Genomic DNA, 504,632 nt, shown 5'->3' with positions numbered 1-504,632 from the left:
AGACTACAGTTGTGAGTTCAGGTGCCTTTAAAATTGTATGTAGGTATTGTACTTGAGTAAATGTACTTGATTACTTCTCACCACTGACTCTTGCCATCTCATCTTTATGAAGTGAGTTTTCTCCAAACATTCTCCTTAAGAAATTAATTTGACGTTGTTCTTGAATCAAGTGTAATTTTTCTGACGCTAACATTAAGATAGTTTCTCTTGCTTTCAGGAAATTCTCTTGGTTTGTTCTTGTAGGAGAAACCACATCCTTTCTGTTTCCACTTTGAAATGAAAAAAAAAAATTACTTGAGACTAAAAAAACTTGCAAAGATGCTGTGGATACACATGAACACACAGACACTCTCACATCATTAGGACAAAACAAAAAATCCTGCATGTTTGTGCCCACTGCTTATGTTTGTGCTGGACCACGTTTGCATGTTTGCAAGTGTATACATTTGTGTACTGCTTCTCACAAAGTGGAATAACTGACTCTCACTGTGTCTGCGAGTGTGTGTGTGTGTGTCAGGGGTAGTCTCTCAAGAGCACCTCTCCACAACAATCAGAGGGACGATGAGATGAAAGACAGCAAAGCCAGAGAGACGCGGTGTGTTTACAGGAGAGAAACTTGAATAACAGGTTGCGGCGGTCAGTGGCTGTAACTCTAGCTGCTTGTGTGGATGCGTATGCAGTGTTATGCTGTGCTCTGTAATGCAGGAGGGTTACAGGCTTTGTTATCCCACAGTGACACCACATATTTTGACCAGCAATCAAATAAACTCTGTCTCGGGTTCCTGGGGGGCCTTTGAAGCGAGAGTGCCGCAGGTTTTGAGTTAGAAGGCATTTGAGAGGGGATACACATGAGTACTGTACATAAGAGTATAAACACTCCAAAAAAAAAAAAATAAATGACACGAGTGAGAGCTGTGAGGTGGAAGGTTTCCTCTGCGGCCAACAGGGAGCAGTAGAGGCCTGGTAAAGCCTGTGGATCTAACTGCATGAGTCCAGCTGTTCTACTTTAATACTGACCCAACGCTCCACATAAAAACTCGCTCCTCACCTCCACTTGCCGTAACTTTTTGGCCCCTACTCTCTCACACTGCCTCCCCAGCACCCTCCAATCAGGCGGCGGTATGTTGAGAGGGAGAAAAGGCTGCTGTGAAACGTCTCTCAACAAGGTTGCATATACAGTTCCGGCTTGAAACAAATGTGACTGATGGACATTTGTGTTTGTGTGTGTGTGTGTGTGTGTAAGACAGAGAAAGTGAGTGACAGTGAGCATGTCTGAATCTATCTGCATGCATGTTGTTTTTCTGTTGTTTTTCCATGTGAACTGTGTCTGGTGGCCTTGTGGCCGCCGCAGACATCCCTCCAAATGACAGTCTAATCAGAATACATGTCCATGTAAAACAGCACCAGTCATTACTCTGCTAAGTATAGGATCGCTGCTCAACTCCGCCAAACGTTTTATGATAACCAGTGTGTGTTAAAGTGTGTCCGGTGGGGATTTATCTGCAGAAGGAGTGAGCGTGAGTAGATGTCACGGTGGCCTGCTCAGCATGCCAAAGTTTCAGAGATAGTCCTGACCTTAGATTTAAATTTTGAGACATATATTAGAATAAAAGACTTAAAAGAGTTTGAATCCAGAATAATAAGAGATAATCTGATACTATCATTTTGAACTCATTAGAGTTGTGCAGTATTGTGTTGGTTACTTGTGTTCAAACTATTATTTAAGTTATGTTAGAACATTCATTGACAAAAAATTAATTATCATTTTTAATTATTAATCCATCAATTGATAGTGTCAGACCTTGTTGCAGCTTTTCTGTTTATAGCGATGTGATTGGTATTGTTGGATAATATTTTGACTTTTTTTAAACTGTAAAAAAAGTTTAATTCAAAAAATGCAATTATAAATTCATTAGTCATTAAAACATTCACAGTTTGAGCTGCTCATATTGTCTCACTGTTTCCCCCAAAAAATCACTTGTTGAGTTAATGTCTCCAAGTAAACTATGATTAGAAATGAAAGATAAATAGCTGAAGTCTTTGTTTAACAGTAGGAAAAAGTTCATATCACTTATGATGAACTTATTTTTTATGTTATTTTGCATATGTGTTCCTTGCTGTGACATGATATACATATTGATATCGGTGAACTATTCCTTTTTGTATCATGATTTTGATGTTAATCATACAGCACAGCCGTAGCTTGTGAGTGAAATCCTCTTCACCTCAGACACTGTGTGTGGTGCTGTTGGGATGGGCAGGCTGCCAGTTGGAGTAGGAAGTTTATGCTCTAGAGAGAAAAACTGTCTGTGTACCTGTAAGTTGACTGAAAGCAGCATTTTGAATTCTTACTCCTATGGCCCACGTTGCGCTGCCCTCACCTTTGGTTTGTCTGTCTTACCCTGCTACTCTCCACACCTCTCACACCATCCTGTCCGGCTGGATGTTGCTCCATCAGCTCTGTCTGTGCAGTGACCAGCGGAATTTTGTTCCCAGGCTTTAGTCTGACAGGCTCCGGTCACTGTGTCCTGCAAGTTGAGGCCCAGACTATCCTGGGCAGGGCTTGAGGCTGTGGTCAAGATGATGAAGGCGGGTGCAGGAACCAGAGCTGACCCACATAGGCGCCTTCAGTCCGGGCCAATCGAGGGCCTTTTCTGGCCCACTGCAGCCCACGGATCGTAAACACACTGGACAACACAGAGAGAGAGCAAGAGAGAGGGGGAATAACTACAGCGCCACTTGGCATCTACTCACACCCAGACAGAAATGAGCTGCGAGCGTCCACCACTACACGAGAACACACCAAACACCAATGTGCTGTGAAAACCTCACAGCTTCAACCTTGATAATTTCATATTTTAACTTCAGTCTTCTCTGAGCTGAGAAAAATTCCCCAGCCACTTGTAAAAACTCTAAAACAGATGGATGTCACACTGCGAACGGTTTTATTTCTAGTTCCTCAAAAGCTGATACTCACACAGTTCACAGTTTGAACTTATCATTGCTTCCCAGTACAAACACATAAACAGTAGTATTAGTAGTACTATCATTTAATCATGCAGCACGAGAGGACAATCAGACAGCACTAATCAGTTACTTTTAATAAATCAGTTATTTAATCTGCCAAAATTTCCTCCACTTAAAAGGCAAAATAATTATCTATGGCAGTGTTTCCCAACCTTTTTGAGCCACGGCAGAGCTGCAGCGTTGTCTCACTTGTAGCATGACTATGTAATTTCGTATTTAGCGAGATACTGCCTCTAGTGGGAGAGCATGTAATTGTTCTGCCTGTCACTACACGCCGCTCGCTTAGAGTACCAATCAGGTGAAACTGGATAATCTTCCACGCCACACCTGATGATTTCTCATGGCACACTTTTGTGCTGCGGCACACTGGTTGGGAAAGACTGCTCTATGGTACCAAAGAAGCAGGATTTAAAGGCAGTGCTCACCAAAATCAGAAGACATTATCGACGCAGACCTAAATCTTAGTGGCCATATCAAGACTATCAGCACCACAAACTCAGGCTATAGTAACTTAAATGATTTATGTCTAAGCAACAAAGTGAGTGACTCCAGTTCTTAATTCACTGTTGGCTGCTTCTGTGTCAGTGGATCAATTTTTTATTGCTTACTAGAACTATTACTATTACCAGCCATAACTCATCTCTGATTTGCTTCTGTATTATGAAATGCCTCAGGTGGAAATTTAAAATATTTGATGGTTTGTTCCCTGTTGTAAGGGCTACACTAACTTAAATGTCTGCCACCGCTTTTTAAAAATTAAGTCTGGGGCTATAAAATTAATTTCTTGATCAGTTGTTCTATTATGTTTATTTTCATTCAGTGTTTTAAATGGACAGTGTGAAGCACTTTGAGTTGCTTTATATTTAAAATCATAATCTTGCCTTCTATAATAAAGGAGTCATTGAAAGATCTGCAGTAAAAAGTAGCTATAAAGGTATATAATCTTTAGTCAAAATTTGAGTTAGGTCAGTTATGTTTGCAGATGTTATTTGCTGAATCTGCACTGATTTCCATCCATCTCTCATTTCTAATGAATAACTGTCGATCAGGGGAAAAAGCAGCTAATGATGGACATTCATAATCATCTATTGGTTTTCTACATTTTAAATGAATATGAATTAAATAATAGTGATTAATGCATTCACTTTGAATTTGACTTTTGATCACTGATGCTTGTCATTAATTCATGCAGATCCTGAGCCATTTATTTACTATGGTTATTTAAATACTGTATGTTCTTTGTAAAATATACATACAGGCATTAATAGACGCATTAGAGGTTCCTTCATTCCTTTTGAAATCGCTCACTCAGTCACTGGAGTTATTGACATGCTCTCCTCTCTCTGGTACAATAGCAAACATCAAAAGGGAGCTCATTTTCTTTATTAGATACCTGTAAAATTGACAGTACAGTGATAATGTGGCAAGAAAAGTTAGCATGCTGCCCATCTACAGATCAAAGAGCTGAGTGGATCTTACCCAAACCCCACTTTATGAAAATTATACGAATAAGGTGAGAGTGTTTTAGAAAATTCATCAGACGCGCAGATTTTTTTTCCATGAGAGCTCAAACATTGAAGTCAGTGGTTGATTAATGTAAATATTGATTGGGGGATTGGGGAATTCAGAGTTTGTGCTCACTTTCAATCAGGTTTTTTCTAAATAAAATACATTTTAAACTGCGGCCACAGGTAACCCTAGGTCGCATCAGGTCAGAGCATAGCGTGAGAATCAGTCCCTTTATTATATCTGTAACCACCAAATTCTCCATAAAGACGACCCCCATAAAATACCCATAAAATACCTCCTCATCTCTATCATTACCCACTGCCTGAAAACAATAACGCTGTAAAACACTTTCATTTTTTTTACTGGAGTTATAAAAAAGTGCCTGCTGTACTGCTGAACATGTATTTCATTTTAATGGAGATGCTGCTTTATAGAGGGTGGTCACATGAGAGCCATCAATAGGATGAAGGCGAGAGTTCACGGGGAATGGATGAGCAAACACGCACACACGCACACACGCACACACACACAGCATGCACATCATTGAGGATTGATGCGGGGGGGGGCGGTGCACACAGAGAACAGACCTCTGTGTTTGGAGCATGACCCAATAGATTCAAATTGCCTTTGCTAGCTGCTTAACCTGCTGCAATTAGCAGACAGGAAAAGGTCTGGTCACTGAAAATGTAATCACAAAATTAGCTGTGTGATACATCAACCGAACATACGTCTATTAAGTCCAGGTTATGATTCCAGCATTTGTTCATATCAGTGCTGAGGATGGCAGATAATTTGGCGCGCTAATCCAGTAATGCTTACAAATGGTCAAATTACATTGAGCAGTGTTGATTAAGGTGCAGTGTTGGACATTAGGGGCACACATGCACAGCGATGCATGCAATCAGACACATATGCACACACACACAAATTCACCAACATTTGTGTCACACCCTCAGGGGTCAAAGTGTGGGTTTGGTTACACACTGCATTGACAAGTGACACCACTCATAAAACAGCGCTGTCATTAACTACAACGTCGTTTGCCAATACATCACACTCGACTGTCATAAAAACATGGAAAACACATTGCCGCAGTGGTTATTATGCGCTTTAAACCTTGACCAGCCTATAAAAATGGATGAAATTACAAGAAGAGTATCAGCCCGGTAATTTTTTTATGAGATTTTTTTTTTAACCAGCCTCCACTAATAAAATTGACAAATCTCTGCTGACTACAGGTTCTTCTAAACAAGTCCAATTCAGCTGTAAATGTTGTAATCACACTTGTGGATGTTGCTGGTGTAGAGATATAATTGTATGGTTATTTTCATTATCAGTTAATCATTTCATCTAAGAAATGAAAAAAATTGCCATTCAGAATCTCTTAGAGCCCATGCTGATGTCTTCACTTTGCCTTTTTTTTTTTTTTTGGCTGACCAATAGTCTGAAGCCTTATTAAATTCAATTGATTGTTAATCTGAAGAAGGAAAAACATCCAGTCCTCACATATGACAAGCTGAAACCAAAGAATGTTTTGCATTTTTGCTTGGAAAATGACTTGGATGATAAATTGATCATCAGAATAGCATTTTAATTTTATGTTGATCAACAAATCAAATAACCACCTTATATTGGTCCTAAAACTAAAAGTGAGCCTCCAGGTTTTTCTCTTTTGTGCTATTAAATATTTTAATGTTTTTGTCTTATCACTGCTTTTACAAGGTATTGCTGCTTATTTTATCTCACTGCCCAAAAAAAATACATATACATTACATAAATCAGATTGACTGTATGTATGAATATATCTCAGAGTGCATTTATTGTAAAAATGCCTCCACTTCTGCCTCCTGCACTGCATCAACCACACTGTGCTTTTAATAAGTATCCACACACACAACACACTGCAACACACCAGTCTAATAAAACATGACAGATCAATTTATGACTGAATACGAAATGTCTCATGCACATGACCTTATGGCTGCCTAGTTAACCTAATATAACTAATATGAGCCCCATATATCACTTATTACTGATATGGAATCAATACTGGATTCAATTAGCTAATGATGCTGAAAGGTACTTCCTGGATCCATTCGGATTACAGAGCTTTGTTGGTTGACTCACCTTTGATTGAATGTTACTTTGAGTGTTTTTACTCTAATCCCATTTATTTTTTTCTTATTATTATTCACTTTTTATTTGACACAAGCTTATTTTCAAGCTCGGAGCCACAACCGAGTCACAACCTTTCCTTTGTCAGGTTCTCGCCAAATTTAGTCTTGATGTCATCCATTACATGGATGTACAAACTCAGAGTATTATCCTGCTAATAGACATATGCAATAGCGTTGCTGCGGTTGTTGGTGTTACACAATAATCAGGCACACACTGATTACATGACTTGCATCCCTGGCCCCACTGTTTTTCATTATAGACACCTTTTTTATTTATAGACATAGAACACATTAGATTCATTTTCACATATCAGCAGTAATGCCAATGTTAATTTTAAAAAAAAGACAACAATTGTCATATTATAACAATACTAGTTATCAATACTTAGCCTGACGTTACAATTAGAGAAGTGTCTCCTCTGTGCTTTAGCAATGCAGAGTCACATCACAAAATAGGAGAGTCTGAACATGTGACATGAAGAGTGTTAACCAACAAGTTGATGATAGAGGATTTAGTGTCAAAGCAAAAAGCAAAAGTGCCTATGTGGCTATATTTTGGATTCCAACTTGGTGCCTCATTAGTCACAAACTTTGAGGCAGCTTTGTCTGAGGAAGGTGGCAACATCTGGAAGCAACACTAATCGGATACGGAGTGGACACGTCTTGTAAAATATCTGGTGTAATTGGTAACACAGGTGTTGTCACGACCTTATTACCCAGTGGGACAGTTTTCTCACCATAGCATCTGTAATATGCACATGAAAACAGGTGGATGGAAAGGCACACACTGTACAATAACACTAGTGCATTAATTGAGACACTGTTATAGGTATCCAGTTATCCTGCCTGCTTACTAAAAGTTAATTCACACCAGCCAATCTGAAATCTTGGTGGTGATGGTATAAATGATTTTACACCACAGTGTCCTGACTGCCATGCATTATACTCTATTTAGTAATACCTTCTACTCGGTCATAATAAGTAGAAGAGTCATCCACTCTAGCACACAGTGTGTGATGCCCTCAAACTGCTTGTTCGCATGACGTTTGCAGAGCTGAGGCTTTTGACTAAAACCTCTCAGACACAAGCATTAGAAGCAGTTGGTGGAAGGTTTTCATTCGATCGTGGCCAAAAGTCTGGATATCATCAGGCCTGCTACATGCTCTGTAAACAGAGTGGGCATTGAATACATTATTCCCTGCATCGATTTGAACCCTTCCTTCCAAACACTGTTTCTGTTTCTGTTTCTCAATTCAACTTCCCCCTTTTTTCCTCCTTTTTCCTTTTTGATCCTCTCCTGTTTTTCTCCCACTGTCAATCATTCTCACTCCTTTTCACTTCTTCCCTTTAAGCATTTGAAGTATTGTATATGTATATGCTACACTGCTTGCTGCATGACTTTAACTGCCAGTTCGTGGGAAGCAAATTTAAGTTAATTTAATCAAAAGAAGATATGTGTGTGAGATGAGCTCACCTTCATGTAAGGAGGAGCTCCCACCTGGGGAGCTATTTGATGGTGTCCTTGCTGACTGCATGCATGGCCTAATTGCAGTAATCTTTGTATGAGTAGTGCAAATGGGCAGAATATTAACACTCACATGTTCGTGCTATGAGTGTGCAATGACAATCTGATGAGAGTCAACCAACATCTAATGTTTCTTTTTCTCTTGGTATTTTCATATCACCAAAGGCAAAAAAAAAAAAAAGATTTAAAAAGACACAGATGAAGAACAAGAACTGCAAATGGACAAAACAACACTGCAGCCTAAATCAGCACTGTGGATTTGCTACTGAAGCTGCAACAGTTTCTGATTCACACACTCTCACCTTGTTTACAGGCTGTTCTTGAGGTACCACATTATTTGGTTCTTAGGAAATCGATGTGTCTTTGTTCTTAGTTTATTGAAGAAAATATCCTCTGGTCTCCACCCAACTATTATCTCCAGACATGGAGCCAGCAGCTCGAGAAGAGTCATGTAACTTGAAACAAAAACCCAAGACAGATTGGAGGTCTGTTCATTTATTTATGTATTACTGTAAAGCTGTGTTGATTTGTTACCGGGGCTCAGCTTGTGTGTTTATGTGTGTGTGTGTTTTTCATATTTACCCTATGTGAGGGTCTGTCAATTTATGTGACAATTTAAGTGCCTGAGTGAGTGTGTGTGTGTGTGTGTGTGTGTGTGTGTGTGTGTGGATGGGGGGCGGGCAGGGCCAGGCCAGTGGCTGGTTGTTGTCTGGCAGGCCGTCCTGTCGCCTCAGCTCTGGTCTGATCAGTACCAACAGACCCGGTTAGCGCTGAGCTGAGAGTGCAAAAGCATGTCAAGCAACACACAGCTGTTTACACACCAGGCCGCAAACACTCCACACTGACATGCCTCGCTCCTGATGAATAATACACACACCACCAGACGGCCACTGGTGCATGCATCTGTGTGTGTGTGTGTGTGTGTGTTTATAATGGCAGTTTTGTTGGGAAATATGAGACATGGGACAGTTTTTTACTTGTTTATGTTTGATATATTCTAGTTTCAAGTCTGAGTTATTGTAGAATTGATTGAAAAGTTTGCCCCAGATCAGTGGTTCCCAACATTGGGTGCAAAATAAAATCTGAGTGGTCATATCCATAATAGGATGGATAATCTGAAAATATATATTTTTGCCACACAAATAAGTTTCATATTTTGAGACTTTTTAAAAAAAAACGTTTACCCTTTTTAGTTTTAAAAATTTACAATTTTTAGTTTTGAAACATCATAGAGATGCCTGTAACCTGTGACAAAGGGATGTAGGGGTGTGTTGCTTTGTTTGAGAGGTATAGTTTGAAATTTTGATGAATACCCCTATTTGTCTTCTTGCTATGAGTTGGATGAGAAGATTGATATGTCCATATATCTGTCTGTTAAATATGAAGCTAGAGCCAGGAGAAAGTTAATGTAGCTTAGCAATAGAGACTGGAAACAGGGAAAAACAGCCTAGCTAACTCCACCTAGCAACACCACTAAAGCTCACTAATTAACACGTGTTGTTTGTTAAATTATTTCATATTTAATAGGCAGATATGAGAGTGGCATTGATCTTCTATTTTTAATCCCTGCAAAAGCGAGTAAGCATATTTCCCAAAATGTTTAACTATTCCTTTAAGGGTGGCATAAGGAAAACACCTTTAGTTTGAATGATCAACAATAAGACAACAGTGATTTTCAGGACTGACCCAAAAAAGCGTTGAAGCTTCTCCTATTGTCATGGTAATTGATGTACAAATAAAAAAATAAAAATAAATCTTACATATGCAACACCACAAAAATCCCAAATACCCCATGAAATAAGAAACCGAAATCCAACATTATTCATCATTTACACCACCAGTACTGACACTTAGGTGGTGACATGTGACCATGTGACAGGCTACAGGTTACAGCTATGCCAAGAAGAGGTTCAAAAAGTCAAGCGTCTGGAATAACTCCCATATTTAAGAGGATGATCCCCAAAAAGTGCCAGATATGACAAAGGAAACTGAAAGTAACAGCTAAGCCATTGAGCCACAGTGACCGCCCACCCTGAGTCCGGTTCTGCTCGAGGTTTCTGCCTCTTAAAATGAAGTTTTTCCTTGCCACAGTCACCTTGTGCTGCTCATGGTGGGAACTGTTGGGTCTCTCTCTGTAAATTAAAAGATAAAGAGTATGGTCTAGACCTGCTCTATATGTACAGTGCCTCGAGATAACTTCTGTTGTGAATTGGTGCTATATAAATAAAATTGACTTGTAGGACATATTTTTAGAATTTTGATCTAATTATTGATCTGTCCCAAAAATAGCTTAAAGGTAAAAATAGATCAGACTTCACTATTACATAATTTGTTCAACATGTCCTGTTTTATTATATTTAAATGTATAAGTCTTCAAAACAGCATTGGTCTGCGATAAAACTAACCCACCAGCTGAGCCAAGGCATCTGGACAAGAGCAGCGCGGCAGCACAGAAGGAGTTAAAATGCAGTGAGGGGGAAGGAAAGGTCTGCTCAGTAAAAAAAAATGCTGCGATTTCCTTTATTGTTGAGTTTAATTAAATTTTCAGCTCTAATTACAATTAAGCCACTTAGTATGTATAATAATGTTTGCATCACAGAGCAGCACAGATGCAGTCCATCAACGCAATTAAATATTAAAATGGCTGTGGCTGTATTAATAGCAACATGGTGTGCTAGCTGTGCGTATGTGTGTGTGTTTGTGTGTCTGTGTGTATATGTGTATATACAGAAGCCAAGCCAGTGCAGAGGGTACTCCCTTGGTACTGGTGCTGTCGCCAGGAGACCTGCAGCACCATCCTTAGTGCCACCAGTGAGCCCACTGCGTATATGACCTATATTCACCGTGGCGCTCTCAGTGCCAGGAAAGCATCACTAAATGAGAAAAAAAAACACAAAAATCCCCACGAGTGTATGAATATTTCTGAGCTGCCGAATCAGCGTACTGTAAGTCTAATGCAAAATTAGTGTTTTGGTGCAAAATTATTCATGACTGCACATAATGAGTGTGTTTTTAAGTCAAAGTGATGATTTGCTTGATTCACCTCTGCTCACTCTCACCCCTCCCTCTGATTTTCTGGTTTTTTTCTCTTTGCTCAGTTTTTATCTTCATCTTGCCATGCACATGTAAACCTGGATTTGGATGCACACACACACACACACATATGCATATGGAAGCATACATACATGTGACCACCTGCACATTCAGAGAAACTTTCACACAAATGCAGAAAAAATGCACACATACACGCGCGCGCGCGCACACACACACACACACACACACACACACACACACACACACACACAGTTAGTCCCTCACTTCTCTCTCATCCTGCATTATTTAGGGAATCAGCGCCTGCAAACATGATAAACAAGAGTGTGTTGGGTTGTGTGAAGCGATAATGGGGCAGGGCACAGAAGCTGTGCAGTAACACAGGTGCTCTTTAGCAACCAAAACTGCTTTAAAGTCCTTTTCCTCAACTGTCATGAGATCAAAAATCGGTTAGATGCACACATATTTTCATTCTGATTGAGGATTTGGATTGTTTACATGGGGTGTGATTTTAAACAGTCCGGTGTTTACATGCACAGACGCATTAGAATCCAAAGTGTGTGTGACATGCAAAAGTGATCAGTATGACCATATGTATATGGATATGTATATGTACATGGATAATAGGTGTCTTCAGAGTTTTCCAGCAGTTTTTACTTTGTTCAGCACTTTGCTCTATCCCAGCTTTGTTAATTCTTTTGTGGACTTGTCCAAATAGGTTGTTATTTCTTATTTTCCTGCTGTCTAGGTGTCCACTAATATTCAGTTCTTTAAGAGTTTACATTAAGAACAAACTCTCTGCTGACGTTTTTGGAAAGAACGTTTAACCTGAAGTAATCGGGTTAAATTGTTTACCTGGCACAATTTTTCTTTTTATCGGATTATGAGCAGGTTTAAACTGCCCCTCTGCAACTGATTGAAATGTCATTGTAGATGCAAAACAACCACAAAGACACAGTTACTAAAAAGAGATGCAAAATGCCCTTGAACACACACAAGACAACTAAAAAGCAACACAAAACAATTACAAAGAGACATAAAACAACTAAATAGGAATGCAAAATGACAACTAAGAGACACAAAACAACTAAAAAGAGGCACAAAATGACTAAATACAGACAACAAAGAATCTGGAAACTAGCAGGACTGGTAGCCTTTTACATATCTGTGCTCTGGGGCTCACTCTCCATCCATGATCACAACATGAGAAAATTCTTCCTTTATATAGCATCTAAACTTTAGCTGAGTAAATGCACAGTGATATCAGCAGGACTCATGTGATGTTAGTCAACCATCTAGATGAGTAATACCTGTCCATGAGTTAAACATTAGTGATTTATTGTTTATTCTTTACAAGAAGCATCCAGTGATTTGGTCAGATTTCCACCACAAACTGCTACAAAGGGATTTTTGTAGCAGCAGTTATACTTTTTATTGAGCAGGTGAAAGATCGATGATCTAATGTTGACTCTTTATGATTCTATACGCACCCAAGGATGTTGTGTTTGTATTGAAGATGACTGGACAGACGGCAGTGTCTTATGTTAAAGCCTCTGTGATTGCTAGTTTTTTGTCATGTGGAAAATTTTATCCCTCATTTCTGATGTTTCCAGTAAAATGTGCTGTTAATAGAATGCAGTGTTTTGAATTAGTTCAGTGATGTTTGTATAGAGGTCAGCAAAGCATACTCATTATGTGCATCATTATGTGTAATGGACCACTCGGACTGAAAAGTCCAGATAGTGTGATATCAAACTATATTATAGTACTACTTGATCCTTTTTAAGTGGTTTTGTCTTTATTATACATTATCACATTATCAGTGTTCAATTTGTTGAGTGTAACATCATATTCACGTTCTCACAAAATGAAATACTTGAACTCCTCAAAACTGGCCTTGAATAAAGCTACGAATAATTTTCCACATGCACCAATGACACAAACTCTGACTTGTGGAATTGGTGTTCATCTTCAGGCCAGTTTTAGACATGTATCGTGATGGCTGTTGGAATGTGTGGCGAAAAGCTCAGCAGTAAAGTGGAGCGACTGGGCCTGCGTCTGGCCCTGGCTAGGCATGCGCTGATAAATATAGATGCCGCTGAGGCAAGTCTAAATACAAGGCTCTTCTTTGCTGTAATAGATGGGTGTCGCTAACCTATGGTGCAATCACGCTAGATTCCACAGAAATATTTCTGCACAGTGGCAAACAAACAAAGCAAAAAAACAAAAGCATGGAGCAGGCAATGCTAATCATGAGGCATGGCTAGGCGTCTGTGGCCAGGGCGGTGAAGATGTGTGTGTGTGTGTGTGTGTGTGTGTTTGTGTTTGTGCACAGCAATGACTGTGACAACCACCACTGACCCTTATGGACCACAGGACCTCTCCACAGTAGGACAAAAACCAATGATTGTGTGTGTGCACTTACTTTATAGTGTACTAGTCCATGGCTGTGTGTACGTGCAGAGTGAATTGGGTGATATTTATGACCAGGGATTATCCTGAGGACACTCTGCGGAGTCCAAAGGTCACTCTGCTGTCTGTCTCTCTGTGTTTCTGGGCACATCATTAACCAACATTTAACTGCTGGCTTATGAGTACAATTTAACAACCTGAGCTGTCCACTGGTGTATAAGTCACACAACACACCCATCCAATACTGTCGCTTCCCTCCAATATCCGGACTGTTAAACCTTTTATTTATCAACCAATGAAATGGCAATAATCCTCCAATAAAAGTGCACTTGGTCACCTTTGTCACATAAAACGCATGTGCGTCACATGAATCCATTCACCTTTGTTAAAATGTGGATGTGCTTATGGAGGCTCCTGTTTTCTCTGTCACACACACATACACCCACGCACACACAAACACACACTCACAAGTCATCAGCTGCCACAGTCTGTGGTGATTTGCAGGGCAGCTGTTGTAATAGAGTGGGTTGATGTGAAACAGTTTACACACACAATTACTATTAATACCAAAGACACATGCGCCTCCGCTATTTATCCAGCTCACACCGTGTGCCATCTTTTGGACGTGAAGCGCGACTGATTAGGCTGTCTGTGTGTGTGTGGTGTGTGTGTACGAGTGTGGAGCGTGTGTTTGTGTATGTTTGAACGAGAGAGAGGGGAAGATGGAGCTGAGAGGCAGGAGGCAGTGTAGCGTGAGGGACACACCTGTTAGGGACACACAGAAGAACAGGCGTAAGACTCCAACATCTCAAAATCTGAGCAGCTCGCAGGCAAGGTTATCACACAGTATTTAGTAACCCTGCAAGTTGAGTGTGAGTGTGCAGTGGTGATAAAAATGATTAAAGGGTCAGTGTTGCTTTGATTTAGTCTCTGTGTGAATAAAACAAACCAGTGAGACAAGTCTGTTAACTATGGGAGCCCATTTCCATCACTGTGATGTTAAAAAAAAAAGATCCTGTAAGTCATCATGATGTGAAACTGTTGAAATAATGACTAAGTATCTCAGCTTAGCAGTACCAAGTCATTATTTAAAGAAAGTTTCTCATTATAGTGACTTAAGGGATCTTTTTTTAATCATGTTGGCAGAAATAGGCTTCCATGGTTATCAGAGTTGTCAAGTCTGTTTTTGATTTGTATTGATCTATATACAGATGAGAGACAAATTAAAGGAAAAACCTGAAAAATGAGTGGAGAAACAAGATTACAGTAGGTCACTGAATGGTTTGATGAGCCTTTGTTGGGCCTTCACAGTCACCAGTTCTCGCCTATGTCCATGGGAGAGTTCGGACTGATGTGTTAAATGGTGCTTTCCACCACCATCATCAAGCACCATATCAGCATAAGCATGAAAAACTTTAGGGGCGCAATGAAAATGTATCAAATGTGTTTTCCCTTAATAAAAGAATACAATAAAACTTACAAGCAAAATGATTTAATTGTTTACAAAAAGGTGTGAATACAAAAAGTACACTAGGTTTTTGATTATTTCTGATTCAACTGTATTCATTTAATAATTATGTAATTAATGATCACACTGGCACAGTGGTGCAGTGGTTACCACTGTCACCTCACAGCAAGAAGGTTCCGAGTTCGGCTTCTTCCTACAGTCCAAAGACATGCCCGTGATAAAGTAGGTTGTAGTTGTAGATGCCAAAAAAAGTCTGCTCAGTCCATGTCCATTTAGACACAAAGGATATGACTGGTCCAGCAGCTTTTGTAAGCAGGTCGTCTGGCCCACTCTGAGCTCAACCAGTGGTCCACAGCAGGACTGGGATCAAAGTAAAGAAAAGGTGGTGTCTAGTGGGCCCTAGTGGATCATGTGATTTTTTTTCAATGGACAGCATTGGTTCAGCACAGTGACCATGTCATCCTCGTTGTTGTGTTATCAACCTTTTTTCAGCTGAATGTTGTAATCCTTTTTATTTGCACACATTGTCCTAAATACATTTTACAGTTTGCACACATCTATTTTTATTCACAAATACGAGTGAAATGCTCGCACTGTTGAGCCCTGTTTTCACAACACTACATTTGGACTCCCCGACAGATACAGACATTTAGCTTGCTTGAAATCTTTCAGGCATCATTCTCGGATCGAGTCTTTGAACAGTTTATAAACACTGATCAAGCACCTTAACTCCACAGGTCACAAATACATTAATACTGAATACAGCAGTAAAATGTATTTGTTTCCCACCAAAATACCCCCCTATAGTGACAACAGCATTATTAAACTGTTTTAAGATTATGTTCACACTCTCACAGGTCTTGGTTAATGCTAGTGATGTAGCACTTCATTCATTAAAAAAATAGTCTCTGAACATAAACCAGCCAGCAGGTGTTTCAGACCCTGTGCAGCAATGAAAGCACATAAAACTGATGCAAAGAATCAGATTATAAAAGTCACATCAGTCCAGGAATCTGTCACTTCTGTTCATTTGACCACGTTTTCTCTACAGCAAAGTGTCTTCTTCATTCTTTGTCTCCCTCCTTTCTTTCTCTACAGCATCAGCCCTTCCTGTCCTTTTTCTAGTTGTCCCCATCCTCTTCTCTTGTTGTGCCATTTCCTCTCACTTTTGTCCTTCATCTTTCTCTAATTTTCTCCTTCTGCTCCTGTCTCTTCCTTCTTCCTTTCTATTCCCTTGTTCCCTGGATTCCAGAGTGGACCAGATGCCAGTTCAGGGGACCCTCAGTCCCCCCCTCCCCCATTACTCCAGACACACACACGCACACACATACACTGTAACATATTGGTTCATAATTAATGAAATTAGCGGCTTTATCTGCTATGAAGAGCCCTGCGTCTGTCTCTGGCTGAGTGGAGAGAGACAGATAGGGTGGGGAGACGACAGGGGGGAAGGGGATGGGGGGTTGAAACAGAGAGAAGGAGGGAGAGATTGATGGGAAAGACACAACTGATTAACAGGAGTGGCAGTAATGAGTGGAGAGAGTGCATACGCACATGTGATGCTATAACTGAGTGACAAAGAAAATGAGTGGTGAAAAGTTGAAAAACTGATACTGGGTGAACTGAAAAAATGTGTATCTTTCAATGTTAAAACACAAAATGCTCAAGTAGACGTGTTTCAGTTAGCTCCTTTGATCATCTGTCAACTTGACGGTCGTGTTAGTGGTTTGTTAATAAGTCTTCAAAAGTGCAGATCAATGGCTTAACAGTGCAAAAACAGTTGCACAGCCTCTGTGGCTGTTAGTGAGAATAGGGTTGTGGATATTTGATTAGCCTCCATTAGCATGAGCAGTGTTTGCCCCCCGAGGAGCCTTTGTGACGACAGCAAATGTCTGATGGGTGTCCATCACCGAGTAATGTCGAAAAGCTTCATTCTTTACAGGCTTTACAGTCTTTTCCATAAATGAGGTTAGCAGATATTTGCTGTTTCAGCTCCGTAATAATCAGTGCGTAGTATTAATCTCTATCTTCAACACACTTAGGAATATTTACACCAGCTCTGCTACCAGTCCTCTGGGTGTCTTTAGTCAGCCTGCGTGGTTCCTGTCCCACCCAGCCTCTGTGTTAACACACACACACACACACACACGTACACACATATCAACTGCGGTTTAGACTAGGTGAGTAAATTGTTTTTTATTCTTGAGGTATTTATCAACCGTGGTGCCGCCCGTTGAACCAGTGGCTTCCGTAATGGATCTGATTAATGGCAGCTTATTAACAAAAGCACTGTTGTTCAGGCCCTGAGGGTTCTGTGTAATTCTAGAGCTCAGTGCTGATATAATGGCCTATTTTAGGAGCTCCGTGATTAAGCACCATTAAGCGGCAAGCAAAGCCAGGCTTTGGACAACTTCAATGGCAGCAAACGTAAACGCAACTGTGTCCCCAGAGTCCCTCCATCCCTCTCTGTCTGTCTCCCTCCGTCTCTCTCTCTGTCTGTCTGCCTCTGTTATTGAAATCGAGAGCTGTATTTATATTGAGTTGGGGAAGGATCCTCTGGGGGGCAAAATTTATCTAAATTTTGTTCAAACAGTAAAGACGTATCACGTCACTAGCCATTGGCAAAATTGGAAATTCATGTTGTGTAGGGAGTATCGGAAAGCTTGCTCCCCACTCTGTGAAATTATGAGACCAAATTAATCTGCCCATGCATCTGTGAGTTTGTGCAGTGTACGTCATTATGTACAGTACATGTTAGTATGAAGAAGGGGAGTTAGGAGCGAGTCTGGCACCAGGCCAAACTGCATCCCCAGACAGAGATTGCAATATCTGAGGTCCCTGCCATCAGCGTGCTAATGGCTAACCTGGTTCCATTTTCTCCTTACCTGCATGCTAATCTGGTTAGCCTGAGTTCAGACCACACAATCAACTCCAACAGATGAAGGCATTTTGTCAAGAAGACAGCAACTGAATGTTTGTTAAGACACATCCACCTTAGCCCCTGCTGATCCTGAATAACGTATATGCAGATTAGCGCCAAGTCAGACTTCTCATCCGTCACTAACAGATTTTAGCCGTGGCAACTAGCTACCTGAATAAGCTAATGTTAGCTCAGTAAATCAGTTGAAAATGCCGTCTCTGGCTGGCTTGTTTCAAGTTTCAGTATACCTCATTTTAAAAATGAGAACCATTAAGTCCTCTCTGCAGCAGCTGTTTTGGGCCTGTTTCCACCTGACTGTACATAGTGTACGTACTGTAAAATGCTAAAAGGAGAAAACAAACCCTGCAACTTGCATCATAGTCCATTCATGTCCATAAGGAAATGACAGTAAGTTTGGCTCTGTGTGTGACTTGCGTAGACAAGCGTCATAATGACGTTTCTTTGTCAAAGAAAAAAATGCACACTGATGTTTTCACATTTTTGTGAATCTGCTTTCATTCTTCCCATGTTTGTCTCCTGGTCTGTCTGTTTTTCTCAACAGGAAGACTCTTCACCCTTCCTGCTGTTTTCACTGTCCACCCTCCTCCCTCTCTTCCCTCCCTTCTATCCCACCCTTCATCTCTCCCCAGACCCTGGCGTTCTCCCCTGGCTCCTCTGGGGAGGGCGGTAATAATTATTATGTAAATAAATACGCCTGCTGTAATCACATTCGTGCCACTGATCCAATTAGAGAGCTGATAGCAGGCGGCTGATTGCATGGACTGGCGGCTGATGGTCAGGGCCTGTGTGTCTGTCTGACTGAATGGCCGGCCAAGGTAGCTGGGGGAACAAGCATTAGCAGGCCAGCAGACTGGCGTAATGAAAGCTGTTTGGTGCCGTGCTTGCATGCAGTCATGTACTCTAAATAATGCTCTTTGACCAGGACCCTGCATGTCTGCCAGCCTCGCAGTCTGCTCGCTGGGTTGTCTGTCACTGAGGTGTACTGTGTTTGTGTGTGTGTGTGTCTGTGTGTGCGTGTTTCTGCTATCATGATCCCTGGATCACTTTCACCATGCATCAGCTTATCACCAATTACTGCCTTGTTGTGATTCTCATCAGCTTAATGATGTTCCTCTGAGACCATCATCGTCAGGGCTCTATCAGCCTCACCCTTCACCCTCCATCTATACTCGGCTCACTGTCCGCTTGTCTGCTTAGGATTGTTATTTTTTTAGTGGGTGCGTAAATTATTTTTGTTTTCTTTTATTTATCATACATGAGTGGCATATAAAAACCATTGTTGTTCTTTGGGATGCAGAGGGGTCCAGTATTTGTCATTGTTCCAATTATTGATATCGTTGTTTTGTCTCATCTGAGTGTTGATCAAATTGATAAATTAAAAATGTGCTCCTTGGCTCTGATGCAGCTGCCTCCCTTGAAAAGGTTATTGCTTGTAGTCTGGCTCACTGGTCCTACCTGTAGTATTATCAGATTGGTAGTACGACTCAGATGAACAGCCAGTCAACACCGTACTCATGGGCGGATGTTACTTATGTTTGAGTGTAGCATTTTAGCAGGAAAAAAGAGACACTGGTGAGCGATCTTTCAAGAACCTACAGCCCTAATGCAGCTGGAAATAGCTGGCATTTGTATTACTGTAACAGTTAGTATTTAACAGAGTACTTGATTACTTGTGTCTCAGATACTTCAGTTAATACACTTACATGTGTAGCACACAGGGGGAGCCTGTGGCTCAGGAGGTTGCCTACCAACCAGAAGGTTGGTGGTTTGATCCCCGGCTCCTCCAGTCCGCATGTCGGTTCGATCCCCGGCTCCTCCAGTCCGCATGTCGAAGGGCAAGATACTTAACCCTAAATTGCCCCCGCTGTGTGTATGAATGTGACACGTGAAGTGCTTTGAGTGGTCGATATGACTAGAAAAGCGCTATATAAGTACAGTCCATTTACTTACATGTAGTGCACTGTGTACACAGTACACTCAACTGGGGTAGTGTCCGAATTTCAACAGGGTAATGATGTCTCAAATGAAACACTGCAGTTGTGACCATCACAACCTGTGACTGCAGTTGTCACATGCTAAAATATCTGCTGGCCGCTTCACTCACTTGATTTAAAAATGAACATTTGATTTTTTTTTTTTGTGTGCCCCTTTTCATGTGACATGTAAATTATGCTGCCTTCAGCACCTCCTTCCTTGGCTGCTATTTTCACAAGTTTAAAAACACATTGTTGGTCCCTTGTACTGATGGGTTTTTGGGGACAGAGACTTGGACAGAAAGATTTTTTTAACACTGTTTATACAATTTTACAGGAAAACCCCCTCAGAGAACTATTTAGTCAATTATCTTTATCAAATTAAAATTTCACACACGATATCAAAATCTCACGATACAATAATACCTTGATAACAAGTCCATGATATTTATTGCAATATTGTAAAAAAGAAAGGCAAATGAACACTTGGAAAAAAATTTCTGTTTATTGAACAATGGACAAGGCATTAATTTTAAAGTGCAAATAAGAGTCAGTCGTATCCTCTGACGTGTAGGTAACCGCAGTCTGGCAGTGTCTGCATATAATCCAGCCAGCTTCGCCATAGATTTGAAGAGGGGGTGAGCGGAGGATAATGGGTACGCATGGGACGATTGTCTCTGTAGTTCTCATTTCCCTTTGCTCTGCACCAACGTGGCTGTAACAAAACTATAACTTTGCCCAGAAGACCTGTTGTTTGTTATCGTCCAGGACCACGACGGTATTGAGACAATTTAGTTATTGTGATATCATGAAATTGATGATACCGTTACATCCCTAGTTTATGCAAAATGCTTAGGTTGTTTAAATGATTCTGTTTTCTAGGATTTAAGTAGACATACTGTATGTTTAAAGGCATTTAAAGGAAGATAGTGTTTGAGTTTGCGTTACTGTTAATTTTGAATGAACAATTTTCATTTTTACTGCATATGCATATCAGCTCCAAATAGCAGTTATTGGTCTCCTTGATTATCACCCTGAAAAATCTGTATATATCTGTATATAACCTATTGCAGAGGTTACATTTTCCCATTCCTATCAACGATATGAGTAAGTTTCCATTGTGGAGAGTGTTCACTCCACACAATACACTGTAGAGTACAGAAGATAACATTTTCTCATTTGACAGGCCAGGCTTTACTGCATATTTCTAATTTTGGATTTGCCTCAAGAGCCTTTTCAAATCATCTCTTCAGTGTTTTTCTTTTTCGGGCAAAGGCAGGAACTCTTAACTGGGGAAAGGTTGAATCTGGGCCAGAAAAATGGTCTGAATATGATAGCTCTTTACATTAATGGATACCATAATCCGGGAGTGTCTATGTGAAATATGTCACTTTTGTGGCAGTGTCATTGCGCTGCCAACTGTAGCCCATACTTTCCAAGGGTGTGGGCATGGGCACGTGGTTAAAAGTGTGTGTGTGTGTGGGGGGGGGGGGCATTAGTTCTAACCTCTCCATTTGCCCAGGGGCCATACTCCCACCACCATGTGTCGGCTGAGTAGACTACTGTTAATGTTGGGAAGTAATGTATGGGTCCCAGTGCTAACTCCCTGCCTTTTACATCTCAATCAGGTCACTCTAGTTTATTTATATATTGTCAAGGGGCAGGGGGAGGGAGCATGGGGGCTAAGAGATGAATGTGGCAGTTTTTTTCTCTCCCTCTCTCTCTCTATTTAGTTAGCAAAAAGCTTTTATAATGAATTTGAAAGGCGGCACAGATCCAAGCATTTGAAATTCCCAGAGCACTGCTAAGTGAAAGAAGGGGGGGGGGAGAAAGAGGGAGAGAGAAGCTGAGAAAATAAAATGCATTAACTCACAAAATGTGGAATGGATTAAAAAAAACAAAAAAAATCTAAATTAATACATCTTCATTTTTTCCCATGCTGTTTTCTTTCCTCATTTCTTCATTAGTATTTTCCTTTTCTGCCCCCCCCCCCACCCCCCTCCGCTACCCTCTACATTTTGCTCTTACCCAGTTGGTCGCACGCTATTAAACAAACAGTCCTAATATTTTGAGCTGGCTGGCAGTTTGAATTTCATCTCGCCGACGCATCTTGTTTCTCTCAAGCTCTGACTGTTTTGACATGCGCCCCGATTAAATTATAAACAAGCAGGCCTCCTGATGGTGATGCTGGAGCCACTAATTTCCCTAATTGTTTGCAGTTGTCTGGGAGGCGAGGCTAGGAGGCCCGGGCCTGATCCCACTCACTGGCACGGCCCAGTTAAAGGAAAGAGAGGGAGGGAAGGAGAAAAGCAGGGAGAGGGGAGGGAGGAGAGGAAAACAGAGAAGAAGCAAGGAGACAGAGGGCAGGTAAAGCAGAGAGGCGTGAGGGAAAAGAAAAGAAGGAAGGTAAGAAATAAGACTGTAGGTCTAATTGGGAATTTCTTGGTTGGTTTACTCACCAGCCCTCAAATACACCTATTAGTGACCAAACAGCTGACCTACAGTGACCTGGTGAACACTAGAATAGTAAAAGTACTTGTTCTGGAGAAAAACTAAATAATATTATAATACTGGGCTGTTAATACTGCGTTGCTGTTGTAGTGGGTGGAGGCATAACAAGTTTTAAACCTGCACTGACTATGTTTTTTGGCCACCTGGGGGCAGCGGAAACAAGTTGTGAGCACCTTTTCAGTTGAGATATAGTGAACTTGTTTGCAAATAGTTGCTTATTTCCACATTCAGTAGTTTCAGAGCAGCATTATCATTCATTCGCAGTCTTGTTTGTGTCCACCTGATGTTCAGTATTCCCTCTCTTTTAGCTCTGTTTTTGGTCTCCACCACCTCCTTGGGAAAATATCTGGCTCTTCAGCTGCTGAATGCTCCCCTATGTTCACGAGCCAATCTCTGACTGTGTCTACACATATTTAAATTCATTTTTGCTTTCTACTACGACTACAGCTGTCAGAAACAGCTGGTGAGGTGGTGCTCCTGGTGGGGTGTGTGTTAGCATATAATGCAGCCAGGAAAAATTAGGACATAATGGAAATGTAGCACTCCTGTTTCTCTTTCCCAGTCCTCATTTCTTTTTCCGTCTTTGCCCTTCTCACCTTTAGCTCATATCCAGTGTCACATGTGGCTGAGTTCCAGCAGTCACCGATCACAACACGCAACTCCAGCCTGTGATATCATCTGTCTTTCCAGTTGGCAGTGTTTCCTAGATCTTCAGTGGGGCAGCCCACTCAAACAAGTCTTCTATGTGACACAGTGACTCATTCACATACTGTACGCATGCTGCTAAAACTAAAAAAACAAAAACAGAATATGCAGCATTTGGAAGCCTCTCAGTTCTCTCTATGAAACTGTACTGGTATGCTTTTCTTGGGTTTATTCCTGGGCCTGTATCACCTCAGTCATGAGATAAAGGTTAACACTGGAGAACATACAAACAAAGTGAGAGGAAATCTGTGGATTGTGTGTTTGTTTGTATGTGTCCTGTTCCAGATGGGAGTGGATGAAAGACTCCTGAGCGGAGCTGTGAATGTTATCCACGCTGGCATCAACAGACAGGCATCGTTACCTGGCAGACAGAAGTGCAGTCATATCGCCGCTGTCATCACCCAATCACTGGTATCGTCTGTGTGTGTGTGTGTGTGTGTGTGTGTGTGTGTGGTGTGTGTGTGTGTGTGTGTGTACACATTTATGTGTGTACGTGCCCAATGAAGGCTAATTTAGCGTGACAGTGGAGATGGCTGGCATTGTTGCTGAGCAGGTGAGCTAATACACCTTTTTCATGCAGAGGTGAGACCTGAGGTGGAACACGTACACAGAACCAAACTCCAGCTTCTACTGTTGATACAAAGTGTAGCAGGAATCGGCAAAGTGGTGTTTTTTGAGTTTATTTTAGCCATGCTAGCAGAATGGATCCAGAGATGATAATAGTCGTCTACAAGTCATTTGGTCTAGACTGAAATAACTCAACAACTATTAATGGATTTACATGGCGTTTTGTGTTCATGGAGGCAGTAGGGTGCTGAGGGGACAGCAGCACACCCTAAAATCAGGCATTACGTACAGTAAATCATCAGTTAATAAAAAGGTTTAAAACTATGCTCTCTGCTGGGAAATGCAGTATATGTGCAGCACAGATTTTTTAAAAATATTAGTTTATTTATAATACTTAAAAAACACAGGAACGTTGCACAGCATTTAGTTTGAGGTCATTATATAGACGTTTGCACCCTCACTGACTTCCAGCGTCCCTGCAGACGTTCATGGCCCCCAGAGGATAAATCCTACTCACACTGGTAAAACCCTGAATTTCCTCTAGTATCACAATGAGGTTGTGGCTCAGGGATAAATATCTTGACAACTTTTGGATGGAGTCACATCAAATTTGCTACAGATATTCACACTCCTTAGAAGAAGAACTCTAATGAATTTGATTATCCTCTTTTGCACTAGTGCCACCAACAGGTCAAAGTTTACTTATTCAGTGAAGTATCTCAACAATACTTGATGAATGGGTAGCAGGTATTTGTGCAGGTATTCTTGGTTCCTACACACTGGATCCTAATGACCTTGGTTTTCCTCTGCCTTTCATTTCTTATTTAAATATCTCAACAACCATTTGATAGATTATCTTGACATTTGGATAGATTGCTTTGACATTCCCAGCAGTCGCAGCTGTACTTTATGTTTAGTGCTAAGTAGCACGTGTTAGCATGCTAACAGCAGCTGGCATGACTGTAGACTCTTAGTCTTGTTTATTCAGGACATGCTCCTTCTCTCCTGTTTTCTTCTCTTCACTTGTATCTTGGTCTTTTCTCATTTTGTCATTTACCCCATTTCAGAGGAATTGTTTATCTGTGTGTGTGTGTGTGTGTGTGTGTGTGTGTGTGTGTGTGTGTATGTGTATGCACTGCTCTGTCAGCTGTTTAACTATTTCAATGGAAAGAGCCCATTATGTGACAGCTTGTGGTGATGAATATTGAATACACTGTGAGGCCATGCTAATGTCTGCAAGTGTGTGTGTGTATGTGTTTGTGTGTCGCTTCTGTAAAAGTACATGATAAGATGTGAATGATAATTTCTCAGGGAGGAAGATGCGTGCAATGTAGAAGCTGCGTGCTCATCTCGATTTTAGTTCATTAACAAGTACACAAACAGACAAATGCGCACACACACATTCAATACACTCTCTCACACACAGCTACATTAATGCACACACTGTGTTCATTACTTATTTTCACAGTAGTAAATATTTGAATGATTCTTGTTTATCTTTGTTCTGAATGAATAGCTGAAAAGCCAGAGGTGGACGGACACTGACGCTTTGCCAATCGACAGAATGATCGTTTGGGTGTATTAAGATAAACAGACGGAGAGAATAAGTGACAGATGTCCATTCAACCAGGACATGCTGCTCAATAGGCTACTGATGCAGTTAATGCCTAATGAGACCCCACCTACATTCACACATGCTGAAGAGGCCAGTTACTCACTGACAGCATGCTGCTGCCTATCATGTTCTGGGCACTTAATGTAAAGACATGAAATTATGAGATGTGTCTATGAGGTTTCTCAAAATATACAACATTAAGATCATTAACAGTAATGTCTACTGAGCATAAATCTGAGTCATGACACTTATGTTGCAGAGTGAAAAGCACAAGTGTTAATAATAAGGATGTAATTTACATTGAGTATGTGGAGACATGTCTCCCTCACTTTTAGTGTTTCAGTTAGATTTACTCACTTTAATCTCTCTTAACAATAACTTCTTACTGTCCAGCTGTCAGAATCCAGATGAGAGAAAAAAAGGTGATAAAAACGTTGATATAACTGAGTTGCCTTTAGTTATCACAGTGCACTCACACTGATAAACTTTGAGGACTTACTTTTGTCCTGGGTTTTGCCTCTCAGGCCGCAAACAGGCTAAAGCTCTGCAGAGTTGAGGGAAACTGCAGAGTCAGGTGATAATTCCCTGTGGATTCAGCTCAGTGCATCGGAGCAGAACCATTGCTCCTTTGCGTTGAAAGGTTCGCCCCCTCTTTCTGGTAGCTGCTTAGGATGCCTCTGGGCTGCCTTGCATTGTGGGTCTTCCAAGCATGTCAAACTGTTAGGGGACCCCAGGGTAGACCCAGAACATGCTGGACAGAGAGTATATTTCACCTGGCCTGGGAACAGCTTTGGAGCTGGAAAACGTTGCTGGGGAGAGGGACGTCTGGTCTACCATGCTTAATATGCTGCCACTGCGATCTGACCCCGGATGAGTCAACTGCCACCTGTGACATGCGAGTAGCCATGGCACAACTGCATGTACACTCACCAGCTAATGTAGTAGATGTACCTTTGGTTATTTTGTCATACTACTGTAGGCATGTTAAGAATGAACTTTCACACCCAGTTAGTACTAGTCTTATTACTGTTTGTGTTTACTGCAAACACACATTTACAGTATTATTGTCAGGTGACATTACAGTTACCACAATACTATAAACAAATTGCTATCCTATCAAATCTGGGAACTGACTTGACTTTGAGGTCTGTTCATTAGCAGCAGTCTCTGCTCACCAGGTCTGCTTTGCTATTCTCATCACTGCCTCATTCCAGCAGTTGCTCCAGCTTCTCTGTCAGGAAGCATCAGTGCCGGGTAAGGCAGAGGCTGGCACCCAGGGATGGCCCCAGGCTGCTCCATCCTAAACACACCTGCCCTCCCTCTGCTCACCCAGCACGTCAGACCCTCCACCCACCCGCCATCCCTGCCTGAGGTAGAATGTGCCCAGGACAGAGGTGAAGGGTGACAGGAAACTGAAGACTGATCTCAGGGCCTTTGATGTTTCCCGTTCGATCCTCCACCTGAACAGAACAGCCAGTTCTGGTCCCTGCTGCGTTACACCTCCCATCATCCCACCTCCCATAAATGACGCAGGCACACCAAGAGCAATCAGCAACAAGATGCATTTTTCTTCGACGTTTCATCAAAATCAGATCAGCAATGCAGCCTTTATGACCTTCTAATGGTGTTTGTTTTACCTTAATTAAATAATCCTCATTATGGCAGAGCATAGTTGCTCCAAGTGCCATTTGATCAACTAGAGCTGCAATGGTTAGCCAATCAGTTGATCGACAGAAATTTTAAAATGGCAACAACTCATTTTTAAAGCAAAAATTTCCAATGTTTGCTGTTTATATCTTCTTAAATGTGAGGACTTAATTCTTTTCTTTGTCACACATGATGATAAACTGAATATCTTTGGATTTTGGGCTGTTGGTCTGAAAAAAGAAGAAATTTTATAGATGCCACCTTGGACTCTAGGAAATTATAACAAGCATTTTTAAATATTTGGCATTTTATAAAGACAATGGTTAATCAACAGATTAAATGATTACAAAAATAATCATCAGTAGCAGCTCGATGACCAACACAGACCAATCATTAGCTGTTTCTGTCAGGGTCTTTCAAGAGTTTAGGAAACCAAGATGTCTGCTTTTGGTTTAATAAATGAAAACTGTAGTTTAGCACCACAATACAACATCATAAATGTGATCCACTTTGATAGGTTTATTAAAGCTGTTCAGGAGCTAACAGCCGCAGACAAACACCGAGTGACTTCTTCCCCAGATGACTCCTTAAACTAATATTATCTCCATCATTGCTTGGATGCTGCAGTGGTGGAACAATCCTCTCTCTCAGTGTGTATCCAAGACAAGACTTTGGTTTAAAGTGTTTAAGTAAATCCTTTGATGGATGAAATCATTACATTTGCACTCATGTATATTTCATGTCCCAGTCCAGATTAGTTATTCCAGGGTTTAGAGAAATCCTGAGTGCGATTTATTTTTAATCACAGCAGCTGTTTGCCTTCTCGTATTGAAGATCTTGCCTGACAAAGACCCAGATTGGATGAGACAAATCTGACCCTGTGTGACCCATGCCATTTTTAATTCACAAACTGTTCAACATTTTACAGATGAAACTGTTTCAGTTTTCAGTAGACTCAGGCTGTGCTTCATACCAAATTAATTCACTCTCTCAAACACACATGTCCAATCAAACAAACACAACTGCGGTTTCCAGTCGTACTCGCTCCGTCTCCCAAAGCAACATCTGAAAGTATTCTGATCGACTCAAAATGTCACAAGCCATATTCGCAGAGGATTCGATGAAAGGCTTAGTCCTGACAAGCAATTGTTAATCTCACCGTAACATTTGGCTAATTGAATGTCTGCTGTTGTTTACTGTTTGTTTCCATGTTGCCCCTCGAGTGACTACCACTGCTGCCTTCTGTTTCTTCAGTGCATTAGCGTTGACGTACAGCGTCGCCATGCCACAAGCCCACCAGCTGCCCCATCGCTCTGTGGCTCCATGGCAAAGCTCCCATGGGAGATTGCTTTATGAAAAGTCACATCTCTCCCCTTTAGTGTCCTCACATCTGCACGTCTTGCCTCTGTCACTTGTTCCAGCTAACAGGACATTATTAGGTTATCTGCAGTGAACTCTGATGTGGATTAAATGCATCACGACAAAACATTTTAATGGGGAACATGAGCGGAAATAAGAATATTAACACAAGAAAATCCTTGCCTGTGATTGTGTGGTCTGTCATAGTTTTTCTATACATGTGTTTTCTTGCTTTGCTCCTCTGCTTGAACATCAGGTAATATGTATGTTCTTGACCCACACAGACTGACAGTGTATCTTCTCTCCTGAATACAGCAGGAGGCCACAGGTGTGTGAGCCCACTCCACAGAGAGCCTTCCCCTCTGATGCTGCATTGTGGGTAATAATAGTTAGCAGCAACAGCTGTGCCCCCTCTCCCCCCTTCACCTCTAATGTTCTCTAATCATCCCTCTATCAGGCCTAATACCCTGCAGTGGTGCCCTCACAGCTGTCTGAGGGGCCCTGGGTATCGAGACACCTGTCAATCTCTCTCACACAAACAAACAGAAGCACAGGCCAGAAAAATTCTGAAAGTATGTTTGTAGAGAAGAGACACACAATTCAAACATCACACTTTCACATGGCATCAAGCTGAGACCGTCCTCCCAAGAAAAACATGACATCTGTTCACTGTGTTAGATCTTTCCATCACTGCCTCTTATGGTCACTATTTCTCTGATTCCTCGTTGAGTTTTTTTTACACAAAAATGTGTTAAATTGTTAAATGAAGAATAATCTGATAAAACTTGCAGCACCCAATTGGGAAACCTTTATCTCACCAACAGACTTTCAACATTGTTTTCTTTTTCCAACTTTAGCCATGGATGTATTAAGGAGAACAGGATAATGTGTTTAAAGATGGTGATGCATTCCCACAGGTTTCTGCAGGGTGCCCCATGCTCACACTGGAATAGACATTTTCAGTCATTTCTGGTGATTTATTGATGAATCAATAGATTGATTAATTGGGAAAATAATCTGCTGATTAATGGATAATGAAAATCACTTACTTGCAGACCCACATGAGTTGTTCTTGTAGTGACAACAACTGTGTACTTTAATTTTGAAGACATTTTGTACCAGTTACTGTAAGATTCACTATGGATTTACCTCTTTAAGATTTGTCCCAATCAGTCCCAAAAAACAGTAAAGCTCCATTTCACATATAGAAATATGTGTAAAATAAGTTAGGATGGCTTTGCTGTCTGCTGCTTATCCTTCATCAGTACCATCAGGAAGGTGTCTGATCAGTCCCAGATTAATTCTGCAGCAGGACGACAAGTCCAAACACACAGTCAGCATCATAAAGAACTAAATCAGAAATATTGTTCTGATTTAGGTTTCTTCTGTTACACTTTGCATGAGGTTAATTGGTGAATATAAATTAATCATGGGATTATATTTGACAGCATCCTCACTTTACCATTGGGCCCTGAAAAATTTGTATAGAGCTGTAGATGAGAAATAAATAAGCTTTATTTGCCTTCACAATTAAAAAAAAAAAAAAAAAGAAAAAAAATCCTTTCAAATTAGCGTCCCTGGTTTCCCCAGGGACTTCCCAGAAGCCATCACCCAGGCGGATGCTCAGCGTGTGCAGATGCAGCTAGCATCTTTGACAACCACAGACCTCTGGGTGGTCTTGCCGCGTGCATTACTGTCTGTCTGTCTGCATGTCTGTCCTAACCAAGCAGACCTGACTCCCATCCAACTTCTGACGGACCCGCTGTTTAACGCTGGGAGGCTGATATGTGTTTAACTGCAGCGACACCCCGCAGGCTCTCCAGGCGCTTTATGACACTGCATATAAGTGTGTGTGTGAGAGAGAGAGTTTGGGCCTGCTACCCCCTGCTCTGCTCCGTCACAAACCCTGTCTGCTAATGACTACCAGCTCTATAGGACCCGAGGCAGGAGGGGTTAAAGCCCACCAATTGAGCGAATAATGAGTTGAATTAGGAGATTTAGGGATGAGGTGGAAGGAAAAGGGGATGGGTGGTACTGAATGAAAACCAGAGGTGCTTACCACAAAGCTGCGGAGCAGAGAGGCTGTGTATTGGAGTGTAATTGGGGGAGAGGGGGGGTGCAGTAGGGTGGTGGTGAGAAAAGCCGGGTGAAAGTAGTGCCATAGTGAGAGAAAGCACTCTGATATTCCCGTAATGCTCTCACAAACATATTTATACATGTAATATGCATTTTAGTAACCGTCATGAGAGGGAGCCCAGAGACAGAAGAAGCAGCGACTGGCCCACAAATATTATTACTGGAACAAATGTCATCACTGTGAGGAAATAACGTCTTCATCAGAACATTCAGTTCTGTTTGCATTATGTGGGTGAGAAAAGCATTTCCATTCAGATTAAGTTGTTGTCGCATAATATTTGTTGCTGGGTTTTAGACTGATGAGTTTGGACCATTAAGAGGAAAGTGTTTATCAGTTTTGTGGAGGCCAGGCGACAGTCTGATGAAGTTTATTTTTTAATTTCCTGGAACATCCATGGAGGCCTCCTTAGTAATACAATTTCAGGTCCAGTTTGCTTGCAGTAGAATTGGCAGATTTGAATAACATCATCATTCAGATTGAATTGTTGGCCACTTATTAGCTTTATCTTGCATAATATTCTCCTTTACTAAGTTTGAGGTTGATTAGTTTGGGCCGTTAAAATGAAAACTCAGCAGATTGACTGTTGCAAGTTGGCCAGGCAATGCCTTGTCAAAGTTTATTTTTTAATTTCCTGGAACATCCATTGCACCCTTCTTTAGTAATAGTGCTTTTAAAAGCGTATTCTTTTACTATATAAACACAGGAAGCTGCATTGTCATCCACAATTTCCAGTAAATTCCACCCAAAGCAGCCTCTTGGGTAGTATTTTTTCCATTCCTGGTTTTCTTTGATTGCATACATGTACAAATGAAGCAATATTTGGTTCCTGTGGCCACGTAGTTGACTCGGCCCAGCCTGCTCCCCCCCTGCTCCTTCAAGCCAAGCCCTGTTCAAGTTTATACACAATGCACAACATTGTTCAAAAGACAAGGCGCTCTGAAATAGTCTGGAAGCCTTTGAACATCATGAAACAAGTCATTCCAAGGTTAACTTGGACGGCTAAACATAAACTCTCAGAGAAGAATGATTCATGCTGAGAAGAAATAGATGACAGGTTTCTATTTGCTGGATAATGAAAATATCCACTGTAAAAGTGAAATTAGTGGTAAAGACAAATTGAACACCTGCTTCATCTCAAGATGTGCCGATAAATTATTTTCATTTTTCTTCTGGTGGCTTGGTCAGCTTAGTTCTAGCCTTGTTAGTCTCCACAGGAGTACAGCACAGAGACAGGCAGACAGGCTATTCTGGGGGAAGGCATGGAGAAACATTGGTGTATCTCAGCAGGGATAATTATCCCACAGTAGCAGAGACACAGCGTGAGCTGATTGTCCTCAGGCAGGGAAGACAAGCTGAGTGGAAAGTGCTTCTGCAGGAAGACCTTGACCCTCCAGCTCATCACCAACACTTAGGCTCTATTGTTTACTGAAGGAGTCCAACAGACTCACACACACACACACACTCACACAAAATTCTTGACCCAACCCCTAGTGGCAGGTTAAACACCAAGATTGTTCTGCCCTGCCACACCTCATCAGAATTGAAACTCATTACAGAGGTATTTGAAGTAAGTGTGTCTGTGTGTGTGTGTGTGTGTGTGTGTGTGTGCGTGCGCGCACTGCTTGTGTAGCTGATTGTCCTGAGGTGGCCTGTCAGATGAGCTATTTTATCTTACCCGTTAACTCAACTTGATTTTAGGGATGCTGTGTGGTTCCTGATTGACAAGCCAATCTCAGGTCCTCTTTTTCTGTCTGCTTAGAATTTGAGATGTGGCTTGTCGCGATTTAGTTGTGTCTGTACTTTCTTAAAGTCACTAATTAAAAGAAAAGCCTTTTGTTTTAAAACCTAAGTTGCAGCAGATAAGCCACATTTCCTCTGGAGCCAAAGATGCTGTATGCTGAGTGGGCCCATGAACAGTTCAGGGGGCTGTATGTATTGGTGGGAGCATGATGTTTAAGGACCAGTGAGACATGAAATACAATACCGGGTGTCCATTTGGAGTGGCAGACTTACATGAGTAAAGCTTTATCAGATGCCAAAACACTGCACAATGGGTTGTAATACTCACAGACAGGATTTTACAGCTGTGGAAAGTTATCACAGCAGCGATTATTTTATCTTTTGTTGCAACAGTCATGAGGTAAACAGTCGAAATATAGCCCTCACATTACAAAGTAATCCACTAGGAATGTGTGCGTGCATATAGAGTATTTTTTGGATGACATCACGTTGTTTTGCTAGCAAAAAGTTGAGCTTGGCCTTGGCGTTTTCTGGAGCCCATTGGCACAGCACTGTTCAAGTGAACGACAGGGCTGTGTTTTTTCATGTGCAAGTCAGGTGTGAAAGCAGCCAAAGGCCAGTCACAGGTTTGCTTCTCAATATGAGTTAGATAGACTCATAAAAATATACTGGCTTTGGATTTTCTGCCTAATATTATTGTAATTCCTGGGCATCTCTGAACCAAGAGTTGTGTAATGACAACAAATAAAACTTGCTGCCAGCTGAAGGAAAAGAGTGTGGTGGAGGGGAAATAAATGTGCTGCATCAGGCTGTGGTCGGTTGGTTGAAAAGAGTTATTATTTACCCAGAATACACTGCAAATTAGTGTTAAGTGATAGTCAGACTCTGTCTTTATGGAATCACACTGGGGGGCTAGTTTCACAAAATCCAATATGTTAGACTAGAGTCAGGCCTTTGTTCGTTCTGTTGTTTACGACTGCTTAGTCATGGTTAAACCCAAACAGTTAGTCACCATACTCCTTGGTCTTTCTCTGAGCTTATAGCTGTGTTTCATTAATCAATGACTAATGATGACAAAAGATCTGGGGGAAAGCCACAAGAAGACAGTTTTGTCACAGGACTTGAGCAACCCTGTGAATTTTCTTTACTGCTAATTCTTCACTTGTCATAGAAGCTGAACTTTTTTGATTCCGGCTGCTTGAAGTCAAAGCTCCATTTGTCATATTTTTAGGACAGCTCCAGTGATAGTTTGTTGTTTTTTTGTTTTCCACAAACACAATGAAAAGACCAAACTGTGTCCATTGTCATCCAGAAAATGTTAAAACCCATAATTGAGCCACACCTTTTTAGTGACCTGGTTTTATTAATTTCCATAATAGAGCTCTCCTGTTCTCCTGAAACTTTTAAAAACATACGAAAAGCTGCACAGCTGCACCATGAACATAAACAGTGTAGTTTATCACGAGTTGATGTCACATACTCCATCCTGCTCACTGCTGCACTAAATCCCCAACAAATACACAGTTTATTCCTGTTTGAGTAACTACTTTGCTCATTAACCAATATGTCTGTGAGCCGTTTAAATTTCCAGTAGGAACCAGGCCTACAAGCTGAGCGCCACAGACAGGGTAGTGAGAGTATTGAGAAATGCACAAAGACCTTGTTGTTTTTGTCTTTTCATGAGATTTATTGACAGTAACAAAAATAAAGAATATCATCAGCATTTTTGTTTGGGCAAATGTAACTAAGAATAGTTACTCCACTGCTTTGCTTTAGTACAATTTTGAGCTACTTTATGTAAGTATTTGCATTTTTTATTACTTCTACTTCATTACATTTCAGATGGATGTTGTGTATTGTACTTTGTACTTTTTTGGACTACATTACATTCATTTGACTGATACAGTTACCAACTACTTTGCAGATTAAGATTTTACTTTAAAAAACAATTACCCAGTAGCTCCCAACCATTTTGGTTCGTGACCCCTTATTTAAAAAAAAGCATGCAGCAGCATCTGGTTGGAGGACCCTTTTCACTTTTCACAGACATTTCCCCTCTAAACTCTTCAGATGGGTTTCAATCAAATAACCGTTGGAGGTCTAAAGAGGTCAAGTTCTATGATATTTCACCAAAAAAAGCAAATGTTAACAAGAGGTAAAAAATACAAACATGCAAACTTTCTGCTTAAAAAACTTATTAATCATTTCTCAACCGCTCAGGTTGATCTAGTGACTCTTTGGAGGGGCCTAACCTCTAGGTTGGGAACCACTGGCATACACTACCTAACAGCATAAGGTAGTTAAAACTAGCTCCACCTTGAACAGCTACAACAGTGAGATGCTGAACACACAGAAGCAATTCTGTGCAATATGTCTGTTTCAGATAAAGGAATAGTTCTTACACCACTGCCACTGTTCATTAGGGTCATTTTCTACATTGTGTTTTCATGTACTGTCATCTGAAACAATGAAGAAAGTAAACAGTAGCAGCAGTGGGGCTGGTTCTCAGGACATGCTCATTGTCTTTCCCTGGGACTCTGCAGCTTCCAGTAGCTCTAATCTTGTGGGACAGGAGAGAGAGAGAGACAGAGCACTGGCTATGTTAGTGTGTGAATTACTGTCACTCCCCCACGCACTTATTAGAAACCCCAGCCCCTGTGGCTTTGCACAGATCTTTAATGGATTGGCTTGGAGGACGACTTGGCCCTGCTACAAAACATGCGTATGTGTTTGTGTGTGTGTGTGTGTGTGTGTACGAGTGAGGAGCCATAAACGTCAAGTAAAAATAAAAACAGACAATTTCTGAATTCACAAATTTTAATTCACTTCAACACTGGATGAATTAAGATTTCATTGGAACTGCATTTGTGTCTAACCCTGATTCCTGTCATACAGAAAAAAGCACAATGTTATCATACGGAGTGATTGGAGTCATTACTAAAAGGCAAGTCATCTGTTTTGAGTGTAGCAGCCGATCAGGATAGTCAAACAACATGCTATCCATTCTCAGATATTGTTTTGAACAGACTGTATACTTATACACAACTGCACCAGACATCCAACAGGGAAAAAAAACAGTTTGAATTTCTCTTAAATACTCTTGTGATTTAATTTGCCTGGCACAATGAAATGAACTGATTTCACTGAGTTGTCTAAAGGAAGAAAAAAAGAAAACAGCACTCTTCTGGCACTCCAAAACTGGCTCAAACACTTAAAGTTACTCAGCAAAATTAAAAAATAAAAGCATACCAATAATATTTAATCCCATGTTGGGTATTTACAGACATTAAAAGTGAGGAACAGAGTCAAACCTGCCACATTTTTTTTCTTTAATGGCTCAAAAAAGTAGATTGTCATCAACTGCAGCGAAAAAAAGCACAGTTTCGCTTTTTTGTTTAACTGTTTCTCTTTTCAACAAGTCTTATTTACTATGTTTGGGAAACAGAACTATAAAAATTGGCATAATACAACATGACAGGACTTTTTTTACCCAATAACACTCAGTAACTGCTTCTTTTTTATTTTCTTTAACTCCCCGCTCCTTTTCGTCCTCTTCTCTCAGGGCAGAGTGAGCCGCTTAATGTCTCTTGTTACCCAAACAACCGCCCAGTTCTGAAAACCAATATTTAAAACCATGGAAATAAAAACTAAAAATAGCACACGATGACAGCAATTCTAACCATAATAACAACAATAATAACAATAATGATAATAATAATCATGGATAAAGATAGCAATAAATAGGGTTGGTGAAGTTTAAGTGCGGGTAGGTGTGGTGAAACACAAGACTGTGGGCACCAATTAGAGAGAGGAAAAGGAGGAGAGAGTGAGATGGAGAGAGGAGAGAGTGGAAGGGGTGGACTACCGCACATAAAGTGACTGATTGTTTGGTTGCTGAATCTCCGCTCTGTCCTTCCTTTCTTGACATTTTTTTCTTGCCGCACGAATGCGGGTGGTGCCAGGAAGGGTTTAAGAGTCGTGGCTACACAGGCCCGAGTGTCCCTCCACGCCACATCCTCTTGATGTCCTTCCACTGTCCTCCTGCCAGACTGTCCGCCGCTCCTCTCTTGAGTCATTTTTAAAACCTCACAGTTTTTGCGAGCCTCGAGAGGAGAGACGGACGGACGAACGGCGGTGGGGGGGGGCGGGGGGGAGAGGTGTCACATCCATTAAACGTCAGTGTCTTTGTGAACAGTTAAGTGCTAGATAGGACTGGTAGTGATTCTGGAGTGTGATGGTGAGGCAAGGATGGGACGCCAGGTGGTCATTTTCCTTTTTCCACTATAAGATGACACTCATAGATGAGCAGCAAGTCCTGTCTATCCACGTTCTCAGGCAGGCAACAGCATTGGCAACATCAGTGTGTGTCCTGAGGATTTATAGGATTGTAGAGGTCTCAGAGGGCCCCAGGATCAAGTCTATAATTGTCAATCAGCAGGGTAAATTCAACCCAGCATATTGGGACTATGTCCTGTTGGAGTGTGCTCAGACTTTTGAGAGGAGGCGCAGGGACAGTTTCTGGCCAAAGCTGATGAAATCCTGCCTCTCTGGAGTGTCTTTTCTGGTGATCGGCTGATAAGGAGAAAGTCCTGGAGATTTTGTTTTGTGTCTGTTAGTAGGTCGGAGGCCTGAGCAGCAACAGTCTTACCTGCTAATGTAAAAGTCTGGAGTGAATTATTTAAAGATTTCTGGGAAAACTGTTTCACAGTTACATAACCACGGCCGTGTCACAGCGTACTGCAAACCTGCTGTCTTTTGCTGAGGTAATTTCACTCCACAAATCAGGTTTTCACAGATGTCTGTCTGAGATTGTCACTACAAAGAGTCTGTCTGGTCGTTTCAGGGATGTACAGTATTTCAGTCTAATGGTTTCTTGGTTAATCTGTGCCTACATAGACATTTATGTCTCATACAGTTTCTGTGCAGCCATATACCATCAATTCAATTTCCAGTTCCTCATTTCTTTATCGTAGACCCTTTCTTTTTCTTGTTTCTTCTCCTTCTCTTTTTTTCTCTGTCCTCTCTCTGTTTGTCAGTCTCTACCTCTGGTAGTCAGCCTGCTCTCTAGGACTGGATGAGGAGCTCCCGGGGGCCATGTTGCCTCCAGGTCGGCCATGCCCCTTGTCCTTGCCCTCCTCCTGAGCCACATTGGTTCCTGAGGATGACTGGCTGGAGCTGGAGCTGGAAGAGGCCGGAGGCTGGTTCAGCCCCCCTGTGCTCCCACCGCTCCCCTCTGTGGACTGGTAGATCTCCTCAGCTCCATCCTCGCTGGACTCTGGGTCCTCTGAGCCTGAAAGCAGCTCTTCTTCTCTGTATTCGCTCACGTCCACACCTCCGCTGGCAGCAGCCCCCTCACCCAACTCTTTGAGGCGACCATGGTGCTTGACATGGTAGCGCTGGTTCTGGAAGAACTTGATGATGGTGTGTTTGGGCAGGTCAAGCTGTGCTGACAAGGTGTGGATGGCCTCCTGGTCTGGGTACAAGCCAACGTCCTGGATGAAGCTCTGCAGGATACCCAGGGCTTCCAGGGAAATCTAAAATGCACAGACGGTATTCAGGAAGGGTTGAATTAAAACCAACTAAACCATATGTTGAAATGCATAGTAATCACTTCATGGGTCTTGAGCAGAGACTACAGACTCTACCTTAGTTCGCGATCGTGGCTTCTTGTTACTCCCGGCGCTGCCTACAGCTGCCAGGTGTACATCCGCCTGCAGCTCCTGCTCCCGCATTCTGAGACACCTCCTCATTCCCAGGGGCAGATAATGGTTCCTCGCGCATCGGAGATAGGCGGTGCTCCTTCATTGGGGCCGGTGGTGGCCTGTGAAGTGCCTGACGAGAAAGACAAAAGAGCTGATTAATGGGGCACAGTGACCCCTGATCAAGTCTCCAGCCAGGAATTAATTTCAAGCAACATAATGAAACAAATAACATCCAAACCTGCAAAATTTGTGTTTTATCTTGTCATATATGTTTGCTATTTTACATAAAGTCCTTGTAATTTCAACATCTGGGATGTTTTGTAATATATCACAAAAAAGCTTAGTTTATAGTTAGTCCAGTGCATACCATACTTTTTTTCTACCCAAAATGAAACATTTTAAGTATAATCTGTAGCTGACAGTAACCTTGTATGATGCAACATGTATTATAAAACAACCAGTAACCTATTCCAGCCTCCAGCACACAGTAGCCAGGGCTTCAGGGTGAGAACAAGTGTTTCACAGCTCACACAGTCACGGTCTATTAACCAGCTCCAAGGCTGGCATTCAGACTGCTATGTGTCAAGTATACCTTTGACCTAATGTGTGTAAGATTAGCTCTAGTAAAACGCCAACCACCTGTCTGCCAGGAAGTCTCTTATTGACAAACTTCATCACCCCATCACTATTTAACCAGCCCATTCAATACCTTAGAGAGACAGAGTGTAGAGGGGGCAGAGAGGACAAAGACATGCAGTCATTTTGGATAAGTACTTAGATTAAGTCAGTGACAACGGCTCTACTTTATTCTGTTGAATCTACTGAATTGACACAGGTGCATATACAAAGACAGTAAGTTTATTAGTATGTGCACCTCTCAAAAACAAAATGTCAATTTGAGATGTCTCACAAATTAATTCAAACAACAGCTACAAAGCAATGAAAATGAGAAATATGATTTAGGAAGTAGAATAAATTGAATTGATATAGTTACTGTACAGTTGATGAAAAACTCCCAGTTTGATAAAAATCAGTAGCAGAAAGGTTTCTAGCTCAAGTATTCAATTTCCTCCAGATATGTGGTGCATTGAAACAAAAAAAAAAAACCTGTTTTTGTGGCGCTGTGTTTAAAGCCACAAAACAGTGTACAAGCCATCAGTCTCGGATAATAATATAACACATAACATAACACAGAAGCAGATCAGAACCACTCAGTGCTCTGTAAACAAGAAATGAAATGTCAGAGTCAGTCCTTTGACACAACCAAAAAACCACCGAAACAATAATTTTTGTTTTATTTTTTAACTCTATAAAATTCAGGCAAATCAAATCAGTAATTTCCTCAGTTTTTCTTTAGCAGATTTTTAGGACTGTAGTCACTTGATAACACAGCAATGTAAAGTTGATTATTGTCTGTGCAGTGACTAATTTGAGCTGCTGGGAACATGTGGAATGAACAGAAAAAGTTCAAGAATTGATCCCTAGGGAACTCTACTTTTTGTTTGGTTAGACTTGTAGCAGTAACAAGTGGTCTCTTTGTTGTGAGGCAGTTGTCTTTACTATTTTTCCACAGTGGCGGGACACAGTCAGCAGGAGAGCCACTGTGACACTGTGATTTGAGATGGTGTTTCAAGTTACTTTGCTTGAAACCAGAGTGAGTTGGGTTGCATAAACAATTTATATGTTCCTATACCCCTTTATTTTATTGATTTCTTTTATTCTGACCACCTGCAGTCTTTGTGTCTCTCCATGTGGTTTGTGACCATTTTAATTATGTGCATATTATATGCACATTTGGTCTGAAAAACAACTCTCATAGACCTGATTCAAATATTTTTTTGAATTGCCAAAGCTCAGAGAGCTGCCTTTGTCCTTTAATGACTTTGCTCTTGCTTATGTTCAGTTTTAGTAGTATTATTTTTAGGTGGATTTTATACATTCCCACTTGTAAACAAAATTGTTGGCATGCTTTAAATGCTTAACTTATTAATCATATATGATTATTGGTGCTTTTTACGCACCAGGTGCTAGTGAAGCTTTCTGAGTCGCTGACTGGTCAGATAGGTGGTTAAGTTTAATTGAAGAAGGCACAGCCTGAGAAACTGAACTCAGGGCAAAAAATTCCCCAAACTGCTGCTCCCACAGTGGAAGATAAAAGTGGACATTTACACTGGAGAAGGATGAACCTAAGATGAATGTATCTGTATTTTTATTGACTCAGATTACTCAGTCATTCAGATGATCACAGATTCCTCCACGGGACCTTAAAACAGTTCATGTGAGAAGGAATAGGAAGGTGTAAAGAGAGACAGAGGGGGAAAAGAGATTCTAAATAGAGACAGTGAGGGTAGGTGTAGAAATATGCTTGTTGTTCTGATGGGTGGGGCTCTCAGAGACAAAGAGGGATCCTCTGGCTGTCAGGACCAGGCGTGAGGGCTATTTGACAGCAATGGGGAGGGCAGGGGGAAGTGTTGGGAGGGAAATTGGGGACTTTGGTTGTTTGTCAGAAGGTAGTGGACTGTTGTGAGAGGGTTGCGGTCGTGTCCCGCCCGCTTGCTTTAAGAGCAGGGAGGGGCCTCCCCACTGGAATGCCCAGCTATAAATCTGTGGCGCATTAAAATTAAAGGACCCACATAAAGATAATAGTCATTCGCTTTTCTCTCCCTCTCTTCAATAATAACAGGGTATTACTTAAATAATATTGAGGGCAGGCCAGACCATGAAATTGCTCCGATTTCATTCGCAGGGGCTTTATTTTCAGGGGTGGTGGGGGTGACCAGTTTACAGGAATTCAGTAGGTTTTTCCTTTTTTGTCATTTTTCTCTCTCCCTCCCTTCAAATCTTCTGTTTCTTTCACACAAAGTGACGGTTTTAGATATTGAGAAAAGAAGGTAAGAATGCAGGAAAACCAACAGCAGAGAGAGAGAGAGAGAGAGAAAAGATATCTATCCCTGCCCTAATGAGGACCACACAGCCACAAACATCCCCCATACAAACTTACTGAGACACTTAATAACTAAATTGAGGGTAAATCATGGAGGGGATTGCAAAACCTCACGTCTCCCCCACCTCCACCCACCTACCCCCCTCCTCCCCATTCACAGACCTTCATCATTTCTACTCTTATTTGGGCTGACAGCAAGGACTCTTGGATCAATCGCCACACACACATGCGTGCATCGACAGCAGGGTCTGGTCTCCCTCATGTACTAATGATGATGTTAGAGAGCAGAGCCAAACACACAGGGCTGGTTGGCTTCCTCAGAGTTTATCTCCAAAGACTCCTCGTCTCCTGTCTCCTCCCTCATCCTCTCTCCTCTGCGCTCACACTCTTCTTTCATACCTTAACTTTTTCTCATTTTCCTTCCTTTTTCTTTTTCCTACTTTCTCTTTTCCTCCACCTCCCTCCCTCTCTCTCTGCTCAGGTCTAATGCATCAGGACACTAATGAAGTGGGCCTCTGCCAAGCCAACATGACTCCACATCCAAATCAGGCCCCTGAACTGGTGGATGCCAGCAGCCCCTCACGCCCTCCACCTCCCTCTGTCCTCCACCTCCCTCCATCCTACTCCTCCTCACTGCTGTCCCTCCCATTATAACTCCCCACCTCTTACACCTTCAGACTTCTCCACCTCCTGTGTGCCTTTGCTTTGTGATTTCTGACCTTTGTATTTCTTGAAGATTTTTTAATTTTAATCCCATTTTGGAGATTCTAACTGGTGCATGACTCCTCGTGGTGATCGGTGTCTTTTTACAGCAGGCAGTGCAACTACTCTAGGGTGTGTGGGAGCTTAAAATCCAGGTGAAAATCATTAAACTGAGTCTTAGTCATATGTCGCAGAGAAAAGGCTCACAACCCTAGAAATTTAACCAAGGATGGGGCCAGGATGACTGGCAACAAGTCCTCCATACTAAATGACAAATAGTGGTCATTTGTCATTGCCTTTAAAAATGACCCATACAGCCATTTTCTGACCCTGTGCCCCTGTTGCCAGGACAACATCATTTCTTACGCCCTTTCACAGTGAATATGGCCGTCAGAGAGTGAATCATACTGACTGTTTTCTGAACTGGCACCTCTATGGTTAAGGTTTGGTTACATGTGGGGACTTGGTCGAGGTTAACGGAAAGATCGTGGTTTGGGTTAAAGAACCACTTGGTGAAGGGCAGTAAAGATCAAGCTAAAAAAAAAAACTACAGTATTCAGTTATGGTTAGGGAAAGATCGTGGTCATGGTTTAAAGAAAACATTCATTTGTTCATCAGTGGTGGAAGGTAACTAAATACATTTACTCCAGAAATGTGCTGAAGTACATTTTCTAAATTTTTACTTGAGTATTATTATTTTCTTGTACTTAATACTTCTACTCTGCTGCATTTCAGACAGAAATATTACTGCACTATCTTTATTTTAAGAGTTATTTACTTCTTACATCACAGATAAGATTTTACAAACAAAACAAATATGATAAGCTTATAAAATCCACTGTTCTGAGATTCAACCAGTGGTTCTCAACCTGTTTATACAAAGTCACTGGGACCCTTCAGATGGCTATAAGTTGTGATCAGTTCTGCTAAAGAGACATTTCCACTCTAAACTTCTCACATGGTCTCATTTCAGTAACTGTTCAAATGACCCAAAATTTTACATGGACCAAAAATTGAGAAAAAGAGTTCAAAAACTGAAAACAGATCAGAGAATCAGAATCAGAATTTTGTTCCCCCTCCTTCCTGTCCCAATTATCATCACATGACCCCTCAGATTTATCTGGTGACCCTTTAGAGTGGCCCAACCCATAGGCTGGAAACCACAGCATTAAACTCATTGGAGCAGTATAACAGAAAACATTTATGCTTCAGTATTGATCATCTAATAAAGTCACATGTTTTGTAATAATATCTCAGTCAGGGTCATATACTGTGGGATACTTTAGGAGAATTTACATCACTTTTACTCAAGCACATTTTTGAGGTGTTTGTATCTCCTTTTATTACTCTTTACTCAGATCCACTACATTTACCTTTAATAGCTGTAGTTACCAGTTACTTTGCTGTTTAAGACATAACATACCAAAAACATAATGAGCTTGTGAGCTTATGATGCATATTAAACATTAAACTAACTGCAAGTGGTAAGATTCTGCTATTGATTTAATATATCAGTAATAATAATACAGTAACACCCAAGCTGTTGTTATGTAGGAGTACTTTTTCTTTTGATACTTTGAACTATAAGTAGCTGGACTTTTAATGAAGGATTTTAACTTGAGGAGCATTTTGTAAATAGTGCTGCTGCTTTTACCTAGGTTAAGTAACTGTATACTTATTTCACCCCCGCATAACACTGTGGAGTTTAAAGTGACCTCATCCTCATTTTTTTCTTTTTATTTCACATCAAATCTACTTTTTCAGAGTCGGACAAGTTCTTGTGTTGACAGAAACTTGAGTGTAATTTATCTTCTGAACAAGTCAAGTAGCTAATGTAAATAAAAACTTAAGAGTGTATTTGGCCCTTTTCTCCTTCATCCTTCCCTCACTGCCTTTCACTCCTCCCATCTCTGACCATTACACTTTTTTGGAAGAGACTACATGTCACTTCAGAGCAACACAATACAGCCCTGCTCTCCCAAAACCACAAGCGCTGGAGCCCCACGGCCAGACCAGCTCTTCTCATGGCATGATTCAATATTCCTGAAAAACTTCTGCTCTTTTTTTTCCCCCCACTTCTTTCCGTCTCACTCTTTCCCCTCTTTCTCTCTCTCTCTCTCTCTCTCTCTCTCTCCTGGCAACGCTGTGAGTACACTGCAGTAAAATGAAAAAGTTTTCTTTTAAACGTAAATCAAGGCAAATTACGACGCAGAACTATGAAAGAATTATAGAACATGAAATATTCATCTTCTCCTTAATGAGCTCGGGTCCTCCAGGGCCCCTAACTCTCTCTCTCTCTCTTTTACTTTCTGTGTGTGTGTGTGTGTGTTTTGGTGGGGGAGGAGGTGTGTGTGTGTGACCACCAGAGACACCATTAACACAGAGATAAATATGTAATGAAGGAAAAATCACTTTTCTGTTAGTTTTGTGCATGACTTCACCTTTCCTGTTAATCAGTGTGTATTTTTTTTTATTTTCTCCTTCTTTCTCCGTCAGTCGCTCTTTCACTCACTCTTGTATTTGAATAAGTGTGTGTGGTTGCGATTCATGACGACTGGATACAGGCTAAAGGAGTAGATGAGTCACTGCACATTTCCTTTTTTTTGTAAAATAATGTTTCTTTGATGAAAAACCATATACACGTAATGTTATTGAGGCTAGCTGGGACTGCAGCTGAGTGTCATGCGTGTGTATTTGCGTGCATGCGTTTGCATCGTTGCATGTTTTCTTCATTCGAACTGCGTGTGGTATTCATTCCATTTATCTGCAATTAAACAATTAACTTAATTGTGGTTTGCCAAAGAGCCCAAACTCCACCCTGCAACAGTGAATAAGAGGCCACCGGGATGCACTGAAGAAACAGAGAGAGAGAGAGAGAGAGAGAGAGAGAGAGAGAAAGAGGCAGCAGCTACTTCCTCTCAGAGTGAATGAATGATTGAATGTTTTTAAAAAAAAAAAGAAAACAGCTAGATTTTGGGGCAAAACAGCTGCAAATAGTCACAATGAATTGTAACTGGTTATGAACTGTTGTTTCCATAACATTTTACATTAACTCCCCTTTTTAACATTTAAAGACAGAATATAAAGGTCTGATCAATTAGCAGATATAAGTGTTTATTGGTGCATTTGTCAACAGCTTTAATTTGTGTTGGCTGGTGTATAAACAGATAATGACTGACAATATAATAAAACACAGCTGCAATGATAGAAATACTACGCATTAATAAACACTTAAAATGTCCTCACAGCTACTTTCAAAATAGATGCCAATTCATTTTCTGTCAGTCATCTCATCAATTTTTCTTTGCACCCCCTGTAGCATTAGCATGAGTATGAGCACCAGTATTTAGTTTTACATTTTTAGTGGATTACCTTTAGAATCAATATTTTTCACATTGTCAACAAATCCAAACAAAAGCTTCCCCAGTCTGTCTGTGGCACGGAGCTCCGTGACGGTGATCTTGTATGAACAATAGCAGGACCCTGAAACTGAAGCAGCTAAATGGAGCTCAACCATCATGAATTTTACTATCTACACCAGTATATATATAATTTTTTTCTGTTGTTACTTGTCAAAATATCTCCTGGGAATATATTTTGGATTTCAGTTTTCTGGGATTTTTAGACACTGATTTCACATAACAAGATCAGTTTTACTCATCGTGGGAAGGACTGCTGAGCTGGTGAAAACGGTTGTGTAATGGCTCTGGAGGGAGGTTTTCTAAACTCTGAGAAAATAATGCCCATATGATGTCATCGGGGCCGTCTTGGACTGGGCTCGGACACTTTTTAACAGAAAAGCTTGCGTTACAAAATTAGGGTGCGGCATTTAAAAGACGAGGGCGTTTACCTGGCTGGGGTTGTTTAATGAAAAGGCATAATAGAGTTGCATTATGGGAAGCTTTGGATCCAGCGTTTTTTGCACTTGACCCATACAAGGGACTAAAGGTCATAAACATCCTGACTGAGCATTCGTACATGAGCCCTCCAGCCCTAACTGATAATCTCCTGAAAGGGAGATGTGAGTTTCTCAGTGCTTTGACAGGAGCCATTTGTTGCTGCTTTGGCAGGAAGCACCTCCTGTACGTGATGCCAGCAAAGCACCTTTCAACTGAAGTGAGACACAAAGAGAGGAGGAAGGACACAGTGGTTGTTACTTCTTGTTCTAGTCCACCACTCCTGGGGTCTCAGCCACAGTGAGCGGTCACACACACGCACACACTCACACACACACACACACACACAAACACCCCTAGACTTGCAGCAGAAATCAATTTAGCAAAAACAATAAAGAAATTATTTATAAGGGCAGACTCTGCCAAATTAGCTGTGGGACGCACTTAACTGCTAAAGCCGTATGAATAAGAGCTGTGGAGCGAGAACCAGGACCATGTCAGTCATGAAGAAATGTGATGCTGCTGACATGAACACACACTCACACAGCACCTGCAGATTTAATAGACACAGTCAGAGATCTGCCAGAGCCCTTGACATGTAGAAGTGGCTCACGCTACTGTACATACAGTCCAGTCCAAACACACAGACACACACACACACACACACACATCACTGGTGTGTGGAATTACTGTACAGCTTTGGGCTCCGAGGGCAGCGCCACATTCATTTTTCATGTGGTTGGTTGTTACAGTTTTAGAGACCCTCTTATTGTCCAAACACAAAAGAGTGCTCACATTACCAGCTATCAGTGAGAGATTTTTGTGTATGTGTGGCAGATGGGACACATGTGTGGTCTGTGGTGGCAGGCTGGCTGGAGCCTGAGGTTGGTTGGGGCTTCATCTGGGACAGAGAGTGGGTGGGGGGGTGGGGGGTCTGAAGATGGCAACATGAACACACACATATAAATACACACACACCTCATTTCCCATTAATAAATCACCAGTGTTTCGCCACAGTTCATCTCCCTGTGTCTCTCTCGGTGGGTGGGTGGTTGTGAGGGGGCGGGGGGGTTGCAACATAGGCATTATGAGTGTAAACTTTATTTTTAGTCTTTTGCGGAGTGTGAGAGGAGCAGAGGAATGTGTTAATGGTGCCACCACAGCTTCCTCCCCGTCTTCCCATCGGCCTTTAATACAGAGCTCCGAACGAGAAGAGAGAAAAATTGCTCGGTTGGTGGTGGAGCGGAGGTGGGTGGAGCCTCAAAACAACCGTTACGGTTCATGTTGAGATGCAAAATGGGAAGTTTCAGCATTGGCCTGTTTTTGATTTATAACATATGGTATATACTATATGTGGTATATAATAGCTTTGCACTGGGGGGGCAGGGTGGGCTGGTGGTTAGAGAGACTGTCTCTCAACCAGAGGACCTGGGCTCAAACCCACCAGGCTTAAATGTATTTGAGCAAACAGTGAATTCAGCTTGTCTGTCTCACCCTGACCTTTGACCTTTTCACAGTGCAGTAAGTTAGGTGTAAGACAGTAACACCTTCTCTGTTGCCTTGGACTTCAGCACATTGGATTTAAAGGAAGCCCAGTATCAGTTCAAAATAGCTCAATATTTTGTAAAATGCATTTGTTTGCTTTCTTATTCGCAAATAATGAGAAGATGATATCGCTCTCAAATCTGTCCATTAGCCAGTTAGCTTAGCTTAGCGTGAAGACTGGGGGAAACCACTAGCCTGGCTCTGTTTAAAAGACAACTAATTCACCTTCCAGCACTAAAGCTCATTAATAAACTTGTTACACCTGGTTTATTTAGTCTGTACAAAAACCAAGGGAGGTTCACTTCAAGGTCAATTTACATGCTGTCCTGGAGCTCTTCATCATATCATATGGTGATCATCAGCAGATAGAGTCAGTGAGTTCTCATGCGATTGTAGATTTACATTTTTTTGAGCATTACAAGAATTCCTAGACCATGTTAGTTTAAAAGTTAAAGTTAAAAGTTAAAAGATAAAAGTAAGTAAGTAAGTGCTCAGATGAAGGTCATGGGATAAAAATTGATTGAAAGCTCCAGAATTCCCTGAAGTGCTTAATGCACAATAACTGGACAAATGATTTGATATGATCAAACTTTGAACCTTAGGTGAATATGAAGTTGCCAATTTTGCATCTTTAAGGGTATTTTAAGATGTCCACGACTGTATTGGGTGAACAGTGTTAGACTTGCAGCCCTTTTTCAAAGCAGATTTTCATGGCCAAAGTGTTTTTGGAGTGACCAAATCAATCACCTGATGTCACAGATACTTTACAGACCAGATTTAAGGCAAAAACTCATGAGACAAGCCAACAGTAAAGACTCTACAGTACAGATGTGGCAGAAAACACCAGGAGCATTTTCTGTCTGTCAGTTGCAGATTTCAGCCTCTGACTGTGAAGGATTTACTGTGACGCTTTATTTTTCCAGGGTCATAAATTCTGATTAGCTTTCCAATAATTTCCTGGGAACTTTCCTGAAATGAACCTCATGACTTGGTCATAATTATAGATAAAAAAAGGTTATTAGTGATTAGTTGGTCCACTAATTGTCTTTAAATGTTAAGCTAGCTGAGTGCATCCTTGACACTTTAGTCAGAGAATGGCACACAAGTTTAACCTGAAAAATGTGAAATTAGTATAAAAACAAAAAAGAATTCTGCATAATTTCTCTGAAAGTTCCCTTGTTAATTGTACCAAACTATGTTGTTCCTTCCAAGAAACTTTAAAGAAGATGTTTAGGAAATAACAAATTAACCTATAAAATAAAGCATTGCTGCATTTACAGCCAAATATTGAGTATGATATTTGTTTTTATTCACTCAGCTTGATTTGGTCCCTACAGCTGGGGGCTGTGCATGTTTACATCCTCAAATGAAAACTGAACAGTACTAATCAGTACTTTAACCTCCAATAATCTAATGTACAGGAGTACAGAGACAAAACTGTGACTGTGGAGTGCGAAGAAATATTTATATTTCTCTGATATCTGCTGCTTAAATCGGTAGCAGATAAGATATTGTCTATACAGCTTAAAGGCTTAATAAATAGTCAGAGAGACAGACAGGTCAGATAGACAGGGTGGGTGCAGTGTGGACAGTTAATGAAAGGGGCCAACACATCAGTGAGTTTCCTGGATCGATCTCCCCTTCTTCCCTCCAGCCCTTCTTCAGCCTCTGCCTCCCTCCTCAGAAACTAATGGGGCATTTCCTCCAGTGCCACACCACCCAGCAACACTGTTTACACTTCGTTCCACTGGGGCACGCACAGACACACAAACACATGTGCACACACAACGAGATCAAACAGCTCTACGCATACTTACGCGAAATGAATATAATGAGTAAATAATAATGACAGGTGTGGTCTCTGAGGGTGGAGAGATACAGTTTTGTGCTTCTTTGACTCAGTCAGTGGATTTATAGCACAGTTGGATGCATGGCTGTATGTCTGCACTTGTACATGCAGTGTGTGGGTGGCGAATGCTCTCATCGTACTGAACCTGGGTATACCTGACATAACACGTGTGTGGTTACCCTCAGCAACTGTGGAGATGATCACGAGACATATTTTACAAAAATATGACGAAAGTAAACCGTGATTTCAAATGTTTGTGGACTATATCAGTACAGAAGTTGCTTTTGTGCCTAAAAACAGAGGTCAGGATGATCTGGTGATATCAGGCAGTGGTGGGTGAAGTATTCAGATCTGTTACTTAAGTAAATACTGATTATATACTATTGTATACTTATATTATTCGATAATCTATTTTTTTTACTTTAATGTGTGAGCTGCATTTTACTGTTGTAGTTGAATTAGATGGAGCTAATATTTAACTATTGATTATTTTCTTAATTGATTGATCATTTGGTCGGACACCTTTACATCTGCTTGTTGTCTTCAACCAATCATCCAAACTTCAACATTTTATAGATAAATACAAAGTGAATTCTAATTATTGGAGAGAAAAGCAGTAAATCTTTACGTTTTAGAAACTGGAACAATAACATTTTTGTTATTTTGCATACATTTGTTAAAGATTATTATCCAAGTAGTTAAATCAAGTAATCAGTTACATGACTGATCTTTTCAGCTCTACTTGTATTTACTGTCGAGTACTTTAATTTATGCTAAAACATTACATTTTATTTGAACCTGTAAAGTAAATATTAACTAAAACTGCCAGATAAAAAGTATGTTTGCAGTATGAATTGCAGTGGAGTAGAAGTGTAAAATGAGAAGAGAATTCTCAAGTAAAGTACAAGTACGTTAAATGTACAATACTTGGGGAAATATACTAAGGCAGATTTTCAGGAAAAAACAGGGTATTTACTGTCAGTTTCAACAGATGTAAATATTATTAGTTGAGGTGACATGTGTGGTGAATCTGTTTTCCATGTGTTTACCAGAGATGGTTTTTAATTCCAGATGTTAATACAGTCCAGTCACATCTGGACACAGAGATATGAGGTGCATGTTAACAGCAGCTGTAAACACACTCTGGTTCTTACCTGTGTGTCCTGTGGCAGGTGGAGGACTGTGTGCAGCCTCTCGGTGTGATGGTGTCTTGACTCCTCCTCGTACGCCAGGTCCCTCTCGGCCTGCGGCAGGGTCAGAAACCTCCGGATGGTGCAGAGGTTCTCCCACAGTGTGCGGTTCTCCGGGCTGGGGTTCTCCTTCCACCGAAGCAGCTCACACAGCCACCCCTGGAGCAGAGACACGAGGGCAGAAGGTGGGGTTAAAGAGAGAGAGAGAGGCAGATGTTAAAGGAATACTTCCATATTTTGGGGGAATGTGTTTTGTTGAGAGTTAGATTAGAAGTTTGATACCAGTCTAGTGCTAGCCTGGCTCTGTCCAAAGGTTAAAAAATCAACATAACAGCACACCTAAGTTTACTAATTCACATGTATCTCGACTCGTTGAATCTGTCCAAAAACCCAATGAAAGTGGTATCAATCTTCTCAGCTAACTCTCTGCAGGAAAGTTCTTGTCTCTCCCAAATGGCATTTTTAAGCCTATCCTGGTTTCATAACTATTAATGGAGGAATCTCTGTCTGTCTGATTATTTTCTTGATAACTGCTCATCCGATCGACTTCGGTGTCAACTGTGATTGATTTTTACATGTTATTTGATGTGAATTAAAATTTGGAACTACACTACGAGGGGCAGTGCAGCACCCGGACAATTTACAGTGCGCACATGTCAAGGCTTTTAAGAATGCGACAGCACTTTCTACACTGTCACCCAAACACTATGGGTGCAGAGCAGCCAAGTCCAGCAGTAAGAACCTGCTAGTTGGACACATTTTGAATGGGCACTGCACTAGTATAAATATATTTTCAGGGAAAGAGATTCTGCTTCCTTTTGAAAGAATATTGCCGTGGGTCCATCCTTGTATTTTCAGTTTTTGGGAACCATTTTATGGTTTCAGCTGTGGTCAACACCTTCACCTACCAGAACCTGGCAAGAAGAAGAATAATATAGACCATGAGAGAATAAGGAAAAGATAAAGAATGAAGGAAGAAAAAAAACAGACACAGACAAATAAAAATGTGAACTACTGGGAGATAAAGCAGTGAGAGCAGAATTAAATTTGCCAAAAAAAAAGTTGGAAATGCGTGAGGTAAATGTAGGAGAGGAAGATGGGGGGAGAAAGGAGAGATGGAGAAGATTCAATTATATCTGCTAGACTGGTTCAGTTTGTGACACCAGCTGTTGTGTTCAACCAGCCACCTCGGGCAGCATGCACCGCTAATAGCCTGATCATCTCTCTCTCCCTCTTTCTCTGTCCTTGTGGCCAGCTGCAGCAGATGGGTGCACTGAGCCGTGACCCTCAGCCACCCCCAGACCCACCAACCTGGGGGACCTCGCAAACTGCACGCACATACTGTACACACGATGCACACATCTCTACATACGGTGTTTTCTCACGCTTACTCCTGGTAACTCGGCCACATGCTACTGTCCTGAAACACTATATCTGTGAATGAAGGGATTCAGCTCCTCTACCACCTCCTGCTGTGATTTGTTCTATTTTAAAAAAAGATTTAATAGTAAGGGTTCTGTTATATCTCTAATTTAGTCCTTGGTCTCTGCCCTGAGGAGGGAAACAAGCATCTTCCCAGCTCATGTTTAGAGAGAGGGTGAAGCTGAGTTTATATCATAGTCAGATTTATTCACTTAAAATCCTATAAACAGGATCTTTGTATTCTGAAGCTGCCAAAAACCCAGAGGAGAGAAGACAAAAATACTGATATCCAAACTTTTTTTGTTGCCCTATGATTCTACTCTACCCTCTGATTGGTGGTAAAAACACTTCAGAACATCTCTACACTTTTTTCAGGAAAAATGATACTTCAGTGTTGGTTATTATTTATAGTGAGTATTAGTCAGATATAAGACAGTAATGAATAGAGCTGTTTGTAGTAAAGAAGTAACTGTAGTATTTATCTGATTGAAATGATCGGGTCTTTATTAATGAAAACTCTTAAGTGGTTTTAGTGTTTTAATAATCCCGCTACATCCTTGTACAAGCACCACATGAGTGAATCTGCATGGTTGGAAATGGGCACTGTTCATGTCCTTATTATCCTCCTCCTTCACCTGCTGATACAGCAGTGACAACACCGATTCTGGTCTGACTCGCGCACCATTTTTAAGGTTTGCTAGCTCTGGGGATGTGGTATTCTGCATTGCTGGCTCACTGGCATGACTTACTGGGACACTTGAATGGAGCTATTATATTACATGTAATATTATTAATTATACCAGTGTTTTTCCTGCTGTGACAAATCAGAAATGTCTCTTGTGCCTGTTTGAAAAGTCCACTGATAGATGGAGGGAAACTTTGAACAATGTAAAATTTGAACAATGAGAAAAATGAACTGATTGATTGATTTAGATTTATTAAATTTAGATTTATTAAATTAAATTCTGCACATGAAATAATTAGCTAAGCATTAAAATATACTATATCTAGCATCACAGCATTGTGTTACCAGAGCTCTGGTGTTCATCATGAGCTGAGTGACAGGTGATACAGCTGATGACCATTGTGTTTACAGTAGTGGTGTATTGTTTTTGCTCTGGGCCCCTGAGACTCGCCCAAGTTTTGTGACTTAATGAGCTTTTCCAAGTTGTTTTGGTTTACATATTTATCCAGCAGTAAATATCTTATTGTCTTGACTTGTTCTGGCGATTAAAAAGGCCCCATTGGTTCAAAACTGAGTGAATGCTGATCTAAGATTTGACATTTTCTGGCTTCTGTTTTCCCAGCGACTCACTCACCTGGCTCTTGTTGGCGGCCACCTTTGCAAACAGAGCTTGGGACACCTTGGCTCTCTTCATCTCCTGCTGAATTTCATCATAGATGCCTGACGTAATGTTGACCAGCGACTCCAGCTTCAGTGGGAGGTCGGGGGCTGGGCCTGACGGCTTGGGCTGTGACAGAGAAGACACAGTAAGTACAAATTTTGAATGGTTAATGTTTTAAGAGGACCGGCTATCAGATAAGCTTGGATAACAGGAAATATCATAAAGGCACTTAAGGCTTCTGCTACATTGCTAAAGGACTCGAATATATGTTCTAAAGCTACTAAGAGATTTAACCACAAAAGCAAATCTTGTGTATACATATAAGTGAAGGTTATCAGCTGATGATCAGGCCAAGTTGCTCTGAGAACAGACATGCAGTGTTCCCTGTATGAGCATCAGCTGCACATCTGCAGCACACGTCCCCACATGAATTTTGTTTACAGATCAAAGTCATTAAGTCCTTCTCTTTTGTCATTCTTTGTTGTTTCTGTTTGAATGAACATGTATTGGCTCTCAGAAAGCTTGTATACACAGTGTTTGAAGTCGTCCACAAGACATGTACAGACCAGCTAGCTTACATTCCCTCAGTGTAAACGATGCTGAGATAATTTTACATAGACATAATAAGAATAGCGCGCACATTCGCCCAGAGCCATGAATGGGCATTTGCCCTGACATCAGAGGGAACTTCTTATCACTGACATTGCTAAATTGTTATGTGCACATGGAAGGAAATTTCCAAATACTGTATAATGTCCTTTATGTTTACAGTATGCTGCTATGATAGCTTTGAAGCTGTTTTTCCATTATAAATGGAATTTGTTTAAGATAAAACATTCATATCCCCAGCAAAGGCTTCAAGACAAAGTACATGACGTGCTGCAGTCTACTTTGTGAGGGCAAGTTAAAGATTGTAGATAACTCACAGAGTTGGAGATCTTAGTCTTGTTCTTCCAGATGGAGGCCCAGGTATCAGGGGTTATCTGGTCTTCTAAGCCCCTCTCCCACACTTTCTATGCACACACACAGAAGACACATGTCATGTTACAATTAAACGAATCATAAAAATCCCAGTTTTCTTCCTTGCTGTGGCACTATGCCTCTCATACAAGAAACTATTTTGAGAATCCTATTGCACGTCTAATGCTGAGTGGGAAAAGACACAGCAGGCGTCGACTGACTGTGAGGTACACTAACCTGTGAGAGGCGTGGAGTTCCAGGGTTGGAGGAGTTGGAGGCAGGAAGGCCGACAGAAGGGTTCATAGTGCGCTCTCTCTCCTCCTGGTAGATTCGGTCTCTCTCACTCTCAGGCAGATTGAGGAAGTTCTGCATTGCTTTCAGATTCACCAGCAGGGACTGTGAGGCTGTGCGAGGGTCCTCCTCCTTCCTCAGGATCTCTGACAGCAAACCCTGAGCAACACAAACACTCACATTAGTGCTTTGAACTTCACAAGAAGGATAAATTATTCCTTTACGAGCACTAACGGCAAACGCCTAATCCTTCGGTGAATTGAATTATCCTGATGCGTGTTTTCATGTTTTCTGAAATGAGGAATGATTGAGCATTTGCTATTGCACGACATTGGAAATATATTGGCAACTGTTTTTATTTTTTATCATGGTTGTTAAAAAAATCCTAATCCTAATCTTTCCCCATAGTTTTGTCTTTGTTTCCCACCATTTGATCTGTTTTCTGAGCTGTCATTGCTCATTTTTTATATTTATTAAAATCACTGAAAGGAAAAATCAGAAATTCCTCACATTTGAGAAGCTGGAGCAATGAAAGTTTTGGCATTTTCGCATGAAAAATGGCTTAGAGGATTATGCCAATTCATTGTTTTTCAATCGAAAAATCAGTCAATCCAGTAATTGTTTCATTGAACTTAAATACTGTTAGTAGGGTAGTGTAATTGACAGTTTAATTAACGGTGCATTGAGTTTAACCTGTAAAGTAACTTGCAACTTAAGTGATCAAATAATTGAAGTAAAAAGTACAATATTTCTCTCTGGACTAAGTAGAAGTTGCATGAAGGACAATACAATGCTCAAAATGCCATTTTGACTTTTCAGTAGAAAGCATGCTATTGTGTGGTTAAAGTCTGTACAAAGCAAAAACGAAGAACTTTTAGATAAACAGTATGATTCTCACACCGAACCCACTACGAAACACCTGGCCTCTATACCATGAGGTCTATGAGCCAACAACTCTCATCACATTGATCTAATGGGGCATATGGTAACCAGTTTAGCATAGAGTGAATGCAATCAGGTGTCTGTGCTGCTGTGAGGGCGGGGGAGGAGACTCAATGACCCAGCGAGCTACCCTGCCACGCTTCCACTAATCCCACTGAAAATACCACGAGGTGGGTGACCACAAAATTAGTCCAACCCTGTGTGAAAAATTATAGTCTTATCAATGACGTCAATCACTATTTATTTCCATCAAATAAGAAAAAAAAACCTCTCACCTGATGCGTTGCAAGGAATAGGAACTATGATTAGTTTGAAAGTTTAATCTGTGTAAATGTAGCTCAGTAAGCAGTAAGGGGATATCTTGATTCTGCCACCACAGGATGCAATACATTAATTCTCTGATTTTCCATCCTTGGCTAATTCTTTATTCCACCTGAGACTATCCTCTCCTATCCTTGATGCATCACCTTGCTCCTTCTCTCCCTCTGATCATTTCATCACCACACCTCCCCAGCAGTCTCCTAACCTTCTTGACCACAGTCTGTCCTGTTGTCCTACCTGTGTGCGGTTGAAAGCCACACGGGCGAACACGGCCTGGGAGACACTAGCTCTCTTCAGCTCGTCTCTGACCTGCTGGTAGATTTCAGAGGAGACCTCGGCGGCCGAGGGGTTGCTCCCAGGATGGTCCCCGCCAGCTTTGGATGAACCCCGAGGGATGGGCGGGTGGTTGAGGAACTGCTGGTTGAGGGCCTGGGGGTGCTGGTGGGCCAGCAGGCGGCTAACGGCTAGTTGCTGGTTGATGAGGTGGGCCATGGCGAGCTGTTGACGTACCAGCTGTGGGGAGAGCTGAGGGGAGAGCAGCCCACCTGGACCCAGCAGGGGCTGCAGGGCACCAGGCGGGGGTGGAGGGGGCGGAGGAGGCACCTGGCCTGTACGCAGAGGAGGGCTGTGGTGGAGGGGGCCATGGGGTGAGGGCTGCTGCTGGGGAGGTGGAGGCTGCTGGGGTGGCTGGGAGGGTGCCTGTGGATCTCCAGATCCAGCTTTGAGGAGCGGACTACTGGCTCCCAGGTGACTGAGCTGGGCCAGGCCGGCCAAGTGAGGAGGTGGTCTCTGGCCCAGCACACAGAAGTCTGCCATGTTGTCTCTCTCTACTGGAGAGGAGATGGAAATTAATGTAAAAGTACTCAAGTAAAAGTTCAGGAGTATTATCAGCAAAATGTACTTAAAGTATAAAAGTAAAAGACCTCATTCTGCGATAAAATGACCACTGTGAGTGGTAATATTATTATGTGCAAATCCCTCCAAAGGGTCACAAGATAAATCAGGAAGAAAATAAACAATGACTTTAAAGTGTTTAGTTACTTTCCACCACCATGTGTTCACACAAACATCTCTACATTAGCACAGACACAGAGAGATTGATTCAGATTTCTTACTTTTAATGTCAGCAGCTTCTCGTCCAGACCACATCTTCTCCAGATAGTCAACTGCTCAATAAAAGACATGTAGAAAATCAGTCAGAGGGGATGGCTCCTGGTGATGTTGATATAAAGACATGACAACATGAGCCAGTGACAAATTAACTGTATAGCTCAGCTTTTAAATGTACCTTTAATCTCATGACTAAAATAGATTTTCATGAAGGGGTCCTGCAGTCTGCCTTTATCCCTCTTCTAAGGAGCTCCTGGCAATGACTGGCATGTGTAGCAGCCAATCAGACAGCAGTGAGCCCTTTGTGTGTGTTGACATCTGGAACAGAGCCGTGTGCAGGCTCTGCTGCCAGCTGAAGAGCAGAACTAATGCTGGAAATGCAGAGTGTAACCTAACACTCCTCCCTCTGTCAGCAGCAGGCTCCACCATCACCTCATCCTCTCTCACTTTCTCTCAGCACATGTCCCTCTCTCTGTCCACGCTTTGCTTTTAATGTGAAGATTATAGTGTAGCTTCCAAGGAGGTGATGGTGGAGTGGGACAGGCAGATGTGGTTGACGGGCTGATCTGGACTGTTTGATCTGGACTGTTCGACTGTCTCGACAGTCATAGGGACCGTTGTCCATCTATAGCAGCGTCTGCTAACCTTTTATACAAAGCCATGCTTACTTCTGCCCTTTATGACAGTTTGCATGTCTGAAGCTGGATTTATACTTGATGCAGGAGATTAAAAGGGGCCCCGACATATAGTAGATACTGGCAGCAGGTTTCGATTTTGTAGTGTGGTCTTTCACCCATTGAATGCACCACAGCAGCTCCAGATGAATTAACCATACCATGCTTCAATTGTCTTTCCCACAGTTAACTGTGTTTACAGTTGTTATTTATTTTATAATACAGAGCAACGGTGAGCTGCGTTCCTTTGCCTTAAGTGCCTCTCTTCATTAAATAAACAGGACTACTGCCATGCTATCACCAGGATTATGTTCATTCATTCACAGTGAGAGAGAGAGAGTATAGACGGTTTACAGTGTAGATGGCTTTGAGAAAAGTGGAGGCATTGGAAAGGGTTGAATTAGAAAACACTTGCATCTCAAGGGGAGCCACATGTTATCTCAGTACCTCTGATATGTAGTTCAGTTTTTGAGGAAATTCAAAGAGACATCTTTGTGGTTGTTTTTGTATCATTTTGCAGTCATTTCTTCTTTTTGTGTCTGTGCAGTGGTTTTGTGTTTCTTTGTATTGATTTGAGTCACTTCTCAAAAACAAATGCAAACATTCACTTCAAACAGAGGCTCGGACCCAGGGCCCCAGCAGAGCAGGCGGCCCTTTTACAGGTCTTGGGTCACTACTGTTGAGTACTATTGCAATGCTGTATGTGAAAAAAAGTTACTTAAAGTGTTTTGAGGGCGCTGTGTGATGTCTAAGAAGTGAAGGTTGGGACTGAAAAACAAAAGTTTTAAGGAGAAAAGATCTGGGGTGTGGAGTTAGAAAGACGTGAACATTAACCTCTCCTAACACACCTGTAGGTTGTAAGTTGCATTGTGGGTAATGTAGGCATGTATGCATTTGAGTGAAAAAGATGATGTCTCCGGTTCTGTGCATCAAATTAGATCCTTTTTCAAACAGTCCGTCATGAGTCTGACAGTGTCATAGCAGAGCAGTGCTGAATTGGTGAAGTACTTCTGTAACACAGCTACAAATCTAGCTTAGGAGTTCTTGTGACCCCTTGTTGAGGTCCTGACTCTAGGTTGGGAAGCACTGATCAACTTTAAGAGCATTTGGGGAAGCTGGACCATTATCTACTGCACTGCTCACCTTTGATTTTCTTATACTTCTTGTACCAGCGACCAAACTCTTGGCATTTGGCAGTGGAGACGTTGGCATAGTAGGAACTATTCACTATGGAGGAAATCATACTCTGAGAGAGAAAAGAGAAGGGAGAGATAATTAACAACCAACATAATATGAAATGCTTACACTCACGCAACAACCACATGGCATGCACACACACACACACACACACAGACACACAATAGAAGTAGACAAACATTAATCATGATTGGAAGCCACCCATGGAAACTCGAGCCAGTACAGTGCAGAGAGGGAATCTCCAGCCACACACACATATGCTTGCAATTGATGCTGCGATCAACACCCCCACCAGAGCTCCACTTAAACACTGTATGCACGCACACACACATACATGCACAACACACAAGTGATTATGAGACTGAGATAGGAAGGCTAAACATGCAGCTGGGGAGTTCAACACAATTGAGGAGACAGTGCTGAATTTTGTGTAGGGAGTGGACTTTAAGTCCTTAGCCTGTGAGACTATGATAGTGTCAGGTAAGGGCAGATATCACAGAGAGTCATTGCTGCGTGTTGTTGTGTAGCCAGTTGTTACCTGTGACAGAGGACACTCTTTGGCCAGAGTGCTTTGGTTCATTTCCTTCAGCAGCTCTTTGAGAGCGTTTCTGACAGTTGCGTGGTTCCACTGTTCACAGGGCAGGTCCTCCAGCTTTGAAAAACTACAACAAGCCAAAAACCACACACAGAGTCAGTCAAAGCGAAATTAACAACTGGACAAAGCAGGCAATTGGTTTACTTCTGAAAAAATCATACATTTGTTAGAACTTTGTACCACTAAAGCACAACATCATCAACTATGTCAGGTCCTCCATCCTCCCTCATGAAGCCTTGTCATGTAGGGGATCTCGCGAATAATATTTTGCTTATTTTTTGTACAGTTGTGTTCCATCAAATTGCTCCTATTATTTCTGTGTGCCAAGTAATTAACACAGAGGAAACTTTGGGAAAGTTAGTATTATTTCATCATAAGAGAACTCTCATAATCAATACCTTTGACAATTATTTTCTTTAATAACTGATTGTTTAGTTTTTAAAATGGCAGGAAAATAGTAACAGTGAATAAAAACTCATCAGTATTCCAAGAAATCCAGGTTTCTTACAGACACAGATGTCATATTTTGTCTGACAGTCAAAAGCCCTGTCATAGAAAACTAGCAAATATTCACATCACAGAAGCTGGTACCAGTCTTTTTTTTTTTTTTTTTTTTTTTTCACTCAATCCGTTGTCAAAATTGTTGCCAATTTATTATTTTCTTAATTATATTATGACTATATTATAATTTAAGTGAAAGGCTATAAACGGGAAACAGCCTGGCTTTGTACAAAGGAAACAAAGTTTTGTTACCTTTGGCCTAAGGTAAAAACACTAGGCTGGCTGTTTGATCCTGTGTCCTGTCTTTATCCTAAGCTAAGCTAGCTGTGTGGTGGCAGCATCTTATGTTTATTGTGGTGTGATATGACTGCTGCTAACTTTGTCATTCTGCTACGCTACCCAGCAGTTGTCTATAGCTTCACATTTACTGACATGAGAGTGGTATCAATCATCTGTCTGTGCAACTTGTATACTTTCCAGAAATGTCAAACTTTAACCCTAAATTAACTCCCATGATCAACATCCCTTATAGACCTATGTTCCTACAATCTTCCTGTTTTTATGTCATTTTAACCTCAAATAAATCAGTCCGACAAAATGAATAGAAAGTGTGCCAAAGCTCTGCCGTTGCCATGGATACACACATAAACATGTAAACAAACCTGGCTGGTATTTGCCAAGACAATAACAATAATAACCCTCTCATCTGGAGTTTATCTGTTTTTTATCTGTCCATCAAGATCCTGCCTCACTTATTCTAGGGAACTAGGAGTTCCTGGCACACGGACTCTCCCTGACGGAGACAGATAATAGATAAATCCCCACCGGGTTGTTTAACTGAAGCTTTAGTGTTTCAGTATTGCTGCTTTCAGATTTGATGGATATGGTAAATTCTTGACTTGCAATCAGCGGCAATGACATCAGCCGCCCAGTGGACCAAGTGTCTGATTCACTGTAACCGCATGCAGTGTATGGATTGAAAGCCTTACTGTGTCCATAAAATACGGATATGCAGTCTTTCCAATGTTGTTTTCATATTCAAGGGAGGAGTGTTGTTGAGTGGAAACTCAGTGATTTATGATGTAAACATTTCTGCTTTCTCACACATGACTTCCCATGAACATCTAACAAATTGATTTTTAAAATGCGATCTGACCTTTGTAGTTGAATACGTAGTGTGACCATGTGGTAGACCTCCATCAACATGTCAGCAACTGTAGCCTCTGGAGCGTCAGTCAGGAAGTGGATGGGCAGAGGGTTCCACCTTCCCACCTTGATGATGCCTGGACACAGACATGAAAGATTTCGGCAGCTTAACTTTTTATTGCATTTTGACATTATACATATACAAACAGTATAAATGTAACATAGTGAACATAAAGAAGGGACCCCACAATTCCTTCGTGTTCTGTTAAATAGTGACCTGTGCCCTCTCTAAGATGTTGCATCTTATATATGTATGTCAGAAAATTATGTCTGTCACACCTGTCTTTGGACTGTGGGAGGAAGGTGGAGAACCCAGAGTGAACCCACGCAGGCACAGGGAGAACATGCAAACTCCACACAGAAAAACCCTGAACCATGTTACTTTATTTTGGTCAGAGTCATAATTCATTCAAAGGGGTTGCTAAGTAGTGGCCAGTGGTGAGATTAGTGAAACCAGTTAAACAGTGATGGTGGTCGGAAAACTGAGCGGGCCTGGCTCTCAGTTCAAGTTGCATATCAAGACAGTTGAGTATCTGCTCTTTGCTTGGATAATGATAAAAGTGCACTAGGTCAGAGAGTCGACAATTTTTCTGAATTTACTAGTAACTACTAGTAAGACTAGTGGAGCTAGATACATAGGGATGATGGCGGGACTCCTGAGTGGGCCATGGCATTCACATGAAGCTGTCTGTCAAACCAGGGGGAAGTAAGTTCCTTCCCTTCACTGAGACAATGTTCTGGTTACTCAGAGGAACTACAGACCACTGTTTTAGTTTTCATTGGGACTATTACACAACTGAATCCTGCTACCTTTGGATTGGCTTGAATTATATTTTAGCTGTATAATTTTAGGTGGATATTAGTTTTATTCTAATTCAGTTTCTTTAAGAATAAGGGCTAAGAAAAGCAGGCAAGCACAAGACAATACATACATGTACACTTCACCTACTCTTTCATCCACCACAACACAGACACACACAGACTCAAACATACACAGACACACACTCACATAGGTTTTTCATGGGGACTGGCTGGAGCTGTGAAAACTAAACAAAGCTAATCGCATTACTATCCTCTAAATGAGATCCAGACGGGTCCTGAGAAGTCTCCCTTCTCTCTCTTTTTCTCTTTCTGTCCCCTTGTTCCTCTCTCTCTCCCTCCCTCCTCCCATCTCCCCTTCCCCCGTATCTTCCTCTCTCCTTTTCCTCCTCCTTTCTTCTTCTTCTTCTTCTCTTCTCCCCAAACCGCTCTGATGTTCCCCTCTCTTTCTTCCTTCCACTGTGTTTATAGCTCAGTTATATCTTTGAATCCAGTCAGGCTGTGTCGGGCTGTGTTCTTAATTATCTGGTCATAGGGGGAGCATCATTTAATCCTCTACGAACAGAAAAGACCAGACCCCTCAGGGCAGGGAAGAACCCCAGAGGAACCTAAGACCACCATGGAGACATTTAAGAACCCAAGCAGAACCAGCTATAGCTATATTAGAGCAGTAGTGGTCACTTAAAGTAGTCACATTAAAAAAATAATCTTTCAAGAATTTAGTACACAGGAAGCACATTTTTTAAACATATAATAACATGTGAAATGAATTATTACACATGTAATAACATTAATTTTCACATGCAAAAGATTTTGGTTTGTGTCAGGTTTTTTGTAAGGGAAGATTTAATGAAAAACATTTTAAAGAGGTGGAATAAAATATTCAGAATATTTTACAACAGAAGGATAAACACTGAGCCCATCCTCCTCTCCTCTCTTTTCTTCTCACCCACAAACACGCAGACACACACACAAAAATAGTTTCTACTGTCTATCGTCAGCGTGCAGCATCCAGAGCATCTGAAAATCAGCCATAACAATTCCGCTAATGCCAAGTTGGGTGGAAGTGAACGCGTGAATAAGCAGACAAACACAAACTCACAGCGGACACATGACAGCGCACAGAGACGTGGACACGGACATGTACCAGCTTGCATGCAAGCACACACCCACCCACACACACACTCACACGCTCGCAGTGTGATGGTAAATGCATTAATAATTGATCCATCATTTTTGGTCGGCTGTTCAATGGGTTCTGCTTCTTGTCCACATTTAAAAGTAGAAATCATTGTTCCCATTTCCACATTAAAATTCCACCTCCCAGAGACATGCTTTTATGTGGCCGGCTGGTGGCTTGGCTCATGTCTGAGTGTGCCCATCCGCACAAACGCAAATCCGTACACAAACACCCACTGATGTCTCCAACTCCTCTCATCAGTGCTTGCGCGGGCCTGCGTGCACACACTCACACTCACACTGATTCAGTAATCCCATTGTCCCATGCTAGAACAAGTCTTAATGGTCGCAGCAGCCTGCACACGCATGCAGGGCTTCTTCCAAACTGGTTCCAGGTTCCACCTCAGGCACACACTGAGGGAAACCTCATACGCCTGACTCACCCCTGTTGTCCTCCATTGCACCCTGAGGAGCTCCGCTTGATGAAAATCTGTCATGCTGTCATTTTTGGGAGTGTTCCTCTCCACTGAAATGCTTCTGAAACACTCATCTCTAAAACAATGTGCAAGAGGTTCGAACTCTCCGCTAAAGAACAACAGCTTAGCAAATGTCAGCAATGAGTCTGAGGTCTATAATAAGTCATGGTACTACTCACTCGATCCAAAATACTTAAAAACAGATTTGTAACTTTCTAATAAAGCATTCTTTATGAAGGGTTTGTAAGTTAACTGTTAATTAGACATTTTGTAAAGCTTTGTTGAGTAGCATTGAGCCATAAATAAGAATAGATTTTGAAAGTAACACTTGACTCTAAGTCCTTTTTGTTTAGCTTTTATGAGCAGTTCAGTATATATACATTTAATGAAAACCTACTATAATGTAGCTGTCAACAGATATTAGTGTTTATTAATGTATGTCTTAACAACTAACTCCTGCAGGCTGCAATATAAAAATGTCTTTAACTGAGAAATTATAATTGCTGACAGATACTATACATTAATATACACTTTTAAAACATCCTTATTATTATCTACAACTACATGGCTACTTTAAAATGCTAAATAAGAGGACTTAAAGTAAAGCGTACCATTTAATAACTTAACATTTACTGACTTGGTGAATTATGTTCATAGAATAATGTTTTATTGTTGAATTCCTGACATTCATAACTGTATTTGTTTTAAAATAGGGAACTCATAACCCGTCGCTGAGATCTGAGAACATGGAGACGTCACTACAGCAAAGTCTGATGTGGAAAATAACACATGCAGTCAGAGAATCAGGCAGGTTGTAAACAAGCCAGCAAATGATCTATACCACTTTACTTTGGGGTACACCCACAATGTCGGCATTAATCCCTCACTGCACAACAACAACAAGTAAGTCATTGCTGAACCAAGAGGGAGAGTGTAGTGTGTAAACTATGATGGATGTGCACAAAGGATAGTTTATGGAATAATTTCACCGTTGGGTTTTATTTTCTCTTCTAAAGCTTGCCTGGTTTTTCAACATGAAGTTCAGTTGACTCATCATGGGGAATACTTCTCATTCCAAATAGAGAACTGTGTCACAAACTGATGGCAGGAGATTGAATGATATGAGAGACCCTGAACTTCAGACATCTAGGGATCAGTTGCAGTTACAGTTAAAGGATTCAGCATCTTTGCTTTTTGACCTACAGGTCAGTCAAGATATCTCCACCTCTGCAGCATCTGCACTCATAATTATTGTTTATCCCACCAACTCCTTTGTGGCCTGTTAGCAGTGCTAATTTTTTGGATTAAAACCTTTAAAAACATTTATGATTCTCTGGCAGCTTGTGTAAATCTTCACTGTTACTTCTTTTTAGTGTAGACACCACGTTCTCAGATCTCAGCAAATAACCTGGTGAGTACAACATTATTATTGAGAGGAATAATGGCAAAAAATGTCTATGAACATAGTTAGACCCAAACAGGCCCAGTGCTCCCAGTTGCCAGTTCAGGTATCAAAAGTGTTAGAAATGCTAAATGAAATGGGTAAATCAAGGTGAGACAGCACAGGACATCATCTGCCACTCACTGTACACCTGTCAGGTGGATGCACCTCCAGTTATTCAGAGGTACCAGAGCTTAATGGCGATCAACAGAAGTCCAGTAGAGCTCTGAGAAAATGCCAAAGTGCACAAAAATTATATTATATACTGTGTGAGTATTTAGCCTTAATTATGACAGAGCATTCATCTGAGCCCTGAAACTAAAGACAACATTTGGCTGTTTTAAACTTTTTTTTTTTTAGGCAGGTTTTCTGTATAGTGATAAAACTAAACAGTACATTATTGGCATGGATTGCTGTGACTTTGGCCTGAGCTGACTTTACCTGCCTGAATTGTTATCCCTGTGTGAACCCAGACCCAATTTTTGATAAACCAGAATAATCCTTTAAGATAAATTAGAGCAACCTAAAAAGCTAAACAGAACAAAAGCGGGTTAGGCATAAGGATGATTTACACCAGCTGAACCTGGAAACCCAAAACACTGATAAGCCATTTATTGACAGTTAATTCATTTAGGAGATAAGAACGCCTCATGAGAAGACGGTACTCAAACACAAAAGGTCTGTGCCAGAACTAAGACTACAATTTACAATCAGCCTAACCTCAGATGTCCAGTAAACTGCTGACATGTTCTGCAGCAGTGACCCTTTGTGGCCTGTTAGACGTGGCACTGCAACAATGCTCTCCCTCTCTCTGGGTGACCACTGTTAACTGTTCACTGACTAAAGCCGTAAAGTACAGGTCTGCTCCCATCCATTCTATAAAAGCCTTCAGACCCTTATAATTGAAATAAACAATATCTCCCAGTTAATTACTGGGCTAAAGCTAATTAAAGAAAGGCCGTGGTCCTCGGCGGGCACTTTAAATACACCGCTGGGACACAAGAATGCAGGACACAATTCAAACAGGGAGAAAATAGCTGGGACTCTGTGTAATTTTGGTTGTGGACCGCAGGGGAAAAAATGTATAATTTAAGCCAGAAATTATTCATTTAACATAAACGCTTGTTTTAAAAAACAAAAAGTATTCATTTGAGAGAAGCTGAGGGGGGTGGGGGACATGTGTGGTGTGTTTTGTCTGTGATACCGCACGGTACTCTACGCCGAGTGTGCGTGAACTTTAGTGTGAGCGTGTATAAATGCACCCTCACATGGGTTAAACAGAGTTTACAAGTGTGTGCACACGCCTGCGAGTGAACAGTGCTAGAGTCGATTCTCAGAGTTTTGTTTGTGTCGAGTTGTGATGTCCCGTTTAGTCTTGCCTTTGAAGCCCCTGGTGTGGTGTTTTTCTAGAGGAGTGCATTGATGTGGACGGGGGACCAGTGCGGCTCGCTGTTTTCCATACACACTGATGAGACAGACAGAGAGAGAGAGAGAGAGACCTCCCCTGATACTTGGCAAAAACATTTGAGGCTAAAAGTGCTACTAATAGCATTCATCTGCGAACCGTAGCAAACACTCGCCATACAGTTTTAGTGGGCTATTTCAGGGCATTGCTGTAGGATGATGTGCATCTGTGTGTTGTTTATTTTTTTAACTCACTTTAACAGACTGTCGATTGCAGTTCTGAATTTTACAACCAAAAGAAAAGAAAAAAATTGCAACACAACAAGTTCACATGTATGAGTTAATAACTGGTTTTTGTTTTTACTGGAAGTACAGAGAGACCAGTAATAATGAAACAGAGTGCATTTGCATAACATCTGAGTTTATCAGATTCAACTAAACTGTGTGGTGCGGTTTCCCTGGAAAACATGACCATGGTAAATGGCTTATTACTAGATATTTGTACCATTATTATCCTATAAAAAACCTTTTTGTGGCAGTTGAAGTGACAATAGATAACTTATTTCATCATACTTACTTCTATCATTATGAGGTGAATGTTGATTGCACAATGTAATTACTGTATTATAGTGACACCATCGTAGTTAATATTGGTTCCCTTTAAGCCTCATTTTCACGATGCAGTTGTTTTGTTTTGGAGAGAAGCCAGGCTGACTGTGGCAGCCATGTTGCTAACACTAATGCTAGCAGCCAGAAACAAAGAGATGACTCACTGTCCATTGCCAATTTAAATATTCTTTAGTTTCACAGGTATTAATCTCAGTTTGAGCAAACTGTCAGTTTATTTGGAGGCAAAGCAGGAAATAATTCCTAACTGCATACACAGCTAAAGCAAGTACAGTAAATCAACACTGGAAAAAAGTCATGCTGTGACCTCTGATCGATGTTTAAATACAACAGAGGAAGCAGCTGTTGTTGTAGCACAAACCAAAGTTTTTGCTACGTTTGACAGATGGAGGGATGAATGCAGGAAAAATCAAACTTCATCCTGATGACAAGTGAATGAGACATCAGCAGAATGTGATTAACATTTTTGTATTTAAGAATTATTATTAACGTGTTTTTAATTAGATGTGGCATTATCGTATGTCAGTTAATTACATCTGGGATGCAGCATTTAAACAACATGACACATACACACAGACAAAAAAAAACATTCACTGATAAATTCATCCATTAAATGCAATGATGGTTATGATTCATGCACACCGTGGGCACCTGGAATTTTGGACTGCAGCTTCTCAGTTGAGGGAAAGTATTGGAAACCTTCCTGGAAAACAGTTAGCTGTCTAAAAAGTTTTTATATGTGAAACAACATTATGATTAGTGGCAATATGTGCTGCCAGTGCCGGCAAGAGTGATTTTCTGATTCCTCTCCACATTCCCTACATAAAATAATAGTTATTTTTGTTTTGTTCAGGGGTGATGCAAAAGTGACCTTTTTTAGACTAACTTTACAGCCCCTGAAAATCTGATGGGGTTGACTAAAAATGAATAAAGGATTCTTCTTTACTGATACTTTTGTGAGTTTGATACATACGCCTGTTCATGGTGTCTCGAGTCGCTCAGTGTTACAAACCCATATACTCAATTCAACTGCTCTCATACATATTCGCTGATCCCGACACACCCTGCACAGGCTGAACTGCCAAAGAGTACCAGAGAGAGACTGTCTGGGGGTTTCGAGGCCGCTCGTAGTGATGACCCTACAGAGAATCAGCTGAATCTGCAGCTCCCCTCTACTTTACAGAACTTTATAGGTTTAGGCTTTTATAGGTTTCACTTCATTGTTTCTCTGTCTGGACGATAACTTTACTGTTTTGGTTCAGTCTCACAGCTCTCATCGCATCTTAGAAAAAGCTGTAATAACCCACTGTCCACTGCCTGACAAACAGCAGACAGACACAGTTAGAGAGCAGCTGGTGAACATGGTGGAGCATTTTAGCAGCTAAAGAGCCAGATAAGTCCTTTAGGAGGCGGTGGAGACCAAAAACAGCTAAAAGAGAGGGAATGCTGGACACAAACACAACTCCAAATGACTGATTATGCTGCTCAGTTATCACAGTTTTAATACTTGTCATATCAGAGCGACTGAACTCAGACTTGAGGTTAATTTTATTTATTTTAATCTTTACTTAATCAGATAGCCTCACTTTTTCTTTTGAGCAAGAAATCTTTCACAGACAAACTCACAATCTGCGAACAGACATAGCACAACTAAGACACAACTAATAAAAGCAACTGCAAGAGTCATAAAAAACATCAGATGATAAAGTTTTTGAACCTCAGAAGGGTACGAAGGACTCTAGTTTGAGGGCAGTTTACAGTTCATTCCACTTAAAAGGTGCGGAGAGAAGGGACATCTAAGATTAAGTAGTTACAGGATCATCTGCTGTAATTCTAAAACTGAAATATTAAAATAGTTCAGGATGTCTTGACGCACGTATCATGTTACTCTTCACTTCCATGAAACATTTATTCATCCAGTAGAAATCCTTAATGATATATTGTTGTTAAGCTGTTAAAGCTCTACAGATAGAAACATGACAGCACAGCACACTGCTCTGCTAGATGTGAGTTGGGACTATTAAGGGAAAACAGAGGTGGAGGTCGAGAGTACACGGCCTGCTACAGGTGGTGCTGGAGGCCTGATAAGAGCTGCTGGCCTTGAGGCAGTAAAGGGATTACCTGTGGCAGTGTGTTCATACGATTGTAAGAACACACTCACACACACATACAAACTCCTGCACTTCATACTTGTGGGTCTGCAGACTTCATTGGAATGAGATTTGACGGGGGATGACACACACAAACACTTGTGTGGGATTTCAAACAGATGGGGATCTCCCACCATTTTCACTCTATTGCAATAGCCATGTTGCTCACTGTCGCTCTGTTGTTACCATTTTATATCGATGTGAGGCAACATCCCCAGATGGAATATTCTGCATGCTTGAGAAAAGACAGCAGTAAATGACACTGTCCTGTTGCAGATGACTACCATGTGTGCAACAATAAATTACAGAGTTTTTCTTTTCCTCTGCTTCATAAACATTCTCACACATATTATACACTCACTTGCACACACACAATGTATTTTTGTCCTGCGGAGACATTCCTGTCCAGCTCTTTGTTGTGTCTTTAATGAGTTTTACAGGCTCTGTCTGTGTCTTAGTTGTGTTTTTGAAACATTCTTGTGCTTACTGCCACTGTTAACAGTACAGTGTTTGCTCTAAATAGACAACCTCACATCCAGTTTTCTTCCCAGGCCTCTGATTAGAAGGAAGAGTCTCCTTTCAAGGATCATTCTCGTCTTGACCCCTAAGCTGCAGGGTATTTAATTCTGAGTCAGTCGTACCGTAGTTTACACAGTGAGAGACACTTGGTGGTTGGAAAATCATGACTATTAATAATGGCCTTGATGAAAACTCTCATCAGACTAACAAAAAGAGGCAGCTTGACCTCAGATATTTTGCTTTTTAAGTCATAGTATAGTAACAGGAATTAAAGAATACTGTTATCCTGTATTTCTCTGCCAAGCCAGAAAAGTTTCAAGCTGTAAGACTATGTTTTATTGATTTTGGCAGCATCGCTGTCGCTAAAGGCTCATTTTTGTGGTGTCACAAACAGTTGTGTCCACTACTGTGATGTAGCCTCTCTGTCTGAAGTTTGACTTTGTAGTTGGTGTGGGAGGTTTTCTTTGTTCAGCTACAACGACTGTCTCTACTATCATCTCCACTCCAGCTAGCTATCTGTGTCTTCTTCTAAAGTCTTTCGTCTGTGTTCATGGGGTGGGTTCATGGTAAATGTTACAGATTTTTATTAATGACAAAGCCAAAACACACAAAAACTAATTTAATAGGTAATCAGTCCTGCAAGACCCAAGTGTCGAAGGACAGATTTAATGGAAAATTTTGACACTTGAGAAATATAGTCATTCATTTTGTTAATGAGAGTTAGATGAGAATATCAATTTCACTCTGGTGTCTGTATGGTAAATACACAGGTGGAGCCAGAAGCTGATTAGCTTGTCATTTTTATATTTCAGTTTTTGTATAAATTAGACAAACCAGGTATAACTTAATTAATTACTGAGCTTAAGAGGTGCTGGTAGGTGGATTTTGTTGCCTTTAGAAAGAGCCAGGCTAGCTGTTTCCTTCTGTTTCTGGCTTCTGACTATAGCTTCATGTTTACAGTACAGTCAAGAGTCTTGTAGTCAAACGCTTGGTGAGAAAGCTAATAAGCTTATTTCTCAAAATGTTGAACTTTTCCTTTAAGAATGCAGGGATAGCTTTATAAGCATGAAATAACATGCTACTTAAGAGTACATGGGCCAAGCCAGGCCTGTAGCTTCCTAAAATTCATGGAGCCAACTCCTGTTGTGGAGTTAAACCTCAAAAATGACTCAGTTGTGTGCATGTTGATCTCTGTCCTTGCCCAACACGCTAAATTCTTGATTCACAGATAAATTTCAGCTCTGTATCTTTTGAACTGACCTTGTGTTTTATCAGTTGGTGGTGAGAACATAGTAATAGCATTAGCATGGTAAACATGTACATAAAGGAATTTCTGTCTATACTTTTTACACTATATGTGTAGAATAATGATCTGTGGCAGTACTGGCGTAACAGTGTTTGCAGTGTCTCTGACTGACCGTTAGCTTGTGCGGCCGAGCTGTGGGAGTAGCCGAGGGCCAGCAGAGCCGTCTCCACCAGCTGAGAGAAGAGAATATCCTTCCTGACCAGGACAAACTCTGCATGCTCCTCTCTTCCCTCACATCCTGAGTCTGTCTGAATCCCTCCGTCCGACTGCTCCACCACACAGAAGACAGGAATCATCAGACCTGTTGAGGAGGACGAGAAGGAAAATGAGAAAACAACAGGAAGATTCTTTTAATGTCTGGCTTCTATTGTGTGTGATCAGAACGCAGTTTATCCCTCACAGACAGCAAACATGTGGATTGTATTTGTCGTGGGTCAGGCCTGTAATCACTTCATCCTTTTTGTTTTTAGCTGTTGAATATTGCAACACCTGAAATTCTCAATGTGCTACAATCACTCAAGGATGTAAAACAAATGGTATACATTCCCAAATCGACCGTAATGGTGTTGTTCACTGTCCACTGGACATTTCCAGGCATTTTACCTAACAGTCTATTAGATAGGCTCTCCTTACAGATATGCAAAATCTATACAAATATACAAAAGACCCACACAGAGAACAACTGCTCCTTTCATTAGGGTATTAATAACAGTCAACTATAAATGGCGGATTTAATGCATGTTAATACATGGGTAAAACAAACCTCCTTAATTTACATGATACTGTTAGTCTTTGTCCAGTATGTAAAACCAGTGTTCCCAACACACCCACATACACACACACACATACACACACATACACACATACATTATACAATGGAAAAAGCCTTGATATCTCCAAAGGCTTTCAGAAATTCTTTGAACCACATCACAGCCACAAATGGAAGTTTTGAATAATTATATTAGTATTGTATCAGTGGAGACAAATTCAAGTAAATCCAGTGAAAATGTGAACTTCATGTGGCTCATTACTGTGCTTCATCAGACTGGGACTTCACATGTGGGCCTTTCAGGTCTCAAATTGTCCTCTAACCTATGCTAGAGAGTAACTAGTTCATGTTTTTATTGTTGTTCTGGGGATACCTAGCTATAAATGGAGGAACTGCTCATCTGATTAACTCCAAATTTGGGGAGTGTTGCGGAGGAACTAAGGAAGTGCCATGTCAACTGTGAAGTTTTTTGAATGAGCTTCAAACCTTGCTTTTCTACAAGTTATTTTATGTGAAGCAAAAGGTGGAACTACACTACGATGGCAGTGTGAAGTTGTTTGGATGATGCTCTCAAGAAAGCTGCCCCCACTTCACAGTCTCTCCTGGTTGACATTCATAGTGTTGCATTCATTTGTTCACAATGAAAGCGGCAGATATAGTTGTGAGACGAGGAAAACAGGAGAGCTAAAGAGAGAAGTTCAAACCCCGGCTCTTGTCTTACCTCCGCTGACCTGACTGAGAAGCTGCTTCTCTGCTTTACATGTCAGCATTCTTACTTTCTTGTATCAAGACACCTTGATGCACATTATTGTTTATTTTTGTTTTTGATTCCCCTTTAGCTCTATGCTTGTAAGACATTTAAATGGAGACAAGCACTTGTTCGTTCTCAGTGTCTTTTTAAAGTCTCCAATTCCAACACTTCCGTCCTTTTGGCTCCCTGCACTAATATCAATCCTTCCTTTCCAATATCAGCCTTTTTCCTAAAAGGCTTTTGGTTTTGGGCCACCTGTCAACTGGCAATTAATTAAAGCTCTCTGAAGAAATGATGGACTGTGAGCATTAGGCAGCGTCCCAGCACTAATAATACAGGGCACGGCAATGTGTTTTACCGCATGCCACACAATACCAAGTACACACACACACACATATGCCTCCTTTTCCCGGCACGCACACACGTGCTCCCCATACAAACACCCCCAACATACACACACACACACACACACACACACACACACACACACAGATCCATCCCACCCGTTGTTTTAATCAGTCAATTCCTATATTTCTATTTCCTCCTCATTAATCACTCTGCTCCCAGTCCTCCAGGCTCTCATGGAGTGAATTACACACTGGAGCACGGTGCCAATTCAAGTAAGTGAATTTCCCCCAACAGGGAAATATAACTGTCAACACAGAGCAGCTCCCTCCGACCAGCACTCCTCTCTCTCTCTCTCTCTCTCTCTCTCTCTCTCTCTCTCTCTCTCTCTCTCTCTCTCTCTCTCTCTCTCTCTCTCTCTCTCTCTCTGGCTCTATCTCACTCTATCCTCTGTCTCCACCTCAGTCTGTCTTCTCTTATATCCAGTGTCCTGTGATTTTGCCCGCTGACTGTATGATCTGGTTTGGATGATGTGATGTTGCCTCAAACCTCTAATCCCTCTAATATGTATGGGGATGAGTGAACGGGGATATTAAAATAAGATATGTGTGTGTATGTGTTGAGTGTGTGTGTATGGAGTGTAAGTGGGTGTGTGTTTTGGCAGCATTTCTTGGGTGTGAGTGGCACAGTGTAGACATTTGTGAGTGTGGACATATGGTGTGTGTGAGTATGTAAATCGGTGTGTTTGCATGCTGCTCTTTGTGTGTGTGTGTGTGTGTGTGTGTGTGGCCCCCTCCTCGTGGCAGCAGTGTGGTTTGGAGGAGACACGTCGAGTTTCCTGTCTTCAAAGACAACCCGTCATTATTACAGGCCAACCATCCGTTCAGCACAGGAAACCCCTTCCTCCGTCCTCCTTCCTCTCTTCTCTCTGTCCCTCCCTCGATGCCTCGTCACTTTTCTCACACAGAAATGTTTTCTTTTCCCTCTTTTTCTTTTCATTCATTCTCTCACATCAACACATTGATTCTTCGTCTCCTCTTGCTGTGGTCAAATCTGAGCTCCTTGTCGATTTGTTAACCTCCTCAGCTCTTCCAAAACCACACACGAGTCCATCTTTACAAACTCAAACTGTGCAGCTGAGCACTTTTCAAACCCACAGAGATGTATTTTTCTTATTCTAGCGAATGTCCCAGAGTTCTGCAGAAATATTCAAGGATCAATTTAGGGAAAATTTGCACAAAATCATCCACGATATCTAATATTCAAGTTTTTCCATAATTTAATAAAAATTAAAGGAAAAATTGAAGTGAAAATCAAGAAATTCCTGCAAACTTATGGCAACACAAAACACCAAGACACAGAGAGGATCAATGCATACACACATACACATAAACAAGAAACAACTTTCACAATGAATGCAGGGATCAATAACCCAGAGTGAGTTGTATAAATCTTGTTTATATGGAGCAATCTCCTTTATTTGGTAAGCCTGTATTATACAGTTCCCCCCAGACTTATAGATTAACAGTGTAGAAACAGCTCGGGGGTTCTCCCTGCAGCACTGCCACACAACTATAACACAGCGCTCCGAGCCAGACTCAACTCATGGCCAGGATGTGGCTCGTTAACACGGCCAAAAGCTGTCTCTGGGTTTGGTTCGTAAGAGTTCCAAAACCTCTATCACCTGGGAGAAATGGCAATAGCTGTTTTAAAAAAAATCCAAGAATCCAATGATGTGTGCAGTTTGAAATATAGTTATTACCATGTTGATTTCTCAGTTCTAAGACATTTTCTTCATTTTACTCATGTTTTAAGAGAAGGCCTACCAGCCTTCCAGCTACCAGCCTTCATTTAGCTTTTCATCCAAATTTAGGAGAATAGAAAATAGAACAATAGAAAATGCTAATTAATGTGCCTCTCCATCTGCTGCTGTTATGTGCATCATCATAAATAGTTTATGGCACTAATTCTCCAGTCCAGTGCCATTGACAAATATGACATTTATGTTTGTTTCATGTGTTCATTTGAGGAAGGTTACAGTTTCATCATCACTCTACACAGATCTGATTTTTTTCTACACATCAATATATTTTTTCAAACACTTTTTTTTTTTGCCATGTACTTTCATACACAACGTGAATTTTATGTGATGAAAAAGTGAAGTTTTTTTTTTTTTTTCAGAAGTTTTTTTTCTGAGCTTTCGCATTGTGGATAAAAGTGTCAGCCAATAACATAGATGCAAGAGGTTGCTCTTAGTCCCCTGCCTAGTTTCTCCCCTGCCTCCTCAGATACAGCTCTAGCATCCCTAGCAGGACGTCAAACTGTCCCACCCACATCCTTTGGCACTGACCATGTCTCTGCTTCATGTATGTCTTGCTCAACTCAAAAGCAAGTTTTTGCTTTTGCTTCTGTCTGTACTCTCCCACCTTGGCCTCTGGTTTTTTATGTACTAACTGGATGAATGTTGATGGAAAAGCACTTAAAGAGATTCTGCCACATTAAAACAAATCTCTTCATACAGTAAATAACATAAAAATTAGGAATTTTTACTCCCCTGATACACAGTCCACGTATGAAATCTGGGTGCTTACCTCCCAGGGGTCTTGGTGGGGCTCCATTGTGGCGTATGCGTGGCCCGGTGGGGCTCCCGTTGAGCTCCGAGCCGGCCCTTCTTCCCTGGTGGCGGGAGGCCGCTGAGGTCTGGGCTGCCTCCCCCCCTTCGCTCAGGACTGTCTTGGGTGATGGGACTCTCCCCTCCTCGCTCCATCCTCCTCCAGACCCCCAGAGGAGTTCCAGCCAGAGAGAACGAGTCTGGAGAGGTGAAATGAGACAAACCTTAGCTTATTCCTCTCAGTGAGCCACAGTGTTGCACAGGGTGATGTGTTCCTTACAGTGAACATGGATACTTTAGTTATTTTGAGTCAATTCAAGATTAACTGTTCAACTGCTGTTAATGCTCACTGGAGCACCAAATGTGTACTAATCCACAGCTGAAAATAGTCCCCAAAAATGCAGTGTACTCCTAAGTAATATTTGCCATAAACTACAGTGACCAGTTGTTTATGGACATGATTTAAAAATAAAAACGATGTATCTATGTCTTTGATAAGCAACAGGCTTGAGGCCGAGAACCAAAGACAGGGAAGTAAAGTCTTGGGAAAAATTGAGCTGGTTTTGGTCTTTTCATGGAGTTTGTTGACAGTAAAAAATATATAGAATAGCCTCAGCCTTACCCTTTCTGTGGAAGAACAGGGAAAGAAGTGGCAGGGTTTAAATAAAGAGAGGGACAAATGACAAAGAGAGACAGTCCTTTATCAGTGTTTGCAGGGACTGTAAACTAGGCAGTGACAATGTAGGATCACTTGTGTGTGTTTAATATGTACAAGTACATATACATCATCACACGCATGCCCCCACCCCCACCCACACTTTCATGAGAGCGTGAGCCTCGTGGGTTGGTGTCCCCTGATAAGGCAGCATCAGCCAAACGTCTAATACGGGGTAATGCCATTAGAAACGCTGGCAAACCAGACAGGGGACACGCGCCAAAGTATCAAAGAGCAGCCAAGCTCGCTCAGGCCAAATGGACTGCTTTTATTTACATACGAGCCCCTGGACAATATCTGCCAGCATGTGTGACCCTGACTGAAGAGAGAGAGATTAGAAACTGTCCATGGAAAAATGGTGCGATAGAAGAGAGTAAGCATGGGAGGTTTTTTCTATTAGAGTATGGAAATCAAGTTAGTGACCAGATTTGGGAGTGGAAAAACACAGAGGGTCTCTGCACAGAGTGACATTGGCCAGCAATTCAGCAGAACAAATGAGGGAGAATCCGTGGTTATTGTTTGAGTGTGGCATATTCCACAGCGCTTGATTAGAAACTGCCCCGCAACCCCCCCCCTTTTTAATATTTCTGCAGCTTTTACTGCTCCAGCTGTCGTAACTCTGAACAAAAGACAATGTTTTGTGCGGTGGTGTCTTCCTCCTCCTCCCCCCTCCTCTTTCTTTCTTTCCCTCTTTCCTTCTCGCCTTTTCTCTACCTTCTATACCAACTCTCATTCTTACACAACAACACAGCTGAAAAACACCATCCACCACAAACTGAAAAAAAAAAAAAAACTCAATCTGAGAAGTATTAAGAGCTTGGGCAAAATTTCAAAATGAATAATAAATTAAAAACATTAGCTTTGCCGTGATTAAAAAGTGTGGGAGGCAAAGGCCAAAAAATGCAAGTGGCAGAGTTTAATAAAAGTGGCTTAAAAAAAGAAAACAAGTTCAAAGAGTTACACTGAGTGGAAAGCAATGGGTTTAAATGTGAGTACAGTGGTAGCTATAATTCACAATGTGAGGCTTGCAGAGAAAAAGGGAGGCTTTGCATATAAATCTAACCACTAACAATGTCGTAGCTACAATAAAGAGTAACTGAATATAATAGAACACTGAAAGAAATTCACTGGCTGTTGTCAGCTGCAGTTTTACGGCCCGTACTGCTCTTCAGTGCCATGATAAGTATCTCTACCTGCCTTGTTAAACTGTGACTACAAGACCGTATAGTAGGTGAAGCCAAATCTGAGACAATTTAATTTTGCATTTTAAAAATAATCCTCCATCCAGAGAATCTGTCTTTATCACCAACAAGTCCTGTCCTGTTGTAGACCCCCCTTCCCCACCCGGCCTGCCCCCCGATACTGACGATCCCTATCGAGACCTGCCCTCGCCGACATCTCACCATCTAACCTGGGACACACACACACACACACCACAACAGATACTCACAGTTTCCCAGCATCATCTAATCTCCCAACACATCCTGCTTCAATTACATTTCATTTGGTATTTAACCCAAGAGATAAAGATTGTTGTTGTGCTATGCATTTTCTTTTTTTCTTTTTTTTTTTGCTCACTTGGTGCCATCACAGAGATAAGATGTCCCACCTCAGCAATAGCAAATATTACCAGGTCATGTGCAGTCAGATGAAGCATGTTTTTTTTTTCTCATGACTGAATGAAGAAAGAGTGTACCTCTGCTTTTAAAAAGTTGCTAACACTTTAAGTCACACTATTTAGCATTTCTGAGCAGCACAGAAGCATGTGATAAATGGTTAAGTGTTTAGCTGCTGTGGGGGCATCACCAGGCAGTTCATTTACTCACATAAAAAACTTAAAATACAAATATGACATGTGATCTGTCAATAGCTGGTGAACAACATCCAACAACACTAAGGCTTAAACTGTGCCAAAAAATGCCAAAAGCAAAAGTGCATTAATCAGTTTATGCACAGTGAACTTGGTTCACAAGTCTAATGGCTTCTGGAATAAAAAACAAACCATCTACTCTTTGTTTTACTCACAGACAATCTGCAACACTCAGTATTAAACTGTAACAGGGATGTTCCTATTTTTGTTTGCAACTACATTATATTGTATTATTAACACTTTATTAAATGTTTTATACTGCTTACAAATGCTAAATTACAAAAGGGGAACCTTAAGGGAAGTGTTTAAGTTTTAGTGAGTGTATTCAAGTAATTAATCAGAGAAGGAGGCAGTATTCCTGAGGGCAGCTTTTTGGTAGAATTGTCCTAAATCTACATTTTATTTTAGCCTTTCTTTGCAGTACAGTTACATAAAGAGTTAGATCAAAAACTTGTGCTGTGGTTACTAAAGGTAAAACTTTGCCATAGAGGAGAACAGTTCTGTCTCTGCCTCAGGGTTCTCAGTACATTGGTGGTGCATGTTGTGGGGAGGGTGCAGTGGTGGAAAGTAATTAAGTGCATTTACTCAAACGCTCTGCGTGATTGCAGTTTTGTGGTTCATGTACTTTATTTGAGAATTTAATGCTACTCTATACTTCACTACACATGAGAGAGGAATATTGTTCTCTCTCCACTATTTGTCTCACAGCGTTAATTACTTGTTAAATTAAGATTAAGATTTAATATCAAGAATAAAAACATATTGGTGAGTTTATAAAATACAACACATCACACTCACACAAAGATTAAAGCAGTGGTTCTCATTTTTTGTTTTGTAACTCCCTACAAAATATTAGTTTGACATTTTTATCTATGAGATGTTCGACAAAAGATGAAAAGATGAAAATACTTCATTAATCATGACCCGTCAGATTCATCACATGACCCTCTGGAGGGGCCCGACCCATAGGTTGGGAACCACTGTACTAAACTACCCAACTGTATTTAAAGCTCAGCCTTTTACATGTAGTAAAATGCTACATGTGCACTGATGCATCATCATCAATTTATGATTTAAAACTCAAACGTCAATTAATCGATGATCAGAAATTTAACCAGTGACTATTTTGATAATCGATCAGTCAAGGACTTTCTATTGGTCGCACAAACTGAGACATTTGAAGATTTCAGTGTAGGAAATTGTGATGGAAGTATTTGATTATTTTACAGACAGAAAAATGATTGATCAAGAAGATGAATTGATTAAAGTATAAATGATATAGACAGTACTTTTACCTTTTATACTTTAAGTGCATTTTGCTGAAATAGGATTTAAACTTGTACTGGAGTATTTTTAGACTGTGCTATTGGTGCTTTAGCTTAAATAAAGGAGGAATTTGTCTTACACTGGTGGTTTGTTGCAGATTTGTTTTCTGGTCAAGAGGAGGGTGGCAAAATGAACATATTAAGAAAATGAATCATACTGTAGTCGTTAAATGTGAGGAAGTGATTGATTAACTGATTGATTCATTGACAGTTTCTCTCTCCCGGTTTCTTTTGCCAAGTTTTTTTCTCCTTTCATTGTAAAAATCTAAAACAGTGCAGAATAACATAGATGTAAATAAAAACTCGAGTGTGGACTTGCGTATCTGGATGTCACAATGCCACAGAAACATCCACAATCACAAACTGATAAATGCTAATCTATTTTATGCAATTATTATGGGTGTGTTGAGCAATAACCTTTTGTTGTACAGACCGTCTTTAAACAGATGCACGGTCTGACTTGATAACTGTAGGATGGTATACGGTGCATCTCATGTTATTGGCTCTGACTGCCACTAAAATCATAGGTTTGGCAACACAGATATCGGTCTTCAAACAATGAGATTGTTATCGCCTACATCTTAAATTCATCTGCATTGCATTGTTTGATAAGGCATGTGATAGTTAAAGCAGTTAATAAAGAAATGATAAGAGAAGCTGTTGCATATCTGCTATGGAAACAGGTACCAAACGTAATGTCTTTTGATAAGCAGAAAGTCATGACACGTTTCCCAATTTATTGCTTCTCTGGGCAACTGGCACACCTCTCAGAGAAACTATACAGTCAACTATTCTGGATTTTCTTCTAAAATCTCCTAATGTTTTAAAAATCCTGTCAATGAAGATATCAATACAGATGAAAATAAGCAAATATATTGTGCATCTTTTTAATAAAAATGTTCCACCTTTGACTATTTATGCCCTGAGAGTGTCAGATACAAAAGGTTAAAAAGCATTCTGCTGTGTTTATCCTGCATAATGTTTGATTCTGGGGACGAGTTTGTGTTTTGATGATAAGCCACTATCAAATTCCACATTATTACATGTTCTAGACATAACAAATACATACTGAGGGCCAAAGACAAGATTGCAGAGCAAAAACGCAGACACACCCAAAGAAATAGAAGAGTAGGACACAACAACAAACACACCTATAAACAATATGTCCAGCTCAAAGACGTAAACACACACAAACAGAGGCTAACATGTAATTCAAAGCCAGTCTAAACTCTACAAATCAGACGGCTGACAAACACTGATTGTTAGTCCCCATCTGTTTGAAAGACATATGGTATAATGACTGGTGTAAAGAAGTGTAAAGTGGAACCATGAAAGCCGCTCTCCACTTTTTAATTCCTTTCTTTTTTTTAAGTTTATTTTCTATCCCAGCCACTCTCTCTTGTGGCTTTGTTTTCATCTCACCTGGACTGAGGTTTGGGGAAAAAAAACACTTTAGGCTGGATCCAGCTGTTTTAATGTCAGGCCTCTGATGTAACACGAAATGTAAAAAACGGTAATGTAAAAATGTAAAAAAAAAATTTTTTAAATCATCTTCCCGTGTTTTTAAGATGAAGAAACCTGTTTTTATTTTGCCTCCTGCCTCCCAACTCCCCTCCCCAACAACCTCACCCACGCTCACACTACTCCACTGTAACTTCATTGTATAAGTTCTACACGAAACAGAGAGGAGACACAACACCACAGCTTTGAAACTCACACACCGACACACTGAGATTTTAAAACAAGACAGAAGTGCTAATGTAACAGGGATAGCAGCAGGATAAGACGTTCAGTCTTTGCATGTATGAAACCAGTGGATCTGAAAGTGTTAGTAAGAAACACGACTGACCTCGAACGCGGCAGAGTTGACGAGGGAAAAACTTACATCGCCTCTGAGTCCCTCCTGCTCTAACCGCCTCTCCAGTATCTCTTTTACCGTTATGATACGTGTCTGCTAATGAAGGGTTGTGCCTTTAACATGCAAACCAGACAGACAGACAGAGGGAGAGAGAGGCAGAGAGAGAGAGAGTGACCTATGAGGGCATTATTAGCACTGATAGCAAGGGAGAATGGGAGAGGCGTCACCTATAGGAAAATATCCAGAGATACGGCTGTTCTTCCCGTTCGAGATCCACTTTTATAGCAGGGGTTATCAAGCTATTGGTTAATGCTTGGCTCTGCAGCACAGATAAAAGAAGGGAGAAGGCAGGAGGGTGGGGGCATATTAAAAGCCCTGCTGTCAAACAAACACAGAATGTGTACATACAGTACATGTATGCACAGGGAGGGACAGTCTGGGATGTGCTGAAATGCCCAACTCCTCCATCACAACAGAATGAGCAGAAACAACACTCAGGGGGAAGTATGAAAATTACGATTCACAGAATTAGTTTTTTTAAAAGTCTGAAAACACAAATGGGGAACAACACGAGACTTTTTTATGTGGCTGTTTATGAGAAATGATTGCTGTTAGGGAAGGTTACATTATTGTGGAATTTGCTGTTTATGGCCATCAGATGTGTCAGTGAGAGTACAGAGAGTGTGATGTGATGTGATGTGGAGGAGCATTGGTGTGAGGGGAAGAGGGACCTTTGTGGCAAACACACAAACACACACGCACTCACAGCACAACTTATTTGTGGCTCTGTAGAGGATCTACAGTAAATGGACTCAAACACACACACACACACTCTAAGAGAGTGAGGAAAATAAGCAGGGGTGAGGGGGCGAGACAGAGGCCTTCTGGCAAACATGTTTGGCTCTCTCGTAAACATCTCATTTGATAATACGGGATGAGGAGTTGAGCATTTATAGCCTCGCCCTTCCAGCTAGAGGATGCTTAAACACACTCATCCATACACACACACACTCACACACAGACAGACACTAAGCCACACAAACCACAGCCAGCACGCTACACAGACTCTCTGCTTTAACACTTCCAGAGACCACACACTGACTCAGAATACAGTCACACACAGCAGGGACATACAGCACATACAGCACTCAGGGGAGGACAAAAAGAATAGTGTTACAACACGTTGTATCCCCGGACACTGACACAACTTTTGTGTTGATTCAATTGCATTATATCATGAGGTGTTTCTTTTATTTTGTCCACCTCCTGCGCATGCACGCACAAACACACACATGCACTGAGCAGCCTGGTGACAAGGTAAAACTGTAATGTAACTTTCATACACACTCTATACACACACACTGATGCCAAACCCATCCACCACAGCCCACACCAGCCTCACCACAATGGGAATAAAGTTGGGTTGGAGGTAGGAGGGGAGGAGGGGGGGAGGTAGGAGAGAAGGGGGTGGTTTACCAAGTTACATTTAGAAGACATGAATTTATCATGAACGGTCACCGTGGGCCGAGTCGGACGAGGCTGAATAATGTGAGTGTAGAGAGCAGCAGTGACGCCCACAGCAGGACAGAGGAGCATCATCACCACACAGCCTCTCCACTATCTAATCTGAGGTTTAATAGCACCGACGCACCCATACTAAGTCTGAACTGATCGCTGGGTTCACACAGGAAGGCAGACAGAGTGAGAGGGAGAATTACTGGAATACTGAAATTTAAAAATGGAGGATTTTTTTCTTGGATGGAAGGTTTGATTATTAATCTTGTGGGTTAACTCTTGATTATCAGACTATTAAGTGACACTGATTGTTTAAAAAAAGTTACATTGAATGATTAATATATGAATAATTAAATAAGATAATTAAATCTTTTAGCTGCTGCAAAAAACTACAAAGTCCTGATGTGCATGACAGAACAGACCATAAATAATTTGCACAGCACCATCAGTGCCCCACATCTCCTCCTCCACCACAGCTCAGCTAAAGCCAAAGAAAATCAGAGTTTCCCTCACTTTTTTGAAACTCTTTAAACAACACACCCCACCACCAGCCCTTCACCCCCTTTAACGTCCCGACAGACTTTGCGCGACCTCAACTTTTTTTCTTTTTAAACATGTGAGCAAACTTTAAACAGACAGGCAGAGGCCAGAAACCTGGAGAAAGTCTCCATCACACCGACTGAGACGAATTCGTTTTTCCTCGCGGTTAGCTCAAAAAAATTCCAGCGTTTTTTATTTTTTTAACTTAACTTTTTTATATATATAAAATGTGCGGGCTGTGATGGACGTGTGTTGGTTAATAACGCCTTGCTGTGCTGTCGTTACTTTTTATTAATTATTAGGCCTGTTTGAATCATAATAATGCCATCGTAAAAATAATAATTAGAATTATAATAAATGTTTTTCTGCTCGCTGCCACTCTTGACTTTACCTGCTCAGGTGAGAACTCCCCTCCAAAATAAAAAGACAATTCTGTGAACGGAAGCTGGTTTTTCACACGTGTTAAACTTTATGAGAAAAACACAGTAAACATAAACGCGGTTTGGATTCCTGGTGGTTTGAGGAGAGAAGAGGGAGCTGAGTCAGCCTGCTGTGTGTGTGTGTGTGTGTGTGTGTGTGTGTGTTGTTTTTTTAAAGGTCAGAGAGGACGAAAGGCTCCAGTCAGAGGCTGAAAGTGGCTGCTGTCAGTGTGATGAGGAGTCTCTACTTTCATGCGGAGAGCAGAAATAAAGGAATGAGAGACGTTTAAATACGAGGGGAAAAAACGCCTCACGTTGTTGCTGCAACTTATTGTGCATGAGGATTTCAAACTTTTATGTATTTATATTTGGTTGAAATTCACAGTTAATTCTAAAATGTTTGGAGGGTGTAAGCTGGCCAAAAAACTCTTTAGTGTTCAGTGCAGAACAAACTATTGCTCCTGACATGACGGTCTGCAGAGAGACTGTTTCCCATTTGAAGCCAAACGCATTTGGCTTCAGTTTCTTTTGATTGCACAGAGCAGAGCAGAGTGGAGGCCTTTCTGTTTTTTAAACTTCTCCACAGTCCCTGATCAAACCTGAGTTTTGTCATCTCCTGATATTCCGAACAACTTCCACCCACAGTGAAGATATCTTTACTGTGAAGCTGCTGCTGAGTCTCCGGAGTGTTTCCTGTCCCAAGTGTAGCAGAGGTTACAGGCCCCTGTAGCAGCCGAAAACACTCGGACCGTGTTCTGCACCTCCTCTCTTCCCTCGCTATGTTGTATTCATGGTTTTGTTCCGTTTAGTGGTGAATGTGCAGTTTGACGCTGTTATTTAAACTCTGCGTGTGTTAATTAGTAACATCAGGGACTAGCACCTCACCAAGTAACTGATCATTAATTATTATTTTTCTAAAGTTAAAAAGTCACAAAGCAGGCAGATTTGATGAAGTGATACTGTGACACATTTTAAGACGTTTTCTTGTTTTCTGAAAATAATTATTTTGACTCCCACACACACACACACACACACACACAACCTGCAGTGATGAAGTTTTGTTGTCAGTTATTCTGAATGTGTGGCTTCAAATCTTTTGCCAAAGCTCTAAAATATCATTAAATCATCATCATCATCATAACGAATGGTCAGTAAATCTAAATCATATTTAACTCACCATATTTTGAGGCAAGTTGAGTTTTTTTTTTTTACAATTTATATATGAGTCTGTTGACTTATTTCTACAATATTTAAAATACTTCGGATTCCATGTGATATTTCGTATAAAATATACTGCAAATAATAAAGGAAATATTTTACTTGACACAGCAGATCTTAATTATAGATGGGAACATTATGCGTCTGTTGTAAAAAACAAACAAACAAAAAAAAACAAACAAAAAACAAAAGAAAAACAAAAAAACTAACACAACTAATGACGTGTTGCAGAACCATATTTTTCAGTTTATTTTAATTCTAATAACCTGAAGTAAAGTAATAAATATATCGCTGGCCTTAGATATTTTTGTTAGACTCCCACTCTGCAATAATAATGTAAAGATCATGAATTAAACTGACTTACAGGGACGATCATTTTGGTCTAAAGTAAAAGCTTCCTGTCAGTTAGATAATCGATCAGTGTCCTTTATTAATCAATTCATTTTTATCGTATTGAACGGGGATTCACAGCGAGTTTAAATCACTATGGGGGCAGATGAGCATGCAGCCTGTGTGTGTCTGTGTGGTATGTGTGTGTGTGTGTGTGTGTGTGTGTGTACGTATACTCACTGTTTACGGCGTGTCTGTAGCGCTGCTGGCCGCTGAGGAGGCTCTGTCCATTGATCAGGAGTATTGAATCCAGGGCTGGGCTTTGGTTCGGCTCCTGGTCACGCTGGTACCGTGCTGAATCTGGACTCGGGAAGTCGTCGGATCCACAAAGGGAAAAAAGTTTCAAGTCAGTGGCGGTGACGAGTGTGTGTGTGTGTGTGTGTGTGTGTGTGAAGGAGGGAGGGAGGAGGAGGGGGGCGACGATAGCGCGCAAAGCAGCGGAGTGAATGTGGCGAGATGGACGGACACTGGAGGTGGACGGAGGATGCGCGTATGGGGAAGTAAGGGAGAGACAGAGAGAGAGAGAGAGAGAGGGAGAGTTTGACAACACCAGCGGTGGTTCTGTCCTGGAGCCTTGGACTGGAGCGCGCGTACAAACAATATTTTAACGCAATCTGGACTTTTTCTTCGTCCTCCCTTTTTGCTCAAAACGCGTCTTCAGGGCAGAAGTCCTCCCTCCTCTGAACTCATTGCTTCATCCTCGGAAAAGAAAGAGAGAGAGAGGCGCACAAATAGCGCGACACAGAGCCGGAGGAAGAGAAAAAAACAACCACCCCGCTCCAACAGACAGCAACAAAACACAAAACCTGACCGAGAAGCGAAAAGCACCGGCGTCTGAGTCACGGTAACAGCGGGGTTTAAACGGGCGCAGAGGACCGGTTTCTAATCAGACTGTGTCACTTTCAATCTTCCCTGTGCCAACGGGCGCACTGACTGATAGAGGGAGGAGAGAAGGGAGGAGAGACAAAGAGAGAGGGAGAGGGAGAGGGAGGGAGCAGAGGGGGCGTCAAAAAACTAATCTGACCCACGACAGCGTTTTGTGGGACGGACAAATAAAATGATATAGAAAAGTTTTTTACGCATAATCAGGCCTGTTAACAGATGCGATAACTTTTCCCCCCGATGCTTTAAAAATGTCTGTTTTGACTTCCCCCTGTTTCATAAACATTTGCATAATAATTTTCTAAAACATATCTCACTGGAATCTTCTCGGAGCCATAACGTGTAGCTGGGACTATCAGAGAGACTTTGACATTAGGAAGAGACAAGATTTCCTATGATTAGAATATTATATAACTCTCAGACATGTCAGTACCATCCCACAGATAATCCACACAAGTTGAAGTCCATGCGCTGATACATGTTAATAAGTAGCCTAATAATAAGTCAGTAAGTAATAACTCCACCCCCATCCCCTTCCGTCGTCGTTAGATGCCCTGGGTCAACACAGGCGCAGTGTTGTGGGATCCCTGTTAATGATAAACCATGCAGCTTGATAGACAGATGTCACCGCGCGGTGTCTATTAGATAAGGAAGCCACCGAGGGTCAAATCATTCTGACATTTGGAATGTTTTCTGAGCGCAAAAAAAGACATTTCTACCGATAATATCAAATTTGATGATTTTTTTCTTCAACAGTGAAAAAAGAGTGTTTTCTGTTTGTGTCTGTTGTTTTTATATTTAACCTGTACAGTGAGCAGAGGCTCCTCGGGTCTGTAATAAACTGAATCAGATCCAGGTCCAGCAAAACTGTTAATTATTATAACTCACCTTATAACTGATCTGTAGTCAGTTAACTCAGGAGTCAATATTGTTCGGTGTTAGAATGATTTTGCAGGAGTCACTGTTTCTAATTTCCCCCTCACCGAGGCTCAGATTTGCATGTACCGATGCAGCTGTGGCCTTTACGGTAAACTGCGACAATAGAGTTTGCATTCACATTTTAACGAGAGCATGCACAACCCAAGCGAATTGAGCAACACAAATGATGAAGCCACAGGTTTGCGACATCTGCAACACTGTTAGTTACTGTGCGTAAAATGCCTCCAAGTGTGTGTCTCTGTGTGCGTATGTGCGTGTGTGCGTGTACGTGTGCGTGCGTGCGTGTGAGTTGGCTGCAGTGTTCTCATGGAGCGTTGTGTTGGTATGAGCGGAACCGCGGCGGGCACCAGTGAGAAGGAGGGGGAACGGATGGATTACTGCTCGCCTCCTGGCCTCTGGATTTGGGGGAAGGCTACAGTGGGGTGCACTGCCAGAGCCGCGTGTGTGTGTGTGTGTGTGTGTGTGTGTGTGTGTGTGTGTGTGCGCGCGCGCGCACGTCGCCTGTCGTGCGCGTTTTAAGCTTTCCAGGAAAGACGCTCGAGCTGTGACTCGAGGCCTGCTTTTTGGAGTATTGTCCTCTTGTTCAGCAGCAGGTATATTTTTTATGCTCAGTGAGAATTAAAGCAAAACTAAACCTTCACCGGGACTACACGCAGCTCACCAGGTCTTAATTGGAACCTGCTTTGGAGAGAGAGACGCTCGAGCTCAGGGTCGTGAAGATTTATAAAGGCTGATTCCTCACCGCGTCATTTACAGCCAAGTTTAAGGCATTAGTCTCCCTGTACCAAAACCGTAAAAAAACAACCACTGCAAACACACCAACACGTCTTTTACTCACCTTTTGTGTGAAGCGTGGTTCTCGGCGTCAGGACACCTGGCAGCTCTGCAGCTCCCACACACGCGAGCTAAGAATTAACAGGGAACAGCCTGGGGCTCGGAGTCAGTGCCGCTCCTCGCTGCTCATTCGTCAATATTATATTAAATATGATAACGACGGTGATGATGATGTGGATGCGCACTGGTGAGACTGCTGGCAGCAGAGAGTGATGTCTGCTTTAGAGGAATAAACTCAGGCCTACTGAGCATGGTAGAGTGAAGTGTGTGTGGAGCGTATTGAAGAATTTCTGAATGTGTGCTAAAATGAACAGGTTGGGTTTCTATCTTAGCGACATTTACAAGTCTCTGTTTATTTTCATTTCATCGTAAAGGGCTCATTAGAGGCTGAAAATAAGAGCGTTAAAATCCAGTTCAAACTTCATTCTCTCACCACGCAGGCTGTTAAACCCAAAGAGTCTGCGGCTTTAGGGTGAGGAGATATTAAGCTCCGAACTTTTCAGAACACTCTTTAATCTTCAGGTTATTTTCATTTATAACAGACAATTATCTTTAAATTAACTGGACTCTCTGGGAACTTGATAAATATCTCCTGGTCTGTTCACATAAATATTTCGTTTTGTAGTTTCTGTACAGCGTCCTATAAATTTGTGATCATGCCCGTAGTCAATTTTTAATTGATTTCTGCTGAATCCAGTGTATTCAAGGAAAGATGATTTTGGATTAAATATTTTATAAAGATTGAGTCAAGGTCCTGACTGCGGATGAGAAGTTTGCTTGACGTGGACACAAGTCAACAATTAAAATATCAGGAAAACTAGAATAAATGAATTCAAACTCGTAGTTCTTTTCCAACAGTATTTGAATATTTTTCATATTTAGACTCATTCAGTCAGAGTTTTGTCTGCGTCCTGGAGAAAGAAAATGAAGACGCGGGGGAGCAGGGAGCGCTGCGAACATCACTGCTCTGTATTTATTCAGAGAAATGTTCTGTTAACTAACTGCATCATGTGCATTTCACCTCATCATGCAAAGACACTGGGCTGCAGCGGGCGCATCTGAATTATTGAAGCCCTGGCGGGGAATCGTTTGCCTGCAGATCCCCCTCCGCTGCATCACTTAAACAACTCACTGCCTCTGTCTATTTTCCATTTCTTGGGGAAGTGGAGGGGGAGTCCAGGAACGAGCCCAAACAAGCGTAAGAAGCTCCACAATGCCGCGAAGTAAGAATGAAATATTGATCCCTGAAATAGTCCCGATGGAGAACAAGTTCAGAGGACCGGGAGTGGCGGGGTGGGGGCTTATTGATGAGATTCTGTTGCGCCCCCCCTAAACCACACACACACACTTCCTAAAAGAAAAGAAAAAGAAAAGAATAACATGCTTTTATTTATCTCACATCCAAGGACCAGACCCATTTATAGAAGGTGATCCTGTGATTTGAAGCAGAGCAGACCTCCGGCACAAAACTCATTTCAAATTCAAGAAGTCAGCAGAATAATTTAGAGAAGAATGTGTCTGGTTTGGATCAAGCAAAAAACCTGAAACATTAATAAATAACTATAGTTAGCTTTAGCCTTGAATTTACATTATGGGCGCATAAAGGCGAGATAAAGCAGAAAATACATATTGATCAATTTAATTTATTCAAGAATTCACTTTTACAAATGTAACTATCTGACCTCACTGTTCTCTTATACTGCTGGTTGTTCAGTTCATCCTTCACTCTGCGGTTTATTGACCACTACACGGGCTGTGTCTCTGCCTGGATTTGGGACCGGGACGCGGTTTGTTTTATTCCGTGTGATTTCTCAGTCGCCTGTTGTCACCTTGTGAGTGTGGGACTGAGAAAACCAGAGGCAGGATTTGTGCAAACAGCGCGGCTGTGTGGTGAAGAGGAAAAGACAGAAAATAACAACAACATCAACGACAGAGAAAACAGGAAAGACGAGGCCGATGAAGCAGAGATTACTGTTTATTAATGAAATGACATGATCTGTGTTTCAGAGTGACTCTCAATGCACTGCTCTTTACAGCAGCAGACTGGAGATATTTGCAGCTCCTCTCGCAGTCACCTGAACAGTGACTGGATGCAAAATATCTGACTTAATTTAAAATGTTGCACTCAGAACCAATCAGATGTAAGATTTTCCTGAAGGATCCACACTTGGAATAACAGAGCCCCTCACATGAAGCAGGTCAGGAGGTTGAAACCTGCTCAGCTATGTTAATACAAATATAAACAGGTCTATACAAAGGGCACTTTTTTTGTTATTTTTGTTATTTGTAGGAAACAGTGGGGAGCTCTGTTTTTTTGATATAATTATGTAAACATGGTGTTTTTAAAGGTAAATTATTAGTGTTTTAATATGAGAATTGTTACCACGAAATACACACAAGCACAACAGGAAGCAGTGACTGAGTGACTGATGTTATATCAGATATTTCTTCATAAATCCATCTGTCTCTCAGTGCAGAAGAAAGAGCTTTATTCAGCCACTTCTCTCATACAGAGAAAACATGATTAATTCATGTGAGTGAGTTTCCTGCTGATTGTGTCTGAGCTCTGTGTTGTTACTGGTGTTGGGAGAAATCCCCTCAGATGATGAGTGAGACAAGTCGTTAGGAAAAAAAAAAAAAAAGTCTGCGAGGCCAAAATATGAGACAAAGTCACTCATGGCCAAAATACTTGAACTGACCGGAGGACGGAAATTTAGATTTACAATAAACCTAAAAATATGTCGTAAATTATAGAAATGTTAAGTAACACATTTGACATAATGATAATGTAGCTATTGTTGACTTAATAACATCGATTTAAAACAATAAAAACCAACCGAATTAATGAATTAGTGACTAGATATTAACAAGTGTTAATACTGCTCCTACCACTGATAACAGTAATGATGATAATTATAATAATGATAATTCGAAATTGTAAAGGGAATTTTGTTTATCTTACCCACATTATTATTATTATTATTATTATTATTATTATTATTATTATTATTATTATGACATCACTCTTTCTGCTGTGACGGAGCCAAACGTTTTTTAATCTCTTCGTTTTCCAGTTTTTCCGCTAAATTAAAGAGCCGTGGTCAGAATCACCTCTAATTGGAAACGAAAGTAACTAACGGATAACGAACAACAGACGTGTGACACGAAGCAGAATATTAAACAAAATCCCCGAGCATAAATAAATACCATATTTTGCAGAACACCTATTTCAGATTTTTGTCTGTGGTTCGCTTGATTCCAGCGAATCAAGGAAAGTTAACGTGTGAAGCTTTAAGGTTGTGAACCCACTTATTTCAGCTTTTTTGTTTTTATCCGTTAATACACAGATTTAAGAGGTCCTTTGACTTTTCTCTAACACTAAATGTGTGATGTTAGGCCTGTTATTCAGCCTGTGTGCAGCTCGAATATTCCCCCGCTTGGTCTTTAGGATTAAAGAGGAGCTGATGGGCCACAGCGGCCCAAATGGCTTGTTTTTAAAGGATGTATCTCGTTTCCGTCGAGGATTAATTTGTCTTTTACCGCACTTTCAACCCGTTTTCCAAATTGCTTCCATGCAGAGGTCACGACTCACGGGTCCATTATTGCTGCTTCACACCATTTTTCACTGAGTTCGCTCTTTTACTCTGCAGGTCCCGAGGAACCTGAAGATTAGACTGAATACTAGAAATAATACAAAGTTAGAGCTCATTCTACCGCTTTAAAGATTCAAAACGAAATAATAATAATAATAATAATAATAATAATAATAATAACAATGTGTCATTTCTTTCATTTTGTGAATGGGAATTAATAAGCCACAATTAACTCAATATTTAGCCGTATGATTAAAAAAAACAATTATTCAATTGTCAAATGTTGACATGGAATGTTAATGACTTTTTAAATTAAGCTACCACAATTTATAAAAGGGTTAAAAGTTGTAACTAAAGGCTTTATTATAAATTATTATTTATTATTTATTTATTAATAAAACTTTGGTTGCCAGGTTGTGAATCATCCCTGACTGATTGAGATCTACATGGTCGCTCATCTTGTGGCCCAAAATCCATCAACAACTTAATAAACATTTATTGATGGTTTTCAAACATGTATAATTGTATTATTCCTAAATGGAGCAGATAAACAGTGGCCAAAAGGATTTTTCACAACCTGGCAACCTGCAGATTTGTTCCTACTGACAGATCATAACTGATAAAAAAGTATAAAACATTGACATAAACACTTTATCATGGCTGCCTTGTTAGAATGTGGCACCATTTTTTGATTCTTTTTTCCACTGTTCATGTGAAACAGAAATTGATTAACAGGGCAGCAGAGGGAAAAAAAATCAGTTCCGAAGCTGATTTATGACACTTCACCAGTCACTTTTTAGAGACACAAATGTGCAGGAACTTAAATCAAAGGCTCTTAATAGACCTGGCAGTAACAGGCTGACCTTGACAATCTAAAATAAACTCCAGAAGTTTCATTTTCTGAGCAAATTGCGTCTCTCAGAGACAGCAGCTGTAATGTCCTTATGCCTATCTCAGCCTCTCAGCGTCTCTGAGCTCCGATATGCAACGAGCAGGATTGTTTTCCCTTTTGGTAAAATCCGTGGCCCTCACTGGCAGCCCCCACAGCCTTTTTTCTCTCTTTCCTCCCAATAAGTTCTTACCTGAAATCAAATCCGCCTGCTTAACGAGGAGGGAGCGAGCTGGAGAGAGCGAGAGGCGGTTGTGAGCGTCAGCACTCTGCACTATGTCATTGGGCACAAGTATTTGACAGTTGGAATTATCTGTAAATACTTCATTAAACTGTGTATGAGTTCCCCTCTTGTGCTCATGGTCCACTTCTGGTAAGATTTACAAATGATAACATAAACACGTTTAAAAAAAAAGAAAGAAATTCAATTCTCATTTGAGAAGAATTGGAGAAAGAGGGAGGGAAAAGGAGGGGGGAGAGAATGTGATTGGGGAGCAACAAAACAGCGGAGGTCTGTGTAATGAGGTTTGGAAAGTGTGTTCAGTGTTTGGGGGCCGTGGGTTTACTTGACCTGCCAGAGGGATTGTCTTCCAAATGGACGCTGTTGCCAGACGCTGAGCTGAGCTGTCCAGGCGTTCACTACCAACTACCTGTGTTGTATTAAATCTGTTAAGAAATGTGGAAATCTGAGTTTCTCGCAGTGCCCCAGACAAATGGGGTCAACTCATCAACAAAGGTGAGTCTAATTCATCTTGCAACTTGGCCCTTTAATATTCAGCCTCAGTGAAATAAAATCAAACTCTCTCTGCCAGTCAACTGTTTATAGCATGAAATTTTTCCTTGATGGATTCTCGTTTCTCTCTCCCTAAGAACTACAGAGTCTAAATTAAGCAGACTAACAGGCAAGACGGTCTTTTAGAGCTGCGCACACACACACTAAAAAAGGCTTGCCAGTAAAATAAAATGCTCTCTGGCTCTAAGATCATTTAGGCTACACTGACACAACATAAAGTCACTCCAAAATCAACTCCGTTCCACTTCTGCCGGTCACCTTCCTCTAAAGGCTGACACAATCACCCTGGCAAACACTCGCCATGTCAAGTTGTCTGTACTAATAACCAGGCAGCCAGCCTCTTATGCCTCATGTCAAGAGCAGGCCGATGTTTGGAGGAAATGGAAACTGATACGGTTTAAAAGTGTCTGCTCTGGTGGAGAGAGTATAGGAGGTGGACAGGGGGTGAAAATATTGGAGAAATGGGGGAGTGGTGGGGGAAGACGAGGGGGAGGGTGCAGAAAGAGACTGTGTGTTTTCATGAAGGGAGGTCACAGATGATGCTGTCACCAGCTGAAACAGGAAATAAGTACAAGAGCTTGTAGTCCACATTACAGTCTGAGAAGCAGGACGAGAGAGATTTACACCTATGGGCACACACACACACATATAAACATATGCAGAGATCCTACCATGAAGCATGCTGGTCTCCAAAGGTCCCTGAAAACGTGTCGTCTGTGATCGATGTCGGCGTCACAGATTTCCCAAACATCCCGTCCCCAGCTCCTTCTACTGCTGTAGGACGTAGACGAGTAAACGGCCTTGTGGGTAAACAAGGGTGCGGGATAGTGGATGGTTTCACTTTGCAGGTCCCCCCCTGGGTGGGCGGAGTTCATGCATTCAAAGTAAATGTCAATCATTTACTGTCAGACACCAATGAGGAAGCTTTTGTCTCCCAAAGTAAATCCCTTTGAATTCTCTAAAGGGAGTCAATGATTGAAAACATGCATTGAGGGACACCCATATTGGCCTGTCGAGCATTCAGTGTGTGTGTGTGTGTGTGTGTGTGTGTGTGTGTGTGTGTGTGTGTGTGTGTGTGTGTTGGCTGGTCTCTGAGTCGCTGTCAGAGCGATAATGATCTGGCCGGCTGCGTGGAGGCTGCGGGGTCAGAGGTGACCTCACTGCTGTGATCTTGTGTTTGTTATTGCTATGCTGCCCTTGGACGGGTTAACATAGCACACACTGCATCAGCTGGTCTGTGCACTTCCTCTGGCACACACACACACACACTCACAGACACTGCTCAGTCACCCGGCAGGTTAGAGGCGTCTGGGGGTCACTTCCACATGTGTTGATGGGCCCTGAGTGAACTAATCTAAACTGGTGAAATGTTATCCCTCCCATATACAGGGAGGACAGAAGCCCAAATGGCCCCTCTGCACTGCTGCTCTCTTTATCCCATAATGTGCAGGGGAACAACCATGCAGAGATCTAGATATGCATGTTACTGTGGAGCTCAGACCACTTAAAGCAATGGGAGCTCTAAGTGGCATTGATGTCTTTTATTTTCACACAGTACTCTGGTTTAAGGTTCTAAGCATTTTCTGGTAGCAAGTATATTAATTCATGATTGTCTTTAATGTTTCACAGAGGGTTTCCAGAGGAAAGTTTTTCAAAGCAGTCTCAACTTCAGCCAGAACACCACTGATTTTATACATCAGAGTCTGTTGACAGGTGTAAAGAAAAACTGTATGAAGCCTTTAGTGTCTCCAGAGGGAGCTGTGTGAAATCTGATATATGTCCTCAAGTGATGATTTTGTGTTATCATGTGATACTTTTACTTATGTAAAGGATCTGAATACTTCTACCTCTGAAAGTCACACAATAACACTAATTAACTAACAGATGGAGGCAGTGGTATTCCAGCAGCTCCTGCGGTAAAATTCTTGTTTTTATCAATGGAGTCTGGTAGTGATTTATAGTGATGTTTCTGGTTAAACAAAAAGGATCTTACTCTTAAATAAAAAGGTCTATCTCTGTAGGAATCCTATCTGTTATACTGTCAGAATAACAATCTGAGCCTGTCAGTGGCAAAAACAAGCACTTCAGTAGACATACTTTGAAGTGGACAGTTGCCCATTGGATTACATTGCAGCAGCTGTTCATGGTGGCCTGGTACACTGTACTTGCTCAATACTGCACTGATTCTAAAGATTTTTGCCTCTATCAATCATTTACACCCAGAAACACTGGGAAATAAAAATACAAGATATATCCTTTAATGCTCCCACCACAGAATGACACACAGACAATGGTTTCCATTTTAATTTCCCTTCAAGTAAGAACATTTTTTAACCTGGTTTGTAATAGAAGAAATTAATGTGATTTTACAGTGATTCTTTAAACTTAGAATAATTGAAATTAAAAGATCAATGTAATAAATGTAATAGTCAAATAAGCTTTGTTACAAAACTGTTCAATCTGCTGTCTATTATGTTTATGGAACTGGTTTGAGTTTATTCTGCTGTAAGTAGACACAAAAATAAACACATTAGACAGCATGAAAAACACAGACATCCAAATCACAGAGCAAGTGTTATGTAAATAACAAGAGAGAGCAATGCCCTTACAAATTTGACATGTTTATTCTATGTGATCTCTCGTGATAAAGTCATACATGGGATTTTATAGAGACATGGGATTTTCAGATAATTTATGTTGTGAAATGTAATCCATCACATTTATTTCACATGCACTATCACTTGTAACAGCTTCAATATGACCAATACAACTGCAATTTCATATGTTATGAATTCAGATATTTTTTTAAGGACATTTTACCCAGGAAAACATGTTTCACATGATTTTTTTTTTTTTTGTTAAGAAAAATAAAGTGAAATAAGTATGTGAAGTATAAATTTGAAGCATAGTATTCACAGTATTTGACTAGACTTTGGTAAATGGCTTATTTTGTTCTTACCTGTTGAATTAGATACAATTCTACCACTGATAACTGTGTCAAGTCCTTAAAGTGAGCCGCAGATCTTTCAGGATTTGATGTATTTTAATTGACAGGCCTTTACCCTCGAGATACTCTTGTGGTGTAGCCTCCATACAAATATAATAGCAGCCACATAAGAGGGTTGTGGAGGCAGTTATGCTGACTGTAGCAGTGCCAGCAGAGGTATGCTAATGGAGTCAGAGGATAGTTCTGTGTGCGTCACAGGTCTCCTCTGAGTATGGTGGTCGGCTGCCCACCCACCTCCTTAATTTTCATACTTCAAACACTCAACAAAAGACCCACTAATACAGAACATATTGGGGGGAATAGAGCGCTGGACATGGTAAGACAGACAAAGAGTGAGGGAGAGAGAAAGAAGAGGAGGCTATCCACTTAATCAGTCATTATTTATAGTCCAGGGAGGTTTAAAATCAACATGTTCAGGAACCAGGGCCAGGCCTTATGGCTTTATAACTGCTGTTCAAATAATCACAGCACAGATACCAGATATGGATCACTCCACCTCAGCTCCTGCCTCTCTCTCTCTCACATCCCTCCACGCTTTCCTCCATCTCAGTCCTCGGGTGTTTATGTCCAATTTTACTAATAAATCCCAGCATTTCATTTAATGTCAGCACCTGTTTGCTTCCCTCTGTCCTTTTCGTTGCTGCCTTTGCATCTGACAAAATTTTACTGCCTCACATAAATGGTCAGGAAAGGTGAAAGTAGACGTATGCGTCTTTGTATAAATGTTTGCATGCTTTGGTACACATGTGCATATGCAGATACTTGCCTGTGTGTGTGTGTGTGTGTGTGTGTGTGCGTGTGTGTGTGTGTGTGTGTGTGTGTGTGTGTGTGTGTGTGTGTGTGTGGTGTTTTGCTTCGAGATGAAAACAAATGGGAATCCTAAGCGAGGTGAACATGACTGATGGAGCTGCTTGGAGGGAACAGAAGCATTAGTGTGTATGGCGAGTGGTCTGGTTTGGCACATTGTGTGTGTGTGTGTTTGTGTGTGTGTGTGTGTGTGTGTGTGTGTGTGTGATGAAGGGTGGTAATAGAAGAATGGGAATGACAAGGCAGATGAGGGGAATGGTGGGATGGAGTCAGTGAAGGTCTGACATTGCCAGAACCTGCCATGTGTCATTGATTAACCGGGTAGAGTTGCAATGATTTAGTTGACAAAGCATCACATTAGTGCTGCGGATCCAAGTGTGTGTGTGTGTGTGTGTGTGCAGATTAATGATCCAGGGAAAAGCCAGATTCTTGTTGACATAAACTGAGGTGCCAAAGTGATATCATGGCATTGTTTTATTTCTCACGGTGCTATTTTTCTTTTATTACCAAGAGATTATTGAGTATGACTGCAATACTTTCTTGGAACTGGTACTTGCAAAAATGATTCATGCAAAACACTTTGCAGCAACAGTAAATATTAAAACAGAAGAAAAAAAACAGGACAGCAATTGTTTGGCTGTTGTTATAGAAATTATGGTTCAGTTCAGTTGAGTGGTCTCATGCTACAAATTAAATCTGAGTTCTAGTGTCAGGAATACAAACAAAAAATGCTCCACTGTCCGACCAACAGACATGTTTTTTTTGAAATTATACAATGGGTTTGGAATTGGTTTCACGGACCTTAAGTTCACGGAGCTTACTCAACTCATAAAAGAGCATAAAACCATTGAAATCAGGAGAAAACAGTGAAAAAGCACCAACAACGAGGATTTAAGTTGGCAGCAGAGATCAGAAATGTCTGTGGATCAAATGTGCTGGTTCAGCTGCAAAACAGAGCCGACTGTAAACAGTGTGAAACTACATCTACTATACTACTACTATTTACAGTATGTCTGCATATGGCTGTGTGTGAGAAATGACATGTGTGTCAGAGAGGGGAAAAGTGTGTGTAAGAGAGGTGAAAGGGCCAGGTAGACTAGACAAGAGGAGTGAGGGACGGGAACAGTCGACACTTTTCTTAAACTGTAGCCGGACCTGTTTTATCTCAGCGCGAGGAGAGAAACAGGGAAAGGGGTCTTTACAGGGACAAGGCCAAGCTCGGTGCTTGTGGCTGGGAGAAGGGGGGGGTAAGATGAGGCAGCTGTAGACCTGGGGGTCTGTCTGTCTGTCTGGGAGCTGTAGAAGGCCCGCTCTTGGGGCTAACTGATTAGGCCATAATTTGAGGGGTGTCTTGAAGGAGCAGCCCCCTTTTTTGCCCACCACCACCCATGGGAGTGCAGGAGTAGGTGCAATAGGACCCCGAGCGTATCAACACACACACACATACACATGCATGCTTATGAAATGATGGATAAGCAGACGTGGGGATTGAGAACAGGAAGTGATGATTTAAACAGAGCGCCAGAGACGCCAGCAACAGAGCTGCTTACCCTCCCTCTCTCACACACTCAAACTATATCCACACTGGAAGGAACAGGTAAGCTTTGAATTATGTTTCACATTCATGTCGCCAGTACAAAGTCATTTAATTTAAAGCGGCTGTAATCAATATTTCATCGGATCAACAATGGATCACATAGCTACTTGTATGTGAAAAGCTTTGCTAGTAGCGATGAACATACAGAGAATTATCGCCCGACTCTGCAGTTCCTCTCAGCTCTGAGGAGCGTTTTTTTTTTTTTTTTTCAGCATCTTTCAGGTCATTTTTTGAGTTTTTAGCCTCACAACTTCAGTGTTTTGGTTCGCTCTTACTGCTCTCATCAGTCTTGTTTTTACCCACAGCAGGCAGCTGTTTTCAGAGAAAAGGCTTTATAAACACACTGTCCACTACCTGCTCACCACAAAACAGACTATGATTTCATATTTGATTTTTCAATTAATGAATGAATGAACCCAAATAAATTAAGATAGCAACCCACTAGTCACTAGTCCAGTCTCCATGAACCCTTCATATTTTAAACAATACAGACAATATAATCTGTGTAATTAGGGCAGCATATAATATTTATTGCTGCTGGTTTTAAGCAGTGGAGCTGATATTTATCCAGTAATTACAGGTACTAAAGCTCAGCCCTGCTTTGTTTCCCTGTGTTGTTTGGCCATTGCCATGACACTGTGTTAGGCCTGCACTGTCAACAAGCAGCCTGCAATCTCCCATTAGATCAGATGCTATTAGGGCAGAGAGGAGTCACTGAGCAAACAGTATCCCTGCCTTTAAAACCAGGTTATCTAATCTAGTCAACAGGGATGAGCTGGACTTTGGAGTTCACAGGCAGACAGAGCAGTTTGTCCACAAGTATTGTTTGACACAGGAATAAAACGCCACTCAAGATCAGACGGGTCTTCATTGGTCGATTCCCATGACAGTCCTCATCTGGAATATAAGCTTTACAAGCAGGGGGATCAGATAAGAGTTTGTGGAGGGTCAGATAACGTCTGGTGCTGATGATTGGAGAAGGTGCTGTGATCTCTCTGCATTAGATACGCTTCAGTGGAGGGTTCATTTAAAGTTTGTGTTTTGTTGCATTAACCAACCAGCTGTTAGATTGATGTGTTTCCTCCTCATTGATTAAAGGATAGTTTCGTGCTTTTTCACATGCTCATATGCTCAATTAAAACATTTTTTTGTAGTTGTTCCTAATGTTGCAAGGTAATTGATGAAAGGTAATTTTTGTTGTGTAAGAATTTATTTTAAAAACTGTAACCAGAGCTGTAAAATTGTAAAATTCAGCCGAACTGCATATTTTGAAATTTGGAAACTGATTTCTTGGTCAGCTGCAGTGGAGTGAGATAATAGTGCAGAGAGGGAGTTTTACACTAAAAGCACTCTAACTTTAAAAGATACCAACTTGATTTGCTTAATTAAGAAGTTTCACTCACACCACAGCCTCACCATAGTCACTCATCATTCAACGATAGAATCATGTAGTCTACAGAAGGGATCTTGTCACGGCCTGTATGGACAGGAGCGACAGTTACAGCATCCACAGAGTGTTAGGATGGACATACAGTATGGGCATGTTTATTGTTTTAAGGCAGACAGAGTTTTCCTTTAAGCACGATGCTGCCTGAAGGTTGGCACAGAATTCCTAAAAGAAGACACCTGAGCTCTGTCTGAGAAACTTGGCCTTGTCCCAGTTATTTACCCTCTTCATACCTGTTCGACATTATAAAAAAGGGTCTACACACAGTGAACATTTTTCTTTCAGTATTCTTGTGTGTTTCGTCTCGTTTGTGTCCCCATGTTCTCCAACCTCTATCCATGAATAAATCTCCAGCTCTTCTCTCTCTCTCTGTGTCTCTTCTCCTTCATGGCTGAGTGCTTTGGTCCAGGCTTAGGAGGCAGAGGCGGCTGTGTATGCGGGCCCAGCCTGGCCCGGCCTGCCCAGCGTCAGGCTAAGTGCCTCTGACAGCCCACCGCACAGTTATTAACTGTGATCCGCCACCACAGGGCCTGGGCAACCCCGTGCCGAGGGGAGGGTCCACCAGAGGGCTCTGCTCTAAACACAAAGACCGCTTTCACCTCGCCCCCAGTCTCCTCTGTGCTCCACCATGTACCCTCCTGACCCCCCCCCCCAATACACACACACACACCCGCTAATACATATTTACATCATTTCATATACTGTGCATACAGTTTTTCTAATATGACCCCATTCATGTGGCCCTGGAGTTGCTGGGAAGCTGCTCTCTGAAGCTGCTCTGCCAAATGTCCAAGCCCCTGACACTGATGGGCTGAATCAAAATGCTTTCGTAAAGGACAAGGTGGGTTTTTTTTTTTTTTTAAATGTGAAGGATTACTGGAGGGCATGTACATATACAGACCACTGTAACATATAGCCGAGGCATGTACAGCGCAGCCTCGTCGGCCTTATGTTGCCTATGGAATGCTGTCCATAGACATTGTGGCTTTCATCCATATAGGTGGTCTGCAGCGCTGTTTGTCCTGCGCTCGCCCTCCAGCCACCCCTTCTCTTCCTCAGGATGTGGGAGACCGGAGAGCCATCGGCTCCTTCAAACAACAACACAACACGGGTCATTAGATGACAAAATTGGGAGAGAAATAAATAAATGTTAGTGAGAGGGAGGACAGAGAGAGAGAGACAGACAGAAAAGGAGAGAGAGAGAGTGAGATCCATAATGACAGTTGACTATGTTTAGCCTCCAGAAAAGCATTGGGATAAACAGCAGCTCGTCCTAGCTAACAGGAGGGCTTTAAGTCGCTGAACTGAAAACCCCCAAAGCCACTTTTTCCTGCCCACATTGGCCATAATGAGAGCCCCACCATTCAATTGTTGAATAGTTGAGGCTTTTCCCTTTGAGGTGACTGGCTTTAATATAGCAACACGACATACACAGTGGAGCAATGGACGTCCCCAGCAGTGTTCAAAGCTGTGGCGGGATAAGGATACGGCTGACATGCATTATTCCTTACAAAAGCTGCCCTTTGTTTGCTTTATGCTCAGATCCCACAAATTGTAGGCTTTGTCCGTCAACATTTTGTATTTCGGGCAGCGTCCTTTTTTTCCCTCCGCGCCCCCCTCTCCCTCTTGCTGTCCTCCCTGGCCCTGGCATGTGTTGGTGCTTCACGACATTGATAACTACACACACATTTGTTGTCTGTTGAATTCATCCTTGCCACTGCTCTGCAGGGGGTTTAAAGAGAAGGAGGTAACTTGTCAGTCTGTGCTCTGCCCGACTCAGTGGTGTAAAATTCAACCCAGATTTTTAAGAACTTCATGGTGGTGACATTTCCAATTTCCTGTCTCCCAATTAAAGGTCTCTGTTTCATTATAGGAGTGTATTCTCAGTGTAGAAGGTGATACAACATCAGCTGACTGAGCAAGATCCATTTGCACACACCTTGATGTGTAAGGAAAGGAAAATCTAATAATTTGTTTTTCTGTCCATGACGACATGGAAAGAGAGTGTAGTTTGCCAAAAGAAAATCATGGAATAAATACAACCAAGCAGGGTCAACAAAACATCATCCCTTTGTACCTCAATATTTAATTTCATACAGGGCTCAGGCTTTTAAATAATAAGTCACTTGAGCCTGACGTTCCTTTCAGAGCATAATTTGTACATAATATCTATACATGAAATGGGCTGTCATCATGTACATTTTGGAAAATGTGATTCAGTTCAATGGCACTTTGGATTTAGTCCTTCAGGTTTCAGCAGTTTGACATCAAACATAACAAAGACGTTAATGCTTAGATCTACTTTCATACTTCCCAGAACACATTAAGAATTTATATTTTATGTTTTGAAATGTTGTCAAGATTTGAATCGTGTTTTTGGGAAAAAACATTTTATTGTTCTGCACCGATTAACGGTCCGGTGTCGTTTTGGAACTGCACTCGTCACAAACCCTGCATCTGACAGGTCAGGCACCATTAACTAAGCACACTGCCGAGTCAGAGCAGGTCAAAATACCCATTGGCGCCACCACACAAACACACACACACACACACACACACAGATTGCCCAATTAGCCCTCCTTTAGCCTGTGCCTCTCTTAACCCTGCAGCTACGCTTACAAGTCATTACACTCAGGGTCAAGTGTGATCCCTGTGCTTATCTGCATCAGCAACTGGCAAGTGCAAGCTCTGACACACACCCACCCACACACACACACATTACACACATACATACAAACTACTCAGACCTCTGCTGAGGTCTGGGTAATAAAAAGTGATTTAGGGAGAGATGTGATTGAAGAGGCAATGCTGCCCTCATGTGCTCTTCAATTTGTAATTACAAGTGGTTAGAAGATATTATTTGTGGATCATTGGTAAATCCCCGACATAACTCACTCGATCAGCTCCTCTCAGAACCACCACGTTTCATAGAGAGGGTCATTGTCAAAGATAAAATCGGAAAGGTGGGATATAGCTCTTAAAATACTATCTTTTTTGTGTAAAAAGTAATAAATAAGAACAGGAGCAGACTGACACAGGCATGAAGGGATTACTGTGGAGACCTCTGTCTTTGTGGTGACAGGCATTAGACAGGCATTAAGAGACACAAACGGCTATTAAGAGTCAAGTCTCTTTCAGTTAGGGTGACTTGCTCTATATAGGAGCATGTCTGTGCCTGTGAGCCTGTTGCCTGTCTAATAATCCATCCATAAATATAGGTGTGGGTCTCTTGAGAGAACTGAGTGATCCAGCTGATTCACAGACTTTAGCTTTGTGTGCTGTGGTGGACTTAAAAGGTCTGAACCTCAGTGGTCCTATTAGGATGTAGTAGCTGGAGCATTGAACTGTGAGGTGAGACAGTGGGAGGTTTTATCTGAGCCGGATCACAAAGCTTCTCTTCTCCTCTCCAGAGCCTCTTCGGTCTGAAAATGACTAAGGGATGTGTGGTGGGCCACGGAGGAAACTCCCTTCACCACAGCCCTGCTATCTCTGTGGGAGTTCATTATACACACAGACTGGCCACACACATGAATGCACACACACACACACACACACACACACACACAAGCATAAACACAGAAATACACACACATACTCATTCATATGCACACATTGTATGCACACATGCAATTTCTACAGTGAGCGATTATTACAAAGACACACACACACAGTCTCACTGGTGGGCAGATGTGCACACCATTCACCACAGTATAAACTAACCATCATGAATATGTTTCTGTGGACATCCCGTGCCCCGCCCATGCAGCCAGACTCCCCAACAACCTTCCACCCACGGTCTTTCCACCCACAAGGTGTGGGTGTGTGTGTGTCGGGGTCAGGGATAGAGAGGCGTGCCTGATGTTTGTGACACTGAGCTACGTAACATTTAGTGTTCCGTAAAACAGGCAGAGAAGTTAAACCACTGAGGGGTCACAGGGTCAGGACATGTTGGGGATCTCACCTTCACTTGACTTAATGTTTTCTCTAGCCCCTGACCTAAAAGCTGCGCTAATCAATATTTTATGCTGCAGAATGCTGCCACTTTGCTCATTAGCTAGTCACTAACCTGTGTCTGCCTGCTGTTTGCGGAGAAGTTAGTGTACAGCAGTGGTGTAAGAAGTATTCAGATCCTTTAATTAAGTACCAATACATCAATGTAAAAATACTTGATTACGAGTAAAAATCCTGCATGAAAAATTCTACCTCAGTAAAAGTACATGAACATTATCAGTAAAATGTGGTTCAAGTATTAAAGTAAAAGTACTGTTGGTTCCTCTGACTGATATATTATTATGTGTAACATTTTTAGATGATTCATACTGAAGCATTAATGTGTCAGCAGCATGTTACTGTTACAGCTGCTGGAGGTGGAGCTAATTTCAAAACAACTTTATATACAGTTTTATTAACAGTGACACCAGATAAACCTGAGGGGTTGTGGGATCATTAATGGGAGAGGAAGGAAGAAAAAAACGTAATTATGATTTGATGATTTGGATGATATTTGACACAAATCTGAAAGTTGTTTTATGTCTCTTTGCAGTTGTTTCAGATCTTTTTGTTGTAAGTTTGCGCCTGTTAGTTTTGTTGTGCATCTTTTGTGTTGTTTTGAACCTCTGGTTATTTTCATTTGGTCCTTTTGTGTCTCTTTGTGGTCATTTGATTAACTTTTCAACAAAGACCATTAACTGACAACACAAAAACAGAGGCCTCCTCAGTATTCCCTTCATGTGTGCGTCAGTGTGCTCCTGTTCTGATTTGTCACACACACAAAAAAGAATGTGAGTAGCCCACATTCCCAATTTTATGTTTGACTGTAGTGTTAGAGGAGATCCAGGAATCTACTTAATATGTAAAGCTGTTTTTACCACATCAGGGCAGAGCAGCAAATATTATTAAACAAATTATTTTTTTTCCCAACAAATCCATAGCCTTTGTGAAGCCTGTCTTTAACAAATGACCACAACATATGGATTCATATGTTGGCTCATATGCAGACATAAAACAGTCCTCCTCCAAATGAAGGGATTTTTTTTGCTGTGAGTGTCATACCTCAGGCTACATGCTAACTAAGATGCCAATCAGATACTCAGTGAGTGCTACTTGACTGAATTGAATTTCATGGCCAAAATATCCCTTACCCTCCATCACTGCTGCTGCCTTATTACTTCTTGGAGGTCTATGTACAAAATTGCCATTTACTACACTCTGATGGCATCTACTGGTGAATTTCGGGTATGACACCTCACTAGAATTTGTAGAAATCTTTATTTTGTCAGTCAAAAGTACATTATCCCCTTGGACACTCAGTAAAAATGGCCAGGTAATTTCACATTTTAAGGCCATGACACTCATAAAACTGGGAGGCAGCTTTGCAGTCGACAGTAAAAACAGAGAGGAGGTGAATCCTATAACCACATTATAAACCAAACCAGCCAGCAAAACCCAACAGGGATGCTGATGTTTCGTCTGAAGGTTAGAGGTGTTCAGTCCAGACTAGTGGTGCTGCAGGAGGTGCGAACCACCCTTCCACAGAAATAATAAAACGTCACTGTTTATTTGAAGAGGTCAACTCTTGTCACAGTGAACCTGGGGGGCGGGGGCAGGGGGTGCAATGCAGACAGCTCCTGTCATAATGTGTTAAAATGTAAAACAGACTGTGGAGAGGCAACATAAATTAGGAAAACTAAAACACAATAAACAGGTGAGCTTTGTTCTTCCCTATTTACAAAGTATTATTGAACAGGAAACTGACCAGAGCAAAAAACCATTTTAAAGCTGTTACATTCATAAAACTAATTTAAAACAAAAAAATGGACCAAACGAAGCAACTTCTTGCACAGGTTGATAGTTGTTGAAAAGTTGGTAGTGGACTTTCTTCTTCTTCTTCAGTTGTCCAGTTTATCAGTAGCCTCAGCAGATGTAGTGGGAGAGTGAGTGTGAGAAAGGTGCAGCGGTCAACTCATTAGCAGACAGTGTTTGTTCGATTTAAACACTTCACTCAGGTAGAAACAGGTGATTTGTTTTTTTTTGTTTTTTTTTTTAAAAAAAAGAAACAGTAGGCCTTATTCCAATATAATGTAGGGACAAAAAAAAGTACAACAAAGAAATGGCATTATTTCCATTTATACATGTCAAATAAAACATCTGCAATTGTGCCACTGCTGACAAGATGTAGAACATTAAAAAGTAAAAAGTCAATTGGGTTCAAGCCATCCTGAGAACAATCTGAAAATAATAAATACACCCTGGCCAGAATTATGGAGCACACACCTGTTGACTAGAGATGTGTGATTGTGTGTGTATGTGTTTATGTGGCAGATAAACTCAGTCCAGGCTGTGTCTGTTGGTGTGTTAGTATCCTTGTAGTCCATTGTAAACCTTCTGTACAGAGCCCTGCTTCAGAAGACTCCGAAGACCTGATAGATAGAACAGATCAGAAAAATACAAACATTTTTAAATATCAGATAAGTTACCAAAATGTAACATAGTTTACTGGCTATTGATTTGACTATTTATCACAGATATTTTGTAGTATGATAAGAGTTCTCATGTATAGTATGAAATAGATTCCATTTAATCATAAGTATGTCACATTAGAAGAACCAGAAAACTTAAAAAATATATATTTTTAAGTTGGATTTTATTATATAAACCCTGAAGTATTTGTTTTATTTATGACATGTACTACATTAATGATTACTCTCATAATCAGTTCACAAATCTATTATCCTTTGACGAGTAAGTGCATTTGTCGAGAGAGAGTCGACTCACAAAATGTCAGTCGACTGAGCAGTACAGGGTCAACAGCATGGTAGGCTGTAAACTTTACAACCGAGTTTTGTCATATAATGACCACTAACCACATGAAAACTAACTGTAATGGAGGTAGAGACGTAATGAAGATGGAGGGCAGAGTGACACTGGACAGTGTGAGGCAGGGGAGAGCAACTCGTTTCTGTTGGCTGCTCGGATACTCTCAGCTCCGGTGTCTGAATGACAGGGCTGTCAGCAGCCCGGCAGGAGAGACGCTCCTCTGTGCAGTTGGATTTTATAACTGAGCTGTGACCAAGACACCAACTTTTACTCTGACTGTGACATTTTCAGTGTTAACATCAAAATTGATTTTCTGATACTCAGATAGTTTATATGAAAAAAAAGGAACAAATCGTCAAATCCTGATGTTAACACATTTGGCAGTGCAGTCCTCGATTGTACTTTAAAGATAAAAGACTAAATATACAGCATACAGCTACTAATGCAAGTTGACAACTTATCCTGATGTTTAGTTCCCAATACGGTTCAAGCTCCAGTATCACTGGACATTACGTGTAAGATGCTTTAATGCAACTTTGAGGCAAGTTACGAAGTGAAGTTACTCTGACCCTGTTAGGGCCAATGTCCCAGCACTTCCTTTAACACTTCCTTCACTCTCACCATCTTTCTGCTGTTCATCGAGCTGCGTCTGAGGAAACTCTACGTCAAAGGTGATGATGAGGGAACCTCGGATGTTGATGTTGTCAAAGTTTGGCAGGCCTTCTCCCTTTTTCCACATCCGAGCACCGGGTTTAGTGATCTTGTCTCTCACTATATGGACCTGGCAAGCAAAAAAAAAAATGTAAGCATTGAATTCAACTGGAAGATTCAATCACATGTTCCTCTTTGTTTTAATGGTATGAAACCTTAGATACAGCTTATTTATGAGTTCTGAAAAATGTCCCGTATCAAGATGGCTCTGTAAAAATAACAAGCAGAACCTTGTGTCCGTCCAAATGTATGATGTCCATCTCAAAGCCGACTAGCGCCTCCACCAGGGAGATGGTGACATTGGTGTACAGGTCATCTCCTCTGCGCTCAAACACGGGATGTCTGAAGAGATAAGCAGTCCCACATGACGTCAGTATCTCACTAATCTAATACTCAGCAAGTATTCAGATGTACACCACAGAGACAGTAAATAAAACTTGTTCATACTTCAACACTTTGATGCGGAAACGTAGATCTCCTGGCTCTCCATCAATGTGAGGTTCCCCTGTGGTCACATTTAAGAAATTTATACCAGGTGATATAAAATTATAACGATAATAATTTACATTAAGCTCTATGTAAGCTTACCTTCTCCAATGAAAGGGTACTCCATTTCATCTCGCACTCCTTGTTCAATTTCTACCTCCAGGGTTCTCTCTTCATTCACCAGCCTGTGGTTAAGAACACATAACGGAAAACGTGTTGTGATATAAAGTTTGTAAAAAAAACAAACCACCAAAACAAACAAAAACAAACAAACAAACAAAAAAAGGACTAACAACTTTTGCAGATTAGATTTCCTGGTCAAGTACAGAACTACACACCTACAACAAGCTAATGCTCCAGTGTGTCCTGACTAACGCTGTGAAGGACAATGGCTATAAAAATGCTTGTTTGTGGGGAAGAAGTGCAGTTTTACAGACTGTGTTGTATGGTTCTCCGACAAAACCAGAACAACTGTCACTACACACGACTGTTGTGCATGGCTGTGGCTATTTATAGCACCCATTCCACTAATTTATCACATGCTGGCTCACCTGGCCTGCATGTGTGAGGTGTACACATTTTTCTTTTATAAATAAAAGATTATGTGTGGGAAATGGACAGACTAAAGCAGATCTCAGGTTTTCACGTGTCAGATTAAGACTGAATGTAATTTGGACCCGACTTGCCTCGAGTCCTGGGTCAGGTCTCAGTTTCTGGGAACCAGAGGACCTTTGAAATCAAGTAATATCAATCTGTAAAATCAGTTGCCATAACTAAGTCTAGGGATGTAATCTAATTTTAGGTTGCATTATTTAAGAAGGTAATGACAACAGGAGTTTTACCACAAGCAATGACTTACTTTACATTGGGACATTCATCGCACACGGTCTCCTGAGTCATCTGGAAGCGTCCAGGTCCGAGCTGCGTCGTCCTCATCTCCTGTCTGCAGTTGCACTTCCTCTTGCCAGGGGCTTCTTTGGCTACAGGCTTGTTACGCACAACCTGTGTGACAAGAAAAAATAAGATTTAAAAAAGTAAACACATAAAACTTCAAAAATGGATAATGAGTGCATCTTGTTAATTTAGAGAACAGGATTGTCTTCTTACCTCCACAAAGTTCCCAGAGTACACCTCTTCAAGTGTGACCTCCAGGTCTAGTATTATGTCATTTCCTCTGGGGATGTTCCTGTCCTGTTGCTGTCTGTTGCCTCCAAACATGAACCCAAAGTCACCAAAGAAGCTACAGAGAGAGGAGAGAGTAACATCAGTAGACTTTTTTGATTTGATTAACCCAGTCTACATATATTCATAAAGACACTTTGCCACCAACAGCTGAATACCAGCACATTTAACACCCATGTTTTCGGTGCATGTCTGTGTATTGTAAATTTCACTGACTAATAAAGGATTATCTTATCTTATTGAGATCAATTTCACTAAAGGGTTGTTTCAGTCAGTTTTCTCTACCAGGCTCCAGCTTTATCTCCATCTAGTTTAAGTTTAATTTGCGCAGCTTTTGAGTAAAAATGTTTCATATTTCTCCACCAACCCAATAGAGCAGAAGAATTTAATTAAGTCTGTCTCCTTAAGAGTCTGAAAAATAATTTCATTTAAAATTCATTGTTCTCTCTCTAACTCTTTTTTGCTGTAAGTTTATTTTCTACAGACTGTTTTTATACATACACACACACACACACACACACACACACACACATATTATATATATATATAATATGTGTGTGTGTGTGTGTGTGTGTGTGTGTGTGTGTGTGTGCAGATGGGAGTAAGTATGTGAGTATATATGTGATTGGTGCGAGTAGGAATATACATTTATAATTTTTGGGTTTTTTTTTCATTCTTCTGGCTCAAAATGCCCAAAACAGGTAGTAATACTGAGTGACATGTACAAGTTTATCTTTTCTCAAAAACCAAACAAACAAAAAACCCTTCAATGTCATTATTTGTTTGTCACACTGTCAGTCTGACCCTCAATAATCACTCTGCCTTTCAATCCTGTAGAAAATCACCTGAGCTAACGAAACAAACCTGGAGAAGATGTCGTTGTGTGAGCTGTGGTGACCCTCTTTGAGTCCGTCCTCTCCATACGCGTCGTACTGTTTCCTCTTCTCCTCATCTGAGAGCACCTACAGGTAAATAACCAGTCAGTCACAAAAAAAATAAATTCTACGCTGTTTTTATGTCACATTTCAAGCAGCGTGCGTAACCAATAACACAAGCACCTAATGCAGTCCTATACACTAATATTACTCAACATCATCAACACCTTTTTTCACAGAAATTAACAGTAGACCATTAGAATATTCACAAAAGCAGAATTATTTTCATACTAATAAGCTGTGCAGTTGTATGCAAAATTGATACTTTTAAGATCTTTTAAATAGCACATTGAGCATGCATGAATATATTGATATTGGTATCACATTTTGCCAACACATCCCAGGTGTATATAACAATAATTCATTATAATAACATTTGTAATAACACTTAAAGTGCCTTTAGAACTGCTAACAAATACAATATAGTACGTTATAAACCATTTATTAAATGTTTACATTCTGCTAATAAATGTTACCCTGTCATCTTTAACATCTTATCTGAATCCACTCCCACTGATCCATGTCTGGCTTTACTGAATGCCAACTGTGCAGCATAACAGCCAATCAGATGCAGCCACACGGTCTAGTCAACCAATCACAGTGACCGTACCGTTTCCTACAACAACCAAATAGCCAGCGTACAAAAGACTTTTGTATCGGTGCTTCATCGGTTTCCATAGACAACCTTATACACGGTTTCCTGACTGTTATGTAAATACAACCATCTTTAAAATAAGCACCTTCCTCCACCAATCACAGACATTAAAACCACAACAACACCTACAGTATAGACTCACCTCATAAGCTGCACCAAGGTCTGCAAACTTGTCTTGAGCTTTTGGGTCGTCCGGGTTTCTGTCGGGGTGTAACTGGAGAGCCAGCTTTCTGTAGGCCTTCTTGATGTCCCTGACTGACGCACTCTTGCTCACCCCCAGGATCTTATAAAAATCTCGCCTACATGAAAGAGGGAGAATGCACATACGGCAAGATAAGCTGTAGCTAGATAACACTGCTGCTACTTTAAGGCAGCCATCTGTACTCTGTGGGCCACAACTTTAGCTCTGTTTTTTAAACTATATTTGTTTACATTTTGTCAAATTAAGCACGCCGAATTCACTATTAAGAGTTCCTGTTTGCTATGCACCATTGGATCTATAGACAGCTATCAATGTATTACTTTGATACTGAAAAAAACGTAGAAATGTGAGGATTCTCAGGCAAGTTGTGGATGTACTTAGGAGCATAGCTAGCTAGTACCGGTTTAGTTTCATTGGTACTAAAGCTAGCTTCTAGCAAGCAAAGCTAGCTAGTCATCCAAAAGATGTACTGACTGTAAACGTTAAGACAGACAACAACATAACATTAGGAGACAGTTATTAGCGAGTTAGCCCGGTGTATCCGTCTGCTCCAGTCCACTCCACACATGTAGAACTGGTTTAGACCAATCACAGTGAAACATGTGTACCAGCTGGCGATGCTGTTTCACCGCTGTGTCCGAGCTCAGATCACTTACCCCGCAAGCACCGCCGTGATAACGTAAAGCAGCAGGCAGCACACATTGCGGAGATTCATCCCTCTGGTAGCCATAAGTTAGATTCCCGTATTTTCTAAAGGAAGCAGCAAAAGAACAGCCGGCTTTTGAAGGTTGAATCCCGCTGCTAGTCACAAGCCTTCTTCCTCCTGTCAGGGAAAGCCCTCCCACTGGATGTCCACCTCTCGGTCAAAACCCCGCCCACCTTTAAAGAAACACCTCCTGTCTTTGAACGTAGCATCATACATACATACATCATACAGCCATACAATCGAAAACCACGAACAAGTGAGGATTATAACATTGATCACCATAGATTATATAAGTCTTAAATCTTTTATATAATGTTGCATTTAAAGTCTTCACTCATACGAACAGATGTGAGCGATTACGAGTCCAAAGAAAAACGTTTAAATGAAGTTGTAATAAGTTGAAATGGCATAGACGAGCTGATTTATTGGAACATAGTCTAAACTTTTTGTTGGTGGAAATCACATAAATAGTAAAATGTGAAAAAAGTAGCCCAGATTACCATAGCCCACCTAAAACTTTGTACTCAGACACTATAAAAACAAAAATTAAACAACAAGATAAGATAAAAATAAAATAGTAAAAGGTGACCCAAATGTGCGGAAAAGTGCCCAATCTGGTAATACCGACAATGGCTGACCACTTTACGTTAACGCCTCTTTATCCACTACAGTCTATGATCCACTATCAAAGATTAACACTCAGCTGTTTGAATAAGGGGTTTGATGTCCGTTCTTCCCATTCTGCTGATATTACATGAATGCAGCATAAAGCGCGCCCCCGCGAGCTGCGCGCAACAGATGTCACATCCAGGCGCCAAATAGGAAGAACTGCAGGTGTGAGCAGTATCCGCTTTCTCCGTCTAACCGTAACAAACTACATCTACGGCAGGGCCCGTCTTTACTTTCACTTATGTTCGTCTCGACTCGTCGATCCACCGCCTATCGAGACGGAGCTGCGCGCTGCCGGGACGAGGACAAAGGCTGAAAGTAAGAACAAACCAGCCGCACTCCTGCCTCCTCTGCCCCGGCTAACCTCGACAGCTAACGGTGGCTAGCTGGAGAGCTTATTGAGTTGAAGTTAACTTTGACAGAAAACAACCCTCCTCCTGCAGTCCCGTTGTCTTTTACAACTAAAAGCGAGATAGTGTTTCATTTACCATGGGAGTCGATGGGTTGCTCTCAGCTGAGAGTTAGCTCGGTAGTTATATTATGATGCCAAGTCAGGTGTTGAGGACATGAACAGCAGTTGTCATGGGAGCGTCAAAGCGTCAGGCAGCAACAGCAACACATCTAAAGAGCTTCAGACTGACCTGGAGCAATCTGGAGTGGTAGTTTAGGGTTAGTGCTAATGTTTGCAAACGCTTTGATAGATAAGCTACAGTCACTTTGTTTATAGACAACGAAATTAATCCCATTAGGAAAAGAACAAACTGCCAACAATAGAACGTGGTGGAGGTTCTATCATCACCCCTGCCTCTTGTACTGTAGATTACCAAGTCCTTTAAGAGTGAAATGGGATACCAAGTGTCAGAAAACCAGGTTTGAGGTGAAGGTTTTGGATCTTTTTTTAGCAGGACTACCACCCAAAACACAAGAATGGCCGTAAAGGAAAAGATTGACTGTTTTAAAATTGGGCAGCAGTGAGTCCTGGCATTTTGGAGAAAGCTAAAATCTGCAAACTTAACAGAGCTTGAAGGTGGAACAGTGGAAGAGTTGTAGAAACTACCAGCTGGCAGGTGTAAGAAACTTAGTTGCACAGCTGTAAGAAATATTTAGAGGCTGTCGTTGTTGCTTGGTTCTGCAACCAAATATTAGTGAAGAAATTAGTGAATAATTGTGTCCCCGGTATATTTTGTGTTTGTATTATTTCACTGTTATGTGAAGTTTTTTTTGTTCAGTAACCTTAGAACCTTAGAATATTCTGTATATACAAAATTGGTTTGTTTGCATTTATCTCTAGCATTTTATATATACTGGGTGTGCCAATAATTTTGACCACGGCTGCTGTATGTGTCAAGTCATTTTGTTTACTTTCTCTTTAGACATGGAGGCAGATACTGTGAGCATATGGCCCCGCATGGAGCCCTTCTTACTGGGTGCCCTGCAGGTGAATATACCTTTATTAACTCTTAACTATAATGATACAGTCTAGTGGATGTGAATGTTGTAAAATAATCAGTTAATGCTGTTGTAGGTGTCTCCCTCCTCCAAACTCAGCCTGCACTATCTTCGCAAGATGGCGACCTATGTCCGAACGCGAGACGGCTGCTTCCCTGCCCTGGGCTGGTCCATGTGGAGGCACATTGCCTGTGGGAAGCTACAGCTTCCAGAAGACCTTGCATGGCTATATTTTGAGACCTTTGACCTTCTGGTAGGCCACAAGCCAGAGGAGAGGCTGGAGCAGGCAGAGTGTTTATCCCAGTGCTCTTCTAAAAGTGAGCTGGACCAACAAAGGAACAAGGTGAAGAAATGACAGGGGGGTGGAGTTCAGAAAGATTACGTGTGCAAATGGTTCAGTTTACCCAAGAATGAAATCCCATCTCTTCGTCCCAGTTAACCTTTTTGTATCATATCTTACTTTTCCATGTGGGTGTGCTGCTGATTGTTTTGTGTTTAGCCCCAGGCAGAGGTTAATGCTGTTGAGTAGGAGCTACACATTGATATTTGACCCTTGTTCCCTTTTCTCCCTTTTACTCCAGTTGTCTGTGGACACTCTGCAGTTCCTCCTCTTCCTCTACATTCAGCAGCTGAACCGAGTGTCTCTTCGCACCTCCCTGATCGGCGAAGAATGGCCCAGTCCTCGCACTCGCTCCCCCTCTCCATCAGACCGAGAGGCCAAGACCAGTTCCCAGAACAAGGTCCTTGTTACAGTGCAGAACCAAAGACAGACAGATAACGTGTTTGAAAGTTTTCTGTAATTCTTCTTACGCTCAGTGGAAAGCATCTACATTTTCAGGTTTAAAGCCAAATGTTACTGTCCTCTCTCTGGTCTCTGTGATGTGCCACTCATAGTTCTTTGTGTTTGGTTCAGCAGAACTGGGACGATCAGGCCCACTTGTCATTTGTGCAGAGCCATCTAGCTGAGATTCTGGAGCTGCTGGTGGAGCCAGGACAGCTGTCACAGTCTGGACAGGCCCTGAGAGACTGCCAGGTGCGTGCACACATCCTACATTGCTTCACAACAGCAAACTTAAAGCTGCTATATTTTGTTTTCCATTTTAATTTAATTTTTAATTTCTATTTATGCACTTATTTTAAGTTCTATTTTAATACTATTGTATTGTTGCTGATGAGTGGAAGTGTGGTTGTTGTTTTTATGAATTACTGGACAGCTGAGTTTCCCTTCAGGGATGAATAAAGTTCTTTCTATCTGTTCTATCTATCTATATAGTTTTATAATACAGTATATCAAATGGCAATGTGAAAATGGTAACTTGCAGCGATGAAGCGAGAGTTTTATAGTGAGTTTCAGCTCATTGGGCATCTGTCCAGCCCACAGCTTTATTGAAATATTAATGGTTCCTAAATTTACACAAAGCTAGTGAGTGGAATATGCTCAGAATGTAGATGATAATCATTCATAACATTAGCCTACGTAACACTCATATTACATTCAAGTTTTCCACTTTTTAATACATTTGAAATGGTGAATGGTGATATGTTAAGTTTAGTTATAATTATGATTATATTTGCATATGATTATCTTTGGACAGTGGTGCATGATTGCCTGTCATACTTATATTTTTTGAATAAAAATATGAAACAAAGTATTCAATTTTTATGCATTGAGGCTGATTTTGAAGTCATCTTGTGCCAGATCTCCCTGGAGGCAGTGCGGAGTTTGGGCTTGCTCTTGGAAGGCTCAGTTTGCGGCAGCAAAGCCATTCAGCCCATCCACAGGCTGCTGGCCAAAGGTCCACTCCAGACACAAGCTGGGTACTCCACAGTCAGCCGCTCCTTCTCCCTCCACAAGCTCCTCTCGTGTCTTCAGCACAGCCTCACACTCAACCCCTTTGGGATAACCGCGTGCCTGCGCTCAGGCAAGAAACTGGCCTGGGCTCAACAAGGTATCTTCTCCAGTGGATTTAGGCTTTATGTTGCAGTTTGTCAAAAATCTGAGCAGCAATTGTGAGACAATGGGTCAGTATTGAAAATCAGGAATGTGGTGGTGAATGGGTATATATATATATTTATGTATGTTATGGTCATCCATACAGTTGTCACTCTTTCTCTACCTGCCCGTCCACACTTCTTTGACAGTCTCTGTTTGTGCATTCTAGTGGAGGGGGCCATTAAGAGAGCCAAAATAGCCAGGAACACACACACGGCTCCACCCGGCAGTAAGATGGTGCTGATGTCCCAAGTCCTCAAACAGACCCTGGCAAAAACCTCAGACAAGCTGACCGGTGCCAACATCAAAATCCACAGATGCTCAGATGCCTTCATTTACCTTCTCTCACCTCTCAGGTATGGTTAGCTTCCATTAACACAGGCTGTAAGGTGGACTTTGTGGGACACAGTTCAGCTGTCATGGTTTTTGTTGCTCCTTCAGATCAGTCAGCTTGGACAAATGCCGTGACAGCACAGTGGTTCTGGGTCCTGTTGAGACCAGCGTCCACATCCATAGCTGCCAGAACTTGCGGGTGGTGTGTGTGGCCGGCAGGATCGCCGTCGGAGCCTCTTCACGTTGCACCATCCATGCCTTGACTCCCACCCGCCCCTTGCTCCTACCTGGAAACACTGACATTATCCTGGGACCCTTCCACACCTTCTACCCATCCCTGGAGGATCATATGGCCAGCGTGGGGCTAGCTGTGGTCCCCAATGCCTGGGATCAACCCCTGCTTCTGGGGACTGAGGGCCTCGTCAACCCCTCACTCAACGCATCGTCCAATCCAGACCCTGCCTGCTATCGCCTGCTGGCCCCGGCTGAGTTTCACACACTGGTCGTGCCTTTCCAGATGGAGGGCGACACATGCGAAGTGCCAGGCGGTTTGCCTCCTCCATATCAGGCAGCTGTTGATGAAAAGCAGAAGAGAATACAGAACTGGCAGAAGACTGTGATGGAGGCCCGGCTGAACAAGTGAGTAGCAAATTATCAAAAAAAGTAAAATATAAAAATAATTTGGATTATTCCATTATCCAGTGAGCTCTTTTAATCAGTGGAAAGTTATAATGGAACAACCAATCCAAAAATCAATAAGAATGTGAGTTAGCCACTCAGCTGGTGAGATATTATGGAGTTCAGTGGTGGCATTAGTGTCAGAAAATTTGCTCGAGGGGCTCCACACTCTACCTGACCCTGTCAGTACAGGAGACAACGGGGATTGATTTCTGTATGACCATGTTTTAATACCAGTCTCTCCCGCACGCCACCTCGTTCCTGCTTTTTAGTTTACTTCTTTTGTTTTTCTGTAGTAACCTGATTTCTCATTTATGTCCTTAAGGCAGCAGAAGCAGCAGTTCCAGGAGTTGGTGGAAGTCAAGTTCCACGAGTGGCTTCTGGAAACAGGGAACAGGCAGGAACTTGACAGCCTTATCCCGCCCACAATAGCCTCTTTAAAGGAATCCAATGGGCCTGCGACAGACACGACCCGAGTTAATGATACCAAACATATTCGGAATGGACGGGCAGTGGGACAGTCACCTATGGCTTGTTGACTTCTTGGGTTACTCTTTTCTGGGTCTCATCCCGCAGGATAATCGTACCTGTAAAGCACAACAGTATGCACAGACAGGCTACATATAGTATTTATGCCGTTAGGAGCCCCTGTCTCACCAAACTGAGGAGTATGTTTACACCAAGTGTTATTGTACAGTATGTTTGTGGTTATTTACACCTCACTCTGACAAGTCTGGAGCTGTTAATCTAGCTTTTAGAGTGGAAAGCTAGTCTCGGCTGCTTTGCAGTTCCTTCTTAAGAAAAGGCAGCTACTAATTGTTCTTTGCGTGTCTAAGCCAAGCAGGGAGTGGATTGGCATGTTGTAAAACAACATCGCAGGCACCATTCTCTTAAGGGGAGGTGTACACTTAAAAAAACATGGGTACAGCATATGTTAAATCACCACTGGATTTTAAAGGGGCATTTAGAAAAAGATGAGATTTGGGTTTACTGCTTAATGGATACAGAAAATCAAAATTTGATTTTAAGAAAAGAAGTGGAGCGATTATACTTTATAAGGCAACCAGCATGACAGGCTGTCAGACACGCTCTAAAAGATGTTCTCTTGTAGCATTATAGTGCATATAGAGCATTAACATCATAATAATTCTCAGTTTGAAATTCACTTACAACCCAGTGTTCCTGTGTAGAAGTATTTGTGTGAACTCAATATAGTTAGAGATGTTTTGGAGTAACCATTTAGAGGATTGTAAACTTGCGGCACTGTGCCGTGGTGGTTGCTGCTTTAGGTGAAGCTGTGGCTCAATACGGCAAAGTTGCTGTCTGAAGTGACTGTCACCATTTCTTCCCAAACTGTGCCCACGTGTGTAAACTAACCTACATGCTATTTTCTGATTTTTTTTTTTTTTTTTAATCATTAATGGAAGTTAAAGGATAACTCCAATATTTTTTGAACCTGGCCTTATTTTCCCATGTATTTGGAGGTAAATGGGATGGGGCTAAAGATCTTTGGTTGTCCACGGTGGCTGGGTACGCTGTTCTTGCTCAATACTGCACCGATTCCAAAGATTTTTGCCCCTGTCATTCATTGAAACTGCAAAACATGTGAAATTAAGGTTCAAAGGTTCTGGGGTTTAACATAAAGATAGATACATTTAAAGATAGAGATTGTAGATGCTAAATGAATTCAGCACTTTGGGTATTAAGGACACGTTAGTGCACCTACAGTTACTAGCTCAGGACATAGTATTTTTCTGTGTTATTAGAATATAGAAAAAAAGAAATCAAGCGTTTCCTATAACGGGGGAAAAAAGAAGGAATATCAACATAATTTATTTTAGGTCTGACTTTAATTGCACCGTCCAAACGTAGAAGGTAAGTCCACAGTACCTATAGCCAGGCTGCTCTCCACGTGCTGAATCTTTTAAACGTTGTATTTTTTTGCCACACCCCAGTTATTGGTATCACAATAGGTGTTACCACCAGCTGTCAAAGGAAATATTTGTTCTGACATGAGTGACTGTGCTGTGGCCACAAGTACAACATGAAAACACAGCAGCAGTTTTTATCGCAGACTGAGGCTAAATTGAACAACTATGGTCAGTTTGCAGGATAGTTATCAGATGTGCTACAGATCCTAACTATGTTTATTTTTATATTAAATCACCTGTATAAATATGTATATTTTAGCATTATAGGAAGACTATTTTTCATAAATCTGCCCTTCTTCAAGGACCATTTATTTCCATTAAGACCCTCTTCACAGAATGGGACCAACATTAAATACAACAGAACTGCTACATGTGTCTTCAGGGCAGCACTTAAGCAAAGATAGACTTTCTAAAGAAGTGCTGTTAAAATGTTATATTACTGTAAAAAAAATCTAAATGCTGGGACATGTTTCTTCATTTTCAACATGAAAGTGGTTACACTGTAAAATGCCTTAACTGTTGTTGCTTACTTTGAAAACTCACCCTTTGAACACACACCTCTATGCAGCCCTTACTATACGAAGAGCACAAGATGGTTTCCATTGTTAAAAAGTAAAAATCAATAAAGGTTATGTCTAAAACTTCCTGCTGATTGATTTGGATGCTTTGAAGCAAACAAATAATGAAGTCCATCTGAGTTGTAAAGAAATACATTGAAATGCAGTCATACCTTCCATCTTAAGAAAAGAGTACAACACCACCTCTAACTACAATCTTAATAATAAACATGTAATTGAACAGACTCATTTCAGATAGACAGGACTGTTGTATTGGTTTGCATAGGTTTATACAGGTGCACCTAAAGTATAACAAGCTTATGAATTATGATGCATGATTATAAACAGCCGTTCAATATAAAAAATCATTTAAATCAGTTCCACAGTGGCCAATTACAATAGTAAAATGCTGCTCAAAATGGATACATCAGTAATAATTATCCAATATAAACATTAATATACACAATACATCAAACAGTATTACACATGAGCCTTTTCTTGCAAGGGTGCTAAATACTTGAAGTATATTCTGCTAGTAATACTTCATTTAGATTAACTTTATGGTGCAGTGTTGCTACTTTACTGAAGGATCTGAGTGCGTCTTCCGCTGCAGCTCAATCTGTAAATTAGAAATAAGTCATGAGTTGTCAAGTCCTCGCCAGGTGGGGGAAAGCTGCTGGGGCTGGCATGTGTAATGTGGTGCGAGAGCCAGGTTGGGGAAGGGAGGTTGTGGGGTCAATGGACGCTTACCATGCCCAGCCATTATGCTGTAATCCTTCCTCGCTTTTCTGGAAAAACTGAATAGCACTAGAATCACTGACTCAATTTTTGGATCTCATTTTCATGACAAAGCGATTGTTCCCCTTGTGCCTCCACTGTTGCTGTTTATAAATGTGGGAAAGTGGGGATATAAAAGGGACCGGTGAGGGACCAGTGCGACATCGAGACCTCAGGGGAAACCACCATCACTTAACATCACCAAGGCTGTCCCACATATTATATCCAAGATGGGCAGGGTGAGTTCAGACAAACTGGGACTGGCACTTACATGGAGTCAGGTAACACATGGATTAAGTAGCAAAGTCTGGTTTTAATTTTCCCTCTCTGCAGGGATTATTGGGATATTTTAATCTGGGTTACAGTGTTGTTGACTGGATTTGCCAGTTTTAGGTGTTGATGCCTTAATCTGGTGGCGTTTAAAGCTGCACTGTCCATTGGAGCTCTGAAAAACCACCTGTCACTGGATCTATCAAACACTGTAAAGTCTGGCTGTCAGCTAAAACAAATGTGTGTTGTTCCCAGATTGTCTTCTACGAGGACAAGAACTTCCAGGGCCGCCGCTATGAGTGCGACAGCGACTGCTCAGATTTCCACACCTACCTGAGCCGCTGCAACTCCATCCGGGTGGAGAGTGGGGCCTGGGTGGTGTCATGAGAGGCCCAACTACATGGGCTACCAGTATGTCCTGACCAGGGGGGAGTACCCGGAGTACCAGCGCTGGATGGGACTCAACGACCGCCTCAGCTCCTGCAAGATGATCCACTTTGTAAGTCAGCCATCGTCTGTAAACTGATCTGCTTCTGATGCTGAGACGTGTTGGACAGTCTGACATCTCGTATTGAATGAACTGAACATTGCTTGTAGATGTTTTAATTAACCACTGATAAGATTTGTCCTCAGCTGTGAGGCAGGAGAGCCTGACTCTGGTGAGAAATTAGGTGAACTGCTGAAAGCTTAGAGTGAGTGCACACCAGCTGATGGGCACATCGAAGAGTTCGTGCTGTAGCGTTGATGCTACCAGTGACTGCAGGGCTTTGTCAATGGAGACCAATACCTGGGTCAGCTTGTTTGTATGATCAGGCTTTGGTCCAACCGACCCACAGCCTGCGGGCAGATTCCGGGGCACCACTTTCATTAGAAGAGAAAAGAAAAATCTATGTAGTTAGTAGGAGCTGCATGTGTACAGTTTTTTACTAGAGTGCAAACAATGAGGGATGGTGTTTGATTAAAGTCAGTTATCTAATTGATGTGGTAAATCCTGCCAGACACATAATCTGTACAAAACCTAGTTTGCCCTGATGCTCAGATTATAGTGAAAACAAAAATGTTATGTCATAAAGTTTTTCTGTCGACGATGATAATTGTCAAATCATTCATTTTTTATGGTTTTAGGCAGATTTTTGCCCCATGAGTCAAAGTTGAAGAAACCAGACAGTTAATGGTGGTTGTTCTTTATGGTCAGAACATTTCACACATCTGAGGTAGAAAACCATTATAATGATAAAATCTAACCTAACTAATCTAAAACCCAACTTGCACGATGCTTACCTAACCTTACCTAGGCAGTTCTTTCCATGCTCTCTAAACATGGAAATTAATTATATTCAACATTTATCAACCATTTGTTTTATTTCTATCAAGGAAAATTACATCATTGTTTTATATATATGTATATGTATATATACATATACATATATATATATATATATATATATTTTTTTTATCATTTTATGCCAGACTAATATGCAGTGCTGCTAACAGTAACACTTCACATTCCCCCACCATTTATAAGCAGTATATGAACATTTAATAAATGCAGGCATTAATATTAATTTAATTAATGCACAGTATTCATCAACAGGTATAACTTGAGGGCAGATATTTTAGATTATTGCACCTGTGTTTTATAATGTCATTAACATATCTGTTTATACACCAGCCTCCACTTATAGGTGTCCACAGGATGAGGTTTAATTGTTAACAAATAAATTTTCCTTTTGTTAGATACATATCTCATCTCCCTATATATCCCCCCTTCCCCCTTTCACTCACCCCACATTCCATTCCCATTCTTCCCCAACCCCCTGCACTAACTACCACCTCCACCCTTCACCCACCACTCTCCACCTATGCTCTGTTTTAACCCCCCTACCACCTGCTCCCAAACCCCTGCTGTCTCCCTCTCTTCCTCCCATCACCTTCTAGACCAGTGGGACCCCGTACAAGATGCAGCTCTATGAGAAGGCAGACTTCGGGGGCCAGGCCTTCCAGGCCACAGAGGACTGTCCGTCCCTTCTGGAGAAGGTCCGCTGGAGGGAGGTCAACTCCTGTAAGGTCTTCGACGGCTGGTGGGTTTTCTACGAGCACCCCAACTACCGTGGGCGCCAGTACTTCCTGGAGAAGGGGGAATACCGTAAGCCTGGCGACTGGGGAGCTGTCAGTCCTATGGTCCAGTCCTTTAGGCGCCTCACTGAATGAGTTACCCTCCATCCAAAACATTAACAGGCTCACTTTGATCTATGGGCACTCTGAGTCAGAACATTGGACTATAATTTTCTGAGGTCTCACAAATAAAAACCTGTCCAGCAAGCAGACTGAAGGCATTCCTTTGGAGTTTAATGTTTTTTGAACATTATGTATCCTTGCATACTTAGACATCCACACTCTAGGAATCAATAACAACTGCACATCTTGGCAAAGTAACCTCTGTTCATACATTCCCAGATAATTCAAGTTTATCCTTTTCATCCTTCCAGACATCTCTGAAGGCTGGATGTCAGATTGCATAAACTGCTGAGTTAAAGTCATTGATCTGAGCATAGAAACGCTTCACCCCAGTACTGGTCTGAGGTCCACAGTGACAGGCTGAGGGTTGAAATGAGTCCCAAAGGAGAAACAGTTCCCTCCTCCACCTATCAGGAGCAGCTCTGGTTCTTCTGAGTCCGTCAGCTCAGAGCAGAAAGAGTGGAGCATCAGAGGCCAGGGCACTGAGGTCTACAGATGGCAGAACACACAGTGATTTATTATTCAGTATCACAACAGATCTATACATGATCAATGACAAATATAAAATACACCCAGGCCTTTACAACCTGAGATATGTGTCCATTATGTCCAATTTAAGTTAACTGACCGTGTCCAGACTGAGCTCCATGCTGCTCCGTGTGGTGAGGTTGATCACGACGACACACGGTACGCTGTCTGAATGCAGCCAAACTCCACCCACTACAACCAGCTTCTCACCAATCACATGAGCAGAATGAGAGTATCTATAACAAAGCACATCATGTCAGATCTCATTAAAGGTACTTCTTGAGTAGAAGCTTCAGGGCAGAGCCTGGATGGTGTGAAGTTTTTGTCAGTGGCTCTAAGAAACAACAGACCTGGGAATAGGGGGGGGCTGCACCGCTATTCTGTCCCACCAGAAGCCTCTGTCATTGGGCCTTAATATGACCGTGTCCCCCAGTGGGACCCCTCTTCTGTTCAGTCCTCCAAACACCACCATGCCTCCCTCATATGAACATGCTGAGTGGGAATGGAGGGCCTCTGGTGCTGCGCCCTCTACTGGGATCTGAAAATAACACACACACACACACACACACACACGCATTGGACCTCATGCAAGAACATCTTTTATATCTTCTCCTAAACTCCTCTTTCTTTTTTTCAGTGAGGTTTGATTGTTCCAAGGCAGATTCCGCTTCAACTCTCTGAACTGGACAAACCTGTGCAGCCTGAAGAAGACCACCTGTTCAAGAGGAGGTATGTATTCCTGAGACTTAACGCCCCTAAAAATGCCATATACAGCTGCTCTGTTTGTGGGCTCAGACTCATTAACAAATGTTACCAGAGCAAAAAGAAGAGTTTAACACAGCAGAGCTTCAGTCTTGCTGTCAGAGACAAAACAAATGTAGCAGCATCAGTAGACTGATATCACTCCTGACAGTGACTGACTGAATACACAGTGGTTTAACATGAAGTTAGATGCTAAAAAACATGTCCATGACTAAAATGAGAGGTGGCCTAGGAGGCATTACAGATATGGAGATACAGTATAAGATGGGACAGTAGGTGGTGATCTGTCGGGTGCAGCAGAGAATGATGCTGGACAGACACCTGCATAAACATCCTTTGTTTGTTTGCAGTGGATGAGGAAAATGCAAAACCTTGGTTTGAACCATGGACCTCTTTTGCCTGCATACATTAAATGGACTGTAGTTATATAGCGCTTTTCTAGTCTTTTCGACCACTCAAAGCGCTTCACACTACAGATCACATTCACCCCATTCACACACCACATGTATATACAAAGTGCTTTTTCTATACATTCACACACACCAATGCACACATATCGGAGGCAATTTGGGGTTCAGTATCTTGCCCACGGATACGGACAAACTACACATGTTCTAAAATAATAAGTTAAATGAATAAGTATAATTATTGCCCTTGATCCAGTAGATATTGGCACACTATCTACACATGACTGATACAACAGGTCTGGGCCACTTGTGAATTTATAGTTTGTACCTAAGAGAAATTTCTAACTTGGAAAAAAATCGGTGAATGTAAGGAAGTCACTTGTACATTGCAATTTAAGAATGAACCTGTTAGTACAAGGCTCAAAATGATTTCAAGAGGAGAGAGACAAGACAAGTGTGTAATATCTCTGCATGGCATTAAAAAGCCATTTATACAGAGAACATAGGAGGCAAACCTCAGTCCAGTGCTGCTGCTCAAGACACAGGAAGTGGCCGTCACCCAGAACAGCCTCTGATTCGTTCTTTCCACCAAACACAAACAGAAAGTTTTTGCCTACAGAGAAAAGAGAGAGGGTCTTACTGTACAATAAGTAAGTAAGGATGAAACTGAATGGCTGAGAGATGAAGAAAGAGGAAGAGAGAAATCACCTAAGACTTTCTTTTCTCACCTTTATGACTGACGATTGTAGCGGTGTGTCTCCATCTTGGCGGTGGATGATCACCTGTACAAACCATCTGCTCTACACAGAGTTTCACCGCACCTCGGTCATCTGAGTCCAGAGGACCAGGTGGACCACAGGGGCCTAGGTTTACTTTGAAAAGGCCTCCGATTGGGTTGAGAGGAGAGGAGCGACCTCCGTATACTACAGCACCTCCTCCAGGACAAGACGTGACGGTGTGGTAGAGTCGCACACCTGAGAGGAGGCAACACAACAACCGCATTTTATGTGCATAGTTTTGATCATGAGACTAAAAACAGAACCGGTGATGGTAACACACAGCATAGATGCCCTCATCAGTAAGAGCAAAAACTTCTACAGAGAGAAAACACACAAAGTCGTCTCACCCAGATCTACTGACGGCTCCACACTGATGGATCTCCAGCCTTCCTGACCTCTGAGAAGGACTCTAGCTACTGCCCCCCTACCTCCCCTGCTGGAGCCTCCTGTTAGCAGGACCTGCCCTGGGCTCACCAAGGTGGACGCCATCCCCAGCCCCTCCACACAAACTGGTATAGTCTTCACACTCAGGGCTGCAGGGCTCCAAGATGGGCTTTTGGACGGCAGTGGAGATACTGAAGAAGCACACCCATGTCACAACCTTAGTTAGGAAATGTATACATACAGGCGAGCAGATGAATCATTATAATGACTTAAGAGTAAAAGTGAAAGCTACCTGGAGGATGTGAGAGTAAAGCCTGAGCCATGAAAGAGCCTCGAGATGCAGTGAGGATGAAGTAGTGGGAACATTTTTGGTGCCACTCCTGAAGGTGGACAGATACACAGACTCATTCAGACTCATAATGATGAATAATTATGATCATGCAAAACACCACGTGTTTTAATATAGAATGGAAAGTTAACAAGTTTTGTTAACAAGAAAAATTAGAAAAAGTGAACACATTTCACCCAAGAGCTACTTGGAGCACATTTGTGATTGATAAATAGTTTACGATGTTATTACTTGATATGTTATAATGTTTGTTTACAACAGTTTCTGTATGAACAGCTGCTGCAGTGCAATCCAATGGGCAACTGTCCACATCAAAGTGCGTCCACTAAAATGCTTGTTTTTGCCACCGACAAGCTCAGATTGTGTTAAGTGTCTCACAACATTATGGATAGGACTCCTCTCTGAGCAGGCCTCTCTCTGTCAGAGCATGATGGGTGGAGTTTGGTCGTCAGGGAGATTCAGCCAGTCTTCCTCTCTCCTCTGCCACATCTTTGTTTGCTTTTGCTTCAGCCTTGTTTAGGTTTTACATTTTACAACACTCTCCAGCTCATTAATCAAAACACCCATCCATCTATCTGCTGACACACTGATAACACACCTCATAATGTTAGGTTTTTTGGTTATTATCTCAGTAAATAATAAACTTGTTTAAATGTCCTGTCTCTGCCATCATCAATCGAATGAATCATCTTGGTAAGGTGAAGTTTAGTTTAGATCACTATTCTAGTCCTTCTTGTGTCTGTATTAGGTGAAATGTAGTTTAAGGTGTCCATTTGGTTACTGAGATTTCTCCCATTAGGTTTTGGTAGCAGTCTAATCATGAGATTATTGCAACTTGATCTCTTGAAGTGGCAGTGAAAGTGGGGAGAGCTATACACCCACTGGTTTTCAGTGAATAAGGACCTCTGTTTATACCCACTATAATCTTGATTGTCTTCCTCTCTGTCTTAAAGATCCTGAGATACCAATGCTGTGGATGTCTGAAGGTGGACAAGCCAGAGGAACCTGTGGTATGGGTGGGGTTTAAATGTTTTCCCTGCCTCCTGGACTTGAGAGTACATTAGGTTTTCACAAGAAAGTCTGATTTAAAATCAAAACTAAGACACTTTGCAGACTAAGTTGTTCCAGTAACTTGGGCCATGGTGAAATGGTCTCCACATTTCAACGGCCTCACCTCATATTCATCAAAAGGCTCCAGGACCTCCACTCTGCACCTCTCCTCCTCAGGGACCAGCCCCAGGTAGAAGTCATTCATATCCAGACACACACACTGCTCCCAGCCCTGAAGACAAAATCACAGGTTTACAGGCAGATATTATTTGGTTTTACACTTGAACAGTTACAAGACACAGTGAGAAGTATGTACAATCTGCATACTAGCCTTGTCCAGGAACCTGCGTCTCTGTGCAGCAGTGTCTGGGTATTGTCGAACGGCGTGTAGAGTCGAATTTAGTTTCAGGAAATGATCCTGCATGATCCGACCAAAGGGATCATGTGGATGGATCTGCTCATACATCACAAAGAGCGACTGAGGCAGGAGCTTCGCCGCCCAACTAATAACAACATCTGACCTGGAAGACACACAACATACAACTGCCACTGACAAACACTCACATTAGTGCTGTGTGATTCCCAGTGAGATCACATTATACATGCACAGTGTTTACCATTGTGTTTCCATGTAGGTGAGCACCACCTCAGAGAGAATCAGAGTGGGGGCAGCCCAGTCCAACCCAGCTGCATCCAGAGCCTCTACCACCTGGGACTCCTCTCTAACATCCAGGCCTAACAGATGGTACTGACCACTGGACACATGCAGAGGTCCTGAACACACACACACACACACACACACACACACACACACACACACACACACACACAGAAACAAGCTTATGAAATCTAATGTTCTAATCTTAAATGATAAATGCATTCCAGAACAGTAGGGAAGTTGAATGACATACCAGACATACCAGGAGAAGGTAAATGGGCATCTAACATCCCCCTCAGTGTGATATTAGAATTGATCAGGGCAGTCTTACGCCGGGCAACATCTGGGAAATCCACCTCAAACACAACAGCCCTGATGAGCGCTTCATCTGCGTGTAGGCGAAAATATAAAGAGTCGAACCCTGCCCCCAAAGACAGAATCTAGAAAAAGGGAGAGACAGCAACAGAGGAGGGAAAGGTAAAAAATGAGACAGAGCAAACCCTCCCTGCTAAATATCATCTGGGGGGGTACAGTATCCTGTTAACTTACCTGTCTCTTAGGGCAGTTTTCAGTGACCTGGAAAAATCTCCTTATACAGTGGTCCACAGCTCTCCAGCGTACATAGTAGCCCCTAAAGCATATAACTCAACTGTAGAGTCTGATGTGTACAAACATATACTGTATTCCTTTTACTTTTCTCACATTTCTCACAGGAGAGAAAAGCATAGATAGACTAGTATTAAGGTCTCGACTGACCTGTTGATGAGCGGGGCTCTCCTCGCCACTTTGCACACAAAGTGCTGGAGAAAGATGTCGTGAAAGTATCCCTGTGCCGCAGCAGACACCTTGCTCACCACACTGCTGTCGTTGGTTCCCTGCACCTGGGGTCAAGCCACAGACAAACACGTATAAATGCCTGATGCCAGTAAGTAGTCAGATCCTTTACACAAGTAAAGTAAGTAAAGTAAGTAAAGTCCTCCTTTTTGTTCTGATCAAAGTATCAAAAGTAGAAGCTCTCAGTACAGAGAAATTGATTACTGGATGTATTAATGTATAAGTAGCATAGCACTTACTGTTGTTGTACAAAGTATTACAGACTGTTGGGTAGTTTAATCTATATCAGTGCTTCATATTTTCAGTGGTGGAAGAAGAACTCAGATCTTACTCTTAAAAGTACCAATACAACTAAAGAATACTTTGCAAGTCCTGCATTCAAAAGTGTTCTTAAGTAAAAGTAAAGAATTATTATTATTACAGCTAAATGTATTTAAAGTATCACAAGTAAAAGTACTCACTCTGTTGATAAATGTCCCTGTGTGACTGATCTGTCATTATACACTATCTATGAACTGTCAGATAATTGAAGTGGAGTAAAAGTTGAGTTGAGTTGAGTTCAATAATTCCCTGTGAAATGTAATGGAGTAGAAGCATAAATGGAAACAAGTAAATGTAGTACAGTAGTAGAACTTTCTACCACTGCACTGTACACTAATTCAGACTGTGACAGTAAATGTAGAGAAGTACAACATGTCCCTCTGAATTATACAGTACAGAAGTACAGAAGTATACAGTGGCCTGTAGTGGAAATACTCAAAGTACAAGTACCTCACGTAAAGTACTTGAGTAACTGTACTTAGTTACATCTCACCACTGATATACTGCTGAGCTAGTGAGTGGTTTCTCGTACCGCGGTGTCTCTCCCCTGCTTCTGCTTCTTTCTGTTGGTCGTTGGCATAATGTCAGTAAACTGTCACATCAGTTACAGTCCAGCACACGTGGTACAGATATTTAGATGATCGTTAACAGGAACGTTTGTGGTTTCAGTAAGAGACTGGGGTCTACGGATCAAAATAATTCAAACATCCTTCACGTGTGAAAGACTTCCGGGTACTTGCGCTCTTGCGCCCCATGCGGCCTGGAGGCGACAACAGAAAACACCTCCCTGTCAGTTACTGCCGTTCAAAATTCCGTTCAGATAATTGTACATTTAAGAGCAGGATTGTACTAGTCAAGATAATGGAGCTGAACACACAGAGCCCCAACACCGAGACCCTGGAAATGTTTATAAAGTCTAAAGTTTGTTTTTAGAGGTAATCTTGATTTTTTAAAAGATAAAATTCTTAGTATCACTGTTTATTATTGGTATGTATGATCAGCTGAAGGTCTGAAATAGGTTTGCAATAATACCACCAAGTAGTCTATCTTGTTATGCATTATAAGTGTTACAGGGTAACACTGCGGTCGTTTTGTACTCTCTGTACAGCTGTTTGTGGCACTTTTGTATATTTTATTAGTCATGTGCACAACTTTATCTTTAGCCACCCATAGCATGCTACTGCATAAATACGGGGTGGACAAAAAAGAAAGAAAAACAACCAACTGACTGGCTCTTAGGCCGTGATTGTGCTGCTTTATTCAGGCAAATGTGGCAACACTGCGTACACTTCCCGGTTATATCATTATCTCAGATGTCCATCGCAAAAAACCGTCCATAAACTCGCTTGGAAATCACAGAAAAAAGACGCTCCTTACAACCCCAGAACTGACTGAGAATCTTCACATTTTTACGTTTTTTCAGTATCTAAGTAATCCAGTCATGGTTTTCTGTACATCTAATGATACACTGCAAACAGGAACTTCTAATATAGCATTCGGCTTTCTTACTTTTCCGATTTCCGATATGTTTGGGCGGGTTCTGGCCCCTGATTGGGCTACTTTTTTGTGAAATCTGGCAACACTGACTTAAGAATGCGGCTCTTTCCAGGACTGACAATGCGGCACTGATTGCGCCTGCGCCAGTTTACAGGAAGTGTGCTAACATTTTCTTTTACCAGCTGATAGCCAAATTGTCAACAGTTAAGCCTGCGATAGCTGCGCCGCTGAAACGACGATATCCACGGTAAATATCTGAATGTTGTCCTCTCAGTAGGGTCACGTTATTCAGGTGGACGGGTAGTATCTATGTGTTTAATTGGGCGTCGAAATATAAAGCTTTGGTTCAGTTTTGTGTCGCGCGACCTGAGCGGTGTCCCGTTAGCACATAACGCAAGATAAAAGCTGGCGATCTGATAACATTTATTATGGCAGTAACCTCATGGTGAAAGAGTGCAGGAATGCCAGCTACCCTCTGTGCAGACACTTCACCATATGACGCTGAGGCTTGAGCGATGTTTCATATGACTAATTTGCTGCAGTGGTGGTGTTGAGCAGTGTGGTCTGTGAGGTGGATGACAGCAATCTGAGGCGCAGCATCCCTGTTTAAACTCTGCCCTCACCGCTGGGAATGGGACATTATTTTCAGACATAATTAACCGAAAACATCGGAGAGTCAAGGCTGGTGAATGCAGACTTGTATCTAGCTATTCATTTGTGTCATGTCAGGGAAATCTCCACCCTTCCTCCAAAAACCCTCATCTGTAGACTTTGTGGATCCACTGGAAGAGGATATTGTTGCCTTGGGAAAGAAAGGAAAGTGTGTGTGAGCTGAGGTTGAGGTAAGATTCAGGCACAGCTAACATTCAGGGGTAAGCAATTAATAGTTATTTTCAGCATCTTTTTTTAATTAGGGGGCTAACAGAGAGATGTAGCTCTATGTGTTGTCAGTAAATGTATTTATTTATTCAGAGGAAACTGGCTGTTTTATTATTGTATCTCAGGGCAGGTGCTATTTTTCCATGGGTACCTCCCTAAGCAGCTGATTTCAGTGTAAAAAATCATGACACATGTACACAAATGTATGTTTTGTGTTGAAGTACAGTTGTTATTATTGGGGCTGCACGTAACAGTTATTTTCACTATTAATTAATTTGTCCATCATGATCTTGATTCTAGTTTACCACAGCCCCAAGGAGCTTTACTTAAATGTCTTGTTTTATTTTACCTTCAGTCCCAACGCCAAAGATATTTACTTTAACACATACAGTGAAGAAAAGCATCACAGCCTCATGTCTGAGGACCTGGATCCAGCAAATATTTGGTGTTTTTACTTGAAGAATACCTGATAGTTGCCTGTTAATATGCTGTGAATCAACGCATCGATTAATCAATCCTGCTCTCATTGTAGCCAAAGAATATTTTTCTTTCATAATATTTATTAGACTGTTATTTGTTTGAGATATATTCATCATTTAGTTGCATTACAGAATCCTGTTTTTTTTTTTTTTTTTTTTTTTTTTTTTATTTTTTTTTTAAACATTGTTATCTGCAGTGAATTTGTGAAAACTGATGCAAAAATTTTCATGGCAGCTGACAGGGAAAACCTTTTCGGAGGCAAATATTATTATTGGAGCAGCCAGATTTGTCCCACAGGTCATTATTTTCCTACCACTGATGTGCAACAGTGCAGTTGCAATACAAACTTGTGTCCTCCTATCTCTTGAATTCATATCAGAGCTCCACCCTCCTCATAAAACCCTAATCTTCAGGCTTTTTGGATCCACTGGGAGAAGCTTTTGTTACCTTGACAGGGAAAGAAAAGTATATGTGAGACAAGGTATGATGTAATCTTGCACCAGAACAAAACACTTCCACTTCTTCACACAGATAAAACAAGGAGAGTAGAGAGGTCAAGACATCATCAGCCAGACCCGACTTCGGTCCATTTTAGAGGCAAGTGACTGACATCCCAGAAGCACCTGTCTCCACTCCAGGGAGGAGGCCCAGCCCCCCTGCCGTCTCCTACGCGGGTCGGTATGAGCTCCAGAGGGAGTGGAGGCCGCACCAACGGCACACTACCACAGACCAAGATATGCCAGTTCAAGCTGGTGCTGCTGGGTGACATGGCCGTGGGCAAGTCCAGCCTGGTGCTGCGTTTTGTCAAGGGACAGTTTGATGAGTTCCAGGAGACGACCATAGGAGGTGAGGATGAGAAGTGTGAACACTGTGAATGAATGTGGGGCAGGAAGGCTGGTTAAAATGGTGGAACATGTATTCAGAGCTTTTACTTATGTAAAAGTGACAATAGGCTACAACAGTGTAGAGATATTATGCTACAATGATATACATATATGCTCCTGCATCCCAAATTTTACTTAAGTAAAAGTACAAGATTATTAGTACCAAAAATACTAAGTAACAATTTCTACTACACTTGTGTGTTGCTGTATGTGTGTTGCTTGGTAACCATTCCACTAAACATAGCTGAAGGACTACATTGCTTGGCGGAAGAATTATTATTTGTTATCAATAAGTTATTAGTTGCTGTGTTTCTTTTATGAGAGCATATGAAGCAACCATTCTATCTACAGCTTATCACAGTAAACTGCAGTCTCTCTGGGCTTATTGTTTTAGCTCATTTCTACCACCACAAAAAACTGAGTGATGGTAGGTTTTAAGAAACACCTGCCTGGTAACCTGTCACTTGTCTGTTGTTTTGTCCAGCTGCATTCCTGGCCCAGTCAGTGTGTCTAGATGACACCACAGTGAAGTTTGAGATCTGGGACACCGCAGGACAAGAGCGATACCACAGCCTGGCTCCGATGTATTACCGCGGAGCTCAGGCTGCTATCGTCGTCTTTGACATCACCAAGCCGGTACGTATGGTATAAACATCAATCATACATTCATTAGTTCTGGATCATGTTGACGATACTGACATAGTCCAATTTAATATTAACTATTATTACACTGCCTGGCCAAAACAAAGTCACCACCTGGATTTAACTAAGCAAACAGCTAAGAGCCTCCTATTGGATAATTACTGCATGGGTCTTTATCTTTCAGCAGGCAGCAAGTTATTTAACCCCAACTGATGCAATGAGTAGCTTCTCATTTCTTAAACAACCATGTCGAAAGACACATCCAGTGGTTGTGGAAAAGATGTTTGGGTTAGGTTAGGGTTAGGGTTAGTCTGTTTGAGAAGTGTCATTGGCATGCATCAAGCAGAGAAAACGTCTAAGGAGATTACAGAAACTACTAAAATTGGGTTAAGAACTGTGCAACGCATTATTAAAAACTGGAAGGATAGTGGGGAACCTGTCTTCAAGGAAGAAATGTGGTTGGAAAAAAATCCTGATTGATAATGGTTGGTGATCACTTAAACATTTGGTGAAATCAAATCGCAGAAAAACAACAGTAGAACTCAGGGCTATGTTTAACAGTGAAAGTAAGAGCATTTCCACACGCACAATGCGAAGGGAACTCGAGGGATTGGGACTGAACAGCTGTGTAGCCTTAAGAAAACCACTAATCAGTGAGGCTGATTCAGAAAAAAAGGCTTCAGTTTGTTAGAGAGCATAAAGATTGGACTCTGGAGCAATGACAGAAGGTCATGTCCAGATTTACCCTGTTCCAGAGTGATGGGCGCATCAGGGTAAGAAGAGAGGCAGATGAAGTGATGCACCCATCATGCCTAGTGCCTACTGTACAAGCCTGTGGGGGCAGTGCTATGGTCTGGGGTTGCTGCAGTTGGTCAGGTCTAGGTTCAGCAACATCATGTGGCCAAAGAATGAGGTCAGCTGACTATTGAACTGACCAGATTATTCCATCAATCCTCCCTGATGGCACAGGCATATTCCAAGATGACAATGCCAGGATTAATCGGGCTCAAATTGTGTGAGTGATTCAGGGAGCATGAGACATCATTTTCACACATGGATCAGCCACCAGAGAGTCCAGACCTTAACCCCACTGACTGCACAGTGGTCCAACGTCTCCCATCATCAATACAAGATCTTGGTGAAAAATGAATGCAACACTGGACGGAAATAAATATTGTGACATTGCAGAAGCTTAGCGAAACAATGCCACAGCGAATGCGTGCCGTAATCAAAGCTATAGGCAGTTCAACGAAACATTAGAGTGTGTGACCTTTTTTTTGGTGGCGACTTTTTTTTTGGCCAGGCAGTGTATTATACGTGTTTTCCAGGCATTCATAGTTTCACACAGCTAAAACTGCCAAGTAAGTGAAGAACCTAAGGGTAGCACAGAACCAACATTACAATAATAGGTTAAAGTAATAACCCAGACCATCTGATGTTAATAGTAATATTAATATTAATATACCAGTATACTGCCCAGCATTATGCTTACAGTAGCTGAGGAGGTGAGCAGTCTGTGCCCTAATGGATGAATAAATTCCTATATTATCTTGTATGTATTATTCATGTACATCACCTCTGTCATTTCTGCCTGCTGTGTGTTTCTGCAGGAGACTTTTGAGCGAGCCAAGGCCTGGGTGAAGGAGCTGCAGAGACAGGCCAGTCCTAACATTGTTATTGCTCTGGCTGGGAACAAGGCTGACCTGGCAGAGAAGAGACTAGTAGAGTATGAGGTAACACATTCCCATCCAGCCATTTTCACGGGCTATAGCCTTAATTAAATCATAATGGATTACCTTTATGAAGTTGGATGGGTGTCACTACAGATGACAGGTAGCATATGTTTTATGAATGAGTCAGTTAATGTTTATTTATTCAGGAAATCTCAGTGAGATCCACATCTGCTCTGCCAGACAGACCTGAGAACAAATTACACAAACGCAAGGTCATAATGAGAAAAATCATTCAGTCAGAACAATCACACATGCATACACACACTCACTGCCCAGGGGCCCCAAAACCCAGATTTACTTCATTTGGGTCTACATAATTTGATTAATCACAAATTGTCAGAATTTCAGCACAGAACATGAAATATGATGAGTCCTCCATCCCTCAGCTCGTGGCCCTGGTCTTGAGGAGACGGACCCTGTATCAAAATCTGGTCATTATCTTAACTATTTTTGTTGATATTGTGGTTGTAAACTTGTGTTTTGTCACATTGCTTCCATTTTTCTCTCTGTGTCAAGTCATTAACACACAGATAACCTGGGGAACAGTAGTGTTATTCTACTATAGGAGGACCGTAAGGCTGCAGCCAATAATGATTTTCAATATCAATACAGCTGACTGTTGTTTTCTTTAATAATCAATTGATTGCTCAGTCTGGAAAATATCTGACAATAGTGACAGTGAGCAGCAATCCAAAACCCAAATATGTTGAGTTTATCAGAAAATAAAACTAAGAAAACTGGCAAATATTGTGTGTACTACTGATACTGTGGCTTGTTAATTTGACTCAAAAATGATTTAAACAATTTTCAATCCAATTAATCATTGTAGCTCTTAGATCACCGTGGGAGTGAAATCAGTCTTGTGCTTAACCATATCCTGGACATCACACACATTAGTTGCCACCTGACAATGTTGCATTCAAGTACCAGAAAATCTTGAATACAAAACATAAACCTTATCTGTTGCAGAGGCTGCACTTCACAGCTCAGAGATTTGTCTAGTGTTGTTGGAGGTCTGTGCTCAGCTGAGTGTTTTCTATTTGGAGATAAGAGACATTTTAGCTCTTTTCAGCTGCTGGCTGTTTTTAGTGTTTGTAGCTTTTCAAATGACTGCTGATGTTATATGAGTTGGTTTGTGTGCTGTTTGTTGCAGGAAGCCCAGACGTATGCTGAAGACACTGGCCTGCTCTTTATGGAGACGTCTGCCAAGACAGCCATGAACGTCAATGAGCTCTTTCTGGCCATTGGTGAGTGTCTGTTTCTGCTCTTACATCTGAACAGACAATTAGAATTTGATTTCAGAGAATGATTTAGGTCATAGGAGTCATTACTCTCACCTGTGTTTGGTCCACATTCACTGTGTTCAACATCTACACACGTCCTGTTGGAACACTTATTCTCTCTTATATTAATCCTAATAAAAGACCTGGTGAACACACGATGCACATGTCCTGATATTTCCCTTTTTCATACTGCAGCAAAAAAGATGCCAAAAACAGACACCCAGAACCCGACACATGCAGCGCGACATCGGGGAGTCAACCTCCAGGACCCAGATGCCCACTCCACCCGAGCCTGCTGCGGTGGGAACTAGACCTCCACAACTCCCACCAGTATTCCACCACCCACACCACCACAGCCCTTCAAGCATCCTGTCTCCTTCAACCAACTTACAGGGGAGAGTGGGTGGGCCTGATGCGGGGGGGACAACCCAGTATCTACTCACCCACTTCCCCTCCATTCATCCTCCTGTCTGAGCAGACAGAGATCCAAAGGAGAGAATAAGAGGAAAGAAAGAGCAAACAGATGGAGGAAGAAGACACAGTGCTTGTGTCTCTTGACCAACAACTGAGATTCTGCATTTGGAAATAACAAGTGGAGGTTATAGTGAAGACTGAGAGGAGCAAAATAAAGAATGTGGAAGACAGTGGCGAGCCTGTTGTAGTATTTAGCACTAATTGTGAATTTTCTTTCGTTTTCACTCTGCCTTGCATCATTTCAGTCACAGCCCTGTTTGATTACGTAAAAATGCACAAACTGAGCAGCACATGCCGGCGAGTGGCCAAGACAGGAAGGGAGGGAAAAAAATGGCTGAGGCATAAATAAAGAAGCTGAACAGTTAGGATGTGGCTGCTTTCCTCTTCTCTTTGTCAGAGCTTGCGCCTGCTTGCTTTGTCTCTTCCAAATCCTGCTGTGAATAATGCCACATATTGTAAACCTGGAATGATCCCATGATTTGTAATCCCCCCTCAGTCCTGCCTGACCTTCCCCCGGTGTCACTGACACTATCCAGGCCCACATCAGATAAGACCCATGGTACAGTCTGTCTGACATTATGCGTATTTATTGTCTGGTGTTTTGACGTATCTTGACTGCTGGTAGTGATGCCCCAGTGTCTCCGAGACACCAATTCTGCTCACTCTCCTTTTGTCCAGGTAGAAACTCAAACTCATGATGTGAGGCAAACAATTAAACGGAACAAAAGTTCTGATTTAACCTGATTGTTTGATTTATGATTTGACATTGTGTTTATCGTAGATACATTTGGCCTGGCAGACTTGTTTCATGAAAGATTGGTGAAGTTTGGTTTGGGTTTCAGTAGCTGACTTGGATGCTCATAAGGAAAAATGTTAAGCATCACAGGCTGTAGGTCTTCAGGGCAACAATACAGACTTGAAGTTGAGTGCATAAAGTCACAGGACTTTATTATTGCTGTGTATGAACAAAAACCATTAGAGGTAACTGATTACATGTCTGTAGCAGAGAAAGCATCCCTCAAACCTGAAGAAAGAAGTAATGCATCAAATATTTAATGAAGACCTTAATCTTATTTTTAAATTATTGCAGTGAGAACCCATCTGTAGCTCTACCCAGATTAAATTACTGGCATCAGATACAGAAAATATTTGCGGTCAGTGTCCTAGAAGAATTGTTAGGCAGGAGGATAAGAAAATAAGAGCTTTGTAATAAGCCTGTACTGTGCCCTGTAGGAGAAAACCTGCCCATCTTGTGTTTAATGTGTTCCTCATCTGTCCCTTGTCCTGAGGCTCAATTGTTGATGAAATCATAGTTATCTCAAATGGTTTAACTGATTCATTTAACTTAATATGATGCTCTTAAAAATAGAGTTGCGTGCTTGGTTGCTGCCCAAAGAGGAAAGAATTGATGAAGAAAAAAAAAACAGAAGTGCCTATTCCCAGTTTTCTCTCTTTGTGAATCATGTTTGAGGCTTTCTTTAAGTGTGTGCTTTGTAGGCAAAGTGCAGGAAAACCATTTCTGACATTGGCTTGTACCATAAACCAGTAACCTGGCACCCTGTCATTAGGCTTATACTGTATTGGCTCTTTGTATGGATGTAAAAAGATCTTGTTGAATACACTGTATGTTATATATTATTGTCTTAATTTTAATGAAAGTGTATGTTGACTTTAGCAGAGCAGTACTTTTGTGGACCTGGAATGGATTGTTAAGGGTTTAAAGGACTCTAATCAATGTTATAAATCTGTTTGATTTAAACAGCATCGGTGTTGAGGAAAATCTTTTGTTCTTTATTTTCACATTTTGATTAAAATATGGCAAGCTAATTAAGGCTCTCAGAATTGGACTGGCATACGAAGTAAAACACCATTTTCAGTAAGTGTTCAAAAGCTAAAATGATTTGCTCCCCCCACCCCACCAGGACACTAACAGCTCATCAGCTCGTTATATAAAATAAATTGCATTCATTTATTCATTCTTCAGTGATCACAAGTAGGTTCAGTGTTCTGTGCAATTAAGATGACAGGTCATTAAAACAAGACTTGATTTTTCATCAGCACCCACAGTATGTATAGTGTTCAATAAAGCTGTGAATGGCGCTTTGAGTGCAGAATGCTGATTACTTTTCTTTCACCTCAGATAAGTGTGACAAGATTAGTCCCTGTTTTTGCCAAGTGGCTGTACAATGGTGTATAATGGCATTTATTATTTTTTTAAAAAAAGGTTATTTCAATTTTCCAGCCTCTTTAATCAGCGCTATTGTCTTGAAGTGACATGTAAAAAAAAAAAAAAATTAACAGAACTCAAAAATCTGTTCTCTAAAATTTTCTTGGTTTGATTAAAATATATAAAAAAGGTGACCACATTTTAACAAAGAAAAATTCTCATGGCTGTAATTACCTTTCTGTAGAAACTGAATTGAGAAACTAACACTCCTTTGTCATGTACAGACTCTACCTTGTACAGCTCATGTTGGAAGCGATATAAAAAAGCATAAATTAATGGCAAGTTTTACAAATCAATATAAACTAATTGAGACTTGTACACCCTGTGACAAATGGCATGGAATGAGTCCTCACCATTTGCCTTATCTCACCCTGACCACTAATCCTCACACTCTTCATCCTCCACTGTTGTGTAGATAACCTGGTTCCTGCGTTTGATTCTGGGAGTCGTGCCTCTGCTGCCAGGATCCCCGGTCTCATCGCTGGTACGTTTTAAGATGCGTGTGGCTGAGGCATCCTCGTCCCCGCCCTCACAAAGTCCCTCCCTTTCTGCTCCAGAGAGAGAGGGCACTGCTGCTGCTGCTGGGGTGGAGTGGCATGGAGGTGGCAGGTTCATTAGGTGGGGCAGGTGAGTGGGTGAGACATCAGATTTGGGCTCTGGAAGAACCATACGGCTGGGGGTGTGGATTTCGCCTACGGGGAGCTTATCTCCTGTCACTGCTGCTTTTGACTCTTCTTCTTTTCCCTCCTCTTCCTCTTCCTCCCACTCATCCTCTATAGTGATCTCATCAGGATTAAACGAACTCGACAGTCCTGACGTGTCAGTTGGATACTCGCTGGGCTCATCCACACTTCCCACACTATTCCCATCTTCATCATCATCCTCCTCCCCTCCAGTGCTGCCCTGAACTCTCCCCAGCTCGTCACCTCCCTGCCCAGCCTGGGCATAGATGTCTGTCAGACCTAATGTGGCACAGAGCTCAGTTGTCTGAGGGTTGGTGTTGTAGCTGGGGGCGGCATGGGGCTGGGGCTTGTTGGGGTCAAAGGGTGGCACAGTCCGGCTAAAGTTGTCTGGAATGGCAAGTTCACCGCTGAGGTCCTCCACCACCTGCATCATAGCTGCTTCTGAAGCTCTGAAGTCCCACCTGATTGATAAAGACAGTCACATCATAGAAGACGGCATGAACTAAAACTGTAAGTCAAACAGCTCATTACATTACGTTACAACATTATGTTGAAGGAATTATCAGAAACTAGTCAATTTACTGACGATTCAATCCACAGTTTTTATGTTTCTTTAGCACCATTCCTGAACATCATCTGTTTCTAGCTAGTTTTGTCTCATAAGGTCGTAAACTGAAAATGAAAAAGAGAAAAAGCTTTAACCCTAAAAACTTTTTGGAAGAACTTTTTTTTAAACCACAACAATTATTAACTAGAATATAAAAATGTATCCGACCTCTCCAAGAGAGTACAGTGCACTTGTAACAGTATGATGCACGTATAAGATTCCCTCCTATGGGGTAACAATTCACTCACTGCATAAAGTTTCATTGAATATATTCAAACTCCAATGTATCTACCTGTAGTTTTACAGCTGTTTGCAAAACTTTGGGCACCCCTGGGCAAATTACATTTTTTGGTGATTTCTGAGGTGAAAACAAGTAAATATAACTGCTGCAGCAAACAGATGTTAAAAATTATACTTTCTTCAAAGGGGCACTGTTATTTTCAATGCAAATGTCAGGAGTCAGACAACAAAGTGAAACTGAAAAGAGGCTGGTTTCTACAACAGGACAATGATCCAAAGGAGACCTCAAAATCCACCACAAACTACTTCAAGAAACACAAGATGTGTGCAAGACAGCCTAAAAATATCTCAGAAGTTGAACTGACCTGCAGGAAGAGACAGTGAAAATTCCTAAATCAAAAATAGAAAGATTCTTAGCAGCTACAAAAACCCAGAGGGGGGGTCATTGAGCACTGACTTAGTAAGGCGCCCAAACTTTGCACATGATACAGTTACAATTTTCAAAACAGTGCTTAAAAGAAAGGCTCAAGAACAAAATATGCAGTCAGCCCAGAGGAGGCCAAACGTTTACATAAAACTGTAAATCTGATCATGTGTGTACCGTTCGTGCAGGCCATTATTCTCTGGGGGGTTCCAGGGGTGAGGGGTTGTCCTCTGTAGACTGTTTGTGGCCTTCAGAATAGCAAGCCACTCTGGATCATACTCCAGACCCTCAGATGAACCCAGTCTCTCTGGAACATCCACAATCTGCAACACAAATATATATAAATCATTGCTTAGAACTATCATCTCTGCCTTAGACTAGACTTGATCTCTGTATATCTGAACAGAAACATCCTCTCACCTGTAAGAATTCCCTATAGGGCAAACATTTATCCAGAGACAGGAATTTGGTTACACGTGGGGCAGCATTACCTTTAGGCTAAGGACAAGAGAATTCACTTAGTTGGTGTAGTGCATTAGAGGATTGATGCTCAGAATTATTAAAACTCTAAAATGTGCGGCAGAAAATCTGTCACTCTCACCGGATGCTGCATAATGGCAGCAAATTTCACATGAAGATGTGCAGAGAACCAGTAGCTGGGCTGGAGATGAGCCAGGAGCTCCTCAGCAGCAGGACTTCCCAGGGTGTTTGACTCCACCTCCTGACGCAGAAACTTCTTCTTTCGCAGCAGTTCCCCTGTACTTCCATAGTAGTAGATTCCACGAGGCCAGTCATGGCTCATGAAAATGTCTATGGGCATCTGGATCTTAATGGAAATAAAGGTTTATGAATCAAAATACACTGTTAGATAAATAAGAAGACATCTTTTGAGCTGTGTACAAGAGAACCAGCTGAACCTGTGATATTTACCTGTTTTAATTTGAACACCTCAATATTTCGGATGTGATATACACTTCGGAGAGTGTCAGGGTTGTATGGAGGGAATTCATGGTGACCTTAGGGAGAACATATTCCTTGTAAACACATTGCATAGTGTGCATTACCTCACAATCAATCTGACAGTCCAAAAACTCACCTTTTCTATAGTCACGTGATTTGAATATTCCAGATAAGCCACCAATTCTAATCCCTTTGTAGCGAATAACACCGGCATAACCTAAGGACACAGAGTAAAGTCAAGCCTGGGAATTATCAGACAGGCAGTCACACTGAATAATCACTTATTTATCTGCTAATCCCTACCCAGATAATAAATGTTCGGTGCCACCCAGCCTCCATAAGGAAGCTCCTGCAGGTGGTTGGAAGCCTCGTGGTTCCCTCCAATGAAGATGGTGAGGACTGGTGCTTTCTTCTCTCCAGAATAGTATCTGCAGCAGACAGTAAAGTTACAGTTTTAAATGCTGTTGCTCTTATCTTGCACTTGTTGAAAACATAGAAACTGACAAAGAACTGACTTGTAAAAGGTCTGCATCATCCTGTACTTGGCTGGTACTGCCATGCACTTCATGTCTCCTTCATTCCGCACTGCTTGGAAGTCTCCACAGCACAGAAGCAGGTCCACCTTCACCCCCTCCTTTTTCTCCAGATAGCTGATGGTCTCGTAGATCTTGTCCAGCTCCCCATGGCAACAGCCTTCTACTGCAATCTTCATGCTGCACAAACAGGTACGCTGCAGATCCCCAGAGAAAAATCACATACAGAGTGAGGGCTGGTGTGCATACTGTGTTCCCCTATGGGCTGTCAGCCGCCACACACACAGATGCTGTTTGGGATAATCTTTTAGTGATCAGTAGGGGAACAACCAAACAAATTTTATTTACTGGCGATGCCATTCTTTTCATTTCGTTCAGTATCAGTCGTGAATGAAATGTGGTAAATTACACTAAGAAACGAAACCGAACACAAGCTAACCTGGACAACACACACATTAAATATTCAGTGGTGCGGCTGATATTAGGTCGTTCTGGGTCTTTTGGCGGCTCTTGTTTACTTCCAGTTGCTTTGAAAACTTGCACAACAAAGTGCTACCAGAGTATTTTATTTCTCTGACACATGGGGCTGCTGCTACTTCGCTAATATATGTCAACAGGCCCTTTGCTGTATTAAGTCTATTCCGTGTGATCAGGTACAGACTATGTACAACTCATTCTTTGCAACTTAACTGCTAAAATCAGCAACAAAGCAAAACATGCGATAGCAAGCTAGGCTAATATATTAGACCACAACGTTACATCGTGTTACAACGACCCGAGAGCAAACACTAGAGCTTAAGTCTCTTAAAAACATAACACAACAAAACAGGCTAACAAACTAAACACTTACGGTGATGAATGGGGAACTGAGGAGCGTATCTGTCCGGTTTTATGCGCCGTAAACTTACAAGCTGTTTCTGAAAATCATGTTTATGTTGTAGGTTCGCACAGACACTGGAGAATGAATTTTCCCACCTCGCGTCTCTCGCCCACAGCGCATGCGCCGCACGTCACCAACCTAAGCAAAAGCATTTCTGACCATCGGCAGCAGATTCAAACCAAGTGTAATTAAATTAACTTTCATTTGCGTCTACGTATTGTGTAGTAAATGTATGATTAAAAGCTGCATCTGAAACATGCAGCGTGGTTTATTTCCCCACCCTATGATATGTTTCTGAGTTTCGTCCTTTCTCCTTCTCCTTCTTCTTCTTCTTCTTCTTATAATTATAAATATATTTCTGTATAGTATATATACAGTCTATGGTAAATTCACAGGATTAACAACTCAGTATAACATTGGTCCACGCAATCAATAAGAGTAACAACAGTGACAGTTAAAATATGTAATGGAAAAGCATATCAATACTACAATGCAAAGGGTGTAAAAAGACAGCTCGTATGAATGAAAATACTAAGGTGACAAAGGGGTATTATATGATATTGGGGGGTTTATCATTTATCCATGACATAAAGATATTATTTATTTTACGTTTATTTTTGTATCCGTTTACGTAGTTCGCAAGGGTCAAGTTATTGTGTCGAAACTAACTCAAGGAGAAGTCACCTACGTCACGTTTATAAACAAAATTTACCTCCTTGACAAATCTACGGTCTGTCAGACAGCTCGCCAAGTTAGCGCTGTTGTTTTTTGTTGTATATCTGCTGCTGGTGATTACAGCTCAGCCCGTGACGGAATATAGTCGCCTCTTTGTGTCATAGCACTAGCGAAGAGCTGCGTGACTGAGCCGCAGTTACTTTTTAAAAGCCGCTCACAGCTGCTCTGGGGGGCGGAGTGTCTGCAGAGTGCTGCGCCGATTGGGGCGCTCGATCGGGGGAAGAGAGATGGCGTGCTTGTTGGAGGCCCCTCTCCGCATCAGTGTGCTGTCTGTGAGTGTCACTTACAAAGTTTCAAGTCGCATTGTGAGATTAACAGGACGCTCACTCCAGCAGGGAGTGGTTAATATCACTTGGTCAGTCAAACTGTAAAGGTTTATGTCTTCTGTTAGCCTGCAAGCTAAGTTAAAGGCTTTGCAACATGTAGCACTGGAGCGGTGCGCCTACGTAGCTGTTGGTGAGAACGATTTTTATCCTGACTTTGCCCGGACGGGCGGGAACGTTCTGATCGTAGGAAGGGGTGAACGTGGCTAATGCCCGTTCGTCCCGTCGGTTTGTTAAGTAAACCAAATCAAACGAACGAAGTAGCTGTCAGTGTCACTTGGAATGAGTTAGCAGCTAACTGCTAAGTGGCAGTGCTGTCACCACTGTTCGTAGTGAAATAATCCAAACACATTCACAGAGAGCATAATGCAGAGTGGAAAATCAGTTGCAGGACTAAGCTTTTTATTCCAACCATCCGATGTTTCTTTCCCGTAATCGCTGTACCTGGCTAATTACAATGGGAAACTTAACGTTGTTAGCTAACGTTAGCTAACCACTAGCGTACGATTAAGCTAGCGAAGCTAACACTACTCACTGGTTGCCTACCTCTAGGAGTTTTCACATGGTAAAATCAGCTCTGTCAGCAGCCGAAAGTCTAGCAGATCGTTAGTAATGGTTGTGTAATGTGTTCTAGCAGGTGACAGTGGCTGCCAGGTGTATCTTGGCTAAAGTTAGCATTAAACTGACAGCGATAACGAGCTTACTCAGGATTGCAATAGTGAAACGCCCCCACGTTAGGTCCATGCAGAAAGAAGACTGTCACAGACCCTCTAAGATATTATTGTAGCTTAGGCCATTTTTACATTTTTGAACATGAGCAGCCTTGCTGTTGTTGGTATTGTGTTTGTCTGATAAACATCTAAGCTAAATATAACTTGTGCATATCAAAGTTGTTTTCTATACAGATTTGTAAAGGCAGGTTTATGCAGGTACAGAATGTGCTGAACACTTCGCCAGAACCATATTGGCACCCGAAGCCAGCAGTATCAGCGTGTTGTCAGCTGGGTGAGGGTTACTCCCCTGGGGTCATGTGGAAAGTTCTGGTCAAAGTTGTCAGTGATATAAACAAAGTTTCTGGTGTCACATGCAGCCATTGGGTGCCATATGTAACAGCTTTTAAAGAGTCCTGGTGCCATGGATGCTGTTGTATGTGTCCGTGTGTACAACTATGGGTCTATCAGTGTTGGGAAGCAATTTAAAGTTTTTAGTTAAAGTATCCAAAATCAGTGATTGGATTTGTATTTACTTGCTGTTTTCCTAATATTTGGAGAGCTTGATATTCCAGTGAGAAATAATCCTAATTATTAAAAGCATATAGTCTGTCATCGCTCAGCTTTTTAACTTAACTTTGCTGTTAAGGTGACCTTAAAATGTAAAAAGATGAAAATCTCATAAAGTATGCTAAAATCTGTACATTATATTTGTTATTTTCTGTTCTGTGTGTGTTTACGTGTGTGTGTGTGTGTATGCTAGAGAAACTGAGCAAGGTACATGTAGCCTTAGCTCCTTAGGAAAATGTCAGTTGATTTTGTTACTAATGTGTCTGTTATATTTGTATTCATGCAGGAAGTCACTGCCACTAGTCGCCATTATGTTGACAGACTGTTCGACCCCGACCCACAGAAAGTGCTGCAGGGAGTCATGTAAGTCCACCAGCATTTAATTTGTGTATGTTGTCTTCCTTGGCGCAGGAGGGGACACAGAGTTTGAACTAATTCCTTTGCTGTTCCTCTATAACCTGTCCTTTTGCTATTTCATCAACCAGCTTACTGGAAGAGTGTGGACTTTATTCAGCCAGTTTCTCGAGATTTCTTCTCTTTTTTTTTTTATGAACACTGATGAAGATTCTGTGGTGAAATGCACTGGTTGAATAAAGGACACACTCCCCCTGTAAATCAAGTAACTGTTTTTTTCCAAAATGTCTTTTACAGCTTTTGATTAAAAATTGCTAATAAAAATGCCTCTTTGAATATCGCACATATCGCACATTCCCAGTATTTATTACATGTCTTCGACTATTCCCAGTATTTATTGCATGCCTTCAACCTTTTATCTTAAGTCTGTCGATGCTGCTGGAACTGTGAATTTCCCGTTCAGATTAATAAAGTATCTATCTATCTATCTACATAGACCTTATGTAAACATTACTGATGGTGATGTCCCTTTAGCAGCATGACCTCTGTGGTCTATTTAAAAATGCATTTGACTGTCCACTGTGACTTCATATCTCTCTTTCTCCGCCTCTCTCACTCTCACTCTCTGTCTCGACTGCAGTGACCTGGACTCTGACTATTACATTGTTATTTTTAACTTCTGAGGAGACTAGCTCTGGTTACGGCTTGTACCACTCTGCTAGCCGAGCACCTGACTGACTTGACTGCCTGCTACAGCTGTACTTTTCCACTAGCCTCACTCACCTGCTATTTGATATCATCTGGGGCACTTGCAGAGCAGGGGAAAGGCTGCATGGAAAAATGCAGTGAACAGGCTCATTCTGTGACCCTACAAGAATATGTTGCACATCTGCTTGATGTAAATCATCTCTGTTCCCATTTAGAAATGTCGGTCAGACTGACCTCTTGTCTGTCTGGTCTCTTTATAATTTATTAGATGATCTAGCTCATGGCCTGTACAGTCTGATTACTAGTAGCTAAACTTTTGTCATCAAGAGACACCACTGGGTGAAATACAGCTTGAATGAAACTTAATATGCTTTAGAACAAAATTCTTTTCTGACCTGCTGGAAAAGGACATCAATATTAATGCTTTAGATTATAGGCCATAATGTACACTGTAATCCAGTCAGTCAGTACCACAACATACTGAAAGAAAACTTATTAAGCACTTTATTAGGAACACCTGTGCACCTGATTATTCATGCAGTCATTCAGTCAGCAAATCATTTGGCAGCAGTGCATGGAGCTTCAGTTAATATTCACATCAAACATCAGAACATGGACAAAATTTGATCTCCGTGGCATTGACCTTGGCATGATTACTGGAAAAGGCTTCTGATGACAGAGGTCAGAGGAGAACCAGACTGGTTGGAGCTGACAGAAAGGCTACAGTAACAACTGTGGTGAGCAGAGAAGCATCTCAGAAGGAACGACACGGCCAACCTTTAGGCTGACGGGCTACAACAGCAGAGGACCACATTGGGTTACACTCCTGTCAGCCAAGAACAGAAATCTGAGGCTGCAGCAGTTACAGGATCACTAAAACTAGACAGTTGAAGACTGGAAAAAACGTGGCCTGGTCAGACAAATATGGATGGAAGGGTCAGAATTTGGCATCAACGGCATGAATGCATGGGCGTAACCTGTCTTGTGTCAACAGTCCACTACTGGTGGTGGTGTAATGGTGTGGGGAATGTTTCTGGGCACAATTTGGGCCACTTAATACCAATCATGGTTTGAAAGCCACAGCCTATCTGAATATTGTCGCTGACCATGTTCATCCCACAGTTAACATCTTCTAATGGTCACTTCCAGCATGATAACACTCCATGTCACAAAGCAAAAGTTGTCTCAAGCCTCCCCAGTCACCAGATCTGAATCCAGTTGAACACCTTTGGGATGTGGTAGAACAGAAGACTGGCTGCATGAATATGTGAAGCTGACAAACCTGCAGAAATGCTGTGTTGCAATCATGTGAACATGGACCAGAGTCTCAAAGGAACAACATCTTGTGGAATCCATTCAATGAAGAACTGAGGATGCTCTGAGATCAAAGGAATTAACTAGCCAGTATTAGTATTCTGTTCCTAATAAAGTGCTGTGTGAATGTACACGGCTACACTGTGATTTTGAAAGAATTATGCTGTATGTTGTGGGCCTAAAACATTATAATATCAATTCTTAAAAGTTTGTTATGCTAGCAAAGTACATTTGTCGCCATTGCTTCAAATACATTACCTCTCATCTGTGTCCCCATGTCTGACTTCACAGTGACATGAAGAATGCCGTCATAGGTAACAACAAGCAGAAGGCTAATCTGATTGTCCTCGGAGCTGTACCGAGGTATGTCTCTGCACACCTTTCTACCTCTCACCACTTTGTCTCTCTTTCTATTCCACACACTCGTTTTCTGTTTCTATTTCTGTAAATATATTTTATCTTATTTTCAATTCAATTTCAATTCAATTCAGTTTTATTTATATAGCGCCATATCACAACAACAGTCATCTCAAGGCACTTTTCATATAGAGCAGGTCTAGACTGTACTCTTTAAAATAGGTGTTTACAGAGAGAGACCCAACAAATCCCACCATGAGCAGCACTAGGAGACAGTGGCAAGGAAAAACTTCCTTTATTCCTTTTATTTATTTTCAAAGTTTTTATCCCAAAAGATGGGAAGGGAAGAAGCAACACTTTTTTGCACTATTCAGTAGATATTTTATATATTTTACAGTGTGTATTGATGTCATTAATGAGCTCCTAATCTGAGATGTCAGTCATTTACGAGTTCAATACAATGATATGGTCAATGTGTGATTTTATGGGCTAGAATGAATGTTTTTTGCATGAAGCTCCTGATCTGTAGATAACAAATGGTTCTTAGATAAACCATAGATTTTGGACAACTGTTTGAAAGATGCAAATATGTTTTGTATGTATAGACTGTGGATTGGTTTAATCCCTTTATGAAACCATAAAGTAAATGTAGGGTCCGTGCAGAAGGGAATGAACATGTGATTTGATACACCTGGGCCCATATTCTTATTGAGTGATTAACTGTTAAATTAGAACTCAAATTATTTCTAAGAGGGGGTAAGGCAGTACAAATCACTCAGCCCAAGTGGTATTGACATGACAAGAGCTCTTACTGAACCCAGTCTGCCTTTCCTACAATTGGTTTGTCTCTGAATAAATCTGTTAATGTGGGAATGTTACAATAATAATAAAAAAAGAAATTAGGTAGTGTCTGACCTCCTGAACTCTTTGGTCTATGGAGATGGGTCTTGTTAATTTAACTAGATTTATTGTCCCATATGAAAAGAACAATGTTATTGTAAAGTGCTTTTAAAAGATATAGATTTTTTAATAAGGATGGGGATATTTTGGAAGAGATTCTATTACTGATGATAGAAAAGAAGAGGCCCAATGATTCATATCATGTTTATGCTTATTAAGAAGAGCAGTGACATTTTTTGTGTTGAAAGAGTGAGTGACCTCAAAGCCCTTTAGTATTTAAAACCATCTCAGACCATTTTAAACAGGAAAAGCTACAAGGAAGAGCATTTACTTCAGAATTTGAAGGTAAAGTTTGCTCCTCTGTAAATTTAATTTATATATAAATTAATATATATCTAGACTGCAGGGGAGTGATAAAGCCAGATTAGAGACATACAAAAGCAGCTCATCTGCGTAAGGAGAAACTTTAGTCTTAACTTGAAACCTTAAAAGTCCTTCCAGAGTTGCACTGTTATTGCTAGGGGCTCAGTAGATAGCGTAAGAGGGGAAAGTGGGCACCTCTGTCCTGTCCCCCTTCATTTGAGGAAGTAATCAGATTGAGTGTTACTGGAGATTACAGCTGCAATGGGGGATGAATAAAGCAATTTAACCCAGTGAATGCATTCGTGTTTAAAGACAAAAGTTTGGAGGGAGAACCCGATCAAAGGCCTTCTCAGCATGAAGTGAAATCACTGCCTCTGGGCATTTCAACTGGGCAGATTGAACAACACTGAATAATTTTCATAGATTTAAGTAAGAGCAACAGCCTTGAATAATTCCAGTTTGATTGGGCCAAAACAATATCTGTCATACTCTGAAAGAGATACAGCAAGATGATGAATGAAACAGTGACTCTTTATCCCTCTTTTCCAGCAGATAGATAGAGGCCTGTCTCAAAGTCATAGGAAGAGTGCCAGAGAGAACCTCTTTACACATTGCTTGAGGAATTGATGCTAACTGAAGGGAAAACTTTTTAGAAAACTCAGTCATAAAACCCATCAGGACAGATACTCCTCACTTTCTGACCTTTAAACCTTTTATTCAGGTGCACTTGAGATGGACATGCTTATGTAAAGTCAACAAGGCATATTGCTCCCCATGTTTTCTCACCATGCTCTGTCTCTAACAAGGACAAGTTGTCCCTCTTCATATCACTGCTTCCAGAATTGTTGACCTCCCAACCCCAAGCCTCTCAAATCTCAATAACAGAGCTCACTTCTATTGCAGTCTGGCATATGAGCCTGGTCACCCTTTTAACCCATTTTTACTCCATACCCATCTGAATGTTGGTACACTTATAGGAAAAGGGACGTTTGAGTAGAATTTTCTCCCCTTCTATCTCATTAAGCACTATTGTTTGTATTCTGTACAAATGTATCTTTGTTGTATGTAAAATATGTCTGTATTCTAAAGGCACACATAATACATACTAGAAATATGGATGAATAGAAACAAATTTTTATCCATCCATCCATGAAAATGTTATTGTCACAGCAACACAAACTTTTATTTAGCGACAGAATAAAAAAAATACTGTAAATGTTACAAGAATATAACTTACTACCAAGAACTTCTCAGCACAACCTATCAGCACCTTTACAGTGACCTTGCTTTTGTGTGTGTGTGTGTCCATTGGCTCCAGGTTACTATACCTGCTCCAGCAGAGCTCGTCCAGTCTGGAGCTTCGGACTGAGTGTGCTGTGGTGCTGGGCAGCCTCGCCATGGGCACTGAGAACAACATCAAGTCCCTGGTGGACTGTCACATCATCCCTGCCCTTCTTCAAGGTTGGGGCACAGACACATTCTCACGCATGCAAATAAACTTACCGCAGAGGACGACTGTCTTAGTGACATGCTTGAAGACACAGATCTCAACAGCAGTTCTGTTTTGTGCTCACAGGTCTCCTGTGTCCAGACCTGATCTTCATTGAAGCTTGTCTTCGATGCCTCAGAACTGTTTTCATCAGTCCAGTCACCCCTGTGCAGCTGCTCTATACTGTAAGTTGTCACTTACATGTTCTGCCTGCTGCACACACACTGTAGTTCAACATACATGTAACCTCTTGTGCACAAAACACAATGCCTGGACAAACTGAAATGTTTAGATTAAACTATGGAGTGTACAGTGTAACAATACAAATTTAAAGCTGCATCAGTTAATTTTTGGCCACTAGTTTGCTAAGACTCATTCATTAAACATGCAGGCTGTGAAACAAAAGCAGTGAGATAAAAGAGGAAACAAGTTTACATCTTAGATGGGCTACTACACACACAAATTGGTTTCAGTGATGATATCACAAATATTGATTAATGTGTGTGGGTTTTTTTTAAGGACCCCACTGTGATTCCCCATCTAATGTCTCTACTGAGTCGCTCACAGAGAACCCAGGAGTACATCACACAGATCTTCTCCCACTGTTGTAAGGTATTTGTTGGTATTTGGTCACACACAAACACAGTGGAGTCCAGCACACTTGTAGCCAGACCAGGAGTCATTATTGATTGGATGTTTATTGTCTGCAGACCCCAGAGCACCAAACGGTTCTTTTCAACCATGGCGCCATACAGAACATTGCCCCTCTGCTTATCTCACCCTCTTATAAGGTATATGGCTCGCCCTCCATGAGTGTATACATTGTATTTACCCCATTGGACCATATAAGGTTACCTCTTTTATCATTCTCTTCTTCCAAACTCATTGCCTCTCCAGGTCCGGATGCAGGCATTAAAGTGTTTCTCAGTCCTGGCCTATGAGAACACTCAGGTCTCCATGACACTGGTGAATGGTGAGGAAATCTCTTCTCTTCTCTTCTCTTCTCCTCTCTCTTTATATAAGCTTCATTTTTCAACCTATTTATCCACATTTTTTGTTTCCAGTGTTGGTGGATGGGGAGCTGCTTTCTCAGGTATTTGTCAGAATGATGCAAAGGGATCAACCCATTGAAATGCAGCTAACAGCAGCCAAATGGTGAGTGACCTAAGCCTATATTAACTATTATTCTTTAATAATATATTTATTCCCCATATACGTTTTCTACAAATGCGACCTCTTCTCCCTCTGTCCTAGTTTAACGTACATGTGTCGAGCTGGTGCCATCAGGACAGACGACAGCTGCATAGTCCTAAAGGTGAGGTTTCCTGAGACCTCTGCCTTCTGTTTATCATCATCATTATTATTATTGTGAAATTATATCAGTGGCACTTAACATACTTTCTATTTTTCTTCCAGACACTGCCGTGCCTGGTGCGGATGTGCAGTAAAGAGCATTTGCTTGAGGAAAGGGTAGAGGGTGCTGAGACGCTGGCCTACCTGATGGAGCCTGACGTCGAGCTGCAGAGAATCGCCAGCACCACTGACCACTTGGTGGCCATGCTGGCTGACTACTTTAAATACCCCAGCTCTGTGTCTGCCATCACTGACATCAAGAGGGTGAGTCTGTGGGCCTGGATGGGCCCTTTTCATTATTTTACAGAGGTAAAGGGGGGCAGGTGTTTACCGGAAGTTAAAAGTAAGTGTTGTGTAAGTGTAAGACTAACAAGCCATGCCAGCAGCATTACGAAGCTGTGTTTTGAGCACTAATATCAGCATGTTAACATGCTCACAGTGACAATGCTAACATGCTGATGTTTAATATGTTCAGTGTTTACCATCTTAGTTTGGTGTGTTAACAGGCTAACATTTGCTAATTAGCAATAAACACAAACTACAGCTGAAGCTGATGGGAACGTCACAGTGTCAGGAGCACGAGTATCGGACAAATTAAAAATTTGACTTGATGGTGATAGGCAAGTGATTACAGTTCATGCTGAGGTAGTCCTGAGTTTCTGTAGCAGATATCATGTTAATCCATCCAACATTTGTTGAGACATTTCTCTTAAATCACCTAGTCAACCTCAGCATGGCACCATGGAAAAAGTAAGAGGATTAGTCAGTAGGATTCATCCACAGGGGACCGTGAATTTCTGTACAAATTTTCAGTCTGGATCAGTGGTGGCCCAAACAACCAACATTTAAATCCCTAAAACTAAATATCACTTAGCTTGGACTTCCAGACGGCACTTTGGCCAGTCTAGTTAGCCTGCTACTATAATCAGCTATGACCCAGTAATCCTCAGTACTGCACGACACAGGCAGACAGCAGTAACTACAGAAAAGCTGAGAAAGTTTAGAAAAGGGTTTTTTATGTTCAGTTAGGTTGATCAGGTAAAATGTGTACATGTAGCTTTCCTATCTACCATGGATTAATGATAAACCTTGAAATCAATGTAATGAGTTTAATTAGAATTAAAAGTTTTGGTCTCACCAAAGTGTGTCACAAGCTGAGATAGCAGCTACAGCACTGTTGCTCTGCCATGCTAGGCTAGTTACCTCTTAGCAAGACTATAGTAGCTTTTTTATTGTCCATGACTACATTTAGCTACTACCTATATTAATGTTGTATAACAAACTAAATACCCAAGATAGTAGTTCGTTAACGTTCATATATTTCAATTACAGGAAGCAGATAAGGGGAAACAGTGAGTAATTTCAGCTTTAGCCAAGGCCAGCTATCTCACCATCTAGCTTTAACTGGATTTGGCTCTACTGCTTGGTGTAGTTTTTAGCTGTGTTTGCAGAATTGCTGCTTATATTTCCCAGCAACTAATAAGTGATGCCAGTGAGTATAATGATGAATGCATTGAATGTATAAAAATGTATTTGAGACTGAAAACTCAACCTCTAAAATGTGTGACTCTTTTTTTATGAACTTTGATAATTTTTTATTAACTGTTTCTCTTAAAGTTCAAAAAGTTCTGGCCCTTGTTGATCTTATGCACCACTTCTGTCATTTGCAGCTGGACCATGACCTGAAACATGCACATGAGTTGAGACAAGCTGCTTTCAAACTTTACGCCTCACTAGGCTCTAACGATGAGGACATCCGCAAAAAGGTGACCTTACCTTTGTTGTGTTTTTGTCTGCATATATAATTTTGCATATATAATTTTAAAGCTCCAGAGTTTTTCCTAACAGCACTTGAGCGTATGAATAATAGTATGTGGTTGACTTGTCACATGCCTATGTACTCTGTTTGTAAAATCTACAATGGCATTTGTTAAATGCTGCCACACTAGCTCAAGAAACATTTCCCTAAGCGGACAGTAAAGCATATTGCACTGCATACGTACTTCTTCTCTTACCCATCCCCCTTCCTCGTATCTTTTTTCCCTCAGATCACTGAGACAGAGAACATGATGGACAGGATAGTCAGTGGCCTATCTGAATCCAGCATTAAAGTTCGCTTGGCAGCTGTCAGGTACAGTGTGAAGCGAGTCTCTATGACCTTCGCTCCTCATCTTCCCACCCCAGTGATGACACACTGATGCTGATATGACTTGTCATTTCCCTTTAGTCCCTCTATATGTGAAAATTAAGTTACGTTCTACAAAATTTGATGAGCTTTGTATTTACATTTAACTTTTACTGTCTGAAATGCATCATAAAACTGGATGTATTTGTTTACAGTTTGTAACGAGAGGTCTAAATAGACTAGGATTTGGATTAAACTCTGCTCTCCTCTTTTTTTTTCTTTGTCCAGGTGTCTTCACAGTCTTTCACGATCGGTGCAGCAGCTGAGAACCAGCTTCCATGACCACGCAGTGTGGAAACCTCTCATGAAGGTCAGTGGAGTTTGAAGGAAGTTCAGTGATGACGTTTTACTGAGTGCTTGCAGCAAAGCACATCACTGCACATCCTTGTAGGGGAAGAAATTGTACTAGGATACTTGTCTCATTTTTTGTCAAGTACCATCAGGTTGTGTGAGGTCATGTGTGTGAATGTGAAAATAAATAATGAATATTGAATAACTTGGTGTGTTTCTGTTGTGTGTAGCTGTTGCAGAACGCCCCAGATGAAGTCCTGGTCATGGCCTCCTCTACACTATGCAATTTACTGCTGGAGTTCTCACCCAGCAAAGAGGTACATCCTCACATTTTCTCACACTTGGACATAATGAGATTTTGAGTGTATTTCTTTAAAGTGGCTGTAATCAGTGCTTTGATAATAACAATTTATCAAATGACAACAGTGTGACAAAGTGGAAGCAGTCACTTGAAGTCATGAATCACTTCATTCTGCAGCTCCCTTCAGCTTTACAGAGCTTTATACTGAGTTTCAGCTCATTGTTTATCTGTCCGGACCACAACTTTACTGTTCTGATTCACTCTCACTACTCTTATAGCTCTATTTTTGGCCATAGCAGGCAACTGTATTCAGAAAAATGCTGTAAAAAGCCACTGCCCACTACCTGCTCAGAAGCAAACAGCAGACAGACACAGTTAGAGAGCAGCTGGTGATCACAGTGGAACATTTAGCAGCTCAACAGCCAGATATTTCCCTCAGGACGTGATAAAGACCAAAAACAGACAGTGACACATATCTAATGAATGGAGCCAAATGCTCTGTAACTGATGAGTTTGTAAATAAACAACTGTTTGCTAACAAGTTCATCATATCAAGTCAAAAGATAATGGTTATGTCAGCGTTGTGTTCAAAATGTGTTTCCATTGCCCTCAAGTGGCCAAAAGAAATCAGTTATGGCAGGTTTAATATTGACTCCAGTTTGTTTGTCTGCAGCCCATCCTGGAGTCAGGGGTGATCGAATTACTATGCAGTCTGACTCAGAGTGACAGTCCTGCACTGAGGGTCAATGGGATCTGGGCCCTGATGGTAAGAAGAGGATTTTTAAGTCTCATCATGACAGCCTTCTTTTACACTTGAAAGCAGTATTTGACCAACAAATTGAATTGAATCACTTGTGACTTTGTTCCAAAGACTGTGAAAGTTAAGATAATAAATCACCTATGATCTAATGCTCACTATCCACTGCATCATGGTTAAAGTAGTGCATATAAAGCTGTGATAGCTCAGATAATCAATTCAATACAAAACTTCTGTGTGTTAAGAACATGGCATTCCAGGCTGATCAGAAGGTGAAGGTGGAGATTGTTCGGTGTTTGGGTACAGAGCAGTTGTTCCGTCTGCTGTCGGACCCCGACACCAATGTGCTGATGAAGACCCTTGGTTTGCTGCGTAATCTGCTTTCAACACGCCCGGTGAGACACAAACACAAGCATGATGAGAAACTTAGTGAAGTAAAAGCTTTTTTCCCTAGTTTACCATAATCTCTTTACACCTGTATTTACAGTGTATAACTATAGTCAGTGACAGGCCCAGTGGTATTGTCCAAATCCATCTCATGAAAAATGTTGTAGTGTGTGCACAGAAAACACCTACAGTAGAAGTAACACTACTGTTTCATTGCTATGACGTGTTCATACACTCACTGGCCTGCCTTTTAGGTACACCTGTACAGTCTCATGTAGGGATGCACCGATACCAATACCAGTATCAAGTATCGGGTCCAATACCCTGTTCCTGTACTCGTACTTGTAAAAGTGTTCCGATACCACTTTACGGCAGTGTGACGTTGGGCGGTCAGGTGCTAAGTGAGAGCATGGAGGAGCAATGTCGGCGGTGTGGAGGTATTTCACAGTGGATGATGGTGACTAAAGTAAAGCGGACTGCAAATTCTGCTCTGCAAAGCTGTCAAGAAGAGGGACGAAAGCAAGAACTTTCAACACAAGCAATCTGATCATGCATCTAAAAAACCAACACGATGCCGAGTTCAAAGCGTTTGCTAATAATGGCAAACAGCAACAATCAACTTCGCAGCAAACTCTGGAGAAGAGGGAGAAGATGTTAAGAGACAATCCATGCACAGTGAAAATAACAGAGGCTCTGACCCAGTACATTGCTCTTGATGACCAGCCATTGTCGGTTGTTGATAATATAGGATTTAGACATCTTCTCAGCGTACTGGAGCCGAGGTATGAGATCCCTACCCGACACCACATCACTGACACAGTGTTGCCAAAGCTACACGACTTTGTGAAGAGGCACATCCGCAGCCTGTTGCAAGACATTTCAGGCCCTCAGCTTCACCACTGATATTTGGAGGAGCAGCGTTAGCCCGGTGTCCCTCATCAGTTTAACTGCACAGCAGATTGATGAGGATTTTACTCCGCGAAGAGTCGTCCTGCATGCAAAACAATTTAGGGGTTCACACACCAGCCAAGCCGTTGCAGGTGTGTTTGATGACATGCTTCAGACATGGGGGCGTCCCTAAAAGTTCTGTTCATGTTGTGCTATGTGGTAATGCGAAAAACATGATCAAAGCCATGAGTGACGCTGGACTCCCGAGCCTGCCGTGTGTCACACACACCCTCCAGCTGGCTGTTAATGAGAGGCTTTTAGCACAGAGGAGCGTGGCTGATGCTGTGGCAGGAAAATAGTTGGACATTTTAAACATTCCGCCTTAGCCTACTCCTGCCTTGAAGATATTCTGTTTGTTAAAAAAAGATGCAGTTGAATGCTAAAATGTCAATAACAGTACTTTAACAGTACTTCTGTTTGAGTAAAAGAGAATGAAACAATATCTGATGAAAATAAAACACGTTTTCAAGTAAATGTACGAAGTGTAATGGCATTAACAAGTACTCGTATCGGTACTTGGTATGGGCAAGTACTCAGATCCAGGTATCGGTATCGTATCGGTGTGAAAAAAAGTGGTATCGGAGCATCCCTAGTCTCATGACATCCAGCAGAACAGCTGTTTTGTATGTTTTACAAAACTTTTTTGTCGACATTGCCAGAGAGGTGACGACTCTACATAGTGGTTGTACTGGACTGCATCCAGAGTTTATGCTAGACTTTTTTTGGCAGTTCAGAATTCAGGCTACATAGAACAACTATCATACGTACGTTTTAAACAAAACACAAATGTTATCCAACAAGCATATCTCAGTTAATAGTCAGCACGACTGAACACCTTGAGGGATGTCTGCTTTGACGTGTCCGAGTTGTGCTAAATGCTAATATACAGAGTTGAGCCCAGTCACATGACCAAACACTCAGTGGATCTCTCATCGTCAACAGCAGAGCCAAACTTCTGCACGATATTAGTTTATATTTAAAAAGGACATCTCTGGTATTTTTGAACCTGGAACTTATTTTCCCCATGTTTTTGGGTGCAAATGATAAATTAGGACAAAAATCATCCAGAGTGCTTGTGTCTGACAATGTTATGGATAGGATTCAGTTTGCCTTGCAGAACACAGGGGCTGTTGAAATAACACTGTCTCCCTTACTTACATAAACTCTCTGAATATTTCCTCCACCACTAAGTCACACAGTAACACAAAGTAACTGACTGAGGCAGTGGTATTCCAGCAGCTCCTGTGTTCAGTAAAATTACTGTTTTTGTCAGTGGAGTCTGGTAGTGATAATATAGCAGTGTTTCTGGTTAAACAAAAAATGATCCTATCCATAATGTTGTCAGAGACTTATAATAACAATCATTTGTTTACAGCAGCAGCTGTTTACGGTTGTCAGATGCACCATTCTTGCTCAAAACTGCACCAGTTCCAATGATTGTTGTCCCTATGAATCATTTTTCACCCAAGACCCAGGTTCAAAAATAGTGGAGTTATCCTTTGACTTGTCTTGGTATTTTACCAGTCACACAATGTTAGACCCTTTTTTGCATATTTTCCACTGGATGTTTGCCCAGTGCTGTTTTCATCCAGCAGACAACTGTAGTTATACTACCCAAAAGTTGGTATATGCTGGCGAACGTAAACTGCAATAACATAATACTGTAACGTGTTACTAATATTTTGTCCACTATCTTTACATAGATTAGGGATGTTAACATTAGAAAACCTTTCCAGTACAACCTTAATAATAAGGATGAAGTAGAAAGATTACCTGTCAATAAAAACTGAAAATGTATAATCATCATAAAAGCATAATTTATGGCAGAGCTGTTGGACTGGATTGCATTGGATTGTAGAGGTGTATCTAATAAAGTGGCCACAGAATATACGTAGACTTTCCTGGTTTGCAGGTTGCTTCTTGGACTGTTCTGTTCAGTACTGCGGTCACAGATTCCCCTGAGAGTTTTTATGACGTGTCAGAGTAAACGTGGAGTAACTCACCTTAGCACCAACCTTGAATGCCTCATACTTTCTTACCTTCTGTGTGGATATGAATACACTTGACCCAGCATGTGCTGAATTTGCATATGTTCCCCAGGAAATCTAAAATACAGCATGCATACTGATTCTCTCCTGCTTTCTCTCCACTCATGACTTGTCATATCATCAGCACATTGACCAGATCATGAGTTCTCATGGGAAGCAGATCATGCAGGCAGTGACCCTCATCCTGGAAGCAGAGCACAGTATAGAGGTCAAAGAACAGGTTGGCTCTCCCGTTGATTCATGCTTACAAATGGTTTTAAATCCACATTGCAGACTAGTTTTAACATTTCACAGACATAATGACAAAACATCTGCCTGAGATCAGTCTGTAATCAGTTGTACCAGTGGTATTTGTAGAACTGGAAGTACATTAGAGAGGCTTTTTTTCTGAATCACAAAGAACAAAATGTTCAAGTAACAGTGCTGATGTAACACAACTTTTCTTATCTGTCAGACGCTGTGCATCTTAGCCAACATAGCCGATGGCAACACAGCCAAGGAACTCATCATGACGAATGACGACATGCTTCAGAAAATCAAATACTACATGGTACTGTGTATAATATCATCATCTGAAGTTCACCCTTGTTCTGTTTATCAGATTAAATGTTTGATGTTTTTGCAGCAGTATGAAGACTACACTGTTGATTGTTCTCTTCTTGGTAGCCAGACATTTTATTGAGGCTGTGTTACCTATGTTTTTTTGTTCTGTTTTTCACTTACTTGTAATATTTCTGACTTTTGCTTCTTCCCACAGGGGCATTCGAATGTGAAACTGCAGCTTGCTGCCACCTTCTGCATCTCAAACCTAATCTGGAATGAGGAGGACGGTAAGTGACACACTAACTACACAAGTAAAAGGAGGAATTAGGAAAGGATCCAGGGTTCAGAGAGAAGAGGGAGAGGGATGTGAGAAAAGCTGACATTTTGTCATTTCTGCTGAGATGTAGCTCTGAAGGCGTATTCACATTACAGTGAAAACACTGGGCGATCCATGTTGCTCAGTGCAATGTTTTAGTGCTGCAAATAACAGATATTTTTACCATCAATCAATCTGCAGAATATATTTTCAATTAATTGTTTGGTCAGTGAAATGTCAAAAAATTGTGGGAAAAATGCCAATCACAACTTAACAAGGTTCAAATGTCCAAAACCCACAGTATTTATTTAGTATTATCTATGACAGAAGCAAAATATCTGCCATTTCAGAAGCTGGAATAAAAGAATCTGTAGCATTTATGTCACGGTTTTTGCTTGAAAAAGTAACTGACGATTAATTGATATCAGTTATATATAATATAGTATTATATAAATATATTGTTTTTCTGTAGATTAATTAATTTCACTAATCCTTTCAGCTCTACAGTATTTACCACTCCAGCTGAACTTCACGTCAACACATCACATATGCAATAGTTGCTGCAATTCTTCAATTAACCGGTTTACAGAGCAAGAGAGAGTGAGAGAGACAGAGACAGAAAAAGAGAGGGAGAGAGAGAGAGAGAAAACATTGAAAACTACTGCTCTTGCTGGTGTGATGTCAGCATGACCATCAACAGATCAGTGAGGTGGGGGGGGCGTGTGTCTGCCCTAACCTGTTAACATGGGCGGCAAAATGAAAACCAAGATGTTCCGTGTCCACAGAGGCCAGACAGGCAGTGTTGCCTGGTCTGTGAGCTCTTTTCTACAAAACACATGGATAATGTGATTGTGATTAAATGGCAAAGCCATTTCTGTCCTTTTGAGAGAGAGACTGACCTCCTGACCTTGTTCATTTCAATTAGCACACAGCTGAAATGGAATCGTAGATGTTGTAATGGATTAATTTCCCTCTCTGCTTTCTCATGTATTACCAGGTTCTCAGGAGCGTCAGGACAAGCTGAGGGAGATGGGCTTTGTGGACATCCTGCACAAACTCACCCAGGCCTCTGACCCCAACCTCAGTGACAGGTGGGCCAGAATAGCAAATCGTAAAACACAGAGCATCTTCATTGAACACCTACTAAAGCTGCTGAGCTGAGTGGACTAACTGTGTGTCTCTCTCAGGGCGAAGACGGCGATGCAGCAGTACCTAGCATGACCACAGAGGGGAGACATCTTCTACTGCCAGCCTAACTAACAATCGTCGGGAGGGACACCTGCCATTGGTTCTTTTGTTTCTTGTTTTGTTTAATCTTGAGGCTTGTTTTGTTGCACAAAGACACCTTTTTTTGGACCTGTGGCTGTCCTCCCTACACCCTCCCACCCACCTCCCAATACCACCACCTCAAATGTTTTGCTCACTCCAAACCTCAGCTTGGAGACTCTGAGACCGTGGCTGTTGGGAAATCAACGGTTGGGAGGGTTTCACCTGTTTTTCTTTTTTCCTCTTCTTCTTCCTTCAAGGACAAAGTGAAATTTTTCCTTTTTGGACTTTGTGATTCAAGATTTGCATATTTTTTTTTCCTCTTTCTTTGGAATTTCAGCAGCTGGACACCCGCGCCGCCACCTCTGTGCTTTTGGAGTCCTGATCGTGGAGATTCAGGTCTCAGAGAACCGGACTACGAGGTTTGACACAAGAGCACGGCTGTTGGACAGCAAAGGTTCCCTGTTTTATTTTTTTAATTTTTAACTAATGATATTACTATTAATATTAATGTTTCCTTGAGGCATCGCAAGTAAGGACACATTTGGAAAAAAACACAGACTGCCTATTTTGAAATTTTGGGTGTTTTCTTTTTTTGTGGATACATACCTCGTAAATATATAAATATATATAAATATAAACATAAATATATATTTTTGGATTTTTATTTTCCCTGACCCTCTGTTTGTTTTCATTCATCCTCTCTGAACCATGATTCTGAACACAGTACAGATGAATCCACCACAGTCTGATTCGAGGATGTATCTGACGTTGAACATGGTCTATAGAGGTGAATAAGGAAAAGAAATGTAATTCCTCTGATTTCCCTTTTTATTTTCACGGTTGTGGTGCACTGGAGCCTGTCACTTTTGTCCAAAATCCTTATAATCCCAATGGGAAATGTAGTTGATAGTGCTTACTCTGACCTGCCCAGTTACTAATTAACAGGCATGAGTACACAGAGCACCAGAGATTAGAGGATGCATGTATCCTCACATCTCTGCTAAAGACCTAATGCCTGTTGCTGTTTCTGCATTCTCAGCAGCCCCTCTTTTACGTGTGTTTGTCAAAAGGGATAAATGAAATTCCCAAGCCCCTGAGTTTCTTTCCTCTGACGTGCTTTGAGAAAAGAGTGAGGACAGAGTAGATGCAAGGAATAAAGTAGAAAGAATTCAAGAAGAGCCCCTGGAGGGTAAGAGCACGAAATGCATCCACAGCAGCAGAATCAAGTGCTACATTGTGTTTCATCCCTCGATCATATTATTTCTTCCCCCATCAGGATATTTCTTGAGTGTTGTTCCCTGACATTTCAAACCTTACTGAAGCTCTGATAGAATGAATGTTACCATTGAAAATATATGCAGACCTGAAGAAGGATTTCCTCTGTGTTGTGTCTTATTTCTGTGGACATGTAGTTAAAATAGGCATTTACAGTTACAGTTTTGTTTCACCTTAAAAACCAGTCTGTCTTCTAATTTGTGAGAAATGTTCACTGACTGAAAGTGTTTTACAGAGGTGTTGATTGTTGAGGATGAAGTTTGTGGTGTAGCTGAACTGAGGTGTTACTTAGCCCACCCTCACCGATGTAAATGGGATGGACAAAATTGAATCAACACCTCTCTAAAACAGTTCCAGCAAAAACTCAACAAAAATGTTTAGCAAAAACTATTTAGTTTGTATCACACATAGTTGTTGCTTAGCCCAAGTTTGTGCCTCTCATGTTCCACTGAGTTCCAGTCACAGAGGGTTTTTATTTCTCAGAACACTAAATACCCAGGGATATTTGAAAAACAACTGTAGAAGAAAACTCTTGTAACAATCGTTTTTTGCCGCACGACAGAAAAGATTTTAAACTTGTTTCCCACTGTTTCCTAATCAACCACACAAAGATGGTTGGTGGAAATTACATTCGTCTTTGCTTAATTTTATATGGTAAATGAAAAAAAAGTACTTATATTTGTGTATATTGCTAATTTCTATGTATTTAGTATTTTATAATAAATAATGCATTCATATTTTTGGATTTTATAAAAAGAGCAAAGGCAGGTCATTTCCAACTACCTGGATCAAGAAATTAGGACTGAAACCAACAATCTATCGATCGCTTTGTCTGTAAAATATTGTTTTGTCCAAACTCTAAAGATATTTAGTTTACAATCACATGAATAAGAAAGGCATCAAATCCTCTAATTTAAAAAGGCAGAAAACACAAATATTTGACATTTTTTGCTTAAAAAATGACTAAAACAATTATGAATATTCTGGCAATCATTGCAGCTCTACAGGAAATGCAGTGACAACTTGAGAATTTGGAGTCGTTTAACTGTAACGATTCTGAAAATATTGGCAGAACATCGGTAATGCTAATACTTGGGAGGCACAAGCTGGGACTAATGGTCTTTTAGCACAGGAGTCTGAGATCTTACAAAACAACACTTCTTTATTGTTGTACAGTATGTAATCCTGGTAAAGTTTTTATGTAACAGCAGTCTTTAATAAAATACATCTGAAACCCAACAGCCTCCAGCAGGGCAGGCAGTTTGTCAACTCCCGTCAGCCCTCGGCCCTCGACAGCTCAAAAGCAGGCACATTCCTCATGCAAAAAAAGCTGTGGCATGCATTTGATTTAAAACCCTTTAACGTACCCAATACCCCACCCCCCACCCCCAACCCCAAACCCCAAACCCCAGAGTAACCCATGGAATCAGAGCTCCACGGACATCGATGGGAGTTCTGCTCAGTAAATTGTATTTCAGCGTGTAAACAGTCCAGGTCGTCCCTCCCCCTGCTCCTGTTACAGAAAATAGAAACCAGAAATCTGACAGAAATCTATATTACAAGTTATGTGGCGCACAAAGCACGTCACCAAAGCAAAGAGAAAAAAAATGTCCAGGAGTCCTGAGACCTCCAGAGTGATGCAGCCTGGGTATTGTACTTTCACGGTTAGTTAGTCTTGTACCAGAGTAGCTCAGTGGTTGGCAAAGGGGTTGTAGATGATGATAATTATGCTTGTGTTCAAGATATGCTTTATGAGTGTGCTACATAAGAATTACGAAGGTTACACTTTAAATAGTAAACCTTCCTCCTCAGCCTGTTTCTGTTAAATCTCCCAGACGTGCAATATATTCTTCATCGCTTTCATCAACAAAAATAAATAAATACATGCCTGAATAAATAAATAAATTAGGTTCCATTTTAGATAAAAGGTGCGAGTGTTCTGTGTAGGTGACACTGATGGCTTTCGATGTAAATTTTGATCCAAATGCTTGCCTGTAATTAACAGGTGAAGAACTTAAGGGAGGTTTATGTCTTTACATGGAGAAGGCACGAATGGCTGGATGGCTAAAGCTCAGGAGTGATGTGGGAGTCTGCTATACAATCTGGTAGGCTGGTTGTAAACAGTCATGAAGGTGATGAACAGTGATATATTGGTGCTGTTTATGATGTCCCCCTGCCCCCCTCCCCACCACTTACTCCATAAATCTTGCTTTTGTCTTTGGCACACAACCCGACTGCTGAGACTGCGAACTTCAAACTTCTTTTATGGGGAAAGAAAATGTGGACATTTCTGTCAAGAGTTAAAACCAAATTAAAAAAAATCTTAGTTTTTCCTGGAATGGTGGGCACGTGATGATTTGATGTCACCAGCCCACAGGCAGATAACACATCCCTTTAAAAATGATCTTGTAGATGAAGCAGACTGGCTCAACAGGTGAGAGGACCTGATGTAACGAGACTGAGACTGAATGAAGACCTTACATTCCCAGTCCCAGTGCAGTGGCGTGGGATTATCTGGCTTGGGTAAAGACATGTCTCCCACTGAGATATGTGTGTTTGTACCTGCTCTTTGAAGAGGAGGAGACATCCATACTGGGTTTAAAAAGCAATATACGTAGCAGTGTACGTTCAGTCAGCTGGAAAAGAGCTATATTAGGCTCCTCAGGTTCAGTGGGACCTGGTTTAAAAGGTGTGCTCTGGTCCTATGAGTCCCAGAAGCTGCGTGAATTGACTGAAGCTACTGGAGGGTTGATACTGTAAGACAATTTGTGCTGTTGTAGTCTGTGGTTCATCAGTGTAGAAAAGTTCTCCTTCACACTGATGTGTTCACAGCTGGCATTGCGTCTCAGCGTCCAGGTGTGTTTCTGTGTACCTGTCTGTCCTTTGAGCATTTCCTGTGTGAAATGGACCAGCCGCCTGTTTCCCATTCCGTCATCTTGATGTCACTTTCCCTGATCTGGACTCTGTTGTACTGTTTTTTCCATCTCTTTCATTATCTGCTACTTTATTGTCATCTCTTGCTTCTGCTCAGTGTTAACCCGTTCATAACGCTGGCTCCTCCTCATCAATGAAGCTGATGTGCTCTGTGGAGGACTTCCCCTCCTCCACCTGCCATCCCCACTCCTGCATCTCCAGCTCCTGGGGATGAGTGACAGGTCTGGCCTCCTCGTGGTGTACCTGTGACTTAAACCAAGATGGAGTCTTGGTATCTCCCTGCCTTCCCCTTGCACTAACAAAGTCCAGAGACAAGGGCAGGGAGAGGGTGGAGGGATGGACCAAGACGGTGGGGGATACGAGAGGGACGGAGGGGGAGGGCCTCAGCCGATGGTCTCCAGGGGAGGATGTGAGCGATGGGGGAGCTGAGTAGTGGGAGGAGGGGGGAGGAGGGGTGTCCTGGGAAGGAGGCGGGGGAAGCAGGCCTCTGCTGGCACAGCTGCCAGGCCTGGATGGGTGGGGGCCTTGACAGGGGGAACGGGATGGTGAGGAGGAGAGAGACATGGAGAAGGAGAGAGAAGGTGAAGGAGTGTGAGAGGCCAGGGGAGGCTGGTCCTGCAGTGAGGGCAAAAAAATGCCATTACTGGAGGAAGCGTGGAGGCTTCGGGGGACTGGGGATTCCTCAGGACAACCATCTTCAGACGAGAGAAGGTCGGAGTTTACGGGTCCCTTGATTTTGCCCCCTGGGGATTTGGATGGGGGCTGTGGCGATGCTGAAGGAGATGAATTAGGCCTTTTTGGTGAATGAGGAGTTGGGAGAAGGCATCCTGGCAAATCCACACCCTCTATGTCTCCACTGTCCAACAGGGAATGAGTGTTTGGTCTCTGGAGGGAACAAGGTGTGGCTGGAGGGTGGCACCATTAGACAGGTGCTTGTTGACAGCTGGCTGGCACTGCTAGGAGGTGGGGTTAAATTTGGCATCATGGTCGTCAGGATTGGCTGCGGCGCTGTTTGGAGAAGGGGCTTGAGCAGGCGTGTCATTTCCTGCAGCTCCTGACTGAGCTTGGAGACTTGTTTGGAGAGACAGTTCATCTGTATGATGAAGAGATACACAGTGTAAACACACACCAGAAAACCAGAGGAAGGTCAATATATGCAAATGCTGAGATAAGTTTCTTATTGTCCAGGAGGATGATGGGATAGGCAGGCCACGTTTACATAATGCTGAAGATGCTGGGAGGTGCACACCTCCTATTCAGAGATAATAATTAGAGCCTGTGACAGATGTGTAAACATGTATCATCATCATCATTTATCCACAACATCGAGTCAGCACTCACCTCCTCAGTCAGTTTAGACACACTCTGCTTGATCTCAGAGTGCTCCTGGGTCCCTGCATCCAACACAAACACACATGAAGATTAATCCACCAGGAAAAACCTGTTCTATTCATCTGAGGCAGGGGTAAAACACTACTCTGTGTGTGGTTGTGTGTGGTTGTGTGTGTGTTACCTGGGTATGGCGAGGGTGGTGCTGCAGGTGACAGGCTGGGACTGAACTCAAACTTCTGTGATGAGGTGGAATTGGTCTCTGTCTCAATGCCATCCACAAATCTGTGCAGAGAGGAGGGATTAAAGGTAAGAGAGAGAGAGCACATGAGAGGAATGAGAATCAGAAGAGGAGGGAAAAAAAACTGAAAGAGCTCTAATTACAGTACAGTCTGTGTGTTGGCTGTGCAGTATTTTTACTCCTTTATCAGCAGCTTGTGTTCACACACCACTGCACAGCAGATCGGGTGTTATTAATCTTTGTGCACACATGGACACATTTACTTTCCATGCACATACATCATCTTACAGTGTGAAAACATATACACCCTCTGACAGCAGCCAGGCTCCATGTGATCCACCAGTAATGTAATGTAATGTGCTGGTTGCCATGGCAGCCAGACACCTATGCTGCAGCGTCAAACTGCATATTGTGCAGTGGTTCCTCTGATCTCCCTTGTCTTTTTGATTATTGCTCATACTCTGCTATTCTTTCCATTTCAGTGACGTGTGTGTGTGTGTGTGTGTGTGTGTGTGTGTGTGTGTGTGTGTGTGTGTGTGTGTGTGTGTGTGTGTTTGTGTGTGTGTGTGTGTGTGTGTGTTACCTGGGGCTGAGTTCAGGTGGTGCGCTGCTGAAGCTGACCACCGGTATCTGCAGGGTGGTGGGGCGCGAGTGCTCAGAGGGAGCGCGGAACGGCCTGGGCGGCAGGAGAGGAGAGCGCAGGGGGGAGTTGAGCCCCCTGCTGAGACGCAGCGGGGAGCGGGGGGCGTGGGACACCGAGCTCTGCTCCTCATCACCCTCCTCATCCTCACGGATTGATGGCAGCTTCTTCACCAAGCTGCCATTACTCTCCCAGTCCACCTGACAGACACAAAGAATGATCACAGTTTGAAGACATCCATACTGAAATGATATGAGCCGTCACACCTGATGTTAATAGGTTAGAAACTGTTTCGTAATGTTTCAGCACCATCTCTCAATGTTGGTAAATAGAGGGTCATGACATGGTTGTACCAGTGGGTGGCACACAAACACAAGCATTTGTACCTTTTCCATCAGTGAACGATAATGTTTGATGCACTGTACTCACATCCCATCAGTTCAACATTATCTCTCCTCTAACAGAGAGCGTGAGGAGACACATCTCTTGCTGACACTTAAACGTCCTTGATTAATTATCTACTTTATTTCATGAACATTTTTGAGCCCCATGAATTACTGATTAGATGTATAAAGATATGGTCTGTTTTTCAGACTTTGCTGTATCTCATGTTTTCTTTATCTTTTATTTGATTTGATTTGTGGTCTGGTGCTGCGATCTATCAACACAGAATGAAATATTACTTATCATAAATAAATGAGAGGGAGAGGGCAAAGTGAACACACTTAAACACACAAACTGTGTGCAGAGTGAAACATGCACCTTAGTCTGGACAACTTTGTTAGTTAGATTTTACAGATGTGACTTTACATTATTAGGTTAGCTAACATTACAAGCAACTACTCATGAGTGCTTCAAGTCTGAGCCAAATTTGTCCTGTCAGATGAGCAAATGTTAGCTGGAGAGGCTCATAGTACCTAGTTCAATTCCAATTATTTAATTTTTCATTTTGACTCAATATTGTTTTGCCTCTGTCTTTGCCAGACTGCAAAAAGAAGTCTGTCATGCTACATTTAATACAGACTGCTGCGTCTGACTTTTCCTCATCACTTTCTCCCGAGCACACGCACAGACGCACACACACACTCCCCTGGCAGTCACACTCTCCTCAGGTCCCCATCAGCCATGTCCCTGCTTATGAATTGAATAATTTAGGCTGTCTTCAGTGTTGATGCTGGGTTGCTAAAACTTCCAGAAATGACAAGCTAAACAAAACAGCACAAGCTACTGAGGAAAATAGAGCAGGAGAGAAAATATTAATTTATCATAATATATCATAATAGGATATAGACAGAAGAGACCACCGGTACAGTCCATCTCACAAATATATTTTTGATTACACACTAAAAAGGTCAGTGGTATTTTCTGATTATTATTTGAAATCATTTATTTTATTTGAAATTTTATTTTGAAATTTAATCATGTACCTGCTCATGAAAATAATTTTATTCATGTGACTGATTTTGTCTCTCTTTCACACTGCCAGGAATGTAATGAGCAACATGAACTCCTCAGTGGAAGCTTCAGCATTCAGGACTCAGTTGGTAATTTCTATGGATTTTCTTTCAATGATGAAGAGACTGTAGAACAGTAAGAGTGAGGAAGAGTCTCTGTGCTTTATAATGTATTAAAAAACAAAGATATTCAGTCTGACCACCACATTCAGACTAAATGCATCTACTTTATTTTGGTTTCAAAATATAAACATCACTCATGTCCTGATAAAGAATGACAGGTGCAGTGAGTAAAGGCTATATTTCATATCTCATCATGCAGACAAGCCAACGCCCCTCTGCTTTCCCCCTGCTCTCTGCCACTCCCTTCTCCCTCTCCTCCTCCTTTAATCAAGTCTCTCTCTTCTCCCTCCATCCCTGCCTGCTCAGCATTCTCTCTTTCTTCTCCTCCTCCCCTCACTGCCCTCCCCTCAGTCAGCCCCACCCCCACCCATCCTCCACCCCCTCATGTGGCACCGTAATGTATTTTTAGCTCCTCTTGTTCTAATCTTAGCTCCCAGCTCCAGAGAAAACCAAGGAACGCTCCGTGATGCAGGGGTGTGATAAGTGTGCACTTGCCATGTGTCTGTGTGCGCGAGCGTGTGGGTGTGCTGAAGTTTGCATTCGCATCATGTGTATGTGATAGAGTCTGGCTGTATGTGCAGGCACACATGTAAGTGGATATATGTAGGCTTAGTGCGTGCTTGCAAGGACAAGAAAGTGCTCTTTTTCTTGTTTCTTGTTGGTGCAGTGCAGCACATATGTGTGTGTGTATGAGCTTATCTCTCTATGTGCACGTATATGTGTTTGTACAGTATGTGCAGGTGCAGGCAATATGTTGTTCTCCCTGTCATGTTTCTTGTGCTAAGACTGAAAACAAGAACACAGGGTACAAAACATGCTGTAATATCCCCCTCTCTCTGCAGCACAGCTCAGTGCACTCTGTCGACTGGTTGCTCTTGCACATTGCATTGTTTTGCCCCTGGCTTCAGGGTCATGAGAGTCAGTCTGCAGCCTGTGAATTAGCAGGAAGGGATGGTCAAAATGCATCACTTTGATGATGGATCTTTTGACTTGTCATCTGTCCTGCTTCATAAACCTTTTCCACATTTGCTACCCCAATTTTTAATTCCTGCTTTTCTTCTTTCACCATATCATCCTTTCTTGTATTTTTGTGGAGTCTCTACCTGTCTCATTTTTGTCACTTTGAATATTATCATACATTCTTTGAGATTGTCTCCACCAGGCTTTTTTATTCTCAGCAGTCTTGTCTTACATACATATGCAAACATTCTCTCCTGGGCTGCTGGTACCAGAAGGGTGGACATCTGCACCCAAGACCTAAGATGTGGGCAGCAGCTTGTGCATCTGGAACTAGATACTGCTATGGACACACACTGATGTGAGCACACATTTGCACTCCACTCACACTCTGCAGTAAGTGTGCTTTGCCCTGGAGAAACAAACAGCACTGCAGCGGGAAAAGAGGGATATGAGGGAGAGCAAAAAAGAAAATGAGATAGCCTAAGACACCCCCCCCCCCCCCTTTCTCCTTGGCTGACTGGGCTATTTATATCGAGCAGGATCCAATCTTAGCAGCAGCTGCGGGGACACAGCCAGTCAGGGAGAACCCGTGCTTCCCCCCTGCTCTATTTTTAGCAATAGGACAGCTTCAAACAGCAGCACTGAGCTATTCCTGTCCTTGTGTTTTGCTTCCTCTGCTGCTGCTGCACCAGCTAAAAGCACAGGCTTGGTGTTTGTGTGTTTGATGTCAGTAGTTAGGAAAAAGCACTTCAAGGCTAGGCTTGTCAAATTGTGATGTGTGCACAGGTGTGTGTGCATGTTAAAGTAGTGATGGAGAGGTCGTGCATAGCTTTTATCCATGAGAACCCTCTTAAGCTGAGTGTCTCCTCAGGCTACACATTATCACCACTATGTGCAGCACATGGCTGCACATGGAGTAGTGTAGTGTGGCTGATGTGGTGGGTTGTATGATGCGGACTGTGTCTATGTGCATTTATAATTACACACCTACCTACAGTGCCTATGCGACCTGCATACCTTTCTTTGACAGCTTAGTGGATGATTTTGGTTGACACAGTTCCAGTCCCCATCCACATTAGCCTCAGTAGCCACAATAGACGACAACAATCATTGATAAAGTGACAAAACTCCTCATAGTCCTTCCTTGTCCACAGTATTGCATGATGTCAGGGCAGTATGTTGCTTCTTTCTTTAAATTTCCACTTGAGTTGCTCTGACACAAACTTTGAGAAAATCCAACAAACCCATTAGCCACTGGCAACCTGTCTGATGGTCACAAGGGGGCAGTCTATTCTGTTATGGATTGATTTAAATTCAAAATACCTTTACTGCATGTCATTCCCCCACTCTCCTTGTTTCCTGTCTCTCTCTCACTGTCCTATAATTAAAGGCAAAAAAATAAGCCCCCCCCCAAAAAAATACTGTATTGGTCCCTTAACAGGCAATTTGAGGGAACACACAAACTCACATCAGCCCCATGGCCCTCTCGCAGGTTGTACGTGAGGTCATGTTGTATCTCACTGATGAACTTCTGGGCGTACTCGGGGTAGAGTCGGAGGACCTCACGTAGACCCTTTAGGCTGATATACTGCAGGTCACAGTAGGTCAGGGCCTTGACGTTGGCGTTGGTCTTGATCACCTGCTCCTTCGTTAGGGAGTCTGAGCCAATCAGATCTCCTTTACCTGTAGAGGAGAACCAACATAGAAGTAGATGTAAGAGAAACATGCAGACGGGCACACAGACACATTTATATCTCAAAAGCAGTAATTTCAAATGAGTATATTTTCCCTAGCTGTCTCCATATGAGAGAAAGGGATCAGCAAATGAAGCTCGTTAAATCAATTAAACACAGACTGTCTGAGCTGCAGATCAAAGAGACACTGTTATAAATTGCTGTTAATTTACATATGTATGAACAGTATGATCCACAGTGGCTCTGAAGGTCAAAACACAACAACATTTGGTAAACATACAACATTTCAGAATACAGAACAACAACAGTTTCTGTTTGTGATTCAACAGAAATTCAGCTCGAGCTAAACTGGCAAACATTTAATAACTAGCACTCTCAAAGCCGACGTAACCTGTGTTCACAGTGTCTTTTCCTTTTTTCAGGATCCAGCACATTACTGGCCTGAAGTTTGTTGGAGGATTATTCCTGTTTGATATTCTGAATGAAGAGACAGTCTACATGTATTATTAGATTATCTGCCCTTCTAACAAAACACTGTCTGCCTTCTTTTCTTCTCAGATACATGTCTCCACCTCATCTCTACTGGAGAGACCAAAGCTCCATTTGGACAGGATTAACAGGAAGAAGTGGATGTTCTGGACCAGGTAAAGATACTGAATGAAATCAGAATTCTTTCTTTGAATTATTATCCAGTCATTCAGTTTTTAAGTGTCATTCAGGTTCAAAGTAATCCACAGGAACTGCTAATAGCAAATTGGCCAATTTTTAATGGAGCCACTTTGACAATATCATCCACAAATATGGGATGTGATTACAAATGCCCTAAAATACAGTCAAAATAATTCATTTACACACAATCTTTTCATTTTTGTACATATGTCTTTTTTTTATTCAAACCAAAATTTAGACCACTACTATAAAACTGTGACAGCTGAGTGTGAGTGATTTTGCTTCCTTCATAATTACATCACAGACAGTCCCAGACATACTATGAAAAGACATTGATTCGTATTAAAAGTACACTTAATGTGAATGTGTTGTGGTTTCATGTAGCTCAACCTGAGCTTTTTATTGAGGAAACTGTATGTGTTCTAACAAAGGTTTTGCAGGATTCATTCATATTTATTTATTTGTGTATTTATGGTAGTTTTGATTTTTTGATAAAAAACCAGCTGATGATTGATCCTCATGAGATTCAGCAAATTTCATGTCCAAAGTTGAAAGGCATAAAGAAATAGGAATCAAGTGTTTGAAGCCTGTCTGTAGGTGCAACCCTTATTAGATTTTGAATATTGAAGTGTGTGTATATATAACAAACAGGATTTGAACCACAATTTCTACAACTGGAGAGCTCGGCTTTATACCCAAACAAACTACCACGCCACCGAGGATCCACCCAGAACTGTGCGTTTCAGTCTTCACTTTAAATTAACAACCTCTGGTGGTTCGACCAATCAGAAGCGAAATAGGCGGAGCAGAATCAGCAAACGAATCAGCGTTTGCGACGTAGGGTGGCGTGCAACGTCACTCACCGTGACCATACAGTGACTGAGGCAAAGCAGAGAAGAGTAGGCGGAGGAACAACGTCGGAAAAGCAGTGAAAAATACGGAGTAAAATCAACTAATCGTTGTATTAGTCGTCGCTCCGGTTTGTTAGCACTGTGAGAAACATCGTTACTGAGAAAGTCTGCATGCTAAAACAAGCTCTGGACTGTTTTGTCGAACAGGAGTGTGGCTGGATGCTGAGTACACTGCCAAGGTAAGGCTAACGAGCTAGCTAATTAGCTGCGAACATTAGCATTAGCCTTCTCTTTCAACCATATCCTCTGGGCCTATTCCCGTTTTCACTCGTTTTTATTGCGTGCGTTGGAGTGTTTTTGTGTTTCTCTGTTTAAAGCGTCCCTGACATGATGTTAGCAAATCTCGGCGAACAATTTGCGTGTTTTTGTCGTTTTGTGTGGCATCCTGGTCACGTTTAAGTCCGTTTTGTCAGTCCAGCATGTCGTTGTGATCATTTTACATCTCATTATGTATCTCTCTCCTTTTTGTCCCTCTGTGGTCAGTTGTCAGGTTGTTGTCTTTTGCATGTTTGTGGTGGTTCTGCATCATTTTGCATCTCTACTTGGATGTTTTACATCTATTTTACTACCAGCTTTCCTCTATTGTGTCATATCAGTGATTAGAATTTTTTTGTGGCCACTTGATACTTGATTGAGCACAGTTTTGTGTTGTATACAGGCTTGAAAACGAGATTTTAACTCCCTCTCTTGTTAACTGTTAAAATTACTACACCTAAGAGCTTATTACAGTGATTCATTTGTGCAGATGATATTGATTTGTAGTTGAATGCACATCGTGTTATTACATCGTTTTAGAAGTCATCAGAGCTAAACCTAAGTTTAAAAGGTAGACTTTGTAAGTGAAAATTATGGTTTCAGAGTTTATTTTATTTAATATTTAATTGCTTTTCTCTCTGAGGTCAGCTCAAAACTCAAAATGTGATTGTCAAGGTTTTATTACTTACTATACAGTGTCGTGTTCTCCTCCACTGTTTAAGTTTTGGTGGTGAAACACTTGTATTACTAGACTTTATTAATTAATTTGTTCTTGAAGTGTTGTTCTTGTGTTTTCCAGGTCTTCTTGTTCAGCTGCTGCAGCCTGGATGGAAATACCAGCTCTCACCTCACAGACACAAACAGGTATGTGTCTTAAAGATTTACCCAGTCAGAGAGAATCCTTTCACTTCAGCCCAATTACTATTAATGTCAGTAACAATTTTCAGTCTTTTGATTCAGTGTTACTGTTTAAATCCAAGGTTAAACCATGGTATTTAATCAATTTAGTATTGGATATAATAATAATTTATATATCATGTCAGAAAACAGTGCCAGTTATAATTTCCCTGAGCTCAAGGTGACGTCTTCAGATGGCTTGTATTGTTCAATCAACAGTATTTCATTTATTGTCATATGACAAAGAAATTTGAGCAGCTCGACTTGAAGCAAATATCTGGTGTTTCTGGTTTTAAAACAAATTGTTAGTGATGTACTAGACACACTAGACTCCACTGTAGAAATCTATAGTAAAATATAGCGGTGAGGTATTTGTAGGTGTAGTAATTTTAAGTGTTTCTCAGAGTATGATTTTATATATTAATATATTTACAATATAATTAAGCTAGTTTTACACATTTTTTTTCCCACATGAGCTGCTGTTATATAGTTCTTTTAATTTACACAAGTAACTGCCATATAAAGAGATCACACCAAAATCAGTTTATCACACAATCCTATACCTAAATCAGTAAAATTTTTAATAGAATATTTCCTGTCATATGTGAACGGGCATATAGTACTCTGTACTGACATAGGTTTGGTGAGTTTCTAAAAGCTGTTTCAACATGACTGGCGCTGATCATCCAATTAAATGTATATTTTTTTTATTCATCAAAGTAAAATAACTACATATGAAGAGAAAGAAAATACTCTTACACCGTGTTGAAATTTCTGTAATGTCCTTCAGTGATTAGTTGATAGACAATTGAGATATGGAAAATTAATAATCATTTTTCTCAAATATTTAATATTAATAAATGACAGTAAACTGTCCATATTCTGAAACATCACTCTAATGGTTGGAACATTTTGTGGTTCAGCTCAGATGTTAACTATTTAGATATGTTTGTGGGTTAACTTGCTAATTGATAAAAGTGTATTGATAATTTCCTTTGTGTATTTCTCTTTTATTTCCTCCAGTTGTCATCTCTTTGTCCACAATTGCAGAATCCTCATCCCTTGTTCTTTGAGACCACGTCAGAGGTAACTGACATTAATTTTTATATGTTCCAGGGTGGCACGGTGGTGCAGTGGTTAGCACTGTCACAGCAAGAAGGTTCTGGGTTTTCCCGGGGTTTTTCTGTGTGGAGTTTTCATGATCTCCCTGTGCCTGTGTGAGTTCTCTCTGGGTAGTCCAACTTCCCCACAGTCCAAAGACATGCAGGTTAGGCTAACTGGCGACTCTGAATTTCCCAAAGGTGTGAATGTGAGTGTGACTGGTTGTCTGTCTCTATGTATTGGCCCTTCAATGGACTGGCGATCTGTACAGGGTTTACCCCACCTCTCACCCAATGTCAGGTGGGATAGGCTCTAGCCCCCCTGCAATCCTTAGCAGATCAGCGTTATGGGTCAGTAATTCAGTAATTGATCTTAAGTCTAAATAGTTTATCATTTATCAAAAACAGTAGTCTTAAGTCACTGATAAAGTTTATTTACATAGTTCATGTATGAACAGCTCAAAGAATATAATTTAAACATTGGCTAAAATCAGAGTACAATGTTACAAATAAATCTTTTTTTTTTTTTTTTCCCAGAATCAAAGGATAAGAATAATAAGTATCTGTCAAGTATAGGGAAGATAATGACCAATTATGCCTTGTTAGAAGTAGCTATTTTTAATTAATTATGTATATTTTAGAAAAAGCCTGATTTTAAATGAATTTTCTGTTCCAGGTGAATTCACAGAAACAACTGGATTCACTAAAGGTGAAGGTAGGAAAATATTTGTATTTCTTTTAAAAATAGATAGATTATTGTTTATAAACAATAATGTTATTAAAATGTAAAAGACAGTTGAACTATCTCTCAAATTTTACAGAGATTAAAAAACCATAATGGAAGGAATGATGACAGTAGTAGTGCTTATATAAATGTAATAATGGAAGTAATGTGTGAAGGTAGGAAAATATCTTTATTTCTTACAAAAACAGATCAGGGAACACAACAATCCTGAAACATAAACAAACATTTTACTCATTTACTAAAATGTAATTCTGAAAATGTACAGAAATAAACAAAACCATATGATAGAAGTAATATTGACCGTTGTGCTTTTTAGTTTAGTAAAAGACTACTTACTTTAAAGAGACTTTTAAGGCTAGACATTAATGTAATTTTTTTTTTAATTTGAGAGATAAATAGTCTTTACCTTTCCTTTATAATAAATTGTTTATATAAAGTTTCAGGACTATTTAAAGCTTCTGAGAGGGACACTGTTTAGAACAGGAAAATAGATGTATTAATGAGTTTCTCTGTTTAATATAACTTTCTTTGCAGGTGGGAGGAGAAGAAGAAGACAGCTGCTGAAGTCCTGGACCTGAAGTGGATGAAAGGAAACAACAGTTGATTAAATAGAAGACAGATAAACTTTTTATACACAGACTGAGAGAAGACGTCCACCATCTTGCTGCTGAAGCCTCTTCCTGCAGTGTTGTTAAAGTAGAGACAGTTTGTTTTACCTCCCAACTGCTTAATATCATAGCTATGAACACTTTTCCCAAAAACTAATGTGTCTCTATTAGCCATCTTTAAAAACATTTAACTGGTTATAATAATTATATCAGTTAAATGTTCTTAAAGATGCTTAATAGAGACATCTTAGTCTTTGGAAAATGTGCTCAGAGCTATATTATGAGTTGGGTGGAAGGATAAAACAAAGCGCCTCCTAGTGGTCAAATATCTGTCTTATTCTTTGCTGTGGTTTGTTAAACGTTGTCTGAAAAAAATCATCAAAAGTTTCTATATTTTCAAATTAATGTCATACAAATATTCTCTGCTTGCAGCTACAAAATTACATATGCATCATTTAAGAATATTTACCAGTTTATTTTCAATGTCACTAAAAGCAACACTCATTTTACTCACATATGTTCCCTACTACTGTCCATACATTGTTTATACGTTGTGTGGGTGTGTGTATACACACTTTATATTTTATTCTATTCTTTATTTTATTTAAGTGATATTTAATAGTCTTTTCTGTTTTTGGAGCTATGTCTGACACAAGCATTTTCATGAACAGTATGGCAAGATTAAAATCCTGCAGTGGTATAATATAACATACCATTTGATATATACATTTAAAAGGTTTTAAAAGTTTCTAGACTTATGTTCAGACTTTAAAAAAATATTGTAAACTTTTTTAGGCTTATTTTTTCAGCTACACTGGAAAAACAGCAATTCAAACTGTTACATTACAAAAGCTTTAATTTAGCGATGTTTGCTACAGACAACAGGTTAATAACAGGCAGACTGAAAATGATAATTATCACTGACCTTCTGGAAATCCTCATGTCTGTCTCTTTTTTTTTACGAGCAGAAGTATTTGCTGGTTCAAGTGTAAGTCCTGTGATGAAAAATCAGAAACAACTTTTACCACACAGTAGGAAGAAAACAAATGTCAGATATGTTAAATACCAGAACACGTTTTTTTTTCATTATTTCATTTTCATTAACACTCTGCAGCTGTATGTGGCTCATGGGTACCAGTTGATGATCACTGTTAGAAACTGTGGAATTTATGGCAGCATCCTATAAAGTCGTCACTGATTGTATGTGGTCAAGAATATTTCAACTTCCACTCAAACCACAACTGCTATTTGTATGTGTTTTTGTTCAGATTAAACGAAAAAGATATGTTACTCTGACATTTAGAGCCAGTTGGCAGGTGGATTTTATTTCCTTTAGACAGAGCCAGACTCAGTTTACAGTCTTTATGCTAAGCTAAACTAAGCTAAGCTAAGCACATCCTGACGGCAGCTTTGTACTTATCACACAGACATGAATCAATCTTCTGATCTCACCCTCAGAAAGAATAAATTACAAATTTGCATTTATACCATCAGAGATCAGGCCCAATATCCATTTAAGAATCACAGGAGCTGTTGCAAAAACAAACCAAGCAACATCTGAGCTGGTGAAGGATCGTACACTCTGCTACTGCTTCACTTGACCGATCAAAACCCTTAACTCCTCTATCACTGAGTATCAGCAGACGTGCCAGCATCTGTCATCATGCACAACACAACAAGACAAACATCTACATTTCATTAAATCACCACATATCTCTCTGGAAGGAAGGAATTAACTTTGTCTTTAAAAAAAAGCTCAAACCAGAAAACCAAAATGCTCTCCAGGATACGCCCTCAACAACACTCCCAAACAGCTTGAATGTACTTAAAACAAGAAATTAGACGCAGCTCAAATGAGAAAAGCAGCAGACAGCAAATGGAGAGTAGCTGGTGAACATAATGGAGCATTTAGAAGCTAAGATATTTCCCACAGGGAGTTGGTGGAGACCAAAAACAGAGCTAAAAGAGAGGGAATGGACTTACATTCATCAGGTGGACACAAACATGACTCCCATGTTGTGGGATGATGTTGCTCAATCAGGCCTGAGATGTGGTGGTGGTCTGCCAGCTTGTTTTGGTGCTTTCCTTTCCTCTAGTGGCCAAACTGATTAATGCACCTGTAAATCATGGACAGATTGAGAAAACTGAGTATAAATATGGGACAATGTTGGTGCAGCAAATGAAAAAACTGTTTCACCACAGGACTTTTACTTCTAATTTGGTATGTTTGTCCTGAGGTCATTTAAATAAAGAAGTTCCGTTAATTACATAGCCATCTGCTTATTAAATTTGGATGTTTCTTGTGTATAATGTGTTCCACAGGACATATTTTGTCCCACAACTAATAGTTATTAAGACACATTTGATCTGGATTAAAACATACTCACCCCCTGCAGTCCTGGAAGGCAGCTCTGTGAGGTTTTTCACTGGCTTCTTAGCAGAGAATGGCACCTGCAGCTTGGACAAATCTTTAGGTCAGGAAAACTGCATGTGGAACACCTACTGGGACACCCACATGGAACAGAACCATTGCTGATGGCGTTAATTACCCATGCTTTTCCTGCAATAACAAGACAACATGTCTGCTGTGAGAAACGCCTGACAACTGCAGTTAAATGGATTCTAACAGGGAGAGTCCGCATGAAAACAAAATATATCAAAACACCCGTAGAAACTCCTGCAGTGTAATCCACGTCTCAACGTGATCAACCAGAAAAGTTGTTTTTGTGCCCAAAACTGAATCGCAAAAATAATGAATGGAGGTGTTCATTAACACAAGAAAAAAACCTAGCTCCAGTGATCAGGTCAGAGCTCTGGATTTTATTAAGTCTGTGGATGGTTCTACACTGAAACTACAGGAATAAAGATTTAGCATCCAACAGCTCACACTCTAATTGTGTGTTTAAAGCTAATGAATAAATACTGTGGAGGCTCTGCGTTTGGTTTGTGTTTAGAGAATCGGTGACAGCTGATAGAGGACTGATGGTTTAGGATGGAAATTGTTTTACTTATAGTTTCCAGAAAGCAGGATCTTATGGTACTGTTACACCACTGCTCTTAACTTGAGCAGCAGGAACAGTATGAAAGTGTTGTTGATGTTTTTGGGGGTCACGTCATGTCACAGTAGATGTCCCTCTACCAGTGGAGGTAACTTAGAGAATCATGAGGCATTATCACTGTAGTTAGCTGCTGTTTCTCACTGGAATATGTGTCATGCTAAATGTCAGAGTTGCCAACAAATTCACCTCCAACAGTAATTTCTCATTTCTAGACAGTGAAAATGATAAGCTGTTACGACACAATGGAAATGTGTTTTCAGCCTCAATTCTGTATACAACGAACGGCATCATGGGATTGCTTGCGGGTGGCTAACAAGCCATGCTTAATCTTTAGCACGCAGTCCTTAAATAAAATAGAAAAACTGACATTGGTTTTCCCTCTCTTATTGTATCACTCCTGAAACACAGCTCTTAGCTATTACCAGTATCGGGGATCCGCTGATATGAGGATAAACTGCTACTTAGCTGCCAATGCTAGCTAATGTTAGCAGCCTACAGTTTCCCCAAATAATTAACTGGTTTTCAAAGTTCTGGACCTTTCACAAGAAAGTCATACAAAACACGCCATAACCTATTATAAGAATGACTGAAAAAGCCAACAAAGGGTCGCATCTGACTATCACCTGGCTAGCTTATTAACGTGGCAGACCAAGTTAGCTTGGTTAGCTAATGTAGCTATACTACATAAATCAGTGAAATCACTCGACCACAAAGTCAAAATAGATCTGCATCCTAGACATGTATATATTACACATATCACAAGGAATAATCTTGACATACCTTGGAACTATCCATCCAAAACGGCGATCTTCTTGTCGATGTATGGTTGAGCCCGACTGGAAAACACAGCAGGTGTGTGGGCATGTTCCGCTTGCCCCCCACCAACCCCCATTTTTAGGGCCGGAGCATGAAGTGTGCTAAGGCCCTATTGGAATTGCTTGGATTATTATTCCTGTTAAATAAAATGACCTTTTTGAGGGCCTAAACATGCTCGTGCATGGGCACTGCAGAATGGCTTTATAGCTGACAAGAAATAGAATTTATAGGAAAAAAAGTTCTTTTATTCACAATTTTCATTTGTCTTGATCAGGAACTCTCTGTCCAGGGTTAATATTAACCATAACCCTTCAGCATGGTTAACAACAGCTACAACACTGTCAGTTCAGTGATAATGTGGCTGTGTTCATTCTATAAATAAAAACCAGCCCACATAGAATCAGTGCAAGACGTCTGCCTACAATATGTGAGGTTTGTGTATGATGTAATGTACAATGTATGATGCTTACTGCTCAAAGCTGTAAATATAATTTAAAAGTGCTCCATTCTGCATTTTGTATTGATGGAAAATACATTTCTTATATTTAACTCATTATATGAAAAGCTGTAATAAGATGACCAAGCTAAGTGGGCTACTATTTTTGAGGACAAGATTAAATGGAAAATGGCCCTATTTCCACTTTTTAAAAGTTGCTACAAACATTGCTAATTAACGAAGGAACAGATTTTCATTTTCCTATTGTAGTTTCAGAATAGCAATCAATTGAGATCAAGGTACATGGATTAATTTTAATGTAGGAAAATCTGGCAGTCCCGGTTAATCCATAATCATTTCTCATTGCTGATCATAGTAAATATGTTCACATTATCACATCAACATTTCTATAGCATTTCTACAACAACAAGCTTTTACCTTTTTCACTTTAAGCTCTTTTTTATGTTGACTAACTATAATTTATCATTTACCAATCAGATAATTATTTACTTGATCTGGGATCTAGACGCTTCACATAGGTGATCTTCATGAAATTTGAAAAAAACTGTGACATGATTCAATTAGAGTAAAACTTGGGTCCCTTTTGTACTTAATCAAATTTTGCTTATTTGTTAGTTAAAAGATATCTCTGGTGTTTTTTAACCTAGGTTTTATCTTCTATCAGGATCTTTGGAATCGGTATAGTATTGAGCAAGACAAGACAAAGTACTTCCACTAAAGTTCTTGTTTTTACAACAGGTTCAGATTGTTATTGTAAGTGTATGACACATTATGGATATGATTCCTACAGAGACAGAGCTTTTTTATTAAAGAGTAAGATTCTTTTTGTTCAAGCAGAAACATCACTATATATCACTACAAGACTCACTACCACTGACTTTCAGTGGAGAAAAAACACCACACAGTCTCAGTTTTTCCTTCCAGCTTTGACTGTGGCCATTTGCAGCAACAATAAACACATTTGATTTCTGATGTGGAACAGAACTTTGAACAAAGCACTTCTTTTCTAGTATAATCCTGCCCGTAAAGTCTAGATATCTCAGCCTCTGCTGCTTGGAGGCAAAATACTAAATTGCTGAATATTCCCTTAATAGTATAGAAATGACTTGTGGCGCAACAATCATCCAGTTCTTGAGCTCTTTTATAGTGCAGCCCTGCTGTGAGAGTCTTCTGGCTTTCCTTCAGCAGGATCAGTGCAGATGATTATTTTTCAGCGCAAATTATAGCCACCATCCACTAACTGTTTTGAGGTAATCACATTTGAATGGATTAGTTTAAAGCCCTGACAAGGAGAGTCCTGTCAGTAGACACAGTGCAGAGAAGGTGTCTGTTGGCTTTTCACAGTAAAAATAAACCAGAACAAAGCTGAAGGTGTTATTCAAGAGAACAACAGTGCTGCTCAGGTTCAATTCAACAGTGTATAACCATACAGTAATATAGAGTATTATACAGTCTCTAGAAGAAAAGGGAAATGTACTACAGTCTATAAGACGCAACATTAATTTGTGAAGGCTTTTGACAGACAAAGACCCTGCAGTATTTGGAGAAAAGGGAAAAAGTCAAACAAAGACTGCTTCTGGGCTGCACAGCCACACAGCTGAGAGCAGAGAGACAAAGAGGGGGCTGGAGAAAAACGAGCAGAAAGGGAACAGAGGCAAGATGGAGGGAGGCAGGGCAGGGTAGGGCAGAGACGATCAAGGACCTAAAATGGGTGATGGAGTGTGCAGGAAGGCTGAAAAGAGGGAGGGTGCGAAGATGAAGGAAACAAGGGAAAGAAAGATGAGGAACTGGAGAGGGACACAGTGTGGGGGTGTCTGCAGACTGGCATAGGTTGAGTGAGGAGAAATGGATGGGCGGGGTGAGAGAGAGAGAAGGAAGGGGGAGAGGCAGGGTGAGGAAAGGCTTGGAGCATGCCGTGTGAGCAACAGCAGCTATTGGACACAGCCCTCTACCCCTCCTCTGAACCTCTAACCACCTCCACATCCTGCTGTCGCACTCAACACCATACTACAGTCCTCTGCACCCTTATTTCTTTACCACCACCCCGCACACCCCCCCAGCCCCATCTGTGCCTCTACCTAATTTGGCTCTTCACATGCTCAGTCTGTCTCCCTGTCTTTTTCACATCACTTGCATTTCTGTTCCTTCATTTTCTTTTTTTCCCCCCCAAAACCCACCACTACAGTTCAACTCGAATTATCATTTGTCACAGAGATGACGGGTGGCACTGGAGCAGAGAGCAACAGCGGCATCAGGGAAAGCTTTTTTCTTGTAATCACAGCAAAATGTTAAACTGAGCAGGAGATGAACACTTGAAAGTGACATTTACGAGTGTGTGTCTGTCTAGTCTTGTGCAAAGGTGAAAAAGACGATGGCAAGATGGATGGAAGACGCTTGTTTTGTTTGTCAGCTGTCCTTGAACTTTTCAAATGTAAAATTTCAATATGGGATGATCTTCACACTGTGGTACAGCCACTATACTATGCTACTAGGCCTTAACTTCTCAAACAGACACCAATGTTTTTCTTACCCAGCCATGCAAACAATTATTGAATAAAAGATTTTTTACTTACACACCATTAACTCAATTTAAAGTAATACATCCCTCCATACATTACACGGGTTTGGTGTGATGGCTGAAGTAAAGGTCGATTTAAGATCAAATGTGCAGGTTGATGAAAGTGTTACATCACCGGTTCTGTTTTAATGAAATCTGCAGGAAATTAGTCTCAGTGTTGATTAGCAGGTTTCTGCAACATGTTACATCTGTCATGGATCAATCCACATCTGTCTTTCATATATCCAGTGTACATGCTGCAGTCATTTGAATTTTTTTGATGTAAGAAAGAAAGAGCAGCATTACATTATCTGCAGCCAGAAAAAACTCTGCAGCTTATAGATAGCATCGAGTTGCACCTCTGCAGTGTTAACCAGTTTGTAATAGGTGGAAATGATCAGTTTTAGTCATTGAATCCTGACATTGCTGTTCCCTGGTTACGATCTGTGTAGGGGAGAAGTTGAGCTATGATAACATGGACTTCCACTAGTTTGAAATTATATTGCTGGTAATTTGTGTGTGTGAATGGCTGATTGAGTGTGTGTTCATGTTTCATAATGTGTAAACAATACATAAAATATCTCATTTACTCAAAGCTGCTAAGAGATGCGTTTGTGTTGAGCCAGACTGGCCGTCACTTTGAGATGAACCTTTTTAATACCAACATGGACACAGTCTAATTCCTGGAAGAACACAATAGATTCAGGTTCTTGGCAAAGGCCATGAGGGGCTGTACCATGGTGAAGAGCTTCCTGGGCTCTGCAGGGTTTTGCTCCGTCCACACTTCAGCATTAATAATCAAGCTGCTTTAATAATGTAAAATCTATTTATTATTAATACCAGCACAGCACTGCATTTCATCTATTGATGTGTATGTGTGTGCATGGGCGCGTCACGATCAAGATCAAATATGGGCTGGGGGCTTGGCATTTCAAGATAAATCCACTTCATCTCACACACACACACACAGAGAGAGAGAGAGAGAGAGAGAGAGAGAGGAGAGAGAGAGAGAGAGAGAGAGAGAGAGAGAGAAATGCAGGTACACAGGTACAAACCATTAATACAATACATCTTGACCTTTCAAGAAACTGACTTTTGAGACAGGTACATCTGTCCTTGCCACATAAACATGAAATCCTCCCCCTCTCTCCCTCATCTCTCTGTCTATCACTTTGTCTGTTACCCATTCACACAGGCACACCTCAGAAGAGCTCGCCCCATTTGCTGGATTAGTGTTGTAAAGGCTTTGAAGCACATCCAGAGGAAATTAGATTTCAGCCTGCGAGACAGCCAACTAAAGAAATTATTCTAAGCTGTTGTCACAGGTGCAACAATTTGTCTGACCACACAATTTCCAATTTTTTCAGTGTTGGAAGAGTACAACTGCCTTGAACACTCACCAATAAATGCTGGTTGATTCACATTTTTTGCTTTAATTGGTGTGTGTGTGTCTGTAAACAGAACTGCCTCACAAAAGAGTGAATCTCTGAAGCGATACAGGAATTAGCTTCTGATGTTACCAGGGGCAACCAAAATTCTGATGGGAACAGGAAGTTAGCTGCCGTTCATCTTACATTGTCAGTACAGTCAGTTCATCACAAACATATCTCCTGACCTACCATGCATATACACTCAGTTGGCAGTTTATCAGGTACACCCAGATAAAACTAATGCAGTCTAATAAAACACTCCTGCAATAAATAATTTTTTGGTCAATCTGTTTTAGAGAGGTGTGGTGATTTTGGAAGACATAGTTCATGGTGTGACTGTATTGATAACAAAACACATCAGTTAACAAATAATGCTCTGTGTATACAACAGTCAGCTGCATTACATTTGTCAAATGACATTAAGAGTATGACATGATAACTATCAATGAATTACTTGATACTGAAGAAAACTAAAATGTATGAATCTCAGTTCAGCATCATACCATTCTGAGCTTTAGTGCTCTGACTGACCATGAGAGAACCCAACAAAAGGACAACCATCTCAGCAGCACTGAATCAGGCAGGCCTTTCTGGTAGAGTGAATCCAAACATACTGTACACATGTACCGAATGTATGGATGTGTGGAAAGTTTGGGCTCACTTTGAGACTGATAGATGGTTTTAATGGCTAATGCATGAAAGGTGTGACACTATAGATGATAAAATAGTACATGTATGAAGGTACACAGAAGCAACCTGAAGTGCATCGTGAATGGGTGGATGGATGAATGGATGTTTCAACCTCATGTCCTTTGAAGTGCATCTATCAACTGTCCAGTCAGTCCCACAGCTCATCCTCCCTCCACCTGTCTGTCTGTTACCCATCCATAAGTAGAATAAAAGGAAAGAAAAAGGACCCCAGTGCCTCTTTAATTAATGAACATGAAGTAGTAAATGAAGTGTGAATTGTGTAAAGGTATAGAAATGACATGTAATGTGACACTGGTAGCTGTGATATTTGTGGCTGTGGTAAAAGCGGCCGTGCAGAGCATGACTCTCTGGTTTTTCCTCCCACACACTGTCTGCAAATCTGTCCTGTTTAATATTAGGCTTCACTGGAACACAACTCCGCCTTCACATCCCCAGAGACCGATGTGAGTGTGGACATATGATCACACCATTTCACAAATGCCAATGCACAAACATGCGCACACAGTAAAAAACCAAGGATAGCCCTCATACTCTCTCTCCCTGTTTTTCGGCTCCATGCAGCTCACTAATGTTTTCCTCACACGGTTACATACTTATGATGGAATTCAAAACTAATTCTCAGTGGTAGCTGAATAGACCACTGACAGAATCTCCCTAGCTGTGCTCATTAGGACACAGGCCTCTTCTACCACCTATCCTAACTAAAATCTGCACTTGCACCCCTCTCATGTGTTGTATTTATGTGATATTTTATTTACATTTTGTGCCCATTTCTTGTCTTTGGTCTTTTTCCTTATTTTATTGGCTTTGCTTATTTTATTTGGATTAGCAACTAGTCTATATATGGTGGGAGGGAGTGTAGAACTGGGCATTCACTGTATTGTTTTATTAACTTGTTGACTGCACTAACTCATACTACATGTTATAAAGGCCCTTTCTACACTGCTAAAGTGTACCACTTTTACGTTCACACTGTATGGATCTATTGACTGGGCACGACGTGGGCGCTCACACTAAAAGTAAAAACGAACCCCCCATCGGATGTGTCAATCCGTAATTGAAAAAAAGAACAAAGGTAGAGTTACTCAAGAATAAAGATCCACAGATGGCTGAACAAATGTGGACAGAAAGGTCAGAACTGCAGCAAAGTTCAGCTTTATATCACAACACAGTCTCAGCTGAGTCTGCAGTCTGAGCCACAACATGTAAAATACTATTCCTGTAATGTAACATAAGCTCACTATAGTTTATAATGACATGACTTTTGACAGCAGCTGCATCAGAAATTGTTGACCAAAAAATTGATTCTATGATATGACTGATTTAACTTTTCTTTACTGAGATTACTGCAGGAACTGATAATGAAAACAAAGTGAAAACACTGAGAACTGGTCACAGTATCAAACTGCAAGGTGGAAAAAAGCATCTTTGTTGGTAGAAACAGGAAGAAGGAGCCCAATTATGTTGAAGTTTAACATTTTTAATCAAACCTTATTGATATTTTACAGTTTTTACTCATTTAAGCACTGTCAGACTCTTATTTTGGTAATGACTGAAGTAAGATTTCATATTGTATATGAAACTGGTTACAAAACATAACTGCACGCCGCCAGCAGAACATCTACTTCACCCTGAATGGAGCACTAATTACAGCTGCCGACTGCCAGCGAAGACATCTAAGAAAAAATATTTTGAAAGCTTCTAACACCTCTGACAGCCCATATAACAACACCAGTCAGTTCTGCTGCACCTTCAAACCTTTTCCAAGACAGCTCATTGCTTTCCAGGACAAGTTATTTTGGTAAAATGCTCCTATGACCTAAAATGTGTGCAGGTTTTCTAGGATGTGGTGCGTTAACTCTTAAACATAAGTTGTTCTTGGGTAATGTTTGCTTACACAGGAACTTATAAAGCAGAGAGACAAAAGCATTTGAACATACTCTTGTGACTTATTTACAGTAAACTTACACATAATACTCAAGTGGTGACCAATATTTCTAAATTCAGCCTGTGCTGTGTGTGGTGATGGTGGATTCTGCTCAGCTGACTAAAAGCCAGGCCCAGCTGTATCAGGATGTGTTGTAAATGAGCTCTGTTTAAATGTTTTGACACTTGCTGATGAAAGCTGCTGATTTATTCTGGTCAGCTGATGGGACTTTGTGTAGTTATGAGAGGCCCACTGTTCTACAACAGTAACACCTGTGTCAGGTTGGACTTTTTAAAAAATATGTTTCTAATCCTATGTAGTCCTTTTATATTTCTATATTTAGATTTTTTTTTTTAGCAGTTTTTGGGACTTTGTACTCCACTTACGTGTGCTGAATAAAACTAAACAGATCGTCATCTCTATCTACTGAAAAGACAGAAATCTTTTCATCTTTTGGGTCCCTTCTCTCCACTGATCCAAAGCTCCTTTAACACTTCCGTAAGCTCCCCTTGCTTTCTAACTATTCCCTCATGAGACACTGACAAATTCTGGGAGGAGAACAGACCTCTTAAACACACACTGATTCACACTGATAATAATAAGTTGCCTTGTAGAAAGGTATTCATTCTCAGTCACCCTGCTGCGCTGTGACACAGAAATCCTAAACAACTGGAGGTGTCTCTGTCTGTTAACATTTTTTCCTACCAACTAACTACTATTAACTACTTGTGCTGTTGTTGGGAAAATTGCTGGTTAAGTTGCAGTGGTGGAAGAAGTATTCAGATTCTTTAGGCTATTTAAGCAAAAGCAAAAACGTGTTTAAAAATACTACTTTACAAGAAAAAGTGCTGGATTCAAAATAGTAGACGTACATAAACACAGCATTAAAGTTAAAGTATCAAAAATAGAAGTACTTGTTTTACAAAAATCTTGCATCGTCACTGACATATAATAATATATGACATTATCAGATTGTTACTACTGATGCATCAGTGCATAAGGAGCATTTTGCTGTTAAGTGCTTGAGGTTTTCACTTCTATATAAGAAGAAAAAACAACGTTCTATGAGGCAAATCTGTATCTGTAACTTTATCTTCAATCATAGACTTCTGGGTTCATGTCTATGAGCTGTATGAGCTGCAGTTTGGCTGAGGATAGTTTCACCGAAATAAAAAAAAATTCATGACAAAAAAACAAAAAACAAGAAAAAGAAAAAAGAAGAATGTTATAGATTGAAGTGTGATTTTGAATGCAGGACTTTTACCTGTGTAAGCAAGGTTGCAAGAATCTGTGAATTGTTGGAAACTTTTCATGGGAATTAACAAGAATATATGGGAATTATGGGGAATTAATGGGAATAAACTGGAAATTTGAATTATGGTATTAAGGTTTAATAAGAAAAAAAAGAGTGTTCATCTGTTCATCGACTCTGTTTCTATTCATTTATCCAGCATCAATCATAAAATATTTTACAAATTTCCAACGTGGAATGTTTCCAAAATTCGTCCAGCTTAACTTGCTATGGAAAGAAATTTACTGGAAACTTTCTGCCCCTTTGCGACCCTACCTGTAAGTAATCCAAATCTGTAGGATTGGTACTGTTACCTAAGTAAAGGATTCCAGATTATATTTTGTATTCTGTATTACTCTGTTCTATATTTTATATACTACTGTATTTTTGCTGTACTGTACTCTATATCATGTTGAACTACATTTGCACATTTCACCGTGTACTTTCTGTTCCATACACTATTATACTGTATTATATTATACAATACTAATACAATACACACTAATATGTTGACTGTTTTATTATATTATTCTCTATTCTATATTTCTGTTTACACAGACAAATGACTTAACAGAGTTACAGTCATAGATGTCTAAGTATCATTAGTAAATATGATATGATATAATATTACTATATCATAAAATATACTATTCTGGCACAAGCTGTTACAGGGCATGGTATCATTTTACTTAACATACAGTACTCACTGAGACAGTATAGGTTTCTATTTATGTTCTTATTTTCACTTTATATGATTTGAAGTTTTTTTTTTAAACCATTTATCTGTAGTTATTTCTGCCCTGTGTAGAAAAAGGGTTTTTTTTAAAACAATTTTTTATCTTCTTTCCCAGTGATCTGCAGAATGTAAATGATGCCTGATGAGCAGCACATGTGCTAAAAGCCTGTTGAGCCTAATAGCCTCATCACATTATTCATACTGTCTGTTGTACAAACAAGAAACACAAGAGTGTCCAAACTGCCAACAAACATCAGTGTCTATTCTCTGCCATATGTGAGGTCTGATAGCAAGACTTCCTACATCTCTATTCACACTGGATTGAAGGATTATATAGCTCACAGGATCAACACAGTGGGAAGCCGTGACTCTGTGTGAGTGTCAAGCATGGTGATAACTCTTAAAAGCAGCAGAGCACAAACAGCAGCTCTTTATCAGCTCTCTTTCAGCCCTGCCTTCCTTGTTGTCTGAGTGATACACATAGATCAGTCTGTCTGTCCTATCCTTCCTTCGTCTTTCTCTTCAAATCCAGTTCAAGCTGCTCTGCAGGTCTGATTGGTTGAAACCAAACCCAGCACTGTGAAATTATCTTAATTGTAATCACTGAACTGAGAGAGAGAGATCATCTCTCTCTCTCTCTCTCTCTCTCTCTCTCTCTCTTTCTTTCTCTTTAAAGTCCATACCTCATTACCAGCATTTAATATCAAACAGACACATATTCACTGGGCTCTTATCAGAACCGTCTTCAAATTAATGACTCTCACCTTCATTAACTATGCAACCCAGTGTCCCACAGATCATGATCATTTCATATCCTCTCATTAAGTCTCAGTTTGACAGGTAATTGTCTGTCAGAGCAGAGGGGTACTGTGTAGTTTTCATCCAGTTCTGTGTCACAAATTTATGCATAATTTCCTTCAAATAATAAACCTCCCTTGTTGTATTTTAGTCTAATGAAGGTAACCAGTGTGTTATTTTGCAATTTTGAGAGTCAACAAATAAAATCTCACACTTCATATTTGCAGCTAAAGCCACTTCATTAACAATTTCTGCTCCTGTTTCTTCATCAATTTGAAAATAAACTGAAAACATGATCATATCCCTTTTGGTTATTTGGGCACAGCAAATGGGAAAATATCTTGAATATTGAAGTCAAAACAAGCTTGTTGCTGCAGTTATTTCAGATTTTTGTTTGGCCTAAAGTACCCACCCACCCCTTATAAATGGATGCATAAATAGAGAGAGGGAAATGAAAAAAGGAACCATTACAATATCTCTACTGAGCATTTGAATGAAATGAAATCAAGTAGCTGCTTGTGTTCCTATCGAGACTCATTTCTTAATCTTTACAGGGTCAGTGCACACTAATCAGCATCACAGTAAACATGCCAGTATTAGCCAAAAGAAAAAGTTGCCCTTTTGGGGACTCTCAATACGTAAATGACCATGAACTTTTCTGTACATAACCTCCTGTTCCTCTGACTTACCCAGTATGGCCAGCACTGTGTTGTCTTTCAGGACCTCCATGGACCCCGAGCAGACGAAGTAGATGGCCTGCAGTGCGTCTCCCTGCCGGATGAGAAACTCGCCTGGAGCACAGAAGGAGGTCTTGATGATGAGGGAGAGGGAGCGCAGGCAGCCCCTGCTGGCCGACTCAAACAGGGGCAACTGCAGCAGCTCCTTGTTCAGGTGCATGGCGATGTCAGCCCGTAACTCATCTGGGAAGTCCTTCAGCAGCTGGGAGCGAGAGGCAGGTTCACACACACACAACAGGTGATCTTTCCTAAGATTTGCAATGACTGCTTCAACTAAACAGCAGGTTTCCACACAGCCTTTCACAAAAGCTCCAATATCTATAATTACCTGACAGCACATTACATAATTAGCACTTTATAATACAGACCTTGATTTGGGAGGTGATGAATTATTAATAAAATACTGGTTCCTGGAACTTAAAAGTAGGTACGGTGGAAATAGACAAAGGAGAAACAGTTGACCATTGTGACCTTGTTCTTACTGGTGCTAACAACTTTTTCCTATTGTGTAATTAAAGAGGAAAACGAGGACACGTTATTTCACAGCCCAAATACCTTACACTTACTGTGTAATGTAAAGAGTACAATGTAGTTTCACTTATTAACAAATGTTATTGCTAAAACATAAAAGGAGGAGCTCAGTGACACCCACATTACACAGATTTATTATTATGTCTTCTACCTCTCTGTCATTGAGCTGCATGGCAGCACAGGGTAGAAATAAAATGTATCTTTCTCTATGGAAGTTTTCCATCATCATCCAAGGATCAAACATAGTGAAACTTCACTGTTACACTGTATGTTACACTGTAGGTATGGGGGCTGACTTTAATTACACAATTAGAATGAGGGACACCTTATTTCCCAAACCTTAACTTTTTGCGTACCTAGTATTTACAAAAATAGTCTTTCCTTTTAAAATGTATATAGTTTTATAATCTTAGAGTCAGTGTCACAGTCTTGTTTTCTTCCACTTTAGCTAACTAATAACCTTACTAACTACTGTATTACATTGCATGAATTACTGGAACAAGACATAATGAATGTTGTCTGCTTGTCCACTCTGACAAAGGCAATAAAGAAACAAAAGTGCTCTGACACCAGCAAGGCTGTCAAGACTCAGGTTACTGAGATTTAAAGTGAAGCTGGAAAGATTTTTGACAGGAAGGAAAATAAAACAGGTCAGTTAATCCAAAATACTGGTCTCAAGGTTAACCATGCAGGGGAGACTTTTATGTGTAAAACCTCTGACAGACAAAGTTTAACTGGTGCTTGGACAACAGAAAGTAATCAGAAAAAACGTGCAGATAAATACTCACCACTGTTCTAAAGAGTCTGTTCACTCAACATGAAGGAAACAAAAATCTGAATCATATTTTCCCACTCAATGTTTTTATTAGAGTCTTTACTGAGAAACTTGAAACAGAAAGGTCTGTGGATTCTCCTAAGTAATAAGAACAATGTCTCTTGCTGCTGAATTTTTCAAATGTCATTTATCAAAGTGTTGAGCATGATCTACAGTTCACCTCCATTGTACTGGTGATGGAGCAGAAATCTCAGATGTGAATGGCTCAAACTCTGAGCAGATGAAACTGAGACTTTGGAAGACTAGACGCCATTAGAGGTAAAACAAAACAAAACAAAACAAAACAAAAAAAACCAATAGTTGTATAAAATCAGTGTTAGCAGTGGAACATACACACAGTCATATATTTTTGTGTGCCGCATGTGTGCTGTGTTGAAGCGAATATGCTGGTAAATCTGCGCTCTCCTCACCTCACTGACATCTATCCCGTTGTTGACAGACCAGGTAGTCTGGAAACACTCCAGCATGCGCTGCTCCAAGGCCTTAGGCAGTCGGTGGACCCTGATGAAGTCCTTCAGGTCCTTGGTGCGGGTGTGGTAGAGTGAGCGGCGAGAGTACATCCTCTGGATGATGGCCGTCACGTTACCAAACACCACTGCATGCATCAGTGCTGGAAGACAGGAGAAAAGGTTCTTTACCCTACTGTGTGTTTTTAGTATGATTCAGAGTCAATTACTGAGTGATATGATTGGCTTTTATTGAGAGTGGACCTCAGGAAAATCCCATAATGCTTCTGCACAGCAGGAAGCTTTATGGGACGTCTTTATAAGCCCCAAGAAGTTAAAAAGCAAAGGGCTTAAAACGATTTTAGCTGCTCTAACACCACTGTAAAGCAGTCCCTTAAGTGGATTACTGCTTTCACAAAATGTCAGTGACACATTCCTGAAATAAAAATAATCCCATTGAATAAATCCTTTATTTCTGGTGAACAAAACATCTACAAAAACAACAGAATTATCATTCTAAGACCCCAATCCCAGCATGAGCAATGATTCTCAGTGTGGACGAAGCATTAATATTTAAGTAATATAAACTTACTGATTTACTTTGAATGTCAACACAGCAAACCAGCAATGACCCAGTGAGGACTGGAACTATCTGTTTTATGATGTACTTTCCTGAGTGCACTGCGTTGCACTTTCTGTCCCTAAATTTAATTTTTGCCCAAGTAGAAAAGCTGCTGAAACAGCGTTCAGATCACAGGACACTTACACAGTCCACTGACACCCAGACTAATGACATTATTTTAGGATGACTGCTTGTTCAGGCACAGTGACCCACCTCACATTTTGGAAAAAACCCTGGTGTAAAAATGTCTAAATATCTCTCAGTTACAGCTGAAGGGCAGCTCACCAATACAGAACTCTGACCTCCTAGTGAGGACAAATTGAGAAAGATTAATGAAGCTGTGGTCTTTACTCTCCTCTCTTCCTCTCTCACTGAGCTCTCTCCTTTGAGAAAGGACTATACACAAATCACTGTGGGTGCAAGGTTATTAAACACCAATGCAACACACAAAAAACCACTCCAAAACACAAATTTAATTAAATTTTAGAGGATGAGACTGGCTTTATTCTCTGTTTCGCATATTGTGAACAAATCCCACGAAAAGCCCAAAACCAACAGTGTGTTCAGTTTGTTTCTCAACACTTTCTGACTTCTCTACCCTGACTGCTGCCCTCAGCCCCAAGCTCATTTGTTCCTACTGAAGATATAAATCTGGTCACAAATACATAATATCACTTGGAAAAAAAAGAGGCTATGTATTTTCCTTAAACAGCTGGGCACTGTGGCTATTAAATTACAACAAGTCCTCCAACATGAACAACCACACAGGCAGTTTGTCCCTGCCCTCTGATACCACCCATAAGAGCATCCCAATGACAATTTAATGTTTTGCCATTATTTGTGAAAATATGAGAATCAATAGCCTGTCAGGTCTGCTCACACGCAGAGTGAAATATCTTTCTCCAGTTGTCCTCAGTTAATCTTTAGATTTTTACTGCACAGCAACAGCAGTTTCATGGAAACTTTCATTCACACGCTTCATTCCCTTTGAACATTTTGTGTGTTTGTTGAAGGTGACATACTGCTTGCTGTTTTTTTTGTTTTTTTTAAATGTTGTTTGCACCAGAAACTAATAACGTGTTTATTGACTCATGGCCAAACTTGATGCCAACTTTTACTGAAATCTGTTTGAGGACAAATAAATAAATAAATCCACAGTCAAACATGTGATGAAATGACTCCTCTCAATCAATCAAGTGGGACTAATGCAGTAAACGGGTGGTTTTGCATACAAGTGTGTGTGTGTGTGTGTGTGTGTGTGTGTGTGTGTGTGTGTGTGTGCATCTACTGTTTGTCATCAATATGAAAAAGGAGCCATTTTTTCCAAGAGACAGAACAAAATGTGCTTAGCTGCCTGTCTCACTGGCACCAGATAATGAGCTGAGTGAAAACTTAAGACTGAGAGCAGAGGAAGAGCGTGAGAGGAAACACTGACATGCTATAAAGAGGAAGAATGAAGGGGCAGAGGAGAGCTGAGCATTAATAAAAGATAACAAGCACACATTTCATACCTCCTATGAGCATGGTGCAGATGGAGAAGATCTTCTCTGAGTCCGTGTTTGCTGACACATTTCCAAACCCCACGCTGGTCAGACTGCTCAGGGCAAAGTAGAGTGACGTCACGTAGCTGCTACGCATCGACGGGCCACCACCCAGCACCCCGAAACCCCCGCCCTCATTGCCCGTCCCCGACACCGCCTCACCCCCCGACACGTTTCCGTAATATTGGCTGGAATTCCAGGAGCCCTGCCCCCCGACCTCTGACCCCGACACGTTCCACTGGCTGCTGCTGCTGCTGTTGGCCGGGAGGCTGCTGACTGTGGAGGGGGCCAGCGTTGTCAGATTGGACAGGAAGTAAGGGGTACTAAGACGCTTAGCCAGCTCATGGAGCCAACCTGAAAGAAAGAGACAGAAATTCATTTAGAAAATCCCTTTTTCACTACACTACACTGACAGACTTTCATCATCCTTTGATGGGATGTAACTAATGTATACTCTCTTAGTATAGCCCAACCAATACAAGATTTCTTGAGTGCAGTAGGGATACATTTGAGAATTTTAAAAATCATGGTAGTGATATATTGGACAATGTTACATTTTCTTTACATAACCAATAACATAAATAAACAGTCTAATAAGATTCCCTTTAATTCATTGTTTTGGCAATGGTCTATTTTACAGGGCCTGTATATTCCAGCTACAGGTCCTGCACTCACTCTGCTCATTTGTATTGCCAGTTTTGCCAGTCCAGATATTAAACTTACTGGAACATGAACATTCCTCTATCAATCTTAGACAAGAAATAAACAAATTAAATGAAAAATGTTCTTGAAAAAAACTGAGGATTCAAATTAATCCAACAAATATCAAGACGGCAGATCAGCTTTAGAGGAAAGAAGGAAGAAAGGAAGGAGGGGAGCAGCCCAAGGAAGGGAAAAAATAAGGAGAAAGTGTATAAAGTAGGAAGTGAACGAAGGAGGATGAATTATTGAGACACAGTGTTTTTGTGAGTCGACGAGTAGAATATAGTGAAGCCCAGCTGAGCCACAGCCAGCAGATTCAGAAAAAGAAGGAGCAAGAGAGGGAATATGAATAATACAATATGGATGCATCCATTCATTGATCTCCAGCATCACACAGTTCAGGCAAACAGCTCTGAGTGTGTGTGTGTGTGTGTATTTATGGAGTTCTAAAAGAGTGAGACCAGCCTGCCAGCATAAATAAGCAGAAGTAGACAGTTGAACTGTGAGCAGAGTCTCAGTCAAGCAGCTAAACCAACAACATTAGAGGATTTAACACCTGAGTAGTTTCCTAATTACTTTGTTATTAGCACAACTTAACCTCTGCCAACCTCAGGAAATGTGGACCTGACTAAGATGCTATATTGCATTTTTTTTGTCTTGTCAATGCATAAAGGAATGTGGAGGGCATTACTGATGATACTGCAGACTCTAATAAAGCCTGCATCTCTGAAAACACACTGAGATACGGCACCTGTCCATTCTCTGTTATGGTTTCAGTGCAGCATACATCATGAAATCCTGTTTCTCGTTATTAAAAACTAATTGAGTCACTATGAGTTTATGTGTTAAGTTAAAGCTTCAAGGACCATCAGTTTCTGTATTAACATGTTCAAGATTACTCTCTGGAACAAAACAAACCCATCCAGTTTCCCTCCTACTCCTGTAGAAGGTGTACATGTTACATTGATAGCATGTAATGCTGATCATCAGTTTCAGTTACCTCATGCATTAAGTAATATGCCACACAATTATCTGGAGTCCAGTTACATTAGAGGCATGCATTTGATCAGCCTCTCTGAAAGCAGAACATTACCTGGTCTCACAGAACAATGAAGCTGTTTTTGTCAAACTGGTTGTTAGATGCAGACACATACATTTTGCTGCATCACTCAATGGTTAACCATGGTTAATCATCATGTTCACCCTATTTTCAAGTGTTACCAGTACATCTTTATTCTTTTTGGTGGAAACTGGACAGTGTCCCAAAGCAGCTTTTTTTCTGCCTCTGTCCAAGGTGCTGATTTCTCCTCTGTGCAGCAGAGCTGACTGAGCTGTCCATGGTCCTGACTTCTGTTTACCCTGTCTGAGGGCGCAGTCACACCAGTGTTTCCAACAGTGAGATTTGGGACTCAAATCAAATTATTGCCACTTGAATTTGTTTCTTCATGAAACACATCTACTAACATTCCCAGTGCTGGTGGAAAAAGTAAGTCCTTGGATTTACTAACTAGTTGAACCTCCTTTGGCAGCAGTAACCTTAAAAAGCTCGTCCAGCGGCTACAGATCACACCTGCACGATGCTCAGGAGGAATTTTGGACTTTGAACTGCCTCAGCTCAGCCATATTCTTAGGATGTCTGGTGTGAATGGGTCTCTTGAGGTCGTTCCACAGCATTGCTATTAGGTTCAGGTCTGGGATCTGACTGGGCCATTCTAAAAGGTGAGAAGAAGTCATAGCTGTTTCCTTGAGCATCTTTTTTTTTCCTCATTGAGCATTCTGCTACTGTGTATACTGACAACACTGAGAAGGCTCTTTGTACTATGGGAAGTTAGTGACTGGTACGAACATATCTTTAAAAAATTAAGCAGTGTCAGCATCTTATTAGCAGCTGTTTCTTGCAGAGTTTAACGCTACAGATTCCAATATGGAGGAGAGTATAGTATATCACATTAGCTGAGATGCATGAACCACTTTTACATAACCATTCTCTGGCACAGTATAAACTACTAAACTGAGTCAATGGGACAACTACATCTCTTAAATAAATCTTGTTTGCTCGGTTGCTAACTGTAGGTTATTATGGGAAGCAGCCATCCCTCCAAGTAGTCACTACGTCACCAAGCATCTAAGGCCATTTATTTTGCAAGGATGAGGGAGTCACCTTTGCTGTGCCATGTTCTGGTATGATCAGGCATGAAGATGTTTTGCCACTGTCCCACACATTAGTGCCCACATTCTCCCAGCATTTTATAGACAAATAAAGACTGCCTTATCAAGCAGCATTAGAGGGTCTTACTAGCCTCCTGTGCACTTGTCCGCTGACAGCCATGACAGAGAAAAGTACACTGTATTTATAACTAAAAAGCCAACTTTGCTCCACTGAGCACTGAAGACAGTCAGAAGTGCTTTAAAGGAAATACTGAGTATCGCATATAGATCAGATATAGCTTATTCCTCTGTGCCACAGAGCTCATTCAGAAAGTAATCAGACCCCGTCATGTATATAGGAGCTGTATCAGTGTTTCTCAACAGTATGCTGTGTGGTTCACTTGATTTAACAAAGACCATTTCAACAAGTTGAAGTTGTAGTTAACTCAGACAGGTTTTTAGACCTCTACAGAGATAACAGCAAAAAAGTTGGAAATGATTACTTACTTACTTACTTCTGGAACAAAACTCAGAAGTTTCAGTTTCACTTTGGCTCTCTGTACTCAGATACAGCTCTGCTAAGGGGTGCTTGATATTTTTGAAATGTGTCTCCCTGTTGGTTTTCAAAATGAAGATATTAAAAATTAAAGATGGGTTCTGTGTGTTTTGGGTTGTTTTTGTTTGACCGACATCTTGAGCTATCTTGAGCTATTGCCCTCTGTGGTGATAGTTGGTGCTTGCTTGCCTCTAAAACCTTCTAAAAGTATTGTTAAAAGTTCAATTTTCTGACAAATGGTATGCCTAAACCCATGTGTTGAAAGCGTCCTTATGCCCTTTTTCCTTTTTGGTTCAGTAGACTGTGGTTTGTGCAGTGACTACAGCTCCATGAGGGACTGTAGGGAGGGCCATGGAACCACTGCCCTTGAATTATTGATAGCCCTGCAGACAAGAACTGCACTTCTCCCAAGAACCAGCCAAATGACTGACAGAGACATAGAGCAGTTCAACCTATGTTCATGCTGATATCAGATCTCTATTGTGAATCACAGTTGGTGTCATACAAAGGTCAGACTGCAGACTGGTCTTTGTTGTCCTTTGGATTCCCTACTGTCTGAAAACTAAATTCAGGGACCACTGACATGAATTGACAGCAGTGTCACTGTCTGCCATTATGTGGTTTGCTGAAAGGATAATGATAGGTAGGTTGGTACAAATCAATGAGAGAGATGGAGGAAGGGAGAACGAGGCAGCAGGTGAGAGAAAAGCAGGAAGGATAAATGGAAAAGGCTGAGAGGCAACAGGAGTACACATCTCATTATGTGTCCCAGAGTTGGGTCCATAGCTTTAAAAACATGGCATTTGCAGTTTAACAACATGTTTGTGTGTGTGTTAGTGTGATGCTTAGGTAGAATCCAGTGAAAGACACATGAGGACTGATGCTGATCTTTGGTTCAGTCAGCAGGATTAAACTTTCCTCCCTTTGAAGCCACCTGTCTGTTTATGTGTGTTAAATTTATCAGATTGTATGCCAGGGTTTCATGTCACCCGCAGGATTTCAGATTCTCCACTGAGACATGTTTGTGGAATATCAACAAAGCTGCATCTTATTAAAAGCATCTGTCTTGCAGAAAATTGAGACATGTGGGGGCTGTCCCTCTGCATAACAGTTTCTGTGGTTTTGTTGAGGATACAAAATTACAGCCAGTTAGGTATGTGTCTTTCAAGTGAGACTGGGTCGGTGAATGTGCAAGTGGTTAAAGCTGAACTAGGCAGGCTTTTTATATAAAAATGTAGTTATCTCATCATAAAGTACAAAGTAGGGCTGCAATAAGCTAAGATCTAATTTAATCTGCATTTGGGAGCCCTAAAATTATTTCCTGAGGACAGAGCTTGTATTGTAATTGAGAAGAGTGATACAGTATCCTATCTTTTCTGATTGAGATGCTGTAGATTTGCTCAATTTGCCCAAATGAAATTCTGGTGTCTGGCACTGGCAGGATATTTACAGTACATTCACAGTGACAATTAAAAACTTGAGCGAAATACAAAACCATGCACTAAAAGCTCTTCACCCAGAGAAAATGGACCATAAAGCTGCTCCAGAGAGGATTTTTCCTCCACTCCAACCCTACAGATACTAAATTTAGATCAGAAGAGAGCACCATTTACTGTAAATACCTACTGGGAGCATTTTATTTGGCCTTGAAAACACAGCAACAAGTGAAAGTCTTTAAAGTAGCTAGCCTGGCTCTGTCCAATGGTAGCATATTATATTAAATACTAATAGTACTTCCAACACTGTGTTTGGGTGGGAAAAAACAAACAAACTGCACACTAACCAATATCCCAGGAGCCGGGACTTTCGATCTCCCTTCGACCTATGAAATACCAGACACAGGCCATCCAGTGGGCCAGCAGGGCGAACATGGACATGAGCAGGGTCAGGACCACAGCGCTGTACTGGGAGTAGCGCTCCAGCTTTTGGAGCAGCCGCAGTAACCGAAGGAGCCGCACCGTCTTCAACAGGTGGACTCCAAAGTACTGCACAGACAGATAACATACCACATCTGTTCACACACACAGCTGCAGCCTTCAACATTTCTTAAATATAAGGAAATTATTCTGTGAAGGTGCTATCATTTTGAAACCTGAGGATTCTTTCACAACATTTCACCATGTGTTATTAATAAATGGTTAGTCTAAATGACAGTTTTATTCAAAAGATGTATCTTTATCAGACATTTTTCAACTCCAAACTAGAATTTAACATGAAGTCTTAATACTCATTTGCATGCATGTGCAGTAATTTACCCCACAGTTCTACATCTTTCAGGATTCTGAGATTCTGAAAATACAAATTAATGAGACCTGCAGTTTGTTCACTAACTTTAGATTGGCTCTGCATCATTTGTTTGCCTGATGAGCAACAGTCTGGTTGATCACATGGGAGCCTACGACATTATACATACATTTTCCCTTTCTCCAAATTTGGCCCATTGCCACTGGTGTGTTGGTGTGGAAAATGAATGCAGGAGAGTGTGTGTCCACATGCAAGTGTTTCCTCCGTGGAGAAAAAAAGAGGTGAATTAAATATCCAGATTTGCCACACACACACATCTTTGAGAATGGAAACACGCAACTGCGCAGACAGACGCACAATAACACACACAGAGGAGACTCACCACGCTGACGTTGAAAGCATACAGCAGGTCAAAGGGCAGGGCGGCAATGAGATCAACAAAGAGCCAGGTGGTGACGTAGTGAACGCAGATGGAGCGGGCATCGTACACGACCTGACCCGACGTGCTCACAAAAGTAGTTCGAAAGTTCAGCACAATGTCTGCAGAGAACAACAACAACAGTAGGAGCTGACAGCAGGAATTAACCAACATGACAGTGCAGGTGTCACAGACACATTACTCCTACATGATAATCACACAGCAATGAATAACATACAGAGCAACAGACACTCAACAGATCACACAGGAGTCACTTCAAGAAATGATTTAAAAACAACAGAAAAGACTAAATAATGTCTCAGTGGTTCATTGTTATAAATTACCTGTCTCATCTGGTTTCAGGTGTGAAACCAATTTGAGTCTGTCTGAAAACAGGATATACAGGATATAAGAGTATATGTATAACATGTCAAAACCACCAGTGAAAACCTTTCATTTAACCTGCTATTCCACCTTTCAGGTCTTGATAGGAGTCTTAAGGATGTAGTTAATGAAAAGCAGCGTATTCACAGCAATGACCGAATAATCAGAAGCATCACAGCACATTTCAATTCACTACTGTTCAGTGAGTGAACGTATTGATAAACAGGCTAGACTATTAGTTCTAACAAATGTGATATTGACTGAAAGGAGTCAGCAGTTAAACTGCGGGTGGCTCATATAATTTCATTGCAGATGAATGGAGGGCTTGTGTTCACTCTTTCCCATTAAGGCAAATTGTCCACTTAAGAGCTCCCATACAAGTTTCCTACAGTTAGATGGACAAGACTGGGGACAAAGAGGTCTGCTGTTTTCTGGGAAATTAGTTAGCAATAAGACATAATGGTCAATTGTGAAGGCTCATATCCTTTCACTGCTGTGTGTGCATCATTAAAAACTTCAACAAAACTTTTATTATGACTGATGAGCCGCTCAGATAAAGGCTTTTTTATTGACTTTCCATCAGGGGCAGTGAGCGATGAACAAATAGTCACAAAGTCTTACTGATTACTGAAGTTAAGTGTCAACATAGACGTGCCCGTGCGCCTCAGGTGAGTGTTTGTTATGAAAGGAATTTGGCTCTAGATTTAAATCATGTTATAGCAGAAATGTCAGTAGAAAGAGGAGCTTGTGGAGTGAACCTCATTAATAAACCCAGTGCGTTCTCTCACCTAAAATAAACAGGATCTCTACAAGGATGTCGCTGACACTGGGCGGGCTGCGAGGGGCGCTGCTGCTGCCTTCATCCCGCCCTCCCACCACTGTGAAACACACATTATAGGGCACGGTGACGGCCACGTAGAAGGTCGCCAGCAGAATCAACCAGTCCCAGCCGGCCTTGAAGGTCCCATAGTGGAGGAGGATGAAGCGAGATTTCTGAATGGCTGCTACTTTGTACTCCGGGATTGGAGGCTTCTCCCCGAACATGTTCTGGATTGGATGACAGGGAGAGATATATTTGATGTATACCACTCACATCTCTACTTTTTACATCTTTCTTTTCTTTCATCTCTCTCTATCTGCACACACACACACACACCTGCACACAGGTCCATCAATACAAACTTCTATGAAAAGCCACAGAAGGGTAATATAAGGTCTAACCTAGACTGCAAGGTCTCCAACAATGCCAAGCACCAGTACTGTACTGTCCATATATCAGGAGAAATTACAGTATGTATAAAATAATTCACGAGTCCATTTAGAGTTTTCCATTTCATGTAACAGTGCATCTATAAAAACTGTGTCTTGCTCATTTGAAGTGTTATATATGTTTTAATGAAGAGGTGGAAGAAGCAGATACATGTTTTACAACTTTCAATTCATTTCAATTCAATTCAATTCATTTTTATTTATATAGTGCCGAATCACAACAAAAGTCACCTCAAGGCACTTTCCATATAGAGCAGGTCTAAAGCATACTCTTTAAAATATGGTATTTACAGAGAGAGACCCAACAGTTCCCACCATGAGCAGCAGCACTAGGAGACAGTGGCAATGAAAAACTTCCTTTAAGAGGCAGAAACCTCGAGCAGAACCGGACTCAGGGTGGGCGGCCATCTGCATGAAGATACTTCTGGAGACATTTTTGAAAACAGCAGGGAAAAGTAGTTTCAAATGGATAATTAACCAATTGATTGCGCATAGACTCAGTTGGCAGTTTATTAGGTACACCAAACTAAAACTAATGCAGTCATGAAATAAATCCTCCCGTCGTGATGGTTATCGTGTTCAGTTTTTGTTGAGACTGTTTTAGAGAGGTGTTGATTTGACTGTATGGTCATTTGAGAGGCTACATTAGACTTCTATTGTTTTGTCCACCCAATGTATATCAATGACGTGGGCTACATAACAGACACACGTCTTGTATAATGCCTTATAGTTCGACCACACCACAAAAACGATCCCCCAAAATGATGCTAAAGTTGAATCAACGCCTCTCTAAAGCAGTTTAGACACAGAGCATTATAACCTTTATGAAGGAGGATTTATTGCAGGACTGTTATGTTAGACTGCATTAGCTTCAGGTATAACCAATAAAAAATACAAAACTTTCACTGAGAGATGTCAGTATTTTATGACAGGAACAGATTGCTGTTTTCAGTCAGATTTTATGTCCTCATTAATCATAAAGTCACTGTGCTTCCTGCTTGAGGACACTGCGTACCTTAAGCAGGTCTAATCACCTCAGAAGAAGCTTACATTTAATAGGAAGTGAAGACTCAAATACAGAGGAGACAGAAATGAGCTGCTCATTTGGAAAGGTTCAGGCTAAAAGGTTAAAATATACAATATTTGTTTGACATTTTGTGTTTTTCACCCATTCTTAATATTCAAAAAGACTGGTCAATGTCCCTGTTTTTCCAATTAAAAATCATAAATGTACATAATCCCTCAATAAATGGGGATCATACTTGTAAGACTGCTTAAGTCTGCATGTTTGTTTTTAACCACTGACATCAGCTAAAAAACAGCAGAGCTCTTTTACCCCAAAGTCAAACAGAAGTGAGCACACTCCTGATGACCTTCATACCATCTGTCAGGGTGTGCTGTCCACTGTACTGCAGTGACCACATAAATACCACATTGCTGGGCTGCTACTGCCATCATCCCCTGATTATGACCCTTGAAGTCTCTGTGATGCATTGGACTTGGGAACTTGGGAAACAATTAAGCAAACTTCTTTTTTATTGCAGAGCAGGAATAAGTGAGAATTCCATCTGGATGAAAGAGTCTTTGAAGAATCTGGTTTGTTGTTGCACAACCTGTGGGGGTTTTTAAAGTTTGACTAGTACTATATTTATCCCTCAGAAAAACATATCCCTACCTCTGTGACTTGAATGCAATCATCAGTGCAGAAGTCTCAAAAGTAAAAATAATGATTACATGAGATGTATGTAATGTAACTGGGGCTAGTCTGGCATGCAGTACATCCTCTAGCAACCAGACAACTTATTACTCTAAAAATATGAGATGAAATATAACAAAGCTGTGTGGTTACTGACCACAGTCTTCCAAGGAAGTAGATTCAACTCTGTCATATAGATGAATCAGTGTAGACAAATGTACAGAAACTCACATTGTTGATCTTGAGCTTGCTCTTGTCTTGCTTCTGCAGATGTCCTGACAGGTGATAGAGCACAGCTCTGCTGCGGCGCCGGTTGGCGTTGAAGCCTGGAGGGCGAGTTACCTGATGCACCTCCAGACCCGTCTCCTCATCTGTGGAGGAGATGGAAACATGCTGAGCCACAATCAAATCCACAACACAGGGTTAGAATTTAAACCAAGGTCTTTCTTTGCCCCAGTATATTGACTGATACACAGGCTTCTCTGAACCTGGGGATAGTGCTTTGACAGATATATCTTTTAAAGGTCAAGGCCAGTGAAAACATGACCTGCAACATGTCTCACCTCATGAAAATCAAATGGTCTCAGTGAAGCAGCCCATTGTATCAGATGGGTCAAACTGTTTGTTTTTCTTTGAATATAATCTTATATTCCCTGAATGTTACACTATATGTTCTCAGTGTACTCTGATGTACACATGCTGTTCAAGTTTTTGTGTAAATATTTGTTATAATATTGACCTGCTGTCTGCCTTTGTGGCTCTTTATTGACTAAGCACGTTCTTAAGGTAGAATCTCCCACAACATCTCATTCATGTCTTCCTTTTTATCATGTATTAAATAAGAAAGGATAAGTTCAGATAAGGTAAAAGTTAGAGACACAAACTGAATCGATTGTACAGCAGGTAGAGAAATGTTTTCTGTTCAGCCATCATCCAGACAGAAAATCTTTCCTTGTTCTCTCCATTTCCACTTTACATTTCCTATTATGATCGTCCCTCCCTCTGTCCATAATATCATGTCATGCCTATAACCAAATCATTTCCCACAAATTGAATTTGTTCACCATATTTAGGGACGAATTCAAAACTGTTCAAAGAATGATCTGTCTTTCTCTGTGTATATGGGGTATTCTCAGGTTTATCACCCCCCAGCATCTGTTCTGACTGAGGTAGGGGGGAGGTATCCATCCTGGTAATGCCTGCTGTTAGAGGTGAGGATAATGTTTGTCTGCTTGTATATTCAAACCGTATTCTTGCCGCTTTAAAAGATGAAAAAGGCAGAGGCTAGACTCAGGGTCAGTGGAGGCCGATGGGAATATAAGGTTGAATTTGTTGGTTAAACATGGAAAACAGAGAGCCTTCAGGGATGACTCATCCTGCTCAACTAAGAATAAAGTTAGGTCAGCAGAATCAGGATCCTCTGTTTTTCTAAAATCAAAGTGGCTTTTCCTGCATAATGAAGATTCCATTAGTTTACATGTGTTTACACCTGTTTCAATAGAAAATACATGACATTAGAGGCCAGGTTCACCGTTTTTCAAATGTGTCTTAAAACAACAGTCAGATGCCATGTGAACTTTGAACAAGAGATCCCTTCCTAACATGTCTTAAAATGACAGGAGACTAAATCCACAGTCCTGAGCAAAAAATGTATTATTTGAAGTTTATGAAATAAAAAGGTCATAGTGCATTAACATTTGAATTTTTAGTCCTTTTCACTTCTACAAAAATCTACAAAGTATGTATATAAGTATGTACAGAATTCATTCCTAAAGTTTTTGGATACAACTGACATTTCTGCATGAAATGAGGATCTTTGAACACAAGTTTTATTTTAATTAACACTTCTCTGAAAGCATGTTAAAGAGTTTTTTTCTGCTTTATTTGGATGGTCAAAGAGAGAGAGACAGGACAATGCTGAAGATGGATCTGAAAAATTGTGAACCTATCCTCTAACAAAATAATGTTGTAGTTTGACCAGTTGTAAAAAACAACAAAAACTTTAAATGGCATCGCTTTAGAGCCAAATTACTATTTAGAGCAAGAAAATGTATGTTACTTGTGATTCATGCTGATGTTACTGTCTAACTGTGCTATATAGTTATATAGTACCAGACAAAACTATTCAGTCTCTCCCTCTTCTCCTCTTTCATGACTATGGAAGCTTTTTATCTGGAGGTGACTGAGTCTAAGGGGCCTGATGTAGACTGTAACAAAAAAAAGAGTAAGAATGATATATTAATGTCTTTATCTTCTAGACTGGAAGCAGCTCTTATCTTGAGTGTTGTACAGACTAATAACAAACCAGCTGGCCTCATTTAACTGTCTTATTCATCGGGCTGGGGTCAGTTAGCTAAAGGTTGGAGTCCTTTGCTTGTTAATAAATTATGGCAGAGCATGTGGACCATGAGAAACCTACATTTAAACCCCGGGTTTATGAATATCTCAAGAACCACTTGCAATGCTTCAGTGCTGATAGTTAAGTAACTGCTTCAGTCTACATGTGTCGGCGGCAGGGTGGTGGGGGGTGGGGTCTGGCACCAGGTCTACAGGTGCAGGAGAAGCCAGCCCTCAGCATGTTCATTCCCCCCAGCACAGTCTGACTACAAAGTCACACTTAATCAAACTATGTCTGAAACCCTCCCTCCCTCCACAACTTTCTGATGTCGAAATTAGAGGGTCTGCATCCAACAATTTTGGTAACTTTCTGAAAACCAACAATTTGACAATCACACCCACTTCATGCAGTGATTGGTCAGCTGGGGAAAAAGTAAGCTCCTCTTTTCAAGCTTTCAAGCTCACTTTTGTTTCTTCTTTACACATCTATTTATCTTACTTTCCATCTGTTCAAACAAGTGCACTACCAGAGGTCTGTGCTCTTCTTCCCACACCATCTCCATCAAAATCAGAAAACATTTGAAAAACAGTGCACAAAAGTTAGGAAATACATTATGACATAAACATCTACTGAAGAGATGAAAACATCAGATCTGTGTAGAGCGATGCAGGAGACAGTAATCTGCTTCACATGAACACACAAAACAAACAGAAATGTCATACTTCCATGATGTGAGGTTGCTCTTTAAATTATGTCATCTTGTTGCACCCTCTTCTCCTGGAAAGATTTAATGGCACTGACCAGAGAGTTATCACCATCAGCTGTTCATCTTGACAAACCAGCTCCTAATATTCACTTTACAGTAGTGGATGGAAATGTTCATTCATTTGCATTTTCTTCTTGAAATTTGGTTGAGATTTAAAATACATTTGGATGGAAGTCGACCTTATGATGGCAGGCTTTTCATATTGACACCTTAAAGGAACAGTTCAGTAATCAAAGAAAAGTCCTGCACATAACCCCCTGTAAAATGGTGAACTGTTGCTCTTATACTTTTTTTGCACAGATTAAACAAATGACCAATAACCTGTTAATCTGTGAGCTTTAGAGGTGCTGGTCAATGGAATTTATTCCTCCTGGACAGAGTCAGGCTAACTGTTTCCTCCTGTTTCCAGTCTTTATGCTAAGCTAAGCTAACCGCCCACTGGCTGCAGCTTCATGTTTACTGTGAAGGCATAAGCATGGTATTGATCTTCTCATCTAACTAGTGATCAGACATCAGTATGACTCCTGGAGACACAGGAAGCTGAGGTCTCAGGGTCATTTTCACAGCAAGCATAAAAAATGTTCAACCAAATTTCTGTGTATTGAACATTACAACATTAGAGCTGGCTGCTGGCAGACAGGGGAATCCAATGTAAAGAAGGAGATGGTCTTTACATGCCTTAGGGCAGATTCCTCTCACCGTGCTGTGACTACTGATAATGCTGTTTTTCAGAATATACAGCATGTTCTCTGGGGGAGCCAGAGTGTGCTAGTGGGAAAGTGGGCTAGCTATACATTTTAAATTATTAACAAATTCAGTTAACACGGTGTGTGTATGTGTGAGCATGCTGTCGTGCAAACCAGTGTGTGTGTGTGTGTTTTTGAAAAGAGTTTTTTCTGTACAGATCTTTGTATATTAAACAGTTAGAGTCCCTCGTTCTTTGATTTTCCCCCATTCTGAATGTGTTCTCTCTCTCATCCTGTTTCTCTCTCACTAACTGTTTTGAAAAGTCACATCATGCTGGGTTAAGTGCCAAAAGTGAGCTGTTCAGCCAGTCAGCAGGTAAACTGGAGTGTTTGTGTCAACTCATAAATGTCAGATTCTTTCATTTCTGTTTGACACTTTCTATATCTTTCACCTCCAAAAAGTGGTGATCAGATTGTTAACAGTTATAGTCATGACACAGTGATGAATCAGAAAACAGAAACCACTTAAATCCTCCTTTGTCCCTCTTGTCTTTCCTTTCCATCCATTTCATTGTCTTCTATCCCCTGTGGTGTGCACGGCACTCTAAATTTGGCTTGAATTTAAAATGTAATAACTCATGTGGTGTGCAAAACGCAGCCAGAGTGTATGAAAGCTGGCCTCAATCATTTCAGCAGCAAGGCAATAAGATATTCAGCCAAATGAGAGAGTCTGGGCAAGTGGGAGAAAATTGGTTAAGTGATTTCAAGCAGGTGCTCTTTCCCACCAGGAAGCACTGCAGACAGCTCTCACAGCCAATCTAAAAAAACTTAAATTTTAAAGACTTCACTTCATCTTAAGAGACTTGATTACTTTGCTTCTGTTCTTTGCTCTCTACAGGGTAGATATTCAACTCCAATTCTCTTGAGCTGGCAACACAGTTTGGATGATTAAAAACAAGATTTGAATATTGGTAATACCTGTGTATTCAGTGTTGGTAGTATTAGAAAACAGTGAATACAGAGTTTTTGATACACTGTGCAGTGATTCAAGACAGTCCCTTCAACACACACCTCTAACACATGGAAATCATTCTGTTTTCACATGAGTGTGAAAAACAAACAGCTCGACACACCTCAAACACACTCTGGGCAGAAAGTGACTGAGGGTCAATCAATAATGTATGCTGCAGGGGAAATACAACAACAGATTCATCAGCTAAATGTGTTTTTATTGGCCAGATTTCATGTTAGGTCGGTGAAATGACTTTAGGGCTACAGGCAAAACATAATTAATGTTTGAGTGGGACTGATCTGGCTTGGCTACAGATGCAGTATCCTGGCAATTTACAGCATACAACAAACCTGAGTGCACCCCTGGTTCATATCACTAAAATGTTAATTAATTACAAACCATGTCCATTTGTTTTTAGCCAAAGCCCAAGAAGAATGAAGGCAATTAAAACAGAAATGTTTGACTAATTAAACAACAATGAAAGTTTGATATTTAAGAATCAACAGCAACAAAAGTCAGCTCAACCTTCTTTAATGAGATTCCATTCTTTTATTTTTCAATTCTTTGTATATCTGCCCTTACTTTTGATCTTCCTGAGCATGGATGATACCAGTCTAACACAAATCTGTGGAGGATGTTTTGCCATTCTTCACAGATGATTGTTTTCAGCTGCTCTTAGCTGGAGGGGTGTTGTTGCTCTGCCCTCTGCTTTAAAATACTGCAAAGGTTTTCTGTTGGATTCAAGTCAGGGGACACATTTGACCAGGTCATAGTTTTCAATGTTTTTCTCTTGTGTGATTTCTGCAGCGTGTTGAAAAATTCCTCTCCTGACAAGCCTCTTGAGACTGGGAGTCATCTTTTCATCTAGTATCTGGGTTTTAGAAACTGCCACTCATAGTGCCATCTGTATATTTCATCTCCCCTACACCCGTATCAGTTCACTCCCACCACTGTGTTTCATGGTCGGCACCGTGCTGTCACTGCTGTGGTCCTGGCCAGGTCCACACCAAACATGCTGGATCCCATCTGATCCAAAAACATTCATTTTGGTTTCATGTGACCAAAACCATTACAAATCACTGTTGAATAAATCTGTTTATTTATTTATTTTCTATGCAACAACACTGTGGTTTAATAAACACATGATTAAGGTTAGGGAACAATCATGGTCATGCTTTAAAAAAACCCCCAATAATAACGAATAACGAGCCTCACATCTGTGATTCTAATGATATATTAGAATCTGTTTCTATTAAACAATATAGGTTATCATCACCTGCACTTTACATAATATCAACCAGGTTGCATGTTTTTAGCTAATTTAACAGAGTATGTGTTTCAAATCTAACACACAACAAGAAAGAACACTAGTGTAGTTTTTTACATGACAAAAATATTGTGTTAACACAGCTTAAAGTCCTGAGAAGAGAAACGTGACTGTTTTCAAATCTGGTAAAATAAAACTGTTGGACCCTTTCCCCCTGACTTCTCTCACTGCTCCCACTGTAATTCCTTCAACATGACCAAATCTTACTCTCGCTGAAACAACTGATGTTCTGATCTCAGATATGAGAATATTTTATGATCAAGCCATTTCTAAAATCTAATTTTCATCTGTGTGTCAGTAATTGTGTACAAATAATATGTCAGTGGAGTTTGCATATTTTCTGCCAGCAATTAATTCCTGACCGCCTCTAATGAACTCATAATTTCAATTGTGACATCCCCCTTCAACTATCTGTGTTATCACATTTTACATCAGATGGCAAGCTGTGTGTCATCTCTGACAGACTGTTTATGGTTCACCGTGTGCATTTTATTAGAGGCAGTCATTAATATCGACGTAATATTCAAATTGGCAGACACACTTATTTAATCAGCCTGAGATTTACACAAGGGAAAAGACGCAGGATGAAAAAAGCAATTTAAATTATTGATGCTTAATTGTTGTTTGCTTGAATTTACAATAACTTCCGTGACACTTCACAGCTGAAACGCAAAATGTTGTGCACGCTGTCTCCAGTAGTGAAAGGAGATAAAATAATGTTCACACAATACAGCAGAGGTGACAGAGTTGATGAGCTGTGGATTTCAGACAGGCGCTCAGCTCTCATCACTCACAGACTTCCTGGGAACACGTCTGTTAAATCTGGAAGTCTGCAAGTGTGTTGAAGTCTAGACATTTGGATTCACCCAGTGTTTTATGTGTTTGAGGAGAAGGTTGAGTCATCTTTAACATCCATGACCAGAATTGTGAACAGGTGTTATCATGTGAACTCACCTGTGTCAGGTCCTTGCTCAGGATCCTGGTCCTTCTTCTTGTCAGTGATGTCTTTATGGGACACGAGGAACAGAACCACCTCACCCTTTTCATTCTTAATGGGTACAATGTCCAAGAGACACCAGAACTGTGTACCTGGAGAAAACACAAATGCCAACATACAGACACGTCAATGCATAGTTTCCACCCTAAATGTACATAATATACCACCACACAACTATTTGCCCATAAGGTCTTTAACTACTCAATCACAGATGTTTATGAACCTCAAGCAAGTCCAGTTCTCTTTATATGGCATAGCATATCAGTGAATTCATTGTGTGAGAAGCTTGGGGAACAACAGTCACACTAATGATGGTCATTAATTAAGGTTTCAACAGTAAAATAAGCCACTGAAGTTCACTGCCATGTTCGTGAAACCAGTTTTGTTTTGTGACATGGAGCATTGTCATGTAAGAAGTAACCACTAGAAGATGGTAAACTGTGGCCATAAAGGGATGAATATGGTCAGCAACAAGCCTCGACTGTTGACACAAAGCAGGTTGGGTCAATGGAGTCATGCTGTTGATGCTAAATTCGGCTAGTTCTTGATGAGGGCACTTTATTATCAGCACTGGGTCAAATACAATCTGCTCATGCTACCAGAAAGACTGACAAAGGAACAAAGACAATGTAGTACTTACGTAGGTTAAGGAGTAACTTAAAGTGCATGTGAGATAACAATATAGTAATATTACAATATAAGAACCATATCCTATGTCTGAACCACAGCTGGAAGACCATGTCCTAACATCAGACCACTTGAGCATTAAACACAACATACATTAATTGATGAATGGCTATGTAAATCTTTAGCTTCTAGAGAGCATGGAGATGTATGCGTCAGTAATAACACTGCCAATATCATTAATGTAGACATCATTTGCCTTGACCATTTGAGAGGGCACCATGTTCCCAGAACCATTCCATGTGAGACTGTCAGTTCATCACACTCAGGAGCGCAGTGTGCCTGCAGCTATAATGAGACTGTATTCATAGTGGTCCTTCAGTCTGGGTGGAAAGCTGTGCTATCTATACCTCAGGATTCACTAGGTCCTCATGAGAGTGGGTGCGGTGTGGAGAATTCACTTCAGAGCTCCACAAGTCCGTGCCTCAACTGAGAAATAGGGTACCACAGAGAACACATAAACCTTCACTATATGAGATTCCTCTAGCTGCCTTGCCAAAGCTTTTGAGCTCTGATAACATTTGTTACCACTGCTGAGCATGCATCATTTAAGCCACCTGTCTTTGTTGTGATATTGCTACAAGAAGTCTGTCAATTTGAATTAAGTCAGTGTTAGTGTTTTACTGCAGTTGTGTTCTATAAACTGAAGATATGATACTGTACAAAGTGACTGTGACTGAGAACTGTACCTTCACGGTGGGCTGAACAGTAGTGTTTCACTGTCCTCTTTGGTTGAAAGCTTCCAGCCTGTTTCAGCTCTAATCACACCCAGTATCATTAATGGGTGACTGACATTTGTAATTGTCTGGGACTACTTTTCTGCTGCGTATTAATACATACTTGATGCACTAGTGAGTGGGGATTAGTGAGGACAGTCTACATGGGACTGACTCAAAATAAACTGTTGTGTCCATGTTCATTGTAATGAGGGGACATGTCACCCACTGCAACAGTGTGGCTCATGATGTTTACAATGGAGCTCTCTGGCACTGGGAAGAGGGTATATTAAACTGGAGAGACAGTACTTGTTAGTGGAACTAATTCACTGTTGTTTTGGTCTTTTAATGGGATTTGCTGGCAATAAGAAAAAATGCCAGACTTATCCTTTAGATAAGGTTATTAAACAAAACAAGTGAACCCCTGCTGGCTGTTACATGAATGCATGAAATCAGGCTAAAACGAGCTGTTTTGGTTTTCTGTTACTCACCTGTAATCTCTGACTCGTGACACTGTGAGCTGCACTTGGTACACTGCACACAGCTTTCTGCAACTAATTCCCAACTGGGGATCATGTATGTAAACAATGCATTTTAACAAGCAGGAGGATTACCTCAATAAAAACATTAGCCATATTGGGGCTGGATTTGTCCCTGTTTGACTGGAACATGGTGGTAAACAATAGCAGCTGAAACAACATGTGCTGTCTTCTGCTCAACCGCTTCATGCATAACTATAAGTGAGGTATGAGGATAAGAAATGAAAGTCTGTCATTAGTATGTATTGATTATTTAATTAGAGCACAGAGTTATTACTGAAAGAAGTCTATAACAGGGCTTTATTCTGGTCAAGTAACATAACTGGTAAATACTGAGTGATCATTTCACCAGTAATTGTGCTGTAATAACTAGCAATATTAAAGGTCCTTTCATGCCAGTAATAATGATGGAGTTGTCTTTTGTGATAAAGTAACACCTGCACACTGACTCCAAGCCACAAAATATATTCAAAAAGACACCGTTTTGATCTAGGTCAGATCTTTGTTGGGTCAAAATGTTTAAAAATGGCTGGCAGAGTCTATGTTAACAGCTGTGGTTAGCCATCAAAACCACCCGGGGTGATAAAGATCTCAAGACAATTAACAAATCAAGACTGTACATCTTAAACAGTAGAAGCACAAAGGCAAAACATCAAAGATATCAACAACACGTCAACAAAAAATACAGTGACAATAAAAAAAAGTTTAATTTCATACTCTTAATTCAGTCCTTTTGGCGTTAGAGAAAAGATGTAAAGGCTCCCCCTTTGGATATTTACTGAATATCTGATGAGAGATAGTGTGACTAGATGAAGAATCAACTCAGATTGAAACTTTTTGTTTTGTGGCTTTGAGTCAGTGTGCAGGTGTTACTTTTTAAATTAATGCTGCTTTTCTTTCTTTTTCTGTTTTAAAAAAAACCCTCGCACTTATACATGACGTGTGTATAATTACACCCTTTCAAAGGTGTCTTTTGTCCCATCGTAGCAGGTGCAACAAAGCTAACAGCAGAGAGACAGTAAGGCATCAATCAAACACAGTGGGTACACACCCACACAGGCCACAGAGGAGGCCTTATCAGGAAAATCACCATCGATATAAAGATACCCTGTGAGTATTTGACCTCTCTAGCTCTGTGGAGAGGATCTTTTATGAGTAGGGCCCTGTCGTGTGCACACTCCACTGATCAACAAGTGGTAATATGATATATAGTAATACACCAGCAAAGGCAGTGACAAAGAAGGCTGCAAGCTAATGAATATTGATGTAAACAATACAGGTTTCAAAATGTTTATGTTAATGTTAAAACTGGATATGCATCAAGCCGATAACATCAAACTAAAAGGGTGAAGACTAAAGCATTCTCCCTGCTAAACATTAGTGTTGTCATTGTGAGCATGTAACCATCCTGATGTTAGCGTTTACATTAGCTTCAAGTGTTGCTGTAGATTCTTGTGACCCATTCAGAGTGGATTCATTTCTCTAGGGGAGCTGGGTGAAGGTCACATTATCTGGACTGGTCAGGGATTTTAATGCAGTCCAGAGCCAATGTGGGTAATTCTTCACCCCAGTTCCAGTAATTATTTCAACCAAATAAAAATTCAAATCCCCTCCAGGGTGACATCCTTGTGTTTTAAAGAAGATGTCAGAGTTTTTCCACATGAAGAGCTGTTTATCCCCTTTTTTCTTTCTTTAAAAAAAACCCCAGCTCATTGTTAACAAGTTAAAATGTTTTTCGCTGAGCTCATAAATGGAAACATGCTAATACCAACATATAGGCCTATATCATGACAGAAAAACATTAAAAAGGGGAAGACCCCATGAAAGCTAATCACGTGGGCTGTTGTCAGCTACAGATAGGTACTGGTATTCTCTTGGGGACCCTGTTTCTAGCCTATATTTGCTTAGTGTTTGGTAAAGTGTCCTCATGAGATGTTCACTGAATTAGCTATTAATGATTCCTGGTTGCAGTCTATCCATGAATGTACAGACAGCTGTTACTGGATTACTTTGATACTGAAGACAACTTAAAAATGTGAGAATTGTCAGGCTAGTTCTGATTTCTAAGCAGATTCATGGAGGTTAATTCACGATGGACATCAGAGGTAATAATATCCTCTGAAAGCATGAGTCACACTGAATGATATCAATATGTTTCACGTCTGTGTGGTCATATTTGACTGGTGTGAGATTTTTTAACCACCACCACCAGTAGAGGCTTTTGTTTCTCTCTTTTGTCTTTGCTCGGCTGAATGTCTTGTGTCTATTACAGACCGACCATATCCTGTAATTTCCTGATAGGTAAAATGATGTCTGGAGCGATGAGTCAAATTACAGAGGATCAGAGTAAATATTTTATGGTGTGTGTGTGTGTGTGTGCGTGTGTGTGTGCGCGTGCGCTGCGATTGAAGTGTGCAAAACTTTTCTTTAAAAACAAATGAAATGTCACTATTATGTCACAGTAATTCCCTCAGCATGAAAAGTGTCATATTTGCAGTTTCTCTGAAATATTTACAGATGATCCCAAAATGGAAAGTGGTGAAAATTGTTTATGTTACCATATGTTACCATAAATATACAAACTATAACTTCATAACCACCACAGTATATCCCATGTAAAAAACACTTACTATAATACAGCTGTAAGTGAATCCCTTTGGATGCATTTTACTCATTTTAATTAAGTCAGTACTCTTTCAATACATTTTCTGTAGCTTAATTTGTTAAAAGGGTTACTGCCAAATGGTTTTATATTCTGTCCATATGAATATATTACAAGAGTGTACTCAGTGGTTAAAATGCAATTTTAAAATTGTGCCCAAGGCTTTAGTGAGAGAACTGTGGTGATCTGAGTGAGGGGACTGGATATAAATGTGTTTGTTCTTTTCCTTAATCCCCTGGAGAAATGCTAAAATGCTAATGTGAGCTCATGGAGAGCTGATAAAGGCATGAAACACTTCTAATTTGTCATTTGTGTGTGTGTTTGTTTTATAACCCTCTGTTGCTCTTTGTATGGGCTTATATCTCAGAGGAGCAGATGAGTCCGTGTCTCTGTGTCTCTCTTCATCTGTACGTGACTCTCACTCTTCTTACTTCTTATTTGAGGACCAAGCCTCTTTACCTCCTCACTCCTCTGTCTCCCTTTCATCATCAATCAAAGCTTTGATTTATTAATAATTAATAAAGAGTGGATGAAATAAGGGAGGATTCTCTCCCTCTATTCTTCATTCAGTCCTTCAAGATTTTCCTGTTTTCCTGTTGCTTTCTGTCTCTCCCTTTCACACTTCACACTGTCTCTCATCTCTTGTTTCATCTCACTCATTCATACTGCAAAATCATGTGACTACATTGAATTGTGGTGAAATATGTGAGTTAGCCAGTGTGAGATAAAAGCTGTTTCAACTGCACATAAAATGTACTAGTATACTATGTATATGAATTTATGAAATGGTTGGTTCTTATTACTTTATTTATTCAGGTAGGTTTTCCTTATAGATTAATGTTCTGTTTTTGAGGAATACCCTGTTCACGCTCACACACACATTGAAGCTGCCAAGTACAACCACTGTCTGATCTGTTGGCCACTGAACATTACATTATAACTGTCTAGACACAGGTGAACAGTGGTTTAGTCTACCTAATACACACCGCTTGAAAATGCGCAAGGATACATAACAGTCTAGATTTTTTCATGATGGTAAATACTGAGTGAGGTAAAAAAATAAGTTCTGCAGTTTTGCAGTTCTCCATTCACTTTCATTCATAAAATTTACCATGTGCACGCTTCATCTGTGTTACTACATGTGAGACATGGTGACCTCCCATAGGATGCATGTGCAGATGTATGTATTGTAGGTGTTAGTGAGTGTGGCGGCGCTTATGATATGTTGCATCAGCAGGGGTAAGGAGGCTTAGGAGGGAATCATCACGGTATACCCAGTGTTGTACAGGCCATTGGACATAAAGGGACAACTTCCAGTGGACTGTCAAAAAAACAAGTTTTTACTGGGCCTGTCAGTCTCTTTAACACTGGACTACCTTGTTTATTTAGGTGCTAGTCAAGTGGCTGATGAGCATTCACTTTCTTCAGCAACATATAAAGTAACAGTAACATGAACACGCAGCCTCACCTTCCTTCTTGTAAAAGACCAACTCGGTCTTGAACTCCCTCCTCTCGTCTAGGGCTCCTTGGATCTGAGCCGTCGACCGGTCGCTTGTTTCTGGGCCATACAGGAAGTGACATGCGCAGCTCTTCTGCATGAGCTCGGCGCGAGCGTAACCGGTGAGCTCGCAGAAACCGTCGGAGCAGTAGACGATGGGGTAGAGCGACTGCACCTGGGCATTTCCCAGAACAAAGTTGCTGTCTGTGAGGAGAGAGGAAGAGAAAGGAGAGAGTGGTCAAAACGACTCTGAGAGGAAAACAGTAGAAACAATCAGCTGATTTAAAGAATTCAGCTCCATCACATCTGATGTGTGACTTGAACTAGACCTCAATAAGCTTGTCTTTTCTGTTTTATATCAGTCTAAATCTTACTGAGCATTATACTGAAAACAAATACATTTTCAATTTTAGTGGTCTGATGAGTATTTGCACAATATATCTAGTAGCTGCAACTTTAATCCCAAAAATATCCAACATCAATCTTTAAAACACTGTAAGGAAACTACATTCCTCAAAGAAAGCGTCAAAATATTCAAACTGCTGCACATGAGAGCAGTAGAGAGAGATGCACAGCCAGAGCGAGGACGCCTGGCAGATCAGTAACAAGAATTGATCGGGCGAAGTAAACACTGTCAAGAGTCATCACAAAACCTTATGAGGCTTCATTAATTGATGCAGCCAATAGCACATCCACCCTCTCTCAAGTAACAGTCTTGTGTAAAGGCAGGAACATGCCCGGCATTATCCTCTGTGTACTTGCTTTACAAACACAGCTACGCTCTCAGGCTGTTGATCGGTGACCAGCAGAAGATCAACAGGCATTTGTGTGTGTGTGTGTGTGTGTGTGTGGTGTGTGTGTGTGAGTGTGAGTGTGTGTGAGTGTGAGTGTGTATATGCATAAATACCAAGTGGAAAATTTTGCCAGTGCATATTCAGTTAATGGCCCCGGGCTTGTAGATGGGTGAACACTCTAAAATGGACTATTTATTACTTTGTGCTCAGGCATTCTCATTGATTCATCAATTCTGAGAGCCCCCGAGACCCCGCTAAATATTTTATGGCCAAACAGTGATGTGTGAGGTGTGTGTGTGTGTGTGTGTGTGTGTGTGTGTGTGTGTGTGTGTGTGTGTGTGTTGTTTTATTGCATGTAATGCTGTGAGCTCATTTAAGAGACAGCTTAAAATGAAGTGTTGAGACAAGGAACTTGACAAATCAGTGATAAAGGAATGTATGGACGGTAGGATACATGTTTCTGTGACTATGTCTATGCAAAAGAAGGTATATGTATTAATTCAAGTGTGTCTATCAATGCAGGAGTTTGCTCAGGTTGCATGTTAATATGTAGTATTCCTCAAATAAGCAGCAGTCCATCACAAGACGGAGCGATCCATCTCGTTAGTTAATTACTGCCTTGTCTGACACATGCACACTTCCTCTCTTTCCTGCTCCATCTCTTTCTTTTTATTCCCTTGGGGGTGACAGCAGAGATATCCGATGATGTTGACAAAAACACCAAATAATAACAGAGAGAACAGAAGACCACCCTCCTTAAAATTCCCACTGGCTGCCACGCTTCCTCCCTGTACTCATCCTGTGGGAGTCAGCCCTGATGTCATCCAGTGTACTGTGCTTGGATATGCTGCCAGGCATGAGACTTGAGGCTCAGAGGCCAAAGCTTGTGAAGGCTTCAAGAGTAATTATGAAAAAACAAGAGTAAAACGCTTCTAAAACACGTTAATAAATACATATACTACATACTTTGTCTCCAGTGACTGCCTGTGGAAGGTGGTGATTAAACTTGTTTTTCAAACTGCATTTCAACTGATTCTCATTTTCATTTTTCATTTTAAAAAGGATAAGTCTGATATAATGCACAATTTTTCAGACTGTCAATAAATCCCATGAAAAGACCAAAAGTAACAATATATTCATCAAACTCTGTGGCGCTCAGTCCCAGTCTACTTTATCCCTGCAGAGGATGTAAATCTGTAAAATACAAGCCACACGCTGAGTATACAAATTGCCCCTGGTCACTATGGCACCGACACATTACTGAGTAAACTTTAATCAGCGTTTACCCATGAGACAATGGGTTGTTTTGACCCAGTGTTGTGCACTAGTATGCAAATCTACTCAAGCTCTTTTTCAACAAACAATAAGTTCTTCTGGGTCAAAATGTGAACTGTACTGTATGTGGGACTGGCTCAACATAAATGTAATCCAAATGCAACAGAGACATTGAATCCCATTCTCTGAGTAGTCTTAAAAAACAAACAAAAAAAAAGAAAAAAAAAAAAAAGAAAAAAGAAAAAAAAAAAAAGAAAAAATGGATGCTGAGTAAGTTAGCATTGTGAAACATCTTTATTTGGACTCATGTCTGAACTGTGTAACTTTTATTGCATTCATGATTGTATAATTTGGATGTTTTCATTGGTGCATTAATGTAAAATAGTTTCTAAGTAGCATATGCTGCACATGTCACCCCCTGAGCAGAGGTAGGTTCAGTTAAACAAGTAGAAAAGTTTTATACATGATAAACTACGATGGCATGAACATAATCTGACTCAGGTTTGTAAAAGCAGTCAAGCAGTCATTGTTAGCTCTTTTCAGTCTCAGTTTCTGTTGCCAGGATACAGTTTTCAGATCCATATCCCCAAAATGACTTCCCTGATCCATGTCCATGTCTCTTTCTCTGCTTTACTGTCACTGTTATTCCCTCCACCCTCTCTCTCAGTAACAGCTGCATTTGTTCAATAGAGGTTCAACTCCATCTTCTCTGATTGTTCTTGTCAGTTCCTGCTCAGTCTTGCTCTGCTGCCTTCCTCTTGTCTCCTTCCCCTTTCAATTCTAAATTCAGAGTTAGTTTTAATGAATGTCTTGCTGTCTATCTTCTGCAGTTATGTCACTCTCTGAGAGGTCAAATGGGGCTGTTTGCAACTTGAATTACAAATGAGAGGTGCTGTATCTGACCTTGAAGAACTTTTGGGCAGCCAGGTTGTGGAAAATCTTCCTCCAGGATGCCACTTTTCTTTTCAGCTCTTTAATTCATTAGGGAGACCTCACCTAAAGACTGTTTGACCACTTATCTTCAGGGAAACGGCTGCAGGACTAAAATCAGTTTAAAAACTGCGTAATTTCATTTACAACTGCAGACTTATTATGGTATAACCATTTAACTTTTAAAAGAAACAGAAAATAAATATAATGTTTTGGTAATAACATGACTCACTATTCAGTAATTATGCATTTATAAATGTTGGCTTTGACCCTCTAATAAGTCATCAGGTTTGCAGTCATAAATGTTAGTATGACATTAATAGTAAGTAACAAAAGTTTGTCTATTGCCTGGAGCTGTAAAACTTAATTCTACAACTATAATTAGAGAGAGGGAGAGGGAGTGTGTGTGAATGAACCCTTTATGAATGGTGCCTTGTTACTAACTCAGAATAAAAAAGTTTGTATTTTGTGTTAGTAATACAACTTTTTTTTAAAATGAGCATGGTCTTTATATACATACATAATATATAATACATGCATACACAGTTCCTGGACATATATCATGCCAACTGTGATGCCACAGCAACAAAGACCTAATCCATTCGTCACAGAGAAAGGCTGACTTTTAACTGAGCGCCTGCTGGTTTGTGAGATTTTCGTTTCTTCAGGGCTCGTCTTAGCTCTCAACTCCAGTTAATTTAGGTTTAGAGGTGGAGGTGGTTTGGGTGGAACAAAACCAGCATTACAGATGCTTCAACTGAATAAAGAACATGTTTGCAGAGAAAATGAAATGCAGCCTTGACTTCAGTCTCTGCAGGGTGATGAGACTTTGCACACTCAATCAACTGAGTGATAATCTATAGCTGGTCAGAACATCACAGGATATGTTGTGTTACCTTGTTTCCATTTCCCCACACTGGTCTCAGTTTTATAGCTACAGTGTATGTATTTCAGTTTCTCTGTTTGCAAACACCCACTTTAAAATGCAGAGCTATAACCGAAGGGTAGTATAATTCATCTTCAGACATGGGCAGACAGAAACAGCAGAAAAGAGTTGTCAGGTAATAAAACTATTTGAAGCAACACTACTTACAACTGGCAAGTACCAATACCACAGTTCAAAATACTCCATCACAAGTAAAACTGAGGTCTGAGCGGACACTCAAGTGTCAGAAATACACAAAATGTTGAGCACATTTGCTGCTGTTCATTTTTTGTCTCCTTAGCAACTACAGAAAGTCTGAGCCTGAGCTAATATCAGGGTGTCCAGATCATAGGTGGCGAGTGACTCACTCATGCCACCCTACTGTTCACGTCATAAAAATCTAAACCAAAAAAAAAAGGGGGAAAAAAAGGAAAAACTGGACTCACTTCAGGCACCAGGAGCAGTCATGTAATGTAATGTAATTGTAATGTATTGAATTTGTATAAATGAAAGATTCACTTAAAGTAAAACATAAAGACATAAACTAAAACTCAATATTGTTATATGGCTGGTATAACAGTATAAATACACGTATTCATGCTCGTCCAGTTTCTCTATATGTCCTGTACAGTGTGTGTACTGTAATATAATAGGCACTCAGACAAACAGCTGTATGTACCTGCTGTGAAATGCAGCCTTAGGCACCAACTAACCCAGACAAATGACAAACCTACAGCCATGATTGGACATTAACGCTTCTAAGTCTCCAATCTCATCAACCTGTCAGCGGAGTGATCCACTTCTTTCTTTGGGCAACATCTGACAGGCTGCCTGAACAAAATCATAAACGTCAAGCTGTTGGAACACGTCCCTGTGGTGAGGCCTATTGTCCAGCATATTGTCCAGCTCAGAACTAAATTAGCCACTTGTGGAAAGGCCTGCTGTGCTGTATGGCTTCAACTAACATGGCCATGTTCACAGCAAGTGTTCTGTCCTGTTGTTTCACTACGTTTCTGTCAGTAAAAGAAAATCAATAAATTGAACTCCCAGCAATGCAAACTACCCACTGTGCCCCTAAAGTTCTTGCAGTTGTTCAAATATCATTCTAGAGGAGAATGATATATATATAGACCTACAGTGTGCTGGTAAAGACATGCTGAAACCCTGGAGATGGATTTTTCCTCCCTAATTCTTTCCCCCACCACCAACAACTTGAGCCCTCACAGATACTCATGCAAACTTATAATCCTAAAGATGTGAGTTCTGGTTGATTTGGTAACACCTGTGGTTACTGGTGATAACGATATCACTAATCCAAGTCACAGAGTTCAGCTTGAAATGACATATTTAGAAATCACTGGAGGCAAGAAACACACCAAAAGAACCGAAGCCCTTGTTTTTCAGCCATGATGAATATTTGATGTCTTTAAGAATTGCTGTAGCTGCTACGTGACATACTGTATTACACACTAATTACTGTTCTCGTCTTCCAAATTCCATGTACTATGTGTAGGTTTTGTTGATCTTATAACTTAAATGTTTATTTTAATTTGGACAAATGCACAGATCAGAACCAATCAGAAATTCCAGCTCTGTATTTTTAGGGTGTGACATACATTTCTAATAAAATCACTGTCCTGGAGTTTCTGAGTTAAAGCTACAGTAAAACCTGAATCCTGGACCAGAGACTGGGGCAAAAAAAATATGTGCACCTAAGTAGAATATTACATTTTATTTATATATTTTATCTGAGTATGACGGGATTAAAAGTTCGCCCTACAGCAAGAGTTTAACCATGCAGCTCTGCTTGGGTACACGCTCTCTCTCACCACCACATCTGCCCTGTGGCACTCCCTCCAATTGTTATGAAGTGCTTTGGGAAACTAGTTCTCCTGCACATCAAAGACCACATCTGGATCCTCATCCAGTCTGCATTCTCAGCCAGCAGATCCACAGAGGACGTCGTCTCCACCACCCTCCATTCAGCTCTCACTCATTTTGAAAAGAACAAAACTTACATCAGGATAGTGTTTGTTGATTTCCTCAACATTCACCAAAATTACCCCTGCTGGAACTAGTTGGCAACCTCAACACTGTCTACAGCAACAGACTCGATACACCTCCGCCACATGACTCCCCTAACTCAAGTGCGCCTTGGGGCTGTGTGTTCATCCTGGACACCCACGAATGCACCATCATCCCCTCCACACGAACAGAATTCAGTTGCTGAGTTTGCAGACATCAGAATCGTTGATTGGATTGCAGAAAACTATGAGACTTTAGTGAGGTCAGATGTGATCAGTATTTGCAGGATGGTGCAAAGAGAACCACCTGCTGCTAAACACCAGCAATTAAATTCTCACTCTCTGCAACATCTGCACATTGCAGCTAAAGTATTGTTAAGATTAAGGACAGATCTTGGTTATGGCAGAGGAACTGTGGTTAAGGTTCCTGTTCCAAACGACAGGATTTTATTATAACAGATATTTGATTCTAGCATACTTCAAAATTCTACACTTTAATCAATGTGCTGATTCTGGAAGATATTTTTTATGCAACCTGTATAAGTATTGTACCTGTATATATTTATGCAACACAATTTAAAATCATGATAATGTCTGTGCATTAGTATGTACAAGGTTTTCCCTGATTAATCAAGTGGAAAATGGGTTCAAACAGAGGTGTGTTGTGTTTATTTTTTCATGTTTCCTCATCAAAAAGTGAGTCACACTCCCTCAGTGGTTCACCCTTTATACTGCAGTACAAAATACTTATTGTGCCTCCTATTTCTGTGTTTGTCATTATTCATTACATGTGGCTGGGCTGCAGTATAACAATACTAATAATGCGTGGATTCACTTAAAAAAGTAGTCTGTCAATTTAACATTGATTTCCTATAACACTCATGAACAACAACAAAAAAAAAATGATGTGGTTCAATCAGAGATATGTTTTTTTCCATTCTCCTTCCTTGTCAACACTTCAGTCAGAGATTCAGGTGTGTTATGGTAGTCTTACTTATCTAGACTCAAGCCTTTAGCCTCAAGCAGAGATGAGGCTACATGGGTCTGGTAAGCTCACTCCTCCACACCCCCAGATTGTTTTACTTTTCAAATATGTAGTAAAACCCAACAGATTCATATAAGATATGATTAGTTTTTTTTTAAAGGCTAGACAACAGCTAAGGAAATTGCATAATTCCCAGGCCAGGTTCTTGTAAATGTCTTTAGAGTAGCAGTGGAAAGCATCCTGACTAGTCACATCACAAGCTGGCATGATATCTATGCACAGCAGAGAATCAAAACAGAGAGAGTTTTCTCAAAGTACAACAACTTCTTAAAGTTCAGTTTTCAAATTTGTGCTTGTTCATGCAAAAGAGTCGATTTGGCCATGACTCCCAATATGTTTCCAACTTCGGCCGAGCCTTTAGATTTGTAAATTATGGATTTGAAGGAGCACATTATTATTTTATTTGCATAAGGTAATAAACATGATAATGTTTTGTGCATGGCACATGTTATTAAACCAAAGGAATAAATAGAATACAAAATTCTACAGGTGCCCTGATACCTGCAGGTATGAAAGCCCTCTGAGTTCAAGTCTGATTTCAGGTTATATAAATAAAACTGACAGAGTTTGACTTGCACTTCAACTCTGTCTCCAAGAAAAGATATTTCTATATAGCTAAACTGCAGCAATGCATTTCATACTTATAAAACATAACTGCTACTGAAGTATGTTTTCTATTAATGTAATGAAGATATGTTTTTCATTTACATATTTGGCAAGTGCAGATACGTTGATACTGAACATGTCAGTAAAATGCTCACATACATCAAAATATCTGATCTTGCAGTGCAACATCTACTTGAAGTAACTGCAGTGTTATCAGAATGTTTAATGGTTCTGTTCAGACTCACAGCGCCTGGCTAAGGTCAGGAAGATTCTGGTCTGCAGAAAGTTCACAGTGACTTCAGACACAACCTGTTTTACATTTAAAATAAAATCTTTCTCAACCAAAGTGCTTTTGTTGCCTAACCATAACCACAGGTCTCCACCCCAACCTCCATTCATTTATTCCTCTTAGCATAATCTATCCAGTGATTATGTTTCCTATAAAACATATTTGCGGTTACAGTTTAGTTGTATAGAAATGTAATTTCTAGGAGACAGGGTTATGACAGATGAAGCTGGATGTGGCAGACAGCTTGACACTGCTGCTCACTGGAAACATTTTGGAGAGTGCTGTAAAAGTATTTTTTTTGGTTTGAAAATGTCCACTTAGCATGGATGGGAGGTCACAATGGGGAGGAAACGTTCCTTTTAAAATGAAACAAAGTTTTGTTATGAAGTGGGACAAGCTGCCCTACATTTTTATTTATTCATTTTAGTGCATTTTCATTTAGCAGAGGAATGCAGCCTCTGTTAGTTATGTACATGTTGATATTTGCAAAGCTAATTATTTATTTCCAGTGTTGCCATTTGATGTGTAATAGATTGCGTGTGTTTGTGCTGAAGTAGAAGCAGAGAGGGATCTGTCCTGTAAACATGCCCGAAGGCACAGCAGCTGTACGGTCTTGATGAATAATCACAAACACAGTGGACTGGCAACAACTTGAGAAGATTACAGGATTGGATAGTGTGTGAGTGTGTGTGCATGCACGTGTGTGTGTGTGTTTATGTGAATGAGATGTGAGTTGGTTGCCCATGCTGCTTGTATTGATTGTTGAGCTGCTCTGTTATTGGATTACCAGGGCTTGCAAGCCAAGGTGTAATTGGACAATTCTTCCACCCACCTAACTTGTCATTGGATTACACAACATCTGGAAGGCTTTAGGAGACTCAGAAAATGCATATGTAAACAAACAGATAGAAACAGTTTACAAGCTTATAGACTCAGGTGTGTAGCTAGTGTCAATAGGGATGTCCCAAGCCAGTTGAGATCAGGATCGATCTATTTCCAGTCCTTTTATTTTGTAACTCATTGCACTCCAGGTATGCCAGCTGTTAATAATTCTCTATTGCACCCCATTAAAACACTGCAATCATCTCCTGTGTTTTGTGAGAAATGAAATGAAAATCACAAACAAATTACCAGTTTCAGTTAATGATGTGACACAGCGTGTGTCAAAGAGTAGTTTTTGTTTTAAGCACAGGTCCCCTACCTTTTTGTGGACCCCTGGTAAGAACATTATAGGCCAGCAAACAAAACAATGAGCTGGAAGTGGCTTAAAGATGTAAAAGATGCACGGCTGGTATAACACTCTCAGTAGGATTAGTATTACTAGCCTGCCTTTCACTTTACAGGGAGTTTATGTTTATGTGAAAATACTGACTACTTAATGGAGAAGGTCGCTATCTATAAATTCTTCTCTTTGGTTATTCTCCTCAGAGTCTGAGAGAAAAAAACCCTTTATATGAGCTTAGAAAAATAAATCCCTACCTATCAAAAGTTGTGTGTATGTGTGTAGAATATCACAATCACACAATGCTCAGTGGTTTTTGATGTGTGTAGGGAACACAACAGGAGATAGACAACCTGTCGAGACAGACAAAAATGGATGGACAGCAAGAGAAAGAGGCAATACCAAAGAGAAAGAAAACTAGCAAACAACGAATGACACCAACTAAGACAGAAAGCAGAGTGAAATAAGATGCTACACACAAGCTCTCTGTTCTCATATGTGCAATTTGCATTGATGATGGTGGCAGATAGTGTTCAACTGTTTTATATAAGGCTACAACTATATATTCAACGACTGTTTTCAGTGTTGACAAATCTATGCATTATTATATTGAGCAATCCATTAATTTTTTGGTCTGTAAAATACCTTCAAATATATGTCCCCATATAAAACATTTGAGCACTAGCTGCCTAATCTTGAAATTAATAGCTTACAATATGGTTGAGTAGAGGTGCAAATTGTCAAAGTTGGTTCAAAGTTGTTAAGTTGTACTTAAGTACAGTACTTGAGTGCATCTACTTAGTTCCTTTCCACCACTGGGCTAAAGCTGCCTAACAGTCAGCATCCTCATCATGCTGATGATTCATGTAGAAGATACAGTAATACAGAAACAGTGTTGTTCTTGTATTTAGAGTAGAGCTAGTTAGTCCCAGTATTTTCGGTGTTAAAAAGTATTTATTTTATTTGTAACATCAACCTGTTTGGTTGCTTTGCTTGGATACTTGGACAGACAAGACAATGGCTAGCTATACATTTTACGGTTTCAATTTCAAAACAGTATGTTCTGTTATAACATTACCAGATAAATGGCTTTAAGGATGAGGACTTATTCATGTGTTTGGTGAACACAAATCTGCCTTTGATAATGAGTTAGGCTGGGGCTGCTGGAGTATACATTTCAGCAGATACAGTAAAGAGGAGCACAGATGTTACCCTGAACTCCAGAACTGATTTCCACACAGTGGGAAAGTACAAGTGGATGTACTGTCACGAATCAGGCTTTTTAAAAAGTAGCCTGTAACCCCATCAAATGTTACGTCATTGGCCTTGGCAGTGCTGAGTTAAGAAACTACTGTGGACAGTAAGCTAGTGAGCGAGGCATGATAATAATTACAGCTCGACAAGCTCTGATTGGACAATTGTGTTGGAGGAAGGGTTTGTTTCAGTGAACACTTGATTAAAGCCCAACGCCTCCTATGACCTCTCACGATCAGATAATTCACAAACAAACTTAAAGCACTGATTACCAATGAAGAGCAACCATAACACTTGATTCTTAGCAAATGTGCAGCTGCAGCTGTACACCTGTAACTAATTCAGACTATGACTGCTGCAGACATCAGTGTTTATACAGTACATCATGCTTCAGCTGTACTGCGCAGACATGTAAATAGAGTGTTTTTAAATTCGGCTGGAGAGGTACTTTAAATCTGTTAAACTGCACTTCAATTAAACATTGAGTTAATGTGACCTCTCATACAGTGACAGTGACAGGAGACGGCTCTTTGAGAAAGATTCTGAATCCCTCCAAGAGTGTGTTTCTGAAAGTAACCTCTGACCTCTCTGTGGATGACCACAAGAGGATATGTCTCTCCGGGAGTTAGTAATGTATTGACAAGCCACCTGCTGACCAAAGCTCAGTTTAAATGGACTAGTACAGTGTACGGTGGCTGCCACTGCACATTTAACAGGTGGTCTGATGTAGACCCTGCCGGCAGCAGCAGCAAGTAAGAGCTCTCGTACTAGCTATCCATCACTTACACAATGCAGCTGTAAGCACAGACACACACATTTTCCTCCTCTTGTTTTCGTTTACTTTGATGCTTTCATCATCCCCTCTCTGCTCTTGTCATTCCTCTCTGCATTTCTACTCTCGTTCCCTTCCTGTTAATATGCAGCGAGCTACAGCAGAGCTCATTGGCGCTCATCAGGATGGACACATGAATGGAACGTGATGTGAAGGTGTGAATGGCTCAGTCCTGAAATTATTCCATTGGAGATTAGGCTTTTGTTGCCATATGATTCAACAAGTGCTTACTCTCATGCATTAAGATGCTCCCTCACACACACATTTACACCTGTGAAATGCACACAGAAACACTTATGTTCACATCCTGACTTACACAGAAAAGCTTATGACTTTTGATTTCATATGAGTCTGTGGTGAGTTTTCTCAGCCGTGAGTGACGTATGGACTGAAGCTGGATGCTAGTTACAGGCTGTCTGGTAATCAGGGATCTTTCAAAGTGCCTTTGAAGGGACCCTGGGCAGCAGCTTTGAAAGGTGGAAATGGTGGGGGTTGTTTGTGTGTGTGCGTACGTGTGTGTACTTTTGGATCCCCTGATGCCCTTTAGGGAGTGGAGCGTTGTATAACTCCTGGGTGCCTTTGTTTGCTGTCGAAGCAGATTAAGAAGACATAATGATGAGCATCTTCGCTGCCATGTCTGTAAATAGTCTGTAGTATTCACAGATCAAACAGAGGGGGATTAATAGCAGGCTGCTGGCACTTTAGGTAGCAAAAATGCAGCTGAGACTGGAGATGGCACTTGAATCAACAGACCTGAGGAGCAGGAGAGAGAATATCAGTCCTTGTGTGGGATCAATGCAAGATTAAAAACACATGGGCTGTGATTTTGTGTTTGAGAAATGAGAGAGAGAGTGCATGCTGGGACAAAGATGAGACAGGAAGCAGTGGATACAAAGGCTGTGTAAAAAGAGGGAGTCAGGCAACAAACACACAAGTACAGCTGATGGCAGAGCAAGCAAGAAAAAATAAGAGACAAGGGTGAGTGATGCAGTGTGGAAAAAGAATTGAAAAACAAAGACAGGCTACTCTCGTCCAGAGAGACAGAAATCATTACACTAGACCTCAGTTATTTGTTTTTTTCCTTCAAGTCTTTCCGTTATTTTGCTGCTTCTCTGCAGTGCCACAGCAAAGCTGCATCCACTCCATCAGGTTTTCAGATAAAAGAGAACAGGGGTTTGGGACAGAACAACCTGGCTTTGGCATTGAGGGTGCTTGAAGTTTCTGCTGGAGACACATTTATGTTGTTGCTGTCATCTCTCTTCTTTTACTAAAAGTCTACAACTTTCACAGTGTCAAAGGCAAGCACTTCTCTGACTCTGGGCCACTTCAACTGATGAGAACATGAACAGTGTCAAAGAATCTGGTTTATTTTGTCGGGAATGAAAAAGATAGTCATCTGGTTTTAGAACTGATTTAGTACTGAATTTAAAAGTTGAGAAGTAAGATTGTAATGTTATCAAACTTCTTGAATATACATGTGTGTTTCAAAATAAAAGCTGTGAATATTCAAATAAAGGTTATTATTCGACTCAGAATTTTATAAAAAGTTTAACAACATCTTAGTCAATCCTCTACTTGAGATGCAGCAGTCCTCATTTGCAGCTGGGGCTCATCTTCCTTCTCTTATGGAAGCTAATATCTCCCTGGTACTAAAAAAGACGAAATCATCTGAAGAGTGCTCTTCATATAGGCCTATATCAGTTTAAAATTTGGATTTGTAAGCTTCTTGCAAAGATCCTAGCCTTACAGCTGGAAAATGTTCTCCTCTCTGTTATTGCTAACGACCAGACTGGTTTCATACGTGGAAGGTTTTCTTCGACACAATGTGAGACGCCTTCTTAACATTATTCATCACTCTTCCTTGTACAGTGCAGAAGCTCTAGTCATTTCTCTTGATGTGGAGAAAGCATTTGACAGGCTGGAATGGCCCTACCTATTTTTCACACAGGTTTTTATTAAATGGATTCAGAGCTTATACACATCGCCCCTTTCATCTGTAATTACAAATGGGCTCAGGTCTAATAATTTTAATATTGAACGGGCCACTAGGCAGGGCTGCACCTTGAGCCCGCTGTTATTTGCATTGGCTATGGAGCCTTTAGCCGCACCATTAGACAAGACACTACTATTGAAGGAATCTCTTTAAATAATCATGAACATAAAATTTTGTTGTATGCTGATGAGGTTTTGATCTTTTTTAAGCTCCCCTACATATTCTATCCCTAAATTGACAGACCTAATTAATAAATATGGCTCTTTTTCCAGTTATAAAATACATTTTTCTAAAAGAGAAGCCATGCCTCTTCGCTGCTCATAAACATTGGATCCAAACATCTCACACCCTTTTCGCTGGTCTCCAGCAGGATTCTTATATCTAGTTATAAAAAGTCTTGTCATGTTTAAAAGATTTATATAAATTAAATATGGCCCCTGTCTTTCAAAAAATAAAGCAGGACCTTGATAGATGGTGTGGCCTGCCACTGTCCCTTTTGGGTCATATTCAAATGAACATCCTACCACACCTCCTGTATTTCTTTCAGATGTTGCCAGTTATGTTGTCAAGGAAAGTTTTTGCAAAATTTAATAGTGCTATTATATCATTTATTTGGTGTAAGAAGAGACCCAGGTTAAGATACAGTTTTCTCTGTCTGCCTGTTAAAATGGTGGCTGAGCAGCACCTTCATTTCCTTTTTACTTGTGGGCTGCACAGTTCAAGTTTCTGTTGGAATGGTTCATATATATCACTCCTGAAGCCAGACATAGAATGAACCCAACTCTGTCAGAACTTTGTACTAAATGTCAGTCTGCTGTCGGATCATTTATTCATTGTTTGTGGAGCTGCCCTTTTGTCCAGCAATTCTGGATTACAATTGTTCAACAGTTTAATATAATTTTCAAGCCATCTACATCTGACCGCAAGAACTTGTCTGCTGGGACTAAATAATGAGCTGCCCGATGATTTACGCAACAGGGACCTTTTACATATTCTACTGCACTGTGCCCGGAAAGGTATCCTGGCCTTATGGATTACTGATAAAGCTCCATCTCAATCAGTGGAACAAACTGTGACTGGTATCATTCCATTTGAAGCTTTCTCTATAGCATTGAAGGATAAACCCTTTTTATTTTAGCAGACCTGGGATCCATTTCTTGACTACCTGGGTGCCTCTGTACCTCGCAGGATGAGGTCAGGCCTTATCGATCCAGCCTGGGAAAAACATGTAGAGCTATAGTTTGATATGATATCAAACTTTTGTATGTATTATGCTGTCTCTCTTTGAACTCTCTTGTCTGTATGTTATGTGCTATTGTTAGTCCTATGTTTTACATTGTCCTTGTCACATCTGCTTTGCAAAAAAAGTTTAATAAAAATATGTCTGGGGAAAAAAAGATAAAGGTTATTAGTATTATTCTCCCTTTTTCCCTTACTTTCTGCAAATCTCATTAAAAAACCAAAGCCAACTATTTAGTTAATCTCTCAATACTCTCTCACATTGTTATACTCATCCTGAATCCCATTCATTCCTACTGAGGGCAAAAATCCTTAAAAACTTGATCACAAACCAACAATTTATTATCATGTGAATTTGAAGCCATTTCCTGTTACCCGAGTGTCATGGCTGATGGACAATTTACAAAATAAAAACGAATAAAATGAACATAAATTAGTAAACAGAAAACAGCTTTTTTCAAACATCTGCGAACCTGACTAAATACGATAAATATGAACCTAACTAATTCAAGGAGGTAAGTTTCAGCTTGCTGGGAGAAAAGAGCAAATGTTCACACACACACACACACACACACACACACACACAAAACTATTACTTCTGCATCATCAGACTGAGCCCCAGAGTGAATGGTGGAGCTTCCAACAGGCCTCTGGCTTGAATTGTTCCACTGGTATCCTTTCATCTGACTGATATGATGATCTAATTGGGAGAAATAATCTGACTTACACACGCAATCCACTTCTAACACGTGCACTGTCCTCAGCCATTAAAGTATAAATACTCTATTCACTCACCACCAAGTACTTTTATCATTTATCCAGAAGAGAAACTGACATCCTGGTATCAAGATAATCTTTTCCAGCAGCTCAGAGGACATACTCTTTACCTTATTATAAGATTTCTAGTTTTCATACTTCTGTACTACGTATACTGACAGTATCTTTACAAGCAAAGTAGATTTAATTTGAATTAATCGGTGTTGCAGTGACATTACTGCTATGGAGAAGTGAATTTACCATTTGAGCCATTATAGTACAGATAATTCCACTCTCTTCACAGTGTTTTGGGGCTGTTTTTATGGTTGGGTCTTTATTCATAGCTGCCAATCCACCTCCCGCTTTTATCGGAATATTAGCTTTTATTTGAGAATCTAAGGTATTTCAAAATCTTTTTAAAAAGAGATTTTACCTGATGAAAAAGAAGATAAGGTGTGAACAATAAAGGTAACCGCAAATCACTCCAAATCATCTGCTCTACTGCGGGTTCACCCAACCATTTGATAGGGCTCCACATATCAACCTTTTGCATCTCTTGGTGTGTGTGAGTGTATATGGGAGGATTTGTGGCTGATGGTGTTCTGTCTCCAGGGACAGATGCAGTGGCTGACACCCAGTTGAACTCTTTGACCTCAACATGAACTCTTCCTAGGGCTCATGGTCCACGACTCTGCTTAAAACTGGCCCTCACAGTGAATATGTATGAGAGAGTGTGTGTGTGTGTGTGTAGATAAATCATGCCCATGGTATATGCTAATGTAGTGAGGACTAACAGTGCTCTCAAGAGTCTTTATAGATGCTTGCTACTGTGCAGACTGTGTGGATGAATGGGGAAGGACTGGATGTGTGAGATTTACAGCTTGATTTCATCTTCTTTCAAAAGATTAATATAACGCTGACTAGCTATCTGCTAAACTACCTTTGTAATTAATTCTTAGTAAATTATGAGGAAAGTTTCTTGGATACAGTCCCACATATACATACTGTCCATACACACATACAGTCCGAAGAGTAGATAAAGAGAACACAATTAAACAAATGAGACATGATGCATGATGCATGTTTCACAGATGGGATAGGCTCTTATGTTGGAATGCAGCGTTTTCCTTTCTCCAAACATAATGCTTCTCATTTAAACCAAAAAGCTCAATTTTGGTTCCATCCATACACAGAACATTTTCCAATATCCTTCTGGCTTGTCTATGTGATCTTTAGCAAACTGCAGACGGGCACCAATGTTCTTTGGCTTTCTCCTTGCAGCCCTGCCATACACACCACTATTGTTCAGTCTTCTCCTGGTGGTGGACTCATGAACATTAACATTAGCCAATGTAAGAGAGGTCTTTAGTTGCTATGAAATTACTCTAGGTTCTTTTGTGACCTCATCAACTATTAAACACATTGCTCATCATCATCTTCGTTGGTCTACCACTCCTGGGGAGGGTAACAATGGTCTTGAACTCTCCCCATTTGTACATAATATGTCTGACTGTGGATTGGCGGAGTCCAAACTCTTTAGAGGTGGTTTTGTAATCTTTTCCAGCCTGACGAGTATCAACAACTCTTTTTCTGAGGTCCTCAGAAATCTCTGTTACTTGTGCCATGATACACCTCCATAAACATGTGTGTTAAGAGTTTGCTATACACACCCACCCCCTCCTCTTAATCTACTTTTAGGACTGAAGAAATAGAGAAAATTCTAAAAGGTTCACAAACTTTCAAGCACCACTTTACATGCATACAGATACATGAGAACATGGCTCTACCAGGCTCTGAGGCAAAAGCCCATCATCCTCCTCCTCCTCCTGTGAGACTGTGTGACAGGGGCAAAAATAGAAAACTAAATATGTTGCTGTCATAGCTGTCTTCCTCTAGCGCAGTACAGTGTGTGAATGTGGGTATGTATGTATGTGTGTGTGTGTGTGTGTGTGTGTGCGTGTGCTGGCAACTGCAGATAGAGGTAATTCAACTGAAAATGACATAAAGACTAAGTTCAGTCAATAACTGTTACGTCAATGAAGAGAGATGCTTAGTGATGACATTTGCTCTTTCAGTAGCACCAGAGTTTGAAGAATAATTGTCCATTGACCAAGCAGTCTAACCTTTAGGGCTTAATTGCTGCAGCCACTTTCTGCTCATTGATAACATTAGAACTTAAACTCTTAATCATCTGTGGATGATGTGCTTTAGCCTGGGGGGTATGACTGAAGTGAATATGGTTTACACATTTTCATTCGTCACTGCTTTCACCTCTATCGTGTACCTTTCTCTAAACTCGAAGAAAATAAAGAAGCTTGTCCAAACACAACACACTGACAATCATTCAACATATCATTTCAAATCAAAGATTCAAACTCCGAATGGTTTTGAGCTAATATGTGATCACTAAAAATTTCAAGAAGACACTTCTTTCTAACCTCTATAGAACAGCCCCATTGGAGCAGTTGGGGGTTAATGACCTTGCTCAAGGGCAACTCCTGTGTGGTAATGATTGCTATTTCAAAATCCTAATTTGTGGTGTAACCGCCAAACACAAACTGTGATGGGGCAGTAAAGTCTTTCTTATTTAAGCATAACCAGGCAAGAAAGGCCTTGATCAAGGAGGTGACCAAGGACCCAACAGTCACCCTAACAAAACCTCAGAAGACTGCTGCAGCGATGAGAGAACCTGCCAGAACAATTACCAGCTGCCTCCATCAATCAGGCATAAGACAGCCTGCTTGGAGTTTGACAAGCAGCATTTGAAAGGACTCAGAGATTTTTTGCTCTGGTGAGACAAAAACTGAATGCTTTGGACAGAGCTTGATCCCGGCACTGCTCATCAACTGGCTCGTACTGTCCCTACAGTGAAGCATGGTGAAGGCAGCACCGTGCTGTGGAGGGGCTTCTCAGTGGCAGGGGCAGAGAGACTGGTCAGAACTGAAAGGGTGGAAGCAGCCAAATACAGAGAAGTCCATAAAGGAAACCTGCTCCAGAGTTAGAGCACAACAATGACCCAAAGCACAAAGCCAAGACAGCCCTGGTGTGGCTTCAAGAGCATCTGTGGAGAGACCTGAAGACGGCAGTTCACAGATGTTCTGCCTGGAAGAACGGGATGAACTGCCCAAATCCAGGTGTGTAAAGCTTGTGGAGACTTAAACAAGAAGACTTTGAAGCTGTAACCACTGCCAAAGAGGCTTCTACAAAGTACTGAATCAATGAATACTGAACACTTTCTAAAGCCACTGTATCTGCACTTTTATCTGGTATTAAGGGTGCTTTATCTCACCGTATACAGTATGTAAACACAGATGTACAGTACAAGCTTGATATCACTGATAAGAAACACACTAGCCTTGCCACAGTCGACTTAACATGTATTCAGACTTGATCTATGTGTGTTCTTCAAAAGCAGACTGAACATTGGAGGTGTCTGCAGTTTAAAAGGCTGAGCGAAGAAATGTGGAACGAACCACCTCTGTGACAGCTGACAAACTCTGTGTGTGTGTCTGTGTGTGTGTGTGTGCGCGCATGTGTGTGCCAGCAGCTCTGTGTCCCAAAGACACCGGGTAATGTTGCCAGGCGACAGGTACCAATTGTGTTGCGTTTCCGTGGAGACAGTAGGGAGGGTGGGGCTTTGATGAGAAGAACACAGTGTTTCTGACTCCCTCACATGTTCACACACACACACACACACACACACAGTCTCTCTCTCTCCCCCCTCTCTCAATGCATTAAACAATGAGCTACATTAGAGGGTAAGGAAGCCAAATGTGGCCCAATATTCTCACTAACACTGTAAAGCCTGCCAACTCAAGTGTTATCAGCTCATATATAAGATAGGGAGGCACGCACACACGCATGCACACATACACAGAAAAGACTAGGCCATTCAGATCTGACATGATAAATTCTGTGGGCTCATGATTTCTTGATATAAAGCCAACCAAACAGAATCGCTTAAATCATTGGTCCCGGAGAAAACTCAATTGGCACTTAATCAAATAGACAACTCTTAGAGTGCATAAGCACAGTCTTACAGTGACCTATGATGGAGCACTTCTCCTTTTAAGAGGTAATGTGAATCAATAACAGGCTATTCAGACAACATAATAGAGATAGTCTTTTTTTTTAGTCATCAGAATGTCTTTTCCACTGCACTCAATTCATCATACTCAATTTCTGCAATAAACTCTGCTCATAAACTATGCTTCCATTTCAGTGCCATTGGCTTTTATTTGGTTAAGTTTAGTTTACTCACAGCCAAAGTGCTCTTGTAGATGAAAATAAATATAACAAAGTGCATGCAGTAAAGCCAAAATCAGCTCATCTTCTGACAGTCTCAGATTTATTTTTCTGTAAAGATGGAACAAAGTTTAAAATTCATTTCCTCAACAACTTCACTGGTGTGGCACCAGATTTGAAGTTGTTATCCATTAAGTGGCTATAATCCATGGTTATATAATAATGTATCAGGACAATGTGAAAACAATGTGAGTTGCTCATAGTGATTAACTTACAGAAATCATCAGCTGAATCTGCAGCTCTCCTTTATGGAGCTTTAGATTGAGTTTCAGCTCATTGTTTATCTGTCTAGACCTCAATTTGACTGTTTTGGTTCACTCTCACTGCACTCACCGTGTTGCTTTTAGTCACAGCAGGAAAACCCCCGTGTCCACTGCCTGTTGCTGCCTGCTCAGCAGCAAACAGCAGACAGACACAGTTAGTGATGGAGCATTTAGCAGCTGTGGGGCCAGATATTTCCATTTCCCTTAGGAGCTGGTACAGACCAAACCAGAGCTAAAAGATAGGGAAGATTCATCAAGTGGACACAAACCAAACTCCAAATAAACCATAATGTTGCTCCATAGCTACTGGCTATGTAAAAGCAAATAGATAAATATATAATAAAACGTGTTCTCACAGCCCCAAGAGACGTCTTCTCCTTTATAAACAATTAAGTTAATCAAAATCATTTGTAATTAATTTTCTGTAATTCGACCAATGATTTGTTTCAGCTCTATATGTGATCTTGGTTGCACTGTAAACAGGATGCACCATTTGCTCCTCTGTTGTATATCCGACAAAGAAGCTCCTCAACAAGTGTTTGCCGTTACCATGGTAACCACAGATTAACTGGGACTGAAATTTTAAGGATTATAACAGACGTCAAAATCAGTTTTCACCCATTCGTTCATTAATTTACATACTACACAGTGATAAACACAGACAAGAGACTATAGTAATGATGTACACCTTTAATTTGATATATGGAGCTCTATTTATTTTGTGGATATAGTGAAGCTAATTGCCACATGCACTCATTAGCAGCAGAGGAGGAGTCTAATGTGGAAGATTTAATTGCGCTGACTCTAACTATTAAATTGTCATTTTGTGCCTTTTTCCTGGAGTTCATTACAGCAAGCAATTCCCTTGCCCATTTAAATGATAAGGAAGCAATCATGGTGATATTTAATTGTGACTTTTTTAATTTCAGTTATACAATTAGTAAACAGAGCGCACACTTTTGTAAAAACCTCATGTTAGTGAAACACACAGAACACAGAGAAAGAGGTGATTTGGCAGAGGTCTTGTAGTTTATGCAGATATTTCTGTGGTTTCTGGACTAAAAGCTACGGTTGGAAGAACACATTAGTAATTACATATTGGAGCTCACTGTCCATCTGCTTTGGGTTTAACCCCCTCCTTCCTTTCCAGAGCTGATGAGCACTTACAGAACAGTCAATTCAACCAAACAAAGCTGCCTACATTCAGTCTCTCTTTCCTTTATGTATTATTCTTTTCTCATATACAACCAGCATTAACAGAGCTTGGCTCCTGATACAAATCTTACCCTCACTCTGATGTTGTTTAGCTCAGGCTCATTAGGAGCACTGCTCTTCATGTGTACATATATGAGTAGACCATCACAACAGGTGCGCTGAGGTCACTGTGATCTTCTCTGTTCATGGGTGCATTTTAACCTCTGCCAGTCACTGCATGTTAATGATGAACAGATGCACAGTGCAGTTTCAAATCTGACTTTTAAATTCAAATGCTGCATGATGTAACATGGTGAGCTTAGATCTAAATCCACTATGAAATGTGACAACCAATTGGTTGTACTACATTGCTCTGTATTAGTTCATAAATTCTAGCCACACCAAAATTAGTGATCGGAGAAGATCAGAGAAGATGCGTCACCTTAGACAACCACTTTTTTAAAACTCTACCAAGGGGGGATGTTGTCAGATGTTTGACATGCAGCAGCACTTGTATAGTGGTTTGATTTTTAACATAAACAGTGACAGCTCTGGTTGTTAATGATATTTTAACTTTACTGAAATTTGTTTGCACCCACAGTTTCCATATGATGCCTATGTAAGGTGAGGAAATAGGGATGAGTGACAGCTAGCAGAAAGGGATGGAGTCTGTTTTGTGTTAGTGACTTTTACTAACTACTGTTAATGAGCTCAGTCTGGCACTAGAATCCTGCAGCAAATAGAGATTCTAGTTAGGAAATTCACCTCAAAAGACCCATGGCAACATGGAGAGACGCACCAAATCTGATTAAAGAGAAGCAGTAAGAGGGGAGATAACACACACGATCTCCTTAGCGTTCACTCTCACATACACACTAGTCAGAAAAGTCTTGCCAAACTTCTTTAATCATGAATAATCTTGGAATAGAAATAATAATCAATCTCTCTTTCCTCAGAGGCCTCCGACACTGGCTATTACTGACTGTGTGTTTACTGTGTGTATGTGTACATGGGTCAGGGTGCATGTGTATGTGAGCCCATGCCAGCTCAAATACATGGCAATAGGGGTATGATAGAGAAAATAAGAGCCTGAGTCGGTGCCACAGCAAACACTTCACTTTCCACGTCCTGTATCTTGTTTGCATACCTTGGCCTTGACCTAGTCACAGTATTAATGGCTCATTAGGAAGTAGTCGAGCTGTAAAAGGAAGTTGATCATTAACCCTCTCCACACACACACACCCATGCTGCATTTTGTAGTTGCCATAGTAACCTGGCTGCAGAAGCTGAGTGGTGGCGAAGGTCAAGCTCCCGTCTGGCTAAAACATAGGAAATGGTCCCAGTACTGTCGAGTGTATCTAACTGCCTTAGATTAAATGTGTGTAGGGCAAAATTTCCTGAGAGGCCGCTCAGGCCATAAATCATACTTTCTCTCACACACCGCAACTGAACACACACACACACACACACACACACACCACTACTATCACACACACTACTATCTCTCTCTTTTAAATGCACAGTTACATACAGGTTCACCTGGGCCATAAATCATAATTACTTCACACACACCACTGTACTGTAACAAAAACACTGATCATCTACACTCACACTCACCATCATACTTTCTGAAATACACCATCAAGTGTTTTCACAGCAAAGTTGAAGTAAATTTTAGACTGTGTTAGACAGCTGAAAGAAGTAAGTGAACTAAAATGTGTGCTCATACTGAGGTTTTGAATTTAAATGATGAACAGGAGAGAAACAGACGTGAAATAGAAGAAACACTAAACTGAAATATTTGCTTGTAATATAATCAGCAGCTATTGTGATAATCAATTAATTTTTTCAGGCAAAGACAGTGAAACAATGCCAAATATTCTCTGATTCCACCCTTTGACAAACACAGTTTCCCATAAGCCATAAGTATTTTAGAAGAGAGCGTTGGTGAGTGTTTTTGATATGGAAATGTAATCATTGTTTAACCTTGTTAAAATCACAAACCTCGTTACAGAAACTGCTGTAGTGGAACTGATCTGTCTTATAATTGTCTTAATATGGAAAATAAACTCCAGCAACACACTTGATTTTTTTCACAAATTCTGAAGAAAGACACACTGAATGAGAGAATGTATTGAGTTACAGAGGCTGGAGGAACAGAGGTCAATCCTGGACGTGACTTCAAGACATCAGGTCTCTGTAGCTCTATCAGGTTTCCCCCTGTCCTCATATATACTATTATCCTCCCTTCAGAATAGACCACAATGAGAAAGTATAATGTGTGTTAAAGAAAACTGTTCTCAAGTGACAGACTTAGTTTCAACCTTCATATCAAAGAACTTGAGACTCCTGAATCCTCTGCCCACAACACCAGTCATGAATAAATAACAGATTAAATGTATTTAAGTTTTTTTTTTGTTTGCTTGGTTTCTGCTATTGCCTTTTCTGGTCATCACTTTGTTAGTAACAATTCATGGTGTGATACCCTGCAGTGGTAATTTACTCTATGATCCCAATAGGACCGTCCATCCTTCACATACTGAGAAAAAAGCCTGGAAAGCCTGGAAGCAGAGAAACAAAGCCCTGTCACAGTTTGTCCAAGATCAGCGGGAGGCAAAATGAAAAGTAAAATGAAAAGTGAAAGGGAGGACAAAGGCAGAGGGAGTGACAGAGAAAGAGAGAGAGCCATGAAACAACATCTTTAGCATTTACCTCAAAAAGCAGGAGAAGCACGTCAGAATAAAACAAACGCACATCAAAGTTATTGTACCAATTCTCCCTGGATTCATCTCTACTAAAATATTAATGGTGTTCACTGCTTGTGCATCGAGCAGTGCTTACTGATAGGCCTATCAAAGGCATCATATTATACAGCATGGCTTATCAGCCAGTTCCCTCAAGCAAGCTACAGTAGCCGAAGCAATAAGCAGTGCAGCACTGTGGGCTAGTTTGGGGACACTCAGCTGTGACAGATTCATTGAGCACGGCATGGTGTTTTCCTGCTGTAATTCTCTGATGAGAAACACAATTAGGGAAACCGCTTATGGGGCGCCACAGAGAGAAACTCAGAGGAGGCAATAAAACAGAGAGAAGGTATAAAAAAGACAAATGGAGAGATTCTGTGTGTCAGCGTGTGTTTGGAAGCGACTGAGGGAGAAACTGAAATGAAATGTGATCAGAGCAGCAGCAGTAAAAGAGCATCTGAAATTGATTTCCAAGAATTTTGAGCATGAGGGTCAGTCTGGACCTTGTATGTGTGTGTGTGTGTGTGTTCACGGAGGGGATGCCCACATGCAGCACGACATCTGTCTATCAGCGATCAGATCCGGTCTCCAGCCAAGCCAAAGCTCATCAGTACTAATTAGTACCAAAAACCCTGCATAATTAGAACACAAAATTATAACCAATTACTATGACCAAAACAGTTAAACATTAGAGGTAGTGCAGATGCTGGTCAGATTAATAACACTGCTCCTGCAGCAGTCACGCTGCTGTCAGTATTTCACTGTCTTTGTAGAACATTCAGCATTTTCAGTTTGCTTTGATTCACTTTTTCCCTACGTGTGGGCATCCACTAATAAAGATTTGTTCCATAGTGTTGTGCAGCAATGCTGTGGGTCTATCAATATGTTCGTTCATTTTGGACATTTTAAGCAAATCTGCAGCTGCACCAGCATCACTTGCATGTCTGGCTGTGACCGTACAATGGTTCCTTTGCTCTTAAATGTGATCAAATGCTTCCTGATCTGATTAGCACTGAAGCAACAAATAAATTAATTGATTCTGGTTGTCTCTATTTTTCAATTGAATATCTTTGCGTTTTGGACATATTTTACAGACAAAATGAATAACTGGTTAATTGAGAAAATATCCAGCAGATAATGTAAATAACCAACATTTGATGCGGTACCTGTTTTTGAAGCTACTAACTGCTTGTGTACATATACTGAGTCACGGACCAACACATGAGCCTCCATCTGGATCAATCTCCATCAATCCATAGGACAGGAGTGAAAAGAGAGATAGAGTCAGATAGAGTCAGGCGAGAGAGAGAGAGAGAGAGAGAGAGAGAGAGAGAGAGAGAGAGATGACTGGTTACATCATCACTCAGGTCTCCTGACTGTATTTAGTGTTCAAAACTTAGTTGGGTGAAATTTTCTCCTTGACCATCTTCTCTCTCTGAAATCTTAAGGCGAATCTGAGCAGACGTACAATTCTCAAACGGCCTGCGCCATACTTGAACTCTTTTTGTGATACACTGTCTGAAGCGAGGTGCGGTAAGATGGAGAACCTCAGAAGCCTTTAACTGTGTTGGTGGATGTTCAAAGAAAGGTCACACTATGCCAGAGGGGAAAAAAAAACCTCTGACCTTTGCATCATCATGATTATGGTCCACTGAGGGAGAGATAAAATAGCACCCTAAACCGACAGACACACTGTTAGAGAGAACTAAACACACGTTTTGTCCTGATCTCTGCATACCTGTCAATCTAACTAGAAAAGGGTGAAAACTTCTATATTTATGTAGTGATTATATCTGAAGTGATGTAGACAAACAAAGTGTAACATAAGTAATGAAAGCAGATGGCAAATGGCATAAAACAGTAGGACAAGAATTGAAAACTGTGATTTTGAATTTTGATTTTGAAAGAAAAGATAAACGTGCATGACAATCATCATGTCATTGTCAACATCCTTGGTGGTATCATTACTGCTGAAAGTGTAGTATTCTAGCCTTCATCCACTTTACCTTAAGTTTTGATGGAGTCAGGAGACAGGGGACTCTCCTTCATCCTGAAATGTAGTACCAACTATTTTGCCCTGCTAATGTTGAGCTGTCCACAACCCCTCAATATTAAGTCTCTTGGCACCTGCCAAGACCAACAAGCCCTCCAACCTAAACAGCCATGTAGGTCCCTTTCCTCTGATACGACCCACAGGAGAGTTTTCATGAGTTAGCGCTCCTGCAGCAGAAAGAGATAGGAAAGAGAAAATCACTGCTGAGAAATAACTAACCCACCCTAACTATCTAACTAATCTCACCATCATGGTTAAAAGAGACAACGCTGACTGTCAGTTTGAAACAGGAAACCGACAACCATCTCCTGTGTTAAAACCACTCATCCCATGCTAACTCTATGCTCCCTATACTAACTATATAACAATATTATCTCCCACCACACTTGATACAGCCACTAAACTCTGTCACTTAAACATAAACACTGATTCTGTCTCACATGGCTGATAGATGGTGCCTGACAATAAAACATAACTATGCATTATAATAAGCACAAATGACCAGCAGGGGTGTTTTGCATAGGAGGGCGGTCCCTGTCTCTTCAACCACTTCCTTCTTTTATAAAGCACTTTCTGGTATCTTAAGCTGAAATTCTTCACCAAGGACTAAATGGAGAGAAAAATAGCCTTTAACGTTCCCACACAGACAGACAGAAAAACTGTCAGAGCCTGTCCCTCAGAATCAAGGTTGTATTAAAAGAAAAAATATCTATGAATGCCACTGGACAATGCTCACAGTACATGTGCTAAAGTGAGCAGAAAATACCCTTTTTTTTCTCTGTGACTGTGTGTTTATGAGAAAAAAAAGAGATAGAGAAAGTCCAGAAGCCTCCCAACACTCAGTGGTAAATGGACTGCATTTATACAGCACTCTTCAACCTGAGGAGGACAAAGTGCTTTACAAAGCCTCTTATTCACCCACGCACACTCTCACAGAGCTGCCATCCATGGCACCAGGCTGCTCATTAGGAACAATTTTGGGGTTCACTTAGCTCAGTTCAGTTCAGTTTTAGCATGAATACATCAGAGAGTATCCTGCGCTGCCTATTAACAGGTTGGAAAAAGAGTCAGAGGAGAGGAGAGATTTTATAGGAAAGAATCAAAGGAGACAGTTGAACAGCATTTAATATAAATAAAGATCAGAATCCATTTAAGGGTGAATTGAATTCTTGGAGAACCAGCTAATACCTTTCTCAGACATAAGGTGAATACTCTACTACGATACAGAGTGAGTTGATCTCCACTCAGCCTCATCAGCTCATAAAACACAGGTCAATGCAGATACTGAAGTGGGGACAGTCACATCATATTGGTATCATTAGTCATCTTTCATACAGTACTTTGCAGCAGCCAAATATTTACAGAGGAGCTTGCTGTGTTAGCAGGGTCACTAACCTGACTTCTTTTCTGCCCAAAATTCTACTGTTAAGATTTTAGGCTTAGACTTAGACAGACTTTTATTGTCATTCAGTATGCAACAAGTGTATACAGAACAAAATTTCGTTTGCATAGGCCTCAGTTTTTATAGTTTCCAGTGTAGTGCAAATGTGTGTGCAAAAAAAATTCTGCAAGCAGAATGGAAATAAATATACTTAAATCTTAAATATGTACAGTGATTTACAGCAGTATAGATTAAATATTAGATATATAGATATAGATATATTAGATATAATTATATATTATTATTATTATTATTATTTTAGAAGAACTTCAGGAGATCATGTTTCTGCAGTCAGGTGCATGGATGAGGAGTCTGATGGAGGTTCATTCTCTTTTAATATTGTGTATTAGTGACAATTGTAAGGTTATATAAGGCTGCTCTGCATATCTGTATGGATGTGACTGGATTTTACTGGTCAGCTGGTGGCTGCTAATCGGCTCATGTATCAATGAGACAGTGGAACTGAGACATGAATAAAACACTAATGGAAAACCATGATGCAAGCATGTCCTCAGTGTTCTCCATTACCTGTTCAAAATAATTCAAAGAAAAAACAGTCATACAGGAAACAGAGAGACAGAGGGAGACAGAAGCCACAACAGAGCTACAAAAAATAAAGCAGAGAGTATAATAATGCATACAACACAACACAGAGGATAAAATATTTAGTGTTGATAGAACAAAGACACATGGTAAGGGAGAGAGACAGGGCTACATGAACTGCATTCCACAAGTATATATACTTGTATAACATGCAAGCTGTTTTTTAAAAATTAATCTGCTTCAGTTTCTGTTTACTTGAATTCTTCTTGTCCTGCTGATGTGTAGGTCTACAGTAAGGTAAAATGGAATATATTAAAAACATTTTGTATACATTTTAAATGAGAGTGCTCTTTGTCTCTCACTCAGACATTTGTTTGTCTACATTAAAATGCCTGAATGAAAAGGAAACAGCTAAATCCCCATTTCTTCAGCCTGTTTCAGATGGTAAACAAACAAACAAAAAAAAAAAACAGAGCCAAAGTCTGGTTTTAATACAGCCAAACTCACAATTTAGTTGTTCTCATTTGCATGTTTTTCAGGTTTTGTTTCCACACAGCTGATCAGAAAATAATGTCACAGCCAGAGCTTTAAAGATTTATCCACTGCCGAGACCATTTTTGAAAGTAAAAACACCTGCTTAGTGTGAAACTGAAAACATAGAAAGCCAAAACATAGAGAGAAAGGTGTTTTGGTGTGGACATACTGTCACTCACATATATACTCACTCTCATAAAAGGGGAAGAGGACAAAATGTGGCAAAAAGAATCAGAAGATAAAGGACAGGAGGGATATGTGAGTGAGAAACTAAGAAGACTACAGCCAGCAGATTGGAGGAGGGAGAGAGAAAGTGAAGGGTTTAGGGTTTCTGTGCATGGATCAGCACGATCCATGGACGATGGCTAATTCAATTACAGAGTAAAGAGAGGGGTGTTGGAAGAGGGAGCGTTCAGAGAAGAAAGAAATGACACAAAGTACTGGGTGAAAGACGGAGAAGCAAGGGGAGGAAAAGGGAAGAAAGTCAAAAGGAGGAACAAAACAAGATTAGGGAGAAACAGAGAGAGATGGTGAAATATGGAAGAGTCCCTTTGAAAATCTAGAAAAGAGAAAAGTGAGGGAAGGAGACCAGAGTTGGGTTTGAATAAGGGAACAAATTGCTAAAAGGAACTGAAAAACTGAACCAACTAGCAATCTTTGAAAAGAGACATCTTTGAAATATGGTCTTAGACTCACACATGCTCACACTGAATAGACACAGCACCAGAAAACTGCCCTTTTCCTTTAATACTACTCTCTCTCTCCCTCTCTCTCTCACTCCTATTTTCACTCTCTTTCTATCCATCTCTCACCCTCTCTGGCTCAATCTCTGCCTGTGCCAGTGTTAATTTGCTCTGCCATTGTGTGGCTCAGCAGCTAACTCTGGGGAGAAGCTTGCTCTGAACAGGTGGCAGGGTTTCTAAAATCTCTCTCTCTCTCTCTCTCTCTCTCTCTCTCACACACACACACACACACACACACACACACACACACACACACAAACACACACAAATACATACATGTGTGTGAGTCAATAAAAGTAAGGTGCACATTGCACTCAGTTATGGTGAGTGGGACAATGCTGTGTGCGTTAATGATTATTGTATTTGGACAGAAAGTCAGGTCTTTAATAAGTTACTTCTACGATACAGCCTGAAGCTACAGGAGGAGAAAAATAATAGCATGTGCTCTATTTGTATCCACTGCATTTGGACTCTCACAAATCTATCAGCAACTTTCTAGATGTATCTCTCTCTTATAGACGTGACCACAGTAGGTCTTTTTCCCTCTTAAATCTTTAAAGCTAATAGGATTCAATGAACCGTACGGAGTCATCTGGTAACAGAACACCTCCCATCCAGCCTGTCAACCTATATATATGTGCAGGTGATAAAGCACCCTGCAGGACATTATGGAAATCACCCTACTCATCATTCATAGAGGACTCATCATGGTGCTGTCTCATGGAGGTCAGGCTTGGCTGAAATACGACTATTATTCTGCAGTCTGTCCATGAAGCGTGCTGTTACTCTTGCTTTGGACTGGCTCCATGCGACTTATTTATTCATCTATTTTGTCCTGCAGTTATTTACAAACTCTGCCAGTAATTGCTGGGATGAAATGGCTCAATAACAGCCTTCTGTGCCATCAAACAAAGCTCTCTCAATTCCTATGTGGGAAACTGCCATTGAGCATTTTGTCTTGATCTGTAATTGTCATTTAGCTTTTCTTCCCTCCCATAAGAGGATTTAACTGAAGTTGAGATCATTCAAAGGTAAAAATTCACATGAACAATGTATGACCGGTTAAATCTAAAAGGTCATGTTTCACCTTTGCTGGTAAATTGTGACAAGATGACAGCTGCGATGGATGTTTTACTGTAAATAGCTGTGGAAATCACAGGTATAATTATATGCATTATACAGTATAATGTAAAAGGTTAAGGTTGGAGAATAAATCAACAATACTGCAACTGCTCATCTCCTCACATTATAATACTGAACACAGGCCTTAAAGAGAAGTATCTCTGAGACAACATAGTACTGAGGAGTAATTTAACATCAGGCTGAAAAGCAGCGTTTCACTGCCCCATGGTTTAAAGTTCCGAGTCTGTTTCCCCCCTGAATACGACCAGAGTAAGTGATCGGTATGGTTAGGTGCAGTCAGAAGGTTTTAGTTTAAGCATATAAATTTAAAATGACACATTGGAATAGAAATAAATACATACAATGTACAGGGGTAGACAACAAATTGAGAACATTAAGTGTAAAAACAATTGAAATAAATAAGAATAATAATTTAATAACTAAAACATAAAGAAAACTTCAATTTCACTAAAAAGTTCCAAATTATTTTTATAGGTAAGGACTGAAGAGTTAATACAGGGACATACAGTACACTGGAAAAAACCTCCTCTGTTTCACTGTCTTCAATGAAACCACTTTGTGTGTGGGTATCTGGGTTTTGTGGTATTGTCTTTGTACTCACACAACAAAAACACAGGGACTTGGCAAAGCTAGCTCTAAAAATGAGAATCACAGATAATTCAGCCCGTCTGTCTACTGAACTGACTGAATATTATCCCTACATGAGACTTGTTTTTGCTCTGGGACCTAAAGTCTGGAGAAGACTAATTTAAAAAAAAGACCATGGCAGGAAATGGATCACCTGAACAAACACTAACATCCTGAGCTGAAACAACACCAATTAAACACCTTGCTCACGAGAGGCTGAGATAGGTAACATTATGTCTTTTGTAACCCAGTTAAGTGTCACTCATAAAATATTTTAAAAATTGAGTATTTAAAAATTATTTGATGAGAATAATGTTACTTAAAACATTCACCATTTGTTCTACCAGTGATTCTATGGGTGCCAGTGACCTACAGTTGTACACAAGAGAGATGAATTTTCTGAAAACTGGGCCGGAGATCATATTTACTGGATGTCGACACTGGGTGGGGAAGAAACTGAGTGCTGCACGTGAACTGATTCCTGCTGTGGTCACAGTCAATAAACAAAAAGTACATTATGTTGGATGTAAGCTGCCTCAAGACATATCTAGTTTGGCAAATTCAGTCTCTTCTATAAAGGTCCACTGCCTCCCAAAGGGAGTCAAAACGGTCAATATATCCATATTCAGTGGCAGTGTGGAGATTCAATAACTGGGAGTGCAGGCTGAGAAGGCTAACTGACATGATCGCTGCTTTCTGCCCAACCAGGAAGAGAAAGAAGACATTTTTCTACAACATTTGTGACAGCGTGTCTTTCCCGTTCAGGAAATGGCAGATTCACATTAGAGCAGAGGAGCTGAGTGTTTTTTTTTTCTTTTTCTTTTTCTTTTTGACAACGATGCAGTCCATGTGTCAAGTGAAGAAGGTGGGGGTACATCATTCTCCAGCTCAGGCTGAAAACATCTCTGGATTAAATCTGTCCTCCTCACCCAGGGGATCAGAGAAGATTCAGTCACATGCTTCATGTAACATGATAATTTATGCACCAACCTTTCCACCTCAGCAAAGCATAAAAACTTTTTTTAACAATACTTTTATTTTGGCATTTCTACTCAATTTTTTTCTTTTTAAAAATTGAAAAAGCACAAAAAAGTTGTATGAAAACTAACTGACTGAGGCCTATGAGGTTGTAGAGCTGAGCAGAACACCTGGGACTCCAGTGACTGGCAGTTTGTTATGTAATGGAAAACAGACACCAGCCCTGCATTGTGGCATTTGATGTAAACGGATTCTGATGCTGTGATATAATGTGGCTTTATGTGGCCCACAGCTTAGACTTTAGGCCAAAGAGTTCTACAACAGACACTAGGTTTGTTTTGCTTATAATGTACTCAGACTCTCAGGTGAGAATGCACAACTAGCAGATCTCTGGAGCTCAACTTGTTGGCAGCAAAGAAGCATGGCTGGTTCCTAGCTGACATAAATGCAATGCAATAAGATAAAATAAGATAAGATAAGATAATCCTTTAGTAGTCCCACAGTGGGGAAACTTACAATAAGAGTGGCTGTGAGGTGCAAGGTGTCGCCAAGCCCAGTAAAATCCAAAGAAAAACAATCTGTGACCACCAGGTAAATCTAAGTGCTCATAAGACTAAGCCTGCTCCCACATCTGTTTGTTTTCTTTTTTGTTGTTTCAGAAGCAGCCTGTTTCCCTAACCATATAAATTTAAGCTTGAGACTCAGGTGAGAGTGAAAAAGACAGTCAGTGGAGGATTTTAAAAGTCAAGAGGCAGGAGAGAAGGTAAGAGAGGGCAAGAGAGGGGAAATGAAGGGTGGAGGAGGAGACAAAAGAAAAACAGATAGAGAGAAGGAGAGGAATTCTAATTAGGCCAATTTTTAAGTAGATTACAGTGCTGTCAGAGAGACTGGCAGAGAGTGAAATCTGTCCAATAAAAACATGAAGCAAATTCTTGGAAACATACAGACACATACGTGTTTTTAAAGAGCCGATACACAGAGTGGACAGAGCTGCAGCTTCCAGACTGGGCTTTTTATCCCTGAGATTCCATAAGGATATAAATGCTGTGCAGTGCAGCTGTGCTAGCAGAAAGGGGGTTGGGAGTGAGGGAAAATCTGGATGAAAGAAAACAAAGGGGTGTAAGTGAATGAAAGCAACCAGAGAGGGAACAATTAAATCAAACTGAGGATGTCGCAAATGGACAGAAGGAACTGAATGGGGAGAGGTAGAGAGATGGACAAAGGATGTGAAATGTTGAGGAAGAGGGAGAGATGATGAGATTAGAATAAAAGGAGAGTGAAAGGAGAGAGTGGTGGTTTGACCCATTATGTTTGCTGGGAGAAAACATACTAAATGATACATAACCAGGAATCACAAGGACACATTAAATTCTGCTGAGAGGGCAAAAGTGCATCCAATTGTCCAATTGGAGACAATGAGGTGTGGCTGAGCAGTTGTGGCTCATCAAAGCCCTTGCACAAGAACAAGTGGAGACCCAGGAGGCCACAAGGCAAAACCCTGGTTTATTAGAAAGACAGATGGGTGGGCTGGGTGAGTGTAGTGAAGAGGGCAGTGTGACTAAGAGAGGGACTGGTCACAACAGATGTTACTGCTGTAGAGTTCTACAATTCATTTTCAGCTGGAATTAAAGTCTCTCAGTCAGAGGATTCTCTCATGGAAGTTAATTGATTTCATATCAAGTTGAACAAATTTGTAGCATCAACAAAGCTCTTGTAATGGGGGCAGGGTGTAGTATTCAAACTGTAAAGCACAACAGACCATTTAAAGTATTTTGCCAGTGGAGGGTGAGCTTAAAATTCACTGCCAGCTTGACCTATTAATTAATATTGTCCAACTGACCTATGAGAAAACTAAGCTAATGAATAAGTAAAAATGACAGAGGACACTGGTGAGCAAAGCTGTGATAACCAGATACGCATGATAATTAAGTATTTGAGAACCAGTGTGTGGAAGAATTTTGGTTTCTTCACCTTAGATGATGAAATGACAAATAAAGAGAACGCTGTTTGGAAAACATCTGAGGATTCAGTTGCTGCTGCAAACAAATTAAAGTAGCAAAGGAACCAGAATCCATTCGAGTGTACATCCTCATTCATCCTCAGGACCCTCACCATAAAGACACCATCACCGATAAGAGAGCAAGATTTCTAGGGATTAATATTTGGTCCAATGGCATCTTTCAGGAGAGGGTTTTCAGGATATTGGCAGAAATACAGCCACAACATAAAAACGGACACAGACACAGTCACACTACAATCTCAAGACACATTAATTAATGCCGCTGTTTGGCATCACATAGGAAAATATATAGACTATACTGAAGGGTCAGATGCTCTCTGACCACAGATGATAGACGCTGCTGTGGCAATGGGAATGTCAATAGTTCTGAAAGTCTTTGAAGTACTCAAGTAGAAGAAAAATGTCAGCAAATTAGATCTGCAATGATTAGTCGATTGATCAATAGAACATTAATTAGGAACTATTTAAAAGTAGAATCAATTTGAAATATTTACACAGATCACCCTGACTTAGCTATTCAGTATTTCAAATTTTATGAGGTTGATGTTGTGTAGGACTGCTACTTATTAAATCATACAACAAAACCCATATCTACAAAATAAATCCCAACAGTTGTGATGATATAAAACCTGGAAAACAGAAGCTGTCGACATGTATGTAGCCATGGCAAAGGCACTGAATGATTTAATGAGTATGAAAATCATGTGAATCATATTCTTCACAGTCACAAGATCTCAACTCAGTTACAACCCATGTGAGATTTCCGAGCAACGTGTCAGGGTGCGCTCTCTGCCCCACATCATGAAAATAACAAAGGAAGTATTATATTTGGGGGAAAATGGAGAGAACTTACTTAGCATACAATTCAAAACAAGACACTTTGCAGGCTCATTGTAAAATTTGTTTTTACCAGCCAACTATCAAGAGAGTGCTACTTAAACATACTGCATGTTCACAGAGAAATCTTCAAACCCAAGTCGCTTTTATTACTTAACCTTATACTCACTGGCCAATAGCCACTCATTTGTTTGCACAGAAAGCTGGAAACACACCGCCCACTGCACCAGCCTTGGTACGATCTTCAGTTTAAGCTGTTTTGTGGATGATTGTTGAAACCTGTCATTTACATTCAGCATTCTGCAACCCACTTCAATCTCCCTGCAGTAAATCCTACCTTCTCTGAAGCACATAATTTTCTGCTTGCTGTGATTGCATCAGAGGGGTGCTGATTAAACTCTGCGGCCATTTTTGAGTCCTTAGTTTAAATGGAGGAGTTGTACTGAATGACAAATATGTTGTTGGGGAGTAAATAATAGTATCTCCAGGAAAACTGAGCTCTTAAAAAGTTATGACTTCAGAGTTAGTTAGAATATCTAAATAGTTATAGAGACCCGCAGCTTGAAACAGAGGGGCAGTTTCAGCAATATAGTAGAAAGCTCAGTTCTGTAGCCCGGTGTAGGGATTGGCTTGATATACACTTGACCTTGCTTGACTGCCCATGTGAATGTCTTGGCCACCATCATCAAAATTCCTAAACAAGTAAACAAGATTATTGCACATGGTAGGGTGAGCTATTAAGATCTGGGGACTTTTTGTGATTATGTTACCAACTGGAAAATAGAGCATTTTAACCATCACATCCTTACAAATTAAGTCTTCCCTTAGTAGTTTTTGGCTCTAACTTCTGAGTAGCTGGTGGAGTAGCTTTATAAATAATTCTTTTTTATTATGCACCAGAGTCAGGAACTTTATTCTGTGGAAAGCATCTTCACTATTTGTCAAGAGAGGCCTTGAGAGAGTTCTTTGTTGCACTGGGGATATTGGCTCGATGAGTGGGTAGAATTTATTTTCTAGTTGGAGAGGGTGCAGTGGACAGAGAGGACCTAGCCTTTGTTGTTTAAGTTCCCTGGGTGTCATGCTTTTGTATACAACACTGTAGGAGTAAAACAGTGGACAATTTCCATAGCACACACTGATCAGTGGTTGGTTATTGATGACAATTTATGTTAATTAATGTTTCAAAAACACTTTTTGTTGCTTGGTCAACCAACCCTGGCTTTCAAAATCAACTGCCATAAGCTATAATATCACTACCGAGCTCTTTGCCTAAAAGAAAAAAAGCTACATAAACTGTTGTGACAAAGTTGCTAAGTTAGACAAAATGCAGCACATTCCCCAGTCTTCCAGGTAATATGTTAGCACAGCACAGCTTTGCTAACATATTCATGTCAAATTAGGATACCTCTTCTTCTAAAAGACCATTTCTCTAAGAAGAAGAAATTAAAAACCAGAGATAAGTGTGGGCCTTAATTGCTTAATCAAGCTTGAATGAAAGAATCGGCTCCTTTCTGTAGCTACGGCTTTCATACCCTTAATAAAGCGTTGGCGTCTTCTAGGGACACATGCATCTGTTTTGTGTCTTGTTGAGAAGCAGGTTAATCTCTAAAACACTGGGTCGATTCTATGTCAGATACTGTGGAGAAAACCCTCAAACACTGCTACAGATCTTTCACTCCACTTGGTTACCTCAAGTAAAGTTGAAATCCATAAATGGTTGAAAGCAAAGATGGCAGCGTTACTAGTGTGAAAAGGCTGTGTGAACTCCTGCTCTTCATATAAACCATGATTTAAAAAAAAAAAAAGCTGCAGCATGGTATTACTCAACCTCACACTCACACTCACGCCTACAGCCAATTTAGAGTCAACAATTAACCTGCATGTCTTTGGACTGTGGGAGGAAGCTGGACTACTAGGTGGAAACCCACATAGGGAGAACTGGGGTTTGAACCCAGAACCTTCACTGTACCACCATGCTCCGTAATGCCATCTACATGGTCAGGTGATAATTGATGAATGGCTAGTACTGCTTGAGAAGTTTTTCCCTGCTGGAAATAAAAGGAAATCAGGCACAAATGGAAAGTTTCAGATTGTGACTTTGAGGCTGTCAGTCTCCCACTGCTTAAGTTCAATCCTTCACCTTGCTCTGTGGGAGAGGAGAGGAGCATGTGTCTGATGTTTCCCCATTACCACTGAGTGTGAAAAGCTCTCTGCCTGAAGGTGGATGAAAGGACGAATGGATGGATAGATGTAGGAGCAATGTTTGGTAGAGGAAAGTAACAGGAGAACTTTAAAGTATGTAAGACAGGCTGGACATTCTAGACAAACAGAGAGGTGGAGAGTTGTGGCAGTACAGGTGAAACAAGATGAAGGAGAGCACACAGGTCTTTCTCAAGTGCAACAGCACATTTTCTTGGCCTTTCATCACCTCTTGCTTGTGATACCAACTGCAGAGGCTTGCAAATCAATGAGGAACCGTGCAGACTCACACATGTCATTTTGTGTGGCCTTCACTTGTTTGCTCCCACACCTCTAGAAAGCAGTAGTAGATCAATAGTAATTTCTTTTACCACTAACATTTCTTAGTATGACCCACAGCTCCCAGAATGCCCTTGAGGGAGTGAAAGTATTGTTGCGTGGAAGGGCTCCCTTTTATACTTGTGACAGGAGTTCAGCAGGGGACCTCTGATACCCTTGGTTTAGGCTAGGTTGTGGTAAAAGAAGAGGGGCTAAAATGAAAATCATGTAAGAACCCATTACCCTTGTGACACACACACACAAGCATATACACACATATAGTATGTACCATGGCTACAAGTACTGCCACACAGAATAACGATTACTAGCCTTTACACAGGCAGGATGAAGTGAAAAAAAAAAAAAAAACGTTTTGTAGTAATACTCTGGACATTTCTTGGTTTCAAGTACTCCACGGTGTGTAAATGTAGCCAAAAGAAATGAAATACACACCAGTACTTTACAGTAATGAGGATTACTTGTTTAGAGAATGGTTCAACATTTTGGGAGACTGGCTTATGAACTTTGATACTTAAAGTTAGGATCATATGCTCAATACCAGTATCTGCTCAATATACTGTAAGGCTACAGGAAGCAGCGAGTTAGCTTAGCTTAGCATAAAGGCTAAAAGCAGGGGGGCATAGCTAGCCTGGCTCTGTCTAAAGGTGAAAAAAGAGAAAAGCCTAATATTTAAAGGTTCTGTACGTAACAATCTGAAAACCCTTGTTATTACTGACACCTGTGGCCATTAAGTGAACTGTTGTTTGCAGTCACATGCACACTTGTACTCCGTTATACAGTCTGTGGTTGGTAGGCATGAGCATCTCACCAACCCTGTCAGTATCTTTACATCACTGTGTGCTAGCTGGGGGTGTATGAGTCACAGACCAACCATGGCGATAACATTACTGAGCAAACAAGCAAAGGTTATCCAGGTAGTTCTAACTTAGCTACACTACAAGGGATCCACTGTTGGTTTGTTACCTGTGTTTGTTACCTTTAATGAACAGTTATAAGTGCAGTTTAAATCTACTCATCTAACTTTCCACCAGAAAGTGAATGTGTTTTCCTCTAAATGCCCTAAACTATTCCTTTCAGCAAGATGGTAGGAGTTAGCTTGTAATCCAGTAAGTGTAGTGGGACACAAAACAACAATCATTTTGTAATCAATTAATATTTTAAAGTGACTCACACACTCAGTTTAAAATGTACTCTTGCAAAAGTCAGATGATGTTTGCAAAGAATTATCAGCTAACATGCATCAAATAGCCTGTAGCTTGCTAAGTTACAGTAATGGCTGTAGACTAATGAGAATGTGACAAAAAGCCAAATGCTCCTCAATAGGCATGAGTGGACTTCATTAGAAACTCTGGTTATAAGCCAGGGATGAAGTGCCAAACCTGCCCAGCATATACAGCAAAGGAAGCCCCATCATTTGTTCACACAAGGTGACACAAATCTGTTCTTAAATACTTTCAGATCTCTCATGAATGCTTTACTCTCATCTCTGCTCCACTCATTTGTTTCTGTGGAAACTTTCAGCTATCATAGAGAGACACAGAAAAAGCCACAGGCAGGATAAGTGCTCTCACATCCCACAGAGAAGATGCTCCAAGGGGAGTGAAACAAAAATAATTCTTGGGGGGTTACAGGGTGGAACAAGACAGGGAGTGATGAGAATAAAAGAGTAAACAGTCAAAAACAATGAAAGTGATTCACTGTGTCTGACTTCTGAGCTGAGCCTGCAGCCACAGGTACAACCAGAAACACATCTCTTTGGAGGACCGGTAGGAGGCTTGTCTTCTGGCCCAAACCCAGACTATTACTACTAGATGATAGCTGTTAAAGCACAAAGAGCTGTTTAGGGAATACATTTTAATTCCAATATTCCTGACAATCGATTTAAATGCAATGAAGACCTGTTCCACTGTATGCAGGCAGAAGCTCCAGATGTTGTGGGAAGAGGTTGTTGAACATTGACATTAAATATTATTTATTACATACTGTACACCCTGAAGATTTCCAGTAAATGTAGGGAAAGACAAATTAATCTAATTCTAATCAGTGGATTAAAGCAACACAAAATAACTTTTCCTGGTAATTAATTCTCTTTGGCTCCAAGTCTGAGCAGTTAAGTGGATTTCGTGTACAGTCTGGTTTTAGAAGAACAAACTTACATAGTAAAAGGTAAAGCTGAGCATCTTTATAAGATGCCTGTCTTAAATGTTATGAACAATGTGACTGTGTAGATGCCTGTGATCAGACACAGATTGATGCTACCACTGTTATTCCAAGGACTGGGGTGAATAATCTAATTCCAGCAAGCACTCTGATATATCTCCATTCATTCATCATTCATTTTTATTGGCACATACTTATACTTCACTTTCATTATGTAAATACACACCTCCCTGCAAGCTACTCATATGTAAAACAAACAATTCAAGTAATAACACACAGGAACGGAAACTTTAATTATCTGTCACTGATCTTAATCTAGCCTCACTCTTTTGCCTCAGAAAACTTTCGTCTTCCTGTGCAGCACTGTCTCATTCCTGTCTCTCTACAGCATCTCAGAGGTCCAGCCGTGAAAAATTGCTCTGTTTCAGCCAAGACATCAGTCAAAATCCTTCAAAGCAATTTCTTCTCTTCCCAATCCCCCTCTGTCAAATCCCAATCCCTAAAGAGGTGAAGCAGATGAAAGTGCTTTGGAAATATTCAGATTACAGCAGCTATTTTGAATATAGAAGAGTTCACTGAGGACTCTGAAGTATGCCACCAGAATAATGGACCTCTTCTACACTGAATTATAATCACTTAATGAATTGATTGAAGAGCTATTATAGATTGATCAGTATTATGAATATACACATAACACATAACATTTTGCTATAGTCTAGCCTTACTGGAAAAAAAACGAAAGTAAAATAACTTTTTAACAATTTAAGACGCACCACCAATTGATTAAGATTTTTTTTTTTTAAAAAAGCTTAATATTGTCACAGAAAACAAAGTTTAGACATAGACACAAAATGTTTTCAAAGAGGTAAACCCAGGGTGTTACTGCTGGTTCTGGTAATAAACTCAAAAAAGTCATATCTGAAGTGAAATAACAGTTTGGGACATCGACCATTACACTCTGATCAGGGTGGGGAGAGTGCAACATCTGCTCAAAGGGTGTGTTCAGATTAGAAGTGAACAGAAAATACAACTAATAAAGGTTCAACTTAATGGATGGTGTGAATACTCAAACAAGAGGATCCATCCCTGAAAAAAACAGATGTGCTGCACCAAAACACAGATGAGTAAGTCTGTTCTACAGCGGTTCTAAAGACTGTACTTGTTCACAGCTTATTCATCTTGAGAACATTTGTATGTTTAGTCAACTTTATAATAATTTTGCGCATAATAAACAGTCTTTTATTTTGGTTGTCTACTTTGTTCATCAGTAGTGTCAACAGGTTCTTGCCAAGTGCTCTTAACCAATCCAATGCAAAGTTCCCACCAGTGGGAAGTGTGTGTTATTGACCAGCTTACGTCATCTGTCTGCTCCCAGTGGAGACTGTCTCCATACCAATCCATATACCCTCCAGAAGCTTTGGAAAATACATACACACAGACAGACACACACACAAACAAATGTAAGCCTGTTTGATAATGCTCTAACACCACGCAACACCATCCACCCACAGCAATCTGTAACACATTACAGAAGAGAGAGAAAGAGCGGGGTAAGGACAGCAGAGATAATCAGGTAGAATCAGGCCCAGGAGCTGCATATGTCTCATTACATTCAATGTTCTTTCAACCACAAAACACTTCACATCAGAACATATTATACCCATCACTGATAATCGCTCATTTGGTTTAAAGATGATGTTATTTACACTGCACCTGAAAATGACCTACATGCTCTGTGGATCGGTTCCTTGCATTACAACTGTGGAAACAAATCATGTCAGATTTATTGGCTCCATTTGATTCTGCACAAAGCACAACCAAAATAATAACTCCTATTACTCAACTGAACAGAGCTTGCATTTTACATCTATTACTATCCATTACTATTCAAAAGCCCAAACCTCCCAACGTGTACTTTTATAATTATCTTGACCATGCACACTGAGAATGTGCTGGTATTGCTTTTTTATGTTAAGAACAAGGGAAAATGTAATCAGACAAAAAGATGAGATTAAAGAGAAATGCATAGCAGAGCCAAAAGAGAATGGCAGCTAAAAAGGGAGCGCAAAATGTAGGCTAAAAAAATGGGTGAAAAAACAGACCCCCTCTTTGTCTCAGGTTTACATGCCAAGAGACCCATGGCATCGTGTATGTGCTCAGCTTCTACAAACAACAAGCGTCACACTGGAAATGTTGTGGTGCTCAGTAGGATTTCTTTATCTGTGGCTGTGTTATCTGAGATGAAGCTGTGTACACTGACACTGAGAGAGAAGATAAAGTACTGAGACACTAGAAGAGTTTGCAACTTTAGAAAGAGAATCTTTTTACATTCAAAGTAGGTAAATGCTTAGTGTTGGTTGATTGTAGCATTTGGTGCACAGCTATACAGGAAGCTAAACATGCTTCCAATACTGGAAACAACATAAAGTCCCCATAGGAAGCACAAGGCAGTAATTAATCTAGTACGTCCACAAGAGTCCAGAGGAATCCATAACAGTTCTCCCAACAGTGGGGGTGGGTTAAGATGTCATTTGGATAACGATGACTTTCCCTGGTACTAACCTTGCAGAACAGAGGCTGTTGTCCACTGTTGGAAATAGAAGGTTAACAATAACACAGCAGAGCACTCCACTCACATCATTTCATGAGATAAGATGCTTTCAAGTTAATGCAGTCAATTTAACTTAAATGAATAACTTTTTAAATGTATAAATAAGAAAGCTGCATTCTCCTGCATACATGTATTCATACTCTGTCAGTCAGACAATAATCCTCATCAAGACCACTCAGCTGAACTGTCAGTTATGTTTCATTCAAGGCAGCGGGGTCAGTTGTTTGGCAAACAATGCACAAGAACAAAAATATTTCTGGATCAAGAATTATTTTGAACCGAGAATCTGGGACCATTTTAGAGCTCCTTATTTGTTTGTTATAGGGCATAAGGGATAAATAGCTCCAATTACTATCATTACTACCTGCTGATCTGTGGTTAAAGACACACACACACACACACACACACACACCACAGCATATTCATCCCCTTTAGTGGCTTGTTCCCATGGATACACTATTGTTGCTTCTGCTGCTCCTCCTGTGCTGACTGTCACACACTGGCCACTAGTCTGTGATACAGTGGCCTACTGTACATTTATCTGAATCTGTAAATACACCTGTAAATATACTTGAGTCCTGGATAAAAATACATATTACTCATAATTTCTTCTGTCACTGTCCTCTCCTGTATCACCAATTTAGTATGGCCTATTTTACTAGTTCCATTACTTTCTATTCCAGTCTGTGCATCCTGTCTAGAGGCCCAACAGAGGCCTTGTCACTAGTTCATTAGTCAAAGCAGGGATGCACCAGTCTAACCTTTTTAAACTGATCCATACTCCGGTATCTCATCTCAGGGTATTGATTACCTGTGCTCTCTTTTCCACAGATTTTAAATCTGCACACCTCACAGCGTGGAACTACAACTCTAAGCCAACATAACAAGGTGCCAACTCAAAACTGAGGGTATGTCATAGATAAAACACTGAAGTTTATAATGACACTGACTGAGTGTAAGGGTCAAGTCATGGCCAATATGCTAGTCTGCTTAATAAGGTCAATATCAGGGCTGATACACAGAGTGATGGATTATTGCATCCCTAATTCAAACAATGTGGACAGGATATTTATCACACACCCAAATTAGGACCTCCACACCCTGCTGTAGAGAAGGGAGAGCACAAATCATGTATGTGCATGTGTGTGGGTGTGTGGCCTCGTCACCATGGGGAAGAAACATACATGACAGACTGTATACACACTAACCCCTGGAGACTCACCGTCATGAGGACTAAAATTGAGGTCCCCATGGGTGCAGACTGAGAGTTGAGACTTGGTTTTAAGGTTAGGGTTAGAATTAGGTTTAGGTTAGGATAAGGGTTAAGGTTAGGTATTCACTTGTGATGGTTAATGTTAGGGTAAAGAACTAGGGAATGCATTATGTCAGTGAGTTAGCAATTTTAACAATGCTTCCATTAGCCTATATCCCGTCATCTATCTGAGGGGGAACACATTTTCTACATAATTCAGACTTTGTTCAAAATGTCTGGTGATTCTATACAATTGTGCACATTTAAAATGTGTATACACGTGCACACACACAGAGAAGCACCACTGCTGCTACCTCATGACTATCATCCAAACAAAGCAACAGAGGGGAGGGGCAGAGGACAGAGTGAGGAGCAGAAGGCTAAGGAGTGAATGAATGAAGTGGGGGTGGTGGAGACAAGGAGAAAAGGAAATGTAGGAATAGTAGGATGAGGGAGAAGAGAATGAAAGAAAGGATGGAGGTGTTACCTTCTCGTCATGTGTGGGCGACACACAGCACAGCAGTACACGTGTTTCGTGGTTGCTGGGCGGTGGGAATGTCATCTCCTTTTTGCAACACAACAGCACACACAATCCTCCTCCCCTCTTCACTTTGGATCAGCTTCAAGGCCCACCCCCACCGCCACCTTTAACTATCTTGGCTTGTACATGGTGCATGAGGCACATGTGCACACTCCTCCTGTTGCTCCAAGGTATACACATCATATTTAACATTTATGTCATTTTCTCTCCATCTTACATCACCCCCTCTTCTCTTGGAACATTATTCCATTTACAGTGACGTACAATTATCTCTGCATGTCTCGTCGGCTGGCATTAAAATAAGTGCTGTACCTGCTGTTCTAACACTCCAGGCTATGGCTAACTAACTGGGTTTTCAGTAAAGTTTTAAAGAGAGTTACAACTCTCTCAAAAATATCAGCAACACCACTGATTGGATTTCTCTACAGCTTCATGGAATGATGCATTCCACTCATGCTTTCTCACTTTAAACTCTCTCATAAAGCAGATAGTTCACCTCAGGCAAGGCTGCACAATCCATTACAGTAGAAAGGCAGTAAGAAAATGTTTAATTTAATTTTAATTTCTTAAATCTGAACCTTAATACACCTCATGATACACAGCACTGTTTAGATAGTAGCTCATAAGAGCACAACTAAGGTTCATATCCACACCAAAAGTCACTTGTTCTTCTGCCCTTAGCCTATCCACAAAACCTCATTAAAATCTGTCAAAAAATACCCCCCCCCCCCCCGAAAAAAAAAAAAAACAGAGAAGACCACAAACAGAGCCAATACTGACTGATTCCATCACCCATGTCCAGTGGGTCCTCTACCCTTCGTGAGTTATTTCACGTTTTTTTTTCAGCAATGTGAGTATCCATTTCAAATGCATTAAAAACAGATTTGTTCTGCCTATATCTTGTTACATTGCAAATGGCTCAAATGCCTTAGTGATTTTACTGAACATAAAAATAAATCAGTTCCCCAAGGAATCCTGATATTGCCACTGCAATAACTTTACACAAATTCAACCAGTGTTTTAGTACAATAAAAGACAAATCACAGGAAAATGTCACCTGTTTGTGTCAGTATAGGCTGTGGAGGCGAGTCAGGAGAGAATTGCTGACACAGTGCAGATAGCCTTTTGTTTCCTTATCCTAACCGTGCTGTTACTTGTGTGTGTGTGTGTGTGTGTGTGTGAGAGAGAGAGAGAGAGAGAGAGAGAGAGAGAGAGAGAGAGAGAGAGAGAGAAAAGAGAGAGAGAGTGTGTGAGTGAGAGAATACTGCATAGAGGCTGCCTATAAAAATCTCTTGAATTTTCTTTTACGCTGCACCTTGACAGCTGAACATCGGTGTCTATGAACCTTTTGTCTTGATTTTCCTCCCTCTCCTGGTCCCTAAAAGCTCCTGGTTTTTCTTCTGTCTCTCCTCCTCCTCTCCCTCCATCTTGCTTGACACTAGTATCCAGGAGGCTTCCAGTCCCAGTCTTCCAGCCTCATTAATATCACAGTCACTATTGACACTGGGCCTTTAATTAGCCTGGCCTGGCCTCTCCTGAAGGAATTAACTTCACATTTGTTCTACAAAGACGATCAGGTAAATGGCTGGATAAACAACTCATCCCCCCAGTACTTCTGTCAGTGTTGCAACAACAGGTGGTGTTTAGCGGTCAGCGGTGTCGCCTCACAGCAAAAAGGTCCTGTGAGAGTTCAAGGCAAACATGTTAGGGGCCTGGGTTTGATTCTGGGGGGCCTCCAATGAAAGCCTTGTTTGCTGTGTGGAGCCACATAACAGCTGTAGCTAGGTGCATGTCAGAGCGTAGCAACTTTTTTACATTTTCTCCCTCCATGGCACATCCCAGAAACTGTATCTCAGCTGCACTGAGCACCACACACAGTAATCTGATATTTCATTAAATTGGTTTTCTGACCTGCTTCGTGACATGCCTCGCTAATTACTTACTACAAACAAATACGATGACCTGGTGAGGTAAATCAGACAGATCCTGATGCGTCACATCTTATGCGTAAGGTGCTCTTTATTTAAGGCAAGCCTAACATGGTAAATGAGGAAACTCAATGGTAAGGTACATCCAATATATAAACCTTGAAAATATTGAACAAGCTGTTCCTTGGTTAGCCATAGCTGGAGAAATTGTGATCTCCAACTAACAACACAAAAGAGTCCTGAATGCTGAATAGTAAACAATCATTAGCCATAATCTCAGCTATAAAACAAGCTATAAAATTCACTTGTTGAGTCACATAGTCACATTTCCTGCATGTCATCATAAAACCTGTAGCTTAATGATTGCAGTGTCATGACACCGATGTGTAACTACACTGGTTAGCAAGCTCCTCAATATCTCATAGGTGTCCATGTTTCTTTCAGAAAATGTCACAGTTAAACTATGACCACATGTTGGGAGTGGGTACTGTTTCCTGCTCGTGATTCTGTGTAATATTCTTGTATCTGTTTTGACACGATGTAGCGTGTTGGTCTTACCCTCCACTCTGGTAAAGCCAATGAAGCTGGACAAAACCCCACATCTCATCGTGTCAGGGATAATTAAGCTCCCTGCCAGGACCAATCTACAGCCTCCATTCAGTAGTCCAAAAGGTGAAAATGAGCAGCAAATATGAAATGCAAGTTCTATTTCTCACAGGCTTCCCTCAATAACAGCCCAATGCTGGTGTGAAATAGGACACGCATTTCACCTCTGCAGCCCGAGCCCTCATTTAATTAACTCTCACCATTAGCCTCTATTCTTTACCTTACAATGCCTGCTCAAATTGTTCTCTTTACACCTGTTCTATTTTTTGGTCCCTATTCAGTTCCCATACACTGAGCCAGCGGTGCCGTGGTGCCCCCTGAGGTGTCATTTTGCAGCTATTGGCTCAGATAATGGATATGAGTTCCTAATTTGTGCCTTATAACCAAACAGAATCAACATCTGCAGTTGTCACTCTGCACAACTGTAATAGCTAACTTGTTCTTACAGCGGAGTCAGGAGGAAGACCAGCTTACTCTGTTCCTCTCACAACACTGTCATATTAACACACCTAGAAACTTATATGCTTGAGGAAAAAATACATAAATTACTTAGTAAAACAAATAAAAACTAGAATTACCTCCTTGTGGTTGTACCAGTCCAGTTGCAGTTAATTAGCATGGGAATTCTTTAGTTATGGCCAAAAATGTGTTTTGTTTGGTCACAATAAACTTTGGCCTTTGACCACCAAAATCTAATCAGTTCATCTTTGAGTCCATGTGAATGTTCATGTCAAAATTTGAAGAAATTCCCTCAAGGTGTTACCAAGAACGGGATGGAGAGATCGACACCCCAAAAACATAATGACTCTGGCAATGGCTGTGACAGGTGCAGAGACATAACAAGATATCTTGTGAAATCACCAGCATTTTTCTGACTTTGGCAGACATGTTCAGGTAAAGACCACAGGGTTTTATGACAAAAAGCTATTTACAAAACAGGTTTTCATGGCGTTAGGACTAAAGCTTCCTCTCGGTCTCTCTCTACCTTTCTGGACGTCAGAGAGTGTTTGCCGGGAACCACTCTCTGTTTAAACAATAGGATGACTGTGTAGTATGTCTTTCCCTCTCTGACTGTCTTTCCTGTTGTTGGGGAGTAGCAGGGAGAACAGAGGGCTTCTTGTCCTGTCACATTTCCTGAGCTGGAGGAAGTTTGAGATCACTGGGAGGAAAGCTGTATCACACCTGTGTCAAAGTGCCACTCTTAAGAGTGAAACACATCAGCTGCATCATGATGACCTCTGAGCAAATGTGATAAAATTGCTGCTGTTCTTGAGAACTGAGATGAGTCATTGCAACTTGATGCACATCACATGTAAGCAGGCTTAGAGTAAACAGCAGGTGCAGGTGTTTTGATGCACGTCGTACTCCACCAGTCTGTTTTATGGCAGGTTTAATGAGGTTGAGATGGTTTATGACCTAGTTTCTTCTTCGAACTCTACAGACCTCTCCGGTTGAGGACTGTGTATGGGGCCTTAGCCTTAAATAAGAACAACTAGATTTTAGTGCTGGGTATGACTGTCCTTTTTGTGTAGAGAGAAAGACTGTTCACACTTTAATATCTCTTTTCCACCATGGAAACCCATTGTCTTGTAACTGAACTTATCACTGTTGTCCCAGGTTTCTGGTTTTGCTTCAGTTGTCCTCCACCCACTTTGGAAACAAGTTTCAGGAGTTTAATTTTGGCACTTTATTAGAGGGGTGAGTGATCGCAGGGCTGTCATCCATTATTGGTGGTTGGTCAGACAGATACATGTGTTGTCACATCTCAACAACAAAAAACACAGCGTTTTGGTACCATGGTTAATACCATGACCTACAGCTTGAATTCTCATCAAAGTTGTTCTCAGCAGTTCTTCAGGCCAAATACAGTGCAAAGGAAAGACTGGACCATGTACTGGTCTTTCGAAGTTGTCAACATGGAACGAGAAGGAAGCACATCAAGTGTTAAAAGGTCAGTTAAGCAGGACTCCAGGCATATAAAAATACAGTTTCCAGTTTCTTTGTTAAAATTCATGAAATTACATCTAGTCCTTGTCCCTCACTGAAAATCCACAATCTATGATCATGCAAATATTTCCCATTTCAAAGGTTTAACTTCCTGGACAACTTTTAACTGTTTGAGGTTTTCACATCAAACAATTAGGCATAAATTGGACCTGCTTAAACTGAGATTCAAATTTCCTTAAGCTTAATTGCCTACTGTTGTCAGAGTCTGCACATACTGTATATTACTCTGCACAGTGAAGTTCAGACACCTAAATGAAGTAACAAAAAGCAAAACAGCTTTTTGATGCGATGGGGACTGGATAATGATAATGATGATGATGTCTATGTATGTGGTAAAAAAAAGGAGCTGTTAAAATTCTCTCTTTCTTTCCGTTCCTCCCTCTCTCTTCACTCAGTACCCCAGAGACTTAGTCACGTAGAGAAATCAATTTTTTTCATGTTCTTAATAATACACATCTGAGTTAGATTTTGATGGATGATGGTTGACGCCATGTAGGGAGCCAAAAGATTTGTCTTTCTTTTCCTGTGTGTATGTGTATGTGTGTGTTTCATGGTTTTGTAATACTGTGTGTGTGTGCTTGTGTGTCTCAGAGTGGACTAAAAATATCAATTGTGTATTGCCACATCGACTCTAGACGTGTACTGTTGTATTGACCCAGTGGATCATTACCAGTCCAAGGCTTGTTCATTACTCTGGTCATTGATCTAGAAAATTCCTATAACCAGCAGCTGTTTCCAGCACTGAGAGGGAGAAGATAGGCAGGCAACAGCTTTTCAATGGCACTCCTTTTCTGGCTTAACTAATTCATGAAGCTGTGTGTGTGTGTGTCCGTGTGAGATACGGCTGTTGGGTTATGGTTGAACTGCTTGCCAACTGAAAAGGGCATAGTGTAACTGTAGGGTCAAGAGTGCATGTGTCTCATGTCCACCACATTTCTGTTTTGTCATGTGATTACATTCTGCTGCTGTTCACTGGCTCCTGTTTCTAAAAAAAAAAAGAGAAAGTCAAACCTGCACATTGTCATCAGAAACAGTTGAGGTATAATTTCATTAGTCTTTCTTTTTGTTAGCCTGATCATGTTCCTGTTTTGAGGTCTTAATTTTTTTAAATGCACACACACACACACACACACACACACACACACATACACACTTCATAATGGCAGTCACACTTTAAAACCTGCATGTTCTCACACATGTGCTGCTCTTACACTTACACTTATGGACACTGTATTTGTACTTGAGCTGCACATCAGACGGGCTGTCTGTGCATCTGAAATGAGTAAGTGTTGCAAATTAGAATCTGGCGCCTTGTGCTAACCCACAGCTCAGACTGAAGACCATAATGAAACAGGAAGCTCACAGTGAAACTATTTATTGTTGTAGTTTTAGTTCACAAGTTCACAACATATAGAAAGTCTGAGACATGATTAATATTACTGGGCCAAGACAAAAACAGACCTAAAAGAATATAGATTATATATGAAGGAGGTGAGGTGGTAGAAATTCTTCAGATTGCTGTGTGGATTACCTTCAAGGCAACATGATACAGGATAAGGTGACAATTCCTGCTCCTGAGCCAGGCACAGACAGAAGACACAACAGAGAGAGAAACAGCCAATGAAAATCAGAGGACAGGCTGAGAAGCATGAACAAAAAAGAAAACAACAACAGGCTGGTAACTGTGATAGAGCAAGCTGTTGTGTTGTTGTTCTGAAGTACGACTGACGAGCGAACGAGGATTTCAAAACAGCTCATATGTCCAAATTCCAGTTAATGTGATTTTTCTTTTCATTTTTTCTCCTTTTTTTCTCAGTAACCTTGCTTGGATATAACATCACTTTATTCAAAACTGGGATGATTTTGGCTGAGAATTGACAGTTTACTCCAAATAAAAATACCAAAACAACACTGTCAGTTCAACACCAAAACAAGCAGGATCCTCAAATTTAGTGCTTTTTTTGCTTAGAAAATGACTGAAATTATCATTTGACAAGCAAAATACTTTCCAATTTATTTTCTGTTGATCAGCTAACTGATTAAATCTAATGATTTTCTAAACGATTGTTGTCTTTGCACAGACCGTACAGAGAAACTTACGTATACTAAATAGAAAGTAAGGACATGATATCAGTGAGCCATATGGGCACAGAAGGTGCTTGGAAATATACTGAATCACAGAGTGCAGCCTCAGTGATTACCACTGTGTGATCAAAGAAATTCAACTGTATGACTGACAGCCAGATATAATAATTAGACAGAGACAGACAGATGGAAAGACAGGTGGATAAACAGAGCGGCGGTTTGGATGGATGGACTGGCAGATGAATAGATAAACAGATGGACAGACAGAAAGGCAGATGCGACTTTAATACTGCTCATAAAGGCAGAGGTGGACACACAGACTTATAAATAGACCAGTGGACAGAAAGACGTACAGACTGACAGACTCTGGTTTGGATGTTATTCCTCTACGGTGTGTGAGTGTGTCCATTTCCATTAAGCTCTTGCAAGATTGCTATTTGATGCTCATTTCAGACCTGATAAATGTTTGCCTGTGTTTCAGCAGCAAACACACACACACACACACACACACACACAATACTGCAGAGTTAAGTCTAAATTATACTTCAGTGTCACGTGACAAAATAACAGCCTTTGTCACACACATCATATTTACATGCACACAAGAAAATGGGTTAGTGGGAGAAACCAGGTTAAGGTGGAAAATCAGAGAATGCATAAACACGCAGCAGTAATAAGTCTCATCTACACACTGTCATCAAATATAAACAAGGCTGATGTATTTTATTAGTGATGTTCAACACTGCTGGAGAGTTTATACTCACTGTACAGACAGCATTTTTTCCTGTGGAACAGTAGGGGACAGAACACTCTGTTCATTTGAGGAAGATTTTTTTGGTTTCAGTCTTAAGCTTCAAGTATTTGGGATACAATTACTCACAGCTACAGATACTTTCCTGCAGCTGAAAGCTGATTGTAACTTGAGCACCACTCTGACTTGTCATTTCATGTGTCTTGTCTCCAGATAAAATCCAGATGAAACGTAAGAACTTTTACTTACACATGACCACATATATGTCTCTGTTGGTCAGATCAACAATCTCAGTGCAATCTGTCTCTGTTTTTCAAAAACTATGTTAAGAAAAGTGATTAAACAATTCCTGGACCTACCCCTTTACCTAGATTTGCACCAAGATTTAATGGGTTTTCCCCTGGCCCATCCCTCTACCAAGTTTGGTACGAATCAGTTCAGTATTTCTTGTGTAATCCTGCAAACAAATAAACAAACAAAACCAACAGGCACAGGGAGGAACTATTTAGCTGCTAGCTAGCAACTATGAATCATATTTATAAACTAAAAGCAAGACTAAAGTTTTATAATAATCATCTTTGTGAATGTTTTATAAGGAAACCAACACATTCTTTATGTGGAATATAGGTCTTAAGGATATACACAATATACGGCAAAAATGGCTGAATCAAGGGCAGCTGGATTTGGTTGTAGATACTTGAAGATATTTCACCTCTCATCCAAGAAGCTTTTTCAGTTCTGACTGAGGTGACACATCCTCAAGTATCAACCTCCAAGTCTAGATGCCCTCGACCCCTCTTTTATAACCATGACCTGGATGACTGAGAATCTTCACAGACATCACACAGTATACACCCTTTGGTGAGAAACAGTGAATAGAAATAAAACGGTTGGCTCAAAAGAAAGCTCCACAGAGCATGATCAACAAAAGAGGAAGGAAAATGCTTTTACCCTCAAGATATTTGTAATCATTTTGATGGTCTGATCAGTGACGCATTTTCACCTCAAATGCATCCGTGCTTATCAAATTGCATCGCTTGTAACCTGCACTACATCAAATGCATTTGCTGGAGAAAACATTAGGCCAATAATGAATCATATCACTCTGTAAGAATCTGTGTCCATAGATTTATACTGACAGATTTTACTATCTATGATCAGATACCGCAGGCGGGCACAGCTGGATGTCACTGAGTGTCAGCGTGATCATTGCTGTTTAGTAGTGACAGGTCTTACAGGAGGTCAGTACAAGACTAATGACTCCTGTGATTCAACTGTCGGATGAGATTCACACACACAAACACAGATGCAAAAAGACAACACTACATCATAATTAGAAAACCTTTGTTTACATTGTCAGTCATATCTGTAGCTCTTCCTACCCTGAACACTATCACTCAGCTCAGCACACGTGACAGAAAAGGACCTTTGTCTCTTCAAACATTGACCCACCTCACTGGTCTTTTATTCTTGTCAGTTATGTACATCTGTCTGTACATGTTAAACATATCATGGCTCATCACTTTGGCAATGATTAGGCCACACGGTGCATGCCCTGGACACTGGCATCAACCCCACTACCCTCTCTGTCTCAGACATTGAGCTTATATTGGGACTCATGGAAAAACATTGTATTTTGAACTCTCTCCTTCCTCCTCACTGCCCTCTTGATCCCTCCACCTATTCATTTCTGCATGTGCATCTTATCTAATTGGTCTATCACTTTTTAATCCAATTGTAAAATGCGCTGGGGGTTTTTGTTACATTTTCTACAATGTACAAACTGAATCAGTAAATTATATGGAAAAGCGAATTTGAAACCAATCAATCAAAACATAACTCAAATGCAGCGAAACATAATAAACATCATCTTGACTGTGTTCTGTCTCATTCCAGACAGTAAAATACAATCCTTCAAAATTAGCCACTACTAACACAACACACCTGTTCACCTCCAAGTGAACTGTTGCTAATCAAATTGCATTGTGGGTAATTGCCAAAGCTTAGATGCAAAGCAACAGGTGATCCACTAAACCTCTAACATGTCTTTAAGGTAAAAAATAACCTTTTGATTTGCTGTCCTTTGGAAGTCCATTTCGACATCTAATCGTAAATGCTCAAGGCATGGGTGTCCCAGCCACACAAAATATCTACATATACATTATAGGACAAAAGAGTAGATATCCATGGAGAACATAAACACACAGTGTATAGGGCACTGCATTTCTCTCTTGTAGAACATGTCACTCACATTCTTCAAAACCTGCTCTGTTGTCACTGCTCTGACAGGTGACCTACAAGGCAGAGACGCAGCAGAAACAGAAGAGGAACAAAGAAACTAATGTTCCAGTGACAGAACAGGCCAGTGACACTTAATATTAATGAATGCAAATGAAAACAGTCAAGACAGTCTTGGCCTGACAGAGAATGCAACCTACTGCCTCCTCCTCCATTTACTGCTGCTAAATATTTCATGTTCCCATCCAGACCTATCTGTCAACTCTGCATACACCGGTTTGTCTGGGCCATCTGTCTGCTCTGCAAAGACTAGCAATGTCTGGTCCATCCATCTCTGCCTGTAACCCCACCTCCCCTTTTCTCTTCATGTTTCTCTATATACAATAACAACACTGTTTCAAACAGCTTTCAAAGGAAAGGAGCTAGAGCGTACACGAAAAGTTGCTAGGAGTTGCTAGATGATGTCATGAGCTACTTTGCATGCATTTTATGTGATGTCTTGTTCTCTCCAGAGTGTGAGTAATGCATTAGTCTGCACTGTGTAGATTAGTTATGTCTGAAGCATCTTTACTTCATCCACTTACTGGTTTTGATTTGAAATGTTTTTCTTCAATGCATCAAGTGCTCTGCTGGACCATTTGATTGTCTTGAGTGCTGAAATACATTTAATCAGCATGGGGGAGCTCTAGTGATGCAGCACTATAGAATTTCTTGTTTCATACCAGAACTTGTCTACAATCAGTCAAGGTGCCAGGAATTAAGACAAAATGCCACCATTCAAGCTTCAGCTTAGAGAGTTAAAATTTGTTTAGACAATGGCATTCTGCTGAGAAGCTGTGAAGATGAAGCACAAAGCACAACCTGTTAACAAACAAATGTGCAGGGGAAAAAACACATTTGTGTTTCATTTTCTATTTAAGTTCATTGTTGTTGTTTAAATGTTTTTTAAATAATTTCATGCTTTTTAAAAATGATGTAATCTATATTTTATTCATTTTTATTGAATTATTTATGTAAGAATTATTGTGTGAAATGTTATTGTTGTTTTTCACCTATAATTTTGAGCATCAGTTGCTTGAAGGCCCAATCAGTAATTTGTTTGTGAAAGGCAGATTGTGTCTAATGTTTACAGACAACAAAATGTAAGCAAATCTTTTATATCAGAAAACATTCAGTCTTTAATCACTGGATTGAAAGTAAAACAGGTTTCTGTCCTGTGTCTTATATGTTGTTAACAGATAACTTCTCAGGACTTTAACAGTGCATTTAAGAGCTTTGCTGTTAGAAAAATCAAGCCTGGAGGACAAGGAGAATATTTTAAAAGGGACAACATTTCACAGTTTTGCACTTCCTCTTTCCTGTACATCTCTGCAAAAATGCTAATTAAGATGTTTATTAATTCAATCAGATATTCTATTCGATTATCTGCATTTAAAAATCAATGAGTGGAGGATACATTTGACAGATCTGCCACTGTGGCTGAGCGACCCGAGAGTTCATTTTCCACCCTGATGCACACACACGTTCACACGACAAAGACCTGAACTGTTCCTTTAATGAATTAAATTCACTCACACACATGAAAGCTGTTTGCTGATCATGCACATGTACACATGTTTACGACCTTGTGAAGCTGCTTTGACCTTGTGTAGCCTGAATGTTTTCATTCACATATTATGCACATTTAAGTACAGCACCTCCTCCAATATGATTGAAGCATCACTCAAGCGTTTTCTTCATTCCTTAAGTCTTTCCCAAATCAATGAGCTCTCAAAGTGTAGCCTTCACATCTGAATCCTTACATATAACTGCGGTCAGCAAACAGTCACATAGTCATATACACCACCCACCATGATGAAAAGCAATTTCTGGATGTTCTGTGTATAATGTGTACAGCCTGATGAGAGATAAAAGGAAGGGGAGCACTCTGTGGAGGAGAGAAGACTGAAAGATTGGCTGAAGATTACAATTTGGTGTCTGTGCCCTGAATTCTTGATGAGTTCGGGGAGAAGCAGTGGAAGAGCTGAGAGTGGTGTCATGTTACAACACCAATACACAACAGGAAACTAATGGCCAATAAAATGTGAAGCATTCAGGAGCATGTTTACAGAATAGTGCTGAGAAGGTCTCAAGCCGCTTCATTTGATGAATATGGTAAAAAAACAAAAAAAAAAAAAACATAGAGGCTCATGTTCCTGCCTAACAAGAGATTAAAGCCGTCAGCCATTCTTATTTTACACTACAGCCACTGAACCTGATTGCTTTTTCCTGCCTTTTTTGTTTATACAGGCCATATGGATTTCACCCATCTTCCCTTTTCACCTCTTATCATTTTCACATATTGACAGTGTCTATCTCCCCCTGTGAGAGCGATACAAATCTCAATATGTTTTCCATGACTCTAAGCATCAAAGATACATAATCCTGTCTTGATTAAGCAGCATACATAAGAATACAATACAATACGATGTGATTAAGTCCAATGTAACTGTCACTGAGAACATTGATTAAAAAGCATGAATAAATAAACATATACATGAACACTTCTTGATCAGTGAACTGTTATTGTCAGCCAAATATTCAGGAGGTAATGTATGATCAGGTGGTCATATATAAGATGCGTAGGTGTCACATGCTGTACGGATTGAAAAATTCATGATTTTGGCCCAAATATAATGAATTGTTTTAAAAGAGAGAAAGAGGTTCTTAATCATATATTTTATGTGCCGAGTCTACAGTAATTGCTACAAATTTGTGGTTTAATTTTTTTTGGAATAAATCAAATGGACAGAGTGCTGTCTGACCCTTTTACTGCCTACATTTGAATAACCCAGAGACAAAACGAAGCGTGCTTGAATATATATATATATATATATATATATATATATATATATATTTTTTTTTTTTTTTTTTTTTTTTTACATTTTACAGGTAATCAGTTTAATCCTGAGGTTAGTTTCTAGTGAGCAAAATGGCACAAAGGTTGGTGAGCAAAAAGACATAAACTCAACTAAAGAAATCCTGATTAATGGAGCCAGAGCGTAGTGTGCCAAACACACACCTTTTTAAAATCTAAACCATGCCTCAACTTTGTCTGTCGTAACTGTTGGCAATGAGAGTGAGGAGCAATGCGGAGCAAGATGAAGAAATACATGTCTAAATTTGTCACATGTAGGAAAAAGGACTCGACACCCTTGACAGGTGTCAGCATCAGCAAGAATTCTAATGCAGAGTGCAACACTTTTGTATTTGTGTCATTATAACAAAAAAAAAAAATCTGCACATCTCAGTGCATTCCTGCTCAGACTGTGGCAATGCAGGTGATACCTCAGACTGTGACACCCCAGGTGAGGACGCTGCTTATCACTGAAAAGAACATGACTCCTTCTTGGTTGTGGTTCTAGATAGCATCCTATTTCCCCCTGCAAATAATGTGAGGTGTGAGCTGATGTACGTTCTGTGATTTCTTAGTGTGCAGGAGCTAACGCAGCTGGTGAACAACTGCATTCAACAAGTTGTAAATCAGACTGCACAGCTTCTTAACAAACACTGCCATTACACAGCAGACTAGCAGCATCCCTCTTCTCTACAGCGGTTATACACACAAAGATATAAGCAATCAATACTTCTAGAATGAACTGTCAATCCCTGCTTCTGTCTCTCCAACTAGCTGGACACCACAGACCCTTGAAATTTCACAGGTCAGAGGTCAGCTACATTGAATATTATGAGATGGATTTACAACCACAGGCACATCTGTCTGTCCGACTGCACCTGAAATGAACTGACTCTTTTCCTGCTCATTTCCACAACAAGGAAATAACATTCTTCAAACACCATTGTGTTTGGCATTTTAATAATTATCAAGCCGTAATCAAATTGACTGAAGCTGCTCCATGCCTGTGGCACTTGAACAATTTAGCAGAGGGAGAATCGTGCATGTAAGTCTCCCTCGTCAATTGGACACACTGCCATAATTGCATAATTTTATGACAGGCTATATTAAGAAAGGTGGTAATAATGCAACCAGCTTGAAGCCACAGATGCATTGCATAAAAGAAACCCTACACATACCTACACACACCTACACACACTGCGCGTACGCACACGCACACGCACACGCACACGCACACGCACACACACACACACACACACACACACAAAATGTACCCAAACGAGGCTGGGTTCACACGTACAGCCAATTAGTCTGACAGTGGAGAGCTGTGGAGTTGAGAGTACCAGTCAGTCACTGTTGCGTCTCTGGAGCTTGACAGGTCAGGGGAATGAGAAGGAATAAAATCAATACCTGCTTAGTTTAATGCTCATACTGTTACATGAATACACAAATACATAAATGTACATATTCCGGTTGGATAAATGCACATATTTTCATGGTGCAATCAAAAACCTTTAAATGAATCTCTGTCATCCCTTTTTAACAGTGGCTGATATTATTAAACACTGTATTCCTTCCAAATGTGCTTTATGTGAGGTGGGCTGCCTGTCAGAGCTCCAATAACAACTCAAAGCAGAGGGATTAATAGCAGCTAGAGAGTATTTGACCAGAGCAGTGCTGTTTATTGGCCAACATCTCTATCTACATGTTAATCCCTCGTCTTCAGAGAACTGGGGACATATGTTACTGAACAATGCCCTTGTTGTTGTTTCTTCAGCAAACATTCTTTCATAATTGAACAATATTGGAACATGTGGTACAGTCTGAGCTACAAAACCACAGACTGCTTCAGGCAGAGAATAAGTAAATCAAATAAGAAAATAAATGAGGCTCAAAAACACAACAAACATCAACACCAACAGTTTGATTTTGTCTTTGGGATCGAGTAACGCCAAGTAAAGCCAATCTGTCTTGTTCAATAACAGGTGCATCCAGTGTTTTGTCGCAGCAGACTCTCCACCAGACCAGCTGCCACTCCCAGAGCCCTGCCATGGAAAACAGCATTGTTTTTCTTTATTGGAACATTGCTTAGTCACTGGCCTTTTGATATTGGAAAAGAGAGACAGGCTTGTCGCCTACTCCAAAGTCAATATATGCTACAACTACACAAAAGCTGGAAGAGATGGCGAACTGGCGAGGCTAATGGTGCAATATAATGGTCATCTACCAATCCAAAAACAAACAAATGAACATGAACACATGCTAAATAAAAAAAATGAGCGTGACCATTTTACACACAGCCACACAAACACATGGATGCACACTTGGATTAAAAGGTGCTTTGGGGCTGAGGTATCACCTCGACAGCAGCAGTATCTGAAAAGGCTGTTCAGTGTCTTGACCATCCTCAGTGAGCAGGTTGGAGGTAGAGGGTGACAGTCCCCAGGCACTTGCTGCCAAGTCCTGTTTGGGTCACTTGGCTCAGGTCATAGTGTCTGTTTGACTGATTGTCTGGCTGACTGACTGAAGAGACTCCAACTGCCCTGCACCACCTTTCACTCTCCTCCCAGCCATATGTCAATTTTTTTTAGTTTTAAGTGAGGCCTTTTTGACTCAAATTCAAAGGGTGAGTCTGTGTCTATTACCTACTGTAGATTCCACTTCAGGAGAGTGTCCTCAACATACAGTACGTCTGAGCAGAGCCAGTGCTAAGGTTGTTCCTTTGGGGGGAAAAAACTACAACATCTAGGATATTTCCATTTGAAATAAATGGTGGGCCAATAAAAACATTGTGTTCTGGGTTTGAACATAAAGTTTTAATGCACTGTTTCAACAAGCAGATACTGGAATTAGTAATTTCATAACAAGATAAGGTTGTTGGGGAGTTTACCTGATAATGTTGAATTGGTTACTGCTTTTCCATGAAACCTTTTCCTTTGTAAAAGTTTCTGTTGTTTGTTCACAAGACAGACTGATGGCTCTGTGAGTATGTACTTGCTTTGAGTTAAATGCTAATATCAGCTATCATGTTTAGCAGGTGTAATATTTACAATGGTCACATCTTATTTTTATATGTTAGCATCCTAACATTTAATAATTAGTTCTAAAAGCGAGGTACAGCTGAAGCTCATGAGAACTGCTTTAGTTTGGCAGGTACTTAATAAACCTAAACACCGGGCAATTCAGAGGGGGACGTGAGAACCAAACATCACAGCAATCAGTCCAACAGTTGTCTACACCTTTCACTCAAAACCACAAATGTCAGAGGTGTGGAACAACAGTACCAGGGATTTTCCAGCCAATTTTCTTACCAAAAAAGCTCACATTTGTAAACGTATAGTAGCACAACACCAACTCTGTCCTTGTCATTATGAGCAGGTTTACGAGCCGAGTAAATGTTGTCATCTCTCAGAGTTTCACTGTCTGGACTTGGTGTATCACATGACTGACTATGTTATCTTGTAGAAAACAACAACATTTCTTTTCATTTTTTCCCCTAAACAAAAGTTGTAGCTAATATAGAAATTCATTGGCAATGGCGAGTTTAATTGTGGCTCCAACCATGAGTCCATGTTGGCAGATTCCAGACGTAGAACCACTGATTTAGTTGGCTACAAATGTATGATTACTGATGTGGGTTTTGAATGAGATATATGGATGGACAGAATGGATGTATAAATGAGACATTTGATTTCTCGTTCTAATCACATGCACAGAAGGAAAATGCATCAGACAACAATTTCTACTTTTCATGGAGAACAGTGATGAACTATTTCAACGACACTGCACTAGACGTTGTTACAGGGCAGGATTTCTAACATGACCAACTCTCTGATCTTCTCAGACTTCTCCTCATGACTTTGTGCGCTCTTCTCTGTGTCCCTGTTTATGCATATATTTGCATCTTGGACAGAATAACACCCTGTGGCTATAGGAGAGCTGTATATCCATATGTGTACTGTATGATTGCTGGGAAGGCTGTTTTTTTGTTGGTTTTTCTTTTACCAAGAGACAGGAGGATGCCCTGGGCAAAATCATGTTCCATCTGGTGACTTCAGGGTGCTGTACATCCCACAGCACCCCACGTCAACACAGTATGTCACTGTTATTTCTATAATTGGACATGAACTTTGGCATGTTGCATTGAAATGATCACACGAAGGCCAACACACCAAAAGCTAGACAAGAGTTGACGCTGATGTGCACAATGATTTTCAGTGTTTCAAAAATGAAAGTGATCTCTTGTTAGGTATCTATATGATGCAGTTTCACACACATCACAGGTTACATTAACTGTATACCAGTTTCCCCCACATCAGGATAAAATATGAAAACGCTCTCTGATCTGTATAGGTTGCTGGTGCAGTGACTCACACAGCGTTTGGCATCTAGTTCAAAGCAGTCAGCTGCATCTGCTCCACCTCCTAATGCTGCCATTTTGACTCAGAGGTTGGAAATGAAGTGATTACAGTCTGGATGGGATGGGCTATATAGCCTGTATATGTATTAAGACCACATAATGGTAGAATGAGGAATTTGTCATTGATGCTCAAAGAGAGCAGAGCTTTCTGTTCGCCATAAGGTTTAGTAGTTTGCATAGCTGGAGGTAGAAATAAAACTCTGACTGTGTGTAGCTGTGACACTTTTTCTCTTACATGTGTTTATTTGAGATCAGGTTTATGCTACATGACCAAAAGTATATGGACATCTCATTCAAAACCATGAGAATACATATATTTTTACAACAGCCTGTTCTTCAACTTTCCAGATGTGTGAGCCTGGCTGCAGACATTTGACCCATTCAGCCAAAAGAGCATTATTGTTGGGTGACAACAGCTGGTTTTCACAGTCAGTGTTCAAGTTGCTTATTTTTTCTTTCCTTTTCTATCTACTCAGCTGACAGTTTGGGAGTACTTTATGATTCTAAAAATACAGTATAAGAATTAGAAATTATCTATAATAAACTGCTCAACTTAATCTAAACATTACATTTACTCATTTGGTAAATGCTTTTATCCAAAGTGATTCACAAGACAACACTAAAGCTTCAGCACAGTAGGAGAACTTGAATTAAGTACTAAATACTGAAATGAACATAATATAAATGTCTGTTCTTAGACATACTGCAGAATTGCTGCCTTTCAGGATAACAGCATGACTGACCACAGCTAACACAATAATTTTTGTTTTTGCATTTATTTGTTTCATTTGTATTCTAGGCGGAGACACTTAGATCTAGTACATATAACTGAGCTCACGCTGAAATTGGTCATATAGAAAACAAGAGGCATTGTGAAGACAATCTAATAGTTGATCTATCTGCCCTTTTCATGAGGCTGTGGTGAGTCCAAGGTCTAATGAAGCAGGAGCTCGGATTCATCTGCTTCCTATTTGAACATATTACTTCAGAGCAGTCTAATGTACCCCCTGTCGCTTTGGCTTCATCACTTTCATTTATTGCTATTACAGTCCCAGGCTCAGTCCTTCTCATCCTGCACACTCATGTCTTCTGCTTCCCTCATTTCTTACGCACATGGTGACATCCTCATTGACCACCTGGTTTGGTGTCTATTTCTAGCTCTGTCCTCCTCTCTGTCTGTCTTTGCTTTCTACCTGTCTGTCTCTCTCTTTTTGCTCTCCTTAGGCCACCTGTATGTCAGTTCACCTAGCCACGGTGCATTCTCCACCTCAGTACAACTGAAAAATTGCTCCAATTATGCTTTTGACAACGCTTAAGTAAAAAGCATGGAGGGTGTAACACAGGTCTGCTGGTCTAAAAGAAGCAACTGCACAGAAAATTGAATGATTCAGTGCAGAGAAAAGATGACAAATTCAACTTGACATTTTGACACCTGCCTCAATTCAAGAGCCCCTATAGCACTGGCTGGATACTTAGCCCTATTATAAGGCCTTTTGACTGGCAGGAGAAATGTTGTTTGTTATCATATCCTTCCTCTGTATTGGCCTTGTCAGGAGCTGTCAATTCTTTGTGTAATCCAAGATGTATGTAACAAATGAGTGATAAATCCATCCATCCATTATCTATACAGCTTATCCTCAAGGGTCACATAAAGGTAAGCTGACACTGGGCAGGAGGCAGGGTACACCTGTCCATCGCAGGGCCAACATATATATAGACAAACAACCTTCAAATGGATGAGAAATGTTTGATATAACTGATGCCTTCCTTCTGGTGTGACAGTCATGCACTTTGTATGCCCACCATTCATCCCCAACCACCTCCTGGAAACTCCAATGTGGCACTTCATTCATTCATTCATTACAAAAACAAAATAAAAAAGCTGCATCTGAACATAGTCCAGCCAGAGATTACATCTCTACAAAATGTATTTGCTGTTGCAGTTTAGGTGTATACACAGATAATTTCCTGGAGACAGGGTTGCATGGTTTCACCTGCAGCCTCAGTAAACTGAGTCACAAGCAGCTGGGTGGTGAAAGCATCCATACTGATTATTATAAACAGACAGCCTTTGTAAATAATATATGACTGTTTGGGTAGCTATTGATTGCAACTCACCCACTGCTTTCAGAAATGCAAGTTACTGCAGCCAGACAGTGTGTGTGTGTATGTGTGAATGAAAGAGAGGGATTGAGGGTGAGTAGATGTGTATTTTAGCATGTGCATGTGTTTCCAAGCAAAAGGAAACAACCCCTGTAGGCCTTCAGATAGCAGTTCTGGGAGCTCTTCACTGTCTGAATGGCGGAAATGATCCATCTGTTAAAGACCTAATTCAGTAAGTGAGCAGAGTTCTCTCATCATTGATTATCAACTTTATAATATGACTGTGGGCACAGCATAAGTGCAAAAGGGAGGCTGTTAAATTCAAAAATAATGAAGTGAGCCCTCAGCAAATCCCTCACTTTACTGAGAGCTCTCTTGATTGATGAATATGCTGAACAGCATGCCTAACTAATGGTTTTTATTAATTCTCAGCCCCAATCACAGTCCATATAACTAATAGACCAGATCTTATATAACCCTGTGAGATATATTATACAAGCAGTGCAGTGTGGCATGCAGGTCTCAAGTGTATTCCAGCAGGTGGGAATGTGTGTCAGAGAGTGTGCTGCAGAATTAGTAAACTAGCAGCAGAAAAGAGGAGTACCTGCAGCCAAGTCAGAGGTCACTGACTGCAGAGAGGGGTAAGGAAAAACAACATGGCTCTCAGCATTTCTCCTTTCATCTGTCTACACATTTCCCTCTATCTGAGGTAAAGATCAGTAAAGGTGAGCGGGGCTGCTGTGAAACTCTCTGCCTGAGATTTTCAAGTAGGCAAAGTCAATGTCCTCTCAAAACTTCATTTTTTAAATCTTAGGGCTTCCTCCTAAATGGTTGTTTGTTGTGAGTGAGTTTTACTTCTTATTAGTCAGATTTTGACAGTACCATTTGTTTTAAACTTCTACATCAACCTCCATTACCTGTCTCCAACAAAGTATTACTAGTACTCAAACAGCCAAATGTGTTTTGTGGGAAACAAAAATGTTGTGTCTAAAGGCACTGTGAACTTTTTTTCTGTCTTAAACCAAGAAGATCTTTCCCTAAACTTAACCCAGTGATGTGAGTCTGAACATGAATGTACCGTAAATGTACATAATGTACAGGTGAAGTTTACTCTAAATAAGGGAAGCTTGATAGATTACATTGTTACATCAAGGAACAGATAAATTAGAAAGCTTAGTAACCAGTGTAAAGACATCAGGACTAGTGTTATGTGATCAAATGCAGCTGCGTTTTAGATCAAATGTAGGCCTTTTGTTGAGATGAGTGGATTACAGCAATAGATTCTGAATGTTATAAAACCATGTACAAGGATTTCAGTGTCTGAACTGGATAAAGCTGAGCGGGTAAAAAATGGTAGTTTTGTGATGTACTTGATATGTGCTACTTACAGTGTGATATGAATAAAACCTAATGGATTTCTTCTTAAACCCAAATCTGACCATCCTCCTCCCTTTCTATCTCCACTCATCTTCCTATTTTGCATCTTGATCACATCTGCCATTTCCACACCACACCCCTTCATTACTTCCCGTAGCCTCCCCCAACCATTACCCGCCCATCCCTATTTATTCCTTTCTTCCTTTCCCCCATCTCTCTCTCTTTCTCTCCCATTCTGTATTTCTCTCTCCATCTTTTGCCCAGTGGTGATAACAAGAGGCTGAGCTACAGTACAAACACAAACACACAACATTAGATAACAATATTAGCTGTAGTAATTCACTCTTTGGATCATCCTTTGTTTAACTGCCCTGGATGCTGATGTAATATTGTGTAATGTAGACTGTAATCATGTATTTTAGAGAAGAAATAATAATTTCCTATTTTTAAAGTATTCTATTTTGTGTTGTGATTGGTCTACTAAAAACAAATGTCAAAATCACAGAAATTAGTACTGTCACTGGAACTATATTTTCATAAGTGGCCACATGTGACCACTCTGATCATTATCATTTGCCTCATTCACATTCACTGTGCTCACTTCAGCTGTTTTCCACTCACTCATACAACAATATAACACATTATCTGCACAATCTAGACCCACATTAAAGGCCACAATCAGTGTGTTTATTTTAATCTGCCACTAAAAGATAAGTTCATCTACACAGGAAGCTTCGGCCCTCTCACCTCTTCTGTTGGGAACTCCTGCTTTTGTGCTGCTTTTACATTCACCTCTCCTCTGTCACTGTCCTCTTTCCCACGCTGTCAAAATTCCCTTTCATTCATTGCTGATGTCACCATATCCAGCCTATAATCATTGTGCCCACATTCCCAGAGCCAATTAATCTGCTGACCTACAACTGCACAATCCACCTCCTCCCCATCAGCCACCTTCATCCCACAGGATGATCCCAGCGTGTCAGCCATAAAGTTCCATCTTCCATCTTCTGGCTTTACTTCAGTGCCACTTTTGTCTAGACCCCAGGGGGGATTCCTTCCTCTCTCCTATCTTCACTGGCTTATGCATATCAAAGATGCACAAATCAATAGGTCTGACTGCCAAAGTCCTTCTCTGTCAGCCTCATTATTATCATTTATACTAATCTCTCCTTACTGAACCATTACAATGAGAACATCCTAAATGTAAAAGACAGTAAACAGACAAAAACAGTTTTGCACTAAACAACATACTGTGCTTGCATGTTTGGGCCCCGATTCATATAAAGTGGCTCTTTATCACAGATTAAAATGTTTGTTCTCTTTGTGCTTTTTCCCTATAAAATCTACTTTGTTATTTGAGTCATGCTAAAGTCAGGTGGTCCACCACTTTGGTCCAGGCTAAAATATCTCAACAACTTCTCCTATCCCATACCTCAGGGTATCTGCCAACACCTAGTACTGATCTGATACCAGTGCTCTATCAATCATTTGTACTCAAGATCACATGATGCCAGGACCCTATTAGATCAGACACATCATCACTGATACCAAATCTGCTTAACAACTTCAGTATCAAAACAGATACCCAGCTGTGCTTTGTGTTTAGGGCTAGTTAGCAATATTAGCAGACTAACATGCTAACCTAAGATGCTGACCATGACAAAAATGACACCTGCTAAACATCAGAGTGTTAACATTGTCATTATGAGCATGTTGCCAAGATGATGTTACCATTTTGTTCAAAGCACTGATGTGCCTGAATACACCCTCAAAGAGCTGCTGGCATGGCTGTATACATTTTATCTAGTGTAAAATATTATGGGTGTAGCTTGTTAATACCATAAAGTCACAGAGCCAAGCCTACCCATTATTAGGCCTATCATTATGTCTGTTCCTGCCTGACAAGGTGCCAGGAGGGGTTTTAAGCACAAAGCACCACAGGGGAAACACACACCTGAGACATGACAATGCTTCACCGCTAATCTGTGCTGTCAAACATGCACACAGGCACAGATGCACGTAGATACACAAACACAAGGTGCAGGGAAGTGGTGACAATCTTCCTCCCTGCAGCCCAAAGCCTCTCATTTTTTCATTTCCACATATGCACATACACAACACACACATGCACAAAATGATGTGAATAACAGAAGGAGAGGGTGGGAGGCAACTAATGAAAGACTGAAGGAGGAAACAGCAGCAAGGGATGAAGGGTTGAGAAGAGAGGGATGTTAGATAATTTGACAGATATCTCTGTTAGCTGTTAGAGAGGCAGAGTATAATACCTTACTTCTCTGTGACTGGAGTAAATGGGCTTTATGACAAAGTGAGTATTATGTTTGATAAAACTAAGAAGATGGAGATGAAACAGATTTAAAAAGAAAGAATTACTCTAATTTTTGCATTTGTATGGTGAGGAGCATTTTTACTTTTTGTTGCATTATGAAATTGAGCCCACCTAAGCAACACTTATCGATTTGCTACTGATTCATTTTTCATAATTCAATAAAGGATTCTTTAATTAATCTCTGACATTTGTGCTAAATTGGCAACATAAGGACTGAACTCATGAGGACATCAGTTTCCCAGAAGATTTGATTTGATACCATTTGAAACAGAGCAGGTGTAACAGAGTGTGACACCACAGGTTCATGGAGATTTTTGGATTGTATTTGCATTTTGGACAAAAACAAAACGTAAACATGTCGGTTTTGTCATTTGTTTTCAAAAACACAGCTCAATCTCAGTACACATAAAATAATTAGATCTATCATCACACCAGGAATCATTTTGTTGGCCTGTCTTCTCAGCCTAAATTCAAATTGAGATGGAAAGGATGCTAGCAGGCTGGTGGCAGCTTATGCAGAGTGCTGGTCCACACATGTCCACGTAATGAGCAGGGCTATGGCCCTAACCTGATTAGGACCAAGCCAAGACCCACTCAATTAATAGGACCAATTGACTCATGTAGTCCCACACAGATGCTGCCTGTTCTAGGGAGCACAGCAGCAAATCAACATTGATTGAACTATGCATGAGGTTTATGGTGAGTCTTCAGGAGACTCAGTCTTTTCATGCACACACTCCACAGTTTCCTCCAGGCTATAATTTTTTCATATTAACAAATTCAAAATAATGATTTTAATGAGGACTCTGTATGAATCCACTGATTACAGAATGAAAAGAAATAAACATAAATTCACATGGTGCTTAGTCATTTGACAAATATTCTATTCACAAGGTGTATGAGCGTGTGCGCCTGCAGACATGTATGCACGTGTGTGTGTGTGTGTGTGTGTGGTGTGGTGTGTGTGTGTGTGTGTGTGTAGTGTGTACAGTATGTAGCTTTTTCTCATGCTGTTCAGAGAGGTGTTGGCTACAATATTCATCATGAGAAGGGTTTATAAATAATAACCTTCCTCCAAGTGTATGATTCAGAAGCCGTGATGTCTAACTGCAGTGTGATGCAGCACTTCAGGTCCATATTAAGGTGTGTGTGTGTGACTGAGCCTACGTATGTGTGTTTGCCCTTGTGACCAATCACAAGCACTTTTCTTACATGATCACTCTGAGGTCAAGTGTGTGCAGATCTAAACTCTGGACTCTTTTAATGCTGGTGATCTTTTACTGATGCCCCTGTACAGTAAATCACTCTGAGTGAGAGCAGAACGACTTGTGAGTCATTAGATGTTGTGTATTTAAAGTTGTTCTACTGTTTCAAGTAGGGATGTAACAAATCAATCAACAACAACAAATCTCAGTGTCAGAGCAGATTAGGGCTCCAACTAATTACAATCATTATTGATTCAAAAGTCAGATTTTTTTTCAGCTAATCAATGAAGTGTTTAGAGTATAAACTGTCACAAAATGGTCCAAAGTGGACATCACAACCATCCAGAAGACAAGATGGCATATTTCTGTATTACAGTCAACAACAAAGATATTCTGTTTACAAAGATTTAAAATAGACAAGAGAAAAGCAGCAAATACAAGTGTTTGACAAGTGGAAACCAGCAAGTGCCTCTGCACTTGATAAATAATTTAAAGGATTCTGTCAATTGACTAATTGATAAACTGATTAATGGTTGCAGCCCTAGTTATTAAATAAATCAGGTATATGCAACGACGTGACCCATCCACACTAAATACAGTTTTTAGGTCAGTGTCATTATAAAGATTTATTGCTCAGTTACTTTCATGCAGTCATAGTAGACCACAGAACTCCCCGGTCTCATGTTACTGTACATAAAAAGTGATTAGTGAATAGGGTACAGATTTTAAATCAGTGGAAAAAGAAAGAGTTGTTATCGGTTTGGTTCTCAGTATCAGCAGGAGACAACGAGTTAAATCACTTCCCTAAATTCATGTTTGAAAGGAGTTGCGCTTACATTTAAATTTGCAATGCAAATTTGATGCAGACTAGCCCTTTAATATATTTGGAAGGTCTCCATAAGGAAATCAAAGAACTTGCTGAAGCCTGAAAAATTCACAGTGCAGACTCTTCTGTTTTTTCCACTGTAGCTGTACCTGCAGCCAGCTAGGACTGGATGTGCACTCTTTCCACCTTCTCTACCTGGGTGTCTTGTTTGAGCCAGGACAACTGCAGAAAGCAGTGCAGAGAGTGCTGTTAGAGCCCAGTGGACATGAGTCACACAGCACACACAGCTGTGAGTATGGAGTGTGTATGTGTGAGTCTCGTCTGATGGTGGCATGTTTTGAAACCAGCCTTCTCTGCTCTAAACTTGAGACCCAAGGGCCTGAGACATTTTTAAGAGCAATGCAAATGTTGCCAGATACCACATTCAATCGACTGAGAGACGTAAAACAATGGAGCAGCTGCACAAAGCAGCTAATAGTCTTCAACAAGAGAAAATCAAGTGCTTTCAGGTATGGTTCTGATAGAGTTGAGTGGCTTTAATCATGATTGCCATTTGATTTACAACAGAAAGCTTTTTCACAGAAACATGGCAGAATTCCACAAAGCTTCCACCATATCCATACAGACAAACACATAACTGGCCTTCTCCTCCACTCTCACTGAAGTGTCAGATTTAATGAGGAACTAATGTCACACCATTTAAAAACACATAGTTGCATGTTTGTCACAGCTAGCCCTGTAATGGATTTATATTTAGACATCTGAAATTCCCCTTCCTCCCACTGGGGTAGCTACACACATTCTCCCATCCCACCATCCTGAACACACTCCTGCCCTCCCCACCCCCACAGCCTCTCATTTCACCCCCTCTCCTCTTTCTCCTCTGACACGAAGAAAGGCCATGATGATCTTGACATCCATGCGAGTTAATTACAATGACTGCATATGTACTGCAGGAGCTGTGTAATTATCTGCACCTCTGCAAATGGAAGGCCTGTGTTTTAGCCACTCAAAGAAAAATAGCTGCGCTTAGACCACTGCTTTACATGATGAGGGCTAATCTACAGAACATAAAAAAGAATGGGATCATTTCCATTCTACTGTTAGTGTGTCAGCATATGTGAGAGCTGTGTGTGTGTGTGTGTGTGTGTGTGTGTATGTGCACTGCATGCAAGTGTTTCCTCTGAATAAAACAGCCTATGTGATTACAGTGAGACCTGAGGTATTTGTAGACTGTCATATGACAGATAACAACAGAGAGATGAGTGTGAAGATAAAGGACAACACACAAGCTATTAGTTTTTTTTCTCACCCTCACAGCAGATACCCTGAAGCCTTACTACGAGAAAAAACTACTTTGCCTTTCAAAGTTAGAGCATTTAAATATTCTATAAACAAAAGCAGGAGGCACATCTGCAACTGTTGTGTTTTGTCAGTGTAGTGAGGAGAGGAGAGGAGAGGAGAGGACTCAGAAAAACCTTGAGTGAGATCGGGATCTGCCTTTGAGCGACTTGCTTGCTGCATGATCGAATAATCTTCTCTATCATGCTGTCACACATAACTGGTTTAGGGGAGACACTGGCTTGTCCCGCTCCCAGACTCACACAAACTCCAGTCGCCCTGAATGATCAACGCAGATGGAGAGACAAACAGCCCAACCGCGATATAAGCATCTCTCACCCGCCCACCTACCCAGCATGGGCCCAAACACACACGGGCTGCTCATCGCATCTGTTCACAAGACACCCTCGCCAAAGAAAAAAAGTCTGTACATCCTACCTCCCTCTCTCCAGCATCATTTCAGCTGCTATTGCTTAAACAGAGTGTTATGATAGAGAGCAGAATAAAACAGGATTTGTGTCAGCTCATCGGGAGAGAGAAGTACAAAAGCTCTGAGTGGGCCTCAGACTGTGAAGCGCAACCTTTCTGGTGGCTGACAGACTAAAACAGACAATACCCAGTAAAGCCTGTACATGTGTGCAGAATAAACACAATGGCCACAATGGAACTGAAAGCAGTCTGAGTCATAACACTACAACCATAGGCTCTATCACAGCTGGCCAAATAAAAAATCCCATAACACATTCATTAGAAAACATTTTGATAGTCATCACAACACTGCCGTCAAATATATCAAAATATACTCAACAACAGACTGTTCATACATGTGTAGGATAATGTATGCATATGGAAAACTTAAAGGCCAAACACTTGTTATTTGCATAGTGTTGTGTTCGAGGTCCATCACTGGAAAGTGTGACCTGACCTCTTTTTGTGCAGATCATATATTCTAGGAAAGCGTGGCCTATTATATCATATCATTTAAACTTTAAAAGTTTCAACCAAAGAAAAAATCCCTGAAACATTCCCAATTTAATAGCACGGACAGACAGGCATAGACTGTCTGCAGAATAAAATAGTTTACACGAGGTAAGCTACAGTAAAGGAGCAGGTATAGGGATCATCAGAAAGCTCTTGTTTGTTACTCACGGGTGCCATCGAAGCGGGTGGCGATGGTGTCTAAGAAGGTGTTTTGTGGGGCCAGCAGCCCTCTCATCACCGGCATCCTGCTCCGGGTCGACTGAGCCCTCCTGCCTCGGCGCCCTGAGGCAGAGCTTGACTCCTGCTCAGACCCGAAACTAGGCAGGAAGCGAGAGGTGCCCGGTGCGCATCCCAGCCCCTGGAGAAGCGCACCGATCCGAGATACGCGCGGTGGCTCCACCTTGGCACCGCGGGGGTTGTGACCATAATCAACTCAGCAAAGAGCGAGCATTAACCGTGGGATGCACCTGTGCACCTTCCAACGAGGGGGGAAATGAAAACGGCGATACGTGTTTGCAAAACGCAAGTGCGCTGGAGAGAAATGAGGATGGATGGAGAGACTGCAAGTTTTGGTGCTGATGGTGCGTGGAGTCAATCTTATAGCAGCAGGCTCCTCCTCAGCTCTCTCTCTCTCTCTCTCCCTCGTTGCGTGGTTATCTTGCCACAGCTGAGAGCAGATGCACAGTCACATGACGCCTTTCAGGTCTTGCCAAGCTGTGGTCCTGTCTCAAAGTGGAGGTGGGAGATGCTGTTTTGGAAGCCGGTGGCTTTTCTCCTCCCCGATCTGATATAAACGCTCTGTGTTAAAATAAAGTAAAGCCAATCCTCGCAGCAGGGGTCGAGAGCAGGGTTTTTTTTTTTTTAAAATCATTGTTTATAGGCAGGATAGAAGAGACAATTCCTCTTTTCTGCACGTTAGAGTCCTTAATCAGTTATTAAAGTTATAAAATTATATGGAATGGAGAATATGAGGCGTTTTAATCGATCTCAATTTTCATGAGAACATCGAAAAATATCGAAACCGCTGTGATCGACTCCCCTGCTTCTTGCCTCTCTCCTCAGGACCACATGGCTCCGTGTAGTTGAAGATTTCAAAAAGCTGCTCTGTCCTCATTGCACGGTTAAATTCTGCCACCTGCTGGTTACAGGACGCAAGTTTTAACGATTTTTAAAAAATCATCCAGGTACATTTTGGTTTCAGTAAAATGGTATTAAGACATTAAACGGATAGCATTTCACTAGGTCAAGTTATTTCTAATTTTAATTATAGAACATGTAAAGTGTATGGGTGAATCAACATCAAAAACCTGCTAACCTGCTGCCTACTAACCTGAGGGCAGTATTGGACAAAAAAAATCTAATGGAAGAAATATTACAGTGCTTCTCATTTGGGACTGCAGTGGTTCATGACTTTGGGGCCAATGATTTAGCTAAAGAGATGTTTTAAATGTCTTATTATAATAACTCACCTTTATTGGACTGTGATAACGAGCTGGCATTACTATACAAGTGTGCTAATGTCACAGAGTTAAATTAGAGTAACATCTTACAGCTGACAGTAATACCATTAACTGTGAGTAATATGAGTCTTTCCTTGGGAAAGTACTGAATGAAAATAACGTGACTTAGGCAAACACAATTTGTCGTTTAGGATTTGGGACCTAACAGAATCTTCATACATGTGTGACTAGGTGCTGTGGTCCCATGAAGAATTTCCTTATGTTTGATGTGAGTTCTGTATGGGTTAAATACTCTCTGTAGCTGAGTTAGGTGCCACCACACAGTGTTAACCTGTACTGCTAATCTCTATTCTAACTGGCCAAACTCCAATAAATGCCTCTGCTAAAGACACCTGGGTCTCATCGTGAGTAAACCAGATCACAGATTTAAATCACAAATATGACAAGATGATCTGTGCACTATGTAGGACACTCTACCAGTCACAAGCAAACAACTCCCCCTTCAGGGCTCTTTAAATCACTATTAGATAACTCAGACTCATTGCTCAATACTTGTGTTGTTTAACCGCATTCTTGCTTAATGGTTCCCCTGAAGACAGCAGAGATGTTTTGTGTGCTAATGGGTCTATGGGTCATTCTGTGGATCTAGCAAACCCTCCAAGTATAGTTAAGTGTAAAAACCACAAATTTATACTGAAGTTAACAGGAGAGAAATTCCTTACAAGTATGTCGGCCTGTAATTTTACTGTGTTCAATCTCGTTAAGACCTTTTTCTTTAAGTTATCATTGTGCTCACAAGGTTAATATACCTAATAAACTCCTAATGGACACAGAGAAAACCTGGGGTCAAGTATCATTAGTCTAGTGAAGAGTTCTGCTCCCTAAGACATATAATGAAGCTGCCATTTGTAGGCTGCTGCCTGCGCTACACTAATGGAGGTGACATGGTACATACACAGTGCACAGTACTGATAGCCTGATGATCAGACTGAGCTGCAACTTCTTATATTCTCACAATATAATATGAATTATATTGTTTAACAAGACAATGTGTGAAAAATGGATTCAGTGTTCACATAAAATGTGGAAAGTGAAATAATGGGCTTAAAATAGAAACATAAGGTATGGTCATGTATGTGAGATGAATAAGCTACATACAGTATAGAAGCAGGGGGTAATTTGATATTCAATGGTTATGGCATCCTTTAAAAAAACACAAATTCTCTGGTTATACTTCAGCAAAGTTTAGATTTAAGTAGACTATTGTCAATATTAAAAATGTGGTTTTCATGCCGTTTAAAACTGTAGGATGACATTTCAACAACAGGTTTACGTTCACATCAAAACGAAACAGTGCATATATAAAAACATCTGGCTTACATTGTATACCTTTTGTCTATCTTTTATATACTATCACTTACAGTGGATGTATTGTAAAACATTTTACCTAAATCCAAATACCAGAAGCTAAATATCACAAACCAAACACTTGACACTTGACAGATTGTACACAAAGGTTTACATTCACATATCAAAATGTAATGCATGTATCAAATACATGTCCCTCTCATCATTCAGATCCAAAAATAACCTACTGTATCTCTCAACAAGGTAGCCCACCCACCAGGAATTACTGTCAGAACAACTTCAAACTAAACAATTCCAGCAAACAAGCACAAGACCTCTGCACAGACTACAAGGAAATGTAGACTGAGGAATTCTAAATAAACTCATGTAAAACAGTGACAAACTACCTGAGCCAACAGGTAAACGTTCAGTGTTACATATTAAAAGAAAGACAACAACAAACAACTGCAAGCAAAGAGCAGAGGGAGATGTTTGACTCACCTATCTTGAAGTCCAGTTTTTCATGGTGACAGTGCTCAACAGTCATGTCATTAAACTTCCTACAGGACTGTAGGTTCCACATGTCCACAGGTTCTCCTCTTTTTCTTTCATCGAGCAGCTGTTGTTCAAGTTCAAAGTCCAGAAATCCACTCTTCATTGCCCCCACCAACATATTATCCATAAAGTCAATCATATCATCACAAAACACTGTAGCTAGCTGATATCATTAGCGACACTGTAGAACTTGCTAACTCTCTCTGTTTCTTTCCTCTCACTGTTTTGAATAAACGCTGTTGTGACTTCTCTTGACTCTTCATGTTAAGTTTTTCCCTTGGGGATTGACCGTTCACTTTCTGGGGGGGTGTCAGTGTTTCTTTAATTTAGTTAAACTCAGAGAAACTGTAGATTACTGCAACAGCTTTCACCACGTGGCCTTCAATCCCGACGGAATAAAACGTTGATTTAAATGGAAACGGTGAAGCGTTGAACACACTGATGTGTTACGCATGCGCACTGTTGATTGGGTAACACCTCTAGCACACCCACCAAATGAGAGAGAATGTGCCTTAAAACTCGTTTAGAGATTGAATGTACCCCAGATTTCAACTTTTGAGCAGCAAACTTTTATTTCCTTAATTTCTTTATTTGACTTAATGTAAGAACCACTGAACCGCTCCTAAACAAAAAGGTAAAAACATAAAACTGTGATCATTTAAGTCTCATTCATTCATTCATTTTATCTGCATTAATGTTTGAATAATCATATCTTTTTGCTTTATTCATCTGTCTGTATTTTTCTATTGCATTATTCATTTGTTCGAAAAACTCTCAAACAAACAGCACAGGGACGACATGAAATCATTTTTCAAGCTTTAATGACTTTTTACTTCAACGTCTCTATGATCCTATGTGACGTTTTGCAGACCCCGCCCGGTGAAATCCCTCCCGTCGTGCTCTGTGGGATTATCTGATTGGCTGCTAGGTTTTCCTCTCTTCTCTGATTGACTAACATCTCGTGCGTGAGCTCGGGAGGCGGAAGCCGGACGTGTACCTGCCTGTCACCGCTTCTCCAGCAGTCTGATCCGCTCTCTGCTCAGTTACCCTGTGGTACGGTTCAGGACGTCGTCCCTCCTCCTCATCTCGTCGGTGTTTGTGTCTTGGAACCTGAATAAACTAAATAAGGTAGGGGTTTGAAACATTCAATGAAACCGTGTTTTCTGGAGGACGAATTAGGCGACGTACAGGGAAGTGTCGGCTCTTATCTAATTTCACATCTCCCTGTTGTCCTGGTGCTGTGGTTATAGCACAATCGGGCCAGAAACAGGCCAGTGTTCCAGGGTAATGTAACCTAAAATGATTTCTGCGTATGTTCGAGGAAATAGGGTTCAACCGAAAGCTAGTTTTAATTGAAATGAAGTCATAACCCGGGCAACCCGACATAATGTGATCATTAAGACCCACAGCTCCTTCCTGTTTCTGTTATTTAATGGCAAATGTATTTTAAAGAAGAATAAATTCCTCGCCTGGATTGACTGCCTTTGGCTATGTTAACAGTCTCCTCCCCATCATGCGATGATCAGCCTGTCTGCAGACTTGTGCAACTTCTGAGAACCAAAGTGTGTGAAGTGGTGAAACTATCACAGCTAGCTCTAACTCCACCAATCAGCTGTGCATTAATGCAAATAAATGTCGCTGAATATATTTATATATTTCTAAATCAAAAACTGAAGACAGTGGACTTGCACTGCTTTACCATATATTGCAGGGTTTGGTTGCTTAGCTCCATAAGAGGCTTATGGAATCAGTTAGAGCAAACTCATGCCGAGTCACTGGTCTGGCTACTCCTAGTTTATGTTATGAATGAATTCATTCATTGAGGAAACTGTAGTGCTATGCAGAGGGGAATTTTTCCTCTGTGGTATCAATGTTCTCTCTCTACCTGATCGCTTTTTATCTCTGCTTTGATTAATTTCTTTATCAATGTTTGTGTGCATGTCCCCTTTGTCTTCCACCAGGCTTTAAGATGTCTCAGAAGATCAAGGCAGGCTCTGTGGTGGAGATGCAGGGAGATGAAATGACTCGGGTCATCTGGGAGCTCATTAAGGAGAAGCTCATCTTCCCCTACCTGGAGCTCGACCTGCACAGGTGAGTCCACCTCAGTATAAAGAGTATAAAGTATATGTCAGTTTTTGAAATATCTGGTCTTGGGTCTATAAAGAATTTGTGATTAATGTGCATTCTTAATTTTCAATACACTCCTCATAGCATGAAGGAAGGAGTGTACTGTGGTTAATCATGCTCCCAACATGAACTACTAGGTGAGAATGAATAAAAAAGAAAGTCAAATGACAGTTTCTGCAGCTCTGGGATTTCTAGTTTTCCTTGTTTATACTAGATTCTTGAAGAAACCAGAATATCTGATAAGCACCCAGTGAAAAGGTGTCTGGGTTTGTTGAATGAATACGGGTGGAGTCCATCTCGAGCATTGTCTCTGACAAAGGGACTCCTCCAAAGGAGGAGGAGGAGTTATTTTCCGTTTCCTTCCTTTTCTGACAGGTTACTTTAAAGATCACCAGTCAAACCATTTTTTAGTGAATATTGGCCAATTACAGCACCCCAGGTTCTTCGTTTGACCTCCCTCCTCTTCTTATCTCTCACACAGACTTTGTTCAGAGTTGTATGTTATTTCCATGACCCTTATGTGAAGTTCAAATCACTGATGATCACAACCCTAATTATGAATCATATCTTTACTGTGGAGACTACTCTAAAATTTGGCTTCTTTTTTCAGATTTGAAAGATATTTTACACTATTTTCATCATTATTGTATTACATTATAAAAGTTAATGATTTATTGTGCCACAGGTCTCAGAAGTACATGTTTGATGACTTATGGCGTAATAATTACTATGTCGAAATAACAGTTTCTCAGTAAGGTGGACTGTCATAGACCTAGCCACTTGAAAATCAAACTGTAATCCACTTGGCGCTTAGACATCTTCAAAACATTTTCTAGAATATAAAAAGTTCATTTTTAACTTTTAAAACACTCGTAGGTTATTGCAGACACAGGTTACAGGGTAAACTATGTCATGTGCATGTGTTTCTTGAAGGGCATTGTGCAGGTTTTCTGGTCAAGAGCTCCCAAGAAATGAATGAGCTTGCTGAATATGCGAACAAAATGACGAGACACACGTTAAGAACAAATCTGAACAGCATTCTTGTTAGACCTGAACCGGTTTGTTTAAAGCATCTCTGTCTATTTCTCTGTCCTCAGTGCTATGTATCCAGTCAGTCGTCAGTTGTTGAACGTTGTATTGTTGTAGCTTGGTGTTGGCTTTCGGGGGAAGGGAAAGAGGAAAGTGGGTAAAAGGTCATAGCTGCTCTCAGACAAAGCCAATGGGTGCACAGGAAAGCACATAGACTCTTACTTAAAGGGAATGATAACCACATTGAGCTTAGGCAGTTTTCAGATCAAGTAAACTCTTTCTTCTCACTGTTTGTTTTGAAGCTGCAAGGTTCCCCAAGTGTGACAAGTGGAGCAACCGTTGCACTCATGTTGGCAGAAGGCCTATTATTACACAACTGATTCCTTGTTTCCTTTGTCTTTGTGTCGCTGGCTGGTTTAGCAGATCTCCTCCTCACTCAGGCATAAAAGAGGACCAGAGAGAGCCAAGTTTCAGTGCTGCAAAGGAAGTGGGGCATGGGGTTAATGGCTATTCTTGATGCGAACACATTTTCAGGTCTTGCAAGGAATATAATTAGCCAAGATATGGACTGAATAAAGCCCTGCCAGCAATTTGAGTTATTCCTCAAGCTGGAAACAAGCTCACACTCTGTTTCATCTCTCATTAATTCTGTTTGTGTCCTTTGACAGAGTGATTATGGTTCACATCACAGCTGTTGTACTTTAACATTCACCGCCTAGCTTCTAGCCCACTAAAAATCACTTTTAGTGCTTCGTTAGTTTGTCCTCCAGGGCTGTGCTCGTGTAGACTGAAGCATAAATAATCCTCTAGAAACAGCATGCATTTGTTTATAGTGTCTCGTGCCTCTGCTGTTGAGATTAGAAATGGCTTCCATGTCTGTTAGGTCTATTTCTTCTTCCTTATATCTCTGTTTACTTTCATAAATACAATTACTCAAATATATGTAGTTGTGTACGTAGATATTTTTTAGTACAAAATGAGGAAGCTTTCTCTCCAGTACAGTATCATTAATTCTAACCCTGTTCTCTCTGTCTCCTGCAAAAGCTATGACCTTGGTATGGAGAACCGAGATGCAACAGATGACCGGGTGACGGTTGAGGCGGCAGAGGCAGTCCGCCGTTACAATGTGGGCATCAAGTGCGCCACCATCACACCAGATGAGAAGCGAGTGGAGGAGTTCAAGCTTAAGCAGATGTGGCGCTCGCCCAATGGGACCATCCGTAACATCCTAGGAGGCACAGTGTTCAGGGAGGCTATCATCTGTAAGAACATCCCCCGCCTGGTGCCCGGCTGGGTCAAACCCATCATCATTGGCAGACATGCCCACGGAGACCAGGTACCACAACTATTTACAAGACACCTGTTGGCCAAATTTCTCTGTAGATGATATTGTAGTTTCTTGTACTGTATAGTATCATGTCATAAGTACTGCAATTGTATTATGGATTATGTTTGACTATATAAAAGCTGAACAAAAATGTTTACAGCTAAAGCAAACATGGCCTAGATTTAAGTTGCTCTTCAAAATGTCTGCTTTGACAAATTCTTGTCTAAGGTAAACATTAGCTTTATATGTGAGGTTGTAATACTACTGGAGTACGAGTAAGTTGAAGGAGCAACTCTTAACCGTATAGAAATTATAGGGAAGTCATTTTCTGTACAAAACTTACACTCCCTTATTATCTGACAAAATGGCTGTTATTACTGAAGCACCCACGGGGGTATAATTTTCCAGCAAACCTCTGTGACCACTCTCTCTGTCAGCTCATTAATGAGCTTAGTGAGCTGCAGTTCTGTCAGACATTGAGGGGTTGTCAGGAGAGACTCAGTCAATAATTATATTTCCTCAGCTGTCCTTTGGACCATAATGTACTGCCTCTGCAGCCAAGACTAGCTGCAGCAACGTCACAGCACTAAATCACAGGCTAGCCTGTGGCACTGTGCCAGAATCAACAGGACAGAAGTTGCATAATATCCCATGAATTTCAGACACATGCATACTGTACACGCTGCTGACATACTGTGTCAGCTAATAATTCCAGTCCTGCACTGTGGCTGTCCTTGTCACTGTCATTTGAACTTTGATGTAAGGCCATTTTACTGGACGGGGTTCATACCATATCATCAAAAGCTGTCTCCAATAGTTGTGTTGCTTTGTGGGGTCAAACAGGCTTGTTGCTTTCTAGTATTAACCTTTTGTCTTTCTGACTCCACTCCCCCACAGTACAAAGCCACGGACTTTGTGGTGCCTGGGCCTGGGAAAGTGGAGATGACCTACACGCCCACAAGTGGAGAGCCAATTAAATTTGTCGTTCATGAGTTTGAGGGTAAGAACACAGCCAGCCCGACGCAGGCTTCAAACACTGTACCACATGCTAAAGATGGGTGGTAAAGTGGGTCAGGCAAGACACCAACTACTGTGACAATATACCTTTTAGTATCATATATACAGGTGTGCAAATATAGACACATTAGTCTTAAATGAAATATATCTTGAAGTAAAGATGTCAGTTATCATGATGTAGATGTGTAATGGAGTGTCAGTCAATATAACTAAGCTGAACTGGTGCTACTGAAAAGCTTTTACAAGCACTTTTTCCATTGTGTTCATATTGTAAATGGGAGAATATGAGATATGGCTTATCTGTTTGTTTCTGTTATGTTGTAACTATTCACCTGTTTTATCTGTAAACCAACCTCTGAGCTAACTGAGACTTTAAAAGGTTGAGTAATAACCACTAACAGTGATTTCTTTTCAAGGCCTTCCTCAGTGTTTGTCCAAACTAACATAATGAACACGTTGCACAGCATGTGTGAATGCACCATACCTGATGTATATATTGGTGTCTGTATGTCTGTCCAGGCACAGGGGGTGTAGCCTTGGGGATGTACAATACAGACAAGTCCATCAGGGACTTTGCCCACAGCTCCTTCCAGATGGCTCTGTCCAAAGGCTGGCCTCTCTACCTCAGCACCAAGAACACCATCCTGAAGAAGTACGACGGTCGCTTCAAAGACATCTTCCAGGAGATCTACGAGAAGTAAGGAAAAACACCTGCCAGTCACACGTGCACTTTTTGCTCCTACTGCAAGCTCACGCACTCTACCATATATAAATCACAACTTAGAGGTGTTGTCCACCCCCTTGTGTGTCCCAGGGAATACCGTGCTCAGTTTGAGGCCAAAGGCATCTGGTATGAGCACCGGCTGATAGATGACATGGTGGCCCAGGCCATGAAATCTGAGGGAGGCTTCATCTGGGCCTGCAAGAACTATGATGGAGACGTACAGTCTGACTCTGTGGCACAAGGTTGGATATGAAGAAACTCTCATTGATCTGATCCCTGGAAAACACCATAATAATAATAGAATAATATATATATATATATATTCATTTCTTGGTCCCAAGATTTCCTTATGTTAATGCGGTTTTGTGTGACTCTATTTCAGGCTATGGCTCCCTGGGTATGATGACCAGTGTGTTGATCTGTCCTGATGGACGCACAGTGGAGTCTGAGGCCGCCCATGGCACAGTGACCCGCCACTACAGACAACACCAGCAGGGAAAAGAGACCTCCACCAATCCCATAGGTAGGAGAACAGAGCATATACCAGGGCATTTAACAACTAGCCAATAACCCCCCCGCAAAACAAAGGTTTTATTGATGGATATTACAGATGTTAACACGAGTATTAATTCACTAAAGTGTGTCCTTACACTGTGTATGTGTTTGCTACAGCCTCCATCTTTGCATGGACACGGGGCCTGCTCCACCGGGCAAAGCTGGACAACAACACAGAGCTGCGAGTGTTCTCTGAGGCACTGGAGGCCGTTTGCATCGAGACCATCGAGGCCGGTTTCATGACCAAGGATTTGGCGATCTGCATCAAAGGACTGCCAAAGTTAGTCTCTTCATACTCTAACACTCAGCTTATGTTTCTTCATCGGGTGCTACAGTGTGACTTCTTTAAATGTCCTCAGCAAAAGAATGAATTTATTGGGTCATACAGTATCAGTGCATTAAGATCCTTTCCTAAAAAGCTTTATTTTATAAAAGTATATGAATTTCTTCTGACAGTAGCAGAGGCGATCTTAAATTCAGCACACATGGCCTGTCGCCTTTAAAAACTTTCTTTCTTCACGTAATCACGTAAAGCTCGTTTGTGTAACACTCACGCGCTAACAAGTTAGCTACTGTTTCATTTCAACTATCCCAAGATAAGCTACACTTGCTGGGTAAAACTTGACACTTCCTGTGGTTGTGTCGCAGTTAAATCAGTTCATCTCACTGGAAGGCTGCTTTCTGTCTGTAACCGTCTTCAATGTTCAATTTTATTATTCTATTTTTTTCTACTTATGTTGGCTTTGATGGCAACATTTTAGATACTGTTGTACAGAGAGTAGAAACCCTGCAAACACACTTGGTACCTTCTAAAGTAAAGTTAAAGTAACTTAACTCTTTGTCCTGTCTCGCTCTGTTTGCAGTGTGACACGTGCAGACTTCTTGAACACCTTCGAGTTCCTGGACAAGCTGGCAGAAAACCTGAAGATTAAGCTAGCCAACCAGCCCAAACTGTGATCTCACCTCGCAGCCTCTGCAGTTAAAACACAAACACAAACACACACGCACACAGATGACATCTACACAGCCACTGGAATTAACACTGGAGCAGGGAGGAGTGTGCCCCAGAACTCCAGGAGATCAAATCATTCCCTAAACTGGGCTCTGATCGAGCAGGGTGCCTTGTCCACAAGAAAGGGGAATGGAGGCTTCTGACCAGTATGGGCCAACATCCCTGTTGATGTATCACCACTAGACAAAAAGCCAACCTGAAAACACAACTCAAACATTAACAGTGTCCAGGAATGACGCTGGACGAATGAACTGATGGCCCAGTGACCTTGTTTACCTGAATTGCACTAGGTCCCCTGAAGTGTGTGTGGTGTGTGTTGTCAGTATTTGTTGGTGATCTGTGCTAGACAGGGGACATGATTAGTCTAGGGGAGAGACTCTAGACCCTCACTGCCTTATTTGTTTTGTGTCAAAGTCATCAGTTGATTCTGGTCATCTCCTATGTCTTGTAATGATTTAACAATACCTCAGGCAACATTGTATGATTTAGCACCAGATGAAAGAAAACAGTAGTAGCACTGTCTGTATTTCACTAATGAAATTTTATGGTTATGCATCATGAAACACATAATATATTGACTGACTGTCATTTATAGCAATCAAACAAGGGTTGTGACTCTTCTTACACAATTTGTAAACAGTTTTCAGACCACAGTACATGCTTTTAGATTTTGTACTCATTAACTTTACTAGTCACAGTTGGTAAAGAAATGTATTTATTTGTCCTTCCTTTATGTGTGTGTGTGTTTTAATACCCAGTTTGTCGTCAGTGCATATCCTGCCAAAATATCTACATCACATTCTCCATCTGTTGGTGTGTAATCAACATTATGTTCATTCCTCATTATAACTCATAATAAATGAGTTTTTGAAGAAACAGTGGTGTAATCTTTTGAGCAGAGCTGGATTACTTTTGGGGGGCCTCCAGTGATCACTCAATACACAAGACCCAGAATAAGCTTGTATTACTCTCCTGACCTAGAGGTGTCAGGGAGGAACGTGGTCTTCAACCCCGCTGCCGCGGTCTGAACGTGTAGACAAAGAGGCAGACAACTTTAGCGTTCACAAGCGGTAAACTGCAGGATTTATTCTCTACAACGCATTTTATATTCACACTTCAATTAATAAAACAAAACAAATTCTCATTGTGTCTCAGCAATGTTCACATGCACCACACGTGCTAAGATAACAATTAGCAAATGCATCCATAGCATTGAAGTCACAACCTACAATTTGTCCACACACACACACACACGACAAAAAACAAAACTCTAACCCTTACAACAAATTCATACACGCCTGTCCCATGTTCTGGGAAACATACATGCATTAAGGAGGAATAATAACCCACCTGAACGTGTAGACAAAGAGGCAGACAACTTTAGCGTTCAAACTGCAGGATTTATTCTGCAGTTTCTGCCTCCCAGGGTCATCATGCTCCTCACAGGCACGAGGCGCCCTCTATTGGCATGTAATAGTATAGCGCTAACAAAGTAACAAGCAGTGCAATGTGAAACATACATTTTAATAGCTTTTAAGACACAATGAAATAAAATTAAAGAAAATATTTACTGGGGTGTCTATTTTTATCATAGTTAACCTTCTTCTTAACCAATAATGAATTGAACTATTCAAATGACAACGAGATCTCTGCATACCTTTAATCTTAACTGAATTTTAGTTCCTTGATAACATCTTTTAACCATTTTACACTTGCAGCAAAGAGTTTCATAAAATGACACATTACAGGAACAAGCCATGATGGTCAAATTACCAAATTGTCACAAACTATATATGCAAATTAATTACTAATAAACAACCACTTCGCATAAACCTGATGAATCAGATTAAAGCTGCTCACAGGAAGCTGAAGTGAATCAAACCATAAAGCATACATGCAATGGCTACTCTACCACTAAGCACCCCCTTTAACAAAGCAAAAAAAGAAAAAAAGAAATAAAACAGGATGATCCACTCAGTTGACTTCCTATAAGCCACAGATAACTACTATGATGGCTGAGCAAAATTTCTCTACATTCAATATAATCCAAGGTGCACAGAAAGATGTTGTCCAACACATAAATCACTATTTATTACAAATGATAAGTCAATAGAGTGCTCAGCAGTGTCTGTAGCACTCTGGACTGGCCTGGATGTGAGGTCAAAGACTGTCTCTTCCTGCTCTGGCTTCACCCTCCAGGTGGCATCACCTGCCCTTATCAGCCAGTTCACTTCCAGCCACTAAATGGGGGTCGACTCAGAGCAGAACATCCTCCCATTAAAGACATGCAGGTTACTGGAATGTGTATTTGTAAAGAACCGTGTTCATATTGTATTTTGGGTTAGACCAAAAACCTATTTAAAAACATCCCTGTGCTGCTTGAGAATGCCTTGTTTCTTGGCTGATGTGCTCAAGTAAACACTCCAAACTTTAGTCCTTCATCAAACATTAGGAGTCTAACAAATAACACATCTGTCACAATTACTTAACAAATCTTTGATTTAATGAGCTAAAAGTTACAGTCTTATTATTAAAGTCATGCTTTTAAACATTTAGAACAAAAGCAGCCTACCAAATCCAATACCAAACAAAGGCTGACCTCAGCTGCTCTCACAGGTGTGTCTCAGTGCAGGAAGAAAAGGCCCAGGTGAGCTCCCCAGCCCTGTTTTAGAGTCCTAATGCTGAACTTCTCTTATGTACTTTTAAAGATTTTTAACACCAGTAATATTTGTATGAGCTTTAAACAACAAAAAGACACAATGAATTGGGGAAAAAACAAAATAAAATTAAAGATTCTAAAGCTCAAGGTGACGACATTAACATCTAGTTTTATCCTACAAACAGTTCAAAATTCCAAAGTACTACACTGACTGTAATGTGAGACCAAGAAAGTATAGTACAGTAGAGGAGAGTATTGTAACATTTGAGAACCTTTGATCATTAAATGTTCAGCATTTTTATTTGACTATCAGAATAGTTGCTAATTAATTTTCTTTCCACCGACCAATCAGTTCACCTCTACAAACAATAATAACACAACAATAAAATAACCATAAAACTCTAATGATGAGCAGCAGATCATTTATGACTACACGACTGATTCCCCTGAAAAACTTTAAACTTGTAGTTTGTAGTTCTGTGAGGAGGGAGTTACACATGTTGATGGCCCAAACAGAAAAAGCCAAACCATGGTTTTATAAAAAGGAACCACACAAGAAAATTCAGATCTGCAGAGATCAGGAGAATCTGACTCTTTACTCTGTGCGAGTATTTTATTTTCCACGCCTTTAATAAACGTCCTGCGCCTGTTTGTCCAACAGATGGAGCTGTTGCGTTAAAGCCTCCCACTCAGCTGTACAGTAGAATCATTTTGCATGACTCGTGAGGACTCACTATAGTATCCACGTAAAAGAAAACAGCACCGGGAATAGAGCAACAATAGGACTGTAACAGCCCAGCTTCTGTCTCTGAGCCTGTCAGAGTCTGAAGAATGGATCCTTATCAGCCCCAGAGAAACCACCAGAACCCCAGGAGATACACTCACCTGAGAGAAAACACAACAAATATGTCTGAAAATGATCAAACAGCTGATAATAATAATCCGGACAGACAGGCAGCTGACAGCGGGAACCCACAGGCCACAGACAGACGGCCTCAGTAGTAAGTAACAAGTTATATAGTTTTAGCAAAATCAGCATGAAATCTGACTCAGTATTTAGACATTAGCACAGGTCGACCTGCTTTTTAATGAGACGCAAAATAGACAGTACTCACTCTTTAAATCTCTGACAAAGCTCTTCATTCTGCTCGAGTTCTGTAATATATATTTAGAGTTTTGTTTGTGTAGCAGAAACTGTTTACTTTCACTTTCGTTTCATGTGATTAGAAAGAGAAACGGTGCCTTCACTGTTTCCCGGAAATCCCAACATTCATTGTTTCACTCCAGAGCTACAGACCTTTTTAACACAAAATGACCATAAAGTGTGCACTGTAACAAAAGACATTTGTCTCAGCTGTGTCTTTGCTTCCTGTTACCAGAACGAAAAGAAGAAAACATATTAATAGTGAGGATTTTAGGCTATTAGTATAAAGGATATATAACATTAAAACAACAGAAAAAGACGTTGTTATCAATAAACAATATGAACTTCACTCACACTGGTTAATTTGTACTCTGTTTTATGCATTTCTAAGCATTAAGCATCTTAACAGTTTATTGTCGTTTTGTCCTGTGGGTGTGTGTTTGTTCAGCTGCAAATCTTCTTAAATGGTCCTGCTGGGGATGAATGAAGGTCTTTGAATTGAACCGACACAATGATACCTACACAGAGCCACAGAACTTTATTTTAAATTCTAAGTAAGCTCCCAACTCAGTGTGAATATCATACAGTTTAAATAAGATGAATAAGATGATTCTTGTGATCTTAAATTTACTCAGTGGGATTAACAAGCTTCTCAAATGCAGCAGTGTTTAATGTTTGTCTAAATACACTATAAAATCTATCAAAATAGTATTTTACCATGAGATATTTTGTTAGAAAATAAGCATCTAAAACAAGCATTCTTGGGATTCTTGCCAACATTTAGCAGTCCATTTAATTACTAATAATCTATTTGTGTCTCTGTCCTCGTCTCAGCTCAGGTGGATACACCGTGATCCCACCGAATGAAGCTCGGCGAAACAAGATGAAAACAAGTAGGCTGACAGTGCTGCTTTCAACTGTTCCACCCGTATCATTTTGATCCTTATACATGTTTGAAGTTTTTTTTTCCAAGTAATGAAGGTTTTTGTTGCTGTAGTGGCTCAAAAAGAAGAGGAGGAGCATCAGAGATGGAAGGAGACACACAGAGTCACTTCTGTGAACGAGAATCCAGAGAGGCTGGGTAAACCACCACACAAAACATCCCCACTTTCCATCACATTCACCTCGGAGCAACAAGTGCATCCAGTCTAAATATCCACAACTATCTGTATAACATTAGTCTTTATTATGTTCACTTACTGATATTGTGCAATCTGTTTAATTTGTCAAGGTGGCACTGTAACACTGGCTGAAGCCAGACAGAAACAATTTGCAGACTTGCGTTGCTCGAAACTGCAGAAGAAGGTATTTACTCACACTTTGATCCATTCAAATCACATGCTTTAAATATATTTGAATATATTTAGAATTATACTTTAGAGTAAAGTACCTGGTTGAATTATTTTACATTAATGCTTTGTTGTCCTTAGAATATTAGTGTACAGTCTATCAGACCAAACCATGTTTGCGATGCAGAAAAATGTTTCGGAGCATTATCTTGCACCTTTCCTCTCTGTGACTGCTGAATCACACACAGAAAAAAAATGTATATGTTTTTTCAAGTTGAAAAAAGAAGAGATGGACAGGAGGAGGAGACAAGAAGAGGAGGCGGAGCAACAGAAGAAGAGAGCCGAACAGAGGGAGAAGGTGAGACCAAGATTAAAACAACATGAATATGTATTTTTGCCTTTTAGCAAAAACATTTTTAAATGTGTTCAGTTAAGTGTAATAAAAATGCCCATAAATCACTTATCACCCCTTCTATTTTTATTTTTATTATCTTTGAAAACAAAACATTGAAATCTAAGAAAAATCAACCATTAAACACATTTTTATAACACCCAACACCCTTTGGGGAGTTATTTTACTATGAAGTGATAATTGACTGGTTTGGCGCCTCTTCTGTCCCTCAGCCCTTCTGATCTGTTTCTATTTCAGTCAGCACAGTGATTTCCTGTATATCCCAGAGTGCTGTTTGACAAACCCCAGAGTCCCATGTCAGGAATGCACTGCACTCAGCCACGGCTTGAGAGCGTAGGTGGAAAGAGCAATAGCAGTTGCAAATGAGAAAGAGCGTAAGCGAGTTTTCCAGTAAAGAGCTGCATGGAATGTAACATGCCCTGTGGCTGCAATGCATTATGGTCTGTGAATTCAGTGATGGATTTTCCTGTTTGTAATTGTTGAAGGTTGGTGTGAAGATGATGAGTTCAGAGCATGTGTCAATCCAAACAATGGGTGCAGAAATGCAAAGTACAAGCAGTTTTTTTTTGTTTTTTTTTTTACAGTGGTGCATTTGACTCAGGTGCAGCTTTATGAAATACACCTCCAATTGAGGTCGTAGTTAAAGGTGGTGTTGCACTGGACTGCAGTCTATAGAGATGCATGAGGTACTGCTTTGTCGTCCCTCAGTGATCAGCAGTATAATGTTTAGCCTCTAGATGTCAGTAGAGACAAGCATCCATCTGAACTGTAGCACGTACCTGTGGCCCTGAGCTGAGTCTCACATAGTTGCACACACAAGTGACAACAATCTGATTAATGGTCTCGTTGGTTTCCAGCCGCCGAAGACAGCTCCTAACTGTGTTCTCAGAAATGTTCTACTCCATGTCTGGTCCCCGCTCTTAGTCTAACAGTGGTTAATGGACTGCCACAGTTAATGTGGAAGGGTGATTAATGCCGAAGACTAAAGCCGTATTCCGCAGACCTTTTCCTGTTGCGCCATGACCTCTGCAAAGCCATAGGAATGTCCTGGTAATCCAAATAACTTAACAGATAAATGTGAAAGAGCCTCTGCGTAGCCTATAGACATGATCTAACTAGAGACTGGCAAAAACAACGATCCATCATGACCCACTTTGGTTTGGGAGAGTTTGAGAAACAGGGGCAGTTAAATACCAGGTGGAGAATTATGAAGTGTTCAAACCACAGAGACTGAGCAAAGTAGAGTTCAGCCCTGCACCCGGACTCAGCGACCCTCTTTATCTTGTAGGGTTGAGATGTCCTGTTTTTTTGCATACATACTGTAACAGCTCACATGGTCAGGCTGCACATGTCAGAGGTGCCAAATGATGACAATATCATCTCAAAATGAAAATGAAATTCAAACACAAATATGTTTGTCTGCAGCCAGCAAATCCACTGAAGTTACAGGGGAGTGGAAGGGATTTCCATGTCTCTATAGGGAAATGGGATTTAGTGACTAATAAATGTGTCATCTTACAAATTATCTCATACAACCTAAAAATAAAGTAGAGGATGATTTAAGAGGATGTCAATGCACCATAGTGATAATTTTATACTTTAATTCTATATATAAAATGTTTTCACATAAATATTGTAAAATAAATCTTTTGGCATGTCTCTTATAGACTTTCTTGATAATTCTGATTATCTTGGAATTTATTGTTTTTATTGTTTCATATTCATAAACCTGAGCTCATGTTATTATTATTATTTTCATATCAGACAAGAGACATTGCAAGTGTGCATATAGTATCTGCCAATGTCTGTAATTACAGTGCATCAGAATACAATTATTATTGCAGTTACTGCAGCTCCTGTACTCTGCAGTGTGTTGGATGGATGGATGTATGACTGGTAACCCAGGTCTTTCCAAGTAATCACTACAACATTATCATGCTCACAGAGATAAATATCACTCATGCATGTTTGAAAAAGCAGGACTTGTACGGTGGCTGCATGCCACACATTCAGCTGTGGTGTGACTGCTGACTGTCATATGTTGCAGGCTGAGCGGCTGGAGGAGAGAAAGCGACAGGAGGAGCAGAGGAGGAGGGAGCAGCACAGGGGGGATCACCTCAGGTCAGCCAGGGATCAGGTTCACTTGGGTCTCATCACTGTCACTGTGCGGCATTGTTTTGTTTTTGTGTACCGTGTTGTGTTCTTTCTTGCTCTGCAATGGATCTTAGTCATAAATGTAGCATCAAGTGACACAATCTCTAGACCTTTACAAAGGAAGCGCCCAATGTCTGCTCCTCTGCTGACCTATAATTATATTATATATTTTATCAAGCTGCATTTTCTGTGGCAGAAAAAGTAAAAACAGAGCATAGTAGCAGTAAATAACAGAGGAAGCATCAAGACAGGTGACATGAGGTTCACTTCTAGTTTACCTATTCAAACTTGTAAGCAGCTGCAATGCCTGTTTTTTTATCAGTGTAAAAAGAGAATTTCCCTGTGAAGACACTGAACAGGATGTACACTTACACACAGTTGGATGACTGGCAAGAGACCAAATAAACAAGGATAAAAGAGATTAAGAGACAGTCACCCACGCTAGCAGCTAATTAGCTCAATGTCATTTGTTTTGCCTGCATCCAGTCATAAAAGAAAAGTAGAAATTTTGATCCGATGATCTGATAAAAAGCTGAGTCACTGAGGGGACCACGTACATCTGCACAATATTTCACTGCAATCCACTCAATAGTTTTTGAGATAATTTAGTGAATTTAATTTGTATTAAATGTTATAATAATTTAGACTGACCAACTGGCAGATCAACCGACCATTATACCTATGTAGTCGTAACAAACAATGGTCAAAATTAATACAACAGGGACCTAGGTACAGTATATCCTGATTTAGTTTAGTCTCTAGTTTGGGTTAATCTCCAAGACCCTGGATCCTACACTTCCCATAATGCAATTTGATAGGGTCTTTTGTTAGACACTCCCTTCCCGATAAATAACTCCACATCCCCTGCCTTTAACACAGACTTTGTTTCAAAAATGTGGATCAGAAAACCCAAGTTTAAATGTGTCACTTTTCTTAGATATGCCATAGAGGGCGCTGTACAACTGTTTCCACACGCTGACTTTGATGCGCAGAATCAATGGAATACCCCTTTAAAGGGGCCAAGAGTTTGGGATGTCATATTGGACACTTACTATATAGTAAATGTCTACTGTCTGCACAAGGTTTTCATGCCATATTCTCCAACTGTGTCTCAGACAACTTTAAATAAATTACCCAGACAGTCATGATATTATTGGAATATTATGCATGGCGGACTCTGAGGGAAATTGTTTGTCAAGTAGCATGTCTGGCATCCCATCAAGATAAATACAAAAAGGAGACAGCAGACCAATATGTGAACCTGAAGAAACAATGAAGACATTTAGAAATGGGACAAAGGAGATGGAGTGGGACAGCACAGCAGATCAGATGCTTGTGAACGGGGAGAGCAGTGTCAGAGAGGGACAGACAAACTTGGTCAACCTTGTGGGACTGTCAGCGTCTCAGGCCTGTGGAGTGTCTGTGGAGAAAACAAATACTCTCTCATTATTTGTGTGTTTCCATGTTTGTGCTTTTTGAAATGTGCGACTGTCTTTACTACAGGGTGAATGAGAGTTTTCTGCAGAGCTTTGAGAGGCAAGCCCCAGGTCCACTGGCATCCAGCAGTGCCACACACACGTCATCCAGGGTGAGACAGCAACCACATAATGTGTGTGCACTTGTATGTGCTTTCACGTGTTTTGTTTGTATACACCACACTGTGTGTGCATGTAGGCACAGTATGTGCACACACATGGTCCCAGGATTCAGTGTTAAATCTCATATCTGTGGCTGTGGGGTCGGAGTCTGAAGCTCTGTGGTAATTCACACCGATAGATCTGCCTTTGTGCGCTGTTTTCTGAATAAATACTCCTGGGTGCAGAGTTTTCATCATCCAGGGCCGTGTGAGTATTAAACAGTATCCCCAGTAGGCTGGGTGGGGTGAGGAGCCCGATCCCCCTGCAATTATCTACTGGTCAGAGCTGGGGCACACAGCAGTGCAGCAAAAGGAAGTATAAATACACAGAGGAATAGGCCACTGCCTTTTCCTCTCTCTTGCCTCTCCCCTGCCTCTTAATGTTGTCTGTCTGTCTGCTCCTTTCACTCTCCTTTGTTTTCTGTGCTTCCTTTTCTCTTTTCTCAGCCTCTCTTCCTCTCTGTCTGTTTGGCTTTCCTGGGAGGGATTGAGTGGAAGGCTAGTAGAGTTCAAGGGACTTCCCAGAGTTCACACTGAGACACAACATGACATGATTGTGAGGAGTCTACAGAGGACAGAACAGAGTGGAATAACCTGTACTAGTAAAAGTACCTGGAGGAAGCCCAAGCTCTACACCAACCAGTCACATGCCTTGTCAGTCAAACGGGGCAAAAGCTTGGCCTCATTGTAAATAACTTTCCTCTTAATCAACATTCTTTTTTGGGTAATTGCTGCCATAAGTCTTAACATCAGTGTGTCTTAAATGTGAGGAGGTCACAGCTATCCTTAGCTCAGAAAACACATTTATTAGAAAGTGTTGACAGCTTCTGTCGGAAAGTCAGACACAGTGCTAATAGTGTCTGTGCTCCTCCACCCAGCCCGTCAGTGATGTTATACCAGAGAGGGAGAGAGTGAGCAGGAAACGGCCTGAGGACACACTGTATTCCTCACCGTATTCTGCTGTGAGCGTATTACTGTATGTGGTGACTGACAACACTGTTAAAACTGCACACACAGCTCCCTCGGTGGACAGAGGAAATGTTTTCTTTCAGGGCTTTTCTCATTGTTGTGCATTTCTTTTCTTGCTCTCTTTCTCTTTTTCTCACATAGACCTGACGCAAATCTTTCACCAGGCAAGTTTGTGGTGAAGAGAGAGAGAGAGGGAGAGAGGGAGACCTAGGGTCAGACTATGGTGTAGGAAGAAAGAGAAAGCAGTCAGTTACAGTAATAAAGAAGTCTCTGTTCACACACACACACACACACACACACAAAGTAACACACAGACAGGCTAAATGGATGATAGAGTTCACCGGTGGTACCAGGGTTACAGACAGAAACAAAGACTCACCTCTTCCTGCTTTCCCGCCTTCTCATTTTGCTTTGTCTCATCTTTCCTCATCTCACCTCCTCACCTCTTACATCTTGTCCGCCATCACCTCTTGTCTCCCCTTTCCTTTCCTTTCCTTTCCTTTCCTCTGCTCTCCTCTCCTCTCCTCTCCTCCCTTCTCAGGCTGCTGCTCTCTCAGATAGACGTCACAGATTAGGAGATGAAAGCCTGTGGCTGCAGAGCAGCAAAAGTCAAACTTCTTGATGTGGTTCTGAGCAGGACCCTGGGATCTGTTGTTCTTTCAGCAATGGCTCCATAAGGCAGATTGATCTCTCCTTCATATCCTCTATTTGTGGGCATGTGTGTGTGTTTACATGTGTGCTGTGTGTGTGAGTGGGAGATTTTATGCTAAGCTTTGATGGGAGAATAGAGCAGCACAGATGGGCTGTGTGTTCCCTCTTCCTCTTGTGCCATCCTAAATAACCACCTCCCTCCACCTTAGCTGTCCTGGGGCAGGAAAACAGACTGAGACTTGACGTCAATGGAGGGTGAAGGTGTGTCATTTTTAAGAAAAGGGGAAAAAAAAGATTTGGGTTGCCTCAGCTACAGACTGATGACAACTTTGTAAAAATCTTAGAAGGCTGCTTTACACCTGCTAATAACTATCATGCAGGAAGCCTCATAAATTACACAAGACAGAAAACAAATTTATTGAACCTCTGCATCCTTTGTTTCCTTTTGTCATTCATCAATGTGTGTTTTCATGTTTTGAATATTTTCCAGCTGCTGGTATTACTGTTATGTGTTTGCTCACGCTCTTCAGGCAGCAACATTCCTCATAGTTCCCTGTACATACGCTCTGCTCTGCATGTTCTGTATGTAAGGTTACTAGATGAAGAGTTCAGTTCATCCTGAGGAGAACATGAATGCCTGAGCCAAATTTTATTTGATATTTTAAAGTGCAGATGACCACTAGAGTATGTCATTAGTAAATTTTGTTAGCTCTATATATCAGCAGATCTGTTGTGCTTTCTGCCACTGAAGAGGAATAAATCTCATTCATGTGCAGTGTCCCTTTTCTCACTCCACTGTCAGTGCTAGTCATGCAGACTGAGCTGTCACACAGCAGAGAAACTACATACCCTATCTACTACACTGTAAGCTGCACTTTCCATTTAAAACTATAGCTTTAATGGCCTCTTTATCACGAGTACAGTGTACTGATTGACTCATACTGGGCTTTAGAATTAATGCTGATAAGATACTATTTGTAACTCTTTCTCAGTTCCCCGGGGCATATTCGAGTGCAAGACATTTTTTTCTTTTTTTCTTTTTCTTTTCTTTGTGTGACCAAACTTTGGTTTGATTAAACCTCTGTTTTTGTCAGAGTGAGGCTGTGGAGAGAAAACAGAGAAGTGAGAAAGAGGTACAACTGGAACACAAGAGGTAAGAACATTTATATCGTTTTTATGATATTTAACCATTTAAGCAGGTTGTCTCTGTTTTTGCAACTTGAAAGCACATCATTTTCAACCACAAATGAAACTGAGACTCTCAGCTTAATGGAAATGCTGAAATGTTAGAGCTACGTTACACAAGCAAAATTGCACTTAATAAGATTAATCGTTTGTTTTGTTCATCCTTTTGGAATAAAACCAGAATAGCTGGGTCAGTGAATGTTAAGTGGCTGTGAGCAGTTTACTGACCTCACTATATTTTAGTGGTATAGTGGTATAGAAGTTTAAAAAGCTGTCAAACACATCCTGCTCACTGCCATTTGCTGCCTGCCAGCATGTTAAGCTATAAAGTATGACATTAGCTAGTTTTATGTGAACCATTTTTTTGATTCATGATATTTTGACAGGGTGAACTCAGTCTTTCTGGACAAACTTGAGAATCGAGGCAGAGGGAGTGAGAAAGCGGAAAAGAGGGAAGGCGTTCAGGAGGCAGAATGTCCCTGTTTGGCCTCTGAAGATTTAAGACACCAGCCGCCTACAACAACTGGACAACAACTCTCCTTCGATCACCTGAAACCAGATCCAGACCAGAGCTGCTCTGGCTGGACAGAGGAAGCTGGTGAGCTGAGAATGGATGTGTGAATATTCCTCTGTCTACTGTTTCTCACGCCTTTTTTTAGCCTGGCTTAACGACACTGGTTAACCAAACCTAAATCAGATATGTGACAGGAGTTGCCCACCTCATCCCTTCTTAGAGGACTGTGATTGTCTGTTTAGTCTGTGTTAAATCAAAGGCTTTACGTGCTTCAAAAATGTAGCCAGGAAGTTATGCGTGGTACGCAGTGATGTTGTAGCTCCTGGCATTTAAATCCTGCTGATACTTGTAGTTTGTGGGAAACGTGTGTGTGTCTATGAGTGTGACTAAGAAAGTGTTTTCCGTCCTTGCTGGGCACAAACCTTTACTTATCACGTACTGAGCAATGCATCAGACACATTTAAGCGTGAGTTTGAAGACAGGACGTAGAGAAAGAAAGCCTGACACCAACATGCAGCTTCTGTCAGTCAGAGAGGAAAATTCTCCGGGAACGTTGAACCGTGTCTACACTGACAGACTCTCGGCCTGCAGCCAAACACACACCAAGAGAAACAGTCATGCCCTTTTATAATTGGCCTGCATTGGCATAGTGAGTTTGATACCTGACTGGCTGCCATACACCTATGAATACCTGCCACTCACTTTGCACAAAACAAAACAGAAACCGAGATCATTATTGTCATTATTTATTGAACCAAAGCATTTCCTGCTACTGCATGTGCACACGCTACATATAACGAAACTCATTCTTTGTCTTTGTCATTGTTTAACTTCATTACACACAAGATGGAGAGTGTTTGGAAGATGAACAGTGACAGGATTTCCCTGATCAGGAGCATTATTTCCATAATGATATTGACCCTTGGCTGCAACTAACAGTTATTTTTATTATCAAATTATCAGTCCATTATTTTCTCAATTAATTAATTAATTGTTTCATCTATAAAATGTCAGAAAAATGCCCAAGGCTTCCAAACAAAAGTCTAAAGCCCAAACATAGTCAGTTCACAGTGATATGAAACAAAGAAAAGCAGGAAATCCTCTATTTTGCTTGGAAATGACTGAAAGGATTAATGAGTTATCACAATTACTGTTTATTATTTTTCTGTCGATTAACCGATTGATTCAGCTGATAAGCTAGTCAGCATAGTCAGCAGATTGGGTGTTGGTCATCATGTGCGAGATCCAGTTTCTGTGTCGTCAGTATTCAGTTCAGTGGTTCCTCTATGAGTTTGTTTATTATATAACTCAATATTTAGCACCCCAGCAATTCTTTCAATCACAGCGAGGTAAACAGATTTTAAATTGGGAAGAAATGAGAGCACTGATATTGGATCCATACAACAGGAGTTGAGATATCAGAACTGGCAGTGGGAGAGACAAAGTCACATTCAAGTTATTCAAGTTATTTTTTTATTCCCAGCCCAAAGCTCAGTTTATGAGCCATCCCCTGGCTCTTGTCCTACCTCTCCATAACCTTTCATTCTTGACTAAGTGCCCATCTGAACACCAGCCACAGCAGGGCGATTTCACCAGTCCGAGGTCAAAGCTAAAATACCCAAGAACATTTCAAACCTTCAGTCCTGGCACTGCCGTTGTGGGCGCAATTCTGCTTGTCGGAATCCCACAACATCCTCAATCCATGTTAGGCTACAGCCGTCAGCCCCAGTCTGTATTTTACCAGCGTGCTGATCGGGTCTTTCCGCTCTGTCATTACGTGCTTGAGCCAATCTCCTGTCTGGTTGGGTGATGGCTTCTTTTCTTTGTCCCTCACTGTTGCCCAGGACTGCATGTCTGATTTTCTGACCCCAGAAATGGACCAGCCCGTGGCAGGGAGAACCATACCAGGAGTCTGATCCCGTACAGTGTGGGTAGCTGTAGGGAAAAGATGCCAATATGGTCACGGACTGGAGAGCTTTCAAGCTGCCCAAAAGAAATGTCTGCAGAATTCCACTTTTCTCTCTCATTTTTAACCAAACAGCTGAGGACAGATGATTTGGGGGATTGCCTCACAACCTTCGGTGACTGATTGTGTGCGCAAACAAAACAAATTGTTTTAGCTCAAAGAAAATAATGAAATATGTGATGGTAAGACCTCCAGCTGTTGTGCATCAGAATGAGAAAAAGTGCACTGTGCTGCATGTCATGACAATGAAAGGCCCCTCTTTCAACACGGGCCTTGTGGGAATAGTAATGAATAAATCAGCCTCTTTAAGGATTATTTGTTTCCTGTGTGTTTTCCAGACTCGGAGCCTGACTATGACTGGGCCTTGATGAAACTGATGAACAGCTTTCCAGAATGCAGCAAAGTCTTCCTAGAGGACATCCTCATCCAGTGCAACGGCGACTACGAGCAGGCCTGCACACTGCTGATGAGCGTGCTCAGTTGAATTTCATGGACGACTGCCTTGTCTTAATATTATGTTGTTTCAAATAAAATGTGCAACTAGTGTTGAGATGTTAAAGAATTGCTAGAAATCAGGTAACTACCTTGGTGGTGAATGAAAGCAGCTGCATTAAATATATACCTACAGAGCAGTATGTGCTGCTTGTAATGTGTTTTGGATTATACTATTAATCATTGAGTGTTTGGTGTCTTGTATCTGTCTGCGTGCACCAGTGAGTCATGTTGGGTTTTCGCCCTGACATAGAGTTGAATTGATGTTCATTTTCACCAGTTTAGTCAAAGGTCATCACCATGACTCATAATCTTCAGATCATATTTGGGTCTCTTAATTAAATCAGTGTGTGCAGATGGAAGAAAGCTCTGCCCAAATACATGATGCTTTTTGTTTGTTTTATAATCAAAATCGTATGTGTTGTATCTATAGCCAGATTCTTTAAGATGACAAAAGATGAAGAATCCAAATAGGATTTTATGTAGGAAGGCCTTTTATGACTGACTTCAGTTAGGAAGTCACAAGACAACCTTTAAAAAAAAAAAACTCCTACTGTTTAAGGGTTAGGGTTAGGGGTGTGTGTGTGTTGTAACCATAGAAACTGGGCGAAGTTTCCAGGTGGGCAGGGCGCACAGAGCTGCTGTCGGAGTGTGATGAGTCTTAATAACAATGAGCAATGAGCTGGACAGCAGAGATGGTTATCACCTTGACCGAGGCAACAAAGAACGAAGGGGGACTAAAAAAATCCCCCTCCTCTTTGGCATGAAGTCATGTGAGGAGCGTTTCACTGCTGATGTTATCCAGCAAATGTCGTCACCCTCAAGATCAACAAGAAACTCAGTGTCACCCCAGCAGCTCTGCACTCATGACGGCCATATCATATAACTAACAAAGGTAGAAAGTTTTTAAATTTCTGTTATATAGTATGGCACTGACTTAAAGGAAATGATGAATTCCTTTGAATAAACCAAGTGAATGATAATTCCTTATTCATTTGTCACTGGAAACTTTATTCTTCATATTAGATTATATGAACGTCTAATTTCACATTATTTCATGTTTAGATGACCTGCTGTGCTCTGACTAAAAAACTAATTACTCTTACTTGTAAATAAAAATGAATAATATGAAACAATTATTTGTGGTGCCACTGTCCCTATTTTCCTTAGAATTAGGAGATATTAAAAAGTTAATAGGAAAATTATCACAAAAAAAATCTGATTCTAGTATTTGTGGGTTAAAGTAATCTCACATGTCACACTGAGAGTCACGTTGATTGGACAACTACCATATCTGCATAGGACTGGAAACAAAGGGTGACAATATATATAATTACATATCCTTGAACTTTGGAGGGAGCCAGGCTAGTCGTCCATCTTTCCAGTATTTATGCTGAGCTAATATCCTCCTGGCTCTGGCTCCATACTGAATCCACTTCTCCTCTTCTCATCTAATGCTCAGAATTTATAAACACATTTCCCAAAATTTTTTTATGCAACTGACCTATACAGTTGGAATAATATGTCTTTATAAGGAATTAATCCCAAATCACTACATCAAACACTGTACTGGTCACATTCATTTGCAAAATCTCAAAAAAGGTCTGACTGATGTGATAATGTGATGCTGTCATATTATGCAGTAGTTTGTGTTCTGACATTTTTAGAGGAACAGATTTATTTGTGTTTCTGAAGTTAAAATTGGGATAAACTTAGTGTAAGGTTTGAGGCTGTGTGGGGAATAATGAGGTTAGGTCATAGCACGTGTGTTTCACAAAATGTGGGCGCCTTTTGTGTGTATCACTATCAAGTAAACAGGAAAAACCACAAAATGACCTAGCTGTGTTTTGGTGTGTGTGGGTAGAGTGAGTGTGCAGAGAGGCAGGGACACACCACCGCTCTGTCGCCTAATCAATAAAGTTCAATGCGTGCCTGTGAGCTGATGAGACACTGGTGTGGGAAGGTATCGTGTGATGTCTCCTCGGGCTGCGTGGATCTCTTACAGGGTAGTTCAATCAGCTCAAATGGAAACAGCTCTGGGACCCAGAGCAGCAGATCTGTGGTCTGTTCCAAAAAGCAGGTTTAATGAGTTATCTGTATAAAAACATGAAATCCCCTCACACGTGTTACAGTGACTGATGTGGACATACTTGTTTTACTTGGTAAAGTATACTACATAACTCAGTCAACCTGTTTCTTGGAAAAGGCCCCAAACCTGTCTCTGTGTGTGTTTTATGTGAAAATAGTATTTATGAGAAGAAAACTGGACAGTTGCATGCTTTTCTGTGCTTCTGCTACAGTGAATTAATGTGTGTCTTGAAAAAAAAACGACAGTATTAGTCATGTGTTCAGACAGCTGAAAACAACTATGTCTACATCCAGTGCCAAAGCACAAGGTAGCGTGACTTTCATGTGAGGGAGGGGGCTCGGATGGATGGATGGTCAACAAAGTGCGTGACTTCACCTCCAAAGACACGTCAGGTTGGTCCACACGTTTGGCAAACATCACGAGAAGCACCACACCACACCAGAAGTTAATTAGGGAGAAAATTTCACTCAGCTGCTCTGTTGTCCAGCCTGCTGAAACCAGTTGATAACTTGCAAAATGTTTCTTACATATACGCACAACAGAGCATCCAAAGTCATGACGCCACACTCGGGCTAGCTTCTGTTACACCAGCTCCTATAACTCAAGCAGTCTCTCATTCAGCATTTCACTAAATTACCTGTACTGAAGCGGTTCTGTTAGAAACTGAAACTTTTGTGATTTTAACAAAGCTTCATGATGAGTGTGGAGAGTTATGTGAGAGTTTTGTGCAGAAGGCCCACTGTTACATTTACAAATCCTGTCTGAGTAGGGCTTATGATTAATTGTCTTCCCATACAGTAAACCCCTCATTTCAGGATGTTAGCTAGCTGTTTTTTCACTCTGCCCAGCACCAAACAGCAGTCAGTGCAAATGTAGAGTTGTGGGATACTGCAGAGTTGTCTGATAATTCTCTGTGGATTCATCACTACAAGCAAAGGCTTAACATTACATGCAGTCATTTGATTTATAATATAAAAAATTTAAAAAAAGTTTTGAAAATATCCTTTGCTGTTCCAACTATTGGACCTTACTATGAGCCAGATATTCTACATGAATCACACTGTAATCATTTTTATCAGATTTATGTTGAATAAGACAAATACAGTCGGGCTCTTGTCCATGCACATGACTTAATTCAATCATTTGTGATAAAATGGCTTTTTCTGAGCATGAGACCATAAATTTATCTTTAGCAGTGACTCATCTCAACTGAGGATGTGTTTTTATCCTCTAGTGAACAGAATGAAAGTCTGCCAAGAGGAGTGTAAAGACCGAGAGAAAAATGAGCAGATTTGTTGAGTTATTATTATAAATGTTTCAAAGTATATTTCTTTTTGAATGTGTGGGTGCTTTCACTTCCTCTTTGCACGAAACAGTATCTTCTTTGTCATCAACCTTTCGTAAATTTACAGACGTCATTCCCGTGTCAACAGATTCATTCACCTTGTGTGTGTACCATGTGTTTGTCCTCCTGCTGGGATTCAACCCTGCATTTCCATGTTCTTGCTCAATGTTCTGTGCTTGGGTACTTCCCCGCTGACTAACTCAGGCAACCAGAGAGAGCTCAGACTGACGGAGGAATCTGCAAACTTAATAAATCATCAGAGGGAAACAATAGTGTGTTAAAGGTCAGAAAGTCCCAAGTAAGCGTCAGACTTAATGTTTGTTATCGAGATTCTGATAAACATTATGATCCAACCAGTGCTCTCATCTGAACGTCATCACTGAACTGTCTTCTCTATGAGAGCTGTTTGGCTCAGAAAGCCCAGATATCCAATACGTATATCTGAAAAGCTGTAACTGAGAGGTCTAATCTCCTGCCTTGATTTCCACTAAAAAAGAAAAATTCAACCAAGAAACAAAAACTAACGAGCTCTTGTGCAACTCAACATTAAACGTAAAAGACTCATTTTGAGGAGATGAAACACATCTGCAATTACAAATTAGTTGTGTTTAAACACAGCTTCCAGGAGGGTTGAAAAAAGAGAGCTAGAGGAGAGTGAATACTGGACTTAGATTCATCAGTTGGACACAAACGTATTTGATTGGCTCTACCACCTGAGCGACAGCTGTCCTTTGCTGTGGAATAAGCAGGTCACTCAAGTGCCTCCTCCGAAGCTCTTGCTATCAGCCAAACAACAACTTTAAATTTTCATTTTGGGCCTGCTCCACATGTATGCAGGTATTTTTTAAAAATGTTTTTCATCCACAAGCAAACTACAGTTTAGGTCACTGACCATTTGCAGAATGATCAGAAACTCTCTGTCAGTCTTCACCTGTAGACAGAGAAAACACAGTTTTTGGCTTGTGACGTCAGAGTGCGTGCTGTTACATCCTTTGTTGACATGAGGCAATTTTCTGCATAGCCAATACTGTTGGTTTTAACATTGCTAACAGGCTAACATGACTTTTTACATGTTCACACATAAATGACTACTGAGCAACAGAGGCGTCAGAATGCACTACAGATGTCACTGCTACATCCAACACTCCCATGATGCAGACCCTGCCGCCAGTGACACTCAGTCAGACCTTTTGTTGGTGGGGCAACTTTGAGAAGGAAGTGGTTATTTCTGAACAATGGCACGAAAAGTTTTGTTTGTCAAGGACATCACTGCCCATTGTAGGGCAGAAAACTGTAATAAGGTCACCTGATTTGTGTTTGTTAGTGTGCATGGAATTTTTTTTTTTTTTTTTTAAGAATGAATGAGGAAAACCCCCATTCTAATAAATACCCATGTACCAGCTGAGGCAGATCAAAAAAAGAAAGTTCATATGATTCATTGTGAAAGGCCCTGATAAAATGACCTACTTTGGCCTGTAGGTATGAGTGCACGTCTCTGATCCCTACATGTGGAACAATCAGTTTGGTACACACACTCAGACTCAGAAGGAGGGATCAGGGAAAATTTTGCAGCAGGGCAGCAGGGGGGTTTGCTCCAGCAGGAGAGAGGAGGAAGGGGGCAGGTGCAGGAGGAGACAGATTCTTTCCCAGAGCTTCAAAGTAGGGAGGTTTTTGCCTGCGCAACACCCAAACTGCACAAAACAAACATGTTTGACACACATGTACAGGACTAGCACACGCGGGGGTAAACACACAAAACACCCACATTACTCCCAGTGGAGTTAGGGATACCGATCCTTTCCTGTCTGATCACCATTGTTGGTATACTGTTATTCTTGAATAGAGATGAGTCAGAGCGCACAGGAAGACCTGCCTTTTCACTCTCATGCTAATACTCTCCCTTCCGTTTCCTCCTGATAGCCGCTAGGTGTGTGTGTGTGTGTGTGTGTGTGTGTGTATCTGTGTGTGATAAATGGACTCCAGTGAGATCAAAGAAAAGTGGAGTTTATTTGAATTAACTCAAAGGGTTGAACTCGCATTCATTACCTTCATACATCATTGCCAGGCCTCACAGCTGCAAAAACCATTACAACTCAGCATCTCCCAGTGTGCCTGAGGACTGAGATCAACGTTTTAGCCTGTTTAAGGAATTCTTTTGAGGACAGATCATGACAAATTGGGCCCCTGGGCACAGACAGGTAAAAGGTCCCCCACCCTTCCAAGAGAAGCATCTACAAAACAACTACACAGTGACTGTGTTGTTTGCAGTCGTTTTGTAAACTTTTTATTTTTGCGTCTCTGTGTTTTGTTTTTTTTTTTCATCAGTTGGTAGTTAAATTCTGTCTCTTTTTGGTAGTTTTGCATCTGTCAGTTGTAATATTGTGTCTCTGTGGTCATTCTTGTGTCATTTTGTGTCTTTCTGTGGTTGTTTTGTGTCATTCTGTAGTTCTCTTATGTCTTTATAACTGTTGTGTGTCTCTTTATGGTCATTTTGTGTCTCATAGTACTTGTTTTGTTTCTCTTTATGGCCATTATGTGGGCACAGAGGCTGTGGTCATGAGACCCTGACCCTCAGACTGTCCCCATTTGATAATCCATCCATGGTTTGATGAATTAGACATTTTGGCCACTTCAGGCTTTGTGTCCTCCCTCTTTTTGTACCTTTTCTTCAAGCAGTTGCCACTGTCTAAGTCACAGGACCACCCAACGTTTTTTTTCTGAGGATGAGCTGTCCCATTGAGGACGACCATTACCTCAGCATATGGCAGAGCTACACAGACCAGCACACACACACACACACACACACACACACACATGTAGATGCAGAGGACTACAAACAGTTGTGAGTTGGGGGATTCCCAGAGGGTGGTTCACAGTCAGAATGAGGTCATCTCATACTGTAGTGTTACACACACACTCACACACCCCAAAACTTCTGGGTGAAAAATACAATAAAATATGTCCACTTCAGATACACCCCGACAGTCACACACAGCCATGAAGCTCTGGAGAATATTAAATATCGGTTTGAAGAGCATAAAGCATCTTGATATGTTGGAAATCACCTCCATTTGTTTTTATAGCTCTGGAGATTGGTTATTTGAAAGGCTATTCTGCGTCAAGTTACAGTGTGAGCTCATGCGTGACCAGTAATATGAAAGTTTAAAGTCACACATCCATTTTGTTCTTCTGCCAGACATATGCCTTGTGCAAGCCAAGGAAGGTGGACCGACATTTTGCAGCAAAGCGATAACATCTAAGCTGGTTTGATTCCCGCAGCGATTACAGTAAACAAGTGATTCTCATCCATCTTCCTAAATGTGTGGGCATGTATATCACTGTGAGAGATCAGGTCAACAATAAAAAAAATATTTAGAAAAAACCTCCTTAGAAGTTAGAATTTCTGACAAATACTGCACATAAATAACAATTACAAATATCTGCTGATGACTACATTATAGTCTGTTATTTACTGTTTATATACCATCACGTTAATAAAGTGATAAATTAGCAGTATGTAGTAGTATGCTTCACCTGTCTCAACACAGAGGAGACTCACAGTACAGCGTAGTGAAATGATGGTACGCAGATAAATTCAGTGAGTTTTATGTGCCAAGATTTCAGCCTCTAAACTTCTGCCACCACTTCACTATAATAGAGGTGAATACAATTTAATTTTGGTGCTCACAGAATTGTAAAAAATCAGCAGCAATGCATCTTCCCAGAAAACAATGTCCTGGTTAACTGGGCAATCCACAGACCTCACTGGGCAGCCTGCACTGGGACTATTTCTTCAGTAGAAGGTAGTTCCAATGAAAACTGTTCGCAGTGAGGTCTGTGGATTATTCAGAGCAACCGAGACATTCTTTCTAGAAATAGATGTTCCTCTTAAGTTTGTCAATTGTAATTTTTCAACACTTTGAACACCACAAGCAGAATTCCAGTCACCTCCATTGTGCTGGGGGTGCTGACAGAAATCTCACAGCCGGATATTTCAAAACTTCAGCACATAAAAACCAAAACTATCTGCACAGTTAGCGAGAAAACATGTTTTTCCGTGATTCAAGTATTCTGACCCTTTATTTCCAGTGTGTGAAGTCCTTCAGGTTGCAGTTGGCTGACTTTGGCCTAACATGCGTACAACATAAGGCTGTTTCCGCATCCAGGAGACAAGACATACACTACGACGTCTGGGTGCATTTTGGTTTTGATAGCACCCTGCACGCTCCTCTTAGACTTTACATATGGGGCGTAGTTGTGTGATGTCTGTACCAACTGTCATAAAACATTTCCTGCTGCGAGGAATGAGAGGTATATTTCAGGACACCAGCAAACCTCAGACTGACCTGAGCTCACCACTCCTGGAACTCAGTCATGTAATCACCTAAAAATGCTTGAACACACACATACATTGAATGAGACCATGCCATGTGCATACACTCCTGCTCTCTCTCTCTCTCTCTCTCTCTCTCTCTCTCTCACACACACACACACACACTCCATATGCACTCACAAACAATGTCAAACCACAACTGACTCACTTTGCTTCCTGAGGGAAAATTGGCTCCACAAGGAGGGCAGTGAAGGCACTTCTCGACTGTTGGCCGATAGCGCTGACAGCAGCATATGTCCGATGCGTTCCCACACACTCTGCTCACAATCATCTGCTGGCATGTATTCACACACCTCCTACCCCTCAAAAAAATAAATCCATAAATCATCAGCGGAAGCAACATAACCAGGAAAGCACTGACACACGAGCCTGATAAGACATAAAAAAAACACTGCATTTGCTTGTAAACACACACAGAGAAGACAAAGAGGTCAGGTTTGGAGTTAGGAGAGATACTGAGGGGAGGGATCCTGATGCAAAGGTATGCAGAGTTTTTGGCTCCATGTCCTCAATAGTTTCCTGTGTGGTCCACATTTTGTGTCTAGTGTTACACAGGCCTCGTTTCATCCAGCATCTATTACACAGACAAAGCCGGGGTCAGAGCGTCGATATTACCCGGTAATGATGATTTATGGGCTAATTCATAACTCTGTGACATCCTAGAAAATGCAGAGCAGTAAGATAATATACACTCTGTCTGTTTCTGCTGAATCCCTTGGCTTTTGGATGCAGCTCTCACACCCGCTCCATCCAAGTCACAGTTTTACTGCTTGACTACATTTCACTTGCACTACAAGTCCGTAGGAAATAAAAATGTGACCAAGAGAAATAAAAGGAGAACCTTTGCTCTAACTGTAATGTAATCAAAGCCATAGAAATATCAGTCAGAGTTACCAAAGTGCCCACAAACAGTAGATGACGGCTGAGCGTCGATCAAGAATAACACAGCCTGTGACAAGGGAGTGGGTCTGTCAACTGGTGTTTTTTAATCATCAGTGCCCTGACCTCAGACTGATCTGTACATCCATTCAGTTCTAATGAACATGACTCACTGTGTTTATAATGGCAGGCTGCAGTCTAATCTTCAGCATCACAGCAGGTTACAAGTTCAGCTGCTTAAAAGATGCAGATACCGGGGTGAAGCTGAGGTGAGAGGCTGCTGGGTTCAGAGCAAACACCAGGACGATACAGATACACACACAGAGAGACATGCTGCGACAGAGTTTCAAACACACACAGGTCAAAATGTTCTGCTGATACTGGAGTAACACGTGTCCTGGTAATTTATCCCTCATGCAAAAAAGCCAAAATAACAGCTTTCCAGCTTAGCAACTGTCAACAGCGCGACCAAAGGCAATGTCATCATCGGATTGGTTCTAAGTTTCCTCCACCCACAGAATGGTTTGCCCGGTGCCCTGTTTCTATTTTATTGCTTATGCTCAGGCACAAACAAACACAAATACAGTGGGATGAAAATGACTATAACCACTAATCATTTCAGGGCCACTGTGTCGATTCCCCCTCATCTTTACACTGACAGAAAAAGAGCAAAAAAGTCATGTATGGAGAGAGAGTTGTTTTTTCTGTTTAACCAGGTCTCAGCTTCATATCCGTATCCCAGACCCCAGACCCAAACACAGAAACGGTGGTCGTATTCTATGTTGTTTCCACAGCTTGTTGAGAAGGGTGTTAATCTGTGTTGTGGCTGGATCTATAGGCTTTTCTGAGTGGAGGTTTGGGAAATGAATGACAGACAGAGACACAGAGAGAGAGAGATGGATGGTGAGCGAGATGACAATGTTTGCAAACTGCCTGTGGATGCAGACCTACAGTGCAGTGTGGCTGGTTAGCGCAGCGTACAGTATGTGGTCCAGTGGGAGTTGACTGGGAGTATAATTAGAGGCTTGTTTCAAGTGGAACAGACCTTACAGTAACAAGGCTGTGACGGTGACAGATTGATGGCATGTAATGGGAGGTTAGGACAACACTGGAGGTCCTCCTCATGAATGGATGGGCATTTTACTTACTGTACTGCAGCGGGTAATGTACACGAGCTGTCCCTGAGTCTGGGAAAGAACTTTGGGAAAATCCCACGGGGCTGCAAATGTGCACATGAAGCACACAGCTGGTTGTTGCACTGACACATTGTGTATTTATAAAGAAAACAGTACTCGCCATTTGTTAGTCCAAATTATGTGATGCAACTCCAATATTACTAGAAAATGTAAGTAAAAAGTTCAATTAAAACAGAGGCAAATGACAAATAACCTTCCTGTCATCTCCTGTGTTGAAAATGAAACAAATTTCTCCCTGTGTAACAGCGGTGTGGCACAGTAGAAACATTCCATATCAAGCTACACATTATGAAGGATTAATGGAATACGAAAAACCTCTGTGGGAAAAGAATTTGCCCAGTTTCTGTGGTAAAACAGAAATGATTCAGAGAGATTTAGAACTGCACAAATACTCTTGTACAGAAGCCTGATAACATTTCCAAACATCCAAATTGCTCACGTTGAAATCAAAATGATTTGCGAGATCAAGGCAGTCCAGAAAAAGGCTCAATTCAGGAGCAACAGAAAGAATAACACAAACAACTTACAGTTACAATGAACCCAAAAACACGGGTCAGCTCCTTTCCTTAAAAACATTCCCTGAAACAAACTCAGTGACTTAATATAGCCATTCCCCTCGGACCCTGCCCTGACCCAGGCTTGACCATGTCCTGACCAAACCTGTGGTCGCTCGCTGTCTCACTAGGATCCTCACTGATGACTCTGAACTCTCAGCAGTGCTTTGGCTCAGTAGACCCACTTCATCAAGTCAGGAGATTGCAGAACAAAACACACACACACACACACATAGGCAGTCGCATGCATGTACAGAAACACCCAAATGCAGAAATACACACACATTTGCACACTATAATGCTTTCTCAGCATACTGTAGCAGGCTACATTTGCGCAAGAGCCAATTCAAAGCAATTATGGTCTTCCTACCAAAACAGGTCTCCTAAGGCTCCGTCTGTCCAACTGCTCTGCACAAAGAGCTTTATTTCACTGGACTCATCTCATACAATAAATCACGGATATTTCAGCATAATTGTGATGTATATTTTCTTGTGGTCACATCTTACCATTCTAGATTGGATACATTATGCAAATACTTTGTCAAGAATGTTGATGAGCGTTGAGATTGTGTTCACTGTCTGCCCTCCCCTGTCTCTTTGTTGTGTGTATGCTGTGGTTATTGTCTTTCTAAATCAGACATTTAGGGTAACAGACTGTTGTCTCTCTGTGTGCCTGTGTGTGTATGAAGGAAAAAAAGGGGAGACACTCATGCAGACTTGGAGTGTATGGGCACAGAACATTTTCCATAATCTTTCTAACAAACTCTTCCCTCGAGATCAGTTTTTGGTTTTCAAGAGCGTCACCCTAACAGTCCTGTTAATGTTACTTAGAAATGTTCTGACAGTGTTTGTGTGAGAGGAGTCTTTGAATGTTCTTTCCCGGGTTTGGAGAACATTATTGGTCAAATTATTTAAAACAACTTCTGCCCCATAAAGTATGTTACGTAATCTGTTCTACCTCTCTTATCATAACACCACAGAGGAGGAGGAGAGGAGTTTATTGACTTTGTGGGAACATGTGCTCTTACAGCTCACTTTGAAATGAATATGATACAATAAATTTGCCAATATGATGTTCCCTCTTCACTGGTAGTTGTTCATTGAGCAAGTTAGGTTAAATTTTGTTTAAACATTTTGCTATATAAAAACACAGGGAAAGCCCTTGTCAAGTCCCTCTGCGCACTTCTTACGTAGTATTTGTAATTTCTTCTCTTCCTTGCTCAATCTGTTCAGTTTTTAGCCTTTAGTTTTAATTAATTTTGTGTTTACAACTGTATTGTATTTCCTTATGTCTGCATTTCATCTGTAACATCTTAGTCTTTTATTTGCTTTTTTCCCCTTTCATTGTGAAGCACTTTGTGACGTGTGCTCTTGAAAAGCACTATATAAATAAACTTACTTAATGGAAGCCAGATGTGCCAGGAGAGACCAATATTGTCTTAATCACTCTATACTATTGTCTCAAAATGTATGTGGTAAGTTTTATGACATTTAAGTATACAACATAGAATCTTAAACATCAAACCATCTTGTCAGACATTTAATTTGCTGCTAATTTTTTAAATACAGGTTTACGTTCTTTTGAATTTTAAATAAAACATTAAAAATAAAATATGTCTCGCATGTTACAGTCTGGACTGTGCTGTTAATCTAAGGACATTGAACTATCAAAGTGATTTACAGAATTTAAGTCACATGGACAGTAAACGTGGTTGTTTGTTTTGAGCAGGGGCTTTTCTTTATTAACACTTCTTTCTTCATTACTCTTATAATTAGTACCGATTTCCTTAGGCCTTTCTTGGAAATATGTAGTTAACAAGTGCAATAAATACCAGCCTCTTTTCAGGAAATTATGGCAAAAGTTTCCAGGAAATTACCTGGAAAATATGGGACCTGTAAAATAAAGCCTCCCTAAACTGTCTCCTAACTAACTTTTCCACTGCTGAGATTCTGTCCTCTGAAGTTTCCTGCTTTGGTCTCTATTCGTTATTTATCTGCTCTCAACACAAAATATGCTACATGTTTCTACAATATCTAATAAAAGATATTTTCTATAACTTTCTATAACATTAATTTTATTTGGGCTTAAAGATGATGCTTGAGTGAAACATGGCTCATACTGCTGTCACTCACTTAACCAGGTCACAGAGGGATCTGTAGGAAATGTCAATCAGGTACAGAGAGGATTCACAGGCAGGAAATTCATGTGAAGGAGTTGGAAAAAAAAAACACAAGGAAAATGGTGTGAAGGAGAACAAAAACAGCCACAGGACCTGCCCATAACACTAGTTAAGAGGATCATTACTGTAACCACTGCACCATGTACAGTATACTCTCTATTCCTGTCTTGGCTTAATTAAAAGTCTGCGTGGTTGATGAATCAGAGATGTTGAGGTGCTCTGTAGACCACACCTCGGAAAAGTAGAGCAGAAGAATGTACAGTAGATAATATCCTTCTCAGTCTGTTTCATTGTGTGTGTGTGTGTGTGTGTGTGTGTGTGTACATTCACCAGAAACACACATATATAACTATATATCTGCAACAGAGACAAAGGAAAAAAATATGACACCCTAGATTAATGCCCAGTGTTGTTCTCAGAAATGAGATCTATACCACAAACACACTGCCAAACCCTCTAACATACACACACACACACGCAAGCAGACAAATGACGACTGTATGAGCGAGTGTTTCCTGGCCTTTTGCTCCTCTGTAAGGGAGTCTTACCAGAGGCATGTCTATCCAAGATCCACCAAATCTGTCTGAGGTTGGAGACGTAACACCTAGCTCGACTCCGCCGTCATTTCCGACAGTAAAGGCTCCGTCCTCCCCCAACTCTGTCTGCAGTCCCATGAAATATCAGCCATGACCAGAAATGGGTGGACAGGCTTAACTAATACTGTGTAATTGTTGCAATTATTGGGAAGACAAATCAAATCACGAGGACTTAGCTTGTCTTGAAAAGCCAGATATGTGGGTACCAGTCTGCTGCCTGATGACATGTAGAGCTGTGACAACCACTTGCGCAAGGCTCGTCAGTGCCTTAGTTGAGAAATAGATTTTGACTCAGCGAGTTGATTTGCAATTGGGGTTTTTGGGGTCATTATCCAGTTGCTTGCGCTGAGTGTAGGCAGTCTGTGAGAGCAGGAATATGAAACATAGTGCTTGAACCAAGGGTTTGTGCAAAGACAGATTTCTTTTTGTTTGAAAAGTGTCTCATAAACATTCTTCTAATTGTCAGTCTTGCCTTAATAGGAACTCAACCCCAACCCTTGTATGCTCTGTAAATACAAGATACTATCAAGTTGTGATGTTACATTCCAAAAAATATTAAGTTGCCCAGTCTTTTCACTTTGTTCCTTTTGTGTGACCATTTTCTTCTTTGTCAGTTAATGATTTCCTGTGTTTCCAAGTGTGACTTTCAACATGTTCAATACAACAGACGCAAACGTGTAACACTGAGAAAGTGCAATACTGGTGGTGGTGACAGCTACGTGAGAGACTCGGTCTCTTGGTTTTAAAATGTTTTGTGGTTGTATTGCATTCTGGTCTGCTGAGGCAACTGTCAGTAAGAGATTTGCCTCTTTGCCTCTTTTAAAATGAATTTCTCCCTGTGTTATTATTGCTTTTGCATAATCGTGGCAGTGGACACCAAAACCACATCTGCAATTTTGCCATTGTTTTCCGAAAATAATCTCCTTTTTTTCCTCTTGATGCATCTCAAAATGACATCACTGTATATGTTAAGCCAATAATCTGAATAAGAAAAGGGCAGGCGTTACTTTATTGAATGGCAGACCTTATTCTCATATAGCAGATAAGAGAAATAAACACCATATATATATTTTTTTAATCAGTTCTTAAAGACACAGTAGTTTTTTTTTTTTAGTGTGTGTGTCTTGGCCACAAATCAAAATGTTAGTTCTTGCTAAATGATCTGTCGAGTGTGGCGGATTTCCATGACATTTTTAGGTCACTCATTCTCAGTAACTTAATGTGCCCGAAAATGCACGGCAGCTCATCTCTCATTGTCATTCAGTATCAAAGCCACATCTTGGGGCCACATCTGACACAGGAAACACAGGAGGAAATGCTAGGACACTACCTGGGTATCCGTGGGCGGTTTCAGCCTCATGACCTTTCTAAACAGAAGCTGCATATGTGAGGTTTCACTTTCACATAATGTTTTTTCAGTTATCTCTGACACAGATTTTTATCACTACACTGTAAGCTGCAATTTTGCAATCCTGAAGAGTGCTTCAGCTCGTCATGTCTTACAGCACCGGCATGACATGCTGCCTCTACCACAATAAGATTTAAGACAATAAATCTAGTTGATAGTTGATATTTTAGAGCATAAGCCCATGGAGTCTGGACTGTATGCAACTTTTTTTGGTACCAAGTGAAGTGAAGTCACCTTGGAGAGCAGTAACGTTTGCAGCCACATTCCAGCTCAAGTGGTGCAATCCTACAAGCGGGGTAACAGAGAATCCTCTTGGTGGTTTCTTTGATTGAACGCAGTCTTTCACTTGACTGTGTGGTGAATAATAAAACTAATGCACCCTGCTCTGTGGGAAATGTCAAACCCGCAAACGACGTTCTATAAACATCCAGCCAAGCTGGATCGATGTCTGGTCAGTGTCAAAGGGCCAAGACGAGGAGGCTTAGCAATGGCAGTGACACACACCATAGCCAGGACATCTGAACTTTTCCCCTCCTGGCAATATTAATCTGCACGTTGTTTAAACTAATTGAGATGGAGATAAATCTGTCAGTTGCCTGCCTGCGGTCAGTGAAGCGAGGTAGGAGTGTTAATGTCGCTGGAGCACGCCAGCTGAGGATTCCCTTAAATTCACAGTTAAGAGCAATAACAGTTGTGTGGTGCGAGGGTGTGTGTAAGGTTGACTATGGCTCTATGTGAGTGCGCGTATGTGTGTGTGTTGGCTAGAGGGAATACAGTGACTCTGAAACCAAAAGAGAGCCCAGCCCACTCCCACAGTGGAAAGAATGATGTGTTATTCTGTAAATGACACTATTGACCAAACAGATGCTTGCCTGAGGTGAGACACTGGGCATTGTGTGTGTGTGTGAGAGAGAGAGAGACAGAGACAGCAACTGATTGCATGTGTGAATGGCCTTGCATACAGCAGTTAGCTATCAAAATATTTTTTTAATTCTCCATCTATGTGTGTTATTGTTTGTGTTTGCTCCTGAATTAGAGCTCATGCAGATAACACTGGACACCATCAGTGCCGCCTCCTGTGGAGTGTTTGGTCTGCAAATCCTCCGTCGTCTGTTGTGGTTCCAGTGTGTGTTGGTGTGTGTTTGCATTGAGGGGGCTGGCCCCCTTGTTCTACTCTCTCAGGGGGGGCTCTCTAATCACATCTACCACAGAGGAAGTTGTTTATGGTGTGTAGGTGTGTGTCCATGTGAGCAGCCGGTAGGTCTGTATCGTGAGATTGCAGGTGCGGATGCATGCCATGTTTTGGTTTATGAGCGTGTAAGTGAGTGAGTAAGTATAGTGTGTGAGAGTGCCTGAGCGAGTGTTTTGCGTGAGAGTCAATCTCCCTTTATGTGGTCAATGAATCTTGCCACAGTTAGCATAATTGTGTTTACAGTAAAGCTACTGCCTACTTCAGACTGGCTGTGGAACAAACACTTACTGGATCAGAATCAAACCAAGGCCAAGTGCTCAAGTGTGGGATTCAAATCCAGCGTGCTTTAAGGTATCAAGAAAACTTCAGCATTGATCCATTTTATGTTGTCAAATTGAAACTGCATGTGTCTTTATGAAATTAATAAATCAACCCCAACCCTGACATGTGAACAATGCTTCTTCCACAGTACATGGAGGGTCTCCACAAAGTTCCTAATTAAGTCCTAGTAGCTATCCATATCAATCTGTTTGAGAGAACACATTGCGATCGCCATGTTTAACAGATCTCGATGGCCCTCCAGTCATCTATTTGTCTTCAACCAAGGTGGTTTATGTTCCGTCCAGTTCATTGTTTGTTGAGAGACTGCCCAACGTAAACAGATGGATGATACATAATGACCACAGTGCTTCAAATATCTGACCAAACAGGGGTCTGTTCTTGGTTACTATTTACATTTTACATAAATGACATTATCTCTACTACTTCAATTTCCGCTTTTATGCAGATGATACAGTGTTAACAGGCGCCACCCAAACACGGGCTCATATCCAGTCTGCCTTTGATACTTTCCATATCACTTCTTAATCACAGACTTGTTTTACATGCTGTTAAGTCCAAGTACATGGCATTCTCCACATCCACCACTGTCTCTGACTCTCCTACTATTAAAACTTTAAATGGTACCCATATACACCTTTCTGATTCACACAAGTGCTTAAAAATCTGGCTCGACAGAAGGATCATTCAAAATCCATGGTGAACATTCAACTCAACAATTAAACATCAAACTAGGGTTTCTGTGTTTAGGAAAAAAGCTTTTTCTGAACCATAAAACTGTTGCTCAGTCAGCTTAAATGTCTGCTGCACCATCATGACCTCAGTAACTAAAGCCTGTTTATCATAGTACATTATGAGTTACTGATGACAAATTTCATGATTACCATTGCTCTCTGTGTCACAAAGTAGGATGACTCCTTGATTTTTATTGAGCACTACCAGTCCTCATCTCCAACTCTTAAAATCTGGCAGTATTGTCTTGACTGAAGATATTTCTCCATCTTCAGTTTCTTCCTAACTCAAACATGAGGAACTTGTGTAAAAGCCATCTAAAAATATCAACAGCTTCTGTTGGTCAATAACCTGTCTCATTGTTTTAAGCCTGCCAGGTCTCTGGGGACTTCACTCAATTCCCTCAAAATTTAAACACACTTTCCTTCAGTTTCACTTGACTGTCAAACAGTCACTGGCTTGGCCATGGGACTTCTGTCAGCTTTGCTTTCTGAAGCATCCTTCAGTTTTTTCATTAATCCCATCCAAAACAAACAAACAACAAAAAATGAGTGATGTTAGGCCATCCAATATAAAGGTTGGGGATAACAGAACCAAAATTGTAAGTGTTAAGCTTGAGCAAATTTTTACACTCATGGGATGTCAGAAAGCTGTGGTGGTACATGGAACACTGATTGAGATTGATTGATACCTCAAACCATGTTCCCTGCTGAGACTTAATTTTTCCTGTAAGCTGCCCTGATTTTGTTGATCTTGCAACTTGAAGAATACCCCTAGGGCAGGTTTGGGTAAAAAGATACCTGTTTGTTAGATTATGTTCTTAGCAGTGGGCCAGCAGTCAACTCTCCACATGCAGACATCAAAGAGAGATTACAAGAAATCTATGAATATTGTGTGTTTTCCCACGTCCTCATCTGTCTTTGAATGTTGCATGAGTTGCTGTGCTGTCAGTGAGTTCATCACCCTGGCTATGTAATTCTAAACAGCTGCTTGTGTGTGTACGTGTTTGTGTGTTTAAATGTGTCTATGCATGCATGTAATCCCATGTGTATATCAAAGTGTGTGTGTGATTCTCTCCCAGACTGACATTAACCCCAGCACACCACACCACACAGACAGACGGTTGTTGATTCCTGGATTCCTCTCTCTAATCTGCTACCGCTGCCGTGGTTTACAGCAGACAAACTGACGGATCGCTGCAGGGAAATGGCTCTACATGACATATTTGTTTCCAATCAGTGCAAGGATTAACTAAGAATAAATAGAGTCCTTCCTTCTCAGGTGATGCATCTCATCTCGCAAAACATACTAACGTCGCCTCCGACTCATAAATGTGGTCTTGCTGTTGGTAAATCCAGGAATAAGTACGGTATTTGAGTTTGATCCCATCCCAAGGTCGACTGGATTCTGGTAAAAGGATGTTTGGCAGAGGTGCACATGTCAATAACCCTGTGGGTGGAGGTTTTTACTAGCTCTCTCTGTGCGTCCTGTTGTTGTGTAAGTGTGTGCATATGCCTTCTCTGAACATCTCGCTCTTTTTTATACAAATATCATGACTGCGTTCATTGGAGAGTCTGAGCCATTTATTTATCTGTAGGGTTTCACAAACAAACAAAGTCACTGAGGGTCATAGTAGGAGCAGAGCGTAAAAACCATGCAGTTTGGGAAGAGAAACAAAGCATTAGGGAAGAGAATGAAAGCAAGAGCCGAAAAGACTTCAAATATGAAGAGAAACAGAATCAGAAAAGATTGCATAAGGAATGATGAAGGACGCATTGTGGAGAACTCACATCATCCTGTTGTGATCAAAGTGACAAGCCACAAATGTCGACTTTATAATTTTAGACAATTCGTAACTGCTGCACCTAATCACCAACAATCAACTACAGACTTGCTTATAAATCTAGAAAAATGCCATTCGTGACAGTGAATGTAATAAGATAACTGTGATTCAAGGCAAAGAAAAACATACAGTAATGAAAATGACAGTCTCCATTCTGTCAACTTTGTGAAGTCAATGGATATACAATAGTTTTTTGTTTTTTTTTCACAAAGGGCAGAGCGTTACTCCATTGTTTGACATACTGGAATAATTTGCTGCTAAGGGACAAGTGTGGGTTGCTGGCTGGCTTGTGCAAATGGATGACAGCCGTTCTGAAACAGGATGTTTTCTCATGTCACAGGAAGTGAAGGGGGTCGCCTGGGCTAACGAGGTTTCCCCCAAAAAAGACTTGTGTACAACCTAGCCCAAATCACTACAGAAGCTGTTGTTTCTGACAATTGCTCTAAACCAGGAAAAGTGTATATGAGTACTTTTAATCACAGGTGAACATTATCCCTCATGTTTACCATCTGTAAAGTGATCAGTTTTGCCAGTGGTTCCCATTAGCATCTACAGCTAATAGCATCTAAATGGCCATTAAAGCATTTCCTATTTATGCCACTTATTGCTTTTTACTATTAAAAAGGAAACAACACAGTTTCACACAATATTAGCTAACTACATGAATCTGTGGGGTTTAATAGAGTTTGTCTTCTTCTAGTCTTTCCAAAACCAAAAACACAGTGCAAATGTGTAAGGAGTGTATTGAACAGTGTGTTTATTTGTCCTTACGCAAGATGCTACCCACAGTAGTAACTGAGTGTTACCAACAAGGTTAAGGAACTTACATTACACATTACATCAGTTTGTGGGTTTACACATAAACATAACGAAACAAGAAGGGAAAAAAAAACCACACACACACACACACACAACCTGAACTCACAACAGTTTGTGAAACAGTCATCTACTGATTTCATGAACATGGACACATATTTATCATTTTTTTCGTGACAGCACAACTTGCAGCTCAGTGACATAGTCCCAACACTGACATGTATTGATTCATTTGAGTGATATAGACAGGCATTGTCTTTTTTTGTAGTAACTACAGCAGTATTTTACTGTTAATGGTTATGTTCAAACTCTCCCAGCTCCTGGTTAAGGTTAGTGAAAGATTGTAGTCTTCGGGACTTTAGACACATGTTGAATTAAATTTAACAAAAACCACAACATTTTGAAAGGAGCCAGTTGAGGTGGTTTGGACATCTAGTTAGGATGATTCCTGGGCACCTTTGGAGGTTTTCTGGGCCCATGCACCTTGGAGGAGACCCCCGAGGTAGACCTGGAACTCGCTGGAAAACGTGAACCCCAGCCTCTTGTGTGAACAGTTGTGTACTTTGTACTCCCCCCAACGTATGTCCTTGCAACTCTGACTTCTTCATCAAAAAAAGTTTCCAACTGAAATGCACAAGTTTAAAAGTCATGCTCACTGTCAAAAAAGGCAAATTCGTGTCCATGTGCACGAAGTCAGTAAATTACATTTCGTGATTATTTTACGAACTGCCATGACACCACCATCACTGTGGAAGTTATGCTGATAGCAATCACAGTTTAGTCTAACATCAGAAACTCTGACCTGCCCTTAACTGATATACTGTTTGAAAATTCAAACAAGTAGCTTATGTCAGCAGCCAGGATTAGGAAAAACAGTCTGATCTTACATTTTCCTGTCTCATACTTAAAACACTACAACAACATAACATTTGTACCACAGGAGTGAACTGAATGAACTGGCAATGAGTGGAGGGAGGAATTGGGTTTAAGTACTGCAGCAGCTTGTTGAGTAGATGAGATGATGGGACGCAGGTGTGTGGGTGAACTAGCTGGAGCTGACACCAGGTAACCACGCCCAGCAGGACAGACACACACATGCACACACACAGACTACAAACTGGGGACAAACAAGCCATACAAGGAAGGGAAAATGGGAGGAAAACAGGGGGAAGGAAGAGTAGAACCAGCCTAACTTTTTGCCTCAGATGTAGATTTTTTGCTGTCTTGTACCATATTTCATGTATGCAACCATCAAATGCATATTTAAGTAATTTAGTGTAGACTACAGAGTTAGATACTGCCAAGTCTTAAAAAACAAAACTGCACAACTGTGAGTCAAGAAAGAAAATTTCACTCACTGAGGTAGTATGCATGACATGAAATAATCTAGAATCTGGTGCTTTCTTATATTTTGTACAAAAGAAAAAAAAAGACCTCCTAGCATTTGTTTTAAACATTATTTTTGTGGCATTTTAAAAGAGGCCACAAACCCACAATGTTGTATTTACAGGCAGCACAGAAGTTGACCTTTAAGAGGATCTTGCCTCTTTCAGAGACTGTGCAGGAAACTGAGCATTGCTTTGTTTTTCCATGTATCTAAAGGAGACAAAGGGACTGAGGCAACAGACATGCGTTGTGCAGCTTAAGAGGCAGCTGCTTTGCATTTTCCATTGTGATTTTATAGCTACAGATACAGCACAGTGACACATACACAGTACATGTAGATTTAACAGATTTTTATGTGATTGCTTTGATCTTTCAGTTCTTTAATAACATGCTATCTCCTAAAATGTTTGAGTATATGTTATGCATTCAAAGATATACACATCATAACAAGCTAAACATGAAATCATGTGATGCCATCACAGGTCATTTGCATATAAGAGAAGACGCATCCCACGATGAAAAACATAGAAACGCAGAGGTCATCTTAGCTCACCACAGAAGTAAATGAATATCATCTGTATGTAATCCAGTGGTTTTAGTTTACAAAATGCGAGTGAGTGTGTTTCCAGGAACATGACCTGAAGTAACAACACAGCAATGTTGAGCATCGTGCGAGTTTCCTGCCTGTCTCAGCAGTCCAGCTCCCCCTTTAAATTTAGACTTAGGACTTATCTGATGAGGCAAACTACTGTTTCACGGACCTCTCTCCTGGCCATTTCTTTGCAGCAGTTCATATATTTACATGCAGTTGTCAGGTTATTAGGTCCACCTAATGCAATCCTGCAATAAGTCCTCCCCATGAAACTTGTAGAGAGATGTTGATTTAACTGTATGGTCATGCTGTTCAGCTGTATTGTGTTATTCTGACTGGTGCTTACATTCATTTTAACCATCCCATGGACAATCCTTTTCAACCACTTACAGTATGTTTTACATGCTTTATTGGATTAGATCACTTTTGCAAATAAAAACAGAAAAAATCATTACAGCAGTTTTAAATCATTTTTTATCAGACTGCAGGCACAGTCATTACTGAAAGTAAGTGTTAATAATTCATTGGTGACATCTTTGTCATGAGTTTATTTCAGGACAGACTGATAGTTTACAAGGAACTGAACTGCACATTGTGCCAAAACAAGCATTGCATTAATACTCTAGGTGAGTGCACTGAACTGTGGCTTGTTTAGTTTGAGTTTTGTAACAGAACTGCAGTCTTTGCCTCTGAATGTTTTCTGATTGCTCACCGTTCCTGATCTTGTTCCAAGAGCACTTATAACCACAGCTTTCTCTTCATCAAACCTGATTAACCTGTTATGTTCCCTGAGATTTAAAGGAAAAGAAATTCTCTGCCAAAGGTGTCAACTCACATACATGCTGTGAGTGTCCAACTTGCAGGCATTTTACCCATATTTACTTTTTCCCATGTTACTTAACATAAATGTTCTGTCCAGCAGCACTGTACATTCCTCCACCATCGCACCTTATTTCTGAAGAGAGGCTACCATGCTACAGACAGATCTTTGGCTGACTGTCCCTTCTCATTGTCCACAGTGTAACATGAGAATTCATCTCCTGATGTGCCCAAACAGCAGACGGTCCAAATATTCGCTGACAGGCTTTGAGTTCACAGCGCTACACACGGGGAAAACCAGCGGGAGCAGTTTTAATGACATGAGATTATAGATAAAAAGCCATGTGGATCTGACAGACAGAGAATGTGGCTGAGGTTGAGGGCCTTCCTGGTAGCGCTACGTCTTGGTGGTTAGGATGTGCTGTGTGGTCGTATCAAGGCCAGCCTGATAGAAAACTGCTGCTCTAATCACAATATGTGTTCTCGCGCTGAGATAAAGATAGCGATCTGATCTGATGCAATGCATTGCAGCTAACATTGGCCTAGTTTGACAAAGAGTCGGAAAGATTGCCAACCATGATATTGATTTCCATTTGAGTGTAAAGGGGAAGTTTTGTCATTTGAGTTATGGAAAGTAAAACATCTTGGTAAGTTGCCTGTGGCCTGTGGTCACAATTTAATACACAGTCTTCCAACTGCAGTCACTTGTTTTGCTCCTCGTTGTAGACTGAGATAGAAGATTACCCTTTCTTTCATTGTTTGGCCCCAAGCAACTGTTCATTCTTTTAAATACAATCCTAAAGAGAGCATGAAGCATGTAACTACTGAAACTACATTATGACCAATAATTATATTGTCTCCATAATTTGTTACACAATGCCAGGATTGCCAAGATTATAATATTTAGAATCTACACAAACAGCCAACTGGGGGACAGCCATGTTTCACCACAACCCATTGGGCAATCAAACAATCAGCAAACCAGTCACAAACAGAGGATCAGTCGATGAGCTGACAAGTCAGCCAGTGAGCTAATAAGCCTATTACCAGCCGACCAATCAAACAACTGACTGAGATACTGATGAGCCAGCCAATAGGGCTTCAACAATTACTCGAGGAAGTCAAGCATTTCCAGTATCAAAAATTCTTTATTCTGAATTAAGAGGTGCTGTTTCATCATTGAACCAAAAACTTCTTTTACCCATCTGTTTATTGCAGGAGCTTGGGCATGGGACATCCCTGGTGCCGCCCTAACCAGAGTAAGGAGGTGATCAGAACCTCTGTATAAAGTGACTGTAAAAATTCCTTGTTAAAAAGTCGATCAAAAGTTACATAAAATCACATAAGTGGCACAAGACAACCACAGACTTCAGCTACAAAGAGACCGAACCAACCACAGACATGCAAAATGACCACAGAGTCAGAAAACAACTACAAAATCATGTTAAGTATTTAATATGTATCATATTTAATCCTATTCATGATATATTAGTATAATGTGAAAATATTCAACAGCTGCAGCACTACAACCCACAAGTATACAACAACAACAAACAGTGACCTGTCAGAGGGTCACACTGACCAACCAGCAACTGAGGACCAGTCATTCAACAGATCATTGGGTCAACAAGTGAACCATCCAAACAACCAAAAAGCCAATCCATCCCCTCAACATGGGACGGAAAAAATATGAGAGGAAGGGAGAGAGGGATAAAATCAGGACCATATGAATGACATTCCAGCTAGTCTCAATTCTGGGTGTGTTACTTGTTGTTGCTGGTGGTTTGGGAAGTCTGGGAGCCTCTGCTGATTTAGGTCTCATATGTTGACATTGTCCTGGCACAACCCCTTTGTCTGAGTCATCTCCTTGCCGTCACTGCATTACAGACCAGACTGACTGACTGACAGACAAAGAATACATTGAAATTTTAAAAATTTACTTCATTTTAAGAGTGTCTAAAGAATAGCTCTATCCCATTTTCATAGTGTGTTAACACCAGTAACCAGTTCAGTTGATGAGATCGAGGGCTCTGAGTTGCAGGTGTCCTCAGGAGGATTAGTGTCTTAGTCCGTGTTACTTATGACTCTATTCAGGTGTCACCACATCTTAATGGAAGCTACCTGATCCATCAGAGACATTTTATCCAGGGATTACACTGAGGATTGCTGCTGCATCACTCAGATGGGGATCCCCTCTGAATGTGCATGTGTATGTGTGTGTATCTCGCACATACTTGAGTGTGGTTGCATAGATGCATGCATCTGTGTGTGCGTGTCTGTCTATGTCTGTATTGTCTGTGTAGCCTAAGTTCAACCACAGTCTTTCCTGTTTTTAACTTTATTAACGTCCTGTCTTCCTCTGGGTGTAATTTGAAATCTCATGATGAAATCTGTGGGCTAGCCAGTCATCAGAACCCTAAACACTGCAGGGAATTTGTAGGCATACGATCAAAATTAAAGGAAAACACTGTAATAAACAAACCTTTATTGATCCCCATAATGGAAGGGAAGAAAGGGAGAATCAGTGGTTTCGGGGCGGAGCGGTGCTGGGGGTTATTAACTTTGAATTTGAATGGAGATTGGGTTTTATCAATAATTATTAATAGTCTTGAATCTTTTTGTAGTCATTTTGCATCTCTTTCTGGTTGTTTTGTTCCTCCTTGTGATTTTGCAACACTTTGAGGTTGTTTTGTTGTCTCTTTTTGTTCATTTTGCGTGACTTTGCAGTTGTTTCACATCTGTTTATGGTCCATATGTATGTCTTTGTGGTTGTTTTGCATCTCTTTGTTGTCACTTTGCATTGCGTTTGATCAGCTTTCAGTCACATCATACAAAGGTTTAAATGTGAGTCATATCTATTGATTAGGGATGGGCATTTTGATTACTTTTTGAAGTCGATTAATCAAGCCAGTTTAAGTCGATTAGTTGTGACGCCACCATTAAGACTTGCCCTCCACCCAAACCAAAATAAAATGTTGTCATGTCATGTTTTTTGCAGTATAGTGTACAGATGCACTAACTTTAACTCCCAACCTCCCAACTCATCAACAACGCACCTCAGAATAGAGGCGATGTTCTCATTAGTGTGTCTCATCTGATGCTGTGAGTCTGGAGCACAGAACCAGAAATGTTCCGGTCACCGTCCATGTAACAGCAGGTGACAGTGACATAAAACTCTGATGTGAGAGCTGGCCATGCAGCGGTTCTTATCGCTACTTTTGTTGGCTTCCATCAAGTTCTTTTTTTTAGAGCTGTAGCTCCGTCATTGTACATTTTCTCAATCTGGCCGGTAATGATCTTCTGTGAAGGCACGGTGTATTCAGGTTCCATGAGCCTTTGACAGCTCCACTCCTGTGAAAACACTAAGAGGAAACCTATCGTCTGAAATCATTTAAGTCACCAAAGCAGTTATTTGTTCCTGTCGTTTGCTGTCACGTGTTTAGGTAAAACAAATCAACAGTGTTTTTCACTAGCGCAGGCTGTCAGCCCGATGGCCGGACATTAAAACATTTCCAGCAGACTACTTTCTGAATGTTTCAGGTCACGTTACCGTCACTTTATAATGTAATTATAATGTAACTATAATCCTTAAACCAGATGAAGGATTTTTGTCATCAGCCAGTCTGCAAACAGCCCCTCTCAACGTCCTGTGTCTGCGTCACTTTTTTTTAAAATTTGAAACTGCTTTATTCAGAGTTTCTATCGATTTTAATTACCTGGTCCATTTGTTAATGAGACCTCTGTAGATAATTCGGCTCCCAGTAAAAACTTCCAGAACAATGATCTCTGAAGGAATCCAGTATCTAGCAGCCACCTGAGCTAACGTTAGCGACATCTCGTTTACCAACCCACTTCGCTTCTTCTTATTGCCGATGTCTGTTCCAGTGTTTTGATTGGACCACACAGAGGGAAGATGCACACTTGGGCAGAAACAGAACCATAAACATTAGTTCCGCGTCTCTATGAAGTAAAACATAAATCTCCTCCCACCCCCAACCAAATAAAAGTTAGTCAAATAAAAAATAGTTGATTCATTTAAAAGAAGGTGTCGACTATGCTTACCATTTTGACTAATCGATTATTCGTGCACATCCCTACTGTTGATCAATCTATCTTTGGGCGTTGTGGAGGAATAACTTACTAACCTGACAATAAAATCTCCATTAACTGTTTCTTTTACATTAACACTAACTCCAGTCACTCCATGTAATATGAAATCATTTGATCATTTGTAGTGCTGAACTCACTGAGAATAAACACAGATTCAGAGCTTTTAGTTGCTTTTAACTCATAGTTTTGGTACTGCTGTCCATACTTGGCAGTAAAGTTGAATTTTTTAGGCTTCCAAAAATATTTGATGACCACTGGCTTAGTATGATTAGTATAATTAATGAGCTAAGTTGACTGAAATTTAGCAACATCTTGTTACAGTCATTACATATTGGTACACTGTGTTTAAAGTGTTGCTTTTATTAATAAATATATGGGTTTTACAGTCTGAATGTCCCTCAGATATTCCCAAATCGTCCTGAAATCAGAGCTCAGATTAAGAAGTTTTTCCTTTGGTTTCAGCACTGATGGCCAGCTGCTGGCTCAATGCTTATGAGACTCAGCTGTCTCACTGGTTTGTCTAGCATGCCAACAGTAGAGCAACTGACTACTGGGTATTTCTTAACATCATGACGAGTTTGTTTATGACAAGCAGTGTAATAATATGACTTTTTCTGTGCTTTGGGTTGATAAATGTTAGCTGATAATGGTGGCTCATATGGAGACACTTCCTAACAGCCACAAACAGACAAAGGCACAGTTACAAATATTCACAACTGGAAGATGCCCAGTATAACCACAGTCTGATCTGTTGGCCACTGGAGCAGCTGGAGGTTAAGTTCCTTGCTCAGGGGCACCTCAGCTGTGGTAACATACTTGTTCCTGTCCACAACAGCCCAACAAAAATGTAAGCACACTACAGGGTATTGTTGGAATGGTTGAGAATAGTCAGCGCTTAATTGTAAGCAGAAATAATCTAACTTTCCCAAGCCATTACTGGTTATATTAGAAAGCATCTCTCCTCTCGAATGAACATGTAACAAGGTTCAAGGCGGATATGAAATCAAAGAAAGATTTTGAAATTACATTTTGGAAGGATGATGAACCAAACTCACCACAAGGCCACTTAAGTATCTGCACTGGGGCTTTTTAACAAATATTTTTTGATGTAAAATGCCGTTAAATGTGAGAGAGTTGCTTAAGATCTTTAATGACTGCAGTTTAGAGCAGATCACGTCTCTGTTTTCTGTCTGATCATGATAATGATAACAATAATATTAATTTAAAAGTTATAATTATAAATATTTGTGCAGAATACCATACCACTGAAACTGTAAGAACGTTTCAGATCTGAATGTGCTATCCATGGTGCTGAAGCCAGGTCAGAGGGGACAAGCACAGGGTCAGAGGGGTCACTATGAAATTAAAAGTGTTGAACCTTATTATTAAGACAGTACATTTGTGCTATTTGGTATTTGACTGCGAAAGAAAAGATGAGAGAAAGGTGGATTTGAACTTGTTGAAGTATGTGTCTTTGAACCAAATTACCCATCAAGCCCTTTAGATGAGTTATTAATAAGTAATTTGCTAATGGGTGTGTCCTTTAATACCCTAGAGTGGCTGACGACCTACACACAGACGTAGACAGTCTGGCACATGCACACTTTGCCGACAGCCATGCAGATGACAGCCTGGTTACAGTAATAACCCTCCTGCTATCTCACGCCCATGCGTCTGCAGCATAGCCTGTAAATCTCACTCTGTTATTGTTTTAATAACACTAATGTTAGCATTAGCCAAGTGGTAAAAACGTCAGACATCAAAGACCAGAAACATCTGAGCTATATTGGGGTGAAGACAAAGGGCGAGGGCTCAGCTTGTGAAAATAGCTGGCCGTGCTTACTCAGCAGAGGAGTGTGTGCCTGTATGTGTGTTTTTTTTTATGTGCGTGGGCACAACTTTATAAATTGATAGTGCGAGTGTGTAAGTATGTGGATATTTAAATGTGTGTAACCGTGCAAAACGCTAAGCAACCGGACGACTCATAACAAAGCCCTGCAGCTACTCAGTGAAACTGACTTCTCAGAGCTCCATTTCCTCCAAACCACAAAGTCTCATAAAGCTAAGCACCCATAGTTAGCTTAATGCCATTAACATCTATATTGGTGCTTCTTATTGGGGGAAAACACCCTGATATATTTTCCAACACATGACTTTGTTTTTCTGAATCAACAGCTCCACCTCTTCGCCCAGCCACAGGGAGAGGACTCTGAAATAATGTCTGATGGAGATGCAGCATCATAAAACCATAGAAGACATGAATAAAGTCTCACATACTTTCCACTGGAGCTCGTCTGCAACAGATCATCATGGAATATCTGAAGACCTGTAGTCAGGAGTGAAAATACAAGTCAGCAATCCATTTTACGTCCTGTAGTGTGAGTTAAGTCCATACCTGCTTTGATATGGATTGGGCCATTGCTTTTCATTGCCATAGCCCCTTGTGTTTTTACATAATGTGGGTAATAAAATAAGCCGGTACGTTCTCCACTTCTGCCAAATGGGCCTATTTTATGAACCACTGATTGCAGCAAGCAAGTGAAACTTCTTTGTCTGCATGTGAGTGTACGTGTTGTGTGTGAATATGTGTGTGTGTGTACATGTTCAGGGAGAGGGGGGGTTCCAATGGATGCCAAGCTTTCCATAGTGTTTACTGACACAACACATTTTAATGGTTTCTGTCCAGTGCCAAGAATTGAGAAATCAAGTCACTTCAAAAGGGTGCCACACTACGGAAGTCCACTGTTTACACTTATGGCTTCGGCTGTTTAAATCTGAAACAGTGTAGCCCTATGGACACCACAGCTGAATTGTTTTGTTGTTGCAAAACTCTGTGCAAGTATTGTTTGCGATTTGCATAAAATAGTTCTCCAAAAACATCCTTTCCTTAAAAATGTATTATTCTATTCAGAGACATTTCATTAAGCCTAACTAAATATTACGTCTTTGCAGTCAGATCAGTCAGTGCTGTACACTACACACAAAATATGGAACGAAAACCATGTCAAACTTGAAAACTAATCAGCTCCTTATGCACCTCAGCCAAGTATTTCTCCTCAGACCTCAGATTTTATTTCAAACTCTCAGTAACGTTTGAACAATGAGCTGGAAGACGTGTGAGGTCCCAGCATACAGCAACAACGTGTGAACCTCAGCCATTCTCTGGCCATATGCTGGTGAACGCCCAAGAAGAGACAATAGAGGAATTGTTTGGCTCAGGGTCCAACATTAAAACAAGTTTCTCTCTCGCACACGCCGTGGGGCTTCATGGGAGACCCATCGCCACAATGATCAGCACAGCTCACACACATAAGAGTGAAGTAATGAAATTCTGATCATTATTCCCATCCCATGCAGTCTGTTTCTTGTTTATTCTGCAGGTCGCTCTGTGCTGTGGTCCAAATGTCTGCTGTGAGTTAGCGGCGCTGCAGCAGTGGGCGGTTTCTCTATACAACCTATCTCTGTAATGAGCTGGTGGGCCGCTCACTCCGACCGGGGTTGCAGCAGGATAAAGGAACAGCGTGACTTCACCCTTTGGCCACAATGGTGTTGAATTTTCCAAAGATTGTGGAGATTATCAAATTGCACATCACAATAATATTACAGTCAGGGTGGCCTCTTCATCAGGTTACAGTGCGAGGGGACTGCGATTTAATCCTGCGAATTGAAATCCTCTTCACTGCAAACAACAGCACTACCCTGAATTGGATAACGTCAATACACATGAAACACTGTTACAAAAGTACTTTTTTTATTAAAAACATACACAAACATAAATAAAAAGAACACTGAATGGAAAAAAATCTATCAAATGAAATCAGATGAAGATCTTACAGGTATGCTACAATCTTGTAGGAGAAACAATATATCCATATTGCTTTTGGCTAGGCAAGTGCACACAGAATTGTCAAAATCAAGATACATAAATATGGAATTTAAAATGAAGCCCCTGTGTTTTAATAAGAAAAAGCGTGTCTACTATTTCCTCTAAGTGCTGCGTAATGAATGTCATACAGACATAAAATATAAATGATTTTTACAGCTGAAAGGACACTTTAACAATGACCTGTCTCTGTACTTCTGTAGCTAATAAATAAATATTTAGTGCATATTCCCATTTACCTCACTGAAGAGTCAAATGAAAAACAGAATTTAAGTTAAAGATGAACCAAACTCAATTTGGTTCCTCTAGTTAAAGCAGACAAGAGTCTATTCATGTCACTTATGATCAGACAGTCCAGCTATCTGCATTGCTTGTTGATTGTCATAAACATAAACAGATGTCATTTCCTCCTTAGTTTCAAATGACATTGTCGTGTAATTGCCTTCAATAAAGCAGGCCACTCATTAGATTTCATTAGAGACAGAAAACTGGATAACAAATGAGTTTTTGGAGCACACACACACACAAGTGATTTTGTTGCTTAAAAAAAACCAAAAATCAATGTCAGAGTCAAAGTGAATCTTTCATGGCATTATGTTTCAAGGGTGCTTTAGAGGTTTTAAGGCTGTCATAAATCACCATCTAACTGCTTATTTCAAATTATACAGTTGAGTTACTTACTGTGAGGATGCCTCATTGCCTGCCTTGTTCACACTTACAAAACCTTCCAGGAAAACATTTGTGCATTCACTGCCATGGGTCAGAGACAGGCCTGGAAGTCTTGTTATTTTTATCCTGTGATAATCCGCTAAGTACAAGCAGATGCTCCATCAGCTACAGTGTTCTTTTTGGACATTTTTTACAACAATAAACATTGATAAATCTTTTCTCACTGCACTTCTTGCCAACAAACTAACTTCCTTAGTTGCTCCCTTGTGGTTTGTTTAATTAGTGCACAAACACATGTTGTAATCTCAACTGAAATGTATTGAAATTTCTCAACACAAACCGCAGTACTGTAAAAAAGTAGGGGGAAAAAAAAAAAGTCCAGTGCTATTTTGGATGAAGTTGAGAGTTATGTGTCTCTTTGTTTGGGGGGTGGGTTGGCAGGTTTTTAAAAGGTGACTTCCTTTTCAATGACTTTTTCTCATAAAGGACTCCAAGGCTATTTGGTGAAGAATAAAAAACAATAACACATGTACAAAAAAACAAAAACACACTTTTGACAAACCAACATTGTAAATCACTAACAGTGGTTCTTTGGCATATCAAATGTTCAGTAGCATGTCCGCTCCCCATGTGTTTAAATTTCAGTTACCCAACTTTACGGCCCCAAAATACGTCCCTTCTCCATGCAGGTCCAACATCCAAGCATTGGACACGTTGACATACAAGGCATCTCCCTCTTCCAGCTGGACTCCTCGGCCCTGCTGGGCACAGTACATGTTATAGCTTGTGTCGTTCCAGCGCATGGTGCTGCCCGTCTTCATCAGCAATAAAGCTTTGCCGTTCTGTTTGATGCTCTCGTGGTAGACATACTGGATGAGCTGGGTGTTGCTAACATCCACCTGCGGGCTCCTGGCCTGACTGCTGTCCTCTGGTGGATAATTGTAGTAGCGGAAGCAGGTCTTGGCGTAAACATAGTAGAAACCCGACTCCATCACCAGCAGTTTGCCCTTCTGGTAGTCCATTCTGTGGTGGTATCCATGTGTCTCCTCCCAGTCAATGGTGATGGCCCTCTCCTCACCCTCTGCATGGGAACAAGAGCAACATAAAAGTACTCAAAGTTTACATTCATGATTAACTAAACCAGGTTACACCATTAAAACATGAGGAATGTGTAGGAATGTAAAGACTTAGTAGAGCTGTAACTGATATGTTTATACTAAAAATGGAGAAAGTGACAATATGAAAGGACCATGGTGACTGTAATGAATCTGAAGAGAATCAGCAGCTTAATCTGCAGCTCCCCTCAGCTTTAGATCTTTATATTGAGTTTCAGCTCATTGTTTATCTGTCCAGGCCACAACTTTACTGTTGTGGTTCACTCTCACTGCTCTCATTATGTTGTCTTCTGCAGCAGCAGGCAGCAGTTTTCTGAGAAAAAGCTCTACTCACTCAGCAGCAAACGGAAGAAGACGGACACAGATAGTAACTGATGGAGCATTTAGCAGCTGAAGATATTTCCCCCAGGAGTTGGTATGACCTTGTTTTATTTATATTTGCATACAGAAATATGCTCCTTTTCCAGAGATTCATGCAGTTTAGAAGTTTAGAGTGTGGACTATCAGATTATACTAACCTAGTTGACATTATTTTGCTGTTTAGTTGAACTCCTCCTGGTTAACTTTTTGTAATTTGAAGTATATTGTGTTATTTTTGAGAAATGTAGTTTTAAATCTTCCATGTTTACATTATTATTAAACAGCAGATATGTTGACTATATTCCATATTACCTCCTTTACTCTTCACTCTAAATATCTTTGCAAGCTAACATTAGCTCTGTTAGCTTTGTCCAGGAGTTCACTTTGTTATGCAGCAGTTACACCTGGCAGTTAATGGGGGTAAATATTTAGAAACGACTAATCTCTGTATAGGAACTAGTTTGTGTGGAGCAATGTAGTGACGCATAAAACTCCACTCAGCAAACACTTAAGTTACAAGGCTAACACTGAATTTGTGAGGCTTCTTTGTGGACAGATAAGTGTTTGTAGTGGAATAATAAAAGGACATAAATTCAATTGGACTCACTCTTGGAGTACTCCTGATGCCTTTTGATTGGTAGATGAGCAGATGGCAGGATATCTCTTTGAGTTTTGCACCGTCCTCCTCGTTTCCTTGTGTCCCTCAGTGCATTCAGCACGGGCTCTGTTTGCACCTCCTGCAGAAAACAGGAGAAGCTCCTTTAACAAACTGAATGACAGATGAAAGGTCAGAGATCCTCTTGTATCTTGTGTGTGTGTGTTTGCACACATGTGTGTTATCCTACTATGAAAAGCTGCCCCATTTGAAACTTATACCCACAACAGCAAAGAGACATCAACAATTAACCCCCACTTTTTCTTAAAGCAACAATATTTTATATTTTGACATCTTTTACCACAGCTTTGTTCTGCTGTCTCTTTGAATAACTGTCTGCTTGTATTGAATTGTGTGTGTATCTGCAGACTGAGTGGATGATTGTACATGAACTGCATGTCTATGTGTATTATCCATCCTCTTTGGCGAGTGTGCTAACTTCCCATTACAGCCGTGGTTTGTAGTTGGGGCCGGAGGCTGTGACAGGGAGGCCTCCTAGTGAGTGTAACCTTTCAGCTGGATTGTGTTTCTCATGGATTTGGCACAAATAGTGTCTGGACTGAATTCAGCTCTGAGTGTGGATTCTATTCAGGGCCGATGATGCCGCCATCCGCAGTCTGAGCTGGGCTGTCAGGCAAGACAGAGCATATACTCTCAAGGAAAACATGGTTTCCAAGCAAGTAAACAGTTACTGCATCAGAGCTGCCAACTCTCTTACACATCTGGCAGCAGATTAAAGTATGAGGCATAACTGTTTTGTTTTCTGCCCCTGCCTTTGCCTCTACCGACTGTCTTACACTCACACAAATGATCCCGGCAGATACAAATAAATACAGCAAATTACAAATATCAAACAAATGTCATGAAAAAGTTTATCATATGCTGATGGTGAACTTGTTTTTTGATTTTCTTCTGATCCAATAATCTCATGTATCCTGGCATCACTATCATCTCAACCTAACTCTGAACCAACACCTAAAAAAAGAAAGAGCGAAATGGAAAGTGTTGGAATGGACACAGTTTTTAAACATACCAACTTAAAAACCACACACAGCGCCTCCGAGCACAAACACTGCTAGACACTCCAAATAAACTCGACTACAGAGCCAGTCCCAACACTGCACCTGTTCTGTGTTAATATTACCCTGAAGTATTTATTCACAGCCCAGATCCAGACAAATTTGCACAGCTCTCAAACTAAGATTAGCACTGTCTGTCCTCCAAAAACAATTTGCCGCACAAACATGTTTATAACGCAGCGTCTTGAAATGAGACAGGGGTAAACAACGTCTTGCCAAGGCTACAAAGTAATTGTGAACGTGCTCCCAATTGGCCCTACAATGTGGGATCTATCTTGATTTGTGGTGAGACCATGTCATACCTCTTTAACCAGAGAGAAGAGATTATTTAAACAAAGTAGCAGCAGCTTGGCAGCTTCCTGATCTACAGTGTGATCTAGAATTAAAGTGTGACATGGTGACAACCACTCTGCACCAGACGGAGCTGCTACATGACAGAGAAATGTCTGCCTTGAAATACACTGTATATCCAGCTACGGCTGACTTGATTGCACATGCTTGGTCCTGTAATACCACAGTGCATGCAGGCTTCAGCTCGGCCCTTTAACTATGCACCACACACATCATTCAGCATCTCTATTATGTTGATGAGTGGTTTCTGAGATGCTACCCTAGAACAAAAGTCCTCTCACTCAAAGCTTGGCCACCAAAGCAGATTGTCTCTTTGTGTTTCATGCTGCATCAGTCAGCTCTCCTTACACAGTTCACACAGACCTCCACAGGCTGTAAACATTCAGATCATGAGCCGTGATTCATTGTCCTGTGTTCTCACCACTCCCCATGATCGCACTGACCACAGCCCCAGCCCGGTGCAGGCCAGGCCTGCACATCCTGTCTCACATCAAAGAACTGCACTGCAAAGCTGAACTGCAGAGCTGACAGCTGTCCATTGAGGCCTGCTCCCTAGCAAACTGTCTGCAGAGAGCACCGGCGGTCTCAGAACTGACCCTAAAATAACACGTTGTGGGCCAAGTGGACCTGTCACCCTGACACCTCATAAAGCTCCCAGCATGTCTCCCTGCACTCCGTGGGAAATAGTCGAGGGATAACAACACAATGAGCTCCTCAGTCCAAGACAGGCTGGGTGGTTTGTGTGAGTACTCCGCCAGTGATGCCAAGGGCAAACACAAATACATAATTTCAAAGGAAATTAAAGTATTATGAGAAACCAAACACTGGTGAAGCAAAGCAGTTCCTTTATTCTGTGTTATTTTACTTCCTGGATGGTTTTTTCTTTTGCTATAGAGAACCTGTGCCAAAAAACAGGCGATGACTTCCAAAAGGGGATTAGAAAAAAAAATGACTTCAACAATTAAGAATTCCTATTTTACAACTCCCTCATGCTACAGCTGATCATCGAAAAAACACTCTGCAACCGCTGACGCCAATGAGTGACTCACTAATAGCTGAAGCAGTAAACTACTTTCTGTGTGCAGTGTCAGTATGCCTTTAATCAAACTCGTAAAAAAAAAAAACCCTGAATGACAAGCAATTTGACCTTTTATCAGACGGCAGAAAGGTATTTTCCCTGCTGTGGTCTGACCTCTTCCCAGCCTGTGTGACCACCTAGGGTTTGGTGCTTGCTTTACAGAAGCCGTGGTATGCACTGGAAACACACCCATGGGAAAATCAGAACTTGTGTCAGTGAAAAATTGCAGATGATTACCTTATTCATTTTCTGCTGCTTCAACTCCACTCTTTTAAAAACATAACTGCATTATTACACACACACTATACTCCCCTTTGACAGTAACAGGAGGAAATACCTGGTTTGGCTCAGAGTCTTCTTAAAGCAGATTACCTTTGGTCTCTGACACATTACTTCTGTCTCTGTAACCCCTGTGTTTCTCCACAGTTTCTCTTTAGTGACATGTCAAATCAATCAAGGGCTACAGATGTTACTAGATGTTGCTAGACGTTTGTGGAGCCAGAAATTGCAATAACGTCAGTGAGTTCTGATGATTAATGATCAAGACCACAGGCATGTGTATAGTGCTGTATTTATCTGTGTGGACTGTTCTTCAGTCAGATGATGTGTTGTGCTGATGACTGCAGTCAACCAGGAGTAAGACTCACCTCAATAGGCCGATGTGGGGCTGTGGACAAATCTACCTGGAGACAAGAGACGTAAGAACCTGGGTTAGAGAGGTCAGTGCAAAAAATACCATAGTTATGTCATCTCTAATTAGCATCTGTTACGAGAATGCTCCTCTAACAGGTGTGGGTGGGAGGAATATTTCACAAAACTTACAGGAAGAGAAGCAGCAATTCAGTTTGGATGTTTATGTGTGTGTGTGGGAGTGGGAGGTTAAGTTATTTTCCACATGTCACTCTGCATTCCACCGCAGCAGGCGAAAGTCAAAGTGATTTGGTGACCGAGCACTGGTTCTCATTTGCAGGGCTGTTGTCTCTAATTTAATGTATCTGCATTAAAAGAATTGGCCACAAGGTTTTTGTGCGTGCACGCTGCTTGATGCACAAAGACACACAACAGTAAAAACTCGCTTCAGCCCTCAAGTTCAAATCCGACCAGCGTTTTTTTAAACCCACCACGCTCAGCACATTCCTATGTAGGCACGGCGCTGTGCAGATCCCAGCTCTCCTCTTCATCGCCAGGAACTTCTACAGGTGCTAAGGGCAGATGATGGTTCGGTTTCTCTGACTCATGCTGAAAAGTGCTACCATATGCAGCTGTCATCCAATTCAGAACAGGCTGCCTGTTAATCTAAAGCACGGCTCTAAATCTGACCAATCAGAGGGCCTCTGAAGGTGCTGAGTATTCACGGAGCTCCTCAATTATTCCCAGAGATCTGGATCTACATTCCTTGTCATCAGCATCTAAATCCTACATGCATGTGTTTGTGCACACAGTTATATGAGAAATTAAACACTGATTCTCTGTAACTGTTACTCCTACCTACCACATTGCAATATGTTGATGCCAAAGACAAGGCAAAGAAATGTAAACACTTAGAAGAGAGAGAGAGTGATGCTCCCCAGGTGAACTTAAAGCATCCTGACAGAGCGGACATGTGGTCTGTTCTCTCGGCTTGTTGAAACATGACAATTATTTAACTCCAAAACCGCTGTAAAGAATAAAAACAATCCTGGCAGAATGATAATGTTATTTTACAAGATCACAGATAAGCAGCCTGCGAGACGGCAAAGAGGATTGAGGATTGAATTGAGTTTGCACAGTCAGCCCAGCAACAAGTTAGAACATCCAGTCTTCCTTGAACTTTGCCAGACTTTTCTGTCTCCAAAACCCCTTGAGAAGAGCTCTGCTTCTGCTCAAAAGTTTACAACTTATGACACATATAAATTACAAATATAACCCCCCCGATGGCATGTAAACACGCGCATGAAAAACTGCAGCCCGAGAGCCTCAAGTGAAAACATCTGTATTTTACAAACAAGACATCTCAAGACTGACATTTGTGTTTGCAGCGGAGCCTTCACTGGGACGCTGAGATTTTATCGTGTCAAAACGAATTCACGATGCTTTGAGTCGAGCTGAAATAACTAATCTCCGTGGAAAATTTCATCAGGGGTTCTTGAGATGCTATCTGGGCCTATCAGCCGGGGTGTTTTCACAGCGAGGGAAGAAGTGTTTTAACTGCCTGGCTGCCACCGAGGCGCAGCGCCTTCAAAGAGACGCCAAGAGTGCACGAAACTTTGGCGCACAAAACTGCAGAACTGGCTCTGTGTTCAGACTTTTTTTCTCCTTGTTTTACCTCTGTAGATTACATCTACTTTACTTCTAAGAGCACACACCGCCAACTATATATAGAGCTGGTAAACTTATCTGGCATTTTATGACATTATAAAGTTGCGCAAATCTTGTCGGTCTCTCTTAACTTGCTCGTAGCCTCGAAGAGAGCTGTTGACAATATTTGTAGGTAAATATTTCCTCATAGGGCCAAAGCTTAAGTAAACCTACATACACGCTGACGACAGTCAGTGACTTTGCAAAGTGTCTCGTTGCGCACGGGGAATCAAACACCAAACCACACCACACGGTGTCATTTGAGCCTACCTCTTGCAGATAACCTGTCAGGTGTAACAAGATCGCCACGCTGGAAGCCACCTGAAGCAATCCCATAACAGCCAGGGTCCCGAATAGGAGCGGCCGGTAAGTGGGCTCCGAGCTCTGAACCGGATGGAAGCGGTGCTGCCCTGTCTCGATGTCGACGGTGTTCCGCAGGTAGCCTCTGTACTCGTTGTGGGTAGCTGCCATGATGCGCGCTCTCCGTGTGCTGTTCAGCCCCGGGGCCAGGTCCCAGACTCACTGCAAGGAAGGAAAAGGAGACAAGAGTCCCTATAATCAGCGGTGGGTGGGCTGAAAGAGCTCGTTTTCCCCGTGCAGCCAATCAGAAGGGTCCTCCGGCACTCAGCTAGACCGACGGAAAAGACTGAAACAATACCGGCAACCAGATCGACCTGAGCACACGACAGGTACAGCGGGCTCTTTATGGCTGCAGAAACGTATTAACACGTAATCCACCCCCTCTGCGCGTCCACACCCCCGGTGACACACTCACTGCACAGAGGCTGAGTGTTCAGCACAGCAGGGATGCAGAGGAGAAAAACATGCTGGGGAGAGAGAGGGAGAAAAAAAAATCGATTTTAACCCATTAGTCATCATTTAACTAAAACGGAACCCAAAAAACCTAAATATTGCAAGCACACACATCAAATCAAATGTAAAAAAGATTTTTCAACAAAACAAAAAATACACTTTACAATTGTATTAATATTTAACTTAATGAGGCACTTTGCCCAAAGATCCCCTCCAGATATATTTTAAGATACATTCAATATGCTGCTTAAAGTTTGTATTTAGTTTCTTGTTTTTTTGTTTGTTTTTTATGCATGTAAGCATATTGGTTTGTATACATATGTCTGTTCAACTTTAAAATGCTAATATAATAAATAAATAAATGTGCTTGTTAGAATAATCTTATATCTCATACAGGATGTTTCTTGCCTCTGTGAAAAATCAGCTCTTAGTGTACAGGACTTGCACCACTGGTTTTAATTCATCACACTTGTGTAATTACAGAACACACTGATTGGCCTCTAGACTAATGTAATGTCACAAAATCATGGCTGTGCACTCTTAAAGTCTGAACACAGAGAAACTTTCCAGCTTCTGTTGATGAATGTGAAAACTGGCTTCTGGCTTTTTATTTAATAGTTAAAGACAGAAAGCTTTGCAATGTCAATTTATTATCTTAATATAATGAAATAAGACCAGATTAGTATTTGTTTATACTGGCAGTTTGTCAATTATCATAGTTACCACTCAGTATCAATTACTTATCTCTTGCTGGTGTGGCAGTTCAGGCTCATTAGAGCTCCACAGTCATTTGTACTTTGTGTCCAATTGTCCAATCCAATTTGATCCATTTGTCACATCAGAAAAAACAGAATTCTGATGAATGAAATTAACTAATTATCCAATCATTAGCTTTGAATGTTGCCACTGACTGATGTAACTGATTGTGTTTTTCAACATGTGGAGGGGAGCTATAATTAAAACATTTTCATCTGCTAAGTACCTGGAAACTGTTATTCATGAATTTCTCATTTCTTATTGTAATGGTCACTTAGCTGGAACTGGCCAAAAAGTCCCTGGCAGGCGTCCAGCTGAGTGAAGAAAGATCAGCCCCCCTCCTCACACCCTGTCACTTCTTGTGAATTTTCTAATTGTTCCTAACTGATGAGATTTTTTAGCATATTTGGTAGTTTTAGGGAAATCTGGGTCTGGCTCCTGCCATCTTCACATGATGAACTACTGGCTGTCACTAAGATGAACCTGGAGGCTTAACATCCAGGCAAGTCATGTTTACTTGTGAAGTCCAATTTTCCTTATGATGTCTTAATGAGCTTTCTAAACCCACAGTGGCTCCAAAGGCCCCCTATTAGAATAAGCTATGTACATGAGGAGATAATGTAGATACACTTATTAGCACTTGCTGACTTTAAAAGGTGTAATGGCAAATTTCTGTTTTGTCGGCCGGCAGAAGTCTCTATTTCATTCTTCGCCATACAGCTGAAAATTTCCACAACAAAGGATAACCCCCATATTTTTGAACCTGGGCCTTATTTTGTGATTAACAAGGACAAAGATCTCTTTTATTAAAGAATAAGATCCTTTTTGTTGAACTAGAAAGATCAGTATATATCACTACCAGCACCTCTAAAGCTCACTCAACTACGCATTGTTTGTTTGGTTAATCCTTACAAAACCAAAGTATAAAAATGTACAAGTTGTTACCAGTGGGCAACCAGCAGAGACTCTATAAAGTCCCTGTGGCTCAGCCCCTCTGGACTAACCCCATCTCCTGCAAATTATATTTATATACAACTAAACTGCAAATATATTTTGTAGGAAACATAATCTCTGGCTGGATTATGTTCAGAGGTAACTTTTAAAAAAATAAATAAATGAATGAAGCACTATACAGTTTTAAAAGCAGCAGAGTTGGCATGGGGGTGGATGATAGGCATACACAGTGAACGACTATGACACCAGAGACCAGGTTCACATCCACAGTCCCATCTGTGGTTCAGGCAATAAAGAGACTCTGGCTAAGGTTTCTAAAATATGGTGGTTTTGGCTAAATAACAACAGGTTGTCTGTGAGCATTTTACTTATATTTTCAGTATCAGTTTATTTGCAACTTGCAACAATATATCCTCATTACATTAATAAGAAACTTAACAGATACATTTCCCACAAAATATATTTGCTGCTGCAAATAAGTGGTATATAAACATAATGTCTAGGAGACAGAGTTGCCTTCACAGATCCAGGTTAGTCATTTCCTCCTATTTCCAGTCTTTATGGTAAGCTAAGCGAATCATCTGCAGGCTGTAGCATCGCATCATTGTAGAGGTTAGATGACTTGTACTGAAGTAAGTACTCAAGTAAAGTAAGTACTAAAGAACTCAAGTAAAAATGAAATCATCTTTCTCAGATGAGGCATTCCCTTATCTGTGTTGGTTTAAAAAATCTCAATTAAGAGAAGAAATGCAACTTTTACCAAAACTAAATAAATAAATAAAATACTGCACATGTAATTTGCTCATTCCACAGATGAGGGATGACAACCAGCCTGGATTTCCTAATGCTAAACCTGAAAACACCCCATCACAATGAGTCAGATTGTGTATGTGTGTTTGTCTGCCCACAGTTATCGCTAACTCGCCTTCCTACATAAACAGACAGATGTCATTTCCTCTTACCATCATTCCAGCATTCACCCAGAGTTTTTATGTTTGGTGTTTACGTGTTCTCCCTGTGCCTGCATGGGCTCTTTCCAGGTACTCTGGCATCCTCCCACAGTCCAAAGACATGTAGGTTAGGTTAATTGGTGACTCCATATTGCCTGTAAGATAAGGTAAGATACACTTTATTTATCCTGGGGAAATTTACATGTTACAGCAGCAAGAAACAAGAGTGAAAAAATAGAATCCAGCAGACCACTGCATACAAAATGGCAGAGGCCATCTGTATTTGTAGGTGTGAATGTGAGTGTGAATGGTGAAGCATTGTCTATATATATATATGTTGGCCCTGTGATGGACTGGTGATACGTACAGGGTGTACCCTGCCTCTCGCCCAATGTCAGCTGGGATAGGATCCAACTGTCAAATCTGTACAATGAATATAAAGCTACAGTCAGCAGGCTTAGGTTTAAGCTTAGCTTAGCATAAAGACTGGAAACAGGGGAAAAGCTAGCCTAACTCAATCCAAAGGTAAAAACAAGCACCTAGCAGCACCCCTTAGGTTCACAAATGAACATGTTAAATCATATTTGTATAATATGTTCAAAAAACCAAAGTGTAAAAATGACATGTTGTCAGCTAGTGGTTTCCTGCTTCCAGTGGTTTTTTTTGTTTTTTTTGTTTTTTGTAAGCTACTTTGACAACCTGCTAGCTGTTCAGCATACAGATAGTACAAAAGCTGTAACACAACTCATTTATGGGATAGACAGTAATTTTAGTTGTATAGATTTTTTCTTTGTAAATTGAAGACTTAATCTTTTCCCTCTGTCATTTAAGCCTTTGCATTTCCCGCATTGCATTACCCACCTGCTAGCTTGCTAACCTGTTAGCCTGCATGGCTTCTGTTGGTGTCCATGTTGCTATTGCCTTCCAGTGGTGTTCTCACAACTTAAAACACTTGAACAACAAGCATACCACGTACATTTACTTCCCATCTTCTTAACACAAACTCACAAGTTCCATATAAAGGCAGCAAAAATACACCAGGAGGAGAAAGACAGTGAGGCACAGGTTAAACCAATCAGGGCAGGGCAGACAATCACAGTGGTGGGAAACACATAAGGACAGGAAGTGGGGATCTGAAATGACAGGAGGCGTACATGTCACCAAAATAAAACAGGAAATACTATACAAAGCAGAGCAGGACATGACAAAAACAAATAAACATATGTCAAATTATTCATTTAAAGCAGTATTAATTGATGGGGGCTATGGATCAAGCTGTATACACAGTGGCATATTATCATCTAACAAAGTTGTTTGGTAACTTGTGTCAGTAAATATCTCTACTGAAATATGTGTCTATGTGACCAGCTGTGCTGTTTGGTGCTAGATAGGTAGTGTACAGTCACAGTATTATATCAACTGAAAATGGTAAGTTGTTGCAGTTGGAAACAAGGTTGGTTAGAGCAGTGGGAGTAAACCAAAAGAGGAAAATTGAATCTGTGAAACCAAAATAGTGATTTGAAAGTGCTCCTGTTGAGATGAACTGCAGAGTCAGTATGAGAGACATCTTTCACATCACACACAGTAATATAATCCATTGTTAATATGAAAATATTGATTAACTCAGCTTTAAATGACTGAGAGACCTGTGTGAGAATTCCTGTGTGACAAACAAAGTCACTGGAACTTAAACTCTGTGTCACAGGTTCAGCTATGTACCTAAAAAAGTATGAAAAAAAAGACAACAAACATGATACTATTAATTCTCATCTCCTATTATAGTGCGCTTACACGTACACTCTCAAAAAAATGCACAATAAGGTATTGTCACGTGGACCACCTCATTAAGGCTGAGTGTCCACAGGCGGTCCAGCGGTCACACATCGTGGCTGTTGCAGCATCTAAACATGGCAGTGGCTCCTGTTAGCCCAGAGAGTGACCTCCCTAACCTCTCCTATTTTCCCACTGCCAGCAGAACAACAGTGTAGTATTTGAAAACCCAGCAAAAAATGAACCTCCTTTAGGAACAGGAGTTATTTTAGGCAGAAGCAGTGACAATGGAAAGGAGGGGTGGTTGTAGTAGGTTGGGTGAGTTTGCGAAATCCAAGTGAATTTCTGGGTGCCAGAGGAGTTCATGGGAGAAAGCTGGCTTTTTATATGTGCCTCCCCCTCCTCAAACCATCCAACCTCATGGCGCTACAATCATTTAATACTCCATCATTATGGGCTTTCTAACTTCATAAAACCACACACATGATTTCGGTTATGTTGTAGTACAACCACATTCAACCCCTTACTATTGCACTCATTTTTACAACACTTGTATGGAGCTGCCTCTGTTGATGTTTTGCTTCAGAAACGTAGCACAAGGACTGGAGTTTGTGCTCAGCCAGAAGTTCCTCCTGACGTTGTTGCAGAGCAAACACAGCGAGGACGTAGACCTTATCTTTCCCGGGAGACCTTTTGAACTCATGTCACAGCTCCAGCGACCTCCTGCTCTTGACTGGCCATGGCCTGGTCTTGGCATCGGCTCTGGATGTGGTGCTATGAAGGGCTCTTCTCTCAGTCAGAGGTCGTTAATACAGCGTGAGAACCTGTGTTTAGCTGTGGGTTTCCTGTGCCCTCAGCAATTTCCTCCAGGAGTCAGGAGCTCGGCACTGTGGCAGAGAAGAGCGGAGGCAAGGTTTGGGCGGTATTCAGGTTAACATGTGTTTGTTTGGGTTGTACTTTTATTCATGTTGGGTTGATCCTCGAGCGTGCATGTACATGCATATGTGTGTGAGAGAAAGAGTGTTTGGATGGTCTCCATGCCCCTGTGTTTTGCTACGCACAGCCTGCCAGAGAGTGGAACTTGATGCTCTTTCAGATGATGACAGACAGCCAAAAGCCCTGTAGCTGAAGAGAGAGGAAAAAGAAGAAAAAAGATATGAAACATGAATGAGAGAGAAAGGGTGAAGAGAGGTAAAGTAGAAGACGAGAGAGGGAGAAGTACAAAAGTACCCATATAACTGCATGCAAAGATAAAACTTGAGACAGGGTGTTTACCTTCGCCACTGGCCAACTCTTGCATTGTTATGAGCAACTGATTATCTCTGGTTTTAAAGAGCATTCCTTGTTAACCATGCCCTCACACTCACCCCAATGTTTAACTCAGAAACCTCACACTTATCCATGAACCCTGATGTCAGCAGTTTATCCTGTCTGAAGCACCAGGGTCAAAGGCGAAGGTTCAGGGTTCACAGACAGACTGTGGAGTCACAGTGAGCAGGGTCCGGTCAGTCTGGTTCTGCCCATGGCTATTTCAGCTTCAAAGCAACCAGCATGATTCCACTGGATTCAGCCTGTTTTGAAACCAGAAGACTAGAAATGCATAAATTATAGAAGCCAAATATGAGGAAATGGTTGAGCTGCTGCCTGGCATAAATATTTGATGGCACGGATCCTGGGCACAGCTGTTGTATTAGTATTTGATTAACAGAGTACTTTGAAACGATAACATGCTTCCTCAAGAATCCTCATGCATGAGAAGAGCATTGAACATCTAAGGTATAACAAGCCCAGATTTTTCCACTGTTTATTATTGGTCTCTTTTATCTGACTGAGAGGCTGCTTTTAAGACTCACGGCATGAAGAGCAAAGAATTGTCTTTCTCCCCTCACTCCCACATCCTCTGTGGTAAGAAGGTCACTCCAAGTGTGCTATAAAATACACACACACACAAACACACAAACACACACATGCACACACACAAACACACACGCACACACATGCGCACACACACACACACACACACACACACACACACACACACACACACACACACAAATGAACACACTCTGCCTTTCTGACTGTCTTGCTCCTTGCTCAAAAGCTTCTTGCACTGCCGCCTCCATAGCAACCCCAATGTTTATACCCCACTCCCCTCCACCTCCTCCACCTCTCCAGTCACATCACACCAGCCTGTGGTTTTATCAAAACTACACATTTGAAAAGAAAATTGGAGTGATGATCAGCCCAAACAGGGATATTCCAGACCATTAGGCAGATCTTGTTTCAGTAGATGTGTGTGGGTTTGAGAGTGTGGGAGAGTCAGGGTGAACACAGCAGACTATCAAAGCAGGCACTTCTGGTCTTTGTGGAGGGAAACACAGTAAAATGACAAGTGACACCACCAGAGTTGGCAGCAGAGCCGCATGTATCGCAATGTATTATTTATTTTTAAGTAATTATCTGACTGTTATGGTATTAATGGCGCTCCTTGGATTTCCTCTGGAGCAGTGGCGCGTGGGAACAAGCTGTGGGAGGGGTCACATGATCATGCCTGCCAAGAGAGGAAGAGGATGCCTTATGAGTAGCAGCCCCTGTTGGACAAAGTAGACCACTCTCCTGAGATTTACATCAAATTATTCATTCAATGAGGCGGCTTCAAAGAAATTCTGTAAAAATGATTCAGGAACTAATGCTGTTTAAAATGCATTCACACTGGCAAAAAGTTTACAAATAATTTTCAAAGTGCTCCAAATGCAAAAAAGGCTCATAAAGATAAACAAGTCTAAGAGTCTAAAGCCATGGTAGCAGCTCTGTGAGGCAGTACTTTCAAACAATGGTGCTCTGAGCTAAAAATGCTAACCTCAGCAAGCTAATGATGAAAAGTTAAGGGATTGACAAAGTACCAATTCATCTTGAGGGAGACATGGATGTTCATTCATGTCAATAGTTTTCGAGAAATTTCACAGTGGTACTAAGAGAAAAGTCAAGGGAAAGTAATTAAGCTTCATTCTCTGGGAACCATGCATGTTTGCTATAAAAATTTGGTTCTAATCCATCTTGTAGATTTGAGGATATATAATGGGCTAACTGAAGTAAACCCAATGGTGGCAACAGGAAAAGTCAGTGGATCACCAAAGTAATTAGGATTCATCCTCTGGGCACTGTGAATATCTTTAATGGCAATCCATAGACTATGTCAGTCTGGACCAACGTGGTGGACCAACCAACTGACTGTCAAACTGACATTGCCATCCCCAGACCCATGCCACTAGCATGGCTAAAAATATGCAGCTATAGACTCACACAAACACTCGCCTGCATAGAACAACATGCCTGAGTATGTGCTGTACACACCCATGTGGGCACACACAGCTGCAGATGGACTTTTGCTCAGTCAGGAGCCAAGCTTTTATTGTTTGAAACGCGTGTGAACACACATGTCACTCCCCCCAGCTGGAGCCCAGCACACTCGCCAAAAGTTAAACACTCAGTCTGTCGGCACTCCCCCAGTGCTCCTACATCCTCTCACCCTCTGCTCCTTCCTCTTTGTGCCCCCTGCTCCCCGTCTTCCTCTCATCTCTCCATCTTACATCACATTGCAGACAGTGTTCTCTGTCCAAACAAGACATTCATCCTTACATGTCACCAACAGTGGGAATAGGGAAGATTTTCCGGTAACACAGCAAAGTAGCTACAAGAATCCCACACTTTATTTATGTCAGGTATAGTGACCCAGGATGGGGTTTATTACACTGTTAAAAAAGGTTGGATTGTAGATGTCAGACCCCAGTTGGAACATGGAAGTCTAAATGAGGAGGGCGTTGTTCTGGCCAGAGGTGTACACAAGAGCAAATCAGTGATTCGTGATGTGTAAATTTGATGTCCTGGACAACCTCTTGTGCTTCGTCCTTCTTCAAACCACACATTTTTTGTGAAGCATTTATTCATATAATAGGAAATCCACTGCCAGTTAGACTGCCAGTGAACCAGGCAGTGGAAGAGGAGGAGGATGAGCATAGGGATGGAGGAAAAGGAAAAACTCCAGGGCAGGACCGATCATGACATCAGCAGGAGATGTCTCTTATTCATTTGGCCGTGTCAGGATCTCCCAGACTTGACCTCTGCTTCCTCTCTGCGGTCACATCAAAGTGGCCCGGCACTGGTCTGAAGACAAGGACCACACTGTCATCGTCAAGGTGGCCGTGGGTGTGGAGGAAGCACCCTGAGGTCATCGAAAGAGATAATTTGTCAAGATGTTTCCTCATTAATGTGCTGCCTGTCAAACCCAAACTTAGTCACACACCTGAGTCAACACAGCAGTGGGTGTAAGTAGACAAAAGATGAGCAGAGACACAACAGTAGATGAAGCAACCCATCTTAAATTTAATAGTGAAAGCCTGCCTCTGCTGTTTTCTGTTCCTCCAGGGTGGGAACAATGGTGTGCGGTGTGCACCCGCTGAAGGATGCTTGTTGTTTTTGTGAGTCAGACAGGCTCACTACTCATGTTCACAGATAATACCTAATATTATTTACCACGTTACCAGGTCCACACCAAGCTCCAACTGCTGTTTTCAATCACCAAGAGTCAAAACAGAGCTGTCGGTTTGGGAAACACCAGCAGCCCCTCTTGACAATGATATTTCCCCTCCACCCAAGGTTCACTCTTGTTGATCTCTTACAATCATTTTCAGATAAACACTCATAATTTAAACATGATTCAGCTGTTCCCTGTCATACAAGCTCTTATCTCTTGCCTTTCCTCCTCTCTATTTCATCACTGTCTCCGTCTCTTTGCTCCCACGCTGATAGTTTTCAGTGTGCCAGGGTCTGGGTTGCCCTGGGAGCTAAAACGTCTGACTTATTGTCCATGTCTGCTGCTTGACTTTCACACACACACACACACACACTCACACTCACAGTTACAGCATCACTATGTGGTCACTCCTGGAAACAAGTAGACAATAGCAGGGAAATGTCACGGGTATTGTTCAGCTCACGTTTTTAAAGATGAGTGTTTCCAACTCCCCGGTGGTGACTCTGTGGGATATTTCATTAGTTCTGGCCACACTCATAAAGTCAACAGGATTAAGGAAGTCCACCACAACTTCTGTTACCATAACATCAGCAAAAACATCACAGGAGGACATCTCATGTTTTTAGATCAGTGATTTCCAATAAGAAGTACTTCCTTAGGGAACTACTCCTAAAGTTGCCAGGGTGTGCCTGGAAAGACTGTGGGTAACTAAACTAGTTTTTAAAAAAAATAGAGAAGGTTCAAATGGTTCAAAATAGCTAAAATAAATGAATGAACAATATAATAAGTCTAATGGACAATACATGTTAAAATAGATACTGTAATTAAACGTATGAAACAATTCAAATAGTTAGCTATGGGTAATGGATAAATGTTAAAAACTAACTGTAACTATTTCAACCAATTACCTGTTACAAGTTACTGACATGAACCTAATCTAAAAGTAATGAAAGTATTTAAATAGTTAGTTAAATGTAATTAATAAAATGGTAAACCAGTTAGCTTAGCGTAATGAATAGATGGTTGAAATTGTTATGGCAGCCTCCCCGTGTGTGTGTGTGTGTGTGGTGTGTGTGTTGTGCTGGTCGCACCTGATTCTCATCTGCTCATCACCGTCTGTTATCTACCCCGGTTCTCCAGCTACAAGCCGCCAGATCGTCACAGTTCTCCACGTGGTAACGTCCGGCCTAATCTACTGAGTTATATGTCCGGGTTGGCCAGGATGCCGGGCCGAAGCTTCCGGGGAAAGTGCGGAGACCAGCCGGGAGACCGGAGAGACTGGCAACCGAGTTGAGTCCGGAAGCAGGAGTGGACGGCAGCGCTGGTCAGACAAGGCTGAGGCACAAGACAGCAAACAACAGTAAATACTTTCACCAGGAAAAACCACAAAACGCTAGTAACTACTCTGAGAGCTTCCCCCCTCGTCACCCGGGCCCGGTTCTCATCCCCTCATCCCCTCATCCCCTCATCCAACTTTATTAATAAACCTTGGGATCCATTGACTCCCTAACTCCATCTGTGCCTGTGTCCCGAGTCTGCTTTCTGGGGTTGAGTCTAGCTTTAGCCTGACCATGACAGAAATAGCTGAAAGGAATGGATAAATGATTGAAACAGAGCTGAAAGCTAATGGGTGAATGGATAAAAAAGATAATGGATAAATAGGCAGCTAACAGTAGGCTAATAGATAAATGGTTGAATGGATAAACAGTTGAAATTCATAATTAAAAGTAAAAGGTTGAAATAACTTTAGGTCATGGATAAATGGTCGATTTCTCCATCTGCCTCTCCTGATAGTAAGAATGCAAACATCCACAAACACATTGTGTTAAATTATGGAAACTTTTGTAGTTAAATAACATGCAGTTTAAATAAAATGAACACATTAGGGAACATACTGGTGTTGTCAGTATGAAGTGGTACTTTAACTCATCTGAAAGGGCTGTGTTGGGAACCTCTGTTCTCGACATAACAGGAAGAAATAAGTAGCTCATGGAGTAGCTTAGCATAAACAAAGTCTTGTAATACATTAGTAATACATTTTAAATCCATACAAGGTGCAGGTGGTGGAATTGTGTAATGTAAAATGACTCTCCCTTCTTTCATAAATCCAGTGGGAAAGTTGGATACTGAATAAAATAAGAAATTCCTTTTCCAAGTTTTCCAATTTGTGAAAAGATTTTAACAATTAGATTTTCCACTCCATAAATGTTTTCAGTATTACAGTTGGATTGAGAGATTTTTGGACTGCAGGACTGCAACCTCTGCCTAAAAGTCAACTGATCACAAGTTCCAGGAGAAGATTAATTTCTGAATTAGCTTTTATGTCAGAAACTGAGGAAGTGCCTCACTGCTCTGCATGCTATGGTACAGTAGGTCATCCAGCATGACCTCAGACCCACCTCGGTGATTCAGCCCCTCGGCTCATTAACGCTCACACCTATTAGACCGGGGTGATGAAAGAAAGAGCAGACGCATCAGGAAGAGGGGAACTAAGAGAAAAAACAAAACAAAGGAGATGTTCTTCAGTCCGGAGTAAACAAAAGCTGAGCAGGGATGATGTAGCTGGTTTTCCCCTTTCCAACACAAAGCCCAGTACAGTATATCATGGATTCCATGAGCCTGACTCAAACACCCCCCCCTCCTCTCCCCTCATCCAGTGGACTCTCCCAACAACCCGGTCGTTTGTTGCTGTTGGGAGGGAAGTGATGTAAGTGAATCACAAATCGACACGGTGGAGGGAGTCAGCGGGGGGATGCACCAAGCCAGGACCCAGCCTATCTGATGTCAGAGACAGTGTGTGTCTGTGTCTGTGTGTGTGGCAAAGACATCAGCCCACACAACTGTGAAACAGACTGAGTGGTGGTATGTTATCGGGCTCCTGTCTGTCTCACTGTATTGCTGACTGATGATTTTCTGCACAATAACTTCTATGCATTGCTCGTTCTACCGGCGACAATGCATGTGTGTGAGTGTGTGTGTTTGTGCTTATACTCTGCTGTATGCCTGCTAGATCAGATCAATAAAAGCATCTGATTTCCTTGTAAACTGCTGTTGTGTCTGACTGAAATTCCTGTGGCTTCACTTCTGTGAAGCTGTTGCAATCTCTCGATTAGGGTTTCTGTGGTCATGTCGTTTTGTATGAGTATCATCTTGGATCGAGCTGCATCCTGGCTACTCACTCAGCCGTGGCCAACTGAAGTATCAATTGACGTACTCTAAATAATGGTTAGTCTGTGTCACTTAACCACTTGACCATAGCAATGCTTTCTCACAATATCCAGGACATGTAGTGATAACCTATCTACTACTACCACTGCCAAGAAGAGGAATAAAGGCTTTTACATGTGATAATGATTATCATAAAATTATATTATCCTATTGGATAATATCTATGGCTGGATTAAGATGTTTGTGTTCAGTGGAGAGGGCTCCATGAGTTTGAAAATGGTCCTAGTCATTAGATTAGTCATCCTAATATGTTTTTTTGTTGTATTAAGTTAATTACCTTTCCTTAAAATATCATGACCACCCTGATTTTAGTGCAGCAGTGTAAGTGATTAGACTCAGAGCTTGAACCTGTCTATGATTATAATTTACTTTTTTTGTGTGTGTGATATGGTTGAAAGCCCTGGTAAAAGCAGAGAGCCTTGACTTGGGACTGTTTTGAAAAGCTACGTTTTCTCAGGTCAAGAACAAACATGGATGCTTAACTTTTACACCATCCTAATTATGGCTACTGAGCTTGCAGGTTAACAATTCCATGTCCATGACAACTGGGCAAACCCCATCTGCTGATGAAGAAAGCTAGGAAAACATAGTAAGTGGACTTTGAGCTTTTTTTCACAGCTTACAAAACCTCCAAAGCTGCAGTACAGATGAAGAGAGCAAAACTCAGATTTCTGTAAACAGGCACTTTGCTCTTTGTAACCCTATTAATCAATAAAAAACTAGGTTAGGTTTTTACTTTGTTCAAGAAAATGTACATGCTGAAATGTTTTTGCATGGTTTTGACCCACATCAGTTAGTAATGGGACTTTCCCAATTTATTTTTACTTTTTCTGCTGTGGTCCCAGTTGCTTGCTGCATCCCTGGGTGCGACACACTGACACCCTGATAGTAGTGATCCAGTCATGAAAATAATGCCTGACAAAAATATGAGAAATTAGCCAATTACAGTAATGAGATGTTTGAAAGTATATGTCATGATGCCTCACTATAGGAATGTAGTTGTATTTGAGGTGATATTAAACACTTAAGTCTTCCAGGATTCTTCTGGCTGTGTGATTAAAACTGAGGTGGCCTCGCTGGCTTAAGGCTTTGTCTCAAATTCACACATTTCTAATCTGTGCTCTGACTCTGTGGGATTAAGCTTTGTCATGTTGCTGGGGAACAGGAAGTGGGAAACCCCAGTCTTGCCATTTTTCTCAGGGAACCTAGTTGAGACAACAGTTTGCACCCCCCACCTTCTCCCATATATCCCCTAATTTGAAGCTTGCTTGAAATGACTTCACTCAGGTCACCCACAAGCTAAGCTAAGCATGTCCTTGTATGGCTGGTCTGGAAGCCTCTTTTTGACTGTCAGCAGGATTCCCGCTGCTCAAAAGATCACAAGATGTGCTTGTCAGACACATTCCTCTCCTCCTGTATCACTATACAGCCTGCAATTAGGTATTCCCACCTTCCCTCCTCCCTCTCTCTTTCTTCTTTTCTCTCCCTCCACGTCAGACAAACACCTCCATTCATCTGCTGCACAGAAAGCTGTATGCTGACAGGTACTGTCCATTGTAGTGAACATTACTTAATTATATATTTGTGCCTGTGTGGTACGGTTTAATCACACAGCAACAATGGCTGTTTTGTGCAGCCGTATCCAAGCATAATCAAGGACTGTGGCACTGTTATTGAGACCAGCTTTAAAAGATAATCCCCTGTTTCCTTTGGCACCTGTAGCACCGATATCAGTAAGGAGGTGGACCATCCTTGGCAAATAAGCCAAGCCTTTAATAGGTTTGAACAAATCTGTAGTTAGCAGCAGTCCACCAAAAGTCAGCTTTCTCCATGAGGATTTACCAGCAGAAAAGAGAGAACTTTCATCAGAGTATTTAAGAGAAAACTCCTTAACGTGCTTCACTGACAGTAAGACTGACTTTGATGTGGTGAAGTTTGTGGTTGTAGAACTGCAACTAATGATTATTTTCCCTACTGATCAGGTAATTGTTATAGTTTAATAAACTGATTGAATCATTTTAAGAATATCAGCGGTGGGAGAACCCAGATCCTTTACTTTGTTAAGAGTAGAAATATCAGTGTAAACGTACTGTTCCAAGTTAAATATCTTTTACCAAACTATCTGCAAAATATAAGAATATTCATTATCACTGCTCTCATATTATAATATATATTACTGAAGGCTTAAATGTTGCAGCTGATTGAGGTGGGGTTTGATGAACTTACATGAACTATACTGGACAGTAAAGTACGTCACAATTCTAGTTAAGGACAGTACTTGATTTTATCTGCTGTTCTTCTTCAGTGAAGAATATATTTTAAAACATCCATCCCAATTTCCAAGAGCCCAAAGTGTTGTCTTCAAAAATATTCAGTTTACAAAACAGGAAAAGCAGAAAATCACCACATTTTAGAAGCTAGAAGCAGGAAGATCATTTTTACTTGATAAGAGACTTAAAATAATGAATCAATTAATTGCTGATTCAGTTTTCATTTATCTGTTAATTCACCTAATTATTTATGAAAATGACAAGTATTCAACAAAGCCAGTCAGTTTTTTAAATTGAGCTAAAGGAAAACTGAATTCATTATCGTGTTTGGAAAGGAACAGACTGTCTGTAATGCCACAGCTTGAGAGTGAAACAATAACATTCAACATGATGATACAAGGATGTGACCTCTTCTTTAAAGGGAGACAAAAAATAAGAGCACATGAAAAAGCTTTATTGTCACACCAAGCTTTAACATAAACAAATTTAGAGTTTCTGACTTCATTGTAAACTATTCAGCAATGCCATTGGGGAGAACAAGTAGTGAACTCACTGTTATATAACTTACATAATTTATTAAATATCTTTATTTGGCAGGATTTTACAAGGAAGCAGGAAAAATACAGAAGTGAGTGAAGGTGAGGTACATCTCTCTCTCTCTCTCTCTTGCTCTCTTTCTCGTTTTACATATATATATATATATATATATATATATATATATATATATATATATATTCCTGTGTGTGATCAGAGAGAGGCTGAAAGTAACACTGGGAAACAACAGTAGCAAAACAGATTTACAGCATCTGCTTCTAAATGGAGTTCAGTCTTTGCAGGTACACATTCAGCTTTCACAAACACAACAATATAGCGCTATAGGTCATCTGGGATGCACAGGAATGTAATGTAGATAAAGAAAGAAAACAGTAGAGGGGGTGGAAAAAACTGGGAAAGTTCTACTTGAACAACTAAACATTCACACTGGGCGACAATTTGTACACTGTGGTGCGCTCTCTTCATGTGTCAAGTCCATGACTCTTAATACATTCCTTTAATGTAAACCAATATATTTGCACTCTCTCACTTCTCAGGTTAATACTTCACTATGTCTTCCTCTCTACTATTATTATAATAGTAGGTATAACTTTGTTTCACTTTGGATTTTTTTTTAAGTAGTGGATTTTGTGATTAATTGATTTTTGTGTGTAAACAAATCATACAGGACAAACACCTTTAAGAGTATATGACCATTTGGCAGCCTAGAGGTTAAGCAGTAACAGACAAGGCATCTGCAGAGGCCTATAGCATACTGTTAGGCAGTGTGGACACAAACGAATCACTGCGGCTCAATTAGTGTAGGCCAATACATTAAGAAGAACAATGCTGAGCTTTAAAAGTCAATGAAAATTCAGCCATGCAGGTGAACACCACCAACAACACTTAGTTTAGAATAATAGATGCAAGGCTGTGGTATATTACAGTGTTTCAAACTCAAGAAGGAAAAGTTCTGATATAAATTTGAGGACCTCACAGCATCATGTCATCCTTAGGTCCCTCATTAAAAAAAGGAAAGAAACAATAAATACAAACATCAAAATGTATCCCAATAATCATTCTTCGGGGAGGGAGGGTAGATTGGTTTTGGGTACTGTGCATGTGACTGACTGCAGAGCAGACCGACCACGCTGGAGTAAATTCACAAAGAGAGGCCAGGTCAGGAGAGGTCAGGGCTGGAAACGCCCAGTCTCTCCTTGGTCAAATCCAAAACAAAACAAACGAAAAAAACAAAAACAAAAAAACAAAAGTGCATCTCAGCAAGTAGCTGGTAGTGCTGTGCGTGTGAACATACACATGGGGACTGGTGAGTAAGGACAGGGTGCGTTGGAGGAGTAGTGCTATGTGGAAGTTGTGGTATTCAGAGTCCTTCATTCCACAAGGTGACTGGGGAGTGTGGGTGACACAATGTGTAAGTCCAGGGTTGAGCCATGAACATGCTTTTAGTTTGTGGTTTTGGAGGTGCAGACTGGACCGGTGTCTTTAATTACTGAAAGATCCACTATTTGCGTCACTGGATCTTCCCCTGAACGTGGGCCACTGACAGTAAATGTATCATACATTAATAACTGACTGGAGGGAGGGGGTCTCCTTATAAGCTACATTTGGCAACATTAAGCCAATATCATGGCTTCTTTCATCGCTCTGAGCAGCATTTCATCTTCAATTAGATTCTCTACCTTCACAAAATATACTTTAAAAAAAAAAACATAAAAAACACCGCCCTGGTAAACATCATCCACTCAAAGTATTTTACTAAGTTTGACAACTAAGGAGATTGTTGCTAGGCAAGCAGTGTCACGGTTTTAGATAAAACAAGAGTACCAATACTGGCAAGAGGCAACTTCATCAAGTGCTTTTTATCATTCTACTGCCATATAAATGGCCCAATAGATCATCAATGCAAAATGACAGCATAGTACACAGTATACGTGCATTTAACTCATTCAGTGCTCCAGAGAAACACTTCACTCTAGCAAACTGTGAGCACAGTAATTCTGGGTGGATTAATACAATAAATACTATAGGGGAATAATTGTTGGATGTTGATGAGCGTATCTTGGATTCCTTCTGATAATACAAGGGTGTGGTGAGCTGTAGTGTGTGTGTGTGTGTGTGTGTGTGCGCGCGCGCACAGTTGGTCTCTTAACATGTGGAAACACCACCACAGAGGTGAGTTGAGGGTGTGTTGACATCATCGGGGATTCCCTAACATAAAACACATTCTCTTTCTCTCAACTCACTGCACTTCTGTCTCTGTCTGGAACAGATGGGGTGGGTCTCTCTCTCCTCTCTCCTTCTCCTTCTGTAGCTCAAACACAACAACAGCAAGGTGTGAGGGCTTCAAATCAGAAGTGTAGGCGGGCGAGAAAGACAGCTCACTACATCAACACATGATATACGCAGCCTGATAAGTGATAGAACTGCAACAACAAAACAGAAGGTGGAAAGAAAAATAAAATACATCAGAAGTACTCTTGATCACAGCATGCAATGCAAAACACAAACCGCCCACATTTATGAGTAAGTCGGATCATCTGATTTGTATGGTGCCCTCTAGGGGCTGTAGAGTTTGCAAAGCCCTGTTTGGAAGGAAGTGATGAGGGGAGGGGAGAGGAGAGGAGAGGAGAGGAGAGGAGAGGAGAGGAGAGGAGAGGAGAGGAGAGGAGAGGCTCTAGGTGTGCTCCAGGAGCCACTGGAAGAGGGGGATGCGGTGTGGTTCTCTGGCTGCCAGGGGTGCCTCCTCTTTGGCCTGGGACTGGCCATACAGCTGACTCTCTTCACAGTAACGCAGCAGCGTGTGCAGCAGGTCTCCCGTCCTCCACTTCCTCTCCCGAAGCCTCTGGACCACTGCTGGGAGCTGAAAAGGCAAACAAACCATTCACTTCAATAATCAAAAGGAGGCCAATCAACTGAGATTTATTGGTACAGAGCACTGCCAAGAAAGGGATCTGGGTGAATGTTAAGGGTTTCCCACTAGACATTAAAGGTGTACACTCATTTGTCAGTTTTTTAGGTACACCTAGTTAAAACTAAGGCAGTCACATACAACTGTCCTGCAATAAATCTTACCCACATAAAGCTTGGAAATAATTAAAGAGATGAATTAACTGTTCAAATCCCTGGTTAATGGATAAATGGCTGAGATAGATAACTTATAGTATTGAACACAGTTCAATAGTTAGCTAAAAGTAATGAATACAAACTGTTAAGTTCTTAAAAAGCAATTAGTTAAATAGTTGAAAGATAGGTGAAACACAGAGCTTCTGCCTCCTAATCCAAGCTGCTAGAATATGAATGCAAACATGACCAAAACAACCTAAATATTGACACGTGCGTGAAAAAAATACTGCAGCAATACTGCAGATACTGCAGATACTGCAGAACACATTTAGAACATGACAGGTGGTGTCAATGAAGGAGTGCTTGGGTTCATCTGACAGAGCTGTGGGGGTATATGGTAAACCACTGCACAACAATTTACTATGCAACTTGTTTTACTTATCCATTGCAATAGCTGGTGGTTTTTACCTGTTTGTCACCACAGCAAAGCTAACTGTAGTGGAAACCACGATACCACTACACAAGACTGCAAACCTTTAAAACTAACATCAGTAGTCGCGGACAGAACGACTTCTTTCACTGAAGCAGGCTGACTTGGTTAAGGAAAAGTCATAATGTTTAATAATAAATACCACAGGGGGAACCAGTTTGAGATGGTGATTAATGAATATGTTCAGTGTGGACTGAGGGCAGTCACCTGCTGGAGCTCTCTGTCAGGACTCAGCTGGATCTGGGGAATGTCTGCCATGGAGGCTGCCACCCACTGCAGCATGCTCCTGAGCTGGGGGTCGAGGGTCACGTGTTGAGGGCCACGCCTGAGCTCCCTGACGTCCGTGTTCACTATGACCAGTGCAATCCTGGAAGCCTGCACCTGAGTCCGGTCCACACAGAGAGTCCCTGCAGCACACAGACATTGTGCTTAATCCAAGATAAATCATCCTCACATATATTCTACTGCAGTTTCCTGTTTTTTGTCCCTGCTGGGTCTACTTTACATTATCTTCAGTACACCTCTAAGACACAGGGATACACAGAGGTTAATATGTAACAGTGGGGCTGTTACTGCCCTGTTCTGCTCAGTGCTGGGTTCCCACGCTCACACAGTAGAACGGCAAAGAGGATCGAGCCCCCACCCCCACGCCCACCACTGGCTCTCACTGGGGGCTGCTCTGGTTTGACACACACATAACGCATAATGAGTGACTGTAGAGGGAGCAGAGGGGATGAATGAGCTTCAGAGTGGCTGAATACGGGGGTGGTAAAATCCCCAGCTACAACACACTCAGACAGGCAGACAGACACACGCAGCTATTTGAAATCAAGGCCAACTGTTCAGAATCACAAAGAGTGGGAAGAGCAAGACCATCAAATTAGGAGAGGGGCCCATTTCCCCCATTCCCCCCTGCTGTCCAGAAGAGAGCTATGTTAAACTGTTTGATTTGGATTTGGGAATACTACATTTTTGTTTTACCATGTATTAAATTAGACTGACTCCGGCTAATTTAAAGGTAAAGCTGCAGGCAGTAAAATATCCTTACCACTGGATTCCTCTTTGACCTCAGTCTCCTTGTCCTCTGTATTGTCACTGTTGGATGACAAAAGTCACACAGGTTAGTGAGAGGAGAGAGACACCAAACTGCATGTAAGGATAAACGAATCACAATAAGCATGCTTAAGCTAACAGCCTTTGATATAAGCATAGTAGGATATCAGAAGCCATAAGCACTGCAATCAAAGCAGTCTGATCAAAAGACATCTCAGACACACTGAGGAAGTGATGCTGCATATTTCCAGTCAGTGGTTTTTCTACATTGCAGTAAATTGACTTTCCTGCTTCAGTGTCTTATGTCAGTTAAGACACAATGACTAAGCGTACATCTTGATCAGTGTGAAAGTTGATTTTTCCATGCTGAAAATCGACTCAATATCCATTACTGTCAATTGCGCAAATATTTGCTGTGTGACGTGCCAACAGGTAAACAGTCATTTCTCCACTTTATAAGATTGTTAATCACAGTCTTGTTGACACAGCCCACGGCTACAGACACCAAGACTCTGCTCCATATGATATAAGGATATCATTTTCTCTGCAGAGGGAGGTCGACTGAGGAGGCTCTTCACATTCACTGTTATGAACAGGATCTTGAGGCAGCAGTGACAGTGTCAAAACACAGGTGAGGAAGAGAGACAAGGCACCACTAACTACAAAGTCATGCACTACAGGACAAAACTGGCGTAATTTCTGTTTTATTTACTATTTGCGTGGCAGTGCCTGAAGAGTATGAACCCAGTGGTGTACAGCAATGTTCCCCCTAGTTTTTCATGTGTCTGAGCAAACACACAAACTCCCTGAGAATTCCTTGTACCACTGTGAGCAAAATCAGACGTGCACACTGTCGCATTACTGTAATTTTATGCGCTACATAGTTTTGCTGTGTGCGGAGAAAGCGGTAGCAGTGCATGATTGCGCAGGCACGCAGCTTAGAGGGAACATTGGTGTACAGGATTTACTGTAGTTTACAACTAGTAGCAATTTTTCTTTTTCCTACATAAAATTGTGATAAAAGCCATCTCACAGTGACTGGAAAGCTGGAGCTTTGACTTGCATAGGTATTTTTTGTTCTATTTTTCTAGAATAACTTAACAGGCTTTCATTTGCCATGTTTAGAAATAACCAAACCACAAACCTGAATCTGTGAAAAACCTGCCACCCAATGGCTGGACTGGCCATCCACTACTTTGTGTGCGGAGTAGGGTGATATAGCATTCAAAAACATCTACTACTGTACATGTTATTTTATGATTGCAACTATCAGTATTAAGTGTGATAAGATACGTTTTCTGAAAAATGATCTGAGAAGCTGTTTATGTAAAAACTGAACCAGAAGAAATGTCTGTTTTTGTCCAATCCAGTGAATTAAATACCTATCTGATCAAGTTACTTCATAAAGTCATACAAATCCAGTATCACCATAAAGCAGGATATATGTCATACTTCCCATTGCTCCCTGACCAGGTAATAGCATATGGCCAATTCAGTCCTCTCAGCTGTACATCAGCAGATTACAGCAGGCTTTCACACTGATGTGGATTTGGGTTTAATTACTCTGTAATGTTACTTTGCAGTTACATTTTTCCATTGAAACAAAAGGACCAAAACAGTGGTTTTACAAGTTTTAGCCCTTTTCTACATTTTAGGAAGCCACTGGTTTCAACTAATGCTAGACAAATATCAACATCAACATGCACAAACTCTCTTGAGACTGGCTATTCATTACAGTGAACATTTTGCCATCTTAATTATTTTGTCAGTACTGATCATGCAGTTGTGAGACGTTGATTGTTGGTTGTTTTGCTGCATTCAGATGTCTGTGGGAAGCTCTGACATCTGAGACCTGGTTGTCAGTTGCCAACAAGAACTGAACTCATGTACTATGTTGATGGAAAATAAAACCCAGAAAACATGGAAGTTGTTAGAAGGATAATGTGAATGTGGCATCTTTCTGCATTAAAAGATTTCTGTTCAGTAGCTGACTCCAAACCTAAAATGACACTGGTTTCCTACATGTGCGTGTTGATTAACATGTTGATTTATAGTACTGTGCTGCTATGAGTTGAAACAAGCGACTACATGGATTGAAGCATAAACATATTCACCAGCCTGAGAAAACAATGTGTGTTTATAAATGACTGGCAGTAAGGATTAAATCTGTCAGTGCTGCAGAATATTTCTGTGAGTATGTTTTTTTAAAAGAATGTGGGCCTGTGATGGCAAACCTGCAGGACTTAAGTCAGTTGCAGTTTATCTGAACATATTGGTGGGTCTAAATTTTAAACATTTATGAAAAGAGGGCAAGAGCCCCCAAAATACATTAACACTCCAAATTATCCTATTAATCAACCAAATTACATGCAAGTAATGTAAAACCAGCAAAACTTCAGCAATACATCACAAGCTGACATTAGGATCAACAAGCATATGCCATGTCAAGCCTATTTATATCTAGAGCTTTAGTGTGGTCATGCAAGGGGCTGGTGGTTCCTAGTATGAGACAAAATACAAATCAAAATGCCACTGTACAATGTAGTAAATCATTTTCATATGATGAAGCAATTGTCTGGTTCCAATTTTGTGCTGAGATTTTCCTATGCTTGGATCTGTCATATGCTTCCTTTACTTATTTTTGGCTTTATGGTAAATTCAGTAACTCAACTCCTTTTTTGTCCCATTCTAGGTGAAACCCCAGGTGTTTTAGGAAGGTTAGCCATGTCATCTAGTTGCTGACCAACCTGTCAGAGGGGGAGAATGACATGCGCTCCTCACACGCCTCCCCCTCTAGGCCCAGACTGCTCCAGCTACTGCTGTTCCCATTGCTGCTGGAGAGAGAAGGCAGGTAACGCACCACTGTAACACTGAGTACCTATCCACTGAAATGTAAATAATCACGAGAGGTACTGAGATGGAACAAAGATCAGGATATAATAGGCAGCTTCATCTCATTTGCTGTAATGACAATATCCGTCATGTAGCTTCAACAAACAGTACTCAGATTGATGACATAATTTCTGGCATTTGGAATAATCCTTTAAATGCCAGGTGAACTTCAAAACAGAGGAGGATTCTTCAAATGATGCAGATTTTTCCACCATACATCCCACTGAAACATCTGTAATGTTGATTGAGACAATTTGTTGCTAAAGGCCTAAGATGTGAGATCATTAAAATCCTGTGGGTTCCACCAGGACAACCAGCTGGCAACAGAAGCACAACACCATACACTCTCTCTGTAATTAGTCAATGATTAGCCTGCTGGCTGCAACCTGCACACTGTGGCGTGCCACACTCTCAGTGAGACTGAAGGGAGGAACATTTCTGATATCTAAAAATACCTCCCTTAATCTGTATTACCTCAGTAACAGCTTTCTCCCTGTGGTTTGACTGGGTGATACATACTGAGAGCATGTTCATTTAGTCAATCATCATGTTCAATGTGTCAATAAACACTTGTAGGTGATTTTTTTTCCCTTCCGGTATTTCATCTGCTTTAGTGGGAATGGTTGCAGAAGGCTTTTGAAGAGAGTCTAATGAATTACACATGCTGGACTTTGTTCCTGTAGAAACAGCGCCTGAAGTGAAGAGAGCACTCAAAGACACACCTTTAGAAAATATTATGATACATTAACTTGGTCCTGATGGCCAAAATAGCTGCTAACACACTGTTTTCTTTCAGTATCTTGGGAAAGAATCTCAAATGTTGTCAGTTTTGCTTCCATAGAGATATCAACCTTTGCCAGAAATGTCAACAGTCTAATTCCCAGAGACCGGAGACTTGTATGCGACCCTGTTACTGAGAGAGCGGATACTCAGGCTCACTCACTTGCTCCTACTCTCGCCCTCTTTAGCGATGGCCAATTCTGTCACAACTACTACTTGGTCTTCATCCTTGTGGTGTATTTCACAAACTTGGCTGCACTGACAGCTACATAAAATCTTTAACAACATATCCGTTACAGAGCTCACATATAATGCAACACTTGCACAAATCAGAGAAAATTGCGTTTTGGCAGAGAGGTCCTAAACCATGCACTGTGCCCTGTGCTGACCTTGGGAAACCTCCAATCTGGACTCAACCACAGGAGACTCCTGCTAAAACGGGTCCAACACTAGCAATGAAGGAGTGTTTCTGTACTGCTTTGGATCTGAGGACATGGACAGTGGAAATAGATGCAGCATGACCAAAGTGACAACCTCATTCTTTTCAGCATTGTTCCCAAATAATTCAACAACGCCAGTCCACAACTCAGAGGTTTCTACCTCCCCTGTGTTAAAATTCTGATTTTAACACTCCTATGTCTTTAAAAATATCTTATAGTACATACCTTCGTAGAGCGTACGGTTAGATTGTTTACATTTGAAGAAGAAACATAGTGGGATATGTGGCTGACATAATAGCGTGTGCCTCCTCTTGTTGCAAAAATTTTGAAAAATAAAAAATTATCGCTACATACTTTCTGGGAAACACTGAACTGTACCCAGACCACAGCAGTGGTCTCAAAAACTGTCCCAAACCTGAGCCTGAATGTGGCTCCTAAAAATATCTGTGTAGAAATCTGCTTATTTGTCAGTACCCCTGTGTCAAACCACATTGTAGATTGTTGACAGTCTCCAACAAAAGTGATAGATGGAAAGACAGAGAGCATTAAGAGCTAAAATTAATATATAATTAATAGAAAAATAACTTAGCATAAAATAAGATACAGAAAACTTTAAATCAGGATTATTGACATTACTGCAATAGTTGATTCACAGGTGTAGTAATGAACACATTATAGCACTTGTTTATTATTTCAGTAAAATAGTGACATTAATGGAGATAGTAGGCGTGTTCTCTACAGGTAACTATGCAATGTTTACAATGGATGAGAAAGCTAATGGTCGTATACCTGTCACTGAGGTGGAGGAAGCTGCTGTTGTCATCTGGGTGCTCATCCTCAAAGCTCAGGTTAGACCAGCTGCCCAGACTGTCGTCTCCTACGCTCAGCTGCTGGGACACAGTGGACTCAGTGGCTTCCCTTCCTGGAGAGCTACATGCACGGAGAGATAGAAGGAGACAAAGGGAGAGGGCCTAAGATAATTCTGCAAATTACACGATGACTATTCTATCTATGTAGTAAATGGTGAAATTAGGCAAGAAGTAAATGTGAAAAAAGTGGCGGGTGCTTTAAGGCACCAGATTTTTATGAATGACTGATTTATCAATCGATGTGTGTGTGGCCTAAACAGTCAGAAAATGCCAATGCTGCTACTGATGTGGATCTTGGTGCGTGTACCTGATGCTGGCTGCCTGGCAGATGTTGGACAGAGCTGATGTCATGATCTCAGCAGTCAGGCTCTCAGCATAGCTGGTTCCGTCATGACCGATGCCACTGTCGGCATTAAGGCTGGTGTTGCTCAGCTCACGTTTAGCTGTCTCCATTGCCATGGACACCATCTCCTCTGCAAACGCAGCCCTATGGTCCAGGTCAATGTGGATCTTAGGAATGTCCAGGCTAGAGAGCCGCTCAGCCCTTGCCTGACATTCTGGCCCCCTTTTCCTCCTCTGTAGTACAGGCTGGTAGTGCCTGCTATGTTTAGTACAGTATGGGCACTCCTGGACCTGACAGTAACGGCATGGCCTCTCCCCCAGAGCTTGACCCACTGCTGGCCCCTCTGACAGCCTCTGGGTGTGAGAGTGTCTTTCATGGCCTTGGGTCCTCTGATGCTCCCGGGATGAATGTCCAACTGAAGCCAGGCTCATCTTCAAAGTGTCATCAACTATTTTCCTGGCATAATGCTCGATGACCTGCATCACCCTACTGCTGTAGCCTCCATCATACAGGCTTCCTGTACTGTGATAATGCTTGTTCTTACCCTCCTTGGACAACAGGGGGCAGGAGAAGGAGTTCCTGATGAGATTCTCTGCCATGTCTTCAAGTTTGGATTTCTTATAAAGACAGGAGTCAGTGAGAGACTTGGGCAGTCGTACAGAGGAAAGATGCAGCTTGCGTGTGACATCACAGGTGATGTTGTAAGCTAAAGACTCTGCAAAGTTGACTAGATCCATGTACTCCCTCTGACTCTGCTCTTCAGAGTCCCTGCAACAACACTGAGCGTCCTTGCCTGAGGGACAAACCACCGACTCTGCTCTGTCCTTGGGTGATGAGTCCTCACTACCAGAAGCTTTCCATTCATCTGGCAGTGACCTGGAGGAGTGAAGGCGGGTGCTTGAGGATCTCTGCTTGATCTTGCGACTGGCATGAGCTAAGCCTAGTTTTATAGAGCGATAGGCCAGACGGCTCGCATACTGGTCTAGGACCAACTCCCTACTACCTCCCTCCTTTTTCAGTACCCTGATGAGGTAGCCAGCATATTCATCTGTCACACTCTCACAGCTGGGATACTCAGAGGACAGGCCGGAGCTGGAACTGGAGATGGTGCTTGAAGTGGAGGTGGGTGACCGAAAGACAGAGGCTATTAGGTCACTGGACCACTGTTCAGCCAGCCTCCCTACCCTCCAGTCTCTATTGTGTTCTGTACTGGATTGAGACTGGTGTTGGTGGTGAATGCAAACATTCAGAGCTAGATCTGTCAAAACTTCTTCTTCTGAGAGCTCTGTGATATGGACATTGCTGTCTAGGAGCTCACCATCCTCTTCACATCACTGATCACCTCTCCTGCCACCTCCCCTGCATACACCCACAAGGTGTTCAGCGTCTGCTCTGAGAACTGAGCCACACTGTCTCTCCTTCTCTCGCTGCCCTTACTCATATCTCCTTCCTCCTCTGCCACTCCCAGGGTGTCCATCTCTGTTGCCATGGAGACAATGTGACAAGCCAACCGCTCGGCATAGTGGAAAGCTTCTTTGTTGGACATTCTGCGAGCAGAAATCTGGTTTGGATCATGCCTGCCACCTCCTGTCTCTGAAGATCTGCTAGTGCCACCAACACCACCCTCTTCTGCCAATTCTTCCTCCTCTTCGTCCTCATTGCCATCTGCCTCCTCAGAGAGAGACCTCATCAGTTTTAGCATAAACTCAGCCTTGTCTGCCTCAGGGGTGATGTCTTTTGGCCCTGGGCCAGGCTCAGGCTGATAGTGAGGGGTGGGAGGGGGAGTGGCAGGGGAAAATTCCTTGGCCAGCTTGCTTTTCAGCTTCTTGGAGAACTGTTTTATCTGTTTCTCCTTGGACACCTCACTGGGTTGCTGAGGGGTAGAAGGAGGAGTTCCAGGAGTCTCACCAGATTTTTGGCCAGAGCCTGGAGTTGAGTCATCTGCAGGAACAGATATCCTCCTTTGTCCACCCATCTCAGTGCCCGGGACGTCAAGCGTATGCATCATTACAGGATGTGTTTCAACCACACCTCTGGTACTAGGATCTAACTCACAGCTGGCTCTCCCCTGGTTTTGAGAGCCTGACTGAAAGGAAATGTGAGGAATGCTAAGGTCTGCTGTTTGTTCAACAGGGCCACCCTTCCTTACATAGGCAGAATCTCTACAATCATATTTAAGACACTCCCTGCCAGCTCCCTGCTTTGAAGGGGAGTCTGGAGGCTCATAATTTAGTGTCTCATGCTTAGAAGACGAACCCCTTCGGCTTCCGATTGTCTTTGTAAAGAAATCAGCACAGTCACCAAAACTCTTCTTCATCTTAGAAGCAGTTATTAGCTCACAAGCCTCAGTTACTATCATATCCACCATGTTGCCAGAGAAGTTTTGGAATGGGGACTTTCCTTGAGAAGGGTCTCCTCCAGGTATGGGGGTCTGAGTTCCATGACTGTACAGGTGAGTCTGTGTAGATGTGGTGGTGTCAGAGTTGGATACAGTTACTCTTTTGGGACTGGCCTGTGGGGTATCTGATGAGCTAGACTTATACTGACAGGTCTCCTCAGAATCCTCGAGGTGGGAGAGGGCTTGGCCTGCTTGGGGCACAGGAATACAGCTGGCCATGCCTGATACAGTGAACAGGGCTTTCTTTACTGTGCAGGTAGAATCCTCTCCTGAAGGACCTGGAGCCGCTGCAGCCGAACTGGCACTTAAAATCTGTTGGTTAGCAAAGGTACTGCAGGTGCGAGTGCTAGTGTTCTCTGCACTGACATAACAGATGTTGTCCAAAGACACACTAATAGCTGCTTGGCTAGTGAAGGCAACATCAGCCTGAGAGAGCTCTATGAAGGCCTCCTGGATAACAGACTCTGACAAATCTGAAGCATAGGAGGAAACCACCTCCTCCTCTTCCTCTTCCTCTTGCCTGTGGCCAAAGGACCAATCACTAGGGGTCAGAGGGGTTGAGGGGTGGGAGAACTGACACACTTCCATAATGCCTTCAAACACAAGCTCTTCAGCCAGATCAGCGGCGAAACGTGTCACTGTGCTGTGGAAAATCTGCTTTTTTACCGTTAGGAACTCTTTCAGCGCCCCAGACACAGCCTCTCCGACCAGGAAGCCAGCTAATCCATTGATTGCTCGTTCCTTCAACACATAGGCGTGGCGCATGCCAATCTCATGGAAGGCCATCTGAAACACTGAGGAGGTGAGCCTAGCAGCTAAGTGACACAAAGTGGTGGTACAGGAGGATACACCTTTTTGCAGGTCTCGCAAGGCACTGCCCAGGCTCATTTCCACAAGATCAGTAGCAAACCTCTGAATGCCATCCTTCAGAGAATGAGACTTCTTTTGTAGCTTGTCCACTGTTACAGTCTCTTGTATTTCTGACAGCTTCATCAGGTAACCCGAAGGATTCTTGAATTCCTTGTGGCAGACACAGCTGAGATTCTTGTTTTCACTGATATCAACGGCAGACTGGTAGCCACACACAGATCCCAGAATCTCTTTAGACAGACTGCTGGCAAAGTCTGAGTAGGTCTTATACAGAGAGCAGAGATCCTGGGGTTTACGTAGCTCTGAGCTGTCCTGTCCATCCTCATCCGTCTCCCAAAAGTATTCCAGTGGTCCACTAGAGTCCACCAGAGGGCTGAAGGCTGAGAAGCTGACAGGACTGAAGAGTGGGCCACCATTCTCCTCAGAGGGGGTCTGCACAGGTCGAGGGGAGTCAGGCACCTCAGAGTGAAGTGAGTAGGGAGAGCCTGGTTTCAGGGGAGTGGGTTTTTTCACATTGGCTGGGAGAGTGGGTTGGTCAAAGCGATGAGGATTCATACCCTTGGTTGAGCAGCCCCTAGACACATATTTGGATGCTGACCCACCCGTGATAGAGTCAGCTGACTTCTTCTGTGTGGTTGGGGCACTGATGGTGTCCAGAGGCAGTGCAAGAGTACAGCTCTCTGAGCTCAGCTCCTCCAGGTCATCAAACTGGTCAAAACTGTCAAAGAATTCACTGACTTCAGAGTCTGAGTCTTCAACTCGATCTCTGGGCCCTCCTGGCACCTGGGGGATGTCCAGCTTGGCCAACAGGCTCTTCTGGTAGCCCACCTCATCCAGGAAAATGATTGGACTGGGGCTGGAGCAGTCTGACTCTTCTGATTCACTGACATGAATCAAAGGCGAGGGGTGACGAGCTCCGGGACTACAGTAAGTCCACTGGGATTCCACACCTGATGACCGCTGCACTGTGACAGATACATCTGGACCCGACCTATGTTTGACTGAGTACTTCTTCGAAGATGAGCTTATGATAACACGAGAGCCTGATAATTCTTTTCTTCTCTTGTGGGCTGGGATTGTCTGTGATGCCACATCACGCTTTTTAAAATGACGATAGGAAACTGCTGCTGTGGAGGTGGACACGAAGGAGAGATGACAGAAAACTGGTTAATTACACTACATACAAATAGGGGGAAAAAGATAAACACAACTAAAAGTTACCCAAAGTTAGAGGGAAGCTGAGTGAAAAAAACAAACTATTCAACCTAACTATTATGATTATGTAAGTAGAGGAAAAAGTACATGTCAACTAGAAAGTAATGTATTAGTGCCATCTAGCTGTGAATACAATTTAAATCCCCGTCAATTTATTTTTTAAATTAATTGTGCATAGGTGATGATGGCATAAAAAACACAGGATAATATCTCTATTTTGGATTTTTCTTAAGTATCTATATTCAATTGACAGGCAGCGACTAAAAGCCACTGAGATGTTGATGAGATGAGATGTCAGATGTTAAACCTACAGGGATTGTCTCCTGTGTCATCCTCCTCCAGATGCTCCAGGGCTGTGACAAAGTCATCTTCGATTGATGAGACTGACTGGTTGGTGTCATCTTCCTCTGGCTGACTGGGCTCAGCTGTGCCCCTCTGAAGAGCCTGAAGCTCCAAAGCATAGCGGACACCTGCCGTGTAGCACCCCAGCAAGCCCAGCAAAGATGCTACACTGGCCTGAGGATAGATGCTAGTGCTGGGATTATGCCTCAGCACACACACAGCCTTTAACCAACACTGGGGGTAGAAACAAATAGCACAGTGAGAAATAAAGAGGGAGAGACAAAAGAAAGGAAGAGAGGGGAAAGGAAAATACTAAAAGCCTGGCTGCCTGGTGATTTCTTGGAGTAATTTCAAGATTCATTACAGCATTTATAACCAACATGCAGACAGTGTCTATAAACTGTTGAAGTGACTGCGTCCCACAATCACTTACAATAAGACAAGTTGATAATATGAAAGATCTTGGCTTTTGGCAAATTAAACAGAATTCACATGTGAATTTTTTCTCTACCCTAATCTTACAGGAGGCGGGTGAGAGGGATAGAAGTGTACTGTTATGTCTGTACTTTGTTTGCACAGAATACAAAATCACTTAGTGCAAGTCCACATTGTAATGCAGAGAGGTGGGAGGTCTAACTATTTGAAATGGACAAGAAAACCGCAGAATGAACTGCAGGGCCTGTGTAAACCCAAACACTGCGCATACGACCAGGAAGTACAAGGCTGCAATCGTGGGCTGAAAAAACAACATTTTTCTGTCTGTCTGTCCCACCTGCATTTCTTCAAAAGCGTGAGAAAGTCTTGGTACATCTGTTTATGTGCTGGGACATGCAAGGCCACGCAGTGGGAAAACAATTTAATGAAAAACTGAAATGTCACACTTAAAAGTAATTCTATTTTACTGACGAGGGTTAAACATTTTTTACATCTGCCATGTTTGTGCATGTTTCCAGTGTAAATAAACTTGTTTTGAGGGCTTCCTAGGTTCACAAATATAAAGATATATTGACAGGTACAGAAAAGCTTGAGTACTGCACAACTGCCAATTCTCACTTCCCCTTATTCTCTCCCCTTACTTCCCTGGCTTCATCCCACTTCTGCTCTGTTCAACACACTAACTGAGCACATTCCTTCAATATGAGAAGTCTGTCACCTACCTGAGGCCCAGTGTCTTTGTGCTCTGCCAGCCTGCGGGAGTCTTTGAGCAGCAGAACCTCATCATTCTTGAGACCGTGAACGTGGAGTGACCTGAGAAGCTCACACAGTCCCACTGGCAGAGATGTTAGAGCCTGGGCAAAAAAAAGACATAGAAGCACATTAGCCTGTAGGTAAAATTACTAACTGCAAGACCTACCCAGTACTCAATGGGAAATTATATTTGTTACCATCTTTAACCTCAAAAATACACTATTAAGTGTAAACATTCTGACCACCTCTGTCTACTATGCTGTTGGTACTTTGAGAGACAAAAAAGCAGCTCTGACCCACTGCAGCATGCAATCCACAAGACGTCTGAAGGTACCCTGAGGTATCTGGCACCAAGACGTTAGCAGCAGACTCTTTAAGTCATTAAGTGAGGTGGATCAGACTTGTTCCAACACATCCCCCAACACCAGTTTGGGTGTGTCCCTCCTCAGACCACTGTTGGTATGTACTGACCGGGAGCAGTTCAAAAGTCAGTCATCAAAAATTATGATGTTTCAGATTATCGGTGTGTTACCCAAAGTCCACTTATACCATATCAGCATTAGATATGACAAGTAAAAATCTAGAGGCAAAGCTTTTTTTTGGTGTTTTATCATATCGGATGTTTATAATTATGAAAACTTACCTGTTGGGTGACATCCTCCCCTTCACACTGACCAGGCAGACACACAAAATTAATCTGAAAGAACACAGTTGATGGTCAGTGTTAATGTGTCTTATACTTGAATGTGCCTGAGCTTTGTATATGTTCACATTGCTGTTTGTGTGTGACAAACCTCTGTCAGTCTTGTGGTGTCTCTGGTTGGCAGCTCTAGGCCAACACTGCACAGCTCTTTTTTATTCCTAAAGAGGCTCTTCACATACTGTGCCCCACTGTCACGCACAGTCTGCAAACACACATGCAAAGCTTTTTAGACAAAGTATATGGTTACCCAACAGACCTAATAGGAAACCAATGTGTATGTATTTGTCCATCACTGGAGCATGCATGAAAAATGAATGCAAAAAAGAACAGTATTCTGTGCATCCTCTTTGATGTATCTGCCTGCCTTTACACATGACTTTAATATAGATCCTAAGTAATCAGATTATATTCACACTGACAGGCAAAACACTTTTAAGATCCCATTGGCCAATCCAGTTCTACTGAAAGCACATCTCATGACATTAGAAACTGCAGTAAACAGCTAGCATCTACGACCGCAAGCACACAAGACAAACAGTCACAACACAGTAATGTAGTGTCTTATTTAAAGGATAACTCTGATGTTTTGGAACCTGGGCCTTATTTTCCCATGCTTTAATGAACGATAAGGACAAAAATCTTTGGAATTGGTAAAGTATTGAGCAAGAACAATGTACCCTGCCACTGCAAACAGCTGCTGCAACTGTCTGCGTCAAAGTCCGTCCACTATAGCGCTTGTTTTTGCCACTGACAAACTGGATATTATGTGACTTTAGTGGGGGAGGAATTGCAGCATTGCATTGCAGAAGCTGTTTGTGGTTGCGGGGTACATCGTCTGCTCATACTGCACCAATTCCAAAGATTTTTGTCCCATTCATTCATTTACACCCAGAAACATGGCTTCAAGTTCAAAAACACCAGAGTTACGCTTTAACACAAACTGTACAAACACCTAAGGGAAGATCTTTTGCATTTTGAAATCATAACAACATTGCAAAGTGTTAAGTGCAGAACTTGTGAGTGAGGAGCAAGCTAAACCTGATTTCAATTTGTCCTACTGAAATGCTTTTTAATATAAAGGTGCAAATGTCCAGCTAAAAATCCTACTTGAGGTGTAATCACTGGAGAGTAGGGCTCGACTTCCCCATTCAAAGATACAGCACACTACAGATTGTTAGAAAGTAAAATGCCAGCAGACAGACCTCTTTCCGTACTGAGGCCCTGGACCTTATTGGGACTCCTCTAATACGAGCACAGGCATCCATAGCAACAGAGAGCTGCGTGGCTGGCTGACTGGCCGCTCACCTGTAAAAAGAGAGGTGTCGAAGGAGAGGGAAAAAAGAAAACGACAGAGTGAGTGACATGGCGAGGAAGTTTAGAGAGTAACCGCAAACTGCCGAAATGAAGAGACTGGAGATTTTGGAAATTCAGACTTGTATCTCTGCTTTCAGTCCCAAAGCTGAGCCTGTTTCCTGAGGTTCTCTCTCTAGTTCTATCAACAATCCTCAGCAAGTAAAAAAACAGGATTGTTCAGTGTGAGGTCCCCAGCTATCTCACCCTCAACCACAAGAACATCACATGACAGTATCAGTGCTATTAGTAAACAAAGAGATAGCACACCATGTCTCTATCTACTGCTGCATACAGGACATGCCACAACAGGAAGCATTATGTGACAGTCGGTGGTTTTTATGCAACAAAGAACTAAGTCACTGCACCTGGCCCATCCAGATGGACTCAAGCCTGTGAAACAGATCCAAAACATTTCACCACAGGAGGCAATACATTTAACATTTTGGTTTCTGTTCTGAATTTGTGAGACAGTACAGCCAACCATGTTTTACTCAAAGCCGTGTGAAAATAACACAAATCAAGCTCTTAGAAGTAGGCCTAGACTTGTCTTGCCAGTGAGGATAAGCTATAGTACGCCATTATTCTTTGATACTCTTTAAACAGGCAGGCCTGCATCAAAGATCAAACAGCAAGGCAAGAGAACAGGGGTGTGTGCTCTGAGCAGGGGAAACACACTTGGTAAGCAGCATGAGAGAGCGGGTAAAGGAGGGAAAATATTTACAGTGTACAAGAAGGAAAAGTTTCCCAAGAAATCCAAGCCTCTCCTTTGAGGTATGGTCCAAAGCAGCTGGTTGGGTCTAGACACAGGCAGGCGGTCCTATTGATCAACCCATCCTGCATCCTGAGAACCAGAGGGGTAGAAGACATGCCACTGGCTTCCTCTGGTGATCCAGGACCTCCTGGCTTCTCACGGGTGCTTTGGTGGTCTGTACAGAAACAACACAGCCAGCCACTGCTGCCTAACCTCAACCATGCAGTGCATCCCAATTCACTCACAAGGGAAGCAGGCACAATGACGTCTATTATGACCGGGACTAAAACACAGACGAATAACACAAAATTGCTGGCAAATCACAGCTTTAGTGTTCAGTGGTACAGTTTATGAGAATCAACTCAATAGGCCTACATCATCACCTCGTGCAACTAATGTGCTCACATAATGCCATAAGTATTTAGTATTAGTCATGTCATAGAAAAACTGCAATTAAGTATAACTAAGTTTAGACTTAAACAAATTCTCAAGGGCTGATTCATCAAACTAATTATCACAGTTTGAACAAAAATGTAATGGAGCTAAGCAGATTTAACAGAAGGTTTCCAGGGGGTGTTTGTGATCATCTTAGAAAGAAGACAGCAAAACAACCTGTCAAGGGCACAAACTGTGTAGTCTAAAATCTTGTTTGATTGGGAGCTGATGTGGGCTAAATTCTGAGCATGAGTGTGGGTGGCCGGAAGGATAGATAAACAAAGACCGGGGGTGGGGTGGGTGAGTGGGGGTGGAGGGGGGGGGGGGAGCACAGCCTGAAGAAAAGCTTGAGAAAACCTCGCAGTCCACTGTGAGACCAAATACCAGTCTCTAACGAGGCACAGGTGACTTTTTGGTCAGGTGGTATCAGTGCAGCAGACAAGTGAATATAACATTAAGTCTAAAACTGAAATCAAGTCTTTCCTTTAACTGACAAGCACAGAGGGAAGACTGGGTATATGCTGGTTGCCTATACAGAGAAAAATGTTAGAGCTGGAGATGCTCCATAGTGGAACTAAGTCAAGAAATTAATAAGACAAATAAATAATCTGTAACTATTTTCAGTGATAATTGATTTTTCTAGCTGAAAATGCTACACATTCCCAAGTTCCAGCCCCTAATCAGGCATTTTTCATTGGAGGAAAAGCTCAGGTGTTACTAATAACATTCAAGTGTCCTAGTAAGACATGACAGTGAGCCAATGAATAACACCTGTTACATATCAAAATGTCTTCTGTGACAAAAGTCTACTGGGAGTCTTTGTCTCATATGACAAGTCTTAAATATCTTTAGGTTTTGTGCTATTGGTCAGACAAAACAAGCAATTCAATGACATGAGCCAAAGCTGCAGCAAACTGTAATGAGTGTTTTACACTATTGTCTGTCATTTTATGAATCTAACTGTTAAGTAAGATAATAAAAGGAGATTCCTCGATAATGAAAAGAATCTTTAGTTGCAGCCCTACTAGCCCTGTAATAGACTAGTGACCTGTCCAGGGTGTACCCTGCCTCTTGCCCAGTGTTAGCCGGGATTGGCTCCATATTTGCGGTGTCCACAGTTCAATTCCTGACCTGGATAACTTTGGTTTCCTGTCTCTCTCTCTAAACTGTGAACTGACAATGAAAAGCAAAATGCCACAACAAAATCTTTGGGAAAAAAACTGATTAAGAGAATAATTAGCAGATTAATCGACAATGAAATCATAATGGTTATGTCTTAAAAATGTAACCTATTCATGCTACACAATGGTATGGCCCATCCTCTGCCATCCTCTACTCAAACCCATGGTACCCAATGTACTCTCTCTTCGGGTGGTCTTTCTCTTTAAGTGTCACCTCTGTGGTGGTCCATCCCTGGCCAACGGAAGGCAGCTAAACAATACCCATTTTAATGAAAGGCATTAAGTTTTCAGTAAACACTGTGTGACAAAATTATCATACTATCAGTTAATATAGTCAACTACATCAACATTGAATCATTACATCAGTAACCTTACTTGTTGACAACTTTGACACAGGCACACTGAATGTTATATTCTATTCTCTCTGTCTGCATGTTACCAATAACTGTGCTTAACATGTATCATGCCTGTTAACGCTACCGTTGGCGTAATTACAGCCGGACAGTGAGTGTTTGCTTGTAGGGCTGGTACCCGCCGCAGAAGGCCACAGAGCAGCCGCACACACACACGGTGGATGCTGATGTTGATTCACGACTACTCGGGCTTTATGCAGTCAGAACCAGCACAGGCAATCAGTTAACTACAGCATTATACAGACCGACCCGCTCATAAGAAACCCTCGGGACATAGAAAACGACAGTGGTCCACCTAGCTAGTTGACAGGCTGTCAATCACCGGGCTAACAGCAGAACCAGGCCGCGGTCGGCTCGGTCTGTGATGTCACCTTATTGTCGCTACCATAACCTATCCACCGAGCTAACGCTGACATTACGGTGAGTTCAAATACTTAACCGACATTAATATGTGGTCATTTGTTGGTATTCTTAACATAGATATTTGCCTTTATCAAGACATTTTACCTCAACGCTCAGCGTCGGACTCCAGCCGCGCTGACGGTGGCCGCTGTCTTTAATGCGCGACCCGTTAACGATTCGTTCGTTTGAACTCCTCTTCCTACCGTGAACGTTACTGAGCAAAATTACACCCGGGATACCCCCGACTGCCTTAACTGCTCAAGTTTTACCACTAACATTAGAAATGAGCCATAATTTACGCCTAATGAATGCTGTCGTAAACTATTTATCAGAAAATATCACCTACAATAACAGCAGCTAAAATCATTTCTGATGTTTGGAGTCTTTGAAGTTAAGTAAAATAAGTATTTAAAAGTCTAACCTAGAGGGGTTAAAGAGGATGTGTACACTTCGCTCTGCTTGACTCGACTTCACTGATTCCCGAACACGAATCGAGCTCTCCGATTCCTGTCCGTCAGCGTTCTCCCCATGAAAACAAGAGTGTTCGAGGCATCGCCAATCGAACGCCGAGAAAAAGATATGTGTCGCACTCGCACTGTCGAAGACAGAACAATCAAACTGCAGACAAATTAATACATATTGATATTAACAGAAGTGGACTGTAACGAAGTACGTTTACTCAATTATTGTGCTTGGAGAGCCTACAAAATTGGATGTACTTTGTTTTAGTATTTCTATTTTAGGATAATTACAATTTATATTTATAGTCAATATAGTAGACTATATAGAATGAAATTCACTTTTCTACCATTATAGAAACTGCCATGTGATTGGGTCATGTCTTTGTCATTTGCATTCTTCCCATGTCATTAATACCTTCCTGTGAGTCAGTTTCAGGGCCTGCTGTTCAGTTCTGAACATAAACCGTTCCTCATATTTCCTGCAGGAATTCAAATGACAAGACAATTATCTGATATCTTCCAGGAATTTGACATCTCAACCATCTGACTAATAAATGCAAACTATGCAGCCAGTTAAAAAGAACATTGTTTATTGTTCTTATTACAAAAATATAATAAAAAGGTATGATTAAAAAAATACAACAAAGATACAATATCTTCATTGCTTTTTGCTTGTGATAACATTTAAAGGGTTAATAAGTCAAACCTAAAGACTAAATGTTTAAATGGCTTCCCATATGTTTCCATTTCCTTAACGTCACAGATGTTTTCGGTTCTTTTATTTCCATGTGTATTATGTCTGTTTTAACTCATGCAGCCCACACAAATGCATGCCTGTAAAACCTGCTTGTCCTTAAAAACCTTTGCTTACTGTGGCACATCAGCAGTCTCAGTATGTGAAACTGTGGTTCACAGCTGGGTTTTTGCTTCTTGGGGAAAAAGTTGAGGTCACTCTTTGTTGACAGGTCATGAGACAGAGATGGAAGTGAATGGGCTGTAAGAAAAACCATGTGAAAAATATTCAGTTTACTGTAAGGAAAAGCAGCTAATCCTCACTTTTGAGAAACTGGAAGCATGAAATATTTGGCATTTTGCATGAAAAATGACTTAAACAATTCATCAGTTATTAAAATGGTTTTAATTTTCTGTCAATTGTCTAATCAACTAATTGACTACTCATCTGAGCTCTAATTTTATGTGATGTTGAGTAGTTTAATCTATAACAATACATGTACACTTTTTGCATGTTTTGTCTGTGAAATCGTAAATGGTAAAGTAAGTTGTAAATATAGCTATAAAGTATATAAACAAAGCTCAATATTTCTCTGAACTGTAATGGAGCAGAAGTATAAAGTCGTATGTAATGAGAAGAATAGGCACAGTATATAGGATGTAGGCACAGTACCTGAGTAAATGTACTTTACACCACTCATGAGATGACAGGACTTTAAGACAAAGCTGCTGAACACATTTCTTGTTAAGAAAAGATGGATTGCAGCAAAGCTAGAATGAGGAGATGAGAGTAGAGAGAAGTTTAATCAGAAGAGAAGATGTGGAGAGAAATGCTCAGGGATGTGGGTGTTCTAAGAGAACTTCAAATGTCACACATGGCCCACAGTCTTAATTGACAATGTAGCTATTCAGCTGTTGGTTGTGAAACTTTGAAATGCCACATGTAATTTGTTTGCCACAACTGATTTATCCTATGGCACAAGAGAGAGACACTGAATAGGATACTTTTTCATTTGAGAGGGGGCATAACTGTTATATATAAATGTACTAACTGTGTATATATATATATATATATATATGTACACTGGACTGATGGCACTGATTCTTTTCTTGGAAGTGAAATCAAAACAGAATAAGGCAGAAACGCACTGCATATGTATTTGGTTTTATTGAAGAAGAGAGATATGAATAGGTAGCCTGTTTTAAGGCACCTTAAAAATGTACAACAAAAGCTGAACCATTTATTTATTCAGAATACAAAAATACACATCTCAGTGACTCCAAATTGTAATAAATAGTTAACCATGCATTCTAACCATAAAAAGGCACAGAAAACAGTCACTTAGTAGTCATAAAAATGATCAACTACTTTACCAAATCATCCAGATAGTAATACAGGTGACAACCGTAACATTATATTCCAAATGTGAAAACACAAAACACATCATATCATTTAACCTTAGCAATAAATATGCAAATGTTTATACCTACATATATATTCTTAAAAATTAAAACTGTGCCATTGTAAACATAATGTAAACAAATGAAATTCACTTTTCTCCCATTACTTTAGGAACCCTGTCAAAGACTATGTGTTAACCTGTCTTTTAGAGATCCTTGCATGGGTTTCGTTGGTTTTTGAAAACCAGGCAGTTTGCAGCATTATTTACAGACCACTGGAAAATGTAGCAAGGGAGAAAGGTGGCGACTTCCACTTTGCGTGGAAAGGTCAAGCATTATTTTGCCTGGAGTCTGAGGCCAAAACACTTGAGATTTACAGAACCCGGCAGACACTTTGGACACACGGATACCATAAACATAGACAGACACAGCCCAAGAACTGAAACAGTATCAGTGAGTTCAGTTTGGTGACTGGTATGATGGAGATTAAATGGATGAGAGGCCAAAACTGATGAGCACTGCAGCGACAAGGCAGCGCACAGCAGTTCTAATATACTGCTTCTATAAAGCACATACTAACAGAAAGGCTTCAATTTAGGCAAAACCTATATCCAGACTTTGTGGCTTGGAAAAGGCCAACTGTTATCAAATAGTTAACAATGAATCTAGATCTACTAAATAAATAAAAGGCGTGGTTCTGTCTGGGGAAATGAGATCTAGTCTAAGTCTATGTTATATATAAATTAGTGATTTATACTTAATAACCTATCTTTGGCTGTGAGTTGCAGGATGAACAATAGTGGATACATGAAAAAAATTATCTTGGATTGGAATTTAGTATAGGCTCACTGATTTCTGCATGTCAATGTGTGAGACACTGAATATAGTGGTATTTACTCAACTGATTGTAAGCAACTGTAAAATCATGTTATTTGACATTGATGTGAATCAGGGACTGTAGAGACGTGAGATATGATAGATTGCCCTCTGCTGGGATATTAGGGGCAATACATGACTACTCACAATGCAGCCTCTGCTGCACTCACATTCTACTATTATTTAGGATACTTTGATGAATGCTAAAGGTTGAAAACTTGTGCGTCTTGTCAAATTTCAGCATTCAAAATTCAGTTTTAAAAAGCCTTTACACTACTTCTTAACATAAGGGAAAAATAAACCAACATGCAAGCAACAAATTGTTCTCCAAAATCGTGGTGAAGGGGCAATTAAATTATCAGAGTTGAAATTACATGGTAAAATTAGTTGGCAATGATAAGTATACAATTGCTGATAAGGTAAAATATGCCACTGCTGTAGTACACACACCCAAATGCACGCAAATACATTGCGATACTTATTACATATTAACACAACAGTCATGTCTGCCCATTCTACTCATTCATTGACATTTCAGAGGAAAATATTGTCCCGCTTTAGTGTATCATCTTGGAAGCACAGAGGAGCAAAACTACAAACTAGTGAACCGCTGGAAGAAATTTGGAGTCCGTAAGAAAAAGCAGTCTGTCTATGGGTCTAACTTTTAAAATCTAATCCTCAAACCTTGAGGAGGAGGAGAACATGTACAAAAACTCTTTCAAGGTTTTTTTTCCCACTGAGAAACATCATGTCAGAAAGCTGCAGAGACAGTATCAAAACAAGAGATAAAATATTGCACCATCATTAGAATACAACAGCATTATCATGTACAAGAGATTAGAACAAAATCAACTATACACAATTGTTATGGTGTAATATACACAATCAAATGTGTAAGCTGTTGACAATGCATGCCATGTCAGCAATCTACAAATGCATTAGACTACAACACTACAAACATTGTTTGCATACACTGGTATACTATATATACAGTGTGTCTATATATATATATATATATATATATATATATATATATATATATATACTAACTTAGCATCACATATAGAAATATACCCTGTAATGCCACCAGTCTTAAAAGAAACTATCGAGTAAAAGTAGTGTTCTATCAACATCTCACTTGTGGTTTGAAGAAAAAAAAAAAAAGCTGCACTTGAACAATGCAATGCAGGCTGCCGATCAGCTTCTCTATTTTATATATTCAAAATCAATATCTAGCTCCTATTCTCATTAGTGTTAAATACTGTGTTAAATTGCCAAAAGTTATAAAGTTGAGGTGAACTGTTAATTCTATGTAATGATATGAGGATTTGCACTTGCATAAAGCAAGAAGTAAAAAGTGCCTTTTAAGAATTCCTTAAAAAAACTCAACAACCCTACAGTATAAGTGGTTGGCTTCAGACCAACAATTTAACGTTCTTCCTGACTAATACTAATCTTTTTTTTCCACCTTAAATGGAATTAAGACCTAAGACCTACTGGCCTATTAAAGAAAGAGTTGCGTTCTGAACAAAGTTGTCAGATGATCATGTTTTCTTAGACATTCACTTTGGTACTGATTTTCACATCCACAGAGAACGTGTCAACTTACGGATATTAATTCCACATATTCATACCTCATCAACATGTTTTTTAAAACTTCTTATGATGTCTACCAATAAAGCACATTTTACACTAAATGACTGAAAATATGGCACTTGACACAAATCAGTGACACATCATTATCATGCAAACAAAATAAATTAAAGCTAGAAAAAAAGTTTGATTTAGACCAAAAAGGATGCTTTCAGTAGTAACAAATGGCATCATAATACTTAAGTCATGTAAAACTTGTTCAAGTGTTATTTTGCACACAAAATAAATCAACACACTAATCATGCAATTAAACATATCTAAAGTTGAGCTAGCATAGCATGCGACAGTATCCCACTGTTTTCAGAAACCACACCTTCCAGATTTCCACCTAGACTGTGATGTTTTCTGTCTCTACTGAAACCCAAAGGCTGCTTTAATGCATCTGCAGCTCTACAATGAGGCAGAGATCCAGCAAACATCATGTTTTCACACACCACTGCACTCAACTGAAGCTAAATCCCATATTCATGGAAGTCCTGGTTTTGCTACTAGTTTGTTATCATAACTCAGACAACATGTTACTGTCAACAGTATGGTTAGTTGCATACCTGATTGTGTGCTAGGAATGGTTATTAACTTAGAAATGGCTTTTTTTCTGAAGATCCATGACTTCCTTTTGCACTTCCATCAGCTTTCTTGACTGTCATTTTGGCACCAAAGCACAAGCAAACACACTAATGTATCTTGTTCACAACATCTCAAAGGCTGTCTCAGCGGAACGATAAAATCCAGCTCTCCTCAAATAACTATTCTCTCCTTCACTGCCTACGGTGCTCCCAAACTCTTCCACTGATGCAAGGGGAATGTTTTGTTTCCCCTCTCTGGTAGCGTCTGCTCCTGGGTTAGAGGTCAACCATGGAGGCCTTGGCCAGGTCTTTAGTTCCCTGGAGAATTCTCTTCATATGACCCACTTTCGATATCCCCAGATCCTGAAGAGAAATAAGACCAACACATTAAAAACACATACATTGGCCTTTATGGTGATGCATTAATGTGATTTCATGTGTTTGACATGAATTGCATTTAGGGGAAAACAAATATACCTATATAGTTATTCATTACATTTTAAGACTAAACAAACTTGGTGATTTTATATAGTATCTATTGTGGGAAAATCTGTGTTTTTGTATCAGTGTCAGTACGGTTCATCTAAGTGGCAAATCTTAGATAAAAATGGAGCAAATAAAAAAACATTTTTTTTAGCCATTCTGGTACAGTGGCTCATCAGACTGTGTGTTTGACTACTTTGGTACAGACTAAAATATCCTGACAACTGTTGGATAGATTAAAATGTACAGGTATCTAGGGTGCCCACAGGTTGAATCTTGATGACTTTGATGAACCCCTGAGTTTTCCTTTAACAACCACTGTGGAAGCCAAAGTTTTGGTTTATGAATTCTAATGCTTGTTTCCTTTGAGTTAACCCCATCTAGTGGCTGGGGGCTGGGATGGAGACTGATAAAGGCCAAGGATGCTACCTGGAGGGTGTGGTTAGAGTAGGAAGACAGTCTTTTGAAGTCACTCCCTAAGTCCTAGCAACCACAGGCAATGTCCATCCCTTTCTTTTATTTTATCAGAAAATCTTCAGTTTATCTATAGATTCCTTATTTTTAGTCAACCTTTGGCATCTATAAGTTTTATTAAATAGTTCTTCATATTCTGGACATCGTTTGGTGGACCTTGGATTATTTTTGTGTGGAACATCAAAACATTTTTGCTCAGCCACCATAGTGGTTATCATATAGAAAAACAGACCAGAAATAATCACAGCAGCCACCGTGGGTTCACAATTGTGATTTTGAGTGATTGCAATGAAATTTGGTATTGACATTCATGTGACTCACTGAACACACTGAAAATGCTCAATATTAGCATGTTACCATTGTCATTGGCTGCATGTTGGTATGCTAACATTAGCACTTAGCTCAAAGTACCACTGTGCCCACAGCCTCCTCCAACATTTCCACCAGTTTTGAGTGGAACCACTGTGAAATCAACAAAGGGCGCTCACAATGCACAACATGCTGTCTTTCCAACCTGTAAATATGACATGCAGCATGAGGTTTATATAGCATTTCAGTTTTCTGCTTTCAATAAATTACTTCTCATGAGTAACTTAACAGCTGCTAAAAATCTTAATTTTGCTGACCTCCACTGGTTTCACCTCTCACCTTGCTGCAGTGATGTACAACTGTTTTCTAGGGTGAGTCAGTACACCATGACATCACTGCTGCGTGTGGTTACAGGTGCGACACTTCGGACCACACCCATCAGTGATGCTTACTTTGGTCAGAGGTGGAACAGAAATGAAATCTTTAACCAGAGAGGTCAGTAAAACACTTCCTCTCAGCCTACTGATGACACAAAATGACACATCTTGTGTCAAAGTAACCAAGTTACCAGGACCTGAAACTGACTGTGCTCATAGACTAAGTTCCCAAAAATGTGGTAAATGATAAAACCAATGATGGCTGAATTCCATTTAGCTCCCTCAGTTTCAGGGTTACACATGGTGACTCATTATCATACTGTGCCTGTTTTTCAGTAGAAAAAGGCACTACTGTCTGGTAAGGCCCCACTGGACTGCCAGAGACAAACCCTCTATTTCCTGATAATCTCTGCATTTAGTTTGTGCTTTGTTCATTCATTTAGTTAGAAAACCTCTGACAGTTCAATACTCCAGAGGCATCAATTACCTCTTTGCTTTGCTTTGTCTTTTATCTGATTATATTATTGATTAATTGTTTAGTCAATGTCAAAAACAAGTTAAAGATGGGCATCATCATTTCCCAGTACCCAAGCTGGTATAATCACATTTCTTTTTTGGCCAAACAGTGCAAGAATATTCAATTTACAATCATAGAGGATTAAGAAAAACAGCAAGTATTAATATTTGAGAAGCTGGAACTGGTATGTTTTTGCTTCAGATAAGACTAAGAAAATTAATTAATTCAAAATGGATTTAATTTTGAATTGACTGACTTTCATCCATTACAATATAACAGGAGAGCAACACATTAGACAAATGAGATGACTGAGTGACTGATAAACTGTAAGATGATGGAATGAGGGGCAGAGAGACAGAACAAACACATGTATAATGTAACTGTGTTTGCGTGTATGTGTTAGTTTATGCTGCAAAATCTATCAAAACAGCTTACAGATATTGGTATCAGCATATATGTTGGCAAGAATATAATGGGAGTGGGAGAAATCTCTCTGAAATGTCTCTATTACATACATTGGACAACAGAAAGGAAGTTTATTTTTCAGCTGCAAAATGTTCTGCTCAGTTTTAGTCACACTTCTTCAATAATCAAATTTAATTTTGTTATCAAAAAATGTTTTTTTTAATTATCCATTTATGGTACAAACGTTCTTGTTATCATTTATTCATACAGTCCCGTTTAGGCACTAATTTCAATCAAAACTGTATAGCAACTTTGCTTTTTCACTGATTAATATCTCTGTTATCTTTATCTCTAGATATTTTTTGGATAAGACACACAACTGGAATTAATTCTTTTGTAATCCATTTATTTTTACATTGGCAATTCAGTCTGGCTCTGGGAGTAGGGTCATCTGTCAGCTGGCTTTTTCCTAAACTGGCTATGAAAAGAAATACAACTGCTCACAGATATGTAAGAAGAGAAAATCTTTATACAAGGAGAGGAGCTTGTTTTCACTTCTTTGCAGCCCATACAGATCTTAGTGTTCTCTTCAGTTGAACTTACACACAGACATGTTTGTCTCAGTCTTTCTTGTATATGTGAAAAAAGGGTGGCAACATCATTTGCAATGCTGATATACACCTAGGTTTTGAGGAGAAAGGTGTCACGCAACTGACCCATGAGTCAGAACAAGTTCATGTGAACATGTGTGGAAGTGTGATCTGTTTGTACATCAGTGTAAAGACACATGACACGGGCTAATTTCAATCTCCTGTAAATTCCAGTGAACTGTATCTTCCTTTTTTTTATTGGATTCACACAATCTGGCTTCACTGCCTGACTTCAGCTCTCTATAACCAGCCCAGCTCAGTTTGCTCTATCCACTCTCAGCCCATCCCTTCCCTGTAGGGTTCCCCTCTCAGCAGATACACAGTGTTAGTGGGTCACAGCGAGTCGCTTTCACAAAGCAACGGTCAGACAGAAGAAGCCAAGCAGAGCAATGCAGCACAACACGAGAGGTGGCACAACAGGGAGACAATGGGTTAAAGAGCATAAGAAATAGACCAAGAGGAGACAGAGAGAGAGTTGATTGTGAGTTGGAGGAGACGATTCACACAGATTCACTGAGGGATTGAGGTGTGTCAACAGGTGTGTGTGTGTACCTTCAGGTCCCTCCTCTCCAGGTGCAGCAGCTCCGAGCCTCGAATGTCGTGTCGGGTGAAGGTGTCTCTGTACTCCCCCAGACTCAGCTGTTCCAGCCAGATGCCCACCTCTTCTGTGCCCCATCTCTCCACTACACACACACAAACACACACACGGAGCAGAGCAGAGAGAGGCTCAGAGCGCCTCACAGGTGTACACACACTGTCACTCTCCCACGTCACTTAACTGCTTGTCCCATTCATGCTCTCTCTCACACAGCACCCAGATGTGAACATGTCAGCACACACAACCTCACGAATGGGCACAAATTGTGGTAAATCACTGAAAGAAAAGATGGAGGAAAAAAAGGTAGGGAAAGCGGGAGAGCAGTGGCGGCAGCTGGCGGAGGAGGGAGGAGTATGACAGAGGCCAAAGGTTGGTCAGAACAAGGCCAATGGCGTTCCAGGAAGACTGGGGGCATGCATACTGTATGGTAGACCCGATCAGAACACACAGAAATAGTAGGAGGTAAAGGGAGGTGGAAGCCTGTGCGGTCTGCAGGAAATACAGCCCAACAAGTCAGGAACCAGCCCACGATGAGAGGAGGAAGGGCTTACACTTTTAAACTTAATCTGACTGTTATAATTATTTCTAGCATGAATAAAAATGTATACCCACTTCATCACATCAAGAGTGGACTGCTTGAATCATTTTTACTTGACTTTTTAATGTTCAACACGCAACAAAAATGATTTGATTTCTGGCTTGTTTGTATTAAAATGAAATATTCAGTCCCTGCAGGGTTTTCCTTGGTGTAGCCTTGTTCTTCTCCTGACTTTGTGCCTTCTGAAGCCATGTTGACAGCTGGATGAGAGCATGAATGGAGCGGAGGGGGTGCAAGTTGATGGTTAGGGTCAGACTGTGGGATATAACACCTCAAACACACACCCATTCTTTGTGTTTCTCCAACACAGTAATACCTTAATGCATGGACTGTAATATGATGGCAGCAAGGGACATGGTGAGAAGTAACCATGACAACTGGTGGCAGAACCAAGTTTACTTTGGTTGTGTGTGAATGTGTATCGTCATCATAAAGAGTGTAAAGTTTAAGCAAAGTTATACAATCTTAATGAAGGATGGTTTCACCAGCTTATCATCCCTATTGCCACTAGTGCAAGTATTTATTAATCTGTGTATATAATGATGTATTTGACCACAAGAAATGATTTCTGTAGTTACAAGGCTGAGAGAAACAAAGCAACTTTCATACTATTTGAACTTAAACTTTATACTGTGATTGAGAAATCAAATCTTGCTTGGCCTAATACATTAAATGATCTGAACCACAGCAACATTTGAGCATTCAGTTTGTCATTCAGTGATTTAATGCTACCATCCTTTCAAATTAAAGGTAGTGACAACTGTGTAATGTAACTACATTTTAACAGGCAGTGTAAATCATGTTCCCTATTAAATCCCCACAGCTGATGGGACAGACTCTGACTGACTGATTCCCCATCCTGAGCAGACATAAGCAGTCTGTCTGTCCAGTCTGTTCACTACTGAGGGAAACTGTGGCACAGCCCTACCTGACTGAGGGCTCGTCTTCTTGGCAGCCTTCTCTTTCTTGAACTTGGGGACAATGCGAAACATGCTGCTGCGACTGTTCCTCTTGCCGTAACCCAGTGAGTGTTCCTGGTACATAAGCACAGTCAACCTATAGCCTTTCATTTAGCTACTGAGCTCTCTCGTTACCTGGAGCCATGTTACACAAAGACATACAGTATGGTAGACCATATATATATATATATATATTATATAATATATATATATATATGAGAGAAGTATTTTACACAGTCTAATGTGTGTATACTATTGGTATTGGTATTCTAGAAAAAAACAATTAAATAAGTTTATTAGGTACATCTACAGTGGCTAAAACTAATGCAACAGTCCTGCAATAAATCTGTCTTCATGAAGCTATTTTAGCTATTGTGTGGGTTCTGTGGCAGTGACTTCTTTGGGTAAAAATATTCAGACTAAAAAGACAAAATGAAAGACTTAACAAACTTTCTATCTATTTTACTGTTTGGTGTACAGCCGGAAAACTTTAAGCCCTTTTCTCTTGACCTCACTGTTTCTGTAGTCACTGCCTTTGTAGGGATGTGTGTGTCCATGTTCATGCCTGTGTCAGTGTTTGATGTGGCTGCTTACCTCCTCATCGTTAGGCTGTAGTATATGGTAGAGCCAGGGGATCTCTCCCAGTTTGGCCAGTTCCAACTCCACACTCTGCAGAGCACTGGACAGCTGCTCCTCCTCTGGTGGGTCCAGTTGCTGCAAGAGGGAGAAAACAAGCCAAGATCAACTACACGCAAGTTAAGAAAGGTAAAAGAATTCATTAATATAATGATCATCTTAGTGTTAGGGTATAATAACTCACCAAAGAGACTCTGCCCAACAGTAGAGACTCGGTCTCATTGTACAGAGCCTTGACAGTGCTGGCCACCTCTATAGCTGTGTTCCTAGTCAGACTCTGGCAATGGGACACAGCAGTTACTACAGTACAGTATTAGAGTATTTACCACAAATACAACAGTGTGTGCATTCTTTATTCAACAGTTCTGGAAGCTTTGAATGGCTTAGCTTCACTTTATAACAGGAGCAGCAAAACTAGTCCATTTAGAGGTTTAATGTGCAACAAAATATAAAACAATCATGGTGAGGGTACTATCAAAACAAGCTGAAATGCAGCTAAAACTTACGATGTGAGCTTGTTCTGACACAAATTTAATTTTCTGATTTTCTTCCTGTTCAGGCTAATCAAACGACAGAGAAACATACCAGTGCTCAACGTAGAATGAAAACGTGTGTTGTGTGATTTGTGTTGATAGCTAACCTCTGGAAACTTTGGGTGTGTTTTGTTGATGGCGTGAGATGCGGCATTAACAGCATGAGCCAGCTCCTGTTCTAAAAGCCCATTGGTCTTTGCAGCTTCACATATCCTGTGATTAGACGGAGCACATGTGAGAGGTTGTGAATTATAATTAAAAAACAAAATGGTAATATCCTGGATTCTTCATATATCCATAAGGCCTGTGGGCATCTGGAGTTTACCTTGTAATGAGCTCCTCTGCAGCTCGGGCGCACATCTGCACCAGGGCGGCCTCCTCCTCTGTAGCCAGATCCACAGACTGCTGTGGGTAGAGGTGAGGCCGCAGAGGAGGCTTATCATACTTCAACTTGTCCTCCCATGACTTCAACGTGTTCTCAAATGCCTGCAGGGGAAAATCAAAGGATAAGTGTATCACGTAAAGCAATTCTTGTAAAGTTTTGTCCGTTTCCCACTCAAAATCCAACCTCTCTTCACTGAGCCCCACTCCACTTCCCCTCACTCCCTCTCCTTGTCTCACCCGGTCTCTGGTGAGCATCTGAGCCCTGTTCTTGTGCTGGATTTTAATGACTCCAGGTGGTTGGATCCAGGCCTCACCATCCACCTGAATGGGAACGCCCTCATCACCCAGGATGGTAATCTTCACTGTTCGACACTAATTTGGGCACAGACAAATAGATTAGACATAAATAAACATATTCTATTGTGCACATTTTGTTATATGTTGTTTTTAGTGTGTGTTCTTACCTGTGCAATGCGGTGGTGTTGCAGTTTGATGACTCTGGAGACTGCCATCTGCATACTCCCAAACACAGCCACAACTTCCAGGATCTTATCATCAAATGATGGGGCACAGAAAATCTGCACAACAAAATAATGAAGTTCAGGAAATGTATGTGTGCCACCATGTTGCATCTACTGATTGTTCACTGTATAATCTAAGGATGAGGCTGGTATTGTTCTATATTTTCCTTTAGTCAACAAAATTCATTAAAGGATAAGAACATTAATCTGTCTCAATACCTCGCAGCCTATCCTCTCTGTGGCAAGCCACAAATCCATTAGTTTCTACTGAAGATGTACATTTTAAAAAGGCTTGAGCAATTTCCTCAATATTTTTGAGTATTGTCAAGTATTCCAAAAATGTAATATATTAATATTTGAGCTGCTGCGAGCTAAATTAATGGATTTTTCTCCGACTGACTGGTTCAAAGAAATCCTGGGAGGACTGCAACAAGCAGCTAAAATATTTTATCCATAACAATGATGAAATTGCAACTGGATATTTTCTTCAAGTCATTCACCCATAGTCTATGGCACAAAGGAATAATTAGTCAGGCAGGCAGGAAACATCAGCATAAATTCATTATTGGTTTTAGTCTTCTCATATTTGTTTACACTGAGAAAGATAGAAAATATCACCAGTTTTATCCTAAAATGTAATAGCGACAGGGAGGATTTGTGAACCCATATCTCAGTCCTCCTGTTATATCTGTAATATTTCCCTCAAAGAAAACATTTTTCTCTGTCAGCTCAGTTTAGCTGGAGCCTTAATGAGAGATGCATTGTTTCTGAAAGAAGAGGCTCCCAACAAGTCTGGTATTGATCTCTGCCAGCAAAGTGCCCATGAAAAGGTCAAAGCAGTAAGGAGTCAGCATCTGCCAAAGTACACAGGCTCAGCAAAAAATCTGTTGGACTCGCTGAAATAAAATTATCAAAGCGCATGATCAGATGCGTTGTCACTAGGCCTTGGCCACTAGGTGGAACCCAAAATACATTTAGCAGGAAGTTCTGTATTGCATTTTGGGTGGTAAAGCAGAGATGGCAACATGCTGATCAGAGACAAAAGCTGAATCTTTCCTTTATTATCAGTTTCTGGTGTCAGTCATTTGTATTTTAACAATATTATAATTTGATGTATAGCTAAAGTGTAGATCAACTGCAAAGTGACAAAATGTATGATTAGACCACAAAACAGGCAAATCTATTCAAGACAAAAACCTCAGATTGTAAAGTATGTCTGTGTGTGTGTGTGTGTATGTGTGTGTACATGATAACTAAGTTTAACTAAATGTTCTTTCCCTGTTTCTGTTCCTCTCCAGCAAAACAGTTACATAACACAAAATGCACATACTGTATGCCTGTGTCCAAGGGTAACCTCTGCAGGGGCTCACTAAGGGGTGTGCATGCATGTGTGTAAGTGTGTGTGTGTATGTGTGTGTGTGCGTGTGAGAAAGCTGACACTCTAATCCTTCAGCAGCGCTTGTGCTCCAAGCCTTAAACAAACAAGCGCAAACACTCTAACCATCCCTCTCCCTCTCTACCTCCAGGCTATCGAGGTCATGTTAAACTAGGAGCCAGGTTGTCTTCCCATAGTTTTAACAACAGACAAAAAGACAGAGAAAGTATGAGACAAACAAAGACAGATATGGAGCCCTGATCCAGGAGTCTGGCCAATTTCTGACATCAGCTCGAGTGGGAAAACTTCCCTTTTCCTATTGAGAGGTGATCTGACTCGCCAACTGAGGGCACGTCCAGCAGGATGGAACATTACACAGAGTTCACTGTGAACATCTAGAGTATTGTAAATGTACTCACATCATCCTCCTTGGTACCACCCCAGAAATTGGTCCCGCCTGCATAGCTAGGAATGTTTAACACTGCGATACCCTGAAGGCTGGGCAGGGGGATGTACTGGCCATCACACTGGGAACAAAAAATAACAAGCGGAGCTCAGCTGGACTAGTGAGGGAGGGGAGCAGGGAAGGTACATGTATCTGGAAAAGAAACTCTGCAGGTTTCATCACATCAAACATCAAATCTAATTTAAGTCACTACCTTATCTTTAATCAACTTTAAGGCCAATTTTACAGCAATAATTTTAACAATTTCTGATTGAACATCATCAAAAGAATTCTGTACAACAATTACATGGTAATTTAAGCAGTTTAATGCACTTTAGAATGGTTTAAACTTAAACATAATCATAAAGCCAGCAGACTATTAACATTTCAAAACTGCCCTACACTTGACCACATGAACACACCATCTGCTGGTTTTTAACAGTGGAGAGGTGTAGCAGCAGTCCTGGAGATGTTGTTTCTCCTGAGCAGTTCAAATCAGTTTCTGAATAAATCTGAGGTAAGAAATAGGCTGGGCAGTTGCAGAGTCATGCTTCACGTTGCATCCATAACACGTAGCTTAAATAGTCTTTCAAGAGGTTCAAGAGTGTTGAGAAGTGGTGAGTCACATCCTCAACTTAATCACTGCCCACTGTTAGCTAGTTGGTGAGGCTTCCAGTTGCCTGGGTCTATAGATTTTCAGAGTTTTTTTTTTTTTTTTTTTTTTGACTTTTTATGACTTTTGGTCATAGTGAAATCTGCTCTGGCAAAATGCATTTTGGCTTTGGGAGTTATACATTTACAGACTCTTTCAAAACCTCACATACCCTGCTGTTTTTTTCCCCTCTCTCACCTCTAGCTGGACCTTCTGCTCCAGATTCTTGTAGGTTCTCTGCAGAAGCTCCTTTGTGCCCAAAACACCATACCACATCATGTTCTTGGTACGACTCCTGTATAGGAAGGAACAGAGGGTGTGTACAACAGTGTGTAGAAAAAGGACTGTGATAATATTAACTGAAAAGCTGTTTTCTCAGCACTGACTGGAAATGATCAAGAGAATATCTGGGAGGAGTGTGGGCTGTAAGAAAAGTATTATGTAATGGATGGTTGGTTTGACAGAGGAAGGAAGGAGTTAAAAACCACACACATGCTGGTAAGTGTTTCTCACTTGGTAAAATGCTATACACATTAGAAGCACTGTTAGTGCATAATAGCCTCTATTGATTGTATTTCTTTTCTTAAGAGTCATAACACAGGAAACCAATCAACATAAAATATGTAGCATGTGAGGATGAATGTGTAATCAGCTAACTGCTCAACTTTCACTGTGGTCAAAAATAGATTGCCAGTTGCCTTAATGGCTGCAGAGGTACCTGGGGTAAATGTTTCTCACCTGCATTTCTCTGGATGCTCTTCTCGCTTGTTGTTGAACTCCAGGGAGATCTTGGCGTCCAGGCCAATGCCAAAGTAGTTGTTCATCACACACTTCTCCATGTAGCCCTCTCTGCGTGGAGTATCAGCCACGCACACAATAAATTCAGTAAGCCCACAAAGAAAGACAAACAGACAATCAGACAAACAGAGAGGGGGTGAGAGAGAAAGATGTGGATATACAGTAGATTTGCACATGAATGGACAGAGAGAGAGAGAGACGTAAAACCAGACAGACTGACAAGTAGAGAAAAGACAGGACGAGACACTAAAAGAGAGAGGGCTCTTACAGTGAATCCAGGTCAGGGTCGATGAAGGGTGTGGCACCAAAGGGGTCGATGTTGGCCAGCAGCATCTTGCTAATGATGGAGCTACCAGCGATGGAGGCAGCCAGACCTGCCCGCAAGCCTGCACACACACATACAAATACAGTCACACAAGGCTGCACTGAAATGTGCAAGTGATGCTGTCGTTGTGTGTTCTGTTACAGTGAGGTGAGGAAAAAATTTGTTTTATGGAATCTGTGAAATAGAAAACATTATGTGTTGTGTGTGTGTGTGTGTGTGTTTACCAGGGCAGATGATGCGTGTGTTGAGTACAGGAAGGTTCTCCTTGCTGGTGGTGAATGGGGTGATGGTGAAGGAGCCATAGGACTGGGTGCTGCGGCTCACTCTCCTCTCCGTAGGAGAACAGGGACTCTTAGCGGCTGGATACACACACAGAAAACTTTGTTTCACTTTAAGAAATTTTTATCACCCAAACTGTTTAACATTTGTTAAACATGAATTATGCATTTTTGTTATTTTTGTTATATTTGTGAAAATGAAACTTTTAATCTGCAGGATTCAAGTGCTGTTCTTTCTGCACAAGGTACCAAGGCTGTGACAGCCTTATCAAAATCATACATTTTTAATTCACAGATTGAAAATATATCCTAGTTGATTGTTGACAGGTTTGTTAAAAAATGTCTCATTTAAAAATATGCATACCTAGTTATGTAGTGTTACACAGCCTCTGTGTACGTACAGCTTCACATAGCTGCTCTTCTCTTTAGCGTTCAGCTGGTGTGTATTTTACCATGTGAATACATGATGACCACTCCTGAATGTTGTGTGTTTGCCATCCAGGAGGAGTGAATGTTAGCAACTTTGCTCACATTGACATCATGTGATTCCTCTTTGGGGAAACAAATACATGCAAGACTGGCACACTGGGGGACTGACATTCACTGAAAAATGAATCTGACCAAACCACAAGTCACAATCCTTTCTGTTCACATCCTCTACTTGCTCAGAGTGTTTTTTTTGATTTGTGTCCAGGTCAGGAAGGAGTAAGGAGGCAATGAGAGGAAACAAGGAGAGGATACAAAGCAGAGGGTTTGACTGATACCTCCTGGTCTTCCAACGGCTGAAAAATGTGTGGAAGGAAGGAAGCAGCTCCATGATAAACAGGAAGAACTTCTGCCCCTAAGACAATAACACATCCTGCTGCTGATCCACACACACTCACACAGAGGCACACTGGACATTTACACATTAACATGCATGTGGGTCCACATAGAAAGCAGCACACATTCAGATGCACATACACAGGCAAACAGGGACTTTATAGTGGCCCTGCCGCCACAGTTTCCACAGGTACCATCATTTATTATTAAAGAAGTTTTCCGTTGCCACATACTGTTGTGGAGACTGAAGATGGAGAGATAAACAGCTTAGTCTGGTGCAAGAGGTGGAATATCACAGAGGAGAAGGGTTTCTCCATGCACTTTTAGCACTAATCCTCCAGTTTATTTATGACAGGAAACATGATTTGCGTCAGCAGCACTTTTTTTCCATTAGCTATGTGTCTGGATTTCTGTGGTGCAGAGAGCACACAATCCACAGGGTGGCAACATTTTAATCCTGAGCAATTTTCTATTTCACTTCACTTCACTCCACTTCACAAAGTAAAATAATCCTCTGGACTTTTTCTTACAGTAACATTATTTTTATGTTGACCACTAAGAAGAGAACAATATGGGCTTTTATATCTTTGTCTATTCTCATGTTTGCCCAAACTACAAGAACAGAAATAAGTGGGGGGAATGTGTTTTAAGACATCCACTAGGTGAGGTCAAAGTTATTTTCTCAAAGTAAGCCTCAATCTTTAATTAAACAAAAATGCCTTTTAGGTGACAGTTACTGATGAAAACGCCAGCTGGCAGAGAGGGTGACTTGGAAATCGAACAGGCAAGACTGGACGGGTTAGATGTTCTGGAAATGGTCCAGGGTGGAAATGCATTAGGTCAAGCTGGTAAAAGGTTGGCTAACGGGTCTGGAACGGGACCAGGCCAGACAGGCCGAGGCAGCGGCAGCAGAGGCAGCGATGAACTTACATGGCACTGCTTCCAGTTCCTTGGTGTCCTCATCTTTCTCACTGTCCCTGTTCTCTTCCTCGCTGTCCTTCCTGAACTCAAGTGGAGATGGTAGCTCGGTCTCCTCTGTATGAGCATTCTGCTCATCAACCACTGAAAACACAAGTTGAATGAAGTCAATACAATAATATAATAATTCATATATAGCCTACACGTTCAGGGTTCAGATGGGTTTTCCCTCCATAATGACCATGTGTGTACCTCTCTCAGCCTGTTCTATGATCTGTCGCACAGCTTTCTTCAGACTGTTGGCCCTGAGCATCAGCTGCTCCCTGCTTTTGAACAGCTGGTGTGGTGAACTTCCTCCTCCTTTCTCCGTCTCCTCCTCCTCCAGCTTCTCCTTCAGCTCTGTCAGGCTCTCTTCGCTGGCTTCCTCCTCCTCCTCTTCCTCCTCCTGCTCCTCCTCTACAATAGGAGGGGTGGAGTGGGGGAGTGGAGGTAGAGCCTCTGTGTTGAGGGTCTGGAGGAGGGAGTCCAGTTTCTCATTCAGGATGGCACACTGGTGGGCACAGAGGATAGGGGACACAAACAGAGGTTAGATGGAGTGCTGAGGCAGCATTCAGAGTGAAGCAAATCAGCAGAAATGTAATATATAGCAAGTTGCCTTTTAGCACAGGTGGATTATGGATGTTAACTGCATTGATTTTGAAGCTTACTTTGAGAGACATTGTGTCGCACTCCTCTGCGTTCTCTGTGCTTTTTTCATAGGCTTTTCCCACTTTGGCAACAAAATCCTTCACTGTTTCACACAGGATCCTAAGACAAGGAAGAAAACGTCAACATTTCATGGTATAATGTTTCACAAAGAACAGACACGCTCACACAGATCTCTGATTACTGCTGTAATGACTAAGCTGATTTTATTTTTTAATATTGTGCATTCTCATTTCTAACTATTTAATCTCCTATCTTAATGGGTTTTATTTATATGTCATTATGTATTTTGTTACAAACAACTTAGAAAACTTGAAAAATATAGTTTAGCACCAGTTCACCAATCAGCCTTTAAATAATCTTGTGCTATTTAAAATACATGGCAAAAAAAACACACACCTGCATGTAAAGGCATGCAGGTGTGTGTTTTTTATTTGGGACAAAGGATCCTTAGAGATGCCGAAATGTGCTGCCTCAGATATGTTAAAAATGTCAGATGAATTTTTAGTTTGTAGGTGGTTATTTTGTGTTGATTCTACTCTGCCTGTTTGGGGTCATGCTGTTATGTTAGTCACTTACTTGGCAGAGGAGATGACCACAGAGTGCTGCTCAGAGTTGAGGATCTTTGTGAGGTGGGCAGCGACTGAGTCTTCATAGGCAGAAATGTGAAACTGGAAATAAAATACATAAACAAATACATAAAAAGTATATTTAAGTGTTGTTTTAAGAAAACACCACCACATTCAGACTGAATCCTGTAGCCAGCGTGACAGCTATAAGTAAATGCTCGTCCATTTTACTCTTCAGTATGTGAAATGCTGCAAACGTCTGTAAAGGTATAGAGTGAGAAAAACTTATTTTTTAATTTTCTATGCCTTTGTCCACTTTTGAACCTGAGCTAAGGTGAAGTTGAATTGGAAATGTCAGACACTGTTTGCAGGATGTGCTCAACTACCTCCCACTCACATCTGTCTGTCTGGAAGCCCTGCTGGGTTTGATTGTGTCTACTGATGCGTGTGAATATCTGTCAGCTCCTGTGAGTACCTGGCAGTCGTCAGCTCCCTCAGGCGTGGTGGGGCAGCTGTGTTTAGGTGGGATCTTAATCTCGTAGGTCATGATGCTCCAGCGGTCCAGCATCTTGGTGCTGGCCCTCTCTAACTTCTCCAGGATCTGGGGCAGCTGGGTGTCATCATCACATGATGGGCCCCAGCCCAGCACCCGCGCCAGATCATTGCCAGTGCCCAACGGCAACACCCCCAGCTGGCACTGAAATGCATGCAGAGGGTTTATTTGGCATCAGGGAATACATGCCTGCAGCATTCAAAATGAGATCTGTGTGTGTCTGCATGTCTGCCCGTGTGTGTATAATGAGTGCATGTCTTTATGTAAGCTGGCCAGGAGCAAAGGCAAAAAGCTCAACTGGCCATTGACCAAAGACACATCATTTTCTATCTACTTCCATCTTATTCTGTTCTTACATTTTCAGCATATAATATAACAGTAGAAGGGAAATGAATTGCTATCTCAGTACTAAGATTTAAATTTCTGCTCAGTGCTGTTTTTGTTGACATCACAATACACTCACTATACTTTGTATTACCTGTTTGTGTAGATTGAGTTTGTCAATCTCTGAGAGGACCCAGCCCACACTGCCATCGCCTCCGCACACCAGGATCCGGAAGTTGTCGAACTTTTGAAACAGGCGCAGACTGACAAAGATAAATCGGTTATTTTGTAGGGTTCTGATTTCTACAGTTACATACAGTACTTTGTCTGCATCAGTACACATCAAACTGTTTGTTCTACCTCACCCAAGGTGCGGCCCACCATTGACCAGGTCAAAGACTTGAGCCGGGTTGAGGAGCTGCTTGAAACGTCGCAGGAATTTCACTCCCTGGTTGTCGCCACTTTTGGAGTTAACAAAAACCAAGAGGGGACTGGCACATGATGGAGGACAGGTGGCTTTCCAGAAGCCTGAGGTAAGAAATTTCATACACCCCATTTTACTGCTGTGCAATTCACACTGAATAAAACCACATCAAGCTGCAGAACTGGATACTACAAAGGGCAAGAATAGAAACATTTGTGCCTCTCTGTATAACCAGTAACCACCATGCAGATAAATCTAGAGTAGCAGTATTGGATGGAGTGGCTGGTACGAAATAACTCAAAGTCAAAGAATAATACACACAGAGCACATGCCAAAAACACGTTTTGCTAATAGAGCACGAACACACACTCAAATATGCTAATCTGTGGAAGGTGATGCAACAAGAGGTTTCTGTGCTCACAATATAATCTGTACACCCCTGCTGTGGTGACAGCTTCGTGCATATTAGGGCTTCCATCGTATATGTGTGTGTGGCACTGCTATCTGCTCTTGTCCTTTTTCCCCTTTCATCCTCCTTCACTTCTTCCTTCTGCTCTCTAATCTCTGTCTACCCTCTTCGATTTTTTTCCCTTTCTGCTTCTCCCTCTCTCTCTCTGATCTTGTCAGTAACGGATGGAATGAGGGAGGGTGAGAAGAAGAGAGGGAGAGAGGCATGGAGGGGAGGGAAGGGGAGTCACGACGCTCCAGCACGTGCTACAGTCTGCCCCCCAGCCAATTACAACCAAACTCCCCCTCTTCCCAGCCTGCATTTGGGCAGAGGGGGTCCTGGCACGTGAGGAGATGTAGAGAGAGTGAAGGGCAGAGAGAGAGAGAGATAGACAGAGATGTAGGATGCATCTTCATTTTTATTTGCCCTTATTCCTTTTTCTGTTTTCATCTTATCCGCCTCCTTTCATCTGGACTCCCCATCCTCCCTTTCTCTGCCTCTATTTTATCCATCCACAAATTAGCCGATGCCAGCTTTTCACAGACTCACTGGACTGTGTGTGTACTGCATGTGTGCATGTGTCTATGTGTGTGTGTGTGTGTGTGTGTGTGTGTGTGTGTGTGTGTGTGTGGCTTCTGCAACAGTAATCCAATCACACATGCTTATCTGAGTCTGTCTCGCAGGTGCTGATCTCCATTTAGAATGAGTTTAATGTGGGCTCTGGTAAATACACACACACACACACACACACACACACACACACACACACACACACACATCTACAGACAGACTTGAACACAGAGAAAGACAGAGAGATGACATATATGACCAAAGAAACACAGAGGACACACACATACTGCGATGAACAGAGGGAGCCAATCTGCAGAGCTCGTCTTCTTCTGTGTGCTCATCTGTTTTCATGAAATGATAAGTGTGCGTGTCCATTTTCACAGCAAGTCCAGAAGCATCTAATTCTAATTCTTCTCTAACACACACATCTGGTCTTAAGATCTCTTTCGAGCCCTCAGAAAAGTGTGTGTCAACCTGTCAGACTGGGCTATTTTTAACTGCAATTTCCTGGAGCACATACCCGTGCTCTGTCCCTCTCTCTAACACCATCTATGACTAGCAGGAAGCTAATGAGAAACTATGGATTTGATGCTAAGATCAATTACCCGAAGGGAAAATAATAATACAGACTTTGTCTCTGTGTTTTCCAGCACATGCTTCAGCATTTTACAAAAGAAGCTGGTGGTGAGAAAAGGTAAGTGTGTGTGTGCACTATATGTGAATTATTGCATGCCTGAACGGACCATGATGCCTTGATCAAACTGGAGTGAATCATCACTCTCTCCCTCTTTGCCCTGCGGCCACCATCCCTCAATGAGACGGAGCAGAAAGGTCAAAGTCCAGAGCGAAGGCATCAGTTGACCAAATGGGATGAAATCTCATTTATTCACCTCTGAAATGTGGCAATTCCTCTTAGGTGCTGTCTGGCAACAACCTCTGGCCTTTTGAGTGAGTCAGCGTGTTTGCGCATGTGATGGTGTGTGTATGTGCGTATGCATGTGTGTGTGTGTGTGTGGTGCCTACCGTCTGAGTCAATGCTGTTGAGTGCCGTAGGGGGAATGATGGAGACTTTGCACTGACCTAGAGGACACTTGCGAGGGTACAGGTCCATACAGGCTGTGTGCACCTGAAAGAAGAACAGAAAATGCAACATATAAATATACAATAGAAATGACATAAATCTCAGGTGTGGTGATTAAAAATTATAATAATTGATAATTGATTTTATAACAACATGTCTGCCTTTTGCACATCTGCTTCATTGTTATTTGAGTGGTTAATATGATTATGTTAGGGGATGTGCTTTGTGTATTAGAAAGGGTGGGGTGGCTGGAAGCAAAGTTCCCCAGAGTACAGACATTATTCAGCTGTCGTAAAGTCGGCTGGTGACGACCACTTATCAGCATGTCTGATAGAAAACTACCAGCATCCCAATATTAAATCAGTCAAGAACCATCAGTCAGACCCATGTAACTGGCATGAGTTTCAGTTCAGTCAATGACACAATCAAGTTGAATTAGCCGCTGGGATAATGCTCTCTGTTGTCTTGAATGATCTTACAATTCAAATTCAAACAATTCGTTCCTAGTATGATTTTAATCCTGTTTAATACCAGTGGTATTTAGCAGAGACAATTCAAACGCTAAAATGTATGTGTATGTGACAGATGCCTTACCATAGCTTTGCACCAGAGGCAGCGCCAGTCCTGCAGTCTCAGTACGCTGCCACATGTCTTATCACACACAGCACACTTGGCACTGACGGGCAGGTTGCCTTCCAACCACTGGTGAGGCATAGCGATCTGTAGATTTAACACATATACACAGTTCAAGAAATGGGAGCATTGTCTGCTTTTATCTATCATTTCCTCCTGGAAACACTTTCCTCCATTAGCATTGGTTTCAAGACTTTCTTCCCTCCCAGACAAACCATGAGCTGTATGTGAAAAGGACTCAGTTACTTGTAGCTAAAGTTCTGCATGAGTATTCACCAGCGTAGCAGATATGGGAGTCGCATCAGCTTACATTACATACATACATTTTATAATAAAATCTTGTTAGATGCTCAACTACAGTCAATAACACAGTCAAGTTGAATTAGCCGCTGAGATAATGCTTTCTGTTGTCTTGAATGATCTTACAATTCAAATTCAAACAATTCCTTTAAAATAAGCACAATAAGCACACAATACAAGTGATTTCTAACTGCTATACAAAGGCAACTGGACTTGCTTGAGGTTCCTGAGGATGCTTCACCTCTCATCCAAAAAAGGCTTCTACTGACTGGTATGTAGACCAGGCATTTAACCTTGTGGAATTTTTAAAACCTTCAGAGTCATTGAGGTCACATGACAGTTCTTGTAGGCGTCCCACCCCCCTCCCATTCCACATGACATAATATGTTAGAATCAATTTCCATGAAAATAAATGAACTAATTAAAATTTCACACACACACACACACACACACACACACAGACACACACACACACACACACACACACACACACACACACAAACTTACCCCATCCTCATCTTCAATGATATCCTTCCCTATGGAAGCCAGGGTCGTCCATTTACAGTTGTTAGTGGCTCTGACAGCACAGCGTTTGTGGGCTTTGAATTTGCACACTGAAAAATACAAACATTTAACAGAAATATCTGTCAGGCTGACGACATCCACCTTTAAAAGCAGCTCATATTACTCAGCAGTCATACTGTACTAGTAAATTAGATGGATACTGTTTAAAAATAAAACTTAAACATACATCGTATTGCAGTAATAAATCAAATTTCAATTGTGTGATGGGACTGACATTTAGTTGATTTAAAAAGCTCCCAGGATAACTGAATGCTAAATGCTTAATTTCATAGATTTCTACAGGTTTTTTTGTTCACAAGCAGAAAACCACTGGACACTGATGCATGATTCAGAAACAGACACACCCCTGAAAGTACAGTGTTTTAATGAATCAAGCCCTAATGAGATGTCAGTGGGCGTAATTATTAAACTCCCTAAGCCTGTACTGCACTTACATATCTGACAGAGAGGAGCAAAGCATAAGGACTTAGCTGAGCACCACGGGTCTCAATCCATTTATCTGTAACCAGCAAGAGGAGGACTACAACCAAGCTAAGAAAGACCTAAATCCTGGACCACAAAGGACAAATTGACCCAACTCTGGATTGTTACAACCATGCATCTGTTCAGCTTTTGGTGCTGACTGTGGTTCACATACAGAGCACATGCATGTGTTTCTGTAGCATCAGTCAGTCTGCTCTGTGATGAACAGGTGAAAGCAAATGCCTGCCACATGTAATCAGCTACATCATAATCCTCAGCAGCCTCAACAAATTAGCAGAGCAGGCAAATAAGGACAAAGCAGACCATGTGGCCAATACCATATGTTTTCTCTTCCACTAACTGATCAGCATCACTTAGCACCCTCTGTATTGGCAGGCTGACACGAAGGCAAGTGGTGCAAGCCTAGTTCTGCTCTGGTTTCTATTAGCTACACTGCACCTGCCATTCGCCCCCGTACATGTGGTGTGGTGGCAGTTCTGATGTCATACTAGCTACAGTGTAGCATGTGTTGATAGGCAGACGCACTGAGCTTCACTGAGAGGTTACAATGAATCAGAAACGCTGAGCATCTAACAAGATTTTATTATAAAATGTATGTATGTAAATGTATGTAACTTTGATTATTTTTTATCAACTTGTCAACATTCATGTTTTGTTGGTATGGAATAAACAAGTGAGATACAACATACCAATTAGTGAGATTTAGACATGCTGGTGGGCAGCTTTGGACAGAGTTGTCCTTCTGCATTCAGTCTTTGAAGCTAAGCTAAGCTAACCGTCGGCTAGCTCCAGCTTCATATTCAATGGACAGACATGTGAGTGGTATCAATCTTTTCATTTCACTATTCCAAAAATGTTGAACTATTCCTTTAAAATGGTTGCAGTAACAATAAATATTTATTCCAAACAAAGGTAATTATTTGAACTGTAACATCCAGCCTGTCACATACTGTACATCTATCAAGGTTCACTGTGTATACATGAGAAGATTTTCATTGTAACACATTTCACACATTTGACTTTAATGTTCTTAATGCAGATTACTCTAAATAAGAATTTAAAATGTTGAATGTAACTATGGCACGAGTACTTCGATGAAGATGTATAGGCAGATGGAGAATGCTCTTGCCTTTTTCTCCATTAGAAATGAGGCACTTAGCAGACTCATGAATAATGTCTGTACTCTGGGGAGCTTTGCTTCCAGCCACCCCACCATTGCTAATACATAACACTGACACACACACAGAGATGCACACACACAATCTTGTCATTAGGCAATCTACACAAGATATACAAATTAAGTCAAAGTCATATCCGGGAGCAACAATCGATGTTTCAATCTAGTCTACCGCTAAATGCTGTTAGAGAGCATTAGCAGAGCATTAAGAGAATTCAGAGGACATGATACCACCGTCTGTTAATGGCCAGGCTATTTCCCAAGCATTCACAGACCTGACTGGGAGGAAACACTGTGTGCAGACCTATAAGTGTTTGTGAGAAGGTGAAATAGAGACAGAGAGACAGAGGAGTTTGTGTGTGTCTGTGGCTAGGTAGCGCAAATCAATCCCCACCAACTGTCCTGCACAGGAAATCGAAGGGAAATGTAAGCCACGTTGATTGCTGTGAAACTGTTTGGCTGCTGCTCTCAACATTTAATAGAGACACTCTCCTGAGCTCACTCTCGCTCTCCTCTGTTTTTTTCTGCTCTCCCTCTCTCTACCATTCTCACTTACTGTTCTGAGGGGAAATCCTCCTCTTCTCACTGTCTCTTATTTGACTGTACTCTGGCAGACATCTGTGGGCTCCTATTGGATTGTACTGAGCAACTTCTGTGCTCATTGTGGATCTATAGCTTAAAAACACAGCTATGTTAATGAATCTATGTTGAGTGTTGAAAATATGAGAGGGAGTTTTTATGCTGCCAATACAGAGCAACATTAACTACTGTCGTGTCCACCATAAATCTCAAGTGCATCTTCCTATTGTTGGTTGAAAGTGTGTGTGTGTGTGTATGTGTGTGTGTGTGTGTGTATGTGTGTGTGTGTGTGTGTGTGTGTGTGTGTGTGTGTGTGTGGCTTCAGTGTGTGGAGGCTGATTTAGATCACAGGAGTTTGATGCTGCTTTAATGACTTGGTCTCTCTGTCTCTCCATCTCTCTATGTCTCTTTCTTTTGCCTCCTGCTCTGGATATGAGAGGGCTTCATTGTAGAGGATAATGAGCTCTGAGTGGAGAGGCTCTCCCTGCCTTCACTGAACCAAGCACATATGCATGCACACACACGCGTGGACTGAGGCTCACACACACATGCACATGCACGCACTCACAGGAGGAACATTAGCAAAATTAGAACGAGAGGATATGCAGATGGTGCTCATTAAGGTCTGCTGCCTGTCACCGCCAGCCAAAAGAAAGCAAAAAATAGTGCTGCCCTCCCATGTCAACCTCCTTCCCCATTAACACCCTGCTTCACCGTTCCTTCACAGCTGAGGTGAAGAAATATGGCGTTATTCACAGGATCTGTTAAGTTTTTTTTTAACCCAAAGCTGCTATGGGGAAAAGCAGATGAGAAATGCTAAAATAAAATTCAAAGAGACTTATTAACACAGTATGACATGAGAGGCTGACATAAAGTCATATGTCTGTGTAGCGTTAATGGCAATTCGGCACAAGCTCTTTTCACACCCTCTACTTCAAGCTTACAGTTTGATAGGCACCCATTTCAAAGCTTCACACTGGCTCTGGTATATCCAGTCTGCTCCACTTGGACAGACATTTGAATAGAGAATTTTATCCCTTTAAGGACTCACAGCGTCTTATACAACACAGTCACATACCTTCCCATAGTACCTATGGACCTGCCACTCTCTCCCTACAGTTACAAATTATCTGTTGCAATGTACTGTACTCTTCAAACAAAGAGTAGGAAGTCTCTCTATGAGTCAGTAATGAGATGTAGAAATGAGTGAGCGTTGCTTCAAAAGGCCATGGATTAAAGGGTGTTACATAAGACAACACAGTGTGTATACTCGTCCAAAAACCAACCCATTAGCATTCGTGTCTTTAACAGTAAGCAGGTGTAGTATTTATGGGTGTTACCTACCTTCACAAGAGAGGCCATGAGACGTGACACCCGACAAGCTATCTTTACAGACGTTGCAAAAGGTGGGCCGTGCATGGGAGCAGGCGTACCAGTTGTGCATCCCTGAGAAATGTTCCACATTAAACTGTGCCGTCTGACAAAGGAGAGGTTAAAACAGGTTGGCAGCACTGCGATGACAGTCACAGAAATGCAAGCACAGTGCACTACATCCTCATGATTATAAAATATACAATAACATATGTACTGCAGGTTTCATTACAAATGACTTCATATTACTGTTACTGGTTGTTTTCATGACAATTGCAAGTACCACAGTTGTTTAATATGACAAATCAGAATAAACTGAAAAATGCATCATATTTCTCTACATGTTTCCTGCTGCAGACACAAATCAACATCTTTCCTCACTAATTCCTTCTGTGTTAGTTCCTTCACTAATTCACTTCAATAATAATTTCCCTTAAGGTCTAATCGCTCCTCTCTCGGGGAGCCTCATGACGACACTACCTAGAAAACTGCCTGACATATGGAAAGAACACAGTAGAACATAGAGCACATCAGGACTCCACAGAAGCAACCCTCCACTAGCTGACATTCATTGGTGTGACTGCAGCTCCATCATTTTATGAAAGTGACACCTGGTCAGGAAAACTTCATGCTTCTATGCACATTAGTGTTTGGAGTGAGCCCACTGAGGAGCGCAGGCTAATGTGAGTAGTGTACTGTACAAGTGTGGGCGTTGCGTCTGCAGTAGTTGGCGCAGCCCCGGTACAGTTTCATAAGTAGAATTGTAACAGGTGCTTACAACTAGGACATTCAGATTCTTAGACTGCTACATTAGAGAAGACAGTAATTAAATGCTGTTGTGTTGACATCTTGCGCGGTGTGTGTGCATTTGCGTGCGCACATGTGTGTACCCTGTGGTGTGTGAGCTCTGGGGGTGCTGCTGCATTGCAGTGTAGAAAGGGGGTGAGGGATGGGGTCTTATATAAGATTTCCCTCCCAAATGAAAGCCATTAAAATGCAGTACTGCTTTCCTCCTGCGCTCCCCTTCTCCCTTTGCTTGCCACAACTCGTCACTGTCAACACACAACCCAGATTTACACTCGTCTTACATCTTTCGCTGACAGTGGAATATTCTAAACAGTTACAGGCGGTTTTTGAAAAAAAAAAAAAATGGTGGCACATGAGTCAACAACCATGTTGTTGGCTTGTTTTTTAGATTCTTCCAGAAACATGTCTTAGAAAAAAGGAGGGCATTCAAATGGAACGGTGGACACGGTGGCTCCGTGTTTATGTGCTATCTAGCAAGTCATACTGTCATAAAGAACTGGACTGTGGCAGAATCAGATATGTACTTTGTGATGGTCAGCATGTGTCTGAGTTTTTGTGTGTAGTTTTGATTCTGAGTGTGAGTGTCTCCTTCACTGTATTTCTGGCTGACTGTAAAGTTGTGTGCCTGTGACTGTACATGTGCATCCATGTGTGCCTGTGAATCTTTGCTGGTGCTTTGTGTCTCTGACTCTCAACATCAATGTTCTGCTTCTGCATAAAGAACATGTCAGGTCCCCAGTTTCTCATCATGCTTACAAGTCTTATTCCCACTGTACTTCACACACCCATCTGGGCTCAGCACTATTTTACATAAATTTTTTTTGTCATGACCAAAAACCCTAACAGGATACATGCACTTACAGGAACATTCCTGTAGGAATATTTGGTAAAAAACAGCTAAATTACTGATGAAAGAGGATACTCCTAAAAACAGCTCTATTGTTCCTACGGCACTATATCTTAACACACCCATCTCTTCTTCGTCTTCTTCTTCTTTATCTCTTTCCTCTTTCCCTACCATACGCATTAACACACACACACACAAACTCACATGGACCTATCTGTTGATTTGGAAAGGCACTTCTTACCTCGTAATGCTCTCTGGACTGGACGGACTTCAGCGAACTGATCCAGTCCTCCATCTCTTTCCTGTTCTCAGCACAGAGGATGAGCCTACGGAATGGAGTGATCACCTGGAGGGAGAGCGAGGGATAGTGAAAGGAGTGAGACAGATACTATGGCTAAAAAGTGGGAGAAACTGAGAAAGACAGATGAATGTTTCCAGCGCTCTCCTCGTCAGCCTGCGGTGCCACTGAGAGGAGAGAGCGATCGGCTCGGTCTTTAAGGGAGAGAAAAGATGAGAAGCTCCCCCTCCCTCTTTCTTTCTCTCTCTCTCTCTCATTAACTCTAGCTCACTTATCCCCTAACACCTTCTTGAATTAGTCTTTTCCTTCGTTCCAGCATTTTTTCCTCTCAACCCTCTCTTTCTCTCGCTCTTAGCTCTTCATGCGTTGAGGCAGATATGTGCTGACAGGCGAAGCGCCTCAGTAAAGGCTAAGAGCTTCTCTCCCCCCACTGCCTCCCTTCTCTTGTCCTCTCCCTGTGCGTGAGTGGGTGTGTATGTGTGTTTAAAGGACAGTCTCCCTGTAGATAAACCTACAGACATACAGCACCCTTTCAACACCCCATCACTTATTTATGTTCCCTCCGCTCTTGTCTCCATCTCTTCGCAACTCATCATTTCCTTATGTTATCTCTGCTCTACTTGGTGAGGCACTGTCTCTACACACACACACACACACACACACACACACACACACACACACACACACACACACTGAATGCAATATCACTCTAATCAATATTCATGTCCTCGCTGTGATGCTCCTGTTTCTTTCCCTCTGTAAGAAATGATGTTTGTGATTAATTACAGTCTTGTGCAGGTAACCAAACACTTAAACACAGGTGACACAGGTGTCCTCTGAATCCAAACCAGTTTGGTGTGACGTGACTGGGAAAAACTGCAACAATTCAACCAGTTTTAATGAGGAGTATTTACTAAGCCTACCATATATATATATATATATACACTGGTATATGAAATTCTTAAAATAAATAATCAAGAAATAAATAACTGGACTGTACTGGAGCTGAACAAAGAGCTTCTCTAAAGTGACTTTACAGTATATGCATATTTTAATTTAGTGCAGTATTTTTTACTGCCATTACCTGACCCATTACAAAGTCATCTTATCACTCCCATTTTCTGGTCATATTCATTGTCACTGTTTGCTGCACACAGTTTGTTGTGTTTCTAATTCTTCTACAAAGTGCCCATTGATTTTTTGACACACCATTCCAGACCAACCATCCACCGTAATTTGAAGCTATACATTCAGCTGCTGTGGAGATCCATTCTATTCTTGAATTACGCCCATTTTTGAATAATTGGATAAAGGTGCAGCCGTGCAGTCCACACATCCTGTAGACAAAATACACATCCACAAGTCGGAGAAAAATGGAGTGAAACAGTCATTGTATTCTCCTTCCATGAATGATTCTGTGACAAAATAAGTCAGTTTTCAAAGGGATGCTCCCCTCTCCTCCACAGCCCTCTCTCTTTCTATTCACAGGCCTGTTTAGACCAGCAGCACCTGAGGCTTTTACAAGGTGTTGAAAACAGCAGGTGCACAACTGTGACTGCATGTGTGCGTGCATTGTGTGTAATGTGAATGAGTGTGTATGATGGGGTGTTAAAGATACAGCTGCTGTAACACAGCTTTTCTCTCTACATGAAGGCTACTGTTGCCAGCTAACCATCTGGTTTATAGCTGTGTGTTGTCAACAGATAAATCTCTGGTAGAACATGACATACATACATTATTAAACAGACACTGTAATTTAGAGAAAAACTAAATGTCTTACAGGCTGAAACATTAGTTTAATAAACTTCAGTTATGTTTTACCTCTTGTGACATGTAAAATAAAGCTTGGTTGATTTATATAACATAGCTGGGTCGACTCCTGTCCTCTCACCCCTTGCAATCATTAACAGTACATACATGCAGCTACAAATGGACAAGAAGTAGCAGGATGTCAGTTATTTAAAACGGAAACCTTTTATATAAGAAGGCACCAAGATGCAAAGAAGCAACCAGCAAAGGAACAACTGCGGGTTGAGAACACTGGATGATGCCTGAAACAATAGCCTCCCAAAGAACTTAATCAGAACAAACCAGATTGCAATCATGAACCAATTTGTACGAACATATAGTGGAGCAGGGTTATATAAAACTGGATGGTACGACGCCGTTTATAGGTGGCTAATGATGCATATTCATATGTTATAGTTCATATTAAATATATTGCAGTGACTTCACTAAAATGAACTGATCACTAAATTTTAAACACAAATTACTAACAAAATTTTGCTGTTGGCGTAACTGATTTTACTGGTGGTTACTCTTTTTTTAAACTTTTGGATCAAAACTTGGCAAAGCAACAGCCAATAAACTAATGTCAGCTCCAATTCACGTCTCTTTCATCAGCCACTTTTTCAAAAAATATATTAATCAGTGAAGAAAATGACTAGGTTGCAGCCCTAAATGAGATGACTGTGGAGAAGGTCTGTTTGGTCTGTGGCATCTTGAGCTTGAATCACCCACCTGACGACCAGTTCCCTGATCACTCACCTCAATCACTCCTGTAATCAGTCTTTCAGCATGTACAACAGGAGTAAATCTGTCGTACTCCCTCTCTTTCTCTCTTCTCTTGCTCACTCTCTCTTCAGAGAATTGTGTTTTTCTCAGAAGTTAATAACAATACATTTTCCACCAGGAACTGCAGGATTAGTGTGTGTGTGTGTGTGTGTCCATTTGTGCTTCGGTGTGTGCATGCACATACACATGCTTGGCAAATTGATCCCTTTGGACATAGATCATCCTGTCTCTCTTCTGGTGTACTGTATCCATGTGTGTGTGTGTGTGTGTGTCTTTGTATGTATGCATCTGTGTGTCTCAAACAGGGTAGTGATAAGATTGGTTGCCAGGGGAAACAGGAACGGCTGTTTCCAAAAATGGCTCTCGGCATCCCTCAAGTGTGGAAAACCTCTCTTGATGATTGACCTTCAGAACTAAACACATTAGATGTGTGTGTGTGTGTGTGTGTGTGTGTTCATGTGTAATGAGTAGTGACAACAAGAATGAGCTCTTTAATCAGAATCTACATCTGTAAATAATGAGAACATGCAATCATAAGCCTCATTTGTTTTTATTTTTGGCAGAGATGCAACCACAAAAGATTAGCTGATGATGGGGGACACCCGTCTGTGTTTACCCGCAGACACACACACAGGCATGGGATTGGTGAATGTGGTGCACAGATCCTGTATCTACTGGGACCTGAAGCACAGGAGCATAAGAGGTGGAACAGAACTGTCACAGCTGCTCCCTCCCTACAGCACACATGCTCGCACAGTTATCATCTGCGACTTTGAGTATACACTTACTATTAACCACACAACAAACCAGAGTGCTGATGTACTGCTGATGCTAGTGCACAATTCAAAGCCAATCTGAATTTCCTTGAGATTCATTTCATGGATTTAAAGAGGATAGCAATAAGCAAGCCAATCCAATAAACATGAGTGAGTCAGTGAGAGAGGCGGTGCATCCCTGCAGAGTCTCTAATGAGTTTAGGGTTTGGGTTGGGCTGAGCTCCCCCTCACGTGGACTTCAAGGTGCTCCCTCTACAGCTACAGCCACAGTGACACTGCCTCATCGTATGTTCAAACAGGCTCCGTTTCAACACACAAATGAACCAATGGCTTTAGCAACAACAAAGACGTGGACACAGAATGGAACGGCTGTCTCACATACGTATACTTACACACCCAGTCATGAAAAATGCATGCACACACAGACACATGTACAGCCACATGCACAGTTGTGTTCATCCTGAATCTGATTCATCCATATTTGTTTAGGTGCTTTACCTTAAATTATTATTTAATGAAGAGGATTCTTTCTAATTTACATCTTACATCACTGAGTAAATCATTAAATAAACCTATTTTGGAAGGAAAAAACTTTGCACTAGAGAGAGAGCGGGATTGGTCCCTGCCATAATGAATGTAAAAGTATTCCTTAGGTTACTGGTAGGTCCCGAGGGGGTCCTTGGTCCACACTCTGTTAAAACATATATATGCACATTAAACACACAACATCTGCAGAGCTCCAAAAAGGAGTGAGCACGAATCGCTAAGCATCTTAGCATGGGCGTGAGTCAACTACTCGTTCAAACCATCCAACCAAGCAGCACCAACCTGCATAGAAGACGCCAGCAGCATCACTCATCCTCAGAAGACCGACCGACACACAGACAGACAGATGACAACAGCAGGCCAGACAGACAGACAGACACCCAGACGGAGACTGGTAATTACTCTGCACAGTCAGAGCAAAGCCCCGCAATGTCTCCTCTGCAGTGGTCTCTTGCTTTCTCGCTCTCTCTCTCTCGCTCTCAGTCGTGATCACACAACCTGTCCGATGAAGCCTGGTCTCCCCCTGTTGGTGTGCGTGACTGTGTCTGGGCTGAAGCGCATTACAGAGATTTGCATGCGTGTGCAGCCGCTGCAGGTGAACTACCATTCATCACGTCACATTACCTTTGGTTTTATGTTTCACCGCTCATTCCCCATCTGTCCTGTCTGCATTTCTTCTCCACTCTCCCTCTTTTCCTCTGCATCCGCCTTTCCTCTCCCACCTCTCTCTGCTCGCCTGTGCCTCGAACTCGCTCTGCCCCGCTCTTTCTCTTTCTCTTTCCTCCAGGGAGTATGTGTGTGAGTGCAGTCAGCAGTGATGTGACATCACTCCAGGATTTCCTCTACTGCACTACCTTGCTGTGTCTTTCCCCTCGCCATCTTAAACTACTCTGCAGTCATTCCCCATCAATCATTAATTCAGTGTTTTTTATTTTTGTCTCTTTTTCCCGTCTGTACATACACTTCTCGACAGTATTTTGTCCTTACTTGCCTTTTTCTGTCTTTGTCTCCCCTCAGCTCATCTCTCTCTCCATCCTCCCTTTCTTCCTTCAACATCACCTCCTCTCCCTCCTTCTCACCATCTTATTGGGATGCTGATGCTCACAAGGGCATGTTGACCTCAGCTCCAAACCCTCGGCAAGGGAGCATAACACAGCATGTTTATTCACCCTGCAGCAAACACACACACGTGCAACTACACACATGCTGCACATGCATGCAGCAGACACACGTAATCTTATTTATGAATATGGCAGACGTTAAGCCATCCCAGGCACTCAGTGAAGCATTTCAAGGGGTTGCTAAAAATAGCTGTGTGTTCTCCTCTGGGCACTGTTCTCCTGCCTACCTCCTCCTCCTCCTTGTTTCTTATTATAGCAACACTCGGGGAGAGCAGAGACATTTATAGAAAGGACAGGGCACTACTAGCTCTATCCCTGTCTGTTTTCATCCTGGTTACTCGTGTTCGTTTCCCTCTACCTCCCACACGCGCTCATCCAGCTCAGCAGCTCATTCTTTTCCTGAATAAGCATCCATTCACAGCAACATCCCTTGTGTTCTCCCAGTAAATGAGACGAGCAGCATGTGACAAACACGTAAGGGGCAATGCTGGGAAATGTATTCAAATATCAACTAAATATAACTAGGACTGACATTTTCAGGTGTACAATACACTGGGTGAATCAATCCTGTTTTCTTAAACCCTGATGGATCCCCAAGCGAAAGCATAATGGCTGTGAGTGTGGTTCACTGTGTGCTGTTTATTAAAGCATCTGTGCTCAACATACAATTAATGGGACTCAGTGAGACAGCTACTGTATGACATTTCATAAAACTTGGTCCCTAGGACTGTGTCAATCAGAGTTTCCAAACCAAACAGGCTGCTAGGCACTGAACTGACTCTGACTTCAGTACATAAAAATGTCAATTATATCAACAGAAAATTAATGAGCAACTATTCTGATAATCAGTTGTGTCAGTCACAGCTTCTTGATCAATTTGTGAGGAAAAACATTTTATCAATTAAACAATTAATTGAGAAAAAAATTTGATTAATGCATTGTCTGCAGCCCTACTGAGATTTCAATTGGTTCACAGATTTCACCATGACATTCATCCAACCATAAAACCAAAAGAAACAGTGATTAAGGAAAGAAATTTGATTACATTTTAATTATTATAATATTGCACTACATTGATACTGGGATCTAGATTACAGACCTAATGTTAGTGTGATTCTACACTCACCAGTGACACACTGTGACACACTCAGTCTCAATGCTCAACACGTGCCTCTACCTGTGATCTCCCTGTAACCCAGAGTGATTGTGAGTGTGTGGGTGTTAAGACTACAAGATGCACTCACTGTGAAGCTGTTGTTGACATTCTTTGTGCTGGACTCTGCAACACTGGCATCCGATAGGTCCACCTCGTCAAAGATAAGGGACTGCAGAAAAGACGAGGTGTGGGGAGAGAGTAATGAGGGATGTCCCAAGAGGAGAACAGAGAGATAGAGGGAACAAAAGAGAACAAGAGAATTAGCCTTTGGACATTTTTTTCTACCACTTAGCTTACTGTTACTTGTATACTAGGGCATGAAGAGAACAGTGATTGGCTGTGAGAGAAATGTCTTGTTATGGTGACAGCAAAGCAGACCTAGAATGAACAAGTGAGAATTCTCAGTGTAAAATGGAAGCTACTGCAAGAGTCACAAAAGACATGAAAACATTCTCGCTGTAAAAAAAAATGTAAAATGTAAAATGTTATGAAAATGTTAAATGTAAAAAATTCAATTTTGAATTTTAAAAACATAGAACACACCTCTGTTCTGCAGGTACATCTATTTTTGGTTTATTATAACACAAGACCACCGAATAGTAGCATAGGCCCAAGGGCTCAAGGGACCAGGCCTCTGTTTGGAGTTGCTGTTAACTTTAACTCCCGATAAGCAATAACAAATTGATGCAAAATTACCACAAAAAGACAAATGAAGGTGGCAAAGAGACGTAAAACAACTTCAGAGACACAAAAACAACCACAAAGAAATGCTGAATGGCAACACAGAGATAAAGACAACTACAACTACAACCAGTAAAAGCCAGTAAAACCTACAAATATATAAGAAAAGAAAAAATGGTGCAGAAATCTTTTAAAATAATTAATAAGACATGGAGGGAAAGCTGCTCAGAAATGTTCCAGTCCAGAACAATAAGAACAATTTGTCTGGCCCTCTTAAAGATAACTGTTGTTCCACAACACAGCTCCACTATAAACCTACACTGCAGTAAGGCTTTCCCTCTTGTGTTTCCTGTGTTTTGACTCTCTACCTAAATGAGAATGGTGGGAACAACATAACAGCGAATGTTAATAGGTTTTATTGAATTTCTATGTGTCTGAGGAGCCGGAGCCAGCGCTATCCAATTTAGTCAGCAGACAGACAGAGAGGAGAGCCAGAGTCTACAAACAGGAACATGATATCCTAACAGAGCTGCGATGCGTAAGGCACGCAGCTGAGCTCTTAAAGAGCCACAGGCCAAAAAACCAATGCCGTCAAAGGAATGCCCTCTGACTGTGTATGTGTGTGTGTGTGTGTGTGTGTGTGTGTGGGAGGAGTGAGCTGCTGCAGCTGTCAGAGGGAATGCCCAGTTAACGATGCTCTCTCCAGGCCTGGCTGGAGAGGGACACCAGCCAACGCTCGCTCTGTCTGTGTGTGTGCGCACAGGAAGCGTGTGTCCCAGCACTTCCACATATGCCTGCAAGTGCGTGTCAATGTGTGTGTGGAGTGTCGGCCAAGAGGTCCCAAGTATGAATGGCATGCCAACACAAACACTGCCCCCCTATTCTTGGCTGCTATACCATTGCATCACATGTGTGTACAGCATGTGTGTGATCACTGTCAGTTCTTTTGACAAAGTCCTTTTCCCTCTCTCTCACTCACCACACCACCAGCCTAACACACATATACACACACACACACTTGTGTATGTGTGGGCACACACGCTCAACTGTCTTGAGGGAAGCTGTAATGAAAGCTGACAGTGAATGGTGGACAAAGGCAAGCGTTCAGACCCTCTGTTACCCATAGATCCAGAGCTTAGGTCAGCAGCTGCATCTCAACAACCTCAATGAGCTTTCCTACCTCCTTCAACCCCTATCTCCTATCCCTCATTTTACTCCAGCCTATGTGGTTATTTCATGTTGTTTTTTCCTGCCTATTTAAACTGTTAAGGAGCAGAATCCATAAATTCTGCCCATGACTTGGTTATCTTTAACTCTTCTGCACAATCAGGAAGGAGAGGAAGGGAGAAGAGAGTATTCTTTCTAGGACACATCGAAGTGCTGAGATGTAGCCTCCCTGATGGATCAATGAGGAGGTCAGGCTTCTTAAGCACAGGGCAGCACAGCCAGCCAGGCCACCTTGGAGACACCAGAGTGGATGGACATGTAGGGAATGGGCACGTATCTACAGAGACTAACATCACTGTCTGGCCATGACAGAAAGAACTCACTCACTTGTAATGTTGGAGTTATAAATGACTAACCCTTACTATAACACACAAGCAAGAGAGCAAAGTATTTACATTACTTCATTATGTTTTTTTCATTCTTCCAGCATGGCCATCAAGCGACTTTACGCTGCAGGGAAGGACAAGCAACACACAGTGTAAAACAATGAAAGCCACAATCCTCATTGAGGATAAATAAGGTGAGCTGATCCAAGTGTGGCCTTACAGTTAGTACACATGTGTTTTGCGGCCCAACCTGGGGTTATATCCATATTATATACAATGCATTCGTGTCATATGGTAATAATAAAGTTCTAGTTCCTCAGTCAGAAACATGGAATTTGAAAGAGCTTAATTTTGTGTTGGTTCATCCACAAAATGGCTTCCCCGCTATCAGAATGACACCCTCTATCATATTATTTTGCATCGCCATCTGTAAAATTTGCAACACTAAAAGAGTCAATGTATTTTGTTAAGACATTACACCTGTCTTGACCCAGCAGCACCATATGGCATGAATGCAGCACTATCGTGTGCAGGTGTGTGGTTAAGTAGGGAATGGTTAAGCTGTTGTGGCGGTCTGGCCCATGGCCCCTGGCAGTGCTGTGCTGACCCGGATTCTCACTAGGCCTTCCTCAGATCCGCTGGCACCCAGAGGTGGGGGGGAGCGTCGTGCACCCGTCCAGCACACGGACAGAACTCGCCAACACACGCGACTCCTGGACACTCTGCGCAGCGCCCGCTCCTGCCAGCGTGCCAAAGCACTGCCCGACTAGTGTGCGTGCATACACAGAGGCGCACACACAAATGTTCCAGACCAGGGAGGTTGGGTTAGAAGCAAAGGGGAAAGAGAGTTCAAAAGTTAAGAGCAAAAATAAAAAATATACTTAAAGTAAAACAGAGGAAGAAAAGGAAGAAACTCAAGATGATGGGAAATCAATTAATCTGATTAAGGAGGGGAAATAAAAGATCTATTGAAATTTGATCAGAAAACGATGTAAACGATAAGAAAGTATAAGGCTGTAAGAGTGAACTACTGCACAGAAAATGGGTTTTATAAAATATGAAGAAATATTAAACTACAGCCAGCTGCAGCTGGTTAGGTTAGCTCAGTACAAAGACTGGAAATGGGGGGAAACGGGTAAGAAAATATGCCTACCTGCACCTCTAAAGCTGGGGCTAGCTGAGATAGTCTGGAACCCCCCATAGGAGTGCGAACTGTTGCTTTTCTGCTTAGATTTTTGTATGGATTAAACAAACAAGAAATATTGTGTTAATTAGTGAGCTTTAGAGGTACTGGTAGGTGACCCCTGTCTCCAGTCTTAATGCTAAGATATGCTAACAGGCTGCAGGCTCAGGATCCATATTTACCATGAAGTTTTAAGAGTGATATCAATCATCTGGTCTAACTCTCAACATGTAAATGTATTTCCCAGAATGTAAAATTATTCCTCTATGATGATCTGCTTGTCTCTGATCTTTTTAAAGCTTTGTCTCCAGACACTAAAGCATCGTTTGTGGGATTAGAGGACAGAAATTGAAGATCAACACTAATAGCAGTTTGGCAGTTCAAGCTTTTCCATCTAAATTCACTTTATAGACAGAAGATTTGAGAGGATTTAGCCTGCTCAGCTGGCTACTAGTGTATGTGTGCTGCATGGGGACGCACTGGGTAAGCCTACCTTGGCATCTTTGGCGTAGTAGAGAGTTCGGCCTCTCAGTTTGAAGTAGCGCTTTTTCCACCTCTGGAACGAGCTGGTCTGTTTCAACAACAATCCCTCCTTTATGCTCGTCTGGAGGAAGAATAGACACAATAAAAATAAATAACAGTTTTATGGGGCCTCATATCAGTGAAAGCTTCCATCAGAAAATAACACAAAGCTTCAATCTCTCTCTCTCTCTCTCTCTCTCTCTCTCTCTCACACACACACACACACACACTGCATCTTGCTCTCAGATGCAGAACACCCTCTTGTATTTATCTACAGGAAACTGTCAAGATAAAAAGTGTGTACTGTTCATATGTGTGTGTGTGTGTGTGAATCTGAGCAACAATTTTATGCATGGGAGACAAGGAATAGGCCAAAAAGTGGAGAAGAAAGGAAACTCATTACACACACACACACACCACCCCTCATTTCTCTGAAGAGCTGTAAACATACATCACTCACACTCAACCCCTTCCCATGAGCCAGAGAGAAAAGACTGATGGACGTAGAAGGAGAGAAGGATAGAAAAGAGAAAGAGGGGAAAAAAGGGCAAGGATGGCATCCCACTGACTGCCACTGCTTGCTCTGTTGAACTCAGAGGACTAAACACAAATATGTCTTCCAGCATGCAAGTTTGACAAACTTTAAAGAAACTCACAGCATAATACTCTCACTTAATGATGGATGTTCCACACACCAGGAACATTTTATGGTGAGACGGTATGAGGAGGAGGGAAATAAAAAAGCAGTAGGGTGAGAGACAGGCCTGATAAGACTAAGATGGAACAGATGGGAGAGTGAAAATGGATTGAATTTAAAAAAAGGGAAGACAGACAAAGAAGTAAGGGCTTCCTGTCTCTGATACAACCTGTGTGTGTGTGTGTGTGTGTGTGCCATATCAAATCCATCCATCTCTCCATGTGCAACACAGTACACACACTCATCATTATTACAAACACCCTCCCATCTTGTACTCATTAACACACACAAACACACATTGGACATACAGAACAAATACAGCCAGACATGGACGAGTGGACATGGAAAAGATAAAACACACACAAACACACAGATGGAAATGCTGCATGGAGGAACATCATTCTCTCTGGGCACACAGAGGAGAGGTGGGGCACACACACACGCGCACACACACACACACACACACACACACACACACACACACACACACACACACACACACACACACACACAGAGAGGCTATTTATAGCAAAGGAAGGCTGCTCTCCAAGGGGAGAATTACAAACAGACACAGAGGCCTGAAGCTGACATCCTGCCCACCAGCTGTGTCAACTTAAACACAGAAAACACTGCAGCAGAATACAGGCTCATTGTGGAGACACACTATAAACACACACACCGGCATGTAACACTGGATGAAGCAAGCCATAAAGGTAGATCGCATCACAAATCATGAGACGAGATACATTTGTTGGGACTTAAGTGTTACTTAAGTCACTGCTTCACTAAATGAGATTCTTAAAGGGTTAGTTCACTCAAATTACAAAAACATATTTTCTCAACTACCCTCAAATCTAGGCATGTCAACACTGTAGCGCTAAGTTTATTTATCAGAGTTCTGAGATATCTTTCTCTTTGATTTCAGTCTCAAAAATTCTACAATATCAACAAAATGATGTCTTTCCAGAAACACACCATATTGTAGTACTCCCTGTGACTGCTGATTGACTAAGTTGAAAAGAAGTGGAGACAACAGAAAGTCCTTGATGGAATTCAAGGGCCTTCTTAAAGGTATAAGGAACACATTAAATTCATTTGCTGAAGGCATAAATCAGCCCAGTGTCAACACAAGTCTACACCATCTACACTAGTTCTCTAATGTTGTCAATTTTGAAAGAGATGATGACTGAGTGGAAAAAACACAACAGGAGGAGGACACACTCTGAAAGAGTTGTCTACCTACAGTATGTTAATTCCCTGCTTCCCCTTCCGTAGGTACAGCCTGAAGACCACATTCCTGCGATGGATTAAGGTGAAATACCTCAAAGCTGACTACCCTATAAGGCATTAGCTGCTCGCCTGCAACTACAATCAAAGTGGGACTGAAACACAGGCATGGTGGATGAAGTCATCTCCTCAGTTAGGCTTGTTGGGCTACTGGAGAATACCGGCGGTTAAGAAGTGCGTTCAGGGATCTCCTCAGCAGTTTTTCATTTGAACAGAACTGCTGTTTTGAAGAAACGCAAGGCAGTGTGTTGTCAGTGGTTCTTCCTCACAATGTGACAACTTACATGCAAACACATACACACTTGTGTGAGCATATACATGTATTGTAGGTTGTACAGTCAGCTCTCTGTATGGCTAATTCAAACAGAAGAGGGGACGACTGAGAAGCTTAATGAGCATCTCATGACTGATTACGACTAACACATGCAGAGTAACTGTGCGTGTACTCTAATCTGGGGAATTGAGTCATTACACAGCAGAGTATGAGCTGCACTAGTATTGACACCGGTCTACCTGTTTATTCATTGAATTATCCAAAATCACGTGGCAGCAGTGCAATGCCTAAAATCCTGCAGGTTAATGTTCATATCAAACATCAGAATAGGTGAAAAAATTTAAAAAAATAATAATAAATTGCAGCCCTAATGACAACTACTGCATCTTGAGGCAATTAAGAATGTACTTGCCAGACTTTTTGCCTTGCTGCTGTTTCTGAGGAGAAACTTTCAGACTCTCTGAGCTACCAAAGTCAAAAAGTGGAACTTAAATTTTTTTCTGCCCAGGCAGAGCAGTAGAAGTGACTTTGCTCTAGTTGGATGTTCTATTTTCTATTTTGTCCCTCCTTGGCCTCCATAGTTCCTTTCCTTGTCTTCATCTCCTTCCTGTTGCCAAGTAGGCCAGAAGTGATCTATAAATAGTCCCTGCGCTTGCCTCTGTGCTCTGCTCCTCTCTTCTGCTAAACTGTGAGACAGAGAGCGAGTCCTGTGCCAGAGAGAAATGAGTAACCTGAGCACCATGTACCTTACACCCACACTCTGCCTGGCCACTGACAGGGTGACACACACATACTCTAAACAGCACACACATACACACACATGCTTATACAATGGACAAAGGCACAGGCAGTTCAAATGAGTCCAGCAGCTGTGGTTGGTGGATAAGAACAGAGCAGGAGCTCCCTGGGAGGCTAATTGAAGAGAGCAGAGCAAACCTTGGTGCTGCCTTTGACGATACCCAGACAAAGAGTCAGTCTTACAGCTTACTCACATAGCTAGTTCATGCAGGACCTGACCATCTATGAACTTAAGCTACAGCTAACTAGAATCAACAGTAGACTCGCTCATGCTAATGATATAGCGTCTCTCTCTCTTACCTTAAGCTCAACAGCACTCTGTCCTGAACCAATTACCAGTCCCTTCTGGGCCTCGCCGAGGTTTCTATCTAATTAATCAGATAAAAATGCTTGACTTTCCACCTCCTTCTCTGGTTAGCTTAATTGTTTTCTAAGTGTCTGAATGCAAAGAGCAAAGGTGAAAAATTCTTAAAATGGCAGGCCTTAGAGAAGTACAGGGCTGCTAATTTTGTCCTAAATATTGGGACAGTGAGTTTTGCAATCACATCAACATCCTTGGGATCAAATGAAATCATGGTTGAAATTGCATCAGTGTTAAAAATCCCAAATAATTTTGTGGAATGGGAACATGAGATGGGGACATTCGATTACCTGATGTGTTATTTAGTCTAAAATAGCAGAAAAGAGTGAACAATTTCCAAACCCAGAGTCCAAGCTTACATCATCAAATATCTTCTTTTGTCCAACCAACAGTCCAAATCCCAAAGATATTCTGTTTCCAATGACATAAATCAGGTTTAAAAATGACTCAAAGTAATGAATCATTCATCAGAACAGTTTCAGATATTTTTTTCTGTTAATTGACTCCTGATAACTTGATAACAGTTCTATACATGAATATTGTAAGGCTTTTATTTCAGGGTCTTCTGGAGAGACATTTTCAGAAGATTATTTTTCAGAATGATTATGAAAATTATTAAATTCTGTTTTGTTTAACTCCGATGGGAACTTCTTTGTGTGTATGACACTGTCTGTCAAATGCTTGCTGGGTATTAAATGTGGACTCTGTTTAGAGACGATTTATTTTTTTTTTTTTTAGGGCTTCCCAAACAGGTTATTATGTGTTCATTGATGAGCCTTATAGCCTGGGGTTTGCATCATCATCATTTCTGCTTTTTCTGTATTAGACCAGACAAGGAACTTTCACTAACCTTAACAAAGAGCTGTGAGAACCTAAACATAATCAGAAGTTTAATAACACTACAGTCAGTAAAAGTAGATACTTTACTGCAGGATCACTCTGCGCCAACAATTTTGCAACTTGCCATATAAAATGTTTTTATTACATTAATAGAAAACTAAATCCAGTTACAATTATGTTTTGAAACAGAATTCCTAGGAGACAGGGTTGCAATTTTCTTATCTAACTCTTACAAAAAGGCAAACAGGCATATTTCCCTGACACACTAACTAGAGGTCTGTAGTGTAGGTACCAGAGCCTTGGCCACCAAAAGTTCTGTATTCTAAATATGAGGCCTCACTTATAGGCCCAGGAGAAACACCCCTTTTCTCATCTCTTTCTAACCTGCCATTATTGGAAAGTCTGATAACACATACACAGGGAAATGTATGTCCATGTACCTGCTGCACATACTTGCACACATCCTTGCAGCCATATACAGTACAAAAAGAAACCTATCTCAGCTTGCCAAGAGAAAAGTTATCCCTGTCTGGCTTCAACTCATGACTGATAAAGCAAAACTGCTGCGACTGCAAGTGGCCAGTCCATAAAGGCGATTGCTTACTTATGTGTCCTTTGTCTTAGTGGATGCTGAGTGGCTGCTGAGAGAAGCCCACTGTCTCAGGAATCATTCCATGCAGTTAGGCTCTGTTATACCTCCATTACCAACTCATTTGTCATTCCTGAGTAAGATTGGATTGCCTGTGGAGCCAGAACAACCAAGTCTTTTAGAGACCTAGTGCTGAATCTCTCAATTTCTCTCCCATTTCTTCCTCACTTAACCCTCTCCCGCACCTCCACCACTGTCCTGTAGCTGTCTTGGCATACTGTCCTCTCTGTTGGGTGTAATTGTAACTCTGTACCCTTCCTCCTCCAACTCCCACCACATGCTAAAATTTCACCAGGGTGATGGGAAAATTACAATCCAGTGGCTGGGAAGGGGTAATTCCCCTGTCTGTGATCTCCTTTGTGCAACTGGACCACATATATGGGTAGTTATACATGTGTCAAGTGGGTACACGGCATGTTAAGTGATGTTGTTGAGGCCAGCAATTTACACACAATTACCTCAATTAGAATCAGCCACAGACTTGGACTGACAAGGACTCAACTTTACAATATTTTAATGCTACATTGGATTATGGTAACTATGTACAGACAGGATTTCTGTAAGTGAGAGTGTAAGAGATACAAAGTGACAACTGCAAGACAATAGTAAAGATTCATTTTAGCATCACGTTCCCTCCAAACTATCATCATTATATCCCTTAAATTGAAATGTAACTTTGACATGTAAAATTGGCAAGTTTCCTGTTGACAGTGCAATCTTTCAGAAAAGAAAAAAGAAGTGTCTGCCTGTGCTTTCTTAAGAGGAAGTACAAGATATCTAAGAGGGCAAAACCCAAAACACTTTGAGGAAAGCTTTGGGTACGTGTCTCTCCTTCTTATGCTTACCTATTTGAGTTTCTCCTGTACAGAAATACTATGAAAGAGTACGGTAAATTAAATAAGCAAAAAATCAGCTAGTGGATAACCACCAAAAGACTCAATCCACAGCTGATTCCAAGAGTATTTATCCAAAAAGTCAGCCTTACTTCCCATAAATGTAAGTCACAGTGTGTCGCCTCTTCCAACGCATGGGAAACATGGACCGAAGATGAATATTCTCTACAGCGTCTCATCCCAACCCTACCTAACTCAACATCTATCTGATCTGGAGTATTCTACGTCAGACTTGCAGTGCTATCCCGGTCGTCTGTGCAGCAGCAGCAGCAGCAGGCTCCGGTATGCCATTAGCTCTGCTTTCAATCACACAGCTACAGTATTAGTCACAAGTTTATAAGCTCTCTTCAGCAGCAACAGCACACCCTGAAAAGACAGAGAGGGGGCTGAGAGTGGAGACAACAGGCGAGAAGAGGCGATGAAAAGAATGTTGTTCAGCCTCACATATCTGAGCAATATTTAGCCTGCTTCAACCACATATTTTTGTGTCTATTGTAATTAACTAGTCTAATGGATTAAATGAATTTGCAACAGTATAAGTCACTGTATTCACTACATGAGAAAAAAAGGGTGAAAGAACGCTGTTGAATGCACATATGATACAGTATCAAATTCCCTCCATGTGTGGTCACATCCCATTACATTCAGGCTGACAAGAGAAACCTCAGAACATCAGACAGAGATGCTACTCAATATCTCATCTGTGCATCAGCCATTCAATCAACAAAGACAACAGCTATTCACAACTGCCAATACAATAATTTGTTGTGATGGGTTTATAACTGGCTATCAACAATAGTGGCTATCAGGCAGATAAACTGAAAAGTTAGCTACAAATGGCAGTAATGATTTCAGCTGCATCATGCACTGTACCTGCCAGAGAAAGAGACAGAGGCAAAGGACAGAGCCAGAGTTACAGTTCACTGCTGTCAGGAGGCAGGACTTCATGTTAGTATCCATGTTAACAAATGATAGAGCATCAAAATGTTATTTTTCTTCAATTTTCTTTTTTGCAAAGAAGATATTTAAAAATTTTTACAAGATGCTTTTAAACTACCTTGATATTCATAAAATATTAATTAATTAATTCATATATAATAAATGTCTAATTCTGCCTGATTTCGTGATGAAAAGCTGATATTTCATTTCTTAACTGTAAAAAGGCTTTTTAAAGCTTCAATGCTGTGTTGAATGAGTTGGACATTTCCACAAACTTGTTGGCTTTTCCTTCTCACTCCTCGTCTGCTTTGATTTACTGACATGTTTCTCTCCATTTTTCCCAAAATTGAGACTAAATGGAAACAAAAGAGCAGGCATGTCTGAGAAGATAACAGATGAGACATACTGTGTGGCATATGTGCCCCTTCAGCTGAACCAGCTGTCTTACAGGCAGCATTGCCATGGATTCGGCCAATAAGGGACGAAAGATGTGGTTGTCTGTGGCAACCAAAGAACCCGAGAGATAGTGGACAGAGAGGGATGGACATAGATGATGTGATGGGCAAGCGTACACATGCACGCACAGACACACACATGCACACACAGTCCAGAGCTGAGCAAACAACCCAGTGGAACAACACTCAGTGAGTCAGTGCCTGCATGATCCATTAGTAACTCTCAGCATGCACACACACACTTTCTCACAGAAAAAAAATCCACTGACCCACACGACAACAACTCTGAGACCTTTGTTAGCACAATGTCAACATGCTAGGCACACTGATACAATTACAGTAGAAGTGCTTTATACCATTATGATAGCAGTATGACCTTATTTTAATGCATCATGTAACCTGCCATATAGACTTCTGCAGAACAGACTCTGGGCCCTCTGTCAGCCAATGCAATTAGCATCCCTTCTGTATACTCAGAGTGTATATCATGACTCATATCAGCCTGACTTTCATCTAGTTTTAAAAGTCCTGCTGTAACTTCAGAGGCGACAGATGAGTAAAGAATCACTGCGTGCATGAAAAAATCAACCAAAGATAAAAAGTTCCTCAGGAAATTTCTCCAAACATTGGCTGGATCTGTGTTTACACTTATACTCTATACTATATCAGCCTTTAGACTGGCTGGCTCTTGATTGAGTACAGCATAATAATTCTATAAACCTTATCTTTAAAAAGCTGAAAATCATTCTATCGTACTTTCATAATCCCTATTTATTATTTATTGAATTAAGAACCAAACATTTGCTGGTTTTAGCCTCTCAAATGTGAGGATTTGCTTGTTTTTCTGTTACACCTCACTATGAAAAACTTGAGTTTATGTTGGTTGAACAAGATGAGCAATTTAATTTTCAGGCTGCCAGTAAGCTCTGATGCGCATTTAGCATTAATATTACAATTATTAATTTTTTTAAACATTTTGTTGAAAGAACGCTTGATAGATTTTTTGAAAATACAATTAACTGATTCAATCAAAATGTACGTAATGTTTGTTGCAGCCCTGCCACATATCCTCTGGGTAGCACTACACTCACTGGTTGGGGAATTTGCATAAGAAAGGTATGACCAGGCACTCCTCCGCCCCAAGTCTCTAAATATACCCCCATGCTGAATAATGTAGGTGGGGTGGAGAGGAGCAGTCAATAATTAAGTGGATCCATTGGTGTGGGAGGACGGCACTCATTTACAGTGTAAAAGACAAGTGGGCCAAGAAAGCTTAGGTGTCAGAGGTAAGAATTAGCACAGCATCCTCTTACTTAGCCCTGCAGGTCAAATGCAGCACGATGCAGCAGATCGCTAACCCTGTATTTTATTTGTGAAACACTATTTATTATTTGAGCTTGATCTATCTTTCATATGTATACTTCACATTCTGTATTGTCAAACTGACATTTAAGTTAAGTTGCATAGAAGAAAAAAACATATAATTAATTTTAAACTCAAAACAGATTTTAGTTTATTGTGATGAGGGGTGAATGAAAAAAGGAACTATTCTGTAACTATTCTATCGTAAATTGGTTCATAGGCACATTTCAAACATAAAATCAAATGAGTTTATGGCTGCGACTAACAATTACTTTCATTATCGATTAATGTGCCAATTATTTTCTCAATTAATTGATCAATCATTTAATAATAAATTATATTAACAGCAAAAATACACCATTTACAATTGCTCAGAGCCCAGATGCATTAAATTTGTATGTTCGTCTGACTTATCCAAAGGGATACAATTTACTGTTAGGTTTTTCTTGCATTTTTGCATGAAAAATCAATTAACTGATTATCAACATAGTCACAGGTGACTTTTCTGTTGATCAACTGATCAGTTAATCGACTAATTGCTACAGCTCCAAATGAGTTGTATCTTTACTTGCAGGAAACTTACACTTAGATTTATTGAAGCAACAGGTTTTAACAAGTTTTTCTATTTTACGGCTGCACAGAAAAGGTCTGTTATTTTATGTATAAAAAAAGATAAAGTCATGGGCTTATCACTCTGGAAGAGCCCTGCAGTCTTGTTTTACATAAACCTACGTGGCAAAAAAGTAAAGACCACCAATACTGAACAGCCTCTGTGCTTCACTGTTACCTTGGACATCATTAGGACCTACAGGCATCAAACTCCACAACACACATCTCTGGTGAATGGCCCAGCCAGCAGGTGGGTCAAAATTGCAGGTCAGATAAATACAGCTCTGGTGCTGCTACAGAATCAGTGCCTTGCTCGGGGACAACCCAGCAGGGACACCCCTGTTTGCCCATTGATCATCAGGCTATCAACAAGCCACCCAGACGCAAGAGAGCATAATCCCAGTAAACACACAACCACGACATCTGACCGTGTGAAATCCAAGCCCAGACATCCCTGCGAGTAGTAGAGAGACAGAGACGCAGAGGTGTCTTACCTTGCTCCTGATCTGTCCTGAGGTGGACACTTTCCGGATGAGTTTCTGGGGGCCCTCCTGCTCTGCCTCGCTGTCAGAGGACTCGTCCGCAGCTCCGGAGCTGGCGACAGCGCCCACCACATGGGCATGGATTCCCGCCGCGGACGCCGGCCCTTTCTCCGGCTCCTGTCGAGGGGAGGGATAAAACCAGTCGGGGTTAGCCTTCGCCCGGTGCGCCGCTCCCTTCCTCTCCTGGAGGCGAGAGCTGCTCAGCGGCTGAGAAGCGTCTCTCCTCGCTGTCATCTCTCACTGTCTCTGTGATGAGGGCGGCTGTGTTTTCTGGAGTGTGTGTGGGCTGGTAAACGCATAGAGGATGTAGCATGTCGCGGCACAGTGGGGATGGGCTCCACAGCGTATAGCCCCCCCAGTCCCCGCTTGGCTGGCTGATGGTTATGGCTCCAGCCTACACGGCCAGTCCCGACTGAGGCTAGAGACCGCCTCATCCACTCCGTAAACCGGTGGACGACATATCCGTGGCATGGCAAACCCTAGCGGCTGTTTTACACAAGCACTGCATATCGTCACAGAAGTAAAATAACCAAAACCAAACCACTTTTACTTAATTTAATCTTTTTTACCCTCTAACCTGCAGCTGAGCTAAAAACTGTGCTCTAAGTAGGCGGTAACCACCAAACATAAATAGTATCACAATGTATCAATAAAAAGCTGCGCTCAGGGAGGTGATCAACCTGAAACACAACCTGAAATCAAATATTTGGCTCAGTGATGCTGTAATCCACAAAAAGGTTAAATCAGTCTTGTCATAATCTATTTATCCATTCGGTTAAGATGTAACATAGGAAATATGTGCATGCAGGAATATACAGCACTGAGTCTGAAGTGGTCAAGTCGTTGGATTTGAACAAAAAGAATATAAAATAAAAAGTTTCTTAAACAAGGTCTCATCCCAATCTTAATTAGTAAATCCTGGTCTGGATGTAACTGAACGACTAAATCTATTTAACATGACAGAGTTCACATTCATTTCCATGCAGCGGGCAAGACGAAATAGGACTTGGATTTAAGGAAATGGACAAGGATGGCCTCCTATAACGTAAAAAAAAAAAAAAAAAAAAAATCTCCCCTCGATTAGGAAAAGAGAAGAGAAGTCCCCGTTCTCTTTCATCTGAGAATAAATTCAACCAACCATGAAGTGTTGTCCATTAAATCAAAGGAAATCGAATTACTTATCAATTTGGAATCGTTTATGTATAAGCTACCTAAACATCGTCAATGCTTTGGTGTTTTTTGAAGTATAACAGTATTATAAAGAGACCAAGACATTATAAAGTTACATGTAAACGGGTTTTAGAATCGTAACCCACTGTGCAAATCACGGCAAAAGAAAGGAAAACACTAAAGGAACACAGAGAAACTGAAACACCTCCGAAGTGAAAGACACGGTCAGTACAAACTCGTAGACACAATAATACAGTAAGATAAGACGTCTAATTGTTTTCGGTCTTTGGGGAAACTGAGCAGACTCGTAGTAAAATGAGAAACGGAGTGATACAAACAAAGTCTCCAGTGTTGGATTTTTACTAACCAGTTCCTCCCAGGCAGGGCTGCGTGTGTAATGGTAGACATCCTCCATAGTCCCAGACCTCTCTGTCCGCTCCGGGGAGAAAAGAACCGAAATCAGGGAAAGGTGGAGGATTTCACAACCTGCCTTGCTACCCGGTTTACACCACTCATACGCGCACTGAAAAGACGGGATTTAATTCGCCTCGTCCTCCCTCCGCTACTACCACCACACCTCCACCACTTCTCTCCTCCTGCCCGCTCCGTCTCCCTCCGTTGTGCTCCTTGGAGGGGCCGAGCCTATCAGCGCTCCACGTGATAAATGTCAAACCCGCTTAAACGCGCGCGGGGCTCCGCTCGGTTTGTCACGGCCCCCGCCGGGGATGACACGCGCACAAGTCGGGTTTGTAAGGCTGTATATTGGCGTGTGCACGCGAGTGGGTCTCGTGTGTGCAGAGTGGCATTTTAATGACGTAATCGATTTATGTACTGTCTTTTCTTATCCAATGAATGAAATCATAGATTTTCACTCATTCCTCGTGTATTTGATTTATATGAGTTTATTCAAGCTACTCTGTCTCTTCACAGAACACAAAATATAATATTGTAGAGTTGATTTTAAAATTGTTTTGCTGCTCAAACCTATGAAACATACAAACATGTTACACAAACTGATACAAAATCGAAACACAAAAATGCACGGAGATAAAGTGTCATTATCATTAAAAAATATACTCTTCGAGTTGTCCTTTACCCAATAGGTTGTCAGTTTTTTAAATTTACTCAGACAGAAAAGCTATAGCTTAAAGAAATCATGGGTTAAATTGATAAAGAACGTATTCGTAGTCACATTCAATTCGAAACATTTATTACACTACTTTATTAACCCCAGCAAAACAACGCTTTATAGTTACAGTCACATGACGTTGTTATTAATGTTGTCAATACGATGTCGGAACGAACGGGACGCTTGTCAACAAATCACTACGGAACACTTTAGTAACGGACTACTTTGTCCCACTGTTATTATCTTCCGGCTCCAACAAAATGAGCTGACAACGGATGTTATGAAATGGGAATAAGGCCGGGCAGGACATAGATTGATTACAAGCTTATGGACTTTATTTCATACTATGTTTTGTATGGTAACAGAATAGTTTGAGTATGCTGGGCCAGATTTTATGTCGCGGTACAGCAGCGGCCGTCGCTGCGAGGAGGATGCGGAATATTTTGGGTTCTGTCCTGGGTAGAGACGGCTGGAGGTGGAGAACACATGAGGTCAAACTTCTCAACACATCCTCAGGTAACATGTCTGTAGTGATCAGTTATAACCAGTTATTACACCGCAGTCACAGCAAGGGAAGAAAGAGTGCACATTTAAAAGCTCATTTAAATCGGAAACAATACATTTCTGTCTATGGTAATAGCTAGCAAGATTAATAATTAGCTATTATCTTTGGACACTAGTGAAACTGTGTTACTGCACGCTGACACAGTGTTGGTAATATGTGTTTTCTAGCTGAACACATGTATGCGATTAGCATTTAACTTGGAACTGGGAATAAAGACAACACGTTTGCTTAGCTAATTAGGTGAAAGGTTAAAACCAGGTATTCAGTCATGTCAGCTCTTCTCACCGGCTAGCCCCAGTTTTAAGTACAGGTGACAGCTTATCATAGGTTTTACATTCTAAACATATGTAATTAGCTACATTGGAGGCAAAGAATTCATATTTCTTTCTTTAGTGGTTAATAAATCATTTCCTAATAATTCAAAGATCTGTAATAAGAAATTAATAAGAACAAATTTGGGTTTACCAGATTGTGGAGAATCCTATTCCAGCATGATACTTTAGTCTCACTTATTCCTTTAATTTATTCACCAGACCCCTCCCATGGACTGTTTGACCATGTCTTCTGGAAAAGGGCCTGCATGACATCTGGGCGAAAATCCATTTATAAACTAATTGTTAACATGTACAGCTGTACATAGGTTGTTTGACATCACTTAACTGCCGATTTTAGGACAGTTCAGTTTGTTCACAGTTTTCTTTATTTATTGTGGAACAACAATAATGGTTATACTCGTGTTGTACAAAAAGAGCAAGCTTATGTTACATTGGCTGCCATGTTTGTTTGGTTAAGAAGCTGTTGCATCTCAGCAAACAAACAGTTTCTTTGTCTGTTGGCCTTTTTTACAGCAGACATTTTGACTTGCCAAAGCAGGAAATGTAACTAATATCATTAACAATGGCTCTGTTCTATTAAAGTGGCCCACTAAACCATGACAGTGTGATAGTGATTCACCATGCACAATACCAGGACCCTGAATGAAGCAGTTAAATAAATTCAGGAATTTAGAAGTGTAATCAAAACAGCAATTAATGCTGCCAAAACTTCAAGCAACCAATTAGTCACCTGTGTTTTTATGTTGTTGCTGTGTCAAAGGTAACAGCCATGGCTAAGACCAATAAAAGTAAACTCTCATGTGTTGGTTACCCCCTCTTTTTCTAGGTGACACAGTAACGATCGGCGAGATCTCTTACAAACTCAAAACTCCGCAGAATCCAGAACTTGTTCCTGTCAAACACAGTATGTAATTATCTATCTGAGTGTTTACAGATGTTTGTACAAGATATATATCTGCATGGAATGAGAGGGGTGTGGTGGCAAAAGGGAAAACAAAAGTTACTAAATCTTTGTTTTTTAGTTTCAGATTCCCTGCCTCAGACAGTGGCTCAACATCTACGATGGATTATGCAGAAAGATGTTTTGGGCCAGGATGTGTTTCTCATTGGTCCCCCAGGACCCCTAAGACGATCCATAGCGATGCAGTACCTTGTGAGTGCACACAAAACACACATACACACAAACACACACACACACACACGGATAAGGCAAAACTGTGTTGTGACAGCATGTGAAACCGCTTATGTATTGAAGTATTTTTAAAACTATAACAAATCTATTTCAATCCCAGTCTCAGATATGAATGAAATAGTTTGTCACTGCCAATGTTGTAACATTTTTGTGAATAAACTTCCCCAAGAATATGTGTAAAATTCTTGGTTTATTGTCAAGAAATAAAAAAAAAAAAGATTTGAAGCACAAGTCCAGTAATAATGTCATTCATATTGTATATGTTATATTCCAGTCATCATGGATTGAACATGTAAAGGATCTTAATGATAATTGTATAGAAATGGGCACTAGACCAGCACATGTGACAAAATTAGCAGTGCTGTAACATCATAAAATAATGATAATAATAATGATCATTGAATACTCCAAATGAACAAATGAATGAACTTTACCAATAACTGTGTGCCTGAAGTACATCACCACTGATTAGTGCAGTTTGTATAGTTCAGCTTTTTCAAGGTTACCCAAAACACTCTGTGAGGCCAGATTTATCCTTGTTGTTGACCAGGAGTTGACCAAACGGGAGGTGGAGTATGTAGCTCTGTCTAGGGACACCACAGAGACTGACCTAAAACAGAGGAGAGAGATTCGCTCAGGGACGGCCTTCTACATAGACCAGGTAAGCCCCATGAGTGCTTGTAATTTGTATTTATTTATACACTGACTGACAAGCAGGGAAATTAAGGCAAGTTGGTGTAAAACCACTTTTCCAGATAAATCACTTTATTTGCAACCCTAGTCTGGTCAGTGTACTGATACTGATCGAGTGCAAGTGGCAGAAATTTTTTAATGTGAGGTGTGACCAGTGTCTCAAAACACTTCATGATAATGGGTGTGAGTGCAATAGGACTGTTTTTGGATAGGAGTGATAGTGGTAGACTTCAGGCATGTGGGGTTTGAAGACAGGTTCAGTGACAACCAATGACAACGTCCATAAAGCCCTCGACTAGCTGGACAGTGCTCGCTCCGAGTACATACTTTAATATGCGTGCTCACAAAATGTCCTTTAAGTGTAAATGTCTTTCTATATGTGTTACCCCTGTTGTAGACTTTTGACCTCTCCAGTACCCTGTACCTACCCTGTTCAGTGGATCCTGGAATAGGCTCTATCATTGTGTAAATCTAGTCATTACATAAATGACTAGATTTACACAATGTGGGCGGCTGCAGATATGTATTAATGAAGCAAAGATTCAAAAACAGACTCCTCTTAACTCCTCTCTATTTGCAGTCACTCAATGATTTGGTGTGTGCTGGGTTTACACAGGCCTGTACAAACATTCTTTCATTTTGCCTAAAGTTTTAGATTGCACACCATTAAACAAATTTTAATTCACAATAATCAAATTCTGGCTAAATATCTGTTTAATGCCACGAACAACTGATATGACCAATACTGAAAGGTCTATGATAAGAACATGGAGCACATCTATCACTGTGGTGTATTTTTTCCTCTAGCGAGATGTCCAGTTTTTTTAAGAAGGGTCGAACAATAATTGAACGTGCTTTAAGGCACAAGGCATTCAGTTACAGTAACACATAAAGTCACATCACCACAGTAGTGCCCTCTCATTCCAATCTGTTTCCTTCCATGCCGCTTTCTGATCGATCAAGCTATGCAAACGTACACCCCTGCGCTCTGCTGACTTTGTAAGTCAAGTAACCATGGAGACCAGCAGTTCCTCATTATCTAGGCTTGTTTCTCTAAGGAGAACTTTCTGTTCTTCATTCATCTCCACTCATTTCTCTGGGGTACAGAAAAACGATTATGGAAAAAAGACAAAACAAAACAAAAAAAACCCAAAATCCACATAAGACCATTAAACCCTGTCATTGATCTTCAAAGAGGCAGCAGTCATAAATGATGATATGCTGTGATAATTAACATTTACTCAGTCATGTCATTATTCACAGCTAATTAGCACATAGCTTCATCTGTGTAAAAAATAACTGGGTTGCATAACAGTTCAAACATCAACTCCATGGAAACAGGGAGAAGTTTTTCTTGTTTTATTCTTAGCACATTGATCCTGTAGACTTTACTCATAAACCTGGTCTTCTGGAACAGAAAAAGCTCATGGCTAATTAGTTTGAGTTTCTTATAATTAGACTGAAGCCAGAAGGGAGTTCAGTTACTATAGAGTGTCAGTTGTTTTTGCAGTTAGGTGTGTTACAAATAAGTTACATAAAATAAATGGACACACAGCTGAAGTTTTTCCATATCTTGAAGACCAGAAACCCTCTTTTAATTCTATCTGCCGTACATCACAGTCTAATTCATAAATAGGGCTATTCTGAGACTGAGTAATCAACTAAATGACTTTCTAATCTGAAGCACTAGGACAGGTACAGTATGTGTGTTCTGACTGCAGTCTATTTTGGAGGATGTGGTGTCATTTTCTAGGCGCTGCATAATTAGACACACTGCCTACAAATGTGTACCTTGGTTAAATCTTGCATGATTGGCAGCAGTGTGAAAAAAATTACACTAAATCATTTGCTGTGTCTCAGTTCCATGCTACATATTCATGTACATATTCATACATATTCATTCATTCATGTTTTGAGCATGGGAATTTTAAGGTTTGAAAAGTTAAAAAGTAAACATATTAAAAAAATCTGCAAACATACCTAAAAATGCTGGACATTTGTGACTCTCTGCATAACATTAATATGTTATAGTGAGACAGGCTGAGGAACATCTAGAAAAACTGAGGTGTTAAATCTTTGGGAAAACATGTTTCTTTTTATTTCTGAACTGCCAGTGGGAGTCTTCCCAGAATGCACTCTAAAAAGCAGTGACTAGAAGCAGCACAATAACTACTGTTCTGCTTCTCTCCACATAGTGCTGATGGTTTTCAGGTGTCAGACACAGCTGCAAGTAGTAAAATTAATAGGGGAAAGTTTGATTAGGTTTGCCACTAAACAAACATAGACAACAGTATTGGTTGTTGTCAGAGCTTGCTCTACATAAATTAGACTTTCCTTTATTGGACAGTGACAGTAGGGAGATGACAGGAAATGAGGAGCGAGAGAGAGGGAATGACATGCAATAAAGGTCCTTGGTCAGACTTGAACCAGAGACACTGTGTTTATGGTCAGGCATGCTAACCTCCAGGCAGTCAGGGTGCCACATCTTATCAATACTTAATGTCATTAGCTGCAGCTGTGTTTTGCTTGTTATGACACCTTTTTGAAGAGTACCCCGAGAAGCACATGTAGCTTTAGTTACAACAGCATGTGTTTCACGGTTTGTATATTTTATTTTTCAAGATTCATTACACTAGCTTACCGTACTCCAGAGAGCTGTTCTGTTGTTGTGACCTAATAATCGAGTGTTGTCTTGAAATCATGTACTAAACTTCCAGCATTGGTGGTTTGATTTGATTGACCAATGCAGAACAATTGATTTTGTTTAAACCACAAATCCCTTGTCACAAGTGCAGGCGTGCTGCTGCTGCACAACACCCATGACACCCAGTAAACTAGTGGTGTCAAGTTGCCTCACTGTCTATGTTACGCCAAAAAAAGAAACAAGATGAGCACTTCTAACAAATATTCATGTGTATATCCTGGTCCAAAGTCTTTGGAGTTGTTTCTGAATGATTAAACTGTTTCTTCTCTGTCCACTGATGATACAGTAATGTATCTACCAAGATACATCGTCTATTTCCTGAAACAAGGAAAACTAGCCAGCCCCTCTAAGTCCCTGAGGCTCATCCGCCTCCCACCTTCTCATCAAAATGAAAACAGGTGTCCTTTGTTTCCATGGAAACAGCTCATGAATAGATACAGCATTATTGATAGTACTAATGGGTGTGAAGAGATTGCTTATTTCTGGTCTTCCTCAAACCTCATGGAATCTTGTGCTATCTCATGAAATGTGTTGGGCAAGCTATGTGTGTGCTGGTTTATGAGATGGTGTATTTGATAAAACTTGGAGTTGATTTTTATTTTCTGTGCCTGTGGGTGCGATTAGTGAGTGTATGTACACATTAAAGTATCTGACACTTGTTTTGTGTGAGGGTTTGAAGACATGTGGGTGCAAATAAGCAAGTTTCTCTCTGGTGTTGTAGGAGGTGTGTGTTTGTGTGTTAACTAGAACATCTACGTATTCCTCAGGGCCCTGTGCTGATTTGAAGCCCTATATTCAGACTTAACGTGTCAGTCCCTGCGCTTACTCTGTTCCTTCCCTCCCATCCCTCTACCTCACTACTTCACTTTCGGTTTCTTCAGTTCTTGCTCCCCCCCCCCAAGTTTCTTTGAAGGATGCAGTCACATGGATGTAACCACATGCATGTTGTATTTTTGACATCTCCAGTAGTCACCTCTCTCCAGTTAGCAGGCTGTTATGTAAGACAGCTTACCTCAAACCCACACTGTACATAAGTCTCTTTTATAGTAATAAAAAGCTTACCACCTCCACTAGAGCTGGATTTAAACCAATAGGTAGCCACTGCAGCAAGTTCTTTTTTAAGCGTAATTAATTGGATGCACTTTCTAAGCAATATGTTGGTCACATGTAGCGAGTAAACAACCAAACCACCCTATTCAAGGGCAAGCCCTCAGCGCAATGTACAAACCTGAGACAACTGGGCATCAAAACAAGGCAAAGCCAAACAAAAGTTAATTTATTTTTATTTATTTATAATTATATTAGTTAGTTAGTAAATTATATTAGTAAGTTATTATATTATTAATAAGTTATTACTTAATGTGCAAAAAGTGAAGCAGAGTGGGCCTAGAGAAGGAAAAAATGTCACTAGCATGGTTAATATTGAATTAACACAAAACTGCATGTGTTGAGGTGAGAACAGGAACATTTGTTGTAAAAATAGAAACCAATAAGCAGGTGTATGGGCCCCACAGATTGAACAGAACATTTGTTAAACATCAGAGATGTATGACTGCAGCAGACCCAAAACTAATGGTAGCCTTGTAAGTGTGGTTGTGTGTGATTATACATCTGTAAACTACAACTGAGACTGGTGCAACAGTTGATTCTGCTGCAGGAGGCTTTCCAGTAGTTTTTGTGGAGTTATTATTTGTTATTGTTTTTATTTATTATTACTGTTAGCTACAGTTACAATCAAATTCATGTACTTGATAAGTAATCATAAGCCTCATCGTCCCTACTGGTTTTTCTCTTTATTGGAACAGTTTAACAGTGAAACAGGTATTAAATTACAATTCATGTGGTATTAAAAAGGTCTTAAACAGTCTTACATTTAATGTGGTGAACACTACTGCCCTGCAGGCGTGAGAGACAGATATGTGAAAGCTCAAATTGTATCTGAATATTTTATGCTTGGTATCTTCTTGGTCTCAGTTGTGTTATATTTGCTATTTCATGGCTCAGAACTTCTATTAAAGCATACAAACAGTAACAATGATTTGTGTGTGTAACAGTTTACAAATGGTCCTCCCAGTCAGTTGTACATTTTGGTCTTACAATAAACAAACAGTTTGGAAATAAAATATCACCCCGTCACATAAAAATCCTGCAACAGTTATTGTTTTGTGCATGCACACAAGATCAAATCTGTGTGTTCATGAAGGAACTGGGTGAACACTGGGAATACAATATGGAATGACAATAAAACATTACATACCCCATAGACAGTGTAGCAGATTATATGAAATATTGTATCCATCCACCTCTCTATAACATCCATTGCTGAGTGTTTGCTAAATGCTTCTCAGTATTTTTGTAGTCTTTTCTTTTCTCTGCACAGTTAGTGTCAGGCAGAACACAAGGCCTGTCTGTGCTTCCCCGTCTCTCTCGCCATCCTGCGTCACTTACATTTCTAACAATTATCTGATTACAGCGTTGGTGCCGAAAATGGATCAAGAGTTAAATATAGAGCATCTGGTCCTCACTATAGTTTTATGGCTCTGCCTCCCACACAACCTGCCACGTATTTACATGTTAACCTAATTACATGGCCGCTCGCTCTGCGGTCCACCCAGACAGCTAAAGTTTCCTGCCTCTTGACGTCAGATGTGCTTTTTGATTTCTGTAGAAATGTGCTTCTGCACACACATATACTGTACATGTACACACACACACGCTGTATAAACTAAACCAAGTAGAAATAAGTTTGATCCCAGATTTTGTGGTAGAAAATAGGCCTTCCAAAAACAGCTGAGACTGTTTTGAAGCGTGGTTTGGAGTGGTTTGGAGGACATTCTGAACACAATAAGCTGAGGACATCCTCAGGAAAGGCTTTATGGCAGGCTCATATTGTCATTAGAGCACAGGCAGTAAGAACTAATGGACAGTCAGATTGCTCTTTGTATAAATGCTTTTAGCCTTGTTAACATCTACACCGGGTCAGAGGCTGTGCTAGTTAGTGAAGAAGCAGATTTTACCTGAGGTTGGACTGATTGATTAGACCTTTCCTGATACCAACATCTTCCCCTGCACTGGTCTCAACTTCTAATATGTTTGTCCCCAGTGTGCTGTAAGGGCAGCAACACAAGGTCGAGTCCTGGTCCTGGAGGGGCTGGAGAAGGCAGAGAGAAATGTTCTGCCTGTGCTTAACAACCTCCTGGAAAACAGAGAGATGCAGCTGGAGGACGGACGCTTCCTCATGTCAGCTGAGCGTTACGACAAGCTGCTGCAGGTCAGTGCAGCACATTTGCCTTCATGAGTCAAACACACTTGCATTCAAGTTATAACAGTGATAAACTTTTTGAAGCAGACAACAGCTAAGGGTGACAGACTTCACTCCTCTGTACCTCTTATCCAATTTACCATGGTTTACATTTAAGAAAATAATTATTTTTCATGATCACGGCTGTTGTTTATGGAGCCATATCTATCTGAATCTTCACACTTAAGCAGTGAATTTTCACACTACTCCTACAGTGCTATTCTTGTGTTTAGATAGATATTAAGATAGAAATGCTCTTGCCATAAATACTTTGTGACATTCAGAGTCTGTACTTGTTACATGCAGCTACATGCCTACCACCATGTTCCCTAAAACTGCATTTAATATAGAATATGTAAAATGAAAGAAATTTGCTAAGTTATATACAGTACAAAAGGAGTGTTTTGGACCTTGATGCATTGCAGGAGCACACCAAAGAGGAGCTGGACAGCTGGAAGATTGTCCGTGTAAGTGAGGACTTTCGGGTCATCGCTCTTGGTCTTCCTGTTCCCAAATACAAGGGCAACCCACTGGATCCTCCTCTCCGCTCACGCTTCCAGGCCAGAGACATCTATTACCTACCGTTCAAGGTCAGTCCAGGAATTTACAGATTATCTAACACCAGAAGTTTCCCACCTCCAAAATGCCGTAAGAGAAAAGGAAGTGGCAAAAGGGGAGACGATAACTTGTTCTTTTTACTGATCCTGTTTTCATTACCCTGTGTAATCCACATAACACACTGTACACAAAATTCATTGGATCTACGTAATTTATCGAAAAATAGTCCCTATAAAAGGTTCACTGCAAGATCTGTGGTTTCATGCAGAGGCAGTTGGACATAGCACTGCTGAATTTTGTGTTGAATGTAATTTTTCATTGTTTTTAGTTAGGGTGAAGTGTCTCTTTGTTTTGTAGTTTTTCAGAAACAAGGTCTGAAAATTTGGTAGACTACACCAGTTATTTCAATGATATGCCGCATCATTTTCAGATTGTACCCACATCTTGTGAACATTTATTAGGCTGTCACTTTCTGTCCTCTGAATTGTGCCCCAGAGCTGTTTTTTTTTTTTTTTTTACTTAGTGGCACAAGTGCTCCTAGAGAGACATAAGTGTAAACCCTGCAGCTATTCTTATCTTGATATTATTTTCTTTTCAGGACCAGTTGGAGCTATTGTACACAGCAGGACCAAACGTTGGTGCAGAGAGGTACATTAACAGTAAACACTCAGTGAAACTAAGACCTTTTAATGAGTATTCTTTTGTTGTCTTTGAAGATTCAGTAGTTCTACATGTACAGTATTCATTTATATCCTGTGTGTCAGGGTGTCCCAGCTGCTGTCACTAGCCACCACACTGTGCTCCCAGGAGTCATCCAATCTGGGCCTTCCTGACTTCCCTGTGGACAACCTGCTTCCTGCCCTCCACGTGCTGGTGAGAATCCAGGAATGATAAATCCTAGAGGAGAGGGCTATTAAAAAGGAAAAAAGACATCTGTTCGTCCATGGATACTAGTATCCAATGCTTTTCTTTTGTGTGTTCTGGCAGAATGCCTTCCCCATGCTGTCCTCTCAGCACTTAGTCCAGAGACTTTATCCCTACAACAGTATTTTGGGCAAGGATGGGCGCACAGCTGTTGAGGGTGTACTCAGTGTAAGTCAAGATATGAACCACCATAATGTTCCTAACTGTTGTCTGCATGTGGTTGTTACGTTGTTATGGTCTCAACATAAGATAAGACACATTATTCAAATGCATTCATTCTGGCCTACATGCACTCTGTTGCACTATTTCATAGAGATTTGAGCTTTTGGATGGTCGCCAGTCAGCCAGCACCCAGCGCCATCATGGGTGTGTCTGTGACAAGGGAGCTTGAGGGTCGTGCAGATGTCACATTACGTGTCGCAGACAAGGACGTCACCTTTCAGGTACCAGTATACTGGCTGTACGCAGTATAAAACTAAAGCCCCAATCTGGTATGCAGACCATGTAGACTGAACCATAAAGCTTTTGTGGGGTGATGGGGTCCTTTATTCTGATTGTGGATTGGATGGCTTTGAGGACATAAAGCACTGTCCCTGCTGCAAGCCACTATTGTTGCCCTGAGGAGTTTCCTTGTAATTATTTGAAATCCTGCATTATTTATCTGCAGGTTGCATTCTGCAGTCTCCATCATCCCTGACTTAAGTGGTCAGTTGCTGTATTTCTTGCTGCCTTACCACAACCTGTGGTACGGTATAATAACCACACCAGGCCTTCTATGGTTTCCCTGAGAGCTCAGTGCAAACACATTTAAATAGACAAAACACAAGCAAACCAGTGAGATAACATCTTCATCAACTTGAAAACACATAAAACACAAAAATTGAGAACTTGGTGTTGGAACTAAAGCAGCAACACCACCATATTCATCAAATTCTGATCTAAAAAAACAGTTTCTGAGTCTGTGAGTCATACATTTCACAGAGATGTGTGTTGTCCCACAGCAGGCCACACACAGACACACTGTATCAGTAGCTTTGGTTCTGTTTTTCTCATGGATTGTTTGATAGAACTATCTTGTTGGAACATACAGTATATTTTGTTCCCAGTCATGTGTTAGTGATGCTGATAAGTCTGTGAATCATGGTTTATTTAAAGGAATACTTTTCCACAACTGTTATAGAAAGATGAAGCTGCTGGTTGGTCTTTTTCAGTTATTTCCTCTCTCCATCAAACTGCAGGTCCCAGCGGGGACCAAAGAGCCACGTCCACCCAACAGTAGCCCCAACTTCATCAGTACACCAAGCCACGCCCAGCTGTTGTCTGAGATGATGCAATCACACATGGTTAAGGACATATGTCTGATAGGAGCCAAGGTAGCCAACACAGTGTATAGTATGCTGTAGACACACATGGTGAGTGTGATCTCTGGTTTTAATCAAAATAATTTTATATTCTCTAGGGTTGTGGAAAGTCAGTGCTCGCCCGAGAGTTTGCTGAGATGCTGGGTTACAGCATTGAGCCGGTCATGCTCTACCAGGTAAATAAAAACTGGTCTTTTAAAGATTCAGACTGTTTGTTTTTTCAAGTCTGGAGATATCTACCTTTATTACCTATGAAAATACCACGGGACATGTGATGCAATAACGTGTAAATACCTAACAGAGCGTTTCTTTTTATGTCAAAGCCCACAAATAAATGAGACATGTCTCATGTCTTTTACCAGCTGTCCCTCTTATGACCTGTATTAGAAAAAATAAGTAATAATATTTATAAAAATAGGATTATATTTTCAGTTCATGCTTTCATAATGTGTTTGTCATCTCTATACATCCATGGAGCAAGCAAATGTTGTAGCTGTGTCACTTTTGTAATAAAGCTGGGGAAAGGGAAAGGAAGCGCATCACTGGCAGAGACTCATAAAGTTTGTGACTTGTGATGTCACAGAGTAGACTTTAACCAATAGGGAGGGAGGAGAGGCAAAGAAATTGCACACAGCAGGAAAGGGGTATTTCTGTGAAAGGAGAACCTTCTGAAGTAAAAAAACATTTGATTAGGTTTTTCAAGCAAAAATGCTGAACATTTGCTGGGTCCAGTTTCTCAAATGAAAGGGTTTGCTGCTTTTCTTTGTCTTATGTGACAGTGGTTGGGCAAAACAATCACTTTCAAGATGTCTCCTTGGGTTGTGGGAAATTATAAGATAATTTATTTGATATTTTCTAGACGGTTGAAAAATCAAGAAGATAATCAAATTAATTGATAATGAAAATAGTCATTAATGGCAGCCCTACATCTCACACATGTAAGATCAGTGGAGTAGTAGGATGGAGTAAGTTTGTCTGAAAGACGCACATGTGGCTTCCATTACCTGGGCCTCAGGCCCGTCAGGCCTGAAACTGACACTGACTGGAGGATTGAGAGCAGAGAGGGGCTGCTACAATATATATTTCTATGAATATAAACATTTGTAAGATGTTCCCCTATGTGTGTGTGCGTGTGAGTGACTGTGGAATGTAGTCAGCAGGGTGATTACCATACAGGAAGCGGGTGTGCAGAAGCTTTATGTATTGATGCATCATGCTGCAGCTATTTTTAGCTGGCTGAGGTCAGGGGTGACTTGTGCTGCGGGAATTGCAGAATCCTTTGCCGTGCAATTCATCTTGTCAGTTCTGAAAATCCCATTTTTGGAAAACAAAGTGGCATGTAAGGCTAGAGTGGAATATTTATTTATTTAGTTAGTTTAGATTCACATTAGCCGCTGTGTCGTAACAGTGACCTTCTCTTCCTGGGGTCTCGAGTGCAGTATAAATGTTGTACTGTAATAATCACAAAAATTTAATTTAGTTTCCCTTGCTAACTGAACACAGGGGCTAGAGAGGAAGCATGATATATTAACATGTGTAACATATTACATGTACAGTACTATGCTGATATTTATCAAAGAATAGACTTTAATGTCCCCCATTCAGAGGCTTACATAGATGTCCATTATAGGTGTACTTTCAGTCAGAGCCACAGCTACTTACATTTACAAATCCACCAAGCCAGACTCAATTCAGCCTTGTGTATTATGGAAAGCAGCTTTGAAAAAAGAAAGAGCTGAAAGGAGAAGGTGAATGTGTGACCAGTTATGCTCCTCTCATTACAGATGATTAGCTGAATTAGACACCTCCATAAGTCACAAAGGCCTGTTCTGGTGACACATACACAAACCTTCTAAACCAGGAGCAATACCACAATTTAGAAATACTCCATTACATGTAGAAGTATTCCATTCAAAATGCAATTAAGCAGTAGTATGCAGCTGGTTTCTGGTGTGAATTTCTATATTTGGGGGGTGATTCATATGATAGTGTTTGTTTTACTGTTTTGTATGATGAGTCTTAATCGGAAAAATAACAAATAACTTCATGTGTGCTTTAAATTTGTACAAAGTACAGCACTTTAGCAAATATACTTTGTTACTTTCCACCTCCGCATCAGGGAGGTAAAAGTAGCAACTGTTACATAACTGGCCACGGTATGGAGAATGGCCTCTCGACAAGAGATGTAACCTCCAAAACAATTCTGGAAACATCACCAAAACTTTGCATGTGTGTCAGCGACATAACAAGCAAATCCTCCATTGCTGGTCTGTACCAGGAAAGAGCAATTAACTATTGCTATTATAAATGTCAGAGGAGCTAGGACAAATGAGCATCCAAGACATCCTCCTGGCCTTTGCCTGTCTGACCTCACTATTGTGGCTAAAAAAGTTGTCCATTTATGTCTCTTACCTGCCCTTCCAGCTCATGAGAGCACCAAATGTAAAATACAGGGCCTGTTTTTCTTGCTGTGGAGCAGTTACCAGTTCAGTAGTCACTGCCTGGAACAAATTGTGCAACTCCGCTTGTCTTCCCTCCTCTACTCTCTGTCTCTGCTGTGACACAGTAGCGTGATAGCGAATATGACAGTCTTGCTCCACAGACGTTTCCGCCCGAACAGAAATGTGCCATTAACTGTTATCTGTAAAGCGGAGACATCAAGTCTAGCAGTATGGCCAGATCATCTGGAGATGCAGTCAAAGGAGAAAAACTAATGTTTTAGTGATTGCCAGAAAATTTCAGCTTTATCCAGTTTTGTTGTGTGATAGTAAACACACTTGCACACTGGACCACTTCTGCTCTCAATCCCTTCACCTCCGTTAATTTTGCCACTTCTTTGTCCATTTCTTTCCCTCCTTGCTTCCTTTCCTTACCTAACCTGCTTCTCTTGTGCTCCTTTTACTCTGTGACTTTCTCCTCCAGGACATGACAGCCAGGGACCTTCTCCAGCAGAGGTACACCCTCTCCAACGGAGACACAGCGTGGAGGCCATCTCCACTGGTCACTGCTGCCATTGAGGGCAAGCTGCTGCTTCTGGACGGTATACACAGGGTCAACCTGGGAACCCTGGCTGTGCTGTCCAGGTACTTCACTTTGTTTCCATGATTTGCTTGCTGTGTTATTTTTAGAACGTTATGTTGATATTATTGCTTGTACTCTCTTCTATGTTCTGTGTTATCTTTTTTATAGTTATATGCTGTTGTTCATCTTAATCTGTTCTACTTCAAAAGATTTGTTATGGCTGCTTTTCAGAGGTGAAGTTAGCTGGTGCTGTAAATACAGACACACACACTGTTCTCAGCTCATTCCGCTGTGTTCTGTGTCCCAGGTTACTCCATGACAGGGAGCTGGATCTGTACGATGGGACCAGGCTGCTGAGGTGGGACAGATACCAGACACTAAAGGAACAACTGCAGTTCAGTGACGAGCAACTACAAGAGAGGTACACACACACACACACACACACACACACACACACACACACACAGGTCAGTACATAGCGGATTGTGGATTATGTGCTGGAAAGGTATTTGTGTCAAACATGGGAACACAACAAAATATGATCCCTTGCTTTTCAAAGACAACAATAACCACATTCAGCATTATCTCTGCAGCAGGAAGAAGGGTGTGTGTGTGTGCATGTGTGTGTGTGTGAACTAGACATGGCCAGAGAGTGGCACTCAGATTTGTGATGTTAGATAGATTCCCTACAGTCATCACCTCTCACTCCTTGGGCATATCTTCTGGATCAGTTTTCTTACCATCCCACTTATTTTGAACCTCCTGTCAGGGAGGGAGCCATACCAGGTGTTCAGACTGAAAATAGCCCAGAGTTAAAAGAATGCTTGAGTCTGCAGTGGTGTAGAGGAAAACAGGATCTAGGCTACGAAGCCTAGTTTTAATAATAGATATGTGAGTTTGAAGGTTTATTAGACACCAAAACACTGCACAGTGGTATTTACTGCTTGGCCTGAATATATTGTAAGTGAATGACCGTTGTTGGTCTTGACCTTAACTTCCCCCTGTATCTGACTTATGAAGTGTGTGTGTATGTGTGTGTGTGTACATGCACATTTGTATGTGTATGTCTTAAAAACCCACCTAAGTTGGCAGGAAGGATGTTTGTGGTGGGGCGTCTGGGCTGAAATAAACCCACTTCCTCTTCCTCCACTCCTGTGGCTCAGACAAAACGTGTGTGCATGGTGTGTGTGTGTCCACCAGGATTTTACTGTACGTTACAGATTTACACAGGTTTCAGGTTTTTACTGAGCATTTTATTAGGAACACCATACCAATACTGGGTTCCACATTCCTATGAGGTTCCATGACATGATTGAATCACATCATGAATCACATCATCTCTGCAGGTTTGTCAGCTGCATATTCATGCTCTCCTGTTTTACCACATCCCAAAGGTGTTCAACTGGATTCAGATATGGTGACTGGGGAGGTCACTGAAGTTCTCTGATCTCACTGTCATGTTCATGAAACCAATTTGAGACAACTTTTGCTTTGTGACATGGAGCATTATCAAACTGGAAGTAGCCATCAGAAAACAGTAAATTGTGGCCATAAAGGGATGAACATAGTCAGCAACAATGCTCAGATCGGCTGTGGCTTTCAAATCATGATTGATTGGTATTAAAGAAATATTCCCCACACCATTACACCAGCAGCGGCAGCCTGGGCTGTTGAAACAAAGCAGGTTGGGTCCATGGATTCATGCTGTTGACACCAAATTATGAGCCTCAGCAGAAATTCAGATTCATCTGACCAGGCTACAGTTTTTAACTGTCCAGTTTTGGTGAGCCTGTACCCACTGCAGCCTCAGATTTCAGTCCTCTGCTGTTGTAGCCCATCAGCCACAAGATTGTTCCTTCTGAGATGCGTCTCTGCTCACCACAGTTGTAAAGCATATCTGAGTTATCATGGCCTTTCTGTCACTTCCAACCAGTCGGTTCTCCTCTGACCTCTCTCATCAACAAGGTGTTTCCGTCCACAGGACTGCTGCTGCCTGGATGTTTTTTGTTTTTTGCACCATTCTGAGTAAGAAATCTAGCAGCCCGTCTGGCACCAACAATCATGCACAGTCACTGAGTCACAGACATCACATTGTTTTCCAATTCTTAAGTTAGATGTGAACCAACCCAACAGCATAAACTAACCCTAATCCAGATTTGGCAATTTCCTTTAACCTTAATGATGTTTAAATTAAATGTATTCATCTGACAACATTATAGGACTAAATAGAGGGAGCAAGACATGGAGAAAGTGAATGTGAAAACAAGCAAAACAAGTATATAGTGGAATGCAGTGTATGGTTAAGCCCAATAATAACAGCCTCTGATATCTTTGTGTATACACGCATCCAGTGATGATGATGGTTAGCGCCTGCTTCCGCCCACATTAGAGTAAATATATCCTGTTGCAGTGTGGATGTCTCTGTGGGGTGATCGAAATGGACTTTGCTGTCCTCTTGAATCAAAGAATTACACAGCCAGCTGTCAAAAGTCATGCTCCTGTTCCTGACATAGATTGGGTAGGACACACTCACACACTCACTCACACACACACACATACACACACACACACACACACACCACACACACATCAGTGACAAACACCACGTGCACCTGCCCTCCACATCTACTTAAACACGGCTGAACAGATGTTTTCCCACTACAAGTGTGTAACTCTTGTCTGGTGTGTGTGTTTGTGTGTATTTTCAGGTCAATCTTCCCCATCCACCCGTCGTTCAGGGTGCTGGCCCTGGCGGAGCCCCCTGTTGTTGGTGCCAGTACAAGCAGCAGCAGCAACAGCAGAGGCCAGCAGTGGCTGGGCCCAGAGCTGCTCACCATGTTCCTCTATCACACTGTCACCCCACTGGCCAAAGGAGAGGAGATGGGCCTCATACAGGGACTGGTAGGACACACACATACACACGGAGACACAACACCTCCATACATACAATCCACACTGTTTACTGCTATATGTATCAGTGATTTGTAAACCATCCAATGTCATTTGTCCATTCACACTAGTTCACACGAGTGTGAAAAACCTTTCTCAATGAAACTAATAAAATGAAATTCTCTGAGACTGCATTATTTTAAGGATGACAAATCACTGTTCATTAGAATGACTCCAGTTTTAGATGGTACAATTGTACAACTTTTGTGAAACCTACAGGAAACCTAAAAGTGTGAGTTTGTTAATAAATAGGTGTTAAATGTGTTGGAAGTCTTATCAGCAGCTCCCAGTCATCATTGACTGTAACATGTTTCCCTGCTGTTTCTATGATTGTATCATTTTCATCTGCTGCCTCGGAGCTTCTCAGCAGTTGCAAATTGTTTTGTCAGAGACATGAAAGTTTTCAAATATGAAACACCGCTCTAACCTGGACGTCGCCTTTGATGCGTGATTAACTAGGTGCAGGTGAGAGAATAGAGACTTTCCAACTTCTGTGTAGAGTTTACCAGTGCAGGGGCTAATAGGAACTTATTTCAAGTGAGTCAGAAAAATGATATTTATATGCAGTGCTCCTTTTTTAGCCAGGACTCGATTCAAAACAAACAGAGTTGGTAAATAAGATTTAGTGCAGGATGCAGCGGTTCATTGTTGGCCTTTTGTGGAGCTCAGCAACAGCAGAGTTTTTCCAAATAAATTGTGACTTGGCAGTGATACTGTAAGGTGCAATGTTAAACAACTTGTTGGCCTCACACAGACACACTTATACAAAAAATGAGAGGCAGACCTTGTTTGGCCATTCACTGGGATGTTGTGTTGCTTGATTTGGTTCACCTGACATGCACTGATACTCTTGTCAGCACAGACAAACTTTCCGTTCAGTTTGTTGTTGGTTTAAATGTGGTGAAGCTGCTCTGTAGTATTTTTGGTGTTGGTTTATTTTTATTTCTCTGCAGCTCCTCTGTCATCTTTAGACTGTGGTGTATTTTTTAAAGATTTAATGTGCGATTTTTTGCCTTTTATTTGATATTATGAATATGTAGTATGAATACTGTATATGTTGAAATTTGCAGAACATTACAATAAATAATAATCTAATAAATTCATACTACTCACCTGACATCTGGATTTCAATGAGAAATGGCAGTGAACTGTGTGATTTTAATTATTATTTCATAGTTTGTGATTTTTAAGTTTTACAAACCATTTCACATGAATACCTACTCTCAGCTGTCTTTTGCGCTGTACTGTCAGGTGTTTCTATTATTGTGCCCACACTGTTTATATTTGTGAGGGTAGGCTAAATAACCTCTCTGTTTAATCACATACAGTTGAGTTAGCAGCAACAGCAGCAGTTAAATCAGCACCTCTCCTTTCAAATTGTGGATCAAGATTTTTGTAACTTAAATCCTTATCGAAATACTATCCTCTTCATCAGTCTGTCTTGCTTTCATTCTCTCACTGTTTAGACTCCTAATGTTCCAATGGAGGCAGCAGAGCAGCTATTGCATCTCACACACAGTCTCCGCAAGACAAACGACCCCACAGTAAGTGTGTGTATATGTGTGTGTGCTCTAACCAGTTTGTTTACATGTGTGCAATCTAAGTAATTTATTTGTGTGTGGTGTGTATCTCCAGGCACAGTCTCTGGCCTCTTCTCTCTCCACCAGACAGCTCTTGAGGATCTGTCGCCGTCTCTCTCAGTACCCCAAGGAAAGCATCGCTCATGCTGTCAATAAGGCTTGTCTCTCTAGGTACACACACACACACACACACACTCACACACCACGCATTCCTTGTTTCTGCGTGTTTATCTGGGCTGTGATTTATTGTGGCAGAAGTGCCATATAAACGGTGTGTTTTTTTTTTAAATGATCTATGATTGTGTGCACCAGTGATTAAACGTGTGCATGTGTGTTGTAGGTTCTTGCCCAGCCTTGCTCGTGCCTCCCTTGAAAAAAGCCTTGCCAACTGCTCCATACAGGACACACCAGATCCTGCTGAACACACCCGTAATCACAGCTGTAAGTTCCAATCACCTATCTCGATGAGATTTACTCAACTGCTCAATGTTTCATAGAGTAAAAGGAGTTTTTCTGCTATTTTAGTGTCCATCTAGGTTTAGGCCAGGGCTTTGAAGGTAAACCACCACTGGGTCAGTGTGGTGTCACAGTGTTCAGTTACAAGGCAGAACATTTAGCATAGATTTAGCAGTATTCTGCAGTTGTTCATTAATGTTGATGTGTACCACTTGCTGCTATGCTGTCAGCCAGTATTGACACCATCGCCTATTGCATGTGCTGATTCTTTGGCTTTCAGACATTTGGGGTTGATGTTTCTCCATCTACGATTTCACAGAGATTTATAGCTCTTGTAGGAGCTTTTATTGTGCTTAACCTAACAAGATGTCAACCTGTCTCCTCTGTTCCATGTGTGTGCGGATGGGGTTACACACATGTGTAGCAGGTGGCGAGAAGAGAAATGTGAAATGAAATGTGATAGACTCTTACATTGAAATTAAATGAGTACACAATAATTCGGTAAATCACATAAATAGAATATTTAGTTTTCTTAATTTTTGATTTTTAATAAATTTTTCTTTGGTTTCTTGGGAGGGCAGGGGGGTCACATTGGTGGGGCAAGCCACCCTGCCAAGACAGTGGTAGGGGAAACACTGTACCTGGAGGGCAGAGGTTAAAGAAGCAAGCTAAGATCTGATGAGTTGAGTCTGCAGACTGGAAGTCCAAATGTGGATAGCGGTATAAGGAACAGTTCCTCATATCAGTAGCTCTAGAGGAGTTGCTCAGCAGGAAGAATTCTCAAGTCAAGGCCAGTGCAAACACACTCACAGTGACAGCCTCTCCTGTATTTCTCCAGGTATGGTAAAGGATGGTGTGTTGACTATTGGCAACGTGTCTGCTCCCATCTACAACCCCAATGAGAAAATGAAAGTTCCAGACGTGCTCTTTTATGATAATCCTCAGGTAATCACGCACCCATTCACAACCAAATATATACGTAGTGAGATACATGGTCCAGTCAGTCCAAACCAAATCTGTAACAGCAAGAAAACATTTCACCAAGCCTTTGTGTGACTGTAAAAGAGGTCCAGAAAGACATTCATTTCCAGGACATGACCCAAATTTCATCACATAAGGGCTAAAAGCTGGATTAGAAACAATAAAGAATAATCCAGTGTTTTTGTTTTTTTTCTCTCCCAAACTGAGAAAGATCAGTCTGTGTATTCATCACTACACAATATTCACAGCACACACAATGTTCATTCAAATGAGATCATACACCAGCGAAAAGCCAACTCTGATCCTCTTCAGTTTCAGTCCTCCTCTTGTTATTATTAATATCACTCTGTCCTTGTTGCAATGTGTGTGACTTTATTTCATTATGAAGGATTTTGCTTTTAGTTCTGGTATTAACTGATATTTCCCAAGGCCACGCTCTTTGTTGTTCCTGCCTGGCCCTTTCAGATACACTGGAGTCTCGCAGATGCTAATCTCAGTCCTGGCCTGGCAGTAAAATTGGCCCCAGTACACTGTAGCTGACCTGGATTTTATTGGATAAGAAAGCAATGTGACTTTAATTCTGCACTGTATTCATGCCTTAGTGTGTCCAGCAGGAAAACACTTGATATCATTGAATGGTTGTGGTTAGCTTACAGTTGTGATCATTATGAAAAAGAGCAAAGGTCTTGCAAAATCAATACAGTACATACCATAAATCTATAAACAGATACAAATGGACACCATGCCCTCCTACAACTGCACATTTTCATTGCTAGTATTAAACACACATCAAGAAATGCAGAGATCTGTAAGCTCCTTTGCCTGTAGATGTAATATAGTAGTTTCAGCATCATGTTTATTGATCTCTTGTATTAAAATAAAATTCCCACCTTATGTAATGTTTAGCCTCTCACCTACTAACTCAGTGGCAACGGCTCTAACAAAATACATACAACTGCTGAAATCTTAGAAATTATCAGTTACCGCTCTGCTAAGCTACATGAATTTATTCTAGTTATATTATATATTATTACATTGTTGATCTATAAGTATAGGTAGATTTTATATTTTGTTTGGTGAAACATATACACCCCTTTTTGTTTACTTCAACGTTGGTGTGTCATGTCTGAACTGATTGGCCACTGTGGCCCAGTGTGACTACAGCATGCCCAGGGAGGAACCAGCTAAGGAAATGACACTCTGACATCCTCTGGCAACACCGGTAACGCTGTGTGACCCAGATTTATTTCTTTCCCACTCTTTCTCCCTGTCCTCATTCTGCCCTTTTTCTTCTGCCTGCTTATATTGGAGACTGAAATAAGAGTGGAAGAGGCTGAGATAGGATGAGAGCAAGGAGGATGCCCTACTTTTTGAATGGCCTGCTTTCTGTCTTTAGAGTAGAAACACAGTTGTGAAAAGCACTGAGAGCAGAGGGGAGGAGAAACCTTATCCCTGTTTTTTTGTATGTATGTATAGTATGCATGTGAAAATGTCCATCTGGGTTCAATTAAAGTCATGTTATAACTTGTGAGCTATCTGTTAGTTGACTGTTTGTTTAAATGTTTCTGCAGCACATGATGGTGATGGAGGACATGCTGAAAGACTTTCTGTTAGGAGAGCACCTCCTTTTGGTGGGCAACCAGGTGAGTGTCATGTGCCGTCCATAGAGATCCAATTGTGCCCTGTTTGAGTGTGGAGGGATGTTATGAAACTGGCTCCCTGCACCCTGATGTCACCCTCCAACCCCTCCTGCACACAGCTGTCTGTGGGCATAAGGGAGCATGTAGCACTTCCTCAGGGACACTCTGTGCCCCCAGTCTGGTCCTAATGGGCAGAGGAGAAGGGGAGGAGGAGGGATTGAAAGTGGACGTGGTGTGTTGGCAGCCCAGAGGTGGTTGTGTTTGTGTGTTTTTGCATTAATGTTTATGTGTGGGAGAGAGACTGAGTGGGAGAAGCTATTTGCAAATCTGAGTGCATGACCATGCATGGGCGAAGCTAAGACATTAGGAGCTGTCAGAGCAGCTTACTGGATGTCTGACAAACTGGCCGAGAGACTCAGTAGCCATCCAGGAGAGGCAGGCTCTATGGGAAGCCAGTGGGAGTCCCAGGGAACAGCCCCTGTCACAACATACAACCATCCAAACCAAGGGACACACTCGGCTCTCCCTGTGTCTGCATAGATGGAATGAACACCTCTTTATCTCTCCTTACAGCCTAGCTACTGAACATATTTGATACATAAAGATACGTTTCTTCAACTTAAGTTGTTGCTAAATGTTTTGTTTTCCAATCCTTTCAGGGTGTGGGTAAGAATAAGATAGTGGACCGGTTCCTGCACCTTCTGAATAGGCCCAGAGAATACCTACAGCTCCACAGGTGAGGAGAATCAACGTGTTATTTCAAAGTGCACACAAGTATTTTACCCAAGCACTTTTCCACTTACAGGTGTCACATTATCTTGGAAACTACTGAAGGTTTTTTGAACGTGCACTTGTGAACTTTCCCTCTTCACCTAAAGCCATACACAGAAGGAAAATTAGAAAGAAATGTCAGTCACTGTGGGCTTCATTCTCTTTTCTAATCCTCTTTCAACAGTTTGAGCTTTTCCAGGCACTGCATAAGAGAGTGTTATATACCTAGCTCTGCTAAAGACAAAATCCTCTGACCAACTTTTTCCATTTTTCATCACCGTCTCAAACTTTCTCTGAATATCGTTGTCTGAAAAAAACATTTTTTTAATCAATATCGTGGATTTTTATTATTTTTGTGCATTAAAAGTTCATAGTCTCAGGTTCAGTTCTTCTTCTTGTTTTTACACTTTGTTACTTCTGTTGGGATGGTCGAGAGGTTCCCAAACAGGATGTCAGTTTCTTGGTCAGTTATGAGGATTTTCAGGAGTAATCAACACATATGTTTCTTTGATGTGCTTGTAGTTTCCCAACAAGAAGAACAAAGCAGCTCTACTTAAGGGAGACGTGAGCAGCCAGCGTTTTCACTTACCCCCCTGCCAGCCTCTTCCTTCCCATCTAAGGGTATCAAAGACTATTTTAGTCCTCAGTAAATGAGGCCATCCTTCACTAGAACAAGGACTTTACATGGCCATATTAAAGAAGCATTTCAAGAAGTCCTTGTTAAGTTGGGTTCACTGCTTCTATAAATACTCACATGATCACACCTCAGGAAAATTAGGTCAGAGTTGCTCATCCATGAAGCAATGAGTTATGTGCTGTGAAATCAGCCTTGCTATTGAATGTAATTTAGATCAATCAGAGGCAGAGACGGGCCTTGTATTGATCTTGCCACTAATAAGAAGGTGGTGCTTTGTGTGTCTGAGATAGGCAACAAGCAGAATGCCAATAAGTCATCACATACAAACCCGAATAACTGAAGGAAAATAGATGAAATTCAGTGAGATTGAGTCTGTGGTCAAATATCAAAAGCACATCTACATGTAGAGATAACAGATTTCTCCTCTCGATTTGCGTGTATGTGTAGTTTGTCAAAGTCCTGTGAAAGTCGAAGAGGAGATGAGCATGGATGTGGCCTGGTTAGCTACTGTAGCAGCAGCTAATATTAGACCAGGGCAGAGGCAGGAGGATCTGTGCATGTGGCTTTTGGGAGCCTGTGACTGAAAGCCTACAGAGATGTGGCTCAGAAAAGCAAGAGAGATGCAGCCAGCCAGGGAGGAAACTAGGACAGCTCCTGGGTCACACTGAGATATTGAGGAGAGAGGGGTGTTGGAGGGAGGGCTGGAGGGTGGGTTGAAGAGAAAGAGGGAGTGATAATTTTGGATGCCACTAGGGAATTAAAGTTATTGGGGAGATGCTTCAATGTTATGTTTCATTTGCTGGCCTGTTGATTTTAAGTACAGTATAACTGACACCATTTTTCACTGGCCTGCATCTTTGGTGATTGGTATTGAGGTAAAAGAACACTGCACAGAAACCAGATATGGAAATGCACTGAAGACATGTGAAATCTGTTCATCAAAACCACCTCTGGAGATCAGTGAAAACTCACTTGGCCTCTGTGAGAACAAAGTATGAGGAGGGCTACGAAAAAAAAAACTGGTGTAAATTGGACTTTTTACAGTTAAGTTACAGCTTTTTTACTTACTTAAAGAAACTCAGCACCTTATTTTACTTTTCTTACCACTTTTCACGTCACTCTTTATAACTGAAAACTTCTCTGAGGTTTGTTCTCAACAAACACTCCAAGCTTTGGGTTTGTGTGTATATATTTCAGGTAAATCACCATTTTAAACTGATCTGCTCCTTTCTCTGGACATGTGAACCAAAAACAATGAAGTTAATTATAAATGTATAGAAGCCTAGTATTCCCAGGTTGCTTGTGGTTGAGGAGCAAATGAGCTATTTAGAGAGGAAAAGAGAAATCTGATTTCAGTTTTTAATGGAAAGACACCTATTTCTAAGACCTTTTTTTTTCTTACAATATGAAGAAACTTTGGAGTCAAGGTGCAGAGGGAAATTTTACATCTGACCTAATAAGTGCAACTTCATTTCTATAAATGAATATATACAGTGTCACCTCATTGTTGTGCATGTGTGTGTATGTAACCCTGTTTTCTGCTCCCCCAGGGATACGACTGTCCAGACTCTGACCCTGCAGCCCTCGGTGCGAGATGGGATCATCACGTACGAGGACTCTCCTCTGGTCAGTTAGTAACACACATTTAACACACAATTGGCCATTTGATCCCATAAACACAATGCACTGAAATTGCGGCCTGATAAAGTTGCAATTGTAATTGTATGTTCAAGTAATTGCTTTTGTAAATGGCGAAGTTGTGTCAGCCACCCACACACCCACAGTGGCTCAGCAAAAACTTCCCATTTCAGCTCTCATCTGTTTTGGATTTGGTTTGAGCTGCCTGTCTGCTGGGGAGACATAAAGGAAGCACTCCAGTGATCACATTAGGCAATTTACTTTGTAACAGACATTAGAAAGAAAGAACAGAGTCATCAAACATTATCTTGCCTTGTGTTCGTGCAGCCCGGCTCAGTGTGGTTGCATTCATTGTGTGAGACCGAGTAGCAAATTAACTCGACTGTGCAGCAGCTAGATTGACTGGCAGGTATCTGACATATATGTCAAGCATGTGTAAAAAGAGATTGCTTTACATGCTCAGTGTATCATATCAACAGGAGGGAAAAAGACAGTATTGAATTTTTTTGTTTCTTCCACACACTTTTCATATGGTATCCATGCATTTTTCTCTCTCCTCCTTTTTTCCCAAAGCCTGCATAGCTTCCGTACTTCCTTTACAGACTCATTTTCATGACTCGCTACAGTTTACCTTTTTTTACAGCAGACATATTGACTTGCCACAGGTGTAAATGTATAATGTAATGTATAATGTATAAATGTGTAACCACACTACACAATTTAAGGTTTCTAAAAGAGGTCATAGAATCTGGAATACAGTTTCCGGTTCTATAGTAAACTTTTTCCCAGAGATAAAAAAACATGTTAAGAAATTCCTTATTGTCAACTCTTAGTATCGCAAAGCCCTGCACCAAGTATTTTGGCTGCTTAGTTTGGGCAGAGTCTTGCAGAGATTTACATGAAGTCAAAGAAAATCTGTGTGCCAGTTAGGAGGATAAAGGCCATAGTAGCACCAACCTTAACAGGTGCAACAGGAGAGTAAGCAACACTTTTATAGACCAAAGAAATAATACAATAATAATGCATTTTTGCGTAGTGGTCACACTTGGTATTGCAGAGGCCACATGTTGCACACACGCTCCATGCTCTGAAAGTGAATACATTCTTGATACATTGATCATACACACCCACATTCATGGTATACACATACACAGTCCTGAGGTCTAATTAATCAAAATAAGTGGAAACACCTGCGAGGGTCGATAGTCGGTATCTAGGACCTTTAAAGGGAAATTCCAGTTTGATAAAACTGGAGTTTATATACATAGTTTTGGCCACCTTTTCTATCTGTTATAATTATATTGTGCTCACCAAATGAACTTCTGAGATCTAGGGGGAGGCTTATTTATACAGGAGTCTGATGAGTAAGATGATCAGATTGCCACAGGGTTCACGTCCAACACCGCATCTGTAACAATCTTAGTAAGGTGCATATCATTTCTTCCTTTTAACTTATTAAGAGCCTCCAGTAAAAGGTTCACCTTTTATCTGACATTTTTAAACAAATGAGGTGTGTGTGTGTGTGTGTGTGTGTGTGTGTGTGTGTCTGTGTTTCTGTGTGTGTGTGTGTGTGTGTGTGTGTGTGTGTGTCTGTGTTTCTGTGTGTGTGTGTGTGTGTGTGTGTGTGTGTGTAGGTTAAGGCAGTGAAGCTGGGTCACATATTAGTGATCGACGAGGCCGACAAAGCTCCTACGAACGTCACCTGCATCCTCAAAACCCTGGTGGAGAGTGGAGAGATGATTCTGGCCGACGGACGCAGAATCATATCAGGTACACACATATCCACAATCACATGCGCATGGAGGATTTAACACCTTGACAGCAGACACGTCCCAGATACAATGAGCAGACAGAAGCAGGTCCATTAAATGGACGAGTTGAGGATTGGATGTCCTAGAAGACAAACATGGTTAAAACATCAGATGCAGGACACTAAAGGAGGCTTAGGATAAAAGCCTTTATGGACAGGTACCAGTAGATTTTGGATCATGCTGGACTGTAAACATGTAGTTTTTCCATGTAGTCCCACGTAATCACACAAGCTGCTGACAGCTGCTCCATTGCTGAGAGTCTCTTCCTCCCAGAGGAATGCAAACATAACCATGAGACTTCATAAACACAAACTTGAGAGTTCCAGATGCTATCAGAACAGTAACGGTGTGTGTGAGACTCAGTGACACAAATCAAATCAAAACACTGAGAATTAAGAAGAAGATAGAGGCAGAAACAGGAAGTATGAGTGCTCACTGTGATGCGTTTGCTTGTCATGTCGTGTGATGTGCTAACGATTACTGTTTCTCCTCCAAAGATCCACGTGAAGCTAAGGGGAGGCCCAATGTCATAGTCATGCATCCAGACTTCAGGATGCTTGTCTTGGCTAACAGACCTGGCTTTCCTTTCCTGGGCAATGACTTTTTTGGAGCTCTAGGTACAGACACATGCACAACACCCACGACCTACTACAGATGAATAGTCATTTTCTTTATTTAGTTTCACTCATATTTTTACCAACTAAGCAGTAGCTTTTACATTCCTTGCCTGTAGATGCTGCAGATCAGCAGGTTTAAACTGCAGCTGCTACTGCTACTTTGCTGACTCTAGGTATCACAGGTTGGACTGGAATTGCGTGTTTGAAACTGCTCTTGTTGAGTCTCTGCAAGTAGATCATATTGGCAGGGCCTGTTTTTATGTGCTCAATCAATGATTCCCATTACAGAGACCAGCAAAGTGGACAAGCAGAACTGTGTCAGTGTGGTTTAGGTGGGGAGCAACTACCCCTACAAGAAAAGATGACTAGTTGCTGTCCTCTGAACAGGTGATATTTTTAGCTGCCATGCAGTGGACAATCCAAAGCCCCAGGCAGAGCTGGCAATGCTGAAACAGTATGGCCCAGACGTTCCCGATGCTACTTTGCAGAAGCTGGTGGCTGCCTTTGGAGAGCTGAGGTCCATGGCTGACCAGGGCACCATCACCTACCCCTATTCCACTCGAGAGGTGGTCAACATCGTCAAACACCTCCAGGTAAGAAGAACACTAAAACATCCATATACATACTGTATGATACATATTCTTCAACTGAACAGCACTTCTTTTGCTTTTTTATTTTCTCAGGTTTGGTCTCAGACTTCTTTTTATCAATTATTCATAAAGATTATGTGACCTTAATGCTACACTGCTAGATGTTTTAATAATGCAAGAGAGTGTCTTCACAGCACAGCTGTGACAGAGAGGGAAGACTGTGTTCCCACCTCAGTCCAAACTGACCAGAGCACACACTCAGACACACACATTAACCTTCTCTGTTACACAAGACTGGCTGTATAATCTGCAGCTGGTCTTGGTCCCGGTTACGTCATAAAAGAACTATGATAAAAGGCAAAAGAGTACAGTTGCACAGGTTGCAGCTGTTCTGAATGGCCAGACGTGAGGGAGGGATGAAAAGCTGGCCGTCACAGAGAAGGGCGAGACAAGATTGTTTATTTTCAGATAGTCTCTCCTGGAAAGCGTTCATAGTGCTGCACTCAGTTGTCCGATGCAAAGATGACACAATTTTTTGTGTAATGCACAAAAAAAGAGTTTGAGAAGTTTAGACCCTTTTTTTCTGGTAGTCTAAATGGAAGAATGGAAAGGGAGTTAAAGGGAGGGTCTAGGAGATGCTGGCACACAGAGAAACATTGAGCAGGGAGAAAAAGAATAAATCAGGGGTGGTGGTGGTAATAGAAATGAAAACACATCATATTATCTGTGATGTATCACACTATAGGTGCTGTCAAAGAAGTTTCTCTCCTTCCATTCACCCATTTCACCATTTATCCACTCATTATTCAGAGCCCACAGATTTGCACCACAAAACATCCCTCCAACTCAGCAGATAGCTGAGAGTAATTATGGTCATGTTTCACTTCAGTGTCCTTTGGAAGTCTGGGATCATCAAAGCAACATATTTCATGCTGGATGAGATTCTTGCACTCTCTCACTTTGGTTTCTGTCTGTATGAAATTACTAAATAGACTCCAGTGGGAAACAATTTATTTCTTATATTACTATTATATATAATCTATCCAAGACTTCAGAAACAAAGTGACATTCAAAACACAGTGTAACATTCATGAGTGTTTAGCAGAGAGTATTGTAGCCATAGTTACTACAGTTTTAATTCTGTTTTATTGTTTTGCCGTTGCCGTTCAGCTTCTCCATTCATGTGTCCATCTCCAGATGAACAGTGTGGAGCCATAGTGTGTAGCACATGCTGATTACATACATACATACATTACACTTCCCCTTCCTCACCTTTACTCCCATCATCATCATCATCAATATGCTGCTGTTTACAATTTAGCAGTAAAAGTAAAAACAAGGAGTATTTTCAGCTTGTTTGACTGAATGGAATATACACATGCTTATTTCATACAGTATGTATTTGCCTTTTTTCCCTTTCCCTTTTTCTGCCTTCCTGTAGTGTTAGTTGTCTAGAGATGTACACAATGTATTTAAAAAGAAGGAATAATGTTGAGAAACTAGAGTAATGGCACTTGGAGTGAAATTACAATTTGAGGTTGCACCATTATCAATAGCGGATCAATAATTCAGTGCACAGGGACAAGCCCTTACATTTGATTTCCCCACTGGCCACCCACTCCTGTCATTAATCACCACCAGCACTGACATGTGGAGGAGAGGGACAGATGAAAGACAATTTAGTTGAGGTCTAAATTGCTTCTTTCAAGGCAGTAGTCACTGTTGGTCTTAATCACTATTTCACATTTGGTCATAATTGCACCTTTGTGGTAACTGGGAGCCCAGATCAATACAGCCCAGTGGTCTGTACGTTTAATCTATATTTTAGCTTTAACCAGTTTGGAAGAGGTTGTTATTGACTTTGCATCAATTTATACGACAAACAGTGTAAGTAACTTGTAATATGTAGTTGTGAAAGTGCAATTATTCTCCGAATAATGCCCCAGGATCCAGAGCTGTGAAATCATTATGAACATTGTGTCTTTTTAAAAATGCATAAAAACAGTCAATTGTAGCTCCTACCATAAACACTTAAACTAGTTCTTGTTTGGCTTGGAGTAAGTGTCCAGACTTTACTTTTTTCATTTTTTGTTGATGCTGCTTCCTTCACATGATATACTGCATATAATAATACCCCTACACCCCTTCTATTTAGGCAAAGGTCTTATATAGCTCATTGTGCTTAGACATTTAAGCAAGCATTAAAAGTTGGGTGTATTGTACACAAACAGTACCCAGCTTTTACTGGGACAGAAGGCTTGCCTACAAAAATAAGGAGAAATGTCTGTTTAAAGTTACCAGAACCTAGAGTAGTGTTTTCATGTTGCCTGTTTTGTTTGATCAGCCGCAGGAGAATTCAAAAGATATTCAGTTTATAATGATATGAAATGAGGAAAAGCAGCAGATTCTCACAGTTGAGAATCCTCTGTCTGATGAGGGTGGAGCTATATTCTGTGACATTGAAGAAATGAATTTATTTTACCTCTACCCTTCTGAGAGGAACTCACCTACAGTAGTCTGGATTTTGTCTCCCAACATTTTCATTGTTTAGTAAAGATTTCTTGACTGTATCACAGTATCTCCTCTCTCTTTCTCTGCCTACATTGCCTATTTACCAGAGTATCACCATAGTTACTGTACAATACAGAGAATTTATTGAGGCAATATAACTTGTATCTCTCTAATTATATCACAGACACAATAACAAATGCTGTAACACCCTCCATAAGAGAGAATAGACTTGTTTGAACTGTCAGTGTTGTGGTCAGAGTCTCGCGATGAGTTACTGTTCAGATAGCATGCCTTATTCCAGACTCTGCCCCCACATTGACCCCTGTTGAGGAACTGTAAATCATATTAACTTTTGTTCCTTGTCTGACCCTCTTCACTCCCTCTTCTCTGCTTTTTTCCCCTGTTCTTCCTCCTACTTGCAACCCCCCCTGCGCTTTTATCTCTTTTTCTTATCTCCTCTTCATTCCAATCGCTATCCTCCCTCTCTCTATGTGTCCACACTCTCCTTTTTTTCTCCTTTTTGGCAATGACCCTTCACTTTTCCTTTATCCCCATCCATCCTTCCTTTCTCTTTCTCCTACTCCACTTTACCTCCCAACAGAAATTCCCTGGCGAGGGTTTAGCCAGTGTGGTGCGAAATGTCTTCGACTTTGACTCATACAACAAAGACATGCGGGAGGTTCTGATAGAGGCACTGCACAAGCATGGGATTCCCATCGGAGCCAAGCCCAGCTCTGTCAAACTGGCTAAGGAGTAAGGCATCAGGAGCACAAGATACTAGGATTACACACACACACACACACACACACACACACACACTAAAGGCACATTCAGGCACATCTAATACCTAACACACAGACAAAGTGTCAGACAGGCTCACAGTAATAGAGAGCACTCAGGAAGAGCTTAGAATAAGGAATAAAAAAAATCATAGGCATCACCTTGCTGTGTTATAAATCTCATTAAAATGAAGATATAACAGTGCGTCACCACAGCTAGGTCTCGTGTAGGCCAAAGTCCATACAGTTTTTCCTCACTTCTAATAACAACTGGATGGACCAAAATGCAGTTAAAGCTTTTATTCAGTGATAGAGAAGGTCACTGCTAGCAGAGGTCTACTGATCAAACCTCCAGAGAGGACAGGTACTATTGACAGTGACTGATAATGTTATACACTCTCAGCAAAGTAACGCAAGTAGTGTTGCCATTGGAGAACCATTTGTCTTGCTAGATGGAACCCTTTCCAGGGTTACACTGGAAATCTATCAGAGGCTTCCAGTTAATTGTGCTAAAGCACCATAACTTGCAGTGAATGAATAGCAGTGATCATCTTCAGATCATCGTCAGACATTAAACATGTCTCAGAAGCTACACAGTTAATGCTTGTGATTTTAAGCATTATCCTAAACTCTTAATTTGACATCACAAAAACAGAATGAAGGCTGCATTTTCTTTGCAGCATAACTCCATGTTATCGTGTTACTCAGTTATAAGATTACATCTAAAATAAAATTGACAAAATTATAATCTGTGTTTTAGAGGTGTTTTAAAGGTTCCAAAATTGTTCTTCTGAAGCAGCTTCTTCATATGAATGGTTCTTGATATCATAGTTAGAAATGTTTGACTTTCAAAGAACCTTCCTAGAGGCTTATCAGCAGAAAGTGGTTTCTGAGTGGGCAGTGGTTCTAGATAGAATTGTTACCTCTGTGTGGAGAACCATTTTGGAGCCCCTCTCACTGAGCATTTGTCTTTTAGACATCATTTACTGATTTTGAATGAAATCCTGAAATGCTTGAAATCGGCTGATGTTGACAACTGGTTTCAGACTGGATTCAACTTTGAGGTTTCCATGAAGTAAATTAACGGCTGTCTACATCACTCACATTACCTCACCTTTCCTATAAGGGGAAGATAAGATTCTAATATCCACTACATTGTCTCATTATGTAAAGCTTTGGCTTTTGAATAAAGGAAAATATTTGTTTCTTCTGTCTCCTGTGGTTTTATTTTAACTTATCTCATTCGTAAATTCACTTTCATAAACTTCTCAAGTTAAATCTTGAGAACCAAGCAGGGCAGAAACAAGTATTTTCCTTTAACAATTACGTAATTGATTCATTGATTCATCCAGACCAGGTCCATGATCCATGCGTTAGTGATTTAAAGGCCATCTTGAACAGTTTATATTGGACTAGTTGCGTTGCCCACAACATCTTGTATACATAAAAGCAAATATTTTGTCTCTTGATTTCCACTTTTGGACATGGAAAACAAGAAACTGTTTCTCTTCTGTGTCTCATTGCTTTTCCATTCATAGAAATATTTACGGTTAGAGGACTGTCCAGCGTCCAACCATTTTATCCCCTCGGAATGTCTGTGTTTTGTGGTTGTCTTGCATCTTTCTCTCCACCTGTAGCCAATAAGACTGTGGCCACAATCCAGCTATGATTCATGGGAAGACCAGTAAACATCTGACCACACACAACAAGCCGAGCAGGGACTCTCACACACACATAGATCCTTGTCCCACATATATTTGTTGTACACCGTATTGAGACATTTGTTTTGAAGAATTCTCACTCAAAACGTAACGTAACGTAACATAAAAGCATTAATGTGCATATTGTATACTCAAATTTTTCAAGTGTCTGACTTAATTTTTACGAGGCAGTCATCACCATGTGACCTTCAATCTTTAGGTTGCCCCTGCCAGAGGTTAAGATGACAGGATACTGGACAATAAACCAAGGTGGTAACGCTCGCCGCAAACTGCTCTGTCCCACTGAGACACACTCCATAGACATCAAGGTAAACACACACAAGAAACTCAATCTTAAAAGCTCACCAGCACAGCACATACAAAAGTGGCCTCAGTGCCCCCCCCCCCCCCAATTCTCTCACATGTGGTGGAACAGCATTTCAATAGTGATAATCTGATCTGAGTGAATCCTTCACCTTCATTGCTGTATTGCTGCAAAACTATGACTGCTTGAAATATATAAATATGAAAATAAAAAAATAAAATATTCTTAATGTGTACAGTATGGATGCAAGACTAAGAAGCAGAGAAACAGATTACATAGCAGTGGTTTGAGATGTTCCAATGGGCATTTTGATACTCTGTCTGTTGTGAGAACCTGTCATCTTTGAGACACGTAACTGACATGAGTCTAAACTGACTGATGAAGGAGAAAACAATCTGCTATCTCTCAGGCTTACAGGGGGATACATGTTTTATACATGCAAAATTTATACATGCAAAACTTTATAACCGTTTTAGGAGTTTCATGTGTAGTGTCAGAAAAAATGAGCAGCTACCATAACACTGTTACTCAGAATTTAAACACCAGTGTTGTTTTTTCATACTGTAGAAGTGTGTGTGTGTTTGTGTGTGCTGCTGAAACAGTGTGTCTTGTATTTCCAGGGCCCCGTGTTTCTGCGTGTTCAGGGTTACCCCTGCAACAGGCAGGAAAGCAGGGCTTTGAGTTTCAGTGAAGAGAAAGCCCACTGGCAGATTCCCATGAATGAAGTCAACATCATCTGCGATGTCACCACCAAAGATGGTAAACACACACACACACACACACACACACACACATACACACATAACACAAACACTACCATATGATATATTCTGCAGTCTCTTGTCTCAATTTTTGTGTTCATTTAGAGATATATAAGATAATCCAGTGGATGAAGTGTATAATAAAGGAATGATATCTACAGACAGAGTAGTTAGGAAAGAGACATTTCACTCTTATTAAGTCTCCTACCCTCACTATGTGTGTATGTGCACAGCTATGCAGCGAGATAAATACACTTCCAATAATGGTTGAAGGCAGTGGGTGGCTTGAGAATTTTTTACTGGAGTCAACTCTGGGACTGTAATAATTCCTGGAAAAAACGCAAGTAATTCAGTTACAGTGACTACAAATCAGAAAAAACATAAGATCATAAACAGGAGTTAGAACAATGGTAAATATAAAAGCGAATCAGAACATGAACATAAACTGGATTTACAAATGTGTAGACTAAATTTGTTAAATTGCCAAATCAGTTTGTTATATTGTAGAAGTTGCACATTATTTTAGTGACATCTAAATAAAACCCAAAAGATCTACTGACTGTAATAGCTGGGTGTAGACAGACATGCATTTCTGAATTAATTACAATCCAACGTTCCCTCTATTTTTGTTTTGCAGATGTGTTGTATGTGGCCACGTGTAACCCAGTGTCCCTGTACTCCATGAAGGAGCGCGGGGAGACGATCCAGTGCATGGAGCTTTATGACATCTTCCCCAGGACCATCAGTGGTGTCTGGCAGCCCTTTGTCACCATTGCTCCCCTTGGGAGTCCTCTGGACGGACAGGTGGTGCTGCACGAGGAGCAGGTTGGCACGCACACACACACACACACGCACACACACACACAAAGACAGCCTTGTATGACTAAGCGATCACACTGATTAGTTTAAATTAGATTAGATTCAGCTACATTTTTCTGAATTCCCATGGGAAACTTTTGCCATCGCATCGGTGTGTCAGAGGACTAGGATATCCAAGTATCTTACTATCACTATGGAGAGCAAAACCTGGCCACCAGTTAGGTCAGACTATGCTATGACATCACACTGTAACAGTGGTTAAATGTCCAAATCAGAAGAGGGTATCTAATAACTTTAGTTTTAACTCCAAAAACATAATCTACAACTTTTTGTCTTCATTTTTACATTTTATTTGACAGTATTTCCACTATATAATTCCTCATATACAGTGCATATGGATGTGTTAATGGCTTTAAAAATAGTGCTGATTATTATTTATGACCTAATACACATCAGAGGCAAAGCTTCTGGTTTGAAACCTGCCCTGTTTACAGTATTCTGCAATCTTCTCCTCTTTTGCTTGGGCATTGCTGCCTGTTACAATACATTACTGCTGCCAACTGTGACTGCCCTCTGCAGTCCAGATAAGTATGTATCACCTCATCCCAATGCATAGGCATACATGTCCTCATTCAAATGCTGTGAACAGAGAAGACATTAGAGAGAAGTGAAGGTAAGAGTAAAGGTACTGAAAAGAAAATAAGCTTGCAGCTTTGTAGTTAAGGTGGAATTCATAGTGGGTATCATTACCTTTTCTCATAGGAGAACAGATAGCATATATACTGTAAATGTCATAGTCAGAGTTATGTGGAACACCATACAAGAACAAGGTGGAGTGAGGGGGAAGTTGTAATAAAACACACCTGTACACTCACTCACTAACAATCACAAAGAAATCATACTCCTGTTTCTTTGGTCTCATGTCCTTATTCACTGACAACATGTAGCGTGACAGCTTATGCAACACTGGCATTTCAATGTTTTCTCTTTTTCAGAAGATAACCACAGATTCCTCAGATTTAAAATAGCCGTGCACAAGTCTGTTAGAGTTTCTTATAATGGTTGGTGGTTAGTGGTTGTTTTGCTATTGAATCTCCTTTACCCCATAAGACCCTGGCCTGTGACAGCAGAGCATCAGACAAGAACAATGCGTGTTGGCTATTTCTCCAACCAGAACACTTTACAGCTGGTGCATATTAGGCAAGAGGAGGACTTCTAAAAATACCATTGTGATGGATCATGTTACGTCTGTCTAAAAATGAAGAGGTCCAGACAACATAAAGTTCATTCACAGGTCGATTGGCCTTCCAGGGAAATCAGTGAAACCATCATATACAAACACACTCATACATACACAGACACACACACAAACACACTCTTGCAGACACATATGCAAATGTATGTTCTACTTGGAATTTACACAGACATACACACATGTACCCAAATGTAATAATGCTACATTCAGGGGCATGCAAAAACAAACTCAAAGACATAGTTACATATACAGTTTACCCTAACTCACACACACAAGACCTGAGTGAAACCCCCCAGCCTGTCAGAAGACACGTCCACATGCAGGACATACATGTGGACTCACACATGTACACGCTCGCTCCGAAGCTTGAACATGTTTAGAATCAGGAAATGGGGTTTTCCTTCTCTCAACAGCTCAACCAGTCCTCAGTACAGTAGTGTGTATGTCAGGAATGGGAGGCCATAAGGAAGCCATTAGTGTGAAGCAGGGCAGCCGGGGCCGAGGCCGAGGCCAGCTCCCCTGTGGCTCCTTCTCATAAAACTCAATTGAAGATGAAGCCTAGTGCGTCACAAACGAAAGCCTTTTGCACAGTTCACCCAACACACACTATACACACACACACACACACACACACTGCAACATCCTACTGCTCATCTGATATGAATGAAGGAAGCGCACAAACACAGGAGCTCATACGGACAATAAGTCTAGCTAAATTGAATTGAATTAACTTGCCATGAAGTGTTCGCATTAGATGGAGTTAACTGGACATCAGCAGTCTGATCCATCTGGAGAAGAGCACCCTCAGTTGGCTGTGGTCAAGCAGGAAGTTATTCAGAAATTATTCACTCTGTAGAGTGTATGAGGTTTTGACATCTGACTTACTTCAGCTTTAGTCCAAATTAATGGTGTCCTAAATTATAAATTGCACACCAGTAGAGAAAGGCACCAAAATGTGGATTGATGTGTGATTTAACAACACACAGAATATAGGTCTACTGTCAGGAGGTGTAAGCATGATTTAATGTTAGAACATTTTGTTCTGGGTCCGGTTTTATTCAGTAATTTCTGTCTGTCTTTCAATTTGTGTTTTTGCCAGAGTAACACAGTGCTCCACTTGGACTTGGTAACAGGCGCGGTGCGGAGGCTCATGTTGTCTCCAGACAGTGAGCAACCCACAACCAGAGCTTCACACTGGTGGAGCAATAAGGAACAACAGGTCAGAGATCATCTCCACTATTCATTCAAGATAGACCAGTTTTCTTCCCGTTTTACAGAAAGACTTGTTAGTATTTGTACTTCACGTATTTGTTTTTGGTGATGAATTAGAACACATCATCCTGTCTAAAATGTTTTTCAAGGGGCTGGGGCAGATACATTAGGAGTAAAGAATAATCACTGAACAAATCATTTCAAAACAATGTTTGACGTGAATGTGTTGCATGTATTGTATGATTTTTGCAGGGAGGGCATAAAATGTGCAGTGACTTCGCTCACAAAAACTGGCTTCTCTTCTATAAGGAGGATGGGTAAGTAACTCTGTTCCTGACCAGATTATCCTTTGTTAAACAACACCATCTCAGTCATACAGTGGTGTCAGTCTCTGCTCTGTGTGCTTGTGTTTGCAGCAACCAGCTGGAGGTGCTGGATGTGTTGGAGGGCCGGGTTCACTCCATCTCCCTTCCCATCAACCTGAGGTCCGTCTTCCTCGTGGCAGAGGACCGCTGGCTTCTGCTAGAGAGCAACACCAACAAGTAAGAGATGGATCTTCAAATCCCTCTTTAGGTCTCTGTGAATTGAATTATAATGTGACATGCTGTATGTTTTCACTGAATAGGAAGTTCCTGCTGACCAAGCCCATGCATATGGCAGCTGAAGACTCTGGAGTGTGTCAGCTCCACAGCATCAGTGAGGACTCAGTCAGCTCAGGCCATGGAGTCAGCTCAGGTACATATATAACAATAAGGACACCCCGCAGCTCTAAACAAAGGTTAACAGGGCTTTTATGTTTTATCCTGCTGCTCTGTAGCACTTATTAAAGACATTATGTCAGCCCTGTTAACAAAACCAAGCAGATGGACCTACAGAGAAATAGACTGGTGCCCCAGGCAGCCATATGTCTGCCCTGGCAAGACCTCTTAGCTAATCTGTCAACTGGCCATGTGAACCATGCATGTTTCAATCAATATTAAACAGTCATATCACTACATGTCACAGTGTGAACAAAATGTGAAGTCATGAGTAATGTTCAACAATCTAGACTGAAACAGTTCACAAAGGTCATAAGTCAGGGTAATAACTTCGTGGGTCTAACTGACAGTAAATCTAAAGAAAAATTCCTAACAGCGCTGATGCAGTGAGCTCAGTGATGGGCTCCAGATCACTCACTTTCCTCAGACCTCTTTCAACACAAATTTTTTTCTTTCCCTCTCTCTCTTTTATTCAGTGATCTGAACTTTTCATCTTCTCTATTTTTATCTGTTCCAACATGTTCTGCTCCACCCCCACCCCACCCCACTCCCTTCCATCCTCCCAGCTGAGGTGTCTGTACCCCAGATGGTGTCATGTGAGCAGCTACCCAATGAGAACCTCAGTGCCGCTCTGGACCAGAAGATTGTTTCACCTAACCGCATACTGGCTGACACTGGCTCCTTTGCACGGGTTGTTGTTGGCTTCCCAGACCTCATGGTGAGATTAAGAGAGGAAATAGAGTCAAATTGTGGGTTCAGGTTTGGAACCTGTAAAGCCAATATTAACATGAGGTGTCTGGTTTGACCAGTGGTGCAGTACCTTCTCTGTACAAAGCGAAGATATATGTCTATCTACAAAATATGAGATGCTTGCACCTCAGTAATGTCCAATTTTCAGTTGAAGTCAGTCAAACTTCTAAAAAGTTATCTTCGCCCGTAATGTATGCCCACCAAATTGCAAAGTTTTGTAGTCTACCTTGAAGGGTGGTAAGGCAATTCCTTGTTGTCCTGCAGCAAGATAGGATCAGAGTTCATATGCTCTCACTATGTTTACGTACTGTAGGTTTCCTCTGCGTCTTCCATTTTACACTAATGTACGTCATGCAAAGTCATGCTGGGCATAGATATGAATCCGTGAGTCTGTATATCTGTTCTAACCATGCATATGCCTGAAAAGAATTAAATAGGTAGAGAGCATGAATGAAAGTATGAAGTGATATTTTCCTCTTGATTTCTGTTTGTGTCCAGTCCCCTAATGAGGTGTACAGCTTTAAGAGGCCTGTTGACCTATCAGTGATGAAAAGCAGTGAGAGCGGGGCTCACATGTTCCTTAGAGGTGGGCTTCGGTCTAGCACAGCCAAACAGGAGAACTGTGTCAGTCTGCTCTCAGCCAATCAGGTAGTCCGAGCCCTTCCACCCAGCAAGGTGCCTCTGAAAGAGGTCTACCCCAAAGGTCAGAGTTCAGATCATACAAACAAGCTTTGTTCATGAGAGAACGTGTTCAGTGGGTAAAGACTTGTTTTCTTATTTGTCACTCAGATGTCACACCTCCAATGACAGCGGCGTACCTGGAGGTGACTGATCTGAGCTCCAAAAAAGTAAAATACATTCCTGTCCCAAGGTAAACATAGCACACCTGTTTCTTACTCTGTCTCACTCTGCAGTACTTTAAATACCAAGAACATCATTTTTCATCCTCTAGCACCAGCTAATGGTCAGTGACAGCATTGCATAGAAGCTTGCAAAATCACTTTATTATTTCTGTTGTCATTGAATTCTGACTTATCACTAAAGAATAAAATGTGCATAAAGCAGCCTTCACTCTTATACAATAATTCACAACAAGAAAATGACAATTAGTGTGCAAACAGAAAATATTTAGACCTATCTGCCCATCTAAATAAAAACTGGGCCACTTTTGTCTATTTTTTGACCACTTAAGCCAACTTGGGGAAAAAGTTCATTTTGCACACAGAGTAAAGATCAGAATTCAGACCTCTGACATGTTATCTAAGTGACTGTGTTTTGACTTTCCTACACATGTGTAATTGGCAGGTCAATGACTGTGTCGCCCTACACCAGCTGGTTGTCCAAGGTGTCCGAGTCCGATGTGCTAATAGCTCCCCTCGGTTCTGGAGGTGTGGTAACAGTGGATATGGGTGGCTACGTCCGACTGTGGGAGACAGGATTGGACACCCTGCAGCGATCGCTGATGGAGTGGAGAAATATGATTGGGACAGAGGATGGCAGGCCCTTACAGGTAATATCACAACTTGAAACACTTGATGTGAGTGTTTCATCTAAAAAAGTTTGCTTTATGGACAACCATCTTTCTGATGTATTGCAAAAATGAGCATATTGTGCAACAGGTAAAACAATCCTGGGAGGCTGCAGTTTCTCTCAACACCACTTAGGGGCAGCGCTGTTTTAAAAACAAACAGAATTTCAACTTGATGTCACTCTGCATACCTGGCTCACTCTGTCAGAGTATATTAGCTGCTGAAACATTCCTGATTTTAGGCTAACCAGAGTGTTTCCAGGCCCAGAATTTATGACCCAGCTGTACCCAGGGTGAGTGTTTATGAATGGGAGGGCATTGTGCTGATGATGCAATAGGTTTGACCCTTGGTATGGGTCAGAACATTCAGACCAGCATACTGAGCCACCATTGTTAAAGTTCCCACATACTCACACAGGCAGATGAATTCTTTTGATAAAGTGGCCTTTCAGATGTAGCGTGCGTTATCTGTGGAGGACTAGTTTGCGCAGTGAGAGAGAGAAGACTCAACATGAACTGAGATGGGGATATCAAGGAGACTGATCATAAAATTGGATAATGAACATCAGTGAACACCATTTCCCACATTTGCTGCTGCACAAAGATATCACGAGAATGTGTCATTGTATTTTGGGATGTCATGAAAATATCTATATACAGTGTATTTGTTTATACACGCAAACACCCATATACCTGCACATACAGGACCTCTTTCTGGCCAAGATTCCTCAGTGGTCAGGTTGTCTTTGATGGGGCACCTTGAGTCCACTGTAGGTCAGACTTACACAGACTCTCCCTGTGCTCTGTGTTGGCTCACTGCAAACAACAGTAACACTACTGTATTTAAACATACTTGCCTAAAAGGCTCTCTGTATGCCTGCTCAGAGATATGCCTCTTTACCAAACTGTTTACACAGCTCACCTCCATACGAGTTCACCTGTTTGAATATGGTACATATTAATTACTTGTCAAATACTTTGTTTTTATGAGCAAAAGTATGAAACAAGAAAGAAAATAAATCTTCCTGCTGACCTCTTAACTTTCAGTCAGAGGTGAATAACAGGTTTATTAACAAAGATCATGTCTGTTTACCCAGGGCATGCACATACAGTATTTCTGGACAACCACACAGTGAGCTGTGTAACTGTCTGGTCTTCAGTATTCAGTTATTCCTCTCCTCTGTCTTAAGCCTCAGTCTGACATTGTTCCATTACAACACTGTTGACATCATCGATACACACACAGATGCACAGGAGACATCAATCACCAATCATCTATCTGCACACACAGCTTGTGTTGTGGTGCTTCTGGTGTTGGCAGGTAGCTCTCATAATGTCACCACATTCATAGCATTTCTCTCTTATATATCCAGTCAGTCAGCCTGAGACTTAATTGTACAATTTTGTTGTTTTTATACCCACATGTCAATGCCCAGGTGTTTTTCCCCTCTACTGCTCTGCTTGGCCTCCTGTCAATTTTTCCCTCCCTGCCCTTTCTCTGAAGCTACAGATGCTTATCAGTTAGAGTAATATTCAAAGGTTCACATGCTTGCTCCTTCAAAGTTTAAATTGCCTTCTGCATTGCTATACTAAATTTTAGATCTTACACACCTGCACATACACACAGCACATCTTGGATTCATAAACTCAAACTAATAAAGACACACTCAGGCATGAAATCACTGACATTCATACGCTGTAGATACAGTTGCACATGATCAAACATTCATGTACAGACATGCATTTATACCAACACACACACACACACACACACACACACACACACACACACTCACTAGGATGCACCCAAGTTCACACAGGGGCACACATTTGCTCACACAAAACACACTCAAAAATGGGATCATGCTTGTGTGTGACTGCACATTCACACACACACACACACACACATACAGATGCCATCACTCCTAAATCACTCTCAGTCTTTAGGCGTCCAAAGGGAGAATCAGAAATTTATGAGGCTATTAATCGTACAAGACAAGGCGTGGACCGCAGATGAGGAGACAGAACGAGAGAGAGACACTGGGTGAAGAAAAGAAAGAAAGAAAGGAAAAAAAACTCATTGAGAGTGGAGGGTGGGGGAGCGACATTGATTCCCACAGTCATAAAAATGAAATTTTCTCCTGGTGCAGCCTGCCCCACACTCACCAGTTCTGTTCGTTTCTCTGTCTCAGGGTTAAGGTGCCATCTTTAGTTTACTGCTTATCACTGAGACCAGTGACAATAGCAACATAGCAACAGTTGCATCCTGGATTTATATGATGTTTTGACAAGCTTCAACCAAACACTGTAACAGACAAAAACAGACATAGTGTCTGTGAATTCACCCAGTAGTCTCTATAGTGTTGTTTGAAAGCAGAGTTCATAGTGAATCATGATCTTGGTATTTATTTGGAACAGAAACATTTGAAATTTCAGCTGTAGGATGGAGCATGGGCAGAGCTGATGAGACAACTGTCAATCCACCAAAACACCCTAACAAGGCCAGAGTTAAACCTGTGGAGAAATAATCAAGGCAAACGTAAGAAGTAAAACAAGATATTTATAACTTAACATGATGTGGAAAACATTAATGAGACTTTATTTCAAGAAGCAGGTGTTACTGACCATAAAAAGAAGGGACTTTCCTGGATAATGTGTCAGTGTCACTTATTTCATCTTTATTTCTGGGACTTCATTATTACATCCATTATTGTTTCAGATCTATAGCCAACCATACTGTGCTGGTTCATTTTAAAAACACACTTAGTCTAACTCTTGTGTATGATATCTCATCTTTGGCCCATATTCAATCACTAGCATTGAATTTGGTGTGTTTTATTCAACACTATTCTTATAGTTTCACAATTCCTTCACAGAGTATGGGAAGCAGATCATCTGAATGGAGACAAAGGAGATTTTGTACTAGGCTTTTGAGCATCAGACCCAAGTTAATAACTTGTGGAGACCTCACCAGTCTTGTGAATTTACAGTCATGCCGTTGCAAAGCAGTCAGGGAGGAGGCATCCCAAAAATATGAAAAAAAAAATCCCTGCAGGTGCCCACCAAAACACTTATCCTGCAGAAAACACACAGGATGCAAACCACAAGGAGTATAATTGAGCATTAATCATTGTACATTACAAGCAGACTCAGACAAGTACAATGACACCTGCTAAGTGATTATATCAGAGGGAACATGAGGTTTTTCCTGTCTGATAGTTAGTAAAATTGATAGTCCTCTTGTCACGATCCGTGCTGGACCACAATAATGTCACACACACACTGTGCTGTAGATGCAGTGCTCAAATGATTCATGCCTCTTTCACAATCAGAGGAAGAACCTGGACTGAGTGTGGCCGCTTTAAAAGCCACTCAGAGCCCAAAATGAACACGTCGTAAAGCGTCACTCATCATTTTCCTAAACCCAAAAGTAGAGCATTAGTCATTCCTTTACTGGCTGTGAGAGAATCCATTACCAGCATGGAGACACATTCATGATTTCTGTTGTCACTAACGAAGAGTTTTATCTATAAACAGTGTGATGACAAGGGTGGATTACTGAAACAAGCCAGTGTTCAGGAAACAGCAGTCCTGATAGCTGATACTTCTTCTCTAATGGGCAGATTTCACTAAGACAGACATACGCTTGCAAAAATGTGCATCAGTGCCCAGCAGACGCCTGGCCTGATGGAGGAGGTGCTGTGCTGGCAGGGGAAAAGAGAGAGTGTGTGTGTTGTGTTTATTGAGTGATTGTGATCACATTCATAAACACTCAGTCAGAATGATGTGTCTTGCTGGTGAAGCTTTGAAGCCACATTCCCGTGCATCAGGTACACACCCTCGTTTCCCAACGTGGGACAGGCATGCGTGCAGCAAAGCTCATGTTCTGTTGCTGTTTTTTGCTGTATGTGCTGTGGTGTGTTTGACTCATACGCAAACACATATGAATTAGTGTGTAATCAGAGAGCAGTCACACGGTGGGGGGGGGTGAGCTCTTGAAGGTGAGCTGTAGTGACGCAAGTGGCGCAAACCTCTGACCCTTTACCTCACTGCAGAGCTATGGCGCCAAGCTCTCTCTGGTTACTGAGGTTACCATCGGTTACCACCACAGTCACTGACAGCTCTGCTGATAAACAGATGCTCTGTTGGCGTGCAGCTGAATGGGACGGTGAAGATATTTGTCATTTTAAATTTCCCCCGTTTCAGACCCCTACCCCTGTTCCTATGGTGATTGTCCCGAAAGGAATGGCCAGTAAAGATTTTTCTCATGTAGATGTGAACAACCAACAGCAGCTGGACTAGATGATGTGATCATAGCGTGTCCGCATATCACTTGTGTGACTCACTGTGTTTGTCAGCAGGCTACATTTTTCTTAAAGATCTCTCTGCATTTGTGATACCAATCACAGTATTGATACCAACATATCAGCCTGTGCAATTTTAAAATAGAAACACGTAAGATAAAGACCTTTTTTTTTTCAAAAGGACCTCTTAAGTTTGGTTTTGACAGAATTGTTACCAATACATGAACTTTAATTTAACAGTTTACAAATGAACTTGTTTGTGCTCTGTGGTTGACGGATTATGATAATGAGAACATTCATTCCTTATCTATACCGCTTATCCGTTAAGGGACGTGGGCGGTGGGGGTTGGGGAGGCTGGAGCCTATCCCAGCTGACTTTGGGTGAGAGGCGGGGTACATCCTAGACAGATCACCAGTCCATCACAGAGCCAAAATATATAGACAAACAACCATTCACACCCACATTCACACCTACAGGCAATTTAGACCAGTTAACCTAATGCATGTCCTTAGACAGTGGGAGGAAGCCGGAGTACCCGGAGAGAACCTACACAGGCACAGGGAGAACATGTAAAAAGAAAAGCCCCAGGCAAACCGGGCTCAGCCACTGCACCACCGTGCCGCCCGATGATAACGAGAGCATGTTTCTAAATTATTCCAAACACTCAGTGTCTCTCATATTTCTTCTGTAATTGTACTGAAAGGTGATGATATTTAGTTTTGACTGACACAGTCAGTTAATTTAACAACGTTTATTGTTGAAGTTGAACTTTTCAGTGGTGTTGAACTCGACTACATTATTGGGATTATCCTTTCCATTTACAAACATGACGGGGAAGAATGTTAAAAGAAAGAAAAGCATCTCATTATATGTAGGATTTGTGGCAGGTCTATTGTACTGGGTTGCGATACTTAATTATAGGTGTACCTAATAAAGTGGCCAGAGAGTGTATATGCCAATATGGATACATGTGTGATTAAACTCAGATTTTTATGCACATTGATGCTTATTTTTCTTAATTCAAGCTTGAAATATTTGTGTTTTTTATTTTATAGTTATTGTGACTGATAATTTTCGAATGAGCGTAACAAGATGCACTCACAGTACACCTGGTATTTAAAACCAACATGTGCTTCAGGTGTGGAGGCAGAGATGAGAAACAGAAGCAATGTTAAATGGATGCTCCCTGGATAAATGTTCAGAGGTATATTTTGATAGTATAGTATAAATCTGCTAGAGCAATAAAACATATTGTGTCCAATTGACGAACCAGTAGATGCACTGTGTGAGCTGGTTCCCACAATGAGTATTATCTAGTCCTTATAATCCGACATGGTGTATATCAGGCTGACCTCCTAATCTGCTCTAAATATAGAGAGCTGATACAGCAGCTTCATGTATGTGTGAGAACAGAGCCTGAGCTCTGAGCTGCACTGTGTGTGTCAGTTTGAGGTGTGGACAGTGGGTCAGTGGAGGGAGGGGAGGGGCCCTTCTCAGCTGGACTGCTGCTCCTACTAGATAAGTCTCTGTTCAACGGCTCAGACCACAGCAAACCAAGCAAAAATAAAAAGCAGCAAAGATAATCCCTCACACACAGTCATCCACAGTTAACAACAACACCTCATCCCCCACAGATACCATTCAAATTCTTGCTGTATGTAAGAATGCAGCTGAACTACAGGGGATACACTTAGTTTCCCACTGAACTACCCCTTTCTCTCCTTGCTCCCTCATGCGCGCCAGACTCTGGCCGGCCGCCCTGCCTCAGCGTGAGAGCCAGTGTGCTGATTTTGGCTCTGATGGTGCCATTGAGATGGACCTAAAAATCCAAAGCTTTAACCACTCTGTGTCTCGGCTCCTTCTCTCTCCATCACTCTCATGCTGGGAAAGACAGAGCCTAGTTTGTCCATCCTGTTGAAACCACAGACCTTAGAGATAGAAAGTCCATTCTCTTAATGCTTTGACCGTGTTGAAGTTAGGTGACTGTTTCTGGATTTTGACAGCTTTCTCACATACTAATTCAATACATCAGGAAGTGAAGACAAAGATGAGGTTTCAAGAGGAGGCGTGTGAGCTTGGGAATGAAAACACTACAATCTGACCTGTATTAGTGCCAAAGTGGGATTACTACTACAATTGCAACCTAATGTGTTTTCTTTGAATCCTAGTCCAGGAAGTGTGTTTTTTTTTTTTTTTTTTTTTTATGAAATGCCTGAATACGTAGTCCAACAGCTTTTAAAAGTTGAGCCTCTTAAAGATTGAAAATACTGACACAGGCATACATAGAATTATATGACTTTTTTGTTCCTCCGTGAGTTGGGGGTGAACGGCCCCTTAAACTCTTACAGGTTACAGCATCTGTTGTCTGTTGCTCTCTTTGGAGGTTAAGATATATTTGAGTCTCCACTTCCTTGTTTTCTGACATGTGGCATCTCTTGCCCTCTGCTTTCAGATAACCATTCAGAGGGACAGTGGCCTGGATGTCACAGCCCCAAAACATGGCAAGATTGACCCCAACAATGCTCCTCATGTTGGGGGAAACCAGTGGGCAGGAGGCACAGGTATCCAGTGTTTCTTACTGGGTCATCAATACTCCAAATTCCATCTGTCCAAAACCGCTGATGGAAATCTGTGCTAACATTTATTACACACACATTACTGTGACTGATGCCATGTAAGGGGGAGTAAATAGCAATATATGCAGTGGTGTGCTTCTTCTCTCAGCAGCTGCTTAGTTGCCCTCAGGCAAGGCACTAAACCACCTTCTGCTCAACTACTTATAGGGCTCAGAATAGAAATGGTACTTACATGAAATCATCAGAAAATTTTGATAATTGATTTATTGATGTTAAGTTTTTTGACTGTTAGACGAAATGAGCAATTTGAAGACATCATGAACTCTGGGAATCTCTGGGATGGGCATCAGAAGACTGATCTATTATTCAGTAATTGTTAATTGCAACCACTGGTGTTCAGCTGTCTGTGGTAGGTAAAAAATATAATGAGCAGGGAATCACCAATCAATAGTTAAACATTTATCATGTATGTCAAGGTCCCTACACTAAAGTTAATAGAAATTCTAGGTAAAATGTATGATTTCAAATCAGTAATTGGTCACGATCAGTTTATCATTGATGAGATGTTTCTCTGTAGGTGGCAGAGACACGGCGGGTCTGGGTGGCAAAGGGGGACCCTATCGCCTGGATGCAGGACATAAGGTCTACCAGGTATCCCAGGCAGAGAAGGATGCAGTTCCAGAAGAGGTTCGTAGAGCAGCCCGTGAAATGGCTGAAAAGGCCTTCAGAGAAAGGTAGGCTGCATTAAACACTGATCACATGCAAAAAAAGGCTGCACAGTAAAGGAAAGCTTGGTCAGTCCTGAACTAATAACACATATCCAAACTGAGTTAGCTCCACAGGTGGGAGACTGTGTAGAGTTATACAGATGTTTTGGACTGACAGTCTTTTTCCACCTTGGAAACCACCCAGAACTGAAGTGTGGGATGGTGTAATGTGGAACAGGTGTGTGTGTGTGTGTGTGTGTGTGTGTGTGTGTGTGTGTATGGGCGTGTATGGGCCTTTTTTATTTCTGCCATCTGTTGCATTTCCTGGTTAGTCTGGTATCCTAGGTATGGTGCTCTGTCCTGGGCATACAACCAGTGGCTGCACTGCCCCGGCTGGATGGATGAACGCAATGTTAGATCCCACTGGGCAGTGTGTGTGTGTGTGCATGCGTGTGTGTGTGCGCCGCGTGCACATGCGCCTACACTTACACACATTTGCTTCAGTGTGTAGGGTTGAGAGGGCACCCTTTCACCAGCTCAACCATGAAGGCCGTCTCTGTTCATGTTCGCTTCAAACAGGCTCGTTCTCTTTACTTTCCTTTCTCCCACATCCCTCTTGTGCTCCCCCTTCTCCCTCCCCCTTTCCTGCATGGCCCTTCTCATACACTGGCTGCTTTCACACCAAGAAGACAACCTCTATGACTATCCTCTCTCTTTATCTCCTCTCTTTTGCCTCTTGTCTTCTTCCCTCTGTCTTAATCCATGTCACTACCCTTGCCTCTCTAGATCTCTTCTTTGACACCCTTTCTGTCTCTCCCTCCCTCCCTGTCTATCACTGTCCCACTAAGCCCAGGGAAAATCTTGTAGCTACATGCTGGTACCTTGCTTCCAAGGAGATGTCACTTATTTGACTGTTTGTTAACACAGCAGGTGAGCACACACACGTCTCAGAAATACCTACAGACAGGGCTCCTAGATTTTGTTTTTTCATATCACAGGCCAGCTCTGTCAGGCTTTTTCCATACCCTCTCATTCACTGATGTGTGCTCACTGTCCTTTGTTTACTTAGCTTTAGGTTAAGCGTCAATCAAACTATGATACTTTGAGAACCCGAAGCACACACAAGCAAAAACAGGCTTTAGGTATGCCTAAAACATGAAACACCCATGTGAGCATGTTCACACTCACACACAGACAAACTTCACTGGGTGTATTTCTGACTGTGTCTCCAAACCTGCCAACCTTAGCTTTTTTATTTTTTATTTTTTTTGGGTTCATTCCAGTTCTGAAGGTTAAAAATTCAAAGTTATCTTTCAGTGTAACTTGGAAACTAAAAACACACACGCACTTCAAGATAAAAAAGATGCTTGCCAGCTACAAGCAGGCAACGGCATTAGTAAAACACAAATTTATCCTTCCCTTAGGGGAAAAGTTTGTCCTCTTTTCATAATTCTTTCCTATTAAGTTTCACTCTTGTTGCATATTTGCTTTGTTATCTTCTAGATCCATAGTAGAGGTATGCAGTGTATGGAAGAGTAATAAGTATCACATTTGTTGACCAACATATTTGAAAGTACAAAACAAATACATAAGAATTAGGTGGGGTTTCCTTCAGCTGTGAATTCATAGGCTTCCTAAATGTCAGAGTAACACAGCCACAAAAAATGAAAAGCATTGTTCAAGAATGATGAGTGCTGGACAAGCTGTTATTGTGCCATGCTGTACTTTTATTACAATACAAAAAAAAATCTGGTCATAACAACATTTTAATTCACCAGCAAATAGCAAGGTAACCACAATGAGCAGTAAGTGGGGGGTTGTGATGCACAGATGTTTGACAAAACCAACAATTACAAAACCATTCTGTTTCTCTCATTAAATGTATCATCATTTTCAGATTTAAGATTGAAAGAACACATTTCTTCATCACAGTCTCTAGCCTGGGAGAGGCAAATAAGTCTTGTGGATTGAATAGCTACTGTTTGTCCAGTGTGTTTAGTTGTAGGGAGTGTCAGCCTAACTCCTTGTTTTTGTGGTAGTTGTGTGTGAAATTTCAGTGTCTCTTTCAATTTGTTTTCACTCTCTCTCCCCTGTTTAAGTCAAGGTTCAGGAATTTAAAGGAAATGTCCCCAGCCACTGGCCAGAGTCTGCTCACCACATACACTCTCATGTATCCTCACACACACATGCACACTTAGGAATGTGTGGAGAAGCCACTCTGCTATGTACTACTCTGTGGGCTCACATGTTGTGTGTAAATGTGCAGGAACAGACAGGGTGTGCAGGTCAAAAATAACTGGACTATAATGTGAGTGTGATACATTGTGTGCCATGAGAATGAAGGTTAATTACTGTGACTACAAATTAATGGAGTACATTGAAATATACATGTTGAATATTCAACAGAAGAAGTATTTTTCTCTCATCTGTGAGGACTTTTTCTGGGTGCTTCAGTTTCCTCCCACAGTCCACAGACATGCAGGTTTAGTTGACCTGTCAGCTCTAAATTTCCAGTAGCTCTGTGAATTGTTGTCTGTTTATATACATTATATTATTATTATATTGGTGATCTGTCCAGGATGTACCCTAGCAGTGTAAGCTATAATATGTTCAGTCCCCTGCTACCTTGTACAGGATGAGTGGGTAGATGTAATTGATGAATTTATGAAAAGTAATTACAGGTCATTCACAGAGCTACTTCAATAAATTGTAATAAAAAAGTAAAAACAAACAAAATCAAACCATTTAAATAAAGGATGTAATTGTTTGGCCTTTGACGTGTTAAAATGTCGTTAATTGAGCAAAATCTGCAAATCCAAATCCAGCAGACGAATTAAAGGATGCCTGCTTCAAGGACCCAACCTGGTGTACCTGGTCATTGTGGCTCTATAGGTTGTGCTAACTTTGTATTATGCTGTAGATTTGGGGAAATGAGGACTGCATATCAGGGCAAACTGTGTGAGCCTCCTACATTTTCCAAACAAACTGGTTTTTACATGAATCATTTCAAACTCTTCTCTCTGAATCTGATCAAAAGTAAACACAGGAAGTAACCACCTGGAACAGCCGTGTCTAAACCTCTGCAACAGAGGTGGTAAGTGCAAAGTGCTGCTTTATTTCCCTTAATTTAAGATTTTTCAAGCATAATTCCAGGTGTCAATGATGATGTAGCTCAGCCATTACAGACATCATGCTGATAGATGTGAGCGAGTGAATGTGTGTGTGTGTGTGTATGCATAATCTTTTTGATTGCATGGCTGATGGCAGTGCAGTCAATACAATATATCTGTCTGACTGCTCTCATGCAACTGGCCTCTCACACACACTCACTCACACACGCACACACCCGCACACAGGTTTGTTGCAAGCTGTGACACATTAAGCTGGAGCCTCTCCACCATCCTTCAATCCCTGCCTGCGTTTTGAAGTCACTGCTCCGCATGCGTGTGGTGGTTTTACGGTCTGGTTGTCACCAAAAGTTTCAAACACCTGGCAGAAATTTCACCCACCTCTGTCCAACACACATCAGGCTGCATGGTGGAGGTAGGACCCTTACCACACCTGAGAAGGATTCTGTGTCTGTGTGTGTGAGATACTTAAGTACCTGCACAGTGGGATTATACTGATAAATTTGACTCGGGGGCAGGCGCAGCCCACCTGTCCTGTTATGTCCAGGTGTGTTCTGGAAAGAACACACAGATGCACACACAAAAAAAGTGCTCCACATTTAACAACTGACCTCTGTGTCAGTTTATCCACAGGTGTCCTGAGCTCATGAAAGATTTCTCTGTCTATTTTCACTCTTTCTCTGTGTACCTGACCTGTTTTTGTAAAATCTAGTGTCAGACACAGGCAGTGTCACAAGAAGTAGTTTCAAATTTACGAAAACAAATGCAGTTGTTATTCTGCCCTGCTGCATTATGTCAGTGGTTACATCAGTAGACTTGCCTGTTTTTGAAATTAGAGAGGCAGTTCTTTTTGAAGCAGTATTGAGAGAAGAACAGAGAAGAAGATAATGTTTGCTGCAGAGATTGGTGATTTGCACTTTATGAATTAAGAACTTTTTTGGGAAGCTGAGTTTTAACCGAGTAGTTTGGTGTGTAGAAATATCGTAGGGCAACCATTGGTAGCCCTGTTCATCTCTAATGAAGGACCAGTACATGCAAGGGAATGTGTGACTGCGATATCTGCAGATGTAACTGTGCAATATTTTTCACAGGTTGTTGATTTGTATTCACGCTAAGATCTTGTGTGCTCCCTGCCCAGGTGAAATCACTGTGAGCCACACAATTACCAGACTGATGCAGGTGGGGATAATTGATGCAGCTGTTCACTTCACAGACTGTGCTTAACCTGTGTTTTCTTTTTCCTTCAATCTCAGGCTGAAGGAGATCGATATGAGCGAATACGATGCTGCCACGTACGAGCGTTTCTCCTCTGCTGTCAGCAGACAAGTTCAGTCTCTACGGATCATCCTGGACAGTCTACAGGTTAGTCACATACTTCCTTGTTTTGATGAATATTTACTCATCAACACTGCAGAACAAGGCACAACCACTGAAAGGTTTGGGACACACAGTTTAGAAGTCCACTTAATCACTATAGTTCAATTTGAGCATTATCTCTCATTGTTCCTCCTGTAATTAGAGGTAATCATCATCAGGTGGTCAGCTGATCCCAATCATTAAAATAATGCTTTTGCAAAGTGAAGCCTGTGAAAAGCACAGCCCTGACCTCTGCATCACTTTGAGTTTAGTGCAGTCCAGTTGTCAGTCAGTCAACAAAAGTCATGGGGTCATCAAGTAAGTAGACTCAGTTGGCTGACCTCACACAACCCCACATGTGATATTGGGGCAGGAAGGAGGGGGTGCTGTCCCCTTAGAACATTCTAATTGGTTGAATGAATGAGAAGCAAGAGCTTAGGGAGTGGTGGTTAAAAATCCAGGATGTGATATTGTCTCCACTTCATTATTTTGGTCTAGTCTTTCCTCCCTTTGTTAGAGAGTCTTAGAGGAAATGTGCGTGTGCAAGTGGGATTTGATGTTTGTGTGTGTCTGTGTGTTCATGTGCATGTGACCTGGAGGAAAATCATGCAGCATGCAGCAATGATTACAGAGCAACAACACTAAGCCTTGCTCTATTATTCTCCTGTCCAGGTGTGAAGCTCTGTTTGTATATGCTGTAGTGGGTGGGTGTTCATGTGTGTGTGTGTTTGTGTTTTCCATCCAGGTGTTTGCAGCCATGCCAGTGCTAGCTTTGAACATGCACGTTGGTTATTGTTTGTATTTGTCCTTGTAACCTCTGGGCTTTTTCCCGCTGGAAAGACGATTGAGATTATACCAATCCCAGCAGGCGTGATGCCGTGAAGTCATGTTATTTTTATCATACCTGAAGAGTGATTTAAGAGTCGCACACGTACACACTCACACACACACACATACCCCTAACTATAGCTGGCATGCTCTCAATAAACTGATAATGTATTGTTTCCATCAGCCTCAGCCTCCCTTAGGGAAACCCCTCTCTATTTATCTCTCAACAATGGACTGGCATGCCAGATATAAACACCTGGACCCATATTTATTAAGCGTCTCTGAGTAGGGAATCAGTCCTAACTGGCCAGAAATTCACAGAGTGACACTTATTCACTCCCTCTTTTAAGCCCACAGGTTTAAAACTGTATAAATCTGAAAAATTACTCATATCTTTGCCAATATTTAGGAGTTCCAGAGGTGTTCTCAGGCGGTGTCAGTCATACAAAGACATCCCACAGAAACTTGGTCCTTGCAACAATAACAATTTGAGTGTCACAAATAAAATTTTCAGCAATAATAATAAAGTTTGATCATTACTACAATACCATACCATTCCTACAACACCATACGTGTGCATGTATGGTGTTGTGTTGTTGTTGTATTGTGGGGAAACTACAACACAGCATAAAGCCATGGAAAAGTACCTTCAGTTCTATCATAGACACTGTGTATTTAACCATGTGACTGGGTTGACTAGGATAATTCATGCAGATGTGTAAAAATGTCCTACTATTTGAATTCTACCAGAATGTATTATTATTATAATTTGATGGATCTGCAGATTATTTTCTCAATCAGTCATTTTGTCATGATTTCCTGAAGCTCAACCATCCACATCTTTAGTTTACTTTTACCCAAGTCAAACAAAGGCAATGAATCCTCACAACTGAGAATAATGGAATTTAGTGTGTAGCTAGTGTAGCTTAAACACATAAACATAATAGTTGCTAATTAATTTCTGTCTGTAAACTAATTGATTAATCAACCAAGTCAGTTTACACTTAAAAGGATGGCATGAAGCTACTCATTATCATATAATAACTCAGTTACTCTGCTTGTAGAGGGCTTAATGAATAAAACATGAAATAAGTCCTAATCTGAGGTTCAACTGTAGATGCTTGATAAATCAGGGCCCAGATCACATCTTCACTGTTGCTAAAATGGAGAATACTCCTCCTCAAAGTTGACATGATACAACTAATTTTAACACATGAATTTCTTGTCCTGTTAGGTTTGTTTTTCTGTCCACAGTTATGTACATTGTGTTTGTACTATCACACTCCTATCTGTCTACAAACTGTCTATTGTTGCGTATGTCAGTGCTTATCTATGATGTTAAGTCATGAGACCCGTGTTGTGTGGCTAATCTGTGTTCTTTTGTGTCTCAGCACACACTTGAAACTAAATATCATCACTGATGATTTTTCTAAAGACTCACTGTGTGACCTAGAAATGGGTGGGGTACAGGTGGGTTGTGTTCCTTCTTTTCTTCGACAACTCGTCTGTAAACAAGCTCTCCTCCAGAGACAGGAAGTGATGTTGTTCTTCCTCTGTCCTCCCTCCTTCCAAGTCATGATATGACATTCTTTAGTTCAGTGTGTGAGCATGATATATATATATATATATATGTACATATATGTGCTATGATATTGTGCTAACCCTAACCTAACAGCTTGAATTACAATGTCTGGAAGTTTTTTTGGGGCTTTGTTTCGCAATCTCTTGCCCCTGAAAGCCCCACCAAAATGAAATCATCATCCCTAGACAGATTTTGAAATGCGTTTATTTATTTGGATGATTGGTACACAACTTGGGCTAAACTTGTAAGTCTATGTGTGTGTGTTTCAGGCTAAAGGGAAGGAGCGACAGTGGTTGAAGAACCAGGCTCTGGGAGAACTGGATGATGCTAAGATCATTGATGGGCTGACTGGAGAGAAGGCTATATATAAACGCAGAGGAGAGCTGGATCCAGAGGTGGGTGTGTGTGTGTGTGTGTGTATTTTTAAACTGTGCTGAAACTTTGCCACACCTCCAAACACACACACACACACACACACACTCTCAGACTCACACACGTAATTTTGACCTTTATCTGTCAAATGGAACATTCCAGTGGTGTGTGTGAGATTATTATCACACCCTGTGTTTCTGCTCGAGCTCACACACACTTTCTAGTCATTTCTCCCACCATCATGTAAGCCTACACACACACACACACAGCTACGAGATAGTTCCCAGGCTAATCATATAAACACACACTAACCATGATATGCATACCATGTTTTTCTACCTTATTTAGCTCCAAGCTTTGCATATTTTTGGTCTGGCCTGAAAGTCTACATTGAAATAATTGCAGCCAGTTTTGAAATCCTGGCCTTGTGTTGAGTGTTATTTTAAGAAAACTACACCAGATTCAACAAAACACTCTCCAAGGTGGGTATTTTCTTTAATTTAATCATTAGTCACGGCTGATTTTGACCGAAAAACTTCTGTGTTTTGTTTGTGTGTTTACAGCTGGGCAGCCCTCAGCAGAAGCCCAAGCGTTTACGGGTGCTGGCCGACGTGTCAGGCAGCATGTACCGCTTCAACGGCGTGGACGGCAGGCTGGAGCGCTCCATGGAGGCTGTGTGTATGGTCATGGAGGCTCTTGAGAACTATGAGCACAAGTTCAAGGTGAGACTAAGCAGCGTGTTGCTGAAGAATTTTTTTGTACAACATCAACCCACCACTATCATCTATGTTTTCCTTGCTGGATCAGGTGATGGATATCAGCAAGACACACATTATACTGGTATACATGGAATCTATGTCACATAAATAATCAATAACCAGCTGTGTCTCATACTGAGTAAGAGACTTTATTTGGATAATTCCTGGGTCAATAAACTGTATCCACTAATCTTCTTCCACTTTCCCTATGGTGGTCTCATGAAGAAAACTCAAATTGAGGTCATATTGGCAGATGATTTGAATTTTCATACACTTGTCCTCAAGCAGTCTAGTTTTCCATGTAACTGCACACTGCTATTGGTAGGAATGATAGTGCTCAGTGCTGCAGGACCTTGTAATCTTCACTTACTTGTCTGCTGCTGTCTAATTTCTGGGCTGCTTGTGCTGTTTTGTTAAACTCACCATATTAGTTTGTTCAAAGAAAACTCACAGAACCAACAAGAGTTGACATTTCACTGGGCTGCTCAAGAACGGAAAATAAGGAGTCCATCTTAGCCAGGAAAACAGGAACATTGAAAAGATGGAGGAAGGCAAATAGAAAAGGAGGGAAAGAAGGGGGGAGACATGGGTGTGTGTAAAAAAGTGGAGGGGAGACAGACTTCTTGGCCCCTAAGTGACACTCAATCCAACCTAATACTGATCACATATCAGATTTCGTGCACACACACACACACACATTTCAGTGTTCCTCATCACATGTCAGTGTAACTACTTTCTTTGCGTAACACCCCTTACATAAAAGTGCATCTGATAACACATAAGACATATACACCTTCACTACCTGCAGTCCTGTAGTGGTTGGTCCACTGATGGTAGTAAATAGAGATGTCATGATGCAACATTAGTCTTAAAAATGTGTTACTTAATATCTTCATGCCCTATTTGTTTCAGTCATCAGACCCCCACATACAAGCCAATAGAGGAACAGAAAACTCACATATCAGTATTGTGGATTAAAAATTATTTACTTTTACTGATTTTAATTGTATTAATATTAATATTTTTATTAAATGTAAGGATTCTTCGTCACTGAGGCTTACGTATAAAAACTGATATAAAGATCAGAACAAAACACATGCTTTATGCCCGGCAACAGCGATACTGATGGATGAGACACAGAATCGCATACCTTTGAGTGCCACAGTCACAACTGCCTTTAATAGAAATAGCCCATATACATAATACCTGGGTCCTGAAATAGCTGTGTGGAGCCCACAGTGCCAGGCTGCCATGGCCTCATATAAGCCAGTTGTCATGGATGGTCTATGGGAGGCATGTGTACCTATAAGTTATGGTCTGATGTTTCTGTACCACCCCACCTGCATCTTTACAGCTTCACTAGAAGCACTGTTGTTGTTCCTATTGTACGTTACAATAGGGTTCACACAAAAGTCTGACTTTTGTAACCATTGAAATGTTGTCAGTGTTGCCATACATCATATATTTTACCTTTATATATCTTACTCCTGCTGTTTCTTGTTTGCAGTATGACATAGTGGGTCACTCAGGTGACGGCTATGACATTGAGCTGGTCAGAGCAGACAAAGTCCCCAAGAACAACAAACAGAGACTCAAAGTCCTCAAGGTAAAGATTCATACTGTCATCAGTCCATTCATGTTTGGTTTTTTTCACACCAGTTATTCTCATACAAGACCACAAACAGTCAAGATGCATTGTGGGTAATCCAAGCACCAAGGTTTTACCAGGAACAAAAGAAGAACTGTGAGTCCAACAGTGTTGTAGGAGTGTAAGGCTAAATCAGTGGAGCACACTTTCAGTCTATCTTGACGTACTTTACTTTTTATTTTATCCTTCTTTGTTTTTATTGTATTTATGTATTTTAAATGCTGTTGTTTGTTGATATTGTGACGCTGTCCTAGATATAGATCTGTATTCTCAATTACCCTGTATTCTGCTGTGTTTTAAGACTATGTGTTGTAGCCAAAGATAATTACAAAGATAATTAGCCTAACCTAGCAATCCAGATGCGTGTTTTCCACTTAGCCCTTTTACTCTTAGTTATCTTTCCTCGGCCCCCTTCTCTTCTTTTCCTCCTCTCTCTCTCCTCCTCCTCCCTCACCGTGCAGACCATGCATGCCCACGCTCAGTTCTGCATGAGTGGCGACTACACCCTGGAGGGCACAGAGACCAGCATCAAGGAGCTGGCACGAGAGGAGGCTGACGAGCACTTTGTGGTAGTGCTCAGTGATGCCAACCTGGAGCGCTACGGCATCCGGCCTGAGCACTTCGCCCACGTCCTGACCTCTGACCCGCAGGTCAACGCCTTCGCCATCTTCATCGGGTCCCTTGGTGATCAGGCTGAAAGGTGAGGAGGTGGGGGCTTCAGTTGCAATGGAGGAGGAAATAAGGGGGAGAAAAAAAGCCTAAGAAGGATGAAGGGAAGTAAGTGGAAAACAGTAGAAGACTTAGATGAGTCCAAAGAATGCCACGACTGGCATTTGAATATCAGCTTCCCATGTAATAAAACAGCCTTCTTGTCAGTTTTATTGATTCTGCAGAAATCTCCACTCAGAGTTAATCCTGACTGTAGCCACACTTCCGAAACCAATAAAGAACAACTAGACTTCAAAGTTAAACAGAACAATGACCATTGAATTTAGCCCAGCTGAGACGTGCTCATGTTCCCGCCTGCTGCTGGTCCTGCTGACCTTTGTTTCTCTCATCTCAGATTAACTCCTGAGCTTTGCAGTGAGGACAAAAGAGGAGTGAAATCCTCTCCTCTTTCTTATTGCCATTCTGCTCCAGGCTCCAACTGTAGCTCCTGGCCAGATGAACTTTACATCCTCTCTGCTGAGGCTCGTGGGCCTCGCATGAGCTTGTCAAGAGCTGCTGCTTCATGGTTAGAATGCAAACATAAGATGAAGGACCTTCAGAATAACAATGACCTGTTTTGCTCCCCACTCATGACTCTGTGAAGAGCAGGAACAGCAAAGAAGCTGAGAGAGAGAGCACAAAGAAAGAGACTTCTGACCCATGAAAGGAGCTAAAAGGAATTACTCTTTAACTCCAGAGGTTGAGGTCAGGTAGAAATTAACTCTGAATGCAAAGAGGGTTCAAGTCAGAATGTGGAGAACTGAGAATAATATATTCACATCACAGAAGCAGGCAAGCACAGGAACTTGGGAAGCCACTTAACTTGACATTAGGACACTTTAGGAATACTATTTCTATCCCTGTTGACTGTCCAAGCTTGTATGTGTCCTCTCTTAGTGGACAAAGTATGAACTGAAAAAGAGGAATGCAAAAGTAAATGGGGAATGAAAGAAGAAAACAGAGACAGTAGTCGTGGGTTTATACAGAGGACTGAACCACAATAGAAATGTCTGTGTTTCCTTGTGTCTAAGCTCCACCATGTGAATGGCAGTGCTCTCATTCACACAGTGTACTGTTAATGAAAATGTCCTGTATCACTTCACATGGCAAACAAGTACTTGTCTGTCTTTTTATTTTGGGAAACGATTCTGTTGCTAAAGTTCAGTCCCTCTGTTTGACCCCAAACTTCTTTCTTTTGTCTTTGTTTCAGACTCCAAAAGACCCTTCCAGCAGGAAGATCCTTCGTTGCCATGGACACTAAGCAGATCCCCCAAATACTGCAGCAGATCTTCACATCTACAATGCTGTCCAGTGCCTGAGACTGACACAAACACACGCAAGCACTCACACTCACTCCTGATCTCACACAATCAAAAACTCTAGATTAAACTAATTTTGGCCGAGTGACTTATCACAGTGTGTCCTTAAGCAACTTTCTGTATCAGATTATAAAACTTTATCTGAGCTGTATCAGGTCTTGAGACTTGCCTTTGTACAGGCCCTGAAGGGAAAACACAGTTATTATTTTACAGAAGCCCTGAGTCAGTCTGTAAAATCTGATGGTGTTGTGTTAGCGTGACAGTCAAAGAATGTTTTGCTGCTTTGTAGTGTCCCTCAGGGAACAGATACTGTACAGCGTGGCCAGTAAGAAGCCTGTGATCTTGTGCAGTGTGACTGTACTCTACCGTGAAATGACACACACTGCAGTGGTAAATACAGTGGAAGTATGAATGCCTGAAGCCTGTCTCAGACCCCATGTTTGGATCAAACACTCAGCCTAACCTGTTGTTGTTTTTAATTGTGTTTTTGGCCGACAGCGCACTGACGCACACGCATACGTCTTCGTCCTGTTTTGGGTTGTGAACAACTTTTCTTGGAGGAGAGGGTCGTGAACTTGAAACAGCCTCACTTATTTTGGACTTCCTCCTCATTTATCATCTGTCACACAGAAAAACGCACAGGAAGGGCAACACCAGCGCGCCACCTGACTGACACTTGGATGTGGCGTGCAGCAATAACTTGGCTCCTATGGAATGCTGGGACTGTGACCAGGGAATTTCCCACCTGACTGCACACGCTCTTTAAAGGCAGCCGCCATTGCACAACCCCCTGTCGTGTGTGTCTGTGTGTGTGTATACGTGTTCTCAGATCGCCTTTCATTGCTAGACCTCCCACTCCTCTTTCTGTCTCAAACACACAAACACCTCTGCCACTGCAAGGCAAATTAGTAGCAGAATCTATGACTTAGTGTGTCAGTGTGGGTTCAGTTGTGTATGATCAGAGATTAAGTGTACACAGACCAGAGAGTCTACTTCAGCTCAGTAGTGCTTTATTTTTCAGATCCCATATTTTCCAGCTTCCTTTCCTTGACTTGTTGTTATTAAACTGCTCAAGCCTCAAAATATCCTGGTAATCTACAGCTAAATACCAGCTCATTTTTAGGAAATTATGAGGAAAATATAGGACCTGCCATCATTTCTGTTGTATGTACCTCTGCTCTAAGACATCATGCTGCGCAGTCAGATGAAATCCCACTGTCTGTGCCAGCTTGTGGCCACGTGCATCCAGCTCTGTATCAGTTTTGCCCTTGGTTGTCCTACTCGGTGGCTCTGCTGGAGTGGAAGGATCGATAGCACAGCCTGCCTAACTGTCAGTCTCTATTGATCCGTCTCTGATAGGGATAAGGATGCCTCTGTTTTTACTAACCCACTTTAAACTCCCTCTGATCCCCTCTCTCGTTCTAGTTTCTGTGTAGACATAATGTTTGCTTGTTGAATCTTCATGTTTGGGTATGTAGACATTTAAAATGTGCATTGAAGCACTGTAAAATAATACTCATTTTTAATCTATTTAGTGTTATTTAATTGTTTATTGTTATTCATTTATGTAAAATAAATTATAAACGTAATGTACAAAACTTTAATAAATCGTGTTAACTATCTTTGTATTGCTCAGTCTCTATGATTCTCCAACTCGTTCAGCTAAATAAACAACATCCATCCATCCATTATTTATACCTCTTATCCATTAAGGATCGCAGGGGGCTGGAGCCTATCCCAGCTGACATTGGGCGAGAGGCGGGGTCAAACAACCAGTCACACTCACATTCACACCTACAGTCAATTTAGTCATCAATTAACCTAACCTTAACGTGCATGTCTTTGGACAGTGGGAGGAAGCTGGAGAGAACCCACAAGAACTG

The 504,632-nt window shown here is 41.0% G+C and overlaps 15 protein-coding genes and 2 long non-coding RNA genes across 33 annotated transcripts; 7 read left to right on the top strand and 10 right to left on the bottom strand.

The window, feature by feature from the left end:
* Positions 1-35,163: 35,163 nt before the first annotated feature.
* satb2 (SATB homeobox 2) lies at positions 35,164-87,730 on the bottom strand. Its single transcript, XM_018704373.2, is given in 17 exon segments — positions 35,164-37,898; positions 38,010-38,060; positions 38,062-38,217; positions 50,157-50,351; positions 52,934-53,086; positions 53,887-53,973; positions 54,158-54,370; positions 55,712-56,304; positions 56,590-56,640; positions 58,402-58,504; positions 58,994-59,117; positions 60,708-60,834; positions 70,791-70,979; positions 75,135-75,201; positions 75,203-75,354; positions 85,185-85,304; positions 87,664-87,730. Coding segments are annotated over 15 exon segments (2,712 nt in total). The 5' UTR covers positions 75,311-75,354; positions 85,185-85,304; positions 87,664-87,730; the 3' UTR covers positions 35,164-37,403.
* A 17,311-nt stretch (positions 87,731-105,041) lies between these two features.
* dnajb11 (DnaJ heat shock protein family (Hsp40) member B11) lies at positions 105,042-111,628 on the bottom strand. Its single transcript, XM_018704383.2, has 10 exons — positions 111,436-111,628; positions 110,720-110,876; positions 109,852-109,949; positions 108,913-109,045; positions 108,665-108,807; positions 107,908-107,990; positions 107,767-107,824; positions 107,550-107,661; positions 107,230-107,389; positions 105,042-106,211 (listed from the first exon to the last, which is right to left on the bottom strand). Exons 1-10 carry the CDS (start codon positions 111,507-111,509, stop codon positions 106,147-106,149), a joined length of 1,083 nt encoding a protein of 360 aa, XP_018559899.1. The 5' UTR covers positions 111,510-111,628; the 3' UTR covers positions 105,042-106,146.
* Positions 111,629-112,260: 632 nt separating this feature from the next.
* On the top strand, positions 112,261-119,182 carry tbccd1 (TBCC domain containing 1). The gene is made up of 9 exons (XM_018704377.2): positions 112,261-112,472; positions 113,528-113,592; positions 113,680-113,946; positions 114,185-114,343; positions 114,520-114,636; positions 115,303-115,552; positions 115,766-115,952; positions 116,038-116,568; positions 116,933-119,182. The coding sequence occupies exons 2-9, from the start codon at positions 113,530-113,532 to the stop codon at positions 117,144-117,146; spliced, it is 1,788 nt and encodes a 595-aa protein (XP_018559893.2). The 5' UTR covers positions 112,261-112,472; positions 113,528-113,529; the 3' UTR covers positions 117,147-119,182.
* Positions 119,183-120,102: 920 nt separating this feature from the next.
* crygs2 (crystallin, gamma S2) lies at positions 120,103-122,363 on the top strand. The gene is given in 4 exon segments (XM_051072966.1): positions 120,103-120,111; positions 120,296-120,523; positions 120,525-120,641; positions 122,081-122,363. Coding segments are annotated over 4 exon segments (627 nt in total). The 3' UTR covers positions 122,354-122,363.
* Positions 122,364-122,470: 107 nt separating this feature from the next.
* Positions 122,471-129,389, bottom strand: lcmt2 (leucine carboxyl methyltransferase 2). Of its 2 annotated transcripts, none has more exons than XM_018704375.2 (14): positions 128,985-129,389; positions 128,054-128,178; positions 127,847-127,928; positions 127,560-127,737; positions 127,257-127,413; positions 126,971-127,160; positions 126,764-126,871; positions 125,533-125,620; positions 125,204-125,431; positions 124,806-125,051; positions 124,593-124,690; positions 123,259-123,446; positions 123,009-123,144; positions 122,471-122,869 (listed from the first exon to the last, which is right to left on the bottom strand). In XM_018704375.2, the coding sequence occupies exons 1-14, from the start codon at positions 129,030-129,032 to the stop codon at positions 122,705-122,707; spliced, it is 2,037 nt and encodes a 678-aa protein (XP_018559891.1). In that variant the 5' UTR covers positions 129,033-129,389; the 3' UTR covers positions 122,471-122,704. The 2 variants fall into 2 exon arrangements, with proteins under 2 accessions (XP_018559891.1, XP_018559890.1); XM_018704374.2 differs by having other exon boundaries at positions 127,551-127,737; positions 128,985-129,388.
* Positions 129,390-130,038: 649 nt separating this feature from the next.
* On the top strand, positions 130,039-136,494 carry rab5b (RAB5B, member RAS oncogene family). Of its 2 annotated transcripts, XM_018704386.2 has the most exons (7): positions 130,093-130,196; positions 130,679-130,791; positions 131,840-132,154; positions 132,677-132,828; positions 134,445-134,567; positions 135,721-135,814; positions 136,046-136,494. In XM_018704386.2, exons 3-7 carry the CDS (start codon positions 131,989-131,991, stop codon positions 136,159-136,161), a joined length of 651 nt encoding a protein of 216 aa, XP_018559902.1. In that variant the 5' UTR covers positions 130,093-130,196; positions 130,679-130,791; positions 131,840-131,988; the 3' UTR covers positions 136,162-136,494. The 2 variants fall into 2 exon arrangements, with proteins under 2 accessions (XP_018559901.1, XP_018559902.1); XM_018704385.2 differs by lacking the exon at positions 130,679-130,791 and having other exon boundaries at positions 130,039-130,196.
* A 1,772-nt stretch (positions 136,495-138,266) lies between these two features.
* Positions 138,267-144,750, bottom strand: dbr1 (debranching RNA lariats 1). 3 transcript variants are annotated; one of them, XM_018704380.2, is made up of 9 exons: positions 144,641-144,750; positions 141,981-142,195; positions 141,769-141,893; positions 141,602-141,682; positions 141,436-141,521; positions 141,107-141,331; positions 140,926-141,003; positions 140,683-140,828; positions 138,267-139,695 (listed from the first exon to the last, which is right to left on the bottom strand). In XM_018704380.2, exons 2-9 carry the CDS (start codon positions 142,175-142,177, stop codon positions 138,930-138,932), a joined length of 1,704 nt encoding a protein of 567 aa, XP_018559896.1. In that variant the 5' UTR covers positions 142,178-142,195; positions 144,641-144,750; the 3' UTR covers positions 138,267-138,929. The 3 variants fall into 3 exon arrangements, with proteins under 3 accessions (XP_018559896.1, XP_018559895.1, XP_018559894.1); XM_018704379.2 differs by lacking the exon at positions 144,641-144,750 and adding an exon at positions 144,483-144,634; XM_018704378.2 differs by lacking the exon at positions 144,641-144,750 and adding an exon at positions 142,849-143,015.
* Positions 143,581-162,473, top strand: armc8 (armadillo repeat containing 8). Of its 3 annotated transcripts, none has more exons than XM_018704376.2 (22): positions 143,581-143,885; positions 145,503-145,579; positions 147,884-147,955; positions 150,531-150,673; positions 150,789-150,886; positions 151,221-151,313; positions 151,412-151,492; positions 151,599-151,674; positions 151,766-151,856; positions 151,956-152,016; positions 152,118-152,318; positions 153,725-153,820; positions 154,103-154,185; positions 154,468-154,549; positions 154,761-154,847; positions 155,505-155,597; positions 155,834-155,983; positions 159,096-159,191; positions 159,426-159,521; positions 159,729-159,801; positions 160,828-160,921; positions 161,018-162,473. In XM_018704376.2, exons 1-22 carry the CDS (start codon positions 143,841-143,843, stop codon positions 161,049-161,051), a joined length of 2,022 nt encoding a protein of 673 aa, XP_018559892.1. In that variant the 5' UTR covers positions 143,581-143,840; the 3' UTR covers positions 161,052-162,473. The 3 variants fall into 3 exon arrangements, with proteins under 3 accessions (XP_018559892.1, XP_050933170.1, XP_050933192.1); XM_051077213.1 differs by lacking the exon at positions 143,581-143,885 and adding an exon at positions 145,033-145,082; XM_051077235.1 differs by lacking the exon at positions 143,581-143,885 and adding an exon at positions 145,202-145,220.
* Positions 162,474-163,516: 1,043 nt separating this feature from the next.
* kcnh3 (potassium voltage-gated channel, subfamily H (eag-related), member 3) lies at positions 163,517-289,752 on the bottom strand. The gene is given in 16 exon segments (XM_018704372.2): positions 163,517-166,214; positions 166,216-166,401; positions 166,650-166,702; positions 166,822-166,922; positions 167,462-167,718; positions 171,524-171,738; positions 191,406-191,655; positions 193,230-193,429; positions 195,399-195,782; positions 200,618-200,819; positions 201,461-201,618; positions 202,669-202,927; positions 205,077-205,216; positions 211,929-212,063; positions 218,041-218,274; positions 289,061-289,752. Coding segments are annotated over 16 exon segments (3,648 nt in total). The 5' UTR covers positions 289,137-289,752; the 3' UTR covers positions 163,517-165,416.
* LOC108902503 (uncharacterized) lies at positions 176,351-181,566 on the bottom strand. Of its 2 annotated transcripts, none has more exons than XR_001964087.2 (5): positions 180,774-181,566; positions 179,322-179,494; positions 178,918-179,051; positions 177,860-177,929; positions 176,351-176,900 (listed from the first exon to the last, which is right to left on the bottom strand). It is a non-coding gene; the product is annotated as an uncharacterized LOC108902503 (long non-coding RNA). The 2 variants fall into 2 exon arrangements; XR_001964088.2 differs by having other exon boundaries at positions 179,322-179,433.
* A 4,425-nt stretch (positions 289,753-294,177) lies between the features above and the next one.
* On the top strand, positions 294,178-300,921 carry idh1 (isocitrate dehydrogenase (NADP(+)) 1). The gene is made up of 8 exons (XM_018704381.2): positions 294,178-294,345; positions 296,455-296,746; positions 297,635-297,737; positions 298,274-298,451; positions 298,569-298,720; positions 298,861-299,001; positions 299,151-299,313; positions 299,897-300,921. The coding sequence occupies exons 1-8, from the start codon at positions 294,224-294,226 to the stop codon at positions 299,988-299,990; spliced, it is 1,245 nt and encodes a 414-aa protein (XP_018559897.1). The 5' UTR covers positions 294,178-294,223; the 3' UTR covers positions 299,991-300,921.
* A 2,223-nt stretch (positions 300,922-303,144) lies between these two features.
* On the top strand, positions 303,145-315,303 carry epsti1 (epithelial stromal interaction 1). The gene is made up of 10 exons (XM_018704384.2): positions 303,145-303,705; positions 304,683-304,741; positions 304,846-304,929; positions 305,080-305,153; positions 305,412-305,495; positions 307,597-307,670; positions 309,207-309,291; positions 312,054-312,112; positions 312,531-312,742; positions 314,963-315,303. The coding sequence occupies exons 1-10, from the start codon at positions 303,536-303,538 to the stop codon at positions 315,106-315,108; spliced, it is 1,047 nt and encodes a 348-aa protein (XP_018559900.1). The 5' UTR covers positions 303,145-303,535; the 3' UTR covers positions 315,109-315,303.
* A 30,011-nt stretch (positions 315,304-345,314) lies between these two features.
* tnfsf11 (TNF superfamily member 11) lies at positions 345,315-354,365 on the bottom strand. Its single transcript, XM_018704403.2, has 4 exons — positions 353,383-354,365; positions 351,423-351,458; positions 348,220-348,349; positions 345,315-347,218 (listed from the first exon to the last, which is right to left on the bottom strand). The coding sequence occupies exons 1-4, from the start codon at positions 353,581-353,583 to the stop codon at positions 346,779-346,781; spliced, it is 807 nt and encodes a 268-aa protein (XP_018559919.1). The 5' UTR covers positions 353,584-354,365; the 3' UTR covers positions 345,315-346,778.
* Positions 354,366-361,736: 7,371 nt separating this feature from the next.
* On the bottom strand, positions 361,737-364,408 carry LOC127143450 (uncharacterized). Its single transcript, XR_007814871.1, has 2 exons — positions 363,981-364,408; positions 361,737-362,577 (listed from the first exon to the last, which is right to left on the bottom strand). It is a non-coding gene; the product is annotated as an uncharacterized LOC127143450 (long non-coding RNA).
* Positions 364,409-368,820: 4,412 nt separating this feature from the next.
* akap11 (A kinase (PRKA) anchor protein 11) lies at positions 368,821-388,116 on the bottom strand. Its single transcript, XM_018704402.2, is given in 14 exon segments — positions 368,821-371,802; positions 372,703-372,902; positions 373,544-373,590; positions 376,296-376,382; positions 378,450-378,590; positions 378,837-380,108; positions 380,110-380,180; positions 380,182-383,267; positions 383,667-383,931; positions 384,855-384,986; positions 385,529-385,582; positions 385,680-385,790; positions 386,791-386,893; positions 387,663-388,116. Coding segments are annotated over 13 exon segments (5,715 nt in total). The 5' UTR covers positions 386,854-386,893; positions 387,663-388,116; the 3' UTR covers positions 368,821-371,616.
* Positions 388,117-392,465: 4,349 nt separating this feature from the next.
* On the bottom strand, positions 392,466-442,282 carry dgkh (diacylglycerol kinase, eta). Of its 10 annotated transcripts, XM_018704395.2 has the most exons (31): positions 441,979-442,282; positions 440,394-440,558; positions 430,707-430,817; positions 429,638-429,796; positions 426,885-426,965; positions 420,567-420,671; positions 418,645-418,777; positions 414,984-415,090; positions 414,138-414,263; positions 413,486-413,588; positions 411,386-411,548; positions 411,175-411,283; positions 410,619-410,840; positions 410,154-410,245; positions 409,577-409,676; positions 409,122-409,419; positions 408,882-409,013; positions 407,076-407,210; positions 406,795-406,912; positions 406,467-406,577; positions 405,927-406,023; positions 405,051-405,158; positions 403,200-403,313; positions 402,973-403,107; positions 402,677-402,837; positions 402,459-402,564; positions 402,003-402,095; positions 401,777-401,896; positions 401,152-401,257; positions 399,580-399,710; positions 392,466-396,175 (listed from the first exon to the last, which is right to left on the bottom strand). In XM_018704395.2, exons 1-31 carry the CDS (start codon positions 442,024-442,026, stop codon positions 396,089-396,091), a joined length of 3,876 nt encoding a protein of 1,291 aa, XP_018559911.1. In that variant the 5' UTR covers positions 442,027-442,282; the 3' UTR covers positions 392,466-396,088. The 10 variants fall into 10 exon arrangements, with proteins under 10 accessions (XP_018559911.1, XP_050932858.1, XP_018559910.1 ...); XM_051076901.1 differs by lacking the exon at positions 429,638-429,796 and having other exon boundaries at positions 401,152-401,279; positions 441,979-442,281; XM_018704394.2 differs by lacking the exon at positions 441,979-442,282 and having other exon boundaries at positions 401,152-401,279; positions 440,394-441,494.
* A 684-nt stretch (positions 442,283-442,966) lies between these two features.
* Positions 442,967-504,371, top strand: vwa8 (von Willebrand factor A domain containing 8). The gene is given in 46 exon segments (XM_018704404.2): positions 442,967-443,256; positions 444,467-444,544; positions 444,663-444,793; positions 445,383-445,493; positions 451,333-451,500; positions 451,956-452,120; positions 452,687-452,736; positions 452,853-452,961; positions 453,076-453,180; positions 453,326-453,346; positions 453,348-453,455; positions 454,251-454,385; positions 454,472-454,549; positions 457,296-457,456; positions 457,702-457,815; positions 460,103-460,295; positions 461,810-461,887; positions 461,979-462,094; positions 462,264-462,364; positions 463,218-463,324; positions 464,932-465,003; positions 465,660-465,736; positions 467,959-468,034; positions 469,681-469,816; positions 470,355-470,474; positions 470,862-471,067; positions 474,177-474,328; positions 476,275-476,383; positions 477,000-477,138; positions 477,778-477,965; positions 480,314-480,433; positions 480,679-480,743; positions 480,843-480,968; positions 481,052-481,161; positions 481,751-481,902; positions 482,433-482,637; positions 482,724-482,805; positions 483,240-483,444; positions 490,220-490,328; positions 490,921-491,077; positions 495,432-495,540; positions 498,214-498,339; positions 498,880-499,038; positions 500,582-500,680; positions 501,184-501,422; positions 502,641-504,371. Coding segments are annotated over 46 exon segments (5,715 nt in total). The 5' UTR covers positions 442,967-443,117; the 3' UTR covers positions 502,750-504,371.
* The last annotated feature ends 261 nt before the right edge of the window (positions 504,372-504,632 follow it).

This window comes from Lates calcarifer, linkage group LG1, assembly GCF_001640805.2.
Source record: "Lates calcarifer isolate ASB-BC8 linkage group LG1, TLL_Latcal_v3, whole genome shotgun sequence".
NCBI lineage: Eukaryota > Metazoa > Chordata > Actinopteri > Centropomidae > Lates > Lates calcarifer.
Note: the sequence above shows the minus strand (reverse complement) of the source record. Positions and strands in the feature narration are given on the sequence as shown.

Coding starts and splice junctions, on each gene's coding strand:
- dnajb11 (XM_018704383.2), bottom strand. CDS start 111,509: ATGGCTACCAGAGGGATGAATCTCCGCAATGTGTGCTGCCTGCTGCTT. Junction 109,046..109,851: donor CACAACGACATCTTCTCCAG/GTTTGTTTCGTT, acceptor CTCTCTCTGTAG/CTTCTTTGGTGACTTTGGGT. Junction 107,662..107,766: donor TTCCGCATCAAAGTGTTGAA/GTATGAACAAGT, acceptor TTATCTCTTCAG/ACATCCCGTGTTTGAGCGCA.
- tbccd1 (XM_018704377.2), top strand. CDS start 113,530: ATGGAGGCAGATACTGTGAGCATATGGCCCCGCATGGAGCCCTTCTTA. Junction 113,947..114,184: donor TGGACCAACAAAGGAACAAG/GTGAAGAAATGA, acceptor CTTTTACTCCAG/TTGTCTGTGGACACTCTGCA. Junction 116,569..116,932: donor ATGGAGGCCCGGCTGAACAA/GTGAGTAGCAAA, acceptor TATGTCCTTAAG/GCAGCAGAAGCAGCAGTTCC.
- lcmt2 (XM_018704374.2), bottom strand. CDS start 129,032: ATGCCAACGACCAACAGAAAGAAGCAGAAGCAGGGGAGAGACACCGCG. Junction 127,161..127,256: donor ACCTACATGGAAACACAATG/GTAAACACTGTG, acceptor TGTGTCTTCCAG/GTCAGATGTTGTTATTAGTT. Junction 125,432..125,532: donor TTTACTCTCACATCCTCCAG/GTAGCTTTCACT, acceptor GTGCTTCTTCAG/TATCTCCACTGCCGTCCAAA.
- rab5b (XM_018704385.2), top strand. CDS start 131,989: ATGAGCTCCAGAGGGAGTGGAGGCCGCACCAACGGCACACTACCACAG. Junction 132,829..134,444: donor TCTTTGACATCACCAAGCCG/GTACGTATGGTA, acceptor GTGTTTCTGCAG/GAGACTTTTGAGCGAGCCAA. Junction 134,568..135,720: donor AGAGACTAGTAGAGTATGAG/GTAACACATTCC, acceptor TGTTTGTTGCAG/GAAGCCCAGACGTATGCTGA.
- dbr1 (XM_018704380.2), bottom strand. CDS start 142,177: ATGAAGATTGCAGTAGAAGGCTGTTGCCATGGGGAGCTGGACAAGATC. Junction 141,683..141,768: donor ACCGAACATTTATTATCTGG/GTAGGGATTAGC, acceptor CTGTGTCCTTAG/GTTATGCCGGTGTTATTCGC. Junction 139,696..140,682: donor AATAATGGCCTGCACGAACG/GTACACACATGA, acceptor TTTATCAATCAG/GTGGGACTTCAGAGCTTCAG.
- armc8 (XM_018704376.2), top strand. CDS start 143,841: ATGGCGTGCTTGTTGGAGGCCCCTCTCCGCATCAGTGTGCTGTCT. Junction 151,857..151,955: donor CAGCTAACAGCAGCCAAATG/GTGAGTGACCTA, acceptor CCTCTGTCCTAG/TTTAACGTACATGTGTCGAG. Junction 152,319..153,724: donor CCATCACTGACATCAAGAGG/GTGAGTCTGTGG, acceptor TGTCATTTGCAG/CTGGACCATGACCTGAAACA.
- idh1 (XM_018704381.2), top strand. CDS start 294,224: ATGTCTCAGAAGATCAAGGCAGGCTCTGTGGTGGAGATGCAGGGAGAT. Junction 296,747..297,634: donor GACATGCCCACGGAGACCAG/GTACCACAACTA, acceptor ACTCCCCCACAG/TACAAAGCCACGGACTTTGT. Junction 298,721..298,860: donor GTCTGACTCTGTGGCACAAG/GTTGGATATGAA, acceptor ACTCTATTTCAG/GCTATGGCTCCCTGGGTATG.
- epsti1 (XM_018704384.2), top strand. CDS start 303,536: ATGGATCCTTATCAGCCCCAGAGAAACCACCAGAACCCCAGGAGATAC. Junction 303,706..304,682: donor ACAGACAGACGGCCTCAGTA/GTAAGTAACAAG, acceptor TCCTCGTCTCAG/CTCAGGTGGATACACCGTGA. Junction 304,742..304,845: donor GCGAAACAAGATGAAAACAA/GTAGGCTGACAG, acceptor TTGTTGCTGTAG/TGGCTCAAAAAGAAGAGGAG.
- tnfsf11 (XM_018704403.2), bottom strand. CDS start 353,583: ATGGCAGCTACCCACAACGAGTACAGAGGCTACCTGCGGAACACCGTC. Junction 351,459..353,382: donor TGACAGGTTATCTGCAAGAG/GTAGGCTCAAAT, acceptor TCTTGTCTCCAG/GTAGATTTGTCCACAGCCCC. Junction 348,350..351,422: donor CCCCACATCGGCCTATTGAG/GTGAGTCTTACT, acceptor TGTTTTCTGCAG/GAGGTGCAAACAGAGCCCGT.
- dgkh (XM_018704393.2), bottom strand. CDS start 440,675: ATGACAGCGAGGAGAGACGCTTCTCAGCCGCTGAGCAGCTCTCGCCTC. Junction 403,108..403,199: donor AACACCACCGCATTGCACAG/GTAAGAACACAC, acceptor TGCCCAAATTAG/TGTCGAACAGTGAAGATTAC. Junction 401,897..402,002: donor TGTTGGGCAGAGTCTCTTTG/GTGAGTTATTAT, acceptor TCCCTCTTGCAG/CAACTGGACCCACCAGAGGA.